The sequence below is a fragment of the Cervus canadensis genome, chromosome 17, assembly GCF_019320065.1.
Source record: "Cervus canadensis isolate Bull #8, Minnesota chromosome 17, ASM1932006v1, whole genome shotgun sequence".
Taxonomy (NCBI): domain Eukaryota; kingdom Metazoa; phylum Chordata; class Mammalia; order Artiodactyla; family Cervidae; genus Cervus; species Cervus canadensis.
In genome coordinates this window covers 44,488,778-44,976,364 of record NC_057402.1, presented here as the reverse complement: position 1 = coordinate 44,976,364, position 487,587 = coordinate 44,488,778, and the positions used below count along the sequence as shown (strand labels likewise).

Genomic DNA, 487,587 nt, shown 5'->3' with positions numbered 1-487,587 from the left:
AAAGAGCTAAAAGCAAAGGAAAACTCTGGAAAGTGTACAAATACCAGTTTGTACCAAGGACCCATCATTCCTTGGCTCTGGTATGGGTCTGGGAAAGCAGCACTGTCAAATACTGCTGCAAATATGTACTTGCATCCTCTCTGGAAAGGAAATTTGAAAAGATGGATTAAAAACTTCAAGGAATGCGTTCTCCTGGACAAATAACTTAAATATGGGTACCTAGCTTAAGGAAGTCAAGATGTACACAAAACTGTATGTACCCAGATAGTCATTATTTCAAAAATAGACTTACATATATTCTGGTTATTAAAAACATGCTATGGTTTTTCCAGTTGCCATGTATGCATGTGAGATTTGGATCATAAAGAAGGCTGAGTGCCAAAGAATAGATGCTTTTGAACTGTGGTGTTGGAGAAGACTCTTAAGAGTTCCTTGGACTGCAAGGAGATGAAAACAGTCAATCCTAAAGGAAATCAGTCCTGAATATTCATTGGAAGGACTGATGCTGAAGCTGAAGCTCCAATACTCTGGCCACCTGATTCAAAGAACTGACTCACTGGAAAAGACCCTGATGCTGGGAAAGATTGAAGGCAGGAGGAGAAGGAGACGACAGAGGATGAGATAGTTGGATGGCATCACCGACTCAATGGACATGAGTTTGAGCAAGCTCTGGAAGTTGGTGATGGACAGGGAAGCCTGGTGTGCTGCAGACCATGGGATCCCAAAGAGTTGGACATGACTAGCAACTAACTGAACTGAACTGAATTGTTCTAAAGTTCAGAAGATACAGAGATGTTTAAAGAAATTAAAAAAACAAATAACTTTGGCTATTACTTCTCAGATTTAACCATTGTTATAACTGGGCTCCCCTCTCCCCTTAGTCACATGTATGTATCTAATTTATATTTTTATAACTCAGTGCTTTGTAACTTGCCTTTTTCCCATACTCATCTTGCCTAGTTATTGATGCCAAAATGCAGTCACATCATTTTTAATGAATGCCTAGTATTTCTTGCATGAATAAACCCATTAATTCATGATGGTCTTTTAGTTGTTTTTAATGGTAAGAATTATAAAGCAGCAATATAGAATTGTCTGGTTATATTTGGGAGACTAAAAACATCGATTTATCATCTCTCTTAAGATCTTGTTAAAATAACACCTAAGAAATAAAAAGAGCCATAAAGATCTAAACAGAAGAATGGGATAAGAACCATCAGTGAGAAATTAAAAAAAAAATTCCGGGACATAGAAAGGTGATGGGGGAATGATGCTTGATAAGGAAAAGTAGAAGGAATTGTAGAGGGTGAGAGACATAGCTAAGGAAGAAGCCAATTAACCCTACACAACACTAGAAGGATGCAGACAGGAAGTATCAGGAACCACTGAGTCAGGAGAGCAACACAGGGCCAAGAATCCACATATGAAAACAGTGATCCCTCCCTCCTACCAGCACGCCTTACAGTCAAGTACCTACTTCAAGAGTGGGGGTGTGACAGGAGGAACAACATGTAGAACTTCCCAAGATGTTTATACACATTAAACACTGAAATGTTATTCACTAAATAAATTCGCTGGCTCCATAGAAAATATCCTGCATCCTTACATTCAGAATATCAGCATTCCTGTCCCATCATCTTGGCCCAGTGACAAGTCTCACCCAGTACAGAGAGCTCATATCCACCTCACTCTTAAATATACAGTCAAGATTCCCCAGACAGTTGAAGAAGCTTTCAACATAAAGATTGAAACAACAGACCCTAAAGGAAACAGTTACTTCAGGGAACAGGAGAGAACATGCATCCATATGTGCGCGCACGCACACACAGAGTGAGAAAACTGCACACTTAAAATAATAACAGATGCTATGAAAGAGCAACAAAGAACAAAAACTCCTGAAAGTTAAAGCTAGTGCTAAAATCAAATCAACGGAATGGGAGAAGATATTTGCAAATAATATATCTCGTAGGGGGTTGATTATAAAGAACTCATATAGCTCACATCAAAAGAAAAATAACACGTTTAAAAAATGGGCAGAGGACCTGAATAGACATTTTTCCAAAGATGACATACAGATGGCCAACAGATACATGAAAAGATGCTTGACATTACTAATCATCAGGGAAATTCAAATCAAGACCACAAAGAGATACCACTTCATGCCTGCTATCCAAAAGACAAGATACAAGTGCTGGGGAGGATGTGGAGAAAAGGGAACCCTCATGCACTCTTGTTGGGAATGTAAACTGGTGCAGGCACTATGGAGAACAGTATGGAGGTTCCTCAAAGAAAACTAAAAATAGAACTACCATATGATCTAGCAATTCCACTTCCAGGTATTTACCTGAAGAAAAAGAAAACACTAATTAGAAAAGATATACATACTCCTATGTTTGTTGCACCATTATTATTGCCCAGGTGAGGTGCAGGAGGTGCAGGCACTTGCCAAGAATCCTACATCCCTAACTCTTAACATCACTGGCACACAGGACATCATTTAATGATTCACCCAAGAATGCTCTTCCAGAGTACTGGCAGCACCTGCTGTTAAAATGGGTCTCCTTTCTCTTGTCTCCCTGATGCCCTTACAAAGATGTTTACAAAGATGTCCTGAACTGATTGAAAACCCATTACACACGGAGCATCCCGGTGTTTTCGCAGGTAAGACAGTAGAGATAACACTCTGATTTTCTGACCATCTGTAAAACAAGATGACCTTGATGCTAAGGTTTCTTTCACTACTCTGAAATTCTATGAGTTTCAGCGGAGGAAGAAAGGGCGGTGTATGAGGTGCTCAAAATTTACCGCTTAAAGAGAAGGAGACAGACATGTAAAGAAAAAAGCCCAGGGAGCAAGATAAGCATCGTTGGTGCTAATCTGGAGCTTCTTCAGCGGGAAATTGAGGTAAGTCCCCAAGAGGACAAGGGCCGCCTGACTGCGATCTGATTGGCTCTTGCACTTCCAGTTCTGGAAACTCTCTTCCAATTGGCTGTTGTTGAGAGGGCGACCAAGGCTAACATGGATGGAAATAATTTGTTTCCTGTTCTCAAGCCTTATTGTGCTCAGCCTGCTGCTGCTGCTGCTGCTTAGTCGCTTTAGTCGTGTCCGACTCTGTGCGACCCCACAGACTGCAGCCCACCAGGCTCCCCCATCCCTGGGATTCTCCAGGCAAGAACACTGGAGTGGGTTGCCATTTCCTTCTCCAATGCATGAAAGTGAAAAATGAAAGTGAAGTCGCTCAGTCGTGTCCGACTCTTCGCGACCCCATGGACTGCAGCCTACCAGGCTCCTCCGTCCATGGGATTCTCCAGGCAAGGGTACTGGAGTGGGGTGCCATTGCCTTCTCCGTGCTCACCCTAGGGCTTCCTCATTTCAAGGAAGAGACCTCTTTTTCCTGTCCACTGCAAAAGCCCTCGTAGGGCCTCTGACTCCATCCACTCCTGATAACTGAGAAGTAGGTGGGCAGCCTAAAGGTAGGGTGTGAAGAGGCTGGCGTGATCTCTGGGAGGGAAAAAGGGAAAGCAAAGAGATAGTGGACCTGGGTTTTAGGAACCTACTGTCAATGGAAAAAAAAAAAAAAATCAGTAGTCAAACCAAGAAAGAAATGGAAAATTTTATTCCAGCCAGCCTGAAGAGACATTTTTTCGGAAAACTCAATTATATAAGAAAATACAATTATATGTTTTTGAGACAAAGGGTTATACATCAAGTGACATATCATTTACAGTTTACACAGTCCAGATGTACAATAAAGCAAGCAGTGGGTCATGGGCCAGTGACCCTTTACAAGATTAAGAAGGAATACTCTCTCCTTAGGAGGTCTGGTTAATGTAGATGCACAACAAATACTAAAGGGAAGAGAGAATGCCAAAGTGGGCAAAGAAAAGTTTTATATTTAAATTACTCTCATCTGGCCATAAAACATGGATTTCATTTCATCACTACAAAGTCCTTTCCCAGGATACCTGAAATATATAAAGAAGGAATATAATCTTTACCAATGGAAAGTCAAATCCATGACTCCACACAAATCGCCTTGTGACTCATTAGAATAAACTTCCAGCTATATGCTAAACTGTTTCTGTCAAGTAAACTTTGAAATCATAAACATGGTGTGAGGGGCTGGCTGCACATTTAGACCTCAGTGTCATTAGTCAGTATATGTAATCTTAACAAGGTTATGCAGGAGATGGAGATAAAAGAAACACACTGAAGTTCAATGAACTTTGAAGGATATACTTTAGACATAGAAATACAGATGGAATGAGTGGCAGTGTGGAGATGTCAACTATGGGACAAGATGGCACAATGAACTCATGTGGAAATGAAATCTCCCGTTTCAAACATACCAAAAGATTGTTTGTTTTCAGTGTTCAGTCATGTCTGACTCTTTTGTAACCCCATGAACTGTAGCCCGCCAGGCTCCTCTGTCCATGGTATTTCCCAGGCAAGACTACCAGAATGGGTTGCCATTTCCTTCTCCAGCGGATCTTTCCGATCCAAGGATCGAACCTGAGTTTCCTGCATTAGCAGGCAGATTATTTACCACTGAGCCATATGGGAAGTCCAAGATGCTAGATAAAAAAACTTAAACAAAAAAGTAAACATATATTTGAGCCTGAAAGCAGGCTTTAAATATGTATATATAAAGCAGGTTTTCTCTCTCTGTATCCTGATTGCTTCTAATACACACACACACACACACACACACACACACACATACATAAATAACCTGCCTGCTTCTATTTTATATAAATATAAATAAATATATAAAACACATATGTATGTGTGTGTATATATACAATGTATATTTTACCAAACCAAACTTGGATATGCGTGCCTGCATGCTTAGTAAAGCCAATCTATCACACCAGGTTGTGATGAAGGAAAAATGCAGCATTTATCACAGAGAACCAAGCAGTCTGTCCATGTAGCTGATGTTCAAAAGACCCAAATTCCCTAACGGCATTCAGGGAACCATTTTTGAAGACAGGGTTGGGAGAGGGGTTGCAGGATGCATGATCAGTTTGGACATTCTTCTGATTGGTGGATGGTGAGCTCATTGGGAGTTAACATCGTCAGTCTTCAGGTCTGGGGTCTATGTGCTGGGGTCAGTAGTCAGTTAACTACTCCCACCTGGTGGGGGTTTCAGTGTTTGCAAAACAGCTCAAAGGATTTGGCTCAGAATATTATCTACAGACCTTGACAAGGAACTAAAGGTCCTTGACTTTGTTTAATGGCTAGACTATTATTATTTTGTCTTGCTGAAATGTTTTCTTTTGTTTCTGCATTTTCTCACTGCTCTGATTTTTTTTGTTTGTTTGTTTTTGAACTTGGGGAAGGCCTAGGCGGCTAGAGTTTTTCTAAAAAGAAGAGGCAGGTGGAGTACACGGTGGGGAGGGGGTGTCTGTCCTCCTTATGGGGGAAGGCCTATAAGGCCTTGTAACAGTGGGGAAGCCGAAACTGAGGCAGGAGCCAGGAAAGGGTAGTCCCTTCCATGAACTAAAGCAATAAAAGCTCTAAAAAAGGGCAGTTTAGCAAATAAAAATACAGGACAGCCATTTCGATTTGAATTTCAGATAACAAATATTTAAGACATACATGCTAAATAATTATTCATTGTTTATCTGAAACTCAAATTTAACTGAGCATACAGTATTGTATCTGGTAACCCTACCCCAGAATGAAGTGAGGGGGCAAGTCATACATACATTTTAGGGGAAGGGTGGTTCCAGGCAGAGACAGTTGCAAGTACAAAGGCACAGAGTTAGGAATACAGTTGGTATATTTGAGAAATAAGGAAGCCAGAAGTGGTGAGAGAAAGGGGGACAGTGGTAGAAGATGGGCTGGAGAGGCAGTCTGAGGCAGAGATCTCATAGGGCCTTGCAGCCCATGGTAAGGATACAGGATTTTATTTTAAAGTATGATGAAAATCATTGGGCAGTTTTGCACAGGGGAGTGACTGGTGATTCAGTAGGATTACTCTGGTTTCTGTGCAGTAGAGAGTGACAAGGGCATAAACAGAGAATCCAGTTAGGGTGCTCAGCCAGCAATCCCGGTAAAGACGTTGGAGGCTAGGACCAGGTTAGTATTTACACTGGGGACAAGAAGTGATCAGATTCAGTATATGTATTTTAAAGTAGAATTCATTTGCTGATGGGTTTAATGTAGAATGTGTTTGAAAGAAAGGCATCAAAGATGACTTCAAAGTTTCTGACCAAGTGACTGGGTGAATGCTGGTATCATAAGGTGAGGAATACTATAGGAAGAACAGTTTGAGGGTGGCAGACATCACGAGTTTAATTTTACACCTGTGAAGCTTGAGCTGTGCATTAAATATCAATTGGAGAAGGGAGGTTAATGTCTGGATGTGGGAGTAGAGAGTTCAGGGGAAAACTGCCAAGACTAAAGAGTTAATTTGAGGCTTATCAAAATAGAGATGATTAAGGTCATCACAAGATTTCCCTAGTGGTCCAGTGGCTAAGACTTCACACCTCCATGCAGGGGGCCTGGGTTCAATCCTTGGTCAGGGAGCTAGATCCCATACGCCACAACTAAAGATACTGCGTGCCACAACTAAGACCAGGCGCAATCAAATAAATAAAGTTATTACACTGGAGAAAACCAACTAGAATGGAAGAGAAAGAGGGCTGTAACCTAGACTGAGGTATTCAGAGGCACATTCATGCCTTTAAGATGTCTTCATTAAAAACAAAAGACTAAAAGTGAAGGCACTTTAAAAAAATAAAGAATCTTAGGTTTGTGTTTAGGGACTCCCCTGGTAAGTTCAGTGGTTAAGAATCTGTCTTCTGGGGCTTCGCTGGTGGCTCAGTGGTATAAAGGATCCATCTGCCAATGCAGGAGACACACAGTCAATCCCTGGTTTGGGAAGATTCCACATGCTGCGGAGCAACTAAGCCCGTGGGTCACTACTGAGCCTGTGCTCCACAGCCTAGGAGGCCAATCTACTGAGTCCCTGTGACCTCCAGCCCGGGCTCCACAAGAGAAGCCGCTGCAATGAGAAGCTGGTGCACTGCAACTACACAAAGCAGCTCGGGAACAGCTCTGAAGACTCAGCACAGCCAAACATAAATAAATGAGTATAAAAAGAGAACCCTCCTTCCCATGCAAGGGATGGGGGTTTGATCCCTAGTGGGGGAACTAAGATCCCACATGCCTCAGGGCAACTAAGCTTGTGCTGCAACTGAGGCCTGACATAGCCAAAAATAAATAAATAAATGAAAATAGATTCATATTTAGAAGTTAGAAAAGAACAACAAATAACAGTAGGAAGAACTATCACAAAAACAAAAACAGAAAAATACTAGAAAAACAAACTCCAAATCCAATTCCTTGAAAAGTTCAAGAAAATAAATCCCTTGTGCGCCTGATTTAGAAAAAAAGAAAGAAAAAAATATGTAAGTTTAGGAATGAGAAAGGAAACAACCACATATGTAGAACAGATTTTTAAAATCATAAGAGAATTTTACGTCTAACATAATGACAACTAATTTAAAAATCCTTTTGGAAATGGATGACTTCCAAGCAAAGTATAAATTATAATTGACACCAGAAAAAGTAGGAAAGATGAGTAATTCAGTTATCACAGAAGAGAGCAGACACTTTATTTAAAATTCACATATAATAATGCTTCATACAATATAGTTTCACAATCAAGCTCTCTATTTAGTCTTAAAAGAGCAGATAATTCTAAAGTTACTTCAATTATTTCAGACCATAAAGAAATGAGAAATGCTCCCTATTTTAAGGTATCTCATATAATTTAAAATACCAACATGTGCTTAATATAGTACCAAAAAATCCTACATGCCAATCTCACTAATAAGAAATATAGTCTAAATAAAATATCAATAAATTGCACATAGGAGTATATAGAAAATAATATACTTTGGCCAAATAAAGTTATTTGGACAGCCTATCAGTATTTTAATAAGCACAGTATCAAAAACTTTTGCCATAAAATTTTATCTTTAAAACACTGAATTTTTCCAATCCTGGAACATGAAAATCTTCATTTAATTAAACCTTTCATGTCTTTCAATAATATTCATATTACTGTACATCTTTTGTTCACTGTATTCTGATGGACTCTTTTTTTCTATTTTATTACTGACATATAACACAATTTTAAGTTTTTATATATTAAGTTAGCCACTTTGCTGAACCATTTAATTAGTTCTAATAGTTTGTCATTTAATTCTCCTGCATTTTTTAGAAAGAAAATCACATCATCTGAAAATAATATTTTTGCTTCTTCCTTTCCCAATCTTGCCTTTTTCTTGTTTTGCTGCATTAGCTACAAAATCTAACCCATGTTAAACACTAGCAGTGAAAGAGGCTATCTATTTTTTCCTGACTTCAGTGTCTCTAATGTTTCATCAGTATGCACAATGTTTACTATAGATTTATGGTGCATTTTATCAACTTGCAATTTATCCATTCCCATTTTGCTGAAAGTGTTGTAAGTAGATACTGAATTATTTCAGAAAACATTTTATCAGTTGAGGTGATCATATAGTTTTTTAAAACTTCTAAACTATATAAATGATTTGTAGCAACAGATTTTTCTAATATTAAATCATTGCATAAATGCTTTCTTGTTCCAAATGGAGTATGGGATTAATTTGCAAATATTTTACTTTAGAAGACTGTATCTATGTGAGTTTGGTCTCTAGTGTTTTTTGTTGTTGTTTGCTTGCTTGTGCCATCAGGGGGATACTAACAATATAAAATAAGGATGAACTACAATGAAGTATCACCTCACACAGATCAGAATGGCCATCAACAAAAAGTATGCTGGAGAGGGTGTGGAGAAAAGGGAACCCACCTATACTGTTGGTGGGAATGTAAATTTGATGTAACCACTATGGAGAACAGTCTGGAGGTTCCTTAAAAAATCCTTAGAGTTACCACATGATCCAAAAATTCTACTCCTGGATATATACTCAGAAAAGACAAAAGCTCTAATTCTAAAAGATACCTGTACCCCAATGTTCACAGCAGCACGGTTTATAATAGTCAAGACACAGAAGCAACCTAAATGCCCGTTGGCAGACGATGGAGAAAGAAGATAATATTCCATATATGCAATGGAATATTACTCAGCCATAAAGAGAATAAAATAACGCCATTTGCAGCAACATGGATAGACCTAGAGATTAAGTGAAGTCAGTCAGACAGAGAAAGGCAAATAGCATATGATATCCTTTATATGTGGAATCTAAAAAATTGATACAAAACATTTTTTATTTACAAAACAAAAATAGACACAGACATAGAAAGCATTTTTTATTTACAAAATAAAAATAGACACAGACATGTAAAGCAAACTTATGGTTACCAAAGGGGAAGAGGGGGATAAATTAGGAGTATGGGATTAATACATACACATTACCACATATAAAATAGGTAAGCAGCAAGGGAACACATGGGGAACTGAAGTACAGGGAACTATATTCAGTGTCTTGTAATAACCTATAATGGAGAAGAATCTGAAAGAGAATCTATATGAGTCACTTTTCTGTAACCTGAAACACGACACTGTAAATCAACTATACTTCGATTTAAACAAATAGTAAGTGGAACAACTCTCCTCCCCACCTCATATCACAGCACAATTTCCATGACAAAATATATATAGATGTCAACAAGTGAAAATCACATGGCCTAAAAGCAACATTCCAGAAATAAAGGATGGCATGAGCAGGGACACCAGGAAGAAAAAGCACAGGGTATTAGAGGATGGGATTAATACTCATTAAATTGGAGTAAGGAACACAACAGAAGTTTGGCTCAAGTTACTAATTAATCTTCAAAGCACAACCCCCACATCCTGAAACATTTCAATTTATTCTTTTAACATACAGAGCAGACTCCAAACTCTTCAGCCTGCATTCAAGATCCCTCCTGCTTTAACCTAACTTCTTTTTACATTTCAACCAGTGCTTGTCAGTGCTGTCTGTTTGCCAAGCATGCTGTGATGATCTACGAATGACACCTCCAAACTCTACCCACCCCTCACCGTGTGTGTGTGGGGGGGGGGTCTGTGTGTGCGCGCTAAGTCATTTTGTTCATGTCTGACTCTTTGTGACCCTATGAACTGTGGTCCGCCAGGCTCCTTTGTCCATGAGGTTTTCCAGGCAAGAATACTGGAGTGGGTTGTCATGTCCTCCTCCAGGTGATCTTCCCGACCCAGGGATGAAACCCTGTGTCTCTTACATCTCCTGCACTGGCAGGTGCTTTCTTGACCATCAGCGCCACCTGGGAAGGCCCAGTGTCCATGAAAACTTCTCAGATCCAACTAAAATACGTTTGAGTTCACTTGTACTACAGCTGTTGATTGTCAGTATTTGGCTTGCCTACTTCTTAGGCTCTTTGGCAGCTATTCTGGGTTGGATAGTATCAAATCCTCTCCCACTCATGTCCTTCCTGGACCTTCGAATGTGACTTTACCTGGAATCAGTGCCATTGCAGATGTAATCAGTTAAACTTAGGTCATACTGGAGGAGGCTGGACCTTCCATCCCATCTTTTAAGAGAAGAAACATAAGGAGAACAGAGTTAAGAGACTGGAGTAAGGAGTAGCTATAAGCACAGAACATCAAGGACTGTTGGACAGCACCAGAAACTGGAGAAGGGAATGGCAAACGACTTCAGTATTCCTGCCTTGAGAACCCCATGAACAGTATGAAAAGACAGAAGATATGACACTGAAAGATGAACTCCCCAGGTTGGTAGGTGCCCAATTTGCTACTAGAGAAGAGTGGAGAAATAGATCCAGAAAGAATGAAGAGATGGAGCCAAAGCAGAAACAATGCCCTGTTGTGCATGTGACTGGTGATGGAAGTCTGAAGCTGTAAAGAACAATATTGCATAGGAACCTGGAATGTTAGGTCCATGAATCAAGGTAAACTGGAAGTGCTCAGACAGGAGATGGCAAGGGTGAACACCGACATTAAGGAATCAGTGAACTAAAATAGACTGGAATGGACGAATTTCATTCAGGTGACCATTATATCTACTACTGTGGGCAACAATCCCTTAGAAGAAATGGAGTAGCCTTCACAGTCAACAAAGGAGTTCAAAATGCATTACTTGGGTTCAATCTCAATAACGACAGAATAATCTCTGCTCGTTTCCAAGGTAAACCATTCAGTATCACAGTAATCCAAGTCTATGCCCCAACTGCTAATGCCAAAGAAGTTGAAGCTGAACAGTTCTATAAAGACCTACAAGACCTTCTAGAACTAACACCAAAAAAGATGTCCTTTTCATCATAGGGGACTGGAATGCAAAAGCAGGAAGTCAAGAGATACCTGGAGTAACAGGCAACTTTGGCCTTGGAGTACAAAATCAAGTAGGGCAAAGGCTAACAGAGTTTTGCCAAGAGAATGCATTGGTCATGGCAAACACCCTCTTCCAACAACACAAGAGTTGAGTCTACAAATGGACATCACCAAATGGTCAATATCGAAATCAGACTGATTATATTATTTGCAGCCAAAGATGGAGAAACTCTATACAGTCAGCAAAAACAAGACCAGGAACTGACTGTGGCTCTGATCATGAACTCCTTACTGCAAAATTCAGACTGAAACTGAAGAAAGTAGTGAAAACCACTAGACCATTCAGGTATGACCTAAATCAAATGCCTTACGATTATACAATGGAAGTAACAAATAGATTCAAGGGATTAGATCTGATAGAGTGCCTGAAGAACTATGGGTGGAGGTTTGTGATATTATACAGGAGGCAGTGATCAAAACCATTCCCATGAAAAAGAAATGCAAAAAGGCAAACGGTTGTCTGAGGAGGCCTCACAAATAGCTGAGAAAAGAAGAGAAGCAAAAGGCGAAGGAAAAAAGGAAAGATAAATCCATCTGAATACAGAGTTCCAAAGAATAGCAAGGAGAGATAAAAAAAGTCTTCCTCAGGGATCACTGCAAAGAAATAGAGGAAAACAAAGAATGGGAAAGACTAGAGATCTCTTCAAGAAAACTAGAGATATCAAGGCAATATTTCACACAAAGATGGGCACAATAAAGGACAGCAATGGTATGGACCTAACAGAAGCAGAAAATATTAAGAAGAGGTGGCAAGAATACACAGAAGAACCATACAAAAAAGATCTTCATGACCCCGAGTGATGGTGTAATCACTCACCTAGAGCCAGACATCCTGGAATGTGAAGTCAAGTGGGCCTTAGGAAGCATCAGTATGAACAAAACTAGCAGAGGTGATGGAATTCCAGCTGAGCTATTTCAAATCCTAAAGGATGTTGTGGCTAAAGTGCTGCACTCAATATGGCAGCAAACTTGGAAAATGCAGCAGTAGCCACAGGACTGACGGTCAGTTTTCATTCCAATCCCAAAGAAAGGTCATGCCAAAGAATGTTCAAACTACTGCACGATTGCACTCATCTCACATGCCAGCAAAGTAACGCTCAAAATGCTCCGACCTATGCTTCAACAGTACATGAACCATGAACTTCCACATGTTCAAGCTGGATTTAGAAAAGGCAAAGGAACCAGAGATCAAATTGCCAACATCTGCTGGATCATAGAAAAAGCAAGATAATTCCAAAAAAAAACATCTACTTCTGCTTTATTGACTACACCAAAGTCTTTGACTGTGTGGATCACAACAAACTGTGGAACATTCTTCAAGAGATGGGAATACCAGACCACCTTACCTGCCTCCTGAGAAAACTGTATGCAGGTCAAGAAGCAAAAGTTAGAACTGTACATGCAACAATGGACTGGTTCCAAATTGGGAAAGGAATACAAGGCTGTAAACTGTCACCCTTATTTAACTTACATGCAGAGTACATCATGTGAAATGCCCGGCTGCATGAAGCACAAGCTGGAATCAAGATTGCTGGGAGAAATATCAATAACCTCAGACATGCAGATGACATCACTCTTATGGAAGGAAGTGAAGAAGAACTAATAAGCCTCTTGACGAAAGTGAAAGAGGAGAGTGAAAAAGCTGGCTTAAAACTCAACATTCAGAAAACTAAGATCATGGCATCTGGTCCCATCACTTCATGGCAAATACTTGGGGAAACAATGGAAACAGTGGCAGACTTTATTTTCTTGGGCTCCAAAATAAAAGCAGATGGAGACTGCAGCCATGAAATTAAAAGACGCTTGCTCCTTGGATGAAAAGGTATGACCAACCTAGATGGTATATTAAAAAGCAGAGACATTACTTTGCTAACAAAGGTCCGTCTAGTCAAAGCTATGGTTCTTCCAGTAGTCATGTATGGACATGATAGTTGGACCATACAGAAAGCTGAGCCTCGAAGAATTGATGCTTTTGAACTGTGGTGTTGGAGAAGACTCTTGAGAGTCCCTTGGACTGCAAGGAGATCCAACCAGTCAATCCTAAAGGAAATCAGTCTTGAATATTCATTGGAAGGACTGATGCTGAAGCTCCAATACTTTGGCAACCTGATGCAAAGAACTGACTCACTGGAAAAGACCCTGATGCTGGGAAAGATTGAATGTGTAAGGGGACGATAGAGGAGGAGATGGTTGCATGGCATCACCACCGACTCAATGGACATGAGTTTGAGTAAGCTCCAGGAGTTGGTGATGGACAGGGAGGCCTGGCGTGCTGCAGTCCATGGGGTCGCAAAGAGTCGGACACGACTGAGCGACTGAACTGAACTGAACCAGAAACTACCAAGAGGCAAGTGGGGAGGGGGTTTACCCAGGGTCTCAGAGGAAACATGATCTTGTTGACACTTTTAGTCTTTCGGGGTTCCAGCCTCCAGAACTGTGAGAAAAGGAATATGTTGCTTTAAGCCACCCAATATGTGTTACTTCTTTATGGCAGCCCTAGGAAACTAAGACAACAGTAACTTTAACTTCTACTTTACGTTCCGGCCCCAAGAGTGCCATACCCACAGACCACTCCAGTACTACGCAGGCGCTCAATCCCGTCGCTAGTAAAGGAATGAGTTGAGCTTCAGCAGTCCTACTAGCCAAGAATTACCAGGCATTTATGAACTAACTGCTGCAAGATGCACAGCCAACGCTCAGCATTACTGAAGCAAGATATGTGACCACAGAGAAAACCGAAACACAGTGAGAAACTAAATACAGCATGGGGCAGGTGGAGCAAAGCGAGAAACGCAAGCAACTGACGCGGTACGGGGGCCTCGATTTCACGGAGGACCCCTGTGGGAGAAGGGGGTTATTTTCTTAGAAGATGGCGTCTCCAAGTCGCTCTCCCAGGCGCCGCTGAATGGCTCCCAGGCCTCTCCCCACGGCCGTGGACCCGGCAGCAACAACCCACTGTCCAGCGTTCCTCCGGTTTGTACCGCCCAGGGGAGAGCACACCTCCTACAGTGTCACAAGCTTAATTCTCGGCGCCTGCGCACGGCGCCTCGACGCAACGCACCGCCTTACGCTGCCGCGTGGGGCAGGACTTCCTCCTGGCGCCCCGGAAACCGGAAGGAGCTCTTTTCTGCAGGAAGGAGAAGGGAGTTGCCACCGACATCGGATACCGGAAAGCAGGCTCGTTGTGTTGCGTAAGCTAAGGCTGCTCTCTGGCCATTCGGCGGGGCGCATCACTGCAGCGACCTTGTAGGCAGGCTGTCTGTAGCTTCGGGCTTCAGGGATGCGGCAGGGAACCGGAGTTAGAGGTGAGGGGTCGGTGTATCTGGCGCCGGGTCAGGCCACTAGCGACCGAGGTCTCGTTACTAACTCATTGTCCTCAGCTCTTTCGACCTCGTCTGGAAAACGAGCTTAATAGCTCACGGAAAAGTCGTGAGGATAGATACGGAAGGGAGAAATCCACACCCAGAATGAAGTTTAAGAAAAAACTCAAGTAGGTGTAATTTCACGGGGGCAAGATCTGTGTTGCGTAAGTTACGTAACGTAAAAGTCTATACGAACCCTGCCTTTCTGAGTCGATGATTCCTGCCTGGTAGCAGCGCCTGTTGCATTAATTTGAAAAAGTACTCTCACAGATGGTCATTTTTAAGCTTCCCGAATTGGCCAGCAGCGTCATCGTTTGGTATTAGAGGTGGAACAGGATCATCTATGTCATACCCCTCCTTTCATCTTAAATTGAAGCACAGTCTCTGAGAGGAGACCGACTGAAAGTAACACAGGTTGTTAGTGAGACAAACTAGAAGTGAGGTTTCATTTCCAACCCAGAATTCTTTCCTCCACACCGTGCTCTCTTTGGATTGCTAAACAAGTCTTTGGGAGAAGAAATGAGCGGGAATGAAGAGGGAGGTGTTGTACATTTAGGTGCATTATGAATCCATCCGAGGTATACTGGGACAGAAGAAAGGTTGAGAATCCTTCTTCCTGCTCCTGCCTGGACACGGAATTTGAAACCCACTTTCTAATAAAGAGACTTGTAATTTTGGAAGACAATTTGATGTCTCTTTTTTTTTTTCAGGTATATGAGCACTTTGAAAGCAGAACACCGTTGTTTCCATGATTCGATCATTCAGAAATTATGAAGGCACAGTTCTTGGCTTTGATTGACTTATAGTCAAGTGGAGTAGACATAGGTCATAGTGGCAGTATAGCCACTTAAGTATTCTGAAGGAGGTGAGTGTGTGGCACTTAACTCAGCCTGAGAGAGGAAAAATTAGTCAGTACTTCTAAGAAGCGACTTTTATACAGGCATTTATACAGGTGGACAAGGATGGGGGGGCGGGGTGGGGGAGGTCATTCCAGATTTCCAGGAATCTGTGGCTGAATTCTAAATTGAACAGAAGACACTGCCAGGTGTTTTTCCCGGAGCATTAGCCTTATTTTTGGATCATGCTTCTCTTGTTTTCCTTCTCTCGCTGCTTCCCCCCCGTAACTGGATGGGTATTTGGGATATGAAAGGAAGTCAGAGGGTAGTAAATCTTTCTGAGTGGCAGAATAATAGGACGGCTTTACCAAGAAGTAATGTATGTACTCAGTAAATCCATTTGTAAAAACTAAGTTCCTGCTTTGTTTAAAGGCATAGCTAGGAAACCTCAATTTGTTGGATTCTTTCCCAGTGAGTGGATTATATTCTTGTCTCCAGTTCAGTCTTTTTTTTTTTTTCAGTCTTTTTGAATATAAGGACATTTAAGGTGCTTTCAAAGAAGAGATCCCCACATTTAAGCTTAGGAATGAGCACAGGGGAGACAGCAAGATTAGAATCCAAGTTCATACTACAAAAACATTTTTGTTGGCTCTGTCTGGGTGACTGCATGTTGTTTTAATCAGTTGCAAGCTGTTAAGTTGAATTTGCATAGCTCACATAAATGACAGTTTAATTCCACCAGGATTTGAGTGAGGTGGAAATAGAGCAGAAAAACCTGAATCTGTCAAACTGGGGAAAATGAAGAAAAGGCAATCAATTAGTAAGTTGGGCTTAATGTTTTTTTCTGGGATTGGGGAATTGCAGAAAAGAAGCTCTGTAGTAGCAAGACATGAACTGTTCAGAAGCTCTGAAGTAATAAGACATGAACTGTTCAGTAGCATTTCTAAAATACTTGGGAGCATTTTACTGACTTGGGGCATAGTTGTGCCTCACTCATGGTTAATGCTCCTTGCAGGAGACTTCCTAATTGACAGAAAAGATGCTGACTGGGTGGACTTTTTCCAAATCACAAAGTGTTATCTTGCATTTAGGTTCATTAACCATTAGTTGCTGTGAAGGAACCATATGTAAGAGCTCAAATTTCTTAAAGCTTTAAGTTATAAAAGGAATAAATGACCATTCCCTCAGTATCTTGACATGCTAGAAGACAGTGTTCTAAAAGCTGGACTTGTCATGTTCTTCTGGAGACTAACAAAATAAGAGTCCTTGAAGTCAAGCTGACTCTGCTTTTAGCCTCCTAAATGAAAAGGTAGATAGAACAGGTCTTGTGTGCAGAATGAATTCAAGACCTACTTATCTACCAACAGCAATAACAGTTTGTATCATCTTCCTGTAGAAAACAGGAGTAGTAAATACAGAGATGAGTGAGGGTGAAGAAAGACTTCGCGAATCCATGAGGCTCTTACTCTTAATTGATAGGAAAGCAACTGGACATTGGAGAGGTTGGTTAGGAAAGCGGAGGAGGGGACCTGTCCTGTAGTGCAGGCTTCGGAGCGTCCAGGAAGCCTCCAGATGGCTACACCTCCTTGGATGGAGACCAGCATGGTGTTGTTTACAGAATGCTGCATCATGGTGAATCGTGCTGGGGGCAGCTGTCAGTGTGTGAGCCATGTGAGGTTTTCACACGAAAACCTCATGCTGGAAGATGGAAAGAGCAGACTGATGACCAAGCACAAGCTTCAGAAATGTTTTATTGGACGTGTACAAGTGCTTGCAAACTGTTGTTTGAATCAACAGGAAGTCAGTTATTAAACATAATACTTCTCCAAAGAAAAGGCGATTCAGTTTTTCTAGAAACCAGTGTCAGTTTATATCCCAAGTCTCTAACCACCTTTGCAATCTCATCTAATAAGGGTGCCTTAGGTTCTGAGTGTTCTAAATCTCCGAACCCCTGTTACTCTACACCAGGATTCGGTGGCGGTTTTACATATTCCCTTTCCCCTTTGTTAAGGTGGGGAGGCCAAAGCTTATGTTAATTACTTGCTCAAAGCGTTATAAGGTGATATAGGCAAAGCTAAGAAAAGAACAGATTTTGATACCTTTTGTCTTAATTGCCCATTATGAAGGATTGTGGCTACAGTGGTCTGATTTTTTTTTTTTTAATCTTTTTCTGTTTTGTTTTTTAACAGATTTATCAGCAGGTTGCAGGTGAACATGGCCTTGAGGTAAATCCTGCCCCTTGTTGAAATGTAGTTTCAGTAGATAGTTCTTGGCATTTTAAGGAATTAGAATATTTTACAAAAAAACAAACGTTTTGTTTTGGTTCTTTTCTAGGCTTTTTTTTTCCTTGTAGAATATGAGAAACATGTTAAAGGTTCTTTATGCTGAGTAATTGTGATGCTTGAAGTTGGTCATCTGCCTTGTTTAAATTAAGTGGACTTTAAATGTCAAAGCTAATTGTAGACCATTTTTTCTTGATTAAAATCTTATTAAAAGCTTATACGTGCCTAGTTTTTATCCATTTTATCTTATATGTGAAATAAAGCCTGTTAGAACCGTGTGCTCAAACTTATTTGATCTGTGAGGTCCAACTTCCTACTCAGTTTTTTTAGTAGCTGAGAGCATTTTTGAATACATACACACACACATACACATATATTTTAATTGCAACTTGAGCCATCTCTGTGCTACTTCTTTATTTCAGGGTAGGGCAGAGATATATGTGTGTGTGTGTGTGTAAGGAGGTTTAAGATTGTCAGGTTGAGTTGTGAGTTTAAGAATCTGAGTTCTAAAAAAAAAAAAAAAAAAGAATCTGAGTTCTTATTTATATGAATAGGCAGGGTTTTGAGATAGGAGATAAGAGGGGTTCCTTGTGTCAGACTCAGCATGCACTGGGAAGCATGAAAGATTTTTCAGTTAACACAAAACCCTAAGTGATGGGCATATATGTTTAAAGAAGCACCCACAGGACATAATACTAAATTGTCTCTGAGAACTGGCACCTGGAAACTTGAACTCGACAACCAAACCAGAAATGCAGCCGAGAGGGCTGGGCATGGAGCTCACAGAATGCAAGAGAGCAACGAGGCAGGAGGCCTCAAAGCCAGTGGCTGAAGACTACCTCTCCCCATAGCGCTCAGCTCTGCACTTGGCGGACGGATGTTTTCTCCTAAAAGACTGTTGTGCATCGCTCTCTGTCATACATGGTTCTGCATTCTCATGTTTGTCATTAAATCTCCTCTCCTGTAGGACAAGGGGCTCCCCAGGTGGTGCTAGTGGTAGAGAACCCGCCTGCCAATGAGGGAGACATGAGGGTTTGATCCCTGGTGGGGAAGATCCCCTGGAGAAGGAAATGGCAACCCACTCCAATGTTCTTGCCTGGAGAATCCATGGACAGAGGAGCCTGGTGGGCTACAGCCCATGGGGTCGCACAGAGTCAGACATGAGTGAAGTGACTTGGCATGCATGCACACACATAAGTGTTATTTTTCTCTTTGTTCAAAGGGAGAAGCTCAGGGAGATAGTGTGACTTTTCTAGGGTCTAAAGCAAAGTGACTATAATAGCAATCAAACTCGGGCCTTCCAATTTCAGATATGGTTCTCTTTACCTTATAGGCAGTTCCTAGAATCAGTTGCAACTACTGGTGTCTATGTTGACCAGACCTACGAGGGCCCCCCAGCCCCACACCATGTCCCCAACATGCAGTGAAAGCAACACGTTTAGTATTTGTGTGTGACACCAGGAAGCACGTGATACTGCATCTTTACCAACCTGGCCACCAAGCCCCAGGTGCCCCTTTTCTGTCACACTGCCTCCCCTCCCATCTCGTAGTCGTAGGTCTTTTGCCACAGCTTGAACGAGCCCTGCCATCCCTCACATGTAGAGCAGTGATAGGCTGAAGAGCGGTGGGTGGATGAAAAGGAAGCTCTTTTATTCAACAGATACTCTGTGCACGTGTCAGCCCTCGGGGACTGAGTGCTGAGCAAGACAGACTGTCTTGCCTTTGTGGAATCGGGCATTATAAAAGTCACTTCAAAATTAGAGAACATAAATACCATGGAGAGGAACAGGTTTTTAGAAAGTACTTGATGGGAGAAACCTCACCACCCAGACTGCCACTGACCACTGGGAAAATGAGAATGCTGCTGAGAAGAGCATACGGCTTCCTTGGTTCTTGCAGATGGCCTCTTCTCAAGCCAGTTCTTGGCCAACAAATGAGATGTCACAAGTGCTGGGGCAGCCAGAGCCACTAACATGAATCTTCCCTCCTCCCCCAAGCTCCGCAGGCCTTGGGGACTCAGATACTTTTCATATACACAAATAGACCAATGCAGTTTGACAACCTTAAAGACCTTTGAGTTTAGTTTGAGCCTTCATTTTAGAGCCAGGACTAGAACTGAGTAACCTAGCCTCACACAGGTGGCAGTGCCCAGGATCCAATCAGGTGAAATGAGTGCCAGCACGCCAGTCTGCCAGATAACATGAGCCAGAGGTGACACTGGGTGCACGGTGCTTGAACGCCAAGTTCAGGCAGCTGAGGTGTGAGTGGCTGGGAGAGGGGTAGGTACGGAAGAGAGACAAGCAGAGTGGGCTAATAGAAAGTGACGTGCTCTGGCATTGAAATACCGTTGTGTATCTTCAGGCAGCCAGGCTTTTCCAGGGAAAAACAAGGATGAACAAACTGGTGAAGCTGACAGCTGAATGTATACAGATGCTGAGAAATGTCCACATTGAAAAATGACAACTTTGCATTTTCATAGTCTAACAGAATACCAATCTTCTTTGGGGGAACCGTTATTCTTATGTCTGGAGTCTTCTTGTTGTGTAGAAATTCATACTTATGCCTGAAGATTAAATGTTGATATAGCAAAGCTTCAGAAACTCTGTGGAGAAGCTTCAGAACATTTCAATTTTCAAATACTCCTATGATTATTATTTTCCTTCATTAAATGACTATCAAAGTAACAGGCCATTTCTAAAACTATACATCTCTTTGTCCTAAGAAACTTACATTTCAAAACTCTGTTTTTGAGCAGCCACTTAACCTAGAAAACTTAACACACAGTATCATAAACTCATACTGCATCAAAATTTGTATAGAAATCATATGTTTAAAATGTGGATTTCAAGGTTCAGATGTGTAAATCCCCTGAAATAAAAGACATTTGAAACAGGGAGCTTCACGATCTTTCATGCAGTAAAAGGGGCCTTTACGTATATTCTGCACGGTACTGTGAGGCATCCCATTCTTAAACTTTCAAACCAAGTGGGGCACCTGGGGGCCGTCACCACTCAGAACTGTATGCACTGGCACCCTCTCCTGCTGGGGGAGGGTTTCACCACGGAGCGAGGCTGCCTCTCCTGTGTGCTTTGGAAATGGCTGAAGCCAAAGCCAAGGGAGTTGCCTAACGCTGCCCACTATGGACATGTCAAGAGCTCTGTGGGCCAGCATGTGGGTCCACACAGTTGGGGTGAACACTTAAGAACATGCTGGAGCAAACCAGCCTGTTTCCATCCCAGTTCACCTCATTTTTTCTCAACAGCAGTCACTCTCTACTTCCCTCCCACCACCTATAGAGTCTAAGACTGTGAGTCAATAAGTGCAAGTCCTCCATTGTGAACACACACACACACACACACACACCCCGACATCTTTCCAAGGTGGGACTACAAACCTGCTCAAGCGCTCAGCTTTTGCCCTTCCTGTCCTACTCTGTCTTGCGTTTCCACCCTTCTTTTAGCCTTACCCCTCCCACTCCACACAGATGCCCACACTTCCTTTATGCCCCTTGTTCTTAACTAAGAGAGGAGACTGATTTTTAGTCTTACTTCAGGCAGAATATTCAAAAACTGTGTGGCTCAGTGCACAGTGTTTCTTGCATTCTCCAAACTGGGTCTGAGGTCTAGCAGAGTGCATTTTAGAGTGCATTTTAGTCCTAATACCTTACAGGAGGAAGGTTGCTCTTCTCACCTTTGCTTCGGCATGGCAACATTTAACCAACCATGATCGAGGCTACACTGCGTGAAGCATTAATAGGTTTCAGCAAGCTGAGGGTCAGAGGTCCCATAGTACAAACAATGCTGGGAAAGCGGGGTGATAAAATTTTTTGCAATTTTTGAGATGGAGAGAGGTTGCATTCATGGCCTTCTAAGTCTGAAGTGTCTATTGGCCTGGGCTTTGTGGATTTTCCTCCATTAGAGGACAGAATGCTTTTAGCAGCAGAAGCAAACCAGAATTAATCATAACCATTAAGCTTCTGCCCACATCTACCAAAAAAGTTGGATTTGGAGCTTCAAGTCAAACTTCATTTAGTAACACTGAAGTTGAACATAAATGTAAAACCAACCACTTAGTGGTAAAGAATGCTGTCTTTGGAGGGATCCATGTTGGCAGTGGCTCTGTGTAAAGAATCCACCTGCCAATGCAGGAAACGCAGTTTCCCTCTCCGGTCTGGGAAAGTCCCACATGCCATAGAGTAACTAAACCCGAGTGCTACGACTATTAAGCCTGCGCTCTAGAGCCCGGGAACCACAACTACTGAGCCCACATGCTCTAGAGCCTGCGCGCCGCAACAAGAGGAGCCAACGCGATGGGAAGCCCACACACTGCAACGGGAGAGTAGCCCCTGCTCGGCGCAACTAGAGAAGAGCCCGAGAAGCAACGCAGACCCAGCACAGCCAAAGTAAGTAAATGGGATGACACAACTGTGAGAAGTAAATGAGACCGTATGTGTAAGGTTGTTGCGCAATGCTTAACACAGAATCAGTGCTCCATAAATTTTAGCTATTTTATCAGAAGTACCCAGAGCTGCTTTCTCTTTCTAGCTAGACCAGGGAAAGGGGCAGGAAATGAGTCCTGAAACATCTTAGTGTATTTTAGAAAACATAGCGTGGGCCTTACTTATTACAGTGAAAACCTCTCGCTCTATTCTTAGCAAAGCACGTTTTGATCTCGGGTACCCAGATTTCGCCTTACCTTGATGACGCAAATGCGTGCCTCATGCACCACGAGAGGCGGTTTGCCCCCAGCTCCTCCTGTCTGGGGACATCTTCAAAGGCCACACCCACCGTGTAGTCCGAACACTCATCCACCTCCACCTCCCAGTAATGGCGCCCTCGGACTGGAATCAGGTTTCCCATGACTGCAGCACACCTGGTTTTAAAAGAAAGGAGAAGTATGTGTCGTTTGGGGTGACCCACGCCTGGCTGTGCAGGTGAGTGACTGGAACCAGCTGCTGGGGTCAGTCAGTGAGTGGTCAGGAAGGGTGGAGGCAGGTGTTCAAACACCCCATTTGCAAGGTGGCACAACCTTTGCTCTCAAAGCTCAGCTGCCTGATGCTGAAGAGCAGAAGGTTAGTGCACTGCTGGTCACAGGTGAGGAGGAGACACGCCCACCCTGTGTGCTTTTTCAGCAACGGGGCTTTTTACAGTAACAAGAAGGTTTGGTTCACTTGTTCCTTAAACAAGAAAGAGACTGAGGACTTTCCTTGTGGTCCAGTGGTTAAGACTGTGCTCACAACGCAGGGAGCCCAGGTTCGATTCCTGCCCTGGAACTAAGAGTCCACATGTTGCAACTACGGCTCAGTGCAGCTAAATAAATAAATATTAAAAACAAATGAACAAGACCACAGGCCTAAAGTGGGGCTCTGCGTGCCAGGCCCCGTGTCACCAGTCAGCGGCAGCTTAGTTACAGCTTTACCTTCCCCTAAACGGAATTTTAAACCAGTCAATAAGAACATTAGTTAGGTAATATGCCTGAGAGACCCCTGACCTTTCCTAAAGGAAAGTAACCTTACCACAGTTAACCTGCTTTTTAAAAATTTTTTAAAAATTTTGTATTGGGGTATAGCCAGTTAACAAACAATGTTGTGATAGCCAGGTGAGCAGTGATGGGACTCAGCCACACACATACCTGTATCCATTCTCCCCCAAACCCCCTTCCCATCCAGGTTGCTGCATGAACAGTAGGTTCTTGTTGGCCATCCATCTTAAATACAGAAGTATGTACATATTCATTCCAAACCCCCTGACTATCCCTTCCCCACATCCTTACTCCCTGACAACCATAAGTTCGTTCTCTAAGCCTGTGAGTCTCTGTTTTCTAAGTTTGTTTGTGTCATTTCTTTTTAGATTCCACATAAAAGGGATGTCATATGATATTTCTCCTCCTCTGACTTACTTCACTCAGTAAGACAATCTCTAGATCCATCCATGTTGTTGCAAATGGCATTATTCCATTATTTCTAGGGGCTCAGTAATATTCTATTGTATATATGTACCACATCTTTATCCATTCCTCTGTCGGTGGACATTTAACCAACCTGCTTTCTTTTTTTGCCTGGAAGTATAATTTCCTTGTTCCTGAGATCCCTTCCACCTGAAAAAGTCTTTCATTCTGTACAGCTCTTTGGACCTCCTTTCTACCTGCTGGATTAGGGGCTGCCCAACTCAAGAATTATTGGAAAAAAGTCAATAAGAACTTTAAGATTTGATCAGTTTCATACTGTTTCTTAACGCAGGTAAGAACTTTATTGTTCCTTATTCCTCTCTCCCCGCCAACCCAGTGTTGAATGGCTGAAGGCAAGGAGGATAAAGTTGTGTTCCACTGTGCTGTGTGCTGCTCTGCTGTCACAAGCTGGCACAGACGTGTGTTAGTCGCTCAGTCGTGTCCGACTCTATGTGACCCCGTGGACTGTAACCCACCAGGCTCCTTTGTCCATGGGATTCTCCAGGAAAGAACATTGGAGTGGGTAGCCATTCCCTTCTCCAAGGGGTCTTTCCGATCCAGGAATCGAACCAGGGTCTCCTGTGGTCTTTACCATCTGAGCCACCAGGGAACAGACAGCAGGTGCATAACACACATGCAGTAAGAAGGTCAGCAGGGAGCCAGCGTCAGAGGAAGAGACAGTTACGAGACAGTCCAGGAGGCAGGCAGGGAGGCTAGATGCAGTTGTTCATCGGTAGCCCCTCTGGCCCCCTAAGTCCTTTCTTCCTTAGAAGATCCTCCTGACTTTGAGACTAGCCCACCAAGAATTCTTTCTTTCTTGATTACCAAGAAGCTGAGAACTGTGTTTAATATTTAATCCTAAAAACATAAATTAGCCCTTGAAGTTAAGCCATGTTCTTTTTTTTTTCATCCACTGCTGTGATTTTTCTATTTCAGTAGGGTACATTTGCCCCGCCCCCCCCTTTTTTATATATATTTTTTTATGTGGATCATTTTTAAAGTCTTTATTGAATTTGTTACAATATTGCCTTTTTTGGGAGGGGGGCAGTGAGGCATGTGGTATCTTAGCTTCCCCACAAGGGATCAAATCCACATTCCCTGCACTGGAAGGCACAGTCTTAACTACTGGACCGCCAGGGAAGTTCCTTGGCCCCTATTTTAAGTCTTCTTTAAGTATTTGGAAAGAAGTAAGGTACAAATGGGGGCTTCCCAGGTGGCACCAGTGGTAAAGAACCATGGACAGAGGAGCCTGGTGGGCTACAGTCCATAGGGTCACAAAGAGTTAGACATGACTGAAGCAATTTAGCACTGCATGCAAGGTATTAATTAATCATTTCGACCTTAAGTACTAAGTTCTGAAAATAGCATCAATCCAGACCGACAGGGCGCATCTTTGATGGACACCCCTCCCTCAGGTCTTGCACCGCATGATCATCACTCCTTCCACCAGCTTTGGTTTTTCACCAGGAGTTTTGTTAGAAAGTATTGCCCAGTGGGAGAGAGAGCTCTGGGCTCCGCACTGAGGGGCTGGGTCCTTGTTCTCCCACTGCTCTGGGAGCCCAGGACCCCACTAAGAGGCCACGTCTCCCCTTCTGACATTGATCAGACCCCTATTACCCCTCCCCAGCCTCCTCCCCCCACCCCTCACTTCTGGGAGTCAGAGCCTGAAGCCCCTTTCAAGGCTGCATCAGTCATAATCCACTATACCCAGATGAACTGTTCGGGTGAGGGGCTGATACAGTACCTGGTAAACTGGGTGTCACTGGGGACTGGCTCCCTGGTGGGGCCTCTCCTCTCGTTTCGCACAACCGTGAGCCCATCTTCGGATACAGTCAGCCAGGGATGGCAGGTGTGCTCATTCAGGGGGAAGTAGCTGCCTGTGAGGGGAGGAGGCACACAGAGACCCGCCCCGAGCCAATCACTCCACTGCTTTCTCCACGTTGCACTCCACACAGGCTGGGGCCTTACCACGGGTGGCCGGCATTAGCTCCCTGTCTGACACTGGTGAGCCTGGACCTTGCCCGTGATGCCCCTCGTGCTAATCATGATGGCAGTTTACATGGGTCGGGCGTTACTGGGTGTCTAGTACTGAGCTAAGCGGTTTGTTGAGTCTTATCTCATTCACATCTTACAAGTATCCAGGTGTTAGTATTTCCGTTTTGTAGAAGAGGAAACAGAGGGGCAGGGTGGTCCTATCATCAGGTGTAGATGACAGAACTCAAATTGGAACCCCAGATACGTCCCTGGTGGCTAAGACTCCACGTTCCCAATGCAGGAGGCCTGGGTTCCATCCCTGGCCAGGGAAATAGACCGCATGTGTCACAACTGAGACCCGGTGCAGTCAAATAAATAAACACTTCAAAAAACAAAATAAAAATAAACATAAGGAATAAAAATAACAACAACAACAAAAAACCCAAACCCCAAGCCCATCTGATCCCAGTGGCTGTGCTCTTCACTGGGAGGCTGTAAATACCTGCAGGTGAGCAGGCATTTCCAACCTGCTTGCCAAGGGGAATAGGAATTGAGGGAATTATTAGTGATCAGTTTGACAAAGGTTAGCAAAATCCAACTTTCAATGAGGGCAGCAGAGAGAAGGGAGGAGATTGTACAACCATCTCTGAATTATGGTTAAAACAGACCACGTAAAAAAAAAAATGTTACAGAATGGGGATTTCCCTGGCAGTCCCTGGCTTCCAATGCAGGGCGTGCGGGTTCCCTGTCTGGATGGGGAACCAAGCGCCCACATGATGGGTGGTGCAGCCAGAAAAAATAAAGTGGCCCCCTTCTGTAAAATGGGCCCCCAGGGCTTTGATCATCCCTGAGTCCCTTCCTAGACTGATTGGCCATGTGTTCGTATTAGTAAACATTCGTCGATTTTTCCAATGAAGTCACAGCAGTACTGGGTCTGCCATGAAGGGGTAACTCTGGGTCCAGTGAGTGTGTGGTGGGGGCACAGACCTGTGGTGTGGACGGTAGCGGGCTCACTCCTTGCGCTGGGGCCGCCCACGTTGAGGGCTCTCACATAGATGGTGTAGTTCTGTCGGGGCTGCAGCTGCACCAGGCACTCGCAGGTCGGGATGCCCACAACGGACCTGGGTGAGGAGGCATGCTGACATCACCGAGGGGCTGGGGCAGACAGACCCACGCACAGCCGCTCCCCGCTGACCCCCAGCAGCGGCACAGGCAGGAGTGAGGCTCTCCTCAGTGCTCCCTCCCAACCGGGTCCCCTTTTCTCATTTTCTTGTACCCTTTCTGTCTGCGGCTCTCGCCCCTCCAAGCTCCCCACTCCGTGTCCCAGGCACCCAGCACTGCACTCAGCCTGTGTCTAACGCTGCATCAGTGGGCTGCGCATGCAGTTGAATCCAGTGTGTGTCAGCCTATCTGGCAGGGCCACAGCCTCTCTGAGGGCAGGGGCCAAGTGCCACAAGCTGAGCACAGCGCTGGGCTCACAGCAGGCTCTCAGTCTGTGTTTATGAACAAATGATCTGACTAGAGCTGATATAGAGGGGCCCTGGGGGAAACTGAATGTAGCTGCTGCCCTCATAAGAGTTTCCAGTCTAGAAGAAAGGCATTTCTCAAGCCATCACTGGAAGAAACGTAAGATGGTAACATGACAAGTTGATGGTGTATTATGGAAGGTACACTAGCTGAGAGGTGCTTTTGAGACGAACTCTGAAGAATGACTGGGAGGTAAATGGATAAGAAAGAGAACAGAGGAGTCTCTTTCATAGAAGAAGCACGTGCAAAGGCCCTGTGGCAGGAAGAAGCATTGAAAGTACAAGGAACTATTAATAAATATGACCCATGTGGGTGAGGGAGGGTGAGCTGGTGGGGATAAGCTGGACAGGCAAAAAGGGGCCAGAGCAGTGAAGGAATTTTGTCTTCTTCAGGGATGCCATGATTCCATCTATACTAGGAGAGTAAGCACTGCCCAGGTCACCTCCGCCCCTGACCAGCCTTCTGATGACCCCCAGTGTAAAGGGTTTAAAGTATCAGCACAAGTTGCAAAGGAAATCCAAACCATTTGGGGCGGGGCTCAGACCACTGAACTCCCTTCCCTGCTCCTGAGGATCCCTAGAAGTAGATAACCCAGGTTAGCAAGCCCTGATGTGGTTGTGGACACATGAATTCTACCTGGGACAAATAGTCTGGGGGTCAGGGGGGACAGATGGCCAGGTCCCAAGCCCTGAATTTAGTGTAGAAGAATCTGTCTCTCTAACAGTTGACACCAACCCCTCCTTCTCCATTTCTCTAAAGTTGGGTTGGTGCATAGTAGGGCAGCCCCTGGACTTGGCTGCCTTTCATAAGCTCTGGACTGCCTGGTCATAATCCAGAGGCCTAGCCATAATTACTCCACTGTACACAGCTGTAGACTTGTAGGATCTGCAGGCCCTTGTGGTTCCTGAGTCCAGCCCTCTTCTAGCTGTGAAATCCTCCAGATCTCTGCCAACCAGAGGGGAACATGAGCCTCCAGACATCTGGCCACCAGGGACATGATGTTCTTTGTACATTGAATTCAATTCTCTTTCATTTCTGCTTCTCTTGGTTCTTTCTCCTCCTCAAGTTCCAGCCAGGTGGGTTTCTTGGCTCCTCCAGTGCAGGAAGCTCACTCCAGCCCTTCAGGCCTTGCCTGCATCCACTCTTCTCAGGCCTCCTCCCTTCCCATCCATCTGGTCTCAGTTCAAATGTCTACTCTCTCCAAATAAGCCTCCACCTCCACTGCATTCCCTATTTCATTGCATTTCTTTTCCCTTCATGTTACTGTCTGTCTTAAACATTTATTTTCTTGGTTTTTGTCTATTTCTCCCAACTTAGACTGTCAGTTCTGTCAGGGTGGGGAATTTGTCTCTCTGGGTCACCAGTGCCCAGGCACCGTCTGTACACTCAATACTTGTTGAATGAATAATGGGAAACCCTGGTTGGGCTAAGAAAGCAAACCTCAGGTTTACCACTTATTCACTTCTTCACTCATCTATCATTTATCTTCAATCACAATGTTTCAGTTACTTCTCATGAAACTAAGCAATCTAAAATCAAGGTTCCTGTGTTTAACTTTCTCTCCAGATGCCACACGTTTCCTAAGCTGTGTCACTGTGTTGAGGCCTCTTGTGCCTAGCCAACGCCCCTTGTGACTCACTCAGTTACACCCGAGGCCCCCGGCGTCTCTGCCTGGGTCAGCTCCACCGTGTATGAGTCCACAGGGTTCAGGTTTCCAGACTCCCAGGAGATGAGCGCAGCCTCCTCGCAGCTCCTTATCTCTTTGCTTTTTATAATGGGGGGACAAGGCGCTAAATGCAGGGGAAACGGAGAGAGGAACAACCCTCCTGTTCACATCCAGCCTCGTGCTCCAGAACACAGCACACATCACAAGCCCTCTCTTCCTACAAGAGGTTCAGTGCAATAAAAGGCAAACTCGGTGTTTCAGCCTAGACAATCATGTCCCCCTCCAAATTCCTATGTTGGAACCTACTCTCCAATGTGATGATACCTGGAGTCTCCCAGAAGTGCCTCGGTCCTGAGGGTTTAAGGGGTTTATTATACAAGGAAACCCAACGAACGCTCTTGCCCAGTTCCGTCATAGGAGGACACCACAAAAAAAGGCCACTCCGAACCAGGAAGTGTCCTCCCTAGACACTGAACCTGCTGGCACCTTGATCTTGGACTTCCCAGTCTCCAGAACCACAGGAATAAATCTCTGTTGTTTATAAGCCATCCAATGTGCAGCATTCTAACAGCCCAAAGGAGCACCAGGGAATCACTTGCAGATATTTCCGGAGTGGAGGATGGCTGCACGTGTGTCTGTGAAACTGGGTCCAAGGGCAGTGCTTTATCTTCTTTTGAGACCAACTGTGAAAAAATGTCCCTGTCATATCAGGCATACAGATTTGGTGTACTAAATAAAAGGAAAGAAGTGCCAGGCTCTTCCCGTCCTTCCAAGTGACATCAAAGCCCTGCCCCCATCAAGAAAGCCGAGACTTCTGGGTCCCCTTCAGTGAAGGTCCTACGAGTGGCCCCTTACCTGTCATGTACACCGCACGCTCACTGGTGGGGCTGAGGCCGGCCCTGTTCTGAGCTGTGACCCAAAATTCATACTGCGTGTTTGGCAACAGGTTTGTCACTGAGCAGTATGTTTCTTTGACAGTCATTGTAAACTCTGGGGGAAAAAATGATAGGATTTAAAGCCTAGAACTTCCCTGGTAGTCCAGTGGTTAGGAATCTATCTGCAAATGCAGGGGACACCAATTTGATCCCTGGTCTGGGAGGATTCCATGTGCTGTGGGGCAACTCGGCTCATGTGCCACAACTACTGAGCCTGTGCTCTAGAGCCCTTGAGCCACAACAAGAGAAGCCACCACAATGAGAAGCCTGCATACCACAACTAGAGGGCAGCCCCCACTCGCTGCAACTAGAGAAAGCCTGTGCACAGCAACAAAGACCTAGCACAGACATAAATAAATAAATGGAATTCAACCCCAAAATAGGTCAACTGGCTCCAAGTTCATTGCACTATAATCTATTTTCCCTGAGGTAGATTCAGAACTGGCTACCAATCCCCGTCGGCTGTGTATGCATGCCCCTCTGCAATGAGACTCTGCTGACCCTTCCATTGAGAGGACTGGTCTTTCCCATTATCCATTGCAGCTGGGCTTAACCACGTGACTTTCTTTGACCAACGGGACCACTTCAAACATGGTGCAAGAGAGGTTTGGGCAGTGCTGGAGCACGGGCGCCTTGTCCTCTTCCTGCCAGGAATGCTTCCACTTCCATGGAACGACCTGGACCAGCCTCCTGAAGAATGTGATCAGGATGTGAACAGAGGCCCCCAGCATTGCAGCGGATGCCCTAGGCATAACAGCAAGGCCATCCTAGCCTGTCCAGACCCACCCAAGCTGGTCCAGACTAGAACTATCTAGTTCATAGAATTATAATAAATTCTATCTAATTCATAGAATTGGATATAGTTTATAATAAAACTATCCAATTCATAGAATTATAATAAATAGTAAATGTAATTTTAAAAGTTGAAGTATCATTGATTTACAATATTAGTTTCAGGTATACAACACAGTGATTCAATATTTCTATAGATCATATTCCAGTTAGAGTTATCATAAAATATTGTATATATTCCCTGTGCTGTACAATATTGCCTTGTAGTTTATTTATTTTACACATAGTAGTTTGTACCTCTTAATTCCCTACTACTATCCTGCCCCTCGAAACAAATGAATGAACATAAAATTTGTTATTTTTAGCTTATATGTTGGGTATATGTGTGTGTCGGGGGGTGTTGTTACACAGAAAAAGCTAACTGATACACCTCTAAACATGCCCAGACTCTTAAGGCAGTGACAGGTCATTAATCCACTCTCTGATATCAGTTCCTTTATAACAAAGTGCTCATTGAAAATATCTTTACTAGGATGTCCCCAGCAGTCTGGTTGTTAAGACTTCACCTTCCAATGCAAGGGGTGCAGGTTCAATTCCACATGCCTCAAGGCCAAAAAACCAAAACATGAAACAGAAATAATTAACTCAATAAAGACTTTAAAAATATGTGATCAGGATATTAAAAAAAAAAAAGATCTTTATCAATCACCAGGACAAAGCCCCCGAACAATGGCATTTTCTGCAGAGGGTGCCAACAGGGCTGATTTGTGGCAAAAACTGCTATGAATCAGATCTGACTTTCTGGTCCTCAATCTCCCCTCCCATGCCCTCTTTAGTCCTTATTCTCTCCCTCATCATGGACTAAAGTTACCTTTCTCAAGGACTCCCGTTCCTTCCTAACCCCTGGGCAGACAAATCATCCTCACCTTTGGCATTCGGAAACCCTCTATCTGCATGAATTGGTACAAGGGGAAGAGCTCCAGGCAGGGTGCCTGTGGACTCAATTCTCATTCCGGTTCTGCCATAACTTACGGTGTCCCCACGCGTCTGCTCATCTCTCTCTAGGTCATCCATAAGATGGAGGTCTCTGAATCCCTTTCCCACAGTCTTGCTCTGACCCCATGCACACAGAACAGGCCCGGCCAGGCCCTGATCCTTCAGATGCTCAGCTGGAGCTCCTTTGCTGTCTGGCCCCCTTCTCAACAGGAGACTGGCTTATCTACAAAGAAGGGGCATCTCCCTCAGCCCTAACCCTGAGCCAGCCAGCTCCACTGCCCTGGGAAGAGGATGGGCTGAGGGCTGCATGCAGTGGAGGCCAGGGCCTTTCCACCTAGGAATGTGGGTCAGATTAGCAGCAGCCCTTCCAGGCTGCAGAGCCCTCCTCAGCCCCTTGGGGGTCTGCACACTAACCTCTCCCTCAGGTTCTCCCAACACAGGGGGACCTCAAGGAAAGCCCAGCCACCCTCGCATGCCAGGACCTGCTAGAACCCAGCTAGTCCCACTGGGCCTCCTCGAGGAGGGGTGTCCCCATGCGTCCTGCACATGGTGCAGCTAGAGACCCATCATCCCCAGGACAACCCCAATCTGATGGCTGTGGATACACTCCACGTATCTGAGCCCTGTGATTCTCCCCAGCCAGGCCCCAACTTGTCTTCCCAGCCCTTCCTGCCATGCTCACCTGCCTGCACGACATCCTGGAAGGAGCTAGGTGTGCAGATTCACCCCATCGCCACCTCCCCAGGGCCCATGCTGGAGCTTGTTTCTGCTCCTGGCAGACCGCACCTGTTTGCTCCTTCCCAGGCGAGCCATCCTGCACTGGCCGGTAGGACAGCTGATAGCTCTCCACGGTGTCATCGGAGTACAAGCTCCAGCACACTCGGACTGAGGAACCCGTGGCTGAGTTAGGGGCCTGTGGGTTTATCACTGGAGCAGAAGGAGCTAGAAGAGGAAAAGGGAGGAAAACAAAGACAAGTGAGGAGCCATCAGTTAGAGGCCCCAGATGGGAACGGCTGCTTTTACAGGACAATTCATCCCTCAAAGCATGCCATGGGCTTCAGAGATGGGACAGGCAGCCCGGGTGGCCAGGGCGGGAGGCCAGACCCCTCAACCAGGAGCCTCAGTAAGAACCGGTTGTGTCCATCTTGCTCTGACCAACCCACACGAGCTGGGGGAGGCGGGGTTGCTGACAGCGGCTCAGGCTGGGGTGTTTGCAAGTCCTGCCCGAGGGAGCGATGGGTCCTTGGACTCCACCACACCATCCAAAGGGGCAGGATGGCCAGGACCACAGCACCACCACCCTCAGTCCTACAGTGAACAGAGGAGGGAAAGAGCCTGCAACAACTGGCTCCTTCATTATGATTTCATTACGATGAGAGATGATTAGGTTTGGAAACACTGTGCTTTTTCAGAACCAACTTTTTTTTTTTTGGACTGCACTGTCTTCGTTTTGGCATGGGGGCTTCTCTAGTTGTGGCGTGCAGGCTCCAGAGCACATGGGCTCCGTAGTTCAGAATCAAACTTGTGTCCTCTGCATTGGAGGTGGAGTTTTAAATTATTTATTTATTTATGGCTGTGTTGGTCTTTGTTGCGGCACAGGCTTTTCCCTAGCTGTGGCGAGTGCTTGGGCTATTCTCACTGCAGTGGCTTCTCTTATTGTGGCGCACAGGCTCTAGGGCACACTGGCTTCAGCAGTTGCAGCACGTGGGCTCCATAGTTATGTATTCTGGGCTCTGGAGCACAGGCTCAGTAGTTGTGGGGCATGGGCTTAGTTGCTCTGTGGCATGTGGGATCTTCTTGACCCAAGGATCGAACCTGTGCTTCTTGCATTGGCAGGCGGATTCTTGACCGCTGAGCAACCAGAGAAGCCCTGGAAGGCGGATGCTTAACCAGGGGCTCACAAGGGAAGTCCCCAGAACCAACTTCTTTCGAGTCCATCCACTGAGTTAATACTTTTCTTCTCTGTGGGTTAATAATTCTTCCTACCCCACCCCCACACACATCCAAGAAGCATGCCTTGTCTGTCTTCCGTAATTCTTCACCCATGGCAGCATCTCCTTCCATCCGGGGCTTTCAAGAACATCCTTATTTTCAAATGCTGAAATTGTTCAGACCAGGTAGGACTTCATGGAATGTACTCAGCTTTTCCTTGCTGGTTAGGGGGTGGAAGGCCCCTCACATGACAAAAGTGAGAAGAAGAGAAAGAACCTGATCCTCACATGATGTAGCTCAGGATGCACAGCAGATACCCTGTTATACCCTGCAAAGAAGAGTCCCCTCCGGGGAGGCAGTAAGAAGAGGGATGGCCCTGGATACAGGCTGGGGGCTGATGATCTGCCTGGGACCCGGACACAGGAGGGTGAGGAGAAACCACCACTACGTGTCTCAAGCACTGACTTAGGCAATAGTGCCTTTCCTTCCAAATGACTGGGTCTGATTATTTGGTTAATACCGTCCTGAGACCATCTAAAGGACTTCACAGCTCAGCGAAATCTCTCCTCAATCTGGGGAGTCTAAGAATGGCCTCCAAGACGCCAATTAAGGATGTTCACTGCAGTATGGTTTATAAGGACGGAAAACCTAGAAGCATCCTGGCACCAACAGTTGAGGATTAAGGTATACAGCCATTAAAATGATGTCGCAGAAGAATTTATCAGTGAGAATTAAGTCCATAGATTAAGGTATAGAGCCATTAAAATGATGTCAGAGAAAAATTTATCAGTACAAAATAATATTCATCACAAATATTTCGCTAGGGAAAAAAAAGCGGATTATATGATTTCATTTTTATTAAAAAAAAACAACACTTGTGTAAAGGAAAAACCTAGGACTTCCCTGGTGGTTCAATGGTTGTGAATCTGCTTGTCAGTTTAGGGGACATGGGTTTGATCCATGGTTCAGGAAGATTCCACACGCTGTAGGGCACCTAGGCCCATGTGCCACAACTACTAAGCCCATGCTCTAGAGCCCATGAATCTGTGCTCCACAAAAGAAGCCACTGCAACAAGAAGCCTGTGCACTGCAACTAGAGAATAGCCCCTGCTTGCTGCCGCTACAGAAAGCCTGCACGCAGCAATGAAGACCCAGCGCAGCCAAAAATTAATTTTTTAAAAGACTGTAAAAAAGTCTTTTGAAGAAGGAAAACCTAAAATGATAATATAAAACATTTTTCATAACATTGTTGGGTGTTGCTGGATGAGAAAGGAAAGATGATATTAAATTCTAGTATCAGTCTTAAAAAATGAGTTCTCACAATAAGATTTTTAAGAGCTACCTGGCACCATGTGACATGCTATACATACATTACTTATTTATTTCTCACCATGTCCTCATGAGTCATTGTTATGTCCATTTTACCAAGGAAACCAAGGTTAGGTGAGTTGTCTAGGGTCACACAGGTAGGAAGTAGCAGGGCTGGGATTCTCGCCAGCTCCACAGGATTCCAAAATCCGTCTCTTAATCCTATGCTAAAAACAACCACTTGAGAGGGACATAAATACAACATTCAAGGAAATAAACTTCGGGACACTTGTTTGGAGTAAGATAGGCTGATGGGGGCCGGATGCTGGCCCCCAGGAGAGGGAGCGGGGTATTTACCCCAGGAAGGCCAACCTCTGTTTTCACCCTTACAAGCCATAAAGACAAAAACAGGAAGCTCATGCAGCTGGTGGAGGAAAATGCCTGTTTCTAGATCTTTACGATTTTTTTTTAGCCATCAAAGTTTTCAACTCAAAGCTCAGGGAAATTGGCGTCAAGTATGCACCCAGGTGAGACACGCACCTGGGATGGTGTTAATGGAGCTCATCAGCTTCTCCACATCAGAGAAATCCAAGGTCTGGTCTTCAAAGTCAGGCTGCGCTGAGATCTCCACGTCTGTTTTTGTTTGCAGGAATTTTCCGAGTCTATCGGTATAAAAAGACACACTAACAAGAATGGAGGGATACTCTTCCCCAGGGTCACTAGTGAGCAGCAATGAGGGCCTCTTTACTGAACTATTTTTTTTAAATAATCATTTTATTTTTGGCCGCACCAGGTGGCATGTGGGATCTTAGTTCCCCAACCAGGAATCGAATGAAGCTGTACCCCCTGCATTGGAAATGTGGAGTCTTAACCATTGGACCTGCCATGGAAGTCCCCAGCTGAACTCTTATTTCCTTATTTTAAAATGCTGTGGGCGGCCTTCTGGCCTATGCTTCAGTGACTGACCTATGAAGTCACTGGAGGGGATAGGTGTGGGTGGTTTACACCTTTGAGGAGACAAGGGGTAGGGTCATGTCAGAGGGTGGGGGTCTGGGGGATGTGGGCCAAAAAGCCCCAGATCCACACCTTCTGGAAGATCCTTAGATGCTGACCTGGGAGCTCCCACCTCCACACCACCCCAGGACCCAGAGACACGCAACCTCTCCACACGGTCAAGTACCCTCAAGTTGATGAGCATGAACTGGGGCTCTGGGTCTTCTGCACCTGCTCCCAGCTGTCACAGGGTTTGTAAGGAGCAGAGGCAGAATTTGAAACCATGCCTATCTTTTGCCAAAGCTTATGCTCTTAACCCTGACATTATTAAACTTCACTGTTTGTGTTGCTTTACAGACATTGTCTGATTTTATTCCCACAAAGTTATCCCTGTTTGTCAGTAAGGAAGGTGAGTCCTAGACTGGTTGGACTTGCCCAAGGTCATGGGGGTATCAGGATTTAAATTCCTGTCTGACTCCATAATGTGCATGCTTTCTGCAGCACACAGTCTGGGTCCTGGCTTAGCTGGGGGACGCTGGGGACACTCTGACTTTTTTGCTTTTTGACCACGTGGCATGTGGGATCATAGTTCCCCTAACAGGGCTCGACCCACGTCCCCTGCAGTGGAAGCGTGGAGTCTTAATCACTGGACCACCAGGGAAGTCCCACTCTCTGGATCTCTGTTACTCCTGGTGAAAGGAGGGGCTCGGGGAAACCCCACCCCGGCTTGAAGGCTGAGTCTCACCATATGCTCCCTTCCAGCTCTGAGATTCTAAGATTTAGTACCAGAGGGTCCTTGTGGTCCCACACTGTCATTCCAAAGCCAGTGCTATTTACTCTTAGGGGCAGACACAAAAGCTGAACCTGGGAGCATACAACCAAGGGGAACTGATACCTAGTCAGGTATCTAGAGGTAAAAGGAACAGAAAAAGAAAATACACGTCAGAACAAAAGTATTACCTGTCAGCCATAGCCACAGCATCCTAAAGAGGAGGAGAAAGAGAAAAAAATATTAAACTGATTTTGGAAATAAATTTCTTTTTCAAACTATATAATAATATAAATGTATCTTAAAACTTGGAAGTTAGTAGAAGAGAAAAATCAGCCACGTCCACACCCTAAACAAAAATGACTCTTATGATGCCTATGCAGTTTCTTCCCATTAACATGACGTGAGCATGTTTCCAGGTGACAAATGGTCTTGGGGATCATCAATTTGAAAGACTGCATCTTGGTTCATTGAATGGGAACTCCATCATTTACTCTATTGTTGTACATTTTGGTTGTTTCTAATTTCTCACTACTATAAATAACAGAGAAGACATACTCATATATCTCACTTTCTCCACATTCTAGATTATGTCTGTGAGCTACAGTGATACTGTGGACAAATTGGTTCAAAAGGTCTGAGTGTTGAGAGCTCTGACGGTGGCTGCCAACCTGCTGTTCAGCTTCCATCACACACCCCGCCCTCACCCCAGGCATGGCAGGAGGGAGGGGCTGTGGGGCTTGGAGGACCACTATGGGCATGGCCAATGAAAAGGGCATATTTGGCAACTAGGAAGCTCTGGAGGCTAGGGGCCCCTCCCTCACATCCTGGATCCCACGTCTGCCCCATATTCCTGTGGGACCCTAAAGAAAGGAGACCCCAGCTCTGTCTGGGATTGAAATTCCCAGTCTGGCTGCATGGGGACTTGGGAGTCAGATTGAGGAGGATTTTAAGGACTTTTTTTGCATGTCTGAACTTATGAACTAAGATGTCTAATGGCGGCACTTGTAACTGAGAAACAGGAGGTACCTTTCTAGCCTGGACATCTTTCTCCCCCGACCTCTGAGAGATCATCTGAGATGGACAGAAAAGTCCCAGAGTCCTGTTTTTGCCCCACTCCACGGTGAGAGCACCTATCTCTGGGTAACCAGGACAGAGGAAGACAGACTCTGGTGTTTAGCTGAGCAGTGGTGGAGGGGAGGGTCAGCTGTGTACGAGCCTGCTTGGCTACCCACGGTGAAGCTGTGCAGCGAGATGGGGGATGTGTTGTCATGGTTACACATCCAGTGGAATCAGATGGATGCTGACCATGAAAGTCGGTTCCAACCCCTCCAGGCAGAGAGGGGACAATCTAACCTACTCTGGCCATGACTGTCATTCCAGTTCATTATTTCATTTCACTTCATTACTGACCTTTATGAAATCAACCTTCTCTTCGTGACACATCTCCTCTATTGTTTCCATCAGCTCTTTGCAGGTGTCAAGATTTTCTCCACAGTTGACCAGCTGTCCATACAAGGCTTCCAGCTTCTCTTTCTTTTTCTCCCCTAGAGCTTGTATTTTTTCTTCATATTTTTGAGAAAGTATTTCCAAGATCTCGTTGTAATGAGACTCAAAGTTTTGTTCTTGTCTTCCAAAATTCTCCTGTAAGATATAGTTGATCTTAGCTGTCATTTCAGTGCATGTATGTTGACTACAGAGTCATTTGGGGCATGAAAATGTATCTACTCAGAGATGTTTTGGTCCCTCCCTGTTAATCTTATTGTCTCTTGTCAGGATGCTGAGGTGGACAAAGGTGGAATTAGGACCAGGAGTCTCCAGCTAGAACCCCAGGGATAATCTTAACAAGGAGTATTGCTTTCTTTGCTGGTGGCATTTTACAATCCTCTTTCCCATACCCCACCCACCTCTGGTGTAGCCACTGCCCATCACCATGACAACCGACCCAGAAGATTATCATGATTATCATTACCGTAATGAGTCTGCCACTGGAACTCTGGACCTTAACATGAAGACGTCTGCCCTGGAAGAGTTGTACCTAACTTGCTTTCCCTCTTGAGCTCTCAACATCTCATGACACTCACCTCCACTCCTTGATGGTTGAATTATACAAACATCAGGATCACATAGATCCTCATAACAACCAAGAAAAAGATGCAGGGGGAGGGGAATAACCCAGGTGGTGCTGCCTAATAGATCAGAAAAAGCAGGAAGACAGTGAGAGGGCTGTGCCAGTATTTAATCCTAGAATGCAATGAATGGGAAATATTAATTAAACTTTATCAACTCCTGGTCCCCCTTAGACTGGAAACCCAGGACAGCTCTGCAGGTTCAGGGCGTATTTACTCTTATCAATCACTCAGGGAGTATTTACTGAGTATTGACTGTGTATGTAAGACTTGCTCAGAATGCTGGAAGAGAGGGAGAAGCGGCAGGTGACCCCCACCAGTGCTGCGTGTAAAGGAAGAGGTCAGAGTCCTCACAGAGGGTGGAGACACTGTGAACTGAGAGCAGCGGGCAGCACGGAGTGTAGGCGCTTTTTCCTGGCTGCCGTACACTTACCCTCCTATCACCCCCCCACCCAATGCTTAGATGTGGAAGGGCTGGTCCCTTCCCTGTGTCTTCCATAGGAAATTAGTGCAACAGCTCCCCTCCCTTTTAAGACTGGGGGTGAGGAGGGAAGTCTAGCTTCATGGGAAAGGAACCCAGGGCTTAGTTCATTCACACAAGATGCTCCCATTGATGCAATCTGAGGCTACATTAACAGAGGTAGAGCACCCACATGAAGGGAGGGGACATAGGAAGTCCTCTGGTCCCATTCCGGGCTACTTCATCCTGATGGCTAGGGTTGTGTGCTGGTGTCGAGCAGTAGATGATACACCACTAGGCACACCCAGGGAACTGTGACATGTTTGGTGACAGGCACAGAAACTTATTGGCCGTGTGAGAAACAGGTACCATCTAAGGAAAAGAAGACATCAGTGAAACGATGGGTGTCTTGCAATGTCTGTTTGGCTGGCCCATGAAAGAGTCCTAACTTATAGTGTGAGTGGAGACATGAAGATACTGAAGACCCAGCCCATGAGAGCTAACAGTTCAGTAAGGAATGCTGCCAGGTAATTGGTTCCACAGGTTTATGCCCCTGTGCTACAGGAAGGCAGACAGAGGGCTGAGGGGACAGGAGCTGCGTCAACACCATCCATTCCAAGAAGCAGGTTCCCTGATTCACACCAGACGCAGCTGCCGACTCAGCCACTCGCGCTGCATTATCCGACGGAGGCACCGAGAGTGCTCTTACCTCCACCGTGACGAAAACCTCTTCTAAGTGACTTGCAAAGTTTTCCATCTCAATAATTTGCTTTTCCAACTTGTACATATTTTTGTGAATTTCATCCTGTCAAATAGAGGATCCCAAGAAGGCATTAACAGTGTGTTTTCTTTTTCTCTTTCGTAGAAGGCACTTTAGATTCATCCCCCGCCTACATACTTGAGATACAAATACAATCTCAACAGAAAGAAGACCTAAGCAGACCTACTTACCTTGGCGCTCTCCAGGGCTTTACTGAGCGGGGTCACCTCATGCTGCTTGTGTTCATCCTGATCCTTCTCTGATGCTCTTATTGGAGTTTTGCAAGTGACACAGAAGACGTCAGCCTCTTCTTCCTCGTCCTCCTCCTCTGGGATGACATAGCACTCATACTCCTCGCTGGCACGGCCGTGGCTGTACCTATAGGCTTCCCGCAAGTCCTGGCACTGGCCTACTGAGCCCCACCCCATGAAGCCCAGGTCCTCACCCTGAGCCGCCTCACCAGTAAGTCTCCAGTCTCTCTGCTCACTCCCCATCATCATATAAGAAGGATATTCTGAAACCTCTATTCTGGGTGTGCTTTCCTCAATAAACTCATCCCCTAATTCGTGATCATCTTCAAGCCCATAGAGATGGACAAGTTCATCCACTTCCTCTCCAAGGTCTCTCTGAGCCTTCCCTTTCACACCCCCTCTCATGGGCTCATGGGTCATTTCAGCTTGGACACCTTCTCTTCTCATCCGAGTACTCTCTTCTGGGAAGATCTGCAGTCTGTCTTCAGAGTCATACAGATCCATGTGATAGAAGCGGAAATCCTTAGAAGCAGCAGACCTGCCCAGCCCTGGTGCCTCCCCAGCTCTCTCCTCCATCACAGCTCCAGGCAGCGCCTCTGTACAAGGAGGACTCTTCCTGGACAGTCCTAAGTGGATCTCCTGGGTCCTAGAACACAAAACCCCATTTCTGAGAAGATCGTTGCAGCAGATGGTTATTTCATTGGGCTCAACTCATTCACATTAAAAAAAAAATCTCATCTGAGCATCTCAGTTGTAGTTTCACTTTAAACAATCTGTTAGGAAAGGTTTGCTTTCTGCAGGAGGATGGACTTCCTGAAGCTCCGATACTTTGGCCACCTGATGCCAAGAGCTGACTCATTGGAAAAGACCCTGATGCTGGGAAAGATTGAGGGCAGGAGGAGAAGGCGGCGACAGAGAATGAGATGGTTGGATGGCATCACTGACTCAATGGAGGTGAGTTTGAGCAAACTCTGGGGAATAATGAAGGACAGGGAAGCCTGGCATGATACAGTCCATGAGGTTGCAAAGAGTCAGACATGACTGAGCAACTATACAGTGACAACAAAGCTTAAAAGAGACAGGAGAAATTATGAACTAAAATATAAATTGGGGGCTTCCCTGGGTGGCTCAGTGGTAGAATGCCAATGCAGGAGACACGGGTTCAATACCTGATCCTGGAAGATCCCGCATGCTGCATAGCAACTGAGCCCGTGTGAGCCCGTGATCACAATTACTGAAGCCTGAGTGCGCTAGAGCCCATGATCCGAGAAGCCCGTGCATCACAACTAGAGAGTAGCCCCTACTTGCTGCAACTAGAGAAAGCCTGCACAGCAATGAAGAAACAGCATAGCCAAAAATAAATAAATAATTAAATAATTAAAAAAAAAACAACTAACTAAGCAGCTCAGTTGCAGTTTCACTTTAAACAATCTGTAAAGAAAGGTTTGCTTTCTACAGGACTATGGGCTTCTAAAGCTTAAAAGAGACAGGAGAAAAAAAAAAGAGAGAGACAGGAGAAATTATGAAAAAAACAAACAAACCATAAATTGATTTGATTAACAAATGATCTCTATACATTTAAAAACCTAAAAAATCCCAAAAGGCAATATAATAGGAAGTGCTTCAGGCAATTATTATTAAATAAATTATGTAAATTAATTGAAAAGAAAAATCTCAGTAGTAAGGAATAGTCACAAAATAATTTCCCTTGCATATACTGTTACCTATACAAAACCATTTGGAAAACAGTTCATCCTTATGAGTAACAGGGGCTTCCCCAATGATTCAGTGGGTAAACAATCCACCTGTAATGCAGGAGACACAGCAGATGTAGGAGAATTGAGTTTGATCCCTGGGTCGGGAATATCCCCTGGAGGAGGAAATGGCAACCCACTCCTGTATTCTTGCCTGGAAAAATCCCATGAACAGAGGAGCCTGGTGGGCTGCAAAGCGTCAGACATGACTGAGCACATAAACTCATGTATGAATAATAGAGAATAAACATGTAGACGATGTTTTGGCTTTCAAACCCCAAGACTAGGGAAGGGTCTATGAAGTGAATACTCTTACATGTTGTTGGTTAGAATGTACACAGTCCCACCTTTCTGGAGAGAGAATGTGGCAACATGGATCAAGAGCCTTAGAGATGTTCACACCACTCAGGGACTTCCCTGGTGGTCCAGTGGTTAAGATTCTATGCTTCTAGTGCAGGTGGTGCAGGTTTGATCCTTGGTGGAGGAACTAAGATCCCACATGCTGCGCGGCCAAAGATAAAAAACAGTTCACACTTTCTAACCTAATAGACCTTTTCTAGGACCCTAAAGAAAAAAATCTCAAATATAGCAGAAAACATTATTTCTATATAAAAATGTCCACCACAAATTTTTTATAATAGCCAAAAAATAAAAACTGTAAAGCCCTAATAATTAGGAGAATCATAAAAAAACTAAAATATGCACACCCTGTAAAATATAATGTAGCCTTTAAAATGTTAGGGAGAGCAAAGGATACCTTGGGGAAAGACTTATAATACGATACTAAGTAAAATAAACAGAGTACTCACTATATGTAGACTATGAGGCCTACTATTTTAATGGAGGTGCATAAAATCTAGAAATAAATAATAATAACAGCAGCAAATACAGTATTAGTAGTAGCTACTACATGTTGAGCACTTACTGTGTATTTTCTCCTGTGCTAGGCAGTTAATTAGTGTTTTTTAGCCACAGGGCATGTGAGATCTTAGCTCACAGACTAGGGATTGAACCTGTGCTCCCTGCAGGGGAAGTGCAAAGTCTGAACCACTGGACCACCAGGGAAGGCCCTGTGCTAAGAAATTTTACATACATTTTTTTGTGCGGTAGCCACTACTATTATCCCCATTTTACAGGCTGGGAAACAATCGACTCCCAGAGGGTGTCTTGTGCAAGGAAGGTCACATGGCTGGTAAGTTGCTGAACTGGGATTTGAATCTGAGTGTGTGTAGTGGCCATGAAACTGAGCGTCGCAGACATCCAATTGTAGGGGCCATAACCAGGAGTTTCAGCTACACTCTGAAAGTCACTGTCACATTTGCATGGAGGACACACTTCCTGTTGGCATCTCCCATCCGATGACAAAGGCAGGGACACCAAGGCAGATCCATTTCTGATTGACACAAAACTACCCTGGTGGCAAATCTTGGCTGCAGGACTCCTTGACAGCCATGCCAGACCTCTCCTAGAGTGTGTGGTAGGCTAGGACGGTTCTCCAAACCTTCCTTCCTTCTATCCATATCTGACCCCAGCCTTTCCTATTTTTTTCCCCTTTATAATCTCACACAATAAAACAGTGTGAGATTATAGTTTATAATTATAGTCCCCTAATAAAACATAATCCCCTATGTTTTATTTATATTTTTCCAGTCCTCTAGATTATAGTCCCCTAATAAAACAGTGTGTATCTAACTTCTAATTTGGTGCCTGCTTCTTGGAAGGCCTTGTTAACAGAGTCTGTTGGACTATAAAGTCCCTGCTTGCTTCTTGGCACAGAATTGCCATTACATTACTTTTTGGTAATACTTTAGTGTTCGTTGCTCAGTCGTGTCCAACTCTTTGTACCCCCACAGACTATAGCCCATCAGGCTCCTCTGTCCGTGGGATTCTCAAGGCAAAAATACTGGAGTGGGTTGCCATTTCCTTCTCCAGGGGATCTTCCTCCAGGGGAATGAACCTGAGTCTCCTGCATTGCAGGCAGATTCTTCACCATCTGAGTCACCAGGGAAGCCCCTTGCTTTAATTGATACATAGTTTACATGAACAGAGGAGCCTGGCAGGCTACAGTCCATGGGGTCACAAGAGTTGGACATGACTTAATGACTAAACAACCCACCTGCCAAAAGGCTATACTTCAGTGGTTTTTAGCATAGTCACAAAAACGAGCAATGATCTCCACAGTCAATTTTAGACCATTTTAATCAACTCAAAAAGAAACTCCAGGGACATCCCTGGTGGTCCAGTGGCTAAGACTCTGAGCTCCCAATGCAGCAGGCGCAGGTTTGATCCCTGGTCAGGAAACTAGATCCCACATGCTGGAACTAAGGGTTTTCACACTACAATGAAGATCAGTGATCTCGTGTGCTACAACTAAGACTTGGCACAGCAAAATAAATAAAATAAATATTAAGAAACTCTGCACTCATTAGCTATCATGACTCATACCCCCTCATTTCCACTAGCCCTAAGCAACCACAAATTTATTTCCTATCTCTACAGGTTCTCCTATTTGGACATTTCATATAGATGGAATTGTATTGTATGGTACGTGGTCTTCGGTGACGAGCCTCTTTCTTAGTGTAGTTTTCAAGGTTCATCCAGGTTGTTGTATATGTATATATATGTGTATATATGTCAACACTTCATTTCTTATTAGAGCTGAATAATATCCTACTGTATGGATATATCATATTTTGTTTATCTAGTCATCCGTTGATTCACACCACTTCCCATTTCATTTGGGTTGATTCCACCTTTTGGCCATACTAAATAATGCTACTAAAACATGTACAAGTTTTTGTGTGCATATATGTTTCATCTCCCTTGGGTAGATTCCAAGGAGTGGGATTTCTGGATCAAAGAGTAACTCCCTGTTTAACTTTTGGAGGAATACCAGACGGTTTTCCAAAGTGGTTGTATTATTTTACGTCTCTACCAGCATTGTTTGAAGGCTCTGATTTCTCCATATCCCTGTCAACATTTTTATCATAGCATGAAGGCAGAAGTGAGCCAGGTTGGCAGGCAGGTGAGCAAAGAGGAGCAGGAAGCACTGCATAGGCATAAAGTGCACTGCATTCCAGGATCTAACGCCTGATGATCTGAGGTGGAGCTGATGTAATAATAAAAGAAATAAAGTGCACAATAAATACTATGCCCTTGAATCATTCTGAAACCATCCCCCGCTCCCAGTTCATGGGAAAATTGTCTTCCATGAATCCACCCCTGGTGCCAAAAAAGGTTGAGAACTGCTGTGGGAGGAATGACAGAGAGTGGTCACCAGGCCTCATGAGAGACCCTCAGCTAGAATCTTGCAGATGAGCTGCTTTCAGATTCCTGGCCCTCGGGAACCATGCAAGACAATGAACATTTGTTTACTCTTTGAAGCTACTAAATTTTGGCAAAAAATTATCATGCAGCAATAGAGAACTACTACACTGTTCCAGCCTGAAATAAGCTTTTTCGCTCTTGTTAAACTTCTCTCCCTCCTCTATTTTTTTTTTCTTTCACATTCGGGCTTCTCTAAAGGGTTGAAATTGTGCTTCCCAGGTGGCTCAGTAGTACAGAATCTGCCTGCCAATGCAGGAGACACAGGAGATGTGGGCTTGATTCCTGGGTCAGGAAGATTCCTAGAGAAGGAAATGGCAACTCACTCCGGTATTCTTGCCTGGAGAATCCCATGGACAGAGCAGCTTGGTGGGCTACAGTCCATGGGGTTTCTAAGAGTTGGATGCAATCAAGCTACTGAGCACCAAAGGGTAGCAGTTAAACTGCTGATCTGCAGACTACAGCATTTGTACACTAAGACTTTCCAAGGGGGACATGGACATGGATAGTTTAAGAGTACCAGTTTCCAGATGTCCAACATAATATTTAATCTTTCCCAGAGCTGCTCAGCCTGGCAATGAGCCAGTAATCAAGGCTTCCTGCAGGTTATCTTTTCACAATAGCCCTTCATCTTTTTATTAGAAACGTAGAGCTATAACTCTCACTCATCTTGAATATTACATTCCACTGTGAGATTTCATTGCTTTGGAATTTAAAAACCCCCAGTGAGCTAAATGAAAGGACAATTTGAAGTATTGGTATTAATGTCGGAAGAATGAATGACATTTATTGAATGGATAAGAAAATTTTTTGCAAGTTGAGTGGTTTCCAATTCTTTGCTTTCAACAAAATTGAAGGAAGAGCTAATCAAATGTCATCTCATACATGGTCTAAAATGATTTTCCATGATATATTACTATGTAATTTTTGGCATACACTTTGGGGAGAGTTCAGAGAACTGAGTGGCACTGCTGTAGCAAACAGCGTCATTTTCCATCTGCTTCTGTAGGTGAACAAGTTCGCTTGGTACTTACAACTACAAAGTGAAAAACAGAAAGACAACTGGCACTAATTTCTGTTGCATTCTAGAATATGTCATCTTCAGCCATGGATGCACAAATTAACTTTTAAAAAAAGTCCCATCCACTTTATTAAGAAATGCATTTCCATTTTACCTTTTTCTTTTGTTCAATAATTATTTGCCAAATGTGCAATGCATTATGTCATACTGCTTGTGTGAATGTGCTCAGGTGCTCAGTTGTGTCCAACTGTTTGCGACCCCATGAACTGTAGCCCGCCAGGCTCCTCTGTCCATGGGATTTCCCAGGCAAGAATACTGCACTGGGGTGCCATTTCCTTCTCCAGGGGATCTTCCCAGGGATCAAACCCGATCTCTTACGTGTCCTGCACTGTTAGGCAGACCCTTTACCACTAGCGCCACCTGGGAAGCCCAGATTAAAAACTGTATTGATAAATTTAATCCAGAAGGAAAAAATATTATTTTATTTTTTTATTTTTATTTTTTTGGGGGGCCAGTCCTCTACTATCCTCCTCACTGCCCTTAGCCTTTCCCCGTGGCTCACAAGACAGCACTCAGAGTGAGTGGGGGCAGGTGGCAGGAGAAGCCTGGCGGGCTGTCTCGGGAGTGAGGATGGAGGTCTGGGCCAACTGGGCAAAGTGTATTCTCTGAGCAGCCTTGGCTGCACGGACAATTCTTTCCCCCAAGGATATGGGTAGAAGAGCTAAGTGATCCTTGGGCTCTGCAGGCAGAGACTGAGAAACGAGGATGAACCTGAAGGCCAATAGCAGGAATATCCAGGGAGGGGACTGGGACCCCAACGATCAGTTCAGGACCTCATAGACACTAAGGCCAGAGAGCGGAGAGGCTGAAGAACGTGGGTTCTCTGGACAGCTGCTGAGCTAACTGGGCCTCCAGGTGTCTCCTAGCGTGGTCTACAGAGATGGTTGCAGGCGTGTGGCTTGAGAGACAGGGTCAATGTCCTACCACACATAAAACTAAAAAGAAGAGAAAAATGAGAGGTGAAAACTTTGGCCGCCTGATGCAAAGAGCCAACTCATTGGAAAAGACCCTGATGATGGGAAAGACTGAGGGCAGGAGGAGAAGGGGGCGACAGAGGAAGAGATGGTTGGATGGCATCACCAACTAGATGGACATGCGTTTGAGCAAGCTTGGGGAGATAGTGAAGGACAGGGGAACCTGGAGTGCTGCAGTTCATGGGGGTGCAAAGAGTTGGACATGACTTAGTGACTGAACAACATGTGAGGGTGTCAAGTCTGAGGTGACGGGGGCTGTTCAGGAAGGCGGCTCCTCCTTTGGGCTCTGCCTGCGCTTGGGGAGACGTGAGGCCCAGAGACAAGGGTTTGGAGTCATTTTCAGACCACGGGACATGGAAGCTGTAAGCGTGGCCAAGATCACCCGGAGCACATGGACAGTGAGCAGAAGAACCAGATGGAAGCCTGGGGACTGCCAACACATGAGGATCAGCCGAGGGAGGGAGTCAGCAAAGATTCCAGCAGGCGGTGGCCTGAGGTGATCACAGCTGAGCCAGGGGAGAAGGAAGGGTGAGTAGGAGCAAACGACACACAGCAGTCAAGCGAGCGCAGGGCAGTGCCCCTGGATTTCACAATTAGGCCATCAGAAAATGTGATATTTAAGTGGCAATCAGGACTTTCTTGGCATTAGTGGTTAGGGCTCTGTGCTTCCACTGCAGGGGGTGCAGGTTTGATCCCTGGTCAGGCAACTAAGATCCCACATGGCATGGCTCCAAAAAAGTAATAATAAAAAATAAAATAATATTTTTTCCTTCTGGATTAAATTTATCAATACAATTTTTAATCATCAGGCTTCCCAGGTGGCCCTAGTGGTAAAGAATGTGCCTGCCAGTGTAGGAATCCGCAGATTCGATCCCTGGGTCAGGAAGATCCCTTGGAGAAGGAAATGGCACCCCACTCCAGTATTCTTGCCTGAGAAATCCCATGGACAGAGGAGCCTGGTAGGCTACAGTCTGGGTGCATGCTTAGTCATGTTGGAGTTTTCATGACCCCATGGACTATGTAGCTCTCCAGGCTCCTCTGTCCATGGGATTCTCCAGGCAACAATACTGGAAGTAGGGTGCCTTTTCTTCCTCCAGGGGATCTTCCTGACTCAGGGATTGAACCCACATTTCCTGAATTGGCAGGAGGATTCTTTACCACTGAGCCACCTGGGAAGCCCCTCCTTATCTGGGGCGTTGCACCAAATGTCGCTCTCCCAGTCATCATGGTCATGACCCTGCTGGGAAGCCCCTCACACACCCCTCCATGGTGTCACCCTGGTTTTTGCTGACAGCAAGACAAAAATACAAGAACCAAGTGCCCCTCTCTGACCATGGTGGGGGCAGTGGGGATGTGACCACTCGGACGCAGCCCTGCTGAGCTCCTGTGGGTCTTGTCTCTTCCCTCCTTCACTCTGATGTGCCCAAAGGAGGCTGTTCCTCCATCTCCTCCATCAGTACCACACAGAGAGGTCACTTCCAGCAGCTATTAGGGGACAAAGATGCTGCTATCCTAACCACCCCCACACCATGCAGGCAACTGGTTTCTAGGCTCTGGATCCCCATCAGGAAATTTCACTCCTGAAACTCCAGGACAGGGCACATAGCACTTGGGGGCCAGAAAAGCTTCAGTCCCATCCTCTAGTGCCGCCAAACTCTTCATTAGGAAAAGAATGGTAAACATCGCTTCAGTCATATCTGCTGAGGCTGAGTACAATGACAACGCAGGATTGATGCAAAAGATACCGGCTCCACAGTGTGCTGGTCCACTACTAGGTCCAAGGACACCTGGCCACTTCCTGGGAGGAGGAAGGGATGAAGGAAGGTCACTCCCAGAGGCAGCATCACCAAGCAAGAGGCTCTGGGACTAGTGCTTTGTTCCCAACCCCAGCATCCAGGACTTACGAAGACGGCGAGAGCCTGAATGTTCTTTGGGGTTGCTGGTAAGAACCCTGCTCACTACTAGACCCTGGCTGGATGGACCTGGAATGTCCTCATCAACACAGCCTGTTGTACAGATGCATCAAGTGAAGCAGGACACATCTCATGATAAGTCTGTATCCCAACAGAAACAAAAGCCAGGGACACACACACACAAACACACACACATATACAACAGACCCAAAGGATTGCTAATTCTTCCTGGGTAGCATGTTCATTGCCAGGGACTACTTTAGCCAGGGTCTCCCTTAAAATGTTCACAAGGTCAAAGAGTGAGGGGCTTCCCTGGTAGCTCAACGGTAAAGAATCTACCTGCCAATGCAGGTAGACAAGAGTTCGATCCCTGGGTCAGGAAGATCTCCTGGAGAAGGGAATGGCAACCGACTCCAGTATTCTTGCCTGGGAAATCCCATGGACAGAGGAGCCTATAGTCCATGGGGTCGCAAACAGTTGAACATGACTTAGTGACTAAACAACAAGGCCAATGGGGTCATACAACCATGAAAGCACCACTTTGCCTTCTCCCTGGATTATGATCCATCCTAGGTCCCCACATTCATTATTTGGTCAGCAAAGCAATCAGAGTCTGCTGTCCGAAGGGGCTCTAGGTACTGTCTCCACTCTCCTGTGTGTCTGTGTAACTAAGCAGAGTTACTCTATTGTGTGAAGGGACAGACTCTTCAATAAGCAGTGAAGGGGAAACTGGATAATCACATGTAAAAGAATGAAACTTGACCCCTATCCTATGCCACTCATCAAAATAAACTCAAAATGGATTAACGACTTAAATGTAAGAACTAAAACCACAGAAGTCCTGGAAGAACACATGGGGGGAAATTTCCACATATACCAAGAGCACAAGCAACAAAAGCAAAAATAAAAAGTGGGACTACATCAAACTAAAAAGCTACTGCACAGCAAAAGAAACAATCAATACAATGAAAAGGCAACCTATGGAATGGGAGAAAATATTTGGAAACTATCTATATGATAAGGCAATGGCAACCCACTCCAGTACTCTTGCCTGGAAAATCCCATGGATGGAGGAGCCTGGTAGGCTGCAGTCCATGGGGTCGCAAAGAGTCGGACACGACTGAGCGACTTCACTTTCATTTTTCACTTTCATGCATTGGAGAAAGAAATGGCAACCCACTCCAGTGTTCTTGCCTGGAGAATCCCAGGGACGGGGGAGCCTGGTGGGCTGCTGTCTATGGGGTTGCACAGAGTCGGACACAACTGAAGCGACTTGGCATATGATAAGGAGTTAATTTCCAAAACATAGAAGGAACTCATACAACCCAACAGCAAACCCCCACTCCAATAATTTGATTTAAAATTGGGCAGAGGACTTAAACAGACTTTCACCTTACATCTTAGCATGGCTATTATAATAAGACAAGAGATAAGTGAGGCAGTGATCAAGACCATCCCCAAGAAAAAGAAATGCAAAAAGGCAAAATGGTTGTCTGAGGAGGCCTTCCAAATAGCTGGGAAAAGACAAGAAGCTAAAGGCAAAGGAGAAAAGGAAAGATATACCCATCTGAATGCAGAGTTCCAAAGAATAGCAAGGAGAGATAAGAAAGCCTTCCTCAGTGATCAATGCAAAGAAATAGAGGAAAACAATAGAATGGGAAAGACTAGAGATCTCTTCAAGAAAATTAGAGATACCAAGGGAACATTTCATGCAAAGATGGGCACAATAAAGTACAGAAACGGTATGGACCTAAGAGAAGCAGAAGCTATTAAGAAGAGATGGTAAGAATACACAGAAGAACTATACAAAAAAAGATCTTCATGACCCAGATAACCATGATGGTATGATCACTCTAGAGCCAGACATCCTGTAACGTGAAGTCAAGTGGGCCATAGGAAGCATCACTATGAACAAAGATAGTGGAGGTGATGGAATTCCAGTTGAGCTATTTCAAATCCTAAAAGATGATGCTGTGAAAGTGCTGTACTCAATATGCCAACAAATTTGAAAAAAAGCACAGTGGCCACAGGACTGGAAAAGATCAGTTTTCATTTCAATCCCAAAGAAAAGCAATGCCAAAGAATGTTCAAACTACCACACAACTGTACTCATCTCACACGCTAGCAAAGTAAAGCTAAAAGTTCTCCAACTGAGGCTCCAACAGTACGTGAACCAAGAACTTCCAGATGTTCAAGCTGGATTTAGAAAAGGCAGAGGAACCAGAGATCAAATTGCCAATGTCTGCTGGATCATCGAAAAAGAAGAGTTCCAGAAAAACATCTACTTCTGCTTTAGTGACTATGCCAAAGCCTTTGACTGTGTGGATCACAACAAACTGTGGAAAATTCTAAAAGAGATATGGAATACCAGACCATCTTACCTGCCTCCTGAGAAATCTGTATGCAGGTCAAGAAGCAACAGTTAGAACCAGACATGGAACAACAGACTGATTCCAAATCAGGAAAGGAGTATGTCAAGGCTGTGTATTGTCACCCTGCTTATTTAACTTATATGCAGAGTATATCATGTGAAATGCTGGGCTGCATGAAGCACAAGCCGGAATCAAGATTGCCAGGAGAAATATCAATAACCTCAGATATGCAGATGACACCACCCTTATGGCAGAAAGCAAAGAACTAAAGAGCCTCTTGATGAAAGTGAAAGAGGGGAGTGAAAAAGTTGGCTTAAAGCTCAACATTCAGAAAACTAAGATCATGGCATCTGGTCCCATCATTTCATGGCAAATAGATTGGGAAACAATGGAAACAGTGACAGACTTTACTTTTTGGGGCTCCAGAATCACTGCAGATGGTGATTGCAGCCATGAAATTAAAAGGTGCTTGCTTCTTGGAAGAAAAGCTATGACCAATCTAGACAGCATATTAAAAAACAGAGACATTACTTTGCCAACAAAGGTCCATCTAGTCAAGGCTATGGTTTTTCCAGTAGTCATGTATGGACGTGAGAGTTGGACCATAAAGAAAGTTGAGCACCAAAGATTGATGCTTTTGAGCTATGGTGCTGGAGAAGACTCTAGAGAGTTCCTTGGACTGCAAGGAGATCAAACCAGTCAGTCCTAAGGAAATCAGTCCTGAATATTCATTGGAAGGACTGAAGCTGAAGCTCCAATACTTTGGCCACCTGATGCGAAGAACTGACTCACTGGAAAAGACCCTGATGCTGGGAAAGATTGAAGGCGGGAGGAGAAGGGGACAACAGAGGATGAGATGGTTGGACGGCATCACCGACTCGATGGACAGTAGTTTGAGTGAGCTTTGGGAGTTGGTGATGGACAGGGAAGCCTGGCACGCTGCAGTCCATGGGTCGGACACCACTGAGTGAGTGAAGTGAAGTGTGGATAAGGATGTGGAAAACAGGGAATTCTTGTCCACTGTTGGTCTGAGTGTAGAAAACTATGAAAAACTATGAAAAACATGAAAAACACTATGAAAAACAGTATGGAGGCTCCTCAAAAAATTAAAAATAAAACTATCATACAATCCAGCAATCCCATTTCTGTGTACGGATCCGAAGGAAATGAAGTCATAATCTTGAAGAGATACCTGCCCTCAGGTTCATTGTAGCTTTATTCACAACAGTTAAGACATGTCCATCAATGGAGGAATGTGTAAAGAAATACACACACACACACAATGGAAAATTAGGCAGCCACGAAAGGGAAAGAATTTCAGTCAGCTGAACTGAGGTGGATGAACCTAGAGTCTCTTATACAGAGTGAAGTAGGTCAGAAAGAGAAAGACAAATACCATATAGTAACACATATATATGGAGTCTAGAAAAACGGTACTGATGAAATTATTTGCAGGGCAGGAATAGAGATGAAGACATAGAGAATGGACTTGTGAACATGGGGGAAAGAAGAGCATGGGATGAATCTGGAGATTAGCATTGACATATATACATTACTGTGTGTAAAATAGATAGCTAATGGGAAGCTGCTGTATAACATAAGGAGCTCAGCTTGGGGCTCTGTGAGGACCTAGTGGGGTGGGATGGGGATGGGTGGGAGGGAGGCTCAGGAGAAAAGGGACATATATATACAAAGCAATTATCCTCCAATTAAAAACTTTTTTAAAAGAACCAAATAAATAAATAAAAGTACTAGATGGGAAATACAGCAATGATTTAAAAAAAAAAAAGAATAAGAAAGGGTTCTTCCACACCAACTTTCATCCTTTGAATGAACAAACACAAACTAGTTTGGGAGCTTGGCAGCAACAGGAGAAATATTGTGACACACCCCACAGTTACATTCACTTTTCCCCTTAATATCTAGACTCTTTCCATTTCTTAACAAAATATTCAGAACTGGGGGAGAGAGGAATAGTAACACTAAATTATTATTTGATAAGTGTAAAACCAAGGCTCAGAGAAATACAGTAATAAATCATAATTTATAAAAAATATATTAGGGATTTCCATGGTGGTCCAGTGGCTAAGACTCTGAACTCCCAATGCAGGGGGCCCAGGTTAGATCTCTTGTTGGGGTACTAGATCCCACATGCCACAGCTAAGACCTGGCACAGCCAAATAAATAAATAAATTAAATAAATGTTAAAAAAATACATTAGTTGGGTAGCTTCCAGTCTATGCAATTGATCTGCAGTTAAAAAAAGAGACTTTTGCCTAAGTCTTACATAGGTGTGTTCCTACACTTTAATTAGAAAAATTCCCGATAAAAACAAGTCTTTTAACTTTTTATGGGTCATGGATATCCCTGAGAATCCACTGAAAGCTGTCAATTCTTACCCCAAGAGTAGTTGATAAGGGCACAGATAGTTTTGTGTACAATTTGAGAAGCTCACCCGTGTATCTCCTGGCAATTTCTGAGTCACGGCTAAAGAAACACGCTTTAAAGTGTTAGCTGTACAGTGGTTGTTTTTTTTTTTAATTTATTCTGGCAGTGTGGTAGGTGGGATCTTAGTTCCCCAAGCAGGGATTCAACCTGTGTCCCCTGTACCCCTCCTTGCATTGGGAGCACCGAGGCTTAACCATTGGACCATCAGGGAAGTGCCCAGTGGTACAGTTTTGCAAGATGGTTCAAATCTGCACAGCCTACACCTGAAAACTTTATAAGGGAGGAGGGGGATGCATAACAAGTAAAAAGTGATTATGATGCTGTTTTTTCAGTATTTGAATTGAAGCTTAAAATTATGGTTTGGCAGCATACATATGCAGATTAAAATAAAAGTTATTTATCAACCTGATACCATAGCCAAATAGTATCAACATTCAAGGTTCCAAACTGTTCTGACAAATGGACCCCTGCACTAAAAATACCCTAAGTACACATTGCAAGAACCACTAGCTTCTCTCTATCTGCATCTGAGGCTTTCACGCCCTGTACTGAGGCCACATGCTTGAATCCTTGCTGTAAGAAGGCACAGGAAACGTTCACATTGTTTACTGCAATGTACACACATCTGCAATTTAAGATGACATCTCTTCCCACCTAAAGGAAGACATTGTGGCGCTAAGTTAGTGGGTTTCTAGTAAACATTTTGCATTAGAAGAATGACTACACAAAAACTTGCCTGCTAATTTAAGGATCCATAAAGTCTTCTTTTATCTTGGAGGCTGTGGGTAACTGCTAGAAACTGCGTTCGTGTTCAGCAGGCTTTCCCTCCTGGTGACCTCTGAGTGCCCAGCAGGCTGCTCCTGCCCGTTTTAGCCACAGTTCTACAAGTGGTAAAGGTGATGGTAACATGAGCTGGCTCCGGCTGCAAATAGCAACAGGCCTGCCATGAGTGAAAGCCCAAATATAGACCTGCCCACTGCTGACCGCTCAAGTGTCACCAGCAGAAGTTACATGCTGTCCCCTGAATTACTTCCATTACCGTGGGGACTGTAGTCTGGTGCCTCCATGGAGGGGATTAAGATGTCTAGTCATGTATAGAGGGTGGAGGGCTGTCAGCGCAAGGGCAGGAGGCTGACTGCAGGCCACAAAGAGGAGGAGGACTTCTGGGAGCCCCCAGGTATCCACCTGGCCTGAGGGGCTTTACCCAGAGCCTTTTCAATAAGCACAACTCCGAAGGTAATCAAACACAACTTAATTTTTTCCTCCCACAATTCCTTGAACATTTACTCATGTATTCTCCTCTCAGGATAAAAATCCAGCACACCGAGGACTTTCTGCTCCCTCTTAGATAACACACAGTCCTAGGGTCATTTGAAGGCATAGTCTCCATTCAGTAATGGAAGGTACAGTCCAAAATGTTAATTAAAATGTCAAACTTAGTTTGGACTTTTCAGGTGGCACTAGTGGTAAAGAACCTGCCTGCCAATGCAGATGCAGGAGATGTAAGAGTCTTGAGTTCAGTCCCTGGGTTGGGAAGATCCCCTAGAGGAAGGAATGGCAACCCCCTGAAGTATTCTTGCCTGGAAAATCCCACGGATGGAGAAGCCTGGTGGGCTACAGTCCACAAGGTTGCAAAGAGTAGGACATGACTAAGGTGACTTAACACCTAGAACAATGCACAAAATTAGTTTGGCCAGCATCAAAGTCTCCTCTGCTCCCCAGCTGAGGCCTCTGCACCTAGAAATCTGCCTTTTCTCCCTGCACCGCCTCCCAAAGCTGCTGGTTTGTTTGCCAGGGGCAGGAGGTGCCTATCTGAGCTAAGGCCACAGAGGGTGGGTGCTAGCTTCTTCTTCTCTGGGGCAGACACTCAGATCTCTCTGAGCTTTCCTACATCTCTGGGGTTCCTCATGATGCTTTCGGCTGGAGTTCCCACTGCTAGGCTGAGAACCCCTCTATTTCAGGGGGTCCCTTGCACTCCTCCTCCAGGCTCTGGGGGGCCACCTCTAAGATTCCTCAAATGAGGTCTACTCACCCATGCAGCTGGTTCTCTCAGGCAGGATCCAGGTACCTCCTTGCTGGCTCGGTGGTCCAGCTGGCCCACATCTGGATCTTGGGATGCAGGCTCCATCCTTGGTCCTGGCAAACTCTGGGATGCAGACTCTTCCAACGCAGCCACTCCACCAGCTCAGCCACCAGAGCAGCCAGTCTTCTCTCCTCCGGCCACCGTTGGCCCACCTGCAGGAAATACAGCAAACTCCTCACGGGGCTTAGGGGTAGAGGGTAGGATTTCCAATACTGACCCTTCCCCTGCCAGTCCAACCACAGCTCTCTCCAGAAAAATTGCTCCACTAGTCTCCCTCCCAGACACCCTCTCTTCTTCACTCTGATCCCTTTTTATTTTTTCCCATTGGTGCAGGGTTCTGGACCATTTCATTTATAAGTCTGCACGTGGTGATTTGATCTTAGAATTTGACATCTATTGCTTTTTGAAATCTTAATCAAAATTTTATTTTAAAAAACATTGTTACTGCCAAGTATCTATATGGCAAAAATATTGGAAGCAAATAAAACATCAAAAGCAAAAAATTTGAAAAAATAAATTATGCAAAGATGCATGTACAAGAAGGTTCACCACAGCATTATCTCTATTGGCAGAAAGTGGAAGTTAATCTATTTCTACCAAAATAGAATCATTTAAATAAATCACAATAATGTCAACTGAGTATTGGCAAGTATTAAAATAATGCTGTAGATACCTATTTTTTATTTATTTATTTATTTATTTTTTTTGGTTTTTTTTTTTTTTTTTGTAAAATAATGCTGTAGATACCTATTTTTTAAATGTGGGAAATGCCCACAATATATTTGTACAAAGAGTAGAAAGTAGAAAGACTATGCAAAATATTAGGGACAGGGGTGTACCTACGGCTGATTCTTGTTGATGTATGACAGAAAACCACAAAATTCTGTAAAGCAATTATCCTTCAATTAAAAAAATTAATTAAAAAAGAGTATGCAAAATATTATTATAGTATAAAACCACCTGATGCAAAAAACTGACTTATTGGAAAAGACCCTGATGCTGGGAAAGATTGAAGGCAGGAGGAGAAGGGGACAACAGAAGATGAGATGGTTGGACGGCATTACTGACTCGATGACAGACTCCGGGATTTGGTGATGGACAGGAAAGCCTGGTGTGCTGCAGTCCATGGGTTTGCAAAGAGGTGGACATGACTGAGTGACTGAACTGAATAAATATATATACACACACACAAAGTGAAAGCAAGGTTTATGTCTTCTGAGTTATATTACTTTTATCTTTTTATCTCTGATGTGTCCATTTTATAATAATTATATTTTCCATGTGCTATGTTTAAAAAGTCTTTATTTCCTGTTTTAAATAGTATATAGTGTTTGACTTAGAAAAAAGCAAATACTACAGAAGAATCAAACCGTAAAGTGAATGTAAACCAGTCATACATCCTGGTAACAACAATTATTAGGTTTGATGTATACTTATCCATATTTTTTCTAAGACTATATACACTTATTCCCCTCACATGAAATAAAAATTATAGAAAGCCTGCTAATTTCATTTTGAAAAAGCAAATAATTAGAAAGACTAATAGAAATGATAAAATAATATAAAAAATACAGTTAAAAGACATTCTATAAAGAATACACAGGGGCTTCCCTGGTGGCTCAGTGGTCAAGAATTCACGTGCCAATACAGGAGACATAGGTTTGGTCCTTGATCCGGGAAGATCGCACTTGCCACAGAGCCACTAAACCCATGCACCAAAACTATTGAGTCTGTGCTCCAGAGCCTGAAAGCTGCAACTACTGAGCCCATGTGATGCAACTACTGGAGGCCGCATGCCCTAGAGCCAGTCCTCTGCCACAAGAGAAGCCACCACAGTGAAAAACCGGGTGCCGCAACTAGAGAGTAGCCCCTGCTCACGGCAACTAGAGAAAAAGCCCGCTCAGCAATTAAGACTCAGCACTGCCAACAAGTAAATTAATTATTTTTAAAAAGAATATACAAAAAGATATTAAAACAGACTAGTTCAGTTCAGTTCAGTCACTCAGTCATGTCCAACTCTTTGCGACCCCATAGACTGCAGCATACCATAGTTCCCTGTCCATCACCACTCCCAGAGCTTACTCAAACTCATGTCCATTGAATTGATGATACCATTCAATCATCTCATCCTCTGTTGTCCCCTTCTCCTGCCTTCAATCTTTCCCAGCATCAGGGGGAAATGAGTCAGCTCTTCGAATCAGGGGGCCAAAGTAATGTTCAAAATTCTCCAAATGACAACCAGAGCAGCTGTTAGGAATCCAAGACCCAGGGCCCCAACTTTCTTTGGTATTAAAGGGAAGGACTTTCAGATAGAGGCAATTTTACCTTCAAGCTACTTTCCTAGAGTCTCCTAGTTGCCTTGGGGCTAGATCATCTGCCTTGGGATTGTCTTCAGGCTGGCAGATGCCCTAACCATAGTTTCAGCCTGGCCCTGTTTTTCTTTGCTGGGGGGAGGGATCATTGTCGGAAATCTGATTCCAGGTTTTCCTAGCTCAAAAACTTCAACAATCCCTTCACTGGTTCCTGAATCAAACTTTCACAAACCTTGTTTAGATGAAGGGCTTCTTCCCTGCTCCCTGAGCTTCTTGTTCCTCCCTCTCTGTCCTCCAACTCCACTACCACCCTAGCAGCTCTCTCAGGATGGGAGCTGACATGTACTGTATTTCTGTCTACACTGTACATTTCCTAGGTAGAGACCAGTGCTGCCTTATTCCTTGTTGTATGAACAGGTTCAGCTCCAACCCACACTCCATCCCCACCTGAAAGTACATCACCCCATCTCCTTAAACAGGTTTTCAGTAGCCAGGTGGTCTGAAGTATCTGAATTGCCCGAGTGTCTGGGTATCTTAAGAAAAGTTTCTTTTCTGGATCTCAGTTTCCTTATCTCTAAAATGACAAGTTAGAACATGGATTGTATTTAAACATGTTGGTTGGGAGCCAGAAGGCTTTGAAAACGGAGGTATCTTTTTTCTTTTTTGGGGGCATGCCCTCTTCGCGCCCAGCCTCCCAAAACATTATACATTCCATAAAAGCTTGCTGAATTGATACCAACAAACTTGTGGCTTCTACCTAGTGCCTGGCACTTAACGCCCTCAACAAGTAACTACTAAGTTTAATGTTTTACCTCAACGTTCTTGAGCTCAGGAACGATGCATTCACTAGGGCCCTGATGATAGAAGACCCAGTCAACCGGGTTTCCGTTCTCAAGAGGCTCACAGTTTAGTGTAGGAGGCTAAGACAACAATTAGTTCGTTTAACAAATATTTTTTCATTGCCAATGTGTATATAGGTGGAAAAGGTGAGGCAAGAGTGGTAATCCCAGGATCCGGACGAGGTTGCGACATTGATTGATTACGAGCGGCGACCTCCTGACCATTTCATTGGTTGTCGCGAACCCTCCCATCTATCATCCAACCAATCGCGGAAGCGTTGTTGGAAGCCTCCCAGGCAGCAGACAGCCAATCAAAAGTGCCGAGGGTGGCGGTGGTGGGGGTGCTGACGCCGATTCCAGTTCAGCGAAAAATGACGCGGTCCGGACTGTCCAGCGGCTGCTGGTGCGAGACCAGGCTCCGGCGAGCCGAGCCCTGCGGGCGCTGACCGCCGGCGGCCATGGGGGACGAGCAGCCCGACAGCTTGGAGGGCTGGGTGCCGATCCGTGAGGACCTCTTCGCCGAGCCCGAGCGGCACCAGCTGCGCTTCCTGGTGGCCTGGAATGATGTGGAGGGCAAGTTCGCCGTGACTTGTCACGACCGCACGGCGCAGCGGCGGCGGCGGCGCAAAGGGAGCCAGCAGGGGCCCGAACTCGCGCCCGAGGCCGCCGCGCCCCCGCCCAGTTGGGCGGGCCTGCTCTCGGCCGCCGGGCTCCGCGGCGCGCATCGGCAACTGGCAGCGCTGTGGCCGCCGCTCGAGCGCTGCTTCCCGCGGTTGCCGCCGGAGCTAGACGCGGGCGGCGGCGGGGCCTGGGGCCTGGGGCTCGGGCTGTGGACGCTGGTGTGGCCGGCGCCCGCGGGCCCGAGCGAGGCGGCGCTGCAGGAGCTGTGCGGGCAGCTGGAACGCTACCTCGGCCAGGCGGCCGACGGCTGCGGCGGCGCGGCGGTGCGCGACGCGCTCTTCCCCGGCCAGGGCTGCGCGGCCGACTGCGAGAGCACGCGAGAATTCCGGGAGCGAGCCCTGCGCGCGCGGCGCGACGAGGCGAGCGCGCGGCTGCGCCAGGTACGCGCCCGCCGGGCCCACGCAGGTCGTTTCCGTGTTCCTTTGCCTGGGGAGGGACGAGCGCGAGAGTGGGGGCTTCCCGTTATCTGCGTGATGCGCGGAAGGGGCGCGCAGCCTCGCAGGTGCCTCACCTGTCCGGCAGCAGCGAGGGGACTTCCCGCGGAACCCGCACGGGGCCTGGCGAGAGGACTGAGAGTTTATTCGCGGTTCAGAGCCAGAGTAGGCTCTTAAACCTTTCCCCTGGAGATATTGGCGGAGCAGGCTGTTATGACCGGAAATGCCAGAGAATACTGAAAGAGGAACTAGAAACATCCCATGAGTGTAGGAAGTGATAACGAGGACTGAATGTAACCAAAGGCAGGTTCCGCGCATGAGGGGAAGACCCATAAGGGAGACAAGATGTGTTAGAGGATGAAGGGGCTTCTGGGACCCAGGCTTTTGAGGTAAGAAAGACTTGGTGAGGCGATTTCCTTGGTGGTCCAAGGAAAGGACTCCCCGTTTTGCACTGCGAGGGGGCACTGGCTTCCAAGACCCCGTGTGCGCAGTGGGGCCAACAAAACAAAACAGACTTGGTCCAGTGGAAAGCCGATAGAATATGAGCTGTATTCATCAGTTTGGAACAGCAGCAATAGGAAAGCAGTTTTAAGCTTGAAAGAGGTTGTTAGAGCGATTGAACGATTCATTTTTTGAGCGCTAAGTTTACAGAACTGAAGGGGATTTAAAAAAGGGTTTAAGAGGAAAACATGGCTCATATATCCACAACGAATTGACTGTCCTTAAGTCAAGACTGAGTTCTCTATGCTACACCCTGACATGCCGCTCGCTTGCCCCTTCTATTTGTTGTTTTAGTTGCTAAGTCGTGTCTGACCCCATTGACTATAGCCCACCAGGCTCCTCTGTCCGTGGCATTTCCCAGGCAAGAATACTGGAGTGGCTTGTTATTTCCTTCTTCCAGGGGGTCTTCCCCACCCAGGGATCGAACCCGCGTCTCCTGCATTGCAGACGGATTCTTTACCACCGCACCACCAGGAAAGCCCTTTCTCACTTTAGGTCGTTCTTAATCAGAATGATTTTTCTCTGCATTCATTTGAGGAAGGGGAGGTGTAAGAAAAATTTAGCCACATTCCAAAATCTTAATTATATTCTCTCAAGCTAAATTAGAATGAGCTTTTTATACACCCACTTCTCATAGGTTTATTCCACTTGATAATATGAAGAAACCACAGGGCAGTTTCAGGCTAGTTAACCTTTGATCTTCAGCTTTACCACTGAATCACTTTTATTTTTCAGACACCTGGTTTCTCAGAGAGACGTGGTTTTCCCCTAAACTAGCATATGTTACTATTGTAAAAGTATATACACTTTGTCCAAGTTTGAGTTCATTCAGAGGTATTATGGCACTAGTATAGTTCATACTGTTAAGTTAGCTGTTGACACTGGTATAGTTCACCTGTTTACCTGGAACATGTGGGTGGGTGAGGGCTTAAATACACTGCATCCATGGAAGTGCATGTAATAATTTTAGTACTCAGCTCATATTTAGAACAGGAAAGCAATTGATTCTAGAATTAGACCAATTACTAACATTGCTAGAATATAGAAAGTGAAACTGAATGTTTTGAAGTCTGAATAGTCTTAAGAAATAAGGCTGAAAAACATCAGTTGTCTTAAGTTTACTTTTTCACGTGTTTTCATTTTCTTGAGGGAAACTTTTGCTTTTTGGGGGCCGGGGGCGGGTAATCCTACTGTTATCACCTGGATAAAATGACTATTGAACATAGATCACTTTATCCTTAACTGGAGGGAAGGAAATAGAAGAATTTAAGGATGTACTGACCGAGGGGTGGGGGTGGGGAGTTTATAGTATTACTTGATTTTATTTCTCTTCTCCTGGGCGGTAGTTTCTTACCAAATGAGTTTTTCTAGATTATAAGGGCTCAATTTATTTCTTGCCCTGCCTCAGAAGCATTCTTCAGAGGCTAGAGCCCCATTTGTGATGCTGTGAATGAGTCTACTCTGCTGGGGAATTGGTGGGAATACTAACCTGGGGGAATTGAGAGAGTCAACATGCTGGAGGAGTACTTGGAATCATCTCTGTGTCCTTATGAGTTTGTTTGTTTTGATCGCATCACATGGCATGTAGGGTCTTAGTTCCCTGACCAGAGATTGAACCTGTGCTGCCTGCAGTGGAAACGCAGTCTTAACCACTGGACCACCAGGGAAGTCCCTTAGCAGTTTTAAAAAAGGAGTGCATTCTCAGAATACCTTTATGGTCAAAAAAGTGATGGAAAAATATCCTCTTTCAGGTCCTTTTCTCTGAGTCCTTAGTATATGTACTACATACTTAGGACATAAATTTTCGACTCTACTTCCTCCTCTATCTCCCATTTATTATTATAAAAGTGCCCAGATTACTGAACTGGGCAAAAGCACAGTGCTGAATGAATGATTACAGTAATAATATTTCTACTATGGATGTACCATGAGTTATTTAACCATTCTTACTGGGCATTTTGGTTGGACAATAGCATTTTCATGTTTAATCAGTATTTTAAATTGATGTGTTAATGTTTCGAACATTCAGGTTTCTTTAACTCTTGTTGGTTTGGTGTGATCTCATACTGTCCATACTTGAACTTTATTTACATTTTGCCTTCTAGTTGCTTCAAGGGCATGAAAAAGCCAACACCATGGTAGCATTAATGAATGTGTATCGAGAGGAAGATGAAGTGTACCAGGAATTAGTTACTGCGACAACCATGTTCTTCCAGTATTTACTGCAGCCATTCAGGGACATGCGAGAACTTGCAGCTTCATGTAAGCTTGCTATTTTGGTACGTTTTATGTTTTTACTTTATCAGATTTACTGTTTATGACATACTGTTTCTTTAGTTGCATCTATGATTCAATCTGTGTTTCCACTTTGGGTTCACCCTGTGTTTCAATAATATTGTAGATACATCGAATTTATTTTTTAAATTGATTTAAAGATGAAGACATTTAAAAAATGTATTTATTTATTTTTGGCTGTGCTGGGCCACGCACGGACTTTCTCTAGTTGAGGTGAGCAGGGGGCTACTCTCCAGTTGTGGCGTGTGGCCTTCCCTTGTGGCTTGTGGGCTCCAGAGCATGGGCTAGGTAGTTGTGATGCACAGGCTTAGTTGCCCCACAGCATGTGGGATCTTCTCAGACCAGGGATAAAACCAGTGTCCCTGGGATTGGCAGGTGAGCCACTGGACCACCAGGGAAGGTCTGCAAACAATATGTGTTATTATTAACAGAGAAACACAGCTTGACAGTATTCCCTTCTAGAAAAAGTTATTCGAGTAGTACAAAGTAAAGTAGGGTATTTTTTCCTTTATGCTCCAGAGTATCCCTTTGTCTTCCAGAGGATGCTGCACTTAGAGCCTTACTTATACTCAGTAAGGAATTGATGAATGAATGAAATTTAATTGACTAAGTAGTAGTAATAAAAGTAGTTTAAATAATCCACATGACCAGTTTCCTTTCGATTTTCTAATGATTCTACATGACTCTTCTTGATTACTGATACAACTTTCCCTTCTTTCTGTAGAAGTCCTTGGATGAGGATGATCTGGGTCCTAAAAGGATAGTTGCCCTGCAGAAGGAAGCCCAAGAATGGACCAGACAGGCTGAAGAAGCTATAGTCTCTATTCAAGATATTACAGTGAATTACTTTGAAAAAACGGTAGAAGCATTAGAAGGTAATAATTTTAAAATGCTATACTAAGATACATGTAATTTTCATTGTACTCAGAAAACACTTGAGTGCCTCTTAAGCACCGGATTCTGTATTTTCTAGGTACTGGGGATTCACTATAAGGATAAGCATAGACACTGTAAAGTCAGATGAGGGAAGAGAAATCTTAATTATATATTCATTCAGACATATGGAAAATGGCAGTGGCGGCAAGAAGCCATATGATGAAGAGAAACATGGGGCGCTGAGAGCCTAGGAGAGAAAAATGAGTCTCATAGTGCCTCTCAGAAGTGGTATTTGCCCTCCTAGCTGAAGGGTAAATGGAAGTGGAGAACAGAAAATTGATGGGAGGCTGTTCCAGGCAGGAGTAGCATTTACGAAGGCCCTCTGGTATGAGGGAGCTTGACAAGTATGAGGAAGCCATGGGCTGCAGCACAGCAGAGACACACCTCATCTCATTGCTCATTTCATGGCGCTATACCTTACTCCACTTCACAGATAGTATGATTTTTACAGATTGAAGGTTTGTGACAGCCCCACATTGAGCAAGTCTATTATAAAATAGCAAGTGCTGAGACCTCCCTGGTGCTCCAATGGTTAAGATTCTGTGCTGCCAATGCAGGGGGGTGTGCAGGTTCGATTCCTGGTTGGGGAACTAAGATCTCACATGCCATGTGGTGCAGTCAAAAGATAAAAATAAATAAATTTTAAGAATAGCAAGTACTGTTTTTCCAACAGCATTTGCCCCACTTTGTGTCTCTGTCAGTCACATTTTGGTAATTTTCCCAATATTTCAAACTTTTACATTTTGTTATGGTGATCTATGATGAATGATATTTGATGTTACTATGCCAAAAAGGTTACAACTCAAAGCTCAGATTATGGATAGCACTTTTTAGTAATAAAGTATTTTTAAATTAAGGTATGTACATTTATTTAAAGACATAAAGCTCCTGCACACTTAATAGACCATAGTACATAACTTTTGTATGCAGTGGAAAACAAGAAAATCTGACTTGCTTTATTGTGGTATTCACTTTACTGTGTTGGTTTGGAACTGAACCTGAACTACCTCTGTGGTCTGCCTGTACAGAGAATGTGGTGTGAGAGAATGCTGGCAAGACAGGCAGGGACGAGACCATATGGTCCTGTAGGCTGGGTGAAGTCCTTTTTGGTTTTTTTTTTGGCCACATCACATGGCATGTGGGCTCTTAGTTCCCTGACCAGGGATTGAATGGGCGCCCCCTGAGGTGGAAGTGCAGAGTCTTAACCACTTGACTGGTAGGGAAGTCCCTGGGTGAGGTACTTTTGTCTAATCTTCAGTCATTGTTGATAGTAGCCACAAATAGCAACAACTTATTATCTATCAGTTTGTGGAATTATAGTACGTTCATAAAGTGGAATACCATGTAGCTATTAAGCATGATTCTCTATAACAAGTTTTATGAATAGCAAGAATTCTGTGATACAGTAAGTGAAATAAACAAGATATAAAGCAGAATGATATCCTGGGTAGGGGGAGGGGGGTTGGTGGTTTGTTTTCGTCAAACTGTATCTTCCTATTTGTCTAGTTAGACACAGAAACAGTGTAGAAATACTTGCACCAAGATGTAAGAAGCAATTGCTGTAAGTGAGATTCATGATTTTCTTTTTTTAAATGAAGTTATCTAAAATTTTATACTAAATAACCATGTATTATTTTTGTGACAATAAAAAGTCACTAAAATACAAGTTTTCTTTTAAAAGGGATGTTTTGCAGGTAACACGGAAGGCAATAAATAGAATTTGTTCAGGATGAATTTTTCCTTTTTTAAAAAGTTTCTTTTTTATTATGAGTTGTACTTGTTTTATTTTATTAATTACAATCCAACAGGAATGAAGAAACAGATGGCTCAGGATGAGAAGAGATTTGGCCAGGCTGCCTGGGCCACAGCAACTCCCAGGTTGGAAAAACTCAAGCTGATGTTAGCCCGGGAGACTCTACAACTCATGAGAGCCAAAGAGCTGTGTTTAAATCACAGAAGAGCTGAAATTCGGGACAAGGTGAAACAAACATAACTGAAGCTTTGTTTTACAAATATACTTTTATTTTATGTAGCATCCTTGCTCACTTGTTCCAACACCATCTTTTTTATCTTAAAAAAATTTTTTTTATTTAAAAATTTTTTTGTAAGTTTCACCATTTTATTTATTTATTGGGTTGTACTGGGTCTTAGTTGTGGCTCACGGGATCACTGATCTTCCTTGCGGCATGTAGGATCTTTATTTGCAGCATGGGAACTCTTAGCTGTGGCATGTGGGATCTAGTTCCCTGAGCAGGGATCAAATGCAGGCTCTCTGCATTGGAAGCAGAGCGTCTTTGCCACTGGACCACAAGGGAAGTCCCCACTACCATCTTCTGTTGTTGTTGCTCAGTCACTAAGTCGTTCCAACTCTTTGCAACCCCATGGACTGCAGCACACCAGGCTTCCCTATCCTTCATCATCTCCTGGAGTTTGCTTAAACTCATGTCCATTGAAGTTGGTGATGCCAACCAACCGTCTCATCCTCTGTCACCCACTCCTCTTCCTGCCCTCAATCTTTCCCAGCATCAGGGTCTTTTCAGAATTTAGAGACTGGGAGTTTGGCCGTGAAGTTTCAGTTAAAATGTTTTTTAAATATTATACTGTTGCAGTCACTTGATGATCACATTGACCTCAGAACCAAAGTAGCTAATATACTTGAAAATCAGTCAAGCCATGTTTTCAGCACAATTTTAGAATAATCAAAGAGGTGCTTTGTCTTAGGAGCATAGTCAATTTCATTTCCTATAACATTATGACTTTAAGGCAGAAACATCTGTGAATACTTCATTGCCATTTATTTTCTCAAAACCTAAATATTTTCATATGTTTCAGAGATGAGGTAAAGTATTTGTGATTAACGCTGAAGAAGGCATTTTTATCCCATTAAGTGAAATGGGAAAGTGTCTCTTCTCTCTTTGCTTTTTTCATATTTGATATTGAGCGGAGAGGGAATGGCAACCCACTCCAGTATTCTTGTCTGGAGAATCCCAGGGACAAGGAGCCTCACAGGCTACAGTCCATGGGATCCCAAATTGTTGAACACAGTTGAGCAACTAACACTTTCATGGAATAGAAAATAACTCAGATGCTTGTAAAGTTTGCTTTTAATGTCCTAATTATTTTAACTTGCTCTTATCTTTTTCATGAAAACAAGATGGAAGATCTTCCAGAACAAGAAAAAAAAATAAACATTGTAGATGACTTAGAATTACAATATTATGAAGTTCAATTAGAATTATACGAGGTTAAATTTGAGATATTAAAATATGAAGAAATACTGCTTGTTACACAGTTGGACTCCATTAAAAGACTTATAAAAGGTAAAATTTATATTTCAGTGTATATCTTGGTATGTTTAAATTACACATTCAAGGAAATATCAATTATTTCTTGTATATTTTATATTGAAATTTTCTAATAAAGTTTCCCTTCAGTATTTTTGTTACTGAAATAATATGTTCATTGGTAAACACACAGCAAAACAAAGGGAAAATATTATTACTCCAGTTCCATTATCTAGAGATACTTTGTAGACTCTGTAGTTTTGTAGCTTTTTTGTATGCTAATGTTTAGAAATATCTATCAATTTCTTAAACCAAAACTGTATATTCTGTTCAGTAACCTCTTTTTCATTTAATATATAATAGTCATCTTTCCGTTTCAAAAAGTTATAAAACCATCAAAAATTTTAATGGCTGCATAGTATTCCATTAAATAGATATACTAGGATATCCTGCTTTTCACTGTTGTGAACAATGTAGTGAAGAACCTTCATTTACATATGTCTTTGTGTATAGGACAGATTATTTCCTTGGAATAAATTTCTAAAGACGGAATCAGGTCAAGGACAATGTACGTTTTACATTTTGACACCTAATTGTTAAAACAACACTATAACAATCATTTGATATACATTTTTCCATACCACTATTATTTTCTAATTTCTAAATTTCATTCTAGTTAATGATGCTCCTATCAGCTGATGATGAAAATGTTTCCCTGTACTTATTCATTTAAATTCTTTGCCTATGTGATGGGAAAGAAAATGGCATCTTTTAATTTTCATTTATTTCATTTACAAGTGATGCTGAACACAATTTAAATTCTTTGCCTATGTGATGGGAAAGAAAATGGCATCTTTTAATTTTCATTTATTTCATTTACAAGTGATGCTGAACACAATTTTGTATGTTTACTGGTCATTTGTTTTTATTTACTGCCTATTCATGGTCTTTGCCCATTATTCTTTGGAATGTTCCCTTTTTGTATTAGAGATGTTATTACCTGTCATATGTTGCAAATCATTGCTTTGTCATTTGCTTTTTCGGAATATTTAATCTTTATGATGTCACCTCTCTCAGTCTTTCTGCTTTGGTGTTGTAATTCCTTTATCCCAAAATTACACCGGTATTTACTTATGTTTTTAGTATTTTTATGATTTTGCTTTTAAAAACATTTGGCTCTTTAATCCAGATGAAGTTTATTTTGATGTGGGGTAGCAATCTACTTTCCCCTCCAAATTCCTAGCAGTCCCACTCACTGGTTTTAAAAACATTTCCCCTGTTGCTTTGACTTGTCACCTGTCCCATATCCAGGATTATCATACTTGTTTTGATTTATTTATGAACTGTTATTTTCTTTCACTGATTTGTGAATGGCTCCTCATAGCTGGTACCATGCTGTTCCTATTATTATGTAAAGCAAGTCCTTCCCTCATTAATCTACTTTTCCAAAAATTTTCTTACTCCTTCTCACTCCTTTATTCTTCCAGATGAACTTTAGAATCATTTTGACAAGCTCAAAACAAAAAACCCAAAAAACTCGGAATTTTTATTGGAATTGCAGTTAACGTTAGAGATTAATTTGGGAAGAATTATCGTCTTTTCAATTTTGAATCTTCCCATCCAAGAACATGGTATGTCTCTCCATTTACTCAAGTCTGTTTTTTTCCCTAAAGTTCCTCCAAGTTTAGTTATTTTCTTCATATAGATCCTGAACATTTAATTGAATCCTAGGTATTCAAAAAACTTTAGCTTCACGTTATAAGCACTTTACATATTTAGGAAGAAGCTCTATTAGAAAAAGGTTAATCTGGATGGATGCATGCCAAACTATTCATATTTTCCTCTGGAAATAAAAGGACAAAGAGTTGGTGAGGAAAGAGGAAAATTTTCCTTTCTATTTTTATGTACTTCTTTAGGACTTGAGTTTGTTACAATCAGCATGTATTTTTAAAAAATCAATATGTAATTAAGATTAAATATCACTAAGGCACCTTAATGACATACTGCTGGTAGAACAAATGTTGCCTTTCTCGAGGAGGAGGGGGATTTGACGACAGTGATCAGGAGCCTTAAATATTCATCTGCTAAGGAAGTAATAAAAAATGTATACAAAGATTTATATTCAAAGATGTTCATCACAGTGGAAATGATAATAATGGAACATTGGGACATTCTAAGAACAGAGAGTGCTTAAATTCGAGAATACTGTGTTGCCATTAAAATTGTATTTCTATCACATGGAAAAGTTTCTCTAAGAATTATCTTTATTGATACATGTAACTATGTAAGTTGCATGTGTGTGTGTGTGTGTGTGTGTGTGTGTGTACACAGACACATATATAAACCTGTTAATGGTAAGAACCTTTAACTATCCTTACATTAAAAAAAGTATTCATGGGCTTCTCTGGTGGCTCAGTGGTAAAAAATCCACCTGCCAATGCAGGAGACACGGGTTCGATCCCTGATCTGAGAAGATGCCACGGAGCAACTAAATCTGTGCACCACAACTGCTGAGCCCGAGTGCCCTAGAACCTGTGCTCTGCAACAAGAGAAACCGCTGCAATGAGAAGCCCATGCACTGCAACTAGAGAGTAGCCCCCACTCTCTGCAACTAGAAAAAGCCTGCGCAGCGATGAATACCCAGTGCAGCCAAAAGAAAAAAAAGTGTGCATTATTTTTAATAAAACATGTTTTTAAAAATCATTAATATGCTTCTAGATAAACAGGATGAAGTGATCTACTACGACCCATGTGAAAGTCCAGAGGAACTTACGGTCATGGATGGAGTAATGGGGCTCCAGGAGGGGAAGCAGCTGGAGGTGGGGGTGCTCAGCCGGCAGTGCCAGCAGCTGGAGTCAAAGCGGGGCAGCATCTGTGCCAGGAGAGCCCGCCTCAGGAACAGAAAGGTGGGTGCCGGGCGGCCGCCTTGTCTCACGGCCTCAGGGGATTTCTTCTTTTACAAAAGATAGGTTCAAAAATAAGGCTTTTATAAATGATTCATTTTATGTGTGTTTATGTAGATATCAGTGGCTACAATTAAAATACACTACAGTTTTTTTTTTTTTCTTAAAAAGATTCTTTTTTCCTTTTGGATTTAACCATCTTTGGATTTTAATTAAGTCTTTCAACAACTGTTGATTGAATGTCTATGACATACATAGGCATTTTTATTTATTTTTTAACACACAGCTTATTTTATTTATTCATTTTTATAGATACGCAGACATAGAAAATGGATGTGCAGACACAGAGGGAGGGAAGGGGAAGATGAGTTGGGAGATTGGGATTGACAATATACACTATAGCTCAGTTGGTAAAGAATCTGCCTGCAATGCAGGAGACTCCAGTTCAATTCCTGAATGGGGAAGATCTGCTGGAGAAGGGATAGGCTGCCCACTCCAGTATTCTTTTATTTTTTTCATCATGAAAGAAACTTCAAATAATAGATTTCTTTCTATTCTTTTTTTAAAAATTAATTAATTAATTTTACTTTACAACATTGTATTGGTTTTGCCATACGTTGACTTGAATCCGCCATGGGTGTACATGTGTTCCCCATCCTGAACCCCCCTCCCACCTCCCTCCCCACCCCATCCCTCTGGCTCATCCCAGTGCACCAGCCCGGAGCATCCTGTATCATGCATCGAACCTGGACTGGCGATCTGTTTCACATATGATAATTTTCATGTTTCAATGCCATTCTCCCATATCATCCTGCCCTCACCCTCTCCCACGGAGTCCAAAAAACTGTTCAATACATCTGTGTCTCTCTTGCTGTCTCGCCTACAGGGTTATCGTTACCATCTTTCTAAATTCCATATATATGCATTAGTATACTGTATTGGTGTTTTTCTTTCTGTCTTATTTCACTCTGTATAATAGGCTCCAGTTTCATCCATGTCACTAGAACTGATTCAAATGTATTCTTTTTAATGGCTGAGTAATATTCCATTGTGTATGTGTACCACAGCTTTCTTATCCATTCATCTGCTGATGGACATCTAGGTTGTTTCCATGTCCTGGCAATTATAAACAGTGCTGCAATGAACATTGGGGTACACATGTCTCTTTCAATTTTGGTTTCCTCATTGTGTATGCTCAGCAGCGGGATTGCTGGGTCATATGGCAGTTCTATTTCCAGTTTTTTAAGGAATCTCCATGCTGTTCTCCATAGTGGCTGTACTAGTTTGCATTCCCACCAACAGTGTAAGAAGGTTCCCTTTTCTCCACACCCTCTCCAGCATTTATTGCTTGTAGACTTTTGGATAGCAGCCATTCTGACTGGCATGTAATGGTACCTCATTGTTGTTTTGATTTGCATTTCTCTGATAATGAGTGATGTTGAGCATCTTTTCATGTGTTGGTTAGCCATCTCTATGTCTTCTTTGGAGAAATGTCTCTTTAGTTCTTTGGCCCACTTTTTGAATGGGTCTTTTATTTTTCTGGAATTGAGCTGCAGGAGTTGCTTGTATATTTTTGAGATTAATTCTTTGTTGCTTCATTTGCTATTACTTTCTCCTATTCTGAAGGCTGTCTTTTCACCTTGCTTATAGTTTCCTTTGTTGTGCAGAAGCTTTTAATTAGGTCCCATTTGTTTATTTTTGCTTTTATTTCCAATATTCTGGGAGGTGCGTCATAGAGGATCCTGCTGTGGTTTACGTCGGAGAGTGTTTTGCCTATGTTTTCCTCTAGGAGTTTTATAGTTTCTGGTCTTACATTTAGGTCTTTAATCCATTTTGAGTTTATTTTTGTGTATGGTGTTAGAAAGTGTTCTAGTTTCATTCTTTTACAAGTGGTTGACCAGTTTTCCCAGCACCACTTGTTAAAGAGATTGTCTTTTCTCCATTGTATATTCTTGCATAGGCATTTTTAAAAATCACAATAGGTAGAAACTTCTAAGAAGCTATAATAAATGATAAAATTAGTTTTATTTTAAATTGATTATAAAATGTCAGTCAGACAATATTTGGCTTATTTCAGTCCTTATAATTGGTGAGTGATTTTTTTCTTAATTTTTAAAAACTGTGATTACATAAAAAGGTAACATACTAAGAGAGGGTAAGCATACTTGAGATATAGTTTTATTTATTTATTTATTTTGAGCTATAGTTTTTTTTAAAAGTTATTTACCTATTTTTTGGTTGCACTGAGTCTTCATTGCTGAGCGGGGTTTCCCTAGTTGTGGGGAATGGGGGCTTCTCACTGTGGTGGCTTCTCTTGTTGTGGATCATAGACTCTAGAGCACAGGCACAGTAGCTGTGGTGTTCGGCTTAGTGGCCCTGTGGCATGTGGGATCTTCCCGGACCAGGGATTGAACTTGTGTCCCTTGTGTTGGCAAGCAGAATCTTAACCACTGGACCACCAGGGAATTCCTATATGATATCGTTTTTAATATAATTTTTCAGATATTGTAGTTTGGATGTGTTATATAGGTATGTTTGGAAAGTAGACTGGATGTGTTATATAGGTATGCTTGGAAATATTTAGAACATTAGGGGGAAATGTGTTTATAACAATTGCACTGAAACAGATCCTTAGGACTCTTCCCACTTAAGGATGTGGGGCTGGCTGTATATCTCATTTCTACTTGGTTGGAGGACTTGCTTTTTCATCTCTCAAAGCACATGCATGCATCCCAGCCATGACCTTCTGACCAGAAACAAGGGATTTCTGTAAGCAGCCAATCGGCCCATGTCACATGACTGAGGAGGAGGCAGATGTACTGAATCACACCGTAACTCCTATTAATAAATGCCTTATACTGCAGCCCAAATGCAGTGCTTTTTTCTTTTAACCTTTTATGCTACCCCATGGTAATAGTAAAAGCCATTCAGTTTTCAATTTATAACCAGGTTAAAAAAATAGATCAGTGAAATTACATTATTCCCCTAGGATCAATGCAAAGAAAATCATCGACTCAGATTACAACAGGCTGAAGAAAGAATAAAATATTTTCATCAGCATCACAGTGTTCAGAGGGTGAGTGGTCGAAGAAAAATGTTTTATGTTTGCATTATGTGACCCATGGGCTTCAGCTTGTGCAGAGTGGAGCCCCACTGCCTGGTCAGCTGGATCCTGAGGGCATGGTGCATTGTGGCCCTGAAGCTGGGGTGGAGACGGGGGTACAGACATGGCAGTGGGTGGGGAGGTGGCAAGAATGTCAGGTTACAGTCTCTCAAGACTTTTGGGAAGCTTACAGATATGTGTTTGTCTAAATATAGAAAAGAGACAAGAAAAAAGAGGAGGAGCAAAAGAAAAGAGAATGGATAAACCAAGAACGCCAAAAAACCCTCCAACGATTAAGAGCATTTAAAGAGGTGAGTTCTATAAATCCTCGCTTCTCCTATGTTTTCTGGAAAAATAATGAAGATCACCCGCCCTAGGAGAAAAATACAAAGTATTAGGGACAGATGATTTGGGACCTAAAATGTTCGCCAAATGCCATGATTTATAGTCTATAAATAAAAAACAAAAGTATTAGAAATATCAAGATGTTTTTGACCTTGCCACTCACCCTGCTGTTAACTGGCAGGGAAAACCAAAAATAGTTAAATGGCCCTCAGCTCTAGCTGGCTTTTTCCTCATTTATAATAAAGAAGGCTTATAAAATTTGGCCGAGGAAACGTTGTGACGTAAGTATAGTTAAGTGACCTGTTAAAAGTGAACAGGTTTAAGAGAGAGAGAGAACAAACATGGATACCAAGGGGGTGTGGGAAGAACTGGGAGATTGGGACTGATATACATACACTATTGATACTATATATAAAATAGAAAACTCGTGAGAAAGTACCGTATAGCACAATGAACTCTTCTGAGTGCTCTGTGGGGACCAAAATGGGAAGGAAATCCAAAAAGCGGGGATGTATGTATACGTAAAGCCGATTCACTTTGCAGTGTAGCAGAAACTAACACAGCATTGTAAAGCAACTATACTCCAATAAAATTTTTTCTTCAAAAGTGAATACATTTTTTAAAAAGTAAATAGATATATATAATAATGTTACTTAAAGTAACATTAAACTTGTTGACTATAAAGCGTAAACCTGTTTTTGTCGTATATCCTCATAATGACCCCAAAGAGAAAACAACCCACTCCCAGACAGAACTCTGGGATGAGGTACTGAAGATGCATGGTGCAATACCGACAAGAAAAACAGGGGCCACCAGAGTGAATACACCGTATTTTACAGCTCCATCTTGTCTTCTTTCTTTTTTTCTGACTGCACTGTGTCTTTGCTGTGGTGAGTCGACTTCTCTAGTTGCCATGTGTGGGCTTAGTTGCCCCAGGCAAGTGGGATCTTAGTTCCTAGACCAGGGATCAAATCCACATTCCCTGCATTGGAAGGTGGATTCTTAACCACAGGACCACCAGGGAAGTCCCTGATATACTTTCTACTCTGATCCCTGCTGTATAGCAGGCACTGTGCTAGGCATTTACATTCGTTCTCATTATCTTTTTTTTTTTAAAGCAGCTTTATTCATGTAGGTTGCACACTATACAGTTCTTCCATTTAAAGGTTTACTATATTCACAGAGTTGTGCAACCATCACTACAATCAGCCTGGAACATCTTTACTGTTCCCCAAAGAAATCTCATATCCAATAGCCATCATTCCCTGCTACCTCCCTGGGTCTGGGCAACTATTAATCTGCTTTCTGTCTCTATGGATTTGCCTACGGTAGACATTTCATATAAGTGGTCCTTTATGGTGAGTGGTCTCTCAGCATAATGTTTTCAAAGCTCATCCATATTCCAGAGGGTACTGATTAGCACAGCAGAGTCACTGTGCAGGAGGGGATTCAAGGGATCCAAGTCCAGCTCCACGACCCTGAACTAGTGTCAGAGCCCTGATTTTCACATTTACGTGGTATGAAGGTGAAAGAATCCATCAACAAACTGGAACGAGTTGACCTTAAATTGGTAAAAGTTGCAGTTTTTTTGATCCATGGAGGTGTACACCCCTCAAGATTAGTTCTTTGTAACGTGAGATTTTTCTTTAGCAAACTATACCTGGGAAACTACAACTTCTTTAATTAATGTTTTTAAATTATAAAATTTACTCTAAGTCTAAACATTAGAGAAACGTCTGTAATACCTGTTTTAACTGTCACTTGGAGGTCCACACTGCTGGTATTTTTCATAGATCTGTTTTTTACATGGTTATACATTGCACACCATATTATCTGCATTTTTTTTTAAAGATGTTACACAGACTTTGTACTATTTATGATTTTTCATGGCTGCCTGATACTTTAAACTCACCATAATTTTTTCAACTAACTTTCTTTTGTTTGTAATTGTCTTCTGATCTATCAGACTAAAAATATGATGAGTGTTTTCACCTGTATGTATCCTTCCATATCTTTATTACAGAGAAAAGTATTATATGAAAGTATATAAACCCTTGTTCCTCAATATATAGATTTAGTAGTAAGGGTGCCTATGCAAAGTGAGAAGCAGCTGCTTTGTGAATTAGAATGATCCACACAAAGAAACTCTTTGGGTTTCCTTTATAGAAAACTTTAGCATTTTGATGGTTTGTGATTGTAGCCAGTTTGTCAGAGTGGTTTTTCATTTTCAGAGATGTCCAGGCCAGCCTGTCCTAAAGAGCTCTCGCTCACAACCTGTGACTTCAGACCTGCGGAATGGACTACCCAAGCAGACACCCCTGCCGACTTCTCAGATGACAGCCGTGCTCCATCCATCCTCTAGGAAAACCAGAAGTGCTCCCTTGTCTGAAGTCAGTACTGTGAAAACCCCTGAGCGTGAAGACTGTGCTGCAGATAGCCCCGTCCCGACTTTTGTTCCAGCTGGTGACCAAACACATTCCACGTCAAGTGAAGAACTGTCACTGCTGCCGTCACCACCCCCTCCGCCTCCCCCGCCACCTCCTCCCCCTCCACCACCGCTGCCCCTCCCTGCTCAGCCCTTTTCTTCTCAACCTGCACATCATCGGAATTTACGCTTCGAGACTTCAGTGAAAGATGATCAGCCACTTCCACTAGTGTGTGAATCACCCACTGAGAGCCCACGTGGTCCCACAGACAGTTTTAGTGGCCCAGGTAATCTTCCCAACTGTCCCCACTCACCAGGGGTGGTTAAGTGGTTAGAGGGTTCCAGCTTTAGCAGTCATCATCTTCAAATCAAAATCTTTTTCATAACGCTCTAAAATCTTAAAATATTCTAGTATGTGTTACCTTGTCACTCTTTTATTGCAAAATTAGAGCCTAAATCTGAGCCTGAATCGAAGAAAGATCTCTATACAATTAATGGTCATAGGACTTGGGATCTCTGAGGCTGTTCAAGAATCAACCTATCTCAGGTTCTCTCTCTTTTTTTTAATTTATTTGGCTGAGCCAGGACTGAGTTGCAGTATGTGGCATCTTTTTAGTTGCAGCATACAAACTCTTAGTTGTACCATGTGGGATCTAGTTCCCTGACCAGGGTTTGAACCTGGGCCCCCTGCATTGGGAGCTCAGAGTCATAGCCACTGGACCACTAGAGAAGTCCCTATCTCAGGTTCTTAAGACATCAGTGTTTGATTTCTGCCATATGTTTCAGTGTCGCTTTGAATTAAGCTCAGTGTTGCATCTCTGAGTCCTTTATGGAATTAAATTGTTACATCTTAAGCAGAATACTGGTTTGGAATTATCTTGGAGGCATTTTAGACTACGGAGGGCTGTTCTTGTAGTCTGAGTGGTGGTCAGAGAAACCTTACTGTGGGAAATCTTTCTAAAATGAAGTGGTCAAATACAAGGGGACTATGATAGATGATGGGAATTATATAACAGTTCTAACTGGTTCTGGTTAATGTGTATTCTGGTCATTCTGAATTTAAGGTTTCACTGTACCTAGAACTACGTACAAATGAAAATGTCCACACTACTAAGTGGAGACCAGATGGCCCATTTCCATGGGCTTTGCTGCAACACTGTGGTAAATGAAAGTGAGAGCTCATGGGCCTGGACAAGAACTAGGATGTGGCAGGTCTTTGTGGGGGAGCCTTCTTCCGGACCTGGGAGTCCATGGTGGCTCAGTGGTAAAGAATCCGTCTGCAGTGCGGGAGACCCGGGTTCAATCCTTGGGTCAGGAAGATCCCCTGGAGGAGGAAATGGCAGCCCACTCCAGTATTCTTGCCTGGGAAGTCCTATGGACTGCGGGCTGTAGTCCATAGAGTTGCAGAGTCAGATATGACTTACCTGCTGAGCATGTGTGCACACATTGTTTCCTGACCTGACTCGTAACACACACACTGCCTCACTGCACTGAAAGAATAAGAAAGTGTGAGTTAACACCATAAAGTGCCCTCGATAGTGCAAGTCCATCTTATTACTCCTAGAAGGGAAGTGGAATAACAAGTTATAGGTTAAGAACCAAGGTGTTTTGTTAGCCATTGCATAGCTTTTCAATTGTGAACTAGAAATGACTATTCACCTTGAAGTCTCACACGGAAGATTCCTAAATTAGTGGCCATAGTCACACCCTTCCAGCAGGTGGTAAAAGAGTTTACCCACCACAGGGGGGGCTCAAGGTGCCAAGAGTGAAAAATAGCTTCTCCGCACCAAGGCTTTGAAACTCTGATCTAATTTGTGTTTTGACAGCATTTCACACCCTCCAAAGTAGAGAGCACATTAAGTTACCTCAGGATAATGTAGGTGGAATTAAAACACGCTATGTACAGAGACGTGCCAGAGCCACCCGCTCTGGGTTCACTGATTCAAGTTTTCCTTTAAGCCTCATTGTGTGTGGAAACCTGCTCACTTCAATGTCACAGAACAAGTAATCACTGACTAATATCCAAGACTGAAGTTGGAGAATTACGGCAGGGTACAGTCAAGAGATTTTTAAGTGGGAAAGGAAATGGAGGAGATAGAATGTCAGAGCTATCGATGTACACTGGGTTGGACTAAAACACCCCAGCTGTTCATAACTATATTCAGAGTTGCCTGAAAAGGTGATAACACCTGTGTCTTCAGAAACAGCCATGCTAACCAGGAGGTATGGTGACTTTCAGCTATGCCTGGGAGTTGCTATGGATTTGAAGAAGTAGTGGAAAATCAATGGTTAAGGTAAAATATTAGCGATGAGACTATCCTGGATTTAAACAGGGAGCCGATACTAGCAGATAGCTGATATCCTAGCAGATGCTCAGAGCATTTGTCTAATGGGATGATGACCATCTGTTTATTTATTTATTTTTTTTCTTTATTTTTTTTTTTTTTTTATTAGTTGGAGGCTAATTACTTCACAACATTTCAGTGGGTTTTGTCATACATTGATATGAATCAGCCATAGATTTACATGTATTCCCCATCCCGATCCCCCCTCCCACCTCCCTCTCCACCCGATTCCTCTGGGTCTTCCTGGTGCACCAGGCCCGAGCACTTGTCTCATGCATCCCACCTGGGCTGGTGATCTGTTTCACCATAGATAGTATAGATGCTGTTCTTTTGAAACATCCCACCCTCACCTTCTCCCACAGAGTTGACCATCTGTTTAAATCATGGCTTAACTGATGGATGACTTGACACCTTTAACAAGTACAAAATCATCTTGGCACTTTGGGGAGAAAGAGTATGATTCCTTGCTCTGTTTACTCAATTTCAGGGTCAATGGACGAGGTGCTGGCCTCCCTAAGGCACGGCAGGACCCCTCCCCAGAAGGTGCAGGCGCCTGCTTTGCCCCCTCCCCGAGCCTCAGTCAACGAGCACATTCTGGCTGCCATAAGGCAGGGGGTCAAACTGAAGAAGGTCCACCCTGCCCCTGGCCCGAGCCCCAGCAGTAAACCCACCAGCGACTTGGAGAAGAGCATCAAGGCAGCGCTGCAGAGAATCAAGAGGGTGTCTGCTGACTCGGAGGAAGAGGAGGAGGAAGGCGATGAGCAGGGCCCCCATGAGTGGGATCATTAGGCTCCTCTCCAAGGGCCCAAGGCCTGTCCTGATACAGCATGTGATGGGGTACTGGTAGACAGGCTGCACACCCCAGAAGATCAGCTAGGGCATGGTGTGTGATGCTGCAGCTTTATTTATTGCTGTGGCTCTTCAAGTCAGGGAAGGAAGGAGACACATAGTGCCTCTGGCACATCTGAGAACCCACAGTGAGTACTGGTGGCATAAGAAACGATAATCACTGTTCACCACAGATAACCTAGAATCATTCCCTTATTCTGAAAAAAGTTTACGCTGCTACTGTAGAAAAGCACTGCTGACCAAGCATGTGCAGTGGTTTGCTGGGGTTGAAAGGTTTGAATGTGGACATTATTTTAACAATAATCAGAGTAAATTGCTTATAAGCAAGACTTATTTTAAATATTTTAAATGAAATGTATTTCATGTATCAAGCACAATATAAACTCATAATAAAGAACTATTTATAATGCCTCCGTGTCACTCATGAAGAAATGAAACCGAATATCTTAACACAGCCGTTCCTGCCTTGGCTGGGTTTAGCTGAAATCTTATTAAAAACATTGAATGTTTTTTTAAGCAAATACTAAGGCTGGGGCAGAGTGTCATTCTCCTCAGGCACTCAAGCTGGAATCTTTTCTCCTTCTTGCTTTGTGTTAAAATTAGGAAAGGAGTGGGACTTCCCTGATGGTCTAGTGGCTAAGACTCACTGCTCCCAATGCAGGTGACCCGGGATTCTATCCCTGGTCAGGGAACTAGATCCCACATGCCACAACTAAGAGTTTGCATGCTGTAACTAAAGATCCTGCATGCTGCATCTAAGACCCAATGAAGCCAAATAAAAATAGGAAAGGGGAAAGAGACCAATACAAGGCAGTCCACTCATTTCTCAACTTGTCCAGAGCATCTTCACTAACCTCATCGCGTCACTCTCGCCATGGCAACCCTGGGTTTCCATAGAACAAGATGAACTGACCCTCGGTTTCACAGAGAAGTTCTTACAGACCCAAACCGTTCCTACTTACAGCTTCTTCACTGACTGACGGGCCTCAGGTGGCACAGCTGGGAGAGGCTTGGGTGTTTCTTCAGCAGCTGCAGCCTGGACCTCCGTGCGCAGCCACTGACAGGGGCACTACCTTCCCTGACCTTGAGTGATGCAGACCCAGATCCAGCTCCCGGGCATGAAGCTGCCTCACTCCTCTCCCTGGGCCCAGGCCCTGGTCCCCTGACACGGCACAGGTTCCCTTTCCTTCCTGTAGGTTCCCAGCAGGGTTTAGGAGTGTGTGTTGCATGGGGCCACACTCCTGTATAGCATCTTGCTGGATACTCGCTGGGCCTCTGTTGAAAACCTCAGAAGCTGGCCCAGTGGCTGTGTCCCTGGCCTCCTTCACCACCAGCGACAGGCCAACCTCAGCACAAAACTCTTCTCTAGAAAGAATTTGGTATTTTTAAAAATGGCCAAATCAGAGCTCTGTTGGACTTTGCTAGTGCTTATTTTGCAATTCAGTATTTTTAATTATTGTAATTTCAGTATTTTGAGACACGAGTGAGCTTATTCAGACTTGGATAATTCTCAGAATTTGCTTTCTAAGGGCTGCCAAAAATGAGAAGCTTTAAAAAAAATCCTTCTCAGAGAGTTCTCCAAAGAAAATTCCTCACTCAACCATCTTTAGTGCATCAAAACTTCTCTGGAACCTTCTCTCCTTCATTTCTCTCCCTTTTCCCCGCTTCTTCCAGCCAATCTGGGAATTAAGTCCAGACTCTGGCCTCAACCCTGAATACTCATTGAAAGGACTGATGCTGAAGCTGAAGCTCCAGTACTTTGGCCACCTGAGGCAAAGAGCCGACTCATTGGCAAAGACCCTGATGCTGGGAAAGATTGAGGGCAGGAAGAGAAGGGGGTGGCAGAGGATGAGATGGCTGGATGGCATCACCAATTCAATGGACATGAACTTGGGCAAACTCCAGGAGATGGTGAGGGACAGGGAGGCCTGGCATGCCACAGTCCATGGGGTTGCAAAGTCAAGACACGACTTGGCAACTGAACACGCACAGTGGTCTCAGAGGATCGAGAGTCACAGTGGGGGACAAGTATTGTCTCCTACTGTCTGGCTTCAAACCTCTCTAGCCCACCCTCCAGAGTGCTATCGGTCAGTCTCCACTGCTCCCTGTGATGTCCTTCTCCGCTCTCCTACCCACACGGGTAAAGGCTGCCCCTTGGTGCGGTGTGCCAAGCCCTCAGGACCTGGCCGTTTCCCCCCACCCCCCCTTCCCCCACCACACATTTTACCCCAGCAACACCAAGCAGGTTGCCGCCAGCTCCCACACGGCTCTGCTCTCTTGAGCCTCACTGCCTGGGATGTCCCAGGCCTCTGCTACCCGGTCCTGGAAAATCCACACCCACCTTTCAGTCTCAACTCCACAGCATCCTCCTCTCTGAAGTCTTCCCTGGCCCCTGTAGGATCACTGCACCCTGTCCAGGACCCCAGTCACAATGCCTCCCCAGTCCATAGTCCCAGCCACAAGAGCAGCTTGCTCTGGCCAGGTTTCATATCCCACGATGGGCCCTCTGGCCAAAGCTATTCTAGGACAGCCAATCCCTAACTGGAAGCATCCTGTGGATGGTCCCAGAGTGAAAGACCATGAGTTGGGCCAATCAGAGTGACTTATTCATGTGTTCTTTCATTCCCTCTCCTGCATCTGAACTGGGGAATCACGCAGGTAGTAGCAGCAGGAGCCAGAATCAAGAGGTTTTTGATTAATGACCATCCATCATGTGAAGCCATGTAGTTGACTGAATTTACATAGCAGAGTTTCTCAACTCTCAGATATGTAAACTCATGGGAAGAAGAGTATGTTGGTTTATATATTTATAATAAGATTATTATTATAGCTATTAGTATGGGAAGAGTATATTGGTTTATATATTTATAACAATATTATATCTATTGGTATATCTATCAAGAGTATATCTATTACTGCCAGAACTAACTACAGAAAATATATTATCGACCTTAAAACAGCATAGATTTACTTACCATTCCATGGGTCTGAAGTCCAGTGTGGGTCTCCTTGGGCTAGTATCCTGGTGTCAGCAAGGCTGAATTTCTTTTCTGAAGCTCTAGGGGAGAAGCTAGAAGCTCTTTCAGTTTCTGGAGATGGCCTACAGTTCTCGATTTGTGGCCCCTTCATTGATCTTCAAAGCCAGCAACACGGCATCTTTCTGATTCTTCTTTCATTACCATCTCTTTCTGACCACAGCCAGGCAAGGTGCTCTGCTTTTAAGAACTCATATGAGGACTTCCCAGGTGATCCAGTGGTTAAGGATCCACCTTTCAATGCAGGGTACGAGGGTTCGATCCCAGGTCAAGGAACTAAGTAAGATCCCACATGCCACAACTAAGGGTTCACATGCTGAAATTAAAAAAAGATCCCACAGTCACAGGGCAACTAAGCCCATGTGCCACAGCTACTGACGCTCACGCGCCTAGAGCCCGAGAGCCACAACAAGAGAAGCCACCTCAGTGAGAAGCCTGGGCGCTGCAACTAGAGAGTAGCCCCCACTTGCCTGAGCACAGCAACAAAGACCCAGTGCAGCCATAAGTGAATTAAATAAATAAATATTTTTTAAAAAAAGAACTGGAAAGGAAAACTTCATTCATGGGAAGATTATTGCAAAATTGAGGTCAATTTTCCCAAATGTCCCAGAGAAGGGGCGTTTGGTGTTTGATGCCCCAGACACAGGGCCTGACTGGTGTAAGGAGGCCCCTCTGGGAGGTGGTTCACATAGCACTTGAGGCCACTCACGAGTGAGCTGGGAGGGTCTGGAAAGCAAGTGGACATGGGTGGCCACAGAATCACTTCCACTCAGTAGTGTGCTTGCTCTTGCAAACACACATCAGCTGATCCAGCTAGCAGCCTTTAAATCAGGGCTTCCCAGATGCCTCAGCAGTAAAGAATCCGCCTGCAATGCAAGAGCTGCAGGAGACGCGGGTTCAATCCTTGGGTCAGGAAGATTCCCTGGAGGAGGGCATGGCACCCCACTCCAGTACTCTTGCCTGGAGAATCCTATGGACAGGAGCCTGGCGGACACTACTGAAGCAACTTAGCATGCACACATGAAAGTCAAATCACCATCCACTCAACCTTTCCTGTCAAACGGGATGGTGCGTAGAGGATCTGGGGTCAGAGCCCAGGACAGCCTCATGGGGATTTCTGCAGGACAGGGACAGCTGGGGAATTGTGAAACAGAGGTGGTGGAGTGAGAGGGCAGGGGCGGGAACAGGGGACATCTCAGCAGACATAGGCTCCCCACCACCATCCTGGGACTACGTAAGCCCTCAGCCTCTGAAAACTCACCTCTGGAGAAAAGGGGGTCCCAGGAGTGACTGAGATCAAATTGCATGAGGCTGGTAGATCAAGGCCCCAAACAGAAATTTTCTTGAATGAAGGGATGATAGAGAAGGTGGTATTTCTTTTACTCCTGAGCTGTGAACTGAGATTCACACCTCCTCCATGTATTTGGGAAAAGTTGGTTCTCTGCCGGGCACAGACTCTGCCGTGTGAATAATCTGCTTGAACAGCTCTGGAAAAATCTTTCCCAGTAGAATGAGTCTCTAAGATTAGCTTTTCATGCAATAGCCAGGAACACAAGCATAACACTCTCTGCTGCTTTCTGCTCAGAAGGACAGCCCTGCAGCAGAAAAGTGCCTCTTGGGTTAAGAAAAGCCTTGGGGGACTTCCCTGGTGGTCTAGTGGTTAAAACTTCACCTTCCAATGCAAGGGGTGTGGGTTTGATCCCTGGTTGAACTAAGATGCCACATGCCTCCTGGCCAAAAAAAGTGAAGTCACTCAGTCGTGTCCGACTCTTTGTGACCCCATGGACTGTAGCCCTCCAGGCTCCTCCATCCATGGGATTTTTCAGGCAAGAGTACTGGAGTGGGTTGCCATTTCCTTCTCCAGGGGATCTTTCCAACCCAGGGATCGAACCCAGGTCTTCCGCACTATAGGCAGACGCTTTGTCATCTGAGCCACCAGTGAAGAAACTCAATAAAGACTTGAAAAGTGGTCCACATCAAAAAAATTGTAAAAGGAAACAAAAAAGGAAAGCTTCGGTATTGACTTCATGAAGGCAGAAGATAACCAGCTGGAGGGCAGGTGATCTCCGAGCATACCAAGCGTGGGGCTGCCTTGAAGCAGGAGCTGGAATTGATGGCAACTCCCCTAAACCCTCATTCTGTTGCAAAGGCTTAAATGCCTCAACGCACACTGTCTTCCTTGCTTGGGCACAGGAAGTCACCCTGGAGAATATCCACCTACCCTTGGGAAGAGCCAGAATTTCCAAAGTATCTTAAGACACAGAGGGCTTCTCAAAGATTTTTGTTGGCTTAAAAACAGACACAGACATTTTACTGAACTATGTATTTCTACATAAACAACTGTTACAACAAAATCAGGTAAAATCCACAAAAGTATACAAGTCTTTGAAGGAAAATACCTTTTCCCTTTAGGTATAAAAAGATGTCAAATAACATTGTACTGAAACACATGAAGGAAAAACTGTTAGAAACACAAGAGAAATAGAAATACAACAGGAGTGGGAGACTAACATATTTTCCTTAGTCTTTAATGAATCAGGTAAGCAAAAATTAAAAGTCCGTAACATTAAAATTAATAAGGTCAAATCAATGCATATAGATTGAATTTTGTTCCCTTCTGAGAATATACCTTCCTTTCCAGTTTCCTGGGAATATTTATTAAAATAAACAATTTATTAGGTCCCAAGAAAACATCAATAAACTCCTGAATGCAGAAATTGTACAGGCCACGCCCTCTTTGACAACAAGGCAGTAAAAGTAGAAATTTATAACAAGTGTTAAAAACAACAACAAAGAGTATCAAACTATCTGGAAATTTAAAAGTATAATTTCAAATAACTCTGTAAGTAAAATATAAAGTCAAATCCGAAATTACAAATTATTAGAACTTAGAACACCATACCTAAAAATGTAAGGGCTACAGATAAAGAAATATTCAGAAGAAAAGTCATATAGCCTTATGAATGCTAGTAACTATATCTACTATTAAACAGGAAAACGTTAAAATGGCATTCAACTTGAGAAGGTGAAAAAACATCATAAGATACAGGAAGAAATTAATAAAAACAAAAAGTAACCAAAACATCATAAAATGGTAAAACAGTAAATTAAGATTTAAGCCCTAAAATAAAAAGCACAGGCATAGAACATTATGAACGAGAAAAGAAAATACAATAGTGCCAACCCAGCAAATTTGAAAGTCTGAACAGAATCATTCTTTAGGAAGTTTAAGTTGCCAAAAACTTACAGAATAGGAAGAAAGTTTAGAGAGACTAACGAATGTGGAATAACATTGAAGAAAATGTCAAAGAACTATTTCCTAAAAAGGCACTAGACTTGGACAGATTTATATATGTTATAAAGACTTCAAGGAGCAAAAAATTCTCAATATTATTTAAACTGCTCCAGGGCATAGAAAAAAGAGATAGAGCTTCCCAAGTCCTTTTTTAAAGAAGTTAACACAAAACCAACATCAATACCTGACAAAGGCAGTGGGAAAAAAGAATTATACAAGTATCCACTTTAACATTTGAAAAATTTCAAAATAACAAGAGGAAACGAAATCCAGAGCATTTTCCTTATTTTAAAGCTCCTATTTTTATTATACAAGTCATAGCAGAGCCATGTAGAAAAATCAGAAAAGATAGATAACAACAAAAAATAAAAGTCTACCATAAACCAACCCATCATAAATAACCACTGTTAACACCAAGAGGAGATGTACATGAAAGAATAATATACCATGACAACATTAGATTTTTCTAGAAATGCAGAGACAGTCTGACATTAGCAAATCTATTAAAATGATTCATATTAAGTCATGATAAAGAAAAACCATTTGATCATCTTGAAAGATGTGGGGGAAAAAAGGCATTTAATAAAATGCCAACATCCATTATGGATAAAACTTTCAGCAAACTTAGAAAGAGAGGGCTTAACACTATACAAATTTAACCGTTAAGAATATCTCATACTAAGAGTCAAATCTGTACTTCTAGAGAAACAATGGAGGTATTCTTGCCAAGTAAAAAATATATATAAAGAAGAATGTACAATATCGGCACAATTTATATAGGTGTTATTTACCATTATTCCAAAAGTGCTGGTCAATGTGATAAGGTAGTGAAATAAGATTATTAAAAATATGGAGGTAAAGTTACCATCACTACTCAGAACTATTATCTACATGAAAAAGGCAAGAGAATTAACAATAACAACAGAACAATTAAAAGGAAATTGGGTAACTGGCTAGCTACAAAATAAATAACCAATTATCACATTAGATAAACAACCACAGGACTCTCTATGAAGAGTTAAGAAAAATGAGGTAGATTGATATGTACAGACAGGAAAATGTCCACGATCTATTGCCAAGGGAAAAATGCAAGTAGCAGAAGGGTCTATCATATGGTCAAAATGATAAAACACATTTCAGGAAAAAAAGATTTGAGGACCAGGGATCCCTGTTGCGGAGAAGGCAACGGCAACCCACTCCAGTACTCTTACCTGGAAAATCCCATGGATGGAGGAGCCTGGTAGGCTGCAGTCCATGGGGTCGCGAAGAGTCGGACACGACTGAGCGACTTCACTTTCACTTTCATGCATTGGAGAAGGAAATGGCAACCCACTCCAATGTTCTTGCCTGGAGAATCTCAGTGACGGCGGAGCCTGGTGGGCTGCCGTCTATGGGGTCGCACAGAGTCGGACACGACTGAAGCGATTTAGCAGCAGCAGATCCCTGTTGACTGTTTTATCTTGGGGCAGAGGGATTTTTAATTATGGGGGACTTTCAGTTTCCATATTATATTTTTTCATAATCTTTACATTTACATAGCTTTTATGTAATATTTTAAATTAAAAAAATCAATGGATTTAATTGATTTAATCAGTGGTGTACCTTTATGTGAACAATTAGCAATTGGAAAATATAATGGACAAAGAGCTCATTTACCATAGTAACCACAACTACAAAAAAATGATCTATACCAGAAAAAATACACAGAGGAACACAATACTTTATAAATTTACTGAAATGAAAGGTTAAATATTATGAAAATGTTAATTCTCGCTATGTGTTGTGCTAAGTCGCTCAGTCGTGTCTGACTCTTTGGAACTCCATAGACTACAGCCTACTAAGGCTGTCCATGGAGATTCTCCAGGCAAGAATACTGGAGTGAGTTGCTATGCCCTCCTCTGGGGATCTTCCCAACCCAGGGATTGAACACAGGTCTCCCACAGTGTGGGCGGATTCTTCACTGTCTGAGCCACCAGGGAAGCCCAATTCTCTCTGTAGTAACCTATAAGTTTTACACAATTCAATTTTCAGTTCTTCTATAAACATTACAAAATGATCCTGATGTTCTTTTGGAAATATCAACATACAAAAGTACTAGGGCATTTTTGAAGACATTTATTTAAACGGGGACATTTAAATTTGAGATGATCAAACTATGTGGTACCAGTGCCAAAATGTACACAATGGACCACAACAGAAAGTTCAGAAGGATGTTTATGATATTTAAGGATTGTGTACACAGTGAAAAATGGGATCTTGTATCAGTAGAGAAAGGAAAGGTTTCCCCATAAGTGATGTTGGGGTAATTTGGAAAAAAAATTCCAAATTTATTGGAATTTGGAAAATAAATTCCAAATGGATCACAGATTTAATTGCTTAAACAAAACAATAAAAGTACACAAATAAAAGACTGGTGAAAATTCATACAAACTTGAAATCAGAAATGCAAAGATCTTTAAAAGTAGGCCAGCAAAGGCAGCAGTCATGAAGGAAAAGATAAAGTTGACTAAAAAAAAACTTTTTTTTTAGTCCAAGTCATACATGGAACTTAAAAAAAAAATTTTAGGGGAAAAACAACTTCTTAGAAATCAGTGAGTCAGCTAATCAGAGGGCAGTGAGGGTGGCTGGGGAAATAACTTAGAAATCAATGAGACAGTTAAACACCTTGTGAGAAAACTGGCCAGAGAAGATGAATAGGTAAACGAGAAAAGAATATAATCTAATGAATATTTCAGCTAGGGAGGGTCACACTTTCAATTAAAAAAATGCATATCAAAACTAGCCCCGTGGTCCCCACAGTAACACCAGTGCAAAAGAGGGAGTCAGACATTCTCACACACTGCTGGCAGGAGTATAATTTGGTATCGTCTTTCTGGAAGGCAATTTGAGGCGAGATATTTACCAGCTGAGCTACCAGGGAAGCCCCATATTAAAAGTCCCCAACATGTGCATATTGTATTCTTAGACAGGATACATTATGTGTGCTGCAGTAACAAAATAACCCTGACATGCCAGTAGTGTTAAGACTTAACATTTATTCTTTATTCACACTGTAGGTTCACGCAGGTGGGGCCATGTCAAAGTGGGAGAAGGGGAGCTATCCACACAGTCACTCAGGGACCCAGGCTGATAGAAGCTCCAGCCCTGGGACATCACCAAGGCAACAGGGAGTCTGCAGATCTGCCCAGGGGCATCTCAGAGTCTGAGCCTGCACGTGTCACATGTCACTGCTGCTCATACTTCATTGGCCATAATTAGGAACAAGACCTGAATGACTCTAGGGGCTGGGAAGTTGGTGTCTCCTGTGTGCCCAGGAGTGGGGGAGAAGACAGGGCGTGCTTGTACCACCCTTCATACTTTAAGCCAGCAAGTTCAATTTTAGAAAGTTATCCTAAGTAAATATTCTGAGAAGTTCATGAAGATGTTAGAAGAAAGGATTTCATCATATCCTTGAGCACAACCATATAAAATTGGGAACAACCTAAGTACCAAAAGTACAACCTACACAGATGGTAAATATGATGCTGTTACACATTTACTGACATAGAAATATAGTCACAATATAGTGTTAAAAGGAAAAAAGCAAGTTAAAACAGTACAATATGTATAACATGGTTGCATCTCATGAAAAAAGTAATAAAACTTATATAGATGCATACAAAAATGTCTGAAAAGATATATGCCAAAATGTTAACAGTGGTTATAATCAGATGGTATAACAACAGGTGATTTTTTTCTTTTCACTCATCTGTAGTTTCTTCTTAAAAAAAAAAAAAAGTATATATTATTTATGTACCAAAAAGGCATGAAAAAAAAACCCAGTATTTTTGGGAGAGTCCATTTAACTACCTCACACTTACCATTAAATTCTTATATGTGATGCAAGAAATGCCTAATTGTCTGTCACACCATAAGACACTGCTCTAACAGTTTATTTAAAGTCAGGACTTTGAAAGTGGAACACAGGGTAAGAACAGTAACACACTCCCCATAGCTGGGTATCATCAGACCTGTCAAGCATCTCATAGTCTGGACCCCATCGTGGTTTCTCTGGGCTCCTGCCAGGTGCATCAGGGATCTGTGTGGCCTGGGGGTGGGGGGGCGCCCCTCTTCACAAGGCTCTGCATTCGTCGAAGAGAGTAGGGCACTGTACAATTCCGCTCAAAACAAAAGACTCACAAGCTCTTCTTCTCAAAGATGGATATCAGAATATATAACATCACCACCAGGATTACTGAAGACTCCTCTTAGCTACACATATATTTTATAATTGAGAACCCTTCCTTGTTTCTCCTTCATCTCCCTGCTGCTTCCTCCCCCAACACATTCACCCCGCTGCCCCGGCCCCCACACACAAGACACTCTCCAAAGTTTACTAGAACATTTCACTCAGCTGCCAGATTCTTACCATAATCACCTTCTTCCTGGCTGGTGTTTAAAAACAAACTGGGAAACCCATATTCTTGAGATAGATGTATGCAAAAGAGACGTAACACAACACACGTTTCTATACAGGATCCCCCTCTCCATGCCGTCCGTCACACTCACCATCCCCAGAACATATATTTCTTTTGGAGAAAACCATGCAATCAGAAATCAGGGTCCTTTTCAACCATGCACATCATTTAAAAATCTACACGGACATTGATTTGCAGGCTGCTAGTTTACATCGTCAGTGCTTTAACACCCAGTGACGTTTCAAGTGGATAAAAGAATCATCATAGCTTTTAGAAAGACAAATGACCAAAATAGCCACTTTCAGTGGTGAGGAGAGCGCGGTGGCTGGCTCTGTCTTAAAGGGCACCCTCTGACTTAAGAGGGCAGCCTCCATCGAGTGCCTCTGCTAAGTTCCACCTTGGCTGCCTGCCTGCCTGCCTTCTAAAGGTGCACCTGGCCACACCAGATGTCCCACAACAAGGTCCCTGGCATGGTCTGGTTGGCTCTGGCCTTCACTGAGAGTGGCCCCTGATTTCTTTGGAAAAGCAGTCTTTCCTACAGAAAAGGAGTCTTTTCACAATGGGCAATAGTGACACCTCTGGACAGCACATTAACTATATCCCCCCCTTTGCTCGATGTTTTATGTCAGATGCAGTACCCACTGGTCAGGCATCAGCCAACCACCCTCCAGGCTGTGCCCGTGGGCTGCCAAGCCTAGAGAAGTCCACAAGGAGCCTGCAGGATGGAGACCAACAGCCCGGACAGTAGACAGTCCTCCTGGGGGCTGGTCAGGTCCCACTCAACCTGTTCTAACCACTGGCCCACCTGCTCCCTCCCTGGTGCTGGCTCCAGTCTGGGAAGGGGGTGGGCAGTGATGGCCATTCCCCCAACCGCTCCCATCCCCAGACCAGCATTCTGTTTACTGCTCTGTAAACATCTTGGGGCCTCCTGCTTGTTTTGAACAAACAGCTCCGTCTCCATGAAAGCCATTGATGAAAGACTCAAAGCGTTTGCATCTCATCACTCTTGCCTCTCAGAGCACCCACATCATTTTAAACAATGATCTCTTAAAAAGATCCCTGCAAAGACAGAATCATTCAAAAGGGGACTCACTGCTGTAATGAACAAAAATGTAATTCTGATTTGCTCATTTGTAAGTCATCTCTTGCTGTGGACATGTGTAGGAAGACACAGGACCAGGGTCTCCAGGAGACCCAGATGCCACCCAAGCCGTTGCTCACTCACTAGCTGGTTGACCCTGGGGGAGTCGCTTGTCTCTGCTTCCTCTGCAAAATGGGGAAAGATCTGTGCCCTGTTCTCTCACCCAACCATGATCCAGAGTAACAGCCTACAAGGGAGTGTGGAACAGAGGGAGCACCCAAGTTCCGGGTCTCGGGTAGACACTCACCCTCTTTCCAGGCCTGATCACGCTGTCCTGGTCTCTCACTCGGGTGGTTTTCTTTTCCCTGGGCACTAGGAAGATTTCACCTCCCCTCCTCACCCTCCACTGGACCACATACCCAGTGGGTCTTTACTTGAAAGGAAAATTATTTTTAAGGATCATTATGGCTGAAGGCTTCTAAATTTTACTTCGCTTGTTTTAGTCCCGGGTTTTACAGATGCAGAAAGAAAAAAAGAAAGCACATCAGGATTTAGGCAGCCAGTCTTGGAAATGTGAAATCAGGAGACACCACTCAGAACAAACATGCAATCCTGGCTATAAATCCTCCAGCAGCACAACGTGGCCGAGGTGCCTGTGGGGGTAGGGGTGGGGGTGGCGTTTATGTCCTGCCTGCATTTGGCTTAAGATTGAGACAACCGAAGGGTGTGAGTGCCGAGAGGGGAGCTGGACTTCCTAATAAACAAGGGCCCGGTTAACTGGCTCACAGGGAACTGCAACAAATTCGGTGGGTCATTATCATGACATCCAGAGGCTGTTGGATAGGGCCAGGCTCTCGACAGACTGCCGAGGTTGTCCTGGGCCTGTTTTTTCCTTTTAAAGAAAGCAAATGAAGAACCATTAAGATTTTCAGAGAAAAGCAGAAGGAACTGAGAGTCCACGGTTTCTGCCCCTGCTGAGCCCATGTCAGCTTCCCCATGAGGGGTGCCCCTCCTGGGCTGCATGGTGTAGAGCCAGCTGGGCCCACCCCATGGGGGCTCGCAACTCCTCACCTAGACCTGCCAGCACTCACCCAGCTCTTTAGCTGTCAGCAAACAGGGGTCAGGGGTCTCAACCACACAGGGATAAAAGCAGCCCACCATGCTCAGGGCCCTGCTGCTCTGGAACATGCTGGTGGCTCAGACAATTCTGTCCTCTAATGAATTCGTCCCCTGATTATATTCAGGGTAGTCAGGACGGCTCCTTCTAGATGAATAAACTGCCTCACAGACAGGGGTGGTGGGTGTCAGATGACCCAAGCTGAGGTTTCAGAATCCTGGTGTCCGCTGCTCCTGGACAGCAAACTCGCCCCACTTTCTGACAGGTGGACTCGCCTGACCTGAGAAGAATACCCTTTAGCCCAATGCCGGGCCACGGGGCTGATCCAGGACCAGTCTAGCTCTCCAGGTCACCATTGCCCTGAGAGCTGTCCGGAGCACCAGGGAGGGGGGTGGCCAGCAGCCCCACCGCCCATCAGGAGGGCTGCCTCCAGCCCAGTGGATCTCACCAAAGCCGCCCACTCTGCTTGTAGGTCTCCCTGGCATGGCCCAGTGCTCCAGACCACCAGCCTCCCATCTTTCCCCATCCCAAACCAGACGTCCTCGCTCTGGGAGATGTCTCAGTGACACGAACAACAGTAGGACGTGGGCAGTCACATCCTTGTGTCCCCTGCCCACCTCCTCAGGCTATTGTATTGCTTATCTACATTCAGCAGGGATAAATTCTAACATGTGAGAAAACCTTTCTAGAGGGAGAAGTTCTCACAGCGGTTCTCAAAGCAGGTATGGAGGCACCAAAGCCTCCCCCTCCATCAAAGGCATTTAGAAATGCCTATAGCCAGGGAAATTCAGACTACTGTGTCATGCACAGGGCAAATGAGACGCCCACTTACTTGCTCCACTAAGAAACTCAGTGAGAGAGGAGAGGCTTACGGCTCTGGTCCCTTCCTTCCCAGGAACAGATGGACGCAGGAAGCAGACTTTGGCAGAACTCCTCTAAGGCCAAGGCTTGGTCACTTCGAGTCCACTCTCCCTCATGGGCCTGTGTGATCCTATGTGATTTCTTTTTCAATTATCTAAACCCAACAGAGGATCCTATCCTAAATCCCAAGCCCTTGGCAGCCGCTCACCAGGGACAGTCGGCAGTCCTGGAATCCCCACGCTTGGAGAGGAAGAGTGGTTGCAGTGTTAGAGGTGCCCCCCACCCCTACCCCGACAGAGAACCAGGATGGGCTCCTGTGGGGTTGGGGGTTGGGGCTCAGACCACTTCCTGCTGCTTCCATCGCCACCTTCCCGGCCCCAGGGCCAGCTGAGCCAATCCACGAGTCTGCTCACAAAGTCACATTCATGGCTGATAAAGAGTGACCCAGTGCACCAGGACGGGAGACTTTCCAACAGGGGTTTTGGCAGGAGGGGGGTGGGCATTGATTAAAACACTAAATTCTGTGTATACGTTTAACTGAACAAATATTTATTAAGCACCTACTTTGTGCTAGGCACCCTCACTGTGTGCTGTCCCCACAGCACAGTATCCTGTTCAGAAATTAAAACCAAGAAAAGGAAGGTTGTTGCAACCTTATAAACTGGAGGGCCGGTGGAAGTGGGCTGAGTGGATGTAGGTGATTCCCCAGCCAGGAAACACCCCCACGAGATACTTGTCTCCTCTCAGGACAAGTATCTACTAAGTCATTGTTTGAAAGCATCTCTATATATGCTGAGAGGGAAGTTACTATGGCCATGCCCCATGCACTGGAGCCTGGTGGACACTCCAATACTCCGAACTCTACTCAAAAAAACAAAACAAAACAAAACAAAACAAAAAAAATGGAGGTGGAAAGGCTATTCCTATTTGGATTAGAAAATACTATTTTTTTTTCCAGTTCATATGGTTGCAACAGCCCTTAAAGAAGATATAAACATCCCTGCCCTAACTGCGTAAACGTTTAAGGTAGACCTAGTTCTGGATTCCTGAGTCAGAATCGTCCAGTCATCCACGACCTCGCGAGGCCAGAGAAGAAGCGAGGGGGGATTTCTATTCTGAAGAGGAGCGGGTGGACGGCACCCCTGGTTTGGAAACACGACAGACCGCGCCTGCATTGACAGAAGCCACGCGAACGGGAGGACGTCCTAGCACTACTGCGGGTCACACACACCCTGGGGACTCACGCAGGACCTAGTTGTCGGCACCCAGCTTGGAGAGGCCCCGGCGGAAGTCGTGAAGGTCGTCAATCTTGCCGTCCAGCACCTCCAAGAAGCTCTTCAGCTCCACCTTCAGGTGGCGCTGTCGGTACTTGCTCTCCTCGATGTCCGTCTTCAGGGACCGCACTTTGTCCTCCAGGTTCTGATTGTCTCTCTCTGCTGCCTGCAGCGGAAGGAGAGAGGACGGACTGCTGATACAGTGGAGGAGAGTCCTGCCAATGCAGGGGACGCAGGTTCTATCCCAGGTCTGGGAAGATCCCACAGGCCTCGGAGCAACTGAGCCTTTGGTCTAGAGCCTGGGAGCTGCAACTAGTGAAGCCCCCATGCTCCGCAGCAAGAGAAGCCACTGCAGTGAGGGGCCCACGCACCACAACAAAGTGTAGCCCCTGCTCGAGACAGCTAGAGAAAGCCCCAGCACAATAATGAAGACCCAGCGCAGCCAAAAACAAACACATAATTTTTTTTTAAAAAAAGAGGAGACAGGAAGAAGGGTCTGGGAACAAAGCAGGAGGAGCCCACTGAGACCTGTGATAGTCAGTCAGTCAGTCCCCGCGGGTGGGCCTGCCTCTCTGGAGGTGTCAAGTGCCCCCCCCCAACCCTGGACATCAGGTGTGTGCCCCTCCTTCCTGCTGTTTGCCAGCAGAGATCTCATCTTAAAATGATGCCCACAGAGAAAGCAGAACTCGGAGTTCTGCCCAAAGCAGCCCGGTGCCAAGTGATGCTTTTATAAAGTGCCTGGCAGAGGAAATCTGACATCCCAGCCCATGGGGTTTTCAGCCCCAGGCCAAGGGTTGTCGGCAGAGCCCCCTTTGGGGTCCATTCTGGGGGAGAAACAGCATGAATGGGAGAGTGACTTGTCTCCACTGAGAAGGCGAGGCCTCCTTGGCCCCAGGCCAGCCGCTGGCCGTCCGTAAGGGAAGACTGGCCGTGCCAGACGCAGGGATGGTGGGTCTGTGCACCGTCTGTCCTGTGGTGTTGCCATGGAGACATTCAAGCTTCCAATGGCGGGACTGCTGTGAGTCCTTACGTGAGCATTCTTCATAGCAAACAAGAGCTTCCATCTTGTGGGGATAAAATGAGGCCTTCTAAATATCAGTTACTAATACAGAGGCTGTGTACCTGAACAAAGTGCTCTACAAGTGAGGAGACCCTCGGAGGTGAGAGAGTACCTGAAAACACTCCTTCTGTGGATCAGAAATTGAGGCCAGGAAGGGGCATGCCTGCCCAAGGTGATATCCAAGGTCACTGGCTGGGGCAGTGGAACAGTCCCTGGTCTGAGGCTCTCCCTTCGCCCTCCCTCTGTCCCCTGCTCCCTCCTGGCCCTTCTGTGGGTCTGCAGGGACTTCTGCCTGCAGGAAACAGCCACCTGCACTACAGTTTTGCACACGAAACCTCTGTGTAAGTGGAAAAACAAAAGGCAAACCGGCTGAGTCTTCCCCTGGGGGCAGAGCAGGCATCCAGCAAGCAGTTATGCTGGCTGTTTAGGAATCCAAAGTCGTCTTCTTCACCAAGCGAGGCGAGAATGGGAGAGGCCTCAGAGAAACGGGTAACATGATGGATGCCTTCGCACCTGAGTCAAAGTGCATGTGCTCCCTGCTCTTACCTCTAACTTCTCAGAGACGTATTCACACTCTGACATGAGCTGAGGTATGATTTCACTTTGTTTTCGGAGGTCTGTCAACTCCTACAGGAGACAGAAGTTTGAAGAAGCATGTGAGAACATGTCAGATAAAATGTATTCTTGAAAATCCCTAAATGTGTATGTACAGTCATGGAAGCGGCTTTTGGAACCTGTGTTGTCTGTGTAAATAATGGTGATGATGTTATACCTAAAACACATCAGGTAATTCTAAAGGCTGAGTATGTCCCGTGAATTAAAGCATGAAGCCTGCATGCCACCATGAAAAGAGAAGTATGATTCCTGTTTTTTTAGGGAAACTGAGGCTGAGAGAGGGCTGGTAACTTGCCCACAGTCTCCAGCCTCTGTGGACAGTGAGTCCCCTCCACACGAACCTTCGAGCTGCAAACTTACAAAGATGAGAACGTGCATTCGCATGTCCAGTTGCATAAATTAGTTCACATGCCTGGTGTACAATGTCACATGCAAGCATCCTCTATGCATGGTTGAGCCTTTGTGTACTTTACTACACAGGACTGTGCGGAGGACAGCAGTATAGTATCTTTATTTCAAGCCCAGGATGTCCAGAAGCAAGTGTAAAAGCAGTGGTGAGGTAGCTGACACTACTGTACTTTTCAAGGTACTAAACTGCAAGATTAAAGATGTTTTATTTTTTGGGTTTGCCTTTTATGTATTATTTGTGTGAAAAGTATGATAAACCTATTACAGCACAGTACTACATAGCTGATTGTGTTAGTTGGGTACCAAGGCTAACTTTGTTGGACTTAGGAACAAACTGGACTTTTGAACAGGCTCTCGGAATGGTACTCGTTCGGACAGAGGGGAGTCACTGTACTTAGCTGTCCTGTCCCCCAGGAGATAAATGACTGTGTGACTGGGGGTTCTTGCTGTGTTAATTTGACAGCAGAACTCAACTTCTGATGAGGGACCATCTATGAAAGTTTCCAAGAGCGTTTGAAAATGTCCAACTCCTCTGGGATCTGAGAGCCTGACTATATGTAATAGACACAAGGAGGCTGCACAGGGTAATGGTCAGGCCTTTGCTCTGGGCTCTTTGTGCCTTGGTGTGGCTCCTGGCTCTGTCTCTGTGCTGCTGTCCGGGCAGCTGCCAGGGCTGATCACACGTCTCATGGCCACATGCCGTGTCCCTGGGTGATCACCCGCTGAGGCCCAGGGGACATGAGCAGCACGGCTCAGAGCTCTGCCACTCACCGTCTCCTTTTCTCGGAGTTCTGATTCTAGCTCCTCAATCCTTCTCTTCAACTGGGTATTCTTCTCCTTCTCTCTGTTGATCTCGCTGCACTGCTCTTCCAGCTCGTCAATCTTTAATAATAAATATCACATGTTAAAGCAGGGGTGCCAGTTTACTTTGGGCTTCTCTGGTGGCTCAGACGGTAGAGAATTCGCCTGCAATGCAGGAGACCTGGGTTTGATCTCTGGGTTTGGAAGATCCTCAAGAGAAGGGAATGGCTACCAACTCCAGTATTCTTCCCTGGAGAATTCCATGGACAGAGAAGCCTGGCAGGCTGCAGTCCATGGGGTTTACTTTAATCATTAAACAAGAGATTGCCACAGCTCTTTTAAAATAAACCCTAAATTAACCCACTTACAAATGTTTCCTTGTGGCTACAAATGAACTCTATGGAGCTGCCCCAGGCTGTTTGCTCATACTGGCACAGGGCGCCTCACTTAATACCAGTGAAGCCATGGAAGTCACACAACCTGGCTTCAGGATGCTCCAGGATTCTGGTTTTCTCTTGTAGCCACAGGACAGTAGTTCTAGATTTGCTTTTAAGAATCTGTCACAAGTAGGGGCCAGATGTCCCATGAATCTGTCTGCTTCTCCCCAGAATGATGTTCACCTTATTTTAATCGTGCCCTGAATGATTCTGTTGCATCTCCAGAGCTGAAGCCAGCAGGGTAGAGAATCGAGCAGCTCTGTGGGACTCAATGACATTTCCAACGCTTTTAAATCAAGATGACCTTTCCCCACTGATGCATGCAGAAGGGTCCTGGCCTGTGGGACTCTTCCTGGACAGATGACAGTTGCTGGCTGACCTGGCACATCCTCAGAGTGCCTCTTTCTCTCCTTCTCCAGCTTGACCCCCCCGGAAGGGATGTACAGGCCTGACAACCTTGGCATTGCTGTCTGATGCTGGGCAATTCTCAGGGGCCAGAGTGGATGGCAGCAGTGGAACCAAGTAACACAAAAGTGCCAGGTCAATGGGGTCCCCACTAGTGTATGGTGGCAGTCCTCGGGGTGAAGGGCACTGGGTGGTCACCTTGAGGACCGTTCTCAGAGATGACTGCAGCAACCCTCAGGATCTGCACCCCCAGCCTTGGGGGCTGTCAGAGGTCCCCCAACATTCACATCCCACCCTGGAAGTCAAGTTCCCAGGGCTTCCCATGCAGTGAGCAAGTCACATAGCAGGCACTTCCTCCACACACCATCCCCCCCACCCCCCAACATGGCCCTTTGGTTCTTACACTCAGATGTGAAGCAAGAAAACTCAGCTCTTGGCTTGGGAAAAGAGGGCGATCGATCCCTCTGGCAGGCAGATGAGCCCAGCCCAGGAGGGAAAGTGCAGAGTCAGCACTTGGCCTGCGCCCCTCACCATCAGCACTTCGTGAACAAAGGACACGAGGCAGTTTCACGTGCCATCTGTACTAAGTGAGACATGGAAGGCAAGCGGTCTCCAGGGGATCCGCCCAGAACAGTGTGGGGGGTTACAAACGGGGGTGAGGGGGGCCAGCCCCCATCTCAATGTGGTGCAGACCCTGAAATCCGCAAAGCAGACCATGGTCACCAACTGTGGGGAAAGTGTTGACCAGCAAAACAACATGGCAACCCTGGGACCTCAACTGGGGGCCCCCAAACCTCCACATCAATTCAGCCCAACATCAGAGTGTGAGGGACTGATTACAGAGAAGGGCACGGGTAAATCCTGAAAAAAAGTCAAGATGCTCGGATGTCAAGGTAGGAGGGTGGAGGGCACATGAGGGCAGTGGGCACCCCGTCCCCATCTCATACTTCCTGTTCTCGCTTCCTAATTCATGTTTTCAGAAACAGTGGTCTGCACAGAGCAGGGTTTCTGAGCAATCACACCTCACCATTTCCCCAGTCTGTTTTCTTCTCTCACCCTCTGGAAGGTCACTGAACCAACAGAAAATACCAAAAGGAGGCTGCCCACGAAAGGCCAACCTGCAGTGCACATGGGAGAGTGCTCTTTGAGGGACAAAGCTGCTGTCTCCCATTGATTCCTCTTCCCTTTGGCAACACAAACTATGAGACTTGGTTCAATAGAAGGATTAAGTGACTTCTGTGTGTGGCTACACTCCCCTTATGAAAGCAGGTGGGAGGTGGAGGGATGGGGGGAAGGAGTGGAAGGAAGGTTCCGGCTGCCCTGTCTCATGCCGGCCTCCCATTCCCTGTGGGTTGGGGTCTCAGCTGAGCCCACCTTGTTCCGGAGCCGGTCGTTCTCGTCTCGGCACAGTGAGAACTGGCGCTTCCACTGCTCCACGCTGGCCGCCGACTCCTGCAGCGCCGAGGTCAGCCGCGCATTGCTTTCTCTCAGGGTCTGCAGCTCAATCTCCCACTTCTTCACGTTGGCGGCACTGTGGGGCAGGGGCCAGGCGGTGACCAGGGTGGTAGGTGCCATCCACTCAACTGCCAGCCACCCCCTCAACCCAGCCCTCAAGGCCACATCCTCTCCCTCCGTGGCCTGGCCACAACGACCACGGGTCCCGCAGGCCTGGCGCTTCTCTTTAGTGGGAACATATCTGCCCCACTAAAGGGGCACTAATTTGCCCTGCTGGGTGATTTTTTCTCAAGGCATCACTTCAGAAAGGACAGAATTCTCAGAGAAGGAAGAGATGAAACTAAGAATGAACTGACCCATAAAAAAGAACGAAATAATGCCACTGGCTGCAATATGGATGCAACCAGAGATTCTCATGCTAAGTGAAGTAAGTCAGAAAAAGAAAGACAAATATCATATGACATCACTTATATATGGAATCTAAACTATGACACAAATGAACCTATCTCCAAAACAGAAACAGACTCACAGATATAGATAGCAGACTTGTGATTGCCGGCGGGGGGGAGGGGGGGGCTGGGGGAGAGATGAACTGAGAGTGTGGGGTTAGTAAGATGCAAACTATTACATACAGAATGGATAGACAACAAGGTCCACCTATATAGCACAGGGAACTCTGGAGAGAAGGGAACCCTTGAACTATATTCAACATCCTGGGATAAACCACAATAGAAAAGAATATTAAAAAGAACTATATACATATATGTATAACTGAGTCACTTTGTTATATGGCAGAAATTAACACAACATTGTAGATCAACTCTAGTTCAATTTAAAAAAAACTATGAATGAAGCGACACACTGTGGTAGAGACCCCCCTGCCTGCTCCCTACTGACTCCTGGCCACAGGAGGGGTCCCTCTTGCCCCATGTCTAGCTCCTTCCCAAAATGAGCCTCAGGGATAAAGGTTCTGAAGTGCTGGGGTGGAGCCCAGGCCCCCTGAGACTCTCATGAAAGCTGTGGATCTTTCCAACAAGCTCCTGACGCCCCACTCTCTGGAGCCCAATGACCCCAGGTTTAAACAGACAGCCTGGATCCAGCTGAGAATTAGAGGACAGAGGAGACAGGGCTGGGAATCCCCTGTGGGGTTCCAACCACAGTGTGTGTGAGGGAGTCCTGGCCAACCCCATGTCACCTCAGGTCTGAGGGATGCCTCCATGTTACCACCAAACCACATGATAATCTCTGATCCTCTGTGATGAGGGAAGTTTTAAAAAACAAACTGCAGTTAGATTCCCCTCAAGCTGCTGTTTCCATTCAACACTTCCCTTTGTTTCCTTGCTCTGGAGCCCAATGTTCACTGCAGCACTATTTACAATAGCCAGGACATGGAAGTGACCTAAATGTCCACCAATGGAGGGATGGATAAAAACAGTGTGATACATAGATGCAATGGAATACTACTCAGTCATAAAAAGGAGCAAAATAGTGCCATTTGCAGGAATGTGGAGGGACCTAGAGTCTGTCATACAGAGTGAAATAAGTCAGAAAGAGGAAAAACAAGTATCTCATAATATCACTTATTCATGGAATCTAGAAAGATGGTAGAGGTGAACTTATTTGCAGAGTAGAAACAAAGTCACCGATGCAGAGAGCAAACATATGAACACCAAGTGAGGAGGTTGGGAGCGGGATGGATTGGGAGATTGGGACATATACACACTACTATGTATAAAACAGATAACTAATGAGAACCTTCTGTATAGCTACTGTGACCTAAATGGGAAGGAAATCTAAAAAGGAAGGGTAGAACTGATTCACTTTGCTGTACAGTAGAAATTACCACAACATTGTAGAGCAATTATGTGCTTAGTCGCTCAGCTGTGTCTTACCCTTTGTAACGCTATGGACTGTAACCCACCAGGCTCCTCTGTCTCCAGGCAAGAATACTGGAGTGGGTTGCCATGCCCTCCTCCAGGTGATCTTCTCAAAGCAAGGATCGAATATGCCAATAAAAATCAATTTTTAAAGAACCTAACGCATCAGACTTACCCACTAAGAAAAAAAAAGTTCCTGGATTCTAATCTATACTGCTTGGCTAAGGAAAGTTCTCTATCTAAAGTCTTCTTTAAAAAAAATTTTTTAAGTAAATACAACTGTATTTTAATAATCTGCATTATCTTTCATTCACCTCAAGGTCCTAGGAATGTGACTGGAAAATAAGTACTTTTGGTTTCAAACACCACAGACTGAAAACACAGCAGATACTATCATGTGATTAATTTCAGAGTTGACGAGTGAGAATTTGACCCGACTTAGGGAAATTACTTCACACTCATTCCTATAATTCACTTGTCCATTAATCTGGAATTTTAAAAAAACATTTATTTTTAGGGGTGAAACATTTTCAACCAGGCAGTCCACTGTGACTTAAACAACCAAAAACAGTCCTCATGATTGCCTGATGGTTAAGAGAGACTGGGCACAGTTTTGTCCTCTGAAGCACCTGATAAAACCCACAGTCCAAAGCAGGTGCTGGATCTGTGGATCTCACATTCCTTCTGAAATTCCTAGGTCAGATCATGGGAACTGAGTTCCAAGCACCGGTCAGGCCGCTGGGTGGCAGAAGCGGGTGCTAACCCATCGGCTCCAGTTGTGGAGCATGACTGGCTGCCCCGGGAGGATTCCTGAAGGTTCCTGCCTTGAGTATAGACAGGCAGTGTGGGACGGCGGAGAATCTACCAGCCGTGTGACCTTGGGAAAGGACTGTCTGTACCACTTGGGCCTCGGTTTCCTTATCTGTGTAGAACGGAGGGATTAATATGACAGAGCTCTTACACAGGGCAGCTCTGAAGAACGCAGCCACAGAGGGGCTGGGCGAGCTGGCAGAGTTCCCTGCCAAGTGAACAGAATGACCCCAAAGACAGTGACCCTGAGGGTGCTCATGGAGCCAGCCCACACGATGAGGTCCAGCCTGGCTTTGGGAAAGGGGCCACATTCTCGAGATACGAAAACACAAGCATGGCTACTGTAGTCATTAAAAATTAAAATCTTGCTGATATCATTATGGGGACTGCATTAACTTTATATATCAATTTAAGGGAAATTGATACTTTTTTAAAATATTAAGGCTTCCTACTCCTTTCCAACAGACTTTTTTTTCTATTTGTCAAATTATTCATGTATGGTCCTCAAAATTATTTGAGTTTTCTTCACAAAGATCCTGTACATTTTATAAGTTTATTCCTATGTATTTTATGGTTCATATTATACTTAATAATTCATACTATAAAGGAAGGGCTTCCCAGGTAGCTCTAGTGGTAAACAACCCCTCTGCCAATGCAGGAGACGTAAGAGATTTGGGTTTGATCCCTGGGTCAGGGAAGATCCCCTGGAGGAGGAAATGGCAACCCACCTCAGTATTTTTGCCAGGAGAATCCTAGAGACAGAGCAGCCTGGCGGACTACAGTCCATGACGTCACAGTGTTGGACACGACTGAAGAGACTTAGCATATAGGCATTATAAAGGAAATCTCTTCTTCAAATATATAGTCTATGTGATGTTTGCATATAGAAAAGTTACTGATTTTTGTGAGACTTTATATTATTTTAAAGATAGTCTCTTAAGGTTTCTATATGTTTCTCTTGGATGTTCAAGACAGTCTATCATATACAAATAAATGATAAATTTGGCTTCTCAAAAAACAAAACAAAGTGAAACATAAGCACAGGGACCCCCCTGGCAGTCCAGTCGTTAGAACTCCACACTTGCATTGCAGAGGCCCAGGTTCAATCCCTGCTTGGGGAACTAAGATCCCACATGCTATGCAGTACAGCTGAAGAAAAAAAAAAAAAGCATAGGGTCACATTTCTCTTTCACACACACACACACACTGATGTGGACAGGGAACAGCCACGAAGGCAGCTGGTCTTCCTCTGGCCAGCAGACAAGACCGGCTATTCTGAGCAGAAGCCAGTCTCCTCCCCCAAGTTCCTGAAGCCCTGCCCAGTGGGAGAGGCTGCAGGGGAGTGCCGACTCTGGAGACGACAGCGCCTGGATTTGCACATGCTCACCTCTGGGTCAGAGCGATCTTCAGCTTGTCATTCTCGGACTTGAGGTGTGTGTCGGCAGGACCCGCACAAGAGGCCTTCTCATCATCTGTCCCATTGACACTGGATGCCTGAGTGGAAGATGGGGTTACTTTCGCACCTTATCACTTGTCCTGACAGCGGCAGGAGCTGTGTGTTTATGAGTGTGGGAGACCCAGCGCCTCCAACCAGAATGCACAACACAAAGACTAATAACAAGACTGGCCCTGGAAGAGTCCACATAGAGTCCAGAAAGTCTGTGTGTTTTATTCACAAGACAGCATCTGGGGCCGTTAGGCAGAAACTTTTTAAATCAAACTTTACAGATAAACCTACAAGTCAGGATACCTGGTCTCCTTAAATAACACAGGACAGAAGCCACAGATTAAAAAGGCAGTGGGGGTGGGGGTGGTTATAATAAGAAACAGTGACTGAGTTTGGAGAAGGAATGGCAACCCACTCCAGTATTCTTGCCTGGGAAGTCCCATGGACAGAGAAGCCTGGCGGTCTATGTTCATGGGGTCACAAAGGAGTCGGACACTACTTAGCGACCAAATGACAAGAAGAAGCTGAGATAACTTTTTATCCTAAGGCTACAGAAAGATCATTAAAAAAAAAACTACCAGGAATCAGATATGGGTGTCTGCTGTCTCCATTACTATTAGCATTGTTATGAATATTCTGTAATGCTTTCTGTAATAAGACATACCACATGGAGGTCAATCTCATCTGGTCTCGGATAAGGTCTTAGACCTTATTTAGTCTCCCAAGAAGCATAAAGGCAAAGGGAGGAACCATGAAGGGAATGAATTTCTGGCTAAATTTCTGCATCACAAAAAAATGCCAAAAACTATATCAGAATGTAAACAACAATGTGGGGGAAATATTTGAAGTGGATATGAAAAACAAAATGCCAATACTTATATTTAAAATAAACTCTTAGAGTTCTCAGCTCTTAGAGCTACACTCTGAAATATTTTTGGATGAAATTGTGTCTGGGATTGGCTTTAAAACAAAGGTGGAGGGAGAGGATGGGTGTAGATGAAATGTGAAGTGAAGTGAAAGTCGCTCAGTCATGTCCAACTCTTTGTGACCCCATGGACTACACAGTCCATGGAATTCTCCAGGCCATAATACTGGAATGGGTAGCCTTTCCCTTCTCCAGGGGATCTTCCTAACCCAGGGATCAAACCCGGGTCTCTCGCACTGCAGGTGGATTATTTACCAGCTGAGCCACAATGATTGGTCATAAATTCCTAATTGTTAAAACTGACCTATGGGCCCATGGGGTTCAGTTACATAATTCTGCCCAGTATTGTATAGGTTCAAAACTATCCATGCTAAAAAATAAAGTTCTTGGAAATGAACATAAAAAAGGGAAATGATATGCAATTGACATTATACAGACTGAATAAACAAAAAATCTTACTAGTAAAGAAATGCAAAATGAAAAAAAAAACAATAAAATACATTTTTCTTCTGTCAAATCAACAAAGCTCTGTGGGTGAGGGTGTGGGAGGAAAAACTGCTCTCACTCACTCCTGGTGGGAGTCAGAATTGTACATTTCTGCAGGGATGTTTGCAGTATGCGTCAAAAGCTCACAAAACCTCCTACCCTTAGTTCAATAGTTCCATTTCAAGAATTTATCCTGCAGTATATGTATAACTGAATCACTTCGTTGTAGACCTGAAACTAACACAGCATTGTTGTCAACTATATTGACGCTGAAGCTGAAGCTCCAATACTCTGGCCACCTGATGCAAAGAGCCAACTCACTGGAAAAGACCCTGGAACTGGGAAAGACTGAAGGTGGGAGAAGGGGACAATAGAGGATGAGGTGGTTGGATGGCTTCACTGATGTGATGGACCTGAGTTTGAATGGGCTCCGGGAGTTGGTGATGGACAGGGAAGTCTGGTGTGCTGTAGTCTATGGGGTGGCAAAGAGTCAGAGACAACTGAGGGACTGAACTGAACTGAACTGAACTGACACTCCAATATAAAATGAAAAGTTAAAAAAAATTTATCCTGCAGAAACCATCAAATGCACAAAAAGTACCCAAGAATGGCTTTTCACAGTGTTATTTATATTAATGAAAAATTAGAAATAACATAGATGTCCCAAATTACAGGAGTTTGGTGGAATAAGTTCTGATATAAACAAACACTGGAATACAATCTAGACATTAAAATAGTTTTGAAAAGTGATATTTGAAAACACAAGGAAACGATTATAACAAACATAAGTTTAAAACAAAGATGAAAAAGAATAATACAAACATATACTGGAAAACTAAATTAGTAAGAAACAGTTTAAAACATTAACAAAATGTCTTTGGTAAGAATATAGGTAATTTTTATTCCCTCCTTTATAGTATGGCATATTTTAAATTTCTGCAATAAATATGTATTGCTTTTACATTCAGAAAAAACACATTAAAAGTTTTTGTAGTTAGGTTGTTTAAAATCTTCAAGTATTTAGAAAACTTGGCCAAAGTGCTCATTCTCTAAGAAATTCAAAAAACCAAGCAACTGTGTGATTTATAGTAAAAAGAAAAATGGACAATGATCTCCATATCTGGGAAAACATCAGCAAGGGTAAGTAAAAACTAAAGCTTAGAAAAGCCATTTATATTTAATTAATATATATCTATATAATAACATCTTCTCTGTACACTTGACTTTTTTAGGTTTAAAATACTTTAGGGATGAAAATAAACATTAAGGCAAAAACCTTATATAAAGAAATTCAGATATTAAAGATATCACTATAACATGACATTTAGAAAAAGATGGTATATTAGAAATTTTGTACCATAAGTTATCGCTTGTATGTAGAATCTAAGGTAATAGTGCAAATGAACCTATTTGCAAAACAGAAGTTGAGTCACAGAGGTGGAAAACACACTTGTGGTTACCAGGGGGAAAAGGGGTGGGCGGGGGTATAAATTAGGAGATTGGGACTGACATATAGACACTAGTATATATAGAATAAATAGCTAGTAAGAACATAATGCAGGAGACCCCAGTTCCATTCCTGGGTCAGTAAGATCCCCTGGCGAAGGGATAGGTTACCCAATCCAGTATTCTTGGGCTGCCCTTGTGGCTCAGCTGGTGAAGAATCCGCCTGCAGTGTGGGAGATCTGGGTTCAATCCCTGGGTTTGAAAGATCCCCTGCAGAAGGGAAAGGCTACCTACTCCAGTATTCTGGCCTGGAGAATTCCATGGATTGTATAGTCCATGAGGTCGCAATGAGTCAGACATGATTGAGCGACTTTCACAAGAACCTACTGAATAGCACAGGGAATTCTATTCCGTTCTCTGTAAAGAATCTAACTGTGTGTGTGTGTGTATGTATACACAACTAAATCACTTTGCTATACAGCAGAAAGTAACACAACATTGTAAATCAATTATATTCCAATAAAAAATTAATTAAAAGATAGATTTTCCTCTATCTAATGAAATAAAATTTAGCATTCTAAAAAAAAAAAAGAAACTCCTCAGACTATGGACCACTTCAAGTGCCCAATTTTAGAGTGCCTCAGATATTACTCAGTACAGACATTAGTATGCTAAATTAACAGTATCATTTAGATGATATTACAGATTATTTATAAAAATTCAGGAAGGTTCCTGTCCACTTGGAGTCTAACACACATTCATTTCCACAGGGACATCTCTTTTTTTTGGGGGGGCGGCATCTTTTATATGATCCAGGTTCGGCTATGGCTGATGACCAAGCCTAGGGTGTTGACCTTGACCACTCAGGATGCCCGTGCCTCCAGGTTCTCTTCCAGGAGGCAGGTTCTCATCTCTGACCCAGAATCCATCCATGGCCATCCCGGCATGGCCATTCTCCATCCCACAGCCTCCTCGCCAGTCTTCCTGCCCTTGGCTGCTCCCTGACTTCCTCACCACCCACATGCAACCATCGTGTCAATTCCTGACCAGTGGCCATAAAACACCTCAAGTGTCTTCTCACTATCCAATAATACAAAATTAGGTAAGAAGGGATCCACTAATGAAGAAGTCTGGGTCCTTTACGGTCCCTCCAAGTGCATCCCTGGTCCTCCCACCGCACTCTTCTCCCCCAGGCCGGTAGACTCCTGGCTTTCACTTACATCATGTTTATTCCTAACCCCAGATGCTTGCTCCTCATGTCTCTCTTGCCCTGTCTCTCTACACATAACTCTGTCTCGAGGTCAAGGCTTCTGCCTAATACTGCATACCCCACCCTAGACATCAGGAAGGCAGATAGTTTTATTTCAGGTTAAGATAGGTCCCTTTTAGTCAGTGATCACACTTGTCAGTAGACAGATGACTCAGTTCCTGGCAAAGCCACATTTTCGTTGACTAAACTAGAGCTGTTGAAATACCACCTCCCACCCGACTTTGTTATGATAGGGAAACAGACGGGGAGCCTCTGGCATCAACCAAGTTTTCTCTGTCACGGGCACAGGTAGCTGCATTGGTCCATGAGCATGCTTCATGGAGACCTCCCTTCCCAACACAGAAAGAAAACACGTCCTCTTGGCATTGGTATTTAAACAGTGACCAGAGAGAATTCCAGATGAGGGACATGTATTAACTCTTATATCATCAAATGTTTTCCATCCAAAATGTATCACCACATCTTGAAAAATTCAAGTCTCATAAAAACATTTCACATCTTTCTCACTGTGAACAGGCTAATAGTTGAAAAGCCTTCAAAATGCCCTACTGTGAAAATTTGCTCTTTCCTGTCAAAAGTGACAAGGAACAAAGTCCCAATCACTGATCACACTCATTTATTTTACGGGCAAATTACTTACTTGGGAATGATTGCTCGAAGTCTCAATTTTCTCCTGGGATTTGTCTCTGGCTAGTCTGGCAGCTTCTTTCACTTCCTGGAATTTCTCTGCAAACTGAACATCAAGAAGAATTATTAGAGGTATCCTTAACCTTATACATGGCTGATATTCAGAACCCACTTTTATTATTTTGCATTCATTTGAAGTCAATAAATTCTGTATAAATCCAGGAGAGAGACTTTATTTGAGATTTAAAAGAAGTGAATATAAGAAATGCTTTTTCCTGAACAACAACAAAAAACAACAAAAAAGCCACAGTCAGATCTAAATGAGTTTTTAAGATACTGAAGCAAGATTTGATGGTGAAATATTAAAAACACACACCTCTGGTTAAGAGTACCTAGTACAAATGCAACAAAAGAAATTTAGCTATAGCACAAAAGGAATCCCCCCAAAACTTCATAATCTCTCGTGAAAGATACAAGAACTCATCCAAGTCAATGGCATGAATAACAAAAACATCCAAAAAGCTGGGGGGAAGGAACGGTCTAGATTTTAAAAGCCTAAGATGCAAAATGTAACATGTTAGCCTAGGACTAAGTCCTCTTTAAAAAAAAAAGTTTATTTGGCTGCGCCAGGTCTTAGCAGCAGCATGTGGGATCTAGGTCCCTCACCAGGGATTAAACTCAGGCCCTCTTCATTGGTAGCTCAGAGCCTTTAGCCACTGGGCCACCAGGGAAGTCTGAGTCCTCTTTTAAACAGACCAATTATAAGATTTCTGGGCAACAACAAGGGATATGTGAACATGGACTGGATAAGATGACACCAAGGATTTACTGTTTTATTAGTTTTGTTAGAAGTGCTGCTGATGTTGTGGTTATTGGAAGATGTCATCATTTAGAGATAATAATGAAGGATTTGGGCTTCCCAAGTGGCACAGTGGTAAAGAATCCGCCTGTCAATGTGGGAGATGTGGGTTCGATCCCTGGGTTGGGAAGATCCCTTGGAGAAGGAAACAGCAATCCACTCCAGTATTCTTGCCTGGGAAATCCCATGGACAGAGGGGCCTGGCAGGCTATAGTCCATGGGATCGTAAAGGGTTGGACACAACCAAGCGACTAAGCACACACATACACTCTGAAGTATTTAGGCATGAAATGTCTTTATGTCTGTAATTTAAAGTACTTCAACAACAATTAAGAACAGGTGAAAGTGAAAGTCACTCAGTCGTGTCTGACTCTTTGTGACTCCATGGACTATATAGTCCATGGAATTCTCTAGGCCAGAATATTTGTCTTCTCCAGGGGATGTTCCAAACCCAGGTATCCCACATTGCAGGCAGATTCTTTACCAGCTGAGCCACAGGGGGAACCCAAGAATACTTGAGTGGGTAGCCTATCCCTTCTCCAGGGGATCTTCCTGACACAGGAATTGAACTGGGGTCTCTTGCATTGCAGGTGGATGCTTTACCAACTGAGCTACCAGTAAAGCCTGAAAACAGATGAAGAAATGTGGCAAAGTGTTCACTGTTAAATTTATGTAATGCATCTGGGGGTGTTCATTCTACTATGCTCTCTGCTTAAAGGAATGTTTTAATATTTTCTTAAAATTAAAAAATTATTAAAATCCCAGAGCAATCATATCAGTCAGTCACTGCTTTATTGTCACTGACAAAGCAACTGATTTTAATTAGCAAATACACTGAACAGAGAACTGCCTGTGATAGCTAATGCTGACATCACACAGCAAGAGAGCCCAACGTGGTTGCTGAGTAGCAAGAAAAAGCCAGCCAGTGCCAATGCCACCGACAATGCTATGTCTTTCACCAAGAACTCGATTTCTGAGCATAGACTGCCCCCTGAGTGTCTCACAAGGTCAACAACAGCAGTCTGCTTTGGGAAACCCTGCCGGATGACAGCTGTTGGTAAACCAAGCACCTGGTGGAAGCAGAAAAGGTCAGCCTTGCAACGCTGGCTGGCGTTGCTCCTGCAGGCCTGTAAATAAAGCCACTGACACAGGGCTTCATTTAACCAACCCAGAGCTACCAGAGAAAAACCACATTACCTGTTGCTTAAAAGGTCTGAGGTCCAGAGGGGATGGATGAAGCATCCCCCTTTCTTTTAGGGGCCCCGTAAGTAAAAGTATCAAGTCATGAGTTCCTGGATGGCAGGGCCCATGCTTTTCCCCTTTGCACCTTCCCAAGAGACCAGGTGGAAAGCAGGTGTAAGTAAGTTTGTTAAGAGAATGAATGAGCTCTGGGTTTTAGATTTGCACGTTTCCACCGTCTTGGGAAAAAAAACCCAAAACATGTCAAAGTATGGCCGAACCTAAGGACCTGGGGAGGTACCATGGTACTGGAGGTACCCACAGGCATGGGAATACTTCACCAGGCTCCCAAACCAAAGGCATTATTTTTTTTTACAGACTCTTCTTGCACCTTTCAGGGTCTCTTTCTCTTGGGGTCTTATTTGAAGTTGCTTATACACTAGATTAGAAATGTCATCACCAGGGTCATGTTTACTCAGTGGACAAACATGGTCTGAGCAAAAGGACTTCAGCAAACAAATATGGGGCTGTGGCCTAAGCTGGGTGCTGGGGTATGAACACTGTAAGCATCAGAGACAGCGCCAGACTTGGGTAGCAGGAGACAGTGACAAACAAATCAGTAAATAAAGCCCTGCCAGGTTTTGATAAAACAAGCGGCCTCTGGATGGAGCTTGGGGCCTCCATTCTGCTCTTCCAGCCTGACCCTGACCGTCGCGATGACCCTCAGCTCAACTCCTGGAGACTCAGTCCTCTCTCGGTCCCCTGACACCCATCATGCTGGCCCCTCCAGGTGTCCCACAGTTTTGCCTTGGGTGGGCATAACTATCACCCTCTTCCCCTAGACCCTCAGCAGGGCCACATTTACAAGGTAAGGAGTCTAATGGCTTCTTTTATTAAGTTTTGTTTGTTTTTTGGCCATGCCTTGCAGGATGTGGGATCTTGGTTCTCCAACCAGAGATTTAACCTGTACCCCCTGCATTAGAAATATGGAATCTTAACCACTGAACTGCCAGGGAAGTCCCAGAAATTTAATGACTTTCAATACACATTCTCCTGTTTGTTACCCTCTACTGGACAGGAATACTTATTCATAGTTTCCTCATAAGAAAACAGAGTCTTAGAGAGGTTAATATTTGCCCATGGTCACATGGCTAGTAAATAATAAACCTGAACTTGAGCCTAGATCTGATTTCTACATGATCATCTACACATCCAGTTACTTTCGTGTGCCTACACGAATGCCAGAGACTTGCACAACAGTTGTTAAACATTTATCAATTGGATTTTCCATTTGCAAAGAGAACTGTACTTAAAATAGAATTGTACTCACTTCCTCTTTAAAAGAACATTATAAAAGCTTTAATTCCAAGGCAGGTCATGCGAACATTTAAGGCAAAGACAAGGCCTGAGGATCAGAAAATCAGATGCTAATGGAGTGAGTGGCCTGGGCAACAGCTCTATCATTGCTAAAAAAATTTGTGACTTGCTTTAACGCAATATCTGCTTCATTGCAGTGGTCTGGAACCAAATCCACAGTATCTCCGAGGAATGCCTATGAACAGTAACAGCCTATAACATCTCAAAAGGATGTCACCTTGAGGTGACAGCACTACTACACCGGCACACCTCGCTTTATCGTGTTTCACGGATACCGTGTTTCTTACAAATTGAAGCTGGCAGCAACCCTGCACTGAACAAGTCTATCAGCACCATTTTCCCAACAGCATTTTCTCACTTTGTGCCTCTGCGTCACCTTTTGGTAACTCCCACAGTATGTCAAACTTTCATGGTGATCTGTGATAACTGATCTTTGTTGTTACTACATTCACTGAAAGCTCAGATGACAGTTGGCAGTTTCTAGCCATACAGTGCTTTTATTTAAGGTATGGTGATGGTTTAGTCCCTAAGTCATGTCCGACTCTTGCGACCCCATGGACTGTAGCCTGCCAGGCTTCTCTGTCTACGGGATCTCCCAGGCAAGAATACTGGAGTGGTTGCCATCTCCCCCTCCAGGGAATCTTCACGACTCAGAGATCGAACCTGGGTCTCCTGCATTGCAGGAATACGAATACTCTTTACCAACTGAGCTGTGAGGGAAGCCACTATGTATTTAAGGTATATACATTATTATTTTGGACATAATCCTAGTGCACACTTAATGGACTATAGTATAGTGCAAATAAAACTGCTAAAAAATTTGTGACTTGCTTTAACACAGTATCTGCTTCATTGCAGTGGTCTGGAACCAAATCCACAGTACCTCTGAGGGATGCCTGTGAACAGTAACAGCCTAGAACATCTCAAAAAGGGCAAAACAGTACATGTATTCTCGCAGTCAGGATGCACAGTCGTACTATGCACTCACAGCCACTCTGAGGTCCTCTTACTACTGTCAATATACAAATGCAGCACATTTAGGTTTCATAACTGGCCAAGGTCACACTGGGACTGAATACAGGCCACTTGACGCCAGTGCTGGACACTCCAGTGTCCTGTGATTTAACCTACTTAACTGCTACCTTAGCTAAGATGTCCAGCTCTAACCCTTATCCTTCTTTCAAATGCAGGCAAATGAACCACTCTGTACTTTGCTTTCTTCATCTGTGAAAAATGGGTAATAATAATGCAATCTCCATGGATCCCTGGAGGATGAGAGATGGGGCTTTGCAATGGGCATTCAACAAAGGCAAGAACAGCTTCTCATGGCCTTGATTTGACTTAAAACCATGAACTTAGGACTTCCCTGGTGGTCCAGTGGTTAAGACTCTGTGCTTCCAACGTAGGGGACATGAGTGTGATTCCTGATTGGGGAACTAAGATCCCACATGCCATGAGGGGAAAAAAAGCCACAGAGTTTTATTAACAGAGCTCCACAAAAGGGTGAACTCATTCATTCAAAAATATTAACTAGCTATCTCTAGGTACACTGAAATACTTAAGAAGGACTTAGTTCCTGTCTTCAAAGGAATTCTGGGTCTGTAGAGGACTTTATATTCAAATGGGTGATAATCAAAAGAATTTTTATCAGAAAATAAGCTCAAAATGTCATGAAGTAGGATAAGCCCTATCAGATAAATTTTAGGTAAATAAATAATCACTTATTTATTTTTATTTTATTTTTTAAGTTGTGCCATGTGGCATGTAGGATCTTAGCTCCCCGGCCAGGGATCGAGCCTGTGCCCCTTACATTGGGAGAGCAGAGTCTTAACCACTGGACCACCAGGGAAGCCCCTGAATGATCATTTAAAAAACAGTGGCAAAAACCACTACAATATTGTAAAGTAATTAGCCTCCAACTAATAAAAATAAATGGAAAAAAAATAAAAAAATAAAAAACAGTGGCAGGATGGGCCCTACAATTTATATAAAGATTAGCTATGACAAAGGAGGAATCATAAATTAATGAGGAAAATTATTCAAAATATAATTGCAATAATTTTTGTAAACTGATGGGAAATGGATTTAAATCCTTACACAAACCAGTAGCATGATAAATTAATGATGAGTTAAAGGGGTAAGTTGTTTTGTATTTTTAAAACCTGGATGCAAACAGAGTTGAACATTCATCAAACTTCTGCTTGAGGGGTGTGAGGGTAATTTTCTAAACCTGGAAGAAATAAAAGAAAAATCACAAAGTGACAGACTTGACTAACAATTTAAAGCTTTTGTATATAAAAAGAAAGAAAGTAATGCAGAAGGGAAACTACAGCCTGGGGAAAGTATCTATCGCTAGACTAGTACAACAGAAAAAGGGCCATTATCTTTAGTATAGAAAGAGTTTGTACAAATTGAAAAGGAAAATATGAAAATCCCAATAGATAAACGGCAAAACTCACAAATAGAAAAACATAATAAGTATGCAACTTAAAGAAAAGATTGTTCAGCCTTGTTGGAAATGCAAAAGCAAAATAATGGGGCACCATTCTTGGCCTGCTAAATTAGCTAACGCTAAATACAATTATAATACCCTGTGCTGGCAAGGTATTCCTGGCAACGTTGTGACTGTACAGCCCCTTGGAGAAGCAGTTTGGAACTACTGATCATAAGTGAGAAAAAACATTTATACCCACCGACTTAGTGGTATCACTTTTGGGAAACGATCTTACAAAAATAATTGAGAGAATGAAAAAAAGAAAGGTCTTCTATACAAAGATGTTAATCCTAGCATTATCTATCATCATGAAACACTGGAAGCAATTCAGGGAGCCCTGGGAGAAGGATGGAAGAAGGTTTCCACTCAGAGCCTCCAACTGTTGGGACACAGGTAGTCTCACTGTCCTTTGGTGAAAAAGCTCCTCTCTCCAAGTCTTAAGCTTTCTAATATTTCCCCACTTATTATGAAAAAGCACATATGCTTGTACATTTAGTAAGTATAGTTTAGGAAAAATATTTTTTAAAAACATAGAGTGGCATCATCCAGAGATAAGCACTACCCACGTGAATTTCTTTTTTTACTTTTTTCTATCTGTACATATGCATCCACTACACACATATTTAAAAAACAGAATGACATTGTATGGGGTTGGCCAAAAGGTTCGTCTGTGTTTTTCCATAACATCTTACAGAAAATCCAAATGAACTTTTTGGCCAACCCAACACATCTGCTTTTATCGCTACTTTTGATATTAATATGACAATATTTCTATGCAATTATCTTTTATTACATTATCTGAATTGCTGTACAATATTACCCTGAAGGGTATACTGGAGTTTATTTAACTAATTTCTATAGCTGGACATTTAGGCTGGTGTATTATAAATGATGCCATGAAGAAAATTCTTGTAGCTAATTCTCTGTATGCAGTTACAATTATTTCCTTAGAATAGATTCCTATAAATAAAACCCATGGATCAAAGGATATTCAAACTATAAAGATTTCTAAATAGATGTCAAATTCTCATGTCTTGACTCATTAGGATCATTTTCTGTGGTTTTTAAATGTGTGGCAGTAATTTTATAATCAAAATCATCATATGATGATAGAAAGTGAAAGATTATTGTTTTATTTCATTTTTGTTTTTTTGGGGGGGCCCTGGCCATTGAAGACCCTATGGCAGCAGACATCACCTACTTGCTTATTCAAAATCCATTTCTTCTTTTCCTTTAGCTTAAGAGAATCTTGATTTGTCTAGAACAGAAATTTCCTAGATGGTAGAGAATAAGAACAGATCTAAGCTGATCATAACTCATTTCCCTGCCTCTTTTTTTCTCCCTGAAAGTGGGTGTGGGAGGGTGGTCCAGGGACCCAAGACTGATATTGGAATCCCAAAAGAAATCTGCCACAGGAGTTTACAGGGACGCTGTTGTGGTACCATCCTCCTGCACCCTCCCTTTTGCCATAAATGCAGATGTGACGGACAGAGTTTGAGAAGCCATTTTGTCATCATAAGGAAAAAGGATAAGCAAAGAAACAAAACACACAGAGTCCTACACCCAAATCATGGAGCACTGTACTGGCGCTGGCAACCGCTTGCCTCAGGACTTCTTTTCCGTATGAAAAGAATAAGCACCGTGATTAGTTCTTTGCTACTTGTAGCCACCAAACATTCTAACTAAAACCTATCAAAAGAATGGTCAATATCCTCCACTGAAAGAAAAGTGAGCCTTTTAAATCAGAAAGGTAGGAGATCAGGAAACGTTCTTACAAGGACACTGAGTTAATGAAGTAAGCAGCAAGAATGCAAATTTGAATTAGCGAAACTGAAAGGCAAACGCCACTTAGGGGGTCAGGGTTTAGCTGGACCAACTACAGAGCGCTAGCAACTCCATCCAGGATCACTGCCCTTTGTGGCAGAATGTGCTCCAGACAGCTGACAGTAACCCTCAAACCATCCTGGGCTTCCCGTAAGAACCCTTGCTGGAGGAGACCGGGTGACCCAGGGAGACAGGCATTCCTCTTTAATGACAGGATGTTTTCTCCTGCCTGGGAAAAAATTAGAAGCGACCCTCCCCAGCACGTTGAGGTTTCCAGCCTATCACTCTGGATATGAGACACTTGGCAGGGGAGGTATCGCTCCCAGCGCCCGCCTTCTCCCACCAGGCACTTCTTCACAGGGAAAAGGCATGCAATCCCCACTAGTCACTTCAGACAGAAGTTCTGGTTAATTATTCTTTCAACAAAGAATAATGGCTCAATCACAGCACAAGCAACTCCAACCTGATTACTCCCCTTCGTGGCAGGACGAGACGGAGCCAAAAGTATCAAGGTCAGATGCCAGGAACCATCTAAACTTGGATGACTGGCTCATTCTTACAGTTGGTTCTCCTTCCTCTGATCTCTTCAGAAGGCTTTCTAGTTGTCAGAACAGGCAAGTCCCTTTTCAATGCTCTCCAGCGGGCTGAGGCATCACACCCTTTCCAGTGGGTGAACAGCGTTCCAGCTCACCCTTGGGAGTACGCAGCTCCTGTTATTTTGGAAAGCCTGTACAGAGAGTGGAAAGTGTCCCTGTAATACTTTCTGGATTTTGGTGTGAAGTGATCCTTATAACGGGAGCCATGAAGATCAAGATATCTATTTTCCTTCTGGAGGAGTAAAAAGAGAAGTATGTATGAAGTGTTCTTAAATGCTAACATCCACAGTGGAGTTCCTTTTTCCAGGCTAGTTAGAGTATTTGATTATCAATTCCCCAGACTGCCAGCCTCACTTCATGGTAATTTATCAGTGTGTAGTTAATTGTTCCCTTCAATGAGAAAGGGGAGAAGTTGATTTGCAACATTCTGAACAAAGGAGGCATCTCAGGGCTTGTTTGATAAGTCTTTGTGACAATGGCAGGTCACAGTCACAGAGTGGGACTCCAATGCTGCTGGAGGAGACCGGGTGACTCGGGGTGACAGGGCACTCCTCTTCAATGACAGGACGTTTTCTTCCATCTGGGAAAAACTAGAAGTGGCCACGCCTGGATGTAGGCACAGACCAAGGTCTCTTTAGTTCTCAGAGGCACAAAGAATGGAACTTTAACCACTTCTTCTCATTTTTCTTCTGAATTCTCCCTTCTTTCAATTCTTTTCTTTGAAACGTTCCCCCTTTGTCCTTCCTAGCTACTCTGAGTCCTCCGAAGATTGAAGAAGTTATTCTAGGCAGCTGAGGGTAACCCTCAAAGCTTCCGTGGAAAACTCCAGCTCTGGGTGGGATCAGGGGCTGGTGAGCCAAAGAGGAGGGCCCAGACAGGACTCTGTCTCTGACAGAAGCCACCCCATCTGACCCTCCCCAGCAGTGTGAGGTTTCCAGCCCTCTCAGCCCGGATAGGAGACACTCGGCAGGGCAGGTGTTGTTCCGCAACCCCACTTCTCTCCACCAGGCGCTTTTTCAGAGGGAAAAGGCATGCAATCCCTACCAGCCACTTCCGACAGACGTTCTGGTTAATGATTCTTTCAACAAATCACCATCAGACTTGCTTCCACTTTATAGAAATTTTCTCAGATCCTCACAGCACCTGTTCCTCTGCCTCATTTCAGAAAATGGCATCACGTCGTCCATCCATCACCACCCCACAGACTCTGCCTCCCACATCCTCTCACCAAGTTCTGCCACTTTAGCTCCTCAATATTTCTTAAATCTCTCCAGCTCTTATGCAAGCCCTCCTCATCTCTGATCTGGATGAAAACAAGCTAATCTGTCTTAAAGTCAGAAAAAAAAAATCTACCTAAAGTGCAAATCTGATCATTTTCTTTCTTGGCTTAAAGTCTTTCACAGACCGTGAGATAAAGTCCAGAGACTCTGGCATGGCACAGAAGGCCCTTTCAAAAGCTGGCCTCTAGTCAGCCTTGCCCACCCCCCAAACCTGGGTGCCCTGTCAACAGTGGACCGTTTGCAGCTTCCCTCACACAGTGTCAGGATTTTGCTTGTGTTCCTTCTGCTGTGTGGAGGATGGAGGGAAAGGGAAATGCTCCCTGTGGCACGATCTGAACATCTCTTTGCCTGGTGTGCACAGCAGAGGTGGCCTGGAGTTGGGATCTACACTGAGCCCTGGGGACACAGGTGAGGGCCAAGTTGCATGGGAGGGATTGGGAAGAAACCAAGCTGAAGGGTTAGTGACAAAGAGATTTGGGAAATGGCTACAACAGTGGGTCCGAGTGGAGCCAGAAGCTAGAGATATTCACCTTCCTCATGAATGCCTGCAATGAATGGACTGAAAGTCCGTGTTCTCCCTCAAAATCGTAGGTGGAAATCCTAATCGCCAGTGTGATGATTAGGAGGCGGGGCCTTTGAGAGGTGACTGGGGCACAGGATGGAGTCTCCACGAATGGGAAGAGTGCCCTTATAAAAGAGACCTCAGAGAGTGGTCTTGACCACCTTCCAGTGAGAAGCTGAAAGTCTGCAACCCAGAAGAGGGCCTTCACCTCACCCTGACCATGCTGGCACCCTGATCTCAGACTCCAGCCTCTAAGACTGTGAGAGGCTGCTGTTTAAACACCCATCTATAGTGTTTTGTGACAACAGACTGAACAGACTGAGACCATGCTTTTCTGAAGCCCCCGCCCTTCAGCAAAGAGAATCCTGAGAACTAGGGACAGGAAAGCTGCTCTATGGATACCCAGTCATTCTCTTCCCCAGGTACTTACTCAGAAGGTTATGGACACACTGGCCTTGGTGCCAGGGAGAGAACTGTGGCCTTGACAACACCTCCTCCTCCCCATGACCACTCTGACTTCTGGCCTTGCCGAGTATCAACTGCCAACAACAGTGACCCACCCTGAGGCCTGGATTCTGCATCACACTTCGAAGTGACCAGGAAGCTCCCTGGGGAAAGCTGACTGCACCAGGCCCTTCCTCCAGAGCACATAGTGATTTACCCTCAGAAAACAGACATGGACTGTGAACCATCAGGCCTCCTGGCCCCGCCACCCTTAGACTGACTTAATGCCTTCTGTGCCACACAGCACCACCTCCAAACAACCAAACAGCTTCTCTGCAAATGAAATGAAGCAAGGTCTACACACCACAGAATTCTTGATCCTCCCATGAGCCCTATCAGCAGAAGCAGCAGGCCTTCCAGAACTCTGCCGTGCTGCCTGCTAGAACACGGCATCATGCAGGCCCATGGGATGGGATGCGTCTCCCCGGGGCCATGGTCCAGAGACTGAAGGACCAGAGATGGAGACGACACCTCCCATGTTTACGCCCCACGAGCTACCCTTTGGGTTTCTGCTTCCTGCCCCATGATGCTGAGCCCTGGAGATCTGGAGACTTTAGTACCCAGGAGAGAATGCTTCTATGAGGGGCTGGAATAAGAGACTGTGCAGAGTGCTACCAGGCCATCTGGGGTTTGGGTTTCTAGGAGCAGCGTCCTCAGTAGCTGGGACGCAGAGGAACACAGTCTGTGGTGTGCCCTTCGTCAGGGGACTCGTTTGTGGCTGGGTGTAGGTGCTGGGTTTGGAGGCCTCCTTAGAATGTACATGTGTGTATGTGTGGTGTTCACACACACACACACACACGCGCGCGCACACACACACGCACACACACTGGACAAATGAAAGACATTTAGCAAGTCCCTTCACGGTGGCGTCCTGACTCATCTCAGTCCCGCTCTATGAAAGTCACGCTCAGTGTGCATGGGGAACCCAAGCAGCCCAGTCTGCACTAAAAGCTTGTCAGTTCCCCAGGCATCTGGGACTCTAAGGCGCTTGGGGACAGGACCCCCACTCTGCATCCTCGGGGCCCAGCTTGGTGTCGGCACAGAAGGGGCTCCATGAACACCTGCCCAGCAGCCAGTCAGATGGTCAAGGCAATGGGTAAGAAACAAGTTCTGGAGTCGAGCTGCCCAAAGCCAGCCTGGCTCCAGCCCTTTTCAGATTTTCAACTCTCTCTTGGATTCTCTGATATTCTTCCAGTAAATTCTTGTGTCAACACAAACTAAGCAGTCTTGCTTTTTATTTCGTTTTGTTGTTTTTTGGCCATACTGCAGCATGTGGGCTCTTGGTTCCCTGGTCAGGGATAGAACCCGTGTCCCTTGAAGTGGAAGCGGGGAGTCCTAACAAATGGACCACTAGGGAGTCCCTAGGCAGTCTTGCTTTTAACCAGTACATTCTCAACACCTACACAGGGCTCTCCACCATCCTACAGGAAAACCTATTCTAAAACAAGCTGCTGGCCCTTCAATCGGCTAGGGGAGGCCCCTTAGAGGTGGTCAGTTTGTTCCCTCAGTCCTCAGTGTTCTGTCTGTGGTCAGCCTGCTTGGCTCCTCAACACCTTTCTAACCATCCATAGTCAGTGCCCCAGGCCCCTTGGACCATCAAAGCAAAGCTAAGAACCCTTTCCCTAGAAAAAACACCAACACACACACAGAACATTGGGTGACATTTGAAGGGTTGTGGGGACTTCAGGTTAAGAACTTGTGACATTGTGACATATAAGAAATACACATATTGGTCTTCCTCCACGGTTCCTGACTCATAGCTCCTGGGCAGTGAGAGCATCTTTTGTCATAATATTTGGTCTCTTGTCGTCAGTTCTGAGTTCAGAGCCATAGGGGTGAAATGGGTGTCTTGTGATTTAGAACAAGCCCCTTTCCATCAAAACCGGGTTTATATCAATGAGGTGACTTCTGGAAAGGACCTAAGGATGGGGGCCGATTGCCAGGGGAACCAATCATGAATGGAGGTGGGGGTAGGGGGTACTTTTAGTCCCTCTGGGGAGGGGAGAGGGTTGGAGGCTGAACCAACCACCAAAGGTGGATGATGTAATCAATCACGACTAGCTAATAAAGCTTCCATAAAACTCCAAAAGGATGGGGTTTGGAGAGCTTCCGGGTGGGTGAACACGGAGAGACATGGGGAGAGTGGCACATTTCAGAGAAGGTGTGGAAGCTCTGTCCTTCCCCCGCACCTTGCCCTGAACATCTCTTTCAACCAGCTGTTCCTAACATACACCCTTTTATAAACTGGTAACCTGGTAAGCAAAACGCTTCTCTGAGTTCTGTAAGCAGCTCTGGTGCTGGTGCTGGTTTAGTCGCTAAGCCGCGTCTGACTCTTGTGACCGATGGACTGTAGCCCGCCAGGCTCCTCTGTCCATTGGATTCTCTAGCCAAGAATATGGGAGTGGGTTGCCATTTCCTTCTCCGGGGGATTTTACGCACCCAGGAACTGAACCTGAGTCTCCCACACTGCAGGCAGATTCTTTACTGACTGAGCTATGAGGGAATCCCTATAAGCAGCTCTAGCAAATTAATTACACCTTAGGAGGGGGTCATTGGAAGCCCTGACCTATTGCTGGTCAGTCAGAAACACAGGTGACAGTTGGGAGTCTGAAGTGGGGGGGTTCTTGTAGGACTGAGTCCTAAACCTGTGGGAGCAGGCACTACTTCCAGGTAAACAGTGTCGGAATTAAGGTGCACTGCAGGACACCCCACGGGGGTCTGAGAACTGCTTGGTGCTATAGGAAACACCCCTGCCACCTGCATGCATGTTGGAAATTGGGAGCAGAAACCTTTCAAAACTCTTACTGAGCATCACCTTGCTCCCTTTCTCTGTGGGCTCCAACCATACAGTCACTGACATTGCTGGCTGTCAGACACACCCTGGATGCAGGGAGCTGGGGTGGTGGGGGGTTGTGGACACCAGGCAAGGCTAGTCCTGAGGCTGGGATGCAGCATTTTTAGAGATGTTTTCCCTCTCCAAACTACATCTCCATTTTTAAGGAATCTGGTGATTTCTAACACCTGGTCTGGGCCTGGTCTGGCAGCCCTGTGGTGCCACAAGGGGAGAGGCTGAAGGCCACAGAGGAACCTGCTCATCAGTGGCAGTGCCAGATCCCTTGACAGGCATCAAGTTAAGAAGAGCGCATTGGACAGCGGCACTCATGGTGCTGCAGGGAGGACCACCTGATTACCTTTGTCAGCTGCTGCTCCGAGGAAAACCCCAAACCAAACACCGTGTTGGCTCTGCTGTCCGCCCACTGCCCGAACTTCTGTGACGTTTTGGTGAAAGTCATGTTGGGCGTGATTGTGCTGTTGATGATCACCTGCAGCGAAATAGCCCAAAGAGTCGACGCTGAAACATCAAATTAGACACCCAAGGGAGTCCTTAAAAACACCCTCTGTTGGCAAAGCTCGTATGTAAAGCCTACCTCCCCCATTGTTACATGTGGTCCTGAGTTCTTCCTCTTCTGGCTCATCCCACACTGAGTCATACACACACCACCATGATAAGGGGCAATTTTAGAGACTTAAAAACAGGCAGTTGGCCTAAAATAAGATTTCACAAGTTATCAGTGGGAGAGAGTCTTTCCTAAGGAGAGAATAGTTTCCAGAGCTGCTATTTATTATCCCAAAGTTGTTGTGCATCCGATTGTCCTTAATGGCTAGCCGTGTCACATATCCTCTGAAGAACCCAGCTGCTAACCTTTCTAAGTGCCTGGAGCCCCGGGGCCTACCTCAAACCATTTAAAATCTTCACAAGCAGTCGTGGCTTGCTGCTTTCCCACAGGAAAGTAAAGGTACACTCCGATTGGGATAATTGGTGGAGAGTTGATTGACAGATTAATTAGGCAGGTGTGAGCTGGGTGCATAGAGATTGTAAGGACAGTGCAGGGACCTGGGGCTAGCTGTTGCCGCTGCCCCTTGGCTTTAAAGGATGAGGAGGTGTGGGAATTTCCTCGTGGTCCGGTGGTGAAGACCATGCTTCCACTGTAGGGGGCATGGGTTCCATCCCTGGTCAGGGAACCAATATCCCACATGCCTCGCAGTGCACTCCCAAAATTAAAAATAAATTAATTAAAAAAATAAAGGATGAGGGAGTGAAGAGGCTGTGGGATGTGGAAGGAGACAGTCACGGAGCACAGGCTGTATTAACAAGAGAGGTGACCTTCTGCTGAGGGCCCCACCAGCACATGGTGAGCACCCCCAGGAGAGGAAGCCCACAGGACAAATGCCCTCAACTCTGCCATTCTGATTTCCCGCCACCCACCAGAGCCAACCAGAAGCCAGTGGCCCCGCAAGCCTTCCAATGTCATCAACAGGGCAGCCCCCCGGGGACCAGAGCAGAGTGAAGAAGAGCAGAGGATGAATGCGGAGGTGAAAAGATGATCCAGAACACGGTGCTCTCACTCATGCAACAAGCACTCACTGAATATTCACCGTGTGCCTGGGATCCTGTTGGCCAAAGGTACAAAAAGGAAGGAGTCAAGAGTCCTGGCTTTGGGACTTCCCTGGTGGTCCAGTGGCTAAGGCTCTGCACTTTCACTGCAGGCAATCAGGGTTCAATCCCTAGTGAGGGGAACAAGATTCCACGTGCCTTGCAGTGTGGCCAAAAAAGAGAAAAAAAAAGATTAAAGCATAACCTTTAATGTGGACTTCCGACCCCTATGCCTACTCCTTTCTTTTTCTGTGAATTCTCTCTGAAACTTTCATGGAGGAAAAAAAGAGACTCCTTGGTAAAGACTCAATTCCTGCAGAGCCCTGAAATCAACTTTTCAGGAAATGCATAGAACACGTGCCATTAAGAGGTACTTGGAAGAAGCAAAAAGCTAAGTGCCTCCAGTCTCCTGTCTGGCTCCAGATTTTAGAGGAGGCTGCTTGTCGCAAAATGTGAGGCAGGTCCCCTGGATTCCTTTTCAAGGCAAGTTTTCCTCAATCCAAGGAGAGAGAAGCTGGAAGGACTTAGAAATTTTCCACAAGAGGCTGGGAGTGACTTATAACAATTAAAAGACCTGGTGCCTGCTTCCAGAAAAGGTATCAATAGACTATTTTAAAAAACATTAAAAAAATATTTTGGCCATGGTGCATGGCATGTGGGATCTTAGTTCCCTGACCAGGGATCAAAACCGTGCACCCTACATTTAGAAGCATAGAGTCTTAACCACTGGACCACCAGGGAAATCCTGTCAATAGATGCTTTTATTCTTTTTTATTTTAAACCACAGTCAGGGAAAAAAAGAAACCAACATTCACTGAAATCCTACTATGTGTTGAGAACCTTTCCTATGTTTGCTCCCTTAATAGAAAGTGGTCTACATTGATTCAAAAGAGGAAACTATAATGTGAGAGTTGGACCATAAAGAAGGCTGAGCACCCAAGAATTGATGTTTTTAAATTGTGGTGCTGGAGAGGACTCTTGAGAGTCCCTTGGACTGCAAGGAGATCATATAAGTCAATCCTATAGTAAATCAACTCTGAATATTCATTCGAAGGACTGATGCTGAAGCGGAGGCTCCAATACTTTGGTCACCTGATGTGAAGAGCCAACTCATTGGAAAAGACCCTGATGCTGGGAAAGATTGAGGGCAAGAGGAAAAGGGGGTGACAGAGGATGAGATGGTTGGATGGCACCATTGACTCAATGGACATGAGCTTGAGCAAACTCTGGGAGATAGTGAAAGACAGGGGAGCCTGGCATGCTGTGGTCCATGGGGTTGCAAAGAGTCGGACATGACTTAGTGACTGAACAACAACAACAATCTTAATAATGAGTGGTGAAGGGGACCCTGACTGTGTTCTTGAAAGCAATTTCCATTCCTAGAAGAAAACACCAAACAAGTCAGGGTTTCAGGGCTTGTATCTTCTGAACCTTGGCGATCAGGCAGAACACAGCAGGTGCTGCTAAATATTTCTAGACTGGATGACCTCTATCGTCTCTTCCGATACAGGCTTCTGTGATCCTATAAATAACTGAGAACCAAGGGCAGGAGAGCCATCCAGAGCCCCTGGGAGAAACACCTGCTCCAGGCAGATCCTGTCTACGGGTGCAGGCAATTTCTCATAAGGATGGCAATGATTAACGCTGTCTGCAAAGAGTGCCAACAGCACAATGAAATCAAGCGCTGCGATGGCTCAATTAACAAATGCTCTGGGAACGGAGTTCCTCTATAATGGAGTTGGCGGTTTTGCGCAGAAACTTGCCATCACTCACACAGCTGTTGGTTGTGGCTGTGGGTGATATGATGGCTCGTATCAGGGCTCTGGGAAGCTGGGAGGTGGGAGGTAGCCTCACATGGCTCCCATCTGTCCACGCACAGGGCCGACCTGGGGTGACATGCTGAGGTTTCCGCCCTGGCTCCGTCTTGGTGGTGACCCTCCTCTTGTTCTCCTGTGGACGTGGCACACCTCCAGCAGGCCTGACCCCATCCCCCACCCACGTCTATGGCATCACCCACTCTAGCTTGGTGCTGGGACCCCACAGGTAAGCTAGGCCTGCTCCTCCAAGAGCACAGTCTTCTGGCAGCCCTCCCTCCCCAGAAATGGTTCCACAGAGACTCCAGGCAACGCTGGAACTATGTATTCCCACCCACATATGCCTTGAGGGGCAGCTGTGACTGAGGTGTGAAACACACTCCCTGGAAGAAGCAAGCACCATAGTGTTTCAGGAAGGAGGAGATACAGGCCTGACCACAGGTTTCTCCTATGATGAGCAGCACCCACGGCTCTCAGGGGAAGGAGAGGGTCTCCTGGCAGCCTTCCCCAAGGATAGCACAGCGGGTGTTGGGACAGGGCAGAGGGGCCGCTGTACCCGCTGCGAACAACAGCCGTGACAGCTGCTGCTGCACCTCCTCCCCTCATGGGGAGCCCTGCTCTGCAGGCTGCCCATGGTAGGCTCCGCGGCTGTGGCCTTTGCTCACCACAACCTCAGAGTCCTGTCCACACCGGCAGCCTGTCCCTGAAGCATATGTACTCCTTCATCTGGGAGGGGTGGAGCAGGCTTCCCCTCCAGCCCGCAGCAGCGGAGGGACAGCTGGCCCAGCAGCATCAAGCACAAGACCTGATATGGCCAGGCCAGGAGAGAGAGGCAGGACAGGAGGCCCAAGGTCAGAGCTGCAGCCCGTGGGCCAAGACACAGCCCCTGAGGCTCCAAGCACCTGACCATCTGTCATCTCAGTTCAGATGACACTTGGAAGCAAAGGCCTAAAACAAAGTGGAGTTGTCCCGACGTGGTGGGACACAGAGATGGGGAGCCGGAAGCAGGAGTGGGCTGCAGAGGGGCAGTGGACGAGAGTGGCACGACCCTGGCTCAGGTCAGCATACTGTGCCTGGCTCCAGTCCCCGGGAAGAAAGGAGATCCATCTGGATCACTGGGGCAGGGCGGAGGCTGGGGCTGTGGAGCTAAGGAATTCAGCCACGGGTGGGGAGGAGGAAGGTGCAGAAGACTGGGTGGTGGCCATCGCCATGCTGGGTCCTTCTCCATGTCTCACCTGATGTGTGGAGCAGCTGGAGGCACAAGAGCTGACCTAGAACTGGCCTAGCAGCTCCAGGAAAAGTCCGGCAGGGCTGAGGAGGCCTGGGGATTCCTGTCTGGTATCCTGTGCTCCAGTTCTCAGGACGCTCGTCCCCTACCCTCAGCCCCAAGTGCCATTCACAGTTCCTGAACAACTAAGGCCGGCCCCTCCCACTACCCGGACCTTCTGCTCCATCACAGGACTCTCCCTTTTGCAGAACAAGGCCCAGTCACAGTGCATGTGCCCTGCTGCTTAGGCAGAAGCTCTAGGTGGGCCCCTGGAACTCCAGATGGTCAGGCATCATAGGAGGGGTGGCTGGAGATCCTTGGGCTCCAGTGCTAGATTCCAGGGGCACCCCACAGCCTGAGTTCCCCATTCTCACTTTCTTTTTGGCTGCACTGTGTCTTAGCTGTGGCACTCGGGATCTTCGATCTTCACTGGGGCACGTGAAGAGGGGATCTCCATTAGTTCCATGACCAGGGATCAAACTCAGGAGTGTTCAGTGCAGCATCCTAGCCACTGGACCATGAGGGAAGTGCCCCCTTTCCCACTTTTTAAGTGACTCCTAACTTGATGGAGGCCCCACATTGAGCCTGAACCAGCTCTGTCCTGTAGTGGGGGCCCTCCACCCATCCGATTGCCCGAAGCTGGCTCCGACCTCACCACTGTCACAGCTTCAGGAGCTGGAGAGCTGTGCGCCGCAGTGGCTGACACACTGACACATTACTCAGAGCCCAGCTAATAGGACTAAAACACTTTCTCTAGGAAAGTCATTTGATCTGTATTTAAGCCCACTCTATCCTTGGATAACTCAGCTGACAAAAGTGCAAACCCATCTCAAGGGAGGGAGGATGAACTGACAGGATCTACAGATAAAAGAAAGCAAGACAGCTTGACTCACCACCCTGAGCAGAACATCCTGGCAAGAGTCTATGGGATTCCAGTCCAAAAGCACAGAGAAGGAAAGTGGTAACACAACGGCATTATCACCATGTTTCCCAGAGGAAAAAAAAATAATAAAAGCACCTTCCAGATCCTCAATCATCAGACACAAGGTGCCTACCTACTATGCGCCAGGCACTTGCACACTCCCTGAGTGCTCACCAGATCCCTGCCACACCTGATCACCCAGCTTGCAGGGGGAAGTGTGCCCTAACTTAGAGAGCTGGGAGCTGGTATCTGAGGACCTGGGCACAGGCAGCAGCCTGTCAAGCCTCAACAGCAGCGTGAACTCAGCCAGTCACGGCCTGTCTTTGACTTTAGCCGTAAAATAGGAGTAAGGGCTGTGGCAACCTGAAGGAAGAGAGAGGATTGCGAGGCCAAGCTCCTCTATCTGCAACCTCAGCAATGCTGACAGTACAAAGGAGGCCTTTAGAGAACTTAAGCTGAAGGGAGAATTTGCCTGAAGACGGGAGCCTCATCAAAAGATCTGGGGCACCACGAGCTCTCACACCGTTCCTGGGGGGCCCTCAATGGAGGCTTCCTGTGCCTCCTGCTCCGTGGTCGTGGGGGTCACTGAGGGAGGAGCCCACAGCCAGGCCCCATTCTGCCAACCAGCCCGCACCCAAAACTTCCCTGCTTCCAACTGCCTAGGAGCACTGACCAGACACACTGTAGGCAGGAGGAGGCCAGTCAGAAGGCTACTGCAACAGTCTGAGCAAGACTGTACCAGGACAAGAGTTATGGCCTTGAAATCTAGAACGAGGCATAAACGTGAGACCGACTTTCATTTGATCAACTAAAAGGGAACTGACTCTGTGCTTTTCCATTTGCTTTCTTTTTAAAAATATTTTCTGGCAACAAATGACTGGGAAATGAAAATGGAGAGGTGGTTTAGAGGACAAATAAGGGTATTCAGCTTCAGATACACTGAGTTTCTGGTGACAGCAGATAATCCATGTGAAAATGTCCATCAGGATGAACACAGATTAAAGACACAGAAGAAATTATGAAGCATCGAGTCTAGCTTTTTTCTTTTGTAAACTTGATGATATGTCTATTGATAACCCTTCTTTATTCTGCTCCCATAATAATATGGCAAAATACTGAGGAAGGGATTTCCCTGGGGGCCCACTGGCTAAGACTCTGAGCTCCCAACATAAGAGGCTTGGGCTCAATCACTGGTCAGGGAACTAGAACCTAAATGCCACAACTAAGACCTGGTACAGTGAAATAAATAAATAAATAAATATCTTTTAAAATATTGAGGAAGAGAGCAGAATAATGAAAACACCAGGAAAAAAATATTTCAAGAAATACTCCAAAACCACTTAATAAAATTCAACTCCCATGGCTAATAACACCAAAACCAAACAGGATCTAATACCTAAGGCTGGCGAGGATGCAATAAACTGGCATTCTCATACATGCTGGAGGACAGAACTCTTTGGAAAGCCACTTGGCAATAATCATATCAAGAGCCATAAAGTGTTAATATCTTGACCTATAACATTACTTCCAGGAATCTCTTCTAAGGAATTATACAAAAGAAAGCAATAGGCATGGGACTTCCGTGGTGGTCCAGTGGCTAAGACTCAATGCTCCCAATACAGGGGGCCCGGGTTTGATCCCTGGTCAGGGAACTAGATCCCATGGCTGCAATGAAGAGTTCACATGCAGAAACTAAGACCCGGAGCAGCCAAATTATTTATTTATTTAAAAAAGCAATAAGCACGATGAACAAACAGGGTTATCTATTTCATGAAGATGCTCATCATCTATAATAGTGAAAAAACTGAAAGCTACTTCAGTATCTAACCATAATGGGAGAGATTAAGGACATTATAGGTCCTTGGTAGAATTATCAAAATGGCATTAAAATGCTACTTATGAAGACAATGTGCTAACAAGGAAATCTATTCTTTTAAATGTCATACAGAATGAAGTAAGTCAGAAAGAGAAAAACAAATATCATATATTAATGCATATATGTGGAATCTAGAAAAATGGTACAGATGAACTTATCTGCAGGGCACAAATAGAGACACAGGTAGAGAGATGTATGGACACCAAGAGGGGAGAGGCGGGGTGGCATGAATTGGGAGACTGGGATTGACACACACATATTACTATGTATAAAATACAGAACCTTCTGTACAGCACAGGGGGAAAAAGAAGGTACAATCTGTCTGTAAGATATATTACTGGAGAAGGGAAAGGCTACCCACTCCAGTATTCTTGCCTGGAGAATTTCACAGGCAGAGGAGCCTGGCGGCTACAGCCCACTGGGGTCACAAAGAGTTGGATATGTTTGCAGCACATACAGTAAGTGAACCTTAAAAATGTATCATATTGCTTTTGATGAAAAATAAGTGACTGGGAAGGTTCAAGGGAAGGTTCAAATGAGCCGGTGAAATGGTACCTTGGCTCCATCCACACTGATGATCCGATAGCTGTTTCTTGTGACATCGTAGAAGTAGGAGACGGTGACAGCTTGCTTGCTTGCAGGCACCCAGTTCTTCTTGGTGCTGGGGTCGATCTGGAAGACATGTGCTCGGGTGGTGAAGATGGGCTGTTCTCTGCAAGAGGAGAGACGGGCCCATGAGTGGAAGGAACATGGCTTCATGTATAATTTATGATTTCTAAGCCACCTAAGATTTTAATCATTTATGGGGAAAGATGCATATGCATGAGAACAATGAAAACAAGAAAAGGGAAGAGACGAGGAAAAAAACAGACACCTGAGGAGAGGTTACTGAAACCCAACACCCTGAGGCTGAGGGGCAATTGGCTTAATGGGCAATTTGCTTAAAAGGCAACTCCAGGTGCAGTGTTTTCGCATCCCGGTCAAGGGTCCTGCTCTTTTTCTGATATCCTCTTAGCAGTTTTTAGGGCTTTGCAACAAATGTATTGGCAGGTATGGATTCTGCAACAGTTTTAAGATTTTACAAACCATTTGTGACTTCATACTATATTTCTATGGGCTTCCCAGGTGGCTCAGTGGTAAAGAATCCATCTGCCAAGCAAGAGACGCGGGTTCAATCCCTGGGTTGGGAAGATCCCCTGGAGGGGCAGATGGCAGCCCACTCCAGTATTCTTGCCTGGAAAATCCCATGGACAGAGGAGCCTGGTGGGCTACAGTCCATGTAATTGTGTCCCCTACAGTTATGGGGACACGACTTAGCAACTAAGCAACAACAACTTATTTCTACTAAATACTTCTCATATTTGCAGCATTTTATGAACAATGCATTCATTCATAATTGACTGAGCCTTAAAGTTTTATGTTTCCAACTTACAAATCTTTGGGTTTTATGCAGTATTCATCAAATCTCTTTTGCTATTCTTGTCTCTGCATTGTTGCTTTTTCACTCACACGCCTGTAAACTCTTAATGTGATTATTAACCAAATTAGCACAGTGTCTATGTTTCTATTAAGTGAGGAATTAATTAGATCTTGACAATAGCATTAATAAGGCAGATGAATAAAAATTATAATGGATTTCTCTGCATTTCATATTTTAAGGTGTCTGCTTCACAAAGTAGCACAAAATAAATCACAGACTCATTACAAAATATAATTTCTTAAAATATAATTATTTTTGAAGAAAGGTAATTCAGGTTAACTGGCTGGAAAATCCTTTCCAAATAAGACAAGATGGGGGTGGGGGGAAGCCACCACACCAGGAAGTAAAAATAATCCTCTCATTCATAAAATGCTATCGATTTAGTAAGCACTTATGAGAGACAAAAAATTAAATCAAAATTAGAAAAATTAATTTTTTCAATCCTCACAATTCAAAGAGATGACGTAAAAGAATGGGACACCCAAGTGGAAAGTGAAGATAAAATCAAAAGGAAAAAGTGAATTTTAAGTGCTCTGGTCACTGAAAGGAGTGGTTTTAGGTAAAGTCGTCTCTGAAGCCGTCCTGACTAAACAAGGCTCATTACTGGAAAGGAAACCCTTTCTTAAGAGAGAAACTGTATCCTAGAAAAGCAATTTACTAGACATTTGCACCCCACGCAAGAGATACTGAGTAACACCACGAATACCAGCATTAGCCATCAACTGTGACTGTAGATAATGCAGAAACTTCCTCATGACTATTTCTCTGAATGAATAAAAGCCAAGGGCACACTCTTCCTGCTACTTCAATGCAGCTGTTTCTAGAGTTCAGCTTTCCAGAAGGGACAGCACTCAGCACTCCTAGCCCCCCGAAACCTTCCCCTGTAGGTCCCAGGAGCAGGTTAAGAGCCTCCGGGGTGGGGATCATAAGGACGCTTGTCTTCCTGCCACGGTGACCAGGTTCACCCACCCACTCAGTCCCAAACTGACAGCTTCTGTCCACAGGCTGACAGCTGTGGAAGCAAAGGAATATTCTCACTGTAGTGTTCTGCATCTGTCGTTGAGAGGGGGACCAGCCGTTGGGGAGCATGTGTGTGCCCGTGAATACCAGCCCGCCTAATCAATCCACACGGGAAAGCCTTGCATCTGTATACTCGGTGCCATGTTTTGCTAACCATCCAAGTACAACACCAGAAAGGAAAACACTTGCTCACCTGGAGTTCTTCTGTATGTTTAAGAGGAGGGAGCGACTGAAAGGGCAGGAATACAGAAAATCTTTTTAAAAGGATCGAATTACACAAGGTATACAAATACCAAATCATTGTTGTCTACTGAAACTAACAATGTTACATGTCAATTATACCTCAATTTAAAAAAGAGAATTAAGCTAACATCTCTGCTTCCTCTACACAGAGCACTAACAAGCTGGGCAGGGACCCACCGTCAGGCAGGAGCCCTCCCAGGGGAGGGGGTCAGGCTTTCCCTTGTGTCCTCCACACTAGGGAAGATGGATTGGGTCTGGGTTTAGCACCCTCAGACTAGTGTTTCCTAAATCTCTGATAGGAATTAGCTGTGGCACTCAGTAAAAATACAAGTTCCTGGGCCCCAACTTAGCCCCATAGGAACCTGGCTGTGCAGGGAAGGGGCCTTCATAGTTCTATCTTTTAAATTAATTAATTTTTGGTTGTGGGTCTTTGTTGCTGCACATGGGCTTTTCTCAAGTTGCAGCGAGCAGGGGCTACTCTCCAGTTTCCATGCATGGGCTTCTCGTTGTGGCGGTTTCTCTTGTTGTGGAGCACGGGCTCTAGAGTCAGGGATCAGTGGTTGTGGCGGAGCACTGGCTTAGTTGCCCCATGGCATGTGGCATCTTCCAGGACGAGGGATTGAACCCACATTCCCTGCATTGGAAGGCAGATTCTTTTTTTTTTTTTTTTTCACTGATTAAGGAATTTTTATTAAAGCAAGAATTTTATAATCCAAATTACGTTTCCTTGCTCAGTTATCAATTCTGTTACTTAAAACAGAAGTGACATTCTGAGCAAGGAAGGCAGATTCTTAACCGCTGGATAACCAGGGAAGTCCTAGCTCTATTTTTTAACAAGAGCTCTAGGTGATTTTTATCCTTAGGAAGCTCGCAGTAGGCATTATCGGATGATCTAGAAACAATGGTAGAAGTGGCCACTACAGCCAGCACCTCTCCTCCAGAATGACAAAAACAACTCTGAAACACCCTCCCACAGCTTGAAGAGGACAACAGAGGGGCCAAGAACAGGATCTTTGGTTGCAAAGGATGGGATAGGGGCATGGAGAGGCGGAGGTGCTCTGGTCAGAACAGAGGGCAGTCTCTGGCGGTCAAGCTGTGACCTTCTGAGAGTGACTGAACAACAACCAACCAGAGATGCAGGGATGTTGGGAAGGCACGGTGGGAAGGCCCTGGTCTCCACGGTCAGGCCTCTGCCGGGGAAGCTCTGTTTCGGTGCAGAGGGAGCACGGTGACCCGGGAAGGGAGCTGCAGGGAGACCCACTGACCCTATTCTGAGGGTGGGCCCCAAAGGAGTTGCCACGGCTCTTCAAAGACCTGCGATCTCGGGCCTGGGGACCTGGGCTAGACAGGGCCAGTGTGGCACAGCTTTGAGCCCAGGAAACTACCCACAGTACTGAGATTTCTACATGAATAGTGTTTGGCTGCTGGGGGAGTTCTGTTTTATTTTCCTAAAATTAAAAAAACTAATGGTATTTAGGGACTTCCCTGGTGGTCCAGTGGCTAAGACTCTGTGCTGCCAATGCAGGGCACCCAGGATCTATCCCTGGTCAGGGAGCTAGATCCCACATGCCTCAACTAAGACCTGGCACAGACAAATAAATAAATAAATAAAAGTTATATTTTTTTAAGGTATAAGAAAAAATCTAATGGTATTTAAAGAAAAAGAAGAAAAAGACAGGATGGAAAGAAAAGTCAGGTTAATATTTAGCTGGTATACATATACAACATATATGTTCTCATTCAACCCTTTGGACAGAGCTGTGAATGGGTAACATTCTCTACATAGAAAAGTGAAGGTAGGGACTTCCCTGGAGGTCCAGTGGCTAAGACTCTGTGTTCCTACTGCAGGCAACCTGGGTTTTATCCCTGGTCACTGAACTAGATCCCACAGGCCACAACTAAGACCCAATAAAGTCAAATAAATACTTAAAAGAAAAAAAAAATGAAATTGAGAGTTGCAGGATGATTTCAGGCAACATGGACAGCAAACCTTTACATCTTCATCGGCAAAATCAGAGTACAAACCTCACCACAAAATCCAGAAAAGCAGACCCCAACTCTGAAAGAGCACCGTGCCCTACCAGAGAAAGTAAGAGCTGGAATTAGGACACAGAAGTCAGTTCCTGTAAGTGTGCAAATCAGTATAAATAGAAAAACTCAAAGGAAACACAACTGTCCATGCCAGAAGGCCACCTTTCCTTCCCAGCAGGGAAACGCCGAAGAGTGTCTATCAGAGAACAGAAACTACCTTCATACCCAATTTTATTCTCCTTTCTTTGGTGTTTGATGCTTAGGGAGTATATTTGAAATATACTCCCATTCCTTCTTCAGTGCTTTAAATAGAAAGCAGATGTTTCCAGATGGCAAACCGTTCCTTTAGGCAGACAATATAACCTACTGTTCCCTTGCACAGTCTTTTTAGAGCTGAATAAACACCAATTGCTGCTCATTGAACACATTTGGGAACCTGACAGTAATTGTCCCCAAGAATAATTAGACACTGCGAAACATATGTATGTTTGGAATATGAAAACTGCTCGGCAGAAAGGCCACTCCTGCAATGAACGATTTCTGGCTCCATGCGAAATGATTCTGCAAAGAATTGGCATGACTACTTTGTGCAGAAAAAAAAAGTAAAATGATATTTTATTACAATCTTTCACTTGCAATGCTCACTAGGCTTTTCCTGATATGAACTTGTAAAACCTCATGATTCTTATTATTCTGACTTCTGTCTGATGTGAATGAAAACAAACCATTCAGTCATTATCTTACAGCCCTTTAAACATGTTCCAAAGTCTCCTAGGATGCCCTCATTAGTTTATCTCCCTCGGGTCTTAGATCCTTGTGCACATCATTCACATAGCTCCAAGAGAAGTGTTCAGCCCAAACCTCGATGTGTGTGGCACTGTCCACCCAGCTTCGAGGACCCTCCCTGGCTCCGTGCCCCACAGGACCAGCTCCAGAGGCATCAGAGCGATCCACGGGTGCTGAGCACCTGGCCGTGCCCCTCACCAGACAGGCTCTGTGCTTTTCTGCTAGCACCTCCAAACCAAAGCACCTGCATTTTCACAGGACCATGCACGTGCCCTTCACTGGGGCTACAACATCCTCCCCCTTGACTGGCCTTCCACTAGTACTTTGAGTCCTACTATAGCATATTTTTTTTTAAAGTTTTTTTTAACTTAAAAAAATATTTATTTATTTTTGGTTGTGCTGGGTCTTCACTGCTGTGCTGGCTTTCTCTAGCTGGGGCGAGCAGGGGCTTCTCTTTGCGACAGTGCGTAGGCTTCTCACTGTGGTGACTTTTCTTGTTGGGGCTCGGTAGTTGTGGTGCACGGGCTTTAGTTGTTCACCAGCATGTGGGATCTTATGGGACCAGGGATCTGAATCTGTTTCCCCTGCCTTGGCGGGCAGATTCTTAACCACTGGATAACCAGGGAAGTCCCCACGACAACATCATGAGACATCTAACTTGTGCTCTGAGGATACAGGCCCTGGACTGAGCACCTGGCATGTGGGAACAGAAGCATGTCTCACCAAGCTCTCCAGCCTTGATCTACGTCTAGGCCAACAGGCTCCTGCTGGCAGGGTCACGTCCCCAAGCCTAGGAAAAAGATCTGGTGGAAAAAGGAAATAATGGACCAAAGGTTCTAGCACATTCTTTCATAAAAAGAACCTACCAAGCTGACGAGTATCTTGTAATTCTACTTTCATACAAAATCCCCATAATAAAGTTATCATTATTTGCAGATAACAGGATCACACATCTGGAACACCCCAAAAAATCAACTGAAAAAGTGACTATGAATAATAAAATCCAGTGAGGTGACTAAGTATAAAATTACCAAAGAAAAATAAAATCAATAGCCTTTCCAGATAGACAATATAATAGATTTTAAAAGATCCCATTTAGGACTTCCCTGGTGGTCCAGTAGTTAAGATTCACCTTCCAATGTAGGGAGTGCAGGTTCCATCCCTGGTCAGGGAACCAGGATCCCACATGCTGAATGGTATGGCCAAAAAATAAAAATAAATAAAAGATTCCATTTACAGTAGCAGTCAAAAAGATCCAATTTCTAGGAATCTATTTTAGAAGTAAGCCAGATATGTTCTGAAAAAACAAAGATAACTTCTCAGGCAAACAAAAAAAAAAACCTTAATAAGTAAGACATCCTGTTCTTACAAGGAAAAAGTCAATATGAAGATGTCAATTACCCCTAAATTATATATACATCTTAAAAATGCCAGTATCAACAGAATTATTTTTAGAACTAGACAGAGTTATTCATGTGGAAGACTTAATATGAGAGGATAGCCAAGAAAATTCTGAAGATGAAGAGCAACGAGGAGGTTTAGCCATAATTTAGCCAGATATTGAAATATATTACTATACGGTTCCAGCAAATGAAATAAGAGGTATGAGCAAATAAACAGACAGACTAATGGAACAGAACAGAATCTAGAAACAGAAGTCCAGGGAATTAAGTATACAATGCAGGCAGTACTACCCATCAGTGGGGACATGGAAATCATTCCCTAAACCCTCCGAGAACAACAGAGCGGCCCCTCCCCGGAGAAAACTTGCACCTGGACCGGCCTTAGCCAGAATCCGTCTCCTTGCCCGGTCTGAGCCCCTTCAAATGGGTCACAGCAGACCCATTCTGTTAAAGGGATTTCCACCTGCCCCCAAACTGCCCAGATTAACAAACCTGATAAATGAGAGTGATCACATAGGTCACATTTGTCACAAAACTTCCTACTCCACTGACTGGGGATCCCCTTTTCGGGTCACATTTACATCAGGGAACAGAATGAGGCAAGCATCCTGATGAATGCTGACAGGCTTCCATGATGACACTAGCTTTACGGTAGAGGGTTTGACAGTTTCTCAGGAGCTCTCAGCCCACATCCTCCTGTGGGTCTCCTGTGATGTGGGTCTGACAGAGTTCTGGGGCTGGTTCGCAGGCTGAGGGCTGCCCGGGAGGGCCCACAGGTCCCTACCCTGTGCTCTGGGAAAGGCTCTGCACCATCCGAAAGGGGTGGTTGATCCAGAGCAGTGGGAGAGGATCCCAATCATCGGGAGGGGGAGAGGCAGAATCTCAGAAAAGCAAATCTATGATGGAAGGCGAATATCTGCATGGGGGGAGCGGAGCTTCTCTGAAGGATGCTGGATAGGTAAACATATGATGGGAGGATGAGACCAAGGACAGGATCAAGGGAGAAAATAAAACAAAACTCACCAACAACACTGCAATACCAGGACTTCCCCAGTATTCCAGCGGTTAAGACTCCACCCTCCCCAGGAATACTCACTCAGAGGACGGTCTTGTGGACACAGTGGGGAAAGGATAGGGTGAGATGAGCTGAGAGAGCAGCACTGACATATATACGCTACCGTGTGTAAGACAGGTAGCTGGTGGGAAGCTGCTGCAAAGCTCAGGGTTCTCTGACGATCTAAAGGGGTAGGAAGGGGTAGGGGTGGGAGGGAGGTCTAAGAGGAAGGGGACATATGTGTACATATGGCTGATTCATGGTGCTATACAGCAGAAACTAACACAACATTGTAATTATCCTCCAGTTTTTTTAAAGAAAGACCCAATTCTCAAGATACTTTTTATTTAAAATGTCAACTATCACAACCATTGCAGAATAAATAAAGACCTTAGAGTCACACACTCATACACGCACATACACAAAAGACTCTGCCCTCCCAATGCAGGGGGCCCAGTTCGATCCCTGGTTGGGGAACTAGACCCCATATGCCACAACCAAGACCCGGCAAAGTCAAACAAATAAATACTTAAAACAAAAAAACCAGAAACACTACAATCCCATCTTGTGTTTAAATGGCATCCTTCTACTCCTGCATAGAAACCCCTCTCCCTCCTCCAAACCCTGCCTCTAACCCAGCCCAGAACCCAGGAAATCATCGGGGTTTAGCATGTGAGGGGGACATGACTCTGCAGATGTGACAGGTGTGCTCAGAGACTGGCAAGTGCCACTCAGGGGTACAGGAAGGGGAGGCAAGAGACGAGGCCCTGAGGGTGGGCTGAAGTCAGGGGAACACTGAATGACCCACTAAGGAAATCGGTTTTTCTCTTAGGGGCCACCATCTCCAACTGTGCTCCATGGCCAATTTATGTCAAAGCTATTTTCTCTTCCAAATACATTCCAAGAAATATATATGTAGGAAAAATGTTAAATGCACTTGGATAGTTGTTCTCACAGTTATGGGATATCATCGTTTAGAGATTGTGTTCTCCACCCAAGGCTTCAGAGAAATCACCAACGCCTATCTTTTGAGCCTCACACACGTGTGTGAGCTGCACTTATAAAGCAGCCGCTGCACCAACAGGCACCTTCTATGCATGATATTTCATCTGTGAAAGGCATCTTATTTTCAGGATTTCAACATATATTTGTGATGTATTCTATATGCGGCATATTGAACAGTTACACTAAAGAACTCACTCCCCTGGAATCTATGGTGAAAGATGGGAGTTTTAAACCTCAAAGCAGAGTTTTATGACTCACGTGCTGTGAACCCCAAAGGCCAGGAATCAGAAAACATCCAAGGGATGATTTCTAAAAAGCCAGGTGGCGAGCTGCCAAGCCATAATGATTAATGATTCCTGGGACAGCTAATTCAAGACAGTGCAAAACACTGCCCAAGAAGCAGTCGGCGTTGTTCCTTGTGCTGTAACGTGTCTGTGCATGGAGGTTTTCCTGTTACATTAGATGAAAACAAAATACAGAAGGCTTCATGCCATGTCTGTTTTGAAGACATGACTCGTCAACATCATTCCTAATACTAAGCAGATAATATTTTCTTACAGGACTGGACAAATAATGTTCTCAATTTTAAGTGTTGAGGGCTTTTGTATTCATCTATAGTAAACATAAAATGGGGAGAATGGGGAGTGACTAATAATACTAAGTTCTGGGTTTCTTGGAGGAGGAAAAATGTTCTAGAGTAAGATGGTGTTGATGATTGTACAAGCTCTGAACATAGGGTAAAAAACAATGAATTGTATATTTTATATAAGTAAACTGTATGGTGTATAAATTACAGCTCAGTAAAGCTGTTTTTGTTTGTTTGTTAGTAAGATCAAGTGTGGAAAAGGATAAGAGAGAAAAAAGACCCACATTTTCTGGCTTGGGCAGTTGAGAGGAAATATGAGTACTGAACAGAGGACCTTGTTTATGAACCCTCTAGAAGAGATGTTAGAAGGCAACTGGGACCCCTACTTTGAGTGACTTCAAGGTTAGGAGACTAGACTGTGAAACCCACTGCAACAGTTGAATAAAAATCAGGGGTGGGGGACGTCCCTGGTGGTCCAGTGGCTAAGACTCCATGCTCCCAATGCAGGGACCCTGGGTTTGATCCCTGGTCGGGGAACTAGATCCCACATGCCACAACTAAAGATCCTGCATGCCACAAGGAAGACTGAAGATCCTGCATGTGTCACAACTAAAGACATGGAGCAGCCAAATATATAAATAAATTAAAAAAAATAATCACAGGTAAATGAAACCACCCAGGGAGAGAGGAGAAAATGGACCACCCAGCTGAGAGGCACCCAAGACAGGGGCAGGAAGGGGAGCCATCCTCAGAGTGGAAGGACCGGGCAGGAATACAGCAGGGGGGCAGGGAAGAGCATTGGAGCAGGGTCCTGCAGGCTGACTGAGCTTTGCAAAAATCCACTTGGTTCCACATCATCCTGAGAGCCCAACACATAACAGTCCAACCTTTATCAGGAAACGAAAACAGAGTGATGGGCATTTGAAATATATACTGAAATGACTTGACAGTGCCCATTTTGTGTCAAGAACAAAACAGGGTTTGGGTTTGTTTTTTTTTACTGTATGTTTTTAATTGGATATAATTGTTGTACAATTGGTTTCTCCTGTACAGCTATGTGAGTCAGCTCTATGTATACATATGACCTCTCCCTCTTGGACCGTCCTCCCACTCACCCCCCATCCCACACCTCTAGATCCTCACAGAGCACTGGGCTGAGCTCCCTGAGTTATACATCAATTTCCCACTAGCTATCTATTTTACACATGATAGTGTGTGTATATCAACACTACTCTTTCAATTTGTCCCACCCTCACCTTCCCCCTCTGTGTCCACAAGACCATGCTCTACGCCTGTGTCTCTATTCCTGCCCTGCAAATAAGCTCATCAGCACTATCTTTCTAGATTCTAGATTCTGTGTGTATAATATATGATATGTGCTTTTCTCTTTCTGACTTACTTCACTCTGTATAATAGGATCTAGGTTCACCCACCTCACTACAACTGACTCAAATCCATTCCTTTTTATGGGTTGGGTTTTAATTCTAGCTCCTTTCATGGCTCTGTCTACCTGTCAGAGACACAGCTTGAGAGGAGGAGGGCTGCTTCTCTTCATTAAAAATAAGGGGATAATCGTAAAAATAAATGAAAAAAAATAAAAATAAATAAAAAATAAAATAAAAAAAGAATAAGGGGAAAATCGGTTCAGGAACAGCACATGCACCCAAGAAGGACCTGATCACCTGTATGACCTTGGTCAAGTCACTTCCCTTGACCTTAACAGAAGCCCAGTCTGCTCTCAGATTAAATGTGATAATGTCTGCAAAGCACTTTTTTGTTAGTAATAGCAGCCTGTTAAAGGAATATTGTGATACATTAATTACAGGCGTGAGACATCACTGTGGGGAAGATAATCCCGTTCTCCACCTTTAATAGCTCCACACCACCAAAGAGAACTAACGCGTTCTCCCTGTTATTATCGGCAAATTAAACAGAAAAGAGTCTTCAAAAAGAATACCTGTGTACTTTCATAATTAACAAAAATTTTTTCATAGCTTAAAAAATTTGTTTCTAAGCCTTTGTTTTTGTTGTTTAGTCAATAGTTGTGTCTAACTCTTTGTGACCCCCTTGACTGCAGCACACCAGGCTCCCGTGTCCTTCACCACCTCCGGGAGTTTGCTCAGAGTCATGTCCATCGGAGTCTTGATGCCATCTAACCATCTCATCCTCTGTCACCCCCTTCTCCTCCTGCCCTTGTTCTTTCCCAGCATCTGGGTCTTTTCCAGTGTTGGCTCTTTGCATCAGGTGGCCAAAGTATTGGAGCTTCAGCATGAGTCCTTCCAATGAACGTTCAGGGTTCATTTCCTCCTGGGACTTGTTTTTTCCTCTCCTGGCAAAGTGTACTATGGCAAACTGGTTTTGCGTTCTTTTTTTTCTTCTGGGTTCCCCAGGCAGCAGAAACAGGGATCCTGGTGCCACCTCTAGAAGCCATGTGTGTGTGCTAAGTCACTTTAGTCATGTCCGACTGTGTGACTCTATGGCCTGTAGCCTGCCAGACTCCTCTATCCATGGGATTCTCCAGGCAAGAATAGTGGAGTGGGTTGCCATTTCCTTCTCCAGGTGTTCTTCCCAACCCAGGGGTCGAACCCAAGTCTCTTACCTCTCCTGCACTGGCAGGCACATTCTTTACTGCTAGCACCATCTGGGAAGCCAACCCTGGTTAAATATACCCCTTACCACTCTGAATTTGGGTTCAGGGGGGAAAGTTCTTTTTGTTTTCCTAGGAACCTCTTGTTTAAAATTAGACTCACACGGTGTGAACAGGTTGGTAACTTGCCAAGTCAACTGCAAAAGTGTAAAATACAAAACCAAAGGTGCAGACATACCTCAAAAGAGCATTTGTGTTGTATTCATTACACTATCTGCCTGTCTCTCAGACTAGTAGATATTTCATGTGGGTACTACAATAAAACGTTATCTACAAAAGGTAGGTGGCAAGGATAGAGCTGCCAGATTTGCCACACGCACACATACACACACACAAATACAGAACTGGCAAAACTTTAATTTTATGGATATTTTCAAATTATTTTTATTGAGCTGTAAAATCAGATAACAAAACTCATCCTGTACAGTTCAGGGACTTCCCTGGTTAAGACTCTGTGCTCCCAATGTAGGGGATCTGGGTTCAATCCCTGGTCAGGGAACGAGATCCTGCATGATGCAGCTAAGACCTGGTGCAGCCAAATAAATTTTTTTTTTTTGAAGTATACAGTTCTGTGCTTTGTAGTTATTCAGAGAATTGTACAACCATCACCACGATTTAATTTCAGAGCATTTTCATCACCCCTAAACCCCATGCTCATTAGCAATCACTCCCATTCTTCCCTCCTTTAGCCCCAGGCAACCCTGATCTACCTTCCATCTCTATGGATTTGCCTGTTCTAGATATTTCATATACATAGAATCACAATATGTGGCTTTCTGTGTGTCTGGCTTTTTTCACTGAGCACAAGGTCTTCAAGGTTTATCCATGATGTAGCATGTATCAGTACTCCATTCCTTTCTATGGCTGAGCTATTAGTCCACTGTATGGATACACTACATTCTGTCTCTCCATTCATCAGCTGATGGACATTTGTACTGTATCCATCTTTTGGCTGTTATAAATAATGCTGCTCTGACTCTCTGTGTGCTAGATTTATGTGGACCTGTTTTCTTGGCTCTTGGGGTTTATACCTAGGCGTGGAATAGTCATATGGTCATATGGTGACTCTATGTGTAACTTTTTCAGGAACTGCCAGGCTTATTTCCAAAGAGGCTGCACCATTCTGTCCCCTCACCAGTGCTGGATGAGTGTTCCAATGTGCTGCATCCTTGCCAGTGTCTGTTACTGTCGTTTTTATTACAGCCCTCTCAGTGGGCATGCAATGGAGAGTAATGGATACTTAGCATATCTCCAGGGGAACAGTGGTGCACCTGACTGAAGGTGACCTACTCCCCAGGCAGACACAATGCGTGCCCACTCTGGGCCTCCATTGTCTTTCCTGGGTCACTGCTGTCCCAGGGAGGAACCCACCTCATGCTAGGCTGCCTGTTTTACCGACTCTTTTCTTTCTTTCTTCCTATTGATCAATTGATAGATTGATTGATTGATCACACCATGCAGACTGCAGGATCTTAGTTCTCCAACGAGGGACTGAACCCACGCCCCCTGCAGTGGAAGCACAGAGTCTTAACCACTTGGACCACCAGGGAAGTCCTTCTCAGGGTCTTTTATTAACAGGAGGATTTTTTTTTAATGTTTTCAGAAATACTGAAAACACAGAAAATGGGGGGTTTAGAAAGGGGCAAGAAAGGAGTTCAGTAAATACCAAAGCAAATGGTTTTTTAACAGAAGGTAACCTTGAGATATACAAGCAAACCTGCAGATTTGGTGGGTGGGCCATATTTCAAAGACTAGGAAGATGCTCTACGGGGCTCTGCCGTGCTCCACATGTGTGGAGTGGCCTGGGCAGAGCTGAAGCTCAGCACCCTTGTGGCTGGGGGAGAGGTGGTCACAGAAGTGCCTTGTGCCTCAGGAGCATGTCCACAGTTCTTACTTTGCTTCCAGGCCACCGTGACCATCTCATAGAGGCTTGAGTTACAAGAAGAGAGCACTAGATCCTTCCAACATTTCTTGCATGACGCTGGAAGCCCCCTGGCCTCTCCTGGCCAGTGGTACCTGCTGGTAGAGATGGAGCGCCTGATCTGGTACCGACAGCCCAAGGAACCCCACCTTCCTGCCTGCCTTGTCTCAGTCCCTGTTCTTGCTTCTGTGGTTTCACCCGAATAGCAGCCCTCTCTCTGGGTACCTACCTTAAAGCTGCAGAAGCCACTGCTTGGAAGAGTAAACTATTAACACCACAGGCGGATGGCGATCACACAGCCAAGCTCTGCACGCCTTAGGAAATTGTTCTCATCACACTCTGCTTGGACCCTTTTCTCTGGACTCCTAGGTCCAGGCTCCGTGTACAGTAGGATCCCTCAGCCTGCAGAGCCTCTCGTGCCACCTCTTTTGGTCACTTATTCAAAAACTGTGCTGGGATTGTGTGTAGCAGTTTGGCAGTTACTCAAAAAGTTAAACACAATTACTGTATGATCTGGCTATTCAATTTTTAGGTATATACCACAAAAGAACTGAAATTCAAGGCTCAAATAAATACTTATCCATTAATCTTCATAGCAGCATTATGCACAATGGCCAAAAGACAGAAACAACTCAAATGTCCACCAACAGGTGAATGGATAAACAGAATGTGTTACACACATATAATGAAATGTACTATTCAGACATTAAAAGGAATGGAATTTTGACATATACTACAATACAGATGAAAACTGAAAATTATGATGCTGTGAAATAAGCCAGACACAAAAGGATAAATACTGTATGATTCCACATATGGGAATCAAACAGTCAAAGGCAGAGACTGAGAGTAGAATGGTGATTCCAGGGGTTGAGGGCAGGAGAGAATGAGTGTTACTGCTTAATGAGTTCAGAGCCTCTGTTTGGGTGAATGAAAAAGTTCTGGAGACAGGCGGCAGTGACAGGTACACAACACGGTGAATGGTCTACATGCTGATGAATCGTGAAAACACTTAGAAGTGGTTCAAGTGCTAAACTTACATTCTATATATTTTCCAACAACAGTAGCAGAGTGTGCTGCTGAAATGGGAGGGAAGAGGGCAGGGCACAATCTTTAAAAGAATGACCTGGCCACAGGACATGACAAAGACTGGTGAGAACCAACTGGATCCAAGATGGCAGAAGAGTCAACTTTCGGTGGACCCTGAGCCTCATCACGCTCACCATAACACACCAGCATAAGCTAGGTGACACGCCCACCAGCTCCATGACAGTTCTGAGGTCAGCCATCAAAGACCAAAACGTGGGCACTGGCCCAATCCCTAGAAATCCTCACCCCTTCCCCAAAATAACTGGAATAATCCTCCCACACGTTAGCCTATGAAATGATCCAGCCCATAAAAACTAACTGCGTCATATTTCAGGGCCTCTTGCCTTCTGAGATGGCCCATACTCTGCCTGTGGAATGTGTCTCTAAATAAATCCAATTCTTACTATCACTTTGTCTCCTAATTATTTTGGGACGAGGCAAGAACCTTAAACTCACCGGGAACAGCTCCTAGGGAGTATTGATGGAGAGGGCCTAAGGTGGATGAAGCAGGAAAGGGCAACCTTGAAGAACAGCTCAAAGGAATGGGAGAGAAAACTGCAAATGGTGAGCACTGAAAAGGCAGGTGGAGCAGAGGTGGGCAAGTTGGGCAAAAGGGGGCAGCGAAGCCGGCCAGTACCAAGGCTGGGGGCGCAGAGCTTCATGCAGGGAGCTGTCTGGAGCCTCAAGCAGCTCTGACTATGCGGAGGACTGCAGTGCCGAGACACCCAGTGTCCACAGCACTTGACCACAAGCTGCACCTTCTCAGTAGAAAAAGAACTGTGAGATAAAACAGTGAGAAGCTTTCCAGTATCAAATTGCACAGACTAAAAAACAAAAAAAAAACCCCACTTTTCTGCTGAAAAAGTTGCGGAGATGGACGCGGTGATGGCTGCACACAATGTGAAAGCACCCAACGCCAGTGAGGTGCACACTTAAAAGTGGTCAAGGTGGTACATCATACGTTGTGTACATTTTACCGCAATAACAAAAAAGGTTAAAAAAATATCCAGCCTGCTAGAGTGGAACGCATCTGTCTCTTTTACACTACTAATGGGGTGTGACTTGAGAGAATGCTCTGGGAGGCAATTTATTATTGTGAATCAAAAGCCTTACAACTGCATTCTCCTGGGACTTCTAGTGGTCCAGGGATTAAGACTCTGTGCTTCCACTGTAGGCAGCACAGGTTTGAATCCTGGTCAGGGAACTAAGATCTCACATGCCGCGTGGTCCAGCCAAAAAATAAAAAACATGACTGTATTCTCTTAAAGCCAGCAACTGCACTTCTAGTAATCTATTCAAGGGCAATAAATGAGGATGTGCAAAGCATACAGGCAAATGGACAGTCACTGAAGAGCTGTTTATTACACACACACATACCCCTTGTAAATAATCTAAATGTTTCAAAGTGAGGGATTGTTTAAATCAAGTATAATAGACCCATCAAGACATACCATTCATCCTTTAAAAACTGTAGTATTTAGTAAGATGGAAAGGTGTTTTTTCTTTCTTTACCCATTGTGATATACTCTCAACTTCATTAAATTATAGTTCAATGACTTACATCCAGAAGCTACTGAATAAGGAGGCCAACAGGTGTTGCTGAGTCCAGTCTGTGTCCTCTATCCTTCTGAACAGAGCTAGCTAGACCCTGAAGGGCCCTGGTGTCACTCAAAACCTCTTTATTAGGAGAAAACAAAACAAAAAGAACTCAGATGTTCCAGAATTCTGACCAAAGCCAGCCAATACTAACACTATAGATGTTAATAAGAATATACAGTATTAAAGTGAAAAGAGATTACAGGAAAGCATCATTCTATGATCTCATTCTTATAAATGCATATACTAGTATATATATTAAGTTAGCAAACATCCACTCTGCAGTTCCATAGGAACACCCCAGGAACAAGACCCCCATGGCCTCTGCCTCAGAATCCAGGGCGCTCTGGACCTACCTGAGTGACCATGAAAGACCATGGAATGGTGACCACAGCGCCGGGGTTGTCTCCGGCAAGAGAGACACTAGGGTTACTGAATACATGCGAGGTAAAGACAGTGAGCCTTGCTACAACCTGAAATCGTGTCTGGGCAAGAGAGGCCAGTCACTTGCTTTCCAACCTAGAGGTCAAGTGTAGAACTGCCCAGACGAAATAAGACAGGTGTGACAGGACCCCAAACACCATGGTTGACAGAGGAGGAGGGATAGGTGATCTTAGAACTTCAGACAGGGACTTCCCTGGTGGTCAGCCAAAAAAAAAAAAAACTCTGACCAGCATGGTACTGGCAATTAATACTATATTGTATACTTACGATTTTGCAAAAAGAGTAGATCTTCTGTTAAGTGTTCTTATCACAAATACACAAATAATAAGCAAGAAGGCCATGAGGAAGCTTTTGAAGGAATGGGTGTCTTTACGGCATAGGCTGTGGTGATGGTTTCACAGGGTGTTCTTATCTCCAAACTCACTTAAGTTGTGCACATCAATTATGTACAGGCTTTGGTATGCTATCTCAGGTGGCTCAGTGGTAAAGAATCTGCCTGCCAATGCAGGAGACGCAGGTTCGATCCCTGGGTCAGGAAGATCCCCTGGAGGAGGAAATGGCAACCCACTCCAGTATTCTTGCCTGGGAAACCCCATGGACAGAGGAGCCTGGAGGACTACAGTCCATGGGGTTGCAAAGAGTTGGACGCAATTGAGCACTCAAGAGTATACCTCAATAAACTGTTTTTCCTTAAAAAGTTTAGATCACAAGGGAACAGAAATGACAGAGATCCCAAGGGGCCCTCTGAGCTTGGCTGGGTATTTCCAAACCACCAGCTGCCCCAGAAAGAGTCAGAACCCTTGGGTTTAGTGGTTGTTTGGGCTTGTTTCTAACTCACAGTTAATCCACCACCCTAGTGAACCAAGAAGTGTCACTTATTCATATCGTCCCTGTGGACCCCATTTATGGAAAGATTTTAACCTTCCAGGCAATATTCATAAAGAGTAATTTGTTTTCTCACTTCTTTATGGACTGAAGTCACATATAACTGCCAAAGAGCTTTCTAATCATCAGGATTTCACAAAGGCGCTCTCAAGAATTGTTAGGATTCCAGCCAAAAAGGAAAGTACATTAGTTACCTGCCCAAGGAGCCTAAAGCAGAACAACTGCCCTTTATCTTGGGGAAATAATGAAATAGCTGGAGCATGGTTCCTACCCTCCCAGGCCCCTGGGTGGGAATTGCTGGAGAGTTCTTTGCACCCAAGGACACTGCACGTGACACCAAAGACACAAGCAGGGAGGACATGTCCCCGTGGGGACAGCAACAAATCCCAGCACCAAGTAAGGGAGAAGTGACATGTTTAGTGTATTATTATGAGGCTGAAACACTGTGTGTCTTAAGAGAAGTAAATAATAATAAATCCATTGTTCTTAAGCCATAGTGAGTTCACTCTGACATGCACAAGTAATGCACCTCTCTCCTATGTGCACAATTGTGGTTGTTGTTCAGTTTGCTAAGTCATATCCAACTGTTTGTGACCCCATGGACTGTAGCACTACAGGCTTCTCTGTCCTTCACTATCTCACAGAGTTTGTTCAGATTCATGTCCATTGAGTCCTTGATGCTATCTAACCATCTCATCCTCTGCCTCCCTCTTCTCCTTTCAATATTTCCCAGTATCAGGGTGTTTTCCAGTGAGTCAGCTCTTCGCATCAGGTGGCCAAAGTATTGGAGCTTCAGCATCAGTCCTTTCAGTGAATATTCAGGGTTGATTTCCTTTAGGATTGACTAGTTTGATCTCCTTGCTGTCCAATGGACTCTTAAGAGTCTTCTCCAGCACCACAGTTCGAAAGCACCATTTCTTTGGTGCTCAGCCTCCTTTATGGTCCAACTCTCACATCCATACATGAGTAATGGAAAAAAACCATAGCTTTGACTACATGGACCTTTGTTGGCAAAGTGATGTCTCTGCTTTTTAATAGGCTGTCTAGGTTTGTCAGAGCTTTCCTTCCAAGGAGCAAGCATCTTTTAATTTCAAGGCTGCACTCACCATGAAACTGGTTTGGATGCACAATGTAAGTCCAAAATATTTGCTAAACTAAATTATTTGGCTTTTATGCAATGTGGAAATCATATGAGATGTGCCCAACAAAGCAAAAGTTCCTTTCTAGTATTTCCCATAATGTCAACAGCAAAACTATAACCAGCTCATCCTGTCCAAGAGCTCAGATGTGGGGGCCCCAAAGCAGGCCTCCTTCAGTTCCGGGGAGTGTTCCTGGGACAACTGCCGAGGCCAGAGCTCTACAGGACTGGACTCTACACTCCTCAGAGCTGCTCAGAGTCGGGGTTGTGGAGAACACCTGGTCAGTGGATTCCCAAGGCCACCCGGGGCAGAGAGCAGGCAGGGTTGCTGGAGCCCTTCATCACCGAAGCACCCAAGTCCAGACCTCTATCTGCACTCTTAAAAGTCCTTCAAAAATCTAACGCTTGGGGGACTTCCCTGGTTGCTCAGTAGTTAAGAATCTGCTTTGTAATGCACGGGACATGGGTTCAATCCCTGGTCAGGGAACTAAGATCCCATATGCCGTAGGGCAACTAACACTGCACGCTGCAACTACTGAGCCTGCATGCCTAGAGCTTGTGCTCTGAAACAAGAAAAGCCACTGCAATGAGATGCCCACATATGGCAACAAAGAGTAGTCCCCACCTATTGCAATTAGAGAAAGCCCAAGACCAGCACCAAAGACCTAGTGCAGCAAAAAAAAAAAAAAAATTAAAAATAAATCACATAAAATTATTTTTAAAAATCTAACTGTGGCCCTAGGGACAGATAGACAGATAAATGAAACACTGTCCCGGATAGCACACCCCGGCAGTGACACCGAGTGAGCACTGGTGGAGAACGCCAGCACCCGAGGGTGCAGAGCTGAGGGCTCAGAGGTCACTGCCTGGGATCCCTGACCAGGTTGGGTCGTTGCCCATGAGCCACGGGACAGGATATCACAGTGCGCGATTCCCCTCCTACGGGAGGCTCGTTTCTATGTTTTACTTGAATATCAGGCCCTATCTTAGCAGAAGCGTGGGATGGACCACAGGTCCTTACTTGCTTGTCCCTGACTTCTCTGTGGAGCTCTCACACACACTCACATCCACATCTTCAAGCGCCACTGCTGTATGACGATGCCCAGATGTCTGCCCCCAGATGCTCCCCCGGGCATCTCTCCCGGGCTTGGCGCCCACATCTGACCTCCCTGCAGCCCTATTTCAGGTGCTCCCACCTTCAGATCTGTCAGAACAGCAGAACCCAGGGAGTCTCATGCCAGCAGATGGCAAGAACATCTCCGGCCTCCATCCGCCCCCCAGCAGTTCAGGCCCTTAGCCTTCTTCCTAGCAGCGTCCTCAATCGGGCCACAGGTATGCTGAGCCACAGGTCCACACAGCACAGAACCCAGAGGGCATCTGTTCATCACCGTGCTCATAAAAGGCCGGCACACTGACTCTGTCTACTGCCTGGCAGAGCTGGTGTCCGGAAGCTGTCTTGAAAAAGAAGTGCCTTCCTTCTCATTTGTACAAAGATGTCACTGGGTTGGGAGGAAGCGGCTTGTTGACAAGGAGATCTCCTCAGCCCTTGGGGTCAGAGCAGAACCTGGGGTGCCTGGAGGTCCTGGATGGGTCACTTCTGACTGTGAACAGTCTTATGCATTTATCAGTGAGCTGTACAAATATTTTCTATGTGTGCATGACATCAAGAAGATTGGGCAATTCTGACCTTGCTGATAACAATAGCTCTCTTTGTTTCTGGAGCCTTTCTGTCGGCATATAAACAAGCTCAGGTTTCTCCCACAGGCACCAAACCTGTAAGGCCATGTACCTGCCCCGGCTTCTTCCCATGGGCTGCTGTTCAGAAGCAGCACCAGGCTGCTCGCCAGGACAGGATCCAGGAGGACCAAGGCCCAGTTGTGGGGACAGTCTCGATGAGTCCAATAACCACCTCCCTCCGGAATCTCGCAGTCACCCTTACACCCAGGATACCTCTCCCCATTGTATGTAACTACACATTACTTCACAATTCAGTTCTTCAATCTCCCCACAAAGAGGCTTCACGGGTCAAACTGACCACAGACTCCAGCATTAGTTACCAAAAAAATAGTCAGAGGCAAGCAGGAATTAAATGGAATGTCCAGCACCAGGAAGAGTACAGTCAACATGTGAACACAATAGAGCACTACATCACTGTTTAAAAAGAGAGCGTGACTGTGACTATATAAATACTGCTCCCTTCAGAGCCAAGAAATGCACTGGGATTCTATTTCCTTCTGTACAGTTCAAAGTCAGGAGTCAAGCACTCCTCAGAGGGAAAAGTTCCCAGCATCCAGGTCAAAGAGCAGCTTCTTGGGACTTCCCTGGTGGTCCAGGGACTAAGACTGTGTGCTCCCAATGCACGGGGCTTGGGTTCGATCCCTGGTTGGGGAACTAAGATCCTGCCTGCCACAACTAAGAGTTTGCACATGTGTTCGTTCGTTCATTCATGCTAAGTTGCTTCAGTCGTGTCAGACTCTTTGTGACCCTATGGACTGTAGCCTGCTGGGCTCCTTTGTCCTTGGGATTCTTCAGGCAAGAATACTGGAGTGGGTTGCCATTTCCTCCTCCAGGGGATCTGCCTGACCCAGGGAACAAACCCACGTCTCCTGTGGCTCCTGCATTGCAGGCAGATTCTTTGCTGCAGAGCTACCGAGGAAGCCCCAACTAAGAGTTCACATGCTGCAGCTAAAGATCCTAAAGCTAAGGCTGGGTACAGCCAAATAAATAAGTAAATTTATTTTTTAAAGAGAAGCTTTTCCTTGCCAGCATGCTCCCCACTGTTCAAGGCAGGTGGTATCTCAGTGTGCTTCACATTTGGATCACAACATGCTCGCAATTGTTTTTTATTTTTTGTGGAGTTTTTCTACTGCCTTCTTTTTCCTATTGAGAAAAGAAACAGCCCACCTTCCTATAACCCTCGTGTCTTCCAGCTTCTTGTTCTCTCTGAACGTTTCCTGGAATCCATTCCAGTCTCTGTCCTGGAGATATTATTCTTGGAGCCAAAGGCTTCCAGTTCTAATTTGGACTGGGTGCTTCTGAGGCCCACTCACAGCCGTCTGTCTGGAAGTTCTTTTCTTCAGACTCCCGGAAGCCACCCATTCTCCTTCTGCCCCCAGCTGCCTCCTTACTAGGCTTCACCCTTGTATGGCTGGCACAGACCATCAGAATGAATGGGAATAGATCTTAAGTCCTTGTATACCCATAACTGACTTCACTCTCCCCTGACACTGGATGAGGCTGGCTCAGTGCATTTGCTTCCTGGGGTTGCAAACGACAACTAACTGGGTGGCTTAAAAGTACGGGGTCTTGGGACTTCGCTAGTGGCACAATAGATAAGAATCCGCCTGTCAATACAGGGGACACGGGTTTGATCCCTGGTTCAGGAAGATTCCACATGCTGAGGAGCAACTAAACCTGTGTGCCACAACTACTGAAGCCCACTTGCCCTAGAGCCTGTGCTCCACAACAAGGGAAGCCACCGCAATGAGAAGCCCGTACCCTGCAACAAAGAGTAGCCCCCACTTGCCGCAACTAGAGAAAGCCTGCACGCAGCAACAAAGACCAAACACCACCAAAAATAAATAAAATAAATAAACATTAAAAAGAAAAAACTACAGGATTTTGGAACTTCTCTGGGGGTCCAGTGGCTGGGACTGTGTGCTCCCAATGCAGGGGTCTGGGGGTTCGATCCCTGGTCAGGGCACTAGATTCCACTAGATTGCTGCAACTAAGAGTTTGCATGCTGCAACTAAAGATCGAAGATCCTGCATGCCACAACTAAGACCCAGTGCAGCCAAATAAATAAATAAATATTTCCTAAAAACTAAAGGATCTTATCATCTCCCAGCTTGGAGATCAGAAGTCCAAAATCAGCTTCACTGCTAAAGCCAAGGTGTGAGGAAGCTCTCTCCACAGGCTCCATGGGAGAATCGACCACCTGGCCTCCTCTAGCTGCTCAGGCTGCTCCACGACCTGTCCCTCCGCCTTCAGATCTCCCTCTGCTGAGCTCGCGTCCCCATCTCTCTTCTGGGTCCAGTAAAATCTCTTTCGGCCTCTCCCTCATACAGATGCATGTGATTGCATCAGGCTCACAGGGATAATCCACACACTGAGCTCCTCATCTCAAGATCCTTCCCTTAATTGCCTCCAGAGACCCTTTTATCAGATAACACTACAGGTTCCAGTGATTAGGGCCTGACATCTTCGGGAGACAGTTTTCAGTCTACCACACTGTATACAAAATTTTTTTTCAATGGTTAAAAAATTATTCTCCCTCAGAGCCTTGGAGGCCCGGGTTTACTATCTATTGTCCTGTGCCCACGTTGTCTGATTAGACGTTTATTTTGCTGGCTCTTCCTCTTCCTGGCTCCTTGGTGTGAGAGCACTCCACGTTCCCTCCCTAGCTGACCTAACCAAGCAGGCACCAGGGCTTCAAATGCCATCCATTGACCCCAGATCCACGCGGGACCAAGGAAGGCTTTATTCTTTTTTTTTTTTAATTGGAGGATAAATGCTTTACAGTGTTGTGTTGGTTTCTGCCATACAACAACGTGAACCAGCCATAAGTTACACATACGTCCGTCCCCTCTCTCTGGAGCCTCCATCCCAACCCTACCCATCCCACCCCTCCAGGTGCAAGGCTTTATTCCATTGATAGAATGCCAATACCCACATCCCAGCCTTGCCTCTGCCAACCAAGTCCACCTGTCCTCATCTTCTCCTGAGACCGTCCATTAAAGTTCTAGCTTTTAGGACTTCCCTGGTGGTCCAGTGATTAAGACTCTGTGCTTCCAATGCAGGAGGTGCAGGTTCGATCCTTGGTTGAGGAACTGAGTTTCCAAATGCCTTGAGGCCAAAAAAACCCAAAACACTAAAAAAAATTTTTTTAAAGCAATACTGTAACAAATTCAATAAAGACATTAAAAATGGTCTATATGAAAAAAAAAATCAAAAGAAAAAAAAAGAAAAACATCCCAGCTTTCAACACCACGTCTCGTTTCTGCTCTGGGATGGACTCAGGCTTGGTCAGGAGGCTCTCTGGGGTTCTGCGGGGCAGATCGGCCCCTCTTCTTGGGCCCACTGGGCTCTGGATGTCTCTACAACATTTCTGACATGGCCATGCCTCTACCTGCCTTCTATCATCCAGAAATTTGTTCCAGTCTCTCAGCTGCTGATAATTCCCTCCCATTCACTTTGCTGTCATAGGATTATACTTTTAATAATCTCTTTATTATCATTTTAATGGGTTCCGGGGAGGAAAGGTAGAAAGAAGCACTGTGCTGAGTCCTCCATCTTGAACTCTATGTTAATCTCATTAATTTTTCAGTTATAACTTGCATATGCTTAAAAGATAACAGACGGTCTCTTCTAAGCCCCTTGTCCGCAGGCTGTCATGGGTGGTAAGTGGGGGTGGTGATGGCAGGGGTCAGGCTGGCGTTGCAGCTTGTCACCTCCTGCCCACCTCCGACACACACAGACCCTCCTTGTCGGAGCACCACTGCGCCTGACACAGATCTGCCAGTGCGAGTTATAGGACTGGCGACCTGCATGCGGGTTTCCTCTTTCCAGGATTTTTTTTTTTTAAAGCAAATTACTTCCAGGGCCTTCCCTGTAAGGCCTGCATACATATGCTGGGACACGAAATGAAGAGAAGGGACAGCTTTAGATGGGGATCATCTTTTGCAGGTTCCATCAGCCCAAGGGGACCTTTTTTACTCAAAAGCAGAGCTGGCATGATACATCTCTGCCTTACAAAGGCTCAAGTTTAAAAATAAACACGGGCATTTGAAGGAGCACAGAAATAGTTTGTGCCCGCAGCTCCACAGACCCCCCCAGCCCTAGGTGTCTGCTGGCCCAGGAGGAGCTGAGGCCATGTTCAAAGTGAGCCCCGAGGACCTCAAACGAGCAATACGTGAGTCAAGAAAGCCTTTTCGTGCTGGATTCTCTTGTACTACACGGAGTCAGCTGCACTCCATTCAGACTGACCACAGGTGGCCGCCCTGCCTGGCTCTTCACACAGGGGCTGTGAAGGCAGTGCGCCGTGCCCCACCGGAGCCCAAACCCAAAACCTCAGCTGGCCTCTGTCTCCTCCTCCCCATCAGTCCCTGCACCAGCCTACAGGATTAACGAAACAGAAGCTTCTGCTTGTCCCTCCCTGTGCCTTCTCCCTGGAATGCCTCTTATTCATGGCCATCCCTCTACCACTTAGGCCACCCCCACTGGTCAGAACCCTACCACCTTTCAAAGCAAAGTGCAAACTGGCCACCTCTTCCATCAGAGGCACCCGGGCCCATCACCAGCCCAGATTCGCTCCCTGGAGCCCAGCTTTCTGTGTCTCCCTTGTGGCCCTCACGTGGTTCTGCTATGTCTCTGGTAGCTGCAGGTGTGCTGTACCCCCCACTTTGGACTGTGAGCCCCCTTGACCAGGAATCAGGTTATTTCCAGAACCCCTGCAGACCCTGGTAGAGGAAGTACCTGAAGTTGTGGCCCAAGTTTTCAGTGAACCCATGTCACAGAGGGCCCGCGGCGTCTGGCCGCTGGCTGGCAAGCATGACCCTATGAAATTCCACAGGGCAGAGAAGCAGACCTCTGCGGACAGCAGTGACACCCCCTCCCCACAGGAGGACTGCTAGGGACTGTCTTCCTCCCAGCACACATACACACACACACAGAGGTATGCAGCGAGGTATTGACCCTCTCAGCTCCAGGCTGCACCAGGTCAGCAGAAGGCCCAGCCTGTGGCTCCCACCAGCAACTCCGTCCTTTATCCCAGGTGCTGTGCAGATGACCTTTCCCAGGGCACCCTGCCTGGCCAGAAAGCACAGCTCTACTGGGGTAAGTGCAAGGGCCAGGACCACGTCTGATGTGCCGTGTCACAGCCAGAGCCTGGCACCCAGAAGACATGCCTTAACTCATTACTGACCAGGGGAAACTAAAGCCTATGCCTGGTGAGTTTTATTTTGGCCAGCCAAAAAATTAATTCTGTTATTTCACCAACACTTTGTAGGCTGTTACATTCAATAGTTATACCTGAGACACCTGTAAGGTCTAATTTTTGTGAAATGTTGTCTTCAATTGTAGAGGCAAAGGAGCCTTCTCCAGCACTGTTTCATGTTCACTGTCCATATCAGAATCAATCGCTAAGGTAATTTTTGTCTTTTTGTTGGTCTAATATTCACATCATCTGAATAATTATATTCTGAAGAACTATCATCTTCTGAGACACTAGAATATACATCACTTGGACAATCAGAGAAAATATCTGCATAAAATTCACTGAAAAATTTTCTTCACCCAAAATTTCATGATGTGTCATTTTTGAAAACTTTATGCTAATAAACTCGCATTTTTACCTATATGAGGTTGGAACAAAAACCTGATGGAACAAAATGTGAATGATAATGACAATCATGAGATGTATGATGAACCCTTGATCAATTTTAAGCTCTAACAAGTTCACACAGTGATGTTAATTGTATCACTCTCTAAAAACATATTAATATGTCTCTGGTCAATAATGTTTGGGTAACAAAGAAACATTAATATATCTCTGGTCAATAATGTGTTAATGAAGGGATGAGGGACTTCCCTGACAGTCCAGTGGTTAGGACTTAGCATTTTCACTGCCATAGCCCAGGTTCTATCCCTGGCCAGGGGACTAAGATCCTACAAGCCAAAGAACAAACAAAAAACCAGAAAGAGCTGAGAGAGAAGGTACACAGAGACAGAGAACAAAAGTGTTAGAGCAAACAGTCAAGTTCCACTTATACTTCTTCAGGTTTGGAAGGGAATATACAGAGCATTGGTGGGTCTTCAGTAGACAGAAAGAAGTGACTATTAGAAGAACGACGTGTTTTCCTATCCCTCTGTGCTCTGCTGCTGATGAATCAGATGGGCGCTATTTATCAGACTGGATCTTCTACAGGATCCTCCCCCTTTTGGAAAAGGTCTGATACTCGACTTCCAGCAGAAACAGGCAGCCAGCAGGTGTCTAGACAGTTGGGGCCTACGTGTGCCCAGAGTCTGGCTCGGAACAGCCGTACTACTTCCCAAGTGCCAAGGACACACTGCCCGTCCCCTCTGGAAGCTCAGATGTCCTGTGCGTAGACCTCTCTCTGCTCCATTTTTATCCGCTTCAAGATTCCATCCTCAGATTTGCAGGCTTCCATGCATACTCATGGGCATCCCAGGTGGTAAAGAACCCGTCTGCCAATGCAGGAGACATAAGACACACGGGTTCGATCCCTGGGTCAGGAAGATCTCCTGGAGGAGGGCATGGCAACCCACTTCAGTATTGTTGCCTGGGAAATCCCATGGACAGAGGAGCCTGGCAGTCTACAGTCCATGGGGTTGCAAAGAGTCGGACATGACTGAAATGACTTAGCACAGCACACAAACACATTGATATCTTCTGTGCAATTCATGTTCCTCTTCTAAAGGATTTGGCTTTTAAATAGGAGATGCCTTTCCGTGTCCTACAGCAATGCTGAGATCCACACCACCAGCAGTGTCAGCAGTACCTCGGAAAAGGTATTTCCCAGAGGTTCTGGCGTGTATTGATCATCTGTGGTTGTCTGGCACTGTTCTGGGCATTGACAAACACAGCTCACCTCGTTTTCCCAACAACCTTGACAGTCAGTGTCTGTGTCTTCATTTTAACAGAGGAAAACAGAAGGAAAAGATGAAGTAACTCACTCAAGGGCACATACAGCTATAAGCTGGGAGTCACCTGGAACACCTAGGCCCAACACGCATCTCTGGATCCCTTCCCGAGTGCGTGCCCAGTGGGGTCCTGCACCTGTGTTCCCTGACCCTCCTCCCCAGGCCACCATGTTAAGGCAGAAGCCTTCTTGAGGACCTTGACGGGCCTCTGGGCAAATACATTCATCCTTATACAACTCTCTTTTTAAAAAATATTTATGTATGTATGTATTGTTCCTTGGAAGAAAAGCTATGACAAAACTAGACAGCGTATTAAAAAGCAGAGACATTACTTTTCTAACAAAGGTCCCTAGAGTCAAAGCTATGATTTTTCCATTTGTCATGTACGGATATGAGAGTTGGACCATAAAGAAGGCTGAGCACTGAAGAATTGGTGCTTTCGAACTGTGGTGCTAGAGAAGACTCTCGAGAGTCCTCTGGACGGCAAGGAGATGAAACCAGCCCATCCTAAAGGAGCTCAACCCTGAGCATTCCCTGGAAGGACTGAGGCTGCAGCTGAAGCTCCAATCCTTTGACCACCTGATGTGAATAGCCGACTCGTTGGAAAAGACCCTGATGCTGCGAAAGACTGAGGGCAGGAGGAAAAGAGAACAACAGAGGATGAGATGGTTGGATGGCATCAATGACTCAATGGACATGAGTTTGAGCAGACTCCGGGAGTTGGTGAAGGACAGGGAAGCCTGGGGTGCTGCAGTCAGTGGGGTTGCAAAGAGTCAGACATGACTGAGCAACTGAATGACAACAATCACATAGTTGGGTCCCCATACTTAGGTGCTTTCTAAAAGTCACCTCCTCAACCTAACAAGACACTTTTAGAGCTCTCTTCACAGGAAATTCCAAGGGTTTCAGGAGCTCTGTGCCAGGAACAGGATGAAGACCAATTATCTACTTCTTATTATAAATCACATTATCACAGGAGCCTTGCTGAGCCTCTCTCTTCCTGGCCAGACACCCCTTTAATCCATCCTCAGGGGACCCTGCACCTCTCCTGCAGGCATTTTTCACAGCTGATCACCAAGCTCCTTGCTGCCTACTCCAGGTGATTCTCTTCCCTCTTCCCTCCAACTCCCCAGTCTTCAATCTCTTGTCATCAGGCCCTGTCATCCTCTACCCCTCATTGCTGCTGTCAAGCACCAACCTCCGTGTCACTCCCCCTCATTTCTTGATGATTTTAGCTCCTGGATAATGGGCCATCTCTCCTACACGACTCCCGTCCTGATTCTCAGTCACTTCAATACACACACACACACACACACACACACACATTTTAGCTTCTGGATCATAGGTCCTCTCTCTTATATGACTCCCGTCCTGATTCTCAGTCACTTCAATACACACACACATACATATGATCCCTCCAACTGGCCTGCCAGTTGCTTGCACTGCCTTCAGCCCCTCTAACTCCTTGTCAAGACCTGACAGTTATCACTAACTCCAAACCCATCTATAATCTTCATTTCATGCAACCGACTCTGCAACTGGCACCCACTCACCCACCCCACCCAGTTACTACTCCCAATCATCTTTACCTGCTCTATTGCTCACAGTATTTATCACCTCTAATATACTATATAATTTACTTGTTTTCATTTGATTTATCGTGCATCTCATTCGAATGTAAGAGCCAGTAAGACAGAGACTTTTGTCTTTCTGGTTCCTGCCTGTAGCACCATGAGTAGCACCTGGTACACCAGAAACTCAACAAACCTATTGAATGAATTTTAATCATTTGTGTAATTATTCAATATCCATTTCCTCTGCTATACTGTAAGCTTTACAAGGACAGAGGCCAAGATCCATCTTAGTCACCCCTGGAAGAACTCAGTAAATATTACTTAATTGAGGGAATGGAGGACCAAAGTTCAGATTTAAGAAATGCACTGCTGGGCTAAACTGAATGCTTGCAAGGGTCACCTCCTCCCAGCCTGCCTGGATCTGGCTCTGTCCCCACTGACTGGCACCTGAATACATGTGACCTAAATAAAGCTGTTGATTCTGATAAGCCCAAGCACGAAGCACAAGAAGCCCTCAGACATGGAGATCTGAGCACATACAGCACTTTCTGATGCCACTGTGCAAATATTTGATCCCGTGGATAGAAGGAGGGGAACTAATTTTACCTGTCATCAAGAATAGTTTCAGTGGCTACCTGAAAAAATTCATCCTAAAAGCATGATGGAGAGGACCTTCAATCATGAACTTCCTCTCAGGAAAAAACACTTAACAAGATCCTAACTGGGTTTTTTTTTAAGTATTTTTATTTATTTTGGCTGCCCTGCGTCTTACCTGCGGCATGCAGGGTATTTTAGTTGCAGCATGCAAACTCTTAGTTGTGGCATGCAGACTCTTAGTTGCAGCATATGGGATCTAGTTCCATGACCAGGGATCAAATCTGGGACCCATGCATTGGGAGCGCAGAGTCTTAAGTCTCTGGACTACCAGAGAAGTGTCCTATCTGGGTGTCAGATTATAAGTTCAGTTTGTGACTTCCTCTTCAAACTGTACTCACGGCTCACTAGGTTAGTTTTGCCATTCATGGGTAAGAGATTTGCTCCAGGAAAAAAAGACACATAAATAAACCAAACACTTTTTGTAAGAGGCACAAAGAGAACCAAATTTCACTACTTCAGACTTAGTCTGACCTCTCACCCAAGATGGAGGAGCTTGAAAATCCCCCTCTTCTACAGAGATAAAGTGCTGCTGGGGAAACCAGTCCTGAAAATCACATCATTCAAGTACCTTGCTTCTCAGGTTCCTGACAGGTGAGTCCTTCTAGTCCAGCCAGGAGAACCTCAGTTGCAACAAATCAGCCACAACACTTGGGGAGACAAAAGTTATTGTGCGTCTCTGAGACAAGCAATGCAGGCAATCAACTAAAACTTGAACCCCTGGCAAGTATGAGAAAGATCCTGATTCACAGCCAAAAAGCAGGTGAGAACAGTGTGGGCTTTGGTGATCTTACCACCCTGCCCTGTGTCAAGATTAATATCGAAGTAAGTCATCAGATACAGACCTAGCCTAACAGGTTTACTTATTGGGGACTTGGACTCCTATTACGTGATCTGAACAACGTCTTAATAGATGTCGATTGCAACATACAACTCAACAAGGGTGAAGAATTAAGTCATTCTGAGAACCTCTAATTAGATCTGAGGAAAAGGGCCGAGAGAAACTGGGAGAGAGAAGGATGAGAAGAGGAAGAACAAGGAATTGCTCAGTAGATTCAGGGTGAAAGAAATCTGTAGAAAACTTGTCTGTGTTCTGGTGGTGACGACTTCCCCACCAGAACATGCCTCTCACAAACGATCCCCTCCATCCCTCTCCAGAAGAGGAAAAGAGGACACACAAGAAGAAGCGCCTGGTATGGAGCCCCAGTTCCCATCTCACGGATGTGAAATGCCCAGGATACTACAACCATCTCTGCTGCTGCTGCTACTAAGTCGCTTCAGTCGTGTCTGACTCTGGGCAACCCCATAGACGGCAGCCGACCAGGCTCCCCATCTCTAGCCAGGCACAAACTTAGCTTTGTGTGTTGGCTGCTCTACTGTCCTCTGCCAGCCTACAAGAGGAAAAGCCAGGCTTGCAGACGGATGCTCTTTCAGATAGAAGCAGCATGATAAGCACCCTGAATCCAGATGAATGGGAAACCATCACAATAAACACATTTTGGATTTAAAAAAGAATGAAAGAAAGAAAGAAAGAAAGAGAAGGACTTTCCTGGTGGCCCAGTGGTTAAGAATCCACCAATACAGGGACACAGGTTTGATTCCTGGTCCAGGGAGATCCTACATGTGGCGAAGCAACTAAGCCCATTAACAACTACTGAGCCCGAGGGCCTGGACCCTGTGCTCCACAAGAAGAGAAGCCACTGCAATGAGAAGCCTGCAGACCACAACCAGAGAGTAGCCCCCCACCTGCCTCAACTAGAGAAGAGCCCACACACAGCAATGAAGACCCAGTGCAGCTATAAATAAATAAATGTTTTAAAAAAAAAAAGAAAAGAAAACTCAGCTGTGTGAATGGCTGTGTGCTCATACCAGACTAAAGATACCTGCTTTTAACCCCTGCTGTTTGGAAGGTGTGCTAACAGAGCTTCCTTAAACACATCTTTTCTTTTAGACCTCAAGATGTACTTTTGAAACAAAGAGTGTTTTCCTTTTCTCCTGAACTGTACAAGTCTCAGAGTCAGACAACATACATAACTATCAGCCCACTCAATGTGCTGGCTGTGTGACATTAGCCAAGTAACTTAACCTCTCTGAAATCATTTCCTTACCCATAAAACATGAAGCTTAAATGAAATAATACCTATAGACAATCAACAAATATTCCTTCCTTTCCTCCCAGCAAAACTCAATCTTCCACAGAATTCAAGGAAGACACCACAGTGACCATCTGGCATGACCTCTGGCTGTCCAGCACACCATTCTGTGGCCTCACAGATAAAGAGCCTGTGTAATCATGGAACAGGAAGACAGCCAGGAAACAATCAGCGGTTCCGAGATGCCACCATGGCTCCTGATGGGAGGGTCACCTGCCAGAAGATAAAATAGCCTTCTCTTGCCCTCACAGAGTCTCCAGAAATTTCCACCAAGTGCACAGAGAAACCAATGCCAATACTACAGTGGCTGGGAGATCAGGGATATGGCCCAAGACCATGGACACCTTATGTGGGCAGTCACGCAGCAGTGAAGGGACAAGAAAGACCAACTAAGACTTCACAGGGCTGCTCTGCAAACAGCTGCTGGATGGCGGTATCTCAGGGGAAAAAACATGCACCATGTAATGTGACACCTTCATCCGCTTCCGTGACACTGCCAGGGTTGTGCCAACCTCAGCCACTGTGGCTGTTTGCAGCTGCATCCATCTCTCTGCGAGGAGGACCTCCTTGGGCTACCGCCTGAGCTCCCCACTTGAGAAGGAGGCTCCCAGAGGAACGGTGTGCCTGGGCCTATGCCGTCCTGCCATCCCCAGTGTGCTCTACTTAATTATTCAAGGGATGAGGCATTGTGGCCTTTGTGAGCAAAGCTTTCAGAATATTTAAAATTCATGGGCGAAGCCAAGGAGTGACTTTTTAAAGCTCCCTTCCTTGAAGCAAGTGATACGGCTTTCAATCAGGTGGTGGGATTCCAATTTTCCAGAATTTTCCATCCTTGGTGAAACATGCCTGCTTTAAAAAAGAAAAGAAAACTGAAAGAAGGAAAATAAAAGAGAGAGGGAGAGGAAGCTCTGACAAAAGTCAAACTTGATTAATCATCAGTTTTGTCCCAGGGGAGTCGCTTTCAGATTTAGCAGATCAAATGCTGTGGGTGCCAAAGTCAGGTGGGAGGCCAGGAACCTCTTGGAAGCACGCTGGCTGTGGGGAGGGATGGGGCCCCTGAGCAAGCACACTGCTCCACCCCAGGCCCGATTCAGTGCTCGTCTCACCCAATTCCACATCCTGGAAGAGATGCCACAGGCCACCAAGGTGGGCGCCTGAGGGCCCACGAAGGTGGGCTCACAGCCCTGGCTGAGATGTGGGCAAGGGCTAGGCACCCCTCAAGTCTGTACCCAGGGAACACCCACCACACCACACAGAGGGGTCCACTGAGGCCCCAGGATGGGCGAGGGGCCCACACCCTGAGAGGACACTGTCTGAGGAAAGGCAGGCTGGCAGGCTTCCGGGGGGCCTCAGCATTCAATGAGCTGCAACCCTGAGCCCCTACAGGGGCTTCACATCTCCCAGCGAAGCTCAGCCCATGATACCATGTCCTCACCTTAGAGGAAAGCCTGGCAGAGCCCAGAGCTTTTTGCTTCTCAGAACAAGAAGGTCTGGACAATGGTTTCACAGCCATCACAGGCCACCTCTTTCTGTCCCTGCCCTGTGTACTCCCTACCTGTGTACACCCCACCTGTGTACACCCAGGTGCACTCAGGTCCCCTCAGCCACCCACAGAGCCAAACCCTCTGCCTGCGCCTCTCTCCCTCTAATCCCAGTTCCCCCAGACGTGTCCACAGGAGCAAACTGCCTCCTCCAAATGGCAGTGGTCCTCTACGTGAAAGCCACTCTCTCCTGTCCCTGCCTCTTGGCCCAAGTTCTCTCGTCTCTCAGCTGAACATGCCCAAACCCTTTTAACAGGCAATTCTCATCTCTTTAGGGTCAAGGACTACTTTGAAAATCTGATAAAAAACTACAGCTATCCTCCCTAGAAAAGAACATATACATATACAGTGCTCCATACAGTTTGTGGGGAGGGGTGTTCACAGACCTCTGAATTGCATATAGGGACTTCATTTTTAAAAAGTGTGTGTTTACTTATTTCTGAGTGTGCTGGGTCTTTATTGCTGTGCACAAGTTTTCTCTACTTGCAGCAAGTAGGGGCTGCTCTCTAGTTGCAGTACGTGGGGTTTCCCATTGTGGTGGGTTCTCTTGTTTCAGAGAACACCCTCTAGGCATGCAGGCAGGCTTCACTAGTTGTAGCTCATGGGTTTAGTTGCCCTGTGGAATCTTCCCTGACCGGGCATCAAACCCATGTCCCCTGCTTTGGCAGGCAGATTCCTATCCACTGGACCACCAAGGAAGGCCCTAGAAACTTCATTTTAAGAAACCTTCCTTCAGGGAACTGCCCTGGTAGGCAGTGGTTAAGACTCCACACTCTCAACACAGGGGGCCTGGGTCTGATCCCTGGTCAGGTCACTGGATCCTGCATGTTGCAACAAAGATCCCATGTGCTGCAACTAAGACAAACAGATAAAGAAAAAGAAACCTTCCTCTGTGTCACCCTCATGAAACATGTGGCAAGACCCCTCCAGCTCTGCTCTCCTTCCTAAATCAGGTGAACTTCAGCGTCCAGAACTAAACACAACATTCTAGATGTCACGTGCAGCAGACCCCTCGCCTCCACCTATTTCATACTTCGGCTAAGAGCTTCAAAGTTTTAGCCAGCCTTTGAGATGACCACATCACTGGGACTGACTCACAGGGAACTCACCACCAACTCAAATCCCCAAGTCTTTCACATGCTCGGAAAGATCCGTCTCACTTCTCATCTCTCTACCTGGTGGACAGCCACTGGACTACACTCTCCCAGTCATCCAGCATCATCCAGGCTCTTGGTCCTCCCTGATAAACTAGAGCCAGTCCTTCCTTCCTCCCTACACTCTCAAATCTCCTGAAGTCCTTGAAACCTGCAGGACCAGCTGTCCAGCCAGACTACCCACTTCACCTTCACACTGTGACTGACACAAAGCTAGTCCGTGAGGACAGCGTTGCCCCACCACACACAGCCGGTCCGCTCCTCTCACCCGCCACAAAAGCAGAACACAAGGGGAGACGGGTGGTGGGTGTCCTCATGGCCCCCAGAATGTGGCTCTCTCTGTGCCCTTGGAGGTGAGGCCATTCCAGCCACCTGCCCCCTGCCACACCCGTGCCAGCCTCCAAGTGTTTCCTGCCACTGATGGGGCTTCAGCTCCGAACCTACCTCATCCTCCGTCCAGCTCCTATCACCACCCCCATCCACAGGACAAACCCCTCGGCCTGGGCTCAGCTCCTACCATCCAGCGCCTTCTTCCCCATGCCCCTCAGTGAGTTCACTTTCTTCCCTGAATGGCCCATGCCCTGCCCACAGACCGCCACTGTTCCCCACCTTGTGGGAATTCCTTGCCTCCCAACCTGATGCACTCTGCCATCTGCCTCCTTCGTGTCCACACCCAAGCAACCGGGTGGACAAAACTGGGTGGACCGTGTTTCATTTTAAATGCATGTTCTCTGACCTCAAACTGTTGCTCTACAATGGCCCACAAAGCCTAGGTTTCTCTGGGAGGCTGGCCACCTGGTCCCAGACAATTTCACTCTTTTCTTCTCCTCAGATTCCCATCCCTGGTCCTCCACCTTTGCTCTGAGTTAATGAGCCTGCCTCATACACCCTGGAGAGAAACAAGAGCCCTGGACTAGAACTCAAGCACCTTCCACCACACCCAGACCTGCCTCCATCTGTTCCCACTGTGGCCTCCTTCCCTCCTTCCCTCTCTCTGCCCCAAGGGACAATCTTTCTCTGATGTCCTAAACCCATTCCTGTCACCGTAAGGCCTGGGCTCCTGGATCACCCTGCTTTTCTTGGGCAGCATTCCCGCCAGCATCCACACATGCTGGAGTTCTCCTATCTTAAATACCTTCTCCCTTTACCCACAGCCTCTCATGTGACTGTCTCAGTACTCCATTCCCTCAACCGTCAACTCCATTCATTCGTTCATTCGTTTGGCTGCACTGGGTCTTAGTTGCGGCATGCAGGATCTTTTAGTTGCAGCATGCGAACTCTTAGGTACTTCCCTGGTGGCTCAGACGTAAACAGTCTGCCTGCCATGTGGGAGACCTGAGTTCAATCCCTGGGTCGGGAAGACCTGGAGGAGGAACCCACTTCAGTATTCTTGCCTGGAGAATCCCATGGACAGAGGAGCCTGGTGAGCTATGGTGCGTGGGGTTGCAGAGAGTCGGACACGACTGAGTGACTAACACAGACAGGAAAATTCTTAGTTGCAGCATGTGGGATCTAGTTCCCTGACCAGTGATCAAACCTGGGTCCCCTGCATTGGGAGTATGGAGTCTAAGCCACTGGACCAGTAGGGAAGTTCCAATCAACTTCTTGAAAAAGTGGTCCACACATCCCCCACACAACCCTCATCCCAGCCTCCCATTCATCTTCTAGTCCATCTGGTGCCTGGCCCCACCTGACTCACCGCTGTCTGGATTCAGGTCAGGGCTACCAGCAGCCACCATGCCACTCAGTCCTAGGTCACCTGTGCAACACTCAACACTGACACCCAACCCCCGACTGAGACACAGCCCCAGTCCTTCCTCCCTCCCTGGGCTCTCCTCCTCTGTCTTTCTTGCTGGCTCCTTCTGCTCTACCGCCCCCTTGAAAACGGACAGTTCTGAGCCCTCTCCTCCTCTGCCTTCCCTCTCAATCCATCATGAAGTCGCCCAGTCTCTTCCAGTCTGATCTCTGCTGAACCCAAGCTACATTAACTCCCTGTCTTCTGCCCAGCTCCACACACTCCCTCAAGCTTAACATGATGTGACCATTTGACACTGAGTCTCCCACTCCACCCCTCACCTTCTGCTCCTCCAGGCTTCCCTACACCTTATTATTGTTTAGTCACTTAGTTTCGTCCAACTCTTTGCAACCCCATGGACTGCAGCACACCAGGCTTCCCTGTCCATCACCAACTCCCAAAGCTTGCTCAAATTCATGTCCATTGAGTTGGTGATGCCATCCAACCATTTCATCCTCTGTTGTCCCCTTCTCCTGCCCTCAATCTTTCCCAGCATCAGGGTTTTTCCCAAAGAGTCAGCTCTTCGCATCAAGTGGCCACCACTTGCTTAAACCCCAAACCAAAGGGGTCCTCCTCATTCCCTCCCTCCTTGTTATTCCTACCTTATAACCAAGCTCTAACAAATCTGCCCCCAAACCATCTGCAGAGTCTGCTCACTTCTCTCCTTCCCTCTGTGACCTTCTCAGGCTCAGCCAGCATCCTCTTTGAACTAGAACACAGGAACCCTGTCACTTCTCCTCGCTTCAGGTCTTATCCCCTTTCATCCATTTTGCATAGAGCACCGGAGAAGTCTTCTTAACAGGCAGGAAGGGCTGTGTCACAGGCCTATTAACACCTTTCTGTCTTTGTTTCTTTGTTTGTTTGTTTTTGGCAGCATCCCTTGGCATGTGGGATCTTGGTTCCCTGACCAGGGATCAAACCCACATCCACTGCACTGGAAGTACAGAATCTTAACCACCCACAGGTCTGTCCTAACCCTTCAGTCTTTTTTTTTTTTCCTAACCCTTCAGTCTTATCTACTCTCACAGCATTTCAAATGTAATCCATCGTCCATGCCACAGCCTCTGAGATCTGGTCTGCCCTCATGCCTACCTACCCTCCAGCCCCAGCCTGGGTGCCCCTCCCTCCCTCGCTGCCAGCCAGTCCCGCAGGTCTGATTTCAGTTTCTGAAACATTCTGGGCAGCCCCTTCCCACACTGGGTCTTTACCCCCGCCCCTCCCTCCACCTAGAACGATCTGCTCCTGCTCTTCACGTGATACAGCAGCTTAAATGTCACCTCTTCGGAGGCAGCCCATAAGCATACGGCCCAAAGCTGGGCTCAGCCCCTGCTTCCTTCCCTCATGGCACTGAGCACAACTTGCAGCTATTTTATTTGCGGATGCTTGTGGGGGGAAGAGAGGGCTGGGAGTGGGCAGAGACAGGTGGAATCTGTCTCCCTCACTAGAATGAGAATTCCATGGAAATAAGAGGGGCCATGTCTGACTTAAATTGTTAAATGTTAAAAATAATAATATTTTTTATACATTTGGTTAAAATATGTTAGAATTAACAAATGTAGTATATTAATGCATATAGGTGGAACCTAGAAAAATGATGCGGATCAACCTATTTGCAGGGCAGGAATAGAGATGCAGATGTAGAGAATGGACATGTGGACACGGAGGGTGGGGGAGGGGAGAGTGGGACGAACTGGGAGATTAGGATTGATGAGATATACGCTACTGGGGCTTCCCAGGTGGCTCAGTGGTAAAGAATCCACCTGCCAATGCAGGAGAAACAGGAGACACAGGTTTAATCCCTGGATCACAAAGATCCCCTGGAAAAGGAAATGGCAACCTCCTCCAGTATTCTTGCCTGGAAAAATCCCATGGACAGAGCAACCTGGGGGGCTGCAGTCCATGGGGTCACAAGAGTCAGACACGACTTAGTGACTAAACAACAACATATACACCACCATGTGTAAAACAGCATGGGGACCTGTTGTATAGCACAGGGAGCTCAGCTCAGTACTCTGTGGTGACCTAGATGGGTAGGATGGGGTGGGAGGAAGTCCAGGAGGGAGGGGATACACGTATACATATACCTGATTCACTTTGTTGTAGAGCAGTAACTAACACAACATTTTGAAGCAATTATACTCCAATAAATAAATAAATAAAACACATTAAAATTCATTTCACTTGTTTCTTTTGCTTTTTTTACTGGACACTAGAACATGTAAAATTACATATGTGGCTTCATATTTCTATGGGACTGTGCTGGTCTAGTTAGCAAGGGTGGGAAGAAGCAGATTATCACATGCTGTTGATATAACACTGTATTATAATCAACTATTTTATGTGATAAACAGTATAGAGAGGCACAGGCCAACCATTCAGGTACACAGAAGGCAGGTAGGTCAGACTAGGATAGAACAGACTTGAAACACCAAACTAATGAGGATGAAGTCATGGATCACTGCGACTTAGCTGAATGCCCTGAAAGTAGCTTACGCCAACTATCCAATACATGTGCAGATTTGAAGGCTGCCACTGGAACAACAGAGGGTGTGTTTCAACATGGCCACATAGCACATGTCCTAAAGCCCTTCCTAACTCCAATGGGTTCCTGGGCCTCTATGAACAGACCTACTGTCTAGATATTCTTGTCTGCATACAACTCAATGCTCTCATGCCCAGCCTTCTCCTCCTCATACTTAAAGAACTAGACTCATCAAAAGAAACAAGGGGACTTCCCTGGTGGTTCAGGGTTAAGAATCTGCTTTCCAGTGCAGGGGATGCAGGTTTGATATCCGGTTGGGAAACCAGGATCCCACATGCTGCAGGGCAGCTGAGACTGAGCGCCACAACTAGAGAAGCCCACACACCACAAGGAAGACCCAGCACAGCAAAACATGGAAGGAAGGAAGGAAAGAAATGAGGTTTTGCTATGTTGGTTTCCCTGACTGTCTCAACTTCGGGCCACTGCAAGACTCAGAGCAGGACCAAGGAGAGGGCTATGCAGAAGCACCCAGCCCATCTTCCATGGGGCATGTGCCACGTCAGCTGATGGGGGCGAGGGCACAAGATGAGCCATCCCCACAGAAAAGCCTGTGCCCTCAGGTGTTGAGCTGACCCTCTGGATCACCACATTAACGTTCATTCCCTCCAAGAGATTATCTGCTCCCATGGAGCAAGAAAATCTACTTCTCACAGAGGTTAATAAACTTACAGATCTCATTACTCAAAGAGGTCATTGTGGCAAAAATTTTAATGCATTTTTTAGAAAAGGTCTGGAAGATTATTAACAACAGAACAATGGCTGGCTATTCAGAGAAGCAAGGGCAGACAGGTGACTGATAGAGATGAAGCAGGCTCTCTCCTCCTCCACACAGCATCCCCCAGGACTGTGGAAGGTAAAGCACTTGGAGCCCAACTGGGCTGGCCATCTCTGACTGCCCACCCTCTGGGGCTGGGGCTGCTTGCCTCTGCTCCTGCCCCTCGGTCACCTCACATGTTGGCAACTAGCACATTTACCAACACATTCCTCAGTCTTCAATGAGCACTGCAAGGCTGCTCACAAATCTGTATTTGCCCCAGCTAACTCTCTAGCCCAATGCCCACAGTCAGCTGTATCAAACCATTTCTTCTCTTTCTAATCTACCCCCTGGTTCTCAGATCAATTCCTGAGCTCACACAGAGAAGGAAAAGCCAGGCAACCCAGCTCCCTCATTCCCTTTTCCACCTCAGCCTCAAAATGCCACCATACCTGCACCTTGCCTGGTCTCTAAGGGTGATCCTCCCAGCATAAAGCTCTTATTCTAGTTCCTTCCTGCCATCCACTTCCTTGTGCCAACCACACTGCCTGCCATCTTTCTTGAATATCTTTAATCTCCGTTCCTGTTTCCCCCTCAGCCTTCCAACATGCTCAACTGATGAAATGAAAATCAGCCTTCCTTCTACCCTGACTCACCCTCAAGCTCAGCCTGACTTCTTTATTCCCCTGCCGTACACTCACTCCTTAAACCACTGCAGATGGATTTGTGCCTTCACACTTGGCTGAAGCTGCTCTTAAAATCCATCAGTGCCCTAACTCTCCCACCCCCACGGCAGGATTTAACAGCACGCACGTTGGGTCCCCACCCAGCTTCCCAAGGCCTTCACCCATGTTGAGTACACCTCCCTTTCGGCCGCCTCTCCCCTGGCTTTCACAACACCTCTCTCCTCCAGCCTGCCTCCAATATCATCACCTCTAAGTCTCACCCACTGGCTTCTTTTCCTTCTCTTCAACTGGTGTCCTTTCCCAGAGTTCCATCTTCATCTTTTTAAAGTATTTTTCTAAAAAAATATTTTATTATTCTTATTGTTATTTTATTTATTTTTATTTTTTGGATGTGCTGTGCAGCATGTGGGATCTTAGTTTCCCATACCCCCTACACTGGAAGCGCAGAGTCTTAACCACTGGATGGCCAGGGAAGCCTCCCATCTTCATCTTCTTGATCCACTCTCTCCTTGGATGATCAAGTCCATCTCAGAGGTGATGGCTCTCAAATCTGTACCTCTGATTGTACCCTAATTGCTGAGTGCTAGAGTTGAATTTCTATTGATAGAGGCCACTCCACATGACCCACTACAAGTGGAAATTCACCCAGACTAAACTCTCATCAACTCTCTCCCCTAAACTGCATCTCCTCTTGTGTTCTTAATCTCAGTCAATGGCACCACCATCCACTCAAACAGTCTAGAAACACCTGAATTGCTGGCAGCTCCGCCTCTCCCTTCCTCTCATTACAACAATCAAGAGCTGTGGGTCCACCTCCCACGTGACTCTCGGGGGAGCCTTTTGCCTCCAGAAGATGCATCTTAAGAACATGAATTCTGCTCTCAAATGGGCATGAGCTTGGTTTCCTAGCTGCGAGCTTGAACAGATTACTGAACCTCTCAAGCCCAGTTTCTCCAACTATGAAAGTGAGGGTTGTTGTGAGAATTAAACGAGATATTGTATAGACACACTCTGCATACTAACTCAAACCCACTGAGTTCTCATTAAGTAATAGCTTAATTTGTGTCCTGATTTGGCAACTCTACAGGAAAGACATTCAAGCTTTCACTCTCTCATCTCTGGCAAGGTGCCTTACATACATTTTTATGCTTTATTGTATTATATCTATTCCTAGAAGCTGCCACAGATCCAGTACAGAACAGGGCATGGTCTACATTATATAAATCTGTGCCATATATGCTCTGCGCTCTCAACACTTCTTGCCTGGATTGTGCCTAGTTCCTATGAGGTATCTTTCCTCTGCTCTCTCAACTTTCTGTGCTACCCTTCATTATCATCTCTGGGATACTTTTCCTAACACAAGTAATGTTCTTCTCTTCAAAACTGAGTGCTCCCTCATTACCTATAGACTGAAGTCAAAATTCCATAGGATATAGCATGTTTCTGCCTTCTAACCCGTTACCTCATCCTCTCTGAGCCCACTGCCTGCCACTGCCTGGGACTCAGGCCTCATTCTTAGGTACCAAGATGAACTGCTCCTCCCACCTCCAGCCTCACCCATGGCTGGCTCCCCCTGCCACCTATGGGATAAAGTCCCAAACACGTAGCACAAAGGCCTTTCCTTCATGTCTGTACCTTCCTGACCCCCTTCTCCACGCCCACCATGCACTGCACATTCTTTCTCACCTCCCTGCCCACTACTAAGCTAACGCACGTCACAGGGTGTGCTTAACTTAATCCTCACAACCACACTCTGATGGTGGTACTATCATCAGTCCCATTTCACACATAATGTGAAGCTCACAAAGGTCAGTATCTTGCTCCAAGCCATACAGCCAGCAAATGGCCAGCCCAGGCCTGAGTCCAAGGTCTCTGCTCTTGACCTGAACACTCCACTGCCTCCTGTGGGCCGCTCTCTCCATCTCAATGCTTCCCTTTGCCCTGCAGTTCTGTTTACCTCAGAAACTCCTTCTTATCCTTCAAGACTCAGTTCCAAAGTCACCTTCTTCAAGAAGCCTTCTGCAACTTCTCAAAGAGTTAGGAATTTTATCCTAAGTCATATTTCAATAAAAGGCTATTTCATTGTCCTAATTAGCTACCCACCATCCCTCTCCTTTGGGAGGGCAGGAACCCAGTCCCAACAGGCTTTGTCATCCTGTCACCTGGCCCAGAGAAGGTGCTCAAGAGCTAAGGGATGGCCAAGAAAGCTACAGGAGGGACTTCCTGGTGGTCCACTGGTTTAGACTCTGTGCTTTCAATGCAGGGGACACGGGTTCAATCCCTGGCTGGGGAAGTAAGGTCCCACATGCCCTGTGGTGCAGCCAAAAAAATTGAAAATAAATAAATAACTATTAAAAATAAAGTTATCAGAGCTGATGAACAGATGAAGGGTGATCAGAGAGGGGTTCAGATCCATATAAGTGGGTGGGAATCAGAGATATGAGACCCTGAAACCAATTACTGTCTAGACCACATAGGCCCTGGTCCCATATCAATATCTCCCATGTTAGTCCATTAGGTGATGTTTGTTTGATGTCTAGCTCCCCTACTAGGCTGAAAGCATCATGGGGCCATCACTGTGATTGTTCACAGTACATAGGTAGATGGCCATGAATTGTTGAATGAATAAGTGAATGAATATACAACAAAGGGTTCCCTAACTTGCAGCACAAATCACTAGTCTGACGCCCACAATGGGGAGACACTGATTTTTGTTTTTTGTTTTTGGTTCACTCTTGCACCTTCCCATGAAAGGAACTGGCTGACAGACTGGTTTTCTTGTGAAGATAGGTGGGTCAGCTTCCTTACCTTTCTTCTCTGCTAGCTAGTAACATTTCTCTACCAACATGAACTGAGAGGCTTAGTGATATGAGCAGAAGCTTCAGAAGGCAAACTGCATATCCTCTGGGTCACATGATGACAGGGAACCAATTCTGACAATACTCAGGACTGGGAGAGAGCAGCTGAGGACTTGAGGAGCACCCAAGAATGGACCGTGTCTAATCATGTATCCCAGAAAGGTACATCGGGAGCCACCTGTAGACCTTCCACCCAAGGCAGAAATGATCATGATGATCTTAGTGAACTTGCCCACCACTGATGAAATATTTATGTCAGTGAAGTATATATGTATGCTCAGTCGTGTCTGACTCTTTGCAACCCCATGGACAGTAGCCCACCAGGCTTCTCTGTCCATGGGATTTCCCAGGTAAGAATACTGGAGTGGGTTGCCATTTCCTTCTCCAGGGGATCAACCCAGGAATCAAATCCTCATCTCTTGTATCTCCTGCATTGGCAAATGAATTCTTTACCACTAGGAAGAATGCCATCTGGGAAGCCATTTATGTGTCAAAACAGTGTGTTAAATGTTATGTACACATTTTTCTCATCAGTTTCTCAGTCGTTTGATAGATGTAGATGGTGAAGCTAAAGAGATAAAATGACTTGTCCAAGCTCACACAGCCAGCCAGGAAGGCTGGAATCTGTACTCAGCATCCTCTCCAGTTCCCAGACAGGTGGACTTTCATGACAACAGACTCATTTGCTGAGATAGCCAGTTCTAGTTTCTGTCTGCCTGGACGGGTTAGAGAGCTCGTCCTCAGACCAACTGAGCTGAAATCAGCCATGTCTACCAGGAGCTCCTTCTCCTGCCCTTCAGAGCGTCCCAGCACAGGCTCTGTTCCTCGTCCCCAGGAGGACCTTCTCCATCACCCCTCTCCCCCAGGACAACAGACACCAAAGCAACCCTCCTGTTCTCCATTTATCTGAACAACTCCAATTAAAAGCTTTCCCAATTAAAAATCCCAAAAGGGATCCAATGCCAGGGTAGCAGGGACTGCAATATACCTCACTAATTAGATCCCTGTGGACAACCCCTACCCTGTAACCCACAGACAAGACATCCCCCAGTGCATAAGGGGAGGAAGGAGGACAAAGGCTGGTTGGATGGTCCTGCTCATCACCCGAGAGCTGGACCAAGACCTCCCAGGACAAGGCAACTGAAGAGGACTGGTCAGAGCCCTGCCGGCAGCTGGGATGCAGCCTCCACTTGGCTGGGAGGTACCTGCGTATTTAGAACCCTTTAGGAAGTCTGTTAGGCTTCCCAGGTGGCTCTGTGGTGAAGAATCTGCCTGCCAGTGCAGGAGACTTGGTTGGAGCCTTGGGTCGGGAAGATCCCCTGATGGAGGGCAATGCAACCCACCCCAGTGTTCTTGCCTGGAGAATCCCATGGACAGAGGAGTCTGGTGGACTACAGTCCATGTGGTTGCAAAACAGTCAGATATGACTTAGCCACTAAACAGCAACAACTACCAGGGTCTCTTAATGCACGGCTCTTAAGCTAACTGCTTCGGCTGGTGGCAATGCTTTATCCTAAGCTTTTCTGAACAGGGTGGGGGATACCATGGTCCCCAATTCCTCAGAAGGAGAAAACGACTATCAACCAGGCTTGTGAATAAAAAATTAAAAAAAAAAAAATCTCCAGTCGTTGACAAATGTCTAAATGTGTTCCCCACATGCATATTTTTATTCTAACAAGCTAATTTGAAATATAATTTAAATAAATTCTACCAGAATGATACCATATGACTAACAGCCCCCGGCGGCAGAACTACTGGAGGGAGGCTTCATCGTACATTCAGCAGAGGTTCCCAACCTGACACTCTTCCCACACAACGCACACCCCGCTAGGAAACCGGCTCCGGCTGCCAACACGCACCTCCAAGCCTATAAATACGACTGGGGGTGGGGGGGCAGGCCGAGTGCGCAATACCTAGAAGTGCAGGCAGAGAACATGTGGGGTTCGGGGACCCAAGGATCCAAGCCTATGCAAATCAGCAGCTCTTGGCCCCAACTCCTCTCGAGGCTCCTTTGTGCTTAATTTATTTTCATGTTAGGAAAAAAAAAAAAAAGTCTAACTCTCAAGATCCATAAGGTCGGGACCCAGCACACCTGAGAGTTCTAATATTCTGAAGAATGCTTTTTCTCTATTGTAACTCTGTTTGGGGGTGCTGTTCACTTTTGACAAAGGTGCAGGGAGTTTTTCTTTTCAAAGGCAAAAGGAGCTCCCATCCCCACTCCATATACCAAAAGAAGTCTTTTCCCAAAGGTTTTAGGTGCCAGTGCTGGCACAGGTAATCTGTCACAGGATTTATCCAGATTTTTTTTTTCATTTTCATATTTTTTTTTAATTGCCTGACAACTGAAGCAGGGACTGTACCGACCTCCCTGACTGTGTGTTCCTGTCAATCCCCTCGCCAAGGGAAGCCTCTCTGCAGGAGGGGCCTGATGCCCAGAAGACACAGGGCTTTGCAGAGGAAGACGTCTAAGGGGTGGGCATGGGTGCTTTTGGCTTGTAGGCAGCCTTCTCTTCTAGGTCTTACAGCAGAATTACTCTGCCCTAATATTTCCAAACAAGCAGAGATAGTTTGAGCAGCTGGGTCCTCGTCCACCAGCCACCCTTAGCAACCACGAAGGATCCTCAGTGTTCTTACCAGGATTCACTAAGGAGTGGTGACTCATCCAAAATTACACAGTCTCCACAAATTACCCAATGTTAATTGTGATCTTGGTCTCCTCTACCATTTCTTTCCTTCAGTAATTCATTTAAAAGATTATCAAAATGTGACTTTTATTTTTTAATTTATACCCTGCCTTGCTCTAGAAAGGATTTCAGCAGGTTTGCAGAGATGTATAAAATTCAGCAAAATGATAAATCAGAAATAGGTTTGGAGTTGAATGATGGTGTATATTTATAGTAATTGGCAAGGAAAGATGTCCATTCAAGGTATTTTAAGTTGAAAAACAGGTTACAAAAGAGACGTGTGACATGATTCAATTTTGATAAAAATATCCAATTTTTTTATATTGCTTGCTCTATGTAAACGTCTATCTAGACACTGAGACATGTATACATGGAAAAGAGTCTGCAAAGACGGACATCTGATTGCTAATGGAGGTTATCCTTGTGAGGTGGGATGACAAGTAATTTTCACTTCCTTCTTTACACTGTTATTTTTTAGTATGAACATATAATACTTTTATAATTAGAAAAAAGCAAAGCTATTTCCATTTTTGTTTTTTAAGTAGTGAAAGAGCGAAGGCAAAACAAGGACAGGGTCAAAAAACTGAGCGAGGAATAGAAGTAAACAATGAGATCTCATCAATGTGATAAGGTCACCACACATCTGTCTCCTAAGCTCCCCAGAAGCCACTGCAGAAAGGAAACCCAATAATTTACACAAACCACTGAGCCCATCAGACAAAAAACAAACCCCCTTTCTGTTCTGGGTCCTCCTTCAGGGAACTGTGCACAAGCAGCAAAAGTGCCCTCAAGTCGATCCTGAATCCAAGTCAGGAGTTTCAGGACTGTTTCCAATAAGCATGATGGCATTTTCCCAAAGTGAAAGTCAACCCAAAATGAGTCATTCATTCATTCAGCACATATCTACTTGTTATCTACCCCATGCCAAGCACTGTGTATTTTTCCAACTCTGACACTAAGGGTGACACTGAGGACTGTCTGAACAATGAGGATGATCCCACATGTTAAGGGTCTCCCTAAGCATTTCTGCCGAGTGCACTGGGGAATCTTTCTTATGTTTCCCTGATAGTTCCTCTGACACCTTATGTATTACAGCATTTTGTTTAAACTCACACATATAGTTGGCACCTGTGTATGTGGCTTATGTTTTCCTTCTAAAATACAAACTCCACAAGGGCAGGAACTAACTGGTAGGTCTGCTAATGCTGGATCCTCAACAGATTCTCCAGTTGCCTAACAAATGACGAGCTTGAGACCTCAGTAAGTCAAGTTTAAAAAACCCACAAGGCATTCCTGGTGGTCCAGTGGTTAAGAATATGCCTGCTAAAGCAGACAACACAGGTTTGATCCCTGGTCTGGAAAGATCCCAAATGCCGTGAGGCAGCTAAGCCTGTGCACCCCAACTACTGAAGCCTGTGCACCATGGAGCCTATGCTTCACAGTCAGAGAAGCCACTATAATGCAAAGTCCGTGCCTGGCAACTAGAGAGTAGCCCCTGCTGGCCACAACTAGAGAAAGCCCTAGAGCAGCAACAGTTACTAGCCAAAGATATATTTAAAAAATTAAAACAAAAACAAAAAAATCCACAACAGAGGAATTCCCTGGTGGTCTACTGGTTAGGATTCTGCACTTGCATTGCCATGGGCTGGGGTTCAATCCCTGGTCAGGGAAGTAAGATCCTGCAAGCCATGGTCTGTGGCCAACACACACACACACACGCACGCACGCACGCACGCACACACACACACACACACACACACACGAAACCCATAACAGAACCAAAAGAAGACAAGTTTCCTCAATATATTCAAGAGCCTGTTATTTATTTTAGTCAACACGAACCTCCCCCCGCAAAAGTCTCTAACTTGCAAGAACTATGAAATTAGGTGTGATTCAGGAGGAGTGGAAAATTAAATGAGAAGGAATGATCATCAGAAGAAAGCAAACCAGTATAGATTACCAAGCGAAGGCCCCTGGTGTTAGATAACCAAGTGCAACATAATCTTGGCTGAAGAAAACAAATGAGTGTAAACTGAAGCCAAACAGAAATACAGTAGATGTTGTTTGTAAACACTGACAAAAGCATCCCAAAGTCACAACAGCACACAAGCTGGCTTTTCTCTTAGCCTTCTGCAGGCGGGTAGAAAGACAATTTACAACCCCAATGCTCGGGTGACAGCCGACAGCCTGAAAATTAACCCAAGTCACAATAAAAGCTAAACAGCATGCTTCAGCATTAAAAGAAAACTGCCTCCAAATGTGATTTCCTTCTTTCTTGGCCCTTGAAACTCTCAATTAAACATGCTATATAAAAAGTAATCCAGAAATGATCACGACTTCCAGGCTGGCGTCCAGGCAAGGCTGCCCACCACTTCAAGCATTGACTCAATCAAAAAATTTATTGGAAGCCTATTAGGTGCAAGACATGGTGCTAGGTGTTGGGATTCACTGGTGAAGAACGTAATACTTTATCCTCTCGGGATGCTATTGGGGAAGGCAGATGATAAACAAGCACAAAAGAATCCAAACAACGGCAGGTGTGGTGAACAATGGTGGGAACAAAGTGTGGCCATCTCAGCAAGCAGGTGATCTCTATGTCCAAATGCCAAGGATGAGAAGGAGGAAGGTTTTTGCAGAGCCAGGACAAAAGCATTCCAGGTGGAGGGAAGAACGAATTCCAAGACCTCCCAAGCAGGGCAAGAAAATAAAGGAGGCCAAGGTCAGCAGAAGGCAGGGAGGGAGGCCAGAGGGGCTGGGAGGACGGGGCACAGGACAACCCCTTGTCGGCTGGCAGGGATTTAAGGCAAAGAGTGGTGTGACCTGATTGAAAAGTGGTGTGACCCAACACTTGGGCTCCTGTGTGTGGAGAGTGGACCAGAGACACCCCAGAGTGGATGCTGGGGGTGCCTATTAGGAAGTTAGTCCAGGATGGAGGCAAATGGCCAGGAGTAGGGTAGGAGCTGTGATTCTAGGGAGAGGTGAATGCACCCCCAGATAATATCCCAGGAGCAGAACCCTGGGGACCCACTGACAGCCTGTATATTGGGGGTGAGAAAGAGAAGAATCAAGGATGACTCTTACAAGTGGGTGGATGGTGGGGCCAAGGACTGGGGATGGAGGAAGACAGAGGGAAGGAGAGGTTTGGGGAGCTCTGTGCATGAACAAGAGCAGGAAGCCCTGGGAAAGTACTGTGTTAAAAATACAGTGGCCTGGACTGCACTTCCCTGGTGGTCCAGTGGTTAAGACTCTGAGCTCCCAATGCAAGGGGCCTGGGTTCAACCCCTAGTCAGGAAACTAGATCCCTGATCTAGTGCCGCAACTAAAAATCCTACATGCTGCAGCAAAGATGGAGGATCACAAGAGCTGTAACTAAGACCCGGCACAACCAAATAAATAAACTAAACATTAAAAAAAAAGAAAGAAATATAAATATGGGAGTTGCCAGCATATAGATAGTACTTAAAGCCATGGAGGGATGGGATAACATTACTAAGGAAGAGAGTGTTGACAGCAAAAAGGAACCAGGACTAGTCCCTAAGTAACCCCATCACTCTGAGGTCAGACAGAGGAGCAACCAGCAGGCAGACTGAAGAGGAGCCATTGGGAAGAGAAGAGGAAACCCAGGAGAGTGTGGAGGCGAGGGGGAGGGAGTGGCCACAGGGGAGCAGCACTGCTGAGGAGGGGAGGAAGACATGGACAGAGGTCTGACAACATGCAGGTCATCAGTGACCCAGCAGTTCTGGGGACGAGGTGGGGACAGAAGCCAGACTATAGGCTGTGAAGGGCTGACAAATGACAGGCAGAGGAAATGAATAGAGATGGTGGTTTCAGGCTTCTCTTTTGAGATGTTCTCGGGTAAAGGGGAACAAAGAAGTGGAACAGAAGGAGGACAGGGATGTATCGGGTTGGCCAAGAATTTCGTTCAGGTTTTTCCATGAGATGGTGTAGAAAAACCCAAATGAACTTTCTGGTCAACCCAATAAAATGAGAGACGCTAAAGCTGTGCTGTCTAACATGGCGGCTCCACTAGCCACTTGTGGCTATTCAAACTTAAAAAAATTAGGTCTCAGTCACCCTAGCCACATTTCAAGTGCCCCACAGGAACAGGTAGCTGGTGGCCACCTTACTGGACCACGCAGATAAGAATGTTTCCATCAGTGTGGAAAGTTCCACGGGACAGCACTGAACCAAAGCATGTTTGTACACTGATGGGAAAGACCCTAGAGACAGATGGAGGGGAGAAAATAAGAAATGTTCCCTGACAAGGTGAAAGGGGATGTGATGGCTGGTCCTCCAGGAGGGGCGAGCCTCTGGCAGGACAACAGGTAGGAAGGAAAACATGGGGGTGGCCACACACAGGACTGTAGGCGTGGGGGTGGTGGTGAGGCACCTCCTTGACTGTGGCTGTCTTTTGTCAATGAAAAGGGAGGCAAGATGTGTGTAGGGGGAGAAGAGGGAGACCTGAGGAAGGAAGCAAGTAGGAAACAACTTCCTTGGGGAGTGAAAACACAACTTTACTGGAGAAACCAGACATACAACGCACAACACTTCTCAGAAGAGAAGCGGGAAATAGCAGTGAACTTCTGAATGAGGAAAAGCATCTTAAGTGGGGGAGAGAGAAATTCAGGCTTGATTTTTTTTTTTTTTCCTTTTAAATTTTGGTCATGTCTACACAGTAGCACTGTGACAAAGCTGTAGGATCACAGCAAGCTCTTCTACTGGCTGCCCTTTCTTAGTTCATCTCCCTCCATCCTACTCAACTCTCGGAAAGGATGACATTGGTTCTATTTTCGGTGAAAATGGCTCCCTCCTCTGTGTGAACAGCTTACCCAGCCCTTAGCTCCATCTCAATTTACAGCCATGGTTTGTATGTTCACATAAATTATAGAAGAGGTGGATATATTAAAAATGGCAGAAGTAGGTAGGAGTTACCAACCACCCCTTACCTATGAGAAGTGAGTAACAGACATTTATCAGATGATGTTAAAATTACATGAAAGACATATTCAGTGTTTAAACAAAATCCCCAAGCTACTCCTCCCTGCTTCTCTACAAACAAAAATTATTTTCTGACATTTTCTTTAAGCTTTTATGAGTAAACATTTTCATTTCCACAGAATCATTTGATCTCAACCACGGAGCTTCAATATTTGTTTTTGATCCTGCCAGTGTGTTGGGTTGGTTTTGTGTTGGCTGGGAGTTGCGGGGGGTGGTGTACAGAAAGAGTTAAAATCACCAGGTTCCTTTTATCTTCCATCTTGAGACCTACATTTGCCAACTCCTTCTTTCTATACATTTTTTTTTAAAGTATGAAATCTGAGAACCTCAAAGGTTCCCACTGCACAAAGAGCAGCGTTTCATAGCCAACCAAGAGGTCACTGGAAATGTTACAGGAAAACAGCTTCCTGGCCAGGGTGCCTCTGGTAGAAACCACTCACAGCTTTGTCCGTGTGAAATCTGGATCAGCACCAGTGTCTTCAGCAAATCTCCAGGCTCCTCTCTGTCCCCCCTGACCTGCTCACGTCAGTCTGGAGTTCTCACACTTCCCTTCTCAAAATTCATTTCAGCCTCTCTCTGGTTCCTCCAAACACTTTACAGACAGACCCCAGAGATAAAAATTCACTGGGTAAAATGACTCCACAAACTGGTAAGGACTAAGGCACAACAAAGCCACCATGGGAGCCCTGTCAGACCACCAGAGGACCCTTCCCCTTTCCACTGCTCACCAATCCTGCCTAGAAAAGCAAGTGCTCTAGACCTACCACCCCGCAGAAGTCTTTGGGTCTTGAGGAATGTGTGAAGGGCGCTCAGCTCAGCAGCAGGGGACACAGAGATTCAGGAACTCCCCTTCAGGTACCCACCACCAACCCACCCCACGGCCACTGTCAGGCTGCGCTGGTGGCTCTGCCCCTGCGCTCAGGGGTCATTCTACAAACACTCATCAGCTGCCTGCTCAACCTGGGAGAAGTCACCCAACCACTTCAGGCCTCTGCTACCTTATCTGTAAAATGGGAATAATAACCACTCCCAGAACCTGCACAGCACATCATCAATATGTGCTCACATCGGGTGAGCAGATGCACGGAGTTAATTGTGTTATTAGCGCAGCAGCTCCCTGACTCACAGCGCCTACTGCTCAGAGAGACGCCAAGGAGAAATCAATCCTGCTTTTTAAATTACTTTATATACTCGGATGCATTAGTCACTTCGACAGAGTGCTTCAACTTCTCTCCTGAGCATCCACTCAGTTGTTTCAAAGACTGAAGCCTTACCTACACATCCTCAGTCACCTCAAAGCATAAAGTCCACTATTCCTATGCGGGGGGTTATTATTATCTGGTGAGTTCCCTTTCCAGGAAAACTTCGATTTCCATTTTGTATGTAATAAATCCAACCGTGGAGACAAACTGCTTCTTAGACTCCCAAACACAGGCCCTGGAGTTGATCGCGCCTGGAGCAAAGGGACCGCGGCAGAATGGCCGAAGCAGGGAGGCCGGCCAGTGTGCTTGTCCCCGCCCGGTGCCCCCGCGCCCGGGCTGCCTTAGAGGGCGAAGGCCACGCGCGCTGCGCTTAAAGTCCAGGCCGGGGTGCCCCTGCCCGGTGTCCGCGCTCCGGAGCGGAGAGCGCGGGGTCGGGCGGCCCCAGTCTCTCCGGAGCCGGTTGCGCGCTGGCTCAGGCTCCCGGCGCTGGGCGTAGAGGCCGGTTCGCTCAGGGGGACTTCGAGCCTAGGGACGCGAGCCGGGCCACCGCAGCCCCTCGGGGTGCCGCGCGGGGCGCGCGCGGCGCGGGCTCACTCACCCCATCTCCGGCGCTGCTCCGGCGGCCGCTCCGACGGGGCCTCTCGCGTTCGCTCTCCGCCGGCTCTGCAGCCGCTCCCCGCGCGGCACATGCGGCGGCCCCTGCGCGCCCGGCTCAGCCCCGGCGCCGCTCCATTCCGTGGGGCTGCGCGGCTGCCACTACCGCCGCCGCCGCCAACAGGCGCGGGCGGGCGGGAGGGCGGGGGCTGGGCCGCCGGGGGCTGGGCGGTCGCGCTCGGGCGGCGCCCGCCCCGCCCCGCTCCCCCCCGCCCGGCTCCTTACGTAACCTTGTGGCCCCCGGGACTCGGCGCCCGGCCAAGGGGTGGGGGGCGCAGCGGGGCGTGCGGCGTCCCGCGCGCCGCCCTGCGGTCGCCACCCGCCTCCCCCCGCCTTTCCCTTGGAGACCCGGCACTGGCACTCCCCCGCCCCGTGCCCACCGCGGGGCTTGGCGCAGTGCCAGAGCAAGCATTCAGCCTGTGGGACTGCGGGGACTTGGGCGACCCTTCGTTTGCAGTTGCAGGAAGGAGCCCTCAGAAGAGGAAGTGACTTGCCCAAGGACATACGTTCAGCTTTGAGCCCAAAGTCTTCAGAATCTGCGATGGGCACGGCCGTGTGCCGCCCTGAAGCCCCCTTTCATCTTGCAGGTCCACTCCAGGGTGTTGGCTCAGGGTACCCCCACCATGAAATTCCGGATCCTACACCCGCCGCAGGTGTTCTATGGGCAAAGATGGGTTGGGGTCTCCCGACTAGAACATAATCGCTTTTCAGGAGGCTTAATCAACTTGGCTTAGAGCAAAGGAAATTGGGAGGGTAAGGGTGGAGCTTCAAGAAGAGCGATCGCTGAGTCCTCTTTCCACGCATCAGGTCCTCTTTCTACGCGTCAGGTCCTCTTTCTACGCATCACGTCCCGATCCCCTACTAAAGGCCGGCACGGGACTAAACTAATCTTCATCTCCACTCTGGGCCCTTCACAGGATCATTTTCTCCTGAGAACATGCTGCCCACCTAAGCCTGGGCAGTATTTCTTTACTCAGGACAGTAAACAAAAGTCTAGGCACAAGCATATGAAGCAGGGCCACCACCCCAAGCCTACCCGCATGTTTCCTGGGACCACAGCTTTACCTGGGAACCCTCAAGGTCTCCTCCTGGGGCTGGTGACCCGCTATGAGTAATTGTCTCAATTACAGACCTGATCCTATCTCCTTCCCACCATCCTTAGGATGAACACAAGATATTGAACGTGCTCACAAGGGCCGGCCTCATGGTGCCTCCACCTCCCTCTCCAGACTCTCCATGCATTCTCTCCCCTTGCTTCCTGTGCAGCAGCCAACTGGCCATCCTCCCTTCAGCACCTGCTGTTCTCAGTCTGGGGAGATACTTTCCTCTCTTGTCTCTGACACCCCAACCCCTTTGCTCGTCAATTCCTACGCATTTTCAGATCTCAGTTAAACTGTCCCTTCCTTGTGGAATCTTTATCTGATGCCCCAGACAAGACTGTGAACCCCTGTACTTTTTCTTCATTGCACTCACTGTATGTAATGTCTGTGAAATTAATAATTTAACCATCTCTCAGGCACATCTGCACACTCTATGAAGCTGTTATAAATTTTGCTTATCACTGCGTCTCCAGTGCCTAGAACAGTGCCTGAAAGTCTTCTGTCAAACATTTGTTGAATGAATGAATGAGCGAATAGGCTAGGCCACAGATAAACAGAATTGGCCAGGGTCTGTAAGCACAGGTAAGTCTGTTCCCAGGTGGCGCTAGTAGTAAAGAACCCGCTACAGATGCAGGAGACATAAGAGACCCAGGTTCGATCCCTGGGTCAGGAAGATCCCCTGGAGGTGGGCATGGCAACCCACACCAGTATTCTTGCTTGGAGAATCCTATGGACAGAGGAGCCTGGTGGGCTACAGTCCATAGTCAGACACAACTGAAGCAACTTAGCACACACCACACAGAGCCAGGACTGGATAAGCATTTGATCCTGGAGGAAACTCATCACCAGCTGAATTCCGAAGGCCAGGTGAAGCTGGTTGGGGTGGGGGTGGGGGGGTGGAGGTTCCCAGCAGTATCAAAAGGAGGAGTCAGGAAAGAAGACTAGAAGAACCCGGCTCAGCTGGAGTAGGAGGATCGGGGAATAGACTCACGGTGCACTTGGACCAAGCAGCGTCCCCAACCCTGAGAGGGAGTTTCCTTTGGCTCCACTGGTGGAAAGGGCAACACCCAAGTTACCTTGGGAAGAGGTACTGAAGCCACACAGGTGGGGCTGCTGAATCACCTGGGCTGCTTCACACAGTCAGCAAAAAGCAGGGCGGTGCGGGAGGTATAAGCCCGGTAAGGTTAAATACGCTGGGATTAAAGTGACCGTGACCAAAGCTTCCCTACAGGAAAGGGTGGATCAGACAAGAGTGGGAAATGGATGTCCCTCCTTTCCCCCAGTTTCAGGCTGCTGTCCCTGGGGGTAGGGGTAACCGCCACTCCTCTCCTTCACCCCCAACTCCAGGCCCAGGTTGGGTGCTGCCTCTCAGGAGCTTTCCCAGATGCCCAGAGCCTTGTCTAAGCTTCCAGTTCTTGCCAGCAGTACTTCATCTTGGAGTTTTCCCTAGAAAGAGGCCACTTAACTTCCCTATTAGTGCCTCCTCCCTCTATTGAAGCCAACACAGTAACCCTTTTTCTGTGAAATATCGCCCATCAACATGGTCTTCATGGCCCCAATTGCCAAGGGAAATGATGGGTGAAGTCGTTCCTGTTCAAGAGTCTCACAGTTGAGGCTTGCCTGGAGGTCCAGTGACTGAGACTCTGAGTTCCCTATGCATGGGGCCCAGGTTCCATCCCTGATCATGGAATTAGATCCCATATGCCTCAAGAATTCACAACAAAGACTTGGTGCAGCCAAATAAATAAATGAATATAAAAAAAAAAAAAGTCCCATAGTCAAAGGGAGAGACTCCATGCTGACTGGACATTGAGGTGAGGCCAAGGAGAGTCTTTTTTGGCCAAAAGACTTCAGGATCCTTTTAGGTTGACCAAGAGAAGTCAGTGATGTGGGACAAGACTGAAGATGTGAAAAGGAAGGGGTAATCCTGGGGAAAGCAGGAGAGGATGGGGTCCAGGCCAGGCAGAGGTGCTGGCCCTGGAGAGAGGTGGAGGGTCTAGAGGGGAAGATGAGAGAGGTAGAGGGAACCCTTGCCTGGTGGGCTCCTTTTTCTTTTTTTAGATTTTGTTTTAAAAAATGTGGACCATTTGTAAAGTCTTTATTGAATTTGTTACAATATTGCTTCTGTTTTATGTTTTGTTTCTTTGGCCAGGAGGCACCTGGGATCTTAGCTCCCCCACCAAGGACCAAACCTGCACACCCCTCACTGGAAGGTGAAGTCTGAATCACTGTCCGTCCCATGCGCTCTTTTTCCTAAGGAAAGAAACGACACTTACTGAATGTGCACAAGAGAGAGGAGATGGGGCAGAAGCCAAACTTGATAGCATTGGGAAAATAAAAACTAGTGTTTGAACAGACCCAGAGTTGGAAATGAGCAGGGCAGAGATGTCCCAGAAGTCTGGGAGGCCATGTCTTGACCAGAACCACCTCAGGGACCTGGAATTCCTGCCATTCTCTGCAGGCAGCAGAGGCTCTGGAACCTGATAGGTGGCACGGGAAGGACACCCTGGGCTCCAACAGGGGCAAACTGGTAACTGTGGATGGCTCACCAGAGAGCTACATGAACCTGCGAAATTAAGGAAAACAGCAGCTCCACGTGTGCCCTCCCTCTGTACTGCAAATGAATTCTCCCAGGCATCCTGGGCAGAAGAGCACTGTGCACCCCCTGTGCCTAAGAGGTTTGTGGTCCACACCACTGGCTTCTTGTCTCCCAAAAGCTAGCTTCTGGAGAAATGGCTGATAGTAGTCTAAGGCAGGAAAAGTGCAAACCAGCACAGAGTATCTTGTAATACCACAAAGTAAGGAGATACTAAAAAACAACAACAACACAAGGGCTGGGCGTCTGCTGAAGGGATACAGGAGCTAACTGAAAGAGCTTCCAATGGCCAAAGCTGGAACAATTTGGGCAATATGATAAATAACACTGTATAGGATTATAACACAAAATATAACAAATACACACAAATCCATACGGATGTAAATTATTACATAAGTGGGAAGAAACAAACCTTCTCTACAGAAGAATCTCAAACAACATGTGCAGGTGCTCTCCCCTCCTCCACCTCCTGGACAGTAAGCTGGTCTTAGCATCTTAGTACTTTGTTTCTAAAGAAGAGAGAATGGGAAGGGAAAAACAGGAACTTTACAGTGGAGAAACCGGACAGACACTACCTTGGCCAGGTGATCCGGGTTACCATCACCAGTTGTAAGCCATGTTGGAATCACATACCCTCTGATGCGATGGAAGAGAAGCAGACCTCACCTGTACGTTATTTTTCCCTAAGCCCATAACCTAGTCGTGAAAGGGGCACTTCCTGGTGGCTCAGTGGGAAAGAGTCCACCCGCCAAGGCAAGAGATTCAGGTTCAATCACTGGGTCAGGAAGATCCCTTGGAGAAGGGAATGGCAACTCACTCCAGTATTTTTGTCTGGGAAATCTCATGGATGGAGGAGCCTGGCAGGCTGCAGGGGTCTCGAAAGAATAGGACACGACTTAGCAACTGAACAACACAATCATGATAAACACACCAGACAAATCCACATTGAGGGACATTGTACAAAATTCCTGATCAGTACTCTGTCAAACTGTCAAGGTTATGATAAGCAAGAAAAGACTGAGAAACTGTCACAGACCAGAGGAAACTAAGGTGATATGAGTTATTATTTGGCTGCTGAGTGTTAGTCACTCAGTTGTGTCCGACTCTGCAACCCCACGGGGGTCATAGCCCGCCAGGCTCCTCTGTCCATGGGATTTCCCAGGCAGGAATACTGGAGTGGGTTGCCAGTCCCTTCTCTAGGGGATCTTCCAGTTTTTCCTGACCCAGGGATCGAACCCGGGTCTCCTGCATTGCAGGCAGATTCTTTACCGTCCTGGCTACGAGGTAAGCCCCAAGGTGATGACACGATGATTTACTAAATACTGTATTTAGATCCTGGAAGATAGAGAAGAAAAAATTTTGAAATCTAAATAAAATCTGGGTTCCATGTTGTGGGTTTGATCTCTGGTTGGGAAACTAAGATCCCACATGCTGTGCAGTGCAGCCAAATTTAAAAAAAAAAAATTTTCAATGGGGGAAAACTGGGTGGGGATAGATAGGAACTCCCTGTACTGTCTTTGCAACCTTTCTGTAAATCTAAAATTGGTCCCAAATAAAAGAAAGTAGCCTTGGGAGTTTCCTGTATACTAGAATCCTCCAAGTAGTCCAATCACTGGTCGTCTCAGAAAGGTGAATGTGTGGAACACTGAACAAGAACCTCACCAGGGAATGTCTAGGACTTCAAATTGTCTGCATAGCTCCAAAAGCAATGAATCAAAATCTTGCTTTTCCATTTTTTTTAAACAATTGCAACCTACAGTAAGAAACAGATTTTACACTGTGGCTGGGTACATACTTCTACTTTATCTACAGTTATACCTAGACAAAATGGAAACAAAAATTATATATATAAGTGAAAGTTACACAAAGCAATTCTCACCTGCAAAGCATTAAGACATTTTCCATTCTGTTCTATTTTTAAAAGCAATGCTGTTCACAATCCACTAAATTGATTTCAAAACCTGTAATCCATGTATGTTTCTTCTTTCAACAGCAAAATTAGGCTCACAGTGTATATGTATATTATTAGTGTGTTCAGATTTCTGGTATTGCTAGTCCAGGGACTTCAACTTTTTTGTCTTCTAACCTTCTCTCCACTACATATGAAACAAGTATCTTACTAAAGTCATTAATTAAACAGGTAACAATCAGGTATATTTTGCAGCTATTAAGATATCTGTGGTATAATTTGTACTATATTTCTAGATAGTAACATAGAAAAATATTCTTTCAAGAAATATTAATCATCTCCTATGTGCCTGGTACTGTGCTGAGTTTTAGGGATAAAGTGCTCAGCAAAAGAGACAAAGTGCTTCTATAATGTCATGGAACTATAAGAGTGGGTAGAAATATTAAAAAATCAGAAACATATAAACTGTTACCTGTGTGAATAAAATGGTCCTAATGTAGGTTGAGAGGGATTGTCAGGAATGGCCTCTTTGAAGAGGCATTTAAGAAGAGGCCTGGGAATTTACCTGGGGGTCCAGTGGTTAAGACTTAGCCTTCCAGAGCAGGGAGTATGGTTTCTGATCCCTGGTTGGGGAGCTAAGATCCAACATGCCTCTCGGCCAAAAAAACAAAACATAAAACACAGAAGCAATACTGTAACAAATCCAAGAAAGACTTAAAAAGATGGTCCACACCAAAAAAAAAAAAAGGCCTGAAGAACAAAGGGCAGGTATGGCGGAGGGAAGAGGCCCTGGACAGAGGAGCACGGAGGTGGAGAAGGCTGGGAGGCTCCGGGGACTGCAGGGTCAGCGTGGTTGGAGTCACGCAGTTCAGCAAGGCAGGTGATGAGCTGGGAGCGGTCCCCAGGGCCCTGATGCAGGGTTAAGGGGATTTATCCAACCACACTGACAGGTTGGAGAATGGTCTGGTTTACATTTTTTGAAGCTCGCTCTGGCTACTGGGAGGAGAAGAGGTAAGAAGGAGACAAGAGTGAAAGTAGGGAGACCAGTTAAGAGGCTCTAGCAGAGAAACCCAGACAGAAGACAAGGGTTGAGAGGAAGGGAAGTGGATTATAGATCAGAGCTATATTTTGGAGGGAGACTTGACAGGACTTGGTGATGGGTGTGTATTATGGGTGTGTATTATGATATAAAGTTAAATTCAGAAAATCATCCATGTTATTATATTCATTGAGCTGCAGCTATAATTAGGTAAAAGCTACTAGTCTGCATGGACAAGGCTTGGAAGTATAGAAAATGAAAAGTTTGCTTTGTTGGGACAGCAGAAGGAACACAGGGTAAAAGCACAAACACTGGAGTCAGACAGACTTGGCCTGTGTCTCAGCCCTGCCACTGACTATCTCTGTGATGCTTTGCAAGCTTTTTAACCTCTCTGAGCCTCAGTTCTCTCACCTGTAAAATGGGGATACCTCACTGGACTGTGAGGAAGATGAAATGAGAAAACATGTAAAGTGCTTAGCTGAGTTCCGTGGCATTTGTCATTGCTGTTCAGTCACTACATCATGTCCGACTCTTTACAACCCCATGGATGGCAGCATGCCAGGCTCCTCTGTCCTCCACTATTTCCCAGAGTTTGTTCAAATTCATGTCCATTGAATGTACAGTACATTCTGAATACATTTCAAGTATTACTATTATTACTGGTTATTGTGGTGGGACCAGGGCAAACTTTTCATTCTTTATTGTGACTGAATTAATACTGTTATAACGGTATTTATAGAGTTGGTAATTTAAAGTTTAGTAGAGTTGGTTTGAGGATTCTGAAACTGTATAGAAACAGCTCATGCATTTCCTGCCCGGTAACATGTTGCCAACCTGTGTAACAAAGTTCTTCATAGCTTCAGGATGTCCCTGCAGGGCACCTGAGGGTCAGAGAAGACTATGGCCCATCTCTTTAAGATGCCAGCTCCAGCACCTGCTTCTGATCTAGCCAAGGACCTGCTCTTGGAGAGACGAACTCTGAATGGTTTCCAACATTGCTACTTGTTCTCTCCTCTTCCTATCTGGGGAAGTCTATCTGTTCTAAATACCTCTGAGGATTCTGACAGCATTCATTCATTCGTTTAACCTTAGCACCTATTCTGACATAGATCAGACAATCTGACAATCTATATTCTCAAACAATCTAATAAGTAAAATATAATGTAACCAAGATATGAATAAATTCCCATGAGAAACTGGCTTTATCTGGAGAAGGCTTCGAAAGTGGACACCCAAACTGGATCTTAAAAGCTGTATGGGAGAGAAGGTCAATACCTGTAAATAGACCAGCACTTGCTAAGTCACAGGGACATTAAAGAGTATGACTCATAAAGGGAATGTCCCCGTGTTTAGCTCAATAGAGTGTGGTAAGAAGTGACTTCCCAGATGGCTCAGTGGTAAAGAATCCGCCTGCCAATAGGAGAGGTGGGTTAGTCCTTTTGTCTGGAAGATGCCCCAGAGAAGGAAATGGCAATCCACTCCAGTATACTTGCCTGGGAAATCCCATGGACAGAAGAGCCTGGTGGGCTACAGTCCATAGGGTCACAAAGAGTCAGACACAACTTAACGACTAAACAGTAACAACAAGAAGGAAGTAGCCAGGCAGGAGAGGTGAGTTGGTACTACCTTGTGAAAGACCTCAGGGGAATGTTAAAGAGTTTGGACCTGATTCTGAGAGCCACAGGGAGCACATCAGAGTTTTGAAATAGGAGGCTGGTGTGATCAGATTAGCATCTTACATTCTCTGGCAGCAGTAGGGAGCATGGTCCAGAGAGGCAGAGACTGGAAGCAAGAAGTCTGTTAGGAGAATCTAGGCAAGGTTTCAGCCAAGGCCAGAAAAGGAGAGGAAGGGTCTCTATTAGCCTCCAGTAAGGGATGGGAGCCTCAATGAGGCAGGAAGACCAGGGATCTCCTGCAATGCAGGGCCCTGGGAAGCTCAGCTCTTGGGCAGAGAGATCAATCATCCAACAATCAGCCTCCAGGAGAGGCTGGACCTCACTGGCTGCCTCCACGAAGAATTTAACTACAGGAGGCAAAAACAGAAAATGACTGGATGGGGAGATGAATGGGGGGATTGGGACTGACAAATACACACTACTAGGTATGAAATAGATAGCTAATGAGAACCTGCTGTCCAGCACAGGGAACTCCCTCAATCCTCTTTGGTGAGCTAAATGGGGAGGAAATCCCAGAAACAGGGGATAAATGTATACATATGGCTGATTCACTTTGCTGTAGAGCAGAAACTAACACAACACTGTAAAGCAAATTTACTCCAAAAAAAATTAACGAAAAAATACACTCTGCTGTATATAAGATATATCCAACAAGGACCTACTGTGTTTATAGCACAGGGAACTCTACTCAATACTCTGCAACAACCTATATGGAAAAAGAATCTTAAAAAGAATGGATAGACGTATGGTGGTGGTGCTGGTTTAGTTGTTAAGTCAGTGTCCAACTCTTACGATCCCATGGACTGTAGCCTTCCAGGCTCCTCTGTCCATGTGATTCTCCAGGCAAGGATACTGGAGTGGGTTGCCATTTCCTTTTCAGGGGGATTTTTCCCACCCAGGGATCGAACCCGGGTCTCCCGCGTTGCAGGCAGATTCTTTACTGGCTGAGCTACGGGGGAATCCTGGGATGGATACATGTGTACAACTAAACCACCTTCCTGTACACCTGAAGCCAACACAAGATTGTAAATCAACTACACTCTGATATAAAATAGACATTAAAGTTTACAAAATGGGAATGACCGTTGAGCAGCTCAGCCACTACCAGCTCCAGGGACATTCAAGTCCTGCTCCTCCACCTCCCTGACTTCCCCCTCGCTGCTCCTTTGGGACTTGTCAACAAGTGAATCTCCACCACTGGACGGTGACCTTCAAGGGCAGGGTCCCTCCCTGGGTCTTCCTTGCTCTCTGTCTGGGCTTATCCTCAGATAAGCTCTCTTCTTGGCTCTAGTTGCACATTTATGTGCAGCAGGAAATGAGAAAATTCCCAACCAGTTCAAACCAAAGTCCCAGGATTGAGCTGCACTGTGCCTGACTGGTCTGCCTTGGGGTGTGGGCCCATCCCTGAGCCAGTCGCTGTGGCCAGAAGGATGAAATGCCCTTACTGCCTTAGTCTGGGTCACATGCAGCCCTGGGGTGAGCTTCTCACAGGAGGGCATGAACTGGGAGTAGGACCAGAGCAGACGCTCCAAGGAAAAGCAAGAGTTGGGAAAATCAAAGTCAATGGATACAGGATGGTGCCCCCAAATAATAGATGCCCACTCAGTATATAGTTGTATTTGTTTCCCAGTGCCGGGTACAGAGATGGGTGAATTGTTGGATGAACAATAATAAAGGACGTAGAAGAGTCACTCCAAGTTCCTGGAGAAGAATTTGAAAGGGCCAGGCTGGAGAGCTGGAGAATGGGTGTAATTCTGAGACCCCAGGACAGAAAAAGTGGAAACAGATGCTTTAAATCAGTCGTTCGAAACCTTGGCTGAGGGTTAAAATCACCGTGACAAAATGCAGTGCTGAGGTCCCACCTCCAGAGAGAATGATTTAATTGGTTTGGTTGGTGCCCAGGCTTCAGTAACCCTCCCCAGGCAGTTCCAATGTACAGCCAGGGTTGCCAGCCATTGCTGTAAGCCTCCTGGTGCCCAACAGAAGTGGATGTGAGACTCGGAGCCCCAGGAGCTTGGGAACTTTTAGGAACAAAAAGGAACACACTCACTGGCTAGGCTTTCTTGAGACTTAGGACTCCAGAGGAGAACCAAAAATCCAAAAAATTTGTTGGGCCAAAGAGGAGCTGTACCTCCTCTGAGCACAGGGCAGGAAGAATTCTAAAGCCTGCTAGAGCTGAGAGGGGCGGGAGTTGCGTGGATGAATTGCCTCTGACTGGCAGCGGCTGTAGAACCTGTTTGTACCTGGAATAGATGGGATGCAGCAGGCTTGGAGAGGTGAGGTGAGATATCAGAGTCACGTCTGGGGTAGACACAAGACTGAGGATGAGTTAAGAAGATGGTGGAGTCATGTGTGGCACTGAGGTGTCCAACTTGAGATACTGTTCACAGAAAGACACATCGCAAGGATACGTGGACTTCTGGAGGGGAGCGCAGCAGTGGGTCAGAGCGGAGAGCTGATGAGTACAGTTTTGTTTTTTGGCTGCATCATGTGGCATGTGGAACTTTCCCAACAAGGGATCAAACCTGTGCCCCCTACAGTGGAGGTGTGGAGACTTAACCACTGGGCTTCCAGGGAAGCCCAATGAATGCAGCTTTGGACATGCTGAGATGCAAATACTGAGGAATAAATAAGAGATGTCCAATAGGTAGTTAGACATGGCAGGCATGGAGCTGAGAAAGGAAGCTTGGGAGCCATTAGAAAGACAATATCTGAACACAGGCTAAGAGCCTGTCCTAGGAGCACAGGTTAGGTACAGGAAGGCATGGGGAGGAAAGGGAGCCTGTGAGGATGAAAGAGTGGCCATTAGCAGTGCCCAGGAGGCCATTCTGTTCTAGATGTGGATCCACCCACTTTTAGCCTGATTTAGCTGAATCAAGTATCTTCTCTTTACAAAAATGTAGTAACTTTTCACTAGAAAACTAAGCACAAAACAAAAACAAACACACAAAAAGCAAATAATATGGCACAGAAATAAGTGGGTTTTCAATTCATTTCCACGTAGCAAATATTTACTGAACGCCTACTATGCATCAGCCCTGCCCCAGATGGCTCAGCTGGCATGCGGAGCTTATCAGACACAGCCCCTCTCCCACTCTCTTCCCAGCCCCATCTGGAGGCCACCAAGGCCCAGGTTCCTAGCATCTCCACCTCCCATCAAGCTCAGCTCATCTGCCACTTGTTCTAAGTGAGGTCCCCCTACAAATCTGGGGTCCTCCTCATAAACTACACCTTTTCTGAAAGCCACCTGTTTCGTAACAGCTGTCCAGCGGGTTTGTGGCTCTGTCTGTTCCACAAATCCCTTGACAGTGCTGGGCTCCCCGCTAAGAGTTGGGTTCTGCTCGGAAGCCCACCTCCAGCCCCTTCCCGGCTCCTGCACATGGCAGAGATGTGTGATCGGGTAGTGGGTCCAGAACTGAGTACACTTCTTTCTGGCCATTTCTAACCATCTCTCTAACATCTCACCCCTCAGTGCTCTCCAGGAGTTTCCTTTTGGTAACTTCACAGTAATACTACCAGAATACTTAGCAGAAAATCACTCGGAATCAAGACAATATGTCTTGGGACTTCCCTAGTGGTTCAGTGGCTAAAACTCTATGCTCTCAATGCGGGGGGTCCGGGTTTGACCCCTGGTCGGTGAACTAGATCCCACATGCTGCAACTAAGGATCCCACATACTGCAATGAAGATCAAATATCCTGTGTGCGCAACTAACACTTGGCAATCCAAATAAATTAACTCACTCAAAGTACAGTCACCAGCCACCTGAGGAGATTTCTTTCACTGCTTTCTCTGCGATTTCTCATCACCTCATCCTCCCAGGGGACATTTCCCATGCCCAGGGTAGTCAGTAGTGTAAGGGCTGCCTCTTTGACAGACCCTTCCCCTTAGACACTTGCTTTCTACTAGATCTGATCTATTGTTCTCTTTGCACACGCCACGTCTTTCATTGTTGTAAGTCTCCAATCTACCAATTCTTTACCTCCATCAAAACTAGCACAAAAGCTGTTTCAGTGTTTGGTCTACTTCAGGCCAGTATCCCTTTAAATCACATGCTCCTTCACATTTACTGGCTGATTACTTCGTAAATGTCTCCCTCATTTACTTTTACGGTGTATTGTTGTCTGAACAAGATTTTTTTTCCCAATTATGGTAAAATATACACAACATAAAATTTACCATTTTCATAATTTTTATTGAAGTATAGTTGATATACAATATTCTGTTTATTTCAGGACAGCAAAGTGATTCAGTGATACATGTTTATATATGTATATGAACATATATATATTCTTTTCCATTATAGGTTATTACAATATATTGAATATAGTTCCCTGTGCTATATAGTAAATCCTTGTTACTTATCTATTTTACATATGGTAAAGTGAAGTTGCTCAGTCGTGTCCGACTCTTGGCAACCCCATGGACTGTAGCCTACCAGGATCCTCAGTCCATGGGATTTTCCAGGCAAGAATACTGGAGTGGGTTGCCATTTCCTTCTCCATATTACATATTACATATGGTAATGTATATGTTAATCCCATGCTCCTAATATATCCCCAATCTTCCCCTTTGGTAACCGTAAGTTTGTTTTCTATGCTTGTGAGTCTGTTTTGTAAATAAGTTTATCTGTACAATTTTTTATATTCCACATATAAGTGATATCATGTAATATTTGTCTTTCTCTTAGTATGATAATCTCTAGATTCATCCATTCTGCTACAAATGGCATTATTTAACCCTTTTATGGCTGAGTAATATTCCATTGTGTGTGTGTGTATATACACACACATATACATACATATACATACACACATATATACACATATATACTACATCCTCTTTATCCATTCATCTGTTTATGGGCATTTAGTTTCCATGTTTTGGCTATTACAAATAGTGCTGCTATGAACATTGAGTGCCTGTATCTTTTCACATTAGAGTTTTCATCTTCTCCAGATATATGCCCAGAAGTGGGACTGCTGGGTCACATGGCAACTCTATTTTTAGTTTTTTAAGAAATGTCCATACTGTTTTCCATAGTAGCTATACCCATTTATATTCCCACCAGCAGTACAAGAGGGTTCCTTTTCCTCCACACCCTCTCCAGCATTTGTTATTTGGAGACTTTTTGGCGATGGCCATTCTGACTGGTATAAGGGGATGCCTCACTGTAGCATTTTCATAATTTTTAAGTGTACAGTTCAGTGGAATTACGTACATTCACACTGCTGTGCAACCATCACCACCATCCATTTCCAGCATTTTTTTCTTTATCCCAAATCCAAACATGTCCCAGAAAGTAGAGACATTTTTAATTCATTTTTTATTCCTAGTTCTGTACATAGTATGTGTTCCAAAAATCTCTTGGCTAATCAGAGATAATATAAAAGAACAGGTTTAATATAAAAGGCACCAAAAGAGCACCAATAGTCCACCCAACCACCTCTTCTAAAATGATTCTTATTAAAACAAGTGGGGGAACAATAACCCAAGAAAAGGGAGAAAACATAAACTTACTCTAGCTGGAGGCCAAGCCACAGGCCTGTCAGAAAGGCTAGAAGTCCAAAGCCACTGAAGAAGAGGAGGATGAGGAGGGTAGGTCCTCGCCATCTCTTCTGAGAGAACACAAGACCCTTGTGGGATCCCAAGACAGGCCAAACAATGAATTGACAGTATAGGGACAGAAAGCTTTTCCCTTCGTCCCCTCTAGGTTCTTTGGCTGGTCTAATGTTTGTGTTGTTCAGTCATTCAGTCATGTCCGACTCTTTGCGACCCCATGGACTGCAGCATGCCAGGCTTCCCTGTCCTTCACCGTCTCCTGGAGCTTGCTCAAACTCATGTCCATTGAGTTGGTGTTGCCATCCAACCATCTCATCCTCTGTCTCCCCCTTCTCCTCCTGCCTTCAATCTTTTCCAGCATCAGGGTCTTTTCTAATGAGTTGGGTCTTTGTATCAGGTGGCCAAAGTATTGGAGCTTCAGCTTCAGCAATAGTCCTTCCAATGAATATTCAGGGTTGATTTCCTTTAGGGTTGACTGGTTTGATCTCCTTGCTGTCCAAGGGGCTCTCAAGAGTCTTCTCCAGCACTACAATTTGAAAGCATCAATTTTTCAGTGCTCAGCCTTCTTTATGGTTCAAGTCTAACATATGTACACACTACTGGAAAAACTATAGCTTTGACTACATGGATATTTCTCAACAAAGTGAGGTCTCTGCTTTTTAATATGTTGTCTAGGTTTGTTTTCCTGGTACATGCCCTCTATTTAAATTCCTTTAGTCAGGTAAGGGAAAGTAAAAACCTCTTTGTGAGTCTTGGGTCCTGATTGTCCTCAGCTCAAAATAATCCACATGCCAAAATGTAACACTTTGGGGTGGCAGCTTCTGTTCCTCCTCAACAGGAAACAAAGTACTTGGAGGAATGGACTGAGCCTGGAATAACTAGGGCAGTGTTTCACAAATTCATCATATAGATCACTCAGGGTATTTATTAAATGGACCAATTTAGTATGTCAGGGGTAGAGTGTGGAAAGCTGCATGTTTAGTGCCTGGAGTAATTCCTCTGAAAGGCAAATTTGGAAAGAAAGTTCTATCAGCAAGGGTTGTGGTGGGGGGAGGAGGAAACTCCTGCCTGCGACTGTGTAGGTGAAGGCTTTCAGCCAGACTGATTTCCTGTTTCTAGAAACTACTCGGACTACTTTTCCAAACGTTTCCAAGTCCAGTGGGCCCCAGGACTCCCATAGGCCTTCTGTACGCAAGGCCCACATGCTACCTCTCACTTCTACTCTATGCTGAAGGCCTCGGATGACCCCACATTTCGGCAGCTCTGGCCCTGTGCCCTGGCTTGGCTCCCCACAGCTGAGGGATAACAGTGAGGTGCAGTCCCAGTTTAGAACAGAAAGTCAGGTAGTCATTGGCCAGGTATTAATCAGGGAGTGACTATAGATAGCTGGTGACATCATAGCCTATCTTTAGAGTCAGCTGGGTCATTGTATGGAAATAAGTTGGGAAGTTTATATCTACCAAATCCAAGGTCAGGATTTACAGAGGGAGACATTGGATACTAACTACACTGTGTGAGCTGAAATTTCACCTTGAGGCCCTTGTGATACAAGCCTGGGAGGCTCATTCACATTCAAGTGGCTCCAGTGGGCCCCTGCCTACATAATATGACCCCCCACCCCCAACAACTACTCCACGGCACAAGGAATCATTACAAAGGTTGATATAGTCAAAGCTATGGTTTTTCCAGTAGTCATGTATGGATGTACGAGTTGGACTATAAAGAAGGCTGAGTGCCAAAGATGCTTTTGAATTGTGGTGCTGAAGAAGACTCTTGAGAGTCCCATGGACTGCAAGGAGATCAAACTAGTCAATTCTAAAGGAAATCAACCCTGAATACTTACTGGAAGGACTGATGCTGAAGCTGAAACTCCAATACTTCGGCCACCTGATGCAAAGAGCTAACTCACTGGAAAAAGACCCCGAGGCTGGGAAAGATTGAGGACAAGAGGAGAAGGGAGTGACAGAAGATGAGATGGTTGGATGGTATTACCAACTGAATGGACAGGAGTTTGAGCAAACTCTGGGAGATAGTGAAGGACAGGGAAGTCTGGCATGCCGACCCCAGTTCATGGGGTCACAAAGAGTTGGACATGACTTAAGAGACTGAACAACAACAAAAACGAGCCAGAGCAGGTTTTGATAAAAACTTTAATGAAAGCACAGCTTCTGAGACAGCCCCTTGTTATCATCCCTCCAGAAAGTTACATATAGCAGTGTTTCCATGGAATATCAATAGGTGTTAAGCACCAGAGAAAGGTTCCATAATCCATAGGTTTGGAAAATACTGGGCTAAACAAACTGAAATAGGTTTCTTTACTGGTGCTTCTTAAAATATTTATTTGGCTGCACTGGGTCTTAGTCATGGCATGTAGGATCTAGTTCCCTGGCCAGGGATCAAACCCAGGCCCCCTGCATTGGGAGTGCAGAATCTTAGCCACTGGACCACCAGAGATATCCCTGGCTTTTTTTTTTTTTTAATAAAGAACTTTTAATATGTCAGTGTAATTTCAGGAAACTCTAAGTGAATACAGTGCACTGTACTTCCTAAATTAAAGGAACTTAACAATGAAACTTTAAGTAGTTTGCCAAACGACACATTTTGGGGAAATGTTAAAATAAAGGATAATGTCAGAATACACAGAAAACAAACTTATGGTTACTGAAGGGGAAAAGGGGTGGAAAGGAATAAATTAGGAGTTTGGGACTTACATACACACACTGTTATACATAAAATAGGTAACCAACAAGAACCTACTGTACAGCACAGGGAACTCTACTCAATATTTTGTAATAACCTATTGGGAAAAATAATCTGAAAAATAAGTATACATATATATATAACTGAATCACTGTGCTGTATACTTGAAACACAATACTGTAAATCAACTATACATCAATTAAAAAATTAGAAAAAAGAAAAAAATTAAGAAAAAATAATAAAATAAAGGATACAACTTGACCTGTAAGAAATAAGCAGCTGCTACTTTGCTTCATCTCAGGTGAATCTCTCCTCCCTCTGAGGTACCATTCCATGAAACCACAAAAATCTCATCTTGGAGTTCAGCAGAAGACCACAGCAGTTAGGTGGCAGGTGACTGGAGTTGAATCTGGACCCCTCCACTTATTAACCTGAGGTGCCTTGGAGTAAGAAATGGCAACATGTTCCAGTATTCTTGCTTGGAAAATCCCATGGACAGAGGAGACTTGTGGGCTATAGTCCACCGGGTCACAAAAGAGTCGGACATGACTGAGCGAATCAACAACAATAAACTAGTGGTCACTTTAAAGGGTACAGCACATGTGGTATTAGGAGTACGAGAGAATTGAGGAGGCAAATGAAAAGATGGGAATAAACTGAAGAGAGCTACTATGCTAAAATATCATAATATATTATGCCTCATTTGGGAAGCAACATAGAGAAACAGGTTGGGGTGATGCCCGGGATGAAGAGGAGGGTCCACTGAAATGTAGGGGAAAGGAAAATTAAAAAATCAAATCACTTGTCTACAAGACAGACACAGAATCACAACTGTAGAAAACAAACTTATGGTTACCAGGCGGAAAGGAAGGGGAGGGATAAACTGGGAGATTGGGGCTGACATATACATGTTACTATATACAAAACAGATAACTAATGAGGATCTACTGTGTAGCTCAGGGAACTCTGCTCAGTGACCTGTGATGACCAACATGGAGAAGAACCTTTAAAAGGGTGGCCGTACGTATGTGCGTAAATGATTCACCTTGCTGTACACCTGAAACTAACACAACGTTGTAAACAGACTATACACCCATAAAAATTATTTAAAAAATCAAACAAACCTTCAAACAGGTTATATACAAAGAAATATGTACTTCTGTGGGTTAATCAATGCATTACAAATACATTATAAAAAGAGAAGAGAGTGGAAGAGGAGAAAGAAAAGAGTCAAACCTCAGTTTCCTTTAAGACAGTGCTGGCTGTAACCTGTGATCCCCTAGGGTAGGTACCCCATCACCACTTGACCCTCTGATACTAGTTTGGACAATGTGGAAAACTAAAGGAGTCTCCAGAGCGAGAAGGAGGGTCATGCAGAATCCTATTAAATAAAGATAGGAACGGGCTTCCCTGATAGCTCAGTTGGTAAAGAATCTGCCTGCAGTGCAGGAGGCCCTGGTTCAATCCCTGGGTTGGGACAATCTGCTGGAGATGGGATAGGCTGCCCAGTCCAGTATTCTTGGGCTTCCCTGGTGGCTCAGCCTTTCCCTTCTTCAGGGGATCTTCCCACCCAGGGATCAAACCCAGGTCTCCTGCATATTCCTTAGCAGGCAGATTCTTCACCAGCTGAACTACAAGGGAAGCCCAAGAACATTTGAGTGGGTAGCCTAGCCCTTCTCCAGTGAATCTTCCTGACCCAGGAATCAAACCAGGGTCTCCGGCATTGCAGGCGGATTCTTTACCAACTGAGCTATCAGGGAAGCCCATGATATCAGATCATGGTGGAAAGTTCTGACAAAATGTGGTCCACTGGGGAAGGGAATGGCAAACCACTTCAGTATTCTTGCCTTGAGAACCTCATGAACAGTATGAAAAGGCAGAGATATGACACTGAAAAATGGACTCCCCAGATCAGTAGGTGTCCAATATGCTACTGGAGAAGAGTGGAGAAATAGGTCCAGAAAGAATGAAGAGGCTGAACCAAAATGAAAACAACACCCAGTTGTGGATGTGACCGGTGATGGAAGTAAAGTGTGATGCTGCAAAGAACAAGATTGCATAGGAACCTGGAATGTTAGGTCCATGAATCAAACTGGAAGTGCTCAAACAGAAGATGGCAAAAGTGAACATTGACATTTTAGGAATCAGTGAACTAAAATTTGGACTAGAATGGGCAAATTTAATTCATATGACCATTATATCTACTACTGTGGGCAAGAATCCCTTAGAAGAAATGGAGTAGCCCTCATAGTCAACAAAAGAGTCCAGAATGTAGTACTTAGGTGCAATATCAAAAGTGACAGAATGATCTCTGTTCGTTTCCAAGGCAAACCATTCAATATAATAGTAATCTAAGTCTATGCCCCAGTGAAAGCTAATGCCAAAGAAGCTGAAGTTGAACGGTTCTATGATGACCTACAAGACCTTCTAGGACTAACACCAAAAAAAGATGTCCTTTTCATCATAAAGGACTGGAATGCAAAAGTAGGAAGTCAAGAGATACCTCAAGTTACAGGCAAATTTGGCTTCGGAGTACAAAATGAAGCAGGAGAAAGGCTGAGTTTTGCAAGAGAATGCACTGGTCACAACAAACACCCTCTTCTAACAACACAAGAGATGACTCTACACGTGGACATCACCAGATGGTCAATATCTAAATCAGATTGATTATATTCTTTGCAGCCAAAAATGGAGAAGCTCTATACAGTCAGCAAAACAAGACCGGGAGCTGACTGGCTCAGATCATGAACTCCTTATTGCCAAATTCAGACTTAAATTGAAGAAAGTAGGAAAAACCACTAGACCACTTGGGTATGACCTAAATCAAATCCCTTATGATTATACAGTGGAAGTGACAAATAGATTCAAGGGATTAGATCTGATAGAGTGCCTAAAGAGTTATGGACAGAGGTTTGTGACATTGTACAGCAGACAGAGATCAAGACCATCCCCCCAAAAAAGAAATGCAAAGAGGCAAAACGGTTGTCTGAGGAAGCCTTACAAATAGGTGAGAAAAGGAGGGAAGTGAAAGGCAAAGGAGAAAAGGAAAGATACACCCATCTGAATGCAGGAAGAATAGCAAGGAGAGATAAGAAAGCCTTCCTCAGTGCTCAATGAAAAGAAATAGGGCAAAACAATAGAATGGGAAAGACTAGAGATCTCTTCAAGAAAATTAGAGATACCAAGGGAACATTTCATGCAAAGATGGGCACAATAAAGGACAGAAATGGTATGGACTTAACAGAAGCAGAAGATATTAAGAAGAGGTGGTGGCAAGAATATCCAGAATAACTATACAAAAAAGATCTTCATGACCCAGATAACCACGATGGTGTGATCACTCACCTAGAGCCAGACATCCTGGAGTCCAAAGTCAAGTGGGCCTTAGGAAGCATCACAACGAACATAGGTAGGGGAGGTGATGGAATTCCGGGTGGGCTATTTCAAATCCTAAAAGATGATACTGTGAAAGTGCTGCACTCAATATGCCAGCAAATTTGGAAAACTCAGCAGTGGCCACAGGACTGGAAAAGGTCAGTTTTCATTCTAATCCCAAAGAAAGGCAGTGTCAGAGAATGTTCAAACTACCGTAAAACTGCACTTATCTCCCACACTAGCAAAAGTAATGCTCAAAATTCTCCAAGTAAAGCGTCAACAGTATGTGAACTTAGAACTTCCAAATGTTCAAGCTGGATTTAGAAAAGGCAGAGGAACCAGAGATCAAATTGCCAACATCCGCTGGATCATAGAAAGCAAGAAAGTTCTAGAAAAACATCTACTTTTGCTTTATTGACTATGCTAAAGACTTTGACTGTGTGCATCACAACAAACTGTGGAAAATTCTTAAAGAGATGAGAATACCAGACTACCTTACCTGCCTCCTGAGAAAGCTGTATACAGGTCAATAAGCAACAGTTAAAATTGGACACGGAACAATGGACTGGTTCAAAATTGGGAAAGGAGTACGTCAAGGCTGTATATTGTCACCCTGCTTATTTAACTGATATGCAGAGTACATCGGGAGAAGGCAATGGCAACCCGCTCCAGTACTCTTGCCTGGAAAATCCCATGGATGGGGGAGCCTGGTGGGCTGCCATCTATGGGGTCGCACAGAGTCAGACATGACTGAAGTGACTTAGCCACAGCAGCAGCAGCAGCAGCAGCAACAGAGTACATCATGTGAAATGCTGGGCTGGATGAAGCACAAGTGGAATCAAGACTGCTGGGAGAAATATCAATAACCTCAGATATGCAGATGACACCATCCTTATGGCAGAAAGTGAAGAGGAACTGAGAAGCCTCCTGATGAAAGTGAAAGAGGAGAGTGAAAAAGTGGGCTTAAAACTCAACATTCAGAAAATGAAGATCATGGCATCCGGTCCCAGACTTCAGGGCAAACTAGATAGGGAGACAATGGAAACAGTGACAGACTTTATTTTCTTGGGCTCTAAAATCACTGCAGACAGTGACTGTAGCCATCAAATTAAAAGACGCTTGTTCCTTAGAAGAAAAGTGATGACCAACCTAGACAGCATATTAGAAAGCAAAGACGTTATTACTTTACCAACAAAGGTCCATCTAGTCAAAGCTATGATTTTTAAAACAGTCAGGTATGGATGTGAGAGCTGGACCATAAAGAAAGTTGAGTGCCGAAGAATTGATGGTTTTGAAGTGTGGTGTTGGAGAAGACTCTTAAGAGTCCCTTGGACTGCAAGAAGATCAAACCAGTTCATCCTAAAGGAAATCAGTCCTGAATATTCATTGGAAGGACTATTGCCGAAGCTGAAGCTCCAATACTTTGGCCACCTGATGCAAAGAGCCAACTCATTAGAAAAGACCCTGATGCTGGGAAAGACTGAAGGCATGAGGAGAAGGGGTGAGGAGAAGGACAGAGGATGAGTTGGTTGGTTGGCATTACCAACTTGATGGACATGTGTTTGAGCAAGCTCCTGCAGTTAGTGATGGACAGGGAAGCCTAGCGTGCTGCAGCCCATGGGGTTGCAGGGTTGGACACGACTGAGTCACTGAACTGAACTGTGGCTTAGCTGGTAAAGAATCCACCTGCAATGCAGGAGACCTGGGTTCGAGCCCTGGTTTGGGAAGATTCCCTGGAGAAGGGAACGGCTACCCACTCCAGTATTCTGGCCTGGAGAATTCCATGGTCTGTACAGTCCATGTGGTCACAGTGTCGGACACAACTGAGCAACTTTCACTTGCACTTTCAGGAATGGTTAAGTTACTAATCAAGAGGGGGAATAAAGAGGTTCTTGCTGGTGAGTTCCAGTGCCCAACTGGGGCCTCTCAAATTAGGATTTCAATCATTACATTGGCATTTCATGACTGACATGTACTGCCATACAGTACTGTGGGCCCCAGCAGGCAAAAGAGCTCATCAGAAACTCTTTAGAAAATGTTTGAGTAGAAACATAACTTTAATAGCATCTTGTCCAACTTCAAGATGTTCAGATAAGAAACTTTAAATTCCTCCAGATCTCATTATGGCTAAGAATGAACTGACCCAGTCAGTTCTGGGAAAAGGAGATTGGTTACTTTAAAACCACAGAGCAACAAGTCAGCCCTAAGGGGGTCGTTTGTGAGGCAATCTAGGAAACATGAACACAGCTCTTCGATGACATTAGGGAATAACTTAATTTTTTTAGGTTGATAATGCACTGTAAGCTCTTTTTTTTTAATAAAGAGTCAATAGCTTTTATGAGATACATACTGAAATATGTACAATTTGTTTCAAAATAATCCAGTAGGTAGAGAGGACAAGTGTTCAGATATAAATGGAGTCAGATTTGCCATGAATTGCTAACTGTTGAAGCTGAGTGGTAGGTAAGTGGGGTCCATGTCTCTGTTCTACTTTTTGGAATGTTCTACATTTGGAATTTTCCACTGAAAACTTCACAAAGCAGAGATATTTGATCACACAGATATCTCATTGATATCTAATATAAATCTATAAATAGGCACTTTATTCATTCATTCACTCATTAATATATATACACACACACACATATATGGGCTGAAGCGACTTAAGCAACTTAGCACATATATAAAATTATGGTAAAATTTCTGTAACAAAATTCACCACTTTAACCACTTTAAAGTGTACAATGCATTTTGTACATTCATAATGTTGTGTAACTATGACCACTATTCAGTTGCAGAGTAATTTTATTATTCTGAAAGGAAAGCCCAGACCCAACTAAGCCATCCCTCCCCATTCCCTCTTCCTCCTAGCCCCTGGCTGCCATTAATCTGCTTTCTCTCTGCATGTCTGCCTATTCTGGATACTTCAAATACATTCAACATATTTTTAAAAAATTAAATTTTACTTATTTTTTATCATGAAAAAATTCAACAGGGTTAGATTTCAAAAGGTACAAAAGGGTTTATAGTGAAAAGTTTTTCTGCCACCATTCTTCCTCCAGTGCACAGTCCCCTTTTCGGAGGCATTCTGGTTCTCAAACACCCTTTCAAAGAGTGAAAGTTCCTTTTCCCCTGTCTTTACCTAAATGGAGTACTCTACACTTGCTGATTTGCAGTCAGCCTTTTTTTCATCCTATAACAGAACAGAAAGACATTCCTCCTTCTTTCTACAACTGTATGCTCTTCTACTATTTGGGGTTACAGAAGTGAATGGTTCTTTTCTCAGGCAGCTCAGTCTTAAAAGTACTGTTTGGAGAAGGGGAGAAAGGCAAATTAAAGGTTCAACATCAAGGCAGCTATCGTCACAGCCATGCACTTGGAATGAGAGGAGAGAAAGAAACTGAAGGGTTCTGAGAAATCTTTGGGTATTCACTAGGTGTGGCTGCAAGATGACAGCAAACTGCTGTCTCTCTTCCACCTTCCCCTGCGAGACATAACTGATCATCTCACTCCCTTTCCTGATTAGAAAACAAAGGGATTCTCCTTGAGGGAGTTAAGAAAGTGAATAGAGAAACAGTAATTATCCATAGTTGTTTGTAAGCATTTTAAATAGAGGTGAAAAGCTGTACTGCATTGACACATTGCAACTTACTAAATTATCTCCCCATTCACTTCTGCATTTTAGAGATTTAGAAACCAAAGCCACAGCAGATGTTTATTTTAAGGACACAAAGGGACATCTAAGTGCATACATTAAATGAGACAGGTAAGATAGCTAGAATCAGATATGGATATTTGAAAATTATCTCTATGAAAAAAAAAAAAAAAAAGAAAATTATCTCTATGAAACTGAAACTGTACTAACGAATAACCTTAGGGAGGATGCAGGGAGAGAAAGAGAACAGTAGGTGATAGTTAAGACTTCAGGGATTACTACAATGACTGGATAGTTAAAATAAAGAACCCTGCAAATTAATTAGAGGAATATTCACTTAAATAGAATGGAACCTCAGTATCCTCGACAACTACAGAAGACCTCTGCCAAACATATGCAGTAAATGTTGAACTAAACTGAACAGGCAGCCTGATGAAAAGGGATATGAGATATCCAATGAGGGATGGAAGAGGATTTGGGCACAGAATATACTGATGTCTAAACACAGTCAGAACCATACACCATAACTAAGGGTCAAGGGTACTAGCAATACAAGTGGCAGTGGAAGCCACAGGAATAAATACAATTCACACGAAGAGCATGCATGGAGAATGAGAAGAGGTCAAGGGCTGAGTCCTGGACACACTGACCTCAGAGAGAGTAGTGTCATGGCAGCCAAGAGTTTTGAGCAAAACCTCCTAAACTTCAGATCAGAAACTCTACCTGCTGGAGGAAAGGGGAAGACAGAGCTGTCACATGGGTATGGAAACCTTTAGCAGTATTTATTAATAAATTAGGGGCTTCCCTGCTGGCTCAGATGGTATATAATCTGCCTGTAATGCAGGAGACCTGGGTTCAATCCCTCAGTCGGGAAAATCCCCTGGAAAAGGAAATGGCAACTCACTCCAGTATTCTTGCCTAGAGAATTCCACTGACAGAGGAGCCTGGTGGGCTACAGTTCATGGGGTCTGTAGAACCAAGAAAAGGGAAAGCCTGTTTGGGGCTCTGAGAAGAGATCCCTATCCCCAGGGACCTTAGTGACAGGGCTTGACAAATGGACAGGACTCTTCTTTCCAACAATATAATTTTCCCTGAAATGGATCTAATAATATGCCTTGTGCTTCCATCAAGACTAAATTGGACTCCACTGACTCATAAGTCTTTTTGTGTCTTCGGCTCCGACCCTTGCTTCCCGTAGCACTCACTAAATGACAGCACTGTTGTTCTTTCTACCCAAGAATCTATTTCAGGGACACAGTGGACAGTCTATAGTTGCCTGTGCTATTATTACCTGGGGCACAGTGGGATCCTTTATTGCATTCATTTTGGATGTAAAGGAAAAGAGCAAACGCAAAATGAAGTAGAATGATATCTTGCTAGGTAAATCCCCTGAGATGAATGTTCTTTATGATGAAGTCAGCTGTGTGGGAAAAAAAATTTTTTTTTTTTTAAAATGGCTACTTCATAAATCTTGCCTTGCAGTGTTTGCAAGGATCTTTGTGGCTCAGAAACAGCATTCAACTAAACTAATATGTGGGGTAAAAATATCTCTAGGTTCTGTTTGACTAAAAATGGCTGAAGATACATACATCTTATCCCTGGCAAAATTCAATTCAGTCTGGCAAATATTTATGGAGCACCAACTGTGTTCCAGGATGCAGAGGTGCAAGGCCAGAGTTCATGGCCCCAAGTGGTGCCCAGATACTGAGACACTGGGGAAGGGGCACCCTGAGTCACTGATGGAAAGGAAGGTGTATTTCTCATTGTGAATTAACAAGCTGGTATCTGATCTAACAAGAAACCAGTATGGTGGTTCGCTTAAATAAGCTTGGTTAACAGACCCAAGCCTTGGTAACAAGCAATCTAATTTCTGGATTTTTCGGCTGAGGCCTGGGCTCAGGATCACACTGCAGGTGCAGGTAATTAAAATCATTCTGGGAGGGGAGAAGGAGCTCAAGTGCTTCCTCCTGCTGTGCCAGCTTACTAAAGGGCAGCAGGGTCCGGTTTCTGTTTCCAATGCTGGGGACTCCTGTCCTTCCTCTCTTAAGAATTCTGAACTAGGTGAGGGAAGAAGTGGTGGTCAGAGACAGGAGGAGGGACAAGGGAGGGGGGTGGAGGAGAGAAAGTGGGAGACAGAGAGACAAACAGACACACATACACATACAGAGAGAAAGAGAGGGGGAGAGGATGGGTAAAGGCTGTTGGGAAGGCAAAACCACTAAAATACCACTAAAGGTATTTTTTTTTTTTCACTTTGACACCATTTTTAAATAAATGTCAGTAATCCTGGCACCGAGAATCCTGAGCCTGGGGGGCTAGCCAGCCTACACCTGACAGTTTAAATGCAACAACTTGCTGTTTGGAATTTATTTTAAAATTCAAATAGACTGTAAAGCATTCCTGGAATCAAAAACTGATGGCTCTTGCTGTTAAACTCTGACTCTGTCAGTGCAGGTATGAACCAGTGCCTGAAAACCCCCTCTTTCTGCGGAAGAAGAGGAGGACTGATACAAGGGCAACAGAGAACCAGCTGTTTCTGCACAGCCATTATTCATGTCAGGACTGTCACCTTTCCCAGGGGTATGTCAAACAGGCAGATTACCCGGAGTTAGGTATTTGGACACAGAGATTTTAATTATTCACTCCTACTCTTAACATGTTCTAGGCCAAAATCTTCTCTTCTGTGCTCCATGGCCAGGTACTCCAGGTCTTCACTGAAGTGCTAGCCATAGATTCAAGCTGGTTCAAAGCTGCTGTTCTCATTTCTCTCCCTCTCCCCTCACCCCTCCACGTAACTGACAGACCACAAGAGTCACTTTTTGTAAGAGTACGATTCATGACTGATACAACGATTCATGACTTTTACCAACTTTTGATGCCACAGAACATCTGCATTCTCCTCTCTCCTCACAGAGCCTGTCACACAGCTACTTCTCAAATAAAAAAAAAATACCCACAAACTCCAGCTCAAACATGTTGTTCTTCAGGTCTTCTGGTGTCCCTTCTATGGAAATAGGAGAGTTGAAGTCAAACCTCATTTCTTGTTTGCTTGTGTAGCCTTGGACAAATTACCTGTCATCTCTAAGCCTTGCTTTAAAAAAAAAAAAAGAAGAAGATAGGGACTTCTCTGGTGGGCCATTGGTTAAGACACTGTGCTTCCACTGCAGGGAACACAGATTCAATTCCTGGTAGGGGAACTAAGACCTCACAAGCTACACAGCAAAAAAATAAATATGTAATAAAAATTTTAAAAAAGAGATATCTACCTTGGTATGTTATTGTGAGGATGAAATGAGGTAACATAAAAGTGTTGCCCAGCTGGCTGGCTTGTAGTAAACGCTCAATAAATAGTAGCAGTAGAGGTGCCCACATTTTGACAGGGCTGTTTTCACAGGACTATTGTGAAATGTTTGCATCAGAACCTCTTCCTACTATTCAAACCAGCCAAGTCAAGAGTGTTCTCCTTTGGTCTGGAAAACTGATGAAAAAATGACATTTGTTCATTCTTACATTGTAGGTGGTGGAAATGATTATCATAATTGCATTTTAGAAATTAGGAAACTGAACCTCTCTCTTGGCTAAAGTCACTCAGGTTGGTCTGCATCTAAAGTCAACACTGTCCCCATCTGCAGATGCTGACGACTTCTGTGGAGATGCACACCCACCTGTGGGTGGGGGCCGACTCCTGCTTGCCCTAGGGAAAACGGAGTCAGTCCTTGACAATGTCTAAGTGGAATATGCAAAATTCTGAAGGGAAACGTGCATTTTCCCCAAGTGAGCCAGGATCACAACTCATACCCCAAATATGACAGTGGGTCAGGCGTCCCCTGAGGGAACTTGGGAGAGAGGAGTAGTACGAGGTGGCCTGAAGGGGGAGATGGAGCAGTCTCAGGGTCTTTCTCTGAAGAGCATTCAACAGAAGGATAGCCAGTCTCCATCCTCTCTACCCCTCAAATCCAAATTACACACAGGTGCTACTGCCAGCAATCTATATACTCTGTGTGTTTATGTGCTTATTGGAGATTCACCACCTTCAGTAAATTTCTCCTGGTTGATTTCCCTTTGAGTTGATAGTGTCTCCACTCTGAGGCCTCTCGTACTTGGATATCCAGTTGGAATTACCTTTTCCTGCACTCCATCAGGTTACGATGCACTCTTCTACATTATTCCTATCTACATCCTAACTATCCTCTGCTTGATTCTTCAATTAGATCTTAAGATTTGTATTTTACCTTTTAAAAAATCTTTTCACTACCCCAACATTGAGCCTAGAAATATATATTGGGTGTTAATAAATGCTTGTGGAGTGAAAAATAAGTTGCAAATCTTAAGAGTCTTTAGATTAGGGATTTTTCCTAGAGTTTTAACTGAACAGAACAAATATTAAATAAATGACTAAAGTTTGTGTTTAGTTTACAAAAATGAGCAAATTAAAATGCTAAAGAAAAAAAACTAATTTTTGTTCCAGAAAAATAACACGCTTTCAGCTCATTTCTAGCCAGTGGGGGTTTAGTCATCAGTAGCTTGTCACCCACCCTCCTGAGAAGCTCTCAAGGCGTATGTGTCACACGCCTTGAGAGGAACATACGGAACCCACCATCAGATGCAAAGGGGGTGCTTGTGACTACATGGAGACACTGTTGTGCCAATGTTCTCACTCCTTTTGGAGGATTCACCTTCATTCTGGCTCACTTTCTTAAATGTTTACCTTTATATTTGCCAACTGTTTGAATTGGTGTTTCGACTGTTCTGACCATCTGCTGGGAGAAAACTTTGAGATTATGTCAGTTTTTGTATCAAACTGTATAGGTTTGGAGTTGGAGGAGAACTTGAAGCTCAGCAAGTCTAACTCTTTCACTCATATCGTCGCAAGGCTTCTTCACTGCCTCGTGTGTGTCAGTCCCAGGGCTAGGTGTTGGCAAGGCAGAGACTCCAGCACTGATACTCACAGGGAAGATGGACTTGAAAACAGACTCAATGAGGTGATGCAGGTACCATGACAAATGGGTGTCTGAGGAACATGTGCTATGCTCAGGAGGTGAGCTGGGTCTTTACCTAGGCAGAGTGTGTACTAAGAGGGGAGGAAGTAGGAAAAGATTAGTCTAACATACAGTGGAGAAGAAGGTAGGGGCAAGATCAATAAACATTTATTGAACATTATTCATATAATGTTCATATATGGGCTGCCAGACTCTATGTTAATTGCTAAAGGCATGAAAGATACAGACTTCCTCTCAAGGAGCTTATCATTTAAGTGCACATAAACAAATTACAATGCATTCTGATAAACGCACTGACTGTATATGGGAACCAGTTAGAGGCCATCACCTGGTCTGCATGAGAAGGGATGAGGGTCAGAACAAAGAGAATGATGGAAGAAAAGAAGAGTGAATAAATAGAAGAGATGGTCAGGAGCTGAAGTCCACAGGACATGGGAAGGGCCTAGGTGGGTAGGATGGGAGAGAAGGAGTCCTGGGTGACTTCCAGGTTTCTGATGTGGGTAACTGGAAAGAATCATTCTCTGAAAACAAAGATAGAGGCATATGAACAGTTTCAGGAAGAAAGATGAATTCACATTAAGATACACGCTAGAGATGTCTGCTGGACATCAGATAGAAGTTTCTAGCATGCAGCAATACTTTCAAGTCTAGAGCTCAGATATGATGGATGTCTGGGGATATCCATTGTTGAGTCATCAGCACAGAGCGGGAAGCTGAAGTCATAGAAGAGCCTGAGTATTCAAGGGCAACACCAGGAGAACAGAGTCAGGGCCATGGGCAGGGGAATGAGGCATCAGCCAAGGAGAAAGAAACAGCAATCCAGGGCACAGAAGAATCATGAGAAATCTGAAAACAGAGTGAGAAGAAGGTTTACGGGAGGGAGGAGATAAAAGTGTCAAATGCTTCCCAGATATTAAATAAACTGAAGATTTTAAACCAACAGCGGCTGAACTTGGCCCTAGGTCAACTTTGTCTGGGGAACTTTGCCAGTGTGGTTTCAGTGGCGTGTCTGTGGGCAGAAACCCGACTGCAGTGAACAGAAAAGAGGGGAGGGTAAAATGCTGAGGCTGTGGGCACTCTTTGTAAGATGCTCCCCATGACGGGGAAAGGAGATCCAAGATCTTTATAGGAGGACACGGGACTGAGACAGGGTATCAGTTTTGTTTTGAGACTGGAGAAACTTGAGCAAGTTTACACGGTGTGGTGGGGGTGGGAGGAGCCATTACAGAAGGAGAGTTGAAAACAGAGAAGAGAAGGAGTAACTACAGGAGTGATGTTCAGCAGAGCTAAGGGGACACTGATCAAAGACACAGCAGCAAGAGACTGGAAGACAAAAGGTGAAAGGGGGCAGAAAGAGGTCACCCTGCAGCAGGGGTCTTTCCCTGTGAGACTGGGAAATCAAGGGAATTGATATTGAAGCTTCAGTATTATCTGCAAAATAAGAAAATGAGAAAACCAAGGCCCAGAGAAGTGGTGATCTGCATGATAATCCACAGAGAGTAACAGTTTGATTTAATCAAGTTTCTTGACTCCTTGCCTGGTCCTCTTTCTACTCCCTACAATATACTCACCTGTTTTGAAGACACTTGCATTGCCTGAATATCTGTTTGAAAATGGGGCTTTTTTGTACCTTTCTTTTGAAAGATGACCAGGCAAGGCTGGCTTCACAAAATGGAAGATTATGCCACCTGTCACCAAGGACAGTGAGCCTGCCAAAAGCCAGGAATGGGACCTAGAAGATTTGCCCTCTTGAAGTAAGGGACTTTCCTGGCGGTCCTGTGGCTAGGACTCCACAATCCCAGTGGAGAGGGCCTGGGTTCAATCCCTGGTCAGGGAGCTAGATCCCATATGCTGCAATTAAAGAGTCTGTATGCCACAACTAAAGATCCCATGCGCCGCAATGAAGACCCAGCACAGCCAAATAAATAAATATTTAAAAAAAATTTTTTTAAATGGGTAAGATAGCAGTTCACCCTCAGAGAGAGATCCTGACTTACTCATGCCACTTTCCAGTGCTTGGAAGATGCATTGAACACTTAAACTGTGAGCATCACTTCACTGGAAAACATTCTAGAAAAGTACCTGGAGGGAGAGTATGGTGTTACAGGGGAAGGAGTGGCTGAGAATAAACTGTGGACAAGCCTCTTGGCCTTTCCACACACTTCCGAGGTCCTTTCTAAGGGTAACACACACATCTGAGGAAGAGGTGGACAGGACCAAGCACTGATGACTAGAGCTAGCCAGTGGAGCCCACAGAGAAAACAGGCAACAAAAATACAAAGGAAGGATAATGAAGATTAGATCCATCATTTAGCCTTGGAGGGGCCTGTCAAATGGAATAGAAATAGACAGACACTAAGCAACTTTTCCAAATTATGTCTACTTGGAAAACATAGCTTGTGTCCTTAACTCATATAACAATAGGGAAAAGGAGAAAAAAAACACCTTCATATCACAATCACACACTTTAGAATTGGAAAAGACTTGAGTCCAACCTATTAGGACCAATTCATAGGTTTGTCTTCCCCAAGATTGCTTATCTCTCCTTCTGTGATTTCTTTAACAATATCAACTGGCTTGCTTTCTGCAGTGTCCTGAATAAAGGCCCCTAGACAAAGGACTCTGGATGTGGGAGGCTGACCCTGAGGTGGAGAACTGGGTTAAAATCCTGTAATCTCTGATCAAAACCATTCCATGTAATTAAAGCCACAGGAGTACAAATGTGGATCTAAACCAAGGCCTCCTATAACTTGAAATGTTTCCCTCTTGGAGATTAAACCTTTATGTAACATATAATAACTTTATCATTATAATTTACATAGCATCTTTCTTCATTGGAGCCTAAAGTGCTTTATATATGCAATGATTAATTCTTACAATATCTTATAAAGCAGACAATCAGCAAGGATTATTATTCCCATTTTGCAAAAGATAAAATCAGAACAGAGAAACATGATGAGAGTTTTTTGTAGGTCAGAAAAAATGAGTGGAAGATTATCATTTTTAAATTCTCTTTTAGGAACTTATTTATTGAGTTCAACCCTTGTGCTCTGGTGTGTTTGTGATACAGGAGAGTGGGTGGGGTGGAAAGGGGGAAATGGTTTGAATAACACAATATAAAAACGAAAGAACATTTAGGAGCCTGTAATTCCAACTCAAGCTATAGAAACAGAAGTTAAATTGTGCCACTGGGCACAGTCTATGAAACTACAAACTCAGCAAATCTGCCTTGTCCCAGAAATGAGAGAGATATTCTTTTACTCCCTTGTGAATGGTATGGATGTTAAAAATAAACAAAGTATTCAATTTTTACATTCATAATAGGAGAGAAAAGAGGGATTCCACCATATAAGGAAATGGGCTGAGATGAAAACTATCATGCACATATTCCCTGACCATGCTAACCAAAGCAGCACCCTGTTATGACGTTCTGTGCTCTTACTCTGCTCAATTACTCTCCATAGTACATACATATTCATTTTTTAATTTGTCTATCTCCCCCACTAGAAATAGAAGCTCCATGAGGGCAAGGTTTTTATCCTTATTCCTTGATGTTTTCAGGGCCTAGAACAGTACCTGGCATCTAACTCAAAAAGATGTCAAACTAATGAAGAATGCCTGTAGGTTATAGGTCTAGTTCTGTCATTGATCAATTCTACAACCTTGGAGAAGTCATTTAATCTCTTAGGGGTGTTTATTAAGAGGAAAAAAAGCATTCAACCAGATAATCCTTTCAACACTTCAATATTGTGATTTTATATATAAAATGAATCATAATACAAGGCAAAGTGTGATTAAGCTAAAGTGGATAAATGTCACATTTCTGGGCTGCCCAGCATTTTTTGAATATCTTTCTCTTCAGACAATTTACTACCTGATGAGCACTCTCTCTCCAAGGATGATACTAGAAGTTCACTGGCCCAGTCTTTCTTTAAGCCAGGAACAAGTCATTTGACTTGGGTTCTGCTTATGAAATACAATTTCAAGAGAAATATATATTTTTAAGGTAAGCAATGTGAGGAAACAGGTACCATGTGGAGTTCACTTTTTGGTGGGGAGGCTGCAGGAGTTCCTGCTTTTTGGAGCTCCACATCAGCTGTGGAGAGGAAGAGTCCGGGTTGTGTTGCACCAGCAAAGTTGTTTAATGTGGCTCAAGACTTGTACAGTAGAGAATGAAAAGGAGAAAACAGTGTTTCACTGAGGAAAAAGCAAGGCAGCCTTAGGTATCACAGACTTGATCCAAATCCTGTTCTGCCACTTACTGGCTGTTCCTTTGAACAAACTATACAGCCTCTTCAGCCCCAGTTTAATCATCTTAAAAATGATTATTGTCTTAAATTCACTCACAGCCTCAGAAAACTCTTTGTTGCTACGATTACCCCTGGGACTTCTGCTAGAGTGTTTGCCTCTAGATCTCTGGGTCAAAGTGAGGCTTCAAATTAGGTCAATCTATAAAGCTATGAGAAGATAAAACACCGAGCTACAACAGTAATAACAGAAACAGCAAAGTCAACTAATAAAAGGTAATTTTTTCCATATGTATTAACAGGCCCCAAACACATTACTACCCAGCAGAATATAATTGTTATTACTGTTGTTATTTAGTTGTTAAGTCGTGCCTGACTCTGTGACCCCATGGACTACAGTCAGGCTCCTCTGACCAGTGGGATTTTCTAGGCAAGGATACTAAAGTGGGTTGCTATTTCTTTCTACATAGGACCTTCCATGACTGAGGGATTGAACTCTTACCTCTTGCATTGGCAGGTGGATTCTTTACTACTGAGCCACTGAGCAAGCAGCTGATGCTGTAACAATTATCCTTAATTGCCAAGCAAAGATTAAATTATGGCCTACTTACTCTGGTTACGGTACAGAATTAAGTATTATATTTAATGTACATTTCTAGAAAAGTGGTTCCAGTGAACAAGTTTTGTTGCTTAAAGGCTGTCAGTTATCTGGAAAATTCCCTTTCATGGAACAGATTATTTCTCAGTGATGCCAGAAAGTGAAATATAGTAACTGACAAGATATCAGAATATGAGAAAATATTATATGCATAAATAGTTTCATTTGAAAATTGGCTGGCATCCCGCTTTTCACAGAAACTCTCTGAAGCCTAGGAGCTCCTAAGTGCAGTTTTGGAATTTAAAGAAAAGAAATATACTCTTTTCTATGTAAGTTCTCATTACCTAGAAATAACACTATAATAAAGTCACAAGGAAATCAGAAAGCTGGACTCAAAAACTGATTTCCCAAATATCGTCTCTGACTGCTGATACCAACCAGGCAAGCATTTGCCTGAGTTTTTCAACTGTTACACTGCTACTCATCTTTATTCCAATTTCCCCTTCAAGTTTATTATTTCCTATTCCCTCTTCCTAAATATGGGTTATTTCCTGAGCTGTGGATTTTGGCCTTCTGCTTTTCTCTATAAATCCTTTCTCCATCGGAAAGATCATAGAACACTGATGTTTTCAACTGTTGTTTCTTCACGGATGACTCACCTTTACCTAAATTTACCTATTTAGGTACAGCCTCTCTTTCAATAGCTTTAGTCATGTATTTCTAAAACCCTCTTAAGATTTTTCTTCTGAATATTTCACTACTATCTCAAATTCTACAAATCTTTTTTGAGCTCTGAGCTCATTTTTGTTTTAAAACCAACACATGCTATGCACATCCCTTCTCAGTTACAATTTCCAAGACTTAAGAATTGGGAGTCTTTTCTGATTCCTCCTGATCCTTTTCTCCCATCATCCACTTGGCTACTATACCACTCAGCTACTGTAATCTTGGTCTTTCTGTTCTCACCTTTATTACCCAACACCAAGACTATCCTATCTCCCCATCCATACTCTTTCATACTTGAGCCAGGATAGTGTCTGTAAAACGTAGAGTGGAACATTCACAGTTCATCATTCATTCCACAAACACTGAGTGCTTATTTTATACAGTACACTACATTACACACTCAGGATGCAGAAATGAATGATTATGGTCTAGTAGGGAAAAAAGACTTGTACAAAAATAATTTTAGTTCCAACAGAGAAACTAGTACTTAATGAACAGATTAAGAATGGTTCCCAGAGCATAATGAACATTCAGTAGAAAGAAAACTTATTTCTAGATGGAGCTACTATTTCATTCAGCTTTAATTAAAGGATAGAATTTCAACATCCCAAGATAGAGAGATGAGCCTCTACAGAGACTCCCCTGAATTTCTTGTCTCTAGTCAATTTCTATTGATTGAGAAAGGCCAAGAACGCTGGTCAGTATCAACGGAGAAAACAGAAATGGCATCAAATAGAAACATTGATGTTTCCAAGCTGGAAACTCATGAGTATTAAGGAAATGCGGGAGCCACTATGGAAAGCAATTCGGGACGAAGGAGGCCAAAATACACTGCTTAACAGTCAGCGTTTATACACCTACGAACATTCCAGAAGAAACGGACAAGACTCCTGAAGGGAGCTGGGTACTGACGACTTAAGCTGGAGCACAGCGGGGCCGTGTTTCGGCAAAAACAGGTACAAAACGGACTAGAGAAATCTTACTACTGAGGTTCGCCGGAACAGGAGTGAAAGCTGTAGCATCGCTGAAGGGATCCCCTCGGGCCTACTCTGCGGCCGGCAATCGCCTCAAGTTCCTCACGCAGACTCGGCGCCGGCGGCCAAAAGCAGCTTTTCCCGCCCTTCTCAGCTAAGAAGTTCCAGAACTTTCGTCCCTAGCCGTCGCCGGCTCCAAATTAAGGGGGCTCAAAATACAGCGCTGCGTCTCTTTCTGCCAATCACCAGGCCGGTTGGAAGCGCACGGAAAGCATTAACACTTACAGTCCGACCTAACTACTCTCGCAGAGCCCCGCGCGAGCCAGCAGCATCTTCGAAAAAACTGCGGAAAATACACACAGAGAGCCGGAGATCCCGCGAGACTTCACAGGCCTGCCTCGGCCTCAGCGCGCCGGAAGCGGAAGTCAGGAGGCGGTCGAATTCTGGCCGAAGTGGCTCTGTTACCTGGGAGAGGTGGAGGCGTGTATACGGAGGTCCTGTGCCAGCGCCCTGGACCGGAGGTAGGTTTCCCTGCGCATCCGGAGCCCTGAGCTGGATAGACACAGTCCTGGGCGGAGGAGTCGTTCGTTCGGGCTGCAGGGGGCAGGGAGTCGGGCTGGCAGGCCGAACTGAGTGGCCGGCGAGGTGTCTTCGGGCTCTGCAGTTTTGGGACCAGACTTTTTGGCGAAATCAGAAGCCGCTTCCCCCTCACGGCCTCTAATTTCCTTCGCACCTGGGGCCGAGGTGCTTTAGAAGGAGCCCAACAGTCAAAGCTGCGAGAGAGAACTGAGAAACGCAGCGGTTCTCAGTCGGTGTCTGCGTCGGTTAATTCTCTGGGTTCATCTCTCAGGGCATGACTACCCATTCTGGGTAGTCCTTTCCGAGGTTAGTGACCCACAGGGAAAGTTCCCTGTGGTTTTATTTAGGGCCTAGAAACTAGCCGTCTCGAGTACACATCTGTACTTTGTTGTTGTGGTGGTGGTTTTTTAACAGAAAAGAACACACTTTGTCAAGTTTTATTCACGCTTGAATTGATTTTGAAGGCCCAGAGGACACGTCTTGTAGCATCTTCTAGCTCTTCGGTAGCACTTTCAGCTCCAATTCCCTCTTTCAGATTAGCGTCGGAAGTCTTTTAATCCTACCACTTAATTAACAAGACCCTCACGGTTCCTGTCCCCGCGGCACACACCTTTTGAGAATTTCTTTCAAGGGAGTCAAGTTTTTTGTTTTTCTTCCCACAGATCTACACAATCTAAACATTAAACAGAACAGCCGCTTCAAACCCCTGAGGTGAGTAAAGCATGGATCAATGAAAATCCTATTTAAGTTTCATCCTCACCAATAATGATAAAGGTGATAAACATTTGCTTATTTATGGGAGGGGGATCCTGGGAGAACATAAAAATACAGTAGCACATTTGCCTTGCCTTATGATTTTTATCACCCCTCTGGTTAGGTTTGGGTCATCTTTCTGGTGATTCCTGTGATTCCTATAGAAATTGAAACTATACCTTGGATTTGAGAATTTGACAGCTGTTTGCCAATCTCAGACATTGGTATTTAATAAGACATACTCTAATGTCTAGAAGTTAAAACATCTAGATACTGTTTCTTTAATCCAAATAATTTTGTTTAATTTTGTTGGGACAACAGTAGTATTATAAATATTCGCATGAGTTTTGAGGGATTTGGAAGAAAGACAAACTAATGAAAAAGCTGTCTTCTAATATCACATCTCTTTGACAAAAGCTTTTTATTATAAACTGAATTGATACAAGAAGAAAAATAATTCTAGGATGTCAGATAAGAGAGATTTGCTTTTAAAGTTTTAACATGATGTCACATATGCCCCACATAATAAAACAAGTCTTGAGGCAGAGAACAGAAAGGGCTTAGGTTAGGAAAGGTAGGGGATGGGACTGCATCAAGGAAGGACTGGGCATTGGGTGAAGTGAAAGTGAAAGTCGCTCAGTCCTGTCCGACTCTTTGCAAGCCCATGGACAATACAGTCCATGGAATTCTCCAGGCTATAATATTGAGAGTGGGTAGCCTTTCCCTTCTCAAGGGATCTTCCTGACCCAGGAATTGAACCGGGGTATCCTGCATTGCAGGTGGACTCTTTACCAGCTGAGCTATCAGGGAAGCCCCAGGGCGTGGGGGGCTACCTCCAAAATACTTCCAGGGCTGGCTTCCAGGTCTTGGGTGAAGATAAAAAGAAGTGAACTCTTTCTTCTCTGGTTCCTCAAGGATTAGGCATTCTGCAGCCTAAGTCAAATCTTTTCTCAAAGGTAGGGGGCTCTCTGAAAATTTGGGTAAATACTGCTTCAAATGTGAATCCATAATTGCCCTGGAAAACTCAGCTGAAAAAAAATGTCCGTTTTCATAGCCATTAGATAATATTTATAGTACTTCTTTTCATGTGTCAGAACACCTAGTATAAGAATGTATTAGAGAAAAAAAGAAAGAATATATGATACCATTCTATAGTAATTACCCTCGACTTTAATAGCTGTGGGTTTAAAAGCTTTTTAAATTTGTCTTTCCATTTTCATGTCTTTACTGTATTTTCAGTCTTTTTCTTTCTTTGTTGGCTCTTCTTTTATTTTCCTATCACCAAGCCTCAGGTGTTTTAGTCAGGGGAAAAAAAGAGATAATCTTCCAGTAACCCCTTAGCTGCTGCCCTTTGTGTTTTCTCCTGTCGCCAGCCAGGCCTCTTGAAAGCTTAGTATAGACTAATCGGTGTAGATTTCTATTTCCTTACCTCAAATTACTTCTTAATTAATTGTAGTCCTCCTTTAATCCCTGCTACTCTAATCAGCTCCTAATGGCTAAACCGAATTAATTTTCTCTTGGTTCTTTCCAGTTACTATTAAACACTGATGACCTTTCACTCTTCAATTTAATCTCTTGCCTTCTATGATAATCTCTTTTGGTTCTCCTCTTATCCCTTCTTTATCTTCTTTATATGCTGATGTTCTCTAGGATTCTGTTTTTTGATATTCTTTTTCCATTGCCTTCCTGAAGAGTCTCATTCTTTCTCACAGCATTATCCACCAGCAAAATTGATGTCTCCCATCGCATTCATTGTCCACCCAGTTCTCCGTCCTAGATAGTTAAACTGTGAACTGACTCTTCATGTGGATATACATACCATAACTAACTTACCTCAATGTGGATCTTCACCCACCTTCATTCTCTAGTTCCTGTGATACCATTACCTGACCAATTATTTGGCCAGAAACCTAGGCGTTATCCTTTATCCTCTCTCTCTTCACAGTGTCTACTCAGTGACTGATTCCTCTTGGAATTCTTTTAAAACTATTTTCACAGTCCGTGCCTCAGATTAAATCCTCAGCATGTCGCCTATGTTACTGCAGTAATCTGCCCTTAAACTCACTAATCTGTTCTCTACCGTATTATTAATAGAAAAGTGATCCTTCTAAATGGTAAATTTGCTCTTGAGACTCTCCTGCTTAAACCACCCCATTGCCTCAGAAGAAGCAGAGTTGTTTACATTAAATACAAGATATTTGACTATTTGACTCTTGCCCACTTTCACAGCTTCATTTCTTGACATTTGCTGCTCCTCCCTTTATATTTATACCACATCTGTCTATTCTACTAGACTGAGAGCTCTTTGTGGGCAAGGTTCATGATACATTGTTCATCTTTGTATCCCAGGCTCCTAGTTAGCACAGTGCCTCTGTTACAGTAATGAAGAAATACTGAGTTGAATCTAGCCTGTCTTAGTTTTAAAGGTACACAAGGACTTTATGCATACTCTGCCTAAAAGTGTTTACTTCCTAGTTTCTCACCATCTGGTAAAGATGGTGTTACTTAAAAAAAAAATTCTAATAGAAACATATTAAAAACCTGTACAGAATCTCAGAATGACTGACACTTCTGAAGCTGTTCCAAATTTTGAAGAGATGTTTGCCAGTAGATTCACAGAAGATGACAAAGAATACCAAGAATACCTAAAACGCCCTCCTGAGTCCCCTCCAATTGTTGAGGAATGGAACAGCAGAGCTGGTGGCAGCCTGAGAAATAGAGGCAATCGGTATGTATTACTTCAGAAGAGTAAATGCAGATGGCTGATCTGGGAGAGGACAGCTCGAATCATCTAGCCCTCAAGGCCCGTGAGGGCAGGCATCAGTGTTTTTGTTCAGTGTGCTATACTGAGTGCCTAGTAACTGCTTAAGTGCCTGATAAATATTTGTTTTAATATTTTGTCAGCACCATATTTTTTTTCCCCCTTGCTGTGCAGTTGTGTGTATGTGTGTATTTTAATGGTTTTTTAAAAAAAATATTCTTTCTCTGGACTAATTTTTCTTTGCAAATATGCTTTAAAAATCTAGGGTCTTCTATAAAACATTTACATTAAATTCCATAAAGAAGGTATTGTTTTGGTTTCCATTTAGAAAGAAGTTTAGTCATTACTTCCATTTAATACCTCAAAATAGATAAGAGGAATATTACCATAATGCTTTTGAACAATTGAATGGGTTTAGTTTGCTTCAGAACCATCCTATTGTTTTGAGTTTGGTGCTATTGTTTATCTCTTCTCTGCAAAGTATATCCAGTATAATACTGGATCTGAATTTTAGGAAAGTTTTGAATACCTGGTGCAGTAACACTCTGTAAAGAAAACTGGTTTTTACTCTTTTGTTTACTGAGTATTAGATTGAGAAATGGAATGCACCAGGATAGATTTCTTGTGGTTTTTTTTTAAGGGAAGTATAAAAAATCTTTCTGTTTTGTTGTTGTAGGTTGCAAGATAACAGACAGTTTAGAGGTAGGGATAGCAGACGGGGGTGGCCAAGTGACAATCGATCGAATCAATGGCATGGACGATCCTGGGGTAACAATTACCCACAGCACAGACAAGAACCTTACTACCCTCATCAATATGGACACTATGGTTACAACCAACGGCCTCCCTATGGCTACTACTGATAGAAGTGTCAGCAACTTTTAGTAAAATTATTTACTTTGTTAACATGACAAAAGTTTACGTTGTATCTTTTGTTGGTCATAGTTTTACATCTGATTATAGAAAATGGATTATTAATTTTTTGGAACTTGGAACTTTTTAAAAATTAGATCTTACTGGAGAGGCATGATGATTGCTGGAAATAAATACTCCCCTAAAAAGGTTGTGGGTTATATTGCTTGACTTCTACCTCAGATTCGTCTTTGTTTCATGACTTAATAGTGCTTTGAATGTTGTATATAATTTTCCTTTTTAGACCTTCAGGAGTTGTCTTTGTTTTACACAAATAAAAATTTTATATAGAAAATGCTTGCTTTTAATTTGTGATAGAAGGAAGTATACCTACACTCGTATGTGCGCATTCCTAAAATTTTACACAGGGAGTACAATCAGCTCCCAAATGCCTACTTATGATGTATTGTACACAGTAGTAATTGAAAGGTAAAACAATTGTAGTATATTTCATTTGGCTTTTGTCGTTATGTGAATGTGGAACTTTGTAATTATTCTATAGGTATGAGTCATCTTCACAATCATTTTGGTCTCTTTTTAGAGGGATATCACAAATAAAGCTGTAAAATCAGGAAGGAATCAGTTTCACTGTCTTATTTAATCTAGTGGTGGGTGGGATTAAGGCACACAGTCATTTTACACAAACTAAGGCTTTTGCTAACATAAACATTACATGTTATGGAAAAGTTTAACTCTGTAATATTCCCTTTCTTCTCAGTTACATGTAAATAATGCTGTCTTTTGACTCTGTTTACTTTTATGGTATTTAATGTAGGTTGAGTTTACAATGTTATTTCACCTCCAGATGTGCATTTTTGCTGCCTCCTCTTCTGTAAATCCAGTGATGCTGAAACTTCCTTTCAGAATGAGCACCATATTTCCCATCATTTTAATGGCCATTATAATGGTTTTATTCAACTAAAATACTTGTAAGTTTTCTCCCTCAAATTTTGGTACTTAGTCCATTCATTAATATGGTGAGATGAGCTTTATTTCTCTGTCCTCATATCTCTTGAAAAAAGTTCATTTGGTTTAAGAGTAATATTAAGAGCACAAGTTTCATGATAGGTCAAAGATATTAAAAGGCAACTTCCTGAATCTGCCTTTTGCTGCCTTCTCTCTTAGCACTCTGCTCTAGGCTCTAGAAGTTGACATCTCCAGATACTGCTTCTCCTACATGCTCTGGGTCTAACTCTCCTCCACACCCTCTTCCTGCAAAGCCATCCTTTCAGGTAACTTTTATTAGAAAGGATTTGATAAACCAAGTACTCACACTCACCTGTAAATAAAATGTTAACAATAAGATAAGGGTTTCCCCCCTCCCCCTCTTAATTACATCAATAGGAAACAAGCCAGTGCTGGTATACCAAGATATGTCTTTATACCACAGAGTACTCAGCCTAGAGAGTTAAGCATGGCTTGCCTATATCCCAAGATCGTTTCTGAAAGCAGGTATGAAAGTGAAGTGTGAAAGTGTTAGTCACTCAGTTGTGTCCAACTCTTTGTGACCCCATGGGTCACAATCCAGCCAGCCACCTCCGTCCATGGAATTCTCCAGGCAAGAATCCTGGAGTGGGTGGCCATTTCCTTTTCCAGGGAATCTTCCTGACCCAGGGATCAAACCTAGGTCTCCCACATTGCAGGCAGATTGTTTACCATCTAAGCCACTAGGGAACCCCCAAAGCAGATGTGTTATTAAAAATACCTGTCAACTGATAAAGCACAGCCACTGACCTGTTAGCCCACACCTCTGCTGTGTCAGCTATTGACACTAGTTAGATCTCTGGATCTAAGGGACCGGGGAGGATGCCTCTCAGAAAGCTCGGAAGAAAAGTGTTGTCCAACAGTACTTAAATATTTTCACACTGATACAATAGGGCATATATGGCCTGAATGTCAACTCTACTTGGAAATATGAGTCCTCCTTTTAACATGGGTTATTTCTGCATTCAGCATGGGTAATTTATGTGGTGGTGTTTTTTTTTTTTTTTTAATAGCAGTTACATTAGACTGCTCCCTGTGTACTTAAAATCAGGAAGAAATAAAAGACATGGTTTCTGCTTCATGTGGGAGAGACCGAAAAGAACATCAAAGCAACTTAAGGATCATTGAAAAGTGGAGAAGAAAAAATTAAGTGTCAAGTGAAATTCACCTCAAATAGGTAGTCTCTTATAATAGCATATAGATTAAGCATAAGGAATCTTGGCTCCAAGTTTGTCGTACAAGGTATCTGACCTTGAGAAAAGTAAGCACTTAAACTTTGAGCTTATTTGTTCACCTGCAAAAATGGGGATAACAAGGTGATACCCTTGTCACTCTCCCAGGGTCATCATAAAAACAAGTGACCAGACATATAAGAGCTTGAGAACGGAAATGAAAGCCTGTGACCATTAAAACCTCAGTTGTATATAATTGGTGCATGAATATTTTGTTTAACAGTGAGAGTGAAGGATATGATAAACTAAAGCACATAAACGATGTGGTAGTGGTTTAGTCACTAAGTTGTGTCCAACTCTTGTAACCCCATGACTGCAGCTCACCAGGCTTCTCTGTTCATGGGATTCTCCAGGCAAGAATACTGGAGTATGTTGCCATTTCCTTCTCCAGGGGTTCCTTCCCACCCAGGAATTGAACCTTGGTCTCCTGGGTTCAATACTAAACTAGGAGGGAATCCTAAATATTGTAGGCAGATTGAGAACTAAAGATGTGTGATTGTTTTCTTAGGTGTATTATTACACAGATTAGCAAAAGAACAAAACATTGTATCCTTCAGAAAATAACAAATGCTTCAAATAGGAAGACAGGAATTCCCTGGCAGTTCAGTGGTTAGGACTAGGTAAATGGCCTGGGTGCAGTCCCTGGTTGGGGAACAGATCCCATGGTGTGGCCAAAAAGAAGAAAGTTTATATCAAAGTTGAAACAAAATTATTGGCATTTGCTGTTTGGAAATTGACACTGGCTTTACAGTGTTGATTATGGAACATACCAAGTTAATATCCTTTTGAGATCAGCTTACTAGAGATTTAAGACAAAAAAAATTTTTTTTTTTTTCTTGAGTGCTAGAAGGATTTGCCCTGGAGGAGGAAATGGCAACCCATTCCAGTATTCTTGCCTAGGAAATCCCATGGAAGGAGAAGCCTGGCAGGCTACAGTCCATGGGATCGCAAAGAGCTAGGCACGACTGAGCAACAAAGCATAGCACAGAGTATAATAACCTTGGGTTACTGCTCTAAGAATAGTTTTTAGGTTCTTGAAACCATGTAGGAAAAAGCCAGTAAGATTCCCAGCATAGTTTTGGTTTCCAAAGCTGCATTCCTTATAACATGATGCTCAACAGACAAGGATGTAATGTTCCCTTTGTATTTTATTCTCCTAAAGGAAATATAAAGCTTTATGACAGTTAAGGGTAATGAAATGTCAGTTTTAAGTTTAGAATCACAAAAAGGAAGGAAATGATCTTTTACCCTGAAGATTACTGATATCACTAATTTTGAACTCTATTGGAAGCACTACACTTTGTTTCTAAATAGTTTTTAACACCTTAAAAATTTCCCTAGACTTTGTATTCCATTTGATTCAGTCAACCCAAACACAGATTTCGCTGTGTATGGAAATCTATGCTCTGGACCCTTTGACTTCTTTTAATTAGCCACTACCGTTTGTAGTGAAAGGGAATTTTTGTTCTGGTTAGGAAATAAATACTCCCAGTTTGAGGTGGCTTGTTAGAGAACTTCAGTTATCTGGAAATGCTGTGTGCGAAAGCACTGACTCTGGTAATGTTAGATAAATTGACGTATTTTATATATATATATATATACACACACACACATAAATATATATATATATATATATATAAATTCACTGAAAAGTTTGTTTGGGCTTTCTCTTTCACTGTCCTGTGTTTTAACCAAAGAAGCTTATTTGATATCAGTTCAGTCGCTCAGTCGTGTCTGATTCTTTGTAACCCCATGGACTGCTGCACGCCAGGCTTCCCTGTCTATCACCCACTCCTGGAGCTTGCTCAAACTCATGTCCATCAGGTTGGTGATGCCATCCAACCATCTCATCCTCTATTGTCCCCTTCTCCTCCTGCCTTTAATCTTACCCAGCATCAGGGTCTTTTCCAATGAGTCAGTTCTTTGCATCAGGTGGCCAAAGTATTGGGGCTTCAGCATCAGTCCTTCCAATGAATATGCAGGACTGATTTCCTTTAGGATTGACTGGTTTGATCCCCTTGTAGTCCAAGGGACTAACAAGAGTCTTCTCCAGCACAACAGTTTAAAAGCATCAATTCTTCAGCACTCCGCTTTCTTTATGGTCCAACTATCACATCTATACATGACTACTGGAAAAACCAGAGCTTTAACAAGACGGACCTTTGTCTGCAAAGTAATGTCTCTGCTTTTTAATATGCTCTCTAGGTTTGTCATAGCTTTTCTCTCAGGAAGCAAGCATCTTTTATTTATTTTTTCATTTGTTTTTATTAGTTGGAGGTTAATTACTTTATAATATTGGAGTGGTTTTTGTCATACATTGACATGAATCAGCCATGGGTTTACATATATTCCCCATCCCGATCCCCCCTCCCACCTCCCTCTCTACCTGCTCCCTCTGGGTCTTCCCAGTGCACAGGCCCGAGCACTTGTCTCATGCACCCAACCTGGGCTGGTGATCTGTTTCACCATAGATAATATACATGTTTCGATGCTGTTCTCTTGAAACATCCCACCCTCGCCTTCTCCCACAGAGTCCAAAAGCCTGTTCTGTACATCTGTGTCTCTTTTTCTGTTTTGCATATAGGGTTATCATTAGCATCTTTCTAAATTCCATATATATGTGTTAGTATACTGTAATGGTCTTTATCTTTCTGGCTTACTTCACTCTGTATAATGGGCTCCAGTTTCATCCATCTCATTAGAACTGATTCAAATGAATTCTTTTTAACAGCTGAGTAATATTCCATGGTGTATATGTACCACAGCTTCCTTATCCATTCGTCTGCTGATGGGCATCTAGGTTGCTTCCATGTCCTGGCTATTATAAACAGTGCTGTGATGAACATGGGGGTGCACGTGTCTCTTTCAGATCTGGTTTCCTCAGTGTGTATGCCCAGAAGTGGGATTGCTGGGTCATATGGCAGTTCTATTTCCAGTTTTTTAAGAAATCTCCACATTGTTCTCCATAGTGGCTGTACTAGTTTGCATTCCCACCAACAGTGTAAGAGGGTTCCCTTTTCTCCACACCCTCTCCAGCATTTATTGCTTGTAGACTTTTGGATAGCAGCCATCCTGACTGGCGTGTGATGGTACCTCATTGTGGTTTTGATTTGCATTTCTCTGATAATGAGTGATGTTGAGCATCTTTTCATGTGTTTGTTAGCCATCTGTATGTCTTCTTTGGAGAAATGTCTGTTTAGTTCTTTGGCCCATTTTTTGATTGGGTCATTTATTTTTCTGGAATTGAGCTGCAAGAGTTGCTTGTATATTTTTGAGATTAATCCTTTGTCTGTTGCTTCGTTTGCTGCTATTTTCTCCCAATCTGAGGGCTGTCTTTTCACCTTGCTTATAGTTTCCTTTGTTGTGCAAAAGCTTTTAAGTTTCATTAGGTCCCATTTGTTTATTTTTGCTTTTATTTCCAATATTCTGGGAGGTGGGTCATAGAGGATCCTGCTGTGATTTATGTCGGAGAGTGTTTTGCCTGTGTTCTCCTCTAGGAGTTTTATAGTTTCTGGTCTGACATTTAGATCTTTAATCCATTTTGAGTTTATTTTTGTGTATGGTGTTAGAAAGTGTTCTAGTTTCATTCTTTTACAAGTGTTTGACCAGTTTTCCCAGCACCACTTGTTAAAGAGGTTGTCTTTTTCCATTGTATATCCTTGCCTCCTTTGTCGAAGATAAGGTGTCCATAGGTTCGTGGATTTATCTCTGGGCTTTCTATTCTGTTCCATTGATCTATATTTCTGTCTTTGTGCCAGTACCATACTGTCTTGATGACTGTGGCTTTGTAGTATAGTCTGAAGTCAGGCAGGTTGATTCCTCCAGTTCCATTCTTTTTTCTGAAGATTACTTTGGCTATTCGAGGTTTTTGTATTTCCATACAAACTGTGAAATTATTTGTTCTAGTTCTGTGAAAAATACCATTGGTAGCTTGATAGGGATTACACTGAATCTATAGATTGCTTTGGGTAGTATAGCCATTTTGACAATATTGATTCTTCCAGTCCATGAACACGGTATGTTTCTCCATCTGTTTGTGTCCTCTTTGATTTCTTTCATCAGTGTTTTATAGTTTTCTATGTATAGGTCTTTTGTTTCTTTAGGTAGATATACTAAGTATTTTATTTTGTTGCAATGGTGAATGGTATTGTTTCCTTAATTTCTCTTTGTGTTTTCTCATTGTTAGTGTATAGGAATGCAAGGGATTTCTGTGTGTTAATTTTATATCCTGCAACTTTACTATATTTGCTGATTAACTCTAGTAATTTTCTGGTAGAGTCTTTAGGGTTTTCTATGTAGAGGATCATGTCATCTGCAAACAGAGAGAGTTTCACTTCTTCTTTTCCTATCTGGATTCCTTTTACTTCTTTTTCTGCTCTGCTTGCTGTGGCCAAAACTTCCAAAACTATGTTGAATAGTAGTGGTGAGAGTGGGCACCCTTGTCTTGTTCATGATTTTAGGGGAAATGCTTTCAATTTTTCACCATTGAGGGTAATGCTTCAGGAAGCAAGCATCTTTTAATTTCATGGCTGCAGTCACCATCTGCAGTGATTTTGGAGCCCAAGAAAATATATGTCAAATACATATTATATTTGATAAATAATATATATGAATGGAAACTTTGAAATACATTAGGCTTTGGTTAATTTTGTGTGAAAAATCTAATTATACAGGTCACTCAGAGAATATTTCCTCTGTTTAGATTTATAAACTTAGATATGCTTTTAAAACTTTCCAGTTTTGAACTTAGAATGAATTAAGACCAACAGCAATAAATATTCTTGACATCTGTAGAAATTAATGATACTAATTTTTAGATTAGTACTAAAGAATTAAGACCTATTCAGTTTGACATGCTGTAATAGCTAAATATATTTTCCTGGGTTTTGCTACATCAAATTATTTGGGGGCCTGTTCTTGCCTGGAGAATCCCTGGGATGAGGGAGCCTGGTGGGCTGCCATCTATGAGGTCGCACAGAGTTGGACATGACTGAAGTGACTTTGCAGCAGCAGCAGCAGCAGCAGCAACTAGATTCAAGTGGTAGACTATACCGTTCAGCTGTAAGGTAGCCTTCTAGTCTGACTGACCTTTACTGGGACCAGTTCTTGGGGAAAATAGGGATGGTAGCAGAGATCCCATGAGCTGTGGAGATGGCAGGGGAGGGCCATGCTGGCTGCATGGGTCTCAGTCAGTTGGACTGCTGTTGAGAATATACCAGGGTTGAAGAGGAAGTGACCTCAGCAGCTGGTAACACTGCTGAGGCCTGCATGTGCCAGAGACACATGCTTATCTGAGTAGTTCGTTATCAGTGCTGTCAGACTGGAAAATGGGATGAGCTGTGGATAACACCCCTCAGATTTTAAATTTATGGGATGGCATGGAAGGAGGTTAAAGAGGACAAGTTCTTCCTCATCAAAATTGCTAATAAGTCATTTGACCACCCCCTTGAAGGATTAAGTGAAAGCATTTGTGCCAAGTAAACATCAATGGGTGGGGCACAGACTCAGTGCCAGTCAGCATCAGGTTTGTGCCTCCAGAAGTAAGAGTGGGTACCTCTGGGCCAACCTGAGTACAAAAAGTGCCGCTCACAGATCTCCGGTGTCTCTGTGCACTCATGGGCTAATTCAGTTGTTTTCACTCCTGGCCCCAGGGGGCATGGAGAGCCCCAAGTATTAATTACAGTTAGGTTTTCTCCAGGTCTCAGTGACTTCTCCTGAGATGCCTGCAGGGGACGATGTGATGATGATCTCACGGTTTATTTATACTGCCAGTGCTTTTAACTCACTAAAGGATCTCCAGCCTCTTTGTCTGAAAGAGGTAAACAAAACTGCTCTAACTGCTAAAGTTCAGAGCTTTTTTTGTGTTTGTGTGTTTCTCATTTTAAAGTTTCCTTCACTAATATGTTTTGTGTGTATACAAAATAATACTGTAAAAAGTAAAAGTAGACAAATGAATAATCTGCAACTAACCAGTGATTCTGCCCTGTTGTGAATGCTTCTCTTTCACCAGGCCCACACAAATTTATATAAATTTGGTGTATGTGTTTTTCCTTTATTAAACTGAGATTATATATATATATTAACCCACACATGTGTGTATTATTCTTTGTTCATACAACAGATTATAACAGCCATCACTCCAGGTAAGTAGCCATAGATTAAAAATTAATGACTTAATTTTAATAATATGACGTGGTATGGTATGGATATACCATTGATTATATGATCATTCTCCTATAGGTAGACACTTCGGTTTCCTTTTTTGCCTCTAACAATGCCATGTTGCCTTTGTCCGTATATCCTCTTGATGCTTTTGTGTGTTCTGTTGGGGTGGTCTCAAAAGTAGAACTGTTGGGTTAAAAAACCTGTATTATTTCATTTTAATAAATGCCACATTTTCTAAAGAACTGCAGAAGTTTACATTCCCATCAACATGTGAGTTTGCAGGTATGTTTTCTCTCTTCCTCCCTGTGACTTCAACTTTTTATCTAGATGACCACAGGCTTTCATACCTTCAGAGAACTTTACTGGGTTGTGTTTCATTGCTGATCACTTGTCAGTATTTCACCTAGGACACCTTCATTCTGTAAAACTATATTATTTCTCCAATATTTTGATTACATCTTCAAATCTTTGTTCCATTTCTTTGGTTCTCTTCTCCTGCTATGTGTTGGTTTTCCTGTGTCTGACTTCTGGATCTGTCATTTTCCTTTCTTTGCTCACTTTTATCTTGCCCTCTTAACTCCATGTCATATTTTCAGCCTCTTCTCTGTTGTGTTGTTTTCAATAGGACCTTTCTTTCTGTGATGCTTTTTAATTTGATTAGCCACATTTCAGGTGCTCAGGACCTACATGTGACCAGCAGCAACTGTCCTGGCATCACAGTTCTAGAACTGGACTAAAGGCTTGGGGTTCTGTGGACTTGACTTGCTCCCTTATTCTCCATGGTGCTCCAATCTCTCAGGTAGAGAGATTAGAGATCTTAGAGATCTCCAATCTCTAAGGCTCTGAAGAGATTTCCCAGAGGGACAGAAGGTACTCACTAGAGGATCCCACTACATAGTCTATTTGGCAGGTATGTTCTTCACTCCAGTTAATAAACTGGCATCCTTTTAATTCCTTGTCAGTTGTCCAGCCCAATTCTGTTTTCAAAGACAGTGACTAGATGGGATATCTGAAAGCTGCAAAGTTAAGGGAAGCACTTGGGACCTTGCTGGCTCCACCAAAGTGCTGACCCACACTCTCGAGTACTCAGCTGGCCCTGGTTAATGCCACACTCTGCTCTGTGCTAAACCCAGAATGTGAGGAGACTAAGTCTAAGGAATGTCTCTGAGAAGGCCAGACAAGAAAGACCAGATATTCTGATATTGGTAGTCAGGCACAACAGAAAGGGATTCCTAAAAGTACTCATTTCAGAAGGAACTGAGAGTCCATTCCCTTCTTTAAACTGTGTGTGGGTTTCTGCTGTTGTGTTATGGCGCCACCTCTTGGAATGTAAACTGAAAATCTAGCCTTATAAGCTTTGTCTCTAGTCACAGGCATTAAGAAAGTCTGAAGTGGGGGCTCATGATGGGTTCTAATATTTTTATTCTACCTTATGGTTAAGGGACTACCTAACTGAATGTCCAGAATCTGTAAGAGGGGGGTACTGGCACCTGAAGCCCAGAAAAGTACTGCCTCCTAAAGTGAGTCAGTTCAGTTGCTCAGTCGTGTCCAACTCTTTGCGACCCCATGAACCGCAGCACGCCAGGCCTCCCTGTCCATCACTAACTCCTGGAGTTTACCCAAACTCGTGTCCATTGAGTTGGTGATGCCATCTAACCATCTCATTCTCTGTCATCCCCTTCTCCTCCTGCCTTCAATCTTTCCCAACATCAGGGTTTTTTCAAATGAGTCAGCTCTTCGCAGCAGGTTGCCAAAATACTGGAGTTTCAGCTTTAACATCAGTCCTTCCAATGAACACCCAGGACCGATTTCCCTTAGGATGGACTGGTTGGATCTCCTTGCAGTCCAAGGAACTCTCAAGAGTCTTCTCCAACACCACAGTTCAAAAGCATCAATTCTTCTGTGCTCAGCCCTCTTTATAGTCAACTCTCACATCCATACATGACCACTGGAAAAAACCATAGCCTTGACTAGATGGACCTTTGTTGACAAAGTAATGTCTCTGCTTTTTAATATGCTGTCTAGGTTGGTCATAACTTTCCTTCCAAGGAGTAAGCATCTTTTAATTTCATGGCTGTAGTCACCATCTGCAGTGATTTTGGAGCCCCCAAAAAAAGTTAGCCACTTTTTCCCCATCTATGCCATGAAGTGATGGGACCGGATGCCATGATCTTTGTTTTCTGAATGTTGAACTTTAAGCCAACTTTTTCACTCTCCTCTTTCACTTTCATCAAGGCTCTTTAGTGAGTCTTTAGCTGTTTGGAATTTTAAGCACTCTAAAGGTGCCACCCACATGCTCTGGTTCTCTCCATCCCCCAGCTGGCAAACTAGTGAGGAAGAACTCATGGCAATCGGGAGTTCAAGCTCCCTGTTTCTGCCCCTATTTTGGTCAGTGTAGTGTAGACAAAGGACCTAGCAGTGTCTGGCAAGCAGCAGGCACCCAAATTATTAATTTACTATTCTTAATTAAATCATTCTTGTGAGAGTAATTATCATGTATTAAAGTGGGGATGATAGATTACAGATGCATTGCTAGACCACCATGACATTATTCACCAGAGTTGGATAAGTATCTTTCAGACCTTGTTCATGGGCTGCCTGAAAGGCTGGACCCTCAGGACAACAGACAGGAGAAGAAACACAGCAGTCACTTAAATTTAATGGGGAGAAGGCAGAGCTATAATCATGTTATCTGATACATGTTATAGGGGTTGCGGGTTTTGTATCCTTGTCTTAGGTCACTGGGCCTGTCTTAATGTTCTTGGAGGAAAAACAAGGCCCAGCTGAAGAAAGCTGCATTAACTACACTTTCACATCAGGTTGAGGTGCCCAGGCCTTAGCTGTGATTGTTATTAATGGGGAACAGCCCTGTGCAGGTCAGGAGAGCACAGACTGCTAAAGGCAACTTTGTTTGCTGAGGAAGAAAGGGAAATCATGTCCCCAAACACAGCTCCTGAACCAGTTCCTACCTCTGGCAACCGCTTTTGATGACTGGATGTTCTTTTTTCAAAAGATACTGTGCGTTTCTCAAAAAAAAAGTGACCAGGCAAAAACGTTCCTATGTTAAAATATGGCTATTTAAATAGATGATCATGGTGGATGTTACTCCTATCCAGACTCCTATTTCTGTAACTTTTCCTAATTTGTATTCAAGTACCTCCCCCTCTCTGCTATCTCCTCTGTTTCTATTTAGGCCGAGCCCATCTCCAGCTCTAGCATGGACCTTGATTAGTGTAAAACAGTGAGAGTAACTCTCCTCAGTAGTCAATGGTTTAGCATTTACCAAAGCTCTTGTGAGAGGCCCCTTTTCCTACTGGAGGGGGTGATAGGTGAATGAGAAGCCCGAAATTGCTGCCTTTTTGCCTCCAAGAAGGAAGTGGACCTGAGGGTAAAGCTGGTACTGCTGAAGTGAGTCAGGAAGAAAGTAGGTGAGTCCTTTATGACATCACTGAGCTGCTGCTAAGTCAAACCAACCCCTAAGTAAACCCTGCCTCTCAGACTTTTCAGGTATGTGAGCTAATAAATCCCTCCATTGCTTAAGCCAGATGAGTTAGGTTTCTGTTACTTATCAGGGGAAGCATCCTAACAAACAGGGATTCATGTAAAGACCACAGGTAAAAAAATGCCTGTAATGCACACACCAGAATAGTGTTGAAAAACAGAAAGGATTCTGAAGCCAAGACCACGTAAAGCAGAGCACATTTGGGAGCAGACAGCATAAGAGAAGGCAGCTGAGTGCAACTCGTGTTCTGCCCTTTACTCTGATTTTGGATGAGCCACCTCACTGATTGTCTTTGGTTCCTCTCAACAAAGTAAGTTGTACTGGATGAGTAGCTCCCAGTTCTCTTACCATCCATCATTTTTATTATTGGTCCTTTTAGTGGATTTTATATTTTTAAAGACTTTTGTCTATCAGATTTTTCTCATGTACTTAGACAAAGCAGAAAACTTCAAATCAACTCTTCCATCAGCAAAGGCAGTAATTAGATTACCTTAAATAATTACTATAATTTGTATTGGACATTTAAAAACAAGATATTTACTATTAGTTTTTGAAGCCTCAATATAGATATGACTTCTGACAGGACAGGCTTTCACAAGTATTGAAAGTAGTTTCCAGATCTTCTGTCTTCTTTTGAAGATCTTAGGAGATTACCATCCAAGGAGGAAAATTAACATGAAATTACAAATCTTTTTTTCTTTTTTGGCTTGGTAGTGTTCCGCTCATGTGATCGGAGTTTCCTGACCAGGGATTGAGCCTGGGCCATGGCGGTGGAAGTGCTAAGTCCTAACCACTGGACTGCCAGGGAACTCTCTAAACTGCAAGTCTTGACTGTTCTTACTTTTTAACAAAATGCTCAACAGAAGTTTAAAAAGACAAAAAAATGTTGCGTTTACATAAAAGTGAAAGTCGCTCAATCGTGTTTGACTCTTTGTGACCCCATGGACTACACAATCCATGGAATTCTCTAGGCCAGAATACTGGAGTGGGTAGCTGTTCCCTTCTCCAGGTATCTTCCCAACCCAGGGTCTCCTGCATTGTAGGTAGATTCTTTACCAGCTGAGATACCAGGGAAGCCATTTACATAAGCAGTTTAAAATATAAAGTGACACTATGAAGTAGTGACAGCTTTCCTCTGTCACTTTTAAACTGGATTAGAAGGCAGTCCCCAGAATTCCAGTAATTGCTGTGGAAATATTACCATTTTAATTTACAACAAGGATAAACTGCATTCAGCTAGAAGCCAAAGGATCTAAGTTCTAGTTGCCATCTTGCACCAAGTGATCCTGAATACTCTCAACTTCTGAAATCAGAGGGCTCATCACAAAATGAAAGGGGCTGAATCAGGTCATCCTAAATATCCTTTCCAGCTCTGTACTCTGTAATTCTGTGAAAACAGAGCAACATGTCCCGAGCTGTATGGGATCAGAGATTTGAGAACCTAAGTTCCATGTCCAGTACTTTTAATCTTCATACTTCTTTTTTGAGTCCTGTTCTTATTAAATATATTTACACATTCTGTGTATTTTAACAGTCTCTCCATCATTAGCAATAAAAAAAGTTTCTCAAGGACGTACTTTTCGCTTCTTGCTTTTATTTCTTTTCAACTTGCTTTTTCAATTTCTCCAAGATCTCTTCCGGAGGTGTGGAGGCCAAAAGCTTCACCACTTTTTCACGAGATTTACCACCCTGGACCAAAAGGAAAAACCGGTGTCAGGACAACACACTGAACTTTCTACTGCTATTAGTGACAGCAGACTTCAGTTGCTGAGGATACCGCACCGTGTCCTTGTGGGGCTGTCACAGGTGGGCTAGTATTCCTGGTAGCTCAGTACCGCTTTCTCCTAGCCATTTCTGGTCTATCCAGACAGTTTCCGGTTCAGTACTGTTTTTTTTTTTTTTTTAACAATTCCCCAGAGGTTTTACCTTCATACATCAATTTCTGCAGTAATAAAAATTAGGCATTTTCAAATTGAGTATAGAATCTGGATGTACAATATTCTGTTTTCAAGTAATAGTTTTGTTTATTTTTTAAATTCCCAAAACAAATATTGCAATTTAATATAAACTGATTAAAAATAATTCTAAATATAGAACTGCTATTCTCTATACTGTTACACATTTCTGAAAAATACCAAACAAAAAGTGACCACATACCCAACTGCTATGATCCCACAACCAATTAAGACAACTATAAGAAGGATTTGTTTAGAAACCTCCTTGAAAGAAAGTAAATTTTGGGGGTTATAGCTGTAGAAAGGGCCTGTGGGTGTTGCTGGTGGATAAGGTGGTAGAGGTGCCGGAAGGTTCGCTGGTGGGATTGGAGCTCTGAGGTCCTATGTGTGGTAAGGGAGTCACGATGGTGTTAATACTGTGTATTTGTCCATGAGGGACTGCAGGGTTTGAGGATACAGTGTGCTCATAGAGGACAGGGTCCAGTGTTGAGAGGGTGCCAGTGGGGGCGTAGCTCTCAAGGGTATGTGCATATGGTAATAAAGGTCTGGGCAGTATAAGGCCCAGTATATTAATGAGGGCTAACCGGTGGAGACCTGAGCCCTGTGCTAATGGGTATCAGAATTGTGGATATATGTGTGTGGGGAGTGGGGATTGGTGGTGAGGAAAGAATCTTAGCATTGTAAGAGGTTCATTGTATTAAGGATCAAAATGGTGTGAGATGAGTATGTATCCATGAGGTCAGGGGATGTAAGATTGTGTGTATGTGTGTGTGTTAGACACTCAGTCGTGGCCTATTCTTTGCGACCCCTTGGATTGTAGCTCGCCAGGCTCCTCTGTCCATGGGGATTCTCAAGGATTCTCAAGTATTATTCTGGGGTGGGTTGCCATGCCCTTTTCCAGGGGATCTTCCCAACCCAGGGATCAAACCTGGGTCTCCCATATAGAAGGCAGATTCTTTACCGTCTGAGCCACCAGGAGGCCCTATAAAGAAGCAGGGTAATATATGAAGTTCTAGTGACTGCTCATGTGGGTTTAGTGACAGAGGTATGTAAATGTGTGTCAGTGTGGGGAGAATCAGTGCAGTATGAGTTCTGGAATATGCTAGTGAGTGTTGGAATATGCTAGTGAGTGTCAGAATATTGTAAAGATAGTGTGTTCCTGAGTGCCTGAGATTTGTTGAGGTTCCAGGGAGTGCTAATGGAGGATAGAGCTATGGAGAAGATCTTGTGTGCAATAAAGAAGAGAAGGGCTGTGAAGGGATCCAGTTGTCAACCAACGGGGTTATAGCTGTGGAGGAGTTGAAGCAAAGAGAAATAAAAGAATATGTGATGGTCTAGGTGTGCTAAAGTGGATTAGAGCCATGGAGGGCTGAAGTGTGCTACTGGGGTTCTGGGCTGGATGAAGATCTGTGTGTGCTAATGAGGGTCAGGCCATTATAGAACAGCGTGTTTGTGTGTCCCTGGAGAATGGGGCTGAGTATGGGTTCAGGGTGTGCTAATGGGAAGGCACTGTGAGGTCCGGTGCGTGTTAATAGGGGTCAGGGTGAAGTGAAGGTCCAGCCTGTGCTGATGGGAAGTGAGGGGACAGGGTAGTGGGAGGACCAGAAGACAACGTTAATAATGATCACAGCTGTAGAGAGGTCTGAGTGTGGGCAAAAACAGGTTCAGGGATCTGCAAGATTCACTTTGTGTTAATGGGATTCAGGGCAGTGTGAAGGTCCAGTGAGTGCTAATATAGGTTACTCTGTACAGCTGTAGAGGGTCCCAAGTGCATGTAAATAGGGATGATAATCTTGCTGGGGGAACAATGAGTGCTGTAGAGAAGCTAACAGGCAGCATGTGGTGCTAAGAGTTAACTTAGAGGAGCCGGCTGGGTGCTAACAGAGTTCAGTGTTCAGTTGAGGCTTTGTATGCTAATAGGGTCAAAGATAAATAGGGACATTGCGGTGCTGTTGGCAGTTAAAATGCAGAGAAGACTTCCTGAGGGTCCAGTGTGTAAAAAAAAAAAAAAAGAAAAAAAAAAGAAGAGAAAAAGAAAAAAAAGTAAATTTTGAGTAGGTATTCATCTAGAGGGGCAGAAGCAGCACAGGCAGAAGCGCGGGGAGGGTGTTTAGGCTGACGTCAGAGCACGCGCCCGGCAAACTCAGAGACGACCTGCTATGCAGGAGATGCGGAGGGGCATGGGCCTGATCCTACGGATGCTTAGCGGCAGCCTCCTAATCAATGACCCAGTGCCCACTGGATCCTGGATGGGAGCTACGGAATATAGCACTGGAAAACAAGCAGAGTTGTAAGAAACATAAGCTTGGGTGGGTCTTACTCCTGCAGATTCTATTTGAGTAACTCTGGGTAATGCCCAGGAACCTGCGTTTTAGAAATCATTCCCAGGTGATTTTGATCGCCACCTCTAGTGCAGACTCTTCTAGTGCAGAAGTATTAATGACTTCGTATGAGCCATCTCTTTAATGAGCGTCTCCCAGTGAGCGAGGACATGTTGGACCAGATGTGCTTGATTGACTCACTAATGGATACTACAAACAACAGGAACCATTTTAGATGTTTCTACTAAGGTGATGAGTTGAGGGAAGAGACAAGCATTTAACCTGATAGAGCAGGTGCAGGCATGAACTCAGAAGGACTAAGGCATTTGGGAGGAAGGGGACTAGGAAGAATTACAGATTTTTGGTGATTAAATGTATACGAGAGTTAAAAACAACTGGTTTTTCAATTTTGAAAAGAAAAAAATTGGTGTTTTAAAAGTAATGACTGATGTAGTACTCAAAGATGTTGAGAGAGAGAAAGAGAGGCCTACCTTATCCAAAACCACATCACTCTTCCTGAGTTCTAAGACTTTGGAAAGATAGCGACACAGCTCTGCATTAGCCTCTCCCTCCGTCGGAGGCGCTGCGATGGCTACACTCACAGCCTCGGTTGTCACGTCTGGAATGAGAACAGATTCTCATAGTTCCTTTTCTTCATGCAGTGGGGATATTTTGTAAAAGCTTCTGCATTTGTCTGGCATATAGTAGGTATTCAGTGAATAACTGCTGAATGAACAATGACAACGCTTATCACAGTTAAGGGAACATAAACATGCCACTTCCATTATAGAAACCCAGAGAAGAAAATTGGTTTTCACCTGCTGACCAAGGTGGGCCCACGAGCCCTGGGCAATAGTCTGGAATTAGGAGCTGGAAACTGCGCCTGGTCTGATAGGAAGAGCCCCTGGCAGGGAGACAGGGGAGCTGGGCTTTAGCCCTGCAGTCACTGAGAAGTGAGTGAAGGAGGTAGCTCACAGACTGTACAGGGCTGTTCAGAGTTTCCTCATCAGGGAAGTGGCAGCACTGTGTCAGGTTCACCTCAGTGAAATGCCTCTCTGATGTTTTTAACATGTATTTATTTAGTTAACAGCTACATAGCACTTACACCAAGTTTAAGGGCACACAAACACATTTTAAGGGCTTTACAAATAACTTGCTTATTCCTATAGTTTATCATCTCCATTTTACAAATGAGGAAACTGGAACCAAGAAGTAATGTGTTCAGGGTCACATGGCTATAAAGTGATGCTGTGATTCAAAAATAAATTTGAATTCATACTTTGAAATCCAGGGACAATGAACACTGCTTTCTGAAGTGGTTCAGACTTCATCAATACAGCCTTCATAAAGAGCAACCTGCCTGCAGTCCTCCACTGTCATTTCTGAGAGGAGTATATATTCAAAGCAGTTTGCAAATAAGATTGAGCTGGTCCTGCATCTGGGGTTACCTGGGCATTTCCACACCCATACATCTTGCCTGTGTAAACATGGTCACAGGATCCACAGGAATAAGATGGTAGAACAACCCTTCTCCTATCCTGTCAGATTCTATAATTCAGTTTTCCACATTTTAGTATCTTTGAAATCCAGGTGTATCTTATAATAGATGGGAAAGAAAACATTTAGTTGATGTGGATTTTGTCTATCTTACTGGTACAAAAAGTACCTGTGTACCTTACAGTTGATGGCCAATTATATCTGATGAAACATGGCATTCCAACAGTAAGGAGACAGCGTCCACAGTGACTACTTAGAAAATGCCGGCCAAGGAGGGTACAGCCAACACACAGCTACACAAACATGGCCATAAGCACAAACCAGGCCCAGCACCCCAATTCTGAGGTCTTGTTTTCAAAATATTTTAAAAACTGGAATACAGAGCTTTAGTGGGTGACAAAGACCATCAATAATACTCAGATTAGTGCTTCTCAAACTTTTTTCCCCACTCAGAATCCCCCACCTCCACCAATTTCCCCTGAAATTCCAACATTTAAAGCAAATGTCAACAGTTCTTCAGGAGTCCTTTCTGTTGACCTCCCCCGTGCCCACCAGAGATCCTATAGGCAACTTTTGGGGTCCAAGGAATAGCTTAAAAGCTTCTAACAGGCCAACTATCTCATCTGACAGATGAAAGAACTGGGCCCAGAAATATTTCGTATAGCTTTGACTGAAACAAGCTCACACAGGTGTTGATCATCAGGTTCTCTCCCTCCTTGGACCAATTATCATTAAAAAATCCACTGAAACACCTTCCTTTCTCTGGATAATGTTTGCACTTTCGGTAACAGGACAAACTAAGAATCATCTAGGTTACATACATTTCTGTATAAGTTCTTTCTAAAATACCTTTTTAAAAATTGAGGTATGACTGACATAGAACAGGTGTACAACATAATGATTCAATATTTGTATTTTGAACTGATCACCACAATATAGGTTAATAAAATATTAAAAAGGACAGTATTCAGTGGTTTTTCATCTAACTTGGTATGCTTTAAATATGGTATACGTATTCACTTTTAAGTACTAGATTACACCTTTACATTAGAATTCAGAATTTAAAAATGGAGGAGCCTCTAACTGCAGATGTGAAAAACATATTTGACCATACAGGATAAATTTTCAGCAAACTAAGGCAAAAAAAGGATGGAGCAGGGGACAACTGATTCGTACAAGATCCCTAGCCCAGGGTCCAAGTATACCTGTCACAGCATTTTGTTTGGAACCAGGTTTGGCACGGATGGCTATGCTGACACCGCCTTTAGGATCAACTGTCACAGGACCTAAGGGAGGAAGTGGTCTCTCTGGTTCCTTGCTCTGGCTTTTACCCTAAAACGACAAGAACAACCACACTACAGCTTCACAGCTTACAAAATACTTTCCCACGCATTTGATCCTTCCAGGATTCCTTTTCACCCTTAACCAAGGCAAATTAGGCTGATTAGTCATGTCCAGGGATTTTTGGTCATCTAGAATGGTCTTCCAACATCTTTCATGGCTCAAATAAATTCTTCCACAAAGCCTCCCCATCAACCCCACCGAGGTTTTTTCCTGCCGTGGTAAACCTTAGAGCCGGTTCTTTTGCATTTCCCATTCCTCGGGGGCAGCGACTGTTCATTATTAATCTTTGTATTTCAATCAGCACAAATTAAAAGTTTCTGAACAACCACGGCTGGAAGTGTATATGTGGGAGGGGAGGGGGCGCCGGAGAAAAAAGGAACAACAGTGGTATTTAAAGGACTTATTGTTATTTAGCCGTTAAGTCGAGTCCGACTCTTTGCGACCCCATGGACTGTAGCCCGCCAGGCTCCTCTGTTCATAGGATTTCCCAGGCAAGAATACTGGAGTGTGTTGCCACTTCCTTCTCCAGGGGATCTTCCCGACCCAGGGATCGGATCTATGTCTCCTGCACAGGTAGGCGGACTCGTTGCCGCTGAGCCACCCGAGAAGCTGATTTAAAGAACTACTATACTAGGAACTACTATAAGCTGAATTAGGAACTTTCCACTCGACAAACATAAACTGCGCACCAGGACGGTGTGGAGGCAAAGGATGCGTAAAGATGAACAAGGACACATGGCCCTTGGCCTCAAGGAGCCCGGACTGCGGACTGGTACGCTGTGCTAGGAGGCCGACCTCACACCCACCGGGCATCAACGCGCAGCGGAGGAGGAGGCGGTTCGGCCTCGGGACGCCGAGGAAGCTCCCAGCAGGAAGCAAATTTAGAACCGAGTCTTAGGAACCAACCGGACTCGGCCTTGCAGAGACGGTGGAAGGGAAATGGGAAGTGGTGCGTTCCCGACGGAGGGGTGCGAAGACAGCCGAGGAAGGGAAGGGCACTGAACGCTGGCGAGAGCCTCCCAGGTAAGCATAGGCCACACCGCGCTGCCGGAACACGAAGCGCGAGCCTGGGAGTGAGGGAGCGAGGCCGGAGGGGCGGCAGCCACCGCTCGGGTAGAGGCACGCGCGACGCCGGCCCGGGTGCTCGACCTCCGCGGTTGGCGGGCGGCGCAGCCGAGTGAGGCGGGGAGAAGGAGGCCTGGGACTCGGAGACAACAAGCGGTTAGCGGAGCTTCTACCCGCCCGCGGGTCCCGCTTCTCTCCCGCGCTCCTCAACCAGCATTCCTGCGGCCCACCCTCCCGCGGCCACGGGAATTGCCACTGGCCTTGTTCGTCGCACCAGCTTTCTTAGGCATGTCGGCGCCCAAAGGGAGCCGGGTGACAGCCCTAGAACCAGACGCAGCTTCGAGCAGCCTCAGGCCGTAGCCTAGGCGCGGCATCCTGGCCGAGGAGGCGGCACGGAGAGCGGCCTGGCGCCGGAAGAGCCCTCTGCGCCTGCGCACGCAGCAGGAGGGAGCGGCCCCGTGGGCCTCAGTTCGCGAAGGAGGGCGACGCCTTCCGGCTGGCGGGATCAAGACTCGTTCTTCCTGGAAAGAGCTGAAGAAATAAGGCATGGATGCTCAGTCGTTAAGCCGGGTACCACTCTTCCAAGACCCCATGGACTGTAGCCCGCCAGGCTCCTTAGTCCACGCAGTTTTCCAGGCAAGAATGGAGTGGGTCACCATTTCCTCTTCCCGGGGGATCTTCCCCACCGAGGAATCGAACCCATGGCTCTTACGTCTGCTGTACTGGCAGGCAGATTATTTACCAGTGTACCTCCTGGGATGAAAGTGAAAGAGGAGAGTGAAAAAGTTGGCTTAAAGCTCAACATTCAGAAAACTACGATCATGGCATCTGGTCCCATCACCTCATGGGAAATAGATGGGGAGACAGTGGAAACAGTGTCAGACTTTATTTTTGGGGGCTCCAAAATCACTGCAGATGGTGACTGCAGCCATGAAATTAAAAGACGCTTACTCCTTGGAAGGAAAGTTATGACCAACCTAGATAGCATATTAAAAAGCAGAGACATTACTTTGCTAACAAAGGTCTGTCTGGTCAAGGCTATGGTTTTTCCAGTGGTCATGTATGGATGTGAGAGTTGGACTGTGAAGAAAGCTGAGCGCCGAAAAATTAAAGCTTTTGAACTGTGGTGTTGGAGAAGACTCTTGAGAGTCCTTTGGACTGCAAGGAGATCCAACCAGTCCATCATAAAGGAGATCAGTCCTGGGTGTTCATTGGAAGGACTGATGCTGAAGCTGAAACTCCAGTACTTTGGCCACCTCATGCGAAGAGTTGACTCATTGGAAAAGACCCTGATGCTGGGAGGGATTGGGGGCAGGAGGGGAAGGGGACGACAGAGGATGAGATGGCTGGATGGCATCACCGACTCGATGGGCATGAATCTGAGTACACGCTGGGAGTTTGTGATGGACAGGGAGGCCTGGTGTGCTGCGATTCACGGGGTCGCGAAGAGTCGGACACGACTGAGCGACTGAACTTAACTGAGCTGTACTTCCTGGGAAGCCACGAAGAGATACTGAGAATGGTTAAAATAATTAAAAAGAAAAAAGTGGGGGTGGGCTATGATCCAAATGGCAGAAAACCCATTATAAATGTTTATACTGGTTCCTATTTTCTCTTTCATTTCTTTCAGGTTTTAGTGAAGTTGAATTTAAAACCTCAATGTTGTCTTAGCTTTTGCCAATGGAGAAGATGGAAAATGGATTTTTCAAGTGTACAAATTAGGCAAGAGTAATGAGCTGTGTAACTTTTGGGGCTGGACACTATAGCACCATGCTGTCTTAGGAATGATGCATTGTCTAGTTCAAGGGACACTTTTCAGGTTTTGAATCTCGATGACTGAAACAGGGAAGCAAAAAGGGGATGGTTTGGAGCAGATAGGACTTGGAAGGGAAAAGATTTGTCTGAAACATACTGCATTTGAAGATCTGGCTCTTTAATATCCTATAAGGTTGTCTATTTCCAGGTAAAGTTTTTTTCTTGCAAATTGAAAGTACTACTTATGTGAGCCTAAAAGAAGGAACATTTGGTAACTCAAATAAATTGTCACAATTTGTTGGGTAGATACTGGAGAAATTACACTTTTAAAAAAATAGAAAATGCTCATATGTTGCAATAACTACAGATTGGCCAAGTATCTTTCTGGGTCTTATTGTAAAGTTTGAAAATGGTGACATGTTATTTTGGGACCCAGTAAAATATTTTCCCAACTTAATGGCTTGGGAGATAGACCTGGGTTTAAATTTGGCTTCCCACCACTTCCTGACCTTTTAAAACATGAATTTCCTTTTAAAATATTTTAAATGTTTTAAAACATTTAAAAACCTTTTAAAACATTTCTTGGCCTGTGAAATGGGTCTTATAATAGTACTTTTCTCATATGATGTTGTGAGAAGCAAATGAGAATGTGTGTCAAGTGCTCAGTGCAGAGCCTGGTGCCCGGGAGTCACTCAGGCAGCTCTTTTAATAGGAAATGATGGTGTGACATTCCTTACCCTCTATCAGAGGAAATAACAAGAACAGTTCTCTTTCTCTCACCTGCTGAGAGCAAACAGGGGAGAAAAGCCTGAGACTGCAAAAAAAACTGGTGAAGTGGCAGATGGCAGCACTTGTTTCCAGGGTAGATGTTTAAGTAAGATGAGCTGCATTATGTCCATAAACAAAAAGAGCTTCCCAGGTGGCTCTAGTGGTAAAGAATCCGCCTGCCAATGCAGGAGAGGCAGGAAAAGTGGATTCGATCCTTCAGTCAGGAAGATCCCATGGACAGAGGAGCCTGGTGGGCTACAATCTATGGGGTCACAAAGAGTCGGACACGACTGAGTGACTAACACACTTAAAGAAATAAAAATAAAGCTACTATAAGATATTGCAGAACCACTTCAAGGAATATTTGAGAAGAAAACATTTTGAAATGCATGTGCAATCAAGCATGCACTGGACTACACTTTACAATAGCCAAAAAATGGAAATAAACATATTGTTTATGGGGAGATAAATGGATAAAGAAAAAGAGACCTGTGTACTCAATGGAACATGACTCTGCCAGAAGAAAATGACATAATGTGATTTTCAGGAACATTGATAAAACTAGGGATGATCAAACAACGTGAAGAAAAATCAGAAAAAGATACATATCTTTACATATCATTTATAGCTGGAATTGATAAACACACACTAATTTATTCACTGAGAAACATGAAGACTCAGAGACCTAGAAAACAATCTTCTGATTATTAAGGAGAAAGCAAGTGGAAAAGGGTAAAATAGAAGATTAGAGTAAGCAAATATAATCATTCTATGTAGAACAGGTAATCATCAAAGACCTAGATATAACAAAGGATTTCTGTGAACATACTGTAATGAACTCCATGGAGAAAAATGCAAATATGAATACACATACATATATGTAAAACTGAAAACACATTCGGTTCACCTGCCACCCACAACACATTGTATATCACTGTCACTACAATATAGAATAAAGATTAATTTAAAAAAGAAAGCTAGGGAAGAACACACAAGCTTTTAGATGTTTGTTTAGGTACATTCCACATTAAATTACAGCCCTGAATGAAAACTCTCATAAAGCTTTCATTTCCAGGGTAACCTGGAAAAGTTGGGCATTAGAAAATCCAGCAGCCTTGTGGCCATTCCTAGCAACAGCGACCTTAAAAGTTTTGCTTATGAGTACCATGTTGTTCAGTCACTAAGATGTGTTGAACTCTTTGCAACCCCATGAATTGTAGTACACCTGGCATCTCTGTCCTTCACTGTCTCCCAGAGTTTGCTCAGATTCATCTCCACTGAGTCGGTGATGCTATCTATCTCTTCCACTGCTGCCCCCTTCTCCTTTTCCCAGCATCAGGGTCTTTTCCATGAGTCAGCTCTTCACATCAAGTGACCAAAGTAATGGAGCTTCAGCTTCAGCAACAGTCCTTCCAGTGAATATTCAGGGTTGATTTCCTTTAGGACTGACTGGTTTGATCTCCTTGCTGTCCAGTGGACTCTCAAGAGTCTCCTCCAGCATCACAATTTGAAAGCCTTATTTACCATTCAACTCTCACATCCATACATGACTACTGAAAAAACTATAGCCTTTGGACTATATAGGTCTATATAACCTTTGGGACTATAAAGGTCCATATAGTATACGGACCTTTGTCGGCAAAGTGGTATCTTTGCTTTTTAATACACTGTCTAGGTTTCTCATAGCTTTCCTGCCAAGAAGCAATCATCTTCTAACTTCATGGCTGCAGTCACCATCTGGAGTGATTTTAGAGCCCAGGATGAGGAAATCTGTCGCCACTTTCACCTATTCCCCTTCTATTTGCCACGAAGTAACAGGACCGGATGCCATGATCTTTGTTGTTGTTCAGTTGCTCAGTTGTGTCTGAGTTTGTGACCCCATGGACTGTAGCACACCTGGCTTCCATGTCCATCATCTCCCAGAGCTTGCTAAAACTCACGTCCATTCAGTTGGTGATACCATCCAACCATCTCCTCCTCTGTCATCCTCTTCTCTTCCTGTCTTTTAGTTTTCCAGCATCAGGGTCTTTTCCAGTGACTTGGGTCTTTGTGTCAGGTGACCAAAGTATTGAAGGTTCAGCTTCAGCTTCAGTCCTTCCAATGAATATTCAGTGTTGATTTCCTTGGGGTTGACTGGTTTGATCTCTTCACAGTCCAAGGGACCCTCAAGAGTCTTCTCCAGCACCACAGTTTGAAATCATCAATTTCTTGGTGCTCAGCCTTCATTATGGTCCAACTATCATATCCATATGTGACTACAGGAAAAACCATAGCTTTGACTATATGAACTTTGTCAGCAAAGTAATGTCTCTGCTTTCTAATATACTGTCTAGGTTTGTCATAGCTTTTCTTCCAAGGAGCAAACATCTTTTCATTTCATGGCTGCAATCACTGTGATCTTAAGTTGTTTTTTTTTTTTTTTATAGATTTATTTTTTTTATTTTTTATTTTTTTTTACTAGTTGGAGGCTAATTACTTCACAACATTTCAGTGGGTTTTGTCATACATTGATATGAATCAGCCATAGATTTACACGTATTCCCCATCCCGATCCCCCCTCCCAAGTTTTTTTTTTAATATTGAGTTTTAAGTTGGCTTTTTCGCTTTCTTCCTTCACCCTCATCAAGAGGCTCTTTAGTTCCTCTTTGCTTTCTGCCATTAGAGTGGTATCATCTGCATATCTGTGGTTGTTTATATTTCTCCCAGCAATCTTGATTCCACCTTGTAACTCATCCAGTCTGGCATTTTTCACAATGTGCCAGCATATAGGTTAAATAAACAGGGTGACAGCAGACAGCCGTGTGGTACCCCATTCTCAATCCTGAACCAATCAGTTGTTCCATATAGTATTCTAACTGTTGCTTCTTGACCCGCATACAGGTTTCTCAGGAGACAGGTAAGGTCGTCTCGGTATTCTCATCTCTTTAAGAATTTTCCACAGTTTGTTATGATGCACACAAAGGCTCTAGTATAGTCAATGAAACAGAAGTAGATGTTTTTCTGGAATTCCCTTGCTTTCTCTATGATCCAGCGAATGTTGGCAATTTGATTTCTGGTTCCCCTGCTTTTTTAAACCCAGCTTGAATATCTGGAAGTTCTTGGTTCACGTACTGCTGAAACCTAGCTTGGAAGATTTTGCGCATAACCTTACTAGCATGGGAGATGAGTGCAATTGTCCAGTGGTTTGAACATTCCTTAGTACTGCCCTTCTTGGGGTTTGGGATGAGGATTGACCTTTGCCAGTCCTGTTGCCTCTGCTAGGTTTTCCAAATTTGCCGACACATCGAGTGCAGCACTTTAATAGCATCATCCTTTAGGACTTTAAATAACTCTGCTGGAATTCCATTCCCTCCACTAGATTTATTGGCAGCATTGTTTCCTAAGGCCCACTTGATGTCACATTCCAGGATGCCTGACTCTGAGTGAGGACTACACTATCATGGTTATCCAGATCACTAAGATCTTTTGTGTAAAGTTCTTCAGTGTATTCTTTCCATCTCTTCTTGATCTCTTCTGCTTCTATTAGGTCATTACCGGTTCTGTCCTTTATTGTGCCCATCTTTGAATGAAATGTTCCTTTGATATTTCCAATTTTCTATGGCTACCGACTTAAAAAAAAATCACCTATCTATGCACCCACTAGATTAGGCACCAAGTTTGCCACAAAACTTCCTGTTCATAATCCAGCGCTAGCCCCCAAAATAAGGCAATCATGAACATGCGCTGCTGCAGAAGAACAAAACTTCTGAGGTAAAGACTCCTTATCCTTAAATAGTTTGCTCTAAAAAAACTCTCCATAACATCCTCAGGAAGCCCTTGTCCCAGATATGTGGCCAGGCAGCTGTCAGGTGTCCTCTATGCCTCCATCCTGCACCCCGCTCCACACAGCAGACTCACTGTACTCAATCACCTCATTTCAGAACAGGAATAATTTGTTTCTATGAATATGATTTTAATAATATTCCATAAGTACTCAATCATCAAAGTTTTCTCCAAATCAGGAAAAAATCCAAAGTAATCAGCAAATATTTTGTGTGTGTATATATATGTATATGGACACATATAATTTAAAAACTCCCTTTCCGCAATTTAGTTCTGACTTCTAAGTGATGGAAGCAGTGAAGGACTCAGTGTCGAAGTACACTGTGATAAGGCTTTTTCAGGGTGATCAGTTTCTTGTGAATTATTCATCAGGCTTGCTCCAATTCCACAAGGACTCCACCACAGACACTAGGATGGAGAAAGATCACTGGTTTTCTATGTGCTATTTTGGCCTCTTCACTTAGAATACAAATATTGTCTTTCAAATCCATCACAGCTGCATTTATAGTATCCACCTTGAGAAAATGAAATAAACAAGAACACATCTGAAATCATAAAAACACCAAATTATAGTATCATAAGACTTAGAAGAAACTTTGCAAACTCGTGTGTCTAACTCCTCTGCCTTTGGGCAGAACCATTCTTTAACCATCACAAAAATAAGCTTAATACTTCTAGAGACCCAAAAGGAGGTTGCTAAATTTTCCTAGGTGAGGAACCACATGCTTAAGAATTTTCTCCATTAGTAAACATTTCTCCTTAGGGCCTAAATGATGTCTGTTCCACTTCATAGCATGTTCTTGTGGCAACGCTATTGATGATTCTTCACAAATTATTTTTCCTAAGAGCTTTGGGTTCCTCATTTATAAGAGGGAGATGAGGCCTGCCATATAAATGGCCAAGAGATCAAAATGACGTAACAGATAAGAAACTCTTAGCACAGTTTATAGAAGGTACTCAACAAATACAAGTGCTTCTCTGATCTCCAAACCTCCCATCTGCCAAACTGTCTGGATAGTACTTTTATTTTGGCTGTGCAGTGTGGCATGTGGGATCTTAGTTCCCCGATTAGGGAACTGTGAGCATTTCCAGGGAGTTAATGAGCAAGAGGGAGGGTTTGTGCTGTTCTGTGCTTAGTCGCTCAGTTGTGTCCAACTCTTTGTGACCCCTTGGACTGCAGCATGCCAAGCTTCTCTGTCCTTCACTATCTCCTGGAGTTTGCTCAAACTCATGTCCATTGAGTTAGTGTTGCCATCCAACCATCTCATCCTCTGTCTCCCCCTTCTCCTCCTGCCTTCAATCTTTCCTAGCATCAGGGTCTTTTCCGATGAGTCAGCTCTTTGCGTCAGGTGGACAAAGTATTGGAGCTTCAGCTTCAGTCTCAGTCTTTCCAATGAATATTCAGGATTGATTTCTTTTAGGATTGATTGGTTTGATCTCCTTGCTGTCCAAGGAACTCTCAAGAGTCTTCTCCAGCACCACACTTTGAAAGCATAGTGCTCAAATTCGGTGCTCATCCTTCCTTATGGTCCAATTCTCACATCCGTACATGACTACTGGATAGCTTGAGCTGGCCCAATCAAATCTTTGTGTATCACTTCATGTTGTTCATATGTGTACCTGATCTCAAGCCCATCTTCAACATGCTTACTTGTATGCTCTGTATAACAGCAAAATGCCTTTAAAACTTTATTTTTAAAAATATTTAAATAATGTCATTAATCTTATGGGGAGATAATAAATGATTACTAATTGGATTTATGTCTGATTATTCTCATTTTAAAGATGAAGAGTCTGATGCACAGAGTGATTAATTTTCTTGAGGTCATATGGAATCCATGAGTATAATTTGTGAGATATTTTGAGTTTCCCAGATAAATAATATCATGAAAAAAAAAGATCTGTGCTTATACCACCCCCTCGCCACATACAACTAAATGACAACAAAAAGGCTCAAAGGAGGTATAACAAGCAAAGGCAATATGTGCCTATTATTGGGATTTTCATTCAAAGAAAGACCCTATAAAAACTACAGAAGAACAAATTTGAATATCTACTAGATATTTCATGATATTAAAGGATTACCATTAATTTTGTCTTAGGAGCCATTATGATTTTGTATAAATATGTACAAAATGCAATAAACACACACATACAACTGAACAATTTATGGATTAAATTACATAAGGTCTAGAAATGGCTTTACAGTGACATAGGAAGAGGGAAATGCAGAAACTAACACAACATTGTAAAGCAACTATACTCCAATTAAAAAAAAATATGAAAGAAGTTCATTCTCATTTTCCATAGAATTAGTCAAATAGAAGTTCCTTCACATGCATTTTCTTTCTATATACATGTAAGTTATTTTTTTTGAAAGGCAACTTTTCAAAAGTGTTTATTAGAATGCACACTTACTTTGCTATAAGTAAAAGAAAATACAGTTAAACTTAAATCTACTAGCCTCATTAGCATGCAATTCTTCTCCAAGACTGCCAAACTTTCAAATAATTATTTGCAAAATGGTTATTTACAGTGAATTGCCAATCATACCAAGGCCCCGGGTCTTTCAGAGAAGTGTCACCAGATTCAACCGCCCCTGTGAAATGCACTTTGGGTCACTGACCCTCGCCACTGGGCTGTCCCAACCACTGGCTGCAGCTGTCTGCACTTGCCGGCAGTACCAGATCCCTATGACTGACCGAAACTACCCGGGGAGGGGCGACAGTCTCAGGGACCACCCCCACACGAGCAGATCCAGAGCAAGCAGGTGAAGGACCCAAGCTCTGCTGGGGGCTGGGTGTCTGTTGGGAGCCCTGGCTGCCAATCAGCCTCAACAAGAGTTCCTCAGCATTTACTACAGTATCTGACGGGTGAACAGGAGTGGCCAGGACTTCATGCATAACTGAACGCATGGGGAACTGACTCGCGTTCTAACTTGGGGGCTGCACAGATGCCATTGCTGTCAGACCCTCACTTCCTTCTCCAGGGCCAGCCAGAATCCTACCTCCTCTTGGGGCCAACTGGGCCTCTCCTCCAAGGTCTTGGTCTTGGTCTTGAAGCTCCTCTGGGTGTCGGCAGGGTGCTTGGCCTCGGGAGGGAGGTTCAGCGACTTGGACCTGCCCTCGTGTTTGGGCCTGCCCTCGTGTCTGCTGGGGCCACGGCCGGCCTGGGCGGGCGGGCAAGCCTTGGGGGAGTTGCCGGGCCCCAGCTCCGTCCACTCCTCCACCGCCTCCTGGCACTCATCCATCTCCAGGTGGCGCGCATCATGGGCCAGGTAACCCTGCCCGTCGCAGTCCGTGCCCTGCAGGTAGCTGTCTCCTCGGGGCAGTAGCGGATGTAGTAGGTGATGCCCTCCTTCTCTTCGGGCAGCCCCACGTCGTAGTCCTTCTCCTCCGAGGTGTTGTTCACGTAGTCAGAGCTGGAGTCACTGTCGGGGCTCTGGTTGGGGCCGCCCTGCTCAGCGGATGCAGGCTCTCGGGCCACAGGGCCGCCAGCTCCAGGCCAGTGGGCATGTACTGCTCCAGGGCCAGCTCTGCGTCCTCGCTCTCGGGATCCAGGCCCTGTCTTGCCCTGTGGCCCAGCAGGCTGCTTGCAGCACTCTGACGCTTCAGGTGGGCCATGGTGAGGCTCAGGCGGCCGTCATCACCAGGAGGCAGCCACTGTGATCAGGAAGGGGGACAGGAGAGTCAGAACCCGGCCCCAAACAACCAACCCGAGGAGCACGCCCAGGAGAAGTAACTTGTGTCTATTCAAATGACAGGACACCCCTCCTCAGCTGACTCTGGTGTCAGGACCCGCACATGCCCTGCAAAGAGACAGGAGGGCACCAGGGCTGGAGGAGGAAAAGGGGACCCAGGCGACTTCCCAGGACACCTGCTACTTCCCCCCAACTCCCTGCTCATTCAGGAATTCTCTCTTTGATTTGGTCAGCATATAGTTAACTTACATGCTGGGTCAGTTTCTGGTGTACAGCAAAGTGCTTCTGTTATGTACATCTGTGTGTGTGTGTGTGTGTGTGTGTGTGTGTGTGCACACATATTCTTTTTCAGATCCTTTTTGAATAGTTCCCTGTGCTGTACTGCAGGTCTTTGTTGACTGTCTAATTTATATATAGTAGTGTGTATCTGTTAATACCAAACTCCCTATTTATTCCTCTCCCCAGCCTTTCTCTTTGGTAACCATGATTTATTTTCTATGTCTGTGAATCTGTTTCTGTTTTGTAAATAAGTTCATTTATATCTTTTTTAGATATGATGATACTATATGATATTTGTTTTTGATTTATTTACTTCACTTAAGATGATCATCTCTAGATCCATCCATATTGCTGCAAATGGCATTCTTTCATTTTTTATGGCAGAGTAATATTCCATAGTATATATGTACCGCATCAACTTTATTCATTCATCTGTGGATAGACATTGAGGTTGTTTTTATGTTTTGGCTATTGTAAATAATGCTGCACTGAACATGGGGTGCATGTATCTCTTTTTGGATATATGCCCAGGAATGGGGTTGCTGGATCATATAGTAGTTATATCTGTAGTATTTTAAGGAACCTCTGTACTGTTCTCCATAGTGGCAGCACCAATTGACATTCCCAGCATCAGTGTAGGAGGGTTCCCTTTTTACCACACCATCTCCAGCATTTATTATTTGTAGACTGCCTAACAATGGCCTCTCTGGCTAGTGTGAGATGGTATGCCACTGTAGTTCTGAGTTGCATATCCCTCATAATAAGTGATGCTGAGCGTCTTTTCATGTACCTCCTGACCATCACACTCATGGCTTTGTGAAGATGGTTCCTGGGTTGAGGAGCCCAGGTAACTGAGACAACGGGTTGTAAAATCAGGTTATTTGTTCTCAAAAAGAAAAAGAGAGGCTTTCATTCTGAAGATATTATGAAGCCAAAGAGGAGGTGCCCTACCCCTTCCAAATCTAATCTGCTGCCCCTGAAGCCCATCTCCAATCTCCCTGCCACTTGCCTCCAACTCCCAGCACACACAAGCTTCTCCTTCCTCCTCACTCCAAACAGAACCACTGACTGGATTTGCCAGGAACCGTCCAGGCTGAATGCCCCACAGACACTGGATATGAGCCCCAGCCTCACAGGCTTGATGGGGTGGGGCCTCAGGATGGGGCGGGGACACCAGAGGGAGGACGGCCACCAGGAGGAGGGGGCACCCAGGAGGGTGCAAGGGATGTGGCTGCCATTTCAGGGGTACAGGTCATGATACCGCAGGGCACTGCCAAGATCCCATGGGCCCAAACCGGGGAGGTCCTGAACCCCGCCATCCAGAACCCTATGTTTTATCCCACAAAACATACAGAGCCCCTGGGCAATTCTCAACAGGCACGCTGACTCACAGGATTTCTCTTTCAGCCTCTTGGAGAGACAGTGGGGGAAGGGAGGTCAGTGGAAATCGCCTTCCTGTCCTCTAGGGAACCTGAGTGGCCACGTCTCCGCAGCATCACCAGACGCCAGCAGATCCACAGCACTTCCCCGGAGCAGTCCACACACCAGATACAGTCCCACAGCAGGAAAACTGTCACTGAGATGGACCCTGCAGGGTCTGAGCATCCTTCTGTGTCACCCCATCCCCAAACCTGAAACTGATGGGCCCATTTCAGAGACCTGCTCCCAGGGAGAGGCAAGGTGTCCAGTGTTTCCTGGAACGTGGGTGACCACGAGGATGCGCCAAGAGCACGGAGCATCATTTTACAGCAGACTCCCCATGTTCACTGTCCTGTCAGCAGGAACTAACACAACGTCGTAGAGCGATCATAGTCTGATACAAAGATGACAGGAGAAAAGTAAAAGTGGCAATGATTTTAACTTTTAAAAAGCATAACCTTTCTGGAAACTAATTTGCAACTGGCAATCAAAAACCTTTCAAAAGATATATGCCCTCTGGCCTGGCAATTCCAAATCTAGGAATGTACACTAGATAAACAATGGTGTATAATGTACAAAGTGAAAGTGAAAGTCGCTCAGTCACTTTGTCCAACTCTTTGTGACCCCATGGGCTATACAGTCCATGGAATTCTCCAGGCCAAAATACTGGAGTGGGTAGCTGTTCCCTTCTCCAGGGGATCTTCCGAACCCAGGGATCGAACCTAGGTCTCCCACATTGCAGGCAGATGCTTTACCAGCTGAGCCACCAGGGAAGCCCATATGTACAAAGGTATAGCTTTAAAAGGATGTCCATTTCACCACTACATTGTTTGAAATAAAGAAAATTTATTTGTTAATGTACAAATCGTGTATTACTTAAATGTCCAATAATATGCAATTTGTACATTATGATAAAATAGTTTGATGAGTATTGCAGTCCTTAAAAATAATATTATTACAACCATTTCATGGAACATACAATATGTTAAGTAAAATGCACAGGTTATAAAATATTATACTCATTTATGAAAATATATATTTATATTAAATAAATGTATTTGTGTAACAATAAAAAACAAATCAAGGTTACACACAGTGGCCAGACCTGCCCACTTCAAGGGGAGATGTTCAGGCCCTCTCATGGGGAGTTTGCACTCCTGGCAGCTGGGGTGGGGGGCACAGCTCACAAGCTGGGGAAATGAACACATTTCCTGTCCCCCAGATGGCATGCACATTGTCCCCTGAAACAAATAGATGTGGCCAAGGACAGCCCACTTCTATCCACAGTTAAAAAATAGAGGCTCCTTCCTTCTCTTGCCTCAACAAAGAAATCCAGGTGGCCAAGCCACTGCAGCAAGTCTGCTGAAAAATCATCTCGCGCCCTACTTGATACTGTCCAACAGTGATAGAATTTTATACACATGACATCAGGTCTTTTCACTCAAGATATGTCTCCCCGTTTATTTAAGCCTTAAATGTCAACAGCACTGTGGGTTTCTTCATAGCTGTAGATACAGGAAGCTTATTCTAAGACGTTTTAGTTTTTGTAGCCATGGGAATAGATTTTCTCTATCTTATATACCTGTTGTTGGTACATAAAAAAAATCCCTACTGATCTTGTAAAAGCCTTTTTATTTTGCTTGTTATTTTTGATTGTGCTGCGTCTTACTGCTCGAGCTTTTCTCTAATCAGGATGAGTAGGCGCTGCTCTCTAGTTGTGGTGCATGGGCTTCTCACTGCAGTGACTTCCCTTGTTGGGCAGCATGGGCTTTAGTAATGAGGCATGCAGGCTCATTAGTTTTGGCTTCCAGGCTCTAGAGCACAGGCTTAATAGCTGAAACACAAGGGCTTAGTTGCTCCGTGGCATGTGGGATCTTCCTGGATCAGGGATCGAACACAAGTCTGCTGCATTAGCAGGCAGATTCTTTACTGCTGGGCCACCAGGGAAGCCCGAAAAGCCCATTTTGAAATTTCAATACTTTTAGTTGATCATTTGATTCTTTTTTCCAGCATTCTGTCTGGCTGCACTGCGCTTGCATTTACATGACAGAGGTACTGGGGCATTCCCTGACTTATTCCCAATTGTAATGAAAATGCCTTTACTTTTTAAAAATTATTTTTTATTGGAGACTAGTTGCTTTACATTGTTGTTAGTATCTGCTGCACAGCAAAGTGAATCAACTGCACGTAAACATATACCCCCTCATTTTTGGATTTCCTTCCCATTTAGGTCACCACAGAGCACGGGACTCTCATACAGCCTTCCCAGGTGGTGCTAGTGGTAAAGAACCCACCTCTCAATGCAGGAGACATGAAAGATGTGGGTTCGATCCCTGGGTCAGGAAGATCCCTGGAGGAAGGCATAGCAACCTACTCCAGTATTCTTGCCTGCAAAATCCCAGGGACAGAGGAGCCTGGCAGGCTGCAGTCCACAGGGTCACAGAATCGGACACAACTGAAATGACTGAGCACACACACACAGAGTGAAGTAAGGCAGAAAAAAAAAAACCAAATATCATATATTAAGGAAAATGTCTTTACTTTTTATACAGGGCTGGCCCAGGGCGAGGTAGCCATGACCCTTGCCTCAGGCACAAGATTTAACAGGGTGCCAAAAAACTCAGGAATCAAAATAGATACAATTTTAAGACTTGAAAAAATAAAGATTAATGCCAAAAAAAAAAAAAAATCCAAGATGAACAAGATAGTAAAGTGTTAATGACAAGATTGATTATTACTGATTTGTTTTTTGGGGGCTCAGGCTCCGATAGGGCTTGGCTGGCCTCTGAGAATGATCCTATTTTTTTTTTTTTCAAGTTTTCCCTATTACGGATTTCTCTGGTGGCTCAGTGGTAAAGAATCCACCTGCACAATGCAGGAGACACAGGTTGGATCCCTGATCTGGGAAGATCTCACATGCTGTGGAGCAACTAAGCCCGGGAACTGCAACTACTGAAGCTTGCATGTCCTAGAGCCTGTGCTCCGAAACAAGAAAAGCACTTGCAATAAGAAGCCCTCACACTGCTAGAGAGTAGCCCTTGCTCACTACAACTAGAGAAAAGTCTGAGCAGAAATGAAGACAGCTATAAATAAATAACTAAATGAAATTATATATAAAAAAAGAAGAATCCACCTTCCAATGCAGGAGACTAGGGTTTGATTCCTGGTCGGGGAACTATTAATAAGCTCTCACATGCAGAGGGGCAACTAAGCCTGTGCCCCACATCTAGAGAAAGCCCACGTGCAGCAACAAAGACCTAGTGCAGCCAAAATTAAAAGAGAAGTTTTCCCCATTAAATACAGTGCTGTTGTTGGCTTTTCCAGTGCTTGATGGTGCAAACCATTCTCTTGTCTGTGGATACAAATGGAAGGACCCAGGTTGGTCACCCAGGACAGAAGTCACATTGTTGAAGGTCTGCAGAATTAACCTATAGCACACTGTGGTGTAAGAGATAGAGTCTCCTATTAAAGATGAAGACAGGAGGTCCTTGTTTCAATTCAGCCTTCCATTCACTGTCAGGCCCTGAGCACGATATTTAATGAACGGATGGCCTTCCCGTCCTGGGAAATTGGAAATGATGGTCCTGACTGCTGGGCTTGAAGTGGGCTGAACAGGAGAGCAACCCATTCTGGCCTCATTCCCATGATTTTTTTTTCCTACTATATACAAGGAGTGGAAAAACTTTTAAAAAATCTCTCAGCCACACCACGTGGCATATGGGATCTTATTTCCCTGACCAGGGATTGAACTTGTGTCCCCTGCATTGACAGCTCAGAGTCTTAACCACTGGGCTGCCAGGGAGGTCCTGAGAAGCATTTTAAGAGAAACATGAAGAAAGAGAATGCAGTAGAAACCCACTCTTAAGTATTATTTAATGGCTACATAATGTTTCCTGTCCCAATAAACATTATCTGACTCTTCCCCTATTAAAATTAAATACATGAACTGTGTCTTGTTTTTGTGTAATAAATAGTGTCTTGGTATTTCCCTAAGGGTATGCTCTGGGCCTTTCTTCATCCTATAGGGCTTTACCCAAGACCCTTTAAAACTTTTTTTTTTTCAATCCAATGTCCAGGTCCTCAGAAAAGGCCCAGAGGTGTGGGGCCAGGAGAGTGTTCACCACCCCTATAGTACGGGCTGTAGGCAAACATGTTGAAGGTCTCTGCTTATATATATAATTGAAATATACGTGATTTACAATATTGTATTACTTTCTGCTGCACAGTAAAGTGATTTAAGATCTACATGTATTTTTTCATATTCTTTTCCATTACAATTTATCACAGGATATTGAATATAGTTCCCTGGGCTATTCTGTAGGACCTTGTTGTTTATTCATCCTAGATATCATAGTTTACATCTGCTAACCCAAAACTCGCAGTCCTTCCCCCCCACCCTCCTCGGCAACCACAACTGTGTTCTCTGTGTCTGTGAGTCCATTTCTGTATTGTAGATAGGTTCATTTGTATCACATTAAAGATTTCACATATAAGTGATATCATATGGTATTTGTTGAATTCTGTCTGACTTATTTCACTTAGTATGATAATCTCTAGGTCCATCCATATTGCTATATGCCCACAGGCCCTGCGTGGGCACCTCCAGGCAGCTCTGCCTTCCTTATTGTTATTGTTCAGTCGCTCTGTCGTGTCCAACTCTTTGCAATCCTATGGACTGCCAGGCTTCCTTATCCTTCTCTATCTCCCAGAGTTTGCTCAGACTTGTGTTCGTTGAGTTGGTGATGCCATCCAACCATCTCAGCCTCTGCCTTCCTTGGGCTGCACCTGACGCCTCCTCCCACCCCTCCCTCCCATCTGACAGTCCCCCTCCCCAGCTTCCTTGTTGAGGCTGCTACCTCAACAAGGTCCACACATATTTAATCCTGCCTTAGGTCTGCTTCTCAGAGGACCTGACCTAACACCGTTCCATACAGGCAAGAAAACAGAACAAAAATCACACACACCCAAAAAAACTCCAATACACCCTTTAGAAAGCACAGAACCAAATACACAAGTATATTTATGGGTAAATTTACAATAAAAGTTCTAAGAAAATATGAGAGACAGCAACTACTGTCGCAGGAAGGGGAGAAGTTTACACTCCTAGGACCAGGCTGGCTGCTGGTCCTAGGCTGGCTGCTGGTGATGCTGCTCACCCTCAAGACTTCCTGAACTTCTTTTTTTTTTTAATTGTCAAAATAACCCTCAAGCAAAACAACAACAGCATAAGGCAAATAATTTAGCCAAATATGCCATGTCACTTCAGTCGTGTCTGACTCTTCTGCGACCCCATGAATCATAGACCACCAGGCTCCTCTGTCCATGGGATGGAGTGGGTTGTCATGCCCTTCTCCAGAGGATCTTCCCAACCCAGTGACTAAACTCATGTCTCATGTCTCCTGCACCGGCAGGCAGGTTCTTTACCACTAGCACCACCTGGGAAGCCATGATACACGAATATTAAACAGCCTGGCAACCCCAGTCAGGTAAGAAGATAGACTGAGCCGACTCCCCTGAGGCGTCCCCAGTGCTTTTCGGAGACCAAGACCCCGCCATGTGCGCTCTGACCATCTGGATTGTGCGGTCATCACAGCCTCACCTCTCCTTAACCATTTTCCACTGAGCACCCAGCCATCAATATTGAGTACATCACATTCAATTCATCGGCTTCTATTTCTTTATTTACCCTTGCAATTTACTCACTGAAGACACTGAATCGTTTGTCGGAGAGAATTTTCCTTGACTGAGATTTTGAGGACTGTCCCTACAGCGGAGGAGAACATTGTCCCCTGTCCTCCATGCTTCAGCAGACTGGAGGTGGGAAATGGAGGCTGGATTGGTTCAGTCTTTTCTGTTATCTACCAAAATTCAAAATAATCATTCTCCAAAGGTGACCAATTATGTTGTTTTGTTTTCCTTAGTGTCATTCAGAAGTCACAGAAAACTCTAATTCGAAGAGATACATGCACCCCAGTGTTCAATGCCGCACTAGTTACAACAGCCAGAACATGGATGCAATCTAAATGTTCATGAACAGAGGAATGGGTGAAGAAGATGTGGTACATGTATTCAACAGAATATTACTCGGCCATAAAAAGAATGACCTAATGCCACTGGCTTCTCTTGTGGCTCAGCTGGTAAAGAATCCGCCTGCCATGCAGGAGATCTGGGTTCGATCCCTGGGTTGGGAAGATCCCCGGAGAAGGGCAAGGCTACCCACTCCAGTATTCTGGCCTGGAGAATTTCACAGGCTGTATAGTTCATGGGGTTGCAAAGAGTCGGACACGACTGAGTGACTTTTTTACTTCACTTTAATGCCACTTGCAGCAACATGGATGGACCTAGAGATGATCACACTAAGTGAAGTCAGTGAGACAGGGAAAGACAAATACCATATGATCTCACTTATATGGGGCTTCCAGGTGGCACGAGTGGTAAAGAACACACCTGCCAATGCAGGAAACATGAGAGATGTGGGTTCGATCCCTGGGTCGGGAAGATTCCCTGGAGGAGGGCATGGCAACCCACTCCAGTATTCTTGCCTGGAGAATTCCACGGACAGAGGAGCCTGGTGGGTTATAGTCCATGGGGTCGGAAAAGTCCGACAGGACTGAAGCACTTAGCACTCACACGCACTTGCAATAGCCAATTGGCTCTTTTCGAGACCATTACCTCAGCGCCCTCAACTTCTGCCCTATGGTCCAGGGTCGGCAGCGAATGTTTGCCAGGAGATCTTTCTGGAACATGTATGTTCTGTGTTAGGGCCCACAAGGGGCTCGTAGCGTATTATTTAAAAATGGCCCATTGTGGTGACCTGACAAACAAGGGATGATGTCACAGTGGCCACATTGCCCTGGTGGCATCCTGTTTTTCCTTAAGGCAATGTCCCATTTTTCCCTGCTGGTGCCAGTTTCTCAAGACTATGGGACCACCCGACTGTGAGACTCCCTTTGACTATGTGACACAAGACCCCAGCTTCGGGCTAAAGATAAACTAAGGCCCCCTCCCTTTGGGGCACAATTTCCCATCGATAGGGTATAAGAAGGGTTGGCTGTAAAGGGAGGGCACTGGTTTCTCTCTAAAGCCAGTCACTTTCTTTCTTCCTATAATAAGTCTTTCTCTCCCTGAGTGCCCGACTCTCTCTTTTTCTCTGTGCTCGCCATACATTCTGGAAGATTTGTTCTGGATTACGGCTGTCCCCTGTTTCATCCACAGTAAAGCTGTCCTCCAAGTTGCAAATGGATCAGGGCATTAGGGAGGAAATCGGATTAGTAGAATTGCTTCAGGCCAAGATCGTGCCCTGGGTAAATTCATCCTCCTGCTGCCTAGGGGTCATCTGTATGAAGGTGGTGTATGTGGAAGGGGAGGGGAGGGATCCGGCCTCAGATAGAGAATCCATCAGTGTTAGCAGGCACTGGAACACATTCACTGGGTATTACTTTGATGGGTCAGTGAAAGACAAAGTCTTCGAAGGGTAAAAGATGCTATCAGCAGCCATCATAAAAGCAACCAAGAGAGTACTTATGTAGGATTCCTGAAGAGCAGCATCTTTGGTGGCAAAACAATTTCTTTTACAGGCTAACTGAAATAATCAGCTTGATTTTAAAGAAAGGAGTCCTTCTGCCCCCTAACTCTGGATGTAAAATAAATAAAAACCAAATTATCTCATCTAGAGACCACCCCCCCACCCCACCGCGCAATCCTGCTTGGATTCATTTTATTTTTTTTTTGTTTGTTTGTTTTTTGTGTTTTTTTTTGTTTTTTGTTTTTTTTTTTGAAATACAGAATTTTATTTAGAAACTGTTTAAAAGTAGAAAAAAACCCTGTCAAGAAAGACCAGGTGGAAAATGGGTTCCCAACAAAATGGAATTTTAGGGCAACAAAAGTCTAAAAGGCCACAAAAGAGAAATAGCACCACTGTTATTTGAACAATGGCTAGTTACTTGCATTTTTTGGCATTGTTAATCACTGAATCTGGGTTTTCCTCTGAATTCCACACAGAGCATGCACTACACAACAATTTTATCATAAAATACCTGCTTGCTACACACATTTCAGGACAAGCTACCACCAGAAACAAATCAATACAAATACATCAGGGGCTGAACAATCTCAGTAGTGGGTGACACACATGTTGCAGAATTCTGCCAAAGGAACTGAGTCAGCTGTGAGCAAAGCAGATGAGGGAGTTAAGGAATGAAATATTTTAAATATTAATAATTAATTCAGACATGGTACTATATTTTCTGCAAAAGAAAATTAACATTTAGTAACACGCTAACATTTTTATCTCCAAAGAGATTAGTGCACTGGCAAAGTATTCTGATAACAGTGGAGGGCTGTGGACAGCAGGTACCGAAAAAACACCCAGCCTTGCAGATCCCAAGGGAGTGGTGGCCTTCACTGATCACTCCCTTTGCCAGAGGTCCAGAAAGAACTTGCAGTATGATCACCTGCCTGCTGAACTTCCACTCTAAGCAGCAAATTTTAAGGAGCCAAAGAGGAGTCCCCAGTGGGCAAGGGGAGCAGAGAAGAGGAACATGTTAAATGTAAACTTAAAAGACAGTAAAATGGGACACAGCCCCCATTCAAATCCCAGAGATGTGGGCAAGTCCCCAAAAGTAGTTGTTAGGTTTAAAAACTGGACACACCTCATTTCCAAAAAAAAAAAAAAACACACACAGTACACAGAATTATCAGGGATAACTGGAAAAATCACCAGAGAAATGCTCAATGAAAATCAAGCTCTTTGACTCAGACGTCTCAGGCCTGAAACACACCCTCTATTCATCCAGGCAACAATGCCTCTTGCTTCTTAGTAGGCATGCTATATTGGTCAAGGACATCAAAATGGCTTACAAAATAACTTTTCAAATTTTGCTTTTGGGCCAACGTCTGGGCTTATGAGGGTCAAGCAGTCCTGCGAAGGCTGGGAACAGCAGGTCCCAAAGGCTCCAGGTTCCAGCCCATACTTCCCAGACACAATGTCAAACACACATTTTGTATTTTGAAATATGGAAGCATCTTTTAAATACTCTTAAGGCATTTATTTATTAAAACGTTCTCTGCCAAGATTTCACATTAACTTAAAATTCAAATCAGTCTTTACATTTCTCTACTGAGGTCTCCACCTTCTCCAGCTATCAGTGCTACCAGCATCCACAAAGTGAGCCCCATGGTCAGCCTCTTTGTTCCCTGGGTGAACCAACTAGATGTTAATACTGCTCTGCTACAAGGTAAACGCTCCTAACTCAAAACTTATTGGAAAAGGAGTGAAACTTCTGCAAAGTGCACTTTTAGAAGAGGTACTTTTTGCTTATGAAAAGAAACCAGTGAGTCCTCTAAGAATAATAAAAGGGAGTATTCTACAGTTAAGCACATGATTTGGAGTGAAGAATTCAGATGTTGCTCGGCTGGTCCAGGCTATTAATACTCTTCCTGTTCCTCCTGTGGGCCCCCTTCATCAGGTATCACGAAGCCTTCGTCTGTGGCGTAGAGAATGTCCACGATCCTCTTGCAGCACAGGGTTGTTCTCCCCCTCGTTCTCCTGGCAAATCAACTCAATGTTCCTCAGCTTTCCAAAATAGAAGTCTCTCTCCTTCTCCAAGTCTTCAACAGTAAGCTTCAATACGTTGACCTGCTGCATCAACTCAGCTGCTTCGTCATCTCCATTCCCTACACCAGGATTCTTCCGCACCACACCCGGGCCAGCCTTAGGGGTTGCAGTAGTTCTGTGTGTTGCAATGGGCCTCTGTGGAGCTGCACTGCTAGAGCTGAGAGGTTTCTTCGGTTTGTTCAGAGCAGGAACAACGAGGGAGGGGGCCACTGCAGTTTCTTGACCTTGTCTGGCAGCTACAGGGTCATACTCTTTTCCATCATAGTTTGCATCAAAAAACTTCTTGAACCACTGAACGAATTCAAAATTGTCCTGAAACTTTCCTTTTACTAATTTGTCCACAGGAATTATTTTGTCAACACCCATCCTCTTAAAACCTGCTTGTAGTATTTTGAAGTTCTGGATGTATTCATGTTCTAGCTTAGCTTGGAATTTCACTTTCTTCAAGGCAATGGAGCCAGGGAACAACATGTCCATAAACTGACAATAGGCAGCCCCTGAGCACAACTGTTCAATCTTTGTCAGATTCAACTGCAGAGACTCATTGATCCAGGCCAGCATGTCATGTCGACTGAGGTTATCGCTGGTGACCGACGTTGAGTACACGTTCACTGCCATCTTCGGCTCTCGGTTGGACCGAGTCCGCTGCCCGTACCCGGCTCCGGTTCCGTCTTCGTCTCGTTCAAACCGCCTGACCCCGCCCGCCCGCCGGCGCGATGACCTCACACGCCCCCCTTGGATTCATTTTAAATCTGAGATAACGATGGGAAACAGGCAGCCATTTCTATGAACAAGAAATTAGCTAAGCAAATTTCCATGGACAAATATTTCAGGGTATTAGTTACTCTCTAAGGAGAACAACTTTCCAACATGTAGCAACATTTATTCCCAGTGAAAATGAATACACTAATTCTAATGCAAATTTTTTTCTGTAATGTTACATATTATATATCTATTGGAATACAATTGCTTTACAATGTTGGGTTAGTTTTGTAACCAGGAAGGGTTAATTTTGAATTTATGTTGGATCTGTTACTGTGACTTTAACCCTTTTTTGTTATTAAACATACGTAATGGCCTGCCTCAGGGAGATAACCTGAGCTGCCCTCCCGCCTGTGAAGGACTGCAAGCAAGTGAAACACATCCCCCTGCCTGAGGCTTCCCATTCCAGGGGACATTTGCAAGGATTAAATAGTCTTTTAATTTGGTTTCCTCACCTCCCCCCACCCCCCATCTCTGATGTATGAAAGAACCTGGCAACCAGGCCCTGACAAGATGGTTATTTTGAGGTGGTAGCCTGGCATCTTCTCCGTCAGCTGGCTCCCCAACTAAAATCTGTTCCTCGCCTCAACGCTTCCTCTCTCGGATTCACTGGGCTGTCCTGTGGTGAACTGAGTCAGCCTGGACTCAGTAACAGTTTCTGCTGTACAATGAAGTGAATCAGTTCTAAGTATACATATATCCCCTCCCCCTTGGACCCTCCTCCCTCCCCACCTCCCATCCACCCATCTAGGTCAACACAGAGCCCCTGAGCTGAGCTTCCGGTGCTTAATTCAAAGCTTAATTCAAAAGGACACATGCACCCAAATACAACTTTTCAGGAGCGGATAAAGAGTATTGTGCTATGGCTATTTTGTTCAAGGAAGCACTTAAAGGTAAGGGGAAATAATTCCTTTGTTTTTTCTAATTCAGATTGTTTTACTTACTCCAAGGAGAATTTTCTCCATTTTCTATAAATTTACAGAGGTTTTAATATACCTTTGTAAATGTTTAACAAATTCGAGTAACACTCCCCCACTTCTAACCAGTCTATATTCCAACAGAAACCTCATATTTACAACAGATGTATCATCTGCTCTCTCTTGATATTGCTGATGGAGTAAAGAGAAGAGAAAACAGATAAAGCACGTCTGTAGGTTTGGCCAGCAATAAAGGCAGGTTGGGGTGTAAGATTTTGGATGCCAATCAGAAGCAGATAGAGACACCACCCTCTTTGCACATGACTGAGGTTGCCTCTCTTGATGGATAAGGACCTGGAAAAAGGAGTATCTGAGCTTATTCTGAAGGAGAACCCAGAAGGATGGGGACTTGGTCCTTTGGTGAGATGCAAGCAAGGGGGACCCAGGCTTTCCCCACTCACACACCTGCCTTCACTGCCTGGTGGATGGGCGGGACGGCTCACCTGAGCAGCAGGGACTCCTGAAAGAAGTTGTGCTGGTTGGCGTTTCTCTGGATGCTTCTAAAATGCTGGGATGCCTTTGATGGTTTCATGGGAGCTGGCTGGATGCCAGAGATCAGGAGGGGTGGACAGGGCGCTGAGTAGTAGGCAGGCAGGAGTCTGCTGTGTGAGTTGCTCTCCCCTCCAGTTCTCAGGACCAGGTGTGTGTGTCTGCAGTGATGCTCTGAGCAGAGAAGCCAGGAAGCCACTCATGCATATGCATGTTAAGGTGGCTGTGGCAGCAGAGATTGGCTGGAGTTGAGACAACTGAAGGCAAGAGGCTAGGACCAGTTGGTGCTGCCCAAATAATCACATGGGTGACCCTTTGTGCCCAGGAAGTGCTCTGCTGTTTGCAAAGCACTTTGTATCTGTTACCATGACTGGTGTTCACAAAATAATTAGGGAAGGTGCAAGGCATAGCTGCTGTTTCTTTTTTACTTTTAACTATCAAGAAAGAAACTTAGAGACAGTAAGAATCTTGTCCATGTTCATGTAACAGGGAAGAATAAATCTCATTCCATATTAGATCTGTTTCTTTTAGTTCAGCCTTTGTGTTCTATTGCATGCATTAACAATGTTGCCATAGCCTGAAATACACAGGATAGCCCATTCTCAGAGCCCAAAGGCTCTGACCTTTAAGGGTAAAACACTTTTCCTTTTGTATAAAGATAAAAAGTTGCAGAGCAGAGAATAACATTTGTCCTGTTGGAGATCTATAGGAATACCTGGTGACCTGATCTATCTGGACAGCTGTGGGAACAAAGGACTCCTACACCGACATTTGCAACAATCAACCATGCCCCTCCCTCCTGTGTGTACTAAGTCACTTCATTTGCCTGTGACTCTTTGAGACACTATGGACTGTAGCCCACAAGGCCCCTCTGTCCATGGGATTCTCCAGGCAAGAATACTGGAGTGGGTTGCCATGCCTACCTCCAGGGAATCTTCCCGACCCAGGGATTGAACCTGTGTCTCTTATGTCTCCTGCATTGGCAGGCAGGTCCTTTACTACTAGCTCTATTTTACCACTATTTACTATTTACCATTCTTTACCACTACCATTATTCTCAGCTTTATTCTTCTGTTTTGAAAAAAGTCATACATACAGAAATGTTGATAGAACAATACAAAGCATGTAAGTACTGTACACTTATAACCTAGATCTCCACCAATTGCTAACATTTTGTCACATTGGCTTGACTTTTATCTATACATTCTCCCCCCATCTCCCCCTGCCCCACCACCATTTAAAAGTAACTATCTAGAGGGAACTTCCCTAGTGGTCCAGTGGTTAAGACTCCGGGCTTTCAGCACAGGGGGTGCAGGTTTGATCCCTGGTCAAGGAACTAGATCCCACATGACATGAGGGCAGTCAAAAAAAAAAAAAGTAACTATCAGGAAAGTGGACTTCCCAGGTGGTGCTAGTGGTAGAGAACCTGCCTACCAATGGAGGAGACATAAGAGACCCAGGTTTGATCCGGGTCAGGGAGATCCCCTGGAGAAGGAAATAGCAACCCACTCCAGTTTTCTTGCCTGAAGAATCTCATGGACAGAGGGGCCTTGTGGGCTATAGTCCAGAGAGTCACACAGAGCCAGACACGACTGAAGTGACTTAGCACACACACACATCAAGAAAGTAATTTAGAGAGGGTAAGAAACTTGTCCATGTTCATGTAATAGGAAAGAATAAATCTAATTCCTTGGAAGAAAAGCTATGACAAACCCACACAGCATATTAAAAAGCAGAGACGGTGCTCGCTTCGGCAGCACATATGCTAAAATTGGAACGATACAGAGAAGATTAGCATGGCCCCTGCGCAAGGATGACACGCAAATTCGTGAAGCGTTCCATATTTTTTGGGGAACACATGTAAATCCATGGCTGATTCATGTCAATGTATGGCAAAAACCAGTACAATATTATAAAGTAATTAGCCTCCAACTAATAAAAATAAATGAAAAACAAACAAACAAATAAATAAAAAGCAGAGACATTGCTTTGCCAACAAAGGTCAGTGTAGTCAAAGCAATGGTTTTTCCTGTAGTCATGTATGGATGTGAGAGTTGGACCATAAAGAAGGCTGAATGCCAAAGAATTGATGCTTTTGAACTGTGGTGCTGGAGAAGACTCTTGAGAGTCCCTTGGACTGCAAGGAGATCAAACCAGTCAATCTTAAAGGAAATCTAGGGGAACCATGTGTTGCTGCTTTCTCAGAAATGTCTCCTGGAATTTAATCTTACTCTTTCTCTCTTCCTTGCTTGCTCTTTCCCCTGCCCTTAAGTCAGAAGTTCTGGCTGACAAGTCAGCATTAGCTAGATACTGTTCTGCATGGAGAACAAACTCCCTTATCTTCAAAGACCTTTGTTTACAACTCTCATGTGATTACGTTCAGACTTTCAGGAGGATCCTTAATCCCAGAGTTCTGATCTCTGTCTTGCTGTACTGCTCTTAGTTAAAGATTGACTGAGCGACTTTCACTTTCATGGATTTGGGACTTCCCTGCTGACTCAGATGGTAAAGAATCTGCCTGCAATGAGGGAGACTCAGGTTTGATCCCTGAGTCGAGAAGATCCCCTGGAGAAAGGAACAGCAACCCACTCCAGTATTCTTGCCTGGAGAAGCCCATGTACAGAGTGCCTGGCAGGCTATAGTCCGTGGGGTCACAAAGAGTCCAACACACGACTGAGTGAGTAACACACATACATACAGCGTTTTCTCGGGGAGTTGCTCTTCTGCAACTCCCCCTGCACTGTCTCTCATTATCCTGTGTGTTTGTGAGAATTATTCAGTGCGAAACCGTCACAGAAATCAATCCTGAGTGTTCATTGGAGGTCTGATACTGAAGCTGAAGGGCCAATAATGGCCACCTGATGTGAAGAGCTGACTCATTAGAAAAGACCCTGACGCTGGGAAAGATTGAGGGCAGGAGGAGAAGGGGATGACAGAGGAGGAGATGGTTGGATGGCATCACTGACTCGATGGACATGAGTTTAAGTAAGCTCCAGGAGGTGGTGATGGACAGGGAATCCTGGCGTGCTGCAGTCCATGGGGTCGCAAAGAGTCAGACAGGACTAAGCAACTGTACAACAACAATAAAATCTAACTCCATATTAGGTTTCTTTCACTTTGACTTTTGAATTCATCCCCAAGTCCAGGACTTTTCAATAGTTTCACCACATAAACCTCCATTTTTAAAAAAAATAATTAACACAAGAAATTTACTTGCTTGCAGTAAGGTGCCTCATTCTGGGATGGAGCAGGGGGAGGTGGAGCCAGGCTTTTTTATCTAGTTGTGTGGCTGGCAGTGTGTTTATTGAAGACAGCCATCTTCAAAGTGCGTGCCTTGGCAGCAAAGCTTAAGTCAGTCACTTGGATTACAAAGACAAAAAGAAAACCCAGCTGTCGAGGCTGCACTACACTCCCTTCTCCTTTAGTTGCCTCCTGGACCCCCGACTGCCTGCTCTCATTTTTGTTTGTTTCATCATGACAATGAAACTGTTCACAAAAATACCAGTGACTTCCTCAGTGCTAGGCATAACTGACTCTCAACACTTTAGCCTGCTTAACACTTCTCAGCATTTGACCTTGTCCGCATTCTTGAAGGTACCAGCTAGTTTGAGAAATCTCAAGAATAGTTCTTCTGTAGCAGAGGATGGAGACTCACCGTCCACTGCTCTAGAAGGCTAAAAGTTTCAGGGAAGCAGGCTCTCTGTCACTATGAGGAAGAAAACACACAAATATAAATGTTCAGAAAAGACTCTGTGACAGTTTGTTCAGGTCCAAGAGAGATTTTGTTTTTCTAAATATTTGTGTTATTATCATTATCATCATGCTGTTGGCATCACATGGAAGAGATGAAAAGTGGAAATTGAGAATATCATTGCTACTCTTTGGAAAAAGAAGACTGATGAGATGGCAGGAAGATTGCCTGGTAGGAAATAGCAGTACCATTTCAAAGCAAAATCTAACATCTTCGTGACCAGGGAGAGGAGGAAAAACTTGAGGACTCCTCTTGAGATGTCATTTTCTCTCTGTTTTCTTAGGGGAAAAAAAAATATCTTACTGATTCAATCAGAGAAATCAAAGACCTGCCTATACAACTTGCCTATTTTAGTTATTTTAGAATCAAAATACTTTTCTTTGGTAAGTAAAGGTGGAGAAGTTATGGAAAGGAACCTGACTCTAACTACAAACTGAATAGATGGAAGAGTGGGAATAAAAACAAATTAAAACAATATTGCAATGAACTTTCAACTTTCATTTAAAAATATATGATGAATAGAGCAGAGAGCAAAGGTGAGAAGAATGGGAACATCCTTGGCATCATTTCTTGGAAAACTGAAAGAGCTCATCTGTTTGATGAGTAGATGCAATACAATGACATTGTTTTCAACTCCATTCTGAGGTATCTGAGTTCCTTCACAAAGTAGAGTTACCACAAGATTTTATATCTTATGACATAGCTGCCCCCCTACATTATTTTTTGTATTGAAGATATTTTAATGAGAAAGACAGTTGGGCAAATTTTCAGATATTTTTATTACCATTTATTGTTTGAATGACATTGTGTTATGACATCTTAACTTATATATTAACATATCAAATGTTAATTGAACATCTATAAAATGTCACCCATCCAAAAAAAAAAATATATGATGATGTTTTTCAACTTTTTACATTCAACATATCAGTATATCATGACAAAATGAAAAATCATTTTCAGCTGTGTATATTTTAAATGTTTACCTAAAATGATTTGAATTCACCAACTTAAAAGCCCAGATGAATGTATTAAACTGCTTATTGTATTTTTTATGAATTAAAACTTCATTTTATATTATGTTATAGACAGGACACAGTTCTGTTTGGTGACATTTGGCGTAGAAAATTGAACTGAACAGTGGTCTAATTAGAACAGTTAATAATATGGGTTTAATTAGCCCTTATTCCCAATGACAGACTTGGTCAGTTGCCAGATATTTATACTTTCTTTTCACTTGACTCTTGCTGAAATATTGCCTCTAGTAGGGCTGCTTACTGTGCTATAAATAGATGACTTGGTAAGAAGCCAGAAACCCACTGATGGGTGAGATGTGGGTGAAAATCATTGGAAAACCTCCTCCTTATTAGGAGCCATTATTTCTTCATTTCACATTTGAAGGTCCTTTCTACAGGTCCCGCTCTTAATTTGTTTTTTGTTTTTTTGGTTGGATGAGCTAACTTGGCCTAAAGGCTTAAGGAAATCTGTGTAATATCTAGTGGAGTCCCTTGCTTCAGTTTATTAGATGTCAGGGTTTCCTGCATAAACTCTCCTGGCCTCTAACGTAGAACTTACCTATGAAGTCCTGTCTGACTTGAGATTTTCTGTATGTCAACAGGTTGTGGTTTTGTTTGTTTGCTTGCCTGTTTTTGATTAAAATATTAAAGTGTTGGCTTTACAGAAGAACTTTACAAAATGCAGAGACACAAATACAAAAGAAGTAAAATAGCTCAGTATCCTTCCATCTAGAGGTAGTGGCCGTAACATTTTAATTAACCTCTGATTCCCTTCCTAGGCATGGGCACACTTACCTGTATTAAATGTGGTAAGGCTTACATTCTTCTCTAATTATTGCCTTTTATCCCCAAATTTTTAAAAAGAAATTTCAAAATCCATAGAAATTCGGAGAAAACTAACATCCATTCTGACTTCATCACCACCTGACTTCATCAAATTGAATGTTTTGTCATGTTTGTGTCAGATTTTTTTATGGGAGGGGTAGGAGGAGAATAAAATGTTCCGTTGGTATTCCTTTTGTGTGTTTCCCTAACAGCCTTCACTCCTTGTCCTGTTCCCACCATCCTTAGAGGCACTTTGGTGGGTTTTCTTCCAGCCCATATGCTTGTGCTTTTACTACTGCATTTTCGTGTGGATATTCACATTTGTTGGTGTTGTTTAGTCACTAAGTCATGCCTGACTCTTTGCAACTGCATGGACTGTAGCCTGTCAGGCTCTGTCCATGGGATTTCCCAGGCAAGACTATTAGAGTGAGTGCGTAGCCATTTCCTTGTCCAGGGGATGTTCCTGAGCCAGGGATAGAACCTGCCTCTCTTATGTCTCCTGTATTGGCAGGCAGATTCTTTACCACTAGTGCCACCTGGGAAGCCTGGATATTCACATACTTATCCCTTTATCTATAGGTGAGATAGAAAATGCTATGTGTGTTTCTATTTTAATGTAATTAAATCTGTCAGTCTTTTCCTTTAGGATTTCTACCTTGGTTGATGCATCTAGGACAATCTTTGTTGCATCAAGTCTGTGTGACTTTTAATCTGTAACTTTTTTTACTATTTTACAGTGGTCAAACAACTCCATTTAGAAAAATTATTTCCAGAAGATAAGTCTTTTCTGTGGTTAAAAAAAAACAAACCACAAATGGGCATTTACAAGATATATGATTTTCTAACTTGACTTTATCATACTTCAGCAACCTCTTCATATCTAGAAGGCCTAGATATAGTGTGAGTTTCCTTTTGCAAGGTTGAGTGAAAAGTTGAGAGCAGCTTTTTCGTATTATAGACATAGGCTTTCTATAATGGACAGTAAGTCTTTCCAAAGGGCGATGGGCAGTTCCTATTGGCTGCATGCGGTAAGTTATTCCACCATTTCTATTAATATCTTTCGACGTCAAGGTCTTGGTAGAACCACCACCAACTGCCGAACCGTTAATTTCTACCCGTTGCCCACCGCGGCTCCGCTCACCTTCCCAGCTGTTAAGGTCTCCGTCAGTCTCCACGCGTGAGCGGTCGCCTCAGGTACCGGATCCGCGCGGGTCCAAGGCGTCCACACCCACCCGCGAAGGCCTGGCGGAGGCTTGGCCTAAGCCCTGCAGCCTTGGGCCAAGAAACCCAGTGGTTGGTCAGCGACATCCGGGCGCTGAGCGGCCGCCGCCATTAGGCTGCAGAGGTGAGGGTGAGGGTGAGGTTTGCTGCGGCTTCCACTGGGTGGCGGTGGTGAGAGCTCTGAGGCCCCGCAAGACAGCCCAAGCTGGCCGAGTGAGTGCGCCCCCAGTTCACCTACCCACCGGGGGTCCCAGCCCAGGGGCCCCCAGTTCGCCCGCCCGCAGGAGGTCCCGGCCCGGGGGCCCCTAATTCACCGGCAGGAGGCCAGAGGACCTGGAGGGCGCCGGGTTGAAGGCCGCCATCCGCTTCTCACCGCGCTATTCTTGAATTGCAAAGATTATAGACATGTAGAACAGATCAGTAATGGTCTGATATTAAAGAAGTGGGGGTGGGTGGAAAGGAGATACGACTGTAAAAGGCAACTGGAGGGATCCTTGTGATAGAAGTGTTCTGTATTGACTGAATGTCAGCCATACCGCAGTTTAAAAATTGGTGGAGAAAGGATGAACATTTAATACATGGGGTTAAAATATGATTATTAATATCCAAAGGGAAAATATTAGAAAATGTCAATCCACTCAAGAATAAATTCCAGGTGGATTAAAATCTACTTATGAAAAGTAAATCTTAAAGCATTTAGAAAAAGAATATACAGAATATCTGTATGATCTCTGGGTGATGTTTGTGTCCTTAACTAAGATACAAAGGGCATAAGTTACAAAGGAAAATATAAATTCAAGCAGGTTAAGCAAACACCTTTGTATCATACAAATGTATACTATGGGGACTTACTCTGACGGTTCAGTGGTTAAGACACTGCACTTCAACTGCAGGGGTCGGGGTTTGATTTCTCCTGGGGGAACTAGGATCCTGCATGCATGCCCTGTGGTGTCAGCAAAAAAAAGAAAAGCATAGAGTGGGAGAAAATCTTAATAATAAATATAACCAATAAGGAATTAGTGTATGAGATATTGAAATACAATAAAACAAAAGCAAAGTGAACTAATAGAAGAATGGGAAAACGGTATGAACAGGAAATTCACAGAAGGGAAACCTGCATAGTCTAAAACATGAAAATATTAATTAACTTCACTAACAAAAATGCAAAAAATACAAAGATATTTCACATTCTTCAGAGTGGGAAATTTTTAGTTTAAAAATGCCAAATATTGGCCTTGATGTGTAAAAACAAGAACTTTTCTGCACTACTAAAGGGAATGAAAATTGGTATTCCACCTTAAAATGACAGTTTGTCATTATCTGGTACTAGTGAAGCTCTCAATGTCCACAACAGAGCAGTCTCACTAGAGTACGTATCCCAGAAAATGAGTGCAAATGTACCCTTGGTTGTAGTTGTTCAGTCACTCAGTTGAGTCCGACTCTTTGCAACTTCATGGACTGTGGCCTACCAAGCTCCTCTGTCCATGGATTTCCCAGTCTAGAATGCTGGAGTGGGTTGCCATTTCCTTTGGGGATCTTCCTGACACAGAGATTGAACCCATGTCTCCTGCATTACAAATGTATTCTTTAACACTGAGCCACCAAGGAATCCTGGAATTGTAGTACCGTAGGTGACAGCATAAGATTGCTCATTGCAGAACCAACGTAAATCTTCATAGGCTTTTAAGAAAATTGATCGATAAAAAAATGAAAAGAATTGATGAATCAGGCTATATTTATAAATTGGATTACTCTGGAGTCGTAAGATTGAATGGGTTAGAACTGCATCTATCAACATGGATTTTCAGAAACATAGTGTTGAGACAAAAAAATCAAGCTGTGAAAGGTTAGGCAAACTATGATACTGTTTACTTTGTTACTTGTCACCAAGGGGAAGGAGGCCGGGGAATAGGATTGAGGAAGTTTGGCAGGGGGCTTCCACCATGTTTGTAACGACACGTTTCTTAAATCTGAAGAAAACTTTTAAGAAATGATGAAGCTTACTGGTGTGTACAAGAGTTTGCATTGTCCTCCTGACCTTTTTTGGATCTAAAATATTTCACAGTAAAGTAATTGTAGGGACCCCAAAACAGGTCTGTCCTAAATATTGCTACTGTATTTAGAGTCACCATTCCTGAAGTAGTCCCCCCCCCCGCTTTTTAAAGTATTTATGCAGTATTATTTAGTCTGTTTTGTCCATATCTTAGCCTATATTTTAAAATTTACTTTTGGGCCCAAGAATCTCCAAATTTTTTCTTGCTCCCTGAGCTCATCTAATTTGAATACATATTTGAAGATAGGGAAGATTCTATATCAAATATAAGAAAAAAAAAATTTAAATGAGAGTGTAGTGTGTTCTGAGGTATTTATAGGAAAACAAGTGTGTGGTGGAGGCGATCTATGTTCTCAGCTTAGCTCCTGATACAAGGTCAGGCCTGTGATACACCCTCTCTTTCCATGATTCTGATAAGAAATAGGGGCAGTAACGTTTTTTCCTCTGCATAAAAATTAGATTATTTCAGAGGAAAGGCATCAAGATCATTAATAATTCTCTCATCCCTGCTCCCCATCTTTTAGGCAGCCCCAGGCCTTACGTACCCACTCCCATATTGAGATGTTTCACTGTAACTTGGGAAGTACTCTGAGATTATTAGGAAGGAAATCTACTTCCTCTGGAAAGTTTATCAGATCTCCTTATCCTTGAACAGCCTTGAAAGTGAAAGTTGCTTAGTTGTGTCCAGTTCTTTGCGACCCCATGGACTGTATAGTCCATGGAATTCTCCAGGCCCAACCGAGGGATCGAACCCGGGTCTCCCGCATTGAACAGCCTTAGAGACTCATTGAAAGTAAGTCGCTTAGTTGTGTCCGACTCTTTGCAACCCCATGGACTGTAGCCTCCCATGCTCCTTCATCCATGAGATTTTCCAGGCAAGAGTACTGGAGTGGGTTGCCATTTCCTTCTCCAGAAGATCTTCCTCACCCAGGGATCGAACCCAGGTCTCCCGTGTTGTAAGCAAATATTTTACCATCTGAGCCACCAGGGAAGTCCTATTAAATCTTCATAAATATTGAGCTTTTGTGGTCAACTTTTCTTGGAAGAGGTATGCGGAGGGGGGGTTACATAAAAACCAAGGAGAAAGCTATTCCAAAGCTTTAGAAACCTTTTCAGTGCCTTCTCTTTTTATCGGTATGCTCCTTTAAATTCATGATTTAGGAGAGGGCATGAGCATGGCTATTTTGCTCATATATTTCTTTGTGGATAAAGTTATTTCAGAATTTGATTACATTTAAATCCACACTTAGTTCTTTTGCATCGTGGACCATAGACCAGCCAGGATGTCTCTTTCGCTTGCAGAAATTTGCAGTTTGATATTCTAGTCAAGTGCCAGCCATGGGAAAGACAGGTTTAAGTTAACTACTATTTTAAAAGATTAATATATTTCTTTTCTGCAAAACATATGCTTCTCAGTTTTTAAGACACTAGTATTTGAGTCAATATATCAGCAAATGAATGCAATAAATTATAAACTCTAGGGAAGAATTATTAGTGTATTCTCATGTGGAATCAACATGTTTTTTATATATTTATAAAATTTATGGCTTCAAAAATCTTCAATTTCAAAAAAAAAAATCTTCAATTTCAGGGTATTATGAATGTTGTAATAGATAGAAAATATATAATTATGAAATTATGTTCTTGAATTTTCATCTACTACTGATAATCATTAGCTCTTGCAGATAATAATTAGAATGAGATTAAAAACTTGTAAGTCATATTTCTGTAGCTCAGCTGCTTTGAGCCAAAATAATTATTTCCACAATAAGCTGGCAGGTTCCTGCTTGGAGAATTAGAACTTCAGTGTCCTTAGCTTTAAAATAACTTGTGTTTCATTTCATGCATGCTTCATAAAGTGGCCATTCATTTTTGTGCTGAATTGTAAGCAAAGCATGCCACATCAATAGAGGCTAGTCAGTGGGTTCAATGTGTGTTAGGTTGGAAAAAGTGAAGTAGGACATGAAAAATGTCTGCCAGATGCTTGGGTTAAAAAACCCTTACTACTGATTTATTAAGGGAACTGAGAGATAACCGTCCTGTATCCTTATATCCACATCCTAGGACATGATAGGTTTACCATAAAAAGTCATTGGAGAAGGAATGTGTCCAGAATGGTACTTTATATTTTGAGAATTCATGAAATAAAATGCTCTTCTTTTTCATATCACTTTGCTATAGTTGTAGTGGGACTTTTAGTAGAGATATATTTACATTTTAGGTTTAGATTTTCAGGCCCAACACTCAAGATGCAAGTTAGCGCCTCACAGTTAGGATATAGCAGATGGCATTGGGGTATAGACCCCGACCAGTGGTTATGAGATATAACCATAACTGCCTGTCAGCAAATATGTTTTCCTTTTAGTGTTAAATTTTTCAATATTAGTTTTGTTTTTCATTTAAATCATTAAAATGAAACAATTACTAAAAATGCATCTGAAAAATTATTTCTGAAGTTCTAACACACTTTAAAAAATATATATCATTCTTTTTAAGTTTCCACAGTTTTTGTGTTCCCGTATTTAGATTAACTCAAATACAGTCTTAAACCATGTGTTTGTAATTTGCTTGCCTTTTGAAATTGGAATCAAAAGCTTTTTAGGGTTATAAGTCAGCATGATACAAGAAGATTTTGGTCATCACTTCCCTAATCAGTTAGTTGCTTTCTGCATTTGGGGCCTTTCCAAAAAAAAGCAGAGTACTTCAGATTACCCTCTCACTTTTTCTGTAATTTATTTTCTTCCTTTATCCATACATAATAAGCACAGTGAAATAAGTCATGTAAATAGATGTCCTTTTCCACTGGCAAGGCTGTTGTTTCCCAGGAGAATGGAGCTGTATCCTTTGGACCAAGAGAGAGAGTTCTCCACCCTCATAAATTTCCCCTGCCAGACTCCCAGTTTGGTGCTTCTAGAATGTTTAAAATTTAATGTAGCCTGGCTGGGAGTTTAATAAATTTTAATTTATACCTTTGATGAGTCACAAAGACGGAGCTATACAGTGTTAGAAAATACTAAGCCTGGGTCAGCCTATTGTGATAATACAGAAAGATGTTCTCAGTGAACAGTCAAGAGAACTGTATACCTGGATACTTGTTTCTATAGGTCCCATGTAAGCTTATCATTAAACTTGCCACATCTTTTTGGAGCTGTATCTTTGTATCTTAAAACTAATTTGCATTCATTTCTGTATCACCAGCACTCAGCCCTGTGCCTAATACATACTCAAATAGTTTTGATTAAATGAATGATTGTATAACTCAAAATATATCCAAATTCATTGTTTAAAAATTGGAACAGACATTAATACTCAGGAGTGCCACACTAGTTTAACTTGTTGCTAGTTTAATTTGAACTAGTTCAATTTGTTGCCTCTATGTACCTCAAGGACAACTAAATCTTATCATTGTTGAATTCTGCTATTTGGACCTTAAATTGGTGATTCTCAACCAGTATGAGGTCTGTAACTCTAATGTCATGGGTTTAGTTTTATAACATTCATCTTCATAATGTGTAAGGGAATGAATGCATGTATAAAATTTTAATATAAATATTTGTATATATTTATATTTTATATACTATATTATACATATATTTATATATATTTATATGTTTTATTTATATAAATATATATTCAAATATAAATTAAATACAAAAAATTTTAAAAATAAAAAGAGAAAACTAATTGGATATCTAGTCTGTATTTCAGTTAAGAAATGTAACTATCATTTAGGTCATGCTTTTGGAGGCAGCCAATGCTGTTCACTTCACTCCAAAAAGTCTTTCTTCCCTTATATTTTCTAACTCCCATTAGGGATTGCACCTCCCAGAAAATAGTTATGAAGAGACTAGAATATAAACTGCAATTGGAACAGAAAGTAAGGTGAGGATAGTTTGAGATGGAGACGGAGAAGGGTGAGTTCATGAAGGAGTACAAAGAAAGAAAAAGTGTATCAAAGTTGTTCCCTAGTGACCTCACGGTTAGGATTCCAGGCTTTCAAGTTCACTGCTGTGACCCAGGTTCAATCCCTGGTCAGGGAACTGAGATTCCTCAAGCTGCACAGTGTGGCCAAAAAAAAAAAAAAATAATGTATCAGATAATAAAATACAAGATAACCACTACTGCTGTTGCTAAGCTGCAGATGCAGGGCTGGGAGATGAGGGGCAGGTCCGGTCTCTGCTGAGCAGGTACGGTCGACTGGAAGGAGATCACAGCAGCAACCTCACCTGCTGCCCTTTGGCTTTTTGCCTGATCCGTGTGCCCTGCAATCAGTTCACAGGTGAACCTGCCTCCCCTCCCACCATGCTCGTGCTGGAAAATGGAATAATTACCAGGTAGACACCCGAGGAACCTCCAGGAGCCCCAGGGAGGGTGAACTTCGCGGAGGGTAAAGAGGCAAACAGGCACGGACCTGTATAAAGTGAATACCTTAAAGCATTAATTCCTAAACACAAGTGATGCTGTCATGTATTCGTCCCTTTTTCTTAGCTTTGTTTGTGGTCTCCCCGCACACATGATCCTGACCCGTGCAGATGGGGTGAGACTCACACAGTGCCCAGACCCCCCAACTGGGGTCACACGTCCCCTCAGTCAGGACACCATGGCTGTGGTCAGCTGGCCCCCAATGTATAAACAAGCCAGGTCTCTGGGACCTCTGGGGACCCCAGAAAGAAGCCTAGGGTTGGTCTCCTCTCCCCTCAGTTGTCCCGGAGAAGTCAGGCCCCTCCTCTTTTCACTTTGGTTCTGTGCGATTTTTTTTTGCTGCTTTGAAAGCTCATGCTAGAGGTGAACACACTGCTTTGGTTCTGGCAGGCTCTGTCTTTCTTGTCCCGCTGAGGTGCTGAGAAAACAGGAGAGCTGGCTGAAAGATGAGGGGCAGCTCTGTGCTCTTTGGAGGAGAGAGTCGACGGGAGGAGACCAGAGCAGCAACCTCACCTGCTGCCCGTTGACTTTATGCCCGATCCCTGTGCCCTGGGATCAATTCACCAGGTGAACCTTCCTCCCTACTCAACCTGAATGTGCTGGAAAATTGGAATAATTACCAGGTAGCCCACCTGAGGGGTTGCCAGGAGCCCCAGGGAAGGTGAACCTTGCAGGGGAAAGACTAGGAGCCCTACCACAGCACTGACCCCCAGGAGGGCCATGGAACCCCACTCAGAGGAGAGCACGGTTACCCAGAGAAGCCCACCTCAGCCCCAGGCCCCAGACATCTGAGCACGGACATTCAGACGAAGACACGGAGTTTTCCAGGAAGAGGCCAGGCCAGGTCTCTACCCGGGTCTCCATGTCCTAGTGCACAGAGTACAAGGTCAGGTCTAAGTGTTCTCATTGCAGAAAGTGCATGGTTTCGTCTAAACAGCATCAGTGCAGACAGGACTTAGGTCTAAATCTACCACATAGACAGAACTTGGTCAGGTTCAGACGAGTTCAGGGCTGGTCTCCCAGGAGGCACGGGTCACCCACATGCAGGGTCTCTCAGCATTGGACAGGGGGCTCACCCTCATGTGGGAACTAGGATGTACATTTCTTGAAGAAGAAATCATCACTGGGCTCCACACTTCACCCACATGAGGAAACTGAAAGGATCTGTGTCATTACACATTTCAACAGGCAAAACAACAGTGTCAGCAATTTCTCTGGTCACATGATGGTCAGGATCCAGGGGAGATTCAGGAACTTCTCAGAGTGCAGCCCAGTGTCCTGTGCAGACAGACAGGAAATGGCCAGATTCCAGCATCCCAGGCTTCCAGCAGGAGGTGACCACACTGGAAGTCTTCTCGAAAATATTTTCTTTATCAGTATAAAAATATATTGTTGAAATTTCAAGCATACTACTTATTACTTGCAAACCTAAAATATTCTTAAAAGCTTGGCACCCTCATCTTTGCAGTTTCCATTGTTTCAGATTTTCTAGTTAGAAGCAAGTCATCATTTCAAATTACTTTCATCTAATTCTGTTATTTGTTACATTATGAATGAAGGGTCACACTTAAAAGAAAGTTCCTGCCAACAGTTAGTGATTCAAGGAGCACATGAGCTGCAGGTACTTTTTCTTCTAACAGTTTCATTTTTCTCCATGAAGAAAACAGAAAACATAGGGCCCCTGATTTTTTGCTTCTCTGTTCAAAGTGAGCTAGAATGAAATTGATATTCATATCAATAGGTAACATTTATGAGGATTGAAATGTCATACCAAGGAAACAGGGCCTGGAGAAGAGGAAATGCTCCTATGCTGTTAGAGGGAAAGCACATCCTAAAATAAAGCTAAAATTAAAATAGGATTTAATTATGACAGTATGTGATTACATAGAGTATGAACCAAGGGTCTACATATAGCAGGCAATATGTGAGGACAAATTTGATCTCTCAGATGTGAGAGTAAAGGTTACCTGTCAGATATGCTGCTGGTATACACACACTCTTTTAGAATATTGTATGTATCTTTTCAAATTATAGCTTTGTCTCGATGTATGGCTAGCAGTGAGATTGCTGGATCATATGGTGACTGCAGCCATGAAGTTAAAAGACGCTTGCTCCTTGGAAGAAAAGCTATGACCAACCTAGACAGCATATTAAAAAGCAGAGACATTACTTTGCCGACAAAAGTCCATCTAGTCAGATGGACTAGTCAGTTTTTCCAGTAGTCATGTATGGATATGAGAGTTGGACCATAAAGAAGGCTGAGCACTGCAGAACTGATGCTTTTGAACTGTGGTGCTAGAGAAGATTCTTGAGAGTTCCTTGGACAGCGTGGAGATCAAACCAGCCAATCCTAAAGGAAATCAACCCTGAGTATTCATTGGAAGGACTGAAGCTGAAACTCTAATACTTTGGCCACCTGATGCGAAGAACTGACTCATTTAAAAAGACCCTGATGCTGGGAAAGATTGAGGGCAGGAGGAGAAGGGGATGACAGAGGATGAGATGGTTGGATGGCATCACTGACTCAATGGACATGAGTTTGAGCAAGATCTAGGAGTTGGTGATGGACTGGGAAGCCTGGAGTGCTGCAGTCCATGGGGTCACAAAGAGTGGACACAACTTAGCAACTGAACAACAGCAACAAAGAATTAAAAAGGTTCATAAAATGAAAAACTTTCATAAAATGAAGAAGTTTCTGAAAATTTAAAACTTCATGAAATTAGAAACTACAACATCAAATTAAAAACTTTCTCATAATATTAAGATTATAAAATTATTTATAAAATTAAAAATTTCTACTCCATGAGACACCTTATTCAGAAAACTGAAAGACGAACCACAGACTGGAAGAAATCATTTCCAAAACACATATCAAATAAAGGATCTGTACTCAAATTAGACCAAACAGCCCCATTTACATTTGGTAAGGACTGAAAAACACACCTAAAGAATATAAACAGATATGTACATAGATATTTTTATCATGATGTAATTTGTATACCTCTGTGTAGATTTTAACATCTCTGGGTAGATAGATATTGGTATCTCTTGGTAGATAAATATATATATATATATATATGTATGTAGTAGATATTCCATAAAATTAAAACTTCCATAAAAATAACTTTCATAAACTGAATAACTGGCATAAATTGAATAACTTTCATAAAATTAATAACTTTCATACAATAACATTCATATTACTCAGTTCAGTTCAGTCACTCAGTCATGTCTGACTCTTCATGACCCCACAGACTGTAGCACGTCAGACTTCTCTGTTTATCACCAACTCCCAGAGCTTACTCAAACTCATGTGCATCGAGTCGGTGATGCCATTCAACTATCTCATCCTCTGTCGTCCTCTTCTCCTACTGCCTTCAATCTTTGCCAGCATCAGGGTGTTTTCAAATTTTCAAATGAGTCAGTTCTTCACATCAGGTGGCCAAAGTATTGGAGCTTCAACTTCAGCATCAGTCCTTCCAATGAATATTCAGGACTGATTTCCTTTAGGATGGACTGGTTGGATCTCCTTGCAGTCCAAGGGACTCTCAAGAGTCTTCTCCAACACCACAGTTCAAAAGCATCCATTCTTTGGCGCTCAGCTTTCTTCATAGTCCAACTGTCATATCCATCCATACCTGACTACTGAAAAAACCGTAGCTTTGAGTAGACATACCTTCGTTGGCAAAATAAGGTCTCTGCTTTTTAATATGCTCTCTAGGTTGATCATAGCATTACTTCCAAGAAGCAAGTGTCTTTTAATTTCATGACTGCAGTCACCATCTGCAGTGATTTTGGAATCCCCCCAAATAAAGCCTCTCACTGTTTCCATTGTTTCCCCAAGTATTTCCCATGAAGTGATGGGACCAGATGCCATGATCTTAGCTTTCATATTACTCACTTCCATACAATTACTCACTTTCATATGACTAAAAACTTCCCCAGAAAATTAAAAACTTCCTCAGAAAAATAAAACTTATAAAATTATTTATAAAAATAAAAACTTTCACTCTATGAAACATCTTATTCAGAAAATCAAATAATGAACCACAAACTGAAAGAGACTATTTCCAAAACACATATCAGATAAAGGATGTATACTCAAATTATACCAAACAGCTCCATTAGAATTTGGTAAGAATCAAAACACAAACCTGGGGGAAAAAGGTAAATAGATAATAAATAAGGAAGGAATAAGGACTAGGGTGGGGGTAGAGACAGCCCCTTGAGACAGCTAACCCTAGGATCTGACATTCCCACACCTGGTCAATGTCCTGAGAAAACCATCATTCAAACAGGCATGTGCACCCCCACCTTCGTTATACCACTACTTACAATAGTTAGGTCAAATCTTAAAGAAATGTGGTACGTATATTCAGTGGGCCATTACTCAGTCATGAAAACTGCCACTGAAATTATGAAATTATGCCACTGGTCACCACAAGGTTGAACTCTGGAGGATCAAACACTAAGTGGAGTCAGCAACAGAGGAAGAAAACAGCAGATGATGTCCCTTCTAGGGAAAGTTAAACAAAGAGATACACTAGAAGAAATTTACAACACCAAAGGAGACTCAGAGCTTCAAACACAAAAAAAGAATCCAGGAAAAAAAAAGGAAAGGGCTAGGGGTAAATTAGGAGGTTGGTACTAATGTATGCACAGAAATCTGTATCTGTGATAGATAATCCACTAGGATTGTCTCTTTTCTTCTTTCCACCTATACACTGAAATCTGTATCTCTAACATCCACAGGTATCTGTATCTGTATTAGCTAATCCATAAGGATTATCTCCTGCCTGCCTTCCTTCCTTTTTGCTTTTTCCATTTACATACACAAACACTTATCTCTCACATATAAATACCCGTCACCATAATAGATAATCCACAAGGACTATCTCCTTCCTTCGTTCCTTGCACATAGAAAAAAATTTGTATCTCTAATAGTTACTCCACAGGAACCTGATGTTCATCACAGAGAATTTTACTCCACCTTGTTCAATAAACTCTATGGCAAAAGAATCAATAAAAAGTACAAATATGCTGTATGATTATGTCATAACCGAATCAGTCCATTGTACACATTGCAATGAAAGGAGAAAAAGAGGAATAGGTTTTTCTCTTTCTCTTTCCTGAGAACAAAGAAGATAAAGAGAACAGTGAGCAGGCCTGAACACTCCTAGTTGTTTTTTTACTTTAACTGCTCCTAACTCTGCAGGTCTGTAACTAAGTTTGCTTTTCTCCTAACTCTGCAGGAGCTACAATTCACACTTCTTCTTTTGACTCTATGTTAAGTACATCTCCTCTCTGCTTACAACACCCTTCCCCTTGTAGTTATACATCAGAAAGAAGGCCACAGGGCCACTGAACTGCCGGACACAATTACTGAGTTACTGACGCCAGCCTGTGATGGTCTTTGAAACCATTAAATGAAAACATCCTGCCATATTAATAAACAAGAAACATCACCACCATCAGTGATTTCTGGCCTCCAAATGTGAATGAGGGCTCCCCAAACTGTGATCTATGGAGTGTTGCCACCCCCCTCCCATGGTGATTGCTGAGGAGCTAGGGGAATGCAAGAAGCAAGGTGAACAAGGAAACAGGATTGGACCCAGATGGCTGAGGTGCATGTGAAAGGAATGAATTCGGTGAGCCCAGAGGCTTGCATCTTCCCATACATAGAATACTAAATTCCATAACCTGATACCTGATCTTTGGTGTTCAGACTGCATGCTCTCTTTGTGTCAAACTTGTATATAGCCTGACTTAGCCTCTGCCTCCTTGGAGCAGTTTTCTCAGAGCTACTGCGATGCTGTCTCCAGAGCTTGGAGTCCTAAACATTTGCACCAAATAAAATAACTCTCTACTTTCAGGTTGTGACTATATTTTTTAGTCAACAAAACAATGCACAAGGAAGAAATCAAGATCCTGCCACCTTTGTCCCTCACCTTATATAAGCCCGTAGACTCTTCATGGAGCGGGGGCACAGTTCTTGAGGTATGAGACTACTGTCTTCTGCTCTCTGCCGGCTGAGAATTAAAGCCACCTTTCTATTTCCTGCAAACTCTGTCTCCATATTTTTCATTCGGCTTCGCTGGGCAGAGAGGCCGAGATTTTGGCCAGCAACACACTGAAGACAAGCACAAAATTGCAGATCGACTAGCCTTCCGCAGCGTCGGCATGAAATTAAAGAAAAGGAGAGGAGAGTAATGTCTAGTTTATTCCCTCTGACCTGCTGGACTCAGGATGCTATTTGATTCCAGGAACATGATTAGGCTTGAATTCCAGGGCTGAGCTAGTGTGAGGTCTAGACAGCCAGGCAGGATGCCCTTCATTGAGATGTTTCAATCCTATACTGTCTCTGGTTTTCTCTGGCTGAGACCAGAATCCCTAGTGCAACCCATTGATGATGGTCTGACCCTCTGGCCTTGAAGGCAAGAGTAAAGTCACCAAGTGTCCAGGGCCCTGGTGCTGGGGTCCCCAGTTGAAGCCTGCTTCCTGAGAGTGCAGCCTCCTAGGGACCCCAGCAGGGAGCGGTGCCCCAGGTAGGCATGAGCCTTGAGGGGAGGGGTAAAGCTTTAGGGGGAAGAAGCAGTGAGACTAAAGGCCTTGGGGGTTTGCTCAGTCACATTCCGCTCAAATTTATGGCCCAGGAACTGACCTTCCCTAAGGCTCTGGTTGCAGGTGGAACCAGAGTTGGGCATGAAGAATTGCTGCCATCACGTGGACATTTCCTGTAACTACAACTTGCCGACCGGTGTTTACTGGCACCTGTGTGGCTGCTAATGACTGCTGCCCTCTGGAAAGGTCCTGGGGTGGGTACTGCAGAAATAAATTCTGAACATAACTGCCTTTCCAGAAGCAGCTTGCAACAGGTAAAATTTCCTCACACCCTTTATGAAAAGAAAAGAAAAAACAAACAAACAAACAAACCCAGATGGCTGCAGGGCAAGCGCTCCACATTCCCAAATATTACAGGAGGAATGCCAATCAAAACGACAACAAGAAATCAAATCCCACCTGGTCAGAATGGCCATCCTCACAAGTTGACAAATAATAAACGTGGGAGAGAGCTGGGAGAAGAGGGAACCTCTCTGCATGGTCAGTGGGAATGGACATTGACAACAGCCACTAGAAGGGACAGCTTCCCCATGCTAGGGAAAAAAAAAAAAAACTTTCCAGAAAACTAAGCCTAGGATACTGACTTCCCACATGTGAATCTAAATCCTGAGAGAATCAATCAAAAAGACAAATGCACGCCTATGTTCATGCAGTGCTACTTCCAATAGCCAAGACAGACTCAATAAAACATCATCGACAGATTAAATATTAAAGAAATGTGGTACATATATACAATGGGCTATCAGTCAGATATAAAAAAAAATTGCCACTGAAATTATGAAACTATGCCACTGGTCACAAGGATGGACCTTGGTGGATCATACAGTAAGTGGATTCAGCAACAGAGGAATAAAATAGCAGATGATGTCCCTTCTAGGCAAAGTAAACACACACTCACACATACAAAAAGAGAGAGAGATACAGTGGAAGTAATTTACAACACAAAAGGAGACTCAGAGATTCATACACAGACAAAGAATTGCAGGGAAAAAAATGGAAAGGGCTAGGTCTGAATTAGGAGGTCAGTACTGACATATACACAGAAATCTGTATCTGCATTAGCTAATCCACAAGGATTATCTCCTTCCTTACTTTCTTCCTCTTATGCTCATATACAGAGAAACATTTATCTCGAACATATACATAGAAATCTGTGGCTGTAACACATAATCCACAAGAACAATCTTCTTCTTTTTTTCCTTGCACATGTACAAAAAATCTGTATTTCTAATGAAGAGTCCACAGGGACCTGATAATCATCACAGAGAGGTTTATGAACTTTGTTTAATAAAGTCTATGGCAAAAAAAATTATTTTAAGTACAAATATGCTGTATCTGTCATAAGTAAATCAGTCTGTTGCCCACTGAGTGAGTGATAGTTGCTCAGTCATGCTTGACTCTTTGCAACCCCATGGACTGTAGCCTGCTAGGCTCCTCTGTCCATGGAATTCTACAGGCAAGATTACTGGAGTGGGTTGCCATTTCCTTCTCCAGGGGATCTTCCTGACCCAGGGATCCTGCATTGCAGGAGAGTCTTTACCATCTGAGCCACCAGGGGACCTGACTGCTGCTAAGTCACGTCAGTGGTGTCCAACTCTGTGAGACCCCATAGACGTCAGCCAACAGGCTCCTCTCCTCTGTCCCTGGGATTCTCCAGGCAAGAATACTGGAGTGGGTTGCCATTTCCTTCTCCAATGCATGAAAGTGAAAAGTGAAAGTGAAGTCGCTCAGTCATGTCCGACTCTTAGCGACCCCATGGACTGTAGCCTACCAGGCTCCTCCATCCATGGGATTCTCCAGGCAAGAGTACTGGAGTGGGTTGCCGTTGCCTACTCCGGGGAACTCTACTATTATGAGATATTTCTAAGTATAAAGACAGGTCAACTTAAAAAGTATCAGCAGATACATGCTTGACTTTATCTTATAATCTTAGACAATACATTAGAATATGTAATGAATCCATACACATTTCCCAAAGGAATACCCAAGACAGAAATGGCAATAAAGTTATAAATGACAGTCATCAATCAGATGAAATAATTTAGATGAAGCTTTTCTCTCTGGAAGAGATGGGGACTGAGAAAGTGGTCAGGAAGGAAATACACTGTGCTTTTAACTTTGTATGAAAAGTAACCGTCAGCTCCACCTTGCTGAACATAGTTCTGTTTTTGCCAAATAAATCCCCTACTTCAAATTGTGTCCAAATGCTTTATTAAAACTCTGCTTCTGGCCTTTGTTTTGGAATCTGTTACTTTTGTTGCCACTTCCTGATCACTGTCCTCTGCAGCCTCTCCTTCCTCCTCCTTGTCCCCTGACACCTTGGTCGCCCTCGAGCTGTCCCCTGAAGCCTCCATTGCCTTCCCGCTGTCCTCGAAGTTGTGATATCCTTCTCGTGGACCTTCCAGCTCTGGCTCCTCTGTGGCCACAGAAAGCTGCCAGCGCCGTAAATCACGCCACTTTTCCTGTACTTCTGTTACTGATGCAGTGGGGATATCAAAGCAAACACCATGCTTTCCTTTGAGAAAGACCATTCCTTTCACTTTGGAATCAATAGCCTCCCCCAGCTGCTCTTTAAGTTCTTTCCAAGCATAACCAATGTTTGGCACTTCAGTTGAGCACCACAAGATCATGATCACAGAGCCTGCTTCGGAGTCGATCAAGGAGCGCTGGTCTACGGACGCGGCACCGTAAATGCGGGCCAGGGCAGCTGCCAGGGCTTCCACAGCTCCCTTCTCCGCAATCAGCTTCTTGGCTGACTGCTCGAAGTGACTAATCGCAGTGGGAGGCAGAGAGTCTGGAAGCCTGATGGCATCTTTGCTAGAAGCTTTCATTATCTCTGTTGCAGAAGGAACAGCTCTTTGTTTAAATTTAATTCCTGCTTTTTGCTCCACTTGGGCTGACTGGTATTCTTCGTGCTGGTAAAAGCAGATGCAAACCCTGGTCCTCTCAGCTCTTCCTGTTCACCCAGAACAATGAATGTGGGATTCCACATCCATTGCTGGAGAACTTTGAACAACCAGATTAACCTCGGGGATGTCTAACCCACGCGCAGGAACATTGGTTGCAACCAAAACTCCAAAATCATCATTTCTAAAACCTTTCAGGGTGATTTCCCGTTGCTTCTGTGGAATGTATCTGTGTAATGACTGGGCATCCTGTCTTACAGTCACATTCTGTGACAACGTCTGGGCTTCTTTCTTCATTTCACAAAATATGACAGTGCGCCCTTGAAAACCACTGTACACTCTTTCACGTCTCCAGTAACTGCTGTCCTCTGGGTCCAGTGGCACTTGATAGCCAGATGCTCTCCAGTTACTGCCATTTTCTGTGTCTTTTTACCAGTCAGGTCCACTTGTTCATATGCAGATTTCATGTATTTCTTAGAAACATTATACACCCAATAGGGGCAAGTTACAGAAAAAAGCAATGTTTGGGGATTGTCTTCTGAATCTTTCTTGTGTGCTACACATAAACTCTCTTCCACTTGATCAGGAAAGCCCATATCCAACATCTGGTCAACTTCATTCAGGACAACATGCTTAAGTTTGGCGAGATCTAGCTTGCCATTCTGCAGGTGGTCTTTGATATGACGTTTCACCATAAAAACAAGCCACTGCCAGCTTTTTTGTGATGTCACTGAAATCTCTGCTTACTTGACTTGCCAACTCCCTTGTGGGTGCAAGAACCAGTACCTGAGGGGCATGACCTCTCTTCCAGTCTTGCAGTTCCCCAAGAAATTTCTCAACCAAAGGGATAGCAAAGGAGAACATCTTTACAGTTCCTGTCCGCGCCTGTGCAATCAAATCCTTCCCACTATAGACATAGTGAAACGTCTTTGCTTGTATAGGAAACAGGAAGGTCACCCCACGGGCTTTGAGAAGTTTAGTAGTTTCTTCAGACATGGGGAAATTAGAGAAAGCTCCATCTTTTTGCTCCACAGTCATTGCCTGCTCTCACTCACTGTTTTCTTCACTGGCAGCTTCCTTGGAGTTGGAGTCAGGTCCAGAATCGGGGAATCCATTCTTGAGGTTGGGGCTTTTCTCCTGAATTTCTCCATTTATTTCTTTTTCTTCCTTCATCTTTTGGGCTTAGGTGCACCTGATTCTTCCTCACAAGGCTCCTCATTTTTAATAACTTTTTTGGTTTTAAGACAATTGTCTTTTCACAGGCCTCCTTTGATTTTTTTCTAACGTTGGTTTTAGGAGAAATAAGGTCATCTTAGGATGGCTCCGCTTTGTTTTTTGACTTTTTAGATTTCAGAGAATTCACGTCAACCTCAGAAGGCTCTGCTTTCTTTTTAACCTTTGTAGCTTTGGGAGAAATCATTTCTTCCTTTTCTTCTGCTTCCTCTTCAGTCTTCCTAGATTTTGGCTTCTCTTTTTTACCTTTCTTCTCATTTTGCTTTCGTGGCATCTCCACTTTTGCCACAGCTGTGTCTGACTCCAAAGCTGCGTCACTAACAAGTTTCCCTGGCATCACTCACACAAGCTGTGTAGGCTGACCAGTCTCAGTTGCTGAGGACAAGCACAAAACTGCAAATTGACGAGACTTCAACATAGCACTGGCATGAGACAAAACAAAAAGAGAGAAATGTAGTGTTAGTTTATGCCCTCCGACCTCTGTGACTTGCGCTGCCACCCCATCCCTGGACCCTGAGGAGACTCAGTCCCAGGGCTGTGCTGGGGCGGGGCCGACGCAGCCTGCAGGGTGCCCTGCGCTGAGACTCCTTCCTCTTAAGCCGGTACTGTCTGGTTTTCTCTGGCTTGGGCTAGAATCCCTAGTGCACCCCAGTGATAGGCCTGACCCTCTGGCCTTGTGGATACAGAGTAAAGCCACCAAGTATCCAGCGCCCTGGTGCTGGGGTCCCCAGCTGAGGGCTCCTTCCTGAGAGCGCAGCCTCCTAGGCACCTCAGCAGGGAGCGGTGCCCCAGGGAGGCATGACTCTGGAGGGGAGGGGTGAAGCTTTAGGGGGAAGAAGTAGGGAGATTCAAGCCCTTGGGTGTTTGCTCAGGCACATTCCACCCTGATTCACAGCCCGGGAAGCTGAATTTCCCTAAGGCTCTGGGTGCAGGTGGAGCCAGAGTTGGGCATGAAGAAGTGCTGCCGCCTTGTGGACACTTCCTATAACTACACTTGCCCATCAGTGCTGACGGGCACCTCCAATTAGGAAGGCCTGCTGCTGCTGCTGCTCCTGCTAAGACGCTTCAGTCGTGTCCGACTCTGTGCGACCCCATAGACGGCAGCCCACCAGGCTCCGCCGTCCCCGGGATTCTCCAGGCAAGAACACTGGAGTGGGTTGCCATTTCCTTCTCCAATGCATGAAAGTGAAAAGAGAAAGTGAAGTCGCTCAGTTGCATCTGACTCTTCGCGACCCCATGTACTGCAGCCTACCAGGCTCCTCCGTCCTTGGGATTTTCCAGGCAAGAGTACTAGAGTGGGTTGCCATTGCCTTCTCCGTAGGAAGGCCTAGCCAGGCTTTACTGACTATGCCAAAGCCTTCGACTGTGTGGATCACAATAAACTGTGGAAAATTCTGAAAGAGATGGGAATACCAGACCACCTGACCTGCCTCTTGAGAAATCTGTATGCAGGTCAGGAAGCAACAGTTAGAACTGGACAGGGAACAACAGACTGGTTCCAAATAGGAAAAGGAGTACGTCAAGGCTGTGTATTGTCACCCTGCTTATTTAACTTATATGCAAAATACATCATGAGAAACGCTGGGCTGGAGGAAGCACAAGATGGAATCAAGATTGCTGGGAGAAATATCAATAACCTCAGAGGTGCAGATGACACCACCCTCATGGCAGAAAGTGAAGAGGCACTAAAGAGCCTCTTGATGAAAGTGAAAGAGGAGAGTGAAAAAGTTGGCTTAAAGCTCAACGTTCAGAAAATAAAGATTATGGCATCTGGTCCCATCACTTCATGGGAAATAGATGGGGAAACAGTGGAAACAGTGTCAGACTTTATTTTTTTTGGGGCTCCAAAACCACTGCAGATGATTATTGCAGCCATGAAAATAAAGGATGCTTACTCCTTGGAAGGAAAGTTATGACCAACCTGGATAGTATATTTAAAAGCAGAGACATTACTTTGCCAACAAAGGTCCATCTGGTCAAGGCTATGGATTTTCCATTGGTCATGTATGGATGGGAGAGTTGGACTGTAAAGAAAGCTGAGCGCCAAAGAATGGATGCTTTTGAACTGTGGTGTTGGAGAAGACTCTTGAGAGTCCCTTGGACTGCAAGGAGGTCCAACCAGTCCATCCTAAAGGAGATCAGTCCTGGGTGTTCATTGGGAGGACTGATGTTGAAGCTAAAACTCCAGTACTTTGGCCACCTCATGCGAAGAGTTGACTCATTGGAAAAGACCCTGATGCTTGGAGGGATTGGGGGCAGGAGGAGAAGGGGGCGACAGAGGATGAGATGGCTGGATGGCATCACCGACTCGATGGACATGAGTTTGAGTAAACTCTGGGAGTTGGTGATGGACAGGGAGGCCTGGCGTGCTGTGATTCATGGGGTTGCAAAGAGTCGGACATGATTGAGCGACTGATCTGAACTGAACTGAACTGTTCTGTTAAAGGACAGCTGCCCTCAGAAAGGTCCTGCGGCAGCTATTAGAGATAAATTCCAAACACAATCAACTTTCAAGAAACCAATTTCAAAGATCAATTTCCCTCATACCCTTTAAGGAAAGAAAAAAAGAACCCAAACAACCACAGGACAAGATGCTCAGCATCCTAAACATTACAGGAGTGATGCTGATCAAAATCACAACAAGAAATCAACAAGAAATCAAATCCCATCTGACAGTTAGAATGGCCATCCTAACTGTCTGCAGACAGTACATGGAGGAGAGAGCCAGGAGATGATGGAATCCCCCTTTGTGTTCCCTGAGAACAGATGCTGGCAACAGCCCTTTGAAGGGACAGTGCCTGCACGGGCCAGAACAAAACAGACAAGACAACTAAAGCCAGAATTCTAATACCCACACCTGGGCCTACATTTAGAAAAACTTTCATTCAAAATTACACATGCACCTCAACTTTCACTGTAGTGGTACCTCCAACTGCCAAGACACAGACCCAAGAAAAAGTCCACTGACAGATAAAATCTTAAAGAAATGTGGTGCATACACACTAGGGGCCGTCACTCAGACCTCAAATATTGCCACTGAAATTGTGAAATGATGCCAGTGTTCCCCACAAGCACGAACCTTGGAGGATAATACACTAAGTGAAGTCAGCAACAGGGGAAGAAAATAGCAGATGATGTCCCTGGAGGGCAAAACTGAAAAAAAAAAAAAAAAAAGACATACAGAGGAAGTAATTTACAACATAAAAAGAGACTCAGATCAACACAAAGAACTGTTACAAGAAGAAAAAAAAAAGAAAGTGGCAGGTACATATTAGGAGGTTACTACTACCTTATCCACAGAAATCTGTATCTATAATAGATAATCCACAAGGACCTGATTTTTAGCACAGGAATTCTATTCAACCTTGTTCAATAACCTCTATGGCAAAAGAATGGATAAAAAGAACAGATATGCTGTATATATATACGTCTTAACTGAATCAGTGGACTGTGCACTGAGAATCACAAAACTGCAAATTGACTACAACATAGCATTGGCATGAGATTAAAGAAAAGAAAAAGAAAAGTAATGCCTCTCATCTCCCCTCTGACCTCACTGTCTTGTGCTGCTAGCCCCTCCCTGGACCCTGAGTAGACTAGAGTCCCAGGGCTGCACTGGGGTGGGGTTGAGACAGCTGGGTAGGGTCCCCTTCATAGAGACACCTCTTAAACCTGTACTGCCTGTTTTTTTCTGGTTGGGACAAGCATCCCTATTGCATCCAACGATGGTGGCATAGTCCGCTGGCGTCGAGGATAAAGGGTAAATCTACCAAATATCCAGGCCCCTGGCACTGGGGTCCCCTGCTGAAGGCTCCTTCCTGAGGGTGCAGCCTCCTAGGCACCTCAGCAAGGAGCGGTACTCCAGGCAGGCATGAATCTTGAGAGGAGGGGTAAAGCTGTAGGGGAAAGAAGTAGTGAGACTCAAGCATTTGGGTGTTTGCTCAGACATACGCCACTCTAATTCACTGGGCCAGGAAGCCGGCCTTCCCTAAGGCTCTGGTCGCAGATGGAACCAGACTTGGGCATGAAGAAGTGCTGCCTCCTTGTGGACATTTCCTGTAACTACAACTCAATCTTTTGTGCTCACTGCTGCTGCTGCAAAGTCGCTTCAGTCGTGTCTGACTCTGTGCGACCCCATAGACGGCAGCCCACCAGGCTCCGCCGTCCCCGGGATTCTCCAGGCAAGAACAGTGGAGTGGGTTGCATTTCCTTCTCCAATGCATGAAAGTGAAAAGTGAAAGTGAAGTTGCCGAGTCGTGTCCAACTCTTCGCGACCCCATGGACTGCAGCCTACCAGGCTCCTCCATCCATGGGATTTTCCAGGCAAGAGTACTGGAGTGGGGTGCCGTTGCCTTCTCTGTTTGTGCTTACTGGCACCTCCAATTCACAAGGTCTGTGGGACTGTTAATGACAGCTGCCCTCAGGAAAGGTCCTGGGACGGTGATAGAAGAAATAAATTCCAAACACGACGAACTTTCAAGAAGCTAATTGCAACAGGTAAATTTTCCTCACATCCCCCTAATCTCCAAATGGCCACAGGACAAGATGCTCAACATCCCCAATTATTGCAGGAGGAATGCCAATCTAAACGCCAACAAGAAATCAATCCTCACCTGTCAGAATGGTCATCCTCACAAGTCTACAAACAATGAACAGGGGAGAGAGCTCGGCGGAGAGGAAACCCCCCCAACACGGTCAGTGTGAATGGACACTGGAAACAGCCCCTAGAAAGGACAGTCTCCTCAGGCCAGAAACTAAAGCTTCCAAAGAGCTCAGCCCATGGTCTGACATACCCACACCTGGGCCTGTTTCCTGAGAAAACCATCAGTGAAAAAGACACAGGCACCCCACCATTCACTACAGCACTGCTTCCCAGAGCCAAGACACAGAACCTGCAAGATGTCACCCGATGGATTAAAGGTTAAAGAAGATGTGTACATACATACAATGGACTGTTACTCAGTCATGAAAAATGGCCACTGAAATTGTGCCACTAATTGTCACAAGGATCAATCTTGGAGGATCACAGACTAAGTGAAGTCAGTCATATGGAGAAAGACAATAGCATATGATGTCCCTTATAGGCAAAATACAAAAAGAGATACAATGGAATAAATTTACAACAAAAATAGTGACTCTGAGAATTCAACACAATCAGAAGTTTCCAAGAAAAAGTGAAAGAGTAAGGATGAATTAGGACAACAGGGCTAAGCTATACATAGAAATCTGTATCTATAACAGATAATTCTTCTGGATTGTCTCTTTCCTTCCTTCCGAATATACACAGAAATATATATCTCTCTAGATACTCAGGAAGGACCTGATGGTCAGCGCAGGGTACTTTACTCGACCTTCTGCAATAATCTCTACGGCAACAGAATCCAAAAAACAGATATGCTGTATGTATATGTCATAAGTGAGTCAGGTGGCTGTAATCTGAAGACAAGCACAAAACTGCAAATTGACTATATTCCAAGGTAGCAGATGCGTGAGACTAAAGAAAAGGAACAGAAAAGCAGTGCCTACTTCATTCCCCACGACCTCCCCGAGTTGGGCTGCTCTCCCATTCCTGGAGCCTGAGCAGGCGGAGTCTCATGTCTGGAACTGGGCTGGAGTCGAGACGACCAAAATTTTAATAGACACGTAACCTGTTATTTCAGCCCCACTAGGTACAACAGCCAAGCCAGGAAAGCAAGTTAATTGTAGAAGCACAGACGAATGGATACAGACAATGGGATACATGTACACAGTGGAATATTTCTCAACCATAAAGAAGTAGGAAATAATGCCAAATCCAGCCTCAGAAAAGAAAGTAGAGATGATCATTCCAAGTGAAGTGAGGGAGACAAGGAAATACAAGTATCATATGATATCATTTCTAGGTATAAACTAAAGAGGGATACAAATGAGCTTATTGCTTGGAGACACAGGCTCCCAGACTTAGGAAAGAAACTTCTGGTCACCAGATATGAAGATGTGGGGCAGCTCATGGGAAATAAGCTGCTTCAGACTAAGATATGCACACTACTATTGATAAAGTAAGTGACCGTGACCCACCGTGTAACACAAGGAAACTTATTCCACACTCTGTATTAATCCACAAGGGGAAAACCCCCGACAAATCATACGTACATCCATGTCAAAGCAAAACAGTTTGTGGTAGAAGGAAAAGGAAAAAAACAAAAAAAACCCAAAAACACCCACAAGATTGTCATTCACTGTATTATGCTTGTCCTTGGTTGCTCAGTTATGTCTGACTCTGTGTGACCCATGGACTGTAGCCCGCCAGGCTCCTCTGTCCATGGGATTCTCCAGGCAAGAATCCTGGAGTGGGTTGCCATACTCTCCTTCAGGGGATATTTCCCACCCACAGTTCAAATGATGGGATGGAAACAGAAAAAATGAAAAAGCAATCCTGACTCTCTTCTCAGGACCCACTGAGCCGGGCTGCTGTCACATCCCGGGAGCCTGCCGGGTTTGGGTCCCGAGGCTGGAGTGTCCTGGGGCTGAGGGAGCTGGGAGCATGTGGCAGGCAGTGTGTCTCTAGAGTGGACCTGGAGTGCCTGTTGCCCTCTGCAGAGCCCCCAACCTTAAGAATTAGGCAGGATAAATTAAGAGATTGGAATTAACATAAACATATTAATATATATCAAATAGATGATTTAAAGTACCCACTGAATAGCATAGGAAAGTTTATTGAACACACGATAATCACCTATATGCGAAAAAGAACCCTAAAGGGGATAAATGTCTGTGTGTAACTGAATCGAGTTCCTGTAACCTGAAACAAACACAACATCAGAAATCCACTGTATTCCAATAGAAAATAACAAGGAATTTACAGACCAAAAAAAAAAAAAAGAGAGAGAGAGAGAATGCGGCATGAAGTACCGCTGCCGCCTTGTGGCCACTTTCTGAAATAACACCAGGCAGAGCTGTGCTGCTGGGAATTTAATATTCACAAGGATTCAGGGTCTGTGAGTAAAAAATACCTGCCCTCCAGAAATGTCCTTTGTCATCGAAAGAGAATCCAAAACAAGACAGGCATTAATGAAGCCAATTTCAAGCTGTAAGTTTAAATCACACTTTTTTTTAAAAATCACATGAAAAGATGTCAACAAACTAAACATTCAGTTCAGTTCAGTTGCTCAGTTGTGTCTGACTCTTTGCGACCCCATGGACTGCAGCACGCCAGGCTTCCCTGTCCGTCACCAACTCCCAGAGTTTACTCAAACCCATGTCCATCGAGTCGGTGATGCCACCCAGCCATCTCATCCTCTGTCGCCCCCTTCTCCTCCTGCCCCCAATCCCTTCCAGCATCAGGGTCTTTTCCAGTGAGTCAACTCTTCGCATCAGGTGGCAAAAGTATTGGAGTTTCAGCTTCAGCATCAGTCCTTCCAGTGAACACCCAGGACTGATCCCCTTTAGGATGGACTTGTTGGATCTCCTTGCAGTCCAAGGGACTCTCAAGAGTCTTCTCTAACACCACAATTCAAAAACATCAGTTTTTTGGTGCTCAGCTTTCTTTACAGTCCAACTCTCACATCCATACATGCCCACTGGACATTAGAGAAATGCAATTCTAAACCACAATGAGGTATTACATCACACCGGGAGGGATGGCCGTTGCCAAACACTCTGCAAACAGTCAGTGCTGAGAAGATGCGCAGACAAGGGATCCCTCCACCACAGATGCTTGGGATGGAAATGGGGAACAGCCACTCTGGAGGACACTGTGAGGACTCCCTCAACCATGAAAATGAGAATGAAATTAGAAAGCATCCTAACACCAAACACAAAATAAATCCCAGAGAGCATAGATATCTAAACATAATGATAGACGCTATGAAATTCTTGAGAAAAATACAAACAGGACACAATCTGATGTAAAATGCAGCAAGTTCTTTATGGGTCCATCTCCTAGAATAATGAAAAATAAACCACAAATCAGAAAGTGGGACTGAATTAACCTTAAAAGTATTTGCATACCTAAAGGAAATCCTCAAGGAAAGGCAAGGGTAATCCTCAAAATCAGTTCAGTTCAGTTGCTCAGTCATGTCTGACTCTTTGCGACCCCATGGACTTTAGCACACCAGGCCTCCCCATCCATCACCACCTCCTGGAGCTTACTCAAACTCATGTCCATAGAGTTGGTGATGCCATCCAACCATCTCATCCTTTGTCGTCCCCTTCTCTTCCTGCCCTCAATCTTTCCCAGCATCAGGGTCTTTTCAAATGAGTCAGTTCTTTGCATCAGGTGGCCAGAGTATTGGAGTTTCAGCTTCAGCATCAGTCCTTCCAATGGACACCCAGGACTGATCTCCTTTAGGATGGACTGGTTGTATCTCCTTGCAGTCCAAGGGAATCTCAAGAGTCTTCTCCAACACCACAGTTCAAAAGCATCAATTTTTCGGTGCTTAGTTTTCTTCACAGTCCAACTCTCACATCCATACATGACTACTGGAAAAACCACAGCCTTGACTAGATGGACCTTTGTTGGCCAAGTAATGTCTCTGCTTTTAAATATGCTATCTAGGTTCGTAATAACTTTCCTTCCAAGGAGTAAGCGTCTTTTAATTTCATGGCTTCAATCACCATCTGCAGTGATTTTGGAGGCCCCCCAAAATAAAGTCTGACACTGTTTCCACTGTCTCCCCATCTATTTCCCATGAAGTGATGGGACCTCAGTATCAAAGAAACAACCCAATCAAATAGGGGCACAAGATTTAAATGGACATTTGTCTGAAGAAGACATAGAGGTGGCCAGGAGGCTCATGAAAAGATGCTCAGCACCTGTAAGTGTTAGAGAACTATGAATGAGAAGAACAATGTGGCATCGCCTCACACAGGTCAGAATGGTCAGCACAAAAAAATCTACAACAATAAAGGCTGGAGAGGATACAGAGGGAAAAGAACCCTCCTCCCTGTTGGTGGGAATAAAAGTAGCAAATCCACAAAGGAGAACAGAACAAAGGCTCATTAAAAACTAAACAGAGAAGCACCACAGGACCCGGAATCCCATTCCTGGGCACAGATTCAGAGAAAACCATTATTTTAAAAGACAGGTGCATGCGATGTTCATGACAGCACTATGTACAACAGCCAAGACATGGAAGCAACTTAAAAGGATAAGGACCGATGACTGGATAAACAAGATGGGGCGCGCGCACATACACACACACACACACGCACACACACGCACACACACACAATGCTGTATTAGTCATCATACTGAGGGTGACATCATGCCATGCCCAGCAACAAGGAAGGAAGTAGAGACGATCATAGTAAGTGAAGTGAGACAAAGACAAGTATCATATGATATCACTTGATGGTAAATTCTAACAACAGATACAAATGAACTCCTTTACCAAACAGAAACGCCTCACAACATAGCAGAGCCCCTTATGGTTGCCAAAAGGGAAAGATGGTGGCGATGAGAAATGAGCAGGTGCTGATGAACACACACACTACTCTTTACAAATAAGCAATGAGGACCCCTACACAACCCTGCACAATAAACTATACGGGAAGAGAACCCAAAAAATGACATTACACGTCTATGCATAAGTGAATTATGTTGCTGTCCATCTAAAACAAAACCCAAAAACACCCTACAACATTGTAAGTCACCTACACACCAATACAAAATACAAATTACAAAGAGTGACTGTCAGCTCTATTCCCCTCAGGCCTTGGTGACCTGGGCGGCTGGCACATCCCTGAAGCCTGGGCAGGCTTGTTTCCTGAGGACGGACTGTCATGGGGCTGACGGAGCTGGGGAGGGTGTGCCAGCCAATGAGCCCTGCCCCACGGACCTGGCGAGCCTGCTCCCCTCTGCATCAGCCCACAACCTCCAGATGCAGGCACGTCCTCTTGCAGTGAAACTACGCCTACTGCACCCAAAGGGTGTGCACCCTCTGGGCTGGAAGAACTCTGAAAAGCCCTGTGGGCTTCATGTCTCCGGGTGTTGGGGTTTCTGCCTCCAGCCTCCTTCCTTAGGGTCGCCCCACCTATGGATGAAAGCACCCTCCCCAGAGTGGTGTTGCAGGAATTGGGATTTGTCCAGGTGACAGGGGAAAGGAAGGACGAAGGAATGGGCCACAAGCTTTAAGTGCTTTTTCTGGCACATTCCACTCTAATGGACAGTCCAGGAACAGGATTTTCCCAAGGCCCTGGTGGTTCCCCCAGTAACCAGAGTTGGGCATAAAGACATGCTGCCGCCTTGGGGCCATTTCTCATAACAACAACTTTGAAACCATTGCTCATGGGCACTTAACATTCACAAGGCCCGAGGGGCTGTAAGTAAAAAAATACCTGCCCTCAAGAAACGTCCTAGGGGAGGTCACTGGAAAAATACTAAAGCAAGGAAATCATTCAAGAAGCCAGTTCGAGTAAGTTTAACTCACACTGTTTTAAAAAATCACATGCAAAGATGCTAGCATCACTAAATATGAGAGAAGTGCAAATCAAGACTTCAACAAGGTATCACCTCACACCAGTCACAATGGCCACAAGCAGACACACCACAAACAGTAAATCCTGGAGAGGGTATAGAGAAAAGAGAACCCTCCCACACTGATGCTGGGAATGGAAATTGAGAGCAGCCACTGTGGAGGACACCAGGCAGCTTCCTTAGCATGAAGATGAGAATGAAATTAGGCTACTCCCTAACACCATACACAAAAATAAACTGCAAGTAGATTAAAGGTCTGAATAAAAGGACAGATACGGTGGAGCTCTTGAGGAAGAAAGCAGAACACACTCTGACATAAAATGCAGGAAGATCTCTTTTGATCCATGTCTAAGAATCAGGACATAAAACACAAAAATAAACAAATGGGACCTAATAGATGTTAAAAGCATTTGCACAACAAAGGAAAACCATCAGTGAAAGAAAAAAAGACAACCAGAAATGAAAAAAATTCGTTTAAATGAAGATAGCCACAGGGAATTTCTCTCTACACATAAAACTTGTATACCTCAATATAAAAAAACAAACAATCCAATAAAAAATTGGCCAAAGATCTAAATGCACATTTCTCCACAGAAGTCATGGAGATGGCCATAAAGTACAAGAAAAGATTCTAGGATCATTAGTTCTTTGAGAAAGGCGTCAGTTGTCTAATGAGGTATCACTTCACATCGATCAGAATGACCATCTCAAAAAATCTACAATAAATTCTGCAGAAAGTGTGGAGAGAAGAAAACCCTCTCACCATTAGTGGGAATGTAAATGGGTACATCCACGAGGGAGAACATTATGAAGGTTCTCCACAAGAACATAACATGACATGACACAACGTAACACAACAATATGGAGGTTCTCCCCAATAACATAACATGACATGACACAACAGAACACAACACAACAAAACAAAACGTAACATAACATAACACAACAAAACATAACACAACACAACAAAACAATATGGAAGTTCTCCACAATAACATAACAAAACATAACATAACAATATGGAGGTTCTCCAACTAAACATAAAAACTAAACAGAGAAGTACCAAGTGACCCAGCAACTCCATACCTAGGCATAGATCAAGTGAAAATCAAAAATTTAAAAGACACCTGCACCCTGACGATCACAGCAGCACTAGGTACAATAGCAGAGACAGGGAAGCAACTTCAGTGTACAAGGACAGATGAATGGATGCAGAAGATGGGTACATATACACAATGCAATAATACTCAGAAATAAAGAGGGCTGAGATAATGCCATTTCCAGTTACAGGGAAGAAACTAGAGATGATCATACTAAGTGAGACAGGGAAAGACGGGTGTCATAGGATACCATTTCTGGTGGAACCTAAAAATGGATACAAATGAACTTTTTACAAAAGAGAATCAGCTTCAGAGACTTAAAAAAGAAACTTATGGTTACCAAAGAAGAAAGTTTCAGGGGGCAGAGAGCCATTAGCTGGTTCAGATTAATAAATATACCATAAAAAACATGCTGAAGAGGTCTTAATAGTCACAAGTCTGAAAGGGCTGTCAATGACACCCGCCCTCAAGAAATGTCCTGGGGTAAATAAATCATTGGAAAAGAATTCCAAACAGGGCCAACTTTCAGGAAAGCAGATTCAAGAAGTAAATTGTACTCACAAGGTGTACAATAACAAAATACAAAAGCATATAACAAAAAAATAACAAAAGCACATGAAAACATACTCCACATCAGTAATTACTAAGTCACTGCCAATCAAACTACAGTGAAGTATCACCCCACACTGGTCTCAATGGCCATCGTTGAGAAGATCTACAAAGAACAAATACTGCAGAGGATGTACAGAAAAGGGATCCTGGAAAGGGGGATCCTACAGTCTTGGTGGGACTGTTAACTGGTGAAGACACTATTGAAAACAGCATGGAGTTTCCTTGAACATTAAACATACAGCATATGATCCTGAAATCCCAGTCCCAGGTTCATATCTGGAGAAATTCATCATTCAAAATGACATGTGCACCCCAATTTTCAGGCTAGCACTATTTACAACAGCCAAGACATAGAATCCACAAAGAATTATCCACTGACAGAAGAATGAAGACTGTATGGTATATCTATACACTGGAATACTACTTAGCCATTAAAGAGAATGAAATAATGACATTGGCAGCCGCATGGATGGACTGAGAAATTTTCAAACCAAGTGAGGTAAGTCAGAGAGAAAAAGGCAAACATCCTAAGATATCACATACAGGCGAGATCTATAAATTCATCCCAATGAACTAATGTACAAAACAGAAACGGACTCACAGATTGAGAAAAACAAATTCTGATTATCCAAAGAAAATTAGAAGGGAGGGATAAATTAATATATAAACACTAATATTTATCAAATTGATAATCAAATAGAACCTACTGAATAATAGAACAGGGAACTCTACTGAAAAAACCATAGTAACCCATATGAGAAAAAAACAGAAAAAGAATAGATATACTTTTATGTAAAAATCAAATCAAATTTCTGTACACCTAAAACTAACAAAACAACGGAAATCAACTCTACTCCACTATAAAGTAAAGATTAAATTACAAATTAAATTACCCGAGCTTGGTCTTGGGGAAATCAGACAGCGGTGACCTATGAATTAGCATGTGATAAACTATGGTATTAATATGATGCCTCCAAAGGTTTTCATTCTCCAGAACACAGAGCAAGAGCCCACCCAAAGGTGCCTGACTTCACGTGAATGTGACAATGTGAACAGAAGAAAAAGGACCACAGGTTAATCAGGGCAACACCCGCAATTCAGATGTTGGGAGTCTCAGAGGCAACAAGACATACAGCAGGTAAAGAGCAGATATGCGGTCTCCAGGTACCGGATCCTGACCCATGTGAGACCCACACAATCCCCAGACCTGCCCCTGGGGTCCCACGACCCTTGGTTAGGACACCAGGTCTCTGCTGGTTGGGCCCCCAAGGTGGAAACGAGTGGGTTCCTCCTGGGATGGCAGAAAGAGGTAGGGTCGGTCTCCTCTCCCCACTCTTGTCACAGGAAAGCCCTCCTTTTTCCCCTTTGGTTCTGTGTGATATTAACTGTTTTTATAGCTGTCATGATAAATGTTGAACACTACCTTGGACCTGGCATGCTTGATTCTTTCTTGTTCCACCGAGGTGTGGAGAAAACACGCCAGACGCAGGGCTGAAAGGCAAAGGGCAGGTCTGTTCTCTGCTGAGCAGGTACGGTCGACTGGAAGGAGGTCACAGCAGCAACCTCACCTGCTGCCCTTTGGCTTTTTGCCTGATCCGTGTGCCCTGCAATCAGTTCACAGGTGGACCTGCCTCCCTTCCCACCATGCTCGTGCTGGAAAATGGAATAATTCCCAGGTAGACACCCGAGGAGTCTCCCAGAGCCCCAGGGAGGGTGAACCTCGCGGAGGGTAAAGAGGCAAACAGGCACGGACCTGTATAAAGTGAATACCGTAAAGCATTAATTTCTAAACACAAGTGACGCTCTCATTATTTGTCCCTGTTTCTTAGCTTTGTTTGTGGTCTCCCCGCACACATGATCCTGACCTGTGCAGATGGGGTGAGACTCACACAGTGCCCAGACCCCCCAACTGGGGTCACACGTCCCCTCAGTCAGGACACCATGGCTGTGGTCAGCCGGCCTCCAATGTATAAACAAGCCAGGTCTCTGGGACCTCTGGAGACCCCAGAAAGAAGTCTAGGGTTGGTCTCCTCTCCCCTCAGTTGTCCCGGAGAAGTCAGGCCCCTCCTCTTTTCACTTTGGTTTTGTGTGACTTTTTCTGGTTTGAAAGCCCATGCTAGAGGTGAACACAGTACCTTGGTTCTGGCAGGCTCTGTCTTTCTTGTCCTGCTGAGGTGCTGAGAAAACAGGAGAGCTGGCTGAAAGACGAGGGGCAGCTCTGTTCTCTTCGGAGGAGAGACTGGTTTGGAAGGAGACCACAGCAGCAACCTCACCTGCTGCCCATTGACTTTATGCCCGATCCCTGTGCCCTGGAACCAATTCACCAGGTGAACCTGCCTCCCTACTCAACCTGAATGTGCTGGAAAATTGGAATAATTACCAGGTTGCCCACCTGAGGGGTCGCCAGGAGCCCCAGGAAGGTGAACCTGGCAGGGGACAGACTAGGAGCCCTACCACAGCACTGACCCCCGGGAGGGCCATGGAACCCCACTCAGAGGAGAGCACGGTTACCCAGAGAAGCCCACCTCAGCCCCAGACCCCAGACATCTGAGCACTGACGTTCAGATGCAGGCATGGAGTTTTCCAGGACAGAGGCCAGGCCGGGTCTCTACCCCGGTCTCCATGTCCTAGTGCACAGAGTACAAGTCAGGTCTAAATGGTCTCATCGCAGAAAGCTCATGGTCTCATCTAAACATCATCAGTGTAGACAGGCCTTCAGTTCAGTTCAGTCACTCAGTCGTGTTCGACTCTTTGCAACCCCATGAATTGCAGCACGCCAGGCCTCCCTGTTCATCACAAACTCCTGGAGTTTACTCAAACTCATGCGCATCGAGTTGGTGATGCCATCCAGCCATCTCATCCTCTGTTGCCCCCTTCTCCTCCTGCCCCCAATCCCTCCAAGCATCAGAGTCTTTTACAATGAGTCAACTCTTCGCATGAGGTGGCCAAAGTACTGGAGTTTCAGCTTCAGCATCAGTCCTTCCAATGAACACTCAGGACTGATCTCCTTTAGGATGGACTGGTTGGACCTCCTTGCAGTCCAAGGGACTCTCAAGAGTCTTCTCCAACACCACAGTTCAAAAGCATCCATTCTTTGGCGCTCAGCTTTCTTTACAGTCCAACTCTCACATCCATACATGACCACTGGAAAAACCATAGCCTTGACCAGACGGACCTTTGTTGGTAAAGTAATGTCCCTGCTTTTTAATATGCTATCTAGGTTGGTTATAACTTTCCTTCCAAGGAGTAAGTGTCTTTTAATTTCATGGCTGCAGTCGCCATCCGCAGTGATGTTGGAGCCCCCCAAAATAAAGTCTGACACTGTTTCCACTGTCTCCCCATCTATTTCCCATGAGGTGATGGGACTGGATGCCATGATCTTAGTTTTCTGAATGTTGAGCTTTAAACCAAGTTTTTCACTCTCCTCTTTCACTTTCACCGAGAGGCTTTTTAGTGCCTCTTCACTTTCTGCCATAAGGGTGGTGTCATCTGCGTATCTGAGGTTATTGATATTTCTCCCGGCAATCTTAATTCCAGCCTGTGCTTCTTCCAGCCCAGCATTTCTCATGATGTACTCTGCATATAAGTTAAATAAGCAGGGTGACAATATACAGCCTTGACATACTCCTTTTCCTATTTGGAACCAGTCTGTTGTTTCATGTCCAGTTCTAACTGTTGCTTCCTGACCTGCATACAGGTTTCTCAAGACGCAGGTCAGGTGGTCTGGTATTCCCATCTCCTACAGAATTTTCCACAGTTTATTGTGATCCACACAGTCGAAAGCTTTGGTGTAGTCAGTAAAGCAGAAATAGATGAGACAGGACTTAGAGAGGTCTAAATCTACCATTAGACAGAACTTGGTCGGGCTCAGACGAGTTTAGGACTGGTGTCCTAGGAGGCACAGGTCACACACACGCAGGGTTTCTCATTGTTGGACAGGGGGCTCACCGTTGTGCAGGAACTAAGATGTGCATTTCTTGAAGAAATCAGCACTGTGCTTCATACTTCAACCACAGCAGGAAACTGAAAGAATCTTGTGTTAGCATTTAAATTAGCACTGTCTTCAGTGTTAAAGGCACACCTCACCTCTGCATTGAACTTAAGGTGTCAGTCAATATAAAGGAATGGAATGACCATCCTGAGCCAATTCCATTATGTGTAAATGCATGCCATTTTAATATTTTATGCAGTCTGACAAGTAGATGAGCTCAGACTTAAAATTCTTAAAAGCATATTTATCATAACAAGAAATGTATATATTAATATTGTGTGCCTGGTCGCTCAGTCATGTCGACTCTTTGCCGACAAGAACCACATGGATTGTTGTCCTCTAGGCTCTCCTGTCCATGGGATTTCCCAGGCAAGAATACAGGAGTGGGTAGCCATTTCCTCCTCCAGGGGGTCTTCCTGACCCAGCGATTAAGCACACGTCTCCTGCCTTGGCAGGTGGATTTGTTACCACTGAGCTACCATGGAAGCCATTAATACTACAGTTTTCAATAAAGATTGATGTGTTATTACAAAAACCAACAAACAAAAAACCCCAACCCTAACCTCTAGAGGTGGATTCTCTCTACTCTTTTTGAATCACACTTGGGGAAGTGCTCAGAGATCTTTCACTGCAGAGCTGACTTATGGACATTCTTATTGCAAGGTAGTCAGGTGTACAAAAACAGCTGCTAGAAAAGCAGGAACACAAAAGGTCTACATGAATTTAGACTCCCTGTGAATTCTTCTCTTTTGAGATAACAAGTCCTGCTATGGTGTTTATCATGTGGCGGAAAAAGACCAGAATGAAAACTGAAGGTGGTGACAAGTCTGGCGGATGATTCACTAACTACAGGGTGAATTTGACTGCACCAACCTGCACACAGTCTGCCTCAGAGACCTGCACTCTGTCTTCTAAACCCACGAAGGAAAAGGCCTGGCTGAGCTGACGGGAACTGGCAGTTCTCACCAATAGTTGCTTCCAACCTTCCCTTCCTCCATCTGTTATTAGCTGATATCTTAAATATTTTATTTTATTAATTTGGCTGTGCTCGGTCGTGGGTCTTCCCTGGTGGCTCAGAAGGTAAAGAATCTGCCTGCAGTGCGGGAGACCTGGGTTCAGTCCCTGGGTCAGGAAGATCCCAGGGAGGAGGACATGGCAACTCACTCCAGTATTCTTGCCTGGAGAATCCCAGGGACAGAGGAACCTGGTGAGCTGCATTTCAAGGGGTCACAAAGCGTCAGACACAACCGAATCCACTGAGCATGCCAGGCCTTAGTTGCTGCACACAGGGTCTTTGATTTTCACTGTGGCATGTGGATTTTTGTGTGTGTGTGTGTGTGTGTTTTTCAGTTGTGGCATGTGGGATCTTTAGTTGTGACATATGAGCTCTTAGTTGCAACATGTGGGATCTAGTTCCCTAAACAGGGATTGAACCTGGGCCCCCTTCATTGGGAGCTTGGAGTTCTAGCCACTGGACCACCAGGGAAGTCCAAGTTATTAGCTGATCTTGCAGACATGGATTCTACCCAAAGAAACCAAAGAGGCACCCTCCTGCACCCCGCCCCTGCTATACTGCACATCTAGCCTTCCGTGAGGAAGTCACATTCTAGGGACTCAGCAGCGTCAGCACCTTTGACCCTACATTCATGGTTGAATTCTGTAACACCAAGACACTTGTCACAGCCAGGCCCGGCATGCAAGGGAAGATCTTCCTGGAAGGTGCCATCTCTGGCTTGCGTCCTGGCTCCGTCTCATCTCTCAGTCCACAGGTCACCTCACTGCAGAGATTGCTCCTGACTGTTCTCTCTAAAATGATTTCTGGTACTGTCTCAGTATCTCTTCTTATTTTCTTTGTGTATATGTGTGTGTTTAAAATTAATTTTTATTGGAGTATAGTTTCTGTGCAATGTTGTGTTAGTTTATTTGGTATAACAAAATGAATCAGCTCTTGGTACACATATACCCCCTCTATTTTGGATTTCTCTCTCATTTAGGTCACCACAAAGCAATGAGTAGAGTTTCCTGTGCTATACAGTAGGTTCTCATTAGTTACCTATTTTATACATAGTATCAATAGTGTTGGAGAAGGGCATGGCAACCCATTTCAATATTCTTGCCTGGAGAATCCCATGGACAGAGGAGCCTGGAGAGGCACAGTCCATGGGGTCACAAAGAGTCAGACATGCCTGCAACAACCAAGCAGGTACGAACACGCATCAGTAGTGTATATATGTCAATCTCAGCTCCCAATTCATCCTGCCTGCTTCCCTCAGTATCCATACACTTGTTCTCTACATCTGTGTCTCTATTTCTGTCTTGCAGGTAAGTTCATCTGTACTATTTTTCTAGATTCTACGTATATACGTTAATATACGATATTTGTTTTTCTCTTTATGACTTACTTGACCCAGGTGGCGCTGGTGGTAAGCAACCCGCCTGCCAATGCAGGAGACATAAGAGATGTGGGTTCGATCCCTGGGTCACAAAGATCCACCGGAGGAGGGCATGGCAACTCACTCCAGTATTTTTGCCTGGGACATCCCGTGGATAGAGGAGCCTGGCAGGCAACAGTCCATAGGGTCACAAAGAATTGGACACAACTGAATCGACTTAGCACATGACATTCTCTAGGTTCATTCCCTTCTTGTTTTCATCTAGCCCTTTGCAAAGTAAAAAAAAAAAAAATCTCATTTTATGTGTCTGCCTCGTATTCCTAGAGTCTACGGTTGCAGCAGGCAGGAACACTTCAGTCTGTCTCCTCCTATATTTCCAGCCTGGGCACATTGAAGAGGGCTCAGGATGGATTGAATGAAGGAGTGAATGATAGGCTGGTTCACTTCTCTATTTTCTTCTGGCTATGAAATTGGATTAAAACATGGTCTGGGATCAAAGCCATTCCAGAGAATAAATATACAGATAATAACTGAATTATGCCTTAGCAAAAGATAGTGTGCAACAAGAGGGGATTGTCAATAACCTAAAAGAATATATTTTCTCTGGCAATGGAGCCATGGAACATTTTTTGAATAGTGATGAAAAAGAGATTCCAAAGGCATAAGACTCTTGCTGATGAACAGTTGCACAAAGGGTGTACATTTCTATGAAAATAAGTATGTACTCCGTCACTCAATCATGTCTGACACTTTGCAATCCCATGAACTGTAGCCTGCCAGGGTCCTCTGTCCATGGGGATTCTCCAGGCAAGAATGCTGGAGTGGGTTTGCTATGTCCTCCTCCAAGGGATCTTCCTAACCCAGGGATTGAACCCAGGGATTGAACCCAGGTCTCCCACATTGCAGGTGGATTCTTTACTGTCTGGACCACCGGGGAAGCCCCAAAATAAGTATATCTGGGCTCAATAAGAGCAGAGTCAGTTTGTCACAATCTCAGGTTTATTTTGCTATTTTATCTAGAGTTGCATAACCACATGGAACCTCCACTAACTCACCAATCCATAAAGGGTGGAAAATGCTGTGGATTCTATCTGTATATACAGTCCTGTACATTGCAGATTGCATCCTAACAGCCTTCCAGATGAGCTGGAAACAATCACCTGCCAGTATCTCAAGGAAGCTTTCTCAGACTCTTGCTGGTTCCTAGGCCATCTAATTCTGCATTTCTCCTTCACTGAGTTGTGTGGATTATTGTGGAAATAAAAGGTCTTGGGCAAGAAATGCCTGGAAGCCAGTCCCATCTCTGGAGAGTAATGATCTGTGACTTCCTTTCAAGGTTTTGAGGATTTGAAGATTAGATAGGATAGACCACATAAGCCACAATGCATAGTGCCTTGCACACTGTAAATTCTCTATAAATATTATTAATGAATGATGAATAATTAATTTGTTATTAATAATTAATTAGCCGATGGAAGGGGAGGAAACTTCTCTCAATAGAGGATGAAAAGGCATTTGACCAGATTTAATATCCAACCAGATGAAAAGTGCTTCTTACACTTTTTTTTTAAAGTTAAAAAGTATTTATTTTTAATTGGAGGATAATTACTTTACAATCTCGTGTTGGTTTCTGCCATACATCAACATGAATCCATCATCAAAAAAGTCTGCTTCTTACACTTCTGCCTCCATCAGTTGGTGGTCTAGAAACTAGGAAACTTCTGCTATTGTAAAATAAACTGCTGCTGCTAAGTCGCTTCAGTCGTTTCGGACAATGTGCGACCCCATGGCAGCCTACCAGGCTCCCCTGTCCCTGGGATTCTCCAGGCAAGAACACTGGAGTGGGTTGCCATTTCCTTCTCCAATGCATGAAAGTGAAAAGTGAAAGTGAAGTCGCCCAGTTGTGTCCGACTCTTCGCGACCCCATAGACTGCAGCGTACCAGGCTCCTCCATCCATGGGATTTTCCAGGCAAGAGTACTGGAGTGGGGTGCTATCACCTTCTCTGGCAAAACAAACTAGTTGCTGGATAAATGAGAACGAGCATATTGTACAAGCATTGCTGAACTTTCTAGAAACTAAAGGGTTAAACTTCTCCAGTGGAGACGAATTCAGGATATAAGAATGCACAGACCTGGGAGAATCCCTGAGGACAGTAAAGGGGAGAACAAGAGATTAACACATTGCACGAAGAGGAAGGGAGATGAGCCTGACACATTCAGTTCAGTTCAGTTCATTTCAGTCGCTCAGCCGTGTGTGACTCTTTGCAACCCCATGAATCACAGCACGCCAGGCCTCTCTGTCCATCACCAACGCCTGGAGTTTACTCAAACTCATGCCCATTGAGTCGGTGATGCCATCCAGCCATCTCATCCTCTGTTGCCTCCTTCTGCTCCTGCCCCCAATCCCTCCCAGCATCAGAGTCTTTTCCAATGAGTCAACTCTTCGCATGAGGTGGCCAAAGTATTGGAGTTTCAGCTTCAGCATCAGTCCTTCCAATGAACACCCAGGACTGATCTCCTTTAGGATGGACTGGTTGGATCTCCTTGCAGTCCAAGGGACTCTCAAGAGTCTTCTCCAACACCACAGTTCAAAAGCATCCATTTTTCGGCGCTCAGCTTAGCCTTGACCAGACAGAACTTTGTTGGCAAATTAGGGTCCTTCAAAGGGATAGTCCTTTAAAAGGGGAGTGAAAACCTCTATGCCTGCTGTTGCAGAGCATCAATGAGGAAATCTGCTCATCTCCACAAGCCTCTGGAAGACAGAGAACAAACAGACAAGAAACCAAAACTCAAAACAAAACAACCTTTTCCACTCAGAAAAACTGTAACCCAAAGGGAGACCTTTTTGGAACTTGGGGTGTGAATAGTTGCTGCTGGCAGGGCCATGCCAATTCCCAGCTAAGAAAATGAAATCACAATGGTGTCAGGTTGGCAGTGGCCTTGGCACTAAACAGAAGCAAAGGCAGGTCCTTTCTGGAGAGAAGGATGCTCCACTTCGAGCCCTCGGGGTTCCCAGAGGATACATTTAGCCAAGAACAACCTCAGAAACAAAAAAATGTGCCAAACCAACTGCTATGAATTTGAGGACTGGCAGAACTCTTAAAAGAATAAAAATAGTGTATACATTTTCCAAGATAGACAAAAGATGGGGCTTCCCTGGTAGCTCAGCTGGTAAAGAATCTGCCTACAATGCAGGAGACCCTGGTTCGATTCCTGGGTCAGGAAGATCCCCTGGAGAAGGGATAGGCTACCCACCCCAGTATTCTCGGGCTTCCCTGCTGCCTCAAATGATAAAGAATCTGCCTGTAATGTGGGAGACCTAGGTTCGATCCCTGGGTTGGGAAGATCCCCTGAGGAGGACATGGCAACCCACTCCAGTATTGAGAACATGGCAACTCACTCTAGTATTCTTGCCTGGAGAATCCCCATGGACAGAGGAGCCTGGTGGGCTACAACCCATGGGGTCTCAGACAGTCAGACACGACTGAGAGACTAAACACAGCACACAGACAGAAGATGGTAGAATGAGGGTGTGCATGTGGGCAATGAATGGAATGAAAGCAAAAAGATAAAAGAATACAAAAATATTAGCATAACAAAATATTTTCAGATAAATACAACTAAATAATTGGTAACATAAAAAGATGAAGGGTCTTGGGCTTCCTGGGTAAAGAATCTACCTGCCAATGCAGGAGACACAGGTTCCATCCCTAATCTGGGAAGATCCCACATGCCATGGAGCAACTAATCCCGTGCATCACAACTATGTGCGCTAGAGCTCTGGAGCTGCGACTACTGAAGTCCACGTGCCCTAGGCCCCGAGCTCTGCAGCAAGAGAAGCCACCGCAATGAGAAGCCCACACACCACAGCTGGAGAGCAGCCCCCGCTCACTGCAACCGCAGAAACGCCTGTGCCGCAATGAAGACCCAGCACAGCCGAAAATAACCAAAAATTTAAAAAAGATGAAGGATCTAAACCCATATGTTAAAAGGCGCAAATTGGGCTGTACGATTAAAAAGACACCAAGTTCAGCTATCTGCTGACTATAAAAGGTTAAAATACCACGTAAGGACATTGAAATGACAGAAATAACAAAAGGAAAGTGTGAAAAGAGATACCCCAGGCAAATGTTAACCAAAAGAAAGCTGATGTCTACGAATATCAAACAAAAAGGGTTTTAAGAGAAAATGTCAGTGAGTGTAGAATATTACTAACGAATGACAAAAAGTGTCATTTCATGAGAGAGAGATAATTTGAAACGCTATCACCTAAAGTTGCATCAAAATATATATTTTTTGATTATGCTTAGAATTATCTCTCCCTGATTTAAAACCAATTATAAGGAAATTGTGACCAATTCATCATTCTATTAGGACATTTTCACTGCCCATATCAGTAGTAATTGTAAGCCCAACCCACAGACACACATAGACACATCACACAAATTGAATGCTTTGCTAACACAGTTAATCAGGTAGATTTCAATGGACATATTTTTCATCTAACAAAGAATACAATTTTTCTCACATACACATGGAGCAGTTACACAATTCAGATAAGTCCTAAGCCATAAAGCAAGCCTCAACACATTTAAAATAATTATTTTCATACAGGACACATTGTGTCATCATAGTGCAATGAAACTTGAGAGTAATAGCACAGTGATAATGAAATACACACCACGTGCTTAGGAATTTAAAAACTCATGAATCAAATACCCCCACATGGAATTCTGTAAACACATTAGCACTGAAGGCTAATAAAGGCGCTACAATCATATTGCCATATGACATTTTGATGATTTAACCTCTGAGGTTATGAAAATAAAAACAGATTTGGGACAATTTAGGCAAATCTTAGGGACACATCCTTCAAGGCTTGGATGCTTCAAGCTGAGTCTGTTTTATCATGAACTGATGCCCATCTTGGCATTTCATTTCAGGATACCAGCTCTGATAGCACCACCACTAGCTTCATGATATGGGCTGATTTGTATCCTCTCCAAGTTCATATGTTGAAGTCTTAAGCCCCAACACCTTACAATGTGGCTGTATTTGGAGATAAGACATTTAAAGGGGCAATAAAAGTAAAATGAGAAGAGGCTGTTAGTGTGGACCCTAACCTAACCTGACTGAGGTCCTCATAAAAACAGAAACAGAGACACAGATGTAGAGAACAAGCATATGGACACCAAGAGTGAGGGGGGCGGGGTGAGCTGGGATGTTGGGATTGATACATGTACACTAGTGACACTATGTGTAAAATAGGTAACTAACGAGAAGTTACTGTTCACCCTAACAGGTGTAAGATCTGACTCCTGATATACTAGTATGAGGGATCTGAGAATTTTTTCCTCTCTGATAATGTCATTTGTCATCTACCTGATAAAACTGTAAATCCATGAAAACAATTTGTTGGGAAGAAGGATGGGGGAAGGGATAGCTAGGGAGTCTGGGAGGGACACGTGCACACTGCTCTATTTAAAATGAATAACCAGCAATCCCACTCCTAGGCATATACCCTGAGGAAACCAAAATTGAAAAAGACACATATATCCCATTGTTCATTCAGCACTATTTACAATACCTAGAACGTGGAAGCAACCTAGATGTTCATCAACAGATGAACTGATAAAGAAGTTGTGGTACATATACACAATGGAATATTACTCAGCCATAAAAAGGAATGCATTTGAGTCAGTTCTAATGAGGTGGATGAACCTAGAACCTATTATACAGAGTGAAGTAAGTCATAAAGAGAAAGATAAATATCATATTCTAACAAATATATATGGAATCTAGAAAAATGGTATTGAAGAATTTATTTACAGGGCAGCAATGGAGAAACAGACATAGAGAATAGACTTATGGACATGGGGAGAGGGGAGGAGAGGGTGAGATGTGTGGAAAGAGTAACAGGGAAACTTACATCACCATATGTAAAATAGATAGCCAAGAGGAATTTTCCGTATGGCTCAGGAAACTCAAGCAGGGGCTCTGCATCAACCTAGAGGGGTGGGATGGGGAGGGAGACGGGAGGGAGGTTCAGAAGTGAGGGGGTATATGTATACCTATGGCTGACAGGTTTGACAGAAAACAAAAAAATTCTGTAAAGCAATTATCCTTCAATAAAAAAATAAAAAAGAATAACCAGCAAGGACCTGTATAGCACAGGGAGCTCTGCTCAATGTCATGTGGCAGCCTGGATGGGAGGGGAATTTGGGGAAGAATGGATACATGCATATGTTTGACTGAGTCCCTTCACTGTTCGCTTGAAACAATCACAACACTGTCAGTTGGCTATACACCAATACAAAATAAAAAGTCGAATAAATAAAATAAAAAGAGAGTAGGACACACCCCCCCACAAACCACGTGAGGATATAGTGAGAAGCTATGCATGCTGAGAGCTCAGTTGCTCGGTCACGTCCACCTCTTTGCAACCCTATGGACTGTAGCCCGCCAGGCTCCTTTGCCCATGGGATTTCCCAGGCAAGAATCCTGGAGTGGGGTGCCATTTCTTGTTACAGGGGATCTTCCCGACTCAGGGATCAAAACCACATCTGCGTCTCCTGCACTGGCAAACCAAGGAGAGGGGGCTTGGAAGAAACGAAACCTGCCCAGCACCTCAATCTGATTCACAGCCTCCAGAATTGTGAAAAATAAATCTCTGCTTTTTAAGCCACCCCATGTGTGGAATTCTGCTGTGGCAGCCCCAGCTGACTCACACTAAGTAAGCATATGTCCCAGTTTTCCAGGTGGTTTCCATATGTGTTCTCATTGAAAAATTAAATATTTTCAATTGTCCACTTTCTAAGAAAGAAAGGGCAACAGCAAGTGCTGTAGTGGGTCCTATTTAACCCTTATTTCCTTGGATGTGATCTCAAAAATAGCATTACCCTGTACCCTCCTGGTTGGGCACATCTGGGAGATGCAATAAAAAGGTTTTACTCCGCTAATCTGCCTTTTCTTCCTAACTTTTGGTTTCAAACTGTAACACGAGACTCTGGTTACCGTGACATCTCCTTACTCTTTGACTGCTGGAATGATCTCAGCGGGGCAGTTCCTGGAGTTTGAGTTCATATTTCTGAACATGACCAAGACCAAGGAAATGAAACATTGGCTCCTGAAGCCCTGCAGCTCAGAGTTCAGGTAGCTCCCCCTTGTCATGGAAAATGGAGACCTGGTCTGTTTTCCTGCAACGACTCCATCACCCACTGTCACATTACTTCCTCAGCTGTGGATCTGGTACACTGGAATTAACCAGTGTTGAGAAGATTTTGACTGAGGAGATGATGATGGGTATTTTAATTAGGTAACTTAAATAACAAAACTGAGGATTTAGGAGTTGGATAGATTAATAGGTGAGAAACTAGATAGAGGAAATAAAAGATGCTGTAATAGTTCAAGCTTGCAAAAAATACTGAAGGTTTGATATAGAATTTGGTAATGCAAAGGTCTGAGAAATTGAAATGCATCTGCAATGCATTTCAAATGAAATTGACAGGATTTGAAAACCCTTTTGTGATAATAACTGGTGCCTTTTGGGAGAGGATGTAAGCTTGTGTATGTGAAAGAACTGACAGAGTTGGCCCTTTTTAATCTATTGCTCTTATTTGATAATTCTAGTTCTATATTCCATTATAATTTTTTGCAAAAGGCTATTGTTAAATTGATCAACTTCATGTTAAATCTTTTTTTTGGTCTCATTCTAGGAGTATTAATTTTACTTTTTATTTTTAATCAATTGTTATTGGCATATAGTTTCTTTACAATGTTATGTTAGTTTCTGCTGTATACCAAGCGAACCAGTATTCAGTTTGTGAATCCCCTGTTTTGGATTTCCTTCCCCTCCAGCTCACCACCGTTCCCTGTGCTGTTCAGCGGGTTCTTGTTAGTTACCTATCTTATCAACAGTGGTGTATATGCATCAATCCCAATCTCCCAATTCGTCTCACCTTCTCTTCCTCCTGGATGTCCACACGTTTATTCTCTATGTCCCTGTCTCTACTTCTGCTTTGTAAATAGGTTCATTAGTACCATTTCCCTAGATTCCACACGTATGCATTAACATACGATATTTGTTTTTCTCTTTCTGACCTACTTCACTCTGTATGACAGAATCTTTTCTTTCATATGTGATCAAAGTAAATTCCCTTAGATGCCTATATCTTTGGATGACAGTAGGAGTTCAATTTCCAGGAAAGGAAATCAACTTCAGACATTTAAAAAAGCTGAAATACCATCATACAACAACATCCTCCTTGTGGAATCACAAGTGTGTTGAGTTTAAGCAAACATAATTAGGCCTGGAAATCAAACTAAAATATGGAGGATGCTCTTTGTGTCCTGAGACATTTCCTTCTTGGCAAATCAGACAGAAAACATGTGTGATTTATGAGAATGCTGACTAAATTACCCTTCAGCAACCACCTTTTCATGGTATCACTTCTCCAAAACCCACATGAGCTGTCACAATCAGGCAAGGAAAGTTTTTCACAAAAGGCTTTAATAAAATGAAATCAAGTAAAATTTTAGAATTGATACAAGGAACATTGCAATCATTAGGTGTGATAATCCTGGGAAAACTTACTGATTTACCCTCATGATCCTTTAAGTCAGACTATTTCCAGATGGCTCATTGGTAAAGAATCTTCCTGCAACGCAGGAGGTGCATGTTCTATCTCTGGGTCAGGAAAATCCCCTGGAGGAGGAAATAGCAACCCACACTAGTATTCTTGCCTGCAAAATTCCACGGACAGAGAAGCCTGGCAGGGTACAGTCTATGGGGTCTCAAAGAGTTGGATAAGACTAAGCCACTAAATAACACATGCATCCAAAATAGGTTGAAAATTTGGTTTCTATTGTTTGTTTGGACACCAAAGAATCAATTGTATATACACTTCTGCAGCTGGCTAGATATGGCTGTTGTGACAAAAGATGTTTGTAGTGTATCTTTGGTTTCTCAGCTTTACACGTATTAGAAAATAAAGGGACCCTGATTTGGTGAGATAGCAGTAGAGACAGTAGCAAAAATAAGTGTCCTGGATCCTCATAAAATGACTCTCCACTCTTTTTCCCCTGTTCTCCTGCTGATACATGAGGGAACTTGGCAGATAGGAAATGTGGAGAGGCCTGGCTACTAGAGTACCATATGCAAATGGACTCAGCGAATTGATTCCACCTCTCATGTGTTTCCACTTAAATCAGGAAAAGCACATAAGAGGGGAAGTGTTCTACCAGCATGAGTCTCAGGGAAACATGCCTCCAAGACATTTCAGCACAATTTTTTCAGCCAAGGTCAGATGAAGGGAAAAGCCAATCAATACACCTAAGTCACATGAGAAAGAGAATCCAACACAAGAGTGTGTGTGAGGGTCTCCCTGGAGATCCCTGCCAGCTTCCCTGAGATTACAGAGACAGACTCAGGCAGAAGCATTATCCTCAGGGGTCCATGGAAATTGCCAGGCTTTGTTTGAAAGCAAGTGTCATGATATCGCAGCCCAGAAATTTCCCTGGATTTCTTGAGGGTTGAACAATTTGGGATGATAAAAGCTCCATCATGTCACAGTGTACACATATATCAAAACATCACATTGTACACCTTAAATATATATAATTATTATTTGTCAGTCATACCTCAGTAAAGCTGGGGGAAAACAGTAATACGTATTCACTGTGGATATTTTGAAAATGATCAGCTATCATCTGACATCTTGGAGAAAGTCATTAGTAACCTGTTAGCTTTCTACTTCCTGTTATTTGCAGGCATAGACATGTTCATATATGTAAAGTTTCTGTTGTCATTGCTGTTGTGTGGAACCATTTTAAAAGTCTTTACTTGTCACAGTATTGTTTCTGTTTTCTATTTTGGTTTTTTGGCCACAAGGCATGTGGGATCTTATTTCCCCCACCAGGGATTGAATCTGCACCCATTGCATCCGAAGGTGATATCTTAACCATTGGACCACCAGGGAAGTCCCAGTGATGTAAAATTTTTTATCATGCTTTTTGAACTTATTATTTACATCACAATCCTTTATAATCACAAAAATTGTTACAAAATATGATTGTAATGACTGTATAAATGTTTGTATCATAATATTTTTAAATGATTTTTGCTATCATTGGATATTTAAATTGTTTCTAAGTTTCCTTTATTATTATAGCAATGAATGATTTTTGAATGTACAGCTAGCTCATATTTGATGATTTTTAAAGAATATGTTCCAAGAGAATTGCTGGAGAAAGTGTATATTCAGTTCAGTTCAGTTCAGTTGCTCAGTCGTGTCCGACTCTTTGCAACCCCATGAACCGCAGCATGCCAGGCTTCCCTGTGCATCACCAACTCCTGGAGTTTACTCAAACTCGTGTCTATTGAGTTGGTGATGCCATCCAACCATCTCATCCTCTGTCATCCCCTTCTCCCACCTTCAATCTTTCCCAGCATCAGGGTCTTTTCAAATGAGTCAGCTCTTCCAATCAGGTGGCCAAAATATTGGAGTTTCAGCTTCAGCATCAGTCCTTCCAATGAATATTCAGGACTGATTTCCTTTAGGATGGACTGGTTGGGTCTCCTTGCAGACCAAGGGACTCTCAAGAGTCTTCTCCAATACCACAGTTCAAAAGCATCAATTCTTTGGCAGTCAGCATTCTTTTCTTTTTTTTTTTCTTGACTCACAATAGCTTCACTTTATTTATTTATTTATTTTTCATTTCTTTTTATTAGTTGTAGGCTAATTACTTTATAATATTGTAGTGATTTTTGCCATACATTGACATGAATCAGCCATGGATCCACATGTGTTCCCCATACCAATCCCCCCTCCCACCTCCCTCCGCATCCCATCCCTCTGGGTCTTCCCAGTGCACCAGCCCTGAGCACTTGTCTCATGCATCCAACCTGGGCTGGTGATCTCTTTTACCCTTGATACTATACTTGTTTCAGTGCTATTCTCTCAGAACATCCCACCCTTGCCATCCATACATCACTACCAGAAAAAGCATAACGTTGACTAGACGGACTTTGTTGGCAAAGTAATGTCTCTACTTTTTAATATGCTGTCTAGGTCGGTCATAACTTTTCTTCCAAGGAGCAAGCATCTTTTAATTCCATGGTTGTGGTTACCATATGCAGTGATTTTGGAGACCCAAGAAATTAAGTCTCTCACTGTTTCCATTGTTTCCCATCTATTTGCCATGAAGTGATGGGACCAAATGCCATGATCTTACTTTTCTGAATGTTGAGTTTTAAGCCAACTTTTTCACTCTCCTCTTTCACTTTCATCAAGAGACTCTTTAGTTCTTCTTCACTTTCTGCCATGAGGGTGGTGTCATCTGAGGTTATTGATATTTCTCCTGGCAATCTTGATTCCAGCTTGTGCTTCATCCAGCCCAGCGTTTCTCATGATGTACTCTGCATAGAAGTTAAATAAGCAGGGTGACAATATACGGCCTTGACATTCTCCTTTTCCTATTTGGAACCAGTCTGTTGTTCCATGTCCAGGTCTAACTGTTGCTTCCTGACCTGCATACAGATTTCTCAAGAGGCAGGTCAGGTGCTCTGGTATTCCCATCTCTTTAAGAATTTTCCCCAGTTTGTTGTGATCCACACAGTCAAAGGCTTTGGCATAGTCAATAAAGCAGAAATATATGTTTTTCTGGAACTCTCTTGCTTTTTCGATGACCCAATGGATGTTGGCAATTTGATCTCTGATTCCTCTGCCTTTTCTAAACCCAGATTGAACATCTGGAAGTTCACAGTTCATGTACTGTTGAAGTCTGGCTTGGAGAATTTTGAGCATTACTTTACTAGTGTGTGAGATGAGTGCAATTGTGCGGTAGTTTGAGCATTCTTTGGCATTGCCTTTCTTTGGCAAACCATTCAGTATCACAGTAATCCAAGTCTATGCCCCAATCAGTAATGCTGAAGAAGCTGAAGTTGAATGCTTCTATGAAGACCTACAAGACCTCCTAGAATGAACACCCAAAAAAGATGTCATTTTCATTATAGGGGACTGGAATGAAAAAGTAGGAAGTCAAGAAACACCTGGAGTAACAGGCAAATTTGGCCTTGGAGTACAGAATGAAGCAGGACAAAGCCTAATAGAGTTTTGCTAAGAGAACACAAACACCCTCTTCCAACAATGCAAGAGAAGACTCTACACATGGACATCATCAGATGGTCTATACCAAAATCAGACTGATTATATTCTTTGCAACCAAAGATGGAGAAGCTCTATACAGTCAACAAAAACAAGACCTGGAGCTGACTGTGGCTTGGATCATGAACTCCTTATGCAAAATTCAGACTTAAATTGAAGAAAGTAGGGAAAACCACTAAACCATTCAGATATGACAAAAATCAAATCCCTTATGATTATACAGTGGAAGTGAGAAATAGATTCAAGGGATTAGATCTGATAGACAGAGTGCCTGAAGAACTATGGATGGAGGTTCATGATATTTTACAGGAGACAGGGATCAAGACCATCCCCAAGAAAAAGTAATGCAAAAAGGCAAAATGGTTGTCTGAGGAGGCCTTACAAATATCTGTGAAAAGAAGAGAAGCAAAAAGCAAAGGAGAAAAGGAAAGATGTACCCATTTGAATGCAGAGTTCCAAAGAATAGCAAGGAGAGATAAGAAAGCCTTCCTCAGTGATCAGTGCAAAGAAACAGAGGAAAACAATAGAATGGGAAAGACTAGAGATCTCTTCAAGAAAATTAGAGATACCAAGGGAACATGTCATGCAAAGATGGGCTCAGTAAAGGAAAGAAATGTCAAGGACCTGACAGAAGAGAAGATATTAAGAAGAGGTGGCAAGAATACACAGAAGAACTATACAAAAAAGATCTTCATGACCCAAATAATCACGATGGTGTGATCACTCACCTAGAGCCAGACGTCCTGGAATGTGAAGTCAAGTGGGCCTTAGAAAGCATCACTACGAACAAAGCTAGTGAAGGTGATGGAATTCCACTTGAAATATTTCAAATCTTAAACGATGATGCTGTGAAAGTGCTGCACTCAATATGTCAGCAAATTTGGAAAACTCAGCAGCGGCCACAGAACTGGAAAACATCAGTTTTTGTTCCAATCCAAAGTGTATATTGTGAAGGTGATTGAAAATAAAATTTCATATCTCCCTTTAGAGTATTTGGTTTCTTTTACATTTTACTATTGGGATGTGAGGGTGATTCCTTAAGTGTTAGCTAATTCTGATATATATCATTACTAATCTTCCTGACCCAGAGATCCAACCCATGTCTCTGATGTCTCCTGCATTGGCAGGTGGGTTCTTTACCACTAGTGCCACCTGGGAAGCCCAGATCTCACTTACATGAGTAATCTAAAATAGTGAAGCCCACAAAAGCAGAGAGTAGAATGCTGTAGTGGGGAGATGGGTAATTGGGAGGTGGCATTAGTGGTAAAGAACCCACCTGTCAATGCAGGAGAGCTGAGACGTTGGTTCTATCCTTGGGTCAGGAAGATCCCCTGGAGGAGGGCATGGCAGCCCACTCCAGTGTTCTTGCTTGGACAATCCCCATGGATGGAGGAGCCTGGCGGGCTATAGTCCATAGCTATAGTCTCAAAGACTCGGACACAGCTGAAGCGACTGAGCATGAACACATAGTCAAAAGGTACAAGCTTTCAGTGATGTAAGATGAAAAATTCCTAGAGATTTCCTGCTCAGATTGTGCCTGTAGTTAACAATACTACTATTGTTAGTGGTATCTACTTAAAATTTTGTTAAGAAGGTAGATCTTATGTTAATCGTTTTATCACAAATAATAATAATAATAATGACAGGAGGAAACTTTTTGAAGGTGATGGATATATTTATGGCATGGATTGTGGTGCTAGTTTTGTGGGTATATGCCTATCTTCAAATTCACCCAATTGTATACACTAAGTAGGTACAGTATTTTGTACATCAATTATACACTCAATCAGTTCAGTTGAGTTGCTCAGTCATGTCCAACTCTTTGCGACCCCATGGACTGCAGCACACCAGGCTTCCTTGTCTATCACCAACTCTTGGAGCTTGCTCAAACTCATGTCCATGGAGTCGGTGATGCCATCCAAACATCTCATCCTCTGTCGTCCCCTTCTTCTCCTGCCTTCAATCTTTCCCGGCATCAGAGTCTTTCCCAATGCATTAGTTCTTTGCATCAGGTGGTTAAAGTATTGGAGCTTCAGCTTTAGCTTCAGTTCTTGCAGTGAATATTCAGGATTAATGAAGTGGTCTTAAAAAGTGTGTGTGTGTGTGTATTTGTATTTCTTTCTGTGTTTATGGTCTCTCCTCTCTATAGCATATAAATACTATCAGGCAGAAACTGTATTTTATAGGCTAAGACACATATTTATTAAGCATCTAATAGATAATTAAATAAATAAATTACTAAATATGTGTCAGGCATAGAGCACAATGACTGCCATACATTAAGTGTCCAGTAAACAGTACCTGCTATTATTTTTGCTACACTGTGAAATGTTATTTATCCATCACTGGAGAGAAATTGAAATCTTGCTTTTTGTCACTTTTATCTTTCCCATCGCCTATCTTCTGGGTCCCTGTAATGCTAACCCTCTTTTTCAAATTTAAAAAATAGTAAACACGGTAAAAATAGTATCTCAGAGTGTATTTAAATATAAAACTTATTGTAAGCATAATTCATTCAGTAACCAACTCTAGTCTCTAATTAAAATAAAATTTGTGAGTTGAAAGACGCCTTTAATGACTTCCTGAGGTATTTGGGATTGACCGAAGGACATCATGGCTACCCTGTACAAGCAGCAGGCTGATGGATTGTTCCTGCCTTGAGATGGAGTTTGGACTATTATTTCATAGCTTACTTGGAAATCTAACCTTACCATCCATTACTCTTGGTATATCGGAATAGCTTTATGTTAAATATATATTCACATAAATGCAAATGATAGAGTACGTTTGAATTCTTAACAAAGGCTGCAAATAAAATTTAAAAGAGAAGGAATTACAGTAACAAATGAGCAGTGCTTCATTAGCAGCTGAGCTATTGGTTGATTAGCTGGTTTGCTTTGCAAAATGTAACAGCCAAGAATATGTTACCTTTGTGTGTCTTTAGTGATGTTGCTCTGCGCATGTCTGGGTTGGTGCAGCGGCGCATCATGGATGCCTTTTTTTCCCCCATAGGAAGGATGGAGCTGCTCACAGGCTGGTGGGTGGGAGGGATGTGACTAAAAGCAGCGTTTATAACCAGTGATTCTAAAGAAGGAAATAGGACATGCATGAAGAAAATGCACCCTGCAATAAGGTGGCTAATTCCATGGAAATACTAGTTGCAGAAGCCGTACTTGGCAGTGTTTCTTAACGCTCTGAGATCATGGAAATTTGTTTCCTTTTTAAGCAAAATGCACACGTGTGCCTATACCAATAATCTGAACACAATTTCAGGAGACTCATGGGTATATGCCCCCTCCATGGACGCTTGAAGATGTGAGGTTTCTTACATCTTGCAAAGCATTGATGATTTCAACAAAACAGAACTGTTTTTTTGTGAGTTTTCAGATAATGCAAAATGAACTGAGCTGGCCTTAGAAAGAAAAAAATTTTTTTTCTATGTAGTGACTTAGATTTTACAGTGTAATCTACCCAAGTCTTTCAGCATTTTTGAAATAGCAAAAGACAGACCCAGTAATTATTTTCAGGGCCACTGAAAAAATGTGGTTAGAAAAATATCCAACACTTGTAAATAAAGACAGAGGATGGTTACGAGTCCTTTAAATGTCATCCTAGGACACTGTTTCACAATCTTTCCCCTAAAGGTTATTTATCATCTAGCAAAATACACCTAAATTTCACTTTGTTACCCATTAAATAGAACCCACACACTGTGAAGTTACATGCTGACTTATGTATTTCTGCATCTGGTAAAAAGACAGTTCTAAAGATTACTTTTGTTTAATTAGCCTGTACAGTTCTACATAGTTGTGTGTGTGTGTGTGTGTGTGTGTGTGTGTGTGTGCTCAGTTGTGTCCAATTCTTTGCGACCTTGTGGACTGTAGCTCGCCAGGCACCTCCGTTCATCGGGTTGTCCAGGCAAGAATACTAGAGCAGGTTGCCATTTACTACTCCAGGGGATCTTCGAGGCCCAGAAATCAGACCTGCATCTCCCTCATCCCCTGCATTGGCAGGAGGATTTTTTTTTTTTTTTACCACTAATCTACCTGGGAAGCCCACATAGTTTTATATCTATTAAATTCATTTCAGCCTTTCTTGGACTGACTGACTCCATCAATCTTCAGTCTTTGAATTGTTCTATAAACCAGTTTCACCATCTTACTGGTCTCTCATGAATTAAGTTAAACAAATATTTGGCACGTGGTCCTTCTATATTTGTATGAGAGTCACAGATGCTGTAATTTGACATGCGGATGGTACTGCATCGTGATTTGAAGAGTCCTTTGCAGAGGAGAGTTTGCCTGGGAACCACGGGCGACAGATCTCAGATACAGGAGAGCAACTCCGTTATCAGAAGTGCTCTGCCATTGGTCATGAATACTGATGTAAGTAACTGGGAGGGGGCAGAACCAAGCTCACGGCAGAACCTGGGCTTGCAATGAGAGATTGAGAGCCTCCTTGAGAGGAAGATGGAAATGCCTTGTAGGGAGAGAGGGTCACTCAATATCTGAGGACAGAATCAGAATTCAGAAAGGCCTGGAAAACTGGAACACTGGGCTGAAAGAAACCACATGTCACACAAAAAAGGAAAACTACATCTGAGGGCTCATAGTATCCATTGCAAAATATTTGAATCCTTTGACTCTGCAGGCCCACATATGTAAATCTATCCCCAGTTAGTAATAAAAAATATGGGAGGAGATTTTTGCCCAAAAATGTTAATTGCAGTGTTGTTAAGAATAATGAAAAATTGGAAGCAATCGAAATGTCAACAATATGGGAATGATTAAGTAAATTGTAGAGCATCTAATTCTGGTTTTTTTTTCCCCTAACAAATCAAAAAGAACATGTATTGTGAAACATAGCACATAACAGAAAAGTGTACACTACATAAATGTGTGTGCAATTTACTGAATTATCATAAAATGAACAGCCAGATAACCACCAACTACACCAAAAAATGAAATGCTACCAGCACCTCATTAACTCTCTTCATATATTCCCTCCAGACCCCAAACCTCTAAAGTCTAAAATAATCATTAGTCTGAATTTTATGATAATCACTTAAAATGGTTTTGTTATGGTTTTATTACCTATGTATGTATTCCTCGACCCTATAGTTTAGCTTTGTCTTTTAAATTCTATTTAAATGGGGTTTTTTTGGTCTGTATACTTCTGCTCAACACAAATTGTTTCCTTTTTTAAAAAATTGAGAAATAATACAGATGCCATAAAATTAATCTATTTAAAGTGTACAAGTCAGTGGTTTTTAGTATCATTTCAAAGTTGCTCAGGCCATCATCACGAATTCCAGAACATTTCCCCCAGAGAAACCCTACATGTGTTTGTGTGCTCAGTCACGCCTGACTCTTTATGACTCCGTGGACTTCAGCCTGCTGCCAGCCTCCTCTGTCCATGGGATTCTCCAGGCAAGAATACTGGAGTGGGTTGCCGTTCCCTTCTCCAGGGGATCCTCCCCACCCAGGGATCGAACCCGAGTCTCCTGTGCCCCCTGCATTGGCAGGTGGGTTCTTTACCACTGAACCACCTGGGAAGCCATACCCATTAGCAGTCACTCCATGTTTCTCATTTCCCCAAGCTCCTGGCAATTACTAATCCACCTTCTGTCCTTGTGGATTTGCCTCTTCTGGATATTCCTGGATATAAAAGGAATCATACAGTATGTAACTTTGGTATCTGGCTTCTTTCACTTCATATACCATTTTTAAGGTAGTTCATTTTATAGTGTATATTAGAACTTGATTTCTTTCTGTGACTGAGTAACATTGCGTTGTAAGGACATACCACATTATACTTACCCATTCATGAGGGGATGGGCTTTTGGGTCATTTCCACTTTGGAGGATATTAGGAATAATGCTGCTATAAGCATTTGCATGCAAGTTTCTGCATGCATATATATTTACATTTCTCTTAAGTAGGAACAAAGGTGTGGAAACGCTGGATCATATGGAATTCTATATTTATTTATTTATTTTTAAAGATTTTTATTTTTTGGTGTGGACCATTTCAAAGTCCTCATTGAACTTGTTACAATATTGTGTCTGTTGTTTCTGTTCTGGATTTTTAGCACTGAGGCCTGTGGGATCTCAGCTCCCTGACCAGGCATCGAACCCATGCCCCCTTCACTGGAAGGTGAAGTCTTAACCACGGACCGCCAGGAATGTCCCTAGAACTCTGTATTTAACCATTTGAAGAACTGCCTCACTTGGTTTTTAAAGCAACTGCACTGTATTACATTCCCACCAACAATGTGTGTGGTGGTGGTGGTTTAGTTGCTAAGTCATATCTGACTCTTGCGACTCCATGGACTGTAACCCTCCAGGCTTCTCTGTCCATGGGATTTTCCAGGCAACAATATGAGAGTGGGTTGCCATTGCCTTCTCCAGGGGATCTTCCTGACCTCAGGATCAAACTCGAGCCTCTGGCATGCAGGAGGATTCTTTAACGCTGAGCCACCTGGGGGGCCAGGATCGTGAGAATAAAGTCACCAGGGAAAGGTCAGGAAGATTTAGTTTTCCCTTAGATTTAGGTCACTGGGTTACACGCTTGAGTCTGATGCTTACAAGTTCATTTGAACTTTAATCTCCTCATTTGTAAAACTGGGGAGTATGACCTACTGCAGAGCTTGTGGTGAGGATTAAATGAGATAATATTTGTGAGAGAAGTGAAAACTATTCCAGCAGAAGGGCTTATTAAGATGACCTAGAAAATATCCTCGAATCTGGGTCCCAAGTGAATGTTGCTACCAGGAGGTGTCTGCTCCTACCATGCCTCATGCACACCTCAAAGGTTCAGATTTAATTGGCCTTGAATGTTTTCTGAGCATCTGGGGTTTTTGAAAAACTCTCCAGGTGACCTCTTAGGCAGCCAGGGTAGCTTCATCCTATTACGAATAGTTAAAAGAGAAGAAGACTTCAAAATGATAGCTTTCAGATCTCTGTTTATCTCCATGGCTGCAACTGACAGCTTGGATTTTGCTTCCAGAAAGCTTAAAAAAAGAAACAAAAATCAGTGAATGTGTGAAAATAGTTCTTGAAATAACTCTCAGAGATGCTTGAATCAATGCGGTAGAAAAAAAAGATGAAAAAGCCAGCAGGCTTCTTTCACTGTTCTGGATTTTTTTTGTGCTGAAAATGAAATGCTCACCTAACCTAGATATGGCTTTTTAAATTCTCTTTTCAAGGTTTTTATTTCCTGTAGCAGTTTCTGCTACTGTTGCAAAATATATCTGCAATAACTAAGGTCTGAATATGTTTCAATGATGTAAAAGAGGATTATGTTTGTGGCAATTCCTGAAAGAAATGTATGTCTTCTGCAAGACAATCCAGCTGCCTCCATCCCCTGTCCACCCCCAACATGAATCTAACATGATTCTTTTGTTTCTTTCTTTGATTCCTTCTGACTCATCTCAGTGGTATTCTGATATAACTATCCAACAGTGTCACCTCATTGGAAATGAACCGTGGACCTAACAATTCTTCCTTATTACCGTCTTTCTTCCTATTCAGAAAAATAACACAGAGGATGTGAAGCCTGGCTTACACTATTCAAAAATTGATTGATTGATTCCATCTAGGGCAATCTTGAGGCTTCCCAGGTGGCTCAGTGGTAAAGAATCCACCTGCCAATGCAGGAGATGCAGGTTCAATCCCTGGGTCCAGAAGATCCCCTGGAGAAGGAGATGACAACCCAATCTAGTGTTCTTGCTGAGGAATCCCATTGACAGAGGAGAGGGCTAAAGTCTATGGGATCTCAAAGAAGTTGGACACGACTTAGCAACTAAACAACAATGACAGGGCAATCACATTTCAAAAAAAAAGTATATACTTTGACACCTGTTGTCATTATCTGGAGGGGGAAATAAAAGTCCTCTTCAACACTTGGATATAAATTGATAAGAGTCACACATGCACATGGGTTATAATTAGTCATCTGAGGTATCAAGTCTTACGCGTGTTCCTATAATGGGAATTTGAGAGACATCCACAACTCTAGTCAAGATGGAGAGTAATCTTCAGGAGGGTAAAACATGAAAATGATTTTATTTAATTCAAAGAGTCATAAATATTACATCTTCATTTCCAAGTTTATCTTAGAAAATTAATATCACCTTGTTCCATTCAGTGCCTTTTCTCTTGAAATCTTTTTTTTTTATTACTATTATATTGCTGGCCTTACCCTTAATTTTATTTTATATTTTAAATTTATATTTGTTTATGAAAACTTTCTAAATTCCTTTAAATTTTCTATTTTTTTACTTTTTAAAAATTCATTTATTTTTAATCGAAGGATAATTGCTCTACAATACTGTCTTTTTGTTGCTTCGAGAAAATGCCATATTTTTTTTGCTTTAAAAAAACTTTTGTATCCAACCTTCCTACATTTTCGCCTCCACCCCCATTCCCATCCCCATCCCCCCCCCAAAATAGCTGGAAATATGACAGGAGTTGCATTAAAAGAATAGATTATGTTTTAGAAGAACAATAATTGATTAAGGATATTGACTTTCTGCATATAGGAATATGGTGTGTCTTTCCATATATAAAATATTTTCTTTTTTTCCCCTAGATCTTTCATGTCCTCCAATAAAAGGCTTAAAAATGTCCCCTCTAAATTCTGTATGATTTTTAAATTCTGTGAAGTTTTGCCTTGTACTTTGATTCATTTTCATTTGTTATTATGAGTTGGGTCTGAGGACTCTGACTGCAGATGATCACAGAACTAGCTAAAGCCACAGCAATGACTCTAGAGAATGGCTCTCAAAGAGACTCCTTTCTGTGGCAAAGTTTGATAGCTTGTGTAAAAAGTCCAAGATAGTGTGAGACGATTCCTGCACCAGGAAGGAGGCCCTGCCATATCAGGCAGAGCCCAAGGCACAGGCCAAAAGTGAGGCTGTTACAGGGGTTCCCATGGGCCCCAGGTCCATCTCCTCCCTTAGGGCCAGTCAAATGTGAACAGAACCTGTTTTTTTTCTGGCCTCACTCTGCAGCATGTGGGATTTTAATTCCCTGACCAGGGATCGAACCTGTGCCCCTTGCATTGCAAGAGCAGAGTCGTAACCACTGGACCTCCAGGGAAGTCCTGGGACTGGTCAGATTGAATAGGGTCTGGTTATCTATAGGGAGAGCCTCAGCTGTTTTCAAGTGATCCAGTAAGAATCCATTCACCTATTTCTGAGGAAAACACAGGGGGAGGATATAAGGCTACACACATTTAAGAACCAAAGGCGGAAACGACAAAACATTCCAGGGTATAAATATACAAATAGCATGCAAATGTCATGATAGAAACATACTTCTGGGAATTTTTTTTTTTTTTGGGAAGAAAAATGAAATCAAGACATTGAATTTTGCTGTGAATTTTTTAAAATAAAATTTAAAAAATTGCTTTATTTACTTTGAGGTTATATTATTCATTGCTAAAAGTTTATGACAATAAATAGTTTCTCATTTCAATTGATCTCTTTCCAATAAATTACTTCATTTATATCATTAAACTGTTCACCTTTATTTTCAAATGTAATACTCATCTGTCTAATACAAATCCATTTGTTTCCCTTGTTTTTAAATATTCTTTTTTAAATAGTATAAAGTTAGGTTTACATTTTTCACAAGTCTGTGAGGTTGTCTTTTACATAAATGTTTTCATCTATTTACATTTGTTTTTCCGATATCGTTTGAAAAGTTTGTTTAGGTAGATATATATGTATATTAGGTCTCTACTCAATTATAATCAGATTTGCAGTGAAAAATTTAATTTTAGTTTTTATCTAGTTTTTCTGGCTCCCCCACTTTCACTGAATTGCTGGAGGCAGGTAAGGAACTTAATAAAATTTCATGCATATTCCCTTTTCTTTTGGTTAAATGGTTAATCTTTCATATTCCACCTCTACCCACGTATATGAACGTGAGGGACAGAACATCCTTCTTAGATTATCTTTGAGAGTTTTTAAAACACATAAAAGTAATTTGGAAGTGAGTTTCTCTAATAAAGCAATATTTCTAAAACAAAAACAAAGAGCAAAGATGCACTGACAACAAATGCAGAACTATTGAAAAGCTTACACTAAGTGTTCATACTTTAAATAATTACTTAACCTGAAGATGTAAGCCATGCTTTTAAACTCAGATAATATGATACTAGATACAGTTAAAAATGAATGCTCTTCTATTTTTCTTTCTGTTTATATTCCACAGATAAAGGCACTGTTAACACTTTGTGTTTTTTTTTTCCCCATTTATTTTAATTATTTGCAGGCTAATTACTTTACAATATTGTAGTGGTTTTTGCCATACATTGACATTAATCAGCCATGGATTTACATAGAGTGGATTTTCTGTTTATGCATATGTGAATATACTGTGTATTTAAATGTGTTCATATGCTGATATCTGTTGTATTTCCTTTTATATGACTTCATATGACTTATGTGTTTCATGGTTCCCTTTGGTTTGTATCTTGGTTCATGGTATTAATATATATTTTTGTCTTATTTTTTGCTTTAAATTCTTTAAATGTTTTCAATTACTTGCTTTATATTTTGCAAGTGAAGTGAGTGAAATCACATCACTTGAGTATCCAGTTCAGGCAAATTCATTTCTGAGACTGGAGAGAAAGAGGCTGAGAGAATCCTTTTATCTGTTCATTTGCCTTCCCAAGGACTTTTCCCCAAATGCCAGAAGGAGAAGAAAGGCATCACTTTAAATGTACAGAACAATAAAGGAAAAAGTAAATCATGTCTTTTGAACTTCAAGGGCCTGATTTCTAATAATTTGAAGGAGACAGTTTCCCCCCGCCCCCCCCCAGGGTGGATTTGGCTGCACACTTTTTCTTTCAACCTTTTGCACCAAGTTTAGATTCTCACTCCAGCATCAGATGCAGTCCATTGTAGTGCTGAATTCCTCAGAAGCCTTTTAAAAGGCTGTTTTTATGATTTTTGTAGCCAAGAATGAAATGTAATCTTTACTCTCTCACCTAACTGAGGCATTCATTTAGGAAGGAAAAAGACGCCAGGGGCGCTGGCATCAGAGGGCCAGGTCAGGGCCATGCTGTGCTTTAGCACATCTGCTAGAGAAGCAGGCTCCCTCTTCAAGGGCAAATGACATGTATCATCTCACTAATGCTTGCCAGTCCCCCCAGAAGAATAGGAACTGTGCTCACCTCCCTGCTCCTATCACATCCTGTGTGTTATTGTTTAGTCACTAAGTTGTATCTGAGCCTTCTGTGACTGCCAGGCTCCTCTGTCTATGGGATGTCCCAGACAAGAATACTGGAGTGGGTTGCCATTTCCTTCTCCAGAGGAGCTTCAGAAAGATGAAAATGGCAACCCACTCCAGTATTCTTGCCTGGGACATCCCATGGATAGAGAAGGTTGGCAGGCTACAGCCCATGGGAGTCACAAAAAGTTGAACACGACTTAGCGAGTAAACAACAACAACGACTTATACTTGGAGAACACCCAGTCTCAGGAAGCTTTTTTTCCCCCTAAATTCTGCTTCTTTAACAAGATCTCAAAGAAATGCATTCACATCCTCATATGGTTATCCAAACATGACTTGGGAAAAAAAATCCTGAACCTAGTGGCTTTCTGATCTCAGCTAGCTCATCAGAAATAGAGTCAAGGGCAAATTAACAGCTCCTATAAGCTTTCATGGTTTAGATAAAGATGGGGACATTTTTACTAACTTGCTAAGCATCGCCCAACAGAGTAGACCTTGAAAGACACACGTGTTCTTTTATCAGTCATTATCTAGGGCAGTGCTTCTCAAAATAGGGCTTTGAGCCCCTCCTGAAATATTTGTCACTGACCTGCAGTGAGATAAATATAGGAATTGGAAGTAATTGTAAGAACTTTTGCAGTAATCGGACAGAGTAATTTTATGTCTGTTTAAACATCAAAACAAATCTCTGAGGATTATATTTTGTACCTTTTTTTTAGAAGACTTTTTTTATGTGGACTGTTTTTAAAGTCTTTATTGAATTTTGCTACAATATTGCTTCTGTTTTTTATGGTTTTTGGTGTTTTGCCCATGAGGCATGTGAGATCTCAGCTCCCTCCCCGACCATGAATCAAACCCACATCTCCAGCATCGGAAAATGAAGTCTCAACCATTGGACCAACCAGGGAAGTCCCTATTTTGTATCTTTTAAATTTCATCTCTATAACAATTCACTTTTGTTATCTTTTCCAAGATGATTGGTCACTGATGCATTGGGTGGAAAAAGACTTCTTTCTCTCCACACAGAATTTGAGAAATGCCGGTGCATAAAGTGTTCTAATATTGCCTGATTGCAGTGGAGTGGGAGCTTATGGTGAGTTGTAAATGGTGACTTTAAATACTGATTTGGAAGTCATTTGGGAAGAAATTCACATCGAGAGAAGATTATGCTAGCAAATAACAGACAAAGTGCAAAAGCAGTTATCTCTGCCGTGTAGCACACATTTATAGTCATTGTTCAGTCATTCTGGATTTTCTATTACAAACTTGAAATTGCAGGAGAGGAAAATGCCCTGGACACAATGTCTTGATTTTATCTATCCACTAACACAATTCAACGTGCTAGATTTTTGTTCATAACCATGGAAAATATATGCCATTAGCATAAATTATGTATGCAGATGAAAATGTGCACTAGCTCTTCTTAATAACCATTTTTAAAGTTCACACACCCCTGCCTAGCTTTCCAAGAAATACATGCGGTAGGAACATGATTAATCAGGCTCCATTTGTTTTCAACCTCCAAGAGTCAGAGTGAAGGAAAGTCATTGATTTTTCTGCTTTCGAAAAACTTTATTTGGTATAAGTCATTCTTGTTAATAAAGTTGAAAGTACACATTAACAGGATAAAAGGTTGGTTGGGTGGCTTCAGGAAAAAACTAGATGATTTCACAGTGCTGGAAATAGAGTCGTCAGACCACCTGCGACAGAAAAATTTACTTTGAGGAAAAGCCTTGTAACTTTGCCCTGATTTCTCCTCTTAGATTATGTTCACAACACACAGATGGTGAAGGCTCAGGAAAAAATGTGCACGTTCTGACTTCCTTACACACCAGACATAAAATGCATTGGAGAGATTTTTATTCTCCTCCAGATTAAATTTCATGTGACCACCTGAAGACTCACTATCTTGGTGAAATGAAACATGGCAATGTTTCTCAAGTTTACAAGACTGAGTGTTCTTTCCAGGAAATAACAGAACACAGCACAGCTTCAGGGGAAGATGGAGCAGAGAGCATCTTTTAAAGGGACACTGGACCACCTGGTCACCACTGTGTACTCTTCTCTTATTGAGTTAGATAATGGGATACTGCAAAATTTACATATTTATTAAATTTCATAAAAAAGTAGTGGGGTGGCTTCACTTTGCCTACTGTGGGAAAGCATAGGTTATTTAATATTCAATAATGTTGGAGAAAGTCCCTGAAAAGAATTGCTTTTTTAATCACAAAGAGTAGGACATGACTTCGCAACTGAACACCGACAGACTTGGGAGGGAGTTGGGAGGTGGGGGAAAAACAAGTAAATCAATTAAGAAAGTCATGGGAAAAGAATACAAAAACATACATCGCTGACTCTCATTATAAGGGTTAAAATTTGGAACAAAGTTACAATATCCAAGAAACACTCAGTTCACCCGAAGAAGGAAATGCACCCCACAGTTAGAGACACATATTCAAGGAGACACTCGCCAAGATGTGCACTGTAACTGTCATAATGCAAAATCTGAAAACAACTCCAAGGCTGAACAATAGTAGAACAAGCTAATTTGTAGCAAAATGTACAGATATACTACATTTTGTATGGATAGTATAACACAGTAAAAAATGAATACAATTATATATAAAACATATATTAACTATAACAGATATTGGACAAAGGAAAGCAAGTTGTAGAATATGTACAGTCTGATAGTTTATATGAAATTTAAAGTCAAGGAAACAATTATTTCTACAAAGAGAAGCTGGACAAAGACATATACCAGTTTCAAGATGGGGTCATTACTACTGGGGAAGAAAGGTAAAACAGACAATGAGATTAAAGGTTCAACTCTACCAGTGATGATTTGTTGCTTAAAAAACATGGAAAACTGTTGACATGTGTCAAATACTATTCTCTGTATCATAGGCTTCCCTGGAGGCTCAGATGGTGAAGAGTCCTCCTGAAATTGAGGAGACCTGGGTTTGACCCTTGGGTCAGGAAGATTCCCTGGAGAAGGGAATGGTGCCTCACTCCAGCACTCTTGCCTGGAGAATTCCTTGGACAGAGGAGCCTGGGGGCTACAATCCATGGGGTTGCAAAGAGTCGGACATTACTGAGCAACTATTGGACACAACTGAGCAACTAATACACACACACATTCTCTGTATCATTTGAATATTTGAAAGCCTTTATAATAAAACTATATTTTAAAGAGTAAGTTCCATTCACTTGTTTGTTAATCCATGAAGTTTGTTCCTTTCATTCCTGACTTTTCACATTTCCTTTAAAAACTCACATTTTCATTAAAGCAGGAAAAACAATACTCAGACAGAAATTGAACTCAGTACTTAATAAAATTAATCCATATCTAGGCACTGCTTCATTTTGAAATAAATTCTCTGGATCACCTGAAATATAATTCAGCCACATGTAGTGAAAATTCCCAATGGTTTCTGAATCAAATAGACCCAGAATTAAACTGCGATCCCCCAATTTCCTAACTGAATAATAGAGGATTTATTTAACAAATTGAGCCTGGTTCACTGAATGTTAAAGTGATTTGGCATAATTTGATGATTATTACAAAGACCAAATAAAATGTAGGTTAAAATGCCTAGCACATTTGGTATTCAAAGATAGTGATAAATTAATCACAGATAATATCCATTGAGATCTTCACTATTTCCTACTGCTTTCTGTGCATTTAATCTCCTCAACAACCTTGTAAATTAGATACATCTATGATGCCCTTCCTTTTCTGATACAATTAAACAACTTGCCAACAGTTAGTATTTAGAATTTAAATTCAAATTTATCTGACACCAAATTCTGTGTGCATAAACACTAACCTACAGAATGAGAAAACTATATCTGTATCTACACATATATACCTATGTTGTTGTTGTTTAATCGCTAAGTCACGTCTGACATTTTGCAACCGCAGGGCACCTCTTTCCATGGGATTTTCCAGGCAAGAATACTGGAGTGGGTTGACATTATCTTCTCCAGAGGATCTTCCCAACCCAGGGATGGAAGCTGTGTCTCCTGATTAGCAGTCAGATTCTTTATCACTGAGCCACCTGGGAAGCCCCTATCTGTATCTATATCATCTGTACCTATCTATCTATCTATCTATCTATCTATCTATCTATATACAGTTTTAGAAGAAGTCTGTCACTTTTGTGGTTCTGACCTGGATCTCAATGAACATATCTAAGCTACACCATCTAACTCAGAATCCTATCTTGGTAAGACTTGACTCATCACTGATGTTGAGCCCACCTTGGTTTCTACATCTAATTTCTTAAGGAGTGAACAATATTTTTGGAAATTTAAAACCAAACTCAAATAATGAGATAGTCCAGGAACCCCAGGCATCACCTATGAGGGTGGGTATTCAGGGGATTTGAGGCAGAAAATATTGGTGAGTCTTACCAGAAGGATGTTAGTCCAGCTCCATGGAATGCTTCACCTCCACCCTACTTTCCAACCTGACCACCGCTTACCTTGGAGAACAGGACAGTATCTTCTGGGGCTGCTATTTCTCCTTCAACACTTGGCAGCATTTGATCATCCTCCCTCCTGCTCGTGTGGGCTGATGCTCAACAAGGCTACTCTGTCCTCGTTTCCGTGGAACCGTCTCTTCCCCCATCTGCTCACCAACAATCTAATGGTTAGACTTTCATTTTGTCTCTGCTTCCCCACATCTTTTTCTGAGGCTGGTTATATTCTCTCCTCAGCTCTTATAGTGCTTTCATTAAGCACTAACGGGAACTTCTCACAGTGGGAAAGCAAAACACATACTGACTATAGTGTATATACGATATTTAACTTTAGTATGGGACCACTAGAATTACAGGTCCCTCCTCCTCTTTCTTTTGCTCTTTGTTCTTCTTCTGCCTTATATTTTGCAGAATTTCAAAAAACCTATTTGCAGGGCAAGAATAGAGATGCAGACGCAGAAAATGGACTTGTGGACACAATGGTTGGGAAGGAGAGAGTGGGATGAATTGAGAGAGCAGTATTGACATATCCATACTACCATGTGTCAAATAGACAGCTAGTGGGAAGCTGCTGCATAACACAGGGAGCTCAGCTTGGTGCTCTGTGATGACCTAGAAGGTCATGACCTAGTGGGATGGGGGGTGTCGGGTGTTAGGTTCAAGAGGGAGGGAATATATATATATATATACACACAGCAAATTCACTTTATTGTACACCAGAAACTAACACACCATTGTAAAGCAATTATGTTCCAGTTTACAAAAAATAAGAAGTAAATACCTACTGCAAAAAAATAAATTATTTTTCATAATATGAGAACACAGGCTTCAGTTTACTGCATTTCCTTTCCCAGATAATAGTCACTAAGCATATACTATACCAAGATTGAAACTGAATACTGGCCCATTCTCTGGCATACCTCACACCCAGTAAGACCTGGCTAAATCCTCTTCTTGACTGCCTGTTGTCAGTGACATCATTCAGAATTCCATGATCTCACTCATTTCAGCCAGAGTTATATTTTTATTACTTATTTATTAATTTTAATTCTTTTTGGCCTTGCCACACAGCATGTGGGATCTTAGTTCCCTGATCAGGGATCGAACCTATGCCCACTGTAGTGGAAGCACTGAAGTCATGAAGTCCTAACCACTGAACCACCAGGAAGTCCCAGAGTTATATTTTTTAAAATGCAGTTCTGGTCACTAAAAGGTTGGGTAGATCTTGGTAATTCTCCATAGTCTGAAGAATTAAGTGAGGTGTCATTATCTATACTTGTATGTGTATTAAGAAAGCCCTTTTATATCATCTAAACAAATGACTACTCCAGAACTTGAAAAATTTTTATTTGTGTATAGGCTCATTTTTTTTGTGTGTGTTATAGGCTCATTTATATCTTATGTTTAGGATCATCAATGTTTATATCACATAGAAAGAGAGACTAGTGAAGTAGAAATAAAGTGTATAATAGAAAGAATGAGGTCAAAATTTAGTTCTTCAATAGATGAAGTCTTACATGTAGAAGACAAAGCTATAAAACTTTTAAAGGAAAATACAAGAGAATATGGTTATGACTTGGGCATATGGGAAGAATTCTTACCCAAGACACAACGCACACTCTAGAGAACAAAGCTGATACACTTCACTACATTAAATTAAGAATTTGTGTTTAACAAAAGGCCCATTAATAAAGTGATGGGACAATGTATACAATCCAGAATATATAAATAGTTTTAACTGATGAATTAGAAAAAGAAAATTGCTCATAGAAAAAATAGGCAAAATTTTGAACAGGTATCAAATAGAAAGAGGCTTCCCAGATGGCTCAGTTTTAAAAAGATCCACCTGCCAATGCAGCAGATGAGGGTTTGATCCCTGGGTCTGGAAGATCCCCTGGAGAAGGAAATGGCAACCCACTCCAGTATTCTTTCCTGGGAAATCCTATGCACAGAGGAACCCAGCAGGCTACGGTCCATGGGGTTGCAGAGTCACACATGACTGAAGTGACTAAACAACAACAAGAACAAAATATGAGTAAATATTGAGATACTATGAAAGGCAATTAACAGCTCCTGATACACAGTAAAAAATGTTAGTTGATATTAGAGTTACCATTAATAAAAGCATATTGTGGCATATGTGATAAAGCAGAGTGTTTTCATAGAACTAATTAAAAAATAAGTGAATAAAAAGATGAGACAGTATAGTAACTTGGGAAAAGAAAGAAACCAAAAATTTAAGGAAAACAAAAGTTAAGAATTTAGAAGTTAAATATAAGGAAATTGAGGTGTGAGGCAAAAGAATGCTATATCAGGACCTCGATGGGTAATATTAAAAGTTTAAAACATTAACAGTCTATGGAGAAATTAAAACAATCACAAGAGATAAAACCACTTGCTCCTAACTTACAGTGATTTAATTATGTCAAGGTTAAACTACCGAAGGGCGAATAATAAAAATTAAAAGAAGATAAATAACTAAAAGGAAACATAAAGCAAATTAACAAATTAAAAATATGAGGAGCTCACTTATTATTGAAAAAAATATGTATTTGAATTTTTGTCTGTCCCAGGAAAAGTGCTCACTGCTGGAAATGAAAGCTCAGACATCAAAGGACATAAAAATGATGCTGAGATTAAATTATTAAAGGGTAAATAATAAAAGATATAAAATATTTAAAGGACAAATAGACACAAATTTTAAAGGATTGTAAAAATGAGAGATAAAACGGATTATGAAATCCTGAAAGCTTAATAGGTTAAAGTGAGATGAGACAAATTAAGGCACTTTAAAAGAAATATATTAGTCCAACATTAAGAAAACAAAAAGCTTAGTGGTAAGAGCACACTTTGGGAGTGATCACTTACTGATGGTATGGCCATGAGCACACCACTAATCTGCCTCCTATTTGTCAGATTTGCAAAAAGTGGATAATCATGGTTCCTATTTGGGAGCGGTGTGGGTTGTGGGGATCAAGTGAGGTCACAGATTTAGAGCAATGAACCCAGTGCCTGGCTGAGGTCAGCTCTTGACAACAGTTAATCATTCCCTAAAATAAATCCCAAATGACTAATTTTGGAAACTATAGGAAGGGCTTCCATGTGGTTCAGTGGTAAAGAATCTGCCTGCCAATGCAAGAGATGTAGGAAATGCAGGTTTAATCCCTTGGTCAGGAAGATCCCCTGGAGGAGGGCATGGCAACCCACTCCAGTATTCTTCCCTGGAGAATCCCATGGACAGAGAAACCTGATGTGTTTTGGTCCATAGGTTCACAGAGTTGGACACGACTGAAGCGACTTAGCACGCATGCATGCAACCCACAAGGACCTACTGTACAGCACAGGGAACTCTGCTCAATGTTATGTGGCAGCCTGGATGGGAGAGGAGTTTGGGGGAGAATGGATACATGTACATGTATGGTTGAATTGAGTCCGTTTGCTGTCCACCTGAAACTATCACAACATTGTTGATGAGCTATACTCCAATATAAAATGAAAAGTCAAAAAAGGAAACAATGAAAAAACAGAAAGAGAAATTAAGGAAACAATACCATTCACCATTGCAACAAAAAGAATAAAATACTTAGGAATATATCTACCTAAAGAAACAAAAGACCTATACATAGAAAACTATAAAACACTGATGAAAGAAATCAAAGAGGACACAAACATGGAGAAACATACCGTGTTCATGGATTGGAAGAATCAATATTGTCAAAATGGCTATTCTGCCCAAAGCAATCTATAGATTCAATGCAATCCCTATCAAGCTACCAACGGTATTTTTCACAGAACTAGAACAAAGAATTTCACAATTTGTATGGAAATACAAAAAACCTCGAATAGCCAAAGTAATCTTGAGAAAGAAGAATGGAACTGGAGGAATCAACCTGCCTGACTTCAGACTCTACTACAAAGCCACAGTCATCAAGACAGTATGGTACTGGCACAAAGACAGAAATATAGATCAATGGAACAGAATAGAAAGCCCAGAGATAAATCCACAAACTTATGGACACCTTATCTTCGACAAAGGAGGCAAGGATATACAATGGAAAAAAGACAACCTCTTTAACAAGTGGTGCTGGGAAAACTGGTCAACCACTTGTAAAAGAATGAAACTAGAACACTTTCTAACACCATACACAAAAATAAACTCAAAATGGATTAAAGATCTAAATGTAAGACCAGAAACTGTAAAACTCCTAGAGGAGAACATAGGCAAAACACTCTCCGACATAAACCACAGCAAGATCCTCTATGACCCACCTCCCAGAATATTGGAAATAAAAGCAAAACTAAACAAATGGGACCTAATGAAACTTAAAAGCTTTTGCACTACAAAGGAAACTATAAGTAAGGTGAAAAGACAGCCCTCAGATTGGGAGAAAATAATAGCAAATGAAGAAACAGACAAAGGATTAATCTCAAAAATATACAAGCAACTCCTGAAGCTCAATTCCAGAAAAATAAATGACCCAATCAAAAAATGGGCCAAAGAACTAAACAGACATTTCTCCAAAGAAGACATACAGATGGCTAACAAACACATGAAAAGATGCTCAACATCACTCATTATCAGAGAAATGCAAATCAAAACCACAATGAGGTACCATTACACGCCAGTCAGGATGGCTGCTATCCAAAAGTCTACAAGCAATAAGTGCTGGAGAGGGTGTGGAGAAAAGGGAACCCTCTTACACTGTTGGTGGGAATGCAAACTAGTACAGCCACTATGGAGAACAGTGTGGAGATTTCTTAAAAAACTGGAAATAGAACTGCCATATGACCCAGCAATCCCACTTCTGGGCATACACACTGAGGAAACCAGATCTGAAAGAGACACGTGCACCCCAATGTTCATCGCAGCACTGTTTATAATAGCCAGGACATGGAAGCAACCTAGATGCCCATCAGCAGATGAATGGATAAGGAAGCTGTGGTACATATACACCATGGAACATTACTCAGCCGTTAAAAAGAATTCATTTGAACCAGTTCTAATGAGATGGATGAAACTGGAGCCCCTTATACAGAGTGAAGTAAGCCAGAAAGATAAAGAACATTACAGCATACTAACACATATATATGGAATTTAGAAAGATGGTAACGACAACCCTATATGCAAAACAGAAAAAGAGACACAGAAGTACAGAACAGACTTTTGGACTCTGTGGGAGAAGGTGAGGATGGGATGTTGCGAAAGAACAGCATGTATATTATCTATGGTGAAACAGGTCACCAGCCCAGGTGGGATGCATGAGACAAGTGCTCGGGCCTGGTGCACTGGGAAGACCCAGAGAATCGGGTGGAGAGGGAGGTGGGAGGGGGGATTGGGATGGGGAATACGTGTAAATCTATTGCTGATTCATGTCAATGTATGACAAAACCCACTGAAAAAATAAATTAATTAATTAATTAAAAAAAAAAAAAGGAAACAAACCCCCCACACCCTTCCTTTGCGTGTCTTGCTCAGTGTCAGCCTGCAAGGAGTTTCACCACATGGTCAGTGCAGACTGCAAAAATCACCCCCTGTTCTACTAAGCGAGCAGAGACAAATGAAAACAGTCCATCTGGGCCTGGTGTGTTTTTGCTCTTTTCCCTAAACTTTACTTTCAGCTTTGCAATCTCACAGGAAAAGAAAAGGAGCTTTATCTTAGGATATGAATACTTCAGGATGATTTGTACATGGACATTTATATATGGCATGGAAATATGTTAAAAGTGAAAAAAAGAGAGAGAGCAAATTGGCAAAGGTCTGTCTCAAATCACAGAGGAAAACAACTTTCAGGGATTGCTAAGTGGGAAAGTAATATCTTAAGTGATCTTACAGTCAGGAATATTGGCAATGTCAAGAGTGTTCCATTTTATTCTCCAGCAGAAGCAGAATTTGCAAGCAAATTTGGCAGAGAGAAAGATCCTAAAGTGCCTTCTTAACTCTGCACATTTTCTCTCATGCGAAGTGCCAATAAAGAAAATGAAAGAGTTCAAGGAGGTACAAAGAGGGAATGAATTCTAGTTTGCTGTCCACACAGCACTGGAGAAAATGAAGCAGGCAGATGTATGTGTTGGCATTGCACAAGAAAATGTCTTTTCTTTATTTTATTTTAAAAGTTTTATTAGTTTCTGTCAGTGTCAGAATTCTTCAGAGAGCACCTATAAGTCATGTTTAAAACAGCAGAAATTATCCCAGTTCAGAGATCGTGTCTACTTTGTCGACGTACAGCTGGACTCTGTAAATGAAATCTCTTGAATCTGGTGAAAACATGGAGATATGGCAATCTGAGGCCACATATTCATAAATGTATTCTTCTCACATGTGTGCCTTAAAATGACCATGGATGAGGAAGGGTTTGTACCATCACTTGTATTCCAAACTTCAAAAACATTTAACAAACCATGATGAAGTTAAGGTGACAACTCAATGCATGGTTGAATTTCCTTTAAGGGAAAACAATGTATAGTCAAATTTCAGGAAAAGGAATTTAGTCCACCTGGGTAAAGTCTGTCCCTTCCAAGTTTCATTGAAATAACCAGAGAAATGTAGAAATAGGCGAAGAAAACCAGTCTCAGGACTTAGAAAGGGAAAATGACGTCAGTATGCCAGAAGCTTTGGGGAACTCCTACATGACAGACACACACAGGACCAGATCGAGGGAGCACTGACCACCCTGCAACCTTTGAAAGCCTCAAGTTCACAGCTTAGATTGGGAATGATGGAACCATGGGCCACTGGAGAGACAAGGTGGGTATCTCCAGAACCTCAGCGAAATGCTTGGTGCTGATGGGAAGAAGAGGGTCATCTTTTGGCTGCCTTTTTGCAAGATTTGATGCTTTCGAACTGTGGTGCTAGAGGAGACTCTTAACAGTCCCTTGGGTAACAAGGAGATCAAATCAGTCAATCCTAAATTAAATCAGCCCTGAATATTCTTTGGAAGGACTGACGCTGAAGCTGAAGCTCCAATACTTTGGCCACCTGATGTGATGAGCTGACTCGTTGGAAAAGACTCTGATGCTGGGAAAGATTGAGGGCAGGAGGAGAAGGGGGTGACAAAGGATGAAATGGTTGGGTGGAATCACTGACTCAATGGACATGAGTTTGAGCAAACTGCAGGCGATAGTGAAGGACGGGGAAACCTGGCGTGCTATAGTCCATGGGGTTGCAAAGAGTCAGACACGACTTAGCGACTGACAGCTAAGCCAACAACAATAACAGAATAGCAGGCTGTGAGTAGCCATCTGTAACCCTAAGAAGAGGTGTTCATCTCTACTTCTTACCCTGGATTGAATTTGAGTAACCCAGCACTCATCTCACATGCTAGTAAAGTAATACTCAAAATTCTCCAAGTCAGGCTTCAGCAATATGTGAACGGTGAATTTCCAGATGTTCAAGCTGGTTTTAAAGAAAAGGCAGAGGAACCAGAGATCAAATTGCCAATATCTGTTGGATCATCAAAAAAACAAGAGAGTTCCAGAAAAACATCTATCTCTGCTTTATTGACTATGCCAAAGCCTTTAACGGTGTGGATCACAATAAACTCTGGAAAATTCTGAAAGAGATGGGAATACCAGACCACCTGACCTGCCTCTTGAAAAACCTGTATGCAAGTCAGGAAGCAATAGTTAGAACTGGACATGGAACAACAGACTGGTTCCAAATAAGAAAAGGAGTATGTCAAGGCTGTATATTGTCACCCTGCTTGTTTAACTTATATGCGGAGTACATCATGAGAAACGCTGGGCTGGATGAAGCACAAGCTGGAATCAAGATAGTTGGGAGAAGTGGCAATAACTTCAGATGACACCACCGTTATGGCAGAAAGTAAAGAGGAACTAAAAATCCTCTTGACGAAAGTGAAAGAGGAGAGTGAAAAAGTTGGCTTAAAGCTCAACATTCAGAAAACTACGATCATGGCATCTTGTCCCATCACTTCATGGCAAATAGATGGGGAAACAGTGGACACAGTGGCTGACTTTATTTTTGGGGGCTCCAAGATCACTGCAGATGATGATTGCAGCCATGAAATTAAAAGACGCTTACTCCTTGGAAGGAAAGTTATAACCAGCCTAGACAGCATATTAAAAAGCAGAGACATTACTTTGTCAACAAAGGTCTGTCTAGTCAATGATATGGTTTTTCCAGTAGTCATGTTATGGATGTGAGAGTTGGACGGTAAAGAAAGCTGAGCACAGTAGAATTGATGCTTTTGAACTGTGGTGGTAGAGAAGACTCGTGGGAGTCCCTTGGACTGCAAGGAGATCCAACCAGTCTATCCTAAAGGAGATCAGTCCTGGGTGTTCATTGGAAGGCCTGATGTTGAAGCTGAAACTCCAATACTTTGGCCACCTGATTCGAATGGCTGACTCATTTGAAAAGACCCTGATTCTGGGAAAGATTGAGGGCAGGAGAAGGAGGGGGTGACAGAGGATGAGATGGTTGGATGGCATCACTGACTCAATGGACATGGTTTTGGGTAAACTCCGGCAGTTGGTGATGGACAGGGAGGCCTGGTGTCCTGTGGTTCATGGGGTCTCAAAGAGTCGGACACGACTGAGCGACTGAACTGAATTGAACCCAGCTCTGAATCTGTCCTTTGCATGTCATCCCTAGCCTCACTGAACTGGGTGACCAGGATCATGGGCTTCAGTAGACATGTAAGTGTCCTAAGATGATGCCAGGGTTTTAAGGTGTCAGGCTCAAAGGGCATCCTTCTTGCTCAATTGCATGTGTGTTCAGTCACTTCAGTCATGTCCAACTCTTTGCGACCCTATGGACTGTAGCCCACCAGGCTCCTTTGTCCATGGGATTCTCCAGGCAAGAATACTGGAATGGGTTGCTATGCCCTCTTCCAGGGGATCTTCCTGATCAGGGGACTGAACCCACGTCTTCTGTGGCTCCTCCATTGGAGGCAGGTTCTTTACCACTGAGCCCCGGGGAAGCCCTCTTGCTTGATTAAATGGGCAAAGTGCTACCTGTGGTCAGAGGAACACTGATCAAAAAGGCAACAGATGCTGCCCTGGGCTTGCATGGTGGTCAGGCTCCCTGCTTATGGGCAAGTCAGACAATCTGTGCAAGTGACCTAGTTGCTACACTTAGTGCGCCCTGCCCCAGCCTCTGCTGGCTCCTCTGTCCATCACTTCCCTCCTGGCGTTCCCCCATCCTTCAGGTACCGGGTCAATGTATGTGTGTATGTGTGTGTGTGTAGGATGGGGTCAAAGGAGAAAGTGTTGCCTTTGTGGGTTGGCTTTTTTTTTTTTCTAAAGACTGTCTAATCTTTCACTCTGTTTTCTCTCCAGACATGTGGCTTAGATATCAAAGCCAATAGCAGCTACTTCTATCTCTTTCTACTGTCACGCTCTCCTTCAGAAATAATGAGCAGAGAACAAATCAGCTCCTGCATAGAAAGGGTTGGGGGTGAAACACAAAGATGATGGAAATATTGGCCAAGTGGGGATGAATCTACACATATTTTGAAAATATTATCCTGCCATATATTTGATTGAAAAATGTCTTTATTTTGAAAGCCTAAGTTAAAATCCTATCTGTATAAATTGTAATCCTAAATTATAATCCTATCCATGACTGGGGAAACCAGAGAAACAGAACCAATAATCAATTCCTTATAACGAATCTCTTTGTAATATAATATATAAAATAACTATCTGCCCTCCCTGGTTCTCCAGCTTGTCAGTTACAGATCTATATGTATACAGTTGACCGTTTGCATCCATGGGTTCTACACCCATGGATTAAACTAACCATAACTAGAAAACATTTGAAAAAATACAGAAAGTTCCAAAAAGCAAAACTTGAACTTATCATGTGCTATTTACATAGAATACTTTTTTTTTTTTTTTTTTAAACATTTACATAGCACTTGGGCTTCCTAGGTGGAGCTAGTGGTAAAGAATCTGGCTGCCAATGTTGGAGCCGCAGGAGACATGGGCTTGATACGTGGGGTGGGGCAGGGGAGATCCCCTGGAAGAGGAAATGGCTACTCAACCCAGTTTTCTTGCCTGGAGAATTCCATGGACAGAAGACTGGCGGGCTATAGCCCATGGGGTTGCAGTAGAACTGGACATTACTGAGCAACTATCACATAGCCTCTCATTAGAGGAAAGGTCAAGATATATTTTGCGGTCTAAAATATTATTATGATACACTCTTTAAGATGTTTGAATCTTCATACAACTATTTTCCATAGTAAAAAAAAAATGTGATCAAATATTCCCATTGTTTTTCTTTTTAAAATATTTATTTGTTTGGCTGTGCTAGGACTTAGTTGCGGCATATGGGATCTAGTTCCCTGACCAGGGATCAAACTCGAGTTCCCTGCATTGGAGTGCAGAGTCTTAGCCACTGGATCATCAGCAAAGTTCTGCTCACTGGTTTTCGTTTATTACTGTGAATTTCTTGTCTGAGTCAGAAAGATCTCTCCTAGTTTTCATAATCTTGCTATTTATTTTAAACGTTTTTTTTTTTTTTCAGTATGAATTTTATTAATCCAAACTGAAGGGATTCTGTTTGGAACTTTATTAAATTCACATATGAATTTCACCCAGTGAGGTAAGAACTGAATTCATTGTCCTCCTCATATCCTCCAAGACCCTATGTGACCAGTCACTGTCCATCTCTCTATTTCACTTCCTATCCTCCTCTGGCCTCAAGCCTCACTGGAATTTGTTGGTTTCCTCCAATACTCCACACTTCTTCCTGGTAGGACTCTTCAGATTTTCTCCTCCCTTTGCCCAGAACTCTCTTCTGCAATCCACCACCTGTGGGCTCCTTCTCATCATTCATGTTTCATTTGAAACATCACAGCAGAGAGAAGTGCCCTCTGCTCCAAAACTGTGAGAGGCACTCCATCAATTTACTGTTTATCAACTGACTCTTGTTAACTTGTCATCTCACTTATTAGCATCTGAAATTATTCTAGGTATCATTTGCTTACCTCTCTATGGCCTGTCTCCTCAAACAGAATAAAAGCATCAAGACTCACTTCTGCCTAGTTCACTGTGTGTTTCTAGCATTTAGAAAAAGACCTGGAATTAGTGGGATCCAAATACTTGTCTAATGACAGAAAGTAAAGAGGAACTGAAGAGCCTCTTGATGAGGGTGAAAGAGGAGAGTGAAAAATCTGGCTTAAAACTCAACACTCAAAAAACGAAGATCATAGGATCCGGTCCCATCACTTCATGACAAACAGATGGGGGAAAAGTGGAAACAGTGACAGATTTTATTTTCTTGGGCTCCAAAATCACTGTGGATGGTGACTGTAGCCACAAAATTAAAAGATGCTTCCTTGCAAGAAAAGCTACAACAAACCTAGACAACATATTAAAAGGCAGAGACATCACTTTGCTGGCAAAGGTCCGTCTAGTCGAAGCTATGGTTTTTCCAGTAATCATGTACAGATGTAAGAGCTGGACCATAAAGAAGGGTGAGCGCCGAAGAACTGATGCTTCTGAATTGTGGTGCTGGAAAAAACTTGAGAGTCCCTTGGACAGCAAGATCAAACCAGTCAATCCTAAAGGAAATCAATGCTGAATATTCACTGGAAGGACTGATGCTGAAGCTGAAGCTCCAATACTTTGGCCACCTGATGTGAAGAGCCAGCTCATTGGAAAAGACCCTGGTTCTGGGAAAGACTGAGGGCACTAGGAGAAGAGGGTGACAGAGAATGAGATGGTAGGATGGTATTACTGACTCAATGGACATGAATTTGCACAAACTCCAGGAGATAGTGAAGGACAGGGAATCCTGACGTGCTGCAGTTCATGGGGGTGCAAAGTCAGATATGACTTAGTCGCTGAACAACAACAAAATACTTGTTCAGTTGTGTCTCATTCTTTGCGACCCCATGGACTATAGCCCACTGGGTTCCTCTGTCCATGGGATTCTCCAGGCAATAATAGTGAAGTGGGTTGCAATTTCCTTCACCAGGGGATCTTCCCAACCAAGGGACTAAACCCTCACCTCTTATGTCTCCTGCATTGGCAGGCAGATTCTTTACCACTGAGTCACCAGGGAAGCCCGTATGCTATAAATTACAGGGTGGCAAGGAATGAAAGTTTCTGTTTTCATCCTAAATGTTCCACTTCATGTGTGACAGAGAGATGCTCACTTTCTCTTATCTGGGCCTCAGTTACCTCAATTACGAGATGAGAGGGCTGAACTGAATTCCAAGATCTCTTCCAAATACACTGCTAGGAAGTTGGAGATTTCGCAGTGTTTTATGTTAAATCCCCGCTAGGGGACAGTATTTGCATAGTCAAATATAAACTCTGCCACAAGCTGAGTTGAGCCTGGATTTGCAAAATTGTTAGAACCTAGAATCCATGTCTGCAGAGGACAAAAGTACAAGCCGGTAGAGACTGGAGTCCTGCATGAAGTGCATGACCTCTGTGCCTCCCAACAGCCACTCTAAGAGGCCATCCCTCAGTGTCCCGACAGGGAGGCTTGGACACCGGCTTTGAGCCTGTTCTTTTTTTTAAAAAAGTTATTGAATTATAGTTGCTTTACGATGTTGTTAGTTTTCAAAGTTGTTAGTTAGCAAAGTGAATCAGCTGTGAAAGTGAAAGTGTTAGTTGCTCAGTTGTGTTCAACTCTGTGACCCCATGGACTGTAGCCCACCGGGTTCCTCTGTCCATGGAATTCTCCAGGCTGGAATATTGCAGTGTGTTGCCATTTCCTTTGCCAGGGTATCTTCCTGACCCAGGGATCGAATCCGTGACTCCTTCATTGGCAGGCAGGTTCTTTACCACCTGAGCCACTGGGGAAGCCCAATGGAACTCCAATAAATAATGGTATACAGGAACCATTGAACGAAAAGTAATGTGTATCATAGTTAAGGGTTCATATGTTGTCCAATGCAATAGATAAGTTCTAGAAGAGCAAAACATAGTGATTCCTTTTAAGAGATGTTTGCATGGCTGTGTGAATGAAGAACATGTGCCCATAGAGAGCTGTCTGAAACATGTGCCCATAGAGAGCTGCCCAAACATTAACAGAGCTAAGTGATGCTTTTCTTTTTATTTCATGTACTGTGTTCATTCTTTTTTTAAATTTAAGAATAGTTGATTTACAATGTTGTGTTAGTTTCAAGTGTACAGCAAAGTGATTCAGTTATACATACATATATATCTCTCATTATTTCAATTTTTTCCCCTATAAGTTATTAGAAAATATTGAGTATTGCTCCCTGTCTAATACAGTAGGTCCTGTTGGTTTTCTATTTTATATATCGTAGTATGTATATGTTAATCACCACGTGCATACTATTTTTATAAAAACTCCTGTGCAGTGTATTAGGGCCCCCAGAGAAACAGAAAGAGCAAGATATGTGTATGGATATTTAAACTGCCTTGATGGCTCAGTTGGTAAAGAATCCCCTTGCAATGCAGGAACCCTTGGTTCAACCCCTGGGTCAACAACCCTTGGGTCAGGAAGATACCCAAGAAAAGGAAATGGCAACCCACTCCAGTATTCTTGCCTGGAAAAACCCATGGACAGAGGAGTCTGGAAGGCTACAGTCCATGGGGTCACAAGAGTCAGAGAGGACTTAATGACTAACCACCACCACCATATATATATATATATATATGATTGGCCAAAAGGTTCATACAGGTTTTTCCCTAAAATGTTATGAAAAACTCAAATGAATATTTTGGCCAACCCAATGTATGCATGTATATGTATATACTTACATCTCTGTGTGTGTGTGTATACATATATACACAACTAGAGAGAGAGATTTAGATGTTAATGTCATCCAAAGAATACCTTTACAGAAATGTACAGAATAATACTTGGGAAAATATCTGGACACTGTGGCTAAGAAAAGTTGACACATAAAATCAACAATCCCAGGCAGCACCCAAGATAGGTTGATGCTGGTGCTGGTTGTGGGGTCCCTAAGAGTTTCGAAAGGACTCATTCCAGCAGATGCTCAGGAATTGGAGTACAGGGGACACCAGGGGTCCTGACTCTGGGCGGGTGCTATTTGGATTTTGCTTCACTTGGCCAACTAGAGAAAATTGGGATCCCATCGAGAGAATTTATAAAGAAAAATAAGGAATTTCAGCTTCTCTAAGAGCAACAGGAGGTCCCACGGATTTTGGATTCTTTTGGTATACTGGACAAAATTTGAATTTTCATGTATAATGGCAGATTTCACACACACACACTACTGAAGACAGAAGCTTGCATCTCTTACATGGGTTTGGTCTGTTTCAATGCCTTCAATATGGTGCCTTTGTCTGCACACCCTTTAAGGTCTTCTTACATTTCGTCACCTGAGACCAGCACACCCAGCTAGAAGCAGTGGCTTGTTATTGGTTTTAAAGGTACAACCTACAATAAAGGCAGACTATGTTAAAAAAAAAAAAACAAACCAATTGTGTATATTCTCAATATTTTCTGTTCCCATTTTGGGCTCTGATGCAGGAAAATTAGGACACAACATCTGGTTCAGGTGAAATTAATTCAATGTAGGTCATTACAGTCCAGTTGGTAGAACCGCCTTGCTCACCCTTCCTAGAGAAAAGCCCACTGACCTCTCCTCTGATGTTGCTAGCATCCTTCCTCAGCCACAGTCTAAAGAGGGCAGGGTGTTTTGCTCCATAGCATTTGTGGTCCTGAGCATGCTTCCTGAGGATGCTGCAGCCTGTGGGTTGTTCCCACAGAGGCACCGGTTAGGTCAAATGGCTCTCCATGGGCTGGCAGCTCCTCTTGCTTTGGGAGCCATGGTGTCAAGTCTTCCCAGAGCAATGCCAGAGGGAGCCCCTTTTCCTCTCCCTACTTCCATCAGGAACAGAGGTCCAGGAAAGAGAGCTACACACCTAGTTCAGCCTAAGCTAGCCTGCCCTTCACAACTTTCCCTCTGAAGCCAGGCTCCTTTCCCATGAACAATTAGTCTTAATGACAAGTGACAGAGATTCTAGACCTGGGATCCCAGTGAGATCTGCAGTGAAAATCACTCAGCCATGTCCGACTCCTTGTTACTATATAGTCCATGGAATTCTCCAGGCAAGAATACTGGAATGGGTAGCCTTTCCCTTCTCCAGGGGATCTTCCCAACCCAGGGATTGAACCCAGGTCTCCCGTAATGCAGGCGGATTCTTTACCAGCTGAGCCACCAGGGAAGCCCAGAGATCTGCAGAAGAAATGATAAATAATAGACGCTATCAAATCATAGCAGCAGGGTTGATTCCTATTAGTGTGAGAAGCTGAGAGCACAGTGGAGGGACCCGCGCGCCTTTTGGCAGGGCTCTTCTTGTGTTGCTCTTCCTCAGCACCCTGAGACGTCCATATGCGGAGTTCAGGAGGAGAAGTTATCTGCAACCCCTCCTTCAGGCTCTCTGTTTCCCCGTAAATTGTTTAGCCAACTGTCCCTGGGCAGGGAACTTTCAGACATAGAAGCTTCTAATTGAGATCTCTTCAAAATGAAATTCAGCAAACGTAGATGTGGTCCATTTGGTTTGCTTACCCTGGGCCGGCCGCTATGTTCATAGAAGAATTTCCAAGTTCAGTGTTCATCTTGGGAATATGCCGAAAGTTGAGACACTCATGTGTTTGCCTTGCCTCACCTGAGATCACAGGCTTAGGAAAGCCGCGAACTTGATTTTTGAATCATTGACTGTCCAAGTTGTACAAGAGGTTGTTGGCTACAAACTGCCTTAAGGATCTGTCTCCCTAAGCTGGTCTTACACTCGCTAGCCACACTCATCTAAGTGGATGACTGTTTCTCCCTTTCCTGATCTGCTTTTCTTCTTTACAGTTTTCTCTATCTAACACATTATGGATGCTTATCTTAGTCACTGTGTTCATCGTCTCCCTCCAATTCCTGCTATAAGGTGTCATCACAAGGGTAGGAAATTTTGTTTGTTTTGTTCAGTGTCATAACCCCAGAGAAGGATACAGGGGCTCTCAAGTAATACCTGCTGAAACATGGATGGACCAAGAGACTGTCAAACCTAGTGAAGTAAATCAGACAAAGAGAAATATCTAATGATATGTTATTTCTTATAGGTGGAATCTAAAAAGAAATGGTACATATGAACTTATTTATAAAACAGAAACAGGCTCATAGGCCTAGAGAATGAAGTGAACTTATGGTTGCCAAGCGGAATTATAGAAGGGATAGTTAAGGAGTTTGGGATGGGCATGAACACTCTGCTATATCTACAATGGATAACAAACAAGGACCTACTGTATAGCACAGGGAACTCTGCTCAATATTATGTAACAACATAAATGGGAAAATAATTTGAAAAAGAATAGATACACATATATGTATAATTGAATCACTTTGTGGTACAAAGTGACACTATCACAGCATTATTAATCAACTATATTCCAGTTTAAAACAAACAGTTTAAAAAGAGGAAAAACAGAAAAGAAAAAAAAAGGAAATACCTATGAAAAAAACAAATGAATCAACACAGCTCAATACCATGCCTAGTTCTGTCTTTTGTACTTAAGATAATAAATCGAATCCTATCTCATTGAAAAGAATTCTCTTTGTTATTTGTCAAGTATTAGCAGACATAAATTTCCATCAGCCTAGGAAAAGCTAGATGGTCAGTCTTTATAGAAGGGAGCGTTTATTGAATGAATAGTGATAAAGCTCAGGGAGTGTTCAGGCACATTTCCAGCGACATTGCAAATTTTAGCCCTTGAATCCTCCTAACAGCCCTTTGAGGTAAGCATTGTTGTTATCAGCCCAATTTACAGATGCGGAAGGGAAGCTCAGAGTGGTTAAGCAAATTGCTGAAGAAGACATGAAAATCCCGTGGAGGAGGAAATGGCAACCCACTCCAATAGTCTTGCCTGGGAAATCCCATGGACAGAGGAGCCTGGTGGGCTGCAGTCCATGGGGCCGTAAGAGTTGGACTCAACTGAGTGACTGACACTTTCACTTTCTAGGTGAACAGCTGTTCATGGTATTCAGTACATTTCTGTTGAATTTCATGATATGGATACACCATGGTTTATCCATCCTGCCCCTGGACATTGGTGTGTTTCTAATATTTCTAATATTTTCATGTGACCAACTATAAGACATTTATAGACATCTATTTTGTGACATCTTTAATTATTTACTTAGAATCATGATGAAGACCAGAACGGCTTGGTCTCAGGATGTTTATAGCTTCAGAGTCCTTGATCTATATTGCCAAGTTGAACTCCAGAAGAGCTGGAGCTAGTTATATGTTCACAGGCAGCATATAATCGTGCCTGACTCTCTTTAATTCTCCCTCAACTTAACCCATAAGTTTAGCAGAATTCTTTTTCAAGTTCTAAAAAAAAATATTAGGAGGAATTTTACTCAATGAGCCCAAAGTTTATAAGTAAGTGTGCAAGAATGTTCAGGATAAGACAGGGCTTACCCCGCAGGGTATTAAAATTTATTACCAAACTTCAAACAATCTGAATGACTGGCAGAGGCACCAGAATTAATTCATCAGACCCTAAACATCACTAGGGCATGTATGTTGTTTATGTGCATGTGTTTGCTATAATCTAGTGTGTGCTAGGCACAGAATTGCATATTGATGGGGCAAAAATAGATTAATCAAAAATTAATGCTAGATAATAATATTATAGAAAGAATTAAGCAATATCTCTCTTCAACCTTCAACAAAATAAAAAAGAATATGTTAAATAAAGTGAAATTTAGACCCCAAAATACAACATAGGTGTGCTGTGTTCAGTCACTTCAGTTGTGTCCAACTCTTTGCGACACCATGGAATTCAGCCTTCCAGGCTTCTCGTCCATGGAATTCTCCAGGCAAGAACAGTGGAGTGATTTGCCATTTCCTTCTCCAACAAGATAGGTGGATTTCTATAATTATGACCTCAGGAAGGTCTTTCTAAGCATGAACTAAAGGCAGAAATTATAATCAAAATGACTGATTGATTTGTATTTCATAAATATTTATAAAACCATTAAGTAATTTTTAAAACAACTGAAAAAGTAATACACATGTTTATAAAATATATGGCAGACAGTGATTCACTATGCATACTATATTAAAAGCTTCTACAAGTTAATATGAAAAATAGAGAAAAATTGGTGAATAATAATCAGTTTGGAAATGAAGAATAAGTTCTCTCATACATAAATAAATGAAAATTATTTTTTATGATATGTACAATATTCTCTCTATCATATTTATCATAGATGCTTTACATTTAGTTATTTTAATTTTCTTTTAGTTTTTCATCATTTCTTACATAAAATATTTTAGTTTTATATAGATGTAATTCATTGAGCTTTAACTTTGTGACTTTTTGTCTAAATTCTAGATATTTGATGGTCAATTTAAGTTTTGAAAATATTTTGTTTTCTATAGTTTCTATATTTTAATTTTTATTCTGCAATGTGAATATTTGGAAATTATTTTCCATGCTATGAGATGTAGAGCTAATTTTATCCTGGTTTGGGTCTTAATAGTTATAAAACAATGCCCTAGTTGTTTTTCCTTTGTCTATCTTTTCCTATCATACATTAATGCATCAGTCCCCAACGTTTTTGGGATCAGGGACCAGTTTCATGGAAGACAGTTTTTTCCACTGATTGGGATTGGGGGGATGGTTTCAGGATGATTCAAGAACATTACGTTCATTGTGCACTTTATTGCTACTATTATTACATCAGCTCCACCTCAGATCATCAGCCATTAGATCTCAGAGATTGGGGACCCCTGTATTAATGGACATTCGTTCATTCATTCAATACGGTTTATTGGAAGTTTCAGTGGGCTATGTGCTTGTCTTATTAGCATGAGTTTTAATTGTTGCTGCTTTAGAACATATTTCTATATCTAGTAATATTTACCAACCTCAAATGCACCTCCTTTTCAGTTTTAAATACATCTTTAGTTTGTTTTCCTAAGTCAACTTTGTAAATTTTCAGAAGATCTTGATATAGGTGTACATGTAAGTATAGGTGTAAGTATAGATACATGTGCATATTTGTAAGATATTTGTTAAGCTTAAGGGATGATTCACTGGGGAGTGAAATAGGTTAGGATTCCAAGTTGTTGTTCAGTTGCCAAGTCATGTCCAGCTCTTTGCAACCCTATGCAGCATGCCAGGCTCCCCTGTCCTCCAACAACTCCCAGAGTTTGCTCAAATTCATGTCCATTGAGTCAGTGATGCTATCTAACCATCTTATCCTCTTGCCTTCAGTCTTTCCCAGAATCAGAGTCTTTTCCAGTGAGTCAGGTCTTTGCATGAGGGGACCAAAGCATTGGAGCTTCGGCTTCAGTAACAGTCCTTCCAATGAATATTCAATGTTGATTTCCTTTAGAATTGACTTGCTTGATGTCCAAGGGACTCTCAAGAGTCTTCTACAGGATTCCAAGGACATAGGGCAAAATTTACTTGATGATGTCCGAGTTATATGGATTGGTTTTGAAAAAGTTACATAAGATGGCTTTGATATCAGGAGAGGACAAGACAAAGAAGGAGGACAACAGCCATGAGCCTGCCCAGGAGGGAGTCCAAGGGGCCAGCCTACAACACGGTGCTCATCCTAGTGAGCTGGGAGATGAGGTGCTGCTCAACCCAAATCAAAAGAAGCTGAGTCCACAGGAAAGATTTGCAACAGAAGTTGTGTCACAAGAGGGACATTTTGCAGGGAAATAGAAGTGTTTGGGGGATAATAGAGATCAATGCATGCATGGATGCTTAATTCCTCAGTCGTGTCTGACTCTTTTGTGATCCCATACTGTAGCCTGCCAGGCTCCTCTGTCCATGGGATTTCCCAGGCAAGAGTACTGGAGTGGGTTGCCATTTCCTTCTCCAGAGGATCTTCCCAACCCAGGGATAGAAACTGTGTCTCCCCGTCTCCTGTATTGGTAGACGGATTCTTTACTGGCTGAGCCATATCAGGAAAATCATGATAGAAAAGAAAGAGCACTTACTTTTCTTTTTTTTGCAAACCATAATTCAGAAAGACACATATACCCCAATGTTAATTGCAGCACTAGTTACAATAGCCAAGACGAGGAAGCAACCTGAATGTCCATCAACAGAAGAATGGATAGAGAAGATGTGGCACGTATATACCGTGGAATATTACTCAGCCATAAAAAGGAACAAAACAGTGTCATTTGTAGAGATGTGGACAGACTTAGGGTCTGTCATACAGAGTGAAGTATGTCAGAAAGAGAAAAACAAACACTAAATATTAATTAATATATGTGGAATTTAGAAAAATGGTACTGATGAACCTATTTGCAAGGCAGGAATAGGGACACAGACATAGAGAATGGACATGTGAACACAGCGGAGGGGAGGGGAGGGTGGGATGAATTGGGGGATTAGCATTGACATACATCAACCGCCACGTGTGAAATAGCTACTGGGAAGCACAGGGAGCTCAGCTCAGTGCTCTGTGATGACCTAGAGGGGTGGGATGGGGGTGGGAGGGACGCTTAAGTGGGAGGGGATGTGTGTACACATACGGCTGATTCACTTTGTTGCATCGCAAAGCAATTATCCTCCTATATTAAAATAAAATGGAATATTTAAAAACAGGAAAAAAAGGGAAAAACATTTTTTCACAGAGAAGTCACATCTAAAGGGGCCTGGTGAGCACAGGATGATATTAGAATCTGGAGCTTATCCATCAGGAAGTTGGTACGGTTTCGATTTTATGATATAACAATTCGATAATGCATGGGCTTGCTGGCACTCCAAGAACAAAATTCTTTATTCCAATGTAAACATGTGAGTGCTGGTTACTATGTACCATTTTGGGGTGCATCTTTGGTTTATAATGAAAGACGTAGGGCAGATGCTGGGTGTGGGCTTTCTGAGATTGCCATGGGGAATTTTCTTCTCTTTGGGAGTAGAAAATTCGGTGAGCAAAAGCTGCGAAAAAGAGAGAATGGAGGAAAAGAGGATGTGATAACAGGCTCTGGGCTTCACCTCTAGATCTCTATTCAGAGACATGATCTCATTCGTTTTTATAATGTCCTTATAAGATGAGCAGGAAGTGGTTGTCATCATCTGAGCTAGACAGAGAGATGAGAGCCGTTGGGGTCCACAGAGATCAGAACCTGAGAGGTGATTTGTTACAATAATCAGGAATATAATAAGGTGGGTTAGTAGCCTCAGATGTCCACCCTTGTCTGAAAGAGAGACCTCCAGGGTGAAAGAGGAGACCTCTTAAAGCTAGGTCGTGTCTGACTCTGCGACCGCATGGACTGTAGCCCGCCAGGCTCCTCTTTCCATAGTATTTCCCAGGCAAGAACACTGGAGTGGATTGCCATTTCCTCCTCCAGGAAACCTTCTGCCCCAGGGATCGAACCCACATCTCCTGATTGGCAGGCAGATTCTTTACCACCGAGCTACCAGGGGAGCCCCTTAAAAAGAAGGGATCATTATTTTAAAATAAAAGACTGTCATCATTGAGACAAGAATGCAAGAGGTTTTACAAAGACAATTGTCTCCCTCTGAACTTAACCATCCCATTTGCATGTGCTGACAGAGACTCAGAAGGGAGCTCTAACCATCAGTCGGCACAGCCCCATCTCAGGATGAAAGGAGGCTTCAGCTCATGGCTTTGTGCCCAGAGAGGAAACACGAATCCCTGCTTAGAGGAAGGTGTGCTTTATCCAGCAACGGGAGCCGCTCTGGAGCTGGTTATTCAAATTTGGCAGGATGGACGGTCCGGTGTGGGGGCCGGGTTTGTAGATGAAAGGCCGGCAGTCAAGTGATTAGAGATGGGAGAATTTGATGCTCTTTGGGCAGAAGCCCTGGCCACAGCCTCCCCGCAGCAAATCACCCCGTGGCACTCCGCCCATCATAACAATGATGGAAATCTGCCAAGAGCCTTGCAGCCGACTGGCTTGCTCACACAGTCTGGCTTTTGTGTGTGTGCTGAAGAACATTCGTCCTGATCTCAACAGGGAGGCATGTGTTGGGGGCTGAATAAGCCCACGTTAAATACCTTTATTAAGGCTCCTAGCATTTCTGCAGCTGAGCAGCAACATTAAACGTGTACTCCTAAAAGTGCAATGTGGAGGCTTAACCTTTCACGATGGAGGAGAATATGGGTCTCTTGATCACTACCCCCAAAACCCAAGGGCTCCAATGTCAGGGACTGGCAGCTTTCCTAAAGCAGTGGTTTTTTTTTTCTTCCCCTAAGAAACCACAGCTGAGAATTTAACTATATCAGAGCTGGAGGGACTACTGGAAGAAACTGAGAAGGTTTGATTTTTTTTTGTTTTGAACAAAGTCTATGTTTTCCTTCATTTTCTTTTTCTTTTGTTGTATACCCTGCAGCCATGGCATGACACTCCAGCTGTTTGCCAGCCAGACTCCATCGCTGAGGTGATAGCTACCAAGGCTCTTTGCCCATAATTGGCACCCAATAAAAGTGTTGACTGATCGCTTAATTACCTCCTGTGTATTTCTCTCTCTCTCTCTTTTTTTTTTTCAAACAGCCTTTAGCAGACTCAACAACACAGTGGGTCTGTGTTAAGGACTAATCCGCTCTTATATTTCTGCCTTGGGTGGTGGTTTAGTTGCTCAGTTGTATCTGACTCTTTGTGATCCCATGGACTGTAGCCCACCAGGCTCCTCCGTCCATGGGATTCTCCAGGCAAAAATACTGGAGTGTGTTGCCATTTCCTTCTCCACTGGATCTTCCCAACTCAGGGATCGAAACCTGGTCTCCTGCTTTGGCAGGTGGGTTCTTTACTACTGAGCCACCAGGGAAGCCCCATATTTCTGCAGTGCTATTCCTTTTACAAAGTACATTTATTCTCATCTATCACCTTGCACACACACATCAACCCTGCAAAGACTATATTAACCAGGGATTGAGAATTTTTTATGTGGCGCCTCTGTCATCAAATGGTTTTTGTTCCAACTACTCAGCTCTACCCTGCGGCATGAAAGCAGCCCTGGGCAATGGGTTAATGAATGAATGTGGTTGTGTTCTAATAAAACTTTATTCATAAAAACAGGTGGTGAGCTGGACTTAGTCTGTGGGCCATAGCTGGCTGATCCCTGAATATTGATGACCTGACGTTGCCCACTAGGAGTATAATGATCGAAGAGATTCTGTCTTGTTTCTCTGTTTGTTTAGTCTATTTACACTCTAACTCATTTTTAAAAGAATTTTTTTTCCTGCTGCTCAATTTGGACTCAACTGTAATAGTGCATGGGTTTCCTTGAGGGCTCAGTGGTAAAGAATTTGCCTGCCAGTGCAGGAGAAGCAGGAGACACTGGTTCGATCCCTGGGTCAGGAAGATCCCCTAGATGAGGAAATGGCAACTCACTCCAGTGTCCTTGGCTGGGAAATCCCATTGACAGAGGAGTCTGGTGGGCTACAGTCCATGTGGTCACAAAGAGTTGGACATGACTGAGTGTGCACATGTGATATTTCAGAATAATCAACATCAGATAATGACAGTTAATCCCACTCTCACTTCACCTAGATCTATTGCTCCTTTTATTCTATTAATAAAAAGTGATTAATGCAAGGAATAAGCTAAAGCACCAGCAACGTTGCTTATAATCCCTAAGCCAAAGGATATTGGGAAGGACCGTGAATGACAGAGCAGTAACTCTGCTTTCTGAGCTTCTCTTTGTTCCAAGACCTGTGCTATGCCCCCTAGCCTTGACAGTCACTCTCCCTTCATTTAAAGATGAGAAAACCAAAGCAGAAAACCAGAGCAGTTAAAGGAACCCCTCAAGGTCACATACAAGGTTACATGCAAGAGTACAGAGTCCTACACTCCTAAAGACCCCTTCTCCCCCCACTTATGCTGGGTTTCATGCTCTGTTGTCATTCCTAGGAAGAATCTTAATATATTTTGAACAAAGACTTGGTCTTGATTACACAGCCCATCCGAGGAGAGGTGAGACTCAACCCAACTCTGTCTGACCCTAGTGGTCTTTTCATAAATCTGTGTGCCATGTTCACTCTCAACCCCCAAGTGATTGGATTGAATGAAGATATTGGCTTGGTCATCAGGCTCAGCTTTACTGGAATGTATATTTATAGAGAAAAAATAGAAATGTCCTCAAGGGACCAAATCTATGGGGCCTGTACAAAAGACTCAACATAAAAATATTTTCAAATTATGAGGTCCAAAGGATCACAAAGTTAAAAGATAGTTTACGTTTGCGTAGCATGTTGACTTTTATCAGCCACCATAATCCTTCCAATTTCTCTTTAAGTGGACATCATTATCTCGAATTTCAATGAGGTAATTGAAACCCAGAAAAAGCTAAATAACAAGAGAGAAAATGACCAGGCATGCTGTAGATCCAATGTTTCTCTCTCCAAATGGGAAAGATCCTCTGTTCCAGCAGATCTCCTCTCAATATCCAAGTCTATAAGTGATTCCCGGAAAGGAAGATAATTACTTCCAGGCACAATGCACATTCCCCCTCCTCTCTTGCCCACAAAGAGTTAAAGCAAAGCAAAAAGTATACCATTTCCTCTCAAAAGAGTCCCTCCTCCCCTTCATCTGTTGGAGTAGATGATGTGGCTTTTGGTCCCATAGATTTCTTTGGGACAGAATCAACCAGAAAAGCTTTGTGAATGCTCCAAAGGAGATGTGAAGTGAGGACCCCCATAAAACTTAAGTAGAAGCAAGCATTTTTCCTGGAAAATACCCACTCTGATGTGGCCATACATTATGTTTTATAGTGCTGTCTCAGCAACACCAAGAAGAAAAAGCCGACGGCCCTGGATCCATGGCATGAATTTCAGGCCTATCAATCACAGGGAAAAATTTATTTCACTAAGGGCCTTTCCAGAATTCGCAGCAAGGCTGGGGTGCAGTTGAGAAGGCTACAGTCTAGGAGCCCTGACTGGCCAGCTGATGAGAAGTAAATTCTTCATGCCAGGTCTGAGGGCTGCCTCCTCCCTGGTACGTTGAGGAGTTCGCTCAACGAGGAGCATGTGGGCCGCGAGAGGTGCAGCTGCCATGCTGGGGCAGTGTGACCAAGTTACCTTCCTTTCATGGCGCTTCAGTGTCTTCAGCTATCACGGTGCTGACAATAACAATCTCACACAGTGCTGTCGGGCTAAAGGGAACCCCAGTGTTAGCTTTCTTTTGCTTTTGTTTTGAATCCACAGAGAGTACACTGTAATAACATAACATAAATGGTGGTATTGCGTTTCCGGACCCCGGAGGTGATCATATTTGGATAGTAGGATTACCTGCAAGAAAATTAGACTACAGGATGAGAATATTTGGGGTCCCAGCAGGGAAGAGATGGCAGAGTCCCAGGGGAGGCAATTGCGCTGAATTTAATGAAGGGCTTACTTCCAAGGATAGAGTAGGTCATGGAGGCCAAGCAAGGGAAGGTGAAGAACTCTGGGGTTCTCTGCCTAGAGGCTTCTTCCTAGGTGGCGCTAGTGGTAAAGAATCCGCCTGCCAATGCAAACAGTTAGAGATGCCAGTTCAATCCTTGGGTTGGGAAGATCCCCTGGAGGAGGGCATGACAACTCTAGTATTCTTGCCTGGAGAATCCTATGGACAGAGGAGCCTGGTGGGCGACAGTCCATAGGGTCGCAAAGAACTGGACGTGACTGAAGTGACTTAGCACTCGCACAGAGGAACAAGGGCAGGGAGTATTTCTCAGGACCTGGAGAGAGCCACAGGAGTAGAGTGCCCAGAGATAGAGGGACTTGTGGGACGTGGGGCCACGTAGAGAAATGCTTATCGTCATCACACTGTCGCTCCTGTCAGTGTCTCCGTGGGCTGAACCCAGCTGGAACCCAGAAGGTAAGTGAACCTGGGGATGCTGTTGTTAAGAGTCTGCCTGTGGGATGGAGGAGGGATAAGAACGGATCTGGGGATGCAAACCAGAATATCTGGCTCATGAGACCTTCAAAAGCAGCAATTTCCAAGTCTGGCTGATTCTTCTGTTCCTCTGGGGACACACACACACATACACTGAGGACATACAGATGCTTAGGGCATTTTCAGCATATACAGCCTTGCCCTTAGATATGTTAATTTAGGAGATCTGGTACAGCAAGATGTTCCCCTGGTGATCTCGATGGTCACACAGATCTGGGACCCACAAGAAGATGTTCTCTAAAGTGCTCCCATCCCCCGGTGTGTAACAGATTTGCAGCAACACATGTGCTGCAAAGATCCGATGTCTTGAAGTGTTTGCCCCACTGCCCCCGACCCAGTTCAAAACAACCAGTCCAGGTTGAACATCTGCGATGGGCAAAGCCTGTGGTTGCCTTTCCTGCATGGAATTTGCTTTCCACCTCCCACAAATGCATATAAGATACAGATTCTGTAAAGATAAAGTATTTTCATAAAACCTCAAAGCAATGATTGGGGAAATAGTATAAGAGGGCAGTGAAGTCCAAAGTTGGTTTTAGACAAATTTTGCTGCTGGCGACAGAAATGGCGTTTCTGTATGCCCTCATAGCAACTGGCTGGGGTGGGTGATTCTGTATGAACTCACTTCACAGACCTGCAGGCTGAAGGCCAGCAGAGGCTGCGCTGTGACTTTCCAGGACTTCCAGACATTTATACTTTCATCAGTTCCTTCCTCCATTTAAAAAAAAAAAAAAAAGTGACATTTTACAACTATGTGGGTTTAAAGGTGGCTATAACCCAGGCTGGGTCATATTCATTTTTTTCTTCTGATTAAAATAAAATAATAAGACTTCCCTGGGGGTCCAGTGGTTGAGAAACCACCTGTCAACGCAAGGGACATGGGTTCGACCCCTGTCTAGGATGTTTCCACATAACTAAGCCAGTGCGCCACAACTACTGAGCCCATGTGCTTAGAACCCGTGCCCTGTAACAAGAGAAGTCACTGCTATGACTAGCCTGCACATGGCAACTAGGGAGCAACCCCCCCTAACTACAATTAGAAAAAGCCCACATGCAGCAATGAAGACCCAGCATAGCCAATAAATAAATTAATTAATTAGAAAAAATGAAATTATAATGTTTGGGTAGGGCCCTAAAAGTGTCCTGGGTCATAGCATTGTGCCTGCCACTCTGTCAGCTGACCCTGAGTATTGAGTGATGTGACCTTAGCACACAGTTGGTAGGCAAAGTTCTAATCAGCTGGCAGCTATCCACTTCAACTTTGACTGTATCTTTGGGGAGGCTTCCCTAAATCCCCATGGTCAGCTTGCACCCCAGACTATTTAAGCCAGGAAATCTGGGACCGGGCATCACGCATTTGCCCAGTGAAGTTCTCAGGTGATCCTGGCATGCAGTAAGGTAGAGGACCATGCCTGGAAGCCCTGGATTTCTCCCCTGTCCCCCGCACCACCTTCTAAGGGAGCACAGAAGACACGAGCTCACACCTAGCAGCTGCCGTCTCTTGGGACTAAGGTGAGGTACAGGCATGCTTATAGCCGTGCCTCTGCCATCCTTGCCAGTGCTTTCCTCCCTACCTGGCCTCTCGCTACAGCTGAAACAGAACTCCTCCCTGTCCTGGGAGCAATTTCCCACCGTGGAGTTCTCCTATCCACCCACCTGGAAACGTATCCAGCCCCACCACACTGCAGGCCCTCTGTGGTTGCCCTGGTCGATGGGCATTTCTGAATGCCTGTGCTCAGAGCCAGGCTCAGTGGAGGCCAGCAGGCAGGATGGTCTTAGGCTTTCCAGACCAAGTGGTTCCAGGGCAGCATAGGAGCCTGGTCCACACAGGAGCCGGGACTGGGCCCCTTTGGACTGTATCTCTCCTAGCACGTCCACATCCCAACTCCGAGGAGGACGTGGCCCGTGACTGCACCCTCTGCTGTACCCTCTCGGCCAGCTTGTGTTCACTCAGTGTGGACCATTTCCAGCTCATTTCATCTGGATCTGGATGTCTGGGGAAGAGAGAGGGCCTGGCTGTAGAACAATATTAACCGGTATTTACGAAGAGAACCTAAAATAGCAGAACTATGAGTCTCCATTCAAGATTATCTTTTTTTTTTTACTTTAAATTTTTTAATTTTATATTGGAGTATAGCCGATTAACAATGTTGTGGTAGTTTCAGGCGCACAGAGAAGGGACTCACATACATACACACGTATCCATTCTCCCCCGAGCTCCCCTCCCATCCAGGCCGGCACATAACATTGAGCAGAGTGCCGTGTGCTGTACAATAAGTCTGTTGGTTATCCACTTTGAATATAGCAGTATGAACATGACCTTTTAAACAATAATTAATTAATTGATGAATGAAATACAGTTGAGTTACAGTGTTGTGTTAGTTTCCGGTATAGAGCAAAGTGATTTGGATATATATATTCTTCATATTCTTTTCTATTATAGTTTATTGGAGGATGCTGAATATAGTTCCCTCAGCTATACAGTAGGTCCCTGTTGTTTATCTAGTTTATATGCAGTAGTTTGTATCTGTTAGTCCCAAACTTCTTATTAACCCCTCTTGACCGCTTTCCCCGTTTGGTAACTGTAAGTTTGTTCTCTATGTCTGTGAGTCTGTTTCTGCTTCTTAAATAAGTTCATTTGTATCATATTTTATATGTATAATTATAATAATTTTATTATATATTGTATTATATTAAATATGTGATTATATATAAAGGAAATCCATGAAATAGATAGCATTGGACCAGACAACATTTATTTATTCATTAACCCGGTCTTCAGTCTCTTTCATGTGCTAAGGATGCTGAAATAAAACAGTCTTAGTTATCAACTGATCAGCTAAGTGGCTGTCCCAAGTAATACTACATTTCATTGGGCTTCCCTGGTGGCTCAGCTCATAAAGAATCCACCTGCAATGCAGGAGACCTAGGTTCCATCCCTGTGTTGGGAAGATCCCTTGGAGAAAGGAAAGGCTACCCACTCCAGTGGCCTGGAGAATTCATTACATTTCATTATGTTTTATGCTCCGTTATAGTGGCAGAGTTCCTCTCTTGTGTTTTCCTGCCACTTAAAGCAAAGAAATAAGGACTCTCTTGTCACTCAAATAAAATCCAAAGATTGTTGCCCTGACTTATGGAGGCTGGACGTGAGCTGTCTTCCTGCCACTTCTGTGACACTCCTCCTGGGTCCCTTTCTCACTTGGCTCCTCCTCCTGACCGCCTGCTCTTTTCTTGGTATGTTCCAGACACTCCTGCCCCAGGGCTTCTGCCCTCGTGGTTCCCTTTGTCTAGAATATTCTTTCCAGAGACATCCTCGAGTCTTAATTCCTTACTTCAGTCTCCTCTCAATTTTCATCTTCTCAGAGAGGACGTCTGACTACCTGTATGATCTCGCCTCCCCGCCACGCCCTCTCCATCCGCGATGACCCTTCTTCCCAGCCCTGTCCGTGTCTTGAACATGTTTCTCCCAGCGCACTTTCAACAGAGTACAAGGGTTTTTGGCAACATGCGTGCAAGACAGATCACCTCCTCCCCACACCATGGGGAGAAACTAAAGTGAACGCGTAGGAAAAATGGCTCAGTGATTCAGCCATATCAAGAATATTCAAAGGTGTCAGAGAGGGTTTGGGGAAGACCTTTTCTGCCCCCTCCCCTGTGGAGACACTGTGAATCCTCCTTGCCTTCTGATCTGAAGCTTAGTGATAGAGGAATCTCTGGGCTTCCTGTGTCCGGGGTGGGGGGTGAGGATAATGTATGGGGAACGAATTACAGACTCCTGCCTAAGCATCCTAAGGTGGCCCAAGGCGGCAGGATGCAGCTGTGTGATTTAGGATCATGTTGCCCTGCAGAGTTTATCAGAATAAATGATGCATGACTATTCACAGTGAAGATGTGGATGAAGGGGCGGAAAGCAGTAGACTCTTGAAGTCCTTCCCCAGAAGCGTGACTTCCCCCAGGACTCAGGAGCTGCAACAGGGGCCCTCACTCAGGGTCTAACATGAACCTAAAGATACACCCCCTGAGAGGCAGACTCAGCTGTAACTGTCCATTCACCAGGCTCAGGATGAGTGATGAGATTGGTTCTCTCCAGATCAGAGGACCTGAAACTCAAGTTCTGATCTGGAGAACATGTAGATAGAGAGAGAGGAACTCTATTTCACTGCCCAGCCATTGCTGCGGCCAGCACAGTCGTCCCCAGTTGGAGAAGGGGTGACTCTGATTTAAGTCTGGAGTTTTGATTCTTGCATAAGAATAGACATGTTAACTACTAAATTGAGATTATATTTGTGACCTCAGAGAATCGAAAGTCTTTATTTTTTGGCTTGTTGCTTGTTTTTTGCCTGAGAGTGAACAGAAAAGTCTCAAACTCAGTGGACTATTCATCTAGGGGCAAGATGCAGACACATTCCTTTCTGAATATATTTGATTCAGGAAAAAGAGAGAAAGAGAGGGTAGACATTGGTACTTGTTCAACATACCAGTGTCATGCTCACTACCATCTGATAGTTTATATACATGTATTTGCTTATTTTTATATCTTCTGCTCCCTCTGCAAGCATCAAGCTTCAAGAAGTGAGTGATTTGCTGATTTTGTTCATTGCTCTATCTCTACAGCCTACAACATCAGTGCCTGTAGAGGGTCGACATTCAATAACCCTTTTTTTTGAATACATGAATAAAATTATTTTACTGTAGAAACTACCTTTGCCCATCCGAAATGCATATTTTTGCAAATATATGGAAGTCAATGTTTGTGGAACCAGATTACATGAATAACAATGGAGAACAATGCAGTTCAATCTCATAAATATTTATTAGGAGCCACAAGCCATGAAAGACAAAGACTTGGAGTCTGCTCTGAGGTTACTGGGAGCTTTCTGTGGGCTCCTGGCCAACACTAAGCCCCCTACATTTAACTACTATGTTGGCTGTCTCAGGTTTTGCACTGTGGCCTTGGAAGAGCTGTGCAAACACACACACACACTCACGAGAACAAGAAAAAGCAAAGGAGAGAGACAGAAGAGGGGAAAAAAGAAAATCAACTCTAAAGCAAAGTTGGCCTTGCTTCATAACCACAGTCACATGTGTATGGCACAAAAAAAAAGAAAAAAACTAAAAAACACGTTGAAATGTATCTGAAGTTATAGAGGCTGGAGAAGGCAGTGTGGTCTGGCATTAAGTTCTAAAACCTTGGCTCTTGGTTTGCTCTGCCAGGTGGAGTAGCTAAACAAAGCTTGTCCCAAACTTTTTTGTCTATCTTAAGCATTCTATTCATTCTGAGTCTTTGGAGACATAATACAAAAATAAATGCTATCATAAATATATATGTTTCTGATTTACAAAGCTATTTAAACAGAGTATCATAAAACTATAGAATGTAAATCATGTGGAGCGATGCACAGTGAACTGTCTTTTTAAAGACTACAGAACCTGTAAATTATTTGAGGTCTTCTCAGGTAAAAAAAATCTCTGCTTGATATTTTAAGATTTATTTATGTACCCATTTGAATGCAGAGTTCCAAAAAATAGCAAGGAGAGATAAGAAAGATTTCCTCAGTGATCAATGCAAAGAAATAGAGGTAAACAATAGAATGGGAAAGACTAGAGATCTCTTCAAGAAAATTAGAGATACCAAGGGAACATTTCACGCAAAGATGGGCACAATAAAGGACAGAAATGGTATGGATCTAACAGAAGCAGAAGATATTAAGAAGAGGTGGCAACAATACACAGAATTGTACAAAAAAGATCTTCATGACCCAGATAACCACGATGGTATGATCACTCACCTAGAGCTAGACATCCTGGAATGTGAAGTTAAGTGGGCATTAGGAAGCATCACTACGAACAAAGCTAGTGGAGGTGATGGGATTCCAGTTGAGCTATTTCAAATCCTAAAAGATGATGCTGTAAAGTGCTGCACTCAATATGCCAGCAAATTTGGAAAACTCAGCAGTGGCCACAGGACTGGAAAAGGTCAGTTTTCATTCCAATCCCAAAGAAAGGCATTGCCAAAGAATGCACTTATCTCACATGCTAGCAAAGTAATGCTCAAAATTCTCCAAGCCAGGCTTCAGCAATACATGAACTGTAAATTTCCAGATGTTCAAGCTGGATTTAGAAAACGCAGAGGAACCAGAGATCAAATTGCCAACATCTGTCGGATCATCAAAAAAGCAAGAGAGTTCCATAAAAACATCTACTTCTGCTTTATTGACTACGCCAAAGCCTTTGACTGTGTGGATCACAATAAACTGTGGAAAATTCTTAAAGAGAAGGGAATACCAGACCACCTGACGTGCCTCCTGAGAAGTCTGTATGCAGGTCAAGAAGCAACAGTTAGAACTGGCCATGGAACAACAGACTGGTTCCAAATCGGAGAGTAGTATGTCAAGGCTGTATATTGTCACCCTGCTTATTTAACTTATATGCAGAGTACATCATGTGAAATGCCGGGCTGGATGAAGCACAAGCTGGAATCAAGATTGCTGGGAGAAATATCAATAACCTCAGATATGCAGATGACAATACCCTTATGGCAGAAAGTGAAGAAGAGCTAAAGAGCCTCTTGTTGAAAGTGAAAGGAGGGTGAAAAAGTTGGCTTAAAACTCAGCATTCAGAAAACTACGATCATGGCATCCAATCCCATCATTTCATGGCAAACAGATGGGGAAACAATGGAAATTGTGTGAGACTTTATATTTTGGGACTCCAAAATCACTGCAGATGGTGACTGTAGCCATGAAATTAAAAGACACTTGCTTCTTGGAAGAAAAGCTATGACCAACCTAGACAGCATATTAAAAAGCAGAGACATTACTTTGCCAACAAAGGTCTGTCTAGTCAAAGCTATGGTTTTTCCAGTAGTCATGTATGAATGTGAGAGTTGGACTATATAAAGAAAGCTGAGCGCCAAAGAATTGATGCTTTTGAACTGTGGTGTTGGAGAAGACTCTTGAGAGTCCCTTGGACTGCAAGGAGATCCAACCATTCCATCCTAAAGGAAATGAGTCCTGAATATTCATTGGAAGGACTGATGCTGAAGCTGAAACTCCAATACCTTGGCCACCTGATGCGAAGAACTGACTCATTTGAAACAACCTTGATGCTGGGAATGTTTAAAGGCGGGAGGAGAAGGGGATCACAGAGGATGAGATGGTTGGATGGCATCACTGACTTGGACATGAATTTGAGCAAGCTCTGGGAGATGGTGATGAACAGGGAAGCCTGGTGTGCTGCAGTCCACGGGGTTGGAAATAGTCGGACACGACTGAGCAACTGAACTGAACTGAAGCTCTATTCATATTAGTAAATACTAAGCAGCCATTAAAATTGCACAAAGACAAATATCATATGATATCCCTTATATATGGAAGCTAAAGAAATGATATAAATGAACTTATTTACATAACAGACACAGACTCACAGATATAGAAAACATACTTGTAGGGACTTCCCAGGTGGTCCAGTGGTTTTGACTTTGCCTTCTTATGCAGGGGTACAGTTCCATCCCTGGTGCAGGAGCTAGGATCCCTTATGCCTAAGGGCATAAAACAGAAGCAATATTGTAACAAATTCAATAAAGATGTTAAAAATGGTCCACATCAAAACAAACAAACAAACAAAAGAAAAACCAACATACTTATGCTTACCAAAGGGGAAGAGGACTGGAGAGGGATAAATTTGAAGTTTGGGATTAAAAGCTACAAAGCACTGTATATAAAATAGACCAACAACAAGGTCCAACTGTATGGCATAGGGACCTATATTCAATACCTTTTAATAAACTATATTAAGAAATAATCTGAAAAAGAATTTGCATGCAAAGTCACTTTAGCCTGTGTGCAACTCTTTGCGACCCCATGGACTATAACCCACTAGGCTCCTCTGTCTGTGGAATTCTCCAGGCAAGAATACTAGAGTGGGTAGCCTTTCCCTTCTCTGGGGAATCTTCCCAACCCGGCAATTGAACTTGAGTCTCCCACATTGCAGGCAGATTCTTTGCCATCTGAAAGATGGTAAAGGGACCCTCTTAGTGTCTTGCAATTCCTCCATTAGATAAGCTCCTCAACGGCAATGATTTTTTTTTTTTTATTACTTCTCCTTCAGGCTGGCCTGAATGAGCATGAGAACAGGGACCATGTCCCTCTGGTCCTTAGCTTTAGCCTCAGCCTGGCCCTTGTCTACAGTAGAGATTAAAAATTGATTTTTTGACTGAATTTAGCATGTGGATAATGAATGTATCTATAGATGAATGCATAAATACATGAAATATGGGAAGCACATTTACAAAATTTCTTTTCTTCCTTGGGCAAAGTCCATTCACAGTCTTACTTTGAACTGATTCCTGAAAAATTAACAGAGGTTTTCAAATTTGCTTTGAAAGGACCATAGATGTGGTTTCTAATGTACTCAAACTTCAATAAAGAAGACCACTTTTTAACATAAGAAATGTATAGATTTCAACATGATACTAAAGAACTTGTAACACATGTGGATGAAAAGCATTCATAAGACATATGGAGTCTCAAATATAATAACTCCCTAGCCCCTCATGGATCTGTGACCACAGAATAGATTCCAGAAGACTCAAAAATCTAACTCTCATTTACCTGATGAACCTGATTCAAAATGCAATAAATATTTTTTTTTCCTTGACAATTTTCTTCCTTAATTGAAGAATGCCAAATCAGGAAAATGCAGTGTTTTTGTCTTTATTTTGAATATTGGTACAAGTATTTATACAAGGCATGGGCTTCCGGTGGCACCATGGTAAAGAATCCACCTGCCAAGTAGGAGACACGTGTTCGATCCCTGGGTCAGAAAGATCCCCTGGAGAAGAAAATTGCAACCCACTCCAGTATTCTTGGCTGGGAAATCCCATGGACAGAGGACCTCGGCAGGCTACATCCATGGAGTTGCAAAAAGCCAGATGCAACTGAGAAATTCAAAACAAAACACAAAAATGATTCCAATATCTCTGCTTTTATTGAAATTATAAAAAATGAATGTTATCAAAATTATATCTACATTAATTTTTAAAAGTACAGATATCTTATTAACACATGGTTGTCTTACTAGATCTTTCTTATTAACATTTTAAACTAATATGCTGACTTTTGGGGCAAGATAGATGTTTCACAATGGTTAAACATAAAATGTCATCCAATTCCTAATATAAAATATTTTCAACTTGTGGAGAAAAAATTATTGTATTTCATGATAATTTTGTGTTTTGTTTGCAACACTGCAAATTCAGTTTTAGAGAATGTGAAATTTTATCTGAAGTTAGCAGCATGGTGAGGCTGATGGACTCAGGCTCATGAGAGTAAATTGTGCAAATTTCTTTCCAGTGACATCAACTTGGTATCTTGAAATGAACCATGTTTAAAATATTTATATCAGGGACAATGGCAGATTCTAGAAATCAAAGACATTCTTTTTGGCTAGTTGGTTAATGCCCTTCTACCAACACATCTCTGAGTATAATAGAAAAATTTGTAACTGTGACTGAGTTTTGCAGTGTGGTGTGCAACTACCAGGCTTCCCTTGTCCACATTTTGGGTAACAAGCCTCATTTTACGTGAATCTTATCTTTGGAAATTTATTCAATTGAAGCACTAGATGCTACAGAATGGGAAGTTAATTGAGTTCCTTGGATGAATATAAGTCACATTTCCTGCCTTGAGCTATGCTTATCTCACAACTGAAAAGACAAATTGCTATCTCTTGTTTAACAAATGTGATTCTTTTGGCAAATCTTTTAACAAATAGATCTTTTTTAAAGTTATCATTTATAGCCATTTTGACATGAAAATTAAAAATGTAGTGATATATTTTCAAACCTTTTAAAAATCTTTAAACCCTGGCAAAGTAATCTTGTAATACAGCACATGGAAGTGTTCCTTGTTGATATTACTTTGTGTCCATATCTTTCCAGAAATAAGGCCAAAATTTCTTGGTTCCAAGTACCAATATAATCCCCATTGCCTTTAGACACTGAAACATTATGTCCAACCCTGATCGCACATATATTAATTTTAGTAATCAGGTGCATGTGTTCATGCTAAGTCACTTCAGTCATGTCAGACTCTGCGAACCTGTGGACTGTAGCCTGCCAGGCTCCTCTGTCCATGGAATTTTCCAGGCAAGAATAAAGGGTGTGGCTTTGTAAAAATTTTCCCCGTGATTGTCTTACTCCACTTGGCAAGAGGCTCCATAGGGCATTCATTTTTGTTTGAGGCACTTTGAGAGTCTTGGAATAACTTCATTGTGGTGATAGTCACCTGAATTTTTATGGGTTTCCTTTCCTACCTTCTGGCTTACATGTATCTTTTTAAAAGTTCCCCCCCCCCCCAGCTGTGCTGGGTCTTCCTTGCTGTGTGGGCTTTTTCTCTAGTTTTGGTGAGTGGGGGCTACTCTCTAGCTGTGGTACATGGGCATCTCACTGTGGTGGCATCTCTTGTTGCTGATCACGGGCTCTAGAACACGTGGGTTTCAGTAGTTGTGGCTCCCAGGCGCTAGAGCACAGGCTCAATAATTGTGTCACAAGGGTTTCATTGCTCCACACAGCATCTGGGGTCTTTTCAGATCAGGGATCGAACCCACGTCTCCTGCATTGGCAGGTGGATGATTCTTTACCACTGAGCCACCAGGAAAGCCCTTGCACATATCTTTTTAAGCCATCTAAAATACTTGCTATTAATAATTGTTGTGAATTGGGTACAAGCAGTGTGATATCCTAGTAGCAGGCCAGTGTGATGTCTGTGAAATATCAAGATGATTAAGATCTCTGAGGACCTCTGGCAGAGGTCAGGAGAATTGGAATCAATCTGAGGCAAGACTGAATATGTTGTATACCAGGTGGAAGCAAGCTTCTTCTAGAAGTTGCAAATTGATACTGGAGGCTTACTTAAAAAAAAAAAAAAGCTGCAAACTGGTATCCCATCCTTGAAGATCTGTTTTCTAGGACTGTTACTAATGCTGTATCTTTTGGGGTTTAGTCATAAAAGTGAAAACTCTAATACGTATTTCAACTGAGAGAATTTAATATAGAAAATTAGTTACACAACAGTTAGTCTATTGAACAACAACAGAAGTATGAGCTTGGAAAAAAATTTTCATTAGTTTATTTGTCTGGCTGTGCCAAGTCTTAGCATATGAGATCTTCATGTGGCCTACCAGATCTTCAGTTGCTGAATATGGGATCTAGTTCCCTGACCAGGGGTGGGACCGGGGCCCCTACATTGGGAACTTGGAGTCTTAGCCACTGGACCATCAGCATAGTCCCTACAATTTTTGCTACTGGGGAGGTGACACTAGCAAGAATGGAATGCAGAGAAGAAAGAAAGAAAAACAGTATGCCTTCTGAGATCCCCCTCATCCTCCAATTGGCAGGACCTACAATGAAGTCATCTGGCAAAGAAATACATACTCCAAGACCCAGAATCACAAGACATAGCCTAGAAGAGTAGTTTTGGGTGGAAGACAATAGGTAAGTGACTGTCACAGCCAATTTTCCTTTGAGAACCTTGAAGAGTTTAATTTGTTCATTCAAGGAAGAAAAGAGAGATTTATGAATAAGCTTTCTCTGATGAATGAGCCTTGTGTCCTCTTGGGGTTTTTCTGAATCAGGATCTAAGTGTGCCTTGCGAATTTATCATTGAATTAGTGCAATGGTATGAAATGACTTGAGATCACAGGTCTACTGTGAACGTTTCACATGAAGTTAGGGAAATTTACATTTTATAAATGACAAAACAGAATCGGATGTGAAAAAGAACTCAGAGAAGTTGCATCTATTAAAGATTAATGAATAGGAATTCACATTAAATTCAACCCCTAGTTCCAGCGTATTAATTTCATTCAATGTTCTCCAGTTTCCAAATTCATTTTAGAATTATGAGGCTGTCCAGTCACGTTTATACTTCTGTTATGCCATTTCTATTTCCCAGCCTCTAAAATGTAGTAATTTGGCCTGTTATGCTTAGATAAACACCTGGAGTCTCTCTTGGGAAAGATCCCAAGTCTAGACATAGTTAAAAAAAATTCCTCACATGTGTTTCTTATTATAAGAAACTATTACTCTGCAGACAAGAGAAAGTTCCCATGTCTTCAAGGAGTTGCCAATTATGTCACATTTTGTGATGAAGCACTTATGACTAATATATAAATACTTGCCTCCAAAAAGTAGAATAATAAAGGGGACGATAGAGAAGAGCAATGATTTTATCTGAACTGCTAGAAGACCTATTTTTTAAGATGCAGTCCTTACATTATGAAGGCAAAGTCAACTCACAACAATCTCCTAAGTAAATTGTGCAGTTGTATTTTATAATTTTGGCAATGCTACTCATGAGAAATCTGACCACACCCCTTTGGATTTTAAGATAGCAACGTCTGCAAATCTTTTTAGCTACTATGGTTCTAAAATTTAAACTGAAATATAACTTCTTATTGTTGTTGTTATTATTAGTAGTAGTATTCTTACTACTGTTATATAATAGGAAACCATCCACAATATTATTCAATTCTAGGAAAAGGCACAACACACAAATCAGTAATTCTAAAAATTTCATCAAAAGACAGTGCTATCAAGAACAGACATGAGGAGAACTGGTCAATTACAGTTACAATTACACAAGTGAGAGTGCTGTAATAAAAGGGACATATTTCAGTATTCAAAAAAAAACCCTGGAAACTTTTTGCATCATGAAAACAACTGAAGCTAATACAGATTCTCTGGGAAAAAAAAATAGAATTGTAATAGGCTGAAATGAAAAGATGAAAATAGATGACATGCATAACTGGAAGAGGTAAGGATGATCACAAACCAAGAGTATCTCTGCAACATTAAAAAGTATTTGTTGGAGGCGTTAAAAGAATGAGGTAATAGAGAGAGAAGTTAAATAAGCAAAGTGGGAAAAAACTTTGTAACTCTTTCAGATTTCAGAGTACATTATGAATCTCACAGGAAACTGTGAGATAAGAGATTATAAGTATTAATGACAGAAAAAGCATTACCAACAGTAGTTCTAGAACAGATACAAGAATAGGTGGATAATAGATATACAGAGATAGAATAGGAGAACTTTTTTTTCTGAATCAAAGAAAATAAAAATTCAACTCATAAGGATAGAAGGAAGAACATGCACTGGTACCTAAAGAAAGCAGAAAAAGGAAATAACTAAGATTAAAAAGCAATAGAAAGATAATTTTTTTCTTAAAATAGAGGATAAAATTGATAGCTGTTTCTACAAAAGGCGTAAAAGAAATAAAAACAGTTAAATTTCTGTGCTGAAACAAAAATGCAGAATAAGCAACTTTAGGAATAAAAACAGAGAATAGCTGAAGATATAGGAGAAATTGTGAAAACTAAAAGAACATTGTTTCCTGATGTTCAGGCAATTCAGTTAAAAGGTAGACTCTCTTGGATGCCTGGTGGGCTATGGCCTATAGGGTTGCAAAGAGTTGGATACAACTGAAGTGACTTAGCACTCGCTCTTGGGTTCAGGTGAAACAAAAAATTTTTTAAGTACTAAGATGCTTTTAAAATACAAAGTAAGAGTCCAATAAGGATGTAGGCAGAAATGAAACAGATTGTTAGTTTCACAGTCATGTGCCACATACTTCTCTAGTGTAATAATAATATTAGAAATAAAATAGAGCAATTATAGGTGTCCTGGAGGAGAAAGAAAAGGTTGTGACATTTCAGTATATCCATCTAAGATCTTTCATGTTCATGACTGATGGAAATAGAGACATTCCCAGGTATGTAAGTACTCAAAAAACACATCATGCACTTTCCTTAAAATTTTTGTTTCAAAAGATAATTCTTCTAAAGAGATAAAGTCAATTTATGAGTTTAAGAATAAGGTTGCATGTGGGTGCTCAGTCACTTCAGTCATGCCTGATTCTTTGAGACCCTATGAACTGTAGCCCACCAGGCTCCTCTGTCCATGAGATTCTCCAGGCAAGAATACTAGAGTGGGTTGCTATGTCCTCCTCCAGGGGCTTTTCCTGACCTAGGGATTGAACCCACATTTCCTGAGTCTCCTACATTGCAGGCAAACTCTTCACCCACTGAGCCACCTGAGAAGCCTACTGTAGTATAAAAAAGTCTGATATTGGGCATATAAATCAATTAAATGAGAATGGATCAAGGAAATATTGTGCGTCAACAGGGTAGGATCGAAAACAGTTGACGTCTAATAAGTAACTTGGTCAACATTAAATAGTCCAGGGAGACATGGAATATTTGAGATGGACAAAATTAGGCTAAGAAATCATACCTGTCAGGAAAAAGAAAAATTGTCCCAAATATCGAAGAAACAAAATTTTTTTTTTTCTCAACATAAGTCTAAAGAGATTGATGGGACATATTATTTCAGGTCTAAAGGGGAGTTCAAAACAGGAAACTTGGAAAAATATCTGGAAAGAAAACCATTATAAGGGCTAGAAATCGTTTTCCTAAAGAATGCATTTGCAATGAATGATGCTATACCTCATGCTATTTAAGAGTTCTGGTATACCAGGATGGTTGTTAAAAGGTACGCTCCAGAGTTGGGAACTGCACGTCAAGGTGACAAGCTATAGAGAAACACCTTGAAAGAAACAGCATAGGTTGTTCATTCAGGAGATTCAAATAGGTCCTTGGAGACAGGGAAGACCCTCTGAATTCAGGAAAACTGACATAGCTTTAATGACTAAGCAAAAAGAGAAGGTGTTACTGATTAGAAAATCTGCTTATGATGATAGGAAAGAACAAAGAAATTTGATATGAGATGAAATTTTAAACCAGATGGAGGGACTTCCTTGGCAGTCCATTGGTTAAGACTCTTCCAATGCGGGGGGGTGAGCGTTCCATCTTGGTGAGGGAACTAGGACCCCACATGCCATGGGGCATGGCCAAAATAAAAACTAAACCAGACAGCGAAGTAGATAACAAGCTGAAGCTAAAGACCCAATGGGTCTCAACTGTATAATTGAAATAAATCTCATTGTGCTAATGCAGTAGGGTTTTTTTTTTTTTTTCCCTTTAAGACTATACATTTGGAAACTGAAGGGAGAAGCAGGGAAAAACTTCTTCACGCTTAAAGAGAAATCTGAAATAGATATGACACACAAAGAATATTGTTACATGGAAACAAAGGTTTACTCAGCAACCCTTCAATGATGGCATTCCAAATCTTCAGTTTTTCACTTCATGCTGAAGTGAGAAAGAGTGCATATGAAATACTGATCAATCATCTTCATCATTATGCTAGAGCTGAGTATAGAGCATCATTCATTCATTCATTCAAGAAGATCAGGGATAATGGCTGTTGAATAAGGTTCTAGATGCCTCTGTTACGTCAGTGGTGGTCTTTGGAAGCTGGTACCTTATTCAGCTCCAAGCCTGGGACATGCGACCTCTACTTAAGCCAATTGGTACCCTCCATTCCCCTGGCTACAATGATTTGTTTTCCAGTAGACCAATCAGAACCAACAAGTTTGAATTCCATGGTGTATCTGAGTGATCAGGGAAGACTCCTTTCCCACAATATTTGGAATTGTGTGGTGCTGGTAAACTTGGCTTACTACCCCAAGTAGCAGGCAGTGTTGGTATAAACAAAGAAATAAAGTATGATCCTTTTGGATCTAGAGATCATCATACTGAGTGAAGTAAGTCTGAGAAAGAGAAATACCGTATAATATTGCCTACGCTTGCATGCACACATGCTAAGTAGCTAGTACCTGACTCTTTGCAGCTTTGTGGACTGTAGCCTGCCAAGCTCCTCTGTCCATGGGATTCTCCAGGCAAGAATACTGGAGTGGGTAGCCATTCCCTTCTCCAGGCAGATTCTTTACCCTCTGAGCCACCAGGGAAGCCCAATGTTGGTTAACGCCCTCCAGTTAAAGATGTGACTAACATTCTCACAGGCCCACAGTCTCCTGGTATATACCTTTCAGTTTCATTGTGTTGATGATTTTATCCATCTAAATGCAAGTAATAGAAAAATGTCTGGAATAATGTTTAAGGGAAGATCCCCTAAAATAATTCACTCAAGAGGGTCCTATATCTTGGGGACATTTTGAGGCTTTGCGGACAGTGTAATTCAAGTTCCCATGGTGCAAACTTGATATGTCTGAGGGTCTGTGTCCATCTCCTAACTTAGTTAGAGGATTCTAACTTAAATGATTTCTTATGCCTGTTAACTTCAGATAAAGATCTTTGTCAATTCCTGAAGGAATTCCTTCTGCAGGAATACCAGAAAATTTAAGTGAAAATGACAGCACCCTCATTAGGGACCCAACTGTATACACAGTTTATTTGAAGAGTTAATTGCAGCATACATTTACAAAAGATGACACATAGCATAAAATACGGCTCTGGTATTAGCTCCCAACCCTTTCTCCCTAGAGAATCGGCAAATTCCTGATCCAGATGTGGTAGAGAGAAATGTTTTTTCTTTGGCCCAGACTGAGTCTTGTCCTGTAGGGCTTTTAATTTTGCATTAACTATGGAATGTCCTTTGTCTCCCCAAAACGCATTTGCCAATTGTCATTCCACGATCAGATCCCGGTGTTAAAAAACAAATAAACAACTCAGTTTCTCCATTGTCAGTAGCCCAAGATTTATCCACATCAAATGAAGAGTCTTAGGCAAACTTTTCTTAATCTTTCAGTGTCTCTCTATTTTTTTTTTTAAATTTTTTGGAGGATAATTGCTTTACAATATTGTGTTGGTTTCTGCCATACATCAACATGAATCAACCACAGGTATACACATGTCCCCTCTCTCTTGAACCTCCCTCCCACCTCCCACCCTATTCCAACTCCTCTAGGTGGTCACAGAGCAGTGGGTTGAGCTTCCTGAGTCGCAGAGTAAATTCCCACTGGCTATCTGTTTCACGTATGATAGAGTATATGTTTCTATGATACTCTCTCAATTCGTCCCACCCTCTCCTTCCCACACTGTGTCCACACGTTTGTTCTCTATGTCTGCATCTCCATTGCTTAAGCATCTCTTTTTTTTTCAGCCAGGAACTTGACAGATCTCTGCAGACCCTGGGGCTGGCAGTGTGCACACTTCAAAACAGACCTGTTGAACGCAGACGTGACCTCCCTCCCTCGGCCGTGTCTCTGCTCTGGTCTGTGTGTTCTTTAATTCACACTTTATCTTCCTCTGAGCTGTGCCCTGGCAGAGGCAGGGATTTTATGTAGCTATAAAACCACTCTGGCTTTTGTGAAAAGACAACAGATTCTGGGAAGAGTTCAATGTGGAAAGTCACGCTTGGTGCGGAAGTCATTGATTTTATGATACTCTCAGCTTCTCTCTTCTCAGTATTACCCTGGTTTTAGCGTGTGATGGTTTCCCTTTGGCTTTGTGTGTGTGTGTGTCTGTGTGTGTGTGTGTGTGTTAACCTCAACTCCTTTCAAAATGTTGAAAGAACCTAATCTAAAAACAGGTCTGCGTTGATCGCGTAATCTTAGACTAAAGACATTTTACAATGCTACTCTGCAAGGAACTTTTGGCCCATGAATAATGGCTTCAGACTGTTATTTACAATCTCAAGATGAAATGCCTAACACTTTCTAATCTTACTGGATATGCTGGACATGCACGTTAAATCTATGTCAGATTCTGTGTGGGAGAGGAAAGCGCTCAGGTTTATTGAATCCCCAATAGGTCGGACACTAGACTTCCTTCTCTTATTTATTAAGAATTATCTTAACAACCCTCTGAAGCAGGTATGATTCCCATTTTTCTAATAAAGAACCGCTTACATAAGTTTTTTAGGTCACTCTCCAATGGGATTGTCGAAGTCTGTCCAAGATTCTAAAATGATCCTTTCCCCGCTAAACATAATGCATTTACCAGAACTGTAAAGGTGAAGAGGCTTGGGGACCGATTTTTAAAAGAATTCCGAAGGTTTATAACACACTTTATTTCAGACAGCCCAAGGTTGCTTTGCAAGACTGATGCTGCTCTTTCCTAGCTAGGGTTAGTACAGACAGGTCAAGGTCTGAGCACCATCAGGAAATGCTTACTAGGATCCCAGGGGTAACTAGGAACCCACGTGGTACTTATTAGAAAGATTTGTGCAAATGAATCGCTTTGAGGATTTTAGAAGAGGAAATCGGTCAGGGAGACCCTCCTGTTGCATATGGGCTGCATTTGACTCAATGGGGTCTTTGTTCCAGCTCAACTCTGCAAAGAGGTCAGGCGGTGGTCAGTGGAGGAAACCACCGCTGAGAAGTCTGGGCCCTGAGCAGTTGTTGCTCCGCTTTGCTTTGGACAAGGGACAAGAAATCCTTTATGGGCTGGTGCAGTGAAAACTGATGGAAGCCAGTTTTGTTCTATTTTTGTAATATATTTCTGGTTGAGTTGATTCTACGGAAAAAAAGAGTCAGTGGGTTTGTGTGTTTATACAAGCCCTTCATCTTGCTGCTCTGTGCCAAGTTTCCCGAGTCTGCGAGGAAGTGGAGCCAGACGTGACTGCGTCCTGGGTTCTCACCCCAGTGACCTCTCAATCTTTCCAAGTTTACCCACCACTCTTCCAGCAGCGTTTGCATGGAAATGGATCTCTCAGCTCCTGGCTTTTGGCAGGAGGACACTTCCTTCATATGGAAAAGTGTTTAATACCAATTTAATGGTCTGTCTAGCCACTGTACACTCCCAGCCCCCTCCTCCCTCAGTACCCACTGGCACGGAGTGTGGAAATATAACTTTTAATCACCTTTTTAGCAATGCCCCCCGATTTTCTTTCCAGTATGTTCATTGCTTTTCTAATGAAGTTTTGCCCCAACTCCCTTTGAATCCTGTGAAGGGTAATTGCTACTGTAAATTAAAATGATGTTTTTTAATGCACCTAGATTATTTTTTAGCTTGTCATATTCTCAGGAACCGAAAAATTGATGATTGCAAACTGTGGTACTGGAGAAGACTCTTGAGAGTCCCTTGGGCAGCAAGGAGATCAAACCAGTCACTCCTAAAGGAAATCAACTCTGAATGTTCACTGGAAGGACTGATGGTAAAGTTGAAGCTCTGATAATTTGGCTACCTGATGTGAAGAGCTGACTCACTGGAAAAGACCCTGATACTGGGAAAGACTGAGGGCAGGAAGAGAAGAGGGTGACAGAGGAGATGGTTGGTTAGCATCACCAGCTCAATGGACATGAGTTTGAGTCAACTTTGGAAGATAGTGAAGGACAGGGAAGCCTGACGTGTTGCAGTCCATGAGGTCACAAAGAGTCAGAAATGACTTAGTGACTGGGCAACAACAACATTTCTCATTAAACATAACTTCAGACAGGGAGGAAGTGGGCTTGTTTATTTCATTCTCAGGAACCAAAGCAAATGGTAATGGTTTTGTTGGTGACACTGACAAGGTGATGCCAAGTGTTTGAGTTGAAGAAATAAAACTAATAAAGATACAACATGAGGACAAAGGGTTGTAGGGTGAGTAGCCTCTGAACAGATAGACAAAATAGACACATTTCAGCAAATCAGACAAAAATGACATCAGACACACAAAAATGACACATTTCAGCAAATTATAACATTATCTTGTCTGCATCTTCTTAATGCATGTATACCTTGTGGAAAATTATTAAGAATGCTAAAAATGTTGGAAGAGACACTGCAATAAAAATGTCATCAGATAAATATGATATACTACATATTACTTATATTACTTAAACATGAATTATCAATTTAATGATTGATCCCTGGCCAAGTTTTGCTTTTGTAGATGTTGCTTTGTTTTTTTTATTTTTAAATATTCTTATTATTTAAACTGTCCAATTTTAAAATTCATTTATTGTGGTCAAAATGGCTGTGTTGCAGTCCTGATTGCCAATAATCCACTAATTAACCTTGGCAGACTTGCTTACACATTCTTTCTGGTTCCCCAAAGATACTTTTATTCTTTAAGTCATGATTCTGTTATCCTTGATCTTGGGTGGCCTCACTCAGCCTGCCATGTCTTGGAATGGGGCTTGTATTCCCAGCCAGAGACTGAGGCCGAGTCTTGGTGGTGAGAGCACTAAACCTAACCACTAGACCAGTGGTCAGTGACAAGGCCCTGGCCCTTCAGCTTTGCAGAAAAGAATTTCCACAAAGATAGAAAGTAGTGAAGCAAGTAACATATTTATTAGGAAGAAAAAGAGAACAGTACGTGTGGATAGGAACTTCTCAGGTGGCACTAGTGGTAAAGAACATGCCGGCCAATGCAGGAGATGAAAGAGATGTGGGTTTGATTCTTGGGTTGGGAAGATCCCCTGGAGGAGGGCATGGTAACCTACTCCAGTATTCTTGCCTGGAGAATCTCCTGGACAGAGGAGCCTGGTGGGCTATAGTCCATGGGGGCCCGCACAGAGTCAGACATGACTGAAGCGACTTTGCACATATGTGTGCATGCACATGTGGATAGACACATGGGCAGACTCAGAGGGAGAATTGCTGAGTCACACCTTTGTGACAGTTTGAATTACTTTAAGGGGCATTCCTTCCAGTTTCCTTTGACCGATCATTTTGATTTGCCTGATTCAGAGTCTGTATTGGGTATATCTCAGGATCCTCTGATATGTTCATACTCATCTGTTAGCCAAGACAGATTCTACTGCAAAAGCCTATGGGTAGAACATTCCTTGGCATCAATCCCCTTTGATCCCCAAGGAACCTGTCTGCACATGTGTTGTCGGGGAGGTCTCCTCACCTTGAGAATGATAAATATGAGGTCTTGGCAGGGCCCAACCTCCTCTCTTAATTGTGCTGCTATTTTCATCTTGGAGCTTTGATCCACAGCAAATCTCCAGTTGCTCTACCCTGGGGGGCATCTACCTCCTGCTTCATTCTCAGTGCATTAAATTACACATCTTAATAAGATCTGCCTTATCCCCAATAACCTGGGCTACCCATTCTTGCTTACCAGTTGCTTTCTTCTTTTTACATTTTAATACATGGTTCAAACACCATTTTAGCAGGAACAAAAGAAGAAGAGAAAAAAATAAGAAAATTTCCTTGAAGTGCCCACTATCATTGTATATCACCTTTTTTACATGTCTTGGAATTTCTTCACCAGGTTTTCATATATGCATGCACATAATTTTACATGGAGAAGGCAATGGCACCCCACTCCAGTACTCTTGCCTGGAAAATCCCATGGACAGAGGAGCCTGGTACAGTCCATGGGGTCATGAAGAGTCGGACATGACTGAGTGACTTCACTTTCACTTTTCACTTTCATGCACTGGAGAAGGAAATGGATAGATATACTCAGAGTTTTAGTAGAATTCATTTTGCCCTTCACTTCATATTATATTCTAAGCATCCTCTGTGTTTCTGGGACGTGTATTCACTTAACCATATCTCTAACATGGACTTCTTGTTTAGTCGCTCAGTTGTGCCTGACTCTTTTTGTGACTACGTGGACTCTAGCCCTCCAGGCTCCTCTGTCCATGGGATTCTCCAGGCAAGAATACTGGAGTGGGTTGTCATTTCCTTTTCCAGGGCATCTTCCCAACCCAGGGATCAAACCTGAGTCTCCTGCACTAACATACAGATTCTTTACTGCTGAGCCACCAGAGAAGCCCCAATATGGGCTTCTATGAGTCAGTTAATATAAAAGTCATAATTACCTTTTTAAAAGGCTACACAGTGTCTGCATAGAAAGAAAGTGAAAGTGAAGTTGCTCAGTCGTGTCCGACTCTTTGTGACCCCATGGGCTGTAGCACACCAGGTTCCTCCGTCCATGGGATTCTCCAGGCAAGAATACTGGAGTGGGTTGCCATTTCCTTCTCCAATGTCTGCATAGTATGCCATGAAGAACTGAAGCATATGCTTTTATTGAATGTTTAGGTTTTCAGTGTTCTGTGTTACAAGTAAAGCTTTAAAGTAAGTCTTCCTGCATCCAGCTTTTTTCTTGTCTTTTTTTAAAATTTCTTTTTATTTATTTATTTTATTTTTTGGCCTCACTACAAGCCATGTGGGATCTTAGTTCCCCAACAAAGGATCCAACCTGTGGCCCCTGCAATGGAAGTGCAGATTCCAAACCACTGGACCTCCAGGAAAGTCCCCAGTCCTTTTCTCATATTGACAATTCCCTATTTCACATCCTGATTGGGTAAATTTTGATGAGTATCTTTGTGGAGTTTCTCTGGTTATAGTAGCACCAGGTGAGAATTCCAGCTCATTTGCTTCCTAGTCCTATAACACTGAACAAGCGTTTTCAGAACCTGTTCTCACACCCATACAATGTTGATATTAATTTCTGCTTTCCACACTTATTGTGAAGATAAAGTATGATTGATTGTGAAAGCATATAACCTGAAAACTAGTGTGGAGTAGATCCTTACTAGAATCTGATTGGTGCTTTTCTGCCAAATTACATCTCAAGAAACACAGACTCTCTACCACTACCAGTATTGTATGAGAGTACTCATGTCACTAAAATCTCACAAATATTATTTATATGTTTTATATTTTGAAGATTGATGAGGCATCTACTGTTGCTTAGTCTTGTGATTTTTGAGTAACTTTAAAATCAAAATATAATTTATATACTGCAATGCAAAAGTCAGAAATGTGTAGTCCAATGAATTTTTCTGAAGTATATATATACATAAAACAATCGAATATTATTATCTGAATCATATTAGCCCCGACATACCTCATGACCAAAGGTAACCGGCATTCTAACTTCTATTGGTATAGATGAATTTTGTTAGTTTTTGAAGTTTTTACGAATGGCCTCATATAGTAAATTCTTCTGTTTTACATTAGATCGCTCACTATGTTTATGAAATCCAGGTTGCAAATATCCTTCCTTGTGTGTGCTCAGTCATGTCCGACTCTTTGTGGCCCCATGACTGCAGCCCACCAGGCTCCTCTGTCTATGGGATTTCTCAGGCAGCAATAATGGAGTGGGTTGCCATTTCCTCTTCCAGGAGATCTTCCTGTTTCTGGGATCGAACTCAAGTTTTCTGAGCCTCCTGCTGTGCCGGTGGATTCTTTACAACTGAGTCACCAGGGAAGCCCTGTAGTTCATTTATGCGGCAGTCTAAATCACATTTTATTGATCCATTCCAGTATTGATAAACTTGGAGAAGTTTCCAATTTTGGCTCTTATAAATAACCCTGCCATGAACATTTTGGTACATGTCTTTAGATGTATACATAATATGAATTTTTTGGGGGGCCATTCCTGAGAGTGGAATTTCTGGGTCATATAGAATGCAATTGTTTGGCTTTAATAGCTACTGCCAAACAGTTTCCCAAATGGCTGTGATTACATCCTCACCAGATGCTTGAGAAATCCAGTTGCTCCTGACCAACGCTGGCACTATGCAGTTTCGACCTTTTTCATCACAGATATTCTTATGCTATAGCACCTCTAGCAGACGGGTAGTGGTTTTTCTTAGTGGTTTTAAAATTCAAATTAAAACCACTGACATTTTAATGATGGTTTAAAATACCCTGACGTTGAACAGTGACGAACACTTTTTCTTGTGCTTATTGGCTGTTCCAATACCTTCTTACAAGAAGTATCTGTTCAAAGTTTTTACCCTTTTTTTTTCCCCTTTTGAATTTTTTCCTTTTCCTTTTTTTTTTTTAAACAAATTCACCGTATTCCAGATGCAACTTCTTTTCAAATATGTATATTGAAAATATCTTCCCCTAACCCGAGGTTTGTCCTTTCATTTTCCTAATGATCTATTATGATAATCAGAAGTTCTTAATTTTAATGCAATCTAATTTATTATTTTTTAGCACTTTTTTGTGCTGTAAGAAAACTTTGCCTATCAATGCCATCTGATTAAAAGGATTGCTGATTTATCTACAAGTCATCTTTAATTTTTGTGAAGGAAGAATGGTCAAGTTTGAGTATTTTCCCATATGGACATCTAGTCAAATAAGTGTGATTTCTTGAACACCAGTTCAGCAATATTATGTCATCTGGATTATAAATCAACTGATCACATGTGTGTTTGGTTTGTTCCTGGACTCTTTAATATATCCATTTGAATCTTCCATTTTCAATTTCTACTTGAAATAGTGGGATTTTGACTGATAGTGTACTAAATCTACAGGTCAATTAGTACAAATTGACTTTTTTTATAACACTGACTCTTCTAATCCATTGCAATGGTATATTCTCCTTATTTAATGTCAATAACATATTGTAGCTTTTGTTGTTATTGTTTAGTCACTAAGTCATGTCCAACTCTTTTGTGATCCCATGGACTGTAGTCTGTCAGGCTCCTTTGTCCATGAGATTTCCCAGGTAAGAGGACTGGAGAGGGTTGGCATTTCCTTTTCCAGGGGATCTCCCCCACCCCCCAGCCCCCACCACCCCCACCCAGGGATCAAACTGGCATCTCCTGCATTGGCAGGCAGATTCTTTACCACTGAACCACCAGGAAAGCCCCATTGTAGTTTTTAGGTAGATGTTTCATGCATCTCCTTTGTTAAATTAGCACATGTGTTTATATTTGTCCCCAGTGAGAGATTTGGTTTCATATAAGCTCTTTCATCATAGGTAGAAGTCTCAGTCCGGTTGCCAGTTTTTTTTTAATTACAAGAAAATTTAAATACTTTCCATATGAGGTTTTTATAAAAAAGGATGAGTGATTTGCCTGAAGATCACACTGCTTCCAAGTTGAGAATTTGGATCAGAACTCAGTATTTTTCCAGAGTCCGCACTTTCAATAGGGCTTCCCAGGTGGCTCTGGTGGTAAAGAACCTGCCTGCCAATACAGGAGACGTGAGAGATGTGGGTTTCACCCCTGGGTTGGGAAGAGTCCCTGGAGAAGAGCATGGCAACCCACTCTAGTATTTTTGCTTGAGAACCCCAAGGACAGAGGAGACTGGTGAGCTACAGTCCGTGGGATTGCAAAGAGTCAGACATGCCTGAGTGACTGAGCACCATACTCTCAATGAATGTGAGTATGGAGGGGATGGAGCTGATAGGTGAACATGGGATGTTGGGATCAGTGGTCCATTTACAGGTAATTTTCCTGCTGCATGTGTTATGAGAGGGAGTTAAGCCAGGGTTTTCAGAAGGTAAGCTCATTTCTCTTATTGCTGCTGCTGCAAAAATGTTTCGTTTTTCAATGACCTTCTGGTATTTTAAAGAGGCTTGTGGGAAGGAGCATCTTGGCACCCCTGCTATCTTCTCCTGGATACAAATTGAAACCTTATTCAAAGCCAAGCATAATTATGAAGAAAAATCTTCTGCCAAAAGTGGAAAATGCATTCCCTATAAAAGATGTTGGGGTTATCTGAGAATAGATAATGGAGTGTTGAGTGTATTATGTCATTTTTGTTCTAAACTTTGATTTGGGTTTAGTGAACATAACCTTAAATACAACAGCCAGACACTTTTCTATTGCTGAAAAAATGTTTAAGTTGAACAAGAAGTCAGGACACTCCCATCCCAGGAAGCTTTCCATCTTAGCTCTGCTTTGTCCAAGACAATTCTACAACCTTGGCTGAGTACTCAGTGAACTTCTAGATTATGTCCTTTTACTGAACAGAGCTTCCAAAGTAATGTAGGCAAAATGAACTAGTTTTATAAGAGACACAGCTTCTGTGACAGGGCTAGAGTTAAAGGCATCATAATATAGAGGATGGGGCTTCCCTGGTGGCTCAGCGGTAATGAATCCTCCTGCAGGAGACACAGGTTCAATCCCTGGGTCAGGAAGATGCCCTGGAGAAGGAAATAGCAACCCATTCCAGTATTCTTGCCTGGGAAATCCCATGAACAGAGGAGTCTAGCAGACTACAGTCCTTGGGATCAAAAGAGTCCGACAAACTTAGTGACTAAAACAGCAACATCAGGAACTTCCCTGGTGTCCAGTGGTTAAGATTCCAATGCAGGAGACGCGGGTTCCCTGGTTCCCTGGTTGGGGAGCTAAGAACCTACATGCCTTGGGGTCAAAAAACCGAAACATAAAGCAGAATATTGTAACAATATTGGACCAAATTCAATAAAGCCTTTAAATATAGTCCATATTAAAATTTTGTTTTAAAGAATGCCATTTATGCAAACACATGCCCCTGTTGTTGTTTAGTCACTCAGTCCTGTCTGACTCTTTGCAACCCCGTGGACTGCAGCACACTAGGCTTCCACGTCCTTCTCTATCTCCTGGGAATTGCTAAAACTCATGTCCATTGAGTTGGTGATGCTATGAATCAATATAAAATTCTGTATGGACACATATTTGTACAATTGAAGATAAGAAAGTCTGCAAGAGTTGGAATTTTCTGTGAGTTGGATAATGGTGAACACTCTGGCAAATTTATATGTCTATAAAGTACAACCATCAAATGGACTTCTGGATTGCAGAAACAGATTGGGGCTGGAGATCAAGAGAGGCATTAGATTTATCTGTAAACTGAATTTCTGTAATGAGATTGTATAGGTGTATTACCAATGTAATTATCTGCCTGCAAATACAGGAGACACAGGTTTGACCCCTGGGTTGGAAAGATCCCCTAGAGGAGGAAATGGCTACCTAGTTCCACTCCAGTATTCTTGCCTGGAGAATCCCATGGACAGAGGAGCCTGACAGGTTACAGTCCATGAGAGGGCAAAGATTCGGACATGGCTGAGTGTCTGAGCACTGATGTAATTAGGCACACACAACAGATACAAAACCGATACGTATGTACACATGCTCCCAGGAGCAGCAGGAGGGAAACTAATTGTCACAGCAATAGGAGGGAAGACTAGGGCAGGGGATGCCCAGAAATTCCTTAAGAGCATCTTTCACTTTTAAAACTAGAGCAGTTCCCCTAGCTCAGCTCTGCTGGGCCAGACTCCCTGGATTTATTTTATTTTATTGTTGTTTTACTTCCCTCTATAAAAATACTGTGTGTTCATCAAGAACATTTGAGAAATACAGAAATAGTATTCAAGAGATGAAAACAATCTCCCAACCAGTTTGCACAACCCAGAAGTAAATGTTGTTAAGCCCTGGTTGTATCTACTTTGTGGGCTTTTTAAAGTACGTTGTTTACATGGTTCTAATGTGGCCAATATATAATTGTATTTATTGGTTTTAAGTCACTTTTATGACCACCTATGTAGGACATGTTCACTCTAATAACTATTTGTTTAAGGCAGAAAATTGGAGGAAGTAAAGATCATAAAGAAAAGTTGAAAAATCATCCAGGTTCCCACCTCCCACAGTAAACATTTTCTTATATTTTCTTATTTTTTAATGTAGTATTATATAGTTCCTGCATCGCAGGTAAAGAATCCGTGTTTCAGGTAAAGAATTATATAGTTGAAAGCAAAATGTACCTACAGATTATACGTGTAGTTACAAGGGAGAAGGGCTTCCCAGGTGGCGCTAGTGGTAAAGAGCCTGCTTGCCAACGCAGGTTAGACGTAGGTTCAATCCCTGGTCGGGAAGATCCCCTGGAGGAGGCCATGGCGACCCACTCCAGTATTCTTGCCTGGGAAATCCCGTGGACAGAGCAGCCTGGCAGGCTAAGTACATGGGGTGCTGCACTGGCAGGTGGACTCTTACCCACTGGACCACCAGGGAAGTCCCAGGAAATTCTTTTTAAACATTTTTTGCCCCCAGCATACGTCCTGTCATCTCAACTTTTTGAAGCCAGGACTGCTTTCTTCAGATCTGTAATTGTGTGTTTTCTTTCTCACTGCCTTGGCTCTGGAGGGTCAATCCTGTGCTTTCTCAGGTACCTTTGGTCCCTTCCAGCTTCTCCTCATTGTGGGAAAGTGGTGGGTTGCAGATGAGATTGAGGTAAGATTTAGTCTGACTTCTAAAACAAGTCTGAGTAAAGACTAGTAATAAGGACAGAGCAGCAATATGCATTCAACACACTCTATGTTATGCATCCTTTTGTTATGAAAATGTTCTATACATCAAAACGAAGTATGTGCACGGTACAAAGAAAACATGGATACCTACATAGCTAAAGAATTAGAACAGTATTGATACTTTTGAGGTCTCCTATGAATCCTTATTGCATTAACCCCCCAGAATTAACCTCTGACCTGAATCTTGTGCTTATTATCCCTTCACATTTCTTTAAATCTAAGCACATAGGTTTGTATTGATAAAGAGTATATTTTAGTTTTGCACGTCTTTCAACTCTATGTAGAAGTCCTTATACAACTATATATGGAATATGGAATATATATTCTATGACTTCCTTTTTCCATTTTGAGAGTGTAATCCATTTGGATTCAGGTCGCTGAAATTCCCCTATTTCCCCTATTTTCACTGCTGTTTGATTCTGTAAATCTACCCACATTTATTTATGCACCTTTCTGTCAAACATTAAGATTATGTGCAATTGTTTTTGCTTTAATGAAAACACCAAGATGACGTTATGTATTAGGAAATATGGTGCAGTGATAAAGAATCCACCTGCCAATGCAGGAGATGCAAGAAATGTGGGTTTGATCCCTAGGTCAGGTAGATCTCCTGGGGTAGGAAATGGCAACCCTTTCCAGTATTCTTGCTTGGGAATTCCCATGGACAAAGGAGCCTGGCAGGCTACAGTCCATGTGCTCACATGACTGAGCAAACACACACACACACAATGTGTATGCATTCCTTCTATCATGAATATACACACACACACACACACACACACATATATAAATATATGGTGCTGGCTAGTCGCTAAGTCCTGTCCAACTCTTTGTGACCCCCATGGACTGTAGCCTGCCAGGCTCATCTGTCCATGGGGTTCTCCAGGCAAGAAAACTGGAGTGGGTTGCCATTTCCTTCTTCAGGGCATCTTCCTGACCCAGGGATCGAACCTGTGTCTCCTTCATTGCAGGAAGATTCTTTACCAACTGAGCCACCGGGGGAGCCATATAAATATATATATATATGTATATACATATATATATAAAGATTTGTGTATTTGTATTATACACAGAGGGAGACAGACAGACAAGGATACAGGCTTCTTTTAGCAGTTGGCTCACAGAATTAGGCAGGCAGGGTGAGAAGTCCCACAATCTGCTGTCCACAAGCTGGAGGAGGGAAGCCAGTGGTTTATAGCTCAGTCTGAGTCCAAAGGCCTGACATCCAGGGGAGCTGATGGTTGAGAGTGACGGTCAGAGTCTGAAGGAACTCAGATCCCTGACATCCAAAGGAAGGAAAAGGTAGATGTCGCAGCTCAAGCAAAGAGAGCAGACCCTCCCTTCCTCTGCCTTTTGATCTATGGAGGCTCTCAGCAGGTGCCATGAAGCCCTCCAGCTCTGGTGAGGATAATCCTCTGCACTCAAGCTACTAATTCAAATGTAATCTCTTGTGGAAACACCTTCCCAGGCACACCCAGCAAGAATGTTTCACTGGCTTCCTGGGCATCCCTTTGCCCCGCAAGCTGACACCTAAAAAAAAAAAAAATCTTAAATATGCCTCCTGGAATGTGGAAAATCTTGTCAAGGATATAGAATTCTGAGAGTGGGACTGCTGTTTCAAGTGGGTTTCACAGTCACTGTCGCTGGTTAACACCAGACTGCTTTTTAAACTCATGTGTGTCTCCACCAGGGTCTGAGACTGGTGGTAACATCCAACCGTGAGATTTTGGCCAGTTTCCTTGGTATGAAATAGTGTCTTGTTGTGATTTTTTTTTTTGTTGTTGTGATTTTGATTTACATTTCTTTAATGACTAATCTAGTGGAGCATCTTTTCATATGTTTATTGGACATTCATTCATGTTTCCTCTTTTGTGAAATGTCTAATAACTTGGCTTGCTCAGTTTTAAATTGTGTTAGCTGTTTCTTATTGATTTATTATTTATTCCAAAACAAACTCTGTTATGTGTTTTGTGAACATCTCCTTATTTGTCCCACAAAAAAAATTTATGATGTCTTTGCTTGATATAAGTTTTAAATTTTAATGTTGTTTCATTTTTCAATCTTTTTTTAAAGTGGGACATAATCTAAAATATCCCAAAGGGCTTTTTATGAGGTAGCCATATCATTTATAAATAATGATGATTTATTTTGTTTCTTTCTAATCCTTATCCTCTTATCTTTATCTACTGTATGGCTAGCACATTTTTTGAGTGATGGGTGTTCTATTTTCCCCTGCTTCTAAAGAAAATATTTTTAAGTTTTTCCATCGATGATAATATTCACTATAGGGTTTATACACACACACACACACACACACACACATATATATTTACCATCTAGGTGAGGTGTCCCTGGTGGCTCAGACTGTAAAGAATCTGCCCTCAATGCAGGAGACTCGGGTTTGATCCCTGGGTTGGGAATATCCCCTGAAGAAGGGAATGGCTATCCACTCCAGTATTCTTGCCTGAAGAATTCCATAGACAGACGAGCCTGGCAGACTATAGTCCACGGGATTGCAAAGAGTCGGACACAACTGAGTGACTAACACTTTCACGCTTTTTCACCATCTAGGTAATTTCCTTCTATTTCTAAGTTGCTAAGTATATGTATGTGTGTGTGTACGTTTTGTCTTTAGGAGTTGATGTTTAATATTATTGAACAATTCTTTTCTGCATTAATTGAAATGATTTGGCAGCCATGTGGTTTCTTGTGAACAAGTTTTGCCAATGTTGTATAAGTGGAATTGGGTTTCATAACTTTGGAAAACATTATTAAATGATGGGTGTGTATTATCCTTCCATTTTCTCCTCTTTATATGCTGGAATAGAGATGTGATGGCAGGAGTCACAGCAGGTGTTTGAGACCACAGGGAGACAGATCCTGGGAACAAAGACCCACCCAGCAGAGAGAAGACCAGGGTTCTGCACCAACAAGCACTGTGTCAGTTCAGGACTGTCTCTTTCCATTTCTTAAGAAAGAAGAAAAACTTTTATCTTGTTTAAGATATCTTTTTTTTTCCCTTGTCATAGGCAAACTTAATCCTAACTAAGATAAAAATTTTACCAAAGTAGCATCTGAAGTAGTTATTCCAAATCCTTTATTTATTTTTCTAGTGGGAAAAAATAAATATTTGCTAAAACAAAAGCTATTTCTTTGTTATGATGTCTCTTTGGGAGTGGGGAGGCTGGAGAAAGGCCTGGAAATGATGTCTTGGCGTTTTTAACATTCCCAGATGGTTTATGTAATAAAGTCAGAGCTTCTGGATAACTTTTTAGAAATTCAAGATGAATGAACCACAAAACCAAAATGTGATGTAATACCCAAAATATAGAAAGCCTTCACTCCGTCTCTTATCTCGATGTGAAGGGTATAACATTTACCTTTTTAATTTTTTTCTGATAGCCACTTACCAGGTAAAGGCACACAGGTTGCCCTGTGACAGCAAAATGAAGATAGAAAAGACTTTTAAACAGGAAGTTTGCCTTTTCTCCTGGGGATGCCAAAGCTTGTCAGATACGCTCATCCTATCAGAGTGATGTGTACGCACTGCTGACAGAAGGATGTTCTATGACATATGTGGTGATTTGATAAGTGCTGTCACCCTCACGTGAGCACGTCTATGAAGTATACAATTAACCATTTTCAATAACTTGGCTCTTTCTACAAAGAATATATCCCTGGTGGCTCAGACAGTAAAAAGTCTGCCCACGGTTCAGGAGACTCAGGTTCAGTCCCTGGGTGGGGAAGGTCCCCTGGAGAAGGAAATGACAATCCGCTCCAGTATTCCTGCCTGGGAAATCCCATGGACAGAGGAGCCTGGCGGGCTAGAGTCTATGGGGTCACAGAGAGTCAGACACGACTGAGCAACTAGCACCACCTTCACTTAGCTCTTCTGCAAAGAATATATCAACACTTCAACTGGGTCACACAGCAACCTCAACCCAGATAAATGACATTGCACCCTTTAAAAATGGAGACTCTTATTGAGGGTATTTAATAGTGATACTCAAGACAAAGATCTATTTGATTAATAGGAGAAAAAGAAGAAAATAAAAATCTACAGCAATCCCATCACCTTATAGTGGCTGTTCTCAAACCTGACCCTGAATCTGTGTGTGCCTGTGTGCTAAGCTGCTTCAGCCATGCCCAACTCCATATGACCCTATGACTGCAGCTTGCCAGACTCCTCTGTCCATGGGATTCTCCAGGCAAGAATACTGGGGTGGGTTGCCATGGCCTCCTCCAGGGGATCTTCCAGACCTAGGAATCAAACCTGCATCTGTTACATCTAACCTGCATCGGCAGGTGGGTTCTTTAACACTAGTGCCACTTGTTAAAACAGAGTACGAGGCCCCATCCCGAGTTTCTGATTTTGTAGAGCTCAGCAGGACCCCCATATCTGCTTACTTAACAAGGTCCATGGTGATGCTGACCCTTCAGGTCCTGGGACCCTACTTTGAGAACCATAGGTAAGTAAGTAAGTGTCAGTTGCTCAGTTGTGCCCGACTCTTTGCGACCCCATGGACAGCCACCCACCAGACTCCTCTGTCCATGAGATTTTCCAGGCAAGGATACTGGAGTGGTTTGCCGTTTCCTTCTCCAGGGGATCTTCCCCACCCAGGGATCAAACCCTGGGTCTCCTGCACTGCAGGCAGATTCTTTACCAACCATGGACTTAGTGTAATGACTTTTGCTCTAATGATGTTGATCTTTTCAATCTTCTAATTAGCAACACACAACCAGGCTTGTCATAGCCACCAGTAACGTGCACAGTGCTGAATACTAGGTCACTGTGGGTTCTTATCTTTCTGACTTATCATCAGAATTAACAACACAAGTTTGAACTGAAGTTCCGCTTATAGTCAGATTCTTTTCAACAGTAAATGCTATAGTACTTCTTTTTTTTTTTTTCCAACTTTTTATTTTATACTGGAATAAGTTGATTAACAATGTTGTGTTTCAAGTGTAAAGCAAAGTTATTCAGTTATACATATACATGTATCTATTCTTTTTCAATATTTTTCCCATTTAGGTTGTTACAAAGTATTGAGCAGTGTTCCCTGTGCTATACATTTTAAATATAGCAGTGTGCACATGTCAATCCCAAATCCCCTAACTATCCCTCTATCCCTCTCCTCTCCCCTTTCCCCTTGGTAACCATAAATTCTTTCTCTAAGTCACTATAGTACTTCTCAATCCCCCTGGTTGGCTGATGATAAATCCCCTCATCCTGGCCTACTCTACAGAGCAGCTTTCGTGGCTATGATCTAGGGCTTCCCAGGTGGCGCAGTGGTAAAGAATCTGCCTGCTAATCCAGGAGGTGCAAGGGACAAAAGTTCAATCACTGAGTTGGGATGGTCCTCTGGAGGAGAAATAGCAAACCGCTCCAGCATTCTTGCCTGGAAATCCCATGGACAGAAGAGCCTGGCCACGGGGTCACAAAGAGCTACACAAGATTGAGCACACACACCACAGTTCTGTAACACTAGATATCTAAGATGAATATCAGCTACATTTGGACTTCTCAACCTTTCTATTCATGGCCCTCTTGGCCTGGCCCCTACCTCTACTTCTTTAGTTCTGTCTGCCCGGCTTCCCCATCCACCTCTTCCCTTCCCCCTCTTCCCTCCTCCCCACTTCTTCTCCAGCTACACCAGCAATGGGCCAGTTCTGGAGAGGCACCTCCCACTTCCCCATCTCAGGGTCCTGGAGCAAACCATGCCTTCTACTTGGGGTATTTTTCCCTTTCTCCCTTTTCCCTAATTAATTCCCATCCATCTTCTATATCTCAAATAATATCACTCTTGCATACTCTGACAATACTTTGTCCTATTTCAGTTTTGGTGTTTACTAGAATTGGTAATTATTAATATATACTTGTGTGTATTCTAAGTCACTCAATCATGTCTGACTCTTTGCAACCCCATGGACTGGAGCCCTCCAGGCTCCTCTGTCCATGGGATTTTTCAGGCAAGAATACTGGAGTGGGTTGCCATTTCCTCCTCCAGGGGATCTTCCCGACCCAGGGAATGGATGGGTCTGAACCAGAGTCTCTTGCAGCTCCTGTACTGGCAGGCAAATTCTTTACCACTGGTGCCCCCTGGGAGGCCCCAATTATATACTTACCTGTGCATAATTATATGCTGTCTCTTTTCTCCAGTAGTCTATGAATTCCACATGGGAAGAGACTGTGTTTTGATAACACCATTACCTTCAAATCATTTTTTTAGTTGAATACATGAAGGATTTATACTTAAATATTAATTTATATAATCATACTAATGGGGACTTGAAACTCCATCTGTATGTTACCAATTTCATTGCTTATTAGCTGGAGGTACTTCTTTGCTTAATATTAATAATAACTTAAAAATATTTATTTGGCAGTGCTGGATCTTAGTTGGGCTTCTCTGGTGGCTCAAAGAGTAAAGGATCTGCCTGCAATACAGGAGACCTGGGTTTGGCGGGTGGGTGAAATCAATTTACAGAGAACAAGACAGATCAGAAAATGTGTTTCAGATTTTCTAAGCCCTGGGTCATTTCTCAGTTCCTGTCAGTGATTTTCAGATTAGTTCCCAAGAGACATTGCTATGGGCTTCCTGAGAAAATTATTTTCTGCATTTTCCAACTGTTTTATAATGAGCATGCCATTTCTTTCAGGATCAAAAATAAAGCATACATCCAAATAGAATGGGTCTTCACACACTTTGGACCTTTTGTGGAAACCAGTTCTAGGACAGGCTAGTTTAGTTTGGAATTTAAGCTCCAGCTATAAGGGGGTGTTTATTTCTTGTTGCCTTTGGTAAATTTGTCTGCAGTTAGAATATCCTGCCATTATTTCCCCAGTCATTTGAAACCCAACTGCAGTGGTGTGCTGGGACTGCCTTGTGACAGTTTGCAAGAGTTGAATGTCATACTTTCAGGAATTTTGCAAGTCATTTGTGAAACCCTCAGTAGCTTGAAATCAGCTCTGGTGAAAGTTTCACACCATAGAAATTGGCAAATGCTACAAATCCGGACACTTCCCCCTCCCCCTCCCCCACTAGAGAGCTGATTGTTAAACAACTACCAGTATACCACTGAAGCAGGCATGAACGATGGGCTATTCCCCTGGGCAGTTAAAAGGCATGGCCTTTAACTCTGAGTAGCATAATCCTTCATCTGTTTGGTTAACCAAGAAAGCATCTGGAATGCTGCCCTGCTCTATGCATGATTTATAATATTAGGTGCTTGACAAAATCAGAGGGGATTTTATTCTGTGGCCTACTCATATCTGAGTATTTTAATGAGCAATGAGGCAAAATGTCAAGCTGCCAAGAAGCTTAGAGACCAAATAGTTGTGCCATTGCTCATTTATTTTACACACAAATATCCACACACCTTATAGTGTGTTTGACAATAGTCAAATACTCTGCCTGAGTACTCAGCCATCTACTTTTGAGATTAATTCCTATTTCTTATATCTGAGTGGAGCTAAAACCTCTGCTTTCTGTGGGTAGGACCGATACCGAGGACTTGGGTAATGTAAGTTCAAACCGGAGAGGTGTTCTTTTCCTTCTAATACCCTTCTGAAGGCAAAAATGATGGTAGTGATGCTATCCAATGAGAACGCCATAATGAAAGATGGGCAGTGATGTTAGCCAGTGAAAACGCCAGAATCGAAGATGGGCAGTGATGCTATCCAATCAGAACATTATCCCCCCAGTCGAAGAGAGCTTGCTTACTGGGCCAGTCCCTTACTCTTCTCTAGTAGCTGCCAGTAAAGAGCAAGCTGGTGCGTGTATTGAACGAGTGTCCTTCCAGAAGCTTGGTCAGGTGTTTCATGTCCATTTGTTCCTAAAATGTAGCATTGACTTTTCTGAGAACTATGCACCCAGATCATTATAGTCTCAAGTTGAGAATAATGGTTAACAGTCATAATTTGTTTTCTTCTCTTTTTTCAAAAGAAGAAAACACACATTTGTTGTTGTTGTTGTTCTTCAGCCATTAAGTTGTGTACAGCTCTTTGTGACCCCATGGGCTGCAGCACACCATGTTCCCCTGTCCTTCACTATCTCTTGGATTTTGCTCAAACTACACACACGTGGAATATACAGTGAATTCAATGGGGCTTAAAGACTATATAAAGGAATTTAACATGGAGTCTCCTGGACCATTTGAACAGCATAAACTTTGTTTCAATTTATCACTAATAATTTTGTATTAGTCACAAGAGAAACTGGGTATACTGGGTAGCCAGGCCGTTAACTCTGCTTTCATCTACATCACCGTTCAATTCTCATCTGAGATCTTTTATATTCCTGAGAGCCTCTTCAGCTATTTTAATGTCCCAAATCTCAATCCCTTTCTCCTGTTTTGTTTCTAAATAGAGAAGCTATCTAATGTAAAAGGCAGAAAAATAAAAGAGACATGAGGATGTAAGCAGTTGCTTTCCTTAGAAAAGAGACCTAGCTGCATCTAAAAATCTTTAATATCAAGATCATTATGTTCATTTCTTTTTGGTTCTCTAACGTGTTTGTATTTCACATTTTTATATTTTGGAAAAATATTTATTTATTTACCTGGTAAATGGTGATCTTCGGAGGAATTGCCTGAAAGCTTTAGTCATCATCCATGGTGGCTTTGATGGTAAAGGATCCACCTACAACGCAGGAGACTAGGGTTTGATCCCTGGGTTGGGAAGATGCCCTGAAGTAGGGAATGGCACCCACTCCAGCATTGTTGCCTGAAAAATCCCATGGATAGATGAGCCTGGTAGGCTATAGCCTATGGGGTTGCAAAGAGTCGATTAACATTTTCACTTTTAATCAATAGCTTCCTTTGCTCAATTGAAATTAAGGCCCAGTATCAACCCTGTTTTCAAGACTCTGTTTTAGAATCCTCATGCTTGCTCTATGGTTTCTATATATGGAGCTCTCATCCGTTTATAGCATGATATGCATGTCTGGAGCAATCTGTCCCCATGCAGAGGCTGTGTCATTGTTCTTCTCTGGACTCCAATCCAATGCACTTGCATTGGCTCCCTGCCAAAGCACAGCATCTCCAAGGAAACCTGGGGCTGGTTGCCATGGACACTCCCTTTGCTGATAAGTCACATCACACCTCTCCACTTCTCTGCACACCCACAATAACAGTCCTTTGGGTGATCAGGCAATTCTATGCATTGACATTTTCAAACCTCAGAAGCTCACGTTCATTTCATGTGCAAGGAATAGATGCACCAAGGAGCCTCTCAAATATTCGTACCTGTCCAGACGAGCGTGTAGTGAAGCCATCTCGTTGCAGTTTGGTTTTGTGCCATGGAGAATAAGTAAGCTTTGGCAAATATCAGGCCTGAATTGGAGTGATTCCACTGAAACGATCAGAGCCCCAGGAGGGAGGATGGCTGTGAAATCTGGTCCTTGTAACCTTGTAATCACTTCTTCTTGACTGAAATTCTCATCCTTCTGTCTTTCCCGTGGGGGTTTATGACAAGACTGGGGTGGCCTATAGGGGTCATTCATATTAGCAGTGTAAATGTTCAACAAGTGACAATTTTTAAAAAGATTCTTTTCATGTGGACCTTTTTTAAAATCTTTATTGAATTTGTTGCAATATTTCTTCTGTTTCATGTTTTGGTTTCTTTGACTGCAAGGCAAGTGGGATCTTATGTCCCTGACCAGGGATCAAACCTGCATCCCCTGCATTGGAAGGCAAAGACTTAACCACTGGACTGCCAGGGAAGTCCCACAAGTGGTGGTTTTTTAACAGTGAATGCTTTGGTTTTGATTTCACATTGATTACACACCAGATGTTTGTCACTTTATTATTAATAGTATCACCTGAAAAGTTTTTCTCTTGCACCTGGTGAGCTGTTGGTAGTGGAAAAGTGAGTTTTACTCAAAAATTTTCTGACCTGTTCTGTTTTCTAGTGAAAAACGTTTTGAGTCACTAGTCTAGCTAATTCTGCCCATTCACTGGAAATTCTATGTTAAAACCAAAGAGGGTGATCTCCCTGGGATGTGGTCTCATGGTTCAGTTGGTTACTTGACCACGCATTTTTTTGGGTCTTTATTCACTACTTGACCAGTAAAATTAATCATGAAACAAAGGGATACCAGACAGAAACTATGGTTTCCCATTAGTCCACGGAGATGAGGTCATAGACATTTAAATGTTTAACATAAACCAACCATATATGTGAACAGACAGAGAGGAAACTATGAAAACATATACTTCACATTTGTTATCTTAGAGGTGGAGGAGAGTGGGTGAAATTGGAGAGGAGGTGAAGGAAGATTACTCTTCCCTTTAAGTATCTCTGTAGTGTTACCTTTTAAAAATGAGGATGTGTTATTTTGCAGTTCAATAAGCAAAGTATTATTTTTTAAAGGAAGCTGATGGCAGTTTTTCTTTTGGAACTAATACTTACATGCTGGGAATATTAAAAAGTGGATGCAGATAAGCTGCAGGAAGAGGTTTGCTTTGTGTTTCCCAGGAGTGCAGGCTAAAAAAGATTGCTTTATGGAAAGTTAGAAGGACTTAAGAGGAAAAAGGTGTCTAGAGTCCAGGAGCCACAGTTACTGAGCCCATGCATCCTAGAGCCTTCTCCAGAGCAAGAGAAGCCATGGCAACAAGAAAGCCTTGCACCGCAAATGGAGAGTAACCTCTGCTCGCCACAACTAGTGAAAAGCCCATGCAGAAATGGAGGTCCAGAATCAGTTCAGTTCAGTTCAGTCGCTCTTTGCGACCCCGTGGACTGCAGCACTCCAGGCCTTCCTGTCTATCACCAACTCCCAGAGTTTACTCAAACTTATGTCCATTGAATTGGTGATGCCATCCAACCATCTTATCCTCTGTTGTCCCCTTCTCCTCCCACCTTGAATCTTTCCCAGCATCAGGGTCTTTTCAAATGAGCCAGTTCTTCGAATCAGGTGGCCAAAGTATTGGAGTTTCAGCTTCAACATCAGTCCTTCCATTGAATATTCAGGACTGATTTCCTTTAGGATGGACTAAATGAATAATTATTTTAAATAAAGGTGATTCTACCCGAGGGGTGTCATTTCCCTTGCTCTTCCAAACATTGATGGCAATGACTACAGTAGTGCATACAGAGGAAAATCTGCCCTAGCACTGAAAACCAAGGAAGAATGTCATGCGTCTACAAGTCCTCAAGGGAGTCCAGGTGTCCACTGCGTGTGGGGTCAGGCTGAAGGACCTCTCCACATTATCTCCTGATAAACTGGAAGTGTAGCAGAGACAGTGTTCACATCGTCAGGTGGAAAGGCTGCTTCAATGGGTATGTGCACAGGGACCATCTTACTCAGAAACAGTAACCAGAATCTAAAGGGGGTGTGTGATCAGTCGCTCAGTTCTGTCCGACTCTTTTTGACCTCATGGACCATAGCCTGCCAGGCTCCTCTGTCCATGGGATTTTCCAGGCAAGAATACTAGTGGGTTGCCATGTCCTTCTCCATCTAAAGGGAGAAGGGCAAGCAAACCATCAACAAGCAGAAGACGGGATGTGGCAGGGCTGTCTTCACCCAGGGCAGGACATCTGGAAGGGACTTTAGGAAGACATGAGGCTGAACAGAGGACCAAGTGTGCAGACCTGGGGTTTGACTCAGAGGGGACAGGGCAGAGATGGTTTCCATGCTGAAATGTGGAGTCTTAGCTGTGGCACCAAAAGGGAAGTCCGTCTCCTTTATTTTTCTTAATGAGTAAATACATTCTCCCAGTCTTTCAGCTTTCTGTTAACTTTACGGCTGTTCTTTATTAATGCAGATAGCTTTAAATTTTATTTAGTCATATAAAAAATAATGCCTTTTAAAGTTTTGTGCTTTTGGAAGCTTAAGAAAATCTTTGCCATCTAAAGGTAAGAAAAAAATTCAGATTTTTATTAATCCACTTAGAGTTGAAATTTGCATATATTGTGTGGACATAACCCTGCCAAGCTCTTCTGTCCATGGAATTGTGCAGGGGATACTGGAATTGCCAGTATTCCAGTTGCCGGTACTCCGAGAAGAATGGAGTTGCCATTCCCTTCTCCAGGAGAACTTCCTGACCCGTTGCAGGCAGATTCTTTACCATCTGAACCACCAGGGCAACCCATATTGTGTGATAGAAACCCAAAATGATTTTCCTTCATTAAGTAAGTCATTTTCCCCCCAGCAATAATTTCTTCCCCAAGTTTGTAGTATCTTTTACTTTTTATAAGATCAAGATTTCAAATACCCAACTTCAGCAATCTTTTATATTTACTCCTTCTTGTTCCTGTTCAAGGGCGCTTTTGGAATCCCAAGGATATAAAGATATTCATCTGTATTTCTACTAAAGTATCACCTTCTTTTGATATTTAAGTTTTTAATCCTTTTGGAGTTGATTTTTGGTTTTTGATGTAAAGTAAGTATACAACTTAATTTTTCCTCCATATAAATAAATATATTTCCAGCTTAATTTATTGACTAGTCACTTTATCCTCCAGTGATGCTGTTATGCATCATTCATAAAATTCTATAATGTAGCAGTTAGTTTCTGAGTTCTCTATTCTATTCCACTGGGTAATTTGTTCATCCTTGTGTTACAACACAGTGTTCCAGATAATATAGCTGCACAGTAAGTCCTGACTTCTAGTCAAGCACACATCCTGCCCTTATTCTTTTTTTTTCAGACGAGTCTGGCTGTTTAGTAGCATTTTGTCAGGTTCCATGGAAAACTCTCTTAATTGGAGTTGTGTTAAATCTAGATTAGTTTATGGAAAGTTGGCATCATTTTTATATAAAATCTTCCTAACCATGAGATGAGAAGGAAATGGCAACCCACTCCAGTATTCTTGCCTGGGAAATCCCATGGACAGAAGAGTCTGGAGGGCTACAGTCCATGAGGTCTCAAAGAGTCAGACATGACTGAGCAACTTCTTTATGTCTTTTAGTGAACTTTTATCATTGATACGTGCACATCCTCTACATTTGTCAGATTCATTACTAAGGATTTTATTGTTTTCATTGCTGTTTTAAGTATGTGCTATATAAATTGCATTTTCCATTTGTCATAGTCATGGTACTTAATCAGCTACATTAACTTTTCCCTTGTTATTTTCTGTCGCTCTGCTTTTCTAATGCCTTTGAAACAGGATCTTAACCTACTCTTCTGCTTATTAATTTGTTCTTCAGCTGTACCTATTTTGTTATTCACTTCAGGTATTGAGTTTGTTATCCAAAATTCTTGTATTTTTCATGTCTGGTATCTATAATTGTTCTTATCATATAACTGCTTGTTTCTATTTCACGCTACCAAAATTTGCTGTTAAAACTAATTTCTATATTTATTTTACATTCCAGCTTTTTCTTTCTCCATAAAAACTCAACAATGTATGTTCTTTCTTGTATGGAGATTGTCTTAGATATTTTGACACTTTTCTCCCCAAGTTCCTGTTTTACTAAGGATAGCAGCTATTTTGGCAAGTCATGTGCACCCAGGGGCAAAACTCTCAGGGAGGAAAGTTCGGGTGATGTGCTGCAGAGAAGAGAGTCTTGGGACCTTCCTGGTGAACCAGTGGTTAAAACTTGGCATTTCCAATGAAGGGATCCCTGGTTGGGGAACTAAGATCCCACATGCTGCCAAGGATTGCCAAAAAAATAAATAAAAGGAATCTCCAAAAGAGAAAATGGGGCAGATAGAGAAGGCATGATTAAGGAAGTCATGGAAGAACTTTTCCCTAAAATTTAGAAAATTTCTCTTGGAAAGGGCTGTCGGCATTAGAGAGTTATTAGGATGTGTGTGAGGTCAGTCTTAAGCCATCTTGTAACCTGCGAGGATTCACGTATTATCTCGCTTCACGTATTTACTCTTCACAAACCAATCCCTCAAGGATGTGTCACAGTCTTGTGTGTGTCTGCCCTCAGTCTTGTCTGACTGTTTTGTGACCCTATAGATTGTAACCCACCAGGCTTCCCTGTCCCTGGAATTTTCCAGGCAAGAATATTGGAGTGGGTTGCCATTTCTTCCTCGAGGGGATCTTCCCAACCCAGGAATCAAAACTGCATCTCTTAAATCTCCTACATTGGCAGGGGGAGTCTTTGTGAACTGCAAAGTTAAAGACTCAGATATGGGAAGGATGTGGTAAGGAAATAAACAATAAAACAGAAAAATATTTTTATTTAATTGTTTATGTATTGCCAATATGTATGAGATTTAACACAATTATTCAAATGTTAGAAGTAACGTTATTGGCACATCAGTCAGATTCTCCAGAAGAAACAGAACTAATAAAGTATGCAGGTGTGATGTGTGTGTGTGTGTGTTCAATGGAACATTAATTATATGAACATTACACAGACACTTTCATCCATAGAAATTAAGTCATGCTGTGTGTTGAAATCATGTTTCTGCAGATTATTTAACAACTTAGAAAAATCTTACATAACTTGAAATACAAAAGCCACATTGTGAAAAACATGTGATATGTGTGTGTGTGTGTGTGTGTATACACCATATGCTTTTACAAAGTTCATGTTGATTTCTATTGCCCAGGAAAAAGTACCAAATGTAATACATCAGTGTTCTATTCAGTCCCTCAGTCGTGTTTGACTCTTTGCGACCCCATGAACTGCAGCACACCAGGCCTCTCTGTCTATCACTAACTCCCGGAGTTTACTCAAACTCGTGCCCATCGAGTTGGTGATGCCATCCAGCCATCTCATCCTCTGCTGTCCCCTTCTCCTCCTGCCCCCAATCCCTCCCAGCATCAGGGTCTTTTCCAATGAGTCAACTCTTCGCATGAGGTGGCCAAAGTACTGGAGTTTTAGCTTCAGCATCAGTCCTTCCAATGAACACCCAGGACTGACCTCCTTTAGGATGGACTGGTTGGATCTCCTTGCAGTCCAAGGGACTCTCAAGAGTCTTCTCCAACACCACAGTTTAAAAGCATCAATTCTTTGGCGCTCAGCTTTCTTCACAGTCCAACTCTCACATCCATACATGACCACTGGAAAAACAATAGCCTTGACTAGACGGACGTTTGTTGGCAAAGTAATGTCTCTGCTTTTTAATATGCTATCTAGGTTGGTCATAACTTTCATTCCAAGGAGTAAGCATCTTTTAATTTCATGGCTGCAGTCACCATCTGCAGTGATTTTGGAGCCCCCCCAAATAAAGTCTGACACTGTTTCCACTGTCTCCCCATCTGTTTCCCATGAGGTGATGGGACCGGATGCCATGATCTTAGTTTTCTGAATGTTGAGCTTTAAGCCAACTTTTTCACTCTCCTCTTTCACTTTCATCGAGAGGCTTTTTAGTTCCTCTTCACTCTTTGCCATAAGGGTGGTGTCATCTGCATATCTGAGGTTATAGATATTTCTCCCGGCCATCTTGATTCCAGCTTGTGCTTCCTCCAGCCCAGCATTTCTCATGATGTACTCTGCATATAAGTTAAACAAGCAGGGTGACAATATACAGCCTTGATGTACTCCTTTTCCTATTTGGAACCAGTCTGTTGTTCCATGTCCAGTTCTAACTGTTGCTTCCTGACCTGCATACAGGTTTCTTAAGAGGCAGGTCAGGTGGTCTGGTATTCCCGTCTCTTTCAGAATTTTCCACAGTTTATTGTGATCCACACAGTCAAAGGCTTTGGCATAGTCAATAAAGCAGAAATAGTTTTTTTTTCTATAACTCTCTTGCTTTTTCCATGATCCAGCAGATGTTGGCAATTTAGTCTCTGGTTCCTCTGCCTTTTCTAAAACCAGCTTGAACATCTGGAAGTTCTCGGTTCATGTATTGCTGAAGCCTGGCTTGGAGAATTTTGAGCATTACTTTACTAGCTTGTGAGATGAGTGCAGTTGTGCGGTAGTTTGAGCATTCTTTGGGATTGCCTTTCTCAGGATTTGGAATAAAAACTGACCTTTTCCGGTCCTGTGGCCACTGCTGAGTTTTCCAAATTTGCTGGCATATTGAGTGCAGCACTTTCGCAGCATCATCTTTCAGGATTTTAAATAGCTCAACTGGAATTCCATCACCTCCACTAACTTTGTTCATAGTGATGCTTCCTAAGGCCCAGTTGACTTTGCATTCCAAGATGTCTGGCTCTAGGTGAGAGTTAACACCCTCGTGGTTATCTGGGTCATGAAGATCTTTTTTGTATAGTTTTGTGTATTGTTGCCACCTCTTCTTAATATCTTCTGCTTCTGTTAGGTCCATACCATTTCTGTCCTTTATCGAACCCATTCTTGCCTGAAATGTTCCCTTGGTATCTCTAACTTTCTTGAAGAGATCTCTAGTCTTTCCCATTCTGTTGTTTTCCTCTATTTCTTTGCAATTGCTGAGGAAGGCTTTCTTATCTCTCCTGGCTATTCTTTGGAACTCTGCATTCAAATGGGAATATCTTTCCTCTTCTCCTTTGCTTTTCGCTTCTCTTCTTTTCACAGCTATTTGTAAGGCCTCCTCAGACAACCATTTTGCCTTTTTGCATTTCTTTTCCATGGGGATGGTCTTGATCCCTGTCTCCTATACAATGTCACGAACCTCCATCCATAGTTCATCAGGCACTCTGTTTTTCAGATCCAGTCCCTTAAATCTATTTTTCGCTTCCACTGTATGATGCTGTAAAGAGCAATATTGCATAGGAACCTGGAATGTTAGGTTCATGAATCAAGGCAAATTGGAAGTGGTCGAACAGGAGATGGCAAGAGTGAATGTCGACATTCTAGGAATCAGTGAACTAAAATGGACTGGAATGGGTGAATTTAACTCAGATGACCATTATATCTACTACTATGGGCAGGAATCCCTTAGAAGAAATGAAGTAGCTATCATGGTCAACAAAAGAGTCCGAAATGCAGTACTTGAATGCAATCTCAAAAATGACAGAATGATCTCTGTTCGTTTCCAAGGCAAACCATTCAATATCACGGTAATCCAAGTCTATGCCCCAACCAGTAATGCTGAAGAAGCTGAAAGTGAACAGTTCTATGAAGACCTACAAGACCTTTTAGAACTAATACCCAAAAAAGATGTCCTTTTCATTATAGGGGACTGGAATGCAAAAGTAGGAAGTCAAGAAACAACTGGAGTAACAGGCAAATTTGGCCTTGGAGTACTGAATGAAGCAGGGCAAAGGCTAATAGAGTTTTGCCAAGAGAACACACTGGTCATAGCAAACACCCTCTTCCAACAACACAAGAGAAGACTCTACACATGGACATCACCAGATGGTCAACACCGAAATCAGATTGATTATATTTTTTGCAGCCAAAGATGGAGAAGCTCTATCAGAGCTTCTTTCTCTGTCAGCAGAATCAAGACTGGGAGCTGACTGTGGCTCAGATCATGAACTTCTTACTGCCAAATTCAGACTTAAACTGAAGAAAGTAGGGAAAACCACTAGACCATTCAGGTATGACCTAAATCAAATCCCTTATGACATCAGTGTTAGTAGAGGTCAATTATGGACAGTGGGAGAGCTTCCCCGGTGGCTCAGTGTTAAAGACTATCCCTGCCAATGCACAAGACATGGCTTTGATCCCTAGGTTAGGAAGATCCCCTGGAGGAGGAATTGGAAACCTACTCCAGTATTCTTGCCTGGAGAATCCCATGGACAGAGGAGCCTGACAGGATACAGTCCATGGGGTCAGAGTCAGATACAACTGAGCATGCTTGCATGCATGGGCAATGGGGTTAAGGATTCATCTTTTCTTCTTACTATTTTGTTTTCCACATAGCCTCCTATGCAAATATTCTACTCTAATAATGATTAGAAAATGTTATTTTTAAAAGGGGATCATCTGGTTTGATCATATTTCTGGCAGATGGTCTGCCAACCTGAATACTTCCCAGTGTGCAAGGGTCTCAACAGTCCCCAGATTATCCATTCCACAGTGTGATGATTATAGTAATTAGAAAATGTGCCTTATATGGAGTGAAAGTTTGTCTCTTTGTTAATTCTATCCATTGGTCAGAAGTGCATCTTCACTTTCACATGGCAAGTTCTCAGATATTTGAAGATGAATGTCATGTCTGTTTTTTTCTGGTTAAATCTCCATAGTTTCTTTAACCCTAGTAGAGACAGTGTCTAGTTCATTGGTTTTTCAGTTGCAGAATTAATTACATATTGGATAAGAAAAGCTTTATTATTAGAGTCAGTTCTGCTTTGCCGAAAAAGGAAATACCAAGCCTGCCTGTGGCCATTTCTCCAAGCCTCAACCTGGTCTTTACTGTACTCTTTTGTAACAAAATAACAAATAACCTTATTTTAGAGTGCATCCAGAGGCAACAGGCTCTCACTCTGGATCCCTTTCTTCTCCCTTACCCAGGCAGGTCTCAACCTCCTCCTCACTATCAGAATAGAATGCAGGGACTTTCCTCACAGTCCAGTGGTTAAGAATCCACTTTCCAACGCAGGGGATGCAGGTTCAATCCCTGGCTTGGGAACGAAGATCCCACATGCTGCAGAGCAACTAACCCTCTGCAAAAAGAGCCTGCATGCCTCAATGAAAACCAAACACAGCCAAATAAGTAAATGTTTTACAAAAAACCTGTTAAAAAAATGAAGTACAGTGCCTTTGTCCTGGTCCAGGCTGAGTTGCAAGGTGTCTACCCTTGATCTGCTCTTCTCTTTATGTCATTTATTGTTTAGTCACTAAGTCGTGTCTGACTCTTTGCGGCCCCATGGACTAGAGACCACTAGGCTCCTCTGTCCTTGGAATTTTCCAGTCAAGCATACTGGAGTGGGTTCCCATTTCCTCCTCCAGGGGATCTTCTTAACCCAGGGATTGAACCCATGTCTTCCGTGTCTCCTTCATTGGCAGGTGGGTTCTTTAGCGCTGAGCCACTTGGGAAGCCCTTGTAGGGGTGGGGAGGAGGATAAATAGTAAACAATCAGCACAATGTGTTCTCTGCTGAGATGCATAGAGGAGGTAAAAGGTTCCTCTAGGGCTTCACTTGACTTTTGTTAGAAAATAATAGGTATCTGATGGCTCCCTCCCAAGCGTAATCTAATTGGAGCACCTAAGAAGAGTCCCAAAGCCTCAATTGTGTGAAGGGCAGCTGGGGCTTAATGGTGAGCTAGGTCATCATTCTTCCCCACCGAGACGCCTTCAGGCAGGCTGCCTGGGAGGTCACATTACATTAGCACCCATCCGGAGCGGAGCAGAGCCGGAACACTGGAAAAGCCAGCTCCCTTTCAGCCACTTGGAGAACAAAGATCTCTGGGCAGTGTTTCATGGGGCAGTGTTGCCATGAGACACATTTCCCACAGAGGTTAAAAGTCCTATAAGGTTTTCTTATGCCTGTGTTGGTGTATCTCACCTGTCAGCACAACTTTCATATCTCCAACCTCAGCCACCTTAAGGACAAAGGGAGAAACAGTTATCCTTTGGATCAAGCATGGGGTTTCCCAGGTGACCCTAGTGGTTTCCCAGGTTTCCCTAGTGGTAAAGAACTCACCTGCCAATGCAGGAGACAAAAGAGATGTGGGTTTGATCCTTGAGTCAGGAAGATCCCCTGGAGTAGGAATGGCAACCCACTCCAGCATTCTTGCCTGGAGAATCCCAAGGACAGAGGAGCCTGGTGGGCTACAGTCCTTAGGGTCGCAAATAGTTGAACACGACTGAAGTGACTTAGCCCGCATGTACCCAAGTTTCTGAAATTCCAGCTGTGTCATAGACAGATCTCATAACTCAGGGAGGGTGCTATTTCCATTTTGGGTGTGTACAATCCCAAAGATGACAGACACTAATATTTAAACGAATCTCCTATTCTTGGTGTCCTTATATATTTTATGATAATTCTGGTCTGGTTCATGTCATGCTCTAAAATTTCCATATTATAGAAGAGATTTTACAGAGACAGATCTGCAGTGGAACATTGTATTTATTTTATTCAGGGTTGGTACTGTGGCCTACATGCTATCAGCTCTCCAGGAAAGAACTGTGCCTGAGGGTTTCCAAATCCTTATTAGATATGAGGTTCTTCCCCAGTGTCTCAGTGGTAAAGAATCTGCCTGCAATACAAGAGGCCCCAGTTTGATCCCTGAGTCAGGAAGATTCCCTGGAAAAGGGAATGACAACCCAATCCTGTATTCTTTTTTTTTTTTTCAATCCTGTATTCTTGCCTAGAGAATTCCATGAACAGAGGAGCCTGGCATGCTGCAGTCCGTGGTTTCACAAAGAGTTGGACATGACAGAGTGACTAACACTAACACTATCAGATATGAAATACAAATCCACAAATATTGCCAGCAACTGTTTGTCAAGTGATGCCCTCAATGTTCACAGCCTGGTTCCTCCCTGCCACCAAAGCCCACCTACCGTACCCCTTCGGTAGATATTTCTCATTGTGCATCCTGTGTCTGTACTTTTTTGTCTTGCATTTGAGTAAAATTATTGTGGTTAATAATCTTTGGAAACTCAGTCATCTTTCAAACCTGTGCCAACTGGACATCTGTTTGTTCACCAACTTTGTGATCCATTTTGTGTTCAATTCACTTCCAATTGTAGTCAATTTTTTCCCCACTTTGAGTTTTTTTCAAATATTGTCAAATATTTCCCTTTATCTCTTACTTTTCTCTTCTAAGCATGTACCTAAACCTTTGGTTAAATGGTGTTAGATTTACCATTGGTTCTAACCCATTTCTACATCATACCTCCATTTATTTCCCTGCCCATTCTTATTTTGTTTTTGCTTTTTAAAATTTCCCTTTTTTTCCTACAATTAATTTGTATTCTCATACTGTACAGCAAAGTGAATCAGCTGCATGAATAAACATATCCTCTCTTTTTTGTTTTTCCTTCCCTTTTAGGTCACCACAGAGCATTGAATTGAGTTTCCTGTGCTATATGCAGATTGTCATTTAGTTATCTATTCTACACATAGTATCAGTAGTATATATATGTCAATCCCAATCTCCCAATTCATTCCACCCTCTTTCTCCTCTGTTTTCTACATCTGTTTTTCTATCTCTGCTTTGCAAATAAGATCACCTATACCGTTTTTCTAGATTCCATGTACATGTGTTAATATGCTTGTCTCTGTTTTTTAAGAGAAGTTTCATCAGAATTTTCCATCTGATAGGTTTTTTGTGTTTTCAGTCTCCACTGCCTCTCTCTGTCTCTATCTCCCTTAAATTTTACTCAGCTCTCTATTATGGATTTGTAATCTTTCTTATTATTAAATGTGTCTCATATGCCATATTATTACATCACTTTGTTAGACTACCTTCATGAGAAGGTCAGCCTGTCACCCCCTCCAATTCCAGCCATCACTCAAGTCATGTCTTAGCATGAGAAGATCTTTTGCCCATTGCTAACACTTGCTGCACTTAGAGGGCATGTGCCATATATTAACAGTAAAATTTTAGATAAAAGAGATTTCTTTAGCCAAGAGTGCAATCTTGCATTCAACACTACCTCATATGACAATTATAGCTCCAAGACTGCCCTTGCCCTCTGTGAGGCAGCCATTTCGGATAAGTTTTCTTTGGAGAGAGAAGATTCAGGAAGAGAAAACCCTTGGAAATTGCAAATGATTTTTCATCCCTTCAAGAGTAATTCTTGAGGGTTTTTTTTTTTTAACCACCTTCTGTGAGTTTTCTTGATTCTTCCTTCCCTTTTCCAGTCTACAAACATTTAAGCAAGTTTCCTTATACAGTTAAAAGTTTGGCTCCTGGAACAACAGCCCAGGTTCCTGCCTTTCTAAGACTTAAGTCCACCTGACTGCCTTGGCTCAGTTAGATCTAATCCAAAGAACTTTTTTGTTGCCCAAAGGTCTGTTAGGGGAGTGTGTAATTTCCTTGGTTCTGTCTCGTTGCAGCAAAAATTTGAAGTGGTGGACCAGTGTTACAGCTTGGTTACAGCTCATTTTAAACAGTGGACCAGTGTTACAGCTCTGTTACAGTTCAGTTTTATTTTGCAAGTGAAGGAAAATACATCCTTGAGGCCTGAGGGCAGGCAGGCTGACCCAAAAGAAGAGAGCAGCTCAATTTTGGCTCCTCTTTTTATATGTTATTTTCTCCTCCCACTGAGCCTGCCCTATATGAATTGGGCTAGCAAGGAGGGCTGTTTGTTTCACCTGAGGTTCTCACTCCGGTCCTCAGACCTTTCTTTTTTCTATTTCCGCAGGCTTTTTCCTTTCTTTGTCTTTTAGTCACGGCTATTCTGGACTCCTTTTTCCTATTCCAACTACCTAACAGGTCCAAATCCTGAAGCTGTCTTTTTGGAGGATTTGGGAAGAGCATAGACACAAAGACAGAAAGACTATAGTCTAGGTATACAAGCATCCTGTCTCCAGGAAATGCAGAAGGAGAGAAGCTTCTGCCCACTGCTCTCCAGCCTGCCATGTGCCCCACCTCACTGAGGAGCAAGGCTGACCCTATCTGGTTCCCTGCCTGGAGTTTTTTACTTCTGGGCTGACTGCTGATGAGATGCCCATGTCACCTCTAGATTCCAAGCTTTGTTTTGTATTCCAGTTCAGATGGACTTCCCAGTGAAGATGATGTGCACTAGAATGGCAGGCTCAATGGCAAAAGTGTGACTTCACTCTGACCAGTGCAGAAGATGCTTCATAAAGATGTGTTGGTGTGTCTCACCTGCCAGATGTCCATTCATAAGTGATATTTGCTGCCGAGAGGATAAGTCCTGTGTAATTTTTTTTTTTTTTGAGAACTCTTTTTTAAGATAAAACTTTTCCATGTAATCTATGAAAACACAAGGAGGAGGCTGGACTACTAGACAGAGCGATAAAATCCAGGTGTGGGATATTCTTTATTTTGCTCTGTCATTGAACTCTATCCAGTTATTTTGGTTCTTAAGCCTTTGACATTGCTGACACCAGAAGAGATGACCTCACCAACTTGAAAAAGACTCAGTCACCCCCCTTTTTAGAGTCAGTCTGTTGGACAACCATTAGGTCATTTGGAAGATCTCAGAATTCGGATTTTGGTTATTCTCTAGGTGTGTTCTAAAAGGACTTCCTTGATAGCTCATCTGGTAAAGAATCTGCCTGCAATGCAAGAGACCTAGGTTCAAGTCCTGGGTTCGGAAGATCCCCTGGAGAATACCCACTCCAGTATTCTGGCCTGGAGAATTCCATGGGCTGTATAGTCCATGGGATCTCAAAGGGTTGGACATGACTGAGTGTTTCATTTTCAAAAAAATAGGTGTGCAGTGGTATCTTAATGTTGTTTTAACTTGCAGCCTGATGACATATGATGTGGACCATTTTTAATGCTTATTGTCATCTGTATATCTCCTTGGTGATGTGCCTATTCAGGTCTTTTGTCCATTTTTCAACTAAGTGGTTTCTTAAGTTGAGTTTTTAGAGTTCTTTACATATTTGGGATAAGAGGTTTTTTTTTTTTTTTTTAATATATCAGATATATATTTTTCAAATGTTCTCTTCTAGCCTGTAGTTTATAGTCTCATTCTCTTGACAGTGTCTTTTGCAGAGCAGAAGATTTGAATTTTAAAGAAGTTCAATTTACCAATTATTTCTTTCATGGACTGCACTTTTGGGGTTGTATCTTAAAAAAAAAAAAAGATCATAGCTATACTCCAGGTCATCTAGATTTTGTCCTTTATTATCTTAAAGGATTTTTGCAGTTCTGCATTTTACATTGGGTCTATGATCCATTTTGAGTTAATTTTTGTAAGGGATAATAAGATCTGTGTCTGAATTCTTTTATTTTTTTTTGCATGTAGATGTCCAGTTGGTCCAACAGCATTTGTTGAAAAGACTACCTTTTCTTCCTTGTATAGCCTTTGCTCCTTTGTAAAAAATCAGTTGACAAAATTTTTGTGGGTCTATTTCTGGGATCTCTATCTTGTTTCAATATCTTTTGATCTATAGTGTTTGATTTTGATGTGTACCCTCAGCCATGACCTCTAACGAATGGTCAGTGGCAGATAAATTGCCTCCTTGACCTAATTCCTACTTCAGTGGGTTGTTTTGATTCATTCCTGGGTGTGTAGGACTCTGGAGGTGTCTCTGCCCCTTTTCCCTGAGCACCTTCCTCATTCATTACTAATCTATCCCTCTGGTTTTATGAGGCATGCACAGATGTCACCCCAGGAAGTAAGACATAAATCACCTCTGCTCTTGGGTTCTTCCTACAATCCTCTGAATTCCTTGCCAAACCCATCTGGGAGGCAGCATGTCCTTCTTCTGCCAGAGTGTTGGATTTTTATTTTTTTTGGGCAGAAACTAGATCTTATAACAGTCTGCATTCTCTTTCCAAATTATTTATTTTATTTTAGAAATTTTATGTCTTCCTTCTTCAGAGCTCTTAGTCTTTTTAGCTTCAAAAGACCTCCTTTCTCTCTCAAAAGCAAATAATCAAACAAAAGACTTATATCCTGGAACTGAAAACCTTGGCTTTAAAAACTATTATTTATGAGTTTAACAAATCCATTCAGTAACTTCATTGATGTCTGTTGTTACTGTAATTCCAGGGCCTGAGATCTCTGAGACCAGTCCATGAAACAAGTTATCATGACTTCCTGACTAGTGGAGAAAAGACAACAGTATTAAAAAGCATAAGGAAAAAAAAAGGTCTAGTTAATATCACAAAATATCCTGGGTATGCACATAGACACATGTGTGGTTTTCAAATAGGAAAATAAATAACCTTGCAGCTCAAAAGAAATGAAACACTATATACATGTTGGTATATTTCTCACTAATCTTTAATAGAGAAACAGTTTTGCATAGAGATGACAATAGTGCATGGGTTAAAAGAACTAGCTAGGTTCTACATCTGCTTATACCACTAACTAGTGGTATAGCTGAAAGCTAGTTCTTATTTCAGTTCCCTTATCAGTTAAATACTATATTTAACAAAATATTTATCTAAATATGTAGTAGCTATTATTAACAATGGTGCTTTGGTGGTTTAACTTTTCCTTCATTTGCATTTTCCAAAATGTTTAAAGGACATGAAATATTTAACCAAATGTCCTTTCCTAAATTAAAAAAAAAAAAAAACAACTGTAAAATGTAGGGTTTGTTATGAGATCTCATCATCTTCCCCTCTCATATTGGCAAATACCCCTTCTTCAAGTACCCCAAACACTTCCTAAAAACAAATAAAAGTTCTTCCTGCCTGCTAGACCTTCTTATAATGACTTGCTGCTTCTCCTTCAAATACAATCTTGAAAACTCAGCTCATAACCAGTCATCCCTCTGATACTTACTTGGTTTATTTGGTTGGACATCTATGACTCAGTAGGCTCTTTCATCTGGGTTGTACAAAAATAAGATGGCTCCACCCAAAAATCTCTCAAAAAGTTCATAGTCTAGGGGGAAAGGAAGATGTAAACAAGTGCTGGACTAGGTGCTGGACTATGCGCTAGGTGTTCCAAATATTTGGTTGTTCATTCAGGTTTTTCTGTAAGATGTTATGGAAGTTCTGACCAGCACATAAGTGCACAGCTGTTCCCTGGTCCTTTCAGGGATTCTCCCTCCTGCCAGCCACTTGAGCATCATTTAGCTCCGGTTTCTCCTATTCCTCTCCCCTCATATCCAGGTAAACCAAGGCTTATTAATTGCAGTTTCTTGCTCTCTTTCCAGTCTCTACTGCCCTTGCTTATGCCTTTATTATCACTTCATATCAGCCTTATGGGTTTTTTGGTTGCTGGTCTTTGCTTTCCACAATTTTACATGCGTAACTAGAGTGAGCATCCAAATCACAGCCCAGGGACTGTCATCCCAGTCCAAACTGATTCACTGGCTCCCAATGTCAAGAGGATCAAAAGAATCAAATCCCAATTCTCAGCTCAGTAGTGAAGAATGGCACTGGGTTCCTGCTGACACCCCACCTCTTACATCACACACCCTTTCCCGTATTCCCATGGGCCCAGCCACACCAGGTCACAGACCATCCTAGATTACCTGTGTGCCAATTGGCTCACAAGTGTTCCCAAGCAGGACCCTCTAGGGCCTTCTCCCATATCCTCTGCTTTAGCTCCTCTCTAAAGTACCTGGCTTCCCAGGTGGCTCACTGGGTAAAATAATTTGCCTGCCAGTACAGGAGATGTGGGTTCCATCCCTGGGTCAGGAAGATCCCCTGGAAGAGGAAATGGCAACCCATTCCAGTATTCTTGCTTGGGAATTCCCAAGAACAGAGGAGCCTGGCGGGCTACCCCTTGCCTGGGGTCTCAAAGAGTTAACTGGACTGAGCAGAGATAGGGAGAGGACTGAAGTATCTGGATAATAGTATATAATTCACATTTCCAGAATTATTTTGCAGATGTAGAAAACCTCCCCTCTGAAACAAATAGAAGATGTTAACTACTTATACCCATAAGCACAGAGCCCCAGGCCTCCTGGAGCCTAAGGATTGATCAAGTTCATCATTGTGACACCACCTGTTACCTCACCATCAGCCAATCAGAGAGTTGTGCACAAGCTGATCACAGACCCTGTGACCTCCACCTGGATTTTAAAAGTAACTTGCCCAAACCCTTCCGGGAGCTTGTGGCTTTTTAGGGCATGAGCAACTAGTCTCCTTGCATGGCCCTGCAGTAAACCTTTCTCAGCTCCAAACTCAGACATTTCTGTTTGTTTGGTCTCACTATGCACCAGGCACAGAAACTTGCATTAAGCCTCCTTCCCTTCCTTCCTTCTCTCTCTTTTTTTCTTCCTTACTCTCTTTCTTTCATATAGAGGCAAAAAACACCTCAGTCTCTGGGTGGATTGAAGAGGGACTAAGAGATGAGGCAGTAGATAATTCATCTGTGAAAGAATAAAGCTAGTCAGGATAGCAATGGAGAAGGAAATGAAGCTTGGTGTGGGAGTGTCTGTTGAAGGAGAGGAGAAATTGGATCCGTGGTCACATTGAGGTGCTGATGGAAAGACAAACCTCTCCTAGGGAGGTGGGGTAAGGGTGTGAGTCAGAGCACAGGTGAAAGGGTTGGCCTTTGGTAAAAGGAAAGGCATTTCCTCAAAAGACGTCTTAGTGGAGAGAGACTGGAAATATCCTTTACTTGGGGAGTGTTCACTGATAAGTGTCTTGAAATGTCATTAAAAGGCATCTGTGCTTATATTTAGTTTTAGAGGGAACTGCATCTCCAAGGTGGCATAACAGAATAGTTGTGAACTGCCCTCAGGAACACAGAATCTCTCCACCTAAGTACTGGAGTATTTTCCAACAGTCAGTAGATGGGGTGGGGGATGAGCAGTGTGTTTTATGGAAAAACAGGGACTGTGGGAGATGTGGGTTTGGGTTCTGTCTCTACTATTCACCAGACAGGTAACTGTGGGCCAATGTTCTCAATCCATCAGAAACTCAGTTTTCTCACTGCAAAACGGGAACAAGAATAACTCCTGTTTATGAGGTTCTCTGAGGATTAGATAGATCATATATCATATATCTCCCATGCAATGTTGTTCTTGTTGTTCAGTTGCTAAGTCATATCAAACTTTTTGTGACCCCATGGTCTGCAGTTTGCCAGGCTTGTCTCCAAGAGTGTGTTCAAACTCATGTCCATTGAGTCAGTGATGCCATTCAACCATCTCATCCTTTGTTGCCCCCTTTCTCCTTTTGCCTTCAATCTTCCCCAGCATCAGGGTCTTTTTCAATGAGTGATCTCTTTGCATCAGGTGGCCAAAATATTGGAGCTTCAGCTTTAGCATCAGTGCTTCCAATAAATAGTCAGTGTTGTTTTCCTTCAGGATTGACTGGTTTGATCTCCTTGCGGTCCAAGGGACTCTCAAGAGTCTTCTTCAGCACCACAATTCAAAAGCATCAATTCGAAAGCCCATGTAATGGGTCCTCACAAATGTCAGTCTTCATTTTAGATAAGCGTCTTTCATGATTTTAGTATTTGACATTGAGCATGGAAAATTGGGATGAACACAGAACTGATGACACAGCACACCTGGGTGTTGTCATCCTGTGACGGGTAATTCCCGTGTTAAATATTCTTTTAGTGGCTCCAAGTTTACATCAAAGCTCTGCTCAGCCCCACTACATCTTGCTCACTGTGTAAAGTGGGTATTTGTTGAAACCGAGGCTGTTGACTCTCTCTGAGAAATCTTTTAGAAGGACCATTAAACTAAATGGGTTGAACAAAGGCTGGTACCCCTGCTGAGAGTAAGAACTGGTTCCTGGGGTTCAGAGGAATAATTATATTCTTTTTTCTCCTTCTCCTTAGTTTGTTTATTGTTGAGAAACATGGTACAGGAGTCAGGAAGATAGAGATTAAAAAAAATAGCAATTTTATGACTGCAGCACCCGATTGAAGAACTAGGTCTTACATCTGCCATGCAATGGATCCTGAAGGCATCCTCCCAGACCTACTACACCCACCCCCGGCCCCTGCCTTGCCTTCTCAAGGACAATACCTGCCTTGGTTAGTCAACCTCATGGAAAGTCAGAGAATGGCCATTTTCTGCAGACAGGCTGATCCAAACTGAAATACATCTGGGACTTTCCTGGTGGTCCAGTGATTTAGAATCAGCCTTGCAAAGCAGGGTATGTGGGTTTGATCCCTGGTCAGGGAACTAATATCCCACATGCCATGGGGCAACTAAGTGTGTGTGCCACAACTACTGAGCCCAAGCTATAATTAGAGAGTCCATGTGCGTGATGGAATAAAGATCCTGTGTGTCACAACTAAGACCTGATACAGCCACATAAATATATGAATTTTTTTTAAAAAACAAAACATATCAGAAGAGCTGTCACACACACACAAACACACACACCAGTTTTTTTCTACTTTCACCATGGGGAGGGAATGAAGAAGGTAGAAAAGAACAATGCAATCATTATTTCAAACTGCTTCATTCTGGAAGACCAAGTTCTCTCTGAGAAACATGAAGATGGGGAAATCAAAGCTCTCACCTCCACCTCATTCAGGATCAGAGTGAAAGTAAATGCCTTGCTTTGTGGACCTATCAACAGGTGTGGTCTGGATGGGGAGTGATGTTGGACAGTGACAAGCCATGAAGCAGTCATCAGAAGAACTGAAATATACGGTGGATGTTCAATATACAGAGATGCGTTGATACACGGTTATAGAGTAGGGATTAATCATTTCTGCTGAGTAATTCAGTGCTTTTTTTTCAGTTCAGTCTTTTTTAAATTAATTTTTTATTGGAGTATATTTGTTGTCATTCAGTCACTCAGTTGTGTCCAACTCTCTGCGACCTCATGAACTGCAGAATGTCAGGCTTTACTGTGCTTGACTATCATGGCCATTGAGTTGATGATGGAGTATATTTTGCTTGGGGCTGTTTTGATTTTTCAGCTATTCCTCAATGGTGCCCTCAAACTCTTTTGCTTATTTTGCAATGGAGAAAATTCAAGAAGGACCAGAGAGATGAAGAGTTAAGACTTGGGTCTGAGACTCCACATACTCAGGCCAGAGTCTTCAGAAAGAGAAGTGAATTGAGTGAGGAAAGTGAAAGATGTGGAGACCTGACCATTAAGTCCCACCATTAAGAGGTTTCCCAAAGTGCCCACCTTAGGAAGCCCCAATGCCACAAGCCCAAAGGGACAAGCAGAGCTGTCAGTCAACAGCAGAGCAGGGTTGGAAGACCAGCCCCCTGGAGAGAGGCTTAGCATATTAATGATGTGATTTGCATATACTTAACAAGGCAGCCTTGGAGAAATTAACCATAAAGGAGTAGCATGGTTCTTAGAGCTAATTTACAAACTCTTCAAGGCAAAAGGCTTTTAAACATAATGAGGATGAAAGTTCACCAGCATGGACTCCCAAACATCTCCCAGAGGTGGCTGGGGGCCTCCTCTGGCTGGCAGCTCCCCTGGGATCCTCCAGGGCCAACAGCATCGGTGGCGGCAGGATCCCTTTCTGTTCTGCATCCCTTATACTAGGAGAAATCCCTTAAATCTAGTCCCATGTCTCTCTCTTAAGGATTCCTTCTAATAACTGGCCCATGGGGAAAATGGCTTTTTGTCCCAGTGAGATGAGGACTGAATATAAGTCCGATAGGTCTGGCCCTCTCTAGGCTGCCTCAGCACTTGATTGTTTCATGAATTTCAAAAGAAGTCTGTAGGGAGACTTCTTAGGCAGTCCACTCGTCAAGACTTCACCTTTCAATGCTGGCAGTGCAGGTTCAATTCCTGGTCAGGGAGCTCAGATCCCACATGTCTTGGGGCCAAAAAATCAAAATATGAGACAGAAGGAATATTGTAATAAATTTAGTAAAGGCTTTAGTGTGGGCCACATCAAAAATATCTTTAAAAAAAGTCTTGGGCTTCCCTGGTGACTTAATGGTAAATAATCCATCTACCAATGCAGGAGACATGGGTTTGATCCTTGGTCTGGGCAGATCCCATATGCCGAAGGGGCAACTGAGCCTGTGTACCACAACTACTGAGCCTGTGCTCTAGTGCCTGGGAGCCACAACTACTGAGCCATTTGTGGCAACTGCTGAAGCCTGCATGCCCTAGAGCCTGTGCTCCAAAACAAGAGAAGCCATTGCAATGAGAAGCCCATGTACTGAACTGAAGAGTAGCCCCCACTGGCTGCAACTAGAGAAAAGCCTGTGCAGCAACGAAGACCCAGCACAACCATAAAATAAATATATGTATGTATATATCAATTAATTCATTAAATTAAAAAATCTCTAGTGCAGAGCCTGCAAAACACACACACACGTGAGAAAAATAAACACACATACAAAACACTTATTCCTTTGAAAGATAGGTAATATTGAGTTGGGTGTCTATAATACAGCTTCAGAGAGTGTACTGAGAAGTTCCCTTGACAAGGGGTTGCCTGAGTTCTCTGGGTTGTGGAATGTCATAGCTTGGAGTCCACAGTCCCCAATGTGGCTTGACCCTTAGCTCAAGCAGAAAGTGCTCTCTTCTCTCTGGCTGACCCTGTTACTCAGTCAGCAATGTAAAGGCCCTTCTTGTCTGTGGAGTTCCCTTACAGATGAACAACCCTCACAGCATCTGAGGAGAGAGCCTCTGGAAGCAGCCTCTGCTCTCAGCGCTGGTTCCCTGCTCAGAAATCCTATGGGCTTCACTGTCACGGAATCCATTAGACAGTCACCGGTGTGGTCCTTCATGAGTTCTTAGTATTTTCCTCTTGAATTGTAATCTCCTGAGGACTGAGGCCAGATTATACTCATCTGAGTATCACCCTGTCCTAGAAATGGCTATGCCTCAAATATTCTGTAGATATGTGTGTTTGAGCCGCTAAGTTGTATCCGACTCTCTGCAACCCCGTGGACTGTGGCGCGTCTGGCTCCTCTGTCCATGGGATTTCCCAGGCAAGAACACTGGAGGTAAGGGAGAGGGGCAGTGTGCCATTTCCTTCTCATCTGTAGATGTGAGCTGTTGCTGTTTCCTGAAATAAAAATGATCCCTGAATTGTTTTTTGAAGATCAAGGTAAGATAAGGATGAGAGTCAAACAGGATGGACCAGGCCTTGTTGAATTCAATACATTGTCTACTTTCAGTTAAGCTGATTATAAGCCAAAAGGAATAGGTGGTTTGAAATTTCAGTTGTTGGAGTTTTTAAATGTTTGTTTTTCCTTTCTATAAAAAACTGATAGGGACTTCCCTGGCAGGTCCAGTGGTTAGGACTTTACCTTTCAATCAGGGGGTGCAGGTTCAATTCTGTTTGGGGAGCTAAGATCCCATGTGCCTTGTGGCCAAAAACATAAAACATAAAACAGAAACAATGTCATAACAAATTCAATAAAGATTTTTTTTTTAAATCCACATTAAAAAATCTTTAAAAACTGATATATTCTTTGAAAAAATAAAAAACTCAGTGAATAAGTATAATCCAGCAAATGACAGTCCCCCAGAGCCTACTAGTCACAGAAAACCAAGGTTAACAATTTCTGCACTCACAAGGAAACAAGAAGAAATGCTTTTATTGGGCCAAAAATTATAGTCTCTGAAAGAAAAACGAGAAGAACATGGATTTACATTAACAGAAGAATCAAATAGAGGGTTAGATTTAATCAATAAAAAAAAATAGAGGATAAATATCGAAAGCTATAATATTGGACAACAATGAATGTTTACTGTAAACTTAGTACCTGCTCTGGGCTTCCCTTGTGGCTTAGCTGGTAAAGAATCCACCTGCAATGTGGGAAACCTGGGTTTAATCCCTGGGTTGGGAAGATTCCCTGGAGAAAGAAAAGGCTACAGGCTCCAGTATTCTGGCCTAGAGAATTCCATGGACTGTATAGTCCATGGGGTTGCAAAGAGTCGGACAGGACTGAGCAACTTTCACTTTCACTTAGTACCTGCTCTACGTGTACAACCTTGGTTCATCATTACAACAACCCTATTAAGTATACAGGCGCTATCTCTGCTTTAAAAATGAGGAAACTGTGGCCCAGGTTGGTTAAGTAGCTTGCCCAGAGTCACACAGCTAGTAGATGATAAAGTTGGGATAAACATCAACACTATGTCCAGATACAGACCCATAAATATGATATTCTCCACTGTCATTCAGTGAAGAAGATTCAGTCAGTCAGTGAGTCAGTTCAGTCGCTCAGTCGTGTCCGACTCTGCGACCCCATGAATCACAGCACTCCAGGCCTCCCTGTCCATCACCAACTCCTGGACTTTACGCAAATTCATCCCCATCGAGTCGGTGATGTCATCCAGCCATCTCATCCTCTGTCGTCCCCTTCTCCTCCTGCCCCCAATCCCTCCCAGCATCAGGGTCTTTTCCAATGAGTCAACTCTTCACATGAGGTGGCCAAAGTACTGGAGTTTCAGCTTCAGCGTCAGTCCTTCCAATGAACACCTAGGACTGATCTCCTTTAGGATGGACTGGTTGGATCTTCTCGCAGTCCAAGGGACTCTCAAGAGTCTTCTCCAACACCACAATTCAAAAGCATCAATTTTTCAGTGCTCAGCTTTCTTCAGAGTCCAACTCTCACATCCATACATGACCACTGGAAAAACCATAGCCTTGACCAGAAGGACCTTTGTTGGCAAAGTAATGTCTCTGCTTTTTAATATGCTATCAAGGTTGGTCATAACTTTCCTTCCAAGGAGTAAGCGTCTTTTAATTTCATGGCTGCGGTCACCATCCACAGTGATTTTGGAGCCCAAAAAAATGAAGTCTGACACTGTTTCCACTGTCTCCCCATCTATTTCCCATGAGGAAGAAGATTAGTATTAACCAATTTCTTGAGTAGATCCTTTCTTCTCATCCTGTTCTTTCCTGAGGGATTCCATTTCTGTTTTGCTGAAGAACGTTCTTTAGTATTTCTTTAAAGTGATGGTCATTGAGAAACAACAGTCTCTCAGTCTCAGGAAATTGAAATGACTTCTGCATTTACTTTTTAAACAACTTACAGATTAGTCTTCCATGTGCTTGTAAAATACCAGGACAGATGTGATGATCAGAGAGATTATAATACAGATACTAAATTAAATTGGCTGCATGCTTGGAATTTGTTAACTAATTTTAGAAAAATAAACTTTATCTTTTAGAATAGTTCTACATTTAGAGGAAAATTTTACAGAGTACAGAGAATTTCCCTAGATCTTCTCTTTCAATTATGTTTATTTTTGGTGAGCAATCTGTTTCTATACATTGCCCATGTTTTAATTCAAGTTTTGGTTCATTTGTTATGAATTTGTAGGGCCTAGTAATGCATGGGAAAAATTGGTGTGTGTGTATGTGTGTGCTTGTATGTTAGTTGCTCAGTCGTGTCCAACTCTTTCCAACCCCATGGACTGTAGACTGCCAGGCTCCTCTGTCTATGGAATTCTCCAGGCAAGAATATTGGAGTGGGTCCTTCTCCAGGGGATCTTCCCAACCCAGAGATCGAACCCAGGTCTCCTGCATTGCAGATAGATTTTTACCATCTGAGAGGCCACCAGAGAAGTCCTATATAATTTGCAGTAATTGACCCTTTGATTTTATCTAACTTTTAATTTTGCTTCTAGTTTTTTTAACTATGCAGAAATTTTGTATTTTTATGTAATTATGTTTATTAGTACAGAAAGTACTAAACCACAAAGGTTTCTATGTTATACATCATCGCTGAAACTATTTTTAATTCTGAATTTATAAAATAGCTCATATTTTCTTCCTTATTTAATAGGCAGTCTTTTCCCTTAATGGTTTTAGATTCCCCTACAGGGACTATTAAAGAATGTTCCATTTTGGGGGGTCTACTTATGGAATGTCTATTTTGTTTTACTAACCTGTTTCTTCATATGTCAATATCACATTCTTTTGTTAATGGGCTGATATTACACTTTTATATTTGGTACAGATTAAGGAAGATATGTAATGTGTAGTATGTGTGATTCCAAAAGGTATACATGATAACAACTGATGTTGCTGATATTGATGGGGCATTGTGAGATGTCCACGACTGGTGTTTTACTTTGGAATTTTAGAGATCAGTAAAAAAAAAAAAATGCAGCCAAGTCCATAAAAGTAGTCTTATCCTTTGATTCAGTAATAGTATTCTTATAAGCTATCAAGAGAAATAATTAAAATAAATGAACATTTTATATGTATGGAGACATTCTCTGTTGTATTACTTATTACAGGGAAAAACTGGTAAGAGTCTAAATGGACAGTAATAAGGAAATCAGTAATTAATTTTGGGAAATCTGAATAAAATAATATCTACTCATTAAAATAAAAGCTATGAAAGTCATGAGCATACCAGTAAAAATTATGGATTAACTAAAAAGCATATATGAAATTTGAAAGATGGTAATGATGATCCTATATGTGAGACAGCAAAAGAGACATGATGTAAAGAACAGACTTTTGGACTCTGTGGGAGAAGGCGAGGGTGGGATGATCTGAGAGAATAGCATTGAAACATGTATATTATCATATGTGAAATAGATCGCCAGTCCAGGTTCGATGCATGAGACAGGGTGCTCAGGGCTGGTGCACTGGGATGACCCTGAGGGATGGGATGGGGAGGGAGGTGGGGGGGGAGGGTTCAGGATGGGGAACACATGTATATGCATGGCTGATTCATGTGAATGTATGGCAAAAACCACCACAATATTGTAAAGTAATTAGCCTCCAATTAAAATTAAAAAAATGCTACAACATGTGTGTAGGAAGCATATACATTTATGGGTAGTTAGCAATGATTAATTTTTGTTCCTTTTTAAGAGATTAGTTTAGCAAAATATTTTTCAAAGTTTTAAACTGTGTATATAAAATACTGTCATGCCCCTAAATGCCTTTTATTTGGAAGTTCTCTGAAGGTTAGTAATTTGTCACATATTTACCCATTATATTTTATTATGATTTTATCCTTTCCACTAGTCAGTTTGAAACACCTAAAAGGAACACTTCAATAGTGTACTAATTATTTTGCTAGGAAATGGCTAATTCAGAGATTGCAATAGCAGAATGACATTAAAATCTGAGTGATTAAAAAAAATCACCTTTTTAGAACTATTGTTTTGTCAAGCAGACCCATAAAACTTGCACCACAGTTACATGCATAACAGGAGGAAGAGGGGAAAGAGAAGAGGAAAGGAAAGGAGTTTCAAGTTTTTCTTTTCTTCATATCAGCTGTAAATAGTGACACTTGGCCTGCCCACTTCACAGGATGGTTCTAAGGCTCAAATAAAAGAAAATGTGAACTTCAGTGAAAAGTTATTGTAATTGTAAAGGACTTATTAATGTCATTCCCCTTGTAAATGTGCTGTGTTCCACCTGCCTTGAAGGAATAATGCCACTGGTCCCACTAATGCGTGTAGAGGTTGCTAATGTCTTACAGAGATTTGATTTAAAGAGAGGCCAATTATGTCTAGCTCCACACTTTGCAGGGAGCGAACTATCTCTCTCTCTTTTTTTTCCTTTGGGGACAGCATCTCTTCACAAGTCTTGACCTCAGTGGAGGCTGAATGAGAAAATGCACAGGCTGACATTGACTTTGAAATATCTGACAGGACACAGGGCTGAAAGCATCTATCAATAATTCATTTCAGGTTATGGGGTAGCACAGGATCCCCACTGGTTTTAAAGCCATTAATTGGTTGTTAGACTCCATTAAGTCACTATGGATGTGAAAAGCGTGTCTGAAATTTTAAAAGACACACATAATAAAGGCAGGTCATTTTTTATTTCTCTCTCTCTTGTTTTTTTTTTTTTTTTTTCCTTGCACAACTGATATGACTTCTTTCCCAGTGTGGGGAAAGAAAAGCCTAGGTCAAAAGGGGCTGAAAATAGAAAATTGACAGTTATGTGTCTTTGGACTTTGCATATAAGACCCAATAAAATGTGGCAAGTCTCTCTCAAACCATTGCCTTTTCTCTTCAAAACATACTTTTTTCTTGAATGTTAGTTTCTTGACAGTTGCATCCTAATTTTGTCATGAATATTATTGGCAGATGTTTTCTTAAAAGTGTGTGTTTTAAAGACCAAAAGGAACTCATAGGTTCAAAGTCAATATCCCCCCCCAAATAAAACAGTTTTGCTGAAAATCACCTATTCACCAAAAACTAAGACAGATTCCTGAAACAAAGTCTAGGACGGTTTGCTGTAATTATCTGGCCACTAAAAGCCAGAACAAAGGCAGAGACCAGGAGGCATGGGGTAGGAATCAATGCAGAATGACAAGCGACAATGGACATACAGGGGTGGGGTTGAATCATTTGGTAAAACAATGATGAAGTGAATTGGTGGTTCTGGAGAGTTATTTTTTGATCAATTGACTTTTAAGAGAATTGTTTTTCCATTCTTTGGGTTATGTCCTAATATCGGCCATCAGCAGGTGGCATTGTTCCTCCAGACCGCAGTCCCTTGTCCCATTGTCCCTCCAGACCTGACATTGCCATGGAGGAATTACAGGGGAAATCTTGAAAGCCATCTTTAAGTTTATCTATTTATTTAATTTTGGTATATTTTAATTTATTTTTTATATAAATTTATTTATTTTAATTGGAGGCTAATTACTTTACAATATTGTATTGGTTTTGCCATACATTGACATGAATCCGCCATGGGTGTACATGTGTTCCCCATCCTGAACCCCCCTCCCACCTCCCTGCCCATCCCATCCCTCTGAGTCATCCCAGTGCAGCAGCCCCAAGCACCCTGTATCATGCATCAAACCTGGACTGGCAATTTATTTCACATATGATAATATACATGTTTCAATGCCATTCTCCCATATCATCCCACCCTCGCCTCTCCCACAGAGTCCGAAAGACTATTCTATACATCTGTGTCTCTTTTGCTGTCTCACATATAGGGTTATCGTTACCATCTTTCTAAATTCCATATATATGCATTAGTATATGTATTGGTGTTTTTCTTTCTGGCTTACTTCACTCTGTATAATAGGTTCCAGTTTCATCCATCTCATTAGAACTGATTCAAATGTATTCTTTTTAATGGCTGAGTAATATTCCATGGTGTATATGTACCACAGCTTTCTTATCCATTCATCTGCTGATGGACATCTAGGTTGCTTCCACGTCCTGGCTATTATAAACAGTGCTGTGATGAACATTGGGGTGCACGTGTCTCTTTTCAATTCTGGTTTCCTCGGTGTGTGTGCCCAGCAGTGGGATTGCTGGGTCATATGGCAGTTCTATTTCCAGTTTTTTAAGGAATCTCCACACTGTTCTCCTTAGTGGCTGTACTAGTTTGCATTGCCACCAACAGTGTAAGAGGGTTCCCTTTTCTCCACACCCTCTCCAGCATTTATTGCTTGTAGACTTTTGGATAGCAGCCATTCTGACTGGTGTGAAATGGTACCTCACTGTGGTTTTGATTTGCATTTCTCTGATAATGAGTGATGTTGAGCATCTTTTCATGTGTTTGTTAGCCATCTGTATGTCTTCTTTGGAGAAATGTCTGTTTAGTTCTTTGGCCCATTTTTTTGATTGGGTTGTTTATTTTTCTGGAATTGAGCTGCAGGAGTTGCTTGTATATTTTTGAGATTAATTCTTTGTCTGTTGCTTCATTTACTATTATTTTCTCCCATTCTGAAGTCTGTCTTTTCACCTTGCTTATAATTTCCTTTGTTGCGTAGAAGCTTTTAAGTTTCATTAGGTCCCATTTGTTTATTTTTGCCTTTATTTCCAATATTCTGGGAGGTGGGTCATAGAGGATCCTGCTGTGATTTATGTCGGAGAGTGTTTTGCCTATGTTCTCCTCTAGGAGTTTTATAGTTTCTGGTCTTACGTTTAGATCTTTAATCCATTTTAAGCTTATTTTTATGTATGGTGTAACAAAATTCTAGCAAACAGAATCCAACAACATGTTAAAAAGATCATACATCATGGCCAAGTGGGCTTTATCCCAGGGATGCAAGGATTCTTCAATATCTGCAAGCAATCAACGTAATACATTAACAAATTGAAAAAGAAAAACCATATGATTATCTCAATAGATGCAGAGAAAGCCTTTGACAAAATTCAACATCCATTTATGATAAAAACCCTCCAGAAAGCAAGAATAGAAGGAACATACCTCAACATAATAAAAGCTATATGTGACAAACCCACAGCAAAATTATCCTCAATGGTGAAAAGTTGAAAGCATTTCCCCTAAAGTCAGGAACAAGACAAGGGTGCCAACTCTCACCACTACTCTTCAAAATAGTTTTGGAAGTTTTGGCCACAGCAGTCAGAGCAGAAAAAGAAATAAAAGGGATCCAGATAGGAAAAGAAGAAGTAAAACTCTTACTGTTTGCAGATGATATGATCCTCTACACAGAAAACCCTAAAGACTCCACCAGAAAAATACTAGAGCTAATCAGTGAATACAGTAAAGTTGCAGGATATAAAATCAACACACAGAAATCCCTTGCATCCCTATACACTAACAATGAAAAAACAGAAAGAAATTAAGGAAACAATTCCATTCACCATTGCAATGAAAAGAATAAAATACTTAGGAATATATCTACCTAAAGAAACAAAAGACCTATCTATAGAAAACTATAAGACACTGGTGAAAGAAATCAAAGAGGACACAAATAGATGGAGAAATATACCATGTTCGTGGATTGGAAGAATCAATATAGTGAAAATGAGTATACCACCCAAAGCAATCTATAGATTCAATGCAAATCCCTATCAAGCTACCAACGGTATTTTTCACAGAACTAGAACAAATAATTTCACAATTTGTATGGAACTACAAAAAAACCTCAAATAGCCAAAGCAATCTTGAGAAAGAATAATTGAACTGGAGGAATCAACCTGCCTGACTTCAGTCTCTACTACAAAGCCACAGTCATCAAGACAGCATGGTACTGGCACAAAGACAGAAATATAGATCAATGGAACAAAATAAGCCCAGTGATAAATCCACGCACCTATGGACACCTTATTTTCAACAAAGGAGGCAAGAATATACAATGGAGAAAAGACAATCTCTTTAACAAGTGGTGCTGGGAAAACTGGTCAACGACTTGTAAAAAAATGAAACTAGCCCTCTTTAATTTTAGAACGTTCGTATTCTACTGCTGGTCTTCCTCAATGACCATAAGTGCACCAGGAAAACCACAATTTCATATCTGATTGTGCAACCATATGTTGAGCAATGCTGTTTACCTGTCAAGAAAAGCTTTGTTTCCCCTCCTTTATGCATGTAACATCTTACATCCTGTTTGGAACACATTGCCCTTCCCCAAGCATTCCACTTTCATGAAAACCCAGACATGAAGGTGGAACAATTATTTGTATCTTCATTTTTCAAATGAGAAAAATCAGACCTAGAAAGTTGAAATGAATCTAAAGACAAAATAGAGGAAACTTACATACATTTTTAAAGAGTTTTTTTTTTTTTTAAATCTTGAGAAACTTAGGCAGCATTCTATAAAGTCCTTACCTGATTCTTAGGACAAGGGGCACCAGGGGAATGATGACAAAGTGTCTGTTGAGTCCATGAAAAATGCAGGAAAACTGTGGCTCAGGTGACTCAGGGATTATGAAAATGAACCTTCAAAGTCCAAGAAATAAAACACAGATGCCTTCAAGCTTTTTGAAATCACTGTGTTTGTTTTATTTTTCCACCACCATGGCTCCTGGTAGCAGGGGAGCTCTCCAAACCAAACCCAAAGAATTGTATTCAGTATACTCAGAATGCTAGCAAAGTAATGCTCAAAATTCTCCAAGCCAGGTTTCAACAGTACATGAACCATGAACTTCCAGATGTTCAAGCTGGATTTAGAAAAGACAGAGGAACCAGAGATCAAATTGCCAACATCCACTGGATCATTGAAAAAGCAAGAGAGTTCCATAAAAACATCTACTTTTGCTTTATTGACTATGCCAAAGCCTTTGTGTGGATCACAACAAACTGTGGACAGTTCTTCAAGAGATGGGAATACCAGACCACCTGACCTGCCTCTTGAGAAATCTGTATGCAGTTCAAGAAGCAACAGTTAGAACTGGACATGGAACAACAGACTGGTTCCAAATAGGGAAAGTAGTACATCAAGGCTGTATATTGTCACCCTGCTTATTTAACTTTTATGCAGAGTACATCATGTGAAATGCCGGGCTGGATGAAGCACAAGCTGGAATCAAGATTGCTGGGAGAAATATCAATAACCTCAGATACACAGGTGACACTACCCTTAAGGCAGAAAGCGAAGAAGAGCTAAAGAGCCTCTTGTTGAAAGTGAAAGAGGAGAGTGAAAAAGTTGGCTTAAAACTCAACATTCAGAAAACTAAGATCATGTCGTCTGGTCCCATCACTTCATGGCAAATAGATGGGGAAACAGTGGAAGCTGAGAGACTTTATTTTTATGGGCTCCAAAATCACTGCAGATGGTGACTGCAGCCATGAAATTAAAAGATGCTTGCTCCTTGGGAGAAAAACTATGATCAACCTCGACAGCATATTAAAAAGCAGAGAAATTACCAACAAAGGTCCATCTAGTCAAAGCTATGGTTTTTCCAGTAGTCATATATAGATGTGAGTGTTGGACTACGAAGAAGGCTGAGTGCTGAAGAATTGATACTTTTGAACTGTGGTGTTGGAAAAGACTCTTGGGAGTCCCTTGGACTGCAAGGAGATCAAACCAGTCAATCTTAAAGGAAATGAGTCCTGAATATTCATTGGAAGGACTGATGCTGAAGCTGAAACTCCAATACTTTGGCCACCTGATGTGAAGAACTGACTTATTGGAAAAGACTCTGATGCTGGGAAAGATTGAAGGCATGAGGAGAAGGGGATGACAGAGGATGAGATGGTTGGATGGCATCACTGATGTGATGGACATGAATTTGAGTAGACTGCATAAGTTGGGGATGGACAGGGAGGACCGGCATGCTGCAGCCCATGGGGTTGCAGAGGTGGACCCGACTGAGCGACTGAACTGACTGAACTGATACTCAGAATGTACTGTGTAACTGAGTGCTGGCTTCATTTCTCTGGACACAAGATGTCCCAGAAGAGTACCTACTCAAATCCAGTGGTTTCCAAAAATCTATTTTGGATTGCCTTATTTTTTTTCACATGGGTCAGCTTCCTAATAATTATCATTATGACTTCCATCATGAATATCTGAGTATGTGCATGAGCATGCAGTTAAAATAAGGAGACCTCTGATATAATAGTTCAATTCTGTTTTCAGAGGTGAAAAAGCAAAGACCCAGGGAACTCTAATGAATTATTCCATATCATGACTTGTAGGAAACAAAATCATAAAGTATTTTCATGATTTCCTTCTTTACTCTACACAAATATGAATTGTCCCTCCAGTCTCCTTGAATTCTGCTAATAATAAGAGGAGTACTGTTTTCAAAGGGGTAGTTCAATTGTCTCCATTGGAATATATTATATTTAAATGAGATCTTGGATGTGTGCGTGGCCATGTGAATGCATGCTCATTCATGTCCAACTCTTTATGACCCCATGGACTATATGTAGCCCATCAGGTTCCTCTGTCCATTAGATTTCCCAAGCAAAAATACTGGAGTAGGTTGCCATTTCATTTCCTGCATTGGCAGCAGATTCTTTACCTCTGCATCACCTGGGAAGCCTAAGAAGGCCATTTGCTTCTGTTCTAAAGTGAACAGAGGGGCTTCCTTGGTGGCTCAAATGGTAAAGAGTCTGCCTGCAATGTAGGAGATGCAGGTTTGGTCCCTGGTTTGGGAAGATTCCCTGGAGAAGGGAAAGGCTACCCACTCCAGTGTTCTTGCCTGGAGAATCCCACGGACAGAAGAGCCTGGTGGGCTACAGTCCACGGGGTCGCAAAGAGTCAGGCAATTTGAGTGACTGACACTTTCACTTTCAAAATGAACGGAGAGGTTAAGTAACCCAATGGCCAATGCTGAGTGCACAGAAATGGTTTCTGCATAAACAGGTAGGCAAAGGCTGGAGTGAAGCAATGGGCCTTTTGCACATGTTTGGAAGCCTCACAGAGAATCAATAAAACCCAGAGAATGATTTTGCAAAATAATTGTTCTGCTCCATTAAAATAAATGTTCACTTTTTTGTTTCCTGCTATCTTCTTGTTGAAAATACAGTTTTACATAGTGACAGTTCTTAGCACCTGTACATATTTATCATGCATCTCTCCTTAAATTTTAATATAAACATTTACTTATGTTTTTCTGTGAGCCTTTTAAAATTGCTTCATAAAGGTCTTCGAGGACCGAATTGATCTAAAGCACTTAAACTGTATAGAACTGAGATGAAGCACACTTTATTGTTATCTGACATCTGGTTCTGAGTGACATCAATTTTCTTTTCTGCAGAAGGTTGTTCATTGAGTTATTAATTCCAAGTCATATATTTATTGAATTTGATCATTACTCAAGCCACGAATTTTGTTTTAAGAAATGCAGTGAATTTACAATGAATTAGTAAATGTAATAATTCCATTGGGGCATCCCAGGTGACGCTAGTGGTAAAGAACCAATGCAGGAGATGGAAGAGACATGGGATTGATCTCTGGGTCTTGAAGATCCCCTGGAGAGGGGAATGGCCACCCACTGCAGTATTCTGGCCTGGAGAATTCCATGGACAGAAGAGCCTGGTGGGCTACAGTTCATAGGGTCACAAAGACTCTGACATGACTGAATCGACTTAGCACTCATGCTCGAATTAATTCCATTAATATTTTAGTATATCCCCTTCTATTCTTTGGTTCCATGTGTATATTCTGTAAATAAATTCTATACACATGATACATAACAGCATGTGTATGTAACTTGTACTAACTGAATCATCCTGTACACTGTTTTGAAGCATATCCTTTTACATACAGAAATATATCATGACATTCTCTTCTGTTGTTTTATATTCTTCACAACATCATTAGGTGGATATCTTACTGTTTAACAAGAAGTTGCCCATCATCAGACATTTAGGCTCTCAGTTTTACTTTTAAAAATATTTGAGCTATGATTACCTTTGTCTAATACATTTCTTAGGGTACTTGGCTGGATCAAAGGATATGTACTTTATAGGACTGTGATTAATGTTCCCAAAATGCCTCCAAGGATAGCTTTGTAAATGTCTCTATGTGTACTTTTATCAGCAGTATAATAGCTGATAGCTCTTATACCATTGCCAGCCTTGGATGTTTAATTAAAAGTAAAATATTTGATGATGACAAAAGCAAAGAAAACATTCAGTATTTTATTTTTTTAAAAAGATCAGGTCTTCTTAGTTTTTAAAAAATTCATTAATTTATTTTTGGCTGTGCCCCTTGCAGGATCTTGGTTCACCAACCTGAAATTGAACCCATGCTCTCTGCAGTAGAAGCTTGGACTCCTAACCACTGGATCGCCATGGAATTCCCCACCATTCAGTATTTTTAAATTATGAATATTTGTGAGATTAACGTATATGCTCACTGGCCCCTGCCTTCCTCCTGTATTCCACCTCCTCTTTCATTTCCTTCAGTGCTTAGATTATTCTTGGTTCTTCCACAGTATTTTAATTAATATTTTATAGTATAAATTGGGTTTACCAGGTGGCACTAGTGGTAAAGAACTCACCTGCCAATGTAGGAGACTTAAGAACCTTGGGTTTGATCCCTGGGTCAGGAAGATCCCCTGGAGGAGGGAATGGCAACTCACCCCTGATGAATCCCATGGACAGAGGAGCCTGGCAGGCAATAGTCCATAGGGTTGCAAGGAGTCAGACATGACTGAAGCGGCTTAGCACACACACATGCACACTGTACATTATTGCTTATGTAACTGTGATTTTATTTTTGCCATTGTATGCTCTAGGCTAGTGTTGTCTAATAAAATTTCTGTGATGATGGAAATGTTCTATATTTGCACTGATCAATAAGGCTGCCACCAGCCATGTGGCTCATGTGGCTACATAACGTTTGAAATGGAGTTAGCGTCATTGAGAAACTGAATTTTTACATTGTATTTCATTTTAATTAATGTAAATTTAAATGTCACACCTGGCTACAGGCTTCAACATGGGAAGACATAGTCCTAAGTGATAATTGATGCTTTTTAACAAGATTGTTTAAGGCAGTATAGTAAAATGGTTAAAAGCATGGACTCTGGAATTATGTGTTTACATCTTAGTACCACCATTGTTAGCTCAGTGGGCTTATGCGGACAACAACCCTAAGTACTAGTCTGCAGGTCTGAGGAGATGGAGAAATCCTGAGGAAGGTTAACTTTGTCATATGGGGGACCTACAACATCTGAGACTTTATCACAGTCTCCCTATGGGTCACATTTTCCTGTTTTTTTATATGTTGAGTAGTATTGGTTAGCATACTTAACATTGTGAAAGATGTGTTTAGGAGACTACCATACCCCGATGGCTCAGATGGTAAAGAATCTACCCGCAATGTGGGAGACCAGGGTTCAATCCCTGGGTTGGGAAGATCCCCTGGAGGACAGCATGGCAACACACTCCTGTATTCTTGCCTAGAGAATCCCATGGACAGAGAAGCCTGGAGGGCTACAGGTCCATAGGGTCACAAAGAGTCAGACATGACTGAAGCGATTTTACTTCTTTTACTTTATACTCTTTCATATGCCTCTAAAGAGCTTTGGTTTTTGCTTTTTGCTTTCTTTTACCAGGCATTTAATTTGTCTGAACTCAGACTCCAAACTCTTTCTCCCCTCTGTGAGAGGTACTTAAAAATCTCTTTTTGTTATTTTATTCTTAGCTGAGCTAATGAGAGTCAGCTTGTACATTTGTAGTCAAAGGCTTACACACAAAATGTTGTGACTCCTCCTTTCTGGCTCTTTCTTCCTTAGGCTACTTCTTATCTGCTGTGATCATACTCCCATTCTTCAGCCAGTAAGACTGAGAGTTGCTAGTGTAAGCTTGTGGGTTTCTGTGTGCTTTAGCAGCTTCACACGGTGCTGACCAGAGTCTTCCCATAAGCAAAGAGCAGTAAAAATAGAAAACACCTGGTCTGATTCCTTTCTTCCAAGTGTCCACTCTCTTGAGTTTGGAGTACCTCTCTAGTACCTCCATGAAGTTGTTTTACAAATTTTGTCCAGAGTTTACAGTTTTCTGCAGATTTTGTCTAACAGGGAGCCACTCAGACACTACTGAAAATGTAATCTATTTCTCAAATGTTAAAAATAATTTATGTAGAAAAACATCTAGTCCCAAAACCTAGGTTGGGAGTGAGGTCATTGGGGTAGAAAAAGGAGAAGATGGAGAGAAGAATTTAGTTTTGGAATAAGCATCTGTATCTTTGTCTTTTTTGAAAAGGGGATATATGTATACGTATAGCTGATTCACTTTGCTGTATAGTAGAAAGTAACATAACATTGTAAGGCAGCTATACTCCAATAAAAAACTTTAAAGGGGGCTCAGGACCCACAGCTAGTGTATTTAAATTTTGCATCCCTAAGGCCAATTTTTCTTGCCTGTGTTTGATATTATAAATGCTTGTTGTTCATTTGTACACTAATTAATCCTTTCAATGTGGTTTTATTGAACACATATTATATATTAGAAATGTGGGAAATGCCCAAATAATAAAGATGCAACTTAATTCTTAGAAAAAAGTGAATTAAAAAACATTTAAAAAATGAATAAAGGTTTTTTGGTACTTCCATTTTTGATGAATTATATGTTTTCAGTCATGAATTTCTATCTAGACTCATGGGCTTGGTAAATGTCTCTTTGAGTAAGTAATTTGACATCTCTGAGCTCCTCCTCATTCTTGATAACAGGGTTGATCATGCCCCCAAAAGATTCTCACTCCTTAAATGTCCATTTCTCTGTTCCAACTCATTATCACATGACTCATTCAAGGGTTAGGTCTGCATTTTATTCATCTTGGAAGCTACTAATCTAGATCATTTTTGTTGTCACAGAAATGTTTGTACCACAAATAAATAGACTTACTTGTGAATGTAGGCAGTACTAAGGTAAAATTTGTACATATATTAAGCTATTTTTTCAAAGTAAGGATATTTTATTACTCTGTCTACAGACTGAAATCTACTTTATTAATACCCATGTTCCTGGGAATGGAGTGACATTAGCTTAATTTTGATGGTAATTTTGATAGTATTTAGAGTCAGCACTTCTATTTTTATGGTCTTTGTGTACTCTTTATTACTGTATAAACAAATATAGTTTTATGTTGTTATTGTTCAGTCACTAGATTGTGTCTGACTCTTAGAGAACCCGTGACCCACCAGGATCCTCTGTCCACGGGATTTTCCAGGCAAGAATACTGGAGTGGGTTGCCATTTCCTTCTCCAGGGTATCTTCTCAACTTAGGGATCAAACCCTCTTCTCCTGCATTGTAGGTGGATTCTTTACCACTGAGCCACCAGGGAATCAGCCATAATTTTATCTATACTTATTAATATTTATGTATACTTATGAATAATAGTTATACTGAAAAGTTCTGCAGAAATGCCTTGATCTAAAATCAGGTTTCTTTGCTAGGTAATAAAAATATTTTTCCTGGAGCCATTTCTAGGAAAGCATTATAATAGTCTAAAATCTGACCGTTGGCTAGTATAATAGTATAACTAATAAAAGATTTGTAATTGTAGGTCCCTCAGAGTTAAGTGACTTGTATTAATGTTGTGGGGAACATTTTCCTTGAGTGAACAAAGTTCTTTTTGTAGCTAAGATCTCAACTCTGAGAAGGCCATGCAGAGCTTGGCTTATAACAGCAGGTGATGGTAGGAACTGCATCCTTAGCTGTTGGAGGGAAGAGTTTGTTCTCAGTAAAACATCTTGTCATGGTTGTTTATTTAAATAATTTAAATCTGGTTCTGAGCCCTCACCAACCTGAATGACAGAGTGTTTAATTATTCGTCAAAACTGGGCTTTGTTCCAATTCCATTTCAGTGTGAAACAAATCCAGGTCTCATCTGTCTTTGCAAATCCTGTCCCAATCCACCCATTTTTGTAACTGTCACTTCTGGCTTTCTGATCCAGGAAGACATAGAGCAGTGCTGAGAATAAAGCACCTAGTACATGTTGTGGCAAGAGCTGAGCATTGTGGGAAATTAAAAAAGGAAAAAAAAACCAACAACAAAAAAACAGCAGGGCATAATCTTTGCTCTCAGTGAAATGCAGGAAGAATTCCAGGATCAAAAACATACAATTTACAGGCTTTTGGACATAAATGTAGTCCAAATGTAGTACTTTTAGTGTAGCTACAGCCAGTATCAAGCGGAAGCCTGTAAAAAGCAGGACTGTGGAAATTTGACAAAAAACATAATGAAAATGGCCGAAAATTCAGTTCTCAGCAGAATCCTGTCGACAGGAGAAATGCGACTTCCACAAATTCCTGAGGGGAGGAAGGGGTTCAGAGAGCCTCCCAGGCTGTCAATAAAACATGAAACCAAGTAGAGAGCAGATGAAGAAAAGTTTCTATTTTCTTTCTGACTTAGCCTTAACTTGCGGTTTATGTAAAAAAAAAGAAAAAAAAAAAAGTGGACTAATCTCTTCTTGGAGCCATTACAGAGCTGTGCGGCTATGTGCTTGCACTGACATTGTTTATTTCAGAACATCTGTGCCATAATCTTTGGTCATGCCTGTGGAATATATGAGGTCATCTCTTTGGATGTTTATATAGCTGAGAAATAATCAAAACCAATGCACCAGAGATGGATCCCCTTTCCCAGATTCGTAAGCACTTTTGCCCTTTTTGTATCACCACTCAAGTTTGCTCCACCTAGCAGCAAATGGTTGTTGTGTTAATGAGATCATCTCTCTCCAGACTTTGTCGGTGTTGTCCCTTCTCTCTCTACACTCATAGACACATACACACACACCTACACCCACACGCACAGAGTGCAAAGCATGAAAGGAAGATAAGCAATATGGAATTATAATGAGCTGAGTTCCTAGACTTGATACTGTCATCAGTTCTGGAACCTTAAGCAGATCTAGTCCCCCATCTGTCCACCAAGGTCAACTCTCTTTGTTCTCAAAATTCTTCTTCGACTTCCCATAGTGTTCAAGGCAAAGTCTACAAGATCGTTCACGTGGTGGCCTCTGCCTACCTTTCTAGAATCATCTTTCACAGTTCTACCAAAATGGACCTGTTAGTAAGCACTCTTCACTACTTACAACCTTCCACTTGGACAAACTCTTTCTCTCTACCCTCCATGTCTTTTTTACATGCCCTTTCGCCTGGCTTCCATGATAGCTCAGTTGGTAAAGAATACACCTGCAATGCAGAAGACCCTGGTTCGATATCTGCGTTGGGAAGATCTGCTGGAGAAGGGATAGGCTGCCCACTCCAGTATTCTTGGACTTCCCCCGTAGCTCAGCTGGTAAAGAATCCACCCACAATGCGGGAGACCTGGGTTTGGGAAAATCCCCTGGAGAAGGGAGAGGCTACCCACTCCAGTATCCTGGCCTGGAAAATTCCATGGACTATAGTCCATGGGGTCTCAAAAAGTTGGACACGACTGTGTGACTTTCACTTTCACTTTTCACCTGGCTGCATTCCCTTACCTTGTCTCTCCATCCTCCTTCTTCAGCACCTCAGGGATTGAACCCAGGTCTCATACATTGCAGGCACATTCTTTACCATCTGAGCCACCAGGGAAGCCCTCAGCATCTCAACCACATCTTTATAGCCATTGAGTTTTAGTTACAGTTGACTCAAAGGCAGTTCGGGGGCTAGAATGAGTACAATACTGTAGGTGAGTGATTGTGGTTCTTTTTAAATTGGGAAAGAATGATCTTAAATTGGCAGATCAGTGCATCCATATTTTTTTTTTTTCACTGCATCCATTTGACATGAGGAATTGGAAGATTTCTTCTTGGTACCTACAAATTTTGGACATCTTCAATATATTTATCTACTTCCAGTTTTTTTCCCTTTTCTTTCTTTTTCTCTTTCCTTCTTCCCTCCTTCACTTCCCCATTCCCCTCTTTCTTGATTGCTTTGGTTTTTGTTGTTCTAGTCACATATATTGAATAAACTCTATTCTCTTTCCAACTTTTGAAGTAGCAAAATCATTATATTATACATTGCTACGTATATTTAGAATTGTTTCTGGGGTTTCTGCTTTTTCTATTGATTTGCTTATCTGGTGACAGTTTCATTGTATCTTTATTGTTGTAAATAACAATTGTGTCAAAAAGTTAAAGAAAAATCACTTTGAGATTTTTGATTAGGAAAATGTTTTCTATGTTAAGTTAAGGAGAATTGATGTTTTTCTAATGTGTCTTTTCATCCAGAAACATTGTGCTTCTCCATTTATTCTTTTATGCCGCTTGGTATGGTTAAGTAACTTTTTTTTCAAATGCATTCTATATATTTCCTTTAAATTTACTGGTGTTAGGAAAATATTTCCCTCTTATATTTTAATAGCTTATGCTTTATAGGAAAATACTGCTTTTTATAACTTCATTTTGTCACTGGTTTTCTGAATTGCCACTATTTGCAGTTTTTGAAATGATTCCTGGTTTATTTTCCAGGAATCATGTCAAATCACTATCTTTGGACCTTTTTCTTCCCTGTTACACTCTGGGGACCACCTTCGTTTTTAGGAATTAGAATTTCTTTGAAGTTTTGACCTAACTCAGAAAATCCAGAGACTATATGCTTCTGGTAAGATCTGATGTCTATGTACTGACTTGAGAATGCCTGTTGCATTATTGGCTCTATTTCCTATGGACTGTGCTGTATTTCCAGAGTTCATTTTAAAACCGAGGTAAAATTTGTATCTGTCGAAATGCACAGAGATCTTCATGATACAATTCTGTGTTATAAATACTTATGCACCCACCACCCAAATCACTATATAGAACATTTCCAACACTCCAGAAACTTCTTTCATTCTCTTTCCCAAGCTTCATTTTCCCACAGGCAACCTCTTCTAATTTCTATCGCTATAGAAGAGGTGCCTGTTGTGCAACTTCCTGTCAGTGACATCAGGCGTCATCTTTTACATTTGGGTTCTTTCGTTAAACACACTGTTTTTGTCCATTTACTTTTATTAGTTGGAGGCTAATTACTTTACAATATTGTAGTGGTTTTTGCCATACATTGACATGAATCAGCCATGGATTTACATGTGTTCCCCAACTGAACCCCCCTCCCTCTTCCCTCCCCATCCCATCCCTCTGGGTCATCCCAGTGCACCAGCCCCGAGCACTTGTCTCTTGCATCCAACCTGGACTGGTGATCTGTTTCACATTTGATAATATACATTTTTCAATGCTGTTCTCTCAGATCATCCCACCCTCGCCTTCCTCCATTGAGTCCAAAAGTCTGTTCTATACATCTGTCTCTTTTTCTGTCTTGCATATAGGGTTATAGTTACATCTTCCTAAATTCCATATATATGCATTAGTATACTGTATTGGTGTTTATCTTTCTGACTTACTTCACTCTGTATAATGGGCTCCAGTTTTATCCATCTCATTAGAACTGATTCAAATGTATTCTTTTTAATGGCTGAGTAATATTCCATTGTGTATATGTACCACAGCTTTCTAATCCATTCGTCTGCTGATGGGCATCTAGGTTGCTTCCATGTCCTGGCTATTATAAACAGTGCTGCGATGAACATTGTGGTACACATGTCTCTTTCAGATCTGGTTTCCTCGGTGAAACACACTGTTTTTGAAAATCAATCACACTGCTCATTCTTCTTTATTACTGAGTAGTATACCACTTTGCAAATATACCAAGTTTGTTTATCCATTCTTCTGTGAGTGGTTATTTGGGTTGTGTTCATCTTCTTATTACTATGAATATAATTGCTATGACTCTTTCTGTAGAAGTCTTTCTATAAACATATATTTTCATGTCTTTTGAGTAAAAATCTAAGGGTGGAATTCCTGGATGATAGGGTAGGTGTGGACTTGCCAAGGGTCTCAGTGGTAAACACTGTGCCTGCCAATGCAGGAGATGTGGGGTCAGGATGATCCCCTGGAGAAGGAAATGGCAACCCACTCCAGTATTCTTGCCTGGGAAATCCCATGGACAGAGGAGCCTATAGGGCTACACAGTCATGGGGATGCAAACAGTCAGAAACAACTGAGCGACTCAACATAACACAGCACAAACATAAACTTAACTTTTCTCAGCAATTTTTACTAAAATGAAAAGTTAGGCTAATATCTACCTTCTCAGATTGGTGAAGGGATTCCATTAGACCATGCATTTTAACTTTCTGACAAAGATACCAGGCTCACTGTAGGTGCTTAGTAAATACTACTTCTATTTCCTTCCCTGTTAGAGACTGAGACGGAGTCTTTGTCTTCACCAGCCTATGAAGCATGACCTTCACATTCTGTAATGGTGTAGACCATTAGATCCTTAGGATTAATAGAAGATATATTGGATATTCTTGGATGATGGAGACCAAGATGATAATAACAGATTACATTGGTCTAATAATACTTTGACCTGGGTTTGTCTGATTCAAGTGCCTTCACTCCTAATAATAACTTCTCTTGGCTCATTTTTTAAAAGCATCTTTTCTAAATTTTTGCAATAAGCTCGTTTAAAGGAGAGGCTTTCTTCAAGGATGGGCTCTATCCTGTAATGATAGCCCAATCTTCAACAGATATAAAGACTTTGCTTCTTGAAAGAAAAGGTTTTGTATTCAACAATAGTGAGAAAAATGTAGATGTGGATGGTTTTATAAAGATTTTCTGATGTGCATCATTTTTAAATTGTTTATTGAATCTGTTACAATATTGCTTCTGTTTATGTTTTTGGTCTTTTCAGCCATGAGGCATGTGGTATCTTAGCTCCTCTACCAAGGATCAAACCCACACCCTCTGCATTGAAAGGTGGAGATATAACCACTGGACCACTGAGGAAGTCCCTAGATGTGGATGGTTTTTAAACATCCTTTTAAGGTTGATCAGTGGCTTGTGGCAGGCACAGGACACCATCACAGTAAAAAACAAACATTTGGAGAAAAAGAAAATTCCTCCAATAAGCATAGGTGATGCAGCAGGGTAAGCTTACAGCATTTGGGTGGAAATGAGAAGTAACTGACTTCCTTACGTGGATATAATCTTACCAACTTCATAATGTTATTATGATGCTTAAATAAGGTAATGCCAGCTATTGTTAGTAGTATAAAAATATAGATACTCTTTCCATGCTGATTGGCTATGGTAAGAGTTGCTTCTATAATGAATTTGATGTCATCTGTTTTTGTTATTTGATATTATCTTTTTTTTTTTTTAAAGGGGCTTCTGAGTGGCTCAGTGGTTAAAAAAAAAAAAAAAAAATCCACCTGCAATTTAGGAGACACAGGAGTCACTGGTTGTTTTCCTGGGTTGGGAAGATCCCCAGGAGGAGGGCATGGTGACCCAGTCCAATATTCTTGCCTGAAAAATCCCAACAACAGAAGAACCTGTTTTTAAAGCATTGTAGGGATATGGTGGAATTAAAGAGAGATTTGCATATGGGCTTTTCCCTTTGTGTTACACAACAAAACTTGAATCCCACACTTCCAGGCAGGGAGGAACGACTTTACCATAAAAGTTTCAATAGGTAGGAGGTGGCCTCTCGGGTTGAGAGACCACATTCTCCTGGAAAATTAAAAACAAGTGCTTATTTTTAGCTACAAAAAGGCATTCATTCTTGTGCTCAAATATGCTTTACATTACCCAGAAAAGAGTTTATTGGCCCTGGGTCTGTTGTGTAACTGAGGAAACCATTGTGTACTATAAAAACATGCTAATGTGAAAACCAGTCCTGAGAGCAACAGGCTGATTGGAGACTGTTATGGAGGGTGTGTAGAAAACTGGAGGGAGAAAAGCTGCTTAGTGTTGCAAGTTCAGCACAAAGGCATCACACATGGTTTTAACACTTGAGCAAAGGAATTCAAAATCAGAGGAATAATTGTATTAACAGTGAGTGGAATTATTCATCCTGTTTGGATGCAAATTTTTGTCTCCTGCCTGTGAGTGTCCAGGAGTCACCAGCAGATGTGTGGGTTGGCAGTGGCCTGCTGCAGGGTCAGGGGCACTAAGTGTAGAAGTACATGCATGGGACCTTTTGAAGAAGGTCACCATTATCTTCATTACCTCCACCATAGTTTGGTCTCAGGTCAACCACAGGGAGGGAACACAGCCCTGCCCATCAATAGAAAATTGGATTAAAGATTTACTGAGCATGGCCCTGCCCATCAGAACAAGACCCAGTTTCCCCTACATTCAGTCTCTCCCATCAAGAAGCTTCCATAAGAGGGTGGACAGAATGAAAATCACAATCACAGAAAATTAATCAAACTGATTACATGGACCACAGCCTTGTCTAACTCAATGACACTATGAGCCATGCCATGTAGGGCTACCCAAGACGGACAGGTCATGGTGGAGAGTTCTGACAAAAGGTGGTTCACTGAAGAAGGCAATGGCAAACCACTTCAGTATTCTTGCCTTGAGAACCCCATGAATAGTATGAAGAGACAAAAGATGTGACATTGAAAGATGAACTCCCCAGGTCAGTAGATGCCCAATATGCTACTGGAGAAGAGTGGAGAAATAACTCCAGAAAGAAAGAAGAAATGGACCCAAAGCAAAAACAACACCAAGCTGTGAATGTGACTGGTGAGGGAAGTAAAGTCCAGTGCTGTAAAGAACAATATTGCATAGGAAAGTTGAATGCCAGGTCCATGAATCAAGGTAAATTGAAAGTGGTCAAATAGGAGATGGCAAGAATAACCATTGACATTTTAGGAATCAATGAACTAAAATGGACTGGAATGGGTGAATTTAACTCAGATGACCATTATATCTACTACTGTGGGCAAGAATCCCTTAGAAGAAATGGAGTAGCCCTCATAGCCAACAAAAGAGTCCGAAATACAGTTGCTGGGTGCAATGTCAAAAATGAAAGAATGATCTCTGTTCGTTTCCAAGGCAAACCATTCAATATCACAGTAATCCAAGTCTATGCTCCAATCAGTAATGCTGAAGAAGCTGAAGTTGAACAGTTCCATGAAGACCTACATGACCTTCTAGAACGAACACCCAAAAAAGATGTCTTTTTCATCATAGGGGACTAGAATGCAAAAGTAGGAAGTCAAGAAATACCTGGAGTAACAGGCAAATTTGGCCTTGGAGTACAGAATGAAGCAGGGCAAAAGCTAATAGTTTTGCCAAGAGAATGCACTGGTCATAGCAAACACCCTTTTCCAACAACACAAGAGAAGACTCTACACATGGACATCACCGAATGGTCAGTACCAGATCAGATTGATTATATTCTTTGCAGCCAAAGATGGAGAAGCTCTATACAGTCAGCAAAAACAAGACCGGGAGCTGACTGTGGCTCAGATCATGAACTCCTTATTACCAAATTCAGACTTAAATTGAAGAAGGTAGGGAAAACCACTAGATCATTCAGGTATGACCTAAATCAAATCCCTTATGAGTATACAGTGGAAGTGAGAAATAGATTCAAGCGATTAGATCTGACAGACAGATTGCTTGAAGAACTATGGATGGAGGTTCATGATATTGTACAGGAGGCAGTGATCAAGACCATCCCCAAGAAAAAGAAAGGCAAAAAGGCAAAATGGTTGTCTGAGGAGACCTTAAAAATAGCTGAGAAAAGAAGCTAAGGGCAAAGAAAGAAAAGACATACCCATTTGAATGCAAAGTTCCAAAGAACAGCAAGGAGAGATTAGAAAGCCTTCCTTAGTGATCAATGCAAAGACATAGAGGAAAACAATACTATGGGAAAGACTAGAGATCTCCTCAAGAATATTAGAGATACCAAGGGACCATTTCATGCAAAGATGGGCACAGTAAAGGACAGAAATGGTATGGACCTAACAGAAGCAGAAGATATTAAGAAGAGGTGGCAACAATACACAGAACTATACAAAAAAGATCTTCATGACCCAGATAATCACGAGGGTGTTAACTCTCACCTAGAGCCAGACATCTTGGAATGCAAAGTCAACTGGGCCTTAGGAAGCATCACTATGAACAAAGTTAGTGGAGGTGATGGAATTCCAGTTGAGCTATTTAAAATCCTGAAAGATGATGCTGTGAAAGTGCTGCACTCAATATGCCAGCAAATTTGGAAAACTCAGCAGTTTCCACAGGACTTGAAAAGGTCAGTTTTCATTCCAATCCCGAAGAAATGCAATGCCAAGGAATGTTCAAACTACTGTACAATTGTACTCACCTCACACTCTAGTAAAGTAATGCTCAAAATTCTCCAAGCCAGGCTTCAGCAATACATGAACTGCGAACTTCCAGATGTTCAAGCTGGTTTTAGAAAGGGCAGAGGAACCAGAGATCAAATTGCCAACATCCGCTGGATCATCGAAAAAGCAAGAGAGTTCCAGAAAAACATCTATTTCTGCTTTATTGACTATGCCGAAGCCTTTGACTGTGTGGATTACAGCAAACTGTGGAAAATTCTTCAAGAGATGGGAATACCAGACCACCTGACCTGCCTCTTGAGAAATCTGTATGCAGGTCAAGAAGTAACAGAACTGGACATGGAAAGACAGACTGGTTCCAAATCGGGAAAGGAGTACGTCAAGTTTGTATATTGTCACCCTGCTTACTTAACGTATATGCAGAGTACATCATGTGAAATGCTGGATGGGCTGGATGAAGCACAAGCTGGAATCAAGATTGCCAGGAGAAATATCAGTAACCTCAGATATGCAGATGACACCACCCTTATGGCAGAAAGTGAAGAGGAACTAAAGAGCCTCTTCATGAAAGTGAAAGAGGAGAGTGAAAAAGTTGGCTTAAAACTCAACATTCAGAAAACTAAGATCATGTCATCTGGTTCCATCACTCCATGGCAAATAGATGGAGAAAAAATGGAAACAGTGAGAGGCTTTATTTTTGGGGTCTCCAAAATCACTGCAGATGGTGACTGTGGCCATGAAATTAAAAGGTGCTTGCTCCTTGGAAGAAAAACTATGATCAACCTAGATATCATATTAAAAAGCAGAGACATTACTTTGCCAACAAAAGTCTGTCTAGTCAAAGCTATGGTTTCCCAGTAGTCATGTATGGATGTGAGTGTTGGACTATGAAGAAGGCTGAGTGCCGCAGAATTGATGCTTTTGAACTGTGGTGTTGGAGAAGACTCTTGAGAGTCCCTTGGACTGCAAGGTTATCCAACCAGTCCTTCCTAAAGGAAATCAGTCATGAATATTCATTGGAAGGACTGATGTTGAAGCTGAAACTCCAATACTGTGGCCGCCTGATTGGAAGAACTGACTCATTAAAAAATACGCTGATGCTGGGCAAGATTGAAGCAGGGAGGAGAAATGGATGACAGAGGATGAGATGGTTGAATGGTATCACCGATTCGATGGACATGCTTTTGATGAATGCATGCACAGGGAAGCCTGGTGTGTTGCAATCCACGGGGTCACAAAGAGTTGGAGATGACTGAGTGACTGAAACTGAACTGAACTGAACTGTAATGGTCAAATGTCTGGGAGATCTCACATTTTTGTTTTCTGCAGATGAGATTTTCAGACTCCTAAATTGCAAGTGTGGATAAATGCTCCCAGTGATTCTTGGAGGGTGGGTAGAAACAGGCATTTTAAAAGTAGGCTTCCCAGGTGGTTCAATGGTAAAGAATCCACCTGCCAAGAAGGACACTCAGGTTTGATCCCTGGGTTGGGCAACCACTCCAGTATTCTTGCCTGGAAAATCCTATGGACAGAGGAGCCTGGTGGACTATAGTCCAGGGGGTCTCAAAAGAGTTGGACAGGACTTAGCAACTAAACAGCAATAATGACTAACGTTAAACTTCAATAAAGAAACTCAAAGGAAGACAGACTGGACTTGACTGAGCATAGACTTCTTGCTCTCCAGAATTACTAACTTGGTCTCCTTGTGCCTCTGGGTGTTATATTTGGAGCTCTTGGAAATTTTGATTTACTCTTAGTACAAGAGCATTCTTAGTAAATGTAATTATTAAAATGATTTATATTAAGATTTCTGTGAATAGTCTGGGGGCTGGAAAGTCTCAGCAGATAACCACAAATATTTTCCTCCACCTGATTTAACGGCTGACCACCTGATCTATCTAAGTTCCCTTGTGAAGATTATTCCTCTGATCTGAGATGTTATGACAAGCCTCGCCCCTCATTCAGTCAGCTCCCTCCTAGACTAGACATTGCCAGGGTCTCTCTGACTTCCTCCTTGTTTCTATGGAAAGCCTTTCTCCATGTTTCTAGGGACCAAGACCTTTTCTCATTCATTGTCATTAATTTTTTACTAACCATATGCCCTGCCACCTCTGGGCAACACACAGGCAATGCGGTAAGGAGGAAATCCAAAAAAATCTCATTAGTGGGTGGGAAAATTGGAAAGAAGGAAATAGCTGAGATAAAAGCTGAAGTTCATGGAAAGGATTTCTCCTTCCCAAGAAATGAATTGATCAGCAAAACTGAAAGCTTTGAAATGACTCATAAAACGGACAAACCTTAGGCAAATAGGATCAAGAAATATGAGATGCAAATAAGATGAAACACGAACAGAGATACAGAAAAGGTTTGAAAATTATAAGATACTATGAAAAACTCCAGTGACAAATTTGAAAACAGTGTTGAAATAGGCAATGTTTCTGGGACATAGAAAATCAGACTTGGCTCAGATTCTTACACATGCAGGGTCTAGAGTTACTAAATTTAACCCTTGTATTTCCTGTTCCAATTTTTTGGCTCTGAATCTTATGTTATCTGCAGCCCAAACTCTGCCAAACACCTGTTCAGGTGTTATAATTGATTGCTCCAATTATATCTGATTGTTCTCTTAGTTTCATTATTATAAATGGCATTGATAGAGTGAACAGAGGATGCATGCACACTTTGGGGGCACTCAGTACTTTGGCCACCTGATGCAAAGAGCTGACTCATTGGAAAAGACCCTATTTCTGGGAAAGATTGAGGGCAAGAGGAGAAGGGAGCAACAGAGACTGAGATGGTTGGATGGCATCACTGAGTCAATGGACTTGAGTTTGAACAAGTTCTGGGAGATAGTGGAGGTCAGGGAAACCTGGCATGCTGCAGTCCATGGGTTTGAAAAGCGTTGGGACACGACTGAGCAACTAAACATCAGCATTCTCTGCACTGTCCCCTTTGACTCCATGAATCCCAGCCTTTCCCGCTCCCCAAGTTCCCTGGACTGGGAACATTTTCCAGTTGTGTTCCTATTGTTTCCTCTTTCTCCACACGTCTTCCCCTGAATGCTCCAGGTTCACACAATTTCCTCTGCCTCTGTTCACTAACCTGAGTATATTCTTCCCTCCAAAATAAGAATTTCCCCAGCAGACCAACATTTCCGATTCAACCTGTACCTACAAAGAAACCTGACTGAAAGACTATACAGCAAAATGCTCAATGGGGTTTTCTCTGTGGAATGAGATTAGAGATGTTTCCTTTCTCTTTGTGTTTTTCAGTTTTCTATCTTGAGGCCATATTACACTATGAAAACTATTTTTAAATTTATTTCTTTATTGGTGTGTAGTTGAATGACAATGTTGTGTTAGTTCCTGATGTACAGCAAAACGAATCAGCTATATGCATACACATGGCCCCTCTTTTTTGGATTTCTCTCTCATTTAGGTCACCACAGAGCACCAAGGAGAGCTTCCTGTGCTATACGTTAGGTTCTCATTAGTTATCTCTTTTATACATAGTAACGTATATATGTCAACTCCAATCTCCCAATTCATCCCACATCCCCATCCCCTTTCCCCACATGGTGTACATACATTTGTTCTACACATCTGTGTTTCTGTTTTGCAAATCAGATCATCTATACCATTTTTCTAGACAATTTATTTTTTATTGACCTAGAGTTGAATTGTATATAGTTTAATGTATATACACACATTCTTCTTTCATATTCTTTTCCATTATGGTTTATCACAGGATATTGAAAATAGTTCCCTGTGCTATACAGTAGGACTTTGCCATTTATCTGTTTGTATGTAATGATTCGCCTCTGTTCATCCCAAGCTCCCTTTCTACCCTCTTCCACCTTCCTCCCCCTTGGCAACTACTAGTCCCTGATTTTGTTTCTGTTTCATAGATAGGTTCATTTGTGTCATACTTCAGATTCCACTTATAAGTGATATGTAGTATTCGTCTTTGTCTTTCTGACTTAATTCACTTAAAATGATTTATTTTTAAATTTAAATCAAGTTCTAACACCCCCTCCACTCCCCACCCCTCCTGTCCCTCTCTCTCTCACTCTCTGTCTATCTCTATTTCTCTTTACATTTTGTATGGAGAGTTTGGTCTTATACCTAAGTCATGTTATACTATACTTCTTGTTCCATGAATTCTATTTTCCTCAATAATATGTCTGAAGAACTTCCCACCTTCACACACATAGGTCTGCGACCATTTCCTTATAAGCCCTGCAGAGTCAGGATGTACTGTGGTGCATTTATTCCAGTGTTTACATTTGTTACTGGTCTTATCTGCTCCAACACTGCTGGAATGAACTTGCTTGAACTTTCACATTGGGCACCTGCAAGTGTATCTCTAAGGTCAAAACTGAGGAAGTTGCTGAGTCACAGAGAATATTCATTGCTTCATTCTAATAAGACATTGCCAACATTGGACTGTGGAGTAGCTATGAAAATTTACATTCACAAAAGTGATAAATAAAAATATTCATTTCTTTGCAACATCATCCAAATTTTATATGAGTTTGTTACTCTGATGAGTACAAAACTGCATTTCTTGGTTCTAATTGGTATCTCCTCCTTACTGGGGAAGCTGGGCATCTTGCCATGCATTCATTGGTCATTTGTATTTCATTTTTAGAAACAGGACTACCTGTTCATAACTTCTGCCCATGTTTCCACTGAGATTTTTAATTTCTTTTTGAAACAAATATCTTTGTATGTTCCAAATAATAATTTTGCTTTGTTGAAGGATACCCTTTCATAATGCATTCAGACAGGAACCACAGATGGTTTACTTTCCACATCCAAATAAAGTGGTCTTAGATCTTGTATGAGTGGGATGTCCTTCCAGTCATGATTCCTTTGGGAAGAGGAGCTCCCCAATCCTCCTAAGGCTGCCAGTGGAACAATATATTGTCTTGTCTCTCAGATGCTAGCACCCTGTCATGTGATGCTTGGCCCAAGGCAACGAAACAGAAGGGCCAACCCATTCAGCTCTTCTCTGCTATCCCAGACAAGCATCCAGATGAACGCCTTAGATCACCTGCCTGTCTACACCTCTGCTGTCTGCTCTCTGGGCTGGCAGCACCTCCAAAGCAGCTCCATCTTTTCAACCATCCTCCCTGCACACACTTGAGCCTATGATTTCCATTTCCTATTGGATCCCATATTCTTTTCTCCTTTCAGGAATCTTTAGAGTTTCTCTCTCTCTCTTTTTTATTTCATTTCATTTCATTTTTGATTTGTTGATATTTAAACAGGGAGGGCTTCCCCAATGGCTCAGTGGTAAAGAATCTACCTGCAATGCAGGAGCTACAGGAGAAACGGATTCAATCCCTGAGCCAGGAAGATCCCCTGGAGAAGGAAGGGGCAACCCACTCCAGTATTCTTGCCTGGAGAATTCCCACGGACAGAGGAGACTGGCGGGCTACAGTCCATGGGGTCGCAAAGATTCAGACATGACTAAAGCAACTGAACACGCACCCGTGGAAATAGAACTATATAAATGGATTTGAGAGATGGAATAGCAAGCTCAAAGGCCTTGAGGTGGTGTCATGCTGACCTTATTTATTTATTTATTTTTAACTTTGTGAGGTCTGATTGGTGGCTCAGATGGTAAAGAATCCACCTGCAATGCAGGAGACCTGGGTTCAATCCCTGGGTTGGGAAGATCCCCTGGAGAAGGGCATGGCAATTCACTCTAGTATTTTTTCCTGGAGAATCCCCATGGACAGAGGAGCCTTGTGGGCTGCAGTCCATAGGGTTGCAAAGAGTTGGACATGACTGAGAAATTAAGCACAGCACACGTCTGATTGGCAGCCTCATCCTGTTTTCCAGTGTTTGCATGTATTTCTTCTGTAGTTACTAGGTATATTGGATGTTGCATGTGTGTTTATTCTGACAGCCATCTTGCACTGCAAGTGTTTTGTGATTTTAAAATGTCACTAAAAAAGAGAAAGCTCAAGCAAGCACACTAATGTGAAAATCTTCCTACTATGTCTTAAAAATAAAGTTATATCATTTTAAAAATATTTTTTACTCAGCTACAGCACTGCTCTTGGCCCTTTACTGGGTGTCGAGGTCAGAGGAGTGACTAGAACCCAGCTCTCAATCTAAGAAAATGCAGAGTGGAAGGAAGAAGAGGAAGAGGCATGGATCAGCTTCACATGCTTCAAATATATTACATCAGGGGTATTACCCAGAAGAAGGTTCTGCCAAAAGCTCTTGCCTAATTAGTAATTATAATCAGGCCTCTTCCACAATAATAACTAGACTATACATTATAATGAGCAAATTCATATTCATCAGCCCATTTATTCTGCAAAACAGCCCTGTAAGGTAAGAGCTATTTTTGTCCCACTCTGCATATGGGAACTATTTTAATACTCTGAGCAGACAGTATTTATCCTTCCCTTGCACTATATGCCACAAGAGAAGGACAATTGGTTGACATTTTGCTATGGCTTCTATGGGGAAGTTTGGGGCCCTGAACAACTGGGAAAACCAACCCTCCTCCTAAACCTATTGATAAGAACTAAGGCCCACACTTTGTCAATTACATCATTGCTCTCCTAAGTATTTCCTATGTGTTAAATTGTTAAATCCTCACCATATCCTATGAGGGAAGTGCTATTATGACTGCTCATTTTCCTAAGGCACAGAATAGGTAAGTAACTCACCAAAGATAACACAGCTTGTTAGTTTTTAAATTTAGTTTTAAAGTGTCTGGTTAGTTTTTAAATTTATTTTATTGAAGTGTAGTTGATTTACAATGTTGGGTTAATTTCTGCTGTATAGCGAAGTGATTCAGATATATTTTTAATTTTATTTTAAAATTATTTTCGCTTTTTATTTTTATTGGAGTATAGTTGATTAACAATGTTGTGTTAGTTTCAGGTGTACAACAAAGTGATTCAGTTTTACACATACATGTATCTGACTTAGGAAGTGACAGGTTTTGAACCCAGGCAGTCTTTCAGAGTTTACACTCCAAACCACAGGTAGGCAAACTACAGCTGTTTTTGTTCAGTCTTGAAGCTAAGGGTGGCTTGTGCCATGTTCAAGGTGTTTAAAAACAAAGACAAGGAACAACAACATGTGACCAAGCTTAAATGGCCCATAAAGCCTAAAATATTAAATCTCTGGCCCTTTACAGAAAAATGTTACAGATCTCTGCTGTGAACCAGAGAGTGCTGATTTAACCCTGAGCCAAATTCTTTTCGTTATTAAATTTTTATTGGAATATGATTGCTTAAAATGTTGTGTTAGTTTCTGTTGTACAGCAAAGTGAATCAGCTATACTTATATATTCACTCCCTTTAGGATTTCCTTCCTGTTTATACCAACTTCTCTGATAGCTCTTGATCCAAAGCTCATCCCAGAAGCATGTTTGATTGTGATCAGGCTTCTCTGGTGGCTCAAATGGTAAAGAATCTGCCCACAATGCAGGATACCTGGGTTTGATCCCTGGGTCAAGAATATCCCCTGGAGGAAGGCATGCAACCCACTCCAGTATTCTTGCCTGGAGAATTCCATGAACAGAGGAGCCTGGTGGGCTACAGTCCATAGGGTTACAAAGAGTTGGACATGACTAAGCAACTAACACTTTCATAGCAGCAGAGTATGAAGAACATTACTGAATTTAAATACCAGGAAGAGGGATGCATGAGACAAGTGCTCGGGCCTGGTGCACTGGGAAGACCCAGAGGAATCGGGTGGAGAGGGAGGTGGGAGGGGGGATCGGGATGGGGAATATATGTAACTCCATGGCTGATTCATGTCAATGTATGACAAAACCCACTGCAATGTTGTGAAGTAATTAGCCGCCAACTAATAAAAATAAATGAAAAAAAAAAAAAAAACCAGGAAGAAACAACACTCGAATATAGAACATTGGTTTGGCTCTTCAAGTTCTCTTTTTGGCTGTACCAACTTATGTTCCCATCAACAGTGTAAGAGGGTTCCTTTTCCTCCACACTCTCTCCAGCATTTATTATTTGTACATTTTTTTGATGATGGCCATTCTGACTGGCATGAGGTGATACTGCACTGTAATTTTTACTCTCTAATTAGCGATGTTGAGCATTTTTTAAAATGTGCTCATTGGCCATCTTTATGCCTTCTTTGGAGAAATGTCTGTTTATATCTTCTGCCTAGCTTTTGATTGGGTTGTTTGTTTTGTTTTGATATGCACAGGGAACTATACTCAGTATTTTGTAATAAGCTATAAGGGAAACAAATCTGAAAAAGATACATAACTGAGTCACTGTGTTGTACATCTGAAACTAATACAACATTGTAAATAAATTATACTTCAATTTTTTAAAAAAATAATCATTTATATTGACTTTTTAAAAAAGAAGTCATGCCATTCCAGGGAGGCTAGAGCAGTTTTATTCACAGTGAAGAGGCCACACTCTCCATAAAGTTCAATTAAGGCTTGTATTCAAAATTTTGTGTGTGATGTGTTGACATATACAATTCTGTTGTGTGTGTGCTTAGTCATGCCCAACTCTTTGCAACCCCACAGACTGTAGCCTGCCAGCCTCCCCTGTCCATAGAATTTTCCAGGCAAGAGTACTGGAGCAGGTTGCCATTTCCCATTCCAGGAGATCTTCCTGACCCAAGGATCAAACTCATGTTTTCTGTGTCTACTGATTGTTTACCACTGAGCCACCTGGGAAGCCATAATTCCAATGATAGAGTTATGTTTAATGAGACATATTTACTGTGTGAATATATATAATTTTGAAAGTATGAGCGTATATAGGGTGCATATTAAATATGTGTGTCCAGGCACTTCCCTAGCAGTCCAGTAGTTAGGACTGCACATTTCCACCACAATGGGCCCAGGTTCGACCCCTGGTCAGGGAACTAAGATCACATATACTGCACAGTATGGCAAAAAAGTAAATAAATAAAAAATGTGTTCACATAAAGTGTGTCATTTGTGCATATACATATATATATATATATACTATTTTGCATGTGCACATTTTTCTCAAAGTTGGACTCTGGAGCATTGTCAGAAGGATAAACTATAAATGCTTGAGTTGTCTGTAGGAAACCTGGAAAATGTAATCATCTAGCAAAGGTACATCATGCCCAGTGCCTCATAAAATTAGGGCTGCTAGCACATTTTATTTTCAGGATTTCTCTAATCATATGCAGTTCTTCTATAATTAACTGTGTTCGGTTTTTGAATGAGTAGAGAAAGTATTTGCTGAGGGCAAAGACTCGATAAGATGCACACAAATGTGTGTGCCTCTCTGACATGTGCTGATCTTAAAATCAGCAGCTATTTCTGTATACATCCCATATAGCAAGTCTGTGCAGGAACCAAGTGACACGCCTACTCATTGTCTGTCAATTACCTTGTAGGACATGTATTATTAATGGCAGTCATTGCTTTCTGACCTCCTTGCAGTGATCCATTTCTATCCATTAAGACATTACATTATCCACTTTAGCAAAACATGAATCATAAATGAAATATTGATTTAAAAAATCACAAACTGCTTTGCATTTAAAAAAACACAATTCCTATAAAGCAAAACTTCTGCTAAACTGAAATAACAATGTAGACAATTTAAAAGGCACAATACTGTTCTAGGACTTCATAGTGATCCAAAAACATGTTCATGTGTCATTTCTTTTTATGATCACTTTATTTTTAAGATCTTAAAATTATTTATTCTTCAAAGTTGTCATTACTTTATTGCACATGTTTGTAGATATTTGTGTCTTTTATTAAAGTAAAGAAGACTATATTTTAAAAACCACAAATCTGTTTTCTGGATGCTCAGTGGGAGAAATTAGGTCTCAGTTTCAGAAGCAACAGTGAAGACAGTTCATCAGGAGGATGATTCTAGGGTAAGGTGTTATTATCAAATGTGTAGTAGCTTTCAATATTGTTAATATTCTTGCAGAAGAAAGAAATTTGATCTTTGGTGACAAGCGAGATGCTGGATATTTATGGAAGTATAAACTTGTCTTTCTAATTGGGATAATGTGAGACAAGTGGTTAAATTCATCATGAAATACGATTGACTCTTTTGAATAAGACTTCACCCTCATCACTGGAGAAGAATTATGGTTTATGCAGAAGTGGTTAGTTCTGTCTTCATAAAAATAACATGTAGTGCTGAGAAGCTGCATCTCTGAATTGAACATTAGAGCAAAAGGATGCTAATGGCAAGGATGGGATGATGAATTCTGGCCATGTTCTGACTTCACTTTTAAAGCGTGGAGAGACCCTTAAGCAGATAGAGTAGAGGTGGTTCCCTCAAGCTCAGACTCTCTTATTGGGCAAACAGATCTACAGCGGGTATCTCTATCTGTGTCTCTGTCTACACAACACCGCACAGAAAAGATGCACATCAGACAGTACAGGAGCTCACTCACCTGCTAAGACACCCGGGTGAGTGGATCCTCAGTACAGATGCTGATACACTCACTACCAAAGTCTTGCAAGCGTGAGGGAGATGAATAGTTTGACCCATGGGCCACAGTCCAGTGAGGACTTCTGCATTGTGGTCTATCACTGGCACTCATTTCCTAAGCGTCTGACTTCCCAGAGAAGAGGCAAACCTGAGATTTGAATATTCATCACTTGATGAGAAATGCTCTGGGTGGGTTGTGCAAGGCACAAAGGAGAAAGTAATACTTGATATTTTAAGGTCTTCTCTGGCTTAAAATTCTGACAGTGCTCTTTTCTTGGTCAAGTATACCCCATTAGGAAATATCATTGTGGGTAGATAACGAGAAGGAAGACGACATCACCGTAATGCCTGAGTAAGAGACCAAAGAGGGGAAAGAAACAGGAAGAAGAGAGGAGAGAAGAATAGGATGGGGATGGAGGAGAGAGAAGGGGAGAAAGAGAGGGAGGAGGAGAGGGAGAGAGCCCTTGGGGGATGAGTACAGAGAGTTCAACCGAAGGATGTGAGCAGCATCATGCATGTGGAATTGACTGACTGGGATGCAGAGAAATAATCGTGGGTTTGAGGTTCAGTGGATTGGGAGCAGATTTTAGCTAGTCCTTGACCACATGCCAGAGGATGTAAGATTGAGGGTAATCTGCCACCTTTACCCCTAGAGCCCTTACTCTGCAGAAGGACCAATGGCGGGACCAAGGATTGGAATTTTCCTGAGGGCTGAAACTCAATGGGAGGGTCTGAGGGATGACACTGTTCTTGCAGAAGCCTGGGGGTTGGGGTGGTGGTAGTTAGGTGTGGCTGATGTTTTTCCTGGTAAAGAAGCCCATGGGGAATTTGTTAGCTCAAGTATATTTCAAAGTGGTGAATCAACAGTCAGGACCCAAGTGTTCCTGTGAACTTCTCTAGGAACCAAAGTTCAATTATAAGAACAATGTATTTCAGAATGCGGGTGGTGGTTTCCAGAAACATCAATCAAAAATGGAAATTAGAAACTTTGAGATGGAAAACCATCTATATTTCATGTCTTTTAACCCGAACTTTTATTAGGGTTTGAATTTCCTCCTTGAAATACCCGAGGCCAGGAGTTTCATTATACCTCACAAGTAGTCCATCCCATCCCTAGATAGTTCAAAGAGATGAATTGATTTTATTCTTGCTATCCTCCTGCTCTCATGTGAAAGGGAAAGTGTTAGTCACTCAGTCCTGTCCAAATCTTTGTGACCCCATGCACTGTAGTTCGCCAGGCTCCTCCGTCCATAGAATTCTCCAGACAAGAATACTGGAGTGGGTAGCCATTCCCTCTTCCAGGGGATCTCCCTTACCCAGGGATGGAACCCAGGTCTCCTTGCTCTCTGGAGGTGCACAAAATAAATGTAGGACTTTTTCACCTTGAGAGACACCTCAGTATTTGATAACTGTGATCATGTCTTCATTACATTTCTTTCTTTCCTACCCCAGGCTTCTCATTGCCTTTAGATGTTCATCTTGCCATTGAGTTACACATTATATTATTTATCCAACAATTAATTTACATAAATAACATAATCACATATTTTACATAAGTTTTGTCAACTAAAAAAGATGTACAACTTGAGAGTTGCGAGTTAAGTTTTATTTGAGGCAAAATGAGGACTGCAGCCTGGGAGGCAGCATCACAGATAGCTCTGAGAGACTGCTCCAAAGCGGTCATGGGGGAGGTCAATACATACGGTTTTGGTGAAGGGGGAGTCAATACCATGAAGCACTCAGTTTACAAAAGGTTTTTTGTTATTCATGAGGATCTGATGTCACCATGAAGGGATTTAGTGCTTCTCTAGATATGAGAAGATACAAGGATTGAGATAAAATCATTCCTAAAAACATCCAACTATCTAAAGACCTGTCCCACCAGATTCCTTGGAGCACAGAGTGCCTCAGTTTACCCTAAACTCTCTCAAGGGTTGTTGAAGGTCAATAGCTATAGCAGCATGGGGTTCAATTTCCATAGAGGCAGATGGCAAATGTCTTTGTTGTTCAGTTGTTGGCAATGCTCTTGGTAAGTGCCAGTTTGTAGTTGATAGTTTAAACAATAGAGGCCAAATCCAGAATAAAATGCTAAAATCCCTCTTCATTACCCTTCACCCCACCACTTCCTATGTTTCTCTTCAGAATGAAACACTTGTTTTAACAGTTTGATGTAGCTCTTTCCAGCTTTCCCCCCCATACATTTACATTCTATATGTGTATGTACACAGAATGTTGCAGTTTGTACTTGTTTTTATTTAATGGAATTATATTACAGGTTTTATAGATCTCCATTGATTTATATACTTCCATTGAGCACTAGTTTTAGAGATGATAGTATAGCATAACTTACAGACATAGCTCATTCTATTTAATGGCTGCAAAAGTATCCCATAGTATGACTGTATCATAATTTATTGAACATTCCTTTATGGATAGCCCTTTAAGTGCTTTTCAGTTTTTCACTGTTACAACCAAGGCTGAAATAAATATCTTTGTTCATGTATCTTTGTACATATGTTCAGATATTTCTTACAAGATAGATTCCTAGCAGTAGAATTGCTTGTTAGAATGATAAACGTTTTATAGAGTCTGTTTTAGCAGCCTCCTATTATTTCTATAGTCTTGGTGCTAATTTGCAAACCTATAAAGAACAGAAACAATCATCCATTTTCACATGACCACATATCTTGGTCTAAGATGACTGACACAGAAAATGGTAGTAGGAACTATCAGTACAAGAGAACATAGTTTATATGGCATAGGCTTCAGGGCCAGATGGTGGTGAGTTCTATGTTGAGCCTGAAGAGATGGTAACCTACATTATGCAGTAGTGAAGCAAGTGGTCAAGCTACTTCCCTGATAACTTGGAAAGCAGGTAATATATCGAATGAACTGAGGGCTTTAGGCAAGGATGTTGGGAGCAGAATGCTAGTAGCAAGCCTTGGTGTTACTGACTCAAGGCGACAAAATGCTAGAGTAAAGAGATGAACTCATAAAACGACTGCTGCCTTAAAGGGACTAGAGCCTAAAAACTCCAAGATTGCAAACTGAAAGGTACAAACAGATCTTTTTCATTTTCAGTTATTTGAACAATGAAGACCATTAACATGTAGTCTTGTCCAAAAGCAAGGCACGCACTCAGCACCCTGAGGCAAGGCATTAAGAAGAACCCAGTATCCTATGTGCAACATTTCTATAAAAATGCACAAACTGAATGCACTGTGACTAAACAGACAAACCCAAACTGATACATATTCAACAAAACAACTGACTCATACTCTTCAAAAATAATAATGGCATTAAAGACAAAGAAAGGACACAAAAGACACATGACAATTAAATGCTGTCTGTGATCCTGGACTAGACAAATAACATCATTGGAATAATTGGATAAACTTGAACATGGAGGATATATAAGAATAGTACATCAATGTTAAATTATCAGAATTTGACTATTATACCATGGTTATGTAAAAGTATATCTTCATTACACAGTGAAATACTTGAGTACAGTAACATCAAAGCAACTTCCTCTTGGATGGTTCAGCAATAATGATGTGTGTGTGTGTCTAAAGCTAGCAAGCAAGGAATATCTAAAGAGAGAGAGAATGTGAATGTGACAAAATATTAATAATTCGTGAATCTAAGAGAAGGATATTGGGGATTTCTTATACTATTCTTACTACCTTTGTATAAATTTGAAATTTTTGAAAAAAAACAAAACAAAACAAAAAAACTAAACCTTGGAACAAGGTCACAAAATCTTAGACCTGCTACCTTTCATTCAAAAATCTCTGAATAAAATAGCACTTGAGAACTCATTATATTGGAAGTGACAAGGAAGTGAGAATAAGGGTGTGGTTCTTCCACACTTAAGATGTTCATGTACAGAAATAATTTGGGTTGTCACTATCGGCATATGGAGCTGAGTGAAATCAAACAGATAAAAGCCAACTAACTTTTTGATGAGTCCTACTGTCATAGAAATGCCAGCGTTGACTGAGAGAATCTGATGGATCAAAGTTCAGAACCGTCTTTTTCCCAACCCTCCAGGAACAAGAAATAGGCAGAGAAAGATGCTCAGCCTCTTAAAAGGGTTTATTCCTCAACGCTCTTTTCAGATGTGGTCAAGGAGAATATTGGAGCATGGACTTCCTGGAGCATGGAGTTAAAGAAAGCAATGAACCTGGACCCAAACAAGTATGGAACCCTTGCAATAGTTGTACAATTTGACTTCAGAATGGCCACGGAAAACTAATTGCTATGAGCCTCCATCTTTCTGAATGTGGATGTTCATGGTGGTTATTCAGTTCTGGTCTCACTACTGTTTGCTGAGTTTGGGATGTATAATGTATCCTTTTGCTTCACAGGACTCTTGGCCAATAGAAAGCGTGAGAGGAAAAAAATAACATGCGATTCTGAAATTTGAGCTTAATATAGTGATTTCCAGGCAGTTGGGGGTTGTTTCTCTTGGGAAAGGGGTGATGAGGAGATTCTGTATAAGAAGAGGGCTGATGAGTCTGTTGGATTACATAATCTTAAAAATATTCATAGAGCCTTTTAATAAAATTAGACATCTAGCCTATTGATGCTGGGCTTGGCCATTTGCTTTCCTTTGGTAAGCTAAGTATGAGCAAAAGTGATGTGTGCTATTTCTGAATGAAAATTTTAACAGTCACATCCACTTTTGACAATCTCTCTTTTCCTTCTTGCAGGATACCAAAATTTCCCAGGTGGAAGTTGCTCTGTCAGTCTGAGCGAAGTATATAAAGATGATATGGGAGATTTCCCTGGTGGTCTAGTGGCTAAGACTCAATGCTTCCAATACAGGAGGCCTGGGTTCCATCCCCAGTCAGGGAACTAGAGCCTGCATGCTGCAACTAAGACCTGGTGTAGTTAAATAAATAAATAAATATTTTTAACAAACAATATTAAGGGATGGCCTTTAGCCAAATCATGACAGACATGTAATTTAAGAAAGAAATAAACTTTGAAGACTATAAAATAAATATTTTGAGGTTGATTTCTTTTTTAATCACAAACTAACTTAGCCTAGGTTGACTGACACTGGAATGATAACAATTGAAGTGTTTAAATATCCTCAAATTATGAGTTTACATATAAAATTTATACTTCATTGTTCACAGTATATTCTTAAGGATAACCATTAAAAATAGAAGTAATATATGTAACATCTAGTGAGAAGAATAAAAAATAAAGTTTCAATCAAATTTTTTAAAGGTCAGGACAAAAAGGAAAAAATCATAAAATAAAAATAAGAGAAATAAGAGCAACAACATGGTAGAAAATGTACAAATATATCAATAATGCAAAATATCATATTGTGAAAAATATAGTGAAACAAATCACCATTTAAAAGACAAACACTGTCATATCATATCAAATTAAATAAAATTCAACTAAAACCTGTTTGCAGTCAACACACCTAAAAGATACAGAAAATCTGAAAGTCAAAGGACAAAATTTGTAGATCATACAACAATAAACCAAAAGAAACGTGTGGTAATTGCATGTTAATGCAGACATTATTCAAACAAAATAGACTTTAGAACAAAAAGCATTACTGGGGGAGAGAGTTTATATACATGGTGATAACATTTTTAATTAACGAGAGGACACAACATTCCTTAACAGGATGTACCTTATAATGTAGCTTCAAAAATAGAAAGCAAAGATTCATAAAAGGACTGGAAGAATTTGACAAACTCTCCATATTGGTGAGCTATTTAAACATACTTCCTTTGGGATTTCCCTGGTAGTCCAGTGGTTAAGACTTCACTTTCCAATGCAGGGGTCTGAAGTTTTGATTCCTTGCTAAGGAGCTAAGAATCCACTTACCTCACGGCCAAAAAACCAAAACATCAAATAATATTGCAATAAATTCAACAAAGAATTTAAAAATGGATCATATTTTTAAAAATCTTTTAAAACACATTTTTTGATTGCTTACAGAATCAAAAGAGAAATAAAATTATTTTAAAATATAAAATAAATGTTTTTTCAAGCAATGAGAATGTTTACAAAAATTGATCACACGTTAGGTATAAAGCATGTTTCAGCAAAATACGAAGGACTGGTATCATACAGATAATGCCCTCTTTTTTTTGTTTTTTAAATCCACACCTTTATTTATTTACTTTTCAGTAAGTTTAAGTCTTTGAGAGGTACAGTTGCACAAAGATTCTGTGTCCAACGGCTTTAGCAAGAAAATTCCTTTGGAATTGGGCATGAGCCATGACACTTTCCATGATTGTGTTATTAATACTTTTTCCCAGATTGCTCTGGGTTTGTTCAGTTTTCCACTGGGAGTTGCTGTGTTGTTCTTTGCTTTGTACACATAAGTACGTCTCTTGTCTAGATAGGATTCAGTTTCATCTTGAGCATGAACATCTTCAATTAAAAAAAAAACAAACAAAACTGTGTGCCCTCTTGGTCCAGAGACCCTGTTGAGAACCAGCAACAATGGCCTTGAACCACCGCCTTCCAGACATCCTTCTTGTTTTAGAAGTCCTGTTCCCAACAGGGGTCCACAGGCACCAATGTGCTTTTCAGAGCCAGGTAATGCCATTTTGATACAATACATTTTAGAAATCAATACTAAAAAAAAAGAAATTTTCATATGTTTAGAAGTTTAAAGCACACTTTTGAAGCATTTTCAAGTCATGGAAGAAATAAAAGTGGAATTAAAAAAAAGCCTAGAACTGAATGACAATTAAAATACTGTGTATCAAACAGGAGGAATAGAGTAACTGCTATGTTTGAGGCAAATTTACAAGCTAAAATACCATGTTTTGAAAAGAAGGGAGAATAAAAAGTAACAAAATATGAGTTTATGAAATTAGAGCAAAACAACTGATAATGGATATCAATTAAGTAAAAAGGATCATCAAAGCCAAAAATTGCTTCATTGAGAAATCTAATAAAATTGACATAATCTCTGGCAATAATGACTAAGAAAACAGAGGAAAGATACTAAGAAACAATATTAGAAATAAAAAGGTAATTCAAAAGACAAGACAAAATGAAGTTTATGTCAATAAATTTGAAATTTGGGTAAAATGTGTATATTCTTAAAAAATAGCTTATGAAAACTGAAACCAGGAAAAAATAGAAAGACTGGTAATTCCCAATATACTACACAGGCAGATAATGGTAGTTATCTCACCACAGAGAATGTTTTCCAAGGTGTTTTCCAAGCAAATGTGAACTTTTCAAGCAAAGTTCATTAGACTTTATACAAACTATTCTAGAGAACTGACAAAGAGGAAATAGTCCCAATTCATTCTATGAGGCTGGTGTAATATTGAACTGTAACATTTTTTAAAAGCCTAATATTAGAAAGAAATATGGCCTGCCCTCCATACGTGCAGGTTCTGCATCTCTGGACTGTTGTTATTGCTTAGTCGTTCAGTCAGGCCTGACTCTTTGCCACTCTGTGGACTGTAGCCCACCAGGCTCCTCTGTTCATGGGGTTTCCCAGGCAAGAAATCCACTGGAATGACCTGCCATCTCCTTCTCTAGGGGATCTTCCCGACCCAGGGATTGAATCCATGTCTCCTGAATTGGCAGGCAGGGTCTTAGCCCCTGTGCCACATGGGAAGCCCTATATCTCTGCACAGAGGGGGCTAGACTGAACTGCATTATTTTATATAAGCATCTTGAACATTTGCAGATTTTAGTATCAATGGGGGTCCTGGAACCAGTATCCCCACAGATACTGAAGGGCAATTGTATTATAGGCCCATTTCACACATAAATATAGATGAAAAAATTCTAAAAAAATACCAGCAAATTGAATTCAGCAGCATTTAAAAAAGATCTAATGAGGGAGTTGGGGTTATTCCAGGGTTTAAGTGGTTTCACATGGGGAAATCTATATGTGGAACAAATGCAGAAGGAATGACAATTAGAAAATTACAATTGTGTAACTCTTAATAAAGTAATGGAACTCAGCAGTGATCATCAACAGATACTACAGGTGAAAGATTGATGGGACGTGTATAATGGAAGGACCATCCTAACTCCACTGATCAATACTGCCTTGACTTAAAGCGAGACAACAGGATGTGATAGGAGATTCACCATATCACCTGGAAGTATTCTTAACAAAACTGAGCCTGAGCCTAGAACCTTCTATGTTAACTATCAGTTTATAGGAATAGAGGAGAACAAGTTAAAAGACAATACAAAGAAGCAAGTAGCCAAATCTCTTACCTAATTTCTACAAGGCAGTGACATAAAGAAAAGAAAGAACAATTTTTACGGATTTTTTTTTTTTATAAAAGCAATGAAATGAAACAAAAATGTCATTCAGGTGCACCCCACACATATTCACACTGGAGTGTGTTGATGTATGGACTAATCTTGAGGAATTATCTAAAATTAATGTAAAAAGACTTCAAAAAACACATTTACCTAGCCTTATAGAGATTTAGAGTGCCTGCCTGAGCTTCCCTGATGGCTCAGCGGTAAAGAATCTGCCTGCAATGCAGGAGACACAGGAGATGCAGGTTTGATCCCTAGGTCTGGAAGATCTCTTGGAGGAGGTAATGGCAACCCACTCCGGTATTCTTGCCAGAAAAATCCCATGGACAGAGGAGCCTGGCTGGCTATAGTCCATGGGGTGGCAGAGTCAGATTCAACTGAAGTGACTAAATACTCACAAACACATAGGGATTTAGATTAAAACACTTATGCATATTCCTAGCAAGATACATTTACACATTACCATATAGGTTAAATTATGGATTTTTTTCAATAACATTTAGTGCATAGATCTATATCTTATCCTCAAAGAGTTAGAAATAGAGAAATTGGCAGGTGACACTTGTATAATTGCACACAGACACTGATATATTTGCATATTCTTAGTGATGACAGATACTATGCACATACATACTCAAGTGTATTTAAAATTACAGACCTAGTACAAATAAATTTACATCATCCTGCTTGACTAGATGTACAGATACACTTGAATAATATTAAACAAGTTCCAGATCAGCCACGCACACAAATATATATATATATATACATATATATATATATATATATATATATCTTTGTTGTTGCTCAGTCGCTCAGTTGTGTCTGACTCTTTGCCACCCAATGGACTACAGCACACCAGGCCTCCCTTGTCCTCACCATCTCCTGAAGTCTGTCCAAGTTCATGTCCATTGAGTCGGTGATGCCATCCTGCCATCTCATCCTCTGACGCCCTGTTCTCCTTTTGCCCTCAATCTTTCCCAGCATCAGGGACTTTTCCAATGAGTCAGTTGTTCACATCAGGTGACCAAAATACTGGAGTTTCAGCTTTAGCATCAGTCTTTGCAAAGAATATTCAGGGTTCATTTCCCTTACGATTGAGTCGTTTGACCTCTTTGCTGTCCAACACCATCATATATACATATATATATATATATATGTATATATATATATCTTACATAGTGTCAAATATGTGTTTTTTTACAAAATCCCATACAGATATATGGGGAGCTCTGTTTACATAATTCTATACTGATAGTGACACACATTTATAAGTTTCCATATAGAAAGAGAAGTTAGTGCTCTAAATAACATCAATACCATACTAAGCTAGGTTGTTAATTCTAAACATATAAAGTTATAGATACTAATTGATATGTGTAACATTTGAAGATATATTTATGTGGGCTAAAGAGATAAAATTACTGGCATGGCAACATTCTGTAATACTAAACAGACACCCATACGTTTATAGAACACTATATAGAGACTATTCATGTATTAGCATTCTATATGTCAAGCCAAATAAATTGGAATAGATACCATTGTATAATCTGATATGGAATCAGAGGAAAAAAGTTTGTATCATCCTCTAGAGCCATGGGTATATTTCCATAATTTTAAGAAAATGCCCTTTTCAATAATTCATTTTGTAAATAATCACTTTGCATAATCCCTTCTGAAGATACAGATATACTGACATAATCCATTACAGGAGCAGACTTCTGTGTAAATGTCTACATATCCCTATATAGATAGATGTATATAGTGGTGATGGTCATTTAGTCGCTAAGTTGTGTCCAACTCCTGAGACTCCATGGACTATAGCCTGCCAGTCTCCTCTGTCCTTGCGATTTCCCAGGCAAGAATACTAGAGTGGACTGCCATTTCCTTCTCCAGGGTATCTTCATAACCCAGCAATCGAATCCGTGTCTCCTGCATTGGCAGACAGATTCTTTACCACTGAGCCACCTGGGAAGTCCATAGATGCATATTTATTTACACAAATCCATACAAGGATTTCTGCACAGATACATTTACAAACTAGTAAATATTAAAAATATAGAGAGATGCATTTCATAATTGTATAAGGCAAAACATAGATACATTAATATGTGTATTTGCATATATATATTTCTACACACATTAGATTTATGTACTTACATACTTAAGCATGATTTTAAACATATGTGGAATAAAAATCCAATTCTGGTACAGATTTTTAAAAGTCTGATGAATAATCCCATACAGTCAGAAAATCTATTTTCATAATCCTAGGCACCTATAGAAATATAACATCCTATATATAATTATGTATAAAATGATTGTAATCACATCCAGATCTAGCTTTGAGTCCAATTTTACACCTTTAATTGCATTCCTATTCAGGTCCACAACCTCACACAGATGTATATCTTCAACTTCATTCAATCTATAGCCATGACCAAAATCAACCCTAATCTGAGCTCCTGCCCAACATTATATGCCATTCTGATCTCAAGTCCATGCACACACTTGTGTACATATACACCCAATTATACCCATAATCTGATCATTTCCCATTGTTGTTGTTCTTCAGTCACTAAGTCATGTCCAACTCATTGCAACCCCATGAACTGTAACCCACCAGACTCCTCTGTCCATGGGATTTTCCAGGCAAGAATACTACAGTGGGTTGCCATTTTCTTCTCCAGGAGGGCTTCCTGACCAAGGAATCGAACCCACGTCTCCTGAATTGGCAGACAGATTCTCTATTGTCTCAGTCACATGGGAAGCCCCATTTACCATGACTCCTGTTTAAATTGACATCTTCATAATCTTAGATGTAATTGTTGTTGTTTAGTTGCTAAGAAATCACATCTGACTCTTTGTGACCCCATGGACTGCAGCATGCTAGGCTTCCCTGTCCTTCACTATCTCCTGGAGTTGGTGCAAACTTATGTCCATTGAGTCGATTATGCCATCTGACCATCTTATCCTCTGTCACCCCCTCTCCTCTTGCACTCAGTCTTTCCCAGCATAATTGGGCTTTCTGGATGGCTCAGTGGTAAATAATCTCCACAATGCAGGAGATATGGGTTCTATCCCTGGGATCAGGAAGATCACCTGGAGAAAGGAATGGCTACCCACTCTAGTATTCTTGCCTGAGAAATCCCGTGGACGGAGGAGTCTGGTGGGCTACGTCCATTGGGTCACAGAGTCAGACATGACTGAGTGGTTAATGCTTTCCCTTATATACATAAACATCCATATATTTGTCCTCTACATACATAAATATATGTATATTCTATCATGTGTATATTTGCTTTCTTCCTTTGACACACTCAAACACACTTTATTCTAAATACAAACATATACAGATACTTAACCCTATATATATTGAATTTACTATAATAATACTTAAGCTTATTTATTTGCCCAATCATGTATATTACATCTATTCATAAATATAATTCAATTTCTATACACAAATATGCATACAGTTTTTTGTTTGGAAGGAGTTATTGCTGGTATGTATCTCATTCATTCATTTGATGGGCACTACATTTCTTTCTCATTTTTGCACAACTAACAATAGCATAATAAATAGCTATGAGTATGGATTCTTTGCACTGTGACTTTTGTGTCTAAAGAAAATTTTGCCAGAAGTGAATTTCTAGGTCAAGAGCTACACATTATTTTAATTTAGGTGTTGTCAGGTTGCTTTCCAAAAAAGATTAACAACTTACTTTGCCACTAGCAATGTATAAGGGTACCTTGGGCTTCCCAGGTGGCTCAGTGATAAAGAATCCACCTGCCAATGCAGGAGACCTGGGTTTGATCCCTGGGTCCAGAAGATCCCCTAGAGAAGGAGATGGCAATCCACTCCAGTATTCTTGCCTGGGAAATCCCATGGACAGAGGAGCCTGGCGGGCTACAGTCCATGGGTCAAAAAGAGTCAGACATGGCTGAAAATGCATACACAGAACCTTGAGACACAGTAACATTCAGAGTTAGAATGCAGGTTATTAAGGTTAACCTTGATCCAGCAGGACTGGTGTCTTTCGTTGAAAGTGCAATTTGGATATATACACATACCGAGGGAAGGCGTAGATACAATGAAGACGCAGCCGTGTCCAAGTCAAGGACAGAGGCCTGGAATGCATTCTTCCCTCACCGTCTCCACAGGTAACCAAACCTGATGACTCTGATCTCAGACTTCCAGCTTTCACAACAGTGAGCAAATAAATGTCTGTTGTTTAGGACACCTCATCTGTGGGGCTTTGTTGTGAAAGCCTCAGGGAGCTGATACAGTAGCCTCAATGCTGGGAAAGATAGAGGGGAAGAGGAGAAGGGGGCGACAGAGGATGAGACGGTTGGATGGCATCACCGACTCAATGGACATGAGTTTGAGCAAACTCCGGGAGATGGTGAAGGACAGGGAAGCCTGGTGTGCTGCAGTCTATGGGGTCACAAAGAGTCGGACATGACCTAGTGACTGAACAGCAAGACCAAGTTGGTGGTAATAGTAATATGGGGGGAAAATTCACATACCTTTTGGTACAGAGTAGCAGATGTACTGATGAATTATCCAATGTAATCATACAGTGAAATAAATGGTGTAAATATCAGAAAAGAAGAAACAAACAATCACTAGTTGCCGATGACACAATTGTTGCCTTAGAGACTAGCCTAGAGCTGTAAATAAGTTGGGTATGAGATCATAGAAATGATCATGAATGTGGGAACTTCCTTTAGCCATCTCACGTAACTTTTTCTAAATCTTTAAATATATATATATTTAGATAGAGAGAGAGACTATTTTTAAGGTCTTATTGAATTTGTTACAATATTGCTTCTGTTTTATGTGTGGTTTTTTTTTTTCCGAGGCATGTGGGATTGTAGCCCACCAACCAGGGATTAAACCCATACCTTCTGCATTGGAAGGGGAAGTCTTAACCACTGGATTGCCAGGGAAGTTCCCTCACCTAATTTTTTACTTACCAATTAAAAGACTCAGAGTCAGCAAAAGACCTGCTTTTAAAGAACTAAAGGCAGTCTGGGGTTAGGAAGGTCTTCAAAGGCTGAAAGGGAAAGTGATAGAAATTCAGAGAGGCTCAAAAAAGTCATAATAAGATAACCATCCAACAGAAAGAGCTTCTTAAGTAATGAGCCTCCTGCCCTGAAAAGACTTAATAAAAGGCTAAAAGATGAAAGTGATGCTGCTTTCTAAAGGGAGAAAGACTCTGCCCTGAAAGGGAATTGAGATTAGACATCTCATCTCAGCCCCCTTCCAATTCTGATTCAGTGATTCCAACAAGTACAGGGGTTTATAATTTTTTATTGGTGGCTTATGAAATACCCTGTGGATTTTAAACACTGATACAGGAAAACATTTCTTAGGCCTGGGTACCTGCCGCATGTTAGTGCGTGTGTGCGTGCTTAGTCCTTCAGTTGTGTCTGACTCTTTCTGACCCCATGGACTGTAGTCCACCAGACTCTTCTGTTCATGGAATTCTCCCACTGGAGTGGGTTGCCATGCCCTCCTCCAAGGGATCTTCCCAACCCAAGGATTGAACCTGGATCTCCAGCATTGCAATCAGATTCTTTACCATCTGAGCCACCAGGGAAACCCTGCATATTAGTGATAGCTTACTGAAGACACTCCCTAATAACTAAGGCTATCAAATCCAGTTTCTCATTATGGTCATTCTCATGTATTTTGTTGTGTGCCAGACACACGATCATCTCACATCTCACTTTATTTTAGACCAACCCATAGAGAAATAGCATGTCCTTTGAATCACTGTTAACATGTATCCAATTTTCACTTTTTTTTAAAGCAACTTGTCCTACACATGTTTCCATTTTCTTTTTAGACTCATGTTACTCTATGGTTTTTTTGCCCCCGGGTTTCATTACAGAACAGAGAAGTCCCAAGGAGTATGTGAATAGGCTCTACAGCTTGCATCCTATAAAAGTTGGCTACAGGCTGTGGTTCATGAGCTAGTCACCATTCATCAAACCCTTTCAGACTGGTCTTGCCATATTTCTTGCCAGGAAATTGCTCAATTGCTACATACCTGATGCTTGTGATTGGCAAAAATAAGCTCTCTTAGAGTTGGGACATGTGTGTGTACCTTTTCAGTTGGGGTTGCTTTTTTTTTCTTTCAGTTTTCAGATATTTAGAAAACATTCTTCACATTGCTGATAAAATTGCAAACTAAAGTTTCCTTCTTGACATACAGTACTAGCTTGTAATAAATAAAATGTTGCAGCCACACAAACAACCTGCAACTCCATCCTGCAGTTATGGTTTGCAATAAGTCATAGGCCAAGAAGGACTTCCCAGGTGGCACTAGTGGTAAAGAACCCACCTGCCAATGCAGGAGACTTAAACAGATGTGTGTTTGAGCCCTGGGTTGGGACAATCCCCCAGAGGAGGGCAAGGCACCCACTCCAGTATACTTACCTGGAGAATCCCACGGACAGAGGAGTTTGGCAGGCTAGAGTCCATGGGGTCTCAAAGAGTTGGACATGACTGAAGTGACTTAGTATGTACACATGATGGGCCAAGAAAGGATCATGAGCTAGTCCTTAATACTCTGGCACTTCAACAGGGAAAGGCAGTTGCTCAAGTGCCAATTTGCAGGATCCCAACCCAGCTCAAGCCAGACCACAAGCATTCTGAAAGGGAAACAGATTTCAGTGACCATATGTGCAATTATGATTCATCCCCATGATAACCGAATAAAGGAGTGTGTTGGCCTATCTGGGGCCCCCAAGGCTGAAACTGGGAAAGGCGGATTTCACTCAACCCTCAAGCAGGTCCCACCTGCCCCAGAATCCGGTACCAGAACTACCCCCAAGGAGGTGGGGATGGGACCACAATCTCAAGAGACCTTAGGTCAGGATCACAAAGTAAAGATCATGTCACCAAAACACCTGTCACCCAGATGCACATATATGGCTATTCCTTATGGAATGTGGTTTCAGTTCACTTCATTGCTGATGCCACGTGAAACCCTTGGCTTTCACCTGACCCAGATTAATCCTGTCTCCCTAACATGTGCTCCAGTTCCTCTATGAGGGAATTACATACTACCTTTATCTGCTAGTTTTTTTTTTTTTTAGCCAAGAACCAAATGGAAAAGTCTTAATAATTTCACACTGGATATTTATAATAACACAAATCAATGAACCAGACAAAGGGAGTTTTGGTTCCTCCTGCTTACCAAATCTTTCTAAAAGTCAGACCTCCCCTGCTTTTCTCTTTGTCTAATAGTGGGTTAACCCTGAAAAAGGAAATGGCAACCCACTCCAGTATTCTTGTCTGGGAAATCCCATGGACAGAGGAGCCTGATGGGCTACAGTCCATGCGGGGGCGGGGGGGGGGGCGGGTCACAAAAGGGTCGGACAAACTGAGCAACTGGACAACAACATTATTTCTAGTATTATTACACCAGCTCCACTTAGATCATCAGGCATTAGATCCCAGAGATTGGGGACCCTCGGTTTACTGAGCCCCTACTGCTAATATATACCAAGCATTGTTCTAAGGACATGCAGATGCTAAGATTAAAAAGGAGGCTGAGGTTGCCTCAACCCGCTGTCTGGCTTCAGGGAAGCTCCCAAATTAGTTAATCAGCAATTGGAATCATTTTCAATCAAATTCAATTATCTCAGCGCCTCATCTGAATGCGAAGTGTAAATTCCCATGGAGGGAAGTTATAAAAGATGCTCTTGAAAGGCAGCAATGGCAGACTGCTGCAGGGAGTTCTACAATTTAGCATAGGCTGGCTCCAAAGCAAAGAATTAAGATTTCAAATAAAGTCCTTCTCCTCCGAGATCTAATGTCCCTTAATGCAGATGTGGATTTCAGAGGTAATATCCTAAAACTTAACGAAAATTCTTCTGAGAAAAGAAGCTAGTAAGTCGCAACCCAGGGAGCACTGATACCTCTAGGAATGGCATCAACTGATAGGAGAGTCATTTTCCAGTTGTGGAAAAATGAAGAGATTGAAGAAGGACAACAAAAAAGACGTGTATTTTCTTTTAAAGAATTTGGAACAGAATTTTGTTGTTTTCTGTCAAACCTCAACATGGATCAGCCATAGGTATACATATACCCCCTCCCTTTTGAACCTCCCTCCCATCACCCTTCCCACTGCACCCCTCTAGGTTGATACAAAGCCCCTGTTTGAGTTTCCTGAGCCACACAGCAAATTCCCGTTGGCTATCTATTTTGCATGTGGTAATGTAAGTTTCTGTGTTACTGTTTCCATACATCTCACCCTCTCCTCCCCTCTCCCCATATCCATAAGTCTATTCTCTATGTCTGTTTCTCCATTGCTGTCCTATAAACAAGTTCTTCAGTACCATTTTTCTAGATTCAGTATATATGCATTAGAATATGATATTTATCTTTCTCTTTCTGACTTACTTCACTGTTTAATAGGCTCTAGGTTCATCCACCTCATTAGAACTAACTCAAATGTGTTCCTTTTTATGGCTGAGTTAAATTCCATTGTGTATATATACCATGACTTCTTTATCCATTCATCTGTCAATGGACATCTAGGCTGCTTCCATGTTCTTCAGGGTGATGAAAGGGAGGTTCAAAAGGGAGGGGGTATAAGTATACCTATGGCTGATTCATGTTGAGGTTTGACAGAAAACAACAAAATTCTATAAAGCAGTTATCCTTCAATTAAAAAACAAATAAATAAATAAAAGAGTTTAAAAGTGGTTCATATATAGATATAGTTCTATGTATTTTCCATTTAGCTATTGTAAATAGTGCTGCAATGAACAATGGGATACATGTGCCTTTTTCAATTTTGGTTTCCTCAGGGTATATGCCTAGGAGTGGAATCACTGGGTCATATGCTGGTTTTATTCCTAGTTTTTAAAGGAATCTTCATACTGTCTTCCATAGTGGCTGTATCAACTTACATTCCCACCAACAGTGCAAGAGCATTCCCTTTTCTCCACACCTTCTCCAGCATTTCTTGTTTGCAGGCTTTTTAATGGTGGCCATTCTGACTGGTGTGAGGTGATATTGTAGCTCACTGGTGTGAGGTGTGAGGTGATATTGTAGCTTTGATATGCATTTCTCTAAAAATGAGCAATGTTGAGCATCTTTTCATGTGTTTGTTAGCCATCTGTATGTCTTCTTTGGAGAAATGTCTGTTTAGGTCTCTTTCCCACTTTTTAATTGGGTTGTTTGTTTTTCTGGTATTGAGTTGTATGAGCTGCTTGTATATTTTGTAAATCAATCCTTTGTCAGTTGTTTCATTTCCTATTATTTTCTCCCATTCTGAGGGTTGTCTTTTCATCTTGCTTATGGTTTCCTTTGCTGTGCAAAAGCTTTTAAGTTTAATCAGGTCCCACTTGTTTACTTTTGCTTTTATTTCCATTATTCTAGGAGGTGAGTCATAGAGGATCTTGCTTTGATTTATGTCACTGAGTGTTCTGCCTATGTTTTCCTCTAAGAGTTTTATAGTTTCTGGTCTTACATTTAAGTCTTTAATCCATTTAATCCATGGTGTTAGGAAGTGTTCTAATTTCATTCTTTTACATGTAGCTGTCCAGTTTTACCAGCACCATTTATTGAAGTGGCTGTTTTTGCCCCATTATATATTCTTGCTTCCTTTGTAAAAAATAAGGTACCCATAGATGCATAGGTTTATTTCTGGGCTTTCTATCTTGTTCCATTGGTCTATATTTCTGTTTTTGTGCCAGTACCATACTGTCTGGGTGACCATAGCTTTATAGTATAATCTGAAGTCAGGAAAGTTGATTCCTCCAGCTCCATTCTTCTTTCTCAAGACTGCTTTGGCTACTCAGGGTCTTTTGTGTTTCCATGTGAATTGTGAAATTTTTTGTTCTTGTTCTGTGAAAAATACAATTGGTAATTTGATAGGGATTGCGTTTGGTAGTATAGTCATTTTCACAATATTGATTCTTCCTACCCAGGAACATGGACTATCTCTCCATCTGTTTGTCATCTTTGATTTCTTTCATCAGTGTCTTATAATTTTCTGTGTACAGTTCTTTTGTCTCTTTAGGTAAGTTTATTCCTAGTTATTTTATTCTTTTTGTTGCAATAGTGAATGGGATTGATTCCTTAATTTCTCTTTCTGATTTTTCATTTTTCATATATAGAAATGCAAGCAATTTCTATGTATTGATTTTGTATGCTGCAACTTTGCTAAATTCAGTGATTAGCTCTAGTAATTTTCTGATGCTATCTTTAGGGTTTTCTTTTTATAATATCATGTCATCTGCAAACAATGAGAGCTTTACTTTTTCTTTTCATATCTGGATTCCTTTTATTTATTTTTCTTCTCTGATTGCTGTAGCTAGAACTTTCAAAACTATGTTGAATAATAGCAGTGAAAGGGAACACTCTTGTCTTGTTCCTGATCTTAGGGGGAATGCTTTCAGTTTTTCACCGTAGAGAATAAAGTTTGCTGTAGGCTTATCATATATGGCCTTTACTATGTTGAGGTAGGTTCCTTCCATGCCCATTTTTTGAAGTTTTAATCATAAATGGGTGCTGAATTTTGTCAAAGGCCTTTCCTGCATCTATTGAGATTATCATATGATTTTTATCTTTCAATTTGTTAATATGTTATATCACATTGATTTATTTGCATATATTGAATAATCCTTGCATCCCTGGAATAAACCCAACTTGATCATGGTGTATGAGGTTTTTGATGTGTTGCTGAATTCTGTTTGCTAAAATTTTGTTGAGGATTTTTCATCTATGTTCATCAGTGATATTTGCCTGTAGTTTTCTTTTCTTGTGTTGTCTTTGTCTGGTTTTGGTATCAAGATGATGGTGGCCTCATAGAATGAGTTTGAAAGTGTTCTACTCCCTGCAATTTTTGGAAAGAGTTTTAGAAGAATAGGCATTAGCTCTTCTCTAAATGTTTGATAGAAGTCTCCTGTGAAGCCATCTGGTTTGGGCTTTTGCTTTTTGAGAGATTTTTTATCATGGCTTCAATTTCAGTGCTTGTAATTGGGTTGTTCATAATTTCTATTTCTTCCTGGTTCAGTCTTGGAAGATTGAACTTTTCTAAGAATCTCTCAATTTCTTCCAGGTTATCCATTTTATCACCATATAGTTCTTCATAATAGTCTCTTATAATCCTTTGTATTTTCTGTTGTAACCTCTCCTTTTTCATTTCTTATTTTGTTGATTTGATTCTTCTTTTTTCTTGGTGAGTCTGGCTAAAGGTTTGTCAATTTTGTTTATCTTCTCAAAGAACCATCTTTTAGTTTTATTAATCTTTACTATTGTTGCTTTCATTTCTTTTTCATTTACTTCTGCTTGGATCTTTATGATTTCTTTCCTTCTACTAATTTTGTTTTTGTTTTTTTTTTCTGGTTGTTTTAGGTGTAAAGTTAGGTTGTCTATCTGATGTTTTTCTTGTTTATTGAGGTAGGGTTGTATTGCTATAAACTTCCCTCTTAGAACTGCTTTTGTTGCATCCCATCGGTTTTGAGTTGTCGTGTTTTCATTGTCATTTGTTTCTACAAATTTTTTGATTTCCCTTTGGATTTCTTCAAGTGACCTGTTGGTTATTTAGAAATGTATTGTTTAATCTCCACGTGTTTGTGTTTCTTACAGTTTTTTTCTTGTAATTGATACCTAGTCTCAGTGCTGTGGTCAGAGAAGATGCTTGACACAATTTCAATTTTCTTAAATTTACTGAGGTTTTATTTGTAACCTAAGATGTAGTTTACACTGGAGAATGTTTCATGTGCACCTGAGAAGAAGGTGTATTCTTCTGCATTTGGATGGAATGTCCCGAAGATATCAATGAGATCTATCTCATCTAATGTATCACTTAAGACTGTGTCTCCTTACTAATTTTCTGTTTTGATGATCTGTCCATTGGTGTGAGTGGGGCGTTAAAGTCTCCTACTATCATTGTGTTACTGTCAGTTTCTCCTTTTACATCTGTTAGTGTTTGCCTTATGTGTTGAGGTGCTCCTATGTTGGGTGCATAGATATTTACAATTGTTACATCTTCCTCTTGGATTGATCCTTTGATCATTACATAGTGTCTTTCCTTATCTCTTGTAATATTCTTTATTTTAAGGTCTATTTTTTCTGATATGAGGATTGCTAGTCCAGCTTTCTTGTGCTTCCTATTTGCATGGAATATATTTTTCCATCCTCTCACTTTCAGTCTATATGTGTCTTTATGTCTGAAGTGGGTTTCTTGTAGACAGCATATATATGGATCTTGTTTTTGTCTCCATTCGACCAGTCTGTGTCTTTAGGTTGGAGCACTTAATCCATTTTCACTTAAAGTAATTATTGATATATATGTTCCTATAGCCATTTTCTTAATTGTTTAGGGTTGATTTTGTAGGTCTTTTTCTTCTCTTGTATTTCTTGACTATATGAGTCCCTTTAACATTTGTTGTAAAGCTGGTTTGGTGGTACTGAATTCTCTTAACTTTTGCTTGTCTGAAAAACTTTTTATTTCTCCATCAATTTTGAATGAGATCCTTGCTAGGTACAGTAATCTTGGTTGTAGATTTTCCCCTTGCAGTGCTTTGAATATACGCTGCCATTCCCTTCTGGCCTGCAGACTTCATGCTGAAAGATCAGTTGTTAGACATATGGGGTTTCCCTTGTGCCTGTTGTTACTTGTTGCTTTTTCCTTGCTACTTTTAATAGCCTTTCTTTGTGTTTAGTCTTTGTTAGTTTTGTTAGTATACATCTTGGTGTGTTTCTCCTTGGGTTTATCATGTATGGGACTTTTTGCACCTCTTGAACTTGATTGAGTATTTCCTTTTCCATGTTGGGAAAATTTTCAGCTATAATCTCTTCAAAATTTTTTTCTTACCCTTTCTTTTTCTCTTCTTCTTCTGGGACACTTATAATTCAAATGTTGGTGTGTTTGATATTGTCCCAGAGGTCTCTGAGACTATCCTCAGTTCTTTTCATTCTTTTCACTTTATTCCACTCTTCAGAAGTTATTTCCACCATTTTATCTTCCAGCTCACTGATTCATTCTTCTGCTTCAGACATTCTGCTATTGATTCCTTCTAGAGTATTTTTAATTTCAGTAATTGTGTTGTTTGTCTCTGTATGTTTATTCTTTAATTCTCCTAGGTCTTTGTTAATTGATTCGTGCATTTTCTCCATTCTATTTTCAAAGTTTTTGGTTACTTTTACTATTATCATTCTGAATTCTTTTTCAGGTAGTTTGCCTATTTCCCCTTCATTTATTTGGACTTCTGTATTTCTAGTTTGTTCCTTCATTTGTGTAGTATTTCTCTGCCTTTTCATTTTTTTTTTAACTTATTGTGTTTGAGGTCTCCTTTTCCCAGGCTTCAAGTTTGAATTCTTTCTTCCTTTTGGTTTCTGCCCTCCTAAAGTTGGTCCATCAGTTTTTGTAAGCTTCATATAGGGTGAGATTTGTGCTGAGGTTTTTTGTTTGTTTGTTTGTTTTTCTTCTGATGGACAAGGCTGAGTGAGGTGATCTGCTGATGGTTGGATTTGTATTTTTGCTTTGTTGTTTAGATGAAATGTCCTGCACAGGGTGCTACTGGTGGTTGGATGATGCTGGGTCTTACATTCAAGTGGTTTCTTTTGTGGGAGTTCTCACTGTTTGATACTCCCTAGGGTTAGTTCTCTGGTAGTCTAGGGTCTTGGAGCCAGTGCTCCCACTCCAAAGGCTCAGGTCTTGATCTCTGGTCAGGAATGAAGATTCCACAAGTGGTTTGTTATGACATTAAGTGAGATTAAAACTATCCCAAAGCAGGAAACCAAAGATGAACCCCACACAAATGGCAGTTACAAAATGAGGCAAATAATAATTAAAATAATGGAATATACACATATACATATATACCCATAAGCAAAATCAAAACAGTCCAACAAAAATAAAGTACAGCAGGTTGGCCCAGCAAACAAAGGAAATAAAAAATTATATCTACCAATTAAGAAAAGCACAAACTGAAAAACAAAACTAAAGCAAGGTGCCAAGTGGGGAATAAAGCAATGAAAACAAAACTACCAAATATGTTGAGAGAAAGGAAAGAAAGGAAAGGAAAGAGAATAAAGAAACAATAGATATGCAAAGTTAAATAGAGGTAGATGAAGAAGATTTATATACATTAAAGATTAACTACAAGGGGAAAAAACAGTAGGAGAAGCAAGCAAAGGAATAATTGTAGAAAAAAAATAATAATAGATTTTAAAAAATTAAAAATAGAAAAAAGAAAAAAAAGGAAGAAGGAAAAAAAAAGACAAACTCCACAGAACAGCAAAAGCCCAACCTAGAGGCAGAGGTTTATAACAACAATAAAAAATTTGACTGAGATAGAAAAAAAAAAAGCTCAAAAGCATAATTAGACTTCATAGTGCAAATAAAATCGACAACTACAACAGAGGGGTTGGGGAGGAAGGAAAAAAGAAAGAAAAAAAGCTGAAAGAATCTACAGAACAAGTCAAAACATGTGAATAACATGTTTTCCTTGAGTCACTGCTGTCAGAGTCCTTTCCTTCACTGGGAGTCACAGTCCACCTCACCTCCCTAGGATACCCTCCAACACTGTGCTGGTCTCTGGACCTACTGTGAGGGCAGCTCAGATTCTAATCTGGTCCTACTCTTATGTATTCTTGCCTGCAATGTCCATGGCTATCAGAACTAGTGTGTTTTCTATTGTGGGAGCTCTCAATGACCTTTTATTTATTCCATAGACACAGAGTCTGCCTAGTTGATCATGTGGATTGAATCTGCAGCTTCTACAGCTGGTGAGAAGGTTTTGGGTTTTCTTCTTTAGCCACACTGCCCCTGGGTTTCAATTGTGGTTTTATTTCCACCTCTGCATGTGGATCATCCACTGGGGTTTGCTCCTGAGGCTGCCCTGGAGGACTTGGGTCTGCCCCAGTGAGGGCAAGGTATGGAGGTGGTGCAACTGCTTGGGTTGCAGGGCTTCTGGCAGCACCAGGTACTCAGGGGAGTTAGTGGCTAGGGCAGCAGGAAATTCAGTGCTCTAGAAGGGTATTGTCACCCTGCTTATTTAACTTATATGCGGAGTACATCATGAGAAACGCTGGGCTGGATGAAGCACAAGCTGGAATCAAGATTGCTGGGAAAAATATCAGTAACCTCAGATATGCAGATGACACCACCCTTATGGCAGAAAGTGAAGAGGAACTAAAAAGCCTCTTGATGAAAGTGAAAGAGGAGAGTGAAAAAGTTGGCTTAAAGCTCAACATTCAGAAAACTAAGATCATGGCATCCGGTTCAATCACTTCATGCCAGATAGATGGGGAAACAGTGGAAACTGGCTGACTTTATTTTTCTGGGCTCCAAGATCACTGCAGATGGTGATTGCAGCCATGAAATTAAAAGACGCTTACTCCTTGGCAGGAAAGTTATGACCAACCTAGACAGCATATTAAAAAGCAGAGACATTACTTTGCCAAAAAATGTTTGTCTATTCAAGGCTATGGTTTTTCCAGTGGTCATGTATGGATGTGAAAGTTGGACTGTAAAGAAAGCTGAGTGTCGAAGAATTGATGCTTTTGAACTGTGATGTTGGAGAAGACTCTTGAGAGTCCCTTGGACTGCAAGGAGATCCAAACAGTCCATCCTAAAGGAGGTCAGTCTTGGGTGTTCATTGGAAGGACTGATGTTGAACCTGAAACTCCAATACTTTGGCCACCTGATGCAAAGAATTGACTCCCTTGAAAAGACCCTGATGCTGGGAAAGATTGAGGACAGGAGGAGAAGGGGCTGACAGAGGATGAGATGGTTGGATGGCATCACCAACCCAATGGACATGGGTTTGGGTGGACTCTGGGAGTTGGTGATGGACAGGGAGGTCTGGCGTGCTGCAGTTCATGGGGTCGCAAAGAGTCGGACATGACTGAGTGACTGAACTGAACTGAGAAGGGTATGGCAACCAGTATTGGCCAATACTCTCTAGTATTCTTGCTTGGAGAACCCCCCCTGACAGAGAAGCCTGGCAGGTCACAGGCCACAGGTCACAGGGTCACAAAGAGTTGGACATGACCAAAGTGACCCTGTGTGCATAGATGCAAGATGTTTTTTGCCTGTGGTAGCTCTGTCCCAGTGAGGGTTGAGAGTGGAGGTGGTACAGCTGCTTGGCTTGCAGGGACGCTGGTAGTGCCAAGTGTGCAGGGACACGGACTGCCTCCACTGCAGGAGTTATGGCCCTATCAGAGTCTTTTCTCAAGCCTCTTGTAGCTGGAGATCAGAAGGCCTCTCTGGCCAGTCTTTCTCTGTAATTCCAACTGTTCAGGTACTTAGAGGGCTCCCTTGCCTGGGTCCTTCTCTGTGTGTTGTTCGGTGCATTAGGCACATAGAAGGGCCCCCCTGGCTGGGGTCCTACTCTGTAGATCAGCACATTAGGCACTTAAAGGGGCACTCTGGGTGGGGTCCTACTCTGTAGTTCAGTGCATCAGGCCAGGCGTTTGATGGGCCAGCCTCTCTATTGTTCAGCTGCTGATGCTGGCATGTGGGGAGAGAGAGGCTATAGTGATGGATCCACCCCCTACATGTGACTCAGCAGTATCACCTTGCTTCCATGGCTGCCTGGCTTTCCTCCTCAATCTGTCTCTCTGCAGTCAATAGCAGCCCTCACCCTGGGTTTGCTCCACAATCCCTAAACTGCAGCTCCCAGCTGCTGCACCTTCTAGGGAACCTGTATTCCTGTCTGGGGTTTGTATGGCTGCAGCAAGGACTGTCTGATTCTCATTCCATTTAGGCTGCCACAGATCAGCTGTTTCACTCTCAGCCTTAAATGTTTCTCCTCTGGCTCAGACAGTTGTCCTAATGTGGGGTTCGGACCACTGCTTTAGTTCCCCCACCCGCCAAGGGCAGGTCCAGTCCTATTAACACTCCTGTTTTCCCACCTAGTTCCTTCATCCTACTGAGTTTTGTGTGGTTCTATATATTATTTTCCGCTGGTCAGGTACTCCTGTCCACTCTCAGCTGTTCTGCATGTGCTTCTGTGTCTGAAAGTGTATTCCTGATGTATCCACGGAGAGAGGTGTACTCCATGTCCACCTACTCTTCCACCATCTTTGCACTCCCATTTGTAAAGTCTTTACTGAATTCGTTACAATATGGCTTCTCTTTTATGTTTTGGTTTCAAGGCATGTGGAATCTTAGTTTCCCGACCAGGGATCAAACTTGCACCCCTTGTGTCAGAAGGTGATGTTTTAACCACTGGACTTCCAGGGAAGTCTCATGTATTTTTGTTTAGTAGTTTCTTCTTTTCCAAAGAGAAATAAAATATTTACATGTAACTCTATGCTTATAAAATTGAGAAAGATACTTCTGTTCAAGGACAAAAGTGCTATGAATAGTCCAGCCACTAAGATGAATTGCTACCTGAATTGAATGTCCTTACATGACACACCTGACACATTTCCTTCTGCCCCTTGCACTGCCCTCCACTCCCTTCACTGCCCCTTCAGGCCCCTTTGTCTGTTTAACACTCAGTTCAGTTCAGTCGCTCAGTCGTGTCTGACTCTGCAACCCCATGGAGTGCAGCATGCCAGTCTTCCCTGTCCATCACCAACTCCCGGAGCTTATTCAAATTCATGTCCATCGAGTTGGTGATGCCATTCAACCATCTCATCCTCTGTCATCCCCTTCTCCTCCCATCTTCAATCTTTCCCAGCATCAGGGTCTTTTCCAATGAGTCAATTCTTCACATCAGGTGGCTAAAGTATTGGAGTTTCAGTTTTAGCATCAGTCCTTCCAATGAATAAGGACTGATCTCCTTTAGGATGGACTGGCTGGATCTCCTTGCAGTCCAAGAGACTCTTAAGAGTCTTCTCCAACACCACAATTCAAAAGCATCAATTCTTCAGTGCTCAGCTTTCTTTATAGCCCAACTCTCACATCTGTACATGACAACTATAAAAACCAAAGCTTTGACTAGATGAACCTTTGTTGGCAAAGTAATGTCTCTGCTTTTTAATATGCTGTCCAGGTTGGTCATGGCATTTGACACAGTAATCAGCAAAATGTGATCCCAGCCCACCACCTGTGTTGTTGTTGTTGTTGTTGTTGTTTGGAGACCTTGAGCCAAAAAGAGTTTTTATACTTTTAATGGTTGGGGGTATGGGATTGTTTGAAATTTAAATTGAAGTGCCATAGACAATAATCAACAAATGAGAGTAGCTGAGTTCTAAAAAACTTTAGTGTATGACTTTGTACCACAATGGCTGAGTTGACTGGTGGTAATAAAGACCTCATGGGCTTACAGAGCCCAAACCGTGGACAGTCTGGTCCTTGACAAAAATAAAGCTGGACAATTCCTGGTTTACTCTAACCCTATTCTTTTTTTTAAATTGAAATATAATTGCTTTACATGGGGTCCAAAGAGTCAGACATGACTCAGCGACTGAACAACAATCACTTTACAGTGTTCTGTTAGTTTCTATTGTACAATGAAGTGAATCAGCCATGAAAAGTGAAAGTTGCTCAGTCATGTCTGACGCTTTTTGCCCCATGGATATACAGTCCATGGAATTCTCCAGGCCAGAATACTGGAGTGGGTAGTCATTCCCTTCTCCAAGGTATCTTCCCAACCCAGGCATTGAATCCAGGTCTCTTGCATTGCAGGCAGATTCTTCACCAGCTGAGGTACAAGGGAAGCCCAAATCAACCATATGTATACATATATTCCCTCCCTCTTGAGCATCCCTCCCACTCCACCCCCATCCTACCCCTCTAAGTTATCACAGAACACTGAGCTGAGCTCCCTGTGCTTTATAGAATGTTCCCACTAACTACCTATTTTCCAAGGCAGGAATAGAGATATAGATGCAGAGAATGGACCTGTGGTTATTGTTCAGTCACTCAGCTGTATCTGACTCTTTGTGACCCCATGGACTACAGCATGCCAGGCTTCCCTGTCTATCACCATCTCCCAGAGTTTGCTCAAACTCATTTCCATTCAGTCAGTGATGCCATCCAACCATCTCATCCTCTGTTGTCCCCTTCTCTTCCTGCCTTCAATCTTTCCCAGCATCAGAGTCTTTTCCAATGAGTCAGCTCTTCACCTCAGATGACCAAAGTTTTGGAGTTTCAGCTTCAACATCAGTCCTTCCAATGAATATTCAGGGTTGGTTTCTTTTAGGATTGACAGGTTTGGCCTCCTTGCTGTCCAAGGAACTCTGAAGAGCCTTTTCCAGAACCACATTTTGAAAGCATCAGTTCTTTGGTGCTCAGCCTTCTTTATGGTTCAACTCTCACATCTGTACATGATGGGGGAAAGGGAAGGGTGGGATGAATTGGGAAATTGGGATTGACATACACACACTACTGTGTGTAACCTCATTTTCCGTCTTGTACTTGATCTCACATGTTGGCTCTGTTTGTGTCTCTAGCAGGTCTGTTTCACTTCTCTGGCCTCAAAATGTATGTGTTTAGCACCCTGTCTGCTTCCTTGAGCAATGAACTTGCACACCAGCTACATTCTCCGAAAGGTTAAGTGGCCAGTTGACTGAAACTCAGAATTGCTGGCCCAGCCTTCCCTGCTGCCTCCACCTACCCAACCTGCAGGGTAGGTTTTTTTTTTTTTTTTTTAATAAATTTAAAAAATTTATTTATTTGACTTTGCTGGGTCTTAGTTGTGGCACATGGGAGCTTAGTTCCCTGGCCAGGGATTGAACCAGGACCCCTGGCATTGGAGTACAAAGTCTTAGCCACTGAACCACCAAGGAAGTCCTCCAATCTCTAGACTTTTTCTTGTCTTGGTGACTCTCACAGAGGCCATTATTCATCATTTTATCTCTGGCACTTTTTTTTTTTAATCTCTCTAGAGAGAGTTCTGCTATGAAGTTTTCCCACAACCTTCTCTGCAAAAAGCTTAGTAGGTTTGACCCCAAGTGTTCTGGACTCCCATGCCTCTTTCCTCATCTTCCAAGGCTCACCCAACTGGAGACACAAGACCATTTCCAATGTGACCTTGACTCACTTCCTCCTTGGCCTTCCACCTGAAATGCTTGGCTTCAGTCAAAAGTTCTATGGGCTCCAAACATCTTTGACTTTCTCTAAATATTTTAACACAACTGATCAAAACAAAGCTGTTTTTAGTGGGTGCAGTTTTTTTTTTTTTCCTTTGGTAAACTATTTGGAAATGTTTGTCACAGTAGTTCTATTAAAGCCACATGGTTAAGATGAAGCTATGACTCATGATGTCAACATTCCTCTTGTCCCTCAAAGTTGTTTTCCTAAACAGCTTTTACTTTTCCATGGAAATGGGTGAGCTGAGAAGGTGCAGGCGATCATGAATCAGGGCTATCTGCTGATACTGCTTTCTTCAATTCCTTACCCAACTCCAGGACTGAGTGGTTGGACTTCATGGGCTACTTCCTTTCTTCTAGGTCCCTACACACTGTTTAAATGGAGGAAGTGACAAACAAGGAAGGACTCAATTATAGAAATAGGAAGAATAAGAGTGAGAGACCCTGATCATCTTCTAGGAAATAAACTGAGTTTTCGGTATTTGAAGTAGGAGGAAATTAGAAGAGGTGAACTATATTCACAAGAAGGTTGGTTGAGTTGCAGTACTCTTTATTACTTTTGAAATTAAAAGAAAACAAAAAATAATTGACTATTTAACCTTCCTCAACACCAATATGAAAAGAAGTGTGGCCCTAAATTATTAAGACCTAATCTGCTCATCCTTGTCATTGTCATTCAATTGCTAAGTCACATCTGACTCTTGCAACCCCATAGACTATGGCCTGCCAGGATCCTCTGTCCATGGGATTTTCCAGGCAAGAATACTGGAGTGGGTTGCCATTTCCTCCTCCAGGTGATCTTCCTGACCCAGGGATTAAACCCACATCTCTTGCATTAATAGGTGGATTCTTAACCACTGAGCCACCAGGGAAGCCCAGTCTGCTCATTAGTTGGTCATTAATTCTAGTCTCATTTATATCAATAAAAGATGAACTTGTTTAGATCTCAGTGTTAGAACCAATACTACTCAGTGAGGGCAGGACATCCCCCACCTCTACATGGGAGCAATAGAAAAGTGAAACCTCAGCAAAGTCAGGGGTGCAGCATGGATAACCAGATCCATGAACTTCTCATCTGGACAAGTTCTATATCCAAATTCTACTGGAATCGTTCTCTATTGAATGGTGTGCTATATTGGCCATCCTGACTATTCCAAGCATACCTTCAGTAATTCTTTAATCCTGAGGCATTCTTGAACCTGTAGGATCCTCCTCTGGGAGATGGAAGCCATTGAATCTTGAGAGGTGATGCTCTGATGTTTCTGGGAATCCCCAGACCTTTCAGACACATGCATTTGTGCAATCAGTATAACTTTAACATAAAAACCTACAACTGGGAACCTGGGAGCCACCTAGACTTTGCCTTTCCATGGGTTAATATGCCTATATATTCTTTTCCAAATGACCACACATATAAGATGGGGATCACTAACTCTGAAAGTGACTATAAGTTAAATATAAGAAAAATACAAATGTCACAGCTTTCTCTCTACATCAAATGAATCCAACTCTCCCATCCCAGAGTTAAAACAGAGACATGATCATTAAAATTTAAGAGAAAGAAATTTCGGAAAGTCTATGTAACACCAATCTAGATTATATACAACTGTAAATAATAATAACTATTGTGGCTTAGGCAAATAAGGAGTTATTTTTCTCATATAATAAGTAGTTCTATGCAGCAATCAACATTTCAGGAACCATCTCTCTGCCCACTCCATCATCTTTAGTACATGTTTTTATCTTAATATGTGTTACCTCATGATTCAAAGAGAGCTGCTCCAACTCTAGCCTGTATACTATGTTCCAGGCAGGAAAATAAATAAATGCTATGGTTTTTGCAGTAGTCATTTATGGGTGTGAGAGTTGGACTAGCCCCAAAGAACTGATGCTTTCAAATTGTGGTGCTGGAGGACTCTTTTGAGTCCCTTGGGCTGGCAAGGAGATCAAACCAGTCAATCCTAAAGGAAATCAGTCCTGAATATTCATTGGAAGGACTGATGCTGGCACTGAAACTCCAATACTTTGGTCACCTGATATGAAGAGATGACTCACTGGAACAAAACCTGATGCTTGGAAGAATTGAGGGCAGAGGAGAAGGGGGTGTCAGAGGATGAGGTGGTTGGATGGCATCACCGACTCAATGGACATGAATTTGAGCAAAGTCCAGGAGATAGTGTAGGACAGGGAAGTCAGGCATACTGCAACCCATGGGATTGCAAAGAGTTGGACCTGACTTAGCAACTGAACAACAACAACAAGAGGGAAGAGAAACAGAAACAAAATGAAAAGAAAAAGAAGAAAACAAAAGCACTAATCATGCATAAATCCTTAGCTGACTTCTATTTGTATCTCATTGTTCATAATTCTATCCCATAGCCATTTCTATGTTTCAGTGCCAACTGGAAAAATGAATATTTTATCTGGGGATATCTCAAAGCTAACATTCTGCTAGTGAGATAAAAAAGAGAAAGAGTGGAAACAGGGTCGACAAC

The 487,587-nt window shown here is 42.8% G+C and overlaps 5 protein-coding genes, 2 long non-coding RNA genes, 2 other non-coding genes and 2 pseudogenes across 16 annotated transcripts; 5 read left to right on the top strand and 6 right to left on the bottom strand.

The window, feature by feature from the left end:
• Positions 1 to 14,559: 14,559 nt before the first annotated feature.
• Positions 14,560 to 18,063, top strand: LOC122454870. 5 transcript variants are annotated; one of them, XR_006273551.1, is made up of 4 exons: positions 14,677 to 14,855; positions 15,438 to 15,592; positions 16,306 to 16,383; positions 17,753 to 18,063. It is a non-coding gene; the product is annotated as an uncharacterized LOC122454870 (long non-coding RNA). The 5 variants fall into 5 exon arrangements; XR_006273549.1 differs by having other exon boundaries at positions 16,306 to 18,063; XR_006273552.1 differs by having other exon boundaries at positions 15,438 to 16,383; positions 17,043 to 18,063.
• On the top strand, positions 16,805 to 16,932 carry LOC122419910. Its single transcript, XR_006263116.1, has one exon.
• Positions 18,064 to 19,474: 1,411 nt separating the features above from the next.
• FSD2 (fibronectin type III and SPRY domain containing 2) lies at positions 19,475 to 56,274 on the bottom strand. The gene is made up of 14 exons (XM_043489535.1): positions 56,182 to 56,274; positions 54,886 to 55,071; positions 40,224 to 40,929; positions 39,982 to 40,077; positions 38,097 to 38,327; positions 36,875 to 36,897; positions 35,462 to 35,583; positions 32,468 to 32,623; positions 29,814 to 29,948; positions 28,932 to 29,082; positions 26,753 to 26,886; positions 25,536 to 25,668; positions 22,541 to 22,717; positions 19,475 to 20,408 (listed from the first exon to the last, which is right to left on the bottom strand). The coding sequence occupies exons 3-14, from the start codon at positions 40,857 to 40,859 to the stop codon at positions 20,156 to 20,158; spliced, it is 2,247 nt and encodes a 748-aa protein (XP_043345470.1). The 5' UTR covers positions 40,860 to 40,929; positions 54,886 to 55,071; positions 56,182 to 56,274; the 3' UTR covers positions 19,475 to 20,155.
• Positions 56,275 to 56,301: 27 nt separating this feature from the next.
• On the bottom strand, positions 56,302 to 60,682 carry LOC122454872. The gene is made up of 3 exons (XR_006273553.1): positions 60,576 to 60,682; positions 59,357 to 59,398; positions 56,302 to 56,384 (listed from the first exon to the last, which is right to left on the bottom strand). It is a non-coding gene; the product is annotated as an uncharacterized LOC122454872 (long non-coding RNA).
• WHAMM (WASP homolog associated with actin, golgi membranes and microtubules) lies at positions 59,707 to 79,893 on the top strand. Its single transcript, XM_043489534.1, has 10 exons — positions 59,707 to 60,444; positions 63,105 to 63,278; positions 64,019 to 64,169; positions 66,039 to 66,208; positions 67,385 to 67,550; positions 70,233 to 70,420; positions 73,407 to 73,493; positions 73,736 to 73,831; positions 76,097 to 76,577; positions 79,123 to 79,893. Exons 1-10 carry the CDS (start codon positions 59,842 to 59,844, stop codon positions 79,422 to 79,424), a joined length of 2,418 nt encoding a protein of 805 aa, XP_043345469.1. The 5' UTR covers positions 59,707 to 59,841; the 3' UTR covers positions 79,425 to 79,893.
• Positions 79,894 to 93,854: 13,961 nt separating this feature from the next.
• On the bottom strand, positions 93,855 to 218,418 carry HOMER2 (homer scaffold protein 2). Of its 3 annotated transcripts, none has more exons than XM_043489404.1 (9): positions 218,343 to 218,418; positions 130,218 to 130,374; positions 122,540 to 122,671; positions 108,687 to 108,779; positions 103,860 to 103,966; positions 99,705 to 99,861; positions 97,459 to 97,569; positions 96,211 to 96,291; positions 93,855 to 94,770 (listed from the first exon to the last, which is right to left on the bottom strand). In XM_043489404.1, exons 3-9 carry the CDS (start codon positions 122,639 to 122,641, stop codon positions 94,582 to 94,584), a joined length of 840 nt encoding a protein of 279 aa, XP_043345339.1. In that variant the 5' UTR covers positions 122,642 to 122,671; positions 130,218 to 130,374; positions 218,343 to 218,418; the 3' UTR covers positions 93,855 to 94,581. The 3 variants fall into 3 exon arrangements, with proteins under 3 accessions (XP_043345339.1, XP_043345338.1, XP_043345337.1); XM_043489403.1 differs by lacking the exon at positions 218,343 to 218,418 and adding an exon at positions 218,067 to 218,326; XM_043489402.1 differs by lacking the exon at positions 218,343 to 218,418 and adding an exon at positions 182,845 to 183,056.
• Positions 218,419 to 218,443: 25 nt separating this feature from the next.
• On the top strand, positions 218,444 to 223,641 carry RAMAC (RNA guanine-7 methyltransferase activating subunit). The gene is made up of 4 exons (XM_043489405.1): positions 218,444 to 218,578; positions 219,299 to 219,347; positions 221,939 to 222,117; positions 222,827 to 223,641. Exons 3-4 carry the CDS (start codon positions 221,948 to 221,950, stop codon positions 223,011 to 223,013), a joined length of 357 nt encoding a protein of 118 aa, XP_043345340.1. The 5' UTR covers positions 218,444 to 218,578; positions 219,299 to 219,347; positions 221,939 to 221,947; the 3' UTR covers positions 223,014 to 223,641.
• A 12,487-nt stretch (positions 223,642 to 236,128) lies between these two features.
• On the bottom strand, positions 236,129 to 243,690 carry C17H15orf40 (chromosome 17 C15orf40 homolog). Its single transcript, XM_043490233.1, has 4 exons — positions 243,388 to 243,690; positions 241,924 to 242,050; positions 239,713 to 239,840; positions 236,129 to 236,634 (listed from the first exon to the last, which is right to left on the bottom strand). The coding sequence occupies exons 1-4, from the start codon at positions 243,673 to 243,675 to the stop codon at positions 236,539 to 236,541; spliced, it is 639 nt and encodes a 212-aa protein (XP_043346168.1). The 5' UTR covers positions 243,676 to 243,690; the 3' UTR covers positions 236,129 to 236,538.
• A 20,212-nt stretch (positions 243,691 to 263,902) lies between these two features.
• Positions 263,903 to 265,170, bottom strand: LOC122419637 (annotated as a pseudogene). Its single transcript, XR_006262942.1, has one exon. The product of XR_006262942.1 is annotated as a microtubule-associated protein RP/EB family member 1-like (transcript).
• Positions 265,171 to 268,455: 3,285 nt separating this feature from the next.
• Positions 268,456 to 268,562, top strand: LOC122419938. The gene has a single exon (XR_006263139.1). It is a non-coding gene; the product is annotated as a U6 spliceosomal RNA (small nuclear RNA).
• A 19,872-nt stretch (positions 268,563 to 288,434) lies between these two features.
• LOC122455186 lies at positions 288,435 to 324,513 on the bottom strand (annotated as a pseudogene).
• Positions 324,514 to 487,587: the final 163,074 nt, after the last annotated feature.

Bases quoted from the DNA above. Each gene is read 5' to 3' on its own strand.
- FSD2 (XM_043489535.1), bottom strand. From the start codon at position 40,859: ATGGAGGAGAGAGCTGGGGAGGCACCAGGGCTGGGCAGGTCTGCTGCT. The intron at 32,624-35,461 runs GTGCGTGTCTCA...TTCCTCTTCTAG, and splicing joins CTCCATTAACACCATCCCAG to CTCCTTCTGCTCCAGTGATA. The intron at 20,409-22,540 runs GTAAGGCGAAAT...TTTAATCTTCAG, and splicing joins CACGCATTTGCGTCATCAAG to GCATAAGTATGAATTTCTAC.
- WHAMM (XM_043489534.1), top strand. From the start codon at position 59,842: ATGGGGGACGAGCAGCCCGACAGCTTGGAGGGCTGGGTGCCGATCCGT. The intron at 66,209-67,384 runs GTGAAACAAACA...CATGAAAACAAG, and splicing joins GAGCTGAAATTCGGGACAAG to ATGGAAGATCTTCCAGAACA. The intron at 73,494-73,735 runs GTGAGTGGTCGA...GTCTAAATATAG, and splicing joins AGCATCACAGTGTTCAGAGG to AAAAGAGACAAGAAAAAAGA.
- HOMER2 (XM_043489402.1), bottom strand. The intron at 122,672-130,217 runs GTACCATTTCAC...ATTTCGCTGCAG, and splicing joins TCAGTGTGGATGGAGCCAAG to GTGATCATCAACAGCACAAT. The intron at 96,292-97,458 runs GTGAGTGGCAGA...TGTCTCCTGTAG, and splicing joins AACTCCGAGAAAAGGAGACG to GAGTTGACAGACCTCCGAAA.
- RAMAC (XM_043489405.1), top strand. From the start codon at position 221,948: ATGACTGACACTTCTGAAGCTGTTCCAAATTTTGAAGAGATGTTTGCC. The intron at 222,118-222,826 runs GTATGTATTACT...TTGTTGTTGTAG, and splicing joins CTGAGAAATAGAGGCAATCG to GTTGCAAGATAACAGACAGT.
- C17H15orf40 (XM_043490233.1), bottom strand. From the start codon at position 243,675: ATGCCTTATTTCTTCAGCTCTTTCCAGGAAGAACGAGTCTTGATCCCG. The intron at 242,051-243,387 runs GCCAGTGGCAAT...TTGTCGTTTTAG, and splicing joins AAGCTGGTGCGACGAACAAG to GGTAAAAGCCAGAGCAAGGA. The intron at 236,635-239,712 runs GTAGGCCTCTCT...CTTTTGGTCCAG, and splicing joins GTGATGTGGTTTTGGATAAG to GGTGGTAAATCTCGTGAAAA.